This window comes from Cinclus cinclus, chromosome 12 (assembly GCF_963662255.1).
Source record: "Cinclus cinclus chromosome 12, bCinCin1.1, whole genome shotgun sequence".
Classification (NCBI taxonomy): Eukaryota; Metazoa; Chordata; class Aves; order Passeriformes; family Cinclidae; genus Cinclus; species Cinclus cinclus.
The window spans coordinates 5971081-6547796 of record NC_085057.1 but is presented as its reverse complement, the minus strand read 5'-3'; the positions used below and the strand labels follow the sequence as shown (position 1 = coordinate 6547796).

The window sequence follows — 576716 nt, the reverse complement described above, 5'->3', positions numbered from 1 at the left end:
GGCGAGGCTCTGGAGGTAACACCCCTGCCTTTGAACCCAAGGGTGAAAACCTAGAATCCTGGCCAGTAGACAAAAATGCGTGCCTTGGTGTGAAAAGCATCTCAAGGTAAGAATGACTAGCAGCTCCGTGTCCATTCAGCTGAAGCCTTTGAAGATGAAGTGAAAGCATTAACTAAGCTCTGACCTGGAGCTCTATGACTTTTCCACTGTTTATTTCTGTCTGTACATGAAGAATAGATGAACAGTAGCCAGGAGACTGAAGAAGAGAAGGCGGCAGAATCAATTAAAACTTACTTGGGAAAATGTCAAAGAGAACAAAACAAGGTCATGAAGTAAAGCTGGGGCAGAGCTGAAGGTCAGGGTGGTACAAAACTCGGGCAGAGGAAGCACAGGTGACTCTTCATCACTTTTGCAGAACACGGGTTCCCAGGGCAGCAGGGGCAGGGGATCTGCTCACTGCCAGCTGATCCTGCCACACACATGGCATCCCCCTAAAAGTTTCTTTCCCTTGAGAGGGAGGAGGGGACTGGAGCAGAGCCAGCTGCAGGGAGGCCAGCCCAGCACCTTCGGGTCATTGTGCCCCAGGCAGCAGCTCCACCTCTCCGGAGGGCAGCTCATCCTAGGGGTGGTGACTGCCTCCTCAGTGAAATTCTGTTCACCAATTTATTCGAAGTATTCCAGGGGAGAGCACTTTGTTGTATAATTCCCAAGACAAGCAATGAAATACCAACAGTTTTCAAGTATTGGATTCAATGGTTGAAAGCATGTTGCAGGATATTCCTTGTTTATATGACCCATTTTTATTGGATTTGTGTTGTTCACTGACACTTAAAAAAGTAGCAAGGATAGCAATTATACCTAGGATCTCAAATATTTGCTACTACTACTTTCCCACATCCCTGTCTGACTTGGACAAGACAAGCATTGCTCTCTGAAGCCACCCACACTGAATTTTACAATAGTATAACAGGAGCTTTTCAGGCAAAAAAAAAACCAAAACAAACCCAAAAACAAACAAACAAACAAAAAAAAACAATGTGGGAGCTAGAACTAATGAACAAAAACTGAGGAAAGAAAAGGCTCAGCTCCAAGTAATTTCACATCCTCATCCTGAGGGCTCACTAGACTTCTGCATGTTTAAAGTCAGACCCACCTTCAATAAACAGAGATAAGACAGGATATCTTTCCTGCCTGAGGGACCAGCTTTCCTCTTCTGCCATGCCACTTCCCAGATTAGCCACTTAACAGTTCAAATCCTACATGATGCAGGAGTCCACTGCATCACGAAATCCACAAAGATGTCCCCAGAATTCATGTATTCTCAATCCATGAAAGAGGGACTGACATAAGGATCCTAGCATAGAATTAGGACATAGTATCTCAATCATATTCCAAACAATGCATGGTAAAAAATGTTTAATTTTTTTCTCCAAAAGGCTTTTGGAAATTATTTTCTTTCAAACAAGAAAATTATCTTTTTGATATAAAACAAGTCTTGCGAACTAAAATTTTGGCCTTGACAGAGATAATTCAAGGTCTTTCCAGCCATGAATTCACAGTGGGAGAATGAAAAGTGTTGGGCATAAAATAGCAAACTTAGTTTAGCTGGGACCTCAGACTTCTTAGATAACTAAGAAGTGAGTCACAGAGGCAGCACAACTAAGCTGGTCATTCATCAAAACCAATCTAGCCACAGACACCACAAGTCCTGTTATCTTGCTGCCAGACACTACATTTTCCCATATCAGTCTGCCTTGCAGCCTGGTCTCCTCATGGTCTCACAGGCTTCATCATTTTGGTCTTCTTAATTTCTTTCCTTCTTGCAAGCATTGTCACTTGATCCACCAGGTAACAGGGAGGGGAGAATGTTCAGATAGACCATGACCACATTTTTTTAAATTAACTTGCTGGGTGTTGGAAAAAATAGCTTTTCCCCAGTTCTCTTCGGGGGGGAGGGGATAAAGAAAGAAATAATCTGTGTAAAAACATTGACACATGTATTTTATAGATTTTTCTACTTATTCATTGAAAAGAAGATATCTTAGGGAAAATTAAGGGGTTTTTAACCGGGTCTCTTTTCTGCAAAGGACAGAGGAACAAATTTCAGAGGAAAAAAACCCCTCTCCGAAATCAAAACAGCAGAGATTTGCCCTTGGATAAGCACACAGGGTCTGTATCAGTCATGTCACTCAGTGCATGATTAGTGAGCTGTTAAGTATTACAGTATGAGACAACTGCAACAGCATATGCAGAGCAAACAAGAAGCAAGGTTTTTCCTAATACAGACCTAAATTATATGAATGGCTCCAGGAAAAGAACTCTCACGACCGTCACGGATGGCTCAACCTACACATCCCTGATGAGCCAGTTGATGACCAAGTTTTTCTTTGCAGGAGGGCTCTGCGCAAACAGCAGACAACGGGCTCTTCGCGTTCAAGTCTCTCATGTGGAATGGCTTCCACCCAGAACAGCTTCCAAACATTGCTTTTGCTGACTGAAAGGGAAGTAAAATAACTCCTAAAACATTTGCACCAGCGCTCCTGTTCGGTTTGTCCTGAGCACACGATCAACTGCAACACTAAAGCGCCCTTGTCAGCTGGGGAAAATGGATATGGCTCCAGTGACCTGCCCTGTGCTTAAACCCTCTTACACCCACTGAGCCTGGTCCTACGTATTTTCCATTATGCTACAGCAACTGATAGAACTTCCATTCTGCTTTATAGAGCCTGTGCATATCTGATTAATTCTTCTTTCCTGCAGGAAGTCCAGCAGCCATAGACTACGTTTTATTAGGTAGAGTATAGCCAGATGATTTCAATAAATCACTTAAAAAAAAAAAAAAAGAAAGAAAAGAGGGTAGTTTCCTGGTATTACAATAAAAATACTACTTGAAGAGAATAATTTCAGATGATAAATCTGCTGCCATTCACCAATACTTGCATAGCTGATTAGAAACAGCGCATTGTCCCAAGCACGTCCCTTAGAACTCCCCACTTGGAACACTCCCAGCAGTACAGATACAAAACATATTCTCTCACACAGGGATACTAATATTGGTGATAAACTAGTAACATTTAACAGCTATTGTGCTACATTTCATGACAGATTGCACAGATCTTTTTATAAACATTGTTGCAATATTTAGGTCCAAATACATTCTCCTCCAAGGAGATTCTCCTACCACCTTGAACTTTAAATAAGAAGTCCAGAGAAATCAGAACAATCCATTGTCAACACAAAACCCATCAAAGCTAAAGGAGCAGAATCAGGACAATGACAGGAGCGTTATGGATGCTCTCAATAGAGCCCTACTGCACACATCAGAGAACAACTTCTTGCATTGCTCCAGCACTGGATTTTCTTTATGCATCTCACCACAGTAATACCCAGGGAAGCAAAGAGGCAATGGAGAGAACAGGAGAAAGACAAAAATCACCTGTGAGCATTATTATTTCATTTGAAATGAAGTTGCTCCAGCCAGGCTTTTCCACTGATGTTTGCTGCATCAATGAGTGCAATAAAGAATTTTAAGCTGCTAATCTCAAGCATTGCCCCCAGAAGCCACTCAGAGGATGGATCACTGCTAGTAACATGGTACAAACTGCTGCTCCCAAAGCCACTGAGGATTCAAAAGGGGAATTAAATGAACAACATAAAGGTGAAACATATTTTCAAGTTGTGCCTGTGCAAACACAGGCAGTGTTTTGCAGCAAGAGAAAAATCCAAGGTCTACTAGCCCATAAGGGAATGGCATTGGGTATTGTTGGTTTGTTAGCTCTTTTTTGGTGAATTTTACTCAATACAGACATTCACAGTTGCTTTTATTTCTCATGCAACACTGCCCTATGAATTTCTATTCAGTTTCGTAGTTTGACCCCTTTACACTGCAGTTGATTCTATAACACTTCACATTCAAATCCCAGACTTCAAATATGAATGCAACTGATGAGCTCTAACTAAACTGATTTAAATTCCATGTTGGGACTGAGCGAGAAAATATGAAGAGTCAGAAATCTGTGACCAAGTTTAAATATTCTTTAAAATAATTTTTGCAAGAGTTTATTTGTGTGACAAGAGGAAGACAACTTCCCTGCTCACTGATACTCCAAGAACGGAAGCACAATAAGTTATGAAATAGGAGTAGCTGTCTAACTGATAAAATACGGTTTAATCCATGGACAAACAGCTGTCATATGTTAACTCTTTGATTATCCAAAAAAATTAGTAACTCTTTAACAAGCATCCAGATATCACAACTTACTACATGCAGACAGACTGCAATAAATGCACGTCTCTTTTGGCAGATGCCTACACATTGACTTCACTCCCAAATCCTTCTTTAGTGTCAATGACCACAGCTGAAAATTAGAATCCCAAGTACAGCACAAACTTTCTGTTGTACCTTGGGAAGCACTGCTTTAATTAACAATGAAGTTAGACTGTTGTGTTTGTGTAGATTCCTGCTCCAGGCCATCCCTGTAGTGTTGGATGTTTGTGGTCTCCTCAGCTTCCTGCCTTTCCCTCACTTCTTGCTTGGTGCCTGCCATGAGAGATGTCAGCTACAACATCTGTGCATGTAACATCAAAGATTCACTTTAGTTTACATTCTGGTGAGATGATGTAAAAGCAAGTTGTTTGGGTCTTTTTTAAATTTATTTTTCCTCCCCTTCTTTCTTTAGAAAAGGATATGCCAGTGGTGAGTCTCAGTTCAGTGTGATGGTTGTCTATAAAGGTTGTTGCACATTCTCTCTGGGGGGGGGAAGGAAAAAATATTCTAAAATTTTTCCATCCTCAAGTGTAGAGGGCCTTCACAGGAGGAGTTTAGTCTATTCAAACTCAGAAATTAAAATCAGCCCAGCAACTCCACTTCTTTCTTCCTTTCTCTTTCATGACTTCAGATGATGCAAGTTTACCAGGGGAAAACAAATTTATTTAGAAAAGTTTCTTCATTGAGGAAGAAGAACTTCACTGCAACACTCATATGGTGAAACAATCACTTACGAACTGGTTTAGAGAAAGAAATCTGGTCTGGCAGTTAGGATGCTAGCCTCATAACTAAACTACTGCATTCACTGTTACACAGGTTGCCCTGTAGACAATGACAGCCTGTTGTACAGGTTGCCCCAGAAGCTGTGAATCCCATCCCTGGAAGTGCCCAAAGTCAAGCTGCACAGGATTTTGAAAGACCTGGAGCAGTGGAAGATGTCCCTGTCCACTGCAAGGGAGTTGAAACCAGATAATCTTTAAAACCCCTTCCAGCCCAAAACATAATATTTTTCTGCCCTTAACCAGGCATTGAAATATTTGGATGAATGTGACTCCCTCACTTGAATGCCGCATTGTTAGAATGAGGGCAGGGGCACTTTGCTACCTTCTGTACTGCAAGAATAACTCTACTGAACCCACAGATGCTCAGATCTCATGGGGACAGGAGACACAACAGCTTCATGTGGTAGAGAACCTGCGTTTGCCACCCTTAAGAGAAGCTCACATTAAAGTTACCTGTTTTCAGTCTCTCCCCAGAAGTTATTACCAGTACAAGGCTCTTTGGGACACTCATTATCAGCAAGAAGAAAGATGAACAGAACTGTGCCACTTGAGGCTTTAACACACAACTTCCACACAGTGGTTCTGGGGAGCAGGAGAGCTCCTGCTGCACACAGAGCTGCTGTGGGCAGTCCCAGGCACCCTGCAGAACAAGCAGTGGGAATTCTGCCAGCAGCACTTCACAGGTACAGATGCTCCCAAATGCTCTATTAACATCTATTCTCTGGAAAACCAGCCTGGATTCAGAGTTCCACATTTCTCCCTTCATCCATAGCCTCAAGGACATAGCAAAAATGTTGATGTCACGTCAGGGGGCACGAGGGCAATTTCTGGCTATTTTCATCTTACCAGGTACTGTAAATAAGAATTGGAATTGCTCAGCTGTGCAAGGCCCATATCCATCTGGGCAAAGCCCTTTTTGATGTGCTTTGGGTGTTTTTCTGTTTGTTTTTGCTTTTTTTAAATGAAACAATGATCTTAGCACACTTAGTTTTCCTCTTCAAGGAAAATTTTTCAGTGTAAATTGTGTATTTTTCCTTGTTGTTATACATATACATACACACACACCCCCATGAATTTATTTCTATGGCCAGTTGTAACCAATTTTTCTCTGAAATGCTCTTTTGAAACATAGCAGGAAAAAGCCACTGATTCAACAGAGAATATTGACTTTTTCCCTACTGCCCTGGATATCTGCCTGAACAAAGAGCTGGTTAGACAAAATACAAAGAACCCTTTTGTGCAGGGCTAAGTTCACCTGGGAGAAGTATTAATGAAGTCCCAAAGGGGAGGGGACTCAAACTCCCCTGCTTTCAATGATAAAAGAAGACAGGCTCAGAACACCAAATACCCTGCCTTCCTCACCCCTTTCTCCTTAAACCACGAGGAGTGCCAATGTAATTGAGAATTGGGGACCTTTCTGCTATTAGTCTATAGGGTCTGTGAAGAAAGCAGGTAGAATTTCAGATGGCACAGCAGCTGCTGCACGGCAGCCGAGAATCTAAACCAAGTATTTTAAGTAGGTCAGTACTGGAGGACTGTTAACTCTCACTAAAAGACCTTCAAAAAAGTCAATACCATGAGCAATAATCACATGTGATAGCTGTACAAATGTCTGAACTTGAAATATGGTTGTTCAGTGTGTATTAAGCCATTTGTTCAATTTCATTTCTACTGCAGAAGAAACAAAACCATTGTTCTGCCAGGAGATTTATGTCCACTATGGTGAAATACTGAACACTGTCCTTGGCATTACTGTGGAAATTATAACACTCCCAACTGATAATTATTCACCAACTATGCTGAGGAACAAGCTTCTCTCCCCTCATATACTTGTATTTGTAAACTATATGTAGTTTACGGCCTAGAGTTGGAGTAGCCAAATATCTTTTCTTTATTTGGTTCTGTCTGTTCATTTTAACTTTCCTTTAACTGCTGCCAAGCCCATTGCCTTAACTGTTGCACCATGACAAACTCCTGACTTGAGTTATGCATTACAGAACCTGTATACCTGATTTCAGCACTTCTCACATGTTGCAAAATAAACTAGTAGATTGCACTCTCTCAAAAGAGCTTGAAAGGATTGAAGTGCATGAACAAAGGGAGGCTGACATGATCCAAGTGATTCTTTCTGGCCTTCTGCCTGGGCAGAACTGACAGCTGCAGGAGCAGAAGAACAGCATCACCCAAGGGATGGGACCTGTCTGTCCACAGGTGAGTGAGGTGTTCAGCTGCTTCCTACCCACAGCATGAAACAATCACTTCAAAAGAGAAGGAAAGGGCTGCCTCTCCACACACACCCTTGGCACCCCAGTCATTGCAGGAGAGGAGAGCCCAAGCAGGCAGGGTAATAACTTTTTCCTTACAACCAAGAAATTGGGCGATTCCTGAAATACCTTCACACATTTTTGGGACAACTGTAATGCCTGTTGTGGCACAAACATAGCCCTGCTCTCCTGATCCTGAGGGCCTTTTGTAGCACAAGTTCTGCTGCTTCTCTAGTGGAATCATCAAAACATCTCCCTGCGGTGCTTTCCCTGCACAAAGCACAGAAACATCTACACAGGTTACTGGGATACAACTGCTTTTGCAACAGTCACATTTTTAATGACAAGGGCATACTTCCAGATCATCTAATTTGTTTTGAAGACCACCTCTGGAAGCTGTCCTATAAACTTCTTTCTCCAGTGCACACTCAACTTCCAGTAGCACAGTACATGGGCACAGCTTGCTGGGGTGGGCTGTCAAACAGCCCTGGGTTTGTGTACTGTGGCTACCACCAAAGTAAGACCTGTAGCCATCACTGCTGGGCACAGGCTGCTGACACAAGTGCACACCTCTCTTTTGAATGCTAAAAATCACAACTGAATGTTATTAAGAGCACATATTTTGAATGAGCAGCTCAGAGCTAAGAACAATTAAGACAGGCTGCCAAAGCAGAAAGATTGAGGACCTTCAGGAAACCACTGTTTTGAAGGAGTCATTTTCAGACTTGTAATGCAAAATGGTTTTGATGAACCAATTTCCTTTTCCCCTTTCATACAACCCCAACATACACATATTGCCTATGATTTCTATTACTTTATTTCCCCCCAAAATTAGAAATGCTGAGAGCATACCAGCACTTGACACACACGTACTGTCATTTCAAATAATACTCATCATTGAAGAGAAATGCTACAACAATCACCCTGAAATATGCCTTTAAGCAGGGGGTGCAGAGAACAAATGTTTTAAACACATTTTTGGCTGGACTTTAAAAAGTAAAAATCTCATAGGTGGTCAAATGCTTTTGCTCTGGGTAGATAAGTTCTTTCTGATAGTACAACTAAATCAAAATATATCTGGTTAGTGTTCTCATGTAAATTATTCTGTCATCTGAAAAACAAGCCTCTGTAGACATAATTGAAGGTTACTACCTTAATAGAGGGTGTAATGACTCTATTCTAGCTGCACTTAACAGGCAGTCTGGTACAGTAAGTCAATATAACATTAAACAGGATATATTATACCTCCTTTGTTATAAAAAGCCAATAGCAAAAAGACAGAAACACAGTTCTTCAAAAAGCACAGCCCGAGACTTTCGGCAGAGACTCCTTAGAAAATCAAAATAAGGTTGAGTATTCCAATTCCACCAACACTTTAAGTTAAAATATACATACAAATTCATTACCTAAGGTGAACAGGCACATGCAGAATCTTCTGTCTTCATGCAAAACAGAGAATGAGGTAGCTTAGACTGAACTTTCTCCTGGTAATATAGGAGTACCTCTACCACCCCCACCTAGTGTGCCACAGGGCACCTTCCAACCAAAAAGAGCCACCATACTCATCAACTAGCTTCCCAAATCTCTCCTCTCAGAGGAAAGAACTGGACCTTTATCTGCCTTTCAGCCTTGCTTGTTAGAGCTGGTTAGCAAAGGGCACTGAGGGGCTGCAGGTGGGTGGCATTATCTGCTGGCCCTGATGCCCCTCCCCAACACTTCTTCTCTATGAGCAGGAGTGGTCCCACTTTGAATTGTAGTTTTACTGAGTCAGAATATAAATATAAATATACTAAATGTTGGAATCTGTAAGCAAGAGCTTCAGCCTGTACAAGGTACAAAAGCACAGCAGTGAACTCAGGCACTACATGGTGACACTTTGGTTGAAATGTTTCAGTGAATAATCATCACTTGACCTGCCAGACATAATGCTACTTTATAATCCTTAGGAGTCACACCTGTGTGTGTGTGTGTGTGTGTGTCTGTGTGTGTGCATACAGAGATAAAACAGGTCAAACAATCTCCTTTTTGGCCAGATTGGGGACATGCTCTGTACATCCCAAGTTAAATAGGAATCTTGCTTATATCATCTAACATGACTTGTCTCTTAACCACTTCATTAAAATTTCAGTACCTAACTGTTAAAATGATGAGGTATCAGCACAAGCCTAGCTTTTTTGGTTTAACCTGAAGACTGATGAATATTCTCCCAACACTTGCTGAAAGATTTTATTTTATTAGGTCACATTACAGAACTGTCTTCCTGAAGACTGAAGTCATCTCCTTGGTGATAGCATGCTTGACTGACATGATTGCACTCACCAACATCTTGTAGACAGCTGTGAACATTTGCAGTGGTGCCAATTAATCTACGATAGCATCAATGGAGACAGAGAAACAAAGAAGCCGACACAAAAAGCTCTATTGAATAACATAATAAATGAGTGATGCAGGTGTTCTGTGACTGGGTTTAATTTTGTCAGCCTTGCAGAAAGTTAACACTTGAGTCACCTTGGCCAAGGTGTCTCCCAGTCATTGTCTCTTGGCTGCCTCCTCTCCAATGGCAACACAGAGACCATGCTGAGTTCCACTCTTGAGTATAAAGCTTCTACATACAAACACTATAAATAAATTTTCATGGTACAGCTGGAGATACTTTGGTTTCTAAAGTAGGCTTTAACACTCAGATGATATTTAAAGGATTATTTTGTTGCATCAGAAAAGGTATAATTTCAGATAACCACTAAGAACAGTTACAGTGTCCAATGAACAGAATGGCAAAAGCCAAAATGAAGAGCCTAAACTCACTGAATTTAATAGCATGTGAGCACATGGTAGTTGTTTTGTTGAATGGGGGCCTTGCAATCTTAGCTTAATTAGTTGCTTTGTAAGCTCTGAGCTAAATGGAGCTTGGAATCTTTAATGACCAATCTGTGTAAACAGCAGCTACTAAGTAACACTTTAATGCCTTGATGATCTTTTAATTTAATATACAAATGATGAAGCAATTTTAACCAGCATCATAGCATTAATGCAGCAGGGAATGCATGCTGGAAAGAACAAACAGAATAAGTAAGCAAGGATACAAAGGATGAACAGTATCTGGTACAACTCAGATGCTCAGATGTGCTTTCCAGAAGTGAAATCTCCACCATTTGTCCCAGTTTAGAATGAAAGTATTTTAGAAGAATAGTGGTAAGGTGGTCCTTTAATCCTGAGGTATATTGGGCCAGGTTTTTAAAACCATGGTTCCACTCATGCTAAAGGACATAACCTGATTGAAGCACAGAATTGAAAAACCATCTTGGCATGCTCAGAGTGAAAACTGAGATTGTGAAGTCCCAGCCTGGTAATATCACAGCTGTGACAGGAAGGGCTGTGCAAATGAGGGGTAATGGAGCAAGGTCATTATGGTCAGTACAGTCATTTACAACCTGCACCCCTTCTGTCACAAGGATTGTGTTAGATGTCAGTCCAGTAATGAAATAAACTCTTTATGAAAAAGATGTGGTTGAAGGCATGATGAAAGCAAGGCTGTGTACTTACAACACATTGCAATGTCTTTAAAGAAGTGCTGAGCATTTCCCTGGAAGTGCACGAGCCAAGAATACACCTAAGGCCTGCATTTAATCTGCTGCTGTGCTTGCAGTGTGTAACATAGCAGGCTGCAGGTGCAGGCACTCTGTGAACCCACGCCTCTGAAACTTGGCCACTGCTCTTTTCTTTTCTGATAACATTACCATTGGATCCTACCAAAGATGCCAGCTGCCTTATAGGGTCACTCAGTCTGTGACAATGCTTCCAATATGTGTTGAGCTCTCCCCAAAGCTCTCCTGTTACCCATTACACACTGAAGCCTCTCAGTTCAATCTGCTCCTTTCCTTCCTACCAGACCTGTATATTTATTACTTGACTACTTTTCCCCTTTGCCAAATCCTTTCTTCCCTGTCAGACTCCCCGGTGCCTGGCAGTGCTGTTCCATGGGGTTATGCCACACTTGGCTGTCTCCAAAGGTCTGGTCCTTTTCCTGCTGTGTTGTTTCCAAGGCTCACAATCTCTAGAGCTTCTCTGAATAAACAGTGTCTCAAATATATCACCCTTTCCCTGAGCTGAGAGAAACTGAAGAGTTTGGGAGATTCAAAGACAACATGCACGTTCTGATGAAAACGGAGCTCAGGAAAAAGGTGAACTCTCTGCTGGATTGCATAGGTAATTTTGGGTATAGTACTGTGTGAACCCTGGGACTCACTTCCCATTTCCTTTCTTAGCAGGTTCTCCCTTTTCCAGGGAACATTAAAAAACACAAGTCATACCTCTAACATTTCTTCCTATGAAAATGAGCTGCAACCTGTGCATGTTTTTGTAGGTCTCCACCATAAAGACATCAGCTTTTGGACTGGCTAATATCTGAGATGTATTGTGTCATCACACTGTGGATAAAAATTGTTCCTTCTGTGCTGGAGGGCAGAAGAAGCATTTTTTTCTTCGGTTACATTTGGAGGCAGCATGAGAGAAAAAGGGGCTTGTCCAAAGTGTAAATGTCATGTGTCATTCTTGAGGAGGCTGGAACAGAGAGGCCTGAAGAGATACATTTCATATTCTTCAGAGGGGCTTCTTGAGTGGCTGTTGGAGCCACTTGCTTGAGGAGAATATGCCAGGGCCTTCTGTGGACTTGCAGGAGAGACCTGGATGTCAGAGGGAATGCAGGAGACACAGGGGTGGCCAGGGACAGGGCAAGTGCAGGACTGAATCAGAGCAGAATCAATCTTTGAATTGCCACTGCAGTAGTCTGTGTTACACCTAGAAGCTCCCTGCTTTAATCCATTTTGATTTGTTAGAGTCTTAATACTCTGAGATATTTTATGTGTCTTTCAACCACTCTTGAAACTGAAGCTGGTTCAGATATCCATCCCAAAAACTAAAGCAGGAAACTAAGGAGGGTTCTGAACCTGTGGAAAATTTGTCTTCAGGCTTTTGGGCACAGCTCTTCCCTGCTCATCTTTCACAAAGCCAGCTCCCCTGAAATGATTGGTGATGTTGCTCCTGCCTGGCTGAGAGTGCCAGCAGCTGCTCTTGGTCTCTCAGCTGCAGAATGCTTTGCTCAGGGCAGATGAGCTGGCCTGTCCTGAAGCACTGATAGTGGTGAAAAGCTTTGGCTAAGTGGTTCCTCCACTTAGATAAGCTGATCTTTACTTTTCCTCGAGCATTTTCTGTCCTTTTTGTGGCTGCTGATCCCGACTATGTTGGCTTTTATGGGTGCATTAATGAGTCTGCTGTGAAAGTTTGCTGGTTCATTATTTAATGGCTCCATTGAGACTAAACAGAATTCTCTCTGAATCCATCCATCTCTGCAGAATAAGCCCTGACAAAGCCTTGTGGCCCAAATAAGCTGCACAGGGATATTGTGCTGTGCTTAAGATGGGAGTATCGCAGTGTTGTGCTGCAGCCACATCCACACCTCCTCCTGCACTGCTGGAGGTGACACTGCTCTGTGCCAGCAGCTCTTGTGCACCTGGAAGGTAGCATCCCTGCTCTGGAGGTTTCTTATCACTAGTCTGCATTTCCCCACTGTGCTTAGAGTGGTTTTATAATATTTCTCCAGCCTAATTTTTTCTGCTTATCAGGTGACAATCCAGTTGGCAGGGAAGAGGTCGGTGATTCAATAACATACACACAAACCGAGCCAAGTGGTTGGCAGTCCTCTCCTGTCTCATGGATTTATTGAGCCTGGATCTGAAAACTTCACACTGCAAGTCTCTTCCTTTTCATGTCTTTTCTTTTTCTTCTCTTCGTTCTTGCAGTCACTGAAACTTTGGAATGAGGCAAAGCTCCTCTCTCAACCTTTGCCTCATAGCTCAGAGATGGACCAGCACATCCTGAGACCCAGGATGCTCATGACACCAGACAGCTTCTGTTTGCCTTTTGGTTCCTCTGTTTAACTCAGGGTCTTCCTTTCTTGGGATCTCTCTCTGCTTATCTCCCAGCCTGCTGGCTCTCAGGAGGCATTTCTCTAGGATTAGAGCTGTGTGTCTCACCACTGGCTCCTGCAAGACGCAGTCCCATACTTCATAAATAATCTAAATAATCCGATCTGTAATTAGCAAGATCTGCTGTCTCCAGACCAGACTTGCAGTTCTAGTCCTGCACACTCCAGTGAATCTTTCCTCATTTTGTCTGTATTGAAGCTGAAAATATCATTCACCTCCTCTTTGAGATTGATGCTCTTGTGTGACCCCCAGGAAGCAGACCCAGAGAATGGGGCTCTCCTTCTGAAAATAACAGCTTGCTCACCTTGTTCTTATCTCCTCACTATGAGATAGAAAGAAATGATGTTTCATCTTTATGTCTCCCAACCCTGTTGTCAGTTCTGAACCCAGACTTGCCTCCTACTACAAAGTTTGTGTAAGGCTTTTTAACCAGTTGTCTTGGGAGGCTGAATCTCTGCAGGCTGCTTCTCTTTCCCTCCTGATTTTTCCTCTTTCCAGCACTCCAGATGCTTCTCTGTGTTTTCCACCATAGCCCATGTACTGGGGGGTTGTGGGAGGGTGGGGAGGTGGTGTCAGGTCTGTTAACCTAAAGCAGCCCTTCACCCAGGAAACCATCCACAGATTTTCTTCAGTCACCCTCCAGCACTCAGCTGGGCCACCCATGGGCTGGATCCTGCAGCCACAGGCTCCTCACAGCCTTCCCACAACTTTGTTCACCCCTCACATTTTGGGAGCATGGTCTAAATGGTGCCATAGTTGTGCAAACACCTTGGAGAGCTGTGCTGCCCAAAGCAGAGGGCAGAGTTGCATGGAAGGAGCATCAGTTCACCCAAAGTCTCCAGTTCTGATGACCAACATCAACAACTTCCTCTCAAGTTTGTTTTTTTAATCTCTCCCATATTATTCCACATGTGTATGAATTTGTTATTACTTATATGCATGCCTATGGAAAGATTTGTTTCTTAAAGTTATTCAGTCTGCCAAAACTCCTTCTCAAATTTAAGTGCTGAAGCTTAAATTGTTTTGTTATTCTTCAAAGGCTATTTATGAAATTGTATGATAGAAGAAAATTGTGCTCTATGTTCAAAATTCTTTTATAAAACCCTCAGTAAAACATCCTTTGGATGCTTTTTAAATTGCTGACAGATTTCAAAGGAACAGCTGTTTATAGACAAATTCCCCACCAGAAAAGCAATGACTGGGGTGTACCACATCACATTTCCTTTGAGAGCCCTGGTACTGTCAGGAAAGGTGACTTCAAACCTGAAATTTCAGATGAAAACAGGATAAGAAGATTAGAAACGTTCAAAATCTGAACAAAACTTGGATGAGAATTTTTCAGGTGATTCTTCCAGCCTCCACAGATGCATGAGACATCTGTGGATTTAGACAAATATTTCCACATGACCTCTCCATTCTATCTGAGAAGTGAATGACACTGGAATACCACCACCTCTGGTGGCACCTCTGGGTCCATGACTTGTGTCTGTACAGAATCCAGCACAGCAGAAGGAGAACTTTACCAGCCCATGGCAGAGTTATAAATACATACAAAATATATATATATATATATAAAGCCATGCAAAGAGGACTTAAATTACTTTTACCTGGCCACAGGTACATACAACCAATATGCACAGGCAGAACCAACTCATGGCAGTGGTGATAGGCCAATGCCACAGTTTAATTTTGTCAGAGGCTGTCTAGCCTGTTATTGCAAGACAGAGAACTGGGTGCTTTCCAGGATTTTTCATGTAGCAGAATTCTCAAAAAGCAGACAAGCACTGCAAGTGAAATACTTGAGGAGACTGGCCAAACCAAAGGCAAAATTAGCAGTCATCTCTTTTGCTGCCATGAGTAGCTGAACTGAAGATTTAATTAGGGGGTGTTTAAAATATTTTCAAACAAATTAGCAATACTTCATATATCTTCATTTCACAAATGTATACAAGATTTGTAAAGTAAAGCAATATTTTTATGGCTTGGTAAATCATCTTTAGTCAGAAACCTTAGGATATAAGCAGAAATGAGTATCTGAGGTCAAAGTGCACTGATAAGGATGGCAGAGAAGGTCAGCTTCTTATAAAGAACTTAGATTTTCCATGCAAACCCCGGAGATCTTTCAATTCCTACAGAAACCTGTGGCAGGTAGGGATGCAGGACCTGGCCCCACATGAATACCACCGTGATACTGAGCAGCAAGTGTCTGCTGCTCCACTGCAGTGTCTCCTGAGCTCCAAATGTCTCCTGAGATCAGGAGCAGCAGTTTCTCCCACTCCTCACTCTACCCAGGTGGGTTCATCCCTGGTGCTACAGTAGCTAGAGTGAAAGCACACTTTTATTTTTTTATGCTAGTACATGGCCAGGGATTTTTTAGTTTGGAACTTGGTTCTCATTTTCCAGAAGGCCATATGGGATTTTTTTTGCACTCTAAGCAGCTTTATTTAATATGGAAAGTAGAATATCTTTTAAAACAGAAAACAGCTGCGTAGTTTATGGGTATCATCATATGGCTCTGCTTTTTGTTTCCTTACTTAACTGGAGTTTGGGGTTTCCAAGTTGCCAAGCTGCTAACACTAGTAAATGGAGTTTATTAGAGACAGTGTTTGTTGAACAATAACATTTTATATAGTCTGTCACTGTCTAGTACCTTAGATGAGTTACACATTTCTGTTCTCTATTTTTGCCCTTTTTTTTTCTTGGCACTTAAAATCCCATTTTCAGCTGTGGACACCAGAGACCAAAATTGAAGATGTGATCTTGTGCTTGCTTATGCTTAAAATCTGCAAAGCCATCCCTGACCAAAGTCACAGAGTCAGACCTCCAAGGGTTAATCCCATGGTGTCTCCTGACTGTTTAGCCAGCAGGAAGGGACGGATGGCAGATGAAACATCTCCCAGGAGATCCCTTCCAGGAGAGAGGCCCCTGTGCTCAGTTGTGGAAGATAATGTGTCCATTCAAAGGCTGTCCCACAGCAGGAACACAGACTGGGGTGTGTGTGAGGACTGGGAGAGGCTCAGACCCTCATGCATCCCCTCCCAAAGGCTCAGCCTCTTCCTGGAGCTCTGGAGCTCTCAGGCATTAGGAACAAGCACCACTTGCAGCCTAACATGTCTCTGGAAGTTGCTGTCAGAGGGTTGCTTTCATTTGGCTCCTGTGTGCATCAAATTCAATCCCAGCTGGAGGCACAGAGGTGAGCACAGCTTTGGCTTGGCCCTTTGGTGGCTAAATTGTACGTGTAAAGCAGGGGCATCACCCAGTAGAAATGTTAGGGGGCAGATGAAATTAGGGTTTTCACAGCAGCACCCTTCCCCATTTTTCCCTCTGTGCTCTGCAAATATTCTGAGCCAGCTCTGTTAGATATCTCTATCTTGTTATCTGCAGCTCTTCCTTTAATCAGAATAGATTCAGGTACCGCCAGCTTTAAACTGCAGGCTTGCTTTTAATAGTAGTTAGAAACTTCAGATATCTTTAGAGCTCCCTTTCCCTAGGATTCCCTGGGTTTTGGAGGAACTGGGCTTTTAAGCATGTGCTCTGTGGGTGCAGCACACAGAAAACTGGGGTTACACCAAGTTCCTTCCCTGCTCGAGAATTATGGCTTCTTTGACTACTGCTAACTCAGCTCTGAAAAAGGTGATTTATCTTCATGGTTCATAAAAGTACTTCTGGAGAAATTTCCCTTTTCCTGTCCCCCTTTGGAATAACTACACTGCAACATGTCTTGGATTTAAAAACAAATATGGCCTGGAAAATAATATCTTTGGATTTCCCCACTCATACCTTCAGCTGTACACAATGGCTTCACTCCCAGTTTTAAATTGGATGAGTGCTATGCTAGCAATATACTTCCCATACAGACTGAGAGCAAGGCATGAAAACTTCCAGCAAATGGGCTCAGTATACATTAGCTTGCCAAGTATTAGCTGTTGCTAGAAGGTAATTTTGATTCCCAGAGTTAAGAGGCCATTGCCAATAGAAGAAGTTTTGGTGCTTGATTTTCTTTGAATTACTTTGAAAAATTAGAAAAATTGCTTGCACCTTGAAGAACCTGTGAAATTTATTAATGGTTATCAGATTTTCCAGGGTATTCATTTAGGTGAAAGTGATGCACAATTTCTGTGCAGTGAGCAATGTCACCTCTCTGAAAGAGCTCTTAGTCTATATCTGTGTGCAGAGGTATAGAGGGTGTCCCTGGCTGCTCCGTTGCCCTGGCATATAGCTCTTATGTAGCTGTTCCTTAAATATTTACAGTACACAGGTACAGGATTTGTGGCTGAGGGATCCACAGCTAGGCGCCATAGGGACATAAAACAACAGAATTGTATCTGTCTCAAAGTCAACAGCTTACTTGTTTTTTTAAAAAGAGTCGGAATAAGATTCTGATCCTTCCAAAAAACATGTATGTAATGCAATGTAGTGATTAGTTCAATGAAGTCAATAAAGACAGTAACCAAGCAAAAATTGGAACATATGAATGTACTTTTGCAAGTCGGAGGAATGAGGAAAAGCAAATGTATTCTGCTGGGTTTTAGCAATCAGAGAGCACATGTATTAATAACGTGCAATACCCAGTGCAGTGCATGGAAAGCCATAAAAACGTGAGTCATTGGAGACAGGTTCCTATATACAGAATTCCATTGCTCTTAGAGGTATATCCATTGATATCTACACACAAATCAAATGTAACAATAGGAATTAGTTTGGCACAAGCTCCCAGACACTAATGGATAACCCAGACCAAAAATGCTTCCCTTGCCTTTTGTTAGCAATTGAATGCTGTTCCTCACTGGAGACATCCACAGCAGAAACCTACCCTGGGGCTAAACTGGGAGTGTAGCTAGAGCTAACCCATCTTTGTCTACAGAAACCTTCTAGACACATAAATGTGTTTTACAGATGTCCAGTGGTAATTTACTCAGCCCAGAAGAATACACTTAATAGCACAAAGAGGGGTGCTGGGTTTAAAGCAGAGCCAGGGAGCTACTTCTCACCACCACCTGCAGCTAGAGCAGACACTGGAGAGCATTTTACAGCTGAGCAGCCTAATCCCCTCCTGCTGGCATGAAGTGGTGCAAAGCCCATCTCTCCTCTGGAGTCAGGCATTGGCCAGCACAAAGGGCTGATGCTGCCTAGGTCCTGGAGTGCAGGCACTGCTGCCAGAGCTTCAGCCCTCGTGTTCCACTTTTGGGGCAAATAGAGCCTGGACTAGCATGCTCTAGGCAGAGAAAAGGGTAAAATTTTAGATAGAACTCCACCAGGAACCAGGTACACAGAAATGTCCTGTCCCATATCTCTCACAGTGCAGCTCTAGATGACAGACAAGTTTTAGCCTTGCTTCCTTCCAGCACAAGCATTTGTGTCCTGTCAGAATCTGGCACTAGGGTTGAAAAGGGAAATTACTACTCCTTTCCTGAAAGTCAATTACTGCTGTTTCAATCCCAGATAAACTGAAGAAAGGCTGCCAAGAAGTTCCAAATACATTCAAGGCCAAGTTTCTACAGGTGTCCACACAGTTACAGTCAATTCTGAGCTGCCACACCACGTACAGAGTGGAGGAACACATGCACCAGTGTGAGGGAGTAAAACAAAGTAGTATTAAGGAAGCTATTAAATCCATGTCCATTTCCTAAAAGCATGGAATGCAATTAGTGAAAAAATCCTTGATATTGGTTATGCAAAATAAGTATTTCAGATACATGCTGAGCAGTTGGATGAGTGTCTTTACTTCCTTCCCCTCCACTTCTGGAATGATTTAAAACATCCTTCTAGTAAAGGATCCAGTGTTTGGAGCGGGAAGAAGTACTTATTGGAAGATTAAAGGAATTTAAGATTGCCAAAGCTAACAAATGGACTCAAAGCTCAGCTACTCCTTGTGGAAGGAGAAATCAGACTTTGGTTAGCAGAATTGGTAGCAGTTTGTGCAGGACTTATGACAGCAACAGCAAAGAGGCCCCGGGTTCTGCTTAGTAAAGGAGTTGATGTACAAACCCACTCTTTGCCAGCTGAGCCAAAATCCAGGCCTCTGTAGGAAGGAGATTAACAACCAATAATTCAGAAAGGGAAAAGGAGCAGTTCAATTTCCAAAACTTGTTCTGCCAGAGTGTGACCCTGCTCTTGCCCACAGAGGCACCTTCCATTGTCCCCAGTGGGGCACGGCCCTTGCTCACAGTCCCAGGGTGATACACCAATGATGTGTCCCCTTAATGGCTCCTAAGAATATCCCAGCATTGGATTTCTATTTCCTCTGCCCACGTCTATTCAAAGCATCAGTGGGTGAGATTTTGTTCTCTTACATTGTCTCAGAAGAATATGCTAGAAACTATTAACTGCTTTCTAGCCTGAAGGTTTTTTAATCCAGTCTAATGCTCTGAACTTTCTTTTATCTCTGTATCAATAATTTTATTATCAGTCTATGCAGCAATATGGTGGGACACTCCAAATGTTAGGGATTTCTCCTGGTGTACTGTATTTGCAATAATGCAATAATGTATTTGCAAAAATGGTAACACTATTTTCATTTTAAACACTATGGTTTTTTATATAGTGCATGCTTCATTTTGATAAAAGCAATGCAACTTTGGTCACTATTAGTCTTTCATAACAGTCTGGCATTTAGGATCAACTGATTTTCTACAAGAAAAAAATGAATCAAGAGAATGAACAGAATGTATCAAGGATTTTTCTATTTAACGTTTTGGATTTAGACCCTTGAAGGTCATATTTAAACTCTGGATTAAGCCAACCATGAAGATTAAAAATTGTATATTGAAAAAGAGATGCAGAGGTTTCTAAGCAAGTATGAACACTTTAAGAAGCTTGAAGTTATGAGCAGAACAGTAATAAAGTGGCATATTAAGAACACTGCTCCAATAACACTGCAAGAATCATTAATTTACAATGGAGTTTATTTCATACTTACTTGAAAAGGTTCAGTGACAGAGCAGCTATAGTTATGCATATCTGAAAGGGCTGAAGAAGTTTGTCTATGAAACTTCTCTACAGGACTTTCTCCTGTATAGATATTACCAGGCTAAATAAATCTGATTTATTCCATTGTGTGCAGAACAGGGACGTGAGGTTGAGGTGAATGAAGGTATTTGAGCAATTAGGGGGTTTCTGTCTGAATGCACCTCTCAATTAGCTACAAAACTCAGTGCTCCAGGCAGTAGTGGTGGATGGAAAGCTTGAGCAGTCTAGCAGGAAACTGCTGTATTGCCTTACCAGAGGATGCCATGAAAATACCATTAAAGTGTCAGACAGAATATTAGAATATTTGAAAATAAAAATTTGGCTGAAAAAAAAAATGCTGCTAAGCCTGGTAGACTTCTGTATTTAGGAGAGGCTGGGACTCTGCCAGGGGTTCCTCTACACTGCAGGATGTCAGATCATCAAAAGACTGTCAGAATGTATTGATGCTGATGAGACTTTCATCAGGAAAGGTTTCCTCAGCAAAGGCCAGGACACAGGCACTCTGGTGGAAGGAATTGCCTGCTTACTGGGCACCTCCTCAGGAATGTGAGACAATCAAATTCAAGAGTCTGGGTGGTGACTCAGAGCAAGAGGCACCTCTCAAAGCCTACACAATTGGCTGTGCCCTCAGGATCTCTGGTACTCCTGAATAGACTCTTTACATATTCTTTCCTACAGAAACTTTTGGAAGACTTAGTGTTGATGCAGAACAGAAAAATCTCCGAAATCTAAAAAAATCTTCAGGCATGAGAAACTCGTTTCTCCCCCAACTCTTTTTCTTGAAGCCATTGATTCAACAAGAGTTGGAGATTTCTGAGGGAAAGACTGCAAAGAGCATCAATCCTCTTCTTTATAATTTGTTTGACATCATCGATCAATGACAGTATCCCAAGTAGATCAAAGCACAGATTATTTTGTCTTCCAGTTTAGTCTGCCTAAAGGATTGACCCAAAATTTCTCAGAAAATGCTGCTTGTTGCCACCAACCATCTCATTAAAAGGGGGGGCCATCAGTCTGCACATTTGCAGCCCCTCACTGGGTTCTCTCAGTAGCTCATAGCTTGGCACAGGGACCAGGGAGCCTCTCCCTGTATCTTGGCAAGGACAGCTGTGAACACTCCTGACATGCCTGGCTCCTTCTCCATGGATCCAGCCATAGAAAGAGACAGGCATGGGGAAGGCACGAGAGCTGTTGTTCCATAGCAGAGGGGGATAAAACAACTTTGTAATTCACTAAAATCTCTTTGGAAGGCTGTGCTCAGATTCAGATGGTTTTCCTTGGCACAAACCAAGCATCGGACCCTGTCATTTCTCACCCGTGGAAGAAAGCTGGGAAGGATAAGGTATACCCCAGAAATGGATTCAGGTGCTTGCAGCTTTGCCATTTTTCACTTGACGCTCAATCATAAAATAGCGTTCACAAAAAATGTGCCTTTCCAGCTGCAGTGACTGCAGGTATGTGATGTCTGGACCTGTAAAGACATTTTGGGCCTGCAGGTTGCCATGGGAGCTGAAGGTACAAAATATCCACAGCCTTCCCTTGGTTTTAATGAAGGCCATGGTTGTTTTGGAAAGCTCAGCCCTGGGACAAAATATATATTCACTATGTTGATTGATTCTCCCCAGACAGCATGCTCTCAAGTGGATTCTGAGCTCTAGAATAGTTTATCCATTTTCAGGGGGTGTTTCAGCTCAAGTCCTTGGCTGCATTGGTGTTCCATCAGCATGTGCAATCGCAGCACTCTCGTGACTGATTGAGCTTTCCACTGGCTGACTCCCACACAGAGAGCATGTTTCAGTCTCTGAGCAGGTAGTAGCTCAGGTACTCAAATCTTGTGCTTACTATCCAAATCTGGTGTTTTGAGTGCTATTTCTGAATGATATTTAGCTTTATGTGGCTGTACTTGCTCCAGCTCAACTCTTACCTCCTACTCTTAGATCTACTGAGATTTTCTCCAGCCTGGCTCTCCAGCCAGAGGGTCAGCAGCATCAAACCAGCCCTGGAGGGACACAGCCTCCTTCCACCTCTCTCACCCTGTGCCTGCTTCCACATGATGGGGAGGGAATCACAGGCTTTGTCTCTTCTGCCTTGTGGCCACTGTGCTGTTGGATATGACCCTGCTTTGCCCAGCTCACCTTACACACAGTCATGAAAGCTCCCTTAATAAGCAAATTTTTATTTCTGGAAATGCTACAAGAATGTTTTGTTGGATTTTTTCCCCCATAATCAAAACAGGCATCTCCTCTAGAAACCACAAAAACTTCCTCGGTGACTCCCTGAGTCCTCCATCAATTTTATTGCATTCTTCCTGGCATGGGGTAGGAATGAAAATGGGTGATGGCAAGATATCTGCATGTTTTCTCCTCACTGCTTTTGATGACTCAGAAATTTGAGAACAACAAGAAGCAGCAGACAGCATAACCTAACCAATCATGATGGAATCCAATTCTATGGCTTGCACAGAACATTTCCAAGGCAGGCTATCATTCTTACTGTTTATGTTGCATCACAGAACAGCTGGAAAAACTGTAAACTCTTCAGTTTTGCTAAGTGTATAGAAAGTTAGTTGCTCCACTAAGGAATATTACAGAGTCACAGACTTTCTATTTTTTAAGGTTCCAAAAAAAAAGAAAAAAAAAAAGAGAAAGCAGGGGAGGAAACCCTCTTTTTTAATGAAGCTGTTACAAAGGTACAGACTTGTTTAAAGAAAAAAAAAAAGAAAAAGAAATGCTGATGACTGCTAAATCTAATTGCCAAAAATGTGTTTTCTGTTAATAAAGCCTTAATGAGGAAAGTAGGGAAAAGGACAGTGTCTTATTTCTTGCCCACCAAAAAAAGAGAGAGGAAGAAAAGCAATAAACAGTGAAACAGTGTAGCTGATTCTGTGGGGTGCAGATAATGGAATGACCTACTGGTCAAAGCTTTCGAGCCATCAGTACTGCACTTTGAGCCTTCCCATTTTTGCTAAGGAAATAAATTTATTTGCAAATAGTAGTAGTGAGGTACTACCCAGACTCCAGTGAGAGCACAACACATACACAAATGCTTTCCCAAAACTGCTGAGTGCCTCCTGATATGTTAGGAGAGACTGGAGTTTGAAGGGAGGAAAGCAATGAAAATGCAGGTGAGGGACAGCCACATTTTCTCATTTCCTGGCCACAGTCTATTCCCAGCAGCTCCAGTGAAATATGTTACCTCCTCTCCTGTGAGACTAATGCAGCCACAACAGAAATCAAAAGGCACCTGGACTAGACAGCAAATCCTAAATCTTTATAGAGCCATGTGCAGGAATTCCCATGGGGAAATAGGTTGGAGCCTTCCACTTGGCGTTTGCAATACTTGTGTCACATCCCAGGACCAGGGGGGAGAAGTTCTGCTGAAGGTGTTTGTGGGTAAATTCCTACAAGGATCTGAAGGCCCTGTTAATTTTTAAGAACCCACAAAGGACAAGGTGTTTTGGAGAGGTGGGAGCAGAGGTTGCTTAAGGCAAGTGGAGGTAAGAGAGCAGAAAGTAGTAGGTCTACTTTGGTGGCTGTTAGAAACTGTGCTAGATGGAAAATGCAGCAATAAATATCACATTGTGCCTTAACTCAAACAGCCCAGAGACTGCCCTGGGCTCAGTAGCCATTGCAGGTTTGTACACTGCAAGGATGATCTTCTTGCAAGTACTTTTGCCCCTGAGTGCCCCAAAACACACCTGCAGAGCCAGGAGGCAAGGAGAGTCCTCATGGCAGACCCACCCTGCTTTCATCACCACTTGGGCACTTCCAACACCTTTTAAGTGCCATATTGTTGTCTCTGGATATGGCTGGAGAGAGAAAAGCCAAGTTTTAGACCTCCCCAAGCAACACACTCTAACCATCCACATCCCTTCTTCACTTTGTCCATGCCTAGTAAACTGGAGCTTAGTATTTTGTTTCAAGGCCATTCCTAGAATCAGGAACTGAAAATAGCCCAGGTCTTTAAACATTTTCTTACAATTGCTCAAATAAATGCTTTTAAAGCAGTTTACTAGGGTGACTTCAGATTTTGTTACTTATTCCTACTTTTGTTTTGGCATTCACCAGCATTTGTGGGATGTGTGTGTCTGAGCTCCTGCTTGGGGATTTGACCCCATAAAGCAGGGCAAAAGAACAGATTTGCCACATGTTTTTGTAACAGGCAAGAAGAAGAATTGCTAACAACAGAGCAGACAAGCTCTGGCGTCTGAGCCTGGCAGACCCTGGAGGCAGAGGGAGGGAGGAAGAGGAGATGGGAGGAAGGTTTCCCCCAGGCCAGCCACTCTCCCTCTTGTACTGCTGACTGTAAGGAATACAGGGGACAGGAAGAGAAAATGCTGACAAGAGAATAAGCAGCTAGATATAAATTAATCCTGGAACCATCTCAAGTCCTGTACTGTTCATAATTACCTATCGTTTTCCTGGGCCAAGCATTGGCTCCTCTAGCAGTCCCTAATGCATTACCTGCCATGTAATGCCCTGCTGTAATTTCCTCATCTGTGCTGCAACGTTCTGCCATGCTTTGATGTTCTGGCAAGATCAGGAAGGTACAGAAGTTTGGGATTAGCAAACATCCTCAGGCATGATGTGGGATCTCCAGCACCAGCACATGTTCCAGCATCTGAGTCTAATAACGGTGTTTCAAAATTTGGGAAAGGCAGTGAGGTGATTCCTTGCTCTTTCAGGTGTCAATACCTGGGCTGGGAGAGCTGTTTGAATCCAGGGCAGGCTGGAAACATTTGTTGTGTCAGCTACAGCTGCTCTGCTAAAGGGGCATCACACATTCTGCTGTCCAGGCATTCCTATCCTAAGGACAGGCACGTTCCCTAATACAGAAGTCCATTCTGGGGAGAAAGCCATTGACCCTGAGAAGTGCTGCCCCAAAGTGCTGCTCATTCTGGGTCTGTGTCTGCATGCCTTTTGTGTGTTGGGGGTCTTTATTTTAAACACTGCACATGAAATAATGAAGTAGATGTAATTTCCAAGCAGTGGTTTACATGCCCCAGTTAGGGGCTGAGGAGAAGTACTTGCAGCATGATGAGCTTTAGGGTTCTGCTGCTCCCCACTGACATGTTTGCAATCCTGTCTGTCAATGCCCAGGCATACCTGCAATAATTACAGAAGGAGTAGAGTCCTGTTTGCCTAAATATAATTTGAACAACTGTACCTAAAATGTGAAAAAAGACAATTGCACAAATCCTTTAACCAGACAGTTCAGCATCCCTTGCATTATAGGAAGATCCTCAAGATCCACCATATTAATCATAAATGTGAGTATGTGTGTGTGTCTGAGCAGAGAAGGAGCTTTTGCTGAGCTCTGGCTGAAATTGAGTATGTGCTGCCTCAGACCAGGGTAATGTCTGTTTATAAGGCTCAGATGGAGGAGAGGTAAGCAGCTCTCCAATTTTTGGATAAACAGCTGCAACGAAAACACAAGAAAAACCAGTTTTGTTTTGCTTTTGACTGATTTGTATTTGCTGAGAGCATGGGGTTTGTTCCTGTTGTTGCAGCTGGAAATTTCAAGGCGGCTGCAAGGTAAAAACTGAAATTGTACAGGCAATTAGCCCATGGTAATGTCTAATCACTGCTGGCATCTAAAAAAAATGTGAAACAGCAGGCATGTTTAACTTTGAAAACCAACTACTGCACAGATGCAAGAACTATGTTTATTGAGGAAGTTTTCCTTGGCATCTCAATGTGAATTTTTAAAAATTGGCTCTAAATATGCCAACATAAAGACCAGAGAACTATGGAAAGTAGTGTTATTTTTCATCACATGAACATTTGAGCGTAACTCCTAGGAACCTCATCCACACAAATCAAATAGTTTCTAACGGCTAGTCTCCATCAGATCAGTTAAAAATTATTTATTTTTTTGCTGTCCTCAGTATGCCTCGAGTTCATGCTCTTCTTTAAGAACAGTGAGTCCCAGTGGGATCCTGCATCCTTAGCACAGGCTCTGTGTGTGAGCAGGGGCCACCCCAGCAGGAGAGGTCACAATCCAGCAATCTGTGCAGGAACCTTAGGGAGGTGTGTGAGCCAGCACCTACAGTGAGAAGCTGAAATGCATTAAAAATAACCCTAAGAGTCATGTCTGCAGTTGGGGTTCAGCTTGCTGGGAGGCCCCCAGCCAGAGAGCTGGGGGCTGTCTTGTCCAGCCCTGATGAGCTGCGTAGAAAAAAGCACCCATTTCCTTTCACACATTTGGTCCTTCATCACTGATTGAGCACTGGGATTGGTGCCAACCTCAGCACATGAAAGAGCTCTCCCTGATGCATGGGTAGGGTCCTGCTGTTATTGCTTGCAAAGTTATGGTATGTTGCTCTCTCCAGAAGTGCACCCCAGAGATACGTTCTGGGATCCAGAGGGACAGCAGTTGACTCCACATTTCTCAAAATTTGCTGCTAGCTTGACTGATGGAAAGCACCAAAAGAAATTGTGATTTTGTAATTGCACACCCAGAAAACCATGCGTTAGTATTCACAGGGCACATAACACACAAGCAGAACACAAGGGACATGCAGATCCCCATGGTGGTGGCACATGAACCAGCTTTAAGAAGAGGGGCTTGACAGTCCTTTCTTCTCCTGATCCAACACGGTATCAGCACTGATGTGTGTCACATCATGTAACTTTCCATAGCCTGCTAAGTCTAGTCTGACCTTTTTTCTTTTTTAAACCCTTCTTGTATTGATTTAAATCAGTGCAGGTTAGTGAAATTTGGTGAGGTATAACAACATGTGTCTGCACTGCCAGACCTGTATTTTCAGACGAAGCAAGAAAGAATGGTAAAGACAGCCAACTAAAGCTATATTAGGAAATAGAGGAACAGCTAAATACATTGCAACAATAGTGTAATAATTAATATAGTGTAATAATAATCAGTAATAGGCAACCCTCCTGCCTGCTTAATGTTTGCCCTGAGCAGTGTCAGTAGGAGAGCACAGTACTGCAGTCTGGGAGCAGTTAAAAGAACCAGCTTTGGTCTGAGAGGGTAACAAACCATCCAAGCCAAGGAGAGCCAGGACAAACCCACACTGACAGCAGGGAAACAACCAGTACAGCTCAGCCCAAGTTTACTCCCTTCCTCTCCTTCCCCATGAGTGACCATGCTGGTGGTCAGAGGATGCTGGAGTCCCTGTGGAACACCACAGGCAGGGTGAGAGGAGGGCACCTCTCCAGCCCATGCTGCCTCCCAGAAGTCTGCTCAGCCAACAAACAGTAGAGGCTGAACTGTGGCTATTTTTAAGGAATTTCATGCAGCCAGATCTGCTCCTAATGCTCCACCCCACACGGGTGAGCTGTGGGTTTCTCCTCTGCAGTAATTTATATTCTTTGGGCAGGTGAGACATCTCAGTAATTGGGTTCAGCTTGGATGGGTGTCTGTAGGAGCAGCCTAGACCCAGCTGGGCTCTCCTAGAGAATGAACAAGGCCCTGTGTCAGTGTCACTGATCTTGGGGAGGAGGTGTTTCCAAATGCACCTCTGGAGCCCTTCCAGCTCCCCAGGGTGCACGAGATGCACAGGGACAAGGATTTGTCCCTCCCTTCTGTGCCCCAGGGGGAAGTGTTGATCACACTCACACTTCCCAGACTCTGCAGCAGATGCAAGTAGATATTGGTTTGTACATATACTCGTGCAGCCAATGCACATCCCAGGGGAGAAGTATGATTTGTGCAAAATATTCCCAGGTGGGAACTTACTAGGGACTGGCATATCATCTGCTCCCAGAGCAAGCGAGTGGGTGGGTGAGATCCATCCAGTCACTAGCAGGCTGGGTTAAAAAAATAAGAAGTGCCTGGGTTGTCATACATTGCTTCCTCATAGTCAAAATGGGTAATTTCTTGAGCTTATTACAAAATTTAATTAAAATAGGTTTAAACTGTTTGGGTTTCTTGTTTTTTTTTTTTTTTTTTTTTTTTTTTACAGCTCCCATTTCTGCCTTCTGGGATTTTATTGGCTCAGCTCTCTCTTTTTTTATTATTTTCATTACATATTTCTGTCCTTCTCCATCAACTATCACATTTTTTTACGACTCAATAAAGCTGAAAGTGGACTTTGACCCATGTATGTCATGCCTTTGTTAGCAAAATAAAACTGGGAAAGCATCTTTCAAAGAGATTGTATAAAGGGCCACTATGTATATAGTATTAACTTCCTTTAAATGCAGCAGAGCACTTTTTCAAAGCCAAGTAAAGGAGATGCAGACTTCAGTACTTTTAGCATAATTCCCCAGCATCACAAAAATCACAGAAGAAAATGCCAGCCCCTGCAAACACCAGCCTGAAAACTTACGAAGGTGAATCTGATGGTTCGACAGATCTGATGAGGTTTTGCTGAGCAAGTCAAACGTGCGGGTTCAAGGTTGGCTGAGCATCAGTATTATGTTCCAGTCTACCTCTGCTGTCATGTATTTAATCTCCAGTAATTAAACTTCTAAATGAATTCATTTCACAAGAGCCATGGTGCATGGAGTGAATCGGCGAGTAAATTTTCGTAACCTCGGAACCACCTCTGGATCAGGGTGGAGCTCTCCCTGTGCAGCAGCCTGTGGAGCAGATAGAGATGTAACTGTCAGAATAAGGGCAAAACTGAAAGAAAGAATACAAAGAATTCCCTTGGCTCAAGGTTTTCCAGTTCTTTCCTGTTACTAAAAAAATATTTTTAGAACACACACAAGAGCATATTGTTTTGCTGCAGCCCCTGGTTTAAAAAAGGTAAAAAATGTAAGGAAGCTGATTAGAAACTTCTGATTAGAGGTAAAACAAATCACTGATAACATCTGAGTACAAAGTGAGAATTCACAGCATGGTAGGCATGGAACTCTTGACACATGGATTGTTTGCTTTGGTGAGATGAAATGAGTTATTTCATGGTCAAACCCAATGCAGACAGGTAGGGGCAGGGACTGTGTGTCATGCACTTCCAGAAAAGAGGTTTGGTCTTTTGAAGTCAGAGCTGTAGAAAAGGCTCTGGAGCAGAAAGGGTAATGCTTCCACCAGTGGTGCAGAATGGCAAACCCAACAATTTCCCCTCAAATGTCCAGGAAATCAGCATCATGTGACAAGCAAAGCCACGTAGTGCTAATGCCTTATGCTTCAATTTTTATCCATTCCATATGTTCCTTTCTTGAAACTTAGAAACTCAGTTATTTATCAGTGTTTTCATATTTCATTTTTGGACACTGCTACCCATGAATTATCCATCCTTTTCATCTTGCTGAAGAGTTGAACTCTTTGAACTGTGTTCTGCAGCTCTGGTTCAGTTTTACCATTCATTCATCAGCGTGAAGTTAAACAATTACTGAACAACTTGGGTAGCTGGCAAGCACTGAGGAAGCAGGATCCATTTCTGCCTGGGGGGGAAGAAAGACTCCATAAAATAGCATGGCCTTTGTCTTGTATCTCATAGGTGATGGTATTGATGTGAAGGTTCTATCACATTGCGTGCCAAACCACTTGAGCTAGTTTCAGGTTGCAGCTCCCCGCGGGGTGTTTCCACTCAGTATATAAGATAACCAGATCTGCTCCCTGCCCACTCCCAGCCTGGACAGTGCTGACTCAGCTCCCCAGTCTTGGCAAGCTGAAGCAAGAAAGTGGAATTGCACTCCCTGCCTAGTTATTACCATTTTATCAATGATCACTCCTCTTAATGCTGTGGAGCACATGGCAAAACAATGAGCAAATTCCATCTTTTCCTGAGGTGAGCAGAGAGCAGTGAAGTGACTGTAAAACACAGGGCATGCACGTGTCAATACACTGTTCTCAAATCTGCAGCAGAGCTTTAATTCATGACCACAGAACTGCTGATTACCTTGCTGCAAGGAAAAGGACTCTGAGATGCAGCTCTGTTTCCCACACATCAGGAACATCAGGATTCTGGGATCTGCTCTGGGTCATGTGCTACTATTTTGTTTTTAGAATTATCTCAACATTTCCCACTAGGAAACAGCATACAAATAACAGTGATCTTAGCTTTGCTTTGTAGACCTTTAAGTTCCCCCTGCCCCCGTTTATTTTACATTGTTATTTTGCATTATAATTCATATTTCTGGGGTTTTTTTGTACTGTGCTGACATGAAATATCAAGGCAGGTTTCTTTTGAACAGTTTGATATCTAGTGGAAAGACTATAGCAAACTACAGCATTAAGAACTATGGCTAACTTCAGCAATCTTAGACGTCTGTTCCAACCTTAATAATTCTATGATTCTATTCTATGACTACTGCTGGATGACTTGGACCAGGCCAGAACACCAGAAATTGAGTGTGAAAAGGGGCCAGTCTGCCAACAGCCCCTCCACAGGCACGGCTGAGGAGGCAGGGCTCAGAAAGCAGGATTTCAGATCTGGCCTGAGGATGCTGTCCAGACCTTGTGCTTTTGAGGAGATGGCAATGGGGTCTGCTGGGAAGAATTTAGGATTTTGTTGATTTAACCCTCTCAAGCTGTTTAAAAATAACTTTTCCTGTGCTTAAAACATATCTCTGCTATTCCTGTGTCCCATGTTTTTTTATCACTCTTTTTTCTTTTCCTTTTTTTTTTTCTTCCCCTGGTTAATGAGCTCTCACAAAATGCCTGGGGTAATGTAACTACTCTAGCATGAAGTTGTGGTTTAAGGACCTTGAGGCCCTTCTGCCCAGGAAAAATGCCAAATAAAGGATTTTACCTTAAAGGGTACCCAGGGGATCCAGAGATAGTAGCAGCATCACTTACCAGACTGGGTTTCTCCAGCAAAAACTTCTGGAGAAGCTGGGCAGTGCTGGAGAAACTCAGCTTGTCAGATAGGAAACTGCTCTTGGGATAATCATGTCAAACACATGTCACACAGAGTAGGGCAACAGATTCTGCAAAGATTTTATTATAGCACGCTGTGTCTGGAAATTTAAAAGGTCATAAGGAAAATGCCTTAATTTTTCAAGGCCATTACTGAAGGACTTAATCAAAATTCTCTGTATAGAGCCTGAAAGCACCAAGAAATCCGTCACCTGAACTCTTTGAGCTGGGTTTATTAATCATCAAAATCAAAACAGTCTTTTTAACTTAAAAAATAATACATGCAAGAACTCATCTCAGTGCAAGAGTCTCAGGGTTTTCTGCTCATTACAGTGTTTTGGGTTTTGTTTTTTTTTTTTTTTTTTTTCCCCTTCCCTCCTGCTGGAATTACTAAATTTGTATAGCAAGTGAAGCATTCATCAGGTCAGAGCTCCTGGCAGGATGATCTGGTTGTTGGGGTGGCAGCTGAGAGGTGGGAACGCCCCTGCAGGTCTCCAACCCAGGCTCATTTCATTCCAGGGGAGTGGCAGGGCTCCCACTCTGCCCTGTCACCCCCGCTGCTCTCTGCCTCTCTGAGCCAAAAATCTGTCCCCAGGAGCCCCTTCCCATCCCAACCCTGCCCAGCCCCGCACGTTCCTCTTGCTCTGCGTTGAGCAATGAAGAGCTGAGGCTTCTCAGCAGCCCCAGGCAAAATCAGCACAAAAGGGATGGTGGTTTCATCCCACCTTACCTGCGAGCTCCAAGGAATCATGAACTCGGAGTATCTGCTAAAAGTAGGTGTGTCCATTATTTGTTAGCAGTTAGACAGTATCACGAATCAGAAAATGCAACGGAATAGGCTTATTGTGTTTTCTCGCCCCAATCAGTATATTTTTATTGTTTGATTTTAGGAAAGAAGCACTAGGGGAAAATTCACCATATTAAATGTTTGCCAATGTTTTCACAGAAATATTTGCCACTGGAGGTCAGCTCCACATTTCCAAGAGTAATTTAATAACCCAAATCTATTATATCAAAAAATCTCTCTGGACTCCTTACAGACTAGTTCATAGGTAATTTTAAGAACATAAACATATACTTTGAAGATAACTCCAGAATCCCCTCTGTGCTATAGATTATTGTTGGACAAATTGTCCCTGAATCTATTTATTTGTATATATATCTTTTTTTGCAGTGTTATGAGAATGCATTGGCTTCTCTAGCTAAGAGTGTCTTGCTGTAGTTACACAACTGCACTGATGTTTGGCAGAGCATAGCAATACTGACTGAGAAAACAATGGAACAGATTAAAAGTTACCTAGGAAAGATTTATTTACTCAAAATTGTTTTGTGAAAGTCTACAGTTTAAAACCACTCTAATATCAAAACAGATGCTATCAACTACTTCACTCAATTCCACTGCCCAGAATGCCTGAAATGATGATCTGTGCATTTCTTGAATGCCTTTTGCATCTTTCAATGTGCACATTTTTCTTTTCTTTCAAATGGAAAAAGGAAATTTCACCCATGTAGTCTCAAAAAATTGACGAACTTTAAACAAAAAACCGTTCAGGTCAATGTAGGTTGGATTCATCAACCTTCAGGTTACCCTGGCCAGCAGGCAGTCAGGAGCTCAGTGGGTGCACAGAATCCTCCCTGGAAACGCCCAAGGCCAGGTTGTTTTTTGGCCAGTCCAGGTTCTCCTGGCTCGGTGAGGCTGATGTCGCCTTTGCTGCACCTGCACTGCAGCCCTGGAGCACCACTGGGCTGGGAGACTCACTCAGGGACACTTGTTCCCCCACCTCCAAAATCTGCTTCAGCAGAACCACACTCACAACCCACCCAGCAGTGAGGACCAGGGGGCTCAGGCCAGGCTGGATGTGCAGCATCAGTTCAGTGCCAACAGAAGTGAGCGTGCTGCACGTTGAGAAAAGCTGGGTTTTGGGCAGTCAGAGGCACATCCTTCCTTCCAGGCATCTCCTCGTGCCCTGCAGGCACAGTCTGACACAGTACAGAGAGCAAATTTAAGCAAACAAGTTAATAATGTCTTCTAAGCTTTTTGCTTCATGGTGAGGTTTTCAGCAGGCAGTGCTATGCCACACAAGGTTTCATGTCCTGCTGGCCAGGCAGAACTTCCCCAGCTTGCTGAGCCTCACAGAGCAGCAAAACCTCCAGGTCTATCGTGCAGGGCAGCAGGCCAGCTCTGACCAAATGACCCAGCAGGATTGTGAGTGAGGAAAACCCTGACCTAACTCATTTTGTTGTTCAGTCAGAGTATCCAGGCAAGGGCCAGCTGCTGTCCATCCTTCCTCATACCTAAAACATGAGTTAAGAGTCACAGTTCATTTTCTTGTCTGATCCTAGAGCAACACACATGCTTAAGCACATCTAATAAATATTTCTCCTAGCTCAGAGAAGACTAACATTTTTTCTTGCTTTAAGAAAAGATTATACCTTCTAAGCATACCCTTGCATCGCTCTGGCTCTATGCAGCTGGTTTGGGATGAGATGCCTGCAGAATCTGGCTGGAATAACACTAATAAAACAAGAACCCAGAAATCTTTCAGTTGCATCAGGAAGCATATTCTGCAGCCAGAGGAAAAGCCAGCACCTCAGATGCTCCCTGAGAGATGCACGGGGATCTGTTCTCCCACACCAGCACTGCTGGGTGATCTGGGCAGAGCTGTCTTTGCTGCTGAGCCTGAGCTTCTCAGCGAGGCGAGGACAAGGCGAGCTTTTCTGGTGGAAGATTGGAAAGTGTTTGTGTCCCTGGATAGTCTGTGGAAGTGTGTGGGTGTTTATGCTGGCTTTGAGGGCCCGCTTCCACAGAATATTTCGGCACATGTGTAACCAGAAGGGACGTCCAGAAGGAGTCCTGCAGAGACAGACACTTCCAGCCTCCCAGCTGCAGCAGGATCCAAACAGTTTTCCACGAAATCTCAATTGCTTTTCTTTTGTTCAAGCCACAAAAATAGCTTTCATTCTGGCAAGTCACTGCCCATGTAGCAGCTGAATTAAACTCACTTTGAAGTACAGCATGTCCTCCCTCTCACAACAAAAAATACCCCAAATACAGGTAAGGGATCTTACACTAATGAATATTACCTGGCTACTAATGTGAAAAACAGAATTAATTCAATGCCAAAAAGTTGTGAGAAAGTTTGTGCAAAAGCAGCATCAGTTATAGGGAGACTGTCTCAAACCACAGCTAATTTACGGCAATTTCACTTTACATTCCTTGGCCAGCATTGCTTATTGAATAATTAAATGGCCAGATGACACACAATCCAATTCAGAAGCCTTGAAATGTGAATGAATATCAGTTTCCCAATTCTGGAAGGAATTTAATCATGAAAACTTCCACCTACTCTCCAGTTTAACATATTCTGGAGAAAGCTGAAAAGTACTTTTTCCAGAACAGAAGGGAACCTGAGCTATTACCTCATAAGGATTTGGGATGAAAACCCCCCTCTTCTCATCTTCACATATTGAGGCTTTCTGACTGGGATTCCTATGTCATTAAAACAGACACATCATTAAATGAGACACTTCATTAAATTTAGAACAGAGTGTGGGACAACTTCCTAGAACTATAACTAACATTATTCAGTATGCATTGAATATCTAGTGTTTAATATGCATTGTACACGGTGCCTTGTGCTGTATAAAGACGCTGTGTTTCTCAGCATATACACATTTAATTGCAATGATGTCTCACATTTCAGCTGCAAAGCTAGACACATATGTTTTCTGAATGTGTCAAATAAGCAAGACACCAACTAGCCTTGGTGTATTGGGAAGAAAGTGTTTAAACCACATGCCAAAGTAAACAGGAAAATGAAACTATTGGTTGGGGTGTGTTTTTGTTTGTTGTGGGGTTTTGTTGGTAATTTTTAAGCATCCCAATATTTTATTTGAGCCCTAATACATATTAAAATGAATATATATGAAAAGGCATTGATTCATCTACAGAATGGATTCACACACCCACCTGAAAAGACGCTTGAAATTTTGAAGAGTCAAAGTGCCACTTTGCTCACATGTATTTTCCTTCTCCTGTTTATAAATCCAGACTGTTCCTAAATAAGTGACAGATTTAGTTAGACTAAATTTTAAAGTGAAACTGCAGCAGAGACCTTGTTTTGTACAGAAAACCATCCTACAGAGAAGCAGGGCTGTGGCAGCTGCAGGAATTCAAACCTTGTATCGAGGGACTCCATGACAGATGAACGATCAGGACAAGATATGGAGGAATTCCTTACCCAAGGCAATAATCCCCATCTGCAAAACTGTTGAACAGGGTAAACTGAAAGTTTCCTTGATATATCTGTATTTCATGATTAGAGGACCATTCACCTTATTCACTCAGCTTTAACATGTCTGATCATACCTTCTGGGACTTCTTTAAAGTTACCTACTGAATTAAAGCCCAAACCCATGGATTATAGAGCCATTGTGAGGGAGATGATGAGAAGAGCATCACCCCCCAAACAGCAGCCCAGGCTTGTGCCAGATTAGTGTCTGCATCACCATGGATTGATGTAAACAGAAAAAAAATTTCCTGTCTCAGATCAGGAGATGAGGGATTTGACGTGTAAATGAGGGGAGGATGAAACAGTAAAGCCCCTGAGTACACACAACAACAGGTCCATGAGTAATGAACCCAAGTTAGAAATGCCACTGGAGACTCACACTTGCAGTGAATTACTTCCAAAAGCCTGATTTGCACATTTGTCCTAAGTACACCCTGGCACTGCCCTATGAAGGAGAAATACCTTGTCTTCTAGCCATTCCAAGGAATAAACAGACCGGGATTTAATTCAGGCAGGTGTTGGCTGGTGATGAATCTGTGCTCACCAAGCAGCTGTGTCTCTTTACAGGGCATCTGCTCTGCTCAAACATGGCAGGGTGATGCTGCAGTTTGTGCTGGGGCCAGCAAAACTGATGGGAGGCTTTCCTGCCTGCCCATCATCCATCCCTGGAAGATCAGTCTGCTTTAGAAGATGAATTAGCCCAGTTGGTGCCTATTAAGCTACTGCTCAGACACAGAGGCAGGGTAATCCTGGCAAGGGATCTTAACACATTTTGGGTAAGGCTGTTATGATGAGCACCATCCAGAACACCTGGCAGGAGATGACATCCAGATTTTTGGCTGAAATATGGGCTCACAGAGAGGGCCCAAGGAAGTGAAGTAAGGTCAGGACCTCTCCACCAGCATTCCAGAACAAGGAAGCAGAAGTGCAAGACAACCTGTTTGAATTAGGATGTTAGCTGGACTGGGATAGATGGGAATTGTTGCTGCAGAGAAAACCAACCTCCACTGGTCTGAACTGTGCAATCCCGTGAGGATCACCATTACTGGGATTGTCTTAAGCCTGCTCTTAGGCTTCTTGCTGTCAGATTCCACGTGAAAACTGTGTTTCTTTCTCACTTTGGGGAAGCAGCATCTGTCTGTTGGGAGGGATATGCATAATTAAGAGCAAATAGTGTTCTCATGATGCAATGCAGACTCATCTAATACTTCCCAGGTACCCCTGTCTCAAACAACTTGGCAGGAATTTACCAATTGTGAGGCTGGGATTTAAGAACAGCAGTAAACTTGTGTGGTCCTGCAGAAGTGCTCCTGACACACAGCTCCAATCCTGCCCTTGGGAGCAGCTGTGCAAGTCCACACTTATGGCTTGGCTAGTATTTTGAAGGGAAACTTGGTTTAGTTTATGTGCTTTTCCTCTTTTTCCTTTGAGACAGCCTTCACTTTAAACCCAAGACCTCTACATCGAGCACAGGGGAACAGTGCTGTCAAGCCACTGCAAGTGGCTGCTTTGGGTAATGTTCTAGGGATTCAGCATAGGAGACTAAAAAAGCCCCCTAAGTAATCCCTATGGAAAGTGTGGAGGAGTGCAATAAATCATTTGCTGGTTCTAGTTGTGCTGGAGTAAAGAGAGAATGAACTGTTACCAGGGCTGTGAGACGAGGGATGTGGCTCCTGGGCATGCAAAGAGATCAAGAACAGGCAATTGTGTGATTTCCATCTCTCCCAGCCCTGACATTTCCCCTCTGCCACAAGCACATTGGGTAGGATAAGCTCACTTTTTATTAGCAAATGCTCAGTTGATGAATGTCAGCGGTTTATCACAATTTTTTTCCTTTTAGCTGGACCCCAAAGCAGTTTTGACTTTCGGCAAAGGGAATTGAGATATGAATTTATTTATTTATATAAGTAAAAGTACAAGCTAGAACTTTCCCCTATGATTGCTCATCCCAGAATAAGTTCTTGCTATTGCTGCTCCTAACTCAGCCTTGGCAGGTGGCTCAATAAATTTATAATAAGCTGCACAATCCAACAAGGAGCTTTATCAGTCAAAACAAGCCCTCAACAGGAATGTTCAATCACTCTTCTCTATTGGAATCAGCCTAAACGTAATGCTTTCATCCCAGGATAAGGTTAGTCTGCAGATTTGGATCTGTTCTCACTGCTCCAGGGCTATTTATATCTTTATTTATTTATACCTTGAGGGTTTACTAATTAGCAGCCTTCTTCCACACCCTTTGATATCACTAAAGTAATCTCAGTGTGAGGGACTGCTTTCTCATGGTATCTCTGAGGGAGTGGAGAACAGCTGGAATCATTCAAAGTGTGAGTTTGAGCAGTTCCCCAAGAGCAGTGATTGAAGGATGGCAATAGCGTTGCTTACGCAAGTGAAGTACCCTGACTGTTTCAGGATGGCTGTGGAGACAGGATGTGAAAGATATTCACTCTCAGCTCAGTCCAGAATCAGAGTCATAGTCTGCTGTACCTCTCAATCATTTTTTGTTCCCACCTTCCCATTTGCCTTGTCTTGTTCAGCATGTGGGGTCTTGCATAGGCAGAAGATTCTCAGCACACTAGGGGCAAAGTAACAACAGAACTGGGACCTGAATTTGAGAGTTTCATGAGGAGTCTGGGAAAGCAGCTGAGAGCTTGGTACTGCCTGCATGGAATTACTCAGTGATTCCCACACTTCATAAACCCTCTGATGCACAGCTTTTCATACAGCTGGGATAAAGTACTTGAAAGATGGATTTTACAATGCTGAAGTATCTTTTCAGGTAGTTTCTAATAACACGGTAGGTGTTTATTTAAAACATAATTGCTTGCATCTTTTTTCCACATTACTAGCTTCACAGCTCCACAGCACCAGCTACTTTAAAGGCCTGTCATTAACTTTGCAAGCTCATTCTGCAAAGTTCAAAGTTGGAGGTAGGAAAGAACTTTTTTCCCTGTTAAAAATTCACTTCAGACCAGAGTGACCCTGATGCAATCCAATGGCCGCTCCTACTCAAAAGATGAGCCCTCATAGGAAAACCAGCTGTTTCCAGCAGCCTCTTTGATGCCTGCCATTACCATTACCTGCTCTCATGGCAGCCTCCTGCCCTCTGCTCCTTTGTGTTCCTGTTCCAGCTCTTCCTTTTATTGATGGTCTTGCTCCCCTTCAGCACCATTTTAGAGAGGTAATGAAACCTGTCTTTTGCTGACAGAAAGAACCAGATACAAATGGCTGTGAGAACCTTTTTGTGTCTATTACATGAAGCCAGGGAAAAGGCTGTCCTGGGTTCTGGTTTCCAACTGCAGCACAGATCCATCAGTGAACACATTACAAGTGCAGGGAAGAAAGCAGAAAGGTGCCAGCAGACACTGCAGGACATCCACTAGCACACTATCTCTTAATTCTCCAGAAGTGTGGAAGATGGATGCTTTCACCCCAAAGTAGATGAGCTGTCATTTTGTTTGTTGGTGGGCACTCCCTGCAGAAAGGAAGCAGGGAGAGGGTGTCATATCAGGAGCATGAAACTCCTGGTTCCATGTTTGAGCTCCTCCTCGGCTGAGGAGGCACTGGGGCACCTTGGAGCACTGTCCTGGGTCACACGGTGTTCCTCCTGCCCCTCACCTGGCTGCACAGCCAGCATCACTGGGACATCACCCTGCTGGGTCTCCCTTCCTTCAAGCAGCTATTAATGGAATAATATCATCCATTATAATAGCAGCAGGCCAGGCTAGATGGGGCTTGGGCCTGCTTGGTTTAGTAGAAGGTGTCCCTACCCATGGTAGAGGGAGTAGAACAAGATGATCTTTATGTTCCTTCCAACACAAGTCATTCTATGATCCCTTTTCAGCCACTCAGGGAGAGGCATTTATTAATGAATATAGAACAAACTTTCCTTTTCCAAGCTTGATGCACGTAGCATTAACCAAATTCAGCCCTATCTCAGGATGATAGCAATTTCCTTCACCAGACACTGTTTTCAAAGGGAAAACTGGCACAGGTGGCTTCTCAGAACAAAAGGGAAAGACATAACAAGAATATTTTTTTCTTTTTTCCTTTGAATGTTTTGCATGCAAGGCTGTGTTAAGTACAAAGCAGATGACAAACTAAGAAGACTGTTTTGGCTGACGCAGGAGTCCATCTCTGTTCTGGTGGAAAGAGATGACAGCAACATGTGCAAGACAGCCTGGCTGAACTGCTGCCTTAATGTGAGATGTTCACATCTCAGTAGACTTTGAGATAAATGGCCTTTATCTTGTCTTCCATATGGTTTTGCTTTCCATGTAGTAAGTGAATCATAACACTGGCTGAAAGAGAGCAGCTACTAGACTACACCAAGCTGGGTAAGGAGGGAAGAGGTGAGCAAAATTTGGAGGGCAGAGAGAAACCCTCCATGGAGAATCTTGATAGAGTATGACAAGATGAAAATGGTGCAGCAGCAATGAGCAGCTCAGGAGGCTGAAGAGAGCCTGCCCAGCACATGGGATGAAAAGCAGTTCATCTGGATGAGAAAGGACCATCTCCCTGGCATTGCTCACTCCCTCAGCTGGGTTTGGACCTTTGCTTCAGGCCAAGCACATGCTTAAGCACGTAGGTGGTTCAGAGTCTTGGAGGGAAGATTACCTGTCACAACTGACATCAGCAGGAGTTTTGCTGAGGATGTCCCTGGGACTGTGCACTCTGTGATGCCCTAGAGAAGAGGCAGGAGTAACATGGGAACAGGCTGTACTTCAGCATTATGATTACATTACTAATTCTCACAGAGTCAGTTAGGAGCTGCAAACACAATCCTCCATCCCAGCAATATTTTATACCTTAACATATTAGTTGTCAAGATTAAAGAGATATGAAATACAAACTAAAAGCCAAAGCAAATGCGCTCAATGAGATGGCAGATCCACGCTTCAATAAGTCTTTGGTTTTATAAGCCAATTTAGCCCAGGTCTATTAAGAGCTCTTCCTGGTTGAAGAGTGAAGGTATTTTCTCTGCTACAATCATATCAGCCTTTACTCTGGGTTAATGGAGATAAGTACTACTGCCAGATTTTGTTCTTTCCCTGCATGTAATCTAATGCCAGATGGTCCTGAATGGGTATTAAATTCCTCATGTGCATGACCTCCCCAAGGTTTTTTATCATTAGAACCTTAAAATAATTCAAGGAAAGCTTTCCCTAAGTGTGATCATAAACCTCCTAATGAGGAGCTGAAGTCACAAAGAAAATCCTTTTTTTAATTCCCATTTGGTGGTTTTTATCCCCTCCTCATTATGACAAACAAGCAAGAATTCAGGGATGCCTTTAAACTGTTTTAGTAGAAAACACATAAAAAATGAATGTTCAGGTGAACAGTTCAGGTTCCAAACAGGGTTCAGAGATGTAGAAACTGATCTTCAGCCTCTAAAGCATGGGCCAGCAACATCACCATCCCTCAAGGCACATAGAAGCTACTCTGTCAGTAACTGTTTTGTTCACAGTGCAACATAACACCTTGTGTCAGAATAAATAGTTCCAATGTCAAATGGGAAGTTCAAATGGGGCCTTACCTCACAGAAGTACACGAACACCGTCTTCACTCTAACTGCAGTTATGCAAGTGCAGCTGAATTCACTGAGATTTTCCTAGGAGTTTTCTGGCCTTCATTTGCACAGCATGGAGGATAAATTTTAATGATTTTACTTTAGGTTTTCAACTTGCTGTTTACTGCATTGCACCAAGCCTTACTTGCTGACTGTTGTTTGAGCATGTAAGAGAAAATCGTTCATATCCTCATGGGTTTTCTGTACTTCTAAGGAGCAGATCATCCAAAACCAGCAAAAGTATTCCTGCAGCTAAATCATATGTTGAGAGAACAGGGAGGGGTGAGAAATAATAAAAATAAAATTTAAAAGTTTCAGAAATTTTGGGGTATCCAAACTGTCCAAAAAACTTTGCAAAGGCCTTTACACTGTACATGTAAGTCTCAGCTCTCATTAATATCTATTTCAACTGGGAATATGCAACATCTGGAAAAACCCCAATCCCTGGCCAAAACCACAGAAGTAATCATCCTGAAAGAGTTCAGTTTGGGTAACTGAGGAAAATGAACCCAGTTCATGGGGAGGGCATTCAAAGGCATGAGACCTTAATCTTGGGACCATATTGCCTTGCCCTGAAGCCCCACGCTCACCTCCCTTCACCTAGGAAGATGAATCTGAAAGATAACATGCTACTGCCGAGATCTGACAATAGAGCAGAGCCACCCAGCATGGCAGGAGACCATTTACTTAGAAATAAATAAAAATATATAAATAAAACCTGCCTCAACACCCAGAAATCACCAAGGATAGCATCACTGTGAAGCACGTGATTTCCCCAAACCAGAGTCCTTCTCACCCACTTCTCATGAAGCCACACTGCCAGTGCATGTGCAGGCACCTGCTCTACATTCTGTCAGAGATGCAGGTGGCCTCTGGAATGGGAGAGGCAGGGACCCTTTGCCAGAGCTCAGAGCTGAACCAGGAGCACTGAGCTCCGAACAGATACCAGAGAAAACATCCTGATAGTGAACAGCAGTTCATTAAACGTTTGAATGTGAGTCTGCCCCTTCTGACCTGCAGCCCCAGATGTCCTGCCCTCATTACAACCTCACCTCTTAGGTAGTTTGTCCTCTTCACCCTAATTCCATTGCCTTTATATTCACTGTTCATGTCCCTGTGGATCCCCATACCCAGTCTCCAACCATCTCTCCTGCTTAATTCTCATTTTATTTATCTTCGCACTTTCTTCATCAGCCTTGTAAGCAGCTCATTAGCCCCCGGCATCTCCCTGACTATTCTAACCAAAGCCCCTTTTACCTTGTTTTGGTCTCTGTCCCCCCACCCCTCCTCACTACCCTTGTGCACAGTGTCTTCCTTGGGCAGCTCCACTGAGGCCAGCTTGATGCCAGTCACCCCCATCCCAAACTATCATCTGGAAGAGGTGTTTGTCTGGACAAGGAAATAGTTCATGTGGTGAAACACTGGCAAAGTCTTAGGGCCAAAGCCCTGTCTGAAATCAGAAGGCATCAGAACTGGGAATGGAGCACAATCAAACTCAGAGACAGCTTGTTGCCCCCATCACACCTTGGTATAATTTTCCTCCCTGGCACCCTGGCCATGCCCCAGCAGCACCATTGTGGGCTGTGCAGGAGCAGCAAGGAAAAGGCAAAACCAAGTGTGGAAGGAATTAATGAAGCTGTGCTGAGCTCTTCAATTCATCCTGCAGCCAGTGAAACCCTGCCCAAGTGCAGTGTTTTACAGCTGCACGCAAGCTATTTGTTATCCCAGGCCAAAAAGGAAAAGAAAGAGCTTTTGGTTTCTGTCCATTCCTGAGATGCCATGTTTTAAAAGAACAAAGGAGCAATGCTGCCACCAGGGCCTCACCAGAGAGGGATGTGCTGAGGCTGGAGGACAGGTCACTCCTCCTGGGGAAACCTAACACCAAATTGGGGTATGGGACACAGCTGCAGGAGCCCGGGGTGTTCCATCTCTGGGGATGAGGAGTACTTCTGGCACATCATCCTGGCACCTCCGGCAGGCCAAGAGTAAGGAGGGAGGCACAGGGTGAGCGGGCTTTGCTCTGCAGCACTTTGGAGACAAAGCAATTTACTAAAAAAGGAACTTGGAGCACTTCAGTCCATCAAGCATCGAGGCTGTGCCAGCTCTGTCTCCATCCCGCTGCAGTCCCCGGTGACCAGGAGGAGGAGGAGGAGGAGGCAGTGGGAGGAAAATGGCTACAGACACTCTGCTCTGCACTGGGGGCTCAGGGCCAGCCACCAGTGAGCCCAAGGGTCTCAGCCAGCCCACGGAAGGGTGGGGAGAAGCAGTTTGGTGGCTGGTCTCACCAAGGAGCAGCAGGACACCGGTGGGGAATCTTTCCCTCTGTTTTTCCCTTCCCCATTGCTGCTGCCCAGTGGCACTTGCACGTTCCTCAGGGCATGAACCCACTCCTGCTGGGTATCTGTCTCACCCATGCCCTGGGACACCACACCCAGCAGGGCTGCCCTGCCCCAGGGGTACTGCTGTGGGTACCAGCACTCTCAAAAACACAGTTCTGGCTACATGGATAATATCAACTTATTATAGCATTTCCCTTTATAGCTGTGCTGCAGACGGCGTTCTCAAATCGCTGTAAAGCATTCTTGTTTTTTCTTTCCATTCCTCAATGCAACTTGACAAGTTTTGTGGTTCTTTTCTTAATATGTGGGTTTATTTTATGTCACCGAGCACTGGCAAGGACAGAGAGGCTTTTAAGTCACAGTAATCTGAATTTTAGAAATAACAAGCTACAAAGATCCATGATTAAATGTGAAGCACGCAAGAGCAGCAAAAACAAGTACTCTGTGTTCTTTAAAAGATCATTTGGGTAACAGTGACATAACCTAAGAGCCCGGTTGCAGTCCAATTTAATCAGCAAATTTGCCTCTGGAGCACAACCATCTAACTTACGAAAAAAACCAGGAGTACAGTCATCACCAGTAGGAGAAATTAATGCATTCTGCTTAGACAAAGATTAATTATCATGAATCACTCAAAAAATACATTTGCCCCAAGTGTGAGTACATAGTCTTCTATTCATCAAGTTTCTTTTAAATAATCATTGAACATCTAAAGACAAAAGACAATTTTGCTCACCCAAAACAAGCACTACAAAATGAGGACCACCTTTTTTTGGCATTTTGATCAAAAGTAGTTGCCCAAAAGTAGGACAGGCAGAATATCTGCAAGAAGAAATGTGTATAGGTGCAGAAGACTGCTAATTCCAGTATAATTTTTCATGTAAGTTTTTCCTGTCAATGCTGATTTTTCTATATAATTTTTATCATAAGTTCATCAAATTAAATTTATCTATGCTGCTAATTTTTTTCCAGTTTAAGGCCCTCAACTATAAACTCAATGGCATATCAAAGGGTCATAAATCAGATTAAAAGCCAAAAGTTACCACAGTTGAATATTTTGAAGAAAAATGAACATAGTGGTTTCAGGAAGAGCAGGCGTAAGCATCTTATTAAGGTCGCCCTTTTCACAGGGATTCTACTAAAAATACTTCAGAGGATGATGGTGGGACAAGTATGTCTGAAGCAGACTGGGTTATTAATGGCAGGCTTGCCTCCCCTGCATCACTTACATTTCATTTTCCATTTGTCTCTGGGCAGTCCCTGGAATGTCTGTGTGACAGTGCTCTAAGAGACCATTGCTCTGGGTAAGACAATGTGCAAGAACAAGAACACAGTAAAAATAAAATTACTTTGTCATTTACAAGAGAAAAGAAAAAGTCCAAAATTAAAGGACAGCAGGAAGCAACTATGTTACCAACTGGAATTTTTTTTTTTTTATTAAATTTATGTGTATGGAAATCTTCTGTGAAACATTCCCCAAACCATCACTCCACACTCATGCTTTAGCATTCCTGGTGGGACTGGAATGAGAAAATTATTTCCTTTTATTTTGCAGGGCCAGGGTGAGGCGCAAAGCAAATATCAGATGATCCTGGTGGATCTCTTCCAGCTCCGTATATTTCAGAATTTCTATGATAATTTAATCAGCAGAACCCCAGATGCTGATGTTGACTTCACAGCCAACTTTATCTGCGAGACTGAGAGATGGCCTTCCAGGTAAAGCATGCTCTATTTTTCCAGTAGTCCTTTTCTCCAGTGTTAGAGACAGAGTTTAAGGCTCAGGCTTCACCCAGCCCAAGCAGTGCTGATGGGCAGTGCCTCCACTGACACTTTTTCCATTACAAAGTAATGTTCTACCCTAACATACTTTGTTTGACACCAATAAATCAGGGCAACTCTTTTAATCATACCAGAGACTGAACTAGGCCAATTTTTTAAAGGTTAAAAAATTTGGTGACTTTTCAAAAAAGCCTTTTTTTGCTTTTCCTTTTTTAGTGGCACAGTCCAGCACTTCCTGTTCCTGGCAGCAGCTCAGATGTGCTCTGAGACATGCATCTTTTTGTGTCAGTTCTGACCCATATGAAACGAAGAAACCTTGGAAATCTCACAGGAGATGGATTTTTTGTGAGTTTTCCAATTTAAAGAGGAGGAGATAAACTGAGATAAGTGTCTGAGAAAAGATCTACAGCATATGGAAGGTTCATCTATAACTAGATATGTGTGCCTTTATTTTTATGGCCTTACACTTTTCTAGATATATGCCTACAGGCACCAGATTAACACTGGAGGAGTTATGTAAATGAATGAATGGGACAATAGATGTAGTAGAAGAAAGCCTTCATTCTTAATTCTGATGAATTCTTGCTTTCCAAAGGAGAGACTGTTTTAATTGGCCAGATAGTTCCCTAGAATGGGTTACAAAGGACAGGGAGAGGACCTTCAAAAGCCAAGCAATTCTGAGGCTTTTCCTAAGCAGCAGCAATGATAAAAGAAAAATGTCATGCTTGTTTCTGTTACTAATAATCAAAAAATGCTAATAATTTGAAAATGCTGCACTCTGTCATCAATCTCAATTTGCCATAATGAGCCTTGCAGGAAGTTCAAAAGTTGCAGTGGGACAAAAATGGGCTTGAAGGATGTTGGGCAATTCAGAAACACGATTCCAATTGCACCAGATAACGTCTGTGTTACCCTAAATAATATTTTACTATTATGCCTCTTCTAAAGTGGAGGCTGTATGCATGTATAGGCATGTATACATTTATAGATACACACAGTAATATAGAGAGTCCATGTGTCTACATGAATGTTCATATTAACAAATATCAAGGGGAAGACTCCTTCAATGGCTATAAAGGTTTAATTTCTTATCTAGAGCATCCCATGTTTTACTTGGTTGAAGGCCTAGTATTTACATGTTTAATTAGCTAAGATTTCCTCTGTCCTAAGGAACACACTGGTTTGCCATGGTCAGTAAAGTAATGAAACACAGAATAACTCTTTCTAGTGGAATAACTACATGATACTAAAACCATGTTTTATCTTATCCTCACCATGTACTTCAGTTTCTTTAAGTGTCTCTTTGTAGCAACCAAACTTACCATAAATTAGTCATGATGATATTACAGCTGAATTTAATTTCAAAGTCTCTCAGCAAGTTGTTAAGCATTTGTTGTCTAGGTCGCTGCTGAGGAAATTTGAAAACTCTGGTATGATTTATGAATATTACTATATTAGTACTGTATAAAGGGCTATGGGGAACACAAGCACATAAACCTTTGTTTAATTTCGTTCCAGTAAAAATTTCATTTCTTATAGCAAAATAAACAAGTAAATCACTGTTGAATGATTCTGTTTTATTACGTAACTTATAATTTGCCTTTAGACATCCAAGCCAAGTAAAATCTGAGACCCTGCTTGTTTTTGTTGAAACATAATTAGTTAACACTTAGACTTATTCTGCAGAGATTTCTTCCTTGAATAGCATCCATAATGTGCTGTAAGAGAAGAAAGTCCAGGAACAAAAGACTTTTTTCCCCCCATGTATAATTGTCTTATCCCTATTATTAGCCAATTTCTCAGTGTAAACCTTTTTCTTCTGAAGTTTACTCAACTTGTTCAAGGGAAAATTAGTCTCCTACAATTCCTACAACATCAGTGTTCAATTTAAGCGATGCTGTTACCTTGAGATTTGATTTGAATTTGTTGTACAAGTTGCATAGACATAAAACTTCTGCTCCTCATCACGCAGCCCATGCCCATCACTGGGGAGCAGTCCCGTCTGTACGAGTCCCTCTCAGCTCACGGAATGGGAAATGCTGAACAGTGAGAAGACAAGGTTAAAAGAGTCAAACCTTTGGCCATTTTTGCCAAATCACAAGCTAATCACAGCTTCAAGTGTCCTTGAAACTAGATAAGAAACTTTCAGCCAGTGGAGAATGTCCATCAACACCTGACTAGGGCTACAGGTTTTTTTCCAGCCAGTTTTGTTGGATTTTGTTTCTTCATGTACTCAAATCCACCATTCTGGCTGGTAAAGGAGGAAGGGACAGCTTTGAGAGAAGGATTGTGGTAGGTCATGGTTCAGTAGGGTTTGAAAAGACACCTCAGGGTTTTGATTCACGATGTCTGCCAAAGCCACAGAGCTGATGATGGCAGAGCATGAGGTGACACAGTCCTGCCATCTCCACATGTCTCTCACTCCATGCCCAACAAGAGGATCCAACAATCCACGTTGCTTCCCACTCACCAATGAATTGAAGTACATAACTACTCCCTTTGGCTGGAAATTCCCAGAGAAAGGGTGACTGGTCCATCTTTTCTCCATCCTCAGAGAAAATATTAGTTTTATTTTCAGAGGTGAGCATTACATACCTCGTGTCAAAGCTTTGTACAAATCCTCATGCAGCAGGAGGAACAAGGAGCTTTTCAGCATGCCTAGGAGAGCTCAAAAATATTTTTTTCTTTAAAACTGTGAAGTCATCAGAAAAGGTTGAAAGGCAGAATGAATGAGATTCCACTTATACTAAACAACTGCTGAGTTGAATCATCTCCTTCTTTCTTCTGTGTCTCTAACTTTCTTCCACCTGGAAAACACCCTGAACATTTTGGGAACTATCAGGAGCAAGAAACAACCATTCAACCACAGCTGGCCTAAGGCACTCTGAGAAATAAGTCACTCTATTCTCACTGTAGGGCAGTGGATTTTCCAGCAAAATGGAACAGTGTGTAGGGCAGGCTTTCTCCATGGACCTCCCCCTCCCCCAAAAACTCCACATTTCTTCAGGGAATTCTTACAGATTTCTCAACATCCACCCAAGCAATGTCATGGTGCAGCTGTACTGAGTTATACCAGCCCAACATGTGTGCCCATTGCCCTGCAGATTTGTGCACTTTTGAGGGGAGGACAGCATTACACAGCTGCTTTATCCAAAGCGTGGGTTGGTTTGTTTGCATGCTGTTTCATTATGAAAAAAGATGGGCTGCTAGCTTCCTATAAAATGAAGGAAAAACCCCGAAGAAAACAACAGCCTGGAGATAAAAAGTCCCAAAGTTCTAGAAATTGTCAACTCCAAGAAATGCGGTGGGTGTAAAAACCACAAATTAAGCTTTACATCCATATACAGCGTCTGTGTTTGTTCTGAACAATGCTCAGTGGTGAGAGTGGGGAACCCTGCGAGCGCTGCCTCCCACTGCAGACATGCCTCCCATTCCTGGGGAGAGCAAACCCCCCCTTCCCACAGACACCCTCAAAAAGCCTCTGTCTGTCCTTCACAGCACTGGGCAGGATTTTGCTTCCTCTTTGCAAAGCCCTTTCCAGCAGGATGGAAGTGGGCTTGGCTCCAGAAGCTGAGGGTACATCCCCAGCAGTTTGTGAGCAGGTACCAGAACAGGTCACTGGACACAGCTCTACCTTCTGCTCTGCTGTCATTGGTGAGGAGCTCAGGAGCCACTGCCTCACTCCAGGTCCAGTTGGGTTTGTCTCAGTCTTAGCCCAGATCACACACTGTTCACCTAGCACAAGGGGTGAGACAGTAATTCATCCTTGTTAATCTACAATAAGTCAGGAGAGGACAGAAAATGTTATCTATGTGGCTAATATTTGCATACTGCCATTCATTAAAACCCACTGAAACTCGCTGTGACTCAAAAGGAGCTAAATTAGAGATATTTCAATCAACCCTTCTCCAAAATTTGAATAACATGGATTTTTTTTAATCTTTTAGCAAATGTACAAAATTAAATGAACATGAAAAAAAATACCAAATCTATTTATCACGGACATTGTCATCTCTGTGAGATCTCTGTAGCAGCTGAAGGTATTACAGAGACTATAATGCATAGAGTGCTTTAGGGTGAGAAAATGCTTTTGAATAGCTTATAAGTCATTTAAAACACACAAAATGAGTTTTAATGCATGCAGTCAAAGCATTAGAAACTCTTTTAAAGGAAAGGTTTTTTAAATATTGGGTTATTCAATAGATGTAAGACCTCACTGATTCAACGAGTGGAAATGAAAATTACTATATAAAACTACTTTTACTGTGTCCTTTGCTGCTTCGGAAGTTAATCTAGATGCTATTACATCTTTACATTGGTATTACAACTGCTATTACAGAGATGACAACTCTGTATTAGGACTTAAAATTTTCAGTCCTCCCGGAAGATATTACACAACTCACTTGCACCATGATATTTGGGAAAATAAAATCTTTGCCCACCTTCATGACTTTCTCAGAGTCTTTCTCAGGCTGCAAGGCAAGTGCACATAAATCTTTCAACTGAGACTCAAGCACTGAGAAGGAGCTACTGAATTGCTGGCAACGTGAGCTAATGTGAACTAATATGAACTTCATGAAAATTTTGCTTTGGCTGAAATTGCTGGTTGAAGTGAACTTGTAGTAACAGGCTCGTCTGAGACCTGCCAGGGGAGCCTCTCTGGCAGGCTGGGAGCTGCAGCTGGAGCTACCTTTCCTTCAGTTTACTCTGAATTTAAGACATGCTTGTGCAGCTCTGCTACAAACTTTTAGCTGGAGAGGAGACAGAGAGGAACGCAACAGACCTGAAGCAGAGGAATCTCAGGATAATCCCAGTGCAAAGTCAAAGTTTTGGGTGAAACTGCAAAGTGAAAAGTTTATGGAATCTCAGGCTGAGTCTAAAGACATCTTGTCTGGGCTGAGGAAGCTGTGGACCCAGGAGAGATGAAAGCATGCAGTTTACTTGTTTTAATAACTGTCTGGGATGCCTGTAGCCAGAAAGGCATCCCCACCCCTGGATGAGAAGACCCACCATCCCCATGGAGCCACAAACAGGGAGCTCAGTTCCCACCAGAGAGCTCAGTCCATCCTTCCCTCACTGCCTGCTTGACTACTGGCACAGCAGTGAGGCAAGTTTCACAGGGAAAATAGCACCTTAAACCTTTCAAGAAACCAGAGGAAATCCCAACAGGACAAGCTTCATCAGCTGCACTACTGAGTCCAACAAAGCACATCACTGTCCTCACAAACTTTGTCTCAGCAAAGACAATATTTGGGCTTAGATTGTTTTCTGCTCTCCCAAGTGAAGAAACCGTTCTTGTTCCCTTAAGAAAGCTCTTCCCCATTCACAGTCAGGAAGGTTTCCCTGATATTTTGCCAAGAGTTGTATAACAAATGGCTGATGAAACAAATAACAAGAACAGGCCAGAGAGAAGAGAGGAAATATCTAAAAAGATGAAAAGGACAAATGGGTCTTCAGAGAATATGAGCTATAGAGGATGCGCTGAGTTTATGTCTGGTAGATTTTGCTTAATTTCCAGTAATTCATGCTCTGTATGTTTCTAGAAACAGATAGATGAAATATTTACAAAACCCACACCAGTGGATCCAAGACAAGTTGCTAGAGAAAGAAAAGTTTTCTAAGTTTTGACAGTCAAAATAGATTTGTAACTAGGCCAACACACAGAATTTTCCCCTTCCAACTCGGGCTGAAAAAGCAAATAGGATCATTTCTTCTGTGCCTTGTTTCTCTCTCCAGTGGATTCACTCCACCACTGCTACCCCTGCACTGGATGGTCCGTGGACCTCAGCCAGCACCTTCCTGTCACAGTCCTTATTTTCTTTCAGGAGTTGAATAGTGGTTAGTGCATGGACAGGATTATCCAAACCTCTAAAGACAAAGGCACCCAGCAGATACTCTGAATTTTGGTCAGGGGTGTCCTAACAAGGTGCCATCACTTTTGTCAGGCATTGGGACAGGGACAGCTAGTGTACTGCTGGCACACACTGCACAGTCCAGCCTTGACACTGGGGAAGACTTCAGAGGAGTTCAGAAGCAAAAAATCTAGGAGTTAAGGGGGGGAAAAAAGAAACACAAAGAGGAGACAAAAAGAAAATCAGAATTTAAAAAACCCTTATGCTGTGTAAAATTCGCACATGAGTAATTTAAAATAATGCTCATGTATAGGCATATTATGAACAAGCAGTGCTTGATATTAACAGCATGGTCCTAGGACCACTTTGCACATCTGTGTTTTCCATCAACACCGAGTAGCAGCCTCTGGAGCACATGTTGTTCTGTGTGCATCTACCCTGTGACTGTGAACACCAAAACTGTCTGGTACACAGATACTGGGGAATAATTCTCTAGATATTCTGTGCATGTATTCACAAGTTAAATATGCAGCCACACCAGTGTGCACACAGAGAACACTCAATTTGTATGAGCAAAACAGGAGCTCAAGGCAGGGCAGTCCTACAGAGACCAAGCTCTGAATTGGCAACATCAGCCCATCAGGACCTGTCACTGCCAAAAGACAGTGTAACAACCTTTCAACATGTACCATATCTTAATTTTTGTTTGGGCTGGTTTCACCAGCCTTCCTCAAGACCTCATCTGTGAATCCAGAATATAACTTGGACAAGAACATGCTTATTCTGACCACTTAATGCATTTTTTAGGGAAATTCAGGTGTAACTAAACCCCAGAAACTATCTCTACCTCCTTCTGATAGGAGTCACCTAGCAAGAAAACATTGTACAAGTAGCAGTTATTTTCCTTAATGAAGTTTTCATGTGGTTTGTTTTTGCAATATTGGTACAAAGGAAGCTCTCACACATACAAATGGAAATTTCAGGTGACAAATGCCAGCTGATAACCAGGAGTTAGCTTCCAAAGCACAACCTGATTGCAAAAACCAGAAATTTTACTATTCTTATTAAACAAATTCACCATTGTCTCAGCAATTCACTGTTTCTGTACACTGTTTTTTTTTTCCCTGGCATAACAGTATCCATAGCAATTTTGTGGGTGGGGTTCAGATCAAGGACATGTGCTGCTAGCTGGAAAACTGCATTTGATCTCTGCTTTTCCTTATCTCTTTTCAGGTTTTATTTTCTCTTAAGTTTAAAGACACTTTCATTAAAGAAATTATTTCCTTTCTTTGGGAGGCTGAATCAGAAGGCACAAAAAATCAGTGAGAGCCTTTCCATTAACTTAGGGGAGCTTTACATTAGACTTTCAATTGGAAACAGTTAAGTGTAGAAGTATAAAGGAATCAAAGATAAAGGAGAGGGGAGCATGAGGTGGAAATGTTTCATGAACATTTACAAACCTCTAAGGTTTCATTTGGCTTCATGTTAAATTTAGGTCAAAGGTTTGGGTCAGCTTTTGTTCTCCTCAGCCCCCGTTTGCTCTGATCTTCTGTTCCAGAGTGGGATCTTGACAGGTGCCCTGTGAAAAGGGAAAAATCAGTTTGAAAAGCTGGGCTCAAGACCTGCTAGAGGCAGAATGATGAGGCTTTGCAGTTTGTTTCATGTCACAACTGGCTCAGAAAAAGTAGTGCAGCATTGGACTGAACACTGCAGATATTTTAAGGAAATGTCATGAAAGGGACACATTAGAATTAATGCTCCTTCTTGGCATCTCTGCCATCACCTCAGTGGTGACAATCCCCGGAGTTTTGGGGCTGTGCCAGGCCCTGAGGCAGCAGCATTGACTGTGTTTGCCGCTTGTAAAACTATTCATTTGTGGACAGCATTTTTTGACCAGTGGCAAAATATCAGATCTCCCACAGGGAGATGGATCACTCATCCTCCAAAGGTCACAGGACGCCAGGGTGGCAAAACCATTGTCCCCAGCAGCCTTTGCCTGCCATTGACAAGAGATGAGCGAGGAACAACAAGATTCTGGTACTTGCGACACAGAGATACAAATAAGGCAATTCCATAAGGAGAGATAGATCTTCAGGTTAATTTATTGTAGTTTTTATAATTTCTAGATTCTATTGTGGAAGGACCAGAGCAGCTTCCTGACATGACTTCTTGACTATCTTCAAAGGGAAGTAAAAGTTGAAAACAATTACTAAATTCAACTGAATTATGTTAATCAACTGGATAAATTTAGAGGAGGGGAGAGGGGGCAAAGGGCAGCTCATGTGTGCAAAGAAAAGAAGGATGTTAGGAACAGAAGTGATAAAATCACTAGCCCTGGGGGACAGCGGGAAAAGCAGGCAGCTTTCAGCCCCGGAGCACTAAATGTTCTGTCACAACACGATTCCTTCTGCTTCATCCCCAGCTTCCTGCTCCTGCCTGAGTCCCCTCCATCCCCACCTCAGCACCAGGGGCCGCAAGGCCCCTGAAACCCAGACCACCAGGATCTGAATTAACACCAACACTGCTTGGGTGCAGCATCACCGGATGGGGCTGGCACTTCACATGTGTTTTGGCTCCGATTCATTCTCTTTAGTTCAGGCGTTGAACCACAGACTAAGTCTCTAATTCCCTTAAAATCCTTCTGCAGCAAGCGGAGAGAGGTGAGCACTCCCAGGGGCAATCCCTGCTGTTGGAGGCATCGTTGGTGTCCATTGGCAGGGAGCACAGAGGGAGCTGGTCCAGGACAGACCCTGCCAGTCTCACCTTCCCATCTGCTCACTGGTGCAGGGAGCACGACGTGGCCACGAAGAATAGGGACAAAAATAGGTCTCTGACCTACTTCTTGGCAGCAGGCAGCATTGAGAGTGGCTGCTGGAGCCGAGGGGGAACAGATCATAACCACACAAATCACAAGGATGAGTTGCTGAGCTGGGAATGACATTGCCTCTCCATGCTGGCTTTTCCAGCTTTCCTGTTGAAGCCTTTTCTCTCTGTTTTTCACCATTCTTGACACACAGACCTGGACAATTTTCCCCCTTTAATTTCTGCTGATATCACATTGTCTTCTGTGTTTATGTTTAACAAAATTATTTTCCATGGTTTTGAAATCAGCTCAGGACACAGTTGTTGTCTCGCAACATTTTGGAAACAGCATTTTGGAAACGTTTTCAGCCATGAATATTTGAAGATTATTATATTGAAATCACTTCCAAATATGAGATTCTTTTTCTTCTTGGGGGAATTGTGCTGTTATACTTAAATATTTTATATTCATTTTTCCCTTTCTGATTTAAATTCAGACATACTGCAGATTTATATTATTACTTTTCATCAACAGCAAGTATTTTCCATGCTAGCAGGCTCTCAGTGTTGTCTGCACTGAACAACAGAAAATACCTTTTCCTTGGAGGAGTTCTCTAGATAATTTTTTTCTAGTCTATGTTTTTAATTATCACTATTCTCTAGCGTTTAATCTTCCACAGAAACTTCCAATATTTTTAGGACTCCTTTTCAGACACCATAACTGTTTCCTTGTGGAGACAGAACTGGATCCATGGGATGATCAGCCTTAAATGCCTGACACCTTTTACTCTTGTTTTCTCCCATGGGATGGTTTGTATCAGGTTGACCAAAGACATCCTCTAACAGAGGGTTAGAGTCCAGAGAGACTGGATGCTGTATGCTATACACATCCAAGCAGTCCCATTGTAATCAATTAGTGAGATGAAATAATTTCAAAGAAAACATTTCCTTTGTCCCATGTAAATAACATTTTCATTACTCATTTCAACTGGCTAAACAGCAAAACCAAACTTTTTTTCTTAATTAAAAGAGAACAGTCTTAAAGCAAACAGCACAAACAGAAAAGTTGCTGGAAATTTCCTTTCTGGGAAGGGATGCAACAGAATTGGACTTTTATCCTTGACTCACCAATACTTGGGGTCAACCAGGGGACTACCTTTGAAAAAATTAAAACTCTCATGAGAAAAATAACACATTATTCCTGCTGACTGACTCCAAAGAAGAAAAAACTGCAGTTTTACCCAACACCTCTCATCTGGTCCCTGTTCATGCCTGGGAAGGTGCATTTCTTCCAGAGTGAGCCCGTTGCTGTCACATCCTCCCATCAGCTGAACCCTGCAAGGTTTCTCTCTGTTGTGCTGCCAGGATGCTCCTTGCCCCCTTCTGTAAACACACAGGACAGGTCTCAGCATACTCAGCAGGATACTTTCAGTTCCATTTGCACAGAGCACTCCTTTTCCATTACAGGAAAGCAGGGAATGAGGACTCAGCCCTCCCTTTGGTTGAGCATCATAATTCTTGGGCATCCCATAGACACGGCTGTTTAGGGTACTCAAAAGACCCCAGGGCATCCTCAAAACAGTGCCTGAGCTTGCTCAGCATTAAAAAAACCCATAATGTCACTGCTGTTGATGCCATTGGGGCTCAGATTTATGAGAAATGAAGTTATTTTTGATTAAATAAGCACACACCTGTACATATAGTCACACTTCAGAGGTTTGGGAGAATTAGATGTGAATGGCTGTTGATGAAACTCAAACACTGTGTGCTGGTACCGCAATTCAGAGCCAGCTTTCTGGGATTAGGTGTCCCTGACTAACCTCAGCTGTTAGAAATTATTTTGGAGCTTGGCCCTGGCAGGTGAGGGGTCACTGTGAGGAAGAGAACAAAAGCTTTTCTTCTCTCTTCTACCCCTGCCTCCTCCCTCTCCAGATTGGGCAAATGTGGTTTTAATTCAGAAATACAAATGTCATCTTCAAAGTCACTCTGAGAAGGAAGGGCAGGGGAAAGGGAGAGAAAAAAGAAAAAAAGAAGAAAAAGAAAACCAACCAAACAATTGGATTGCAATTTGTCAAGACTTTTTTAACTGTGAAATTGAACTGAAAAGTCTTAACAGCTGACTGATGAGTCAGTGAGGAAGGAAGAGGGACTGGGAATGCTGGAGTTAGTCTACAGTGCACTTGAAATGCAATCAACGTTCCTGCTGTCCCAAACAGCATCTAATATTTTGCTTTCTTCAAGGCCAGCCCTTTTCTGATGTAAATATTCCTGTGATCCCATGTCACCAGGAGTCTAAGGAAAACAGCTCCACCTTACGTGCTGTTCTTGGAGCAAGGCAGAACTGTCACCAAAAGCTGGTTGGGAGCATCACTAAGTGATAAGGAAATTTCTGCCCTCACCTTGTGCTTTTGGAAGTCTCCAGCCTGGGAGCTGTTTTTGTTTCAGGTTGTGGCAGCAATGGCTGCATACATGCTGCAGGTCTGACAGCAGCTGTGAATAATGGAAAGGGCTCTGAACACAAGAAGTCACTGAGTGCTCGCTGTACTTTCTTAATGTATGTGACATTGACATAATACACCCCAGGGCTTTCTGGATCGTTTGCCTGTTCCACGTGCTGGTTTTATGAACAGCAATCAAGCTGTAAACATGCAGGCAGCTGAAACACATGTAAGCAGCAGGTGTGGTGAGTGGCTGCCCATGCTGTCCATGGGTGGGAAGCGCAGAGCCTGGGTCAGGGCAGCAGAAACAACGTCTTGTCATCAGCAGAGAGGACTCCTGCTCCCTGGCAGGGCTCATGGTGGGCAGCCTGGATGGTGGTGGTGCTGCAACATCATGTTGTCTGATTGTATAACACACACAGCACCTGGAAACAACTTTGGTGATGCACAGAAACTTAACCAGATACATCTCTCAGGAGCTGAGCTGTGAGCTGGATACGCTCCTCACCAATGTAAGAAATTAAAGCCTTCATTTCCAAGCACAAAGGCTGGATAGCAGGGTCAGTCCAAGCCCCTCTTCCTTAGTCTGTGAGGCAGTGGTCCATCAATCAGATACACTAATACAGCTCTGTGAAATGTGTATCAGCTGCACTGAGAATCCTGTTTCCCCCTCCCACATCCCCACCCTTCAGAAGGAAAAGTCTGTTTCTACAGGGACTGAAAGCAGGATTAATCCCTCTCTGATTTCCTCCTCTAACTCTTTCTCCCTCACACCCCATTCCAGCTTTCATCCTATCTGGGCTATTTAGTCTAGAGCAGGGAAGACAGAGAGGAGACATGATAACAGTCTTCAATTATATAAATGGCTTATGCAAAGAGGAAGGCAATAAATTGTTACCCACATTCACAGGGAAAGCACAAAAAAGTAATGGGTTTAAATGTGGCAAGGAAGACCTGAGTTCAGAACCAGAATAACTTCCCTGCTGCAGGGTCATTGGGCACTGGAGGGGATTGCCTGGGCAGGCTGGGGGATTTCCACAGCTGACAGGGTTAAAAAAACACTTGAGACAAACAGGTCAGGAGTGGTTTGTGTGGAGGTGGATGAAGTGACCTCTTCAGGTCCTTTCTAGCCCTGTTTTCTTCTATACCCTGGTGTTAATTCTTCCAACCTCACTCCTTGGCAGACAACCATGAGAAAGTTCCACTCCTGTGTTTTTTGGTACAAGTTGGCTATCCTGTGCAAGATTACCAGATACCTTGGAGTGTGCTTGTGTTGGCAACTGCTACAGCCTCGTCCTTGCAAAACGGAGCATCCCTGGAGATGCTCTGCTCTGAAATGCACTTCTCACCAAATTGCACTGAAAATGGGATGGATCCTATGTTTACATAAGCATATCCTTAAGTGCATTGCTGGGCTGGGGGCCTTACCCAGCTATATTCCAGGCTCCTGGAGGTCAGTGGGGATTGATTGGCTTCTCTGCATGACCTGGGCACTGAAAGCCTATGCATGTCAGAATGAGGATATTTTACAGCATATAATTTTTCTCACTGAATTTTAGATATACTAGGCAAAAAAATGGCCAATAACAACCAAGTCAGAGTGTGGTTTCCTTCTAAAAGAGAGGTGTGAGTGAGCCCTAGCAGATGTAATTTGTGTCATTACTGCTGATGAAGTTAGCAACCTTTAGCAAAGAGACATGATCAATAGCTACTTGAAAAGATACAGCTGCAGGTACCCAAATGGACATGAACAAGGAAGAGAGGTGTAAAAGGCAATAGCTGAATATTTAAATCAGATAAAAGTTGTAAGGTAGATTATTAACCTTGAAAGAACCAGATAAGTAAAAAAAAGGAGAGAAAGGCAACAATGATTTATGTACTTGCCCTACACAAATATTAGAATGGCTTATTCAAGAGTGTAGTAAATTATGAACAAAGTAGAGCTTTATTAGATTAATGACAGAAGACTTTCTATAGAAAGGCTGGCATCTTTGGAAAGTGGGTAAGAGAAATTAATTTTATTTTAACTCATTTGTTTCCAGGCTTTAATACTCCTTTTGCTGCCATGCAGTTATCTTACACTTGATAATTACATATCTGTTTCCAGATCCTTTGTGACAACAGCAGAACTCAGTGTATGGAAAACAACAGGACACCAGGAAGTGGCAGCCATGGAGACAGAGATGGTAAGTGCTAAAAGCTCTATCAGAGATAATAAAAGCTAAAAGCAGTTCAACAAGGATCTGTTTCTAACACTGTGGAAAGAGGTGGGAGTTTTGGAATTGACCAAGAGGATCTCAGACCTTTACCATGGTTACGGTGGTGCTGTCCAGAATCCCTAGTCTTGGATCATACATGCTGATGTCCCTAAAAAAGACAAAAGATGACAACAACCTCCCACAAGCTGTAAATCAAACAAAGCAAGGTAAAGTTTGGTATGGCAACAAGGGGCCACAGCATGAAGTGGTTCACATGTGGTGGTGGCACAGAAAGTTGGGCCAGGACCTCCACATCCCATTTCCCATCCAAATGCCTAATCTAGACTAAAGGGAAGAACATTTCTGTCGGCAAGAACAAACTTCTATACTGGCTTAAAGGATTCTGTTTAGGAAAAAACCTTCAAACTGCCCTGCTCCCAAAAGAAAGAAAAAAAAAACCACCAAAAAAAAACACCAAACCAAAACAAAAAAACAAAAACAACCCAACCAAACAACCAAAAAAAAACCAAGCCAAACCCCCCCCAAAACAAAACAAGAAACCACAACAACAATAAAAAAACAAAAACAAAACAAGAAAAAAATCCACCCTAACCAGTTTTTAATGTACCAAAAACCAGTTTTTGGTTTGCAAAATACATGTATTAATCTGTTTATGCCAATGGAAGGGACAAATCAGTCATCACAGTACTTGTAACTCAGCATGGAAATTTATCTGAAATCATACCAAGTCCCAGCAGCGACACTAACAATTTCTTAGACCACTGGCATCAACAAAAGAAATAATTCCACAGAGAAAACCTTCAGGAGCACAGTTTGTACCAGTTAATCAGGGCACGTTCAACTGCATTACTGGGACACACCAGCCTGCAGATCTGGCACTAAGGTCTGTGACTGCCTTTTTCTGCAGGAGGAGTGGGTGGCTGTGCTCTCCTCCATCCCTGAGACTGCACTTGATGAGGTCAGTGGCCAAATTCTTACCTCCATCCTCAGGGTCAGGCCTAAGGGGCTGGCACTGTGCTGCTCATTATTCACCACTTGCCATGTACAGGTGACCTGAAAACCTGACCCTCAGCACACTGAGTCCCCTTTGGATTTCTCTGTGCTCCGAATCAAGCCTCAAGAGAACAATTAGAGTGAATAAGCTCAAATAAAAATGAATTTTTGGGAGTGCATTTATGATCAGTTTTGCGTGCTGCCCTTTGCTCCCTGCAAAACCCCTGGCTCAGGTGTAATGCAGCTGAAGAAAGTTCTAGGTAGGAGAGGATTGCATCTTAATAGACATGCACAAAAGAGCTGCTTACAGGGGAAAATATAAAGATGTTGGAGAAATAAAGACTATTCAATGGCATCAGCACCCACAGAGAATAAATTTCACAAGTATAGTGCAGATACAGCTATTATGGAAACATGAATCTTCAACTCCTTTACATTGTTATATTTTCCCTTCCTTGTAAGGCTTGTTGAAAAAGCAGAATATGCTAATAAACCTCTCTGATTTGTCTCCCTTGAAGTTTTATGTGAGCAAAGTAACACATTCTATTTGAACTTGATAATTCATATGTAATTACTTTTAGTTATGTTCTCTTCAACCCTCAATGGGCAGCCAATGAATGTAAGAAAATGTATAGTCTCTTTGAATTATCTACTGTAGTCTCTCACCAGAATTAGCTTAAGCTTAGTTGGCAGCTACACTCTAAAAACCATCATTAAAATTTATCTCAATGCAGGTGCAATCTGGACAAAGAGGTTTCCCCCCATGATCTCCTTCCCCTGTGTTGCTCAACATCTCATCCTGGGCAAGTCAAGGCTGTAGTATCTGAAGGCTGGAGTATTTGAGTTCCTCCACCTGCAAGAATCAAGAGATAAATATGTATTTATTGGCCCACAACAGCTGCCATCCTGTGATGAGATAATTATGCATATGCAGGGAGGGTATTCCCATGGGACTTGGGGTGGGCAATTTGAATTAGGCTGGAAAGGCAAAAGCTGGGATGGTGTCTGCAGCTCCTGCACAGCCGTGGCACTGTGCACAAACACTCCTTTGCCCCAAGAAAGTGCCAGAAGGAGGCAGGAGGAAAAGGAGAACAGCTCCCTTCACTCCATCCTGCCTCTGCTGCACCTTCACAAGCCCTAGGAAGCAGTGGCTGCCCAGCTTCACCCTCACACCTGCAAACCCTTCCGTGGCCTCATTTCCTCCCTCCTCCACATCCTCCCACAGAAATGGGTTTATTTGTTAAACAGAAAGACTGACTTCTTTTGGTGAAGTGTTTTAAGATGGTCTGTGTCTGTATATCAAAACGGGGGACTTATTTTCCTGAAGAATCTGCATTTTCTAAAGGCTACAGGAAACTGTTTTTAAAGGGAATTCATAACTATTATTGAAATTTTTTGTACTTGCAGTCTCTTCCTTGCAGGGGAGTCTCATCCACATTTCTTCATGAGACATTCAATATGTGCATTCATTTCCCGTTTAAAATAAGAAAAAAGATCCAAACCCCATAGATGTTAACAGAAAAAGTTTTTTGTCCTGATGCTGCAAAAAGCTTTCACACCAGTGAAATGCAGAGTTAAAAAACGCTAATATGGAAAAAAGTAATTTGATTCCATCACAGAAATACACCAGTCAATACCACCTTAACACAACATATTAAAAATACCAAAGTAACACCTGCCTGTGAAATGCTTGATTCTTATGAAATTGTTCCTTGAGAAAATGGTCCCATAAAACTTTTTAACTCTACTTAATCAGCACAAAACAAATCAAAGAAGATGACTCTCATTTCCTTTTCTAAATGAAAAATGTCCATTTCATGAAGGAAAGGTCAGCTCTTAGGCAAAGTGTTAGTGCACTTTAGAGAACCTGAAATCTGCACCTGGACTTCCTCACATCCTAAATATTTCCCTCCTTGAGTTTGGCTGAGAATTGCTGTTTAAAACTACCTTCTTCTTTCCAGTCCCTTCATTACTCTGATGGTTGTGTCTTTCTTAGAATTTACTCTTCACATAACATTTTCTGGATAAAATACAATAAATTCTGTTTTGTGTCCTAATTCCAGCTAGACAGCTATAGAATAGCTGTTAAATAGCTACTGTGACATGTCTAACAAATAGCCATCTAACCACATTATAAATAATCTCAAATTCAGCCCAATAAATATTGCAATAAATTTGTGTTTGCCAGTACATCTGTATAAATATCAGTAATAAAATAGACCAGGTAGGCTAACCATACTAAAGTGCTTTGATTTTGGAAAAAGGCCATATGCAATATTTCATTCTTCTTAGAGGAGGGAAAAAAAAACAAACCTCACAAAAAATAATTTAACAAATAATATAGTGTTGGGAAAGGAAGAGATTGTTCAACAACTTGCAATTTATTTAGATGACAAAAAATGAGACATACAAAGTAGGGCATGTTTAGCTGATTGTCTATGGCAGTTGCACAACACTTGCATGCATTAAAAAGCAATAACTTTCCAATAATTAATTAACTCCTATTGCCAATACCTTTACCAGCAGCTGGAAACATCCCCTGAACATGACACACGGGTCTTTTTCTTCCAGACTGCAATCCTGTTCTGACTGCCAAAAGTTTTGAAAAATATTCCAAATATTTGGCTGACTATTCAGTAGCCTCATAAATATCCCCCTCACCACTATTTCTTCACCTACCACCCAATTTTGGCAGCCTCTCGATGACAGAAGCCAGGAATATCTCAGCTGGAAGAGGCTGCTGTGGCCCTGGTAGGAAGGAGAGGTCTGTGCCCACCTCCCACACCTGATGCTGTGCACATGTGTGCACCACCAAGCCCTGCCTAGAGCCACTGACACCCTGTGCCACCAGCCAGGGGGTAGGCTCCTCATCTGTGCTGCACCTCCTAGAAGAATATTCTGCATTTCCACTGCAGGCTTGGATGTTTTTAAGGCTCCTTCCTGGCTTTGCTTTGTCCAAGAGATCATTCACTCGTGTGAGCAGTGATGACAATACCTGCCACAGTTCTGTGTTTATTCCGGTCTATTTAGTTTGGGTGGTTTAGGTTTTATTTCTATTTATAAGCTTGCCAAAAAAACAAAAAAAAAAAAAACCAAAAAAAAAAATCCCTTCAGAGCAAGCTTTTAATACCTCTGTTCATTCTTCATTCCCTATTTATATCCTCCTGGAGCTCTGTGATCAGAAGATAGTTCTACCAGCTTCCCCTGGTGCAAGTTTGCTCATAGAAAAAAAAAAAAAAGGCAACTTACACAACAGCTCTATCATTACACAAAGGATGTGCATAAACATCTGCATAATCTAACATTTTCCACAGGGTTAGACTCTGCATTAATTTCTAATGGCTCAATTTTGATAAGAATGAGAGAAAGGGAATATTTCTTCTGCATTCAACTTCAGTTATCAGTGGTGGCACCCCAGGGAAGTGGTCACAGCCCCAAGCCTGGCAGAGTTTGGACAACTCTGTCAGGCACTCTGAGAACACTCTGGTGTGTCTCTTGGGGTGTCCTGTGCAGGGCTGAGTTGGATTTGATCATCCTTGTGTATTCCTTCCAAATCAGCATATTCTGTGATGTGCATTGAAGATACGAATGGCTTCCCATGGAAACATAAATTTTGGGCAAAGCCCAATATGAAATTGTGAAAGCATGTGAAACAGCATGTGAAAAGATGTGAAAGCAGCAATTTTCTGGGAGTCAATGAGCCGTGTCAGAAACACATCATACATGCCTACATTTGAAGTGTGGTTAGCTTACCTTCTGCTGCTTGGGACACCACCAAACAGATGTCTTGGAGTTCCTGCATCAGCTGCAAGGATTGACAAGAATTTCCCAGGAGCTGAGGTACCTGCAGCAGGAGAGACCAAAGCTGTTTGCTCTCACAGGTGACCACTCTTTCCATTCCATCCATGGTTATCCTTAGGCTGCCCAGCTCTTTCCCCACACAACACCCCACAGGGGTCTGCATCTCCCACCTCTGCAGATGTCTCAGCATGGAAAGAACAGCCTTGGACCTCCTCAGATTCTGCATGGTGCCATCAAAATCCACTCCATCTTCTCCAGTCACGACTGCTTTTCTGCCTGAGGAGAACCATTGCAAATGCAGAATTGCTGATCACACAGGATGGTTTTCTGCAGATGGGATCTAAACTCTTAATTTAATAAATAAATAAATACAGCACAGATATTGACACAGTGTCCTGTTCATGAGATATCTCAAAGAGGGACAGAATGGCTTCCAGCAGAGCACAGGACAGGCACATTGAAGCAGAAAAGTGTGCGGGTACAGAAGGCCCAATTTCCCTCAAGTGCTTTAAATCAGTCTCACTACAGGTGGAGGGTAGATGGAGAGAAGTATGAGACTCAATTAATAGGTCAAGGGCTGGAACATATCTAATTATAAACCCATTTACCCCTAGCCTAAACATCCTAATCTTAGCCCCAAAATATACAAGTCTGCCTGGAGCGACGCAAAGCAGCGATAGCCCATGCAGGGACTTGCCAGCCTCAAAGAGTCCATGTTTTTCTTTCAGTTATCACAGTTTATTTTTTGGACATTGAGACTCCAGAGGCTGCAGAGCAGCAAGCCACAATGAAGAACACAGTGATTTAAGGATAAGGGAAACCTTTTCTATGACAGAACTGTCTATCTGTCTCCACATGACGTAATGCAAAGGTTAATTTGTTTTGAAATCCCCATTTTTAATTTGCATTACTGATCAACCTAACAATTATAAATGTTAATCAATTCTTCAGTGGCTTTAAATTCAGAGATCAAGACTGTTGAACTAAAAAATTCCATCCCTTGCTCTGATTTATTAAAACTTGAGTGATATGGAGAACCCACAGAGCATTGATCTATCAGAGCACTGATAGAAGCATGCTTTGAAAGCACATCCTTAGTTAATTTTAAAGCAGGATGGACCAATTTGTATCACTTTGATTTATATCAGTTTTGTTAATTGTGATTTAAATCACAATTCAAATAATTTAATTTATATTGCAGTTGTGCTTTCTAGCAGATATTCATGACAAAGGGTTATTCTCAGAAACTGACAACTAATAAAAATGCTTAATTTCAAAGAAAGGTAGCTCTGAGCTGGTATTCAGTATTTGTTTTTGTTAACTAAAGGAATACACTAACATCACACGTCACTATATATCTAAGCATTTATTCTGGGGGTTGATTTTTATGTTTGATTTATGAGAAAACAGGACATGGACTTTTTAGTCACCTGATTCACTTTTTAATGTGTGCTTTGTGTCATGCTGCTTCTGAACAAAAATATCCAGAAGAACATAATTGTTTAAGTGGAGCTACATTGTGTCCTGCATATTTTAGGAAATATTATGAAAATATTCCTGAATTTCAAGGCAGCTGATGTAGTGAACAGTGCAAATATCAACAGCAATAAATCAGCTAAGCTATTTTTTCCTTGTTTCCCAGTTCTTCAAGATTAGAACTGGTTGATCTCAGATCTTCCCTCCCCCCCATCACTTTTTACTCATAAAACAGGAAAGGAAAAGCAAATTTTCATTTTCTTTCAACTAGCAGTTGCTTTCCAAACTTGGAATATTCTAGTCATGAAGTGATGTAAAGCAGATAAAACAGAAGAAAATGTTCTTTTTTTTGCACCTGAAAAAAAAAAAGGTGCAGGTGTCAAATACTAGTTTGTTACTCAAGAAACTCCAATTCCAGGTGTCTAGTTAGTAATTTCTCCCCTTTAGTGATTTAACATTCTTCAGAATTTTGGCAATAAATATATACTCAGTTGTTATTTTTATGAAAGAGGTTTTTAATAACAAAATAAAATTTGGCATTCATAGCAAATTTAGGCTGTCATCATTCCAGGACACATGACACATGACATGATTTTCAGAAGACAAAAACATTAATTTAAAAATTCAAAGATGAATGAATGAGTGTTGTAAAAACACACATGGATTTCTTGGCACTAAGGAACCACAGACAAAAGGACCAGAATGTCAGTGGACTAATTGCCATCTACTTTAAAAGGAAATGCAACAAAAACACTGTGGATTTATATTTTCTAGAGGATTTTTCTTCCGCCTTCGACTGACAAAATATGATTTTTACCACCTTGAGAGAGATTTTTCCCTTCCCCACAAAATAAACACTGGGCAATGAACTCTCCCCATACCATAATTCTCACTCAGCAGGACAGAAAAGGCACAACTCTAAAATCAAAGTGTTGTTTCTTAATCCAAACACTTATTCTCAATTCTGTCTAAGCCTCTACCTGATTAGAAATCAGTTAATTAAATTCCTATGGCTGCTGAGTAAGAGAGCTTTCCCACTCAGTTACTTGATGCAAGTTTACAGCACAGTTTCTTAAGGGCAATGACTTGTTTCAGTGGACTTAATCTAAAGGCTGGACACTATTGTTTTAGAAGTCTTTTCAAACCTGAACGATTCTATGAATCCAATCCCCATCAGCTGGGAGCTAGGTAATAATCTTCCTCCAGGCTATTCTTGGCACCAGGAAATCTTGTTCTGTGGGCCAAAAATCTGTGGTGTAACAGAGATCACATAAGAAATGTCCAGAATGCAGTCTGCAATGGGGGTTTACATCAAGTCCTTCACTCCTTAGTCAGCGCCCAGAATATGCAGCCTTACATTAATTTTCGGTTTCCTGGAATAGGATTTAGTTTTAATTTCTGGAATGGAATTTGTTTTAATTTCTGCATGAGGTGCTGGAGATGCCACCTGGTACTTAGTTACTGGTAAGAATTTTGTGTTGGTGCTTAGGTCTTAGGAAAGAATGAATTCCCCAGTATGGTAAGAATTTGAAACTCAATTAAGCAAGCAAGTTAACTTTTTTACCAGTTCTGAGCATGCAGCACAGGAATATGCTCACTCAAAAGATGTGGGAGCACTGGGAACAGGCAGGAACTCACCTGGAAAGGAGCAGGAGGAAACACCCAACTACTTTTCCATAGAGCCTTGTACAAGTATTTTCCAACCAGATGACAACCTGAGTGAAAAAAAAAATTCAAATGAAAATTTGATGTGAAAACAAGAATTTTATAAAAGGGTAAAAGTGTTTCTGTGGAATGAGATTTTTTTTTGCTTACTCTAAACTTCAGAGCAGGCACAGACTAAAAAGAGGTGCCAAAAGCAGTAACTGAGGAGCTGTCACTGTGCTGCAGTTAAGGACATACACCCACGAGTTCCCCTTAGCAACATCTCCTTTTCTGCTGAAAACCACCATAGTTCACAGTTCCTCTGTGCAAGCGTCAGCCTACCTAGAACTGACAACTCAAACGTGTAGAACAGAAAAAAGGGATCAGCAAATACTCCAGTCCTCCATTTGGAAGTTGCATTATACCTTCAAGCCCAATTAAATGCTTTAAAACTTCAGTGAGTACCTGCAAGAGTTACGTCAGCTAAGCCCATCAAATCTGCAAAACTCGCACAGGAGAATTGCAGAGGAATTTTGCAAGGAAAGACTCCACACACAGATGTGATTCCTGTGCCTTGGAGCACATAGGAAATTCCAGCAATCATTGAACACAAACCACTAAGTAAATACATGGGAAAAGTAGTGCCTTGGAAAAAATAAACAAATGATATATGGCATCAGACTAAACAAGCTAGTGCCAGGCCAAGATAGAACAACTATCTCTGAAATCACTAAGAAGTAATCATAAAGAAATGCTTGAAATAATAAATAAAAGAGAAGTAGTAGTTCTTTTCCCCTACCACTCATGTCTGAAGCAGTGCAGAATGTCCTAGAGCAGGACATATCATTTTCCTTTCATCCCTTCATGCTGACAGTGAAAGATGCTGTCCTGTGACCACTGTACCTGGTCATCAAGAAATTGCCTCTGTACAAGGATTTGCACAAAGCTGAGGAAGTTGGGCTGCTCCTCCCAGACAGCACTGGATAAAACAGACAGGGGTGACTGGGGAACCACCACGCTCCTGCTCCTGATAGTGAGGTGATCCCTGATTTTGGAACAAGCCTGACATGCACTAAAGCAGCCAATGCTCAAATGACAAAATGATGAATACGGTAGATTCCATCCTAACCTGATCCGAATTTCAAGGTTGGCTTTCCTGACACCAGCAGCTCATCAAGATGTCTGTGCTAGCTAAATATTTCACCTCCTATTTGAGGAAGGAAAACTAAACAAGTAAAACTAGCTGACATGAGGAAAATTGAGAAGCTGTAACTCATACAGAATTGGCCCAGAAATAATCAGATTCCTCACTCCTTTATTTGTTCCTGGACCAGATCCATACTGTCCAGATAAACTCCTCCTGAGTGCACTACACAGCTCTGGTGTAATGAAGTGATGGGTCATGCTGGTGCTATCACATCCAGGATTTATGAGGAGACATTATCACCTCAAATAGGGAATTGGAGAGGGCAGAGAGATTGTGGCTCTGCAAACAAGTCTTTGAGGCATGTTTAGATGGGTGGGATGCAATCGGTCAAATTAAGGTGCTGTGCATGGATGTATCTCCAATGACCTCAGAGTGAATTCCAGCATACATTGGTACAGGATGGGTTGGTTAGGAATTAATTAACCATGCACATGTATTAGCAAAAGCAGGCACACCTCCTGCAGGTAATTCAGCACATTTCCTCTCCTTTCCTGAGAGTAAAATGGTCAGTGCTGATACCAAAGCTGCCTTCCCTGCTCATCCCCTTTTGTCCCTGTTTGGCATGTTACTTGCATTCTCCAGTCAGCAGCTGTGCATAACTGGTCAAACACTCCAAGGTGTTTGTCAAAGTCTTCCTAAGGCTTTTCATCTTCTGTTTTTCCATGAGGTGCCCAAACACAAGTCATCTCTGCTGGCTTTTGGAGCACATTAATTCTGAGCACAGCATCAGAACTGGCAGGTAATCAGTCAGCTGGAGGTTAAAGTGAAGCATTTTTCCCTAACAAGGGCAATAAAAAGGTGGGAAAGATATTTCTGAATTAGAAAATTTGTATTCAGGTAATATATTTCCTAGAGGCACACCTTTAATACCAGCTCATGGACATTTCTTTCACTAGATGCAATCTGAAAACCCACTGGAGGTGGAGGAAAGCTAATCAAAGCAGAATGTCTGATTTATCACTTCTGAAATGCAAGGTGGGGGGGATAACAAACTTCAGCCTCAAGGCTTTGGGGCCTGAAGCACTGCACCACCCTGGATCCATGATGACAGAAAGAGGAATCCTCCAGCTAACATCACTCACGCTTATCCTCAGACTGTGGGAGATGTTCTGCGAGGGCACAAGGAGGAAACAGAGACCCTGAAGAGCAAGGGCAGGAATGCAGGGGCTCTGGAGCACTCAGCTGGCAGCACGACACAGGAAAAGGGGTTTGGGGGTCTGACCACACACAGCTTTTGTCACACAGTGAAGAGGGAAATAGATCATATCTGCCACATCCTGTAGACCCGATCTATAGACAGATAAATTGGTAACAGGAGTTTTATATAAAGATGAACTCCATGGAATCTTTTAACATGAATATCTCTCAAATAATTTATTTCATTTTGAGCTATCTCCTTGGAAACAGTCTATTTGTGTCAGCAGTAAGGAGTAGGATGCCATGCATAGTTAGGAATGCTTGTTAACTTCCACCCTTGAAATGCTCATCCCTACAAGACAGGAGGAGAGAGGGCAGAATGGGACCTGATCTCAAGGGACCATCAGTGGGAGCCTGGCTCCTATTTGTGCTTCAAATTTATGCCCAAATTTTGTCATGTGCTGTCAGGCCAAGTGGATGCACAGGTAGCTGAGTGAGGTCAGGAATTAATTTGACGCATTATCGCTCCAAATTCCACAATGATTTGTGGATGTGAAAAACTGCCCTACCCGAATTGACAGCAATATTCATGTGCATGAAATTGGATGGGTAAGATCAGGATTAGTCTCCAGAGAAACGAAATGATGTAAAGACTTATTTATCCTGGCTACGCTATTTTTCTGGGAGGGGAAAAAACAATAAAAAAAAGAAAGATTTGAATTACAGCTGTTTGATGGGTAACATTGCAGTAGAAAGGTTAGTCCTTGTAATCTGCTGGCACCATCAGCAGAGCAGTAAATCAAATATGCTTTTACTCCTCTATTAATGCAATCCATTGCAATGGTTATTCAATATTTATGTTTGTGTGAATTACTGCATATTTCATTCTGTTTTGAAAACTAGGATAGTTGAAATAGTACAGAATTTTATCTGACAGAGCTTTAATCTTTTGCTTATCATGGTTTCACCTGAACTGTTGCTCTGAAAACTAAACAAATGAGGTATTAGTGAGAGAAGTTCCAATATTAGACCCTGATACCATTGATCATGGTGCCATGATGCACCCAACATTCCTTATAAATAACTGAGTGAAGATCTGTTTTTTGACTGCCTATATTACTCTGAAGAAATAGCACTCACCATGCTGGGTAACATTTAACACTGTTCATACTGTAGTCAAAGTAGTCAAATTCCACTCTTTAGGAAGTAAAGATAACCACTTGGAGAAATCAGGAAAGACTTCATTCTCTACTTACAGGAACAGACATGATCTGTAGCTCTTCTCAGCTAGCCATATCCAGCATGGCACTCTCAATTTGGTACAAAGTATTCCAGAGAAAAATAGATCAGACTTCTCTAAATCAGAATATGCCTGCTGCTGCACCCAAGCACTGAGATTGCAACTCATCAACTTGTTCCACTCTGCAGTGAAGAACCATCTGAAAGTTAGGTTGGAGGACAAAATCTGCAAACAGACTTCAAGGGAAAATCACCTGTCAACCTTCTAGGTGCCCACCATTTCTAGGGTGCAGGTGAAAGAAGGTTTGCAACTTGTTCTTCAACCTTGCTTCCAAAGAAATCTTGTTGTATATATGTTAACTCTGGTCCCAGGTCCAGGAAGACAAGAGAGACATCAAGAAAGTCCAGAAAGACATCTCAGCATGATTCACAATTCAGTTTTCAGAATCAGTGGATATTTTTCTTTGTTTATTCTGTATGGGAGCAGGCAAATGGAGAACTTAAAATGACCTTAAAAAACTGAAAACAGAAACAGGAGACAACTTTTAATGCTGCTGTGCCATAATCCATGCTACCCCAAACCATTCTCCAAGGCAAGAAACAGAAAAACCCCATCAAGGAAATAGTTCCATAAAACAGAAAAACAAAGTATAAACAGAAAAATAAAACCAGACGCCAGTGTGTACCCAAAGGAACTATTAAAAGCAAAATGCTTGTCAGTATAGGATGCTCCACTGCACACATCTGGCGCTCTCAGCAATACAGAACATTTCTTTAATTGCTACACCTGAGACCAAGAACAAAAAATAAATCTTGACACTGATCTCAACATATTTGGAGACAGGTAGAGGTGAGTAGCAGCATGAGGATTTCATTGACGGTAATCAAGCAGTTATGCATTACTGCACTGAACAGACATGCTCGGGATAGACCTATGCCTCTATCATTTGATGTCTGCTTTCTTAAAATCCTTCTGGTGCCAGACACTGCAGAGATAACTGTGATAAACCTCCCATGTGGTATATATTATCCAATACTTTTTGCACCATCCAAGATGTCAGTTCAGCAGTATCCAGTGGAAAAGGCAATGGACGAGATGTCAGAGCAGCTGGACTGACTCCAGTTTGTTGCTTCTTCTCATGGGTTGCTGCAAGTCACTGAACTTCCCTGTTCCTGTTTTATTTACTCAAAGTACTGGCTACATGTTTGGACAGCACCTTGCATGATGGATCCTCATTTTCTCTCAGGCCCTCAGAAATGTGTATATCAGTATTATTCACATTTTGTGACTTCGACTTTTCCTGACAACAAACAGTGAAGCCTATGTGTTTATTGAGAGGAAAGGATTCAAAGACAGGCACAACACAAGCAAGAACATAACTAACACTTGCTCTGAGAAGCTGTTTGGTGTTTCTAAGCCAAAATGAACTTGCTCATAAAGTCCTCTTGCTCAGGACCTCTGTCCTTCACCTCTCAACAGGATAGTGAGAGGTTCCTCACCATTTCTGTAAGTGGTGTGAGTCCATGCAAAGAGTGGGTTAAATACTGATATTAAAATGTTCACAGCATTATTAGAAGTAATATGCTTTGCTCTGAATCCAAGCTGAATATTCAAAAATTAATTTTTATAATTTCTTTCAGAGTAACATGAAGGATTTCCTATTCTTGACTCATTTGCTATAGCTTGTCCTTTGCGAACTGTGGCACGTCATTGCCAGCTGTCATTATTACCTATACACTTCTCAGCTGTATTTCATGTAGACCTGGTACTCCATTTACCCCAAATATTCAGTTCTCAGCCCTGCCATTTCCCAAACCAGGAATGACATAAACTAAGTTTACTACCTCAGAGCATTCTCATCCTTCACAAAATGAAATTTTAGCCTTTTGTTGCCTTACAGCACATTTGAGGTCAGGAAAAAATATTAAGTTCTCATTCTTCAGGTGGGTACTCAGGTGCAAACTCAAGTCTAATCACATTCTTAGGACTAACCAATACTAAATACAGGATGCTCTTTTATAAAACACAAGCAGAATAGGATACCAGCAACTCCTTTCCTGAAGACCACTGGCTCATTTTATCTTCATCGGCTATGGACAATGTCAAAAGATGTTACCTCAAAATTGTCAAATTATGATCAAGCCTGAGACTTGCTGACCCCTCCTCTTTTTGATGCTCAGGGGAGCTGGACATATTTTGAATGTCTGATTAGGTTTGTAGGGAATGTAATGCTTTTTTAACCAAGTTGGAATTTTGACCCAGAAAAGAAAGCCAAAACACATGAATTATCTTGAAATGTGCTCTAATGCTTGATCAGAAGAGAAGAAATTAAACTCGAGTCAATAATCAAATTGTGAAAAAAACCCAAACCAAAACAAGAATACACACAGCACTCAAAATCCCAACTACATTGGTGTTGAAAGCTTTTCTTATGATAGTTTTTACACAATATATCTTCATAGGTACACAAATATTGATCATACATTTACTATGCCATTAGGAATTAATAAGGAATGCATATACAGTGACATATTTCCTTTTCCCCCCATCTTTAAGAAACTCCCAAGTTACTAGGCTTGGAGATTACATTTACCTTTCTCTTTCATGCAAGATTCCCCTATACAAAGATTTGTGACTAGTTAAATGACAGGAATTTTTTTTCCTGTTTAGAAATATCCTGAACATCACAAAGTTGAATTTCAGACTGCAAATACCTCTTCATTGTGCAACTCTCTTTTCCTCAAAATCACATTAAACTTATTTAAGGGTTTTATTTTAATTTAATTTAAAATAGATTTTCTGAATAGATGAAAAGCCTTCAAATCTTCTTTTGGCCTTCCCTTTGTTCCTACTTCCATGCAATGATGCCGTAATGATTCAGTATTTGATGTTCTCTGGCTTCAGACTTATACTATAATTGCCTAATTCCTTATGAGAAAGTCAGATAAGGAAATATTTCAAGAGGCTTGTAAATAGCTGACAAGGACCACAAGACTGCAGTTACATTTAATTTATAGCTGAAGTGTTTTGCTGTGCTAGCTGAAATAATGTGTTTGTATAGTTTTTCTGTGCAGCCTGTATCATTTATCACTCAGTAACCATCATGAACTGCACATCCTGCTTTAAAACCCCCAAGTATTTTCCTAGTTACCATTACAGCAAGGTATTATATTCTTCTGGAGAACCTACAGTAGAGTAATAAATTGCATGACTTTGAGTAAAAGACTCTCCTCTTTGATTTAACTCTAACCAGTCTTACCAACTAGATGTTTACAGTCCTGCATGGTTGCTTGGCTTTCCTTGGCTTTCCTGTGCCAAATGAGCCAGAGTTTGATCTCATCCAGATTTCAGCCTCTTAAAAGCAGTTTTCTTAACTATTTTTATTGCACTCCTGCAAAATAATTGAAGAAAAAAAAAAACACTTTTAAGCCCTGTCCTGAAAGCTGAACTTGCAATATCTTTCTATCCTGGCATTTAAATCTGAGAGGGAATATGGGTTAGGCAATATATCCAGCTCCCAGCATCATGCTGCTGCTCACATGATGAATGTTACAGGTGGTGGTGCTTATGCTAATAAAGAAGCTAATGAGAAAAGCCAGGCTGTTTCATGTTCTGTAAGAAAGAGAATTAAAGCCTACATTCATCAACTGGAAAAAAACAAACATTAGAAAGGAAAGAATGGGTACAGTTCAAACAAAATGAAATTCAAGAAAGGAGAAGGAAGCTATCATAGCTAGAAGCATCAATGAATAGTGTCAGACATTGATGTTGTGTAATGCTGCCTTGTTTACATTATTTATATTAATATTGTTAGTTACTTCCTGAACAATGGCTGGAATAAAGATTTATAAGGATATTTAAATATAGAGTGAAAAGGTTGAGAGAGGAAAGATCAGAAATCCAGAGCAGCTTGAGTTTAGATGGGTGTCTATAGATCTCTGCCTTGTTCACTGGTGAAAACTTCAGGCCTTGTGAAAAGATTTAAAAGTAAAATATTTTAGTCACATCAGACAGGTAATTCTTTACTGGAAAGGGGGTGAGGCCCTGGCACAGATTGCCCAGAAAACCCAAAACCTGTGGATGCCCCATCCCTGGAAGAGTTCAAGGCCAGCTTGGATGGGACTTTGAGCAACCTGATCTAGTGGAAGACATCCCTGCCCTTGGAATGAGATGATCTTCAGGTACCTTCTAATCCAAACCCTTCTATGCTTCTGAGATCACAGAAGTGAGAAACATCTGCTATTTTAGGTTCAGTCCAGTCTGTCTTTACTTCTGTATCTGCAGAGCTTTGCAAACAGTGTTAGCCAGGTAAAAGTGAAAGACATGCAGGTAAGACTAATTTCTCCAGTTACTTCCACTCACACCTGTGTAGAGGAGAAATGAAATTTTGTGCATCAATTTCCAGCTTTAGCAGAATTCCCTGTTCCCTCCTCTTCCCCCCAGAAAGCTGTATAATCCTTTAAGTGGAGTTATGGCTAAAACCTACCCAAATATCACACAGACAGGTTTTGTTCTGACACACGTGGTGGTGTGCTATTTATTCTCTTTCTGACTAAAATTATTTGTAGTTAAGCACTCGACATTCCTCTCTGAGAACACTTCTGGTTTGGCAAAAGTTCAGCGAGAGTTAAAGAACCACCCAGCTCCCAGAGCTATTATAAGCTGGAGGAAAAAAAAAAGGATGGGGCAGGCAGAGCAGGTTGAAACACATGGATTAATTGGTGCTAAAGCAAATTAGTATATCTAGAGAGGAGAGTAGAATAAAAGGAGGGGCTGTAAGCATGGATAGATCTTGAACTGCTGTAAGAAAGGATCTTAGATGCATTCCATTGTTTCCTACTTAATCATTAATTACTGCTGGTGTTTTGCAAACACAGGCATGCCTACACCATGTAATGCAGAGGTGTGCTGGAGATCCCCAAGACACATAGAAGAGGAAACCAGCACATCTTCACAGAGCAGTGCTGGGCCACAGACAAACCACTCCATGTCCCCAAAAGAGCATCAGCTCATAGAGACATCTCACATAGAGACAGCACTTAGATCATGTCTTCCCACAGAGAAACAAAGTGTGGGATGGAGACAGAAGTCACTGAATAGAAGAGCACAAACACAGCACATTTCTTCAGTTTCAGTCTCCTCACAAAAAATGTCCAGTAGAAAAAGTGTCAGAGCGAGTGGTCACAAATGGGCAGTGAGGCAGGCTTACCATCTAAAATTCTGTGGATCTCAGCAAAAGCCCAGACCAAGCTAACTGCAATGGTGCTGTCTCCCAGCCTGAGAGCCTCACTGCTCACCAGGACCACAGAGACAGTCAACAGATGTGGACAACACAGACTCAGCACAGCCAGAACCTGGGTTTTTTTGTTCAGCAACAGTGTCCACTGCTGTCTTCGGGAGCATGGTGGAAAGAAGCTCAGAGAGCATCAGGAGATTGTGCCATGCTCTTGGTGGTTTGGTTCATGTATATCATCCCATGAACAGCCTCAGCTTTGCTGCCTGGTGTGATGCCTAGAGAGGCTACCTGGAGCAGAGGTTAGAGAGTGTTAAAGGAATAAAGTAGGTATTTTACTGAAAGCCCTTCAAAGGATTCACCTTGGGCAGTACAAGAGCTCAGCTGTGGCAGGACCCAAGATGGTCACAAGTCTTCATACTTTTTAAAGTTCTGGTCCATTTACCTACTGGGGTTAATTGTCCAATTCCAGCTCCAGGTTCTGCAGTCCCATCCTCCCAGATTGCTCTCCTCAATTCACTGCTGTTTGCACTTTTTGGGCCTGAAGTGCAATGGTGTCCTTGGTTCTGGGGCTAGACAAGGATTGTTTTGTCTAACTAGGCTGTGAAGAGAACTTGCTAACACTTCATATGAAGTTCAGTCACACACCAGTGCAGTACAGAATCTGAGAAATATAAAAGCTAAAACTTAAGGCATCAGGTGCTGAGTGAAGATACCAGGACGTGGCTCCCAAAGGAAAGTCCCTGAGACTGTTCATACCTCTCCCCATCCTTCAGGGATCTCCAGAGGACATAAAGTCCCTGAGAAAAAGGAACAAATCTCATAGCCTTTCCCACTTAAAAACAAACCCATTAAATGAGAGGAAGCTGGGCAGGTGGCTCACTTCCCGAACTCCACGACGCTGATTGCAGGGCGAGTCCGGGCTCTGATTCACTGGCCAGGTCGGGGCCATTGTCCCATACACCCCTGCACAGGAAGGAGACCCCAGCAGGTCCCAGCACCTGGGGCCAGCCACACCCTGGCACAGCCCCACACCCTGGTACCCCAAACTTCTGCAGGACCCCATGCACAGCAAAGCAGCTTCCCCTTCTTTGCTTTCCTCTCCTGATGTTTGAGCACCTGCTGCACTAGCAGAGCCCTGAGCTGCTGCTTCCTATGGACTCCAGATACTCACAGGAAAAGAAAAATATATAAATAACCACAACCCACGTGTTCAGTACACATATGAGAAATCATGGACGTTTTCCTCTTCCGTGGTTCTGGTTAAAAGAGCAAGCATCAAACTGGGGAGACTAATCATTTCCTATCCCAGATACTGTATTTAGGGATGTGCTTATCTGGAAAGCCATGCCAGGAACACTGTGAGCAGGAAAGCACTGGTTGACAACTAAGCCCTTCCTCCCAATTTAAGACATTTTATGACCTCATGGGTCTTACTTTAAAGAAGCCCTTCCCTTCTATCAATCTGACTCCCTGTTCTCTGTGGCAGTGGCTGATTAATTAAGATGACAATATGGATTGATGAGGCTGAATCTTCCCCAGCCTGGCTCATCTCTCTCCTTGATGCTGCGATGAAACCACTGTCCCACATCTGGCACCCCAGCTTGTGTCCAAGGAACAGTCTAAGCTGTCAGAAATCCAGGCTTTCCCAGAAAGATCAAGAAGGAGGAGGGCTCTCAGAGGCCTCTGCTGAGACAGGGGAAGCTGTAACAAGTGTGTGAAAATTAACTGGATTCATGTTTACATTTGATATATCTACACACATGGGCAGAGGCAGCCATGCACTCGCTTGGGTCCCACCAGATGTGAAAAGTTTGCAGCTGGGAAGTCCCTTTTTTTTTGTGTCACCTAGCCTGAGTTCCACTCCTCAGAACACCAAGCACAGCTCCCAGCCTGGGCTGCCTGGCTTCCAGAAGGGGATGACAAACCAAATGCTTGCACCTGTGTTGTGCAGACATGTATATCCAGAAATTTTGCTGACCTCTGTGAAAATAAAGCCTCTAACACATGGATTCAATGCAAATAGGATGGGCAAAGCTCTGCCCCCACACGCTTGCAGAGCTCAGTAGGAATGAGATGTGTTCATCTTGCTCCTTTAGGATGTCACACATCGTTTTCTAGTAGCTGCTCCAAACATGGGATGAGCATTTCTTGCTCCTAGCTAAGAGCATTTCCCTGTCTGCCTCCTGGGAGCAGCTTATCCCCTCTGTGCTGAGCACCAGGAACAAGGCTGGCTGCAGATGCATCACTGCTCTGTCTTCAGAGGGAAAGCAGCAGCAGCAGCAGTTTAACTCCTTTCTCTCCACTGTCAAAAACCACAATTGCACAAGAATGAGCCCTTCACTGAAAAAGTTGCATTTGTCAAATTGGCATTACATTTGTCAAACTGCTAAGTAGCTCTCAAACTGAGGCCAAGGATTGTGATTCCTCTGAGCTTTCTGGTACTCACTCTGACTGTCAATTTAATACCTCAGCAGAACAGGGTTCCTCTCCACTGTTTTTGGCTAAGGATTGAGACTAGATTAATTAAAGTGACTACTTTAATCTTTGAGTTTATGAGTGAAAACTGAGAATAAAATGGAAAATACTTTTCTTTTTTTTCCTTAGTATTTTTCATAATATGTTCCAGGAAAATGTCTAAATTGATGACAGTGCACTATCTCTTTTTTTAGTTCTGGCCTTACCTTCACTGTTTTCTGTAAATGAAAAAGTGAAGGGAAAGGTTCAGATTTGATAGACTTCAAAATTAAATGTGTTACCATATAGCCATATGCAGGAATAGTCACAAGCTTTCATCAGTTTCCCTCTTCTGGAGGATTAATAGTCTGTCATATAAATTACTGTCTTTTTGCCATCTTGTTAGGGAAAAACCACAAGCATTAAACTTTTGTACTAGGTACTAATTCTTTGACAGTTTGGGCTTTTTGTCTATGTTTAAGTAGAGAGTATTTGCCGTTCATTCAGGGGAAAAACAAAAATCTTTTCCTGGAAATCACCTTCTGTGCAATTACCTGTTAAGACTTCAAATGAAACAAGGCTTCAGTACTTCAGAGAAGATTTTCATGTGAAAATGGCTCTCCTCACAGGAGGCTGCCAACTTAGTTATTAATGGCTATCCCCACACATTCTTTTCTTTGGACTCTTGCACTATTGCTTCTGCTGTGGAGCAGGTCTTGCCCAAGGGAGAAGAGCTGGTGGATTCCAGGGGGTGGCTGGGTAGGGGCAGTGAGGACTCAGGTCATTCATTACCCACCAGATCTACCCAAAAACAATAATTCACAACCTGCAGAATGCAGTCAAGTGCATTCCTCTCCAAGGTGATTAAAGAAATATTCCATTTGGTGCAACTGAGGTACAAAAGCTCTCTGTATCCTTCCTCTGCCAAGCATAGAAGAATGCCTTGCTTTAAATGATTTACAAAAACTCCCATATGCCAAAGATGTATCATTTACATGGAATCCAGGCAGCTTCATGCAATCACTGATTACACATAATTGTCCCAAAAGTGAAGGGCAGGGGGAGTAAATCAGCTTATCAGTGTTCAAGGTTTATTTTACTTCTCCCAAAGGAGGAGAGCATAGGTTTGCTAGGAATTCTTTTTTTCTCTACTAAGGGTAAAAATCTGAAATTAAGAATAAAATATAAAAATTCTTAGTTCTGAATTTTTAACTGCATCTAGTTCAAAATCCACAAATAACAAAGTTGATTTTAAGTAAATTCTCATTAAACAAGAAAAAGTGGAAGTGGCAATGAATGAAAAATTGAAGCAAACCGTTTGTTTTCCTTTTCTTGTTTCTCCCAGGTTTCTGCTCCCCCAAATCTCTAGCAATAAATCACATGCAGGTTTCTTCAAAACACTGCAAAACATCCAACAGGTGAAAATGACATTGTACATAACCTAACAGCAGTTGTGCCTTACCATATTAAAAATCAATTACACTTCACATCATGTAGTCTCAACTTACAGAAGATATTTCTGCTGTTAATTTGAGTTGTCCTGGATAATTAGAGGATATGTATCTCCACCACTATAAAAAAATTACTTTTGCTACGATTTGCACAGAGGTACTAATAGCATTAGAGTCACAATGATTTTAATAAAAGCCAGATTGCATCTAGCATTAATACTCCAAATCTGTAATGAATTTATCCCACAATATCAACAGAAGAAAATTGAGCACCTTTATGCCCATTTTCAATCAGTAGGGAACTGAAGCTCAGCAGTAATAGGGTTTAGACACTCAGAAGAACCCTGCTTACCTCCACTTTTAACACACACATTGCAAAAGAAATCCAAGACAACCACATGGATGGTGACAGGGAAAAGATATCAGACCTTTCCTGGGGAGGACCTAAGCTTCCAACACCAGGATACCCATGAGCTGAAGTCTGTCTTAATGCATTGCAATATTTCTACTGTCAGCCTGGCTTTATCAGGGAGAGTGCAGAGACACAAGCCTTAAATAAACTATAGAATGTGGTAACGGGGAAAAATAAGAAAAGTACTTGAGATTTGCCTTCAGCAAGGAGAGGGTTATTTGCCTTAGAAGGGTTATTGTTTCAGAATTGTTTGATGAAATAACAAACAAAATACTGCACTGTTAATAGTTTCTGTAGACCCATGCTGCCTTGCAATGCAGAGGAGGATGTGTACACTCCCTGCCCAGAGAGGGCTTCCTGCATAGTTTCAATGTGAAGGAACACACACTCATTTGTCAATGACAAAGAACTAGAAGGCAATTTCTCAGCCTTAGCGCTTTCTTTTAAGAAGAAAGAGTCCCATCAACATTTGAGGTGTGTAAGGAGATTCAAATGGTTTTAATGCTCAGGCTTCTTTTCTAAATTGAATTAAGGCTGCACCGAACCAATATTGCAGAGGACAAAGGTCAAGCTTTATTTATATAATACAAGGATGTAATGCAATAACCGGCTGTTGGAGGCACGTAAGTAAAAGATCAGGGACAAAGCTGCAGACAGGATGTCAGCAGTGCACAGGGAATTAGCCATGCAACTCCCTCTCATTAATTACAGACACGCACGTCCCAACCACCATACATCATTATGAAGGCAAATCCAGCAGTAACTGTGATTCATACTTGGCCATTAACAGTGCAAGAAAAGGTGAAAGAGGATTGTGCTCTTCTGGCACCATTAGGTAATCATGTGGATTCTTCCTTTGTCCAATCTGAAATGAAACAGCAGCCATGGAAAAACTGGGTAAGGAGGAGCTTTCATAATTTCCTGAAGTGCCATTTTTAATCATGTTACTATATAAGGAATAAGTATTTCCATACCCATTGTCAAGCAACAATATAATATTTTTCTACAAAACCTTAACAAATATTATACCTTGCAAGACCTCAATAAGAGTGTTCTGTGTCAACACACCTGTCAGAGACAAAAAGATACAGGAGGTCAGAAGCACCTTGAAGGTTCCATTTTTAAATACTGCTTTTGTCCAAAGTATGTTGCTTGCTTAACATGGGACACACCCTGCTACTTTACTCCCAGTCAAATACATCTACAACTTATTGGAGTTCATCATTGGGGTACACGACTACTTAGTTTTGTGCCAAATATTCTCTTACTATGTTTTTGCAGAAAACAAACAAAAAACATCCAACAAAACACCCCAATTTCAGCAACAAAAATGCAGAAATTTCACTTGTTATATCTGCTGGAGATGCTGGTTCCCTCTTATTTTTTTCAATATGAGCATCACATCCTATTCAAAATCTGATCTTCCAGTCTGGACAAGAATGCCACAAAGACAAAAATCCATCTTAAGGTAGTAGAATGTACTTAAGGCTTTACTGCCTTACTCTAAGAACCTGCTGACATTTGGTTTTGTCCTCATGACATCTGTCACTAATGCAAGATTGGAACCCTTACCAAAGGCTTTAAAATGAAGTTTACCAGCATTAAATGCCAAGTAGCCTTTTTGAAATGTTTTTCATACACTTTCTGCACCAGATTAGAAAAATGCAGGTCTTCATATAGTCTTTAACTGATGGAAAAAATCTATCAAATATTTCTGATAACCAGGTGCACCCCATTTTCCAGGCACTCTGCTGGCAGAGAACAATGACTGATGTTCTTTACCTCAAGTGAACTGTACCCTGTAGGCTGGGAAAACATCACGCCAAGAGTCTGCTCCTCAGCTGAGCTATTTTACAGGTAAAAACACCAATTATGGCTCATGTTCTCCCACAGAGTCTTGAACAAGGAATGGGAACTCTGAGTATCCCTCGTCATCACTCCAGAAAGATAAAGCCTACTATGGGTAGGATTTGCCCAATCCTCAGAGCAAGAGGGTCCTTCCCTCACAGAGGGCAGCACATGATCCCAATATCGGCACGTATTACAGTGCCTTCAGTCCCCTACTTTAATCACAAGACTTTTTTTTTTTTTTAATGCAAAACTGGTCACTTCACAAAAGAAAAATAATGTTTTAGCTTTTTTGCTTTATCACAAATGTGACAACACAACATCAAGTTGCCAAATGAACTATCAAGTGTCCTTACGCTTCAACTGTTTCACTGTGGTCACCCCAATACAGCTGAGAGAGGTAAAGGCCTCACAATATAATAAAGAAAACAATCAACACAAGAGTTGTTAATTTCTCTGTTAAGGATAGTGATTGTTTTGCATTACAATTCAGTTTTTCAGGATGGGAATACTCTCAGCTTCCTGAGCTTTTGGCAGCTGAAGATTCAGAATGTACAGGGGAAGCCAACTAACACCCCATTAGAGCCATCCTTTCATGTCCGTGATCTCCTGTATTTGCCTGCTTAGAACAGTCTCTCCAAGACTGAAGCAACCCTTAATATTTCACTGTCTGCTCCTGTGGTCTGAGTTCTGCAGTATAAAATACTTATTTCTTGAGTCTGGTGAAAATTAAGCAGCTTTTTGTAGGGGTAAAATTGATGAGTGTGTGGTTGACTTTTCCAGACCCCCAGAGCTTTGGGCTGTCCCAAGTCCTGCAGTGCATTAACCAACCCTCATGAAAAGTGCACCTCAGCTTAGATCAACATAAAAGGCAAAACTTTTCCAAAGGAAGAGAACACACTCTTAAGTCTGGCTTCCCTAAACAAAACACAAGGTAAAGCACAGGTCTCCAATGATGCTTTGATAGGTGTTTCAGCCAGCTTTACATCTGGTTATGTAAATTTGAGGAATCACACAGATTTTTAAGCAGTCTTTAGTGAGCTTGGTGACCTTGCTAAACACATAAATACATCCCTCAAGAGGAAAAAAGATATAATGGCTGGTTTGGGAGTGATGGATTTGCTGTGAGTCTGTGCTTAAACAAAAGAGAGGGAGGTGAGGAGAAAGTGAAGATTTAGAAACAGTCTCAGAGAAAAGGGGAGAGAAAAAGTAAAAGGAAATGTTGTTTATTGTTGCCCAGCACCAGAATGGACAAACTTGTAACATACATCAAAGATGTAAACATAACATGGGCAGAGGGAATTATTATTCCAGCTCTACAGAGAGAATCCCAGACTCAACATGCAACTGCTTAAGAAGTGGGGAACTCCCAGTGACTGGACATTCCCCAACTCAATGCCTACTTTGTGCATTTTGATGTTTCTGTTTTGCATGATGGGAAGCACAAAGGCCCTTGTGTTTGCTTTGGGCCTCTGGCTGCTGTTGTAATACACAATACCATAAATATTGCTCACATTCTTTCAGCACTACACAGCAATTCTAGAAAATGAATATCAACAGTCCAGGCTGAGGGTCCAGTGTACTGTAAGCACCAATGACCCTTCCTCAAACAGCCATTGCACAGGAAGAAGAAGCAGAAGAGGAGGCAGAAGGCAATGACAGAAGGGAGAAGGGAACAGACAGAATGTCTCAATGACCTGTCTCCAGAGCAAACCTTCTGCTGTCCCCAGGACCCAAACTGCTGCAATAGAAGGAAGGTCATAAAAACCAACCAGCAAACAACCCAAATCCAATTGCATCAAGAAGCACATTTTTGGAGACTAAGGATGGATGCAGCACCACAGAGTAGAAAAGAGTGACACTGACAACTTGCTTAAACAAGCACATCAGCTGAACTTTGTTTTTGTTACAATAAAATAATTAAATGCAATGTTCAAATAATTCAAGAGTTTATTGTCAGGGTGGAGAAAGAGCTTCTACATTCCAGGAGTCTTTTATTGCTGCCTGCTTTTGAATTGCCAAGCAGTGAGCTCAAGGATATTTAGAGCAAGACCATCGTAAAAGGAATTTTTGTTATCCAATGCCTCTGAAGAACAGGAGAGACTCATGAAACATCTCTAACTACAAAAATTTTTTGGAAGCTGCTGAAAGGAGGCACACAGTTGCTTGGAGGCCATCAGAAATAGAATTAACATCCTCCTGTGTGTTCAAGACACACAGAGCTCATAGCTGGGTACTAAAAAAAGCTGTGTTTGCATTCAGCAACTTTTAATTGGCAAAGACACGCAACTAAAACTTCTACAAGTACGAGGTGTGCAGCCATACTTTCCCTGAGTAACCATTTCTGAAATGAATGTTCCTGAAAATCAGATATATAAACTCCATTCACTTTTGCACGTCTCAATCTTCAGCAAGTGACTCAAAATCCTACAGCACAAAAATCATCCCTGCATAGTTATGCTACACAAAAGGAAGAGAGTTGTTCTCAGTGCTGCCATTTTCTGTAGGACATGGTATTCTTTCTAGAACTGCAGATTTTTGAAGCTATGATGATTTACACTTCTCTGACTCCCTCTCCTAGCTCCTGAGGCTATTTAGCTATGATTTTAGGTGCAGTAATTGTAGGGACTAGAGAACTGTTCTTTCTGCTGGGAGTGGGAGTTCAGCCCAGCTCTCCTCCACATAATTTTACTTCTTCTCTTCCAGCTTCCCACCTTTCCACAACCCTTGTTATCTTGTGTATGTGTCCATCCCTCAAACAACCCACACAAATCCCCAGATTTCTTCTAACATGAAGAAAATCTCTCCTATATCCTTCACAAGTCTTTTTTTTGCAGGTACAATATAAAAATGAAAAGGGGAGCGCTTCTTCACCACGTCAGAGGTTACAACTTAATTTAGCTTGGACTGGATCTGTCCTTGGATCACTCAATTTTGTACCGAGCTGCTCCCTGTAAAACAAAGAAACCTCCGGATTGAGGAGCACGTGGGTGCAACGGGGCCACCCAAAGGTCTCTGACCAACTCATCTGTGGTGGGGTGAAGGTCCGTGCAGCACAGAGCCCTGGTAGCTGTGACAGAGCAGCCACCACTGACAGGCAGCGGTGCCCGAGTGAGGCGGCTGATCGCTCGCGGCCACAGGCACGGTGACCGACCTGGCACTAAACCATCACTGTAACTGGAAGAAATTGGAGGCCCTTTTGCCAGGCTCAGCAGGGAGAGCAGGAGCCAAAGAGCACGGGGGGACCAGCGGAGCAGTCCCCTTGGTGCTGGGTGTGCTGGTGGCAGGGTGTGGAGGTGCCACTGCCCGCTCCAGGCTGCTCCTCCAGGACAGGGTGTGAGCCCCGCCACTGCCAATCAGTCCTAACCACTGAGAGCCATTAAAATGAACCTCAGCAAAAGTATTGCTGACACCCCAGGTTATGGAAAGGGCCAGTTTCAGACAGCAGCCTCGGCTCTGTGGTGTTACAGACTCCCTTCCACCCTTCTTACTCCATTTCTCACCAGTGGCACTGGCTCAGGTCTCATAATAGAAAGTCCCAAGCTTGTCCTGGTCTAACCACACACCGAGAAGGAATTCGGAGCAGTGCTATTGTTTGTGGTAATTCAGGACAACATTCTCCTGAAGTGGCTTTTGTTTCTTTTAAAAGCAATGGTTTTTAACAGTTTGATTGAAAATAATACTGCCGTGTGAGAAGGGGAGCTCGTGACACACCAACCTGACTTACCAATTGAAATTCCCAAAAGCTCTATCACAGACCCTCTGAAAGGGAGGGCACTTAAAAACTGAATTTCTTAACGTGCAGGGGCATTCTTGGATCAAATCCTTTCTGGTTTTGATACAGCAGAGACTCTCCAGAACATCCTCTCATGCCTAAGGTGCAAACCTCACCAGCTCCCAAAAGCTACAGATTAAGATGGCTGTGAGTTACTGCAGGCACTAGACTGGCAATTCCAGGACAAGACATGTCACCCAGGGCACAGATGAGATTCTTAAGCATGTTACCACTTCCCCTGGTAGCAAGGAATGGCAGAGAGACCTGAGCCAGGACACTCACACCAGCAAAGGGACAAAATCAGATTTTGGACAGGGGTATTTTCTGCACATGAATGATGGAACTACTCTCCCAGGTGCTATTCCCAGGGTCAAGACACTCAGCAACCTCCAAGATCCATGCACTTGTTCTGAGCACACATTTTCATCCTGCAGGCATCTAGCACTCCACAACATTAAAACAAACCAAAAAAGTCCTTCCTGACTGTCTTGTAACTGAAGATTTCTCAGTAACCAATACACTGCAAGACATTGGTGCACAGCCACTCTCTTAAATGTTTATGTATTTCAACTTCTCATTTTTGGGGTCAGTATGACTTCATCATTGAGATTTTGGCCCAGAAATTATCACAATGAGAGGGGAAGCCACAATCTCCCATACTGATCCTTCCTCCTTCAATAATTATTTACACAACTGATGCTCTTCCCTAACTGAATTTTCTGTGTCACTTTGCTCCCTAACCTGGAATTTTCTCTTAACCATAAGATCTGACTGTATTTTGGGGTTGTTCTAGGCCAGAGGGATCAGTTGGACAAGGACAGAAAAACAGAGACAGTGGTCTGGACAACAGACATGCAAGAGAAAATCTGATTAATCTGGAGGTTAGAATGACTGAAATTTAGTCCATGGGAAGTTTGGAATAAAATTACCATCATTCTGTTTTGGAGAGAAGACCAGAAATTAGAGCATTCTTTAGAGACAGGCAATGAGAAAGAAAACCCATCAAAACAATATTAAGATTTTCCAAATTAGACAACAGCTGAGATTCCCATTTTTTGGTCCCTTGAGCTGCCAGGCACTCATCTTTTCTTTCCAGTAACTCGAGAGGGAGCCAGGTGTCCCCAAGCCCGTTCCCAGGCTGTCAGAAGCGTGCAGCAGAGATTGCCAAACTGCTGGCTCCTCCAAATGGAAACCATGGAGCTGGGTACCCTCAACCCAGGCAGCTCTGGGACACATCTATCCTAAACCTGCAGATACCAGAGCCAGGAGCAGCCTGAATGGCTGGGAGGCACTGAGCCAGCAAGCCCTGGAAACCCAGACTCCCCAAGAGCTTGCCAAGCAGCTTGCCAGCAGCCAGGCAAAGGGCCAGTGCTTCAGCACCAGCCACTAGGATCCTCCTCTCTGCTTTGGTATCAGCTAGTCAGACTTCTCCTGAAGGGAATGCTTGTCATTCCTGCTGGGAAGCTGCATGTGTGGCCCTACATCCCACTTCCTACCAGCCCTTGCACGTAGACACAACAGTCAGTCGTGGGGATGTGACCCCAGCACATCTTGTGTCACACTTGACACTTATTTCCTCTCCCCTTCCAAAGCCAGATTTAACACAACCCATTCTTCCTTCCCTATGTTCTTTGCTTGAGGTTTCTTTGCCTCCATCCTGACAAAACATATAATTTAATGAATTTTATAACAGATTACATCCCATCTTCTCTACAACCATTTACTGCTGAGGGATGCAGTTGCTTTGCGCCCATGTAACATCCTCAGGCAAAACAGTCTGGTAAAAGCTAAACATTCTAGAAGGTTACCATAAGGTCTTAGATCCCAAGTGAATCTTTAAATATATTTTATTGATTGATTTTGCCTATGTATGAAAAAGGAATTGAGGATCTACCCTGTAGCTTTAATTTAGTCTGTTCACATATTACAGAAGGAGTGACTTTTATCCCAGTCAGAATTAGGCCTTCAGTCCTAAAGCCAACAACAACAAACTCCATTGTGATCTTTGCATGACAGTTGTATGAAGAATGAGCTAGGCTGAACCCTTTAACTGAACCTTGCATCTCCCTCTTACAAGACATGTGCACATTCCCACTCGCTTTTGGAGCTCTGCTCCTACCTGCTTCCTGGAAACCCAGAACAGACAACATGACAGTTTTTGTTGTTCTTTTTTTTTTTTTTTTCCCATGAGATACCCTGCTTGTCTTTTTTTTCCTTTCCCTACATTTAAAATCACAAAGAGATTTCTTTCTTCCAGATTTCTCTAATCTTTTCCCTGTGGCGTGTCCATTTTAACCAGCCTCCCCTCTTCCCTCTAGTACCCCAGACTGCTCTCTTTGTCAGGGAAGTCGCAGGGAGTTCAGGTTTTCCCCTCTCCATTTCTCTTTGGACCTGACACTGCTCCTGACCCCTGCTCAGCCTTTGCTTTGAAGTGCTTTTTCTGCTCTCTGCTTTCCCACTGGATTGTGTTAACCCTCCTCCTTTCCCCGCTCCATCAGTTGGCTTCAATAAGTGAGGGGAGCTCACTGGAACCTCCTCTTTTGTGTTATCAGCATGCTTTCACTTCTCATAAAACCCTACCCACCTTGCACATAAAACAGTTTGGTAAAAGATGACGGCTCCCAAGGCCTGGGAACACTGCTAAATTCCACGTGGCTGCCCTGACAAGGATGTCAAATAGCTCTTGTGTTTGACCTAGGCAACTTCACAGCAATGTCTAAAAACAAGCAGCTACCTTCTTCCTCCTCCCCAGGACAACATTCAAATGTCTTTTTTTGCCATGTGCTGCAAACAGCGTTACCCTGGTGGGGCTCTGCAACTTCATTCCTGCAATTTTAACAGAAAACACGCCCACAAATTTGGCTTAAGTACAGATGAGTGATTTGATTCAGTCTCCTTGGTGCTACAGCTCCTAACTGATGGATGTTCAGGTCAAAGCAAGAAAGGATGGCTCAGCTCTTACTTATTACAGACTCCTGTAAGCTTTCCAGATCTATAAATATTCACATTATTCCCACAAGAGGAAGAAAGAGGATGATTTGTATCCTTCTAGCTTGTTCTGTTAACACATTCCCATTTCTCACTGTTTTCCAGTTGGATGAAAAAACATGATGAACAGGAAACCCCTGTGAGAGAAAATACATTTCAGAGTAAATTTCTCTGGTGTTTAGTTTATAAATATTTGTAATTGAATGTGCAAAATATCTCTATTGATCACATTAATGTATGCTGGATACAGAGGACCAGTCTTCTTTTCAAGACATAAATAGAATCTCCACTATAGGGAAAAAAATGCAGAAATTGTATGTGCTATATAAACACATAGACAAAAAAGCTTTCAAGTAAAAAAATGCTAGTTTAATTACAATGTTGAAGCTTGATTTATTCTCTATACCTCTTTTGCCAGAAAGTTAAGCATCTCACAAAAATCTGAATCATACTGCCTGTGGATCAAAACCAGAGAAAACTCAAAGCTTGCTAAAATGTTACAACCTGTTAACCACTCCATTAATGGGAGCTGATGATAATGTTTAAATAAGAATGTAAACCCATTGTTTTGCTCAAAAACGACATCACAAAGATAGACAATAAGAGCTTGGAAATACCCTGATTAATACAGCAGGCTGAAGGACTCGTACAGATGTCTCCTCCACTCTCCTAAATAGTTTTCATTATTGCTTTCTAGATTATTAATTATTTTTGAAAGGATTATTGTAGTTACAAATTCCCACTCAGGCTTCTTCACTCACCACTTGAGAATACTGCAAGGGAGCACCTTTCCACACATGAACGTGATCCACCTGTGCACGTGGCTTTGCATGGGGACACTGAGCCACAGCACTCCAACACAGCTCCAGGGGTCTGGCTGATCCCTCCCTGACATCTCAGCACAGGGTAATTCCTCTGTGCCACACTGATGCAGCTGTACCTGCAATAAGAACCTTTCCCTCCTCCCCCTTCTTTACCTTGGGCATTTTAAGGCAAGCACTACCTGTGAGCTTTCAAACCCCTTTCAACCAACACAATGGTGCTTCTTACAGCTGCTCATTTTCCACCTTCCATCAGCATCGTGCAATTAAAGGATCACTGACATGAGTCACTAAAACCCCTCCCCAGGAAGCTGTTCAAAACATAAACCAGCCAAGAAAATACTCTGGGAATGATGCATGTGGAATTCACAGCCCCTCACTTCACAGCTACCAGCCTGCTTAGGTACAGTAACTTCTCATCTTTAAAACAGTGATAATATGTAATAATAATAATAATAGTAGTAGTAGTAATTATGCCAACTGAGTGCACCCATTCAGCTGTTTTGTTGACAGGTAGCTTAACCAAATGGAAACCAGGGTGAGAACAACCTACTTTGATGTCCTCATAGTCCCTGTGAAAAACAAGGTGACCAAAATCATTGGTGTGTCTTTCCACACATGGCCAGTGCTGATCATCTGCTCGAGGGCAGCAGGAGCCCCGGGTAGCCCTCAGCAGAGCCACCTCCTCCTTCCAGGTATCTCAAGGATTTAGGAAGGTGAGTGCTCACGATTATGGAGCTGGCTAACATCCATTGCTCATTTTACACTGGCCATTAAGCAGCCTGGAGGCAACCAGCATGGATCTAAAGCTGCTGCACATGTTTGCCTTGCCTGGGGGAAAACAAGGTAGGGGAAGTGCTGGCAGAACCCACGTCTTGACTCTGTACACAGATCTCCTCCTCCCCACACCTCCCATCCCAGATTCTTACATCCATTGCATTACATCCTTGGAGTCTCAGCTGTGCTGTGCTGGAAAACATCAGCATCTTCATCCCCAGCCCAGGGGCAGGGGCAGCCGTGTCCTCACTGGTGAGTTCAGGGCAGAAATGAGATGAAGGCAGGAAACCTGCAGCCCTGCCAAGCCCAAAGGGATCTGTGACAGGCCTGTACTCTGAGCCCTTCCACCACAGCATGACAGAAATGGCTTTCAAGAATAACAATGATTATGTACATTCTGTACCATGTTAAAGAGGGAAAATAGCAACGGGGACAAGAAAAGCTTGGGCTGTGAAGGATGTTCCAGCAGAGGTGATTAATGGTGTTGAAAGAAACACCCATTGTTTCAAATTTCTTTCCAATTAGCCACAAAGCTGCTCCCTTCTTTTCCCTCTTGCTCTCTTTTCCCCACTTTTTTCTTTTACCTGTATTTGATTTAGAATCAAGGTTCATGATTTGTGTTATGACAGCAGAAATAAAGGATTTATGTACTGTATGCATGGGGATTTAAAGCATTGCCTTTGATGGCTCATTAGCTGCATGTGGCTACATGCAACACTGCTCGACTGAGATATATTGCCCAGGATTTAATTCCAGAATTATTTCAAAGGCATTATATTGAATGCTTGCCCTTTTCACCATAGTATTTAAATGGTGCTTCGTATGCCAAGCTTAAAAAAAGAGCACAGAAAACACAGATGCACTGCTGCTAGAGCATGTGTTGACTTTGTTAATGTGTTAAACATTTATTAAAATTTTTTTAAAAAACAAGATAGTGTAAACCCAGTTGTTATTACCGTTAACTTTCTCTGCTACAAGAGAAAAAGGAGATTTTTTTTTTCCATCACTAACATACAGCCTTCAGAACTAGTGAACAATATCTCATTTGTTCAGCAAGACTTAAAGATGAGAACAGTCTCAGGCTAAAAGGGAAAAGTCTATTCTGACTGAGTAAAACAAGCCACACAAAGCTTCTTGCACAGTAGAAAGGACATCAGATTCCAGAACTGAGCTGAAGGTCAGGAGTCTCATAGGTCTCCAGGAACAGCCCCAACCAGCTACTCCTGGTGGAAGGCTGCTCAAGGACCCTCTGGAGAAGCAGCTCTGAGCTCTCAGCTTACAGCCTGGCAGGGACATCCAGGGTGCACAAAAAAGCAGACCCTCCAAAACAGTCTGCACTTATCTACTGCTGATCTACAACCCCTGCTAAGAAAGAGTCCTCTATTCTCATTTTCCTCCCATTTGCCTTGCCCCTGCAGATTCAGGGCTGCTACTGGTAAAACACAAAGTGGACTTTACCCAGTTTGCAGCCAAACTTTCATTCTGAAATAAAGCAAATCCAAATCACAGTTTCCTTGCACTCACAGTGGGGACATCCCTCTGCTCAACTCCCCTTGCCTACAATGGGTCACACTCGAGGGCAGTCATTTGTGCCGGGGCAGCTGCCCAACACTCTGCCTACCCACCTCATCCCTTGTCCTTCCTGGCAGCATCCCTGCCTCACAAACACATCCAAATGTCAAACACACCCAAATGTCAACATTTCATACGAGAGGAGCTATATAACACAGCTATTTGCACGATTTTATGTGTGGCCACCGTTGGCTGGAGCTGGTGGTTCTGTTGGAGCCTGAAGGACACTGGGCATTACCAGAATTTGTATCTGGATTTGAAACTTAACATCATTTGGGAAACACAGGCAATTACCTAAAACTGTTTCCATAGAGTAACACCCAGGAGTCTGCAGCAGTATTACACCACAGTACAGCTTCAGCTGGGAGCCACGTTCTACTGCCTTAATCACAGGACTTCTGAGCAGCCACTGCCACAAAAAGACGCAAGAGGCAGAAGAATTTGCATTTTTAAGCCCATTTCAGAGCTTGTCACTGTGTTTAAAACAGCCTTAACAAAGACACGGAATTCCTTCACGTGCACGCAGAGATCCTCGCCACTTCTTCCCTGCCTACCAAAGGAAGTGCAAAGGAGCAAATCTGCCCAAACACATGGGCTGCACCTGGCCTGAGGTCTATGGGGGGCTGCACAGTGGGGACAGCACAGGAAGGCAGAGGAAAGATTGCCCAAAGTGCTCTTTGTGGCCCAATTCCAGCACATATTTAATTTAATTGGGAATGCTGCATTACTCTCAGTCACTGTATAGCAATAGCTATCTTGGTTATTTAGTAACTAAAGAGAGTTTCGTACAATATCTTTCACCTATGAGGGTCTGGAAAGAGATCTTACATTGCACAGAAAGGTCCCAGCTTGCCACAAATGTACACAATTGAGGCTGATCCCACGTGGATGAAGTTTGGTTTGATTTTCTGTAGCGATTCAAGATAACATGCACAAATTTCCATGTACCCAAATACCACAAGCATAGGTATTTCCCACTTCCACCTTAACCATGGGATGTTTTGACTCCAACAAAACGTTGAGGTACACCTTGTGGTATGAAATGGCCATGCAGAGTTTTCCCAAGATCCACTATTTTCTGCACTGAAGTAAAGCTTCAGCTTCAAACACACAGGATGCAAAGCCCTGCTTTTACACGGTTCCATGGCATGTTGAGGAATTAAGTGCTGGTGTTTGAGGCAAGTGATTTACTGACATGGGGTTATCCAGAGGTTTAATTTGTCATGCATCTCGCTCACATGCTTTGTTTCCCCTCTTCACTCTCTTTCTCAGAGGCAGCATGTTGCACACCACTGGCAGTGGAAGGGCCTCCCTTCACACAGCAACAATTAATTTTTCTCAGCTTCTCTCCAGCCAGATATCAATGATTCCTCAGGATCTGCAAAGCCTCTTTAAGACTGTCAGGAACACGGAAGCCTTCTTTTTCCTACTGCTCAGTAGTTAAACACAGCCTCTGCATTCAGATTACCCAGACTGACCAATCTCATTCCTTCCCTCTTGATAAAATATTGGGTGCCAGAGTCTTTTAATCCAACAGTTAGCCAGCCACAGCCCCATTCATCTGCTGAGACAGAGTAGGTTTAAAGTGATGTCTGATCATCAGTGCCTTTACTTTTGGATGTTAGATTATTGCAGTGCTTACAGACCGAGTCTGGTCGTGCACCTCACAGCAGATACCACAGCTGGGAGTGGAAGAACAGACACCCAATAGATTTGCAGCTGAATCAAGACCTCCAAAGGGTTTTGTTTTCAAAGCAAATGAATCAACTTTAAAGCATTTTGCCCAACCCTAGATTCTTCTAGGGCTGTGCAAACACTTGGCTGCAGGGGGATGGATTTTATCATAGCAACATCCAAGAGAAGAGTCAGTTCTGGCATTTCCATGTTCACTCTCATGTGCATCATGGTGTCTCCATCCATAGAGAGCCATCACACATCTTCTGCCCTGGTCATCTTACACTGACTCTGTCACAAATACTAGCCATCAGAGAGGGGTGATTTTTAAGAGTAAAAATTCCCAAAAGCAAGTCTTTTGCTCAGGGATGTTATTGGATGACATCCTTCAAATAGCCAGAAGCTTCAGTTATTGCTCTTAAAAGTTATTTCTGATCATGCAGAAGTTCCTGTCTCCCACCACAGCTACTCTGTGTTTCAGGAGAGGCACTGGAAGGTTGGAAATCCACACAGAACAACTGCAATCAGAAAGGACTGCTTATTTATTTTACAAGGATATGCTAGCAGTTAGGACAAGCTATCACATTGGAAATATGCAGTTGCATGCATTAATGTGGACCATAAAAAGAGATTAATTAATGATGCAAACCTAAAGTAGATTAATTAAAGCACACTAAACCAGGCGTTATTTGCTCCACAACCTGCTTGATCTTAATCGGGCTTGCTCTATAAAAAAGTATTTCTTTGGGTTTATTGTTTGCCCTTTTATATCCTCCTCCAAAAGATATCTTCACACAACTGCCCAAGACACACTGTCCACACCTGCAAGGACAGGGCTCTTTGAGGTAATATTTATTTAAAAGGGGAAAATGACTGTGTACTTATTGATTTTGAGAGAAGCTTTCAGAGCACACTGAAGGGATTAGCACTCAGCTCATCCTAACTCATGTTCACTGCCTGAACTCATGTAGCTCCTTCAATTAACCTGCTCAAGTAATTTAATGTGTTTGATGAATCCCAAAAATCAACTCCAGGCACTTGTGATGTGCTCAGGCAAGATTATGGCAACAAAACATGCACAGGGGATGCCAGTGGCCAAACCCAAGAGGAAACCTCTACTGAGCCAAGAATCCTTTGCCCATTTACCTATGAAGATTATGATATCAGTTACACTTCAAATTTCCAGTTGAGATGCAGAACTGATGTGTTAAATGCCACAAAAATATGGATAACCCAAGTCTGCCTGGCTTCCAGAGTGCCTGCTGCATTCTAGAAAAGAGGATTCTAGTGGGAAAAAGCCACCCCTTCCTTTCAACCCCAGAGACCAAAGGCTGGGGAGGTGAAGGATGAAACCTGCCCTCTGGCCTTCAGCCAGGACTTTGCTCCCAACTTCAGCACAAGCTGAAACAGGACTCAAGGTGTACAAGGGAATCTGAACACGAGGGGGAAAATGAGAATTGGTCTCTGGAGCTGCAGCCTGCAAATCGGGGTATGTACCACATCTCTCAGGTGTGGGGCATGTCTTCCATGCCACTGTCACTCCTGGTGCTCTTTTCACCTGTATCAATTATCTCTGGGTGCCTTTTGTCTTGTATGCCTGCTGGCCATTCCAGGGACAAAGGGGTGGTGAAATTTACTGAGACTTTCTCAGCATTCATCTGCACTTCATAACCCCTGGCTCTCTGCCACAGATTTTTGACAAGCACAGAAGCAGCTCTTCCTTACAGTTTAGATTCTTTAATGTGAAATAGGGATACAACAGTCCACTTCAGGTTCAAATCCAGCGAGAACATTTCTCCTTCAAAAGCAGTAAAGCAATGTTAAGCTATTTCCTTGGGCCAGTGGAAATATGAAACACACCAGAGTCTCCTGGTTTAAAGTAGACTTTGTTTCTCCTTTTTTTTTTTTTTTTTTTTACTATGAGTTGTGTGACATATACCAGCCACCATTATCCACCAATAAAAGTGAAACCCAATTTTCTGTCACAATGAAGATGAGCAATAAAATGTTAAATGTGGACAACACCCATACAATTCTTAAAACATGAGCAGAATCATAAAGCTCCCTTTAACAGCACACACACTCATGGAGGGGGGTCTATGGGTGCATAAATTATCCAGTTTACCGTAGAAGGAATATGCTGCACATCATGACAAACTCCAACATTGCCTGAACTACCCCTCTTAACAGGTATGGGGCTGCTCTTCAGTACCACCAGGTATTTTGGCAATAGCAGCACAAATTCCAGCACAGACCGCATCACATCAAGAGAATGTTAACAGTTAACTAAATTAGACCAAATATTACTCTGCATTGTGCAGAAGCCTGCAGGGCTCAGCCAAAACCACAATCATTGAAAAGAGAGAAGGGATCTCTGCCCTACAGCCTCAGTAAAGAAGACAGAGATGAAGATGGGGGAAATTTGCTTAGTGCAGAGACAATACAAGAACTGTTTGCAAGTGCCAGGAGTCCTGTGCATCCAAGTCTTAGGAGCAAATTAGCTGGAGAAGGGGACCAGGAAAGAGATGATGTAGAAGGGCAGGGGCGTGGGAGGGTCATACACATGGGCAGAACAGGCTAAAAGTGCTTGACACTTGCCTGCAGTGAAAAGTAACTGTACCACACAAAGTCCATCAGAACCCAGTCTGGCACCAAACAAATGGAGGACAGAACAGGAAAGGGGCTACCACTTGCTGGTACAGTCACAGGAGGATGGTGGGAACAAACTTTGGGTGTTAAAACAGCAAATCAACTTCCTGCAGTAGGTTTGAAGTGGTGTGAAAAAAACCCCTAAAGAGCACATAGTCAGATCCCAAGTCCTTTGCCTTGGAAGAGGAAGAAAGGGAGGTGGCTGCATATGCAAGGTGTTGCCAGTTCATAGGCAGTAGGATGTGGAGAGCCTGGGGAGCCCCCAGCAGTGAGGTGGGCAGGGGGACAGAGCTGGAGCACACCCAGCAGTGTGAGCAGCAGCTCCTGAGCCCTGTGGAAAGGTCCTGACTACATATCACACCCATTTTACTGCCACTACTTAGAGAAAGAGAGCCCAAATGCTTTCAAACACTGATAAGAGGTTTCTTTGAGTCATGCCAAGGAGGCAAAAATTTTACCATGTTTTGCTTCCATCTGGAAATGTGGAAACACAGTCCAAACCAGAAAAGGAAGGCCTCTGGGAGTATTTGAATTAGAACCCAAGGATTTGATTAAGGAAAACTATTTAACATGCTTGAAAAGCTTTGCTGCATGAAGACTGAAATCAAGAAAGTACAGATGTAAGGTGATGTGATAAAGAGGATTAAAGGGTCGGATTCTTTTGTCATTTAGAAGAAAGGATGAAGAGAGTTGACCGTTGTGCAAGGCATGCAGAAGACAGAGGCCACTAGCATGGGCAACCCAAGGATTTCTCCTCCCAGATCTATGAGGTTATTTTGGCTCTCCTCACTGGGTACTTGAAGATTCACTCCAGATTCTGAGACACATTTGCCTCACAGCAACAGCACCATTTACTCCAGGGCAAAATTTAGAGCATTCTGCAATGGTACTGTAATTACCAGAAAACAATGGTGCCTTTTTTTTTTAACCCACTTTTAATTCCAATGCAGATGGAAATAAAACTACAAAAAAAAAAACCCTAGAAAATTATTTCATGTAGCAAAGGCAAGAGCACAACTAAGGGTAGTCCATTCTTTAACTTGTAATCTTTCCATAATTCTTTAACTTGTAATCTTTTCTAGAGATGACTAAATTTTGATAGGAGTCAGTACTTCAGTCAATTTTAGACGTTGGCAGCACGTGAAGAACCCATGAAAAGGGTCAGTCTGGTTTTCAGGAGAGCCAGAGGCTGGAACCAGCAGCACTGAGCAGGTCTTCAGCCAAGCCTTGGACTGGCACAAGCAGCACTTGATGTTTCTGTCTGCTGACATTACTGAAACGTTGCTTATCTGCCTAAACTCATATTGACTCATGCTGTTCCTGCAATAATGGAACAAAACTGCATTACTGACAGGATGCTGACCCATCTGAAATGACAAAGGATAGACTGGAGAATAATGAAATCTGGGAAGTTCTGAAATTCTTATCTTCCACACATCATGTAAACCAGAACCGTAACTCCTTAATTCTACTCCTACCTAATGTCATCTTTTCTTGCCAGGGAAGATTAAAAAATAAAGGTCAAGTCAAGGATTTGTGCTTTAAGTTATTATTGAAACATTCACTTATTTTAAATCTCTAAGCATTGAGTTTTCAGCAATAGGCCTGGTATTGGATAAAACTGAAAATTAATCATGGAAAAATATTCAAGAACACACACAAGAGGGTAACACTCGCATCATAAATAGATTTTCCAGAGGAAGACTTAATCAGGGAAGCAGAGTAGGACACAAGAACACCCAGAAACCACTTCTCCAAATGCACAAGGATGAATTAAGTTCAGCAAGCCACATGCTTTAACTCCCCTTGGCACAGCTGCAAGCCACAAGTGTGAGGTGACAGGAAGATGCAAAAATTTCCCAGTTTAAGGACTCTCCTGAAACTGATACGTGTCATTACTGAGATTGGTTGCAAGTCCAGCTCTGTCAGTGCCAGAGGGATGTCAACATCCAGGTCATTCAAACCAATACCCTTGCAGAAAACTGTCTTACATGCAAAGATGAAGCAAGTAGTCAAAAACATAATCTTTCACCAGTGGTTGCTGCTAAGTGAAAAATCAGGAAAAGCCCCTTTTGTAGATATGTACATCATTAGGGAGAAGAGGAAAATAAGGTGCTAAAGATTGCTGATAACTTAGAAACTGAAGATTCAATGTTTATTTTATCTGTGGCTGTGACTCTAGAGTACCATAAAGAAAAATCCTGCTGAGAATTCAAAATATGCCTTCTCAACAGAATAATAATAATAATAAAACCAAATAAAACATGAAAAAACCAAAACAAAACAAAAAATGCAAGACTGATTTAAAGTATTTGCAAGCAAATAGCCAAAATGCAAACCTCCCAAACTGGAAAGAACATTGGCCCCCTGGTACCTCCTCCTGAGAAGCACTATTATAGCCCTCATGAAGTCCTTACAATTTCCCAGTGTATGTAGGAATGCAAATAGGTCCAGAGGGTGCAGAAATAATCATCTCAGCCCCAGTGATGCCATTGCCTGCCAGGGTGAAGATGACATTGCCACGGCCTGCCTTAGGAAGGCTGGTATTGTGTGGGAACAAGAATTCCCAGCATGGGCTTCACAGGGCTGCATCGAGGAGCTGCATCTTCCCTTTACTGCCCAGGACAAAGTGCTCTTGGTAAAGCACAACTGAAATGGGGGGAAGTTTCAATCAAAGCATGGGAAAGAAGAACTGTGCTGTGCTGGGAGGTTGGGATGCATTGAATGGAAAAGGCAAGGGGAATAATGAACAGCTAAACCAGCAGAAACAAGAGGATGAATTCAGACCCTGCAGACGGAGTTTCACCAGTGAGATAAGGCAAAATGACTGGGCTTTGTTTTAACTTGTTTGGTCTCCAGCCAGAGAACTGTAACTCTAAAGCCTTTACCAACATGGAATAAGTTTGAGCCTTTCACTAAAAAAAAAAAAAAAAAAAAAAAAAAAAAAAAAAAAAAAATTAAAAAAAAATCCAAAACAAAAGCAAAATCTACACCAGGAGAGACCCAGGCATTCAAACAGAACTTCTGATGATAGCAAATAGTGTTCAGTACAAAGGGTAAGCTGCCAAAGGAGGTTATCAAAACCAATGGATATAGACAACTTTAAATACACATCTAGACATTTATGACAACAGCAGTTTGCAGCACACAGGGATAACGTTTTAATGAAATATTCTTAACAAGAGAAACTTGCTACGCCTGGTCAGTAAAGGTCACAATTCCTTATTTTTGCAAGAATACATCACTGAAGCCAAAAATTCCCCTCTAGGAAACCCTGGGTAAGGAGGTGCTGGCAGAGAATCAGGCAGGGACTGCCTGCTGCTGTTGCAAGCAAAGCCCTTTGGCATCAGGGAGAATGAAGTATTTTTTCCCTTTATTAAAAAGGTATTTATTCAGCCCAAGAGGTCTATTTCTATCAGACAAGGCGTTAGCACTAACTGAGTTTACAGGAAGGAAGCAGAGTAAAGGGCAGCTATACATTTCTATTCTGATACTAGGTCACACACCAAGGGAAGGGGATTAAGTGAGAAGAGAAAGATTTATCAGAAATGCAAGATAAAGACATCAGTGTGCAACAGCTCTTCCCACACCCAAGCAGTGTCCAGAGGCCCCAGACCATTTGTTCTGACAGTCAGATGCAAAACTATCCCAAGAGCAGTCATGGACCTAAGAAGACACCTGGTTTTGCCCAAATGCAGGAGGAGAAGCCCTCTGAAGTCACAGTACATAATGCTTTCAGAGTGCTCAAGTGTTAGGGGCCAGCTCCTCCACACGTTTTGTCTGACCTGAGCGAGAGCTGCAGCTTCCACAAGCAAAGGCCAGCTCAAGCCCACTGCTAGAGCACAGATGCTGTGATTCAGGGCTGAATTTCACAGGCACTCCCCACTTTGGGAGGGCAAGGTAGGGGGAAGCCCAAGAGCCTGTCCAGCTGTTTCAGCAGGGTGCATAAAGGGTTGCAGCTTTTCCCAAGAATTCTTGCACTGCTTATAGGGTGCCTCTGCCAAATTTTGCAGTAAAAAGCCACGTCTCCTCCAGATCTTCCCTCCAGTACCCACAGAGTATTTTGGGCATGATGGAGACTGTCTTGAACCTATCAGGCAGCATAAGCATTCCCCCACACATCCAGGGCTTTCTTCTGTTTTTTCTTAAGTGAGCACTTGGGGAATAATGGTTGTGTTCTGAATACCATTATAAATCACACATTGCCATTTCTCACAGAGAGCCACTATGAATCACAACCCCCTCTTCCAGAGGGCAAAGAGCAGAGCAGCACTCCAAACCACACAAAATGACCACAGACCCCAATATACCAAGAACTTGAGAAGAAACTGTACATTCACAGGAGTATTTTTCACTCAAGGCAGTGAAAAATCTATATACCCCATCTGTGGGTCTCCTAGAGAGCAGGATGCATCAACAGCCAGACTACTCTTTGAGGGAAATTCTAGAGAGCATTTCTCATTACAGACACATTCCTGTAAATAAAACAGACTACTGTACAGCATCTCCATCCAAGGCCTGAGAGCCAGGACTGCTGAGGCTCAGAATGTGATTTAAGCCCTGGGAAGGGATCTGGAAAATGCCACAGCTGACAGCAGAGAGCAGGGAGGGGAGGTGGAAGAGGCTGATTTTAAATCCCAGAAAGAGCAGACAACAGAAGTGTAGGCTTCATGCTGTGACAGAAGAAAGTGAGAGGCACTGGCATTCGATCTTCATCCCTGTTAAATCCTGGTTTACCTCTCAAATGAGAGCCTGCCCTGAGCAAACCTTGGCTCAGCTTCTTCTGTCTGCTGCACACATGAAAGTCTGGAGTCACTTGTGGGGCACTCCTAGTCCTACTTATAGATCAAGGTAACGATTTTTCCCTCCACCTCAGAGCAACCTTTCCCTTCCACAGACATCTTCTGGCTGGAAGGTGACCTCCTTAGGCTAAGCTGAAGTTAGCTAGCCTTAATAGGAGAACCTCACCTTAGTAAAATCACCAGAATTTTATCTCTGTGACTTTGAATAATCAACCCAGAACATACTCTAGGTCCTAATGCTACCCTTCTTCATCCTGTTGAGCATCATTCTTGCTTTGCAATAGAAATCCTTCTTTCACCTAGGAACAGCAGAGAGGAATCCTCAAACCCTCAGCCATCTACATGCAAGTAGTTCAGTGTGAAATGGCAATCTGTGCCCCTGCTCCAGTCAGGCACTGCAGACACATTTTCAGCACATTGGTTTATAAAAGACAGTGGATCCCACTATGGAAAACCTCTTTCTTTCCTTTCTTACAGAAGCTGTGAGTAGCTTCCCACTGCAGTATTGTAACACAGTAAAACATTCAAAAAAACTATTTCCACATCTACTAAAGTTCAGCACTCCCTCTAATCTGAAGCCCTGCAAACAAAAATGTAAATAATTTCCCCAGCATAAACCCCCAAAGGCCAAGTGACTCCAGTTTATTCCAGAAGAACAGTTTGTAATTATCCAATTAGATCTGTACAAGTTTTACAGCAAAGCCCTGAGTCATCTATAAAGAAAATTCAGACCAGTGTCATCAAGAAACTTGCAAAAGTTTTTGAACAACAACGTAATCACTGTACCAGGAAACAAATTCTTTGTTTGACTTACAACAGACTCTTTTTCATGAATTCCCATAAAATGACCAGTAGAATAGGTCTGACCTCAAAAATAGAGCTTTGGCACACAGATGTAAGTTAATTAAAAAAAAAAAAAAAGTCAAAAGAAGCACTGAGAACAGACATTCACAAAGCATTTGCAGCAGTATAAAAACCACATGGTGCCAAGCAAAACTATTATATAGGAGTGACACAAAAGAAGTGCACACAAAAAGAGAAAGCCTGGAAAATTTTGACACTACATTTCAAGCTGATACTACTCCACACATGTCAGAAGGTCTATGCAGTGAAATGACCATTTTAAAGCAAGTGAGGCTCTCCAGCTTCCCAGTCCTCTAGGAACAGGGTTACTCAACCCTTTGCATTATTTCCCTCACTCACAGGAGCTTAGAAAATGAGCTTTCAGTAAGGGTTGGCTTTTTGTCTGCAGCTGGGACCGATCAGAAGAAACTTCAATCTTAGATGCTCCTGTTGCGCAAAGATTTAACAACTTCCATTTGCAACACTATGATTGCCTAAATGAAAAAGAAAGGAAAAAGAAAGAGTGGTGTTGGAGGTTTCAGACTGGCAATTTCAATACACGGTTGCTGTGGGTGTTTGCTTTCCTGAGAGGAGATTTACATAGCTAAGTTTGGCATGTCTGCAAAATGTTTGCTCCTCTCAGAAAGCAGGATTACCAGAACAGCCTGCAGGATGCCCTGCAGCAGCTCAGCATTCCTCTAGAGCAGGGAATTAGGCTCAGCCTAGCTTCTGCCTGGACAACCTAGGTCCAAAAAAAATGGTTTAAAGTCATGCCCTACAAACCCTGTTTTGGTAAGCTGTTGGGCTCTGCCTCCCTGCTCAGCCCCAGTGTCTCACCTACTCTGCCTTCAGCATCTGAACCAGTAAATTTTTTTCCTCTGCTGCTTTCTAGTTATTTTGCCATATTTATGGAATTCCTCTAAAATTAAACATGCACTATTTATTTTCTGCAGTACCTACAGCATTACTTAGGAGTTATTACATGCAACAAAGGAAAAAAAAATACATCTAAGATAACCTAAGTAGAAATCTTGGATACGGCTTTCTATTTATTTATTCTCACTAGGAACTAACTAAAAATAAAACTGCAGTGAAGCTGCAATAAAGCAAATTTAAAATGCTCAACACAAGAGTAAATTTAGATAATACACTGCCATCAAGTATTTTTGGGAGGTTGGTGTTTTTAAATTTAAAACAACTTCAAGCATGGTTTAGCATTACAGTATTTCAAAAATAACAGTGTGAGATAAAGTCTAACTGAAATGTGTTAGGAATAAACACTGAGTTTTTATTTAATTACTCGGCATAACAGCTTATTACATAAATGCCTGCAGGTACTCCCTACCAGCCCAAGTCCATATCCCCAAGTGTTGGGGTATCAATACTCATTCAGACTCAGTTCTTTCCCCAGTTTGGATCCCATTTCCAGGTTGCAGATAACTGCACTGCTCCTTTCCAAGGCATGAGTCCCCCCCACACCATCAGCCTCACTGACCTGGATACCCCTTTCCCTCACATGAGCATCCACATTTCCACATTTTTCTGCAGGACAAATTCTGAAATTTGTTTCTGCTTAATGCCCTGCTTTTGTCAATATTCCTTTTCTATGCCTAGTGACTGCCAGTTGGATTTGTTCCCTTTACAGTCAGGAATCAGTTTTTAGATACAGCCTCATTTATTAGGATTCCTGTGCATGAATTTGCAGAAAACGTGTAGACTTGCGGATGCTCAGCTGTATTGGAGTAGACCCAACCTGTTCATGATTCAACCACTCTTCCACAACTAGAAATAAGATTTTAATGAATGAAAAGTAAGAAAATACTATGTCCCTTCTCTTTAAAATTATTAAGAATACATAGGCTTTAAAATACCTATATAATGCAACAATTTCTAGCAGAAATAGTTCTCTTTCAGAAGTAGCAGGTGAATATTTGAGAGCAAGCAAATCAGATTCTCAAAACGGCTAAATAATTCCATCCCCTTCTCCTGTAAGTGTTCTATTTCCAACTTTTGCACATCTTACAGCCCTCACCCAGTTACACTGAAATGTAGACACACATCACTGCAACAGGACAAAAACCAGTGCTGGCTGGGTACAATTACAGGGCGTTTCCTGGGAGCACAGTTCACCTCAGGATAAAGTTTTCAACCCAGCCTGCTTTGTGCTTAAGCCTTTTGAGGCAGCCAAGGGAAAATCTCATCTCAGAAGAGTGGGGACTCTGCAGTCTTAATAAAAGGTGACACAGAGATAATCACATACTGCAGATATCCCACAGTGATTTGGTGCAGGATCACAGCAAGGACCCCCACTCCACCCCAGCAATATTTTTAGAATTATGTACTCTCAAACAGACCGCAAACACCTGAAGACTTCTTTCAGATCGGTGGAAAAGGCTAGGCTTGTTTTCAGCTGCTTTCCCTACCCTGCCACTGTACTCTGCCTCCTTGTTTCTTGTCCTTGGGGTATTTGGCAGTAACAAAGTCATTGAGACACCCTTCTGTTCAGCAGATAAAACAAGCTTTCTACCTGATTTCAGTGATTACTACCTTGCCTCCTAAAGAGGCCATCTGCATTCCCCAAGGAACAGAACATGTATGAGGTCCCTAATCCACATCTGCAGAAAGGGGTGCTGCAAATACCTTTCAGTCAGTGCAAAAACTTAGGATGTCACAGCTGATTTAACACACAGCATTGTAACTGCTTAGGAACAGCTCTCCAGACCTACTTCTGTGGCTAGGAGCACTCCAAATAAATGGAGACCCTGCTCCTGGCAGAGCTGGAACAGGAATCAAGGATCAATAAACCTCAGTCATGGATTTCATGGAAGATAATAGGCATAGAAAAGCACAGCTTTGGCTGATAAGATCTTGCTACAAAGCCATAAAACAGAAAAAAAATGTGAGAGATTCTAGTTACAGTGGAAGAGACAGATTTCTTTGTGAGACCTTTTGAATTGGGGTCACGAACAAAGCATATCAGCCTGACCATGCTGTTAGAATGAACATCCCTAACAAAATAATCAAGATTTTACTTCAAAACCACCGCTTTGACACAAATATAGCAAAAGGTTTCAACTTTTGAGTGAGAAATAAATGAATGAACAGTAAAAAATTTGTGTTGAAAGCTTTAGGTACAATATTGCAACAGAAATAAAAATATTTGAATTTTAGATTGCAAACATCCTGATTCTGGGGACAAAAAGAGAGAAACTAATTTTCAAAGAACACCACAACTGAAGACTGAAGTCTCCATTGCAAGAAATCATAAAACTTCAAAATGCATTTGGCCACAAGTGCCCAGCCATGCTCATTTCTATTTGTCAGATATAGTCTGGATTTCACTGTGGTTCTCAAGTTTCTGCCAAGGTTTATACAAAACCTGAACCTCAAATGTAATGAAAGAAGGCTGAAAGAAGAGATCTGGCAACAACCTTTCAGGTTTTATTCAAGTAGGGCTTTCATTGTGGAGCAAAGTGGGCCTGGACATCTGTCAGCACTTTAATACAGTATCTTCAAGTGTGACCACATTGTTTAACTCCTTCAAATGAAATTGAAATGTTTATTTTCTAGTATCAGGCAAAGGATTTAAACAGAATTGTTTTGGGGTTTTTTTGTTTTGTTTTTTTTTTTTTTTCCTTTCTTTTCTGGACATAGATATCAAGGAATGATACCTAAGCCAAAACAATTCAAGACCAATTCCCTCTTGAAGTTTTGGCTTCTTCTAAACAGAGAAATTGAGATCTTACTTTAACAGCTCTTTCCTTGAATACTGTTCTCCCTTCTTCTTGTAGTCCTTTCTTAGGTCAAACTATTTATAATTTTTCCCTTTTTAAGCACTTTGAAGTTAGCCTCTTACAATGTTTGGAACCAATGCAGTGGGACATTTCTTCTTGAACTGGAGCCATTGGCTTAATGTTGCAAAGGCTCTTGTGGCTTGCACAAGACAAGCTCCTAAATTATAGAGAAACCCAGAGACTCTATGGATATAAGGAGAAAGCCTTCCAAAGCCTTCACTTACTGAATGCAGGAGGAAATGTGTGCATGGAAGATTGGCAGGGGAGAAAACAGAGCCCGTAACCAACACTATTCTTTATCCCATACTCAAAAACAAAAATTTACCTGGAAACCAAACAAGTATAACTCAATTTCACTAAATTTCAGTAAATGTATTGCTTAGAAAAGAGCTGGGGTGTGCAGCAGAATCCTTCCTCTTGGCAGACATTTCATTTTCACTGGTGGCATCTTAAGCTACCTCACCAGTACCTGCTCCTGGTGTCTTGCCTGAAACCTGAGTGGTTCCTTAATGTGTCCCATCTAGGCTCTTCTCCTGAATTATATGTATTCCTGAAGACATCTCCATGCACCTTTGGTGTCCACCCTCTAAAGTATCCTATTCTTCAGCTCTCCTGATGGCTTCATGGCTGGCACACCTTCAGTCCTGTGTGTGCTCTTCCTGTTGAATTGGTCAGCTGCCCTGTATCTGAGAAGAGCTGTACCTCTGTTATTTAATTTGCAATTGTTTCTTTTCTACAAAGTCATTACCCTATTCTTCTCTGATCCATTCTCCTTCAGGGCAAAGAAGAAAATTTGAAGGTCAACCCCCAGTGAAATTAATTTTCAACATCCATGGCACTTCTCTAATTGACTGCAGCTTTAATGAGAGCTCGTTTGCCAGTGAATGGGTTAGGAGATCCTCAGGTTTCCTGATAATACACTTTATTAATAGGACCAGGCAAATGAGGAATGGAGTCCTTTATACTCATGTAATAATGTCCAGGACATTAAAATTGGTTTCTTTCCCCCCTAGCACTTGCTCCCATACAAAGGTTTTGGATAAGCCATCCTTGCAAGCCTAGAGACGAAAGAACATCCCTGAGTGATGTAATCACCCCCCCTCTCTCTGCTGCTGCTGGAAAAATGACCTTGCTCCTCTGGGCATGGCCCATTCCACAGTGTGGGTGCAGAAGGAGCAGCAATGCCATGAAGCACTTCCTTTGCATCACAGAACTGAGCTGCTTCACACTCCACAGGTGTGCTGGGGTCTGGTCCCCTGCTTCCCTCCCTCCACACAGGGCTGTGAGAATGCAGGATGGGGGGAGCCTGTTAGCACCACAAGGCAGGCTCAAATCATGCTGTTCCCATGGTTATTTGTCACCGTAACTTTTTGTATGAAATATGTTTTCTCTCATTGACACCTCAGGGGGGACACTCTAGCCAATAATTTCCACCCCAACATTCAATTATCTAAGTCAGTTACACAAAACCTCACCTGCATTTTCTTTGTTTAAAAAAAAAAAAAAAATCTCCTGGATCAGATGGACAGATCCAAGGGGTGACACAGCTCCTCAGCTGTCATTCAGCTAAGATTCAGCACATTATTATGAACCAATTAGCAAAGTTGGGGGTGCATTCATGACACGGCACTGTTGGTGTCATCAGGCCCTGAACTAAACCTTCAGGTGAGACAAACTTCTCAGATGTTCAAAACAACTAGACCCACCACTTATTTTGAAATCCTGTGCTAAATTTTCCGAAATGCCAGCATTTTGTCCATTAGGATTGCTCCAATACAGGCAACCAATGCATGAAGAACTTGTTCAGCTGTTGAAGAACAAGCTGAGGGCATGGACTTCATGATTTCTGATTTCAGAGGTCAGAAGTGACCTCTGAGTCACTCAGGAGTGTGGTACTTTGTATTTAATGGGAAGATGCAATGGCCCTAAGGGTTTCCCCATCCCAAACTCCAGAAAATAAAGGCTACTCACATCCTCCAGCTAGAGCACATCAACACAGGGAGCTGCTGCTTTGAAGAAGGGCAGGAGAGCACACTTGCAGAGAATCTACAGCTGATTCCTCTCAAAGATGAAATCAGAGCCACTGAGTACTAACTTTCCTTTTTATGCTGTCATTTCTAGCCACGGCCATGTTTCTTGACACATGGTTCACTTTGAGCAGATTGTATCTGGAACTCAGTCAGGTCAGTGCTTCTCCAGAGCACCGCAGGCTGACCTCCAAGTGCCATTCTGGGGGGTGTGCCAAGCTGTGTGGCTGATGACACTTCAGCACTTTTTATTGTCTGAAGAGCCCTATTTTGGTGCTTGTGCTTCAAATATACAACATATAAACACTTGTTTGTACCTGACTCCTGTCTTCTGTAGTAGCTTTTTTCCTTAATTAACTCTACAGATTGACACTGAGTGGTCTTTACAACAGTAGCATCAGGGAAGAAAGTCACCACTCGAGCCAATAACACAATGGAAAATCAAAAATATTTGGTCCAAGCAAAAAGATTACTTGCCCAGCCTGATGATAAAACTCCTGAAGCTCTTGCCCTCTATTGGATGTCATGCATCTGTATATGGCTTATTGGAAATATTTAATAAATTATTATAGAACGTCATGTTACTCTCTGATGCACACATTTCATTATTCTTCATTCAGTCTGACAAACAGCTTTAGCTTCCACTGCACAAAGTCTATAAATATAGGAGATATAGGAGTTGTAGAAAACAGTATATTTTTCTGGTTATAACATGCTGGCCTCTGTACAGAAAAAAGTAGTTCTGGTCTCCAGCACTATCCCCAGCCTGATCTACACTGTAACTATCAAACCTGCAAACTGTGGCACTACATTGCATTGACCAGTTCTTTCTTTTTAATGTACCAATATATCACACTTGAAACATCTTTTTTGAGCAGTTCAAGAGAGTACTTTTAATAGCAATGTTAATCACAGGCAGCATTTTACACTGATTAATGAAATAGCAAGAAAATTCTGCATTCTTCACTTAATTATCTGAAAGTCTCAAAAAGCAATTCTTGCATCATGAAACACTTGGAATCACTGTCATCCGTACAAATCACCGGGAAAAATGTTACTGCATTCACTCTCCAAGGAAGAAAAAAAAACATTCAAGTGTTCTCTCTGCTCTAAATAATGAAGTGGAACCAGAAGAATTGAGAGACTGGCAGGGCAGATGTTTCTCAGCATTGTTAGTGCAGCCAATAAGCTGCAGATTTCCCAGCTATCCTGGTCCTTCAGCTGCTTTCAGCAGCTTCACACTCACATTCCATTAAAGGGGGACAGTTAATTCTGTGAACTGTATTGCTCTGAACATCACGAAAAACATAAAACTAACAGAAACACAACCAGCTTCTAACTGAAGCCTTCCCCTTCAAGAATATAACAACTTTTACCAATGAAAGAAATTCTGCAATGAGTAATGGCAGATTCTTGCTCTGCTGAAACCTCCTGCAAAACTACACAGCAAAGCCAAAGCTGATGTTAGTCATATCTTTGCAGGAATCACTAGAGCAGAACAGCAGTATAAAACAAGGTGGAATTTGATTAGATACAAACACATTTTCTTTTTACACTGACAAATCCTGCTTAAATTTGTACCAGCACATCCCAGCAAATATAACCACAGAAGCATGTGGCTCTGGTGGCACACACAGTGAGATTTATTCAGAAAGCTGCCCATAACTGAACAGGCTTGTCACGAGAGGCACAAACTCCACATACTCAAGACTACAGTATGTGTAACACTACACCCCAATTTGTTTTCTGAGCAGAGACATTCTCCATGGGATAATCCAGTCCTGCAATTTAATTCTCTTAAAAACATATGCAAGGCACATTTAGGAGGATTTCAACTCCCTGTGCAATAATAAGCATCATATCCCTTTTTCAACCAGAGTATAGCATGCACACACACTACTAAAATTTTACCATTAAATTACTTGCACCACATCTAATGACTCCATCTAAAAAGCCATTCGTAGAAGCTCCAAAAAAAATCTCTGTAGTACTCACAGGCCAGGAAGCACCCCAGATGAAATGTTATTCTGCTGCAGCAGTGTTAGAGCTGTTGACTACTTTGCATCACACTCTCCTGGGATGACTCCTGTCCAGGAAAAGCAAGCCCTTATCACCAATCCAATTGTCTTTACTTCATTACTCAGAAAAACAGGTTCTCTGGTAGCAAACAGTCCTTATCTGTGCAGACTGTTAAGGATGAAGAGCCATTCACTTCTTGCAACATAGCTGGATATGTCTCTTTAGAAGTATAAACCAACTTCAGGCACCCAGTAAGAGCTCGTAGGAGGACCCAGAGTCTCTCAGTTTGCTGGAGTGACAGTAGATTTCCCTCTCCCCCAGTGGTTGGCTGTTCTGCCTCTACTTCTAATGCAACACCCTGGAAAGGAGAGAACTAGAGCAGACCCCAGCTTCAGACCCCTCAGAGCAGCCAGGAATACTACAACTTCATTTAAACTGAAGAACTCCTCTAACCCTTTTATCTCAGTAACACAAAGAGCCACCGATATTTATTTTAATAATTAAATCTTCTAAAGGTCTTGCTTAAATAAAAAGGGATAAGAACAAAGAAGCCAACATACTATGGTGTCAAAACATTGAATGCCTAGATTGCACCTCATCAAGCATAGCCCTGGGTAGAGTTACACACATTTTGTTGACCAAATCAACATGGTACAATTTAAAGTAGGCATTGCAATTTCACTGCCATTTATCATCCCAAAGGCAGAGTGGTAAACAGAACTGCTGCAACAGCAAATCTGGGGCAGCAAGAACCTTAGCCTGGTTAGAAAGACCATAATTTTTTTGGCTCTGGCTGAAAAACCTTTATTCGGGACATCTGCCTTCAAGAACAATTCTTTATCAATCTAAAACCAATGGCAGAAAGATAGAGGGGACAGTAACAAGGAGTTGCATCTTCTCTCACATCCAGGGCTCTTTTAGGCAGCAAGACCACCAGAATGAGTGTCTGAAATGATTCTTCCCTCAAGTCCCCCGAGCCCTCTTCCCCAACAGGTCTAGGTGAATAGAAAAGCAGTAGCATTTAGAGTCAGGGTTACGTATTTCTACAAGATGCTTTCTGCTTCCATGAAACTTTATCTGATACCTTGTGGAGAGAGGACACAGGACCCTGGCAAGAGAATGACTCTCAGAGCCACGTCCTTACAACAACTGCCCTTTGTTAGTCTTTCAGTCAACGTAATTATGACCCCCAGTGCAAGACTCAGGATGAAAAGCCACAAACCAGAGGGGGAATGAACTATCAGCATTTATAGTCAAGGTCACACCTAAAAAATGCCCACAAAAAAGAAAAGCGGTTACAAAAAACAGTGTTGGGGTCAATGTGCTCTTGTCGCAAATAATCTGTGCTCCAGCATGTCCTGTAATTTTGTTTGGATTCCTGGACATGACCGCAACCAGAAACAGCCATGAACCATCCTCACTGCAGTCATGACATATCTCCTGATGTTCCAGAGATATTGGGTAGAACCAAAGACAGGAAAATGGAATTAATACCAAAATACCCCTCCTAGGATAATTTATTTTTTCACAAGTACGTTAAGAACATAAATAGGAAACTCTTCAACAAAATTAATCTTTGTCTTTCTATGCTGAACGAGAAAAAAAAAAAAACACAAAATGAGTTTTCACTGAAAAAAGAGACATCCTGTCACTTGTCCATAACTTCATGTGATTTAAACTATAAGCACAAAAGTAGCACGGCTATTTAGTTCCAGGAATCATGTTTCAATCTTGGGATATTTTCTTCTATGGACTTACCTTCCTTCTTACATCTCAAGAAATATACCATCAGTGTGATGTTGGGAAATGCATTTAGAAAATAATTCTCAGAAGGTCTCAGCAACAATACAGGAGCTGAAATGTCAACGATTTACAACAACTCAGAAAATAACCTTTGGCATTTGGTCAGTAGAGACCACAACAGAGAAATGGCACTGGGAGAAGCATTGTTAATAACTAAAAATAACAGAGTCCAACATTGATACAGACTGACTACTCCTCTAAGGGAAATGGTTGAAGATAACCAACTTCTAGGCAAAAGAAGCATCCACCATAACTGAAAGAGACCTGACAACTCCCTGCTTTATTCAACACTGCTCCTTTGAAATTAAGGCATTGCCCTGACAGAAGGCAGTCATTTCTGGCATCAGCTATGAATGAACTAACTTGTTATCAGGAATTTTACAGCTTCCTGTGCTTAGGAACAAACTGTCTCCAAAAAAGAATTGCTATGCCTGTTCTCCCTCCTCAAAATTGCCACCTGGGCTTAGCCAGCACAACAAAAGCTGATGCTGGCAGCTTAATTTGGAAAAGAAACAGCACAAGTGGCAGTAGGGGTGAGAAGAACAGCAGAGGTGAAAACAGACCCCAGAATGAGAAAGGGGATGAAGGACCCTTGCCACCTCCTGAGTGGATGGTCAGCTGAGCAATAGGGGCCTGATGACAATGGAGTCCCACAGCAAAGGCTTGGGCTTCTTAGAATTTTTAAAGTTGGAAAAGACCTTTAAAATCATCAAGTCCAACCATCAAGCACAAGTCCTACTTCAACACAAGTAGAAAATCAACTCAGTAGCAGGTCTCACATTATTTCTCAGTTTAGGCAGCATCATTATTACTTGGGAGTCACTACATTAATTGTGTGTAAACCAAAACATCCAAGGAGAACCTCAATCTGGTTTTGCAAGCAGGACATGGGAATAGGAAACAACAGGAGCTAGTGCTGGTGCTGCAGCACGTTCCTTAGCATGACTCGACCTGCACTGCCCAGCCCAGGTTTTATTATAAGCAGCAGAAACATCCAGCCATTCAGTGCCCTCTCAATATTACCAAGAGAAAATCCTTAAACACTGAACACCTGCTTTGCTGGAGCTGCAAAAATGGGCTTCCCACTCAAGACAGGTATATCACCCTTGAAAGCAGCAAACCTACCTCACCCATATTCTAAAACAGTTTTGTCTTTTTCTTGGTAGGTCTCCCATGAAGTTCACACAAGGAAGATCCCCTGAGCTGGAATCAATGAAAAGACACAACTAATAAGCTGCTTTTTACAGTCCTCACTATTGGTTCAAAGCATAAGGAACCTTTGTAAGACATCCATCCTAATACCAGGAGGAGAGCACAAAAAACAGGAGGAGGAGAGAGTTCTGCAAGGGTATGGTGCTGCATTGAAGTGCACTATCCAAAGTCAGTTCTGGCTGGTAGAACACAACCTGTGGCTCACAGCTCACTGATTTTACCAAGGCTCTCTCACACGCAGCCAGAGGCCTGAGGAACAAATGGCTCAAGTGCAGTTCTGCAGAGCTGCAGCTGAGCAACACACAGCAGCTTTCAGTCCTGGTGTGATCCCTGCACATGGGAAAAATCACCCCTTGTTCCAGCCTGTTTGTTTCAGCTCACTTTCACAGGGAGATGAAGCTGATCTCAAAGAAAATCAGCCATTTGTGTCTAAAGCCAGGAATCTTTAAAGAACCCAGATCCATGTTTTCTTCATAAAACAGATCTCTCTCAGATTCAGCAACAGCACATGCAAAGAACACTCAGAAGTCAGCCTAAAAACAGAGGGAAGGGAGCAGAAATTACATTTATAAAGCCGGAAGCAGACATTTCTGCAATGGTTCTGCTCAGCCACTGGAGTGCCTCAGGGAAGATTACACAAGAAATAAACTCTGCTCAAAGTATGTAAACTGATAAAACAGCCTTGCTTTGATGCTTGCTCTGCAAGAAGCATTTCAGCTGAATCAGTAACACTGCTTGTTCTTCACTGCAGTGACACTGTAGCAGCTGCAGAAATACATCCACATTTTAACTATTTAACACTTAACACTTCCCAGTGTTTATTCTAGGAAGTGTAAAGTTTGTGGTGCTTGATCTGTGAGGGAACACTACTGCAACCACTCAGGCTTTGTCATGGGACTGATGATAAAAGATTCAGCCTTCTGTAAAAAACGGTATGCTGGATTTATGTGCATATTGCATTTCTCCTGTAAGAATGCCTGACTTTTTATGGAAGCCACAGAGAAATCCAGGTGGAGAAGTATTCAGGATATGACAACCACCTTTTGCAGATTAGATCAGAAAGGGATGCAGCAGCTGAGATTAATATATGGAGACAGAGTCAAGTTTAGTTTATGGTTTTTTCAGAGCAGCCAAAAAATAACAATTCATTTAAGAGTCCTAGTGCATCATTGGTAGTTTTTCAATGCCAAAGCTTTTAAATTTGGCAAAATGAAATCAGAAGGGAATATAGAGCTGTGGATGAATACCAAAACAGGGAGGATAGCCAAGGAGAGAGATGCTGCATTTTTGAGTGCTCTGGGTTTTGAGCAAACCTGGGTTCTGAGTTCTCCCATCTAGCACTTTTTAAACGAAATGCAAGTCCTTTGCTGTGTCCCAGGTTTAGTATATCAGCAATTATCCCAGAGGCACAGCAAGCAAGTCTGTTTTTATAATAGAGGGTTTTCATAAAAAAAACCCAACAGTTTTATTTTAAGACAAGAGAGATCTCAAAACCTCTATCACGTTCAGTATTTGGATTTATTCAATCTCAAAAGGGCTGTTGCCAATTACCACAGTGTATATCCAGACAAAAAATACCTCACTTGCTTTTCCTGTGGGCCTTCTGTGCTTTCCCTTTTCTGCCTCACTACTCCATCACTCTCTTCTCCCCACACTCCTTTTGCTGCAGGCTGCAAGACACCTTTTGGGGACTCCAAATCTGGGACTTCTACACTGAAGTGACAGCACCCTATGATGAAGCAGCCCCCTGCACCCACAGCTTCACTGGAGCAGCCAGCAGATCCCACTGCCACACCCTCAGTGATCCCAGTCCCGAGGACTCCTCCTTCTGTCACAGTTCCCATGGCACCATAGAAAAGACATTTATTTTTTAAATCCCTAAGAGGTACAAATATTTGGGTGGCTCCTAAAACAAAGCCAGCCTCCCCAGCTGCTCAGAGCCTACATTATCCATTTCCCTCTCCATATCTGAAATACTTTTGTAAAAGTTTCTCTGCCAATGGACCTGATGTGATTTATCAAGCAGCAGCATGAGATGTCAGCTGAAAGGAAACCTGCTTCAAGGACTGAGGGCAGCATCAAAGCTCTCAGTGTAAGCTTCTATTTCCTTGTGTGTAAACAAAACCATGACAGGGCACACAGCATTCACATTTTGACTTCTGTAGGGGTGTTTCACCTGTTTTACATAGGCTCAAAAAAACACTGGAAAGAAGATAGAGGCATGGCCCTGTGACGTTGTGTAGTGCTTTGTTTGAGGAGCACTACATGAAAGAGCTTTTAGTTACACCATATTTCAGTTGTTTTCATTTAAAGTTCTCCATAACTTTCTTCGGGGAAAAAAATATGGAGAACATTTTTAGAAGTTCTGATTGCTGTGCTAATACGCAGATTCAAATTTCAGATTTTTTTCCCCTTCTCCTTACTCCATTATCATCAGTGCTCCCAACACATTGAGATAGCAACAACAATCTTTCCCACTCTCTCCCCATAGTTTTGACCTTTACATTTTGTAAGGCAACAGCTATAAACCCCACTTTCACCAACCAATCCCTTACTAGTGATGACACAGGCTTCAATAAGACATGTTCTCTTCCTTCATGCTGGTAGGACAGAACTGCTCTCAGTGATGACTCCAATTATTCCACACTTACTGTGACCTTTTTAATCCCAGACAAATTGTTTGGGACGACTTTTTCACTATTCCATTTGGGCCTCTCTGCCTTAGATCCCTCTTTGCTCCAGCACATGGAAAGAGCATCATGTGAGCTGTCAAAAGAGGAGGCACTGCTCAGCAGTCTGATGCTGCTCAGTAAGTGCAGAGTCATGGGCTCTCTCAAGAAGTTTGCCAATTTTCATTACGCAGGAATTGGGAAAGTAAACACGTAAGACATTAGAAAGTGCACGGTCAAACTGGAACTGCACTGGTGAGTTCTGGGAGGGACGTTTTTCCCCGCTCAGTGAAGCAAGGGTCACCTCCCTTGGGGTAGGATGTAACAAGTACTGCCAAGACATGCATGGGAATTGCATCAGTTCGACGAGTACACAGCACAGGGAGCAGACTCTGAACATCAGCTCTGCATTTCCCTTTTGTGTTTAGGTAATATGGTAGCTGCTTACGTTAGTCAGGGCTTTTTCCCAAAGGATTGGCAGGGCATTTGTCACTACTGTTAAATAATATTATTTAAAGGTCAGTTAGATAACACATTTTCTGATGTCACTCATATCCAATTTGTCTCTCTAATTCAAGTAGGGATAAGGGTCCACTCCACTGGCCACTGCATTCAAACCAATCAAAAGCCCATTCCAGCTGTAAAGGGTTTGCAACCTGCACAGAGGCTTGGGGTGGTTATGTCCCATTCATACACAAAATACTCTTTCCTCTTGATGCACTGACTCCATACAGGACACACCAGCTGCTCTCCTCCAAGGATCCACAGCAGTTAGATTCCCAAAAAGCAGGTCACTATAGCACATATACAGGGTCCCACATCAGCTGCACGAATTCTGTGCAGCTCATCTTCATATTGTGTGGCAGGTCAGTTCCTGAACTCACATTTCAGATAAAAAAAAATAGGGAACCTAAACCATCACCATACTTCCCAAATACCCACACCCCCTTCTACACCAGGAAAGAAACAGGCAGCTGCTGGCAATGAACTGTTTCCAAAGAAATGGGTTCTGAGCTGCACTGCTGCTACACAAGATGTGCAGCTAATTAAAAACAGGGCTGGAACACTCTGTACATTAAAATCACTCCCTCTACAACTCTGACAAGATTTCCATGTCATCACTGCTGCATGCACAATTGAAATGCAGCAGCCTTGCAGGAGAAAGGAAGTCCATACACTTGGAATCTCCCCTCATCTCCACACAGCCAGCTTGGGGTGGAGGAGGAAATGGCATCCTGCCTTATACAGCTGCCTCCCGATTTTCACAGGAGTTGCCTCTGCTATTAGTATGTTCATGCAAGGAGCAGAAGAAATACATTACCATTTGCTGAAAGGGTTCTCCAGCAAACTGCTTCTATTTTGAATGGCACAGACCTCAGAAGGATTCTGGGAATTTGGAAGCTCGAGAGAATTTGCTTTCTACATATTGCTGGTACAGCCAATCCAGCCTTCCAAGTCCCATAACAACCCGTCTTCCCCAGATAATCTGTTTTCCCAAACATTTAGCCATCTCAAGGCCCTGCTTGGATCTCCGCAAATGTTTATGACACTGCTATGTCACTCCACCGTGATGCTGCCCAAGTGCTTGCCTAATATCTGACTCCTGAAAAAACATGGCTGTTTATAAAAGCTTTAAATGATGCACATAGTGACGGGACACAGTAGATTCAGCACACTGTGTCCAAAGCTCTGCTCTTAAAAATAGCCTGGACTACATCACTGCATTTGTTCCAATCTGGAGAATTCATGTGCTCTCTCTAGTGCCACTAGTAAATAATTAACTGTTTAATGAGTGTCAGAATAATTTAATGTTTAATCTATCTAGAGTTTTTAACTCTTTGCTGCCTCATACCAGCCACTTCTTTATAGCAGACTACTAACAGAAGAGTTAAAGGAAAACACTGACTTCTAGTCACCTTTCTGGGTCTCTACATATTTAGCAGTGACTTGTTCCCACTACCATTTAGAGCCTTGTAACAGATTTAGTGAACTTTCAAACCAAGCATATCCATATATTCTCTAACTCCAAGGATCTTTAGGGAGCCCCAGTTGGGGATAATCCACCAATTCTTGCTCCTCACCAGGCACTGCAGGATAAAAAGCAAACACACTCTTTCCACACTCTTTCCACCATGTGGCAACTGTTGGTTTTTCTGGACCATATGGAATTCCTTTCCTTATTTATGTATTTCAGAATGACCTCTTAACAATAGCTGTTCAATGGCTACACTCTTAAGAGAGCAGCCACATAATTTAACTTCTAGGTTTATAGGAAACCAACACTCATTTAGAAAGAGCACAGTTTGGTATTTATGAAGTGCTGCCTTTCCATAAAGGGCGAGAACCTGGGTATCATCATAACTGTTCATCAAATCCAAAACACAACTACAGGTGAACAATAATTAATCCAGAACAGTATGGTATTTAAAAACTGACATCCGTGGGGTCAGACCAGTGTCCTGGCACATTAATCTTAAGCACACCAGAGTCACTGAAAGTGCTGGAGGATTCAAGAGATTTTGAATCACACCTGAACAGTGCAGTGAGTGCAAGTCCAAGAGAGCTGCCAGAAATAGAGATCATTAATAACACGCAGTGCATCAGCACAATGAACCATCAATCTGCAATTTGCCACAGCATGTGTCACAAAAACACTTATTCCTGTATCCCTCAAAGTAGTTCAGAAAACTGGTGCAAAACAGAGTGGTCACACCTCCTTTGTTATTAGCCCTAATAATCCTCCAGGGAGAACATATATCCCCTTGGTATCCCCTCTGTATGAAAATATACATTCAAACAATCTCCAATCCATTGTCAATATTTTGGACAGCTAAGAGAAAGATTTACGTTGTGGACTAGCAACTGGCAAACACACATCATGGGTTGTTTATTTCCTAACTCTGAGGCACCTTCCATCTTTCTCTAATAGAGTTATCTTTACTTCTGGTATTGATATCCCACATTTAAATGAGCTGGATCTTGGACTGACCTGGTAGAGTCACTGCTTATCCTTATTCTCCTTATTACCTTTCTAAACCTAGAAGCTCTCCTATAACCTTTCCACAAAAATGTCTTCAGAAAAAGCAAACTGAAATTGTTTGACCTTCATCTCCTGCCAGGGCTGCCTTTGGTGTGGAAGTGGGGTGGTCTGTGAAAGACACCCTTAAAAACATTAGGCTCCCTGGGACTGACAGAATTACTCTTATAATGTTCAAGCCTACAACAGCAAGGGAACAGGAGATTCCTGCAAAGCATCAATCCTTCTTTCTGACTCAGGAACCTGAGGTGGAGGAGATGAAGAGTTCAGTGAAAAGCTGTGATTTAGAGGATTATTAACCTTGAGCTCTGCACATCAAAGTATAACCAGCAATGAGCATTAGAGATTATAAGGTATCCCTTACATCTCATGGCAAGGAAAGAAAACTCAGTGAATGAGATAGGTCTGCTACTCCAGGACAGCAACCAGATATTCTATTCCTAATCTAATCTGTAGAGTCCCCTTGAACAATTTTGTGATGTGCTATCCCAATCCCCACATGCCACATATTTTGTTCCTTAACTGAACAAGGAACCACCAGGGCAAACAAAACTCCAATGTTTGCACCTTCTGTTCCTCCACCCACTTCCTCTATAGATTGGCCAGAAGGATAGTTTTATGTGTCCTCCAAAAACCCCCATAAACCTGCCCTGCCTAAATGGCCAAAGAGCACTCACACACCTTTGTGCATTCTGGTAGAGGTGTAGGAATGAAAAGGGATGCAGATGGGTTCTGCAGCAAGAGCTGCAAGGCTACACCCAGCACTCTCAGACAGGACTTCTAGCTCAGGCTTTGCTGATATTTTTGGGAATCTGACGCAACTTCACAAGACAAAAGGAACATAAAACCTTAAAGCAGCCTCTCTCAGCGGGAAGAAGGAAGGTGTGGAAGCAGCACAGCACCAGAGGCGCACTGGGATGAGCCCAGTCCCTGATGTGAGACACGTACTCTAGGCCAGCTGATGGACTCTGCAGTTTGTCTCCATGTGTGCAGACACAGAGGCAAGAGCCGTATTTACAGGCATTTTAATTTTCTTGAAAGGTTGCTTTGCAGGCAGCTGCTTCAGTAAAGTAATTAGCTGGATTTTCAGAAAAGGCCAGCTCCCATGAGTGTTTAGCACCTACTGCATGCTTGTGAAAACTTCATATCTCTCCTCAGCGTCTGCAAAACACCATTCTATATTAGGATCCTAAACAGGAGCAATTACCCCTGCTTTGGCAGTAAGACAGGTCTTACAGAAAGCTTTGTCTCCTCACTCCAGTTTCCTCCCATGGAGCTATTTCTTTAACACCAGTCTCTACACAATGCTTCCAGAACTTGTGCTGCTATAAAAACCTTACTTCAAACCAGCTGACTCTTATTTTCCTTTCCCTTAAAAAAATTACTTTCTGATATCTGGGGCTTATAATAGATGGGATACATGCCAGGGTGAACAATAGGAGGAAATGAAAGATGAAATTATTAGCCAGGAGTTAAACAGGAGATGAAATAACTCTGAAGTGTTAGGGACAGAAGAGAGCCTGTATTTTTGAAGGGGAAAAAAAAAAAAAAAAAAAAAAAAAAGCAGGATTCTGATTCTGGATGCGGAAATATCCAGCAGACAGAGACAATTGCTATCCTCCTCCCATCCTCATTTCACCCCAACATATTTTAATGATAATTTTTATTTTTGCACACCCACTACATTGCTTTTATATTACCTATGATCCAGCAGTATCAATTATTATAATTCTAGTTAGCAGCAGGATAGACAAACCATACTTGATAAAGGAAGGCATGTTTTTGGAACACAACCCAAAGCCAACAGCCACAAACTTCCCTGGTTTAATCCCAGACCAAGTTCCCCACAATTCAAGCTGATCAGGTACTGGGTACAAAGGAAAGGCAGCACAAGGAGCAGCCTTCACTCACCATCCTGCTGAGAAGATGATGCTGGCAGTGCCACAAGGCTCCTCACCTCGTCCCCAGCTCCCTCAGAGTGAGGGAATTACATCCACCTTCTTTCCTTCTTGTTCTGTTTAACACTTCTTGATCAGGCTAGGGAGAATCAGGTGGTCACTGGGAACTCACTGGAGAATCTCCTGTGGCCCCTTTCCTTATCAGCACCTGGTGGCTTTGGCAGAGGAATTAACTCAAGCAGCTTGTCTTCAGCTGAGGAGCCAGGTTGACTCAGGCTGCAAAACCACATTTTCAATACAAGCTAAGACAAAAAAACATAGTATTTGCCCATAAGGTGGCATGCCCAGAAAAGTGATGGAGATACTATGCCTGGAGGGATTGAAAAGATATGTAAATGTGGCACCTGGGGACATGGTTTAATGGTGGCTTGGCAGTGCTGGGATAATGGTTGGACTTGGTGACCTTCAGGGTCTTTCCCCACCTAAATCATTTTATGCACAGGGGGGAAGGAAAACTACACTGAAAGCTAACAGATGTTTAGTGTGAGCAACTGTCTCAAAATGAGGCCCAAAACCAAGCCATTTTTGGTCAGGTTGGAGTTCATTTCAAATATGGACACAAGTTTAGGTGCAAAACTTGTAATTTTTTTCGCTGAAACTTCAGGTCAGAATGAAGCATTTCTCAAACAGCCAGCAGATCAGCTATTTTACTTCCTCTGCTATTTTTCATACTGTGCTATCGATTTTGTTTGGGCACTGCAGATACTTTTTTTGTGCACTGAATTTTTAGGGCTGTTTTTTCCCCTTCTTCAATAATGATGTTTTCTAAACTTGGACTATAGAGACAGTTGCACAAAAGTTGCCCTAGAACAAGAGGTGGTCAGAGTGACCTTTACTTCACAGAAACCAAAAAGCATTTTCTCTACAACCTGATATAAAAAAAATAAAATATGGCCATTACTATAAATCTTCTTGGCAGGACTGCTGAATGATGAAGGCTATTAAAAAATTGAAGTTATTGTTCTTTTGCTGAAAGATAGAGTTCCAAGAAAATGTGTATTATTTAATATTTAAAAGTTTAAATTTACCCCATACAGAAACTTTTATCTATGCTGAGAGATGGAAATTGTGGATAACAGGGCGTGCCCTGAGTAGTAACAGCCACTACATTAAAAGGGGCTCAGCCATGTTGGGAATATTTTGGGACATTTAGCACCAGCCCTGCCCTTTCTATGAGCTTATAAATCATAATCACTTTTCAGTAACCACCTTATCATTCTTCTGGGGAGATCTTATATTGCCCTGGCACTGTGTGCTTTATATACCATAGTGATGGGTCTATTAACTATTCAGTGCCTTCACATTTCCTGCCAGGCACTGTTGGTATCAAGCAGAACCTGTGAGTATTGCCTGGTTTTTGGTGCCTTTGTGAAGCTGCTCTCAGCCTGGTTCCCCTTCACAGGGGATGAATCTTTTACAAAATTTCCACATAACATATCCTCAATCAGCTTTTAAACTAATGTTACGCAAATCTTTGGTCCCCTGGAGAAAAATTGGAAAAATAAGAAAGAAAATATTCCAGTCAGGAATGTTATGTGTTAAAAATATATTAGACTGGTTTAAGAGAGCCTATTAAAGATGAATTTGAAAGAGGGAATTATTTTGCTTTAGGTACTTAGACTGTCACTGATGCCTGTTTAATTTTCCTGTTGGTATACTTGTATTTCTAAGTATTAATCCTGGTTTTATCAGAGATGCAGTTTTAGCTCAGTGACTCTGAGGAATAAGCCCTGATTCATTAATGGTCAATAAATACAAGAGAAAACCTGGATAAGGCCTGAATGATTGGGCCAGTTGTCAGCGCTGTAGCTATCAGAACACTGTCACTTCCAATCTCATTGAGAATATACACAAGACCAAGCTCAGACACCACGAGTGACAGCATCAGATAACGATGTAAAATTATCCCAGCAAGGCTTATTTTTCTAGATTTTGCATGTCCTTCATGTACTCAGTAAAACCAGCACTAGTACCTGATCTCACCAGGGTTCTTTCTGTTTTTTTTGTGGCCCTCCTGTATTTCTGCTGCTACCAGTCAGACGCTGCTGCAGGCCAGGAGCAGGGCTCAAGGATCCTGATGGGTCTCTTCCAACTCCATATATTCTATGGCTCTGTGATTGTATGATTCTAGGAGGGGTATGAGAATGGTTCTTCAGCCCACCATGATCACCTGTTGCCTTTGGTAAAGGTACAAGGTACACATGGCCCGAAATCTGATGCTGTTGCAGCAGTAGAAAAGCTTAATCATATACAATAAAAATGAAGCATAAAACCTAAAAATCCATACCAGTCACATTTCCTCACATTCAGCTCAGCCACGCTTCAGATTTATAGGCCATTTCTGAGTGATTTTGTTCCTATGAATGCATCCTGGCTGAGACTGCCTTTGCATGCATCATGCTGCTTTTGATTTAATCTTGATTAATTATTTTTGTCCAACCATTCAGAGCCCACTCATTTGGGGCACTGATTTATGATGCAAGCCATGAAAAAACCAGATTCTATTAGAAAGATTTGCAGTTACAAGACTGAAACATTATTTACTGGGGCTTCACTGGTAATTGGTAATTTTTCCACCAGCACCTGTGAGTGGGCAAGAGGATTCTGTTAGATATTTTCTGGGATGATTACTAGTTTTATTTACTTGTCTGTTTTCAACAGCCACGTCAGAATAACAATTGTTGTGGGTATTGAACTACATACATTTAAATAAGACTGAAGCACTCTCAGCAGTAAATGGAGGGGAGGTAAGACAGGTGTTTCCAGCACTGAGCACATCTTATACCTGGATCTCTAGGCAAAAAAATACAGACCTTATTGACTTTTAATATAATCAAGTTAAATGTCCAGAAATAGAAGGGTTGAATACTGACTTTTGTACCTCACATATCAGCTGAAAGCTTTCTAGATACACTCCAGCTTTCATGCCAATATAAAAAAATGCTGCTCCCGGAGTTTCATGACTGGTATTTTTGTGGGAGTTAAAAATACATATATACATATTTGAACAAATATTTTCCCTCCTCCTCCCATGCAGACCTGATGCTGCCTGTTTGCCTCTGGTGAGAAGGGAAGCAGGGACAGCCCTGGGGCTCTGGAGCAGCCACATCTCTGCCCCTCAACCCTTTCCTGGGCTGGGCTTTACTGCTCTGCTCCTCCCTGTTCCTCTATTCTTTATAAACCAGCTTGTGGCAGCTGGGGTGTAAATGCTCCAAGAGAAAGATATCTGGTTATTTTCCAAGGGATTGTGTATTTAGAGTGGAGAGGTGGCAGAAGGTCTGAAGGGAGCTGGGCTCAGTAGGTCAGGCAACGCTCCAAAATAAAAACAGTTCAGGAAAGCTCCTAACAGGCACCACACAGATGAGGTTTAAGTCTTTCTTCTGTGCTGTGGTGCTGCCCTGTGCTCCTCACCAGGATGTTAGAGATACTGCCCTTGTTTTATTGCCCCCATGGAAATATGGGATTTCCAATCCCAATTAAGAAGTACTTAGATACTTAAATGAATTCAGCCCAACTTATGTTAACTTGGTCAGAAATGGTCCATTTTCATCTAAAGGTACTGATGACCAAACTTAGGCTGCAAAGCCACCCTGCTCTTTCAGCAGCCCAGGGCTCACACCACAGACCAAAGGCTGCCCTGGTTGGGTGGCTCTGGACAGAGTCACACACCCAAGAGCTCTTCATTTCTCTCTCGAATACAAAGCTCTTTGCATTATGTGCAAAGAGAAAGCTCTGGTCAGTAAGAAATACTAGTTTTTCCTCTGCACCTTGCCCTGAGGTCCCATCATTTTTCTCAATCCCAACAGGACTGGCCTCTCTCCGTGTGTACTTAGAAGCCCAGTGAGTAACACATAGGAAATGAGGGGAAGGATGCTGAAAGTTCTGTGGCATCTTTTGTAATAGATAGGGTCTTAACCCCAGTGTCCTGGATAAACTCCAGTTCTGCTAATTGCATTCTGCATAGTTAAAATCCCCCTGCAGTTTCAAATGAATCCATTATTGTTCACTTCCTTCCCCAAATTGCTGTGCAGCTTTGCTTTGTGCTGCTGAAGAGTTGCTTTGTTTCACCTGAGGGATGATGGCTTTTCATGACTGTATGAAATGGGTCTGAGTGCACAGTTTGTACAACACTCAGTGAAACACTTTGGGATTATTCATAATTAAATATCCGCTCCCTGCAAATGAATGGGTTTATAATGTTGGGTGAAGTAGGGCAGCACAAAGCATGACTTCTCTCTGTACTTGAAAGTTGGTAATATAAAACTTAAAAGAGCGGCAAAAGACAGAAGTTTTCAAAAATTCCCCTTATGCAGCTAAGCATGCAAGCTCTAAGTGACTGTCTCAGTCTTTACTTTCCCATATTTTTATTGATTAATTGCTCTACTTCAATTTCCTTGTCCTAAGTGGAAACATTACAATCGTAACTTCAATCTCTGGCCATGATACAAACTGATTCTAAATCTTTAAATTGTGTCAGTGGGAGGAGGTGACGGGGGGTGGAAGGAAAGCTTTTTCTTTTTATTACTAATTTTCATGTGTTCCAGGACTTACTAATTTCACACAGATGTAGAGAAACCACAAGGTATTTCTGCTGCAGTCAAACCCAGGAGATGCCTCAGCATCATGAACTTGCTCTGGCATGATCTTGTCCCAGCAGTGTGTCCTGGTAAGAAATCCGAGGATATTCCACAAACATCAAAACATACAAGTCTTTCTAGAGCTGAGCCAGTGACCTTTTTCAACTCCAGCTGGTTGAGTTATAACTTTGCTCCCATTTGAGATTCAGGCTTGTCCTTTTTGTGCTCATTGCTTGTGGTCTTGCAAGAATGTCACAGGCATTTTGTGAATTTCCAGCCTGTCCTGGAAAAAAAAGGTACCACCTAGAAGCTCTGTGTCCCATAGGTGAGAAACACGTCCTAGGAGCCTTAGCAGGGGAGAAAATAGCCAGGACTCCCACCCTTGGGAACAGCATTCTTCAGTAATACTATTCCTCTGACCCAGGGCTATTACTCACAAAGCAGAAGGTCGCTATAATGGTGTAAGTAGATTCCTCATGCCCTTTTCTTCTCTGCAAGATAGGTAAAAGTCTGCTCCTCGATTGCTCCAGCACTGTTTTGATGAAGGCTAAGAATGAAATCAATAGGAAAGATTATAGAAAATTATGTATGATGTGGCATTCTTGAGAAAAAAAAAATGCTTAATTTGAAACAGAAAAATGCCGGCTTGGGAGCCACATGTGTATCTCATTTGGAAAAAAAATCTGTACTGTTATTAGAGTAGTCACAATGAGAGTATTTGCTACAAATTAGGTATGTGTACTGGGAAGGCAGCTTTGTGTGGATGGTAGAGGGGCAGCAGTGTGTCTTACACTGGGAGACACATCAAATGAGAAGCTGAAGGATCTGTGGGCTGGGCAGAGGTCAGCTCAGGACCTAACTGAGCCTCTGTGCTATTTTATGCATAAACAATATTTTGAACATAAACCACAATATCTTAAGAACTGTCCTCTGGTAAATAAATTGTCAGAGAGTAAATGCCAAGCCTTTCCTTGAAGATTTGGAGGGGCAGGGAACCCAGCATGAGTAACAAACCACAGCTGACAGTGTGCCATGCTTCAAATGCCAAAGGAGCACGTTCACGGCGCTGCTCCCCCGAAGACTTTGGTCTCTCCACAAGGCAGCCCTGTGCCATCAGAGAGGACCCCTTAATTTTTCTGCAGCATCTAGGGCAAGGATCCCTTCTCCTTCCTCCATTCCCAAACCCACATTGCAGGGAGGGTCCTCTGGAACAGAAAATAAGCAATGATTTACTTCCCACATGCTCCTTTGCCATGCCACCCAAACTTGTTCCCCTCCATCTTTCAGGAAGGAGGTGCTATTCCACGCTCTGCTTGAAAATTAACAGTCCTTTAAAATTATTGGAGAACTGGATGGATTTGGCTTCCCTCCCAGGCCCCAATAATGCCCTGATTTTGAAATAGGAAATTTTCATAAGTAGTGCTTCCAAGATTTTGAAACTTTTAAAATACAAAACCGGGAAATGAGTAGTGCATTTTTCCCATGTTCCTGCCTGGCCTTCTTCCTTTTTCTCCAGTGAGAAAAGTTAGTTCATTTTTTGGTTTGGTGTTTGGTTGGGGTTTTTTTGGTTTTGTTTTATTTTTTGGGGTTTTTTTTTTGTTTTTTTTTTTTTATAGAAAGAGGGAAAAAAATAAAGAAGGAGAGAGAGAAGGAAACGGGAAGCATAGATGAGACATTATTCCAAAATGGATTATTTTTATTAAAAGTGCTGTCATAGCTTTGACAAAAGAAGGTCTTTTCCCCTTTTTCCCGACATTGTGGCGGGGAAAGGATCGTGGAGGACATTAGAGGAGCGTTGCTTGTGCCTCCCAGCCGAGTTAATTCTGTTAGAGAGCTGTCGTGAGAACGGTATTTACATAACCACCCTCGGTGGGAATCGCACACACGGCGCTGCTCCAGCTTCCCGGCCAAGAACCCGGGCAGAGGCAGCTGCCAAGGCCCCGGCATTTGCGCAGTGATGGAATTCACAGCCGTACGAGCCCTCAGAGCCTGCCCAGGGAGGCTGGGCTCGCCGGAGCGCTCCTCCCGGGACGCGCACCGGAACGTGCCCGGGAGCGGGACCCGCACGGTGCGACCACAGCACCCTCTGCTGTAGCTCTGCCGGACGGGACGGACACCTGGACACGGGCACGGACACCTGGACACGGGCACAGACACCTGGACATGGGCACAGACACCTGGATATGGGCATGGACACCTGGATATGGGCATAGATACCTGGACATGGGCACGGACACCTGGACATGGGCACGGACACCTGGATATGGGCATAGATACATGGACACGGACACCTGGATATGGGCACGGACACCTGGACACGGGCACGGACACTGACATGGACACCTGGATGGACACCTGGATATGGGCACGGACACCTGGATATGGGCATAGATACCTGCACATGGGCACGGACACCTGGACATGGGCACAGACACCTGGATATGGGCACGGACACCTGGATATGGGCACGGACACCTGGACACGGGCACGGACACTGACATGGACACCTGGATGGACACCTAGATACTGGCATGGACACGTGGACGTGGGCACAGACACCTGGACACTGACATGGACACCTGGATGGACACCTGGACATGGGCACAGACACACATGGCTCAGCTGAGTGTTCAGAGCTGCATTATGCAGGGACTCCCACATCTGGCTGCTCCACTGGTTGCAAAAATCCCTTTTAATACTTTCTAGACAGAGAAACCATTACCATGGTTTTTGGCATCAAAACAAATTGCTACTACCTCTTTTGACTTTCCTCCTCTTTTCTTGGTGGCTAACCATGCCACCAGTGAAACTGAGTGGGCTATTTAAAACATAAATAGTTCTTAATTTAACTCTCAGACAATGGATCTTGCTACACCTATAGGCATAGACGGATGATTTCCGAATATTTGTTCCTCCTGAACATATGTAAGCCCTGTAATCAAATGAAGGCCACAATCTTTCTGATTAGCCAAACAGATTGAGCTCTGTAAATCTCACACCGTAAGACACGCTTTCCTGCCCTAAGATCTTTACTATGGCTCTTTGCAGTCCTTTCCAAGTTCTCTAACCTCCTTTTGAGATGTGGGAGGCAGAATTGCATTTGCTATTCCAGTCTCACCATAACAATGGAGTAGAAGGTTAAATCATTCATTCCCTGTTCTCCCATGTCCTTGGTCTCATCAGATGTACAGGTCAGCAGCATTTGTGTTGCTTTATTTCATTTGATTTCTTCTAAGAAGAGAATACTATTTCTATTCATAATACCAGTAAAAAAAGAAAATAATCTTTTTGCTTTTAAGTCCTGAACCTTTTATTTTGTGTCCATTAAATATAATCCCTGATCCAGTAAATGAAGTTGTTTTGAACCCAGAAGAATTAACATGACCTTGGTCAGCAAGTATGTTTAAGAAGGCATCTGGCACATGGTGTTCTCTCCTTTTTATTAGAGAAAATCCCATGTAGGCATATGCCTCAGGAAAGAGTGCAGTAGTATTTCATACTACATGAGACACTTCTTGTACATTCAAAATTTTCTCTGGTGACAAGTATGAATTCTTCCCCCTTAAAGAAGGAAACTTGCCTTGCAGTCACAGCAGCTAAACAGAGGTCACCTTTGCATTCAAAAAGAGACTCTTCAGGAATATGTGTTCTGCCATCATCTCATTCTTGGAAAAAAATGAAGACATAGCCACGTAAAGAGATGTATTTATAACCACCATTGGTTTAATTTCAAACTGTTAGTTCCTCAACACCCCAGCCATAAAATAGCTGTAAAAGCAACTGCTTGCAAGAAGCTCTTACACTGTCCCATGAGCACTCATAGCTACTTATTTATGATGGAGATCATGGAAGAAGAGCAGAGAAAATTGCACTTAGATTCCTTGAAGCAATTTTTTTTGCAGTAAGAACTGAGTATGAATTTATTGTGTATACAATTTAGGGTCACTTTTTAAAGTAGAGGTGATTACTCAAGGATGGAAGTATAAGCTGTTATATGCATTGACAAAACGATGTGTTCATAGAACCAAGTACAGTCCATGCTTTAACACCCAAGTCAGGCACAGGGATCTCAGCAAGTACAATTTAAAAGGTAATTGAAATATCAATATATATATTCACATTATTTTACTTGCAGTCAGACCATTATTGTAGTCCATGTCAACAGAGCTGGCTAAGAGATGATACAAAAGTGCATTGAACAACCCATGTTGGAAAACAAGTCAGGCTCAGGCTGCACATGCACAGCTCACACCATGGCCAGAATGACTCTCAAGGGGTGCCCCCAGTAGTGCCCGGAATTGCTACAGAAGATGCATCCCCAAACCCATACAAGGAACCCTAAGTGGAGTTGCAGAAACAATATAATGAAGTGGCTAGAGGGTGAATTATTTAGGATGGTTGCAGTTTCCCAAATTCTCCCCAAAACCACGATGCTGTCATGGGGGCACCCTGTGGGCATCAGGCTGGGGAAGTGGTGCCTGGAGCCCAGAACCTACCAGGGTCTTCTGGGCACCACTGCAGTACAAATACTAAACAGTAGTAAATAAGCTGCGTTTCTAATGTGAACTCTTTTTTTTTTTTTTTTTTTTTTTTTTTTTTTTTTTAATGTAGCTTGTTGATGAAAACTTCATGACAGGAGAAAGATAAGAGTCACTTATAAATATTTATCATCAGTTATTTTTTCTATTCTCAAGAAAGAGAATATTCTCTTTACTGAGAAAATAGAGTCTCATTAGGCTCTGCAGAAACCAATTATATGATGCTCATCATCTTTCAACTTCCACAGGTTCTTAATTGCTGTGGGAGAAACAGTTGTTGTTAAACAGCTATTTTTATATGATCCAGATATTATGACTGTTGAAGTAGTAAAATGCACAGTATGTTTATGCCATTGCTCTTAAACTTTTTATCTTCCTGGATTATTGATGTGGTCCTTGCAAACTGTCCACTTAGCAAGAGAGATACAATTAAAGTAAAATTGATGGGATAATAAGTTTATATGCACTGTACAAAACCCCACAGGCATACACAGATCCCTTGTGCGTCCTCATCCCTTTCAGCTCAACCAGGAAAGATTCCAAAGGTGTGCTGCAGCTTTAAAATATAATTCCTCCCAGCTGAATTTCTCCAGGCTCTAAAAATTCAGGAGTTCATTAAAAACATCATGGACATCTAAAAATAATTACTAAATGAGAGTTTTGAAGGTGGCAGACTCTTAAACTGCCTTCTAAATTTTGGCCCTGCAGCTTTGCATGTTCAGCTTTTTTTTTGGAGTCTGTTAGTGCACTAAATATTTACTCCTTTCCTGTCCCTTAATGAAAGCTGAGATTCTCATGAAACATCATAACTAAATAACCTCATATCACCTCACCAATACCAAGAGCAAAAAGTCCTTTAGATCTTAAACTAGTGACTAACAAATATGGAGGAGGCACTGGCAACTTCAGAATAGGATACACCAGGAGGGAGGTTGTTCATCCAAACCCTTTGAGAAGTCTGTTACTGTTTCTTAGGAAAGAGCTGAGGAAGTCAGGCTGTTCAGAGCCACAAATGCCCTTGGAATGTTCTGCTGATGGAGCTGCAGCCCCACTGGAATAATGCACAACTTTCTTCCTAAAGAGTTGAAGGTAAAAGAGGATCTTAAGTTTCCCCAAACAGATCCACAATTGATTCAATTGGGCTAATCAGAAAAAAATGAATTTGTGGAATGGGTGTGCAAAAATGGGAGGAAAAGGAGCAGAAGGAAACCAAAAAAAAAGCCAAAGACTTCACTCAGCTGAGAGCCTTTTCCAGGTGTTTAAGGAAATATCACTGCTCCCAGCAGGCAAACTTTACCTTGTCCTCCCTGAAAAAGTGACATTCACCATCATGGTATATTAGAGAGGACGAGCTGGGAGGGAGCGTGATAAATTGCTGTAATTAAAGAAAGAAAAAGGCACCAAATTAGCTGTCAAAGAGGAGGACTACAAAAATGTACTTGGGATGAGATGATGCACAGAGTTAGACAGAGCCTGGGATACTCCAGGCAGTAAAAGCACAGGAGATCCCCAAACATCTTCTAGGTGCTTCTGTCACACCTGGAGTATTAATCAAACCTGCAGCACTCCCCATCCTCCTTTCACAGCCTCTGCAGGGCAGAACTTCCCTTTGCCTTCCAGACTGTTGTATAACCCTGTGTGTAAATGATGCTTACAGCAAGGGGAGTGAGTTGACACTACTGAGGGCTTTGTGAGGCTCTGCAGGGTGCCCTGAGATTCCAGTTGTGGCACTCAACTGAGAGCTTAATATTGCTGTGCCCCAGCCTGCAAATGATGGTTGCTAGGAGGCAAATATCATATTTAGAAACCTGAAAGGAAGTAACAATTTCAGGTCCAGTTTGGGGCTCATTGAAATCTTTCTGTTGATTTTAAATAGGATGTGATGCAGCCTTTAGCAAAGATAGTGGATTTTTTTTTTTTTTTAAGAAGCAAAAATAGATGTCATCCAAATTACTCCAGGCAATAAGGATGGACAACAACAGGCCATAGGAAAGGATGAATTACCGGGGGAAATGAAAGGCAGCATCAAAGAACTTCAGTGAACAAAACCCCACCAAATAAAGAGTCTTTCTGGGAAAAGCTGACAATGGAAACTTGAATAAAACACGTGCTATTCCTAGGCCGGTCTCATGCCAGGGTTAAATATGGCAGAGCCACTGGGGGTTTTCCACATGGCCATTCTCACCTAATGAATTATCTCTACCTGCAAAGCTGTACCAAACTGTTTCTGCACTTTGTCCTTCCTGCTCTCTTACTGTGGAATCTTGCAGTGATTTTAGAAGTTGATCCGGGCTATAGGAGGTTTAAAGTTCACTGGATGGGGCCAGGGGAAGTTTTCTGGCCTGTGGTGTGAACCCATTGAAGAACTGCTCTGGACCCCTCTCGACTGTGTGCACAAACACACCCCAGGAACCCTGAAACGCTGCTGCTGTTCTGTGGAAACACAAAAGAGAATCAAGGAATTTTCAAAGTGGAAAAAACCCCATCAGACCTGGATGAAACACAGTCAAACAAACAAAAGCTCTCCTTGCCTACTGTACTGTTGCAGGACAAGTCCTTTTGTTCAGCAGTCCCTAACAGCTCCCTATTAGCAGAACCCCAGGCGGGCTCTCTCTCCTCATCCCAGCTGAGATTTGGCAGCTTTTCAGCTCCTTCCCGGTAACTCCAGCACTGTTCAGGCTACAGACTTCCTGGGAGCTGGGAGTGCTGCCCAGCAAGGCAACTCCCTTATTTTGGGGAAGGACAGAGGTTTGTCTATCTGGTGGGGTGTCTCTGAACAAGAGTCGCTGGTCAGGACACCACACCTCTGCAGCCAAACACCTGCAATTATGAAAAGTGTCCCCAAGGTCTCCCACCATCCCAACTAACCCAGATCTCAGCTGGGAATTGTAACTTTTTATTGTGTCCCCTGCCCAGTTGTTGTTGCCGGGCAAGGGAAAGTTATAAGGTTTGTGAGTGCTGTTTTTTCAGGCGTTTAGCTTTTTATAGAAACTTGTATTTTTCAGCTGGTATAAAAAGACCGGGAGAGCAGCTTAGACTTTTTCACAGGCTTTATTATCATCCGTGAAGGGGTCAGGCTACAAATCCAAAGATGGGGGATCACACGTGTACTTTTATAGGGTTTGGGGGGACTACAAGTAAACTAATGGAAAACAAGGTTAACACATTTTGGCTAACTACATTATCTTTCTTTCTTTGGGACAGCCAATTATAAAGAACCAAACCTAACCAATAATATTCTAAAAAGATAAGAAGAGCTTGCATTTTTCTAACATGAGTCTTTCTAAACAAGTAGTTTTTCTTATCTCAAAGGAGATTTCAGGGGGCTGTCACAGGACTAATTGCAGAGGGACTCATCTCCTCTACAGGGGATGACCTACCAGCCATATCCATGTGGACGCCCCCATTCCTCTTTCCCTTACCTGACCTGTCTTGCTGTGAGTGCTCAGGGCTGGGAACAGTGTGACACGCACCCAGCACGATGTGCAGCACACACTGACCACTCCAGGCACCGCAGGCTTTAAGGATCTCCATTGGCATCATAGGTTGGTTTTTTTGTTTTTTTTTTTTTTCTTCTGTAATTATTTTGTTTATCTATTCTCACTAAGAAGACAACACAGAGAAATAAGATCAGTCTGCTGTAACACGCGGGGGTTTTGTGTGATTGTTTCCATAGGAGCAGCATGGGGATAAAAGCATACTGCAAAACAGTGGAAAACAGTATTTTCATCACCTTCAGGAAATCCCTGGTGGGGTGTAAGAGTCTGCTCACTGCTCAGGTATTCACACCTACTTTGGTCCTCTAGGGGAGGGATAATTTTCTCAGGGTTTGTCTGTGTTCAGTGAAAAACAAATCTTCAGTTTTCACTAGTGAAAGAAAACAGCTCCCCAAAAGAAAAAAAATGCACCACTGTGATCCTCACTCCCTGAGTGCTAATGTGGCTTAAGCAAAGTCACAGGGAGTGTCTGCTAGCTGAGGAATGGCCCTGTCATCTCAAAAACTTTACAGTGTTAAATACCCTCACCAATGAGCAAGGAGAGATTAATGTTGACTGTCCAAAAAGGCATAAAAATGCAATTCCATCTCCCAGTAAAATCTGATCAGTGATTTTTAGCAGGCGTGATATGTAGTTCCTTGGTTGGCCATATTCAAAGATTTGCACCAAACAGGTAAATTAGATGGTTCAGGGTCCAGGAAATTAAAAACTTCACATCATGGGTGGAAGACTGAATCACAAAACTCACCTGTACGGGACTGGCAGGATCCAAACTTTGCAGTGCAGGCTCATCTTGAAGTTCCCAGCTATCTGCCATCATCTCATCTGCACATCATTGTTACCTGGAATTTGCTCGGGAGTAACAATAAACGAGGAGAGTCTTTACCTTATCAAATCTATAAAGTGACCAACAAACTTGAATCAAGCTGTTTTAAATGAACGATTAAAAAAGTTAAAAATTTATGAATGGAAAAATGGAAGCTAATTTTTAATGATCCCAGATCCAAGGAAACCTACTGCTTGTGCTGTTTTCAGCTGGGGTAGAGTTATTTTTTTTCACCATGGCTGGTGCAGGCCTCTGCTTTGGACAACACAGGGCTAATAATGCAGAGTTATTTTTGTTGTTGCTGAACAGGACTTACACAGAGCCAGGGCCCTTTCTGTTTTTTTGTACTGCCACATTGGTGAGGAAGTTGGGGATGCTTGGGAGGAGACACAGCCAGGACAGGTGACCCAAAGTGACCAAGGGGATATTCCATGCCATATGACATCATGCTTATATACAAGCTGGGAGAAGAAGGAGGAAGGGAGGGGACATGTTTGGAGTGGTGGCATTTATGTTCCCAAGTCACTGTTACATGTGATGGGGCCCTGCTCTCCTGGAGATGGTGGAACAGCTGCTTGCCCAAGGGAGTGAATTATCAAGGAATTAATTATCTTTTTTACTTTGCCTGTGTGCTTGGGTTTTGCACTCCCTATTAAACTGTCTTTATCTCAATCCAAAAGTGTCCTGGCTTTTAGCCTTCCAATTCTCTCCTTTATCCTGCTGGTGGGGGAGTGAGTGGGCAGCTGCCTGGGGCTTGGCTGCTGGCTGGGGTGACACCATGACATTGCTGGACACATTCAATAATTCACACAAGTGATGGAAGATCCAAACCCCTGTCCCATCAGTGCTACCATGTTCCACTATCATGGTCTGAATTTGCCTGTACCTGATGGACTGGGAATTTGCAAGGAAGCAGACCATTGCCTGTTCTCCAGCTCAGCCCTCCTGGAGCTCCAAATCCCACCAAACCCAGCTGCTGCTACCTTAAGAAAAAAATATAAGTGGCAAAGCAAAGGCTATTAAATAGGAATTACATTTCGATTGATTAAGATAGCCATTGTGTGTCAATTTATTTAAATATAAATGGATTATTTGGAATGTGTTCATTGAAGACTAACAGCTCCTGAATGCAATACAGATCCATTGCTAATTATAAAGTCAAGCAGCCATTATTAATGTTTCTAATGATCAATTTGTATTCCAACAACACACAATCAACTTTAAAGCTCCAACAGTCACAGTAATTGGGAGAAGAGACTACCCTATGCAGAAAGCAATCAGCTGACTAGTGCCTGCCTAGAATAAGAGGCAAAAACTGGGTTTTCAGGGGGCTACACTAAAGCCTGAGAGCTGATAGCTGAGTGGAAACTGAAGGGTTTTTTCTTGGTAGGCACAGCCTGGAGAAGGCTGTCTGAAAAGACAACAGAAACGTGGCTGGAAGGGAGATGCACACAAGGGTCTATAAGGCTATACAGAGTCTGGGCACAATGGGAGTCCATAATACAATTCCAGAGTGATAGAGAGGCCATAGGACAAGCAGTCCCTGTGTACAAACAAGATTTACTCAATTAGATACACTTAAATGCAATAAATTTTTCATGGAAAAACAGATCAGTTGTAACTTCCATTCTGCATGTCAGTTGAAGGAGCAGGGATAATTTAATACACTGCACTTGCAATTCTGTGCAACCAGAGCATCACGTGGCTGGGTCACTGCCAGGAGGAAAATAAACATGCTTTTCTGAAGAGACTGTCTCTGGAAGTAAATTTGAGCCAAATTATCAAGCTCTGGCACACTTAGAGGTCTGTGGAGAGAACAGCTTTTCCCACCAGGCCAAGGGGCTCGTCCCAAAGGCATCTTGCTGAGGTTTCAAGGCCAAGGCTCACATGCGGGTGTTGGGACTTTGGTGAAAATCAAGCACCTGAGCCCTTCACAGGGCACCTCATCATGGCCCTAGAGCTGGCTTCTCACTGGAGCCTTGTGAAGTGTGGTGGAAGGAAGAGCAGGAGGCAGGAGCTTGTGAGTGGGCTCAGCCTCTGTCCATCTCATTGCCAAAGAACCCTGACGGACCATTCACAGCAAACCCCCCTGCACAGCCTTGGAGGAATCTACACCTGAGTGCTCAGAGCCAGGCTGGCAGTGGGGCTGGGGCACCACTAATGACTTCCATTTGCCATTCCTCTCTTGCAGAGGGATGCACAGCTTTCCCTGCATCATAGAGGGGATGGGATTGTTTGCAGGAACTTTCTGGTGCAGGCTGGAAAGGTCTCAGGGCAGATGCATATTTGGGATTTAGGCTTAGAGCTAGCTCCACGTGCTATTCTCCCCTTGAGGTATAAAACAAGGCCTTATCACCCAGACTCTATCATTCACTGCAAAAGCAAAGGTGACATGCAGTGCAGGACGGTGCCGGGCAATCAGTGGAAGGAAAGGGAACATGGAAAGGAGGTGCCCTGTCCCTGTCCCTCCTGGCCCATTCTTCCCACCACTCCAAAGGTCCAGGTCTCATGAGCAAGGCTACCACATCAGCAAGGGCAGCACAGCCCAGCATCCCCCAGCCCTCCTGCCTGGGGCCCCCAAACCACCCCCAGACCCAGCTCACAGGGCGGGATGTCACGTTTGCCTTTGCTTTGTTTTGCCAGAGGGTGGAAGGAAACTGCAGCCAGATGAAGAGTCTCCCCCTATCCTTTGATGTTCAGCCAACACAGAGTGTGTCAGATAGTCACCCAAATCTAGAAGGACAAGAGTATTACTCAGAGAAAAGCTTTATGGAAATTGCTTGGTGCTTCACCAATTCAGCAACTAAATCTCCACAAAAATATATATCTGCCTTCTATTCTGAGACAGCCGCCCATCCTTCTGCATCCTTCACTGCAGTGACAGCAGAGCACTCCAAGTGTATTTTAGCCTTTAAGAAACACACTCAGAGCTCAGAAAAACACTTCAAAAATCCGTGACTGGTTAAAACAGTGTTAATACCCGACCAGCTGGTGTCTGATCTCTGCATCTCAAAGAGGTGCAATTGCCATTGTCCACCCCTGCCTAAACCTCTCCTGCTTTGTTGTTTGGAATTGCAGGCAGTCCCCAGCAGCCGCTTCACTGTCCCCTGCCTGTGGACAGTCTAGCACTGCATGTGTTAGTAATGAGCTGCCACGGCCCATTCTCAGAATATGAGCTCACTGTAGAAAACGAATCTCCCTCCCTTTTTTATTCCTTGGCACGGCAGGAGGTTGTTCCTGCAGCTGTGCTGGAGCACCAGCCACTAGCTCAGGTGCTGGCTTCCAACTCTGGGACCTCTGCACAGAGGTGGAAAGGGCAGAGGTTCTCAAGAGCCAGTGCCGAGGAGCCACTGTAGTGATTCCCCCATTTAGGAAACATCAGAACAAATTGCCAAAAAACGCAGCCCTGGCGGGGACGGCCTGGCTCTGCCTTGGACAGCAGGCACAGCATCTGACATCTGCAGTGTGCGACAGCTGCCCTGAGCCCCTGCACAGCACAGCTCCGCATGCACAGCTCCCGGTGCAAGCACCATGTGAAATCTGTTTCAAACAGATGTGTTGTGAATTGATAAGGTGTCAAATAGCTCTGACGCTGTCTCCAGAGATAATATCAAGACTTACATTTATGCTTCAACCCACTTTACAACTGCAAATCTCAGCCTGCTGACACCCCATGCAGCGGCTGGGGGTCTGAGGAAGGTGCTGCACACTTGGTTCCACACACACCCATCTTAGAATAGCCACAGCAAATACCAAAACCTCTGGATGGCTGTGGTCATTTGCCTTAATGCACCTTGATCCTGCCACGGCCACCTCTCCAGTTTTCAGGGCTTTGGTTACATGAGAAATGTTCAGGCTGATTCCTTTTTGCTCTCCATATGATTGCTTCATCTGTGACCCCAGTTTACCTGCATCTGCACTAGGGCAAATATTTTCCAGGCTCAGCAGTACAATTGTGAAGTGTAAATTCGTATCAGTTTTCCTTTTCTTTAAATTTCTTTCAGCATTCCAAAGAAAGGAACAGATGATTTCACTATCATATTTATTTAAAGAAAATTAATTAACCTCATGGCAGGACTGTGAATCTCAGATGAGCCAGCATCTCATTTAAATGGTAGGCACAGCTTTTCTTACCTGGTTATTCAGCAGAGTGATGGCAGTCACTGCATGGTGATGCTTATGCAGTGTGTGCCGAGGCTCTGGGAGAAGGCAGCAGTCACCTGGAGCTGCACCAGGGCTGGATTCTCACCACCAACGCCTTTCAGCACTGGTTATGAATGCTGACGATGACAGCAAAGTGGGAGCTGAGGCTCAGCTCTCATAATCATGCAGCTCAGAGCAGTTTGAATGCCTACAGAAAAAAACCACACTTTACAAAATCAGACACATTCATGCTGGTGTCACTTTGTAAAGGATAAGCAGATACAGAGCACTTTTGGAGCTGAAGAACAGAGGCTCATTAGGTGTCAGAACAGCTTCCCAGCATCTGCATGATTTGCACAAGCTCTGGAACAGCATTTCTTTGAATCCCTGTGTTAAACTGCACCAAAGTCTGCTCTGCCTGGCAGCACCAAAAGCACACCAAGCTCCTGTGTCTGAGGCAGGCTGAGCCTCAGCCAGTGCTCTCCATCCTTATCTTCCCCAGAGGCTGCCCAGGCAGCCAGACAAGCGCTTTCTGAAATTCAGGTGGTCAGGAAGCTGATCACCTAGATCCAGAGTGGTTTGGGTTGGGAGGCACCACTGGAAGTCACTGACCCAACCCCTGCTCCAAGCTGGACTCTGCAAAGGAGTATTGGGTTGCTCAGGGCCTCCTGCACAGTATCTGAATATCTCCAACATCCCAGTGTCTATTCCTAGTGTTTGCTCGTGTCCATTGCAAAAATGTTTTCCCATTTGTCTACTTGCAATTTCTTTTGCTGCTGTTCATCCCTATTGTCTTTCTGGATATACTCGTAACCTCCACAATGTATTCTGCTATTGAAAGATGAAATGGTCTACCAAGAAAGCTTTTTAAATGATAGGAACTGCTCACATTTTTCAAAAAGGGTGAAATGTAGAACAGTGACAGAGGACTCATAGGTTGTTTTATGTGATTGTAGTCTCCTGCTACGTGTGGCAAAGCAGCCTCCAGCAAAGCATTCCACACAGCAGCAAGTGTGGCACAGAATAGTCACACACCCCAGAGCACACAGAGAGCCAGCCCACGAGGCAAGCACTGATTCCTGCTGATGGGGTAACTCAGCATTACTTAACTATTTACCGACTTCTACTGAGTGACCATCCAGAGTCTTTGGTGAGTGCCACTAGAGAAGGAAATCAGTGGGATCTTTGTCCCACTTAGTCACCCCACTTGTGGGTGTCTCCCAGACTGCCAGGACTGCCACTGTGGCAAAGCCATGCCAGGGTTCAGCCAGGATTCATCTCACCTCAGACTCTGGCCCAGCTATCTGATCGTCCCATGGGAAGAGGAGTCACCCCTGTGCAAAATGCTTCTGAAATTTAAACAACTCCTAAAGAAACTGAGGTGTTTTGGTACCATTCTGGAGGAATCTCTCACCCTTGGAATGCAGACTGCTTCCCTCAGAAAACAACCTGGGTTGACGGGACTCTTGGCAGCACACTTACAGCTGCCTGTTTATTCAAGATACAAACTTCCTAAAATAGTTTAATTACTTTCCTTTAATTACACATTATCTTATTAAATGCCAATAATAAAAGGGAATGTCTGCCCTAGAGATAAGATTATGCCACCTTCATAATTTGTTTTTTTGGGACAGCAGATAAATGTCTCAGTCATTTTAAAATATAAATTTGTCATTCATGAGAGTGATAAATAATGCAAACAGGATGTGTGGTTACAGTGACATTATCACATCATCACTGCACCCTGGGCATGAATATGTGACACTATAACCTCAGGCTCTTTGATAAATTATTGCCCATCACTATCCTGTCTAACACAGGGGAACAGATGAGCACTGGAAGGAATTTATGGTTGCAGTTGCAGTACTTTGGGGCTGTAGTACAATTACTGGAGTTATTGCTGAAGCAGAGAGTGATGCAGGAAACGAAGGGAAAGTCTGCATCCTCCTGGGAGGTAATGTGTAAAGAAACCTTAACAAGTATACCCTGTGGGGGATTTCCTACCCTGCAAGTACTTAAACTGCTAATTAATTCCTATTAAAACAAGGTCTTTTGTGTACATCAAAAAATGGTGCCTGAGGCTTTGAGCCTGCAGAGGGATCTCCCAGGACTTTGCACCAGCTGAGCCTGACAGCCTTGGCTAAGAGGATGAAGCACTGAAGAATCCTTCAGTGGCCTCCATTTCAGGGTTGGAGCACTGTGCTTATGTGTGCTCATGGATCAAGATCATTCCCAAGCATGATACAACCACCAGAAAACCAGAGAGCACAAAAGCAACCAGCCTTCAGGCACAAATAAATTATGTATGCCTATGCTCAACCCTTATTTTGCGAGTGCAGCAATATGTTTTGAGATGAGCCACCACAGCTGCACATAAAACCTTCGCTTTTAACATTGTGCTCTCTTGAAAACAGGGAAAAAGTTAAGAGATAACCCACACTCTCAGATCATTAATAAAAAACCAGAGGCTGACAAAGGAGCCTCAGAAGCCAGTGTGTTCTGGATGAAACAGGACCATGCTGTGAAAGATCAGGTACCAGTATCCTGCTGGGGATGGGATGCTTGTTTTGTGAAGAGGTTCCTCTTCCCATCCTTCCTCTTCTTGGGAGAACATCATTAGTTTCATGCCCTCACAGCTGTTTCCATGCATAATATTTCCTTTTGAACTTTTTTCTCATATACTGCCCCCTAAAAGGCACTGACTGACAATGAGCTTGTTTTTTACTGTCAAGGCTGGCTAGACCCTGATTAGAACATTTGGGTTTGTTCCTCCAGGTGCTGGGTGATGTTACGTGGCACAAAGATTCCAGCAGCTCCATCAGAGATGTGGGAGCTGGGACATCTCCCCCCAGCCATGCCAGGGAAGGGATTGGTAAAGGACTGGCATTCCTGTCCAGCAGCTTTGCTAAGCACTGCAGCAAGTGGGACACTGTGGCCGAGGTAGGATGGAAAATCCTGGTGGGCAGAGACAGACACACAGATGCTGCACAGATGCTGCCAGTCCCAGCAAAGCCCCGTGCAGGTCAGGGTGAGTGTTGGGATCCTGGGGTTGGACTGGTGCCCCCAAACTCCTCACTCAGCAGTGTTGCATGGCAGCTGATGCTGATCCAGACAAAAAAAAAAAAAAAAAAAAAGCGTTTCAGGAGCTTGGCCACCTCTTCCATTGCCCAGCCCCGGGTGGGAGCTGCTCTCACCACGCACATGTCTTCACGGATAGGCAAAATTAATGAGTCGTTAATTGTTCCCGTGTTAATCGCAGCCGTGTGCGACTCAGTCCAACCTCACAGTGCCCTCTTGTGCTGCTCTACATAAGGGGCCTTTGCTGGGAGGTGACTGGTTCATATTTTAATTAGAGGGAGGGGCAATCTGTGTGACCAGTTTTACCCAGATGTTTGTAAAGCCAACTTTATCCCAAGAGGCCAGGTCATCTCCATCTCTTGTCATTCTAAAACCATGGGTGTTCTGCACATCTTAGGCTACCCATCCCCTCACTCCAGGAAGACTGGGTGATGGGTAAAAGTAATAAAACAAAAGGGAAAATAACAATATAACCACAACTCAAGGCATCTTAACAATGGGAAAGAGAAAACATAGGAAACTGCATAGTTATGAAAGCACTTACCTCACACAGGCTGTATAAAAATTCTTAAAGTACTGGTTAATGGCAGAAATCAGCATTTAATTAATACTCTGTTAAAATTTAGTTCTGTAGAGTCACATAAAGAAAAATTCACCATGATTAATGTTTTACCTAGAAAGAGTTACAAGCAGCTCAATAGTCATGGGCAATAGCATGTCTGGAGCTCTCCCTCCACAGAGTCTCCAGCAGACTTCAGGGAGGGAGTTCTCAAGACACATTTAGTCATTTATTATGACAGGAAGCCTGATGGATAGCACAGTAATTTGGTTATATTCTGCTGGGGATAAAGAGCTCAGTAGTACTGCCACAGCTTTGAGATGAAGTGCCATCCCTGTAGTCATCCACTGCTTCACCCTCCTGGAGGATGGTGGTACCCCACACCACCCCCTGTCCTTCCTCCTGGTCTCTGGGAGCACAGCTGGAATTGATGGGACAACCCATGGAGAGAGGCTGCAGAAATAAAAAAGCACAGAATTGTTCACCATCTCCCTATCAGCACTGCAGGATTGCTCCCTGTGCTTTTACAGCTCCTTTCAGGTGGCTGCAAATATAACCTGTGTCTTCTGCAGAAGGGACATAGGTCAGGCATTAATTTATTTCAGTATTTATCAGACCTGGCTTGGACAGAACTTGTACCTGACAGAAATGGTCACTTAAAAAACTTATTTTCAGAAATCCATGTATGCTGTGCAGTAGCCAGCACTGGAGCAGAAAGATATTAGAAACTCACTGGAGGAAGAAGGAATGATGCTCCCAGAGGAGAAAGAAAACCTGATAATGTTACAAGGAAGAAGGACCTTTTCTGAGACAACACTGATTCATTCCTGGGTATTGCTATTTAATGGATTACTTACATAAGCAGAAGGGAAAAAAACAGAGAGAAAATAAAATAGGTGCCAAGATGCAGACATGGACATCCTGCATCATTTCCTAATTGATTTTAGAGCAGCCTGTCCCTCTCCAGCTGCACACTCAGGCGTGGGCTTGGCTGGGCTGTCACGACATAAGCTCTAACGTGCTCACCTGCCATGCAGGGCAAGGCTGCCCACGTGGACCTGCACAAACATTTTCTGAAGTTGAGGCTTTTGTCCCTGGGTCCTTTGTAGAAGAAGGATAAACATTCATTCACAAGAGGAAAGGACTGTAAGAGCACTTCAATCAATGGCCTATGAAATATGTAATTGCTGAAGCTTATGCTGGCTGAAACAGGATGAAGATCATTTGCTGCAGTACAGAGCTGTAAGGGGAAAAAAGAACATTCAAAATTTGATTTAAAATCCAGCTCTTTGCTCCCCTCTTGCTGTGATAGCAGAGCTGACAGTGGATGATCACACCATTGAGGCAGGTCATTTTTGCTGTTTGCCCCCAGTTTGTGAGATGTACTCACAGTATTTTTTGGCTGGAAGGAAGTGGAGAGCAGTCTGCCCTGGCATCTCCCAAATTAAATATTGAAATTGTTTCTGTTAGGGAGTCATGTGGCTGATGATTTGGGAAGCTCTTCAGGCATTATTAAAATACACTAAGTGGTTTGCTGGCAATTATCTACTATTGTCACAGACTCAGGCAGGATCTGGTATGTCAGAAACTCCTGCATGCGTTTTTCTAAATAAAACCTAGAGAAGAAAAGATGACACAACGTTTTTTGGCCAGGAAACTTGACATTTTAGAGTTGGTACCTCCTTCTAAGTATTAATAATAAAACTTCCCAGGAAAAGACTGGCAAACTATTTTGTGAAGCTTTTACTGGGCAGAGTTTAAGGTGTCCTAGTGTGAACTGATACAAAACTTCTGCATTCTTGTTTTTCTGACAGACAGGAGCAGGAAATTCTTCCAGAGTTAGCAGAACCTTTATTATACCAGCCAGATTGATTCTTCTGATAAACCAGTTAAAGCAAAACACAGCATTGGATGAGAACAGAGCAGAGTGACCTGCATGCCTGAGATTTAGTCCCAATAAAGCTGATGACATATTGAAGGGCTGTTGAAGCCCTGACTAATATTGTATTTTCTTTTCCACTGGAGGATTATTTGATGTCACAAGCTGCACTGTGGGGGTTTGTGGATCTCCAGCTGATAAAAAGGGTTTTTCAACAGCAATGCCTTGCAATGCTTCCCATTACTTGCTGCTGACTTCAACTTGTGAGAACTGTAAAGAATTTGTTCACAAGAGTAGCATTCATCTGGTCAGAATTGGAGTCTGTACTGTATTTTTCCTGAGGCTACACCTTAAGGCACTCTAGAAATGGTAGGGAGTGAGGATACCTACTTATTAAGTATGATAGTTATTTTTATTCTAGGACGTTTAAAAAAAAGTCTGTCCCAAAACTAATGCGTGCTTCACTGCCTACACCAAGTGCTTGCATTTTTCTCAAATGCATTCTTGGCCAACAGTGAGGACTGTGAGAAAACACTGACAAGGCAGGACAAAGGGCAAAAACTGTTATTATTTCCCAGAGTAGATTTAGTCAAGAAATGATAAATAGGTTTATAAGCATCCTGGGCTGGAACTCTTTCTGATTTGCAAGGAAGTTGCTTTATATTAAAGACTGTTTCATTTAAAAAGGTGTTTTTAATGTGCTTGCCATTGGAGCAGGGGATGGGACTTGCTGAACCCTGAGGCTGCCTGTGGTTCCGCGTCCTAAAACTGTGAATGTTAGAGGATTCCTCCCAGAAAAAAGCTGTCAGGAACAAGGGTTGTGGCTGGCCTTGGACTCCTGGATGCTGCCTGTCCACTGTTCCCAAGACACTGGGGTGGAAAGTCCTGTGCAAAAGAGCCATCGTTGGCAGACAGGGTTGGGCTGGAAATGGGGTAGGGTTTGGGTAAGGGCTAAGGTTAGGGTTAAGGTTGAGAGAGTTAAAGAACCTAGAGGTCCAGGGACACTGGGGCTGTAAAAGTAATGCCCAGGTAATCCCTGCAGGGCTCCAACATTGCTGCTCCTACATCTGCCTGAGTCTGGAGCACCCAAAGTGTTTGGGGTAGGGTTATTGCCAGCTGCACGTGTAGTGGCAGGGGTAGTGTTTAGGGTCCTGTTTATGGTCGTGGTTCCCAGGTGGGAAGGATAATGGACAGCTCTCCTTCCTGTGGAAAAGAGCTATAGTTTGCAGCCAGTGCCCAGGGCCTAAAATGGACCCTTGGTGCAGTAGTCTAACTTTCCATACTATTATAATTTTTATGTTCACTTGTTGGGGATGAAAGCCACGTGAATCACCTCTCACCAGTCCTTGTGCATATCCAGCTTTACCTCCTGAGGTCTCAGACCTGCTGTCAGAACTGGTTTTTTTTTGTGCTCGGGTGCCTGGAAAGGTTTTCCTTATCAGATATGCTGACAGAGAGCGTGGGTTTGGACCCCATTTGGTTTTGCAGGAACTGGGGAAGCTGAGATGAGGCTGCAGCTCCTGGGGGGCTCAGCCCCTCACTGCACTGCAGCGCGGTGTCCATCCACCACCTCACTTTGGGGAACTCAGCATCCAACGTGGACCATGGATCAGCCCAGAGAGAGCACATCACTTCTTTCCTTCGGCACATAAAAACAAACCGCAACTAAGCCAGACAAGTATTACAGTACAAAGATTTTTTTCTGAATTAAACTGTTCTCTGAAAAAGAGGAAAATAAAAAGAGAGTTCTCTCCCTATGTTCAGCCTTCACCAGGCATCATGAGGGATAACTAGCAAGAGAAATACATCTGTAAAGCCTTGATGGCCAAGAAGAAGGATTTTCACAGGTGCCAACTTCATCATGGACACATTTAAAGGAATTTAAAGTGTTACTATGTGACAACAAAAATAGCTATATGTTGACAGACCTTTTTTAATGTGTTAAAGGGTCATTAATAATTTCCTAGTTATTTCCAGCAGTCAGATGAACTTACTTCATATCTTCATTTACTTGTAACATTCATACCAGCACCTCAGCTATCTTCATTTTCTTGGGAACAGTTGTTTTGCCTGTTAAGGAAAAAAAAAAAAGTAATATTAAAAAAACAAAAGAGAAAGTGGAAGTATGATAAAATGAACACAAAGACTTCAAGGTTCTCAGTAAATACAGACCTCTATTACATATGTGCAGTCAATAAGGTCACTTGTATAGTAACTTGTAACAAAGAATGGTTGACAATGTGTTACTTTTCTGCTGGAAAATATAATGTGAGGCTGAGCATGCTAATGACTTTTGGAAATGGGCAATGACAAAGATTGATTAATATCAGTTGACAGCCTGTTCCACAGCTCTGAAGCAGGAATAGCAATGATTGATTTGCCAAAATGTGGGGTGCACGCTTTAGATAATAGAGAGACTACCTCTGAACTCAATATGGTTTCAGAAACACAATTTAAGGGCCAATTGTATATCAGTAATTAAAGGCTTACAAGAAAAGACATAAGTATCATTGTATTTTCAAAGGGCACAAATTTCAACCAATTTTTTTCAATGTCTAATTACCTTTACAAACGTGAATCTGTAGACTGTTGAGTTCAGGACCAGAAACCTACATAAAATGCAGAAACAAAAAATAGCAGGGTGGAGGAGATAAACCAACATACTACCGAAATTGTTTTCTAAAAATCAGAGAGAGGCATCATTGACATCTTCAAGCAGGAGGTTCTGACAACAAATCCCTCACCTAATGTGAATTACTAAAGAGTCACTTTCTATCATGAAGTTGAACAAACAGCCATGACAGTTTGTAGGGCTGCATGCTCGCTACCCAGACTGCTAGGGCAACACCAGAGGAATATTGCACCCCAGGCCAACAGGGATGCCCTCATTTTTAGTCAGTGCTGTATTTGACAGAACATGCTCCAGAACTGGAAATAACCCGGGAAGTAATCCCATCCTCACTGGATGTAGAGTCCTATTCAAAGCTTGACCCATCCTTCCCATTTCTCCTCATGCTACCAAGTTCAGCTCAAGAGCCCTGAGCCTTGGTAAAGCCAGACCAATAAGCAAATATCTATTGTCATGCTTTTGTCCATCACAGCCTGTAGAGAAAGCAGAAGAGAAGGATGGAACATTCCATGACAGATGCTACCAAAGTGTTGACCTTTATTAGGGAAGTGGTGATGCAATGAAGAGCTGGGTTAGCTGACACCATGCTGGCTGCTCTGCTTAAAATGGGTCAAATTGCAGCAGGTACTATTCAGCTAATTGCAATTAGAACCTCACTGCTAATTAAGGCAGAGCTTCTAAAGCAATTCCATCACCTGTCTCAGCCTGCTGCAGCCACTGTCGTGAAGTGCAAGGCACCATCTCTGTTGTATCTCAAAACATGACAGACTGAAAGCTGCACAGTGCAGCCCCAATTAGGAAAAGAAGGTGCTAAGATAAACAACAACAAAATTTCAGGTGTTTTCACAGAGCATGGGATCTGTGAAAAAGTGGACAAGTGTTTGACTAGGAAAGCATGGGGATTGCCTGGGCTTCATTCCAAAATGTGTTTTTTAAATAGAAATGGTGTTAGGTTATTATGTTATTTTCATAAGGAAGCTCACAAAGAATTCGGCAGGCTCCTGAGAAACTGAGGATGTGAGCATCCCTTTCCAATCAGGCCTTTCAGGCAGGGTCTGAATTTGGGGATTTGCAACCTTTTAAATTACACTACATTTATCAAGATACTTCCAAAAAGAAACAGAAACCCCTCCTTCTCTGAGGTCAGTGTATCTATAAATCATTAATATATACAACTGAGAGGTCTTTCTTAATAAATGATAAACCAACCTCTTAAAACAACCAGCCAACCTTAACTAGTTAAGCCTGCAAAGTGACCTCCATCCTGGGAAAGTTGTCCCTTGGATAGAACTGTGTTGATCATGCAGTAAAGAATTGATGTTCCTGTTCCTGGGGACAGATTACTCAGCTGAAGAACTCCTTTGCAGCAGCAGTTCTTCCAGAGATGAGGAAGGGGATTAAAGCTTCCTTCAGGCACCTCAAAGTCAGGCATGGAAGGTCTTAGTAGGTTATCAAAAGGCTTCTTCTGACACCTGCAGCTGCCCTCAAAGAGGCTGTTTTTTTCTTCCACCCTGGGAACCTCTTTCAGTCGTGCTAGTGGACATGACCTTGATGAGAGGAAGAATTTGAGAAAAGCTGTACAGTGAGTTATAGCTGTAAGACTCACAGTAACAATAAATCTTTTTATAAGGCATAATGTGTAACACCAAATGTGGTTACCTGCTCCAAACACTCCAAACAGTTAACGAGGGGTAAAATTCACAAAGGATTCTGTGGGGGATGGGTCTTTTCTCCCAGGGCCCATCCTGAGCTCTTCTTGACTGCAGTGCATGCTCTTTGCAGGTGCACATGGATACAGAGCCATCCCTTGTGTGCTCAGCAGCCAGCACTGCTGTTCCCCACCTGCATGGGAAAACAAGTGATGACATTTTCTGTCTTCCTTGGCTTTTAATATCTTTCCACAGTGTCAGAGGCCCTGGTGACTGAACAGGCATGTGATGAACAGATACCAACACAGAAGGCACTGATAATGCTTGTACTGCTGACCTGAGTAATTAGTCACAACTCAGACCCTGGGAAGTCCCACCATTTAAGGGGAAGTTGATGGGTTTGGTGGTTCCACTGCATGAAATCCATATTTTGTAGATAAAAACAAGGAGACCAAACCACTGAAAATGGCCCCTTCCTCGTGACTCCAAAGCTTTTTCTAAGCTCCCCATTCACATACATCATTTCCAGGTTCAGTGCCTCTTTTTCTCTTCTGCAAATTCATTCATACAGTACTTTGAAAAAGAGCATCCATCCAAGTCAGGCACTTTTAAAAGTCCAAATAAAACTAATTTGGGGGTGTTCCTGGCTTTGTTTTTTGTGTGTGGGGCTGAGAAGGGATAGGGAGGAGTACGGGGCAGGAGCAGATGTTCACTGTCCCTTAGAGCTGCCATATGAAAGGTGGTGGTTAAACCCATTAGTCTTGAAAGGACTCAGCTCAAATGAGAGTAACAACACACAGTGCATTGATGGAAAAAGAGCCCTGACTGTAGAAATGTTTAGCACTGAAATAATGCTTTTTAGGGCTTTGTGAGATGTCCCTCAAGTGAACTTACCCTTAGAAATCAATAGAATTGATTTTGTTTTTGCTGGACATTTTTCGTGTGGCTGCATCGTGGTGGCTAATTGACAGGTCAAAATTTGTACATGGAGTTTGGTAGAGAATACTTTCAAAGTTTACATTTAGGGGACAAATTTAAGTGGTTATAGATAGTCACTCTAACATTTAATACCAGTTTTTAATAGTGGAGGTCACAATGAATAGCTACAGCACAAAGAATATCTGCACCCCACTGCCATAAAGCTCTTCAAGGCTCTGTTTCCCTGCTCTGAAATGAAGAGCTGAGAAAGGTCAGGGACAACATCAATTATGGCTTTTTTTCCAGATTAGCTACAAGTTTTAAGACTTCAGGACAACTTTGCTTTTATTCCCACTTCCCATTGAAAGAAGTTTTAGAAAGTCTTTGCTTCATGTGGGGACTAAATACAAACATTTATATTTGCCAGTAGTATCTAATCAAAGTCTACAAATAGAAACAAAAAAAAATGTGTTTTTTTATGTCTAATCAAAAATGTGCTAGTTTCTACAAAATACGTGAGAATATTTTGTAGGATAGAAGCCAATTAAGATCTCATATGACAGTTACACTATGATTTACTTTCATACAAAAAAGGGGCATAAAGTTCCTGTTAATAGAGCAATAAGGAATATTGCATTTGGAGGGAGTCAAGTTTGAAGTACATCTGAAATATACAAAAAAAGGAGATATTTTAGCATCTTGTCTTCTTGTAAGACATTAGTGAACTCAGACTCTGGCTTTCAAGATAGTAGGAAAGAGCTGACCTCTGACAGCCTCTGGTGATAGAGTCCTGTATGAGTGATTTAACAGCAAGATGAAGCAGTGTAGTGAAGTGGTTTAACTATCATATAAGGAATACTTACTGTGAGATATGGTTTGCTTTGCAAATGCTTATGTGGATAATATCAGTCTACTCCTCATGGAACTGCAGCTGTAGTCCTGCCCTATTGACCTAGAGCAAAAACCCAGGGAGCTCTTAGGACAAGAAAACAGTGGTTTTACCCCTGAGAGGATGAGGAAGATCTAGGAGCCAATATACACAAATGAAAGCAGGAGACCCACAGGGAACTCCAGTGGTTTCAGAAGGAGCAAACTTGGTTGTTAATTTATTTTGTGGTCAGATACTCCACTTGATTCTTCAAACCAACACATCAGGTTTCACACTGAAGAAATGTTACAAACAGTGCAAAAAAAAAGAAAGAGAAAAAAAGGGTATAATGCTGCAGGAGGAGTCAACCATGAGAGTCATCAGCAGCGCATGCATGGTGCTGTACAGATGGGGTGACATTATCCACAGGTCAGACTTTTATCAAGTCAGAATTCTTCTGACACCTCCTGGGCCAGCACTCAGAGGAGGGGTGAAGCATCACTACACAACAACTTGGGGTATGCATGAAATGGCATGCACTGAGGTTTGGGAGGTACTCCAGTGCTCCTGTTGAAGGGCTCTTGGAGGCAGTCCTCCAGGAGAGAGCTTGGGGGTGCAGAGCTTGGATGGGGAGAAAAGCTTGGCACACAGACTCACATATTAATGCGTGTAAATAGCCACTGCCTAAGCTTGTTTTGGGCTCTGCTATCTCACATGAATTTTTGTGAAGCAATTCCCAAGCTGGGAAGATATGAAAGGTGAGGAGAAAGGGAGGGCATTTCCTGGGAACTGCTGGAAGCACAGTCAAGGGTGTACCTGAAGAAAGTCCAGGAGGTGAAGTGGGGGTGACCAGTGTAGTGCCAGGGCTGGAAACATCTGGTCAAGAGGAGGAGAAAGGATAGGACAGACTGAGCAGAAACCATGGCTCCTGGAGCTTCTCAGCCCTGATGCCTGCTGCTCAGGACTCTGCTGAGCAGTGGCTTGTCCTCTCTTACTGCTTTCTTCCACAATCACCTTGTTACACCACTCTTCCTTTCTGGCTCTTTGCCTAGTCCCCCAGACTCCTCCAGGGCTCATGGGCTTCCCAGGAACATCCCACTGAGATGCACAGAGCAGGCACATGCAGGTGAGGGGTGGGGGGGGAAGCTCAAGGCAAAGACCTCACAAGGTGCATTAACATGAAGCCCTTCAAAGCAGGGACTGCAGCAGTGAGACACAGCACCCAAAGCAGCGAGAGTGGCACTGAACAGACGTGGGACACTGTGTGGTGACAGGTTCTCACAAAGATTTCATTACGAACCATGAGTTACTTGGGGTTCTTGCGCTTTTCAGTTCAGGTGATCACGAGAAAAACCCTTAACTTCAAGAAAGATTAAAATTCCTGCTTCTTAGGGTGTCAGAACGAGCTTTAAATTCAGATTTAGGAGTGCAAAATCTTCATAAAATGCATTCAAAAGAAAACCAAAGCTACATGAATTTTATTTCACGAAGTCTGAGCTTTTCAAGATTTCCTGCAATTGTGCCATCATTTTTGCAGCTGAGGACTGGAGGTTTATTTTTCTCTCATTTCCTAGCCTCTGGGAATTGCTTAAGGAAACTCTGTGATAGCATTTCTATAACAGGGAACAACTGGGAGCTGGTCAGGCTAAGCAGCTGTGCCTCCCTAGTTCCCTGCTATCTGAGTAATTACTATCCTGCATTGCCTCTCGCTCAAAGGATGACGTTATTCCCTCACAGGATAACAAGGTAAAATCAACTTTCCTCACAAATCCCATTATCTTCTGCAAGATCCTCTCAGAATGCAAATCAACAAGTTCAGCACTGACAGGAGCCCAGCAGCAGCCCACAGCTCAATTCAAATTAGCTCCATGCTGCAGGATGAGACAATCTGGATTACTGAGAGTTACCTGGGCAGAGCAGTGACTCTGCATTTTATGAGCTCTTGTTCCTCAGATCAAAGAGGTTTGATGGGCATTTAATTAAAAGATAAAATAGCCAGCCATAAACTGCCAGACTAACCTTTTGAGAATACAGCTCGAATTACAATTAAAGAATGACTATAATTGTCAGATTTTTTGCCTTCACCAACAACACCCTCCATCAGTACGAGATAAATTGACTTCTGGGAGCTGTGCCCACCTTGCTTGACAAGCTGGTTCAGGGGGTAAGAGCACTCATGCAACGTTGGGTGTCTCTTGTTCACCCAAATCCAGGGAGATTCACAGACAAAATTATAGCTGCTCTTTTGTTCCAGAGCTGCAGCAGAGGTGTGCTAGTCCCAAAAGAAACCATCCTCACTCTTGCCATATGGATAATTTCTTGATAGGGTGTTGCACTCCTCCTGTGCCCTGGGCAGAAGCAGCCAAGGAGCAAAGCCCCTAGAGAAGGTGAATATATGAACCCTGGGGAGAATGTGCTGCGAAATAAAACTGAAATATCTGCACTGGATTTTCTCCTTTCTGGCACAGTGATGTAACTATTCTCTCACTGGCTGAGACAAGGTGTTAGTATTTTCTAAAAACAGCATGATCAGTCTCTATGTCTCCTCCATCACACACATGGACTGCTGATATTCACTGGTTTATCTCAGGGGAAAACTGCATTGCCTTGTCACAGCTACACTACAGGACAGCAAACTCTTGCAAGTTAACACCCAAAAGAAATGTGCTTAAAAAAAAAAAAAAAGATATACAAGTTGCACAGGGAGAGGAAGCAGCTCCTACCAGAAGAGCTTAACCAGCAGGAAAATTCAAATTGACTCTCAAGTGCAGAAATCCCTGAGATCTGTTTCAGCAATGAGATCTTATCTGAAACAGCACAGTTTGAGAAGTGTTTCAACCCAATAAAGAAGCCAAAGCCAGAGTGTCCCAGATATGCTCACCCACCACCTTGGAGTCCAAGAATCTGAGGTACCAAACTCATCTAACACAGCACAAAGCTGAAAAATTCCTTAGGCGGTGCCAGAGGAGGACACCAGTGGTCCCTGTGCCCCCAGCCCTATGTCTTCACTCCAGTATTTTGCATATTACCTCAAGTGCATTTTCAAATACTTGGTGTTTAATTGTATTTTTCTCCAGTGCATCCTCTTATGTCATTCCTGTGTATATTTACATCTGTTCAGAGGATGACTTACATTTAAACCCCAGCATTAGCACACTGAAACCTTTTGCATTGAAAAGTCCAGAGATATAAAGTGTAACAACAACTGCTTCCCTAAATCTCTGTCTTACTTCAAGGTGCAGAAGGGGCTATTATTTTCACTTTGCCTCTGGATCTGGTCTTTGCTCCTTTTGTCTGGCTGAGTAACATTGATATCTTAGAGGAATTAGTTGTTATCCAGCCTTGGTAAGAAGGTCAGAATTGCACCCTGGGCTCGTAGAATTGAAGCCCCTTTTGATAGAGAAGTTTTGATACTCTTTGCATATTTGTTTCACTAATGAAATGTTTCAAAAATATTAAAGGACCTGAAGATGTCAAAATGCCTGGATACTGGCCAGTTCTTTGATAAGCTAATTTTTCATTCAAAACCAATAAAGCGTTGGTCAAAGTGACAGGGTTTGGCTTTACCCTGGATAATTCCTTTGCTTTAGGACATTTCAAGTGAATCAGTTAAACTCTGACTGTGCTTAGTCATTGAGATATCAGTGCTAACACACCTTGATAATTGAAGCAACACTGAGGAGTATTTCAATTTAACTTAGCAAAAGGTACATCAGCTTAGTTGTAACCAACAGGCAATGCATCCACACAGCAAAAATTAATTTAAAGGTCATTCTGAAGAATGATGCTAACTACCAAGAGGCCACAAGACAAAACAGCCATGGGGGAGAAAACCAGGAATTTGTGGGGAGGGGAGAGAAAGGGTTTTAGGGAGAGGGTGCCTTTAGGGCTCTGGTAATTCACAGAGGTATCTTGCTGGTCTCAAAGCTGAAGTGCTCCAGCCCCACTGGGGTTTTCCAATATGAGCCTTCTGGAGGTGGGATTTCCCAGGGTGAGTAACCATCCTGCAGGACAGTACCTGAGTTACAGAGGGGAATATTTTACATTTAGAGGACTGATATCGGATGCACTCTCCAGACTACTGTGCAATGAAGATATATCTGCTTTGAGCAGGCACTCGATTGAGAATGAGACTTAATAGAAGTGGAGACATCTACTTCATGTTTGTCTCCAATCCAGTTGTGTCATTTTGTACTGGAAACTATTTAAAAAGCAAGTAATCTTACTGTTCAGGAAGGCACATGCCACCCTGTAAAGCTGCTTTGTCTCCATATTGCTATTGCTACACAGAGCAGGCAGAACTGTTTGAAAAACTGCCAACAAATTGACAAATAGAACAAAATTAATGTATTTTGTCATCTTGAAAGCTTCATTCTTCTCACTGAGAGGAACTGAGCATATTCCCTTCTCTTGCAGTTCAGTATGTCACCATTCCACAGGATGGCCATGGAAGAAGGAAATTGGGAAGATTGCATTTTCAGACCTTCAACAAAAACTTCCTGAGGTTCTTTCCCCTGATCTTTTCCCTTGAACTTTCCAAAGTGCTTCCAGCATCACCATGCTATGCATAAACCTGGCACAAACTACCCAAGAGCACAGACTGTGGTTTCATAGTGTCATCAGCATCTCCTTCCCCAGTCAAACCTGGTGCCAATTACATGGGCATAAATCTGCTCTCTCCTCTCTTTGTAGCACTTACTCCTGGCCAGATTTGGCACAAATGCAGAAGGCAGCAGCAGAGCAGTTGCAGAGGAACATGAAAACAGCATCAGAAGCTCTTCTTCCTACTCAGCAAGTTATTCACCAGAGAGAGCTTGTGGATTGCACTAAAGCAGGTTGATTTTATAAGCGTCCTGGTACCAAAAAGCTAATTTATTTTTAACTTTCTGAGTCAGATGAAAGGTGACTGGATCCAAATAGCAGCTACGAATTTTTAGTCCATTGAAGGCCCTGGGGCCCTGTGGCGTAGCAATAGTTGGCAGAGCTGCCAGCAATCAATGGCTGGCTCTGTGTTTGCACAAGGGAGCTGATTGATTACTGACTGCCAACATGATTGCCCATGCTGCAAACATTTTTCTCTGGACAGCTCTCCAAGGCAGCTGGGTTGTGAGGCTAACAAGCACCAAGAGGAAGGTATATCAGCAGATCAGCCGTTTTTAGGATGTTCAGGTTAACATCCTAACTGCAATGTTCAAGTGGTCTGAGGCTCTGGAAGCCCCCAGGGCTTTTGTATGCTGTGAGGTTCAACCAAGGTCTCATGGCTGAGGCACCACACCTTCAGTGGAGAAAAACAAAGCATCCCTTCCTTCCACACGACATTTTCAGGGACATCCTGCCCATATTTGTGAGGAGGGAGAGAGGGTTTGCTGTCTTATTCTCACCTTAACTGAGGGCACAGGAGGCAATTTGCCCTTCTTTCTAGGTTTAAACCTTCCCATCAAAAGCACTCCACAGAACCTTGCTTGTAGTGCAAATTTTACTGGTTCTACAGAAACCCAGGACCTCTGTATTCTCCCTCATCTATTACTGAGTAATAGAATGGTTTGAGTTGGAAGACACCCTAAAGATCATCTCATTTCATCCCCCTCTGCCATGTGCAGGGACTCCTTCTACTAGACCACATTGCTTAGGGTCCTGTCTGTCCTTGAACACTTCCAGGGATGGGGGCAGCCACAGCTTCTCTGTTCCAGTGCCTCACCATCCTCACAGTAAAGAATTTCTTCCTAAATTATTTTCAGTATTTTATTTGCAAATAGAAGAAAACATCTCTTTTCTTAACCTTCTTGTAAAATCTGCACTTATTTACAAACAGAGAGAGACAAGATCCCCTCCAGGACCTATGATGGTTGGTATGAACTGACATCCTTCGTGACTATTTCAAGCCTTAAACTGAATGATGCACAGGGATAGACCACATCTCCCTCCCCAGTCAGAGCTGAAGCCAGGGGCTAAAGTATGCTTGGTTTTAAATCAATAAACAGAGCGTTTTCTCCCAAAATACTGCTTTTGTGAATAAAAGGATCACTTTCCCCTAATCAAAGACACCAAATTAATAACAAAACTATTTAATGCCATTTTTTGCATTTCACGCCTCCAATCCAAAACCCCGGCAAACAAATGAAAGAACCCAGTAAATTTCTTACCATAGACAAGACAGTCAAACTACTCTCCAGTATCCCAAGCTTTCCACAAGGGCCTTTTGCAGGACACTGTTAACTAAGAATGCAGAAAAAAAAAAGCGTTGGCAGCTACCAATGATCAGAAAACACAACCAGCTTGATTTATATGGATTCTTCCACTACTTCAAAACAAAGTCCAGTTTTAAAATTAAATCTTTATTTGCCTCTGCTGCCCTTTCCAGCACCTGACACAGCAATAACAATGCCAAGAAGCAAAACAGTGAGGTATTGAACAAGGGTGTTGATTAAATGTGCAGGAACAGACAGTGCACAACTAACAACACCAACTTTTACTCCAGCCAGTGTGTTGTGCCAGCTATGGGCACAGAAGCTTTAGTAGCTGCTGTTCAAATACGTTCAGAAAGGAAACTGCATTACTGCAATCAAACTGTGCTTTTCAAGGAATGAACTCAAACACCTTCCAAGAGCCAAATGGATCCAAAAGGCTGTGGATGAGCTCCCATCACTTCCACTGGCTTTCCTTCACACTTGGGATGTGTGATGTTGTTATACCCACACTGTGTAACAGTGAAAAGATAAGCCCTTTTTGCTACCTTTTGGGTTTTTTCCTTTCATATTGAGAAGATGGTTTTGCAAACAATAGCCATCTCTTATTATAAGCATGCAAAAAACCAATTGTACCTTCTATACACCGCAATGGACGTATGAACAGTAAGGTAAAAAATTGCTACTGGCTTTGAGCTGCAACAGATGGCAATGCATCGGGAAGAGTGTGGATGTTCCCAACAACTACTCCCAGACACTTCCAGCTGTTCCCAAGCAGTTGGTCATCACCAGCTCTTTGTTTCTTTCCATCTTTCTTCTTTTCAAGTTTGACCTGTCTGGCTCCAACTCTCCCAAAAAGTGGCCACATTGATTCCAAGTAACATTTCAATCACAGAGATAGGTCTCAAGCACAATATATTATTAAAAACCCCACTAAATCAGAGAATGCCATAAAACTTCAAATGCTGCAGTTCTGATACCATTGATTAATAAAATAAAGTCCCTGCTACAGACAGATGCATTGGCTGGAGATACGTTGCTGAAGGATGCATAGGGAAGTAAGAGGGAAAGGGTTTTTCAAAGGTGAAAATAATAAAATCGAAAACTCAGCAAGTTGAGGGTTCAGCTGAAATACATTTCATTCCATCAAAAAGAAAAAAAAAATGTTTTCTTTCTGAGCTGACACCTCCATGGGCCATTTCAAGCCCTCCTATTTTCACACATAATTCTACAGTCAATGGAAAGGTGTACATGTCACACCAAGGCATCACAAGTGTGACCTTGTTTACTCCTTGGTGGCACACTGAGGGGACAGATCTCTTGCAGCTCTTCCTCTTCTGCTGATACAGCTGAAAACTCCCATGTGAGTGGGAATGAACTGCAGTTCATGTCAAGGACAATGGCAATTTTCACCACTGCTTTTGCTATTCTGGATATTCATGCAAAAGTTTTTCTTCATCATCAGCTTGGCTGTTTAGCAGCAATATTTTCAAGATCAAGTTAATGATCAAAAATTTTTTAATGAATAATTTCATTACACTTGGTTGCTGGAGGCCCCACCAACATTCTGTTGGTCTGAGTTTTCAAAAAGCACATGGAAGAGTCATGGATACAAGAGAAGCCTTAGCAACTAAGTGGAATTACTAAAATCACTGATCTGGGGTAGTCAGAGAGGCACTGATGTCCCTACATCAGACTGCAGGAAAACCCTTAGCACAGCAGAGAAAGGCCCTGCTCTGCAAACCTTGACATCAGGTAAAATGTAAACCTCTGAAAGAAAACGGTAGCACTGGTGTCTTTATTCTTCTGTATGACATCAGCTGCTGGAATGGTGCCTCCTGTGTAACCACCATGTGTCACCTCACAAATATGCTCAACTCCATATGTGCCCTCCTTGAATTTGAGCAGTGTGGCCATGGGGTTTCCCAGCAAGGGGGGATGCTGGGGGAGATCCTGGCACTTGGGTCTGCAGGTGGATTAGCCCCAGAGCATCTCCCTGGCAGGCGAGAGGAAAGAGGCCCTTTCCTCCACCCTGTCCAGCTCTCTTGAGGCTGAGACAGAAGTGGGTAAATCAAATCAAGCCAAACATGCAGCTGGGACAGAACTACCCCAGGGAAACAACTCTGCAACAACATCTCTTCTATGGCAGAGCAGCCTTAACTAAAGGCAGCTGTGCAGCCAAACCCCCTGAGGATGCTGAGGCAGCACACCCAGCCCTCACCTCCAGCCTGAAGCCTGGCATCACTGACATGGACCAGGCACAATTTCAAACCCCCACGAATTCAGGGACACCAGTCTGAATGCCCTCCACAGGACTGGCTTCCATCCTCAGGATGGATTCCAATTCCATCTACATTTCAGTAAAATACTACTGATTTCAACAGAGACCATCCCAATAAATGCCAGCTCATACAGACACAGAAGGAAATCTTTCCTGCAATCACCCAGGGCATCTGCAACCAAGAGGCATCTTGGCAGGATGCACGAATGGCCTGATTGTGTCCATTTTCAAGAGGGAATACATATGTATAGCTCTGCATCCAGCTCAGCCTGTTCGAGGCTCTGTCCCTTGATGAGCAATCAGTCTGCTGCAGGAACAAACCCCTAATGACTGCTTTCAGCTGCTAATGCCACTGCTTTTTCTGGGACAACATCGAGCCCCGAATGGCAAATTCACATCTGGCCTTGTTGGAAATTAACTGTGAATCAAAAGGGGTTAGCCTTTGGAAAAACTCTTCACTAATTCACAAACAGGGAACAGGACACCAGAGCCCTCAGTGACATTTTAGAGGGATTTAGTGGTGTGTAACACCACCAAATTTTTGTGGATTTATTTTAGGGAAAGGCCCTCCTGTTTTTGGCTTTGGTCTATGAAAGAATTCAGAAAGAGTGATTTTTCAAATGTTTGGTGATATTCATTTCCACAGCAAAATGCAACTTGACTACAGTTTCCCACTGTGCATTCCGTTTCCATGAATGTTACTTCATGACTCTTTTATTTTGCCATCTTCAATGAAAACTGGCATTGGTATTTGCACACTTGCTGTTTTCTTGAAGTCTGACAATATTCAGTTCTGCTAAAATCCCTAAACCTCACTAAGGTTTACAAAATTCAGGCCAAAAGATGCTACTTAAAGGGTGTCTTTATTTTCAGCTGTTAAAATTACTAATAAAATGAATTCTTTTTCATCCAGTTTAACTGAACTTTAGTCCACTCCTCACACACCTAAGAGGAATAGCCAAATCAGCTCTGGTCAAGCAAGAATAAAATATGGCATCTCTCTACTTTTCCATCCAGCAAATAAGTCAATTAGAGGAAAGGAAAAAAATAGCCAAACTTTCTAGGATTGTTGGGGATAGAACTATAATTTGTTGTTTGTAAATATAAGCTGAAAAATCACTATTTTGCAATTAAAAAAAATAAAATAAAATCTGGGTCAGCATGCACCATCCACTGCTCCTGCACTCTGTGTCACAGCACAGCTCCTAAGAGCCACTGGGAATTATCTCCCCAGTCCACCCAGTGCTCTAAAACCTCTGTGGCTGCTCCTGACTCTGTCACTGGAGGGGCTCAGGGGAAGAGGAATGCATAGAAAACCCATCTCATTCATATTTCTCCTAAGAATTTAGGGTGGTTTGCTGATTCACTTCGCAGTTTAGCTTGCAGCAAACTCAAAATTAAGTTACTAGAGAATAATGACCATTAAGTGACTGAGATTGCTTTATTTCTCTGAGCCTTAGCAACAGTCATTTCACTTGCCTGTTGCCATAACAACTCCAGTGTGCACATCAAGGTCAGTAAGCCCACTTTGCTTCTTGCCTGTAGCTATGTCTCTGATGGCTTATACGCCTCATTTTTATTGTAGATTCATACACGGTGACTAGGAAGAAAAGGTACTTTTTCATCTTGGGAGTAAACAAGCACACAAAGATGAGCATTTCTCAAGGTAAGAGGAAATGGACAAAAGATAAAGCATTTGTGGGAAATGTTCATTCTTAATGGGAAAGCAATTTTTACCAAAAAAAAAAAAGAAAAGTGTGTAGTAACACATACATGAGGTCCAAAATAACCAACATGCAAGGAATCAAATTGTCTGTAAATTTTAGACTATGAAGATTAAGAAAAATTTCCTGAAGCGTGGATAAGAGTTCCTCAATTTCCAAGAGGACCTACCAGCCTGCCTGAGGATGTGAGCACAGGCACACCAAAGTCCCTCAAGTGGCATCTCAGATACTGAAGAATTCTGACCTTGGTCTTTAATTAAGTTTAGCTCCATTGGAAACTCCTCATTTGTGTTAGTCTGAGAATCCATAGTGCACAGCTGTGCACTGAGGCATGCTGGCCTGAAATAAACTGGAGCTGGAAAGCAGGAGAGGACCACTAAGCTGATGAACTGCAAGGTCAGTCGAGAAATCGCTAGCAGCATCATTTTCCTTTGTTATTCCTTTCACAAATGTTAATGGATGCAAGTTTTACTCCATATTATTTACATGTCACACATCATTTTCATTGTGTAGAAAGGCTATAAAGCATTTTTTTTTAATAAAAGTGAACCACATTCATTTGTCTTGTAAGCCAACTAGAGGCACTTTCAAAGGAAAATCTAAGCTTCTACATTACCAAAGCATTTTTTCTGCCACGTGGAAGGAGAGAAAATAATTACTCCCTCTGAACAAAATATAAATAACTTTGCCACCTCGTCTTACAGCTGGTTGATTACAGCAGCCAGTAAATGAAAGACTTTTCTGTTTATTTGTCAGATTTATGCCAAAAATATCAGGAAAAAAAGATGAAATATCCAGAATTGCAGAGGGATTTATGAGGCACTAAACAGTTCTGTGAATCAGGACTGAAATATAATTTTATATATGTGTGTAGTAGTTGGCTACAGGACAAGATATATAAAAAGACAAATACATATGTGCACATCAATGGATAGACAGGTAGACATCCATACTGGAGCTGGATCACAAAATGCCAAATTTCAGTTTTGCTTGATCATTTCTAGTAGGCTCAGCTGACTCCAGCAGAGATTCTGGCCCAGCTCACCCTGAATCTTTCTAGAAAAGGCAGAGCAGTAATTTAATTCTCTAGACAGGACAGAAGAAAAGGAATAGCTACAGACCATACAATCCTACTGGGACCAGACAAAGAACGTCCCATGTTTGGGGACTCCCAAACATGAAGCTGTGACACAGAACCTCCCCTGTGTTTCTGAGCTCCTGGCTGAACAGCAAGAGGTTGTTTAGGAGTTGACATCAGAGAATGGCTGAAAAAGAACTGGTTGGCGTTCTCTTTGCTATTGTGCCCTGGTGGTGCATACAGACAATAAAGGCAGAGGTGTTCTTGGCAATGACTGGTGCCACCAGCAAGCTCAACAAACACGGGGAAATACAGATTGCTGCTGAGTTAAATAGTAATTGCCACATTTAGGACATCCAGGAGTAATCTCAGTACTTATGGTGGGATCCATGCCCTCTTAAAAAGGCTTGTGACAGCTGTCATACCCCAGGTGATGGGTGGGGAGAAAGCGTGTGCTGCCAGCCAGGCACTAGCCTGGGTGGAGGGGCTGGATGTGGCAGGCAGGATTGGAGCAGCTCTGGAAGCAGTGGGGAGCTGATGCCAGCCCCTTCCATGGGTAATGGGAAGGATGGGGCATCAGGGACCCAGAAGGATCTGTCTGGAGCCCACAGGAAGGTGGTAGTCACAGTCTAACGTGAGGGCACAGTCTGTCCTGCTGAGGGTATATAAGGTTGAGCTGAAATTGGTTTCTGAACCCTTTTATTTATTCATCAGATCTAAATTTATCCTTTTCAAAAGTTGTCTTATTTAGTGCATGTTCTAGACACCCAATGTTAGGTCACTTTAATTATTCCAAGTTCCTTTGATGTCCTTAGTGTAGACAGTTTACAGGAAAGTCCCAGCACGTCCACCCCGGAGCCCTGGCTGACTCTAGGTCCCACCAGAGACAAAACACTAAACAGCTAAAACAGCCAAAATCTCAGTACTGGTCTGCCTTGAAATGGAGGGAGCTCACCCTGTTCACCTTTGGTGAGCTGCAGCCCATAAAGCTCTGCCTGCCTGCAGGTATTAAAAGTGTGGTGCTTAATGCCTTTTGCCAGCGAATAAGTGGAGATGTATCTCAGGGAAACAGCACATTCAACTGCCTCAGATTCTGCTGCTTCCCACAGAGCATCTCTTGTTATTACTTTAATAACTGAAGAGGAAATCCTGTTAATCATAAGTCTCAAGGTTGTAGGAGCTGACAGCTGTGATATCACAGCTGTTGATAGCTCAACACAGGCACAACGAGATGGCAGATAAGGCACGTCCTGACTGTCAATAGGGAATTGAAGGAGTTGCCTGATTTTTCACCATGCACGCACCTTCCCTCCCAAAAATGTCACACATCTTTCTTCTCCTGGTTCTTACAATGAAGGCGCTGCTCCTACAATCAGATGCCAGCCTACAATTAAAGACACGCAGGCGTCAAATGCTGATTATCACTGCTTGAGTCAGCAAAAGGTTAAATGGGGAGAAGATGAAATCAGCCCAGAAAGAAAGTTAAAAAAAAAAAAAACTAAATTAAATCTGTCTCTGCTGGTGTAGCCTGGGTTTTGCCACTAATAAACCCCAAAACATCCAGCAGCCCAAGTTCGCTTGAAACATCAATAAACTTTTCTTTAAGTCATTGTTTAAAGCTCACGGATCACATGCCAGCAAAAGCGACAGTGTGGCAAAATGAGTCTGGTTTTGAGACTCCTTTGTGGAATGAGCTTCCTCAAATGGTGGCTATTAGGAAGTTTTGCATCCAAACACATGCCCATTACCACACATAAAAGTAAAGAGTCACCCTGTGCAAACTGACTGAAGCCTGGCAGATACTTTAAACCTTTTGTGATTTTAAATGACACACAGTGATCTTCTGTTTGCACATCACTTATTGCCTCTGACACACACAATTTGTTAGCATGCCTGGGGTCACAAGCCAACAGAGCAATGCTGAATTACAGCAGCAAGGAGGGTTTTCCTCCTCTTTGCTACACATCCTCTGCAGCCTTTACACAGTGCATGGCCTGTAGGTCCTATAGGTGCTGTGGAAATAGAGGTGACTGCTAACACAGGAGAATGTTGGATAATGCACATGGATGTGGCTCATCTTTCTTTTTCTGAGCCCTGAAGGAGGCTGCCAAAGGCTCTCACAGAGAATTCAAGGTCTTTGTGAAGCCCAAGGAAATTCCTGTGAGAAACCAAATCTTGGTTACCAATGTGACCAACAGGGGAACTTCCTTGGGAAGAAAGGGGAAAAAATAACCCACAAAAATATGGCCGAAAAGGGCAAAAAATATCTGTTTCTGTGTGGGTCTGTGGGGTCAGCAGTCTACCGTGGATATGAGAAAAACTTCCACTGCTGAGAAGCAAAAAATGTGGCCAGTCCTGCAGCTGCTGGACAAAACTTTGATGCTCTGGGGGCACCCTGGGCACTCACCCCGAGCAGCAACTTTAAATTTCACTGTAAGAGGGCTGGTGTCAGTACAAAAGGTGTCAGTGCAAAATCATGTGGTTTGTTTAAAGCAGTGCTTTTTACCTTCTATTTCAGCAGAGCCTGCTGGGGCTTTGTGGAGATTTCAGAGGGAGATCATTGCATCCTCCCCCAAAGAGAGGCCCAAAGCCCTGCACACACAGCAGCAGGTGTGTGAGATGTCTCCTTGGGAAGATCCCAGGGGCTGGCCCCGTGCTGCCCAGATCGACACAGCGCCTTCAGAGAGAAAAGGTTTCCTTTTAATTAACTCAGGTCTGACTTTGCAGAAGTTTTTCAGAGCCCCAAACTTTATGTAATACTTCAAGACTAACAGTTAAATAAGAAGAGACTTGACCTGGAAAAAGTTCCGGCTTAGGCAAAATTAATCGTTTTTTCCCTCCTCATTTTTAGCAAATATAAAGATGTTTGGCTATTGTAGGTACAGCTGTGCCCAGAAGCATTAGCTATTAGTCAGCTCACCATAATTAGTCATCTAAGATACCATTTTTTAAAGACCTCAAATAGCTCCATCTGCATGTTACACTGAGGTCCTGGAGCTCGGGGCAAGAGAACAGGAGCCCAGGCTGGGAGCCCAGGAGGAAAGAACAGGACAGAGCTGGCAGGTGCGTGTTTTTTTTGCCTCCCCACCTCAGTCCTTCCATAACGAAGGAGAAGAGACACTGACACTTTTTGCTGGTGCTGCAAGCCCCAGGCACAGTGCTGGCAATATTGTTTTCAGCAGTCCCGTTGAAAGGAGTGCTGAAAACAATATTGTACTGCTGCAGACTCGCTCCTCTGTGCTGAGTGGGGACCGTGGAGCTCTGGCAGCATCACTTCAGGCTGTGGTGGTCCCTCACCTCAGGTCTGCTTTAGGAGGGAGGTTTTCTGCACAGGGCATGGGCTGAGGAGCCCCACAGGGCTGGCGGTGGCAGGATTGATCCCCTGTCCACGAGGCATGTGGATCCAGACCTTCCCTGATACACTCTCCTCTACAGGGAGGAAAGAAAGAAAGCAGGGTTAGAGATTTTTGTCCCACTCCTCCTCAAATCAACTTTTATGATTAATTCAATGGGGAAAATTAGTCTCTTGGGAAGAAGGAAAGACATTAATCTTATCAATTATTTGAATAGGTTGGAATGCAGTGACATCAGCAGCTAATGAAGTAAATCTAAATTAAGACACTTTTTTTTTTTTAAACAAAAGCCAGGACATCTGGTGTTTGACAGTGAGACCAACCGAGTCACCAATTAATCTCACAAAGTGCCATTGCTCCTCATTTTTCTGTGTGAAACTGTTTCTTCAGTCCTTACCACCGGTATAGAAAATAAAAAATAGCTTGTTGAATGAGCCACTGCAGAAATCTTCTTGTCATGAAGAACTCATTAGGTCAGCATTGAAGTGATTTATCAGGGACTTGGATTTCAGATCAGCTTTGCTTGTACAACCGACTTGGTGGCTGTGCTTCAAGCAAAGGCTTACAAATTACCATCAAAGCAAGCATGGCTCATCTACAGCATCCAGTTCCTGACCAGTGGAGTGGAGACAGAGAAATACAATCCCTCCTGTCCTCTGTTATATCCTGTCAGCCATCCAGACATGATGCCAGGAGAGGAGCAGGTATTAATGCTACTGAACGGTGCTTGGAGGGAGCTCATACACTGGGAGAGATGCTGAAAGCAATATGAGATTAATTTATGTCATCTTAACTTCTCCTAAGCCCCCTCTGCTGATCCCACTAGCCCTTTGTGGGAGTGGATGGTCCCTCAGCACGTGGCAGTGATCAGTGCAGTCTTACACAGCACCTGACCTTATATAATACAGCGTGTGTCTGATGATATTTTTCAGTTCCCCTGAGGTGAAAACTGCCTTTTCCATGTCGGTCAGAATTGTGTGTCTGTGCTAATCCTGTTCTTCCATCTGCCTGAGCTGAGAGACCAGACTGGAAAAGGTGGGGAGGGAGGACATGTTTTCTTTAAAAAGTTAAATCCCTAAGTTTCCATGGTCTGAAACATAAGATCAAGCTCATCATCTTTTCAGCCCATCACACGTACAACAGATATGTTTCTTTGCAAGACAAATTTCACTTTCTTAAGTAAGTTATTTTTCAGACAAGAAGAAAATCCACTGCTAAGCACAGCTTCAGGAATAAGCTGAATATGTGCCTCCCTCCCATCCCCATCTATACTACATTTTCTATTTCAGCTCTGCCTTTTATTCTTTCCCACCAGCTGGATCTTGATGTCTCTCCTCACCTCCTTTCTCTCCCTTCCAACTGTTTTTCCCGTTAGAATTCCTTCCCCTTCTGCCAGCATCCTCCTCTCCCTCAGCACGTGAACTCAGTCACATCAGCACTGAACTCTCAAACTCCAATGTTCAAGTGGATTCAAAGCCAGTCAAAACAAGCTCATCCATCAATAGCTTTTAATGTCGAGAGCTCTGAGGGCAGGGGTGGGGGTGGAAGGCAGGGCCACAGTGCATATTCAGGCAACAATGGAACTCTTGTTAAGGAGCAATTAAGTGTTCTCCAGTGACAGGTTGGCACTGCACTTCTGCTAAGGTGAGAGAAGTCACAAAACGTTTACAGTTTACCCAGAACAAGCAGCACCAAGTGCCTTTCATGTCCAGCCTGCATCTCCCCGGCATGCATAGGAGATCCAAACCTGCCTTGGGCCAAATGGTAATTCAGTTTTTAAATAACATTAATCACCTTTTTATCATGACTTTTGGGTTTGCCGAGTCAAAATGTGATACTCCCTATTGTTGGGCAGCCCTATGTGCTGCCCTATGAGCATTAGTTAAATGGATAGGTAGAATTGGTTATCTTATACTTGAGTCACAAAGCATAAACATAAATAAAGGGACTTCTTTCTTTATATATATTAGTCTAAAATAATTTGTTTATCCAAAAAGTCATTACCAAAGTATACTAACACTCTCTTTAGAAGCTTAATCAGAGTCAAAACTCCATGCCATGCAGGAGAATCTGTACTTCCTTCATATTCAGGGCTATTCAATTATTTCCATGTACATGAGATACAGAATTTTAACATGTGAATCTGGCAGGGTTTGGCTGCTGCAATCCTAGCTGGTTATGAAAGTGAGGATCTGAATTCTAAGAAGAGATGAATTGAAAGAAAGCAGCTGGAGAGGCTGCCTGACAAACAGCATGTGTCTCCACTAAGACCTGAACACACCAGGTAGGATTTCCATAAGGTGAAAAATATGACTGTAAGCCAGATATCAAAGTGGAAAGGAAAAACAGCATAAAGAACTGAGTACCTGAAGATTAACAAGAGAGCTGATGCTCCCTGCATGGCTGAAGGACTGAGTGTGCTATTGACTGAGATGACAGAGATTTTGGACAATATGGGAAATCAAAGAATGCCAGAGAGCTGGAGATCCAACACTGTTCTGAATCCCCTCCTTTCCAAATGAGGGGAGCGAAACAGAAATTGAATAAGAGAAAAAAAAATCTTGTGCCTTTAGTGCTGGGAAAAATCCTTATGCGGAAAGAAAGGACAATGGACAAAATACACCCAGTGTAGGACTCAGAGCCATTTCTTACTGCAGTGCCTTATCTGCATGGACACAGCTCCTCTTATAGCCCTGATTAGTTACTCCACAGAGGGGAGACCAGATACTGCTCCTCACCAGCTCTCATGCCTGGAGGCACAGGGCAGGAACACAGCAGCTCAGATTTTATGACCATAAACTCTGCAGACCAAGCAACAGGTATTTTTCTCCATTAGTGGAAGCAGAAGTCAAAGTCCAAGCTTTGGTGAGCACTTGATTTGATCCTTCGTTAGCCCAGGAGATACCAAGAGGGAGTTTGTCAGCAACCAACACAGGTGCTCAAAGAACATTTCTTACCAATGCCTTTCCAGAGCAGGAGCAAAGGGAATAATTTTGGCCTCACTTTGGTGACACAAGAGTCACTTGGCTTCAGAAACAGCCATCAGTTGAGGGCTGGACACCACAACTCCTGGGTGTGCATCAGCAACACAGCACAAGTGTTGGCCCCAGGCTGAGCCCAAACCCTGAGCTTTTGTCAAAGCACCAAAGTGAGGGACAGGCCATGTCATTTTAGCTCCTCTCCAGCAATTCTGCAAATATTGATTAAGATTGTGCTGTTTGCTCGTGGTTGATATGTCCTTCCAATAGTTCACTGCAGGAGATTTCAGATTGCTTTATTAGACCATCTCCTATATATTTACCTATCAGCAACCCAATAATAGTATGAAATTAAAAACACATTACCTTTAACTGCAATTATCCCATTATAGAAGTATGTGAGTGCTGCAGAGGCAGTCATCACATTTTTACAGCATAATTACTTTGGATAAAAATTACAGGGAGGCAGGATTATTACCTGTGAGGAGATAAAGTGGATCATTTCAGAGCGTTGGTCTGTTTGTGACAGGAGGTCAAATGAAGATATTCTAAGGTTAAAGTCAGGGTTTCCAGGCGACCTGCATTTTGCCTTCAGAAAGCTCCTCTTTCCCCTTATCAGGGGGAGCTTTTCTCACCTGTAGAATATTATTCAATATGTGTTCTGTGGTTTTGTCTCCCAGCCAAGATCCATCTTTCTCCAGAACCAGCAGACAAACACAGAAAATGAAATGGTACCTGCTGGTCTCACCTTTTTATGGAGGCTTTTATCCACCTTTACTCTCCCCTCCAAATGACAGAACTAAAAAGCAATTTTTATCCTGTAATACAGATGAGGAATGTATCCACAACCATATTTCTTGTGTCAAGCTGATAGATCAAACTGGGAATGGAGGAGACACATGTGGGGGATATGGACAGAATAGCTGCACAGACGAGTACAAGAAGAACTCAAGTGAGAGCTATCCAGTCCTCTCCCAAGAGTCCTGGGCAAACACGAAACCATCCAGTCCAAAAATCACTTCTGAATCTTTTTTGTGTGCCTACTACAAGCTGTCCATTTCTCACACAACAAAGGGTGCTTCTAGGCACAAAGCTATAGGGAAAAGAGACTGGAAAATTTGGCTCTTCTGAGGACTTTGGAGCTTCCTCACTGTTTTTCACAGCTGGGAGTGCCATTTTCAAATGCTTTGGTGTTTTTACTAATTTGCACCAAGGGAGACTGGATCCCATGTCCTTTGGAGCATCCAGAGCAAGAATATTGGCTTCTTGCTTGGCCTTTCAGGTTCATTTTTGTTTCAGATATTCAGAGCATTTGGGTTGTTTGCACTGAACATTGCAAAGTTTTTACCTCTTCCCACCCAAATAAACTGGAATTTTATTTTGCAAAAATAGGACAAAATGTTTATTCTGACCTGCCTCAAGGAACCAAGTCCCACTTCTGAACATCTCTTCCAAGTGAGCCACTATACAAAGGGAAGATGTCCTTAAATACCCTCTTTTCCTTGAGGAGTACAGAGCTTTCCCCATCTGCTCTCTGAGCATAGATGTGAGCCCAAGCCTTGTGTCAACATGTTCCCAGCCTCCTTTCGTAATGTGGAAATGACAGCGGTCGCTGCTTGTGAAGAGGAAATCAAATGAATAAATGAATGTCAGCAGACTGTGGGTAGAGGCCCAGAGGTTGCATAACAGAGACTACAAGTGCACAGATGCTGTGAAGCCCAACTGGGTGCTGAGTGGATTGTCAGGGCTTGTTTCGGAGGGATGCACCTACTCATGTCACCAGCACAGCTGTCAGCCCATGAATTATTCCCAGTGAATTAAGAAACAAAAAATAATGCTCTCTACCCATCCAGAACTCATGCAGGCCATTTAGAGGGAATATTCTGTGACATCTCTAGGTAAATCAGATGGTGAATTACTACAGCGTGGTTCCTCTTCCCTGCAGGAGCAAAGTCTGGAGATATCCTACAAAATCCTTGTTATGTCAATGTCAAACTCAATAATGCTCCCCCAAAAAATTATTACCAGCTGCACATGTGGTGATAATGTCACACAAGGGCATGGCTGCATGGATGAGGACTGACAGACTTATGCTCCACGCCCCAGCTCTGAGCTGGCCAGATGCAAAGCCAATCTCTTCTAGAAGCATAGAGCCACATCAGCAGGTGACAGCTTATGCAAGAAGAAAGGACACAATTTTTACTACCATGGTTTTCTGAATGCCACTGTTTGGACCTATTTGTCTCCTTTTCAGGTGCCTGTCTTTAACCTGAACTGGAATGCTTTCTTTTTATTCTCCTCTCTTGCAGCAGGAGAACTATACAAACCAAGGCTGATCTCACAAGCCTGGCAACAGCTTCTTAAATAAACTGCACACTTTTGGGTTTCGTTCCTCTCAAAAGAAAAATGCTGCTTCATCTTCTTTGTGCCAATTCCCCTCCAAAACTGCAGCAGCAGCAAAGCAATTAAGAAGCATGAGGTAATATCCCATACAGAAAACCTGCTTCATTCCACACAAACACACAAATAACCTCCAGCTTGAGAAGCAAGAATGCAAAAAGGCTTTGGAAGCTAATTCCCAAACCCAGCAAGACAAAGGCAGAGTTAAAAGACTCAAAACACCTGAGAAAGCAAAACAGTCTCTTATCCCTCCCTAAAGCAAACACAAAGAATAATCACATTCACTTTCCAAGCTGGCAAGCCAGCCATAATATATTGCCTGCCACAAAAATGATCATTGTTCTTGTGCTCTCCACCCCAGCCTTATACACACTCAGCAGATTCATAACTCTTTCAAGTTCCAAGCTAAACATACGGGTGCTTGATAAAGAATTTCAATTATAATGTTCCTTGGAGCACCCACCATGCTGCCCCCACCCCAACACAATGGGACATTTGTCTCCCACCACCCTTGGGCCATGGTCTGCAGGTCAGCTCCAGAAGGACCAGAAGTTTCTTGTATTTCTGGAAGTCTGTTTTCTGTGCAGATGGATTGCTCCCTTTTCATGTTTCCTGCCTCCTCCTCCTCCTTCTCCTTACATCCTACTATTGCCATGATATTCTAGAATTTCACCATTTTGCCCTTGGTGATAGGAATAAAACCAAACTGGAGTCTTTGCAGCATTTAATTTTGGGTCCTTGAGAGCACTACTTAACAAATGTGGGGAGGGAAATTCTCCGGACAGCCAACACAGAAATCTCATTTAGATGCTGCTTGTCCCACCTCATCAACCTTCTGACATGTCTGGGGTAAGATACTGTGGTTACCCTTCCTTCTGAATTTATCTGAATTTATTAATCATTAGGAAAAGGGCAAAATGAAACAGAATATCCCAAAAATCACACGGGGAAGAATATCTGTTCTGCTTTCCCTTCAGCAAGGGAAGAGGAGGTGCTTGGCAGACAGAGCTGCATTTAACCCAGCCCAAGCATCCCTGCCCACACATCTTATCCCCCACCCAGTCCGTGTCAATGACAAAACCTTTGGCTGCATGAAAGGCTCCCTCTCCATGAGCCATGAGCCCTGCTGCAATGGTTCCTCCAACATTGTCCCTCTGCTCCCTCCTGCCATGGCTGCACATCAGTGCTCTGCTGCTTCTTGAAGCATCTGCGAGGACTTGGCCCAGGCTTTCTCCATCCCTCCCCACGGCTTCCTGCTGCCTCTGCGGACTCACTGACTGATGCCATGGTGTGCAAGAGGAAGATGAGGCTCCTGACTCCACCAGCCCTGCAGACTGACAGCAGCCAGAGGCAGCCCTGGGCTAATGTCACAGCCTCAGCACATGACAGGGAGACTCTGACCCAGTTTTAACCCGGCTAAATGTGCAAAGAAAGAACACGAGAGTGTGTGGGGGAAAGCTGTCCAAGGTTTTCCCTATTTCCTCAGTATTTTCTACTCCTTTATCTTTAATACTCACACTACATTGGAGCATGTTCAATGCCAGATCTTCTTATGGGTCTACCAAGAGAAGAAAAACATGGTCACATTTGAAGGGTGGAATGCTTGGGCTGAGTTTTTTGTTTTTACATGCTTATAGGAAGATGTGATTTTTCAAAGATGGAAAATCTTTTTGAGTGGAAATCTTTTTTTAAGTTGCTTACCTTTCCTTTTGCTTGTTTTTTTTCCAGTCTTTTTGTTCTTAGTCATCAAGAGCTAAATGCTATCCTGACTATCATTCTGACAGGCCCTTTTTGTTGTGTTGCCTTTTTTTTTTTTTTTTTAAGAAAATGGACTTTTGTGCACTTGGCAGCATTGCTGGTTCACTTCGACCACACAAAATATTCAAACTTCAGCTTCTCTTGATTCTTTATTAACTCTAGACCATTATGGCGCATGTAACTACTTCTTTGGTATGGAAACATTATTTTATTTGAATCACCCACACGGTTCTGGGTACTTTTGTCCTTCAGCATGTTAATTTCAATGTAAAACTGTGTTCACTGATAGTGCAGAGGGCTTTACTGAGGGTAAGGGCAGCACAGCTTCCTGGCCTATATCCTTCAAATGGTACTGAAGCCCCTCAGCCAAGATCTGGTGATACCCAAGATGATAATGTGTCCCGAGTCTGAGAACACACCTGAGGCTGGGCTATGAAATTCCACCATGGCAGGAATGGGAGCATTGCCTGGCATAAGGACCATAAGAACCTGTGGCAAAAAAGAAATCCTCTAAATACTTGCTACCAGTGATCATGAGAGAGAAGAGATGCTCTTCTCATCCAACACAGCTAGATGGATGGATATCCTCAGTGTAGTGCCATTTTCTGCTCTGGAGAACATGAGCACCACACAGCAGAGCAAGCACAGAAATGTGAGGAAAGCTTCCTTGAGAGGAATTTCCTGAGTAGCAAGAGGACAGCAATGGGACACAAAGCCACAGCCATGTCTTGAATGTGCTCCTGCTGCACGAGGGATACTGCCACTTGATAGCACATGTGAAACAAGTCCCAGACACAGAGATCTTGTCAGAGTGCTCAAGAAAAAAAGGCAAGGACAGGAAGCCGTGCAAACCATTAATCAGTAGACCACAAGTGGTGTTGTTTCTGGCATAGGTTGAGAGAAGGCTGATCATTAACTCCTATGAACATTCCTGACCTTGCTCAGGAAGGCTCTTAATTAAATGATTATGTCCCTTGACTTCTGCAAGTCTCAGGCGTTTGCCTCTATGTTTTCCTCAGCAAGGCATTTTTCAGAATCAGGATCTCTATGATTACAGTCAAGTAATTATTTGAAAAGCATTTTCATCCGGACTCCAAGCAATCAAATTAAATACAGTTAATGTGGGTTTGGCAGGGCTACATACAAACAAAAGTTGCTCTGCTTTTGTGCAAAATTGGAAAATCAGTTTTTGCTAATAGCCTGGTGTATGAAATCTGCTGCTTCAGCTTTTCACTGTTTACCCATCTTCTCCATTTTGCTGCAAAACTGTTGATGCAATTCTGCTGTGATAAATGAAGCCCAGAACTTCACAACATCCTGCCTTTAGCAAAAGACCTTGTAGGAACCAGAGACTGAGAAAGAATGAATTGTTGTGCTTTGCAGTACAAGTTGATAAAGACAAAGAGCATGCTGGAAATAAAGGAGCATGCTGAAAGTAAAGGAATCTACTTTATGCCACTTTATCAAAAGAGATACAACAAGACAGTGATATAAATCATCTGGCTTCATCAGCCATAGGTGATTTCAGGTAGGAAGGCAAACTGAGTAACACAAAGTAGAAAAAGCATATGTATGAAAAAATACTTCAAGCCAAACCTCATTTTGGAGACAACTGCAAACAAGCAGATGGACACTTTGTAATAAGATCACAAGTCTATCTATCTAGTTACTTAACACTGAAATTAATTTGATTTTTCACTCTGAACAGCTATCCTTATAGATAATTTTCCACAATGAACAGGGAGTAAAGTACACTTAAACTTGAAGACAGCATGTGTCTATTTTTGGCTCAATGAATTAGAGTGCATCCTTTTTATAAAGAAATTCTGATGAGGAAAAAAAAAAAAGCGACTTCATTGCTGTAAAACATGTCAGTCATAGAAAGGATTAATAATCTGTAACTGTCATGAAGTTGTGTTAGAAGGGTCTCTCTTTATTAAGTCATAATTGGAATAAGAAAAGTCAGGCAGATGAATGAAATCCTTATTAAGTAGAGGGATATGGATTTTCACAACATGCTGAAGCAATGCAATAACAGAAGATACGATTATTAATATTAGTTACAAACCAAGATTAATCTCTAGGATAGGAAGAATTTCAGGGTAAAATAGTTGAGTTGCTGCAATGTCACAGGTGATGGCAGTGTTAATCACTGCTCTCAGCAAAAGGAAGCAATCCTTATTTCGAGGTCTTTGGGAGGAAAACTCCATTCAGGCTCTGGGATGCTCCCAGAGATGCACTCAGGAGTAAAGCAGAGCAGTGTGCCTACTAGCCCAAAATACTGAGTGCTGGAATAAACACAGCCCAGCAGCCCCCAAGCCCCAGATGCTTCAGCTTCATGGGCAGCTGGAAGGCAGCAGGCAGGGATGTGCCCAGCAGGTACAGGGTCCCTCATACAGCCTTGTGCCACGCTCCCAACATCAAAACTGTGTGTGTTGTCACTTCAGGCACTTTGGAGCTGTTTACAGTTTGCATTTTTTGCATATTTTTGCACTGTTACCACACAATTAAGCTGAAGACTTCTGACCAAGCTGTCCCAAGAGCACAAGGAAATCCAGTGGCAGTCAACTTTCAATCTGGGTAATTGGTCAGTGGTTTAAAAATCAAACTGGGCCCATGTAAGTCAGACACGTTAGGAAAATACAGTCAGTTGTTTCCTTTATAAAGAATTAAACCTTTTTTAGGTTAGCAAATGTATATTAAGCAACATGAAATACCACTACTATAAAGCAATAATTTTCAAGGACCAATGAAGAACTGGTTTAGACTTTTTCTTTGAAGTTCCAGCAAAATTATTTCATTTTGACATCCCTAGCATTTTGTCTAAAAACACCTGTCTCATCAGGTCATCATTTCTACTAGAGAAAGGACTGGAGAAAGAAAACAGATGTCTGATGTATCCTCAACAAGAAACAAGAAAACATATGCCATGAATATTTTTATGGTCTTTTCTCTTCCTCTTACTGCTGTTACCATGCAAATAATGTGCACAGGAATCTTTAAACATCTTCTCACCATTCAGTAAATAATTTCAGAGAATAATGAATTCAAGTACTGTGAATCAGCCCCCAAAATTTAATGACTTCTTTTAGTTTTTATGTCACATCTGGAAACCAGTAGGACATGGTACTTGGGTGCACCTTCAGAGGGTGATTCTTGGCTTTTCCTCAGCTCTCCATGCCTGTGGCTTCCACAGAAGAGTAGGAGCAGGACATGCTGACCATGTCTGTTGTAGTGTACAGCAGAGTTCTTGGAAGTCAGCCCTGCGTTACACAACTGCAGTTCAGAGGTTACAAAGGCAAAGGCTTTGCCAGCAGACTCCACACTTCAAAGCCATGGCAACAATTGTTGGATCAAACAAAGAGGAAAGAAGTTGCCTGTGGGTCCTGAAGAAAACTTGAGTCTCAGAAGAAAAAAATAGGATCCAGAAGAATCTTACTGAGAAACAATGAGAAAAAAACCCTGCTCATTTATATGGAACAAAAGCCTGAGTCCTCAAGAAGCTCTCCAAGTTGCTTCCACATCCAATCAATATTTTCTTTAGCACATATGGAATGAGCCTCAGCCAACTTCCTCCTCCAGACATTCCTATTTCTGACTATCCTTAGAAAGAAGCAAGGCAGTTAATTCAAAATCTCATTCATATGAACAGGAGCCACCAGGCTTGCAGGGACAGCCTCACCACCCTGTTTTCCTGACTCAACAAACTGCTGCAGACAAGCTCAGCCATACATCCAAATGCATGCACACATATGCCCTTAGCTCACAGCAGACCTGAGGGGATGTCACATGAGCTCCAACTGCCAGTGGCAAACAGAAAACCTGAAGACTGAAACTTCTTACAAGTGCAAATGAAAGAAAGGAAATTTAAGATTGGTCATAGATGACACTGGGGCAGAGATGAAGTCTGGTCTACAAAATCTACATGAGCAAGGTGAAATTCCCATTCCATATAAGCCTGACTCTTACAGTCAGACTAAAGTCACATCAGCTTAGGAAGGAACCAAAGGAACCTTGGCTGAGGCACAATGCCAGCAATTTGGATTTGCTTGAGTATGACCTCCCCCTCCTGCTGCAGAAAAACCTCCTCAGAAGTTCTCTTTTAAGAAACTCCTTGCTGCAAAAATTAAAGCTAATGAAACTTCTCAAGGAGATGAAACCACCCCCGTTTCAACTGCAGTATCTTGAGGCTCAGACTGCTCCCTGAAACAGAGGATTGCAATGCACATGCTGCCAAAGAAGATTTGCTGAGGACAAAGAGCCTCCTCATCTGTCCAGTCAGCAACACGGATAGTGGATGTTCACCTCTGCTCTTTCAGTCACGAGCACATCACTGCAGCTCACATTATCACCAAAATGGGTCTATGCAGAGATGTTTGACATTGATGTAGAAGGGCCAGGGCACACATTATTTTCTGCTGACTTGCCAGAGATCATCTCCTGGTGCCTCTAGACCTAGATAGGAAAGTCCAAACTCTGCCAAAAATATGGGGGTAAACACTGCCTGAACCTGAATCCATGCATAAACCTCACTGGATTTTAATGGCATTTGCAACCTATTTGTAGGATACGCTTAGGGTATTTATAGAGAATTCAGACACAGGAATTCAGGAACAGTATGCCTTAAATTCTGGGGGGGGGAAAAAAAAAATCTGAATTGAAGCTCATGTTTGTGTGTCCAGGCATGGTCAGTCCCAACCACTGAATTCCTACATTCATTAAGCAGCAGTCTTTATGGCAGCACGTATTTTATACTCTTCTCTGTCCTGAAACCCCAGCATTTCTATTTGGCTGACATTTTACTGCCTCTTCATTATATACCAGGAAGGAATGCTGATGGATTAGCATCACATCCAAAACAGAAACTGGCATCATCTCACTCACGCGATTTACAGCAACTACTAAGTAAATTGGGGTACTTTTTTTAGTTCCCACTCTCCCTTTTTTAGAAATAATTCTTAAGAAAATACAATCTCTAAGGCCTAACAGGCACACATTTACAGATGGCAGTAGTGAGTCATAAATGATATCTTTTCCTGGTACTATTTATGAGACCCAAAAACCCGAACATATTATGAGCCATTTATAATGTTCTTCAGCAGAACAGTCAGCCAAGAGACAGTGCTGAAAGCCTGTTTTAACAAAAGGTATCAAAGTGAGGAGGAGAACAGTATCTATAATTACTACTCCAGTGATAAAACAAGCATATTACAGCAGATGGTTTAACACAAGATCATTATTAAATAAAACACTGCCTCCAATGCCAAGGGATGAATATTCAAGGAGTGAACTGAGTAAAAGTATATAAAGACAGCAAACTCAGTTAACCCAGAAGTTTTGTGCAAGACTAACGAAGGAGATCAAACCCCACACAATTCTCCATGTTGGCTGAACAATCCCTCTGCAGTCAAAACTTTCACAATTAGGAATTAATCAATGCAAATGACAGGACTGAGCATACTGATGGCACAGGAACTTGATCATGTCTGACTGATAAAAAAAGGTGTGAAACTCAACCCCAAAACAAACCCAAACCCTTACAATATCAATTTGCAGAGCTTTTTCACATACCACATTAGAAACTTCCCAGTTCTTCATAAGAAACAGAGTCTAATTCATCTTCTTGGCAGTTTCACAGTTGTAGGATGTTGTCTGATGAAACAGGAGCCAAGTCACAATCTAAAAAGGGGTTCTTTTCATTTTTAGAAATTTTGAAAAATATTTTATGGTCAAAAGTAAGGCTGGAATTAATTACAGTGACTAAGGCTGCACCACAGAGTATGGAACTGCAATGCTCATGCTGCAGAGCAGGGCTCCAGCTCTCAGGGGGTTTGGAAGCAGTAGAAAGGATACCAACACTAACACGGCATTTTGAATTTTTTTTTTCCACTTGCAGTGATTTTTTAGATTAAATATTGCTGTAATTTTGGTACTATCTATGTAATATCTTTAGCTGAGACTCAACACTTCAAAGGCTTGAGGCTCACCTACTCAGCTCTGTAAGATCATTTAAATTATAACAGGAACAAGAAGAAAAACAGTAGCAACAGCAGAAGATACAAAAGCATAACCAATGTATACCAGTACAAGATGGTTTCAGAGTATAAAGGCATTGATCATGATATGAGATTAACATTTAAAATACCCAAACACTTTCTCAGTGACCCTTCCATACCCTTAAGGACTCAGGCTGCACCAAATCCCTTTGAGGACGCTGTGACTGGAAATACAAATCCTTCACCATCAACTCTCTCGAGCTGCCAGGACTCCCAGCAGGTTGCCTGAAGTTTCAGGTAAACAGATGAGAGGAGCCTGTAAAACTATGCAATATTTAGAAGTTATTTCAAAAATGTATGCAATATAAATATTTTTCAACCTTAAAAGTCTTTCTACATTTTAAGAACTAAGAGATGGGAGACATAGAGCCTTGGTGATGTATATATATATATGTTTGTGTGTATATGTATATACACACATACATCATATCTATATATATGGCACCAACAACCTCTAAGACAGTAAGTGAGCAGTTGCTGCCTTCATTTTCTATGATCATATGTGCTTATGTGTTATGAAGAATCAATGTCACAAAACTCAGACACAATTACAGACTCTGCTTCAGCTAAACCTTTCGTTTCTGACTACTTTAGGAAAGGAAATTTTATCCTGGAAGACTGGGAAACTTTGCTTTAAGGCTTGTCAAATGATAATGCATATTTAATGGATGATTAATACATATTTAATAGATGGCCCTTGGTGACCATAACCTATGGTTTTATTAATTTAGGTAGGGATGAACAAGTAACATTAAGGTGTGGTTTCTTCCTTTATCTTATCACTACACTCGCATGCATGCTTTGTATGGAAAACTTTATTTGATAATAAAAATAGCATTCACAGACTTTCTCCTTCTTTGTTGCTACATCATATACATAGTGTCTGTTCCAAGGAAAGAATCTCTTACTGGGTAAGTCCACATCTACTCATCCTAGTGTTATGTATAAACCCAATTAAGTCAAATAAAGCTATGAACAATGTAGTATTTATATATGCATAGTGTTTTATAAAAAAGATTGGCCCACATACTGCTTTTCATCAACACAGAAAAGAGCATTTTGCCTACAGCATGTTGCAAGAAATGATGATTGGAGAATATAGACTGCATACAAGTGCTTAATAATACATAAGCAGGCCCACCATGAAGAAAGAAATGATATTCAAACCAACAAAAGCTTTAGAATTACTGATACAGTCTCCCATTTTAAAACAGCTTTACATACCTGATTCAGTTTACATTAAAATATATCCCCTGAATCAAATTTTTTTCCATTTTTAGAAATATAAACACTTAATCACATTCCTCACACCTAAATTTCGTCATAAATCCTCTTTTATACAAGAAAAAGGCAACAGTTTTGTTTTTTTTCCAACAGGCTCTATTAATTACAATTTCAACTGTACACACAATGATTGGCCATCTTCTTTCTTGGTTTTGTTTTTACAGTACCATGGCAACAACAGTGATAGACTTGCAATGGTTTTGTGTTCATATGGAGGATGTGAGTCAGTATACATGTACACACCAATGCACTGGAAAAAGCAGCAGTTCACTTTAGTGGTCCAACAGTAACGGCAAACATTTTGGCTCAGCTAGGCAGTAATCCATTAAATCTTAGACCAATGCTACAGCAGACTTACCACACAGCTTGCAAATTTAAAAATACAACTTAGAAACTTGCATGTTTCTCTTTTGCTGCTCTTCTTAGACTCAAATTTACAGCATATAACCAGGTATGGATAGGCTTCTACAACCAGTTTGTCCCACTGATTGCCTCTTTTAGCCTTTTGATTTTCCTTTGATGCTTTTTTCTTTTGTCCTTTTTTTTCTGTTGTTTTGTTTTGTTTTCCCTCCCCAGCAAGTGCACTCCTTTTGTCTCAGTAAGGATGAACCAGTAAAACAACAAAAACCCAACCCTTAAAATACAGAGCAAGAGGGATCTAGAGCTTTTGGAATTTGGCAAAAATAAAAGCCCACTGGTTTTGCCTGAGCAGAAGGAATACACCTACTCCGAGCAGGGGGACTGTGCTCCCACTCCATTGTGCCTCGTCCCAGAATCCCAATCCCTCCCCTTGCTTCCAAGCAGATACTCAATGCCATGCATGCTGGGGTTGCTGTCCATATACAGCTGGGAGATGAGCAGGGCTGCTGCCTTAATGACATTTCATCGTTACGTGTTGCTGAGGCTAATGAGAGCTCAACAGTCCAAGCAAGCATGTGACACAGGCATGGTGGTGACCAGTCCTTCTGCCTCTGTGCATCCTGTCCAGGGGGCCTGAAAGTACAAACTGTTCATGGAACAAACTACAAATTACTTATTGGAAATCATCTTGTGCTGTGTGGGTTCGGTTGCTTTTTTTTTTTTTTTAATTATTTATTATTATTATTATAAATATCCTTCATTGAAACAGTAGTCTCTTCAAACAGTCCTTGCAATTTTAGGAACATTTGTCTCTTTCCTTTTTAATTCCTTCAGCAGGAGCGCTCCATTCCTACTGAGATGAACAATTTTTTTCCTTCCCCACCCCCAACCCTTAAAAAATTTTCTACATACAGTGTAGCAGTGAGTCACTAGAGAACAGTCTGGATCAAATTATTCAAACTTGGTCATAAAATCCTTTGCCTATATTATATTACTGGCTACCCCCACTTACTATATTGGGGAGGGGGGAAAGTAGCCCAATAAAGAAATTATTTTTAAGAAATCTACAAAGAATGTAGAAACAAAATTTTATAATCCTTTAGGACCAACATTTGGCAAGTAATTAAAAAAAAAAAAAAGAATACACCGAAAAATACTTTCTTTAATATTATACATCAGGCACAACGCTTTTTTTTTTTTTTTTTTTTTGTGATAAGAATTCATCTGCATAAACAGTCTGTAGGATCAGCAGGTGGCGGATGCCTCGTCGCCTGCGAAAGCCAGGTGGTTCCACTGTCTCCTCTGCTCCCTGGGTGTGGGGAAGGCGACAGGGGCCCCAGGGGAGCCGCTCAGATGCTGAGGTCGGTGCTGCACTCCTTGTAGGGCCGCCGGCGCTGCTCGGGCAGGTGCCTGCGGCTCACCTCGTGCTTCCAGCCGGGGTCTTCCCTCTCCCGGTGGCCAACTCGCTCCTCCCTGAGCCGCCTGTCGGGAGATCTCTCCCTCCGCCGGTCGGACGACTTGGCCCTTCGGTCAAGGGAGTTCTCTCTTCTCCGCTCAGGGGACCGCCTTGGCTCCGTCAACCTCTCCAGTGACCGTCGCCGGCGGCCGGGCGACCGCTCTCTGCGCCTCTCAGGAGAGAGGTCTCTCCTCCTCTCGAGTCGCTCCCGCCTCTCCAAAGTGTTGTCAGCACTCCTTGTCCCTTCCCTGCGCTTTTCGGGAGACCTCCTCTTCTGCCCGTTTGCCACCACCCTCTCTGGCTGCCTTTCGGGCCTCCTCTGTGGCGACCTCTCTGTCTTCCTGCCTGGCACGTGGTCGTTGGTTTTAGAAGTCCCATTCCAAGTGTGGTGTTCATTGGGATGTCTGCTAAACTCTCTGCTGCCTTTTAGGTCTCTAACGTAAGTCCGCTTGTCCCCGTGTTGTGATGATTTGTGAAGGTCTGGTGGATAACTGGACTCCGATGATGGGTGCTGCCGTCGGTCGGATGGCGCGGGTTTCATTTCCGATACATTTTGTGAACCTGTGGCGGGACTGTTCCTGTCACTGCTGGGGTCTGAAAGAAAATAACAGCAAAGGGTTTGGTATTGATGCCTTCCGTGCTGCTGTGACACCACTTAGCACTCTTCAGACTTCATTAGTGACAAAAACAAACAACTGTTAAAGCAGTCAGCGAAGGCTAACCGAAGCTTTTGTTAATTTAACCGTGAACAAGGAGAGTTACAGGTTAGTACTGGTGCTGCTCTGATCGTTAGCCAGGTTTTGGTCCAAGCTGATCTCATCTTTATGCTCTTCTGGGCATGGGGCACTTTACATTTTTCCCCAAGCCCAATTCATAATGTTTCAGTTATACTACATTCTTTCCAGTGGAAAAAAAAACATTGTAGGTTCAGGTTGTTGGCTGCTTTTTTTTTTTTTTTTTTTTTAATAGCTTCCAATAAAGAGGGCCTTTAGGAAACAATTTTTGTCTTTTAAGACATTATAAAGAGCTGCCTTCCAGGTGTGGGAGGCCTTGGTTCAAATAGCAGAAAATGTACAGAAAATAGAATTTATTATTAGGTTTTCACCTTGTAAAATAACATTTTGAAGGTGTGAGAATTAGACTGTAATCATGCCATTTCCATTTCATTTAAGGCATAGCTTAATCTCACTTAGCTCTATCATGTTATGTAAAGGGTAGATTTCTTCCTAGGGTAGATTTTGGTTTTGCCACAATGATTCAAACAACGATGACAGTAGTTATGATTTTTTCATATCAAAGCAATGGAAAGATACTGTAATATGCAGGATGGCTTTGATTCAAATCTAATCTCCAGTTCATTATTTTTCATGTACTATTTGAGGTAAAATACAGCTGAGCTGCCTCTGCAAGACAAACTGCAAAGCCGAAGTAGAAAAAGAATATCCAAACTAAACTCCAGCCCTGTGCTGCAGCTAAGCTACCATTACTCCCGTCATTTGTAACGGATTTTTTTGAATGATTCATTACAACCATTAAAAACATTAAAGTAGCTGTGCTGCCTTAATGCAAATGCTGCTTTTATTTGCTTATTTTTTTCTCTCTTGGAGTTCTTTTGTGGCAGCTTGGCTGGCATTAGACACTTCCTTACACCCCAACACCCACCTTGAGGTGGAATGCCCTCATGGCAATGACTAAAAACCCTCACAAACACTTTTGGGGATGGATTCCACCCCCCTCCCCTTTTCCTCCTTTTTGTCTTCCCTCCCACCAAGTCAGACACTCTACATTCCTCCTGCCATCATGCCAAGCGTCTCCCATTTGATGGCACTTCCACTCCTGAGCTTGGGAGGGTCACCGTGTGTATGGGCTGTGATTTTTGTGAATTCCAAGTGAAACCCATGTTGCAATTCACACGTGGGCAGTTTCGCTCTACCAGCACTCCCAGGCCACACTGCCTTTTCTTTGGCTGTAAGCATGTGGCTTGTGGCAACCTGCCTATCACACAGGGTACAAGCGAGGTTCAAACATGTCCTGTGGTGTGTGTACTTACAATTTGGGGAACGCAGGGTGTTCGGGATGAATTGCTGTACATATAGAATATAGCGAAGCAGAAAAGCAATGTGAGGGAATTAGGCCACAGCACAAAAACACCTAATATTGATTTTAGCTACAAACCGTAGTTTGATTATGGCCCATAAGGTAGAAGCAAGACTCCCCGAGCTTGTCATTTCTCATACATGCAGCGATATTAGGAGGTATCATCGCTGAGGAAGGAAGAGCCCAGCACCAAGAAAAGTAAGAGAAAGAGAAAGAGAAAAGTAGAAAATTTAGATTCCCTATAATATAGATGAAAGAAAGAAAAATCTTCATATTTTATCTTAGAATAAAGAAAGTTTATTTTTCCAGTCAGATTGTCTAGGCTTCACCCAAATATAAGGCTGCAAAGACAGCAGTTGTTATTATTGTGACATAAAGAGACATCTAAGAGGTGATTCAATAACCCAGACAACGAGAGCATCCATTCTAAAAGACAGCTGGAACAGCGACACGGAATGTCATAGAAAAACATTAACAATCAAACAACAACGAAAAATAAAGTCCACCAAAGACCACAACATTAAAAATAAGTACAAAACTCATTACAAAAATATACAGCCTCATAGAGAAGCACGTTCCAATCAAGTCAGAAAAATATTGGAACTTAACATTATTAGAGGAACCATTTGCGACTGCAGCGAACAGAACAAAGAGAGAAAGGAGTCCCAAATGTTACAAGGATATTCTTTACAGCAGTGCAACCCCTGTATATTAAATCCTTGCTTGGAGAACGAACGTTTAGTGGTTAGCATTAGCCAAAAAAAATTGGTGATGGATTTCCATCCTCAGTGCAACAGACATATGCTTTGAGAAGTGAAGCACTTAATTTACAGGGTATTTATGCAGTCTAGCATATGATACAGTACTGTACATCCAAAGGAGTATAGGAAAAGACAAAAGTTGAAAGAACATTACAGAATTTCAGTGCCATCATTGAACCTTCTGGTGTGCTATTTATATTACAGAAGTGTAAACCCACAACTTCCCTTCCATATCGTTAAACACTTCAATTGTTTGTTGGTTATACTCTCAATTGGTCATTTTAAGTTAAATAATGAGCAGACTGAGCAGAAACTCTCAACCATAGTACAGGAAATGAAAATAAGAGCTAGTTCATAAATTGTGCAGAAGGGTTTTGTTTCTGGTGTTAGGGCATGGAGAGAATGATAAACACAGAACTTACTGACACAGAAATAACCCAAATACAGGGAGGAAAGTATAAAGGACATCCCTTCAATCATCAGTTTCTATAGAAACCTCAAAGACCTTTGGTTGGGAGTAGCCCTCCATCGAGGGCACATTATTTGACAATTATCTCAAATAAATAAGACATAATTATAATATTAAATAGTGTGCTAATTCAAGCCACCCAGCAATCCAACCTCCAGGAGAAGAAAAGGAAATCTAATGCAATTCTTAGTAAGAAACGAGGACTGACTGTTTCCCCCAAGACAGACATGAGAGTGCCTTTTCATAACCTCCTCACCTTTTCAGACCTTACAAATTAACTAGTTGAAACCAGCAGACTGTTTAAGGGGGGAGAAAAGGGTTCAGGAGGCCAAATCAATATATTCTTGCAGTAAAGCTTTTTTTTTCCCCTTCTTTTTCTCAAATAACTTTATAAATATTTACATAAATATTAAGGAAAGGCAAAAATCTCATAAGCCATCTTGGTATTCATGTCTATGGATACAGACAGAAACTAGGAGAAAAGCCTAACAAAAAAAATAAATCACTGCTTCAGAATAGCAACTTGGGATCCCAGTTTTTGCATTGATTAGAAGAAGAGACCTATATGAAACAACAATTCAGCCGCTGAGAAACAGTTTGGCACAGTTCAGTGACATTCCTTTTTTGGCTGGACAGGACAATAAGGTTTGTTTTGTTTTGCTTTCCTCTCTGATCACCAAAAAATACTGCTATGATGATCTTGCCTTACACTGCGCCCCAAGTCCATGGAAGCAAGCAAAGGATGAAATGTGTAGAAAATTCAGTACAAGCGAGGCAATTATGTGTTGCAAAGGTTGGTAAGACACTGGTGAGAAAGGAAAATAAAAAAGAATTCCCGCTTCAGATCTTGAGACAAATATTCATGGAGTGATGCCAGGGAAGAAAGGAATGTTTTCATAGTTTGACCCACCATATTCTGGGACAGAGCCATCTCCACGTTTCAGAAACAGGCGGACCTTGCGGCCACCATTTTTAATCAGTTCGATGGCCCGAGCGTGCTTCATGTTCTTGGTCGTTTCTCCATTGATCTCTAAGATTTCATCACCGATCTGTCAATGCAATAAAGAGACTATAATCAGGAACAAGTCCCCACGAGGGTCCCTACCAGCACACCGCAAGACAGTGGCCACAGCAAAGCTGGAACAACTATGCATCAGGTGAAGCTAAACATGTCCAACTCCTTCCAGTGACCATCCACAATGCCCAGTGTGCATCAGTCTGGGAGACATGAAGATAATGGAGAAAGCTTAAGGTATCAGAATATTTCACTGCTGTTCTGCAAAATTACATTGCAATTACTGTATTGCTCAACAGTAAGTGCAGTGTTAGAACTGGTGCTATTTTATTTGATTTTAGTTATTTGTAAAATATCAGTCAAAGCAGTTGCTTGTTTCACAGACTGGTCCAACCAGGATGTTCACAGAAGTTCTTCAGGTCTGTTTCTAACTTGGATATAGATACCTACTCTGAATCAGCAAAGCTGATTCTGTAAATATAATCATTTATCAGGAGAAAAAAAACAGGGCTTGGAAGAGCTTGTCAAAGCACTGACTTTCACAAGGCAGCATTGATTTTGCATCATATTTTCATCAGCAAAAGTTTTGGACCCATATATCTAACCCTAGCACAAGAATTTTGAAAATGCCCTTCACATGACATATCTGGAGACAACGATGTATCTGAGAAAGTTATAATGCATTCTCTAAGAGGTCCAAGGAGTACATAAAACCTGTCAAATTATTCCTTCAGTAGGCATTGTATAACATATGGCCTTGTTATAAAAATTGTCATTTAGCTGATATGTGAAGTTAACAATTAATGTTAATCAGAATCTACAATATAATTTTGTAAGCCACGGGCCATAGACATGGTTCTGTTCCCTCTCTGCCCACTAGCAAGCAAAGACTGGCTGTTCCATTTTCACTGCTACAATGCCCCTTAGGCTTTAAACAACAGATCATGTACTAGAGTTTGGAAAGCAAAGTGTTGGAAGAAGGGGGTGAAGTCTTCCACTGAACACACACTGCTATAGACTGCGTACCGAGAATGACAGATGCCATCAGCAGAAGTAAACAGGCACCACTTTCAGTTCACATTTAATTTAGCTAGCACAGTAGAAGGGAGAAGCAGGGAAGTCAGAAAGGTGGTTTTAAAGTCAGTTTGTGCCTACCCTCATTTTCCCACATCTCTCAGCAGGCCCATCCTCAGCGAGCCGCAGCACATACAGGTCCATGTTGTACTCACGGCCACCTCGCAGGCTGAAGCCAAACCCTTTGGCTCCTCTTTCTAGCTCAACAGTGTAAAAGTCTTGGTCCTGCTGAAGAGAAGACAACAAACACCCAATTGAACAGAAAGTCAAATACTACTCTGCTCTAATGTTGGAATTATTCAGCCAATGTTTTGTTAGTAATAATTAAAAATGGAAAATCAGTTGAATTTTCACACACAGACCGGGATTTGCTGCTTGCTCAGATCCCACTCTGCAAATTGGACTTCTGGTGGCTGGTGAAGAGCTGTTGGAATGAGTGTGCTTGGCCATGTCCTGCAGTGCATTTTTGGGCACCCCTGTTACACAGCACCTCCTGTGCCCAGGGCAGGAGGGAACACTTTGGGAAGGTGGTTAAAGGTTCTACCAACTATGGAAGGCAAGGACAACATGCCTTCCAGTGTCAGCCTTAGTGCAGTGCCTGCTGGCACCTGGGGTGAGCCTGTGCCATGGTGCTGGCTTTTCATGCTGTGTCCCCGTTGTTTATTCCTTTGCAAGAAGCTCAGAAGCCTTTGCATTGTTTTTCTCAAATGCTATTATGGGGATGTTTTGAAGTCCCTAATGGAAGATGTTACTTCTGGGATGGCCAGTGGCAAGGAAAGTTAACAGTGAGATAGATAATCTCTCTAATAAGATGCTGTCTGTAGCTGGAGTACTCCAGTTATTGCCCCTTATTAGGTTTTCCTCTTTTTTGTTCTCTGAATTTATCATTTGCACACAACAATACTTTCTGGAAAGGTCCCTCAAAATAGACAATTCAATAAACAAACATATACATTATTACTGCCCTAAAAATGTCAGCTCTTTTTTCCTTTATTTTTACTCCCTCAAAGTCTCGATGAGAATGTGTTGGAAATGTTTCTCAGCTGAAACAACAGCAACACATACTAAGAAACTAATCAGCAAATTCCTCTTTCTTTTCAGCAGACTGAGGAAGAGCAGCTTCTCAGTAGAAATTTTCAAGGGAAATATTTAAACACAGCCCTCAAGCAGATTGGAAACAACAGTCTGTGGTAAGCAAAACAATTAGAGAGGTACTCCTTACCTGTGCTGCTTGGGGTGGTTTGAAATCAAACTGGGATTCCTGCTTTGGTTTGGTGTTGTTCCTGCTGTAATGAATGAGAGGGAGAGAGGAAAAATACAGCTCATGGGATGTGAAAGTGAGGAAGAAGTAACTGAAGAGAGAGCATATCAAGATGCCCTCCTCAAGGAAAACAATCTGACCTGGTCTCCTGTGGTATTTGCTGAGGAGTATGTGTGGTTGTGATTGTAGCAATTTTTTCTGCATTGGTCAATAAAGTAGCATTGGAGGATTCTGAAAAATAGATTTTGTTTTTATTATGAGGGATGACCATTGGCTATTCGCTGAAAGAAAAAAAATAGTTTGCAAAAGCATTTCACTCATAAGCATTATTGAACTGGTTTTAGAGAACTGGAGATGGGATCAAATTTCTCAATTCCCCAAATTAATATAGTAAGTATGTACATGAAACTGTACACTCAAATGGAAAAAAAAAAAATTAGGAATGGAAACCCCCTGACTATTATACACATTCATGAAGACTCACTTGTAGATGAAGGATTGAGCAATGTTTTGTCTGTTGTCTAAAGACATAATTTCCAATCTATTAAGTCTCTAAGTATTGTAGGTTGGGTGGATTAGTTTTATAGTAGCTACAACTATTCCAGGTATTATAAGTTTATCATTCCTTTCTCCATCAGAAATGGCAATCTCCAATAGAATTGAGATGTGGCTCTTATCCAATACTCACAAGATGATATTGAGTGTGGTTAAACCCCAAATTAACTGCAATCCTTCTTTGAAATACAACCCACTGCTGCCTCAGCACTGAAAGCAGGAACATGGAGCCACCTGTACCAAATGCACCAATAACTCTGGGTAGCACTTACAAAAGGGTGCACTGAGAGGATACAGGGAGCAGGAGTAACTTCTAAGCCTAATTTCTGCCATGGTAAAGGGCTCTCAGCCCAGCATCAGCCTGTGCAAATTGCAGATTTCTTTAGACATGGGAGGAGGGGCTCCAAGGAAATGTCTCCTGCTTCCCACAACTGAGACGGGAGCAACGGAAAAGTGACTACATAGATGTCCCTCACAGTATGGCAGGGCAAAGTATTCCCCTTGTCATTCTGGAGCTGCATCACAGACCAGAGTTTTCAGCAGGACCAGAGTTAGCCCCAAACTCAATTAAAATTCTGCCTAACATTAAGGTCATATCAATGCCCTTAGTCAAATATTAGCAACACAGACCTGGAACTCTTCTGTATTGAACTCAACATATTTCCAGAACTATATATTATACCAATCCTGAACTGATATTAGAACGGAAGAGTTTCAAATGCTGAACTGCACCAGAAGCCAGCAGTTTCTGAAAACACCCTTCCTCTCCCATGGGAGTTAGACTTAAGAGGAAGTCTTAGTGATGCTCCATGTACCTTGATGGTGCTTAACCACACAAAATGTTCAACAGTTATGTAGGTTGCACTTGGAGAATGATAGGCAGAATCAGCAGAAACACCCACCCATCAGACATGGCATTCCCAGATAAAGCCACTGCAGTGGCAGGCACCTGCTCCTTTGCAGAACAGCTCTGTACACAGGAGACCCTCTTTTTGTGTCCATACCCACTGTATCCAGGACAGAACCACAGACTGCAACTAACTACAAAATGATAGCCACAATCCACCTTTCAACACTAAAATCTAAACTGAATACACAGCCACTAAGATAACAGTGACAAAAACTGGATGGAAACATCTGGGTCTCCAACATAAAATTACAAGGCCTCCTACCCCTCCTACCCCTTGTTTGCCTCTCAAGCTACAGGCATCCATTAATTCATTTTACTGGCTATGGAAAAATCTGCCATTATTAAACAGAGTCCAGCTGTAATACAAAATTGCACCAATGGGAGGGTTTTTGCCTGAATTAAGATGGTGGTCATGGGCTTACTTGTTCCTGAGTTTAATTTACTTCATGGATTTATATTAATTCTGGAGAAGTCTAGATGTGGGGAAGATTTCCTTTCTGAATGTCAAGGGAAATTCAGGAAAAATAACAGAGGAAAAGAACCACTTAAACAGATGGGTGCAACAAGAACACAGCTCCTTTGCCTGCAGTGCTGTGCCCAAGTCAACATGCCCAAACCCTCAGCATATGGAACTGAAACATCTTCCAGACCAGAGCTGGCTTGTGTCCAGTGGCTCAGAGAGCAAGAGAGGCTCCTGGGTGTAGGCATGACCAAACCACACCCTTGTGATGATGTTCCACTGACAGCTGGCTTTGTGCAAGGAGATGTCCATATGTGTAGTTACACTGTTGGGGTTTAAGAAATAATTATGTTTATTTTGTAAAGACACCTTGATATTAAAATCTGTCTCCTACTTAACAAAGCCCCAAAACATGGTTAAATGTTCTGTATTCATCCAGAACAAAAGCTTCTGAAATCCTCCACAAATATTTGGAGATCAGATGAAGATGGGCTTCAAAGAGAATGCAAGATTCCTACCCTTTAGTAGGTCACACTAATAATACCAAGCAGAGCAACAACACATCTTTGGTACAGATGTATCTTCACACCACTGTACTGCATCTGTCTTTAGCCCACCCTTTCCCAAGAGTCAGGAGTTGTGCATATTTTGCCAGTGTTTTAGACACTGCTTCAGGACACATGTTAGCCACCATGCAAAACTGGAACAGAATATAGCACAGATTATATTTAGTACAATTATAATTGTGTGTTCTAAACCCTGCATATTTCATTGGTTCCTTGCCCTGTTCTGCCCTAAAACTCTCAGTCACCAATTACATGCCTAATCTAAGCTTGTCCTGTTCCAGCATTCTGTATCCTTGAATCTGCTGGAAGTATTGCAAAGCATCTTCATTTCATTGCAAATACAATCCTACAGTCATCTGTGGCAATTAACTTGTGCAAGACGTATTACAAAGCAAAAACTCTTGGTGTTTTAAATAATGTTAGAAGAGATTAGCAGTGTGAGTTTATTGTGAGTCTTGTGATGCACCTCAACTCCATATTTATCTGATGAGTGGCTTCTGATTTATGCTCCCCCCTCCTTGAAGCACACAGAGTATTTATATTTGCCAAAAAAGCACTCAAAAAGAAACAAAAGAAAACAACAAATCAAGAAAAGCATACAAATACATGAAAAAGAACAACACTGAGAGCAATTTCTTGTATCTCGTGGGGTTTTAGAGCAAAGCTCTCAGAGATTTTGAGAGGGTTGGGTCTTACTGTCTTTTTGAAAATAAATGCAGGTAATACTATGCAAAGTTGGCATCTGACTTGGAATTTCAAAGTGACAGTAAATAAAAAGACTTGAAGCCTGAAAGCAGAGTTGGTTCCTTCCCTAAAGAACGTATCTTCTCCAGGACTATGTGATGTCAATCACAGGTACATGTTTCCCCAACCTAAGCAATTTACACGATATTTTGGACACATAATTGCATGAGCAAGACTGGCTCAGCATTTATGCCAGGAGGTTATATTCTTAAAAAAATTCTTAAATCATTCAGAAGTTGCTTATTTCTCAGATGGTTTTGCTTTTTTAGAAAATAAGCCCTTTATTTATTTAAAGATTTACCTCCCTTTTTATCAGATACTAAAATACAGGTAATGAACAGTTCTTCTCTCAGTTTATCTTCCAAAACAGGCATGCACAGGTCAGCTCAGATGTTAGGTGGATTCACAGCCATTTTATTATTCATGAACACCCTGTTTGCTCCAAGCAGCAGAGGAATATATACCATTTGACCTGGTACTCACTAGACAGTAGGAAAATAAAGCTTTTGTGCAAAACAGGCCACCCTAAGCAGAAATAATTTATAACCAGATAATTTCTCATCCTGGTCTGTGGGGAACAATGTGGAAAGGTTTCTGCCCAACAAGCTCTCACTTTGAACCCACGCATGGCAGAGAAGCACAATAAACAAAGAAAATGCTTAGAATTTAGAACCACATCAATTTTAGTTCTGCTGCAGATACTTTACCAGATTTCTGATCAGTTCCTATCAGGGGACCAAGCTATGGATTAATTTAATGGAACTGATATATAACACAGATCCTTATTTTTATTAAGTACTTTGGTGACCTGAAATCAGCACCAAGTGTCAACTTATTACTAGGGAACCTGCATGTTCCCTCTCATCTGAAACAGTGAGATCCTGTCTAGGGTAACTCTTAAAATGCAGCTTCAGAACCATCACCATTTAAGCAGTCATCTAAAAATGTACTGAGCTCGCTCCCAAAGGAACTTACCCAGAATAAAATCAAATCTGCTTTTTTAAAACATGTTGAAGTGTTTATTTCTTTATGTGATCTCCTTACTCTATAGCCTGCTCGTGTCTATACAAAGCTTCAGGAATCCCACACACTAACAAGTGATCCCCAAATATTCTAAAGCTGCAGTATTATGCTAAGAATCAAACCAAAGTGTATTGAGAGATCCATCAAATTTATGGAAGATCATTTTAAGCAGATACATGGAATGCAGTACTATTTTCTTTTTTAACATTGAATCAGCACCTCCCTGTTAAAAAAAACCAACCATCTCTACAAAAAGAAACAACAAATAAAACTACGGGAGACTCACAACCTCCCTCACTGCTACCTCCCAAAGCGGGAGCACAAATTGAGTTCTCCATGGCTTTGCAGCTCCAAGTGACAGAAAAAGCCCGGGGAACAGAACCAACAAGAGGGTCAGGTAAGACAGCAGGGAACAAATACTTTACCATCTCCTGGAATGATGCGCAGGGTGACGGTGTTTCCCGCTTCCTTAATGAGGTTGACGATGTCTGAATGCGACTTGTTGGTGATGGAGCACCCATTGACGGCCAAGATCCGGTCCCCTACTTTCAGCTTTCCACAGCGGTCTGCGGGGCTCCCTTCAATTATCCGACCTATTTTGTGAGGCATGGCCACACATGCATTTCCCGCTTTTGTATTGGTTTTGGGGGTTGTTTTTGTTTGGTTTTGGTTTTTTTTTTTTTTTTATTGTTTACGTATGTGGGAATATGGTGAAGGGGAAAAGGAAAAAAAGGGTTGAAAAGGGAAAGAGAAGGTTAAGGGTTAATTAATTAATGCATCAAGCAAAAGTTATTATAGGATAGCTTTGCTGCCAGTGTTCAAAACATTGGCAATCAACTAGTTGAGTGCACAACAGTTTACTTCTTCCACAAAAAGGTGTTTTGTTAATCACTCAAAACTCTCCCCAAGTGGATTTCTGTTAATAAATGGTGCAATTTTTATTCACGACTGCACTTAGCAGCTCCATCATAACCCAAATCTGATTTTGTTTTTGAAGAAAAAAATTGAAACTGTTTGTAGAAAACTCAACTTTTCTCCTCCAAGATTACATCGGTGTCAGCCTCTCTAGTCCTTCTCTAAGACAACTGCTGTTCGAGCTTCTGCCAATGTTTTGTTCTTTCTCAATTTAGAAAGATAAAATCCTTCTAAGCCTAGGAGGGAGTGTGGCTCCCTTTCTACCACACAGACCCACTCTATCAGCACTGCATGGGGAAGCAACATGAAACGATTTTCTTCCACTGTGAATAAAGGTACTACCAGGGAAGGCACAGGATCACTACAGATGGGCCAAGACTGACAAAGGTAACCTGTTTGGTGCTGGCACCCACCTCAGCCTCTACTAACCCTTCCTCTTTTATGATCTTAGATGGGACCAGGTGGGAACAAAGAAGGAATAAGGTTCTCCTCATTCAAATACCTCTAAAACCACACACAAAACCATTGAGATGTCTGACACACAGAGTGAGAGCACTTTAGGATGAATGTGTTCTGGAGACAAAATTCTCCTCAGGTTCCATGCAGTTTTTTGTTTCAAAACCAAAGGGTTATCCATAACAAGCATAATTGGAACACAGGGGATACACAACATCACTCAGATAAATCTAGTGAGTTTTTTTACAGCTCCTCTTTGTGGGCAGGAGGCCTTGGGGCACACAGCACATCTTTAAAGCCATGGGGGGGACACAGAGTGGTCATCTCACACTTTTCATCCACAATACATTCACCCTCAAGATGCACTTTCCCATCTCTGTTGTAGTCTTTATTTGATTAGTAGTTTTAGAGATATACACACTTGACAATACTAGAAAGACCATAAAGAAGAAAAGGCTAAGACAAGAATATGTGAGGTTGGAAAGATTCAATGGAAACTGGCAGAAAGTGTTAATATTAATTACAAATATTAGGGAGAATTTTTTTTTTAAATTTTACCATGATGTTAGAAAGTTTCTCTTTGTGGTAATACAAAGCCCCATCCAGTTTGCAGGCGGTTTTGAGGATATGAGTTTCTACTCTTTCCAATCCACTAAACACAGATGACAGAGCCCACACCAAAGTGACCAAGGTGGGTTTTAGAACCAGTTTGGCCCATCTCTAAATACTACTCATGAAAGAAAAAAAACTACAAAGCAGGTCCAGAGCAAGCACCAGACAGCAGAGGGAACACATCTCATGCGAAGTGTTAGGAAAAAACTGAATATACTTGAAAAAATTAAAGGAAAAAACAGTCACAGATCAACAGATCTCCTTGGGAGGCCCTGCACAGAAAACTTCCAGTTAGCAAGAATTTTGGACTAAAGCAAACACATCTTTTTACAACCTTAGGTCAAGGTTTCTCTGCAGAGAAGAGTTACAGCATAGTCTTCATACAGTAAAAGTTATTTACATATGTTTGAAAATCTGTTCAGAAGATAAAAGCACACCCTCTCTTCCATACTGTGCTCATTTTAATGTTTTACATTGCACCATTGTGTTCTGGCACCAAAACACCTATCTTGGAAGAGCAGTTTCCAGTAGTAGGGACAGAGTGAGAGAGCCTAGAACTTCAGAACTGACAGAACTCAGTGCACTGGTTTTATACTATGTATTTCCCCCTTGAAATCTCTGCTGCCAGACTGCCCAGAACAGTTCTAGAAACGGCTGTCCTACATCAATACCAGCAAAGGAGGTGGTGCTCCCCCAGTGCATGACTAAGGGTGTCACTGATGGGCAATAGTAAGAAATGTCAGGAAATAAAGCCTGGGAGAACAAGGGAAAGGCCACTTCTTGCACCTGTGTTCCCCAGGAGCACTCAAGCTGCACAGGGAGCCTGCAGTGCATTTTCTCTGCAAACCACAGCACTGCTGTGGGAGGTGAGGTGGCCAAGGCAGTGTTCTGTCCTTCCTTTCCCTCCACCCCTATCATGTGCCACAGACTAAGGGAACACCTTCCTTTACAAAGTATAAGTGGATGCTGCCCCTGGCCTCCTTTTGGAGGAGATGGAAAGGGAAGAAAGTAGCATCTCTGATGGGCTTTCTCCTTGCAATGACACCTCTGCTTGAGAACGGGCTGTTCTGGGCATATTTGCAAAACCAGCTTATGTACATCTCCTCTGCAGCAACCCCTGGAAATGGGTGTCTGCCTAGCAGAAAGACTGTCTTCAGACAGAAACCATGATCACCTCTACTAGGTCAGAATATTATGTGTGACATGGCTTAAACTTCATTTCTTCCTACTCTGAAGGAATGCATTTGGGAAGAGGTGAAATGGGTAAAAGCAACAACCTGTTCTTTTAAAAGTATTCCCCATTTTGTCTCACCAGCAAGCAGTATTAATTAAAAATTTCCAGCTACCAGCATGCTCACAACATAATGATGATCAGAATAACCCTGACTGCCAAAGAGAAATTAATCAGTTTAAGCATTACTGCTTTTAAATCATCTGGCTTGATTCCACCATCACGAGACATATTTCATTCCACCTGATACATTTCTGCACTGGCAAACAGCATCACTGGCATGCTCCCCAGCTGCTCCTCTGAGAGCAAACCCCAGAAAGGCTCTCCCAGAAAGCGAGCATCAAGAACTGCCATTGGTGGCATTTCAGCTCTTCAGGTCAGCATTTCTTATTTCGCTTTTCTCGACTCAGTGCCGAACAAAACCCAGGAGGCAAAAACCACCCGAGCCTTCGCCTCTGATTACGCTATTAATTACACAAATCGGGGCACGCTCACGACTTTTAATTAAACAGATCCCCGCTCGCCTCCTCGGGCCGCAAACCTGGCGCGTCACTCGAGGCGCGGTTAAAAACACGCGGCACTCACCGAACGTCGTCCCCGCCTCGGGCCTGCTCACCGACGAGACGATGACGAAGCCGAAGCCCTCGTTCTCCCCGCGGCGGATCTCCACGTCGTAGGGCTGCACCACGGTGCTCACCACGCCGCTGCCGCCGCCGCCGCCGCTGCCGATGCCGCTGGTGCTGCCGCTGCCGGAGCTGACCGTGTTGAGAGAGTTCTGGCTGCCCTGCGGCGTCCGCTTCTCCTCCGTCAGAGACGCCGGCTGGTTGCTGCTGTGGTGGGAGGAGGCCGGGGATGGGACTTCATTCTCTGCCTTGGGAACTGGGGAGGGGAGAAGAAAGATTGCTCGAGCAGGCTGCACCAGTCAGGGCTTGGAAACAGCTGTCTGCTGATGTATTTGAGAGATGTATTTGAACAGCCTAGGCCATAGTTTAGACCAGGTGCACCAGCCGAGCCATTTTTAGCTGTTTTTCAGCTGGATTTTATCAAACGCTCTGGAATTTCTCAAGGTTACTGATACATAAATTGTGTTAAATTGGGAAGGAAGAAGCTGAAAAACAGAATACCAAGATAAAGGTGGCCAATGAAGTGCTGGATCGTAACCAATCGTATTTCCTGTGCGTGGACAAGACAGAGGCACCAATAAAGTAATGCGTGATCACGTGGACAGTAGTTTTAGAATGTATAAGTAGGGTATAACGTAAGCAATAAAGTGGCTTCTGCTTAGTCACATTGGTTATTTGTTCGGAAGTCCTTTGTCCCTACATACAGAGAAAAGGGTAAAGGAAAATGACCTGTGTTAGTCTATCTATCACAGCATGGCCATGCTTTCAGGGGTCACCACCAATAGTTCTGCCCAGTGGTGGCACTGCCCACATGTGCTCACCCTTTCCTGTGTGTGGGCATTCAGCCAAAGCCATCCACTGCCAAACTGCAGCCTGGTTAAACCGGGGCAGTGCTGTGTGCTTGGATGCTCTGTGGCATTTCACACCTGGATTACATCAGTTCAAAGGTGCCTCCTCTAGCTACTGCATCCCCCCTTCAGTCAAATATGGAAACCATATGTATGTTGTAGATATATATGCACAAGCCACAAGGAGAAGCAGTAATATCTTATAACAACACATTTTGTGTAGTTTTAAACTTAAAACTATCAATTAGTGCACTGATTGCCTTTCATTAATGGGATCTTTAGTAATAACAATCTCACAACATGAGCAAAACAACTTGTGAACCAAGTGTTTCTGGATAGAAGAACCAGTAACTATCATCTGTACAGCCTGGTACAGACATTAAACATTGTTAACATTAATATTAAATAAGTGTTTAACAGCAACTGAAGTTGCAAGGGGTATTAGTTTAAAATCTAATCAGCTACCACAAGGCTTGAAGAAATCTCAAAAAAATTGCTTATTTCAGACTCTGCTTGAGTGAGGGCCAACTACACCTAATATCAGTCCTGACAGATGTTTGTCTAATCAGCTGTTAAATATCTCCCCAGGCAATCTATTGGTTGCAATATCTGACTTAAATCTTCCCTGCTGCTACATAAGGCTATTATTTCTAGTGCTATCTAACAGGCATATGGAGAACATATTATTCCCTTCCTCTTTGCAGCAGCCTCTTATAGTCTTGGGGACTTTAATACCTCCTCCCCCTCCTCTGCTTTCAGCTAAAGAATCCAAATTTGTTCAATATTTCCTTTCAGACCATGTTTTCTAGATCTCTCCCTATTTTCCCTGATCTTCTGGACTCCCTCCAGTTGGGCTCTCTCCAACTCAAATATGTCTTTCTTGAAGTGCTGGACCATATTGCACTAAGCCATCATCTGCTGGGAATTCAGGAGAGTTCCCTCCTGCCTACATCCCTGCACAGTCTTTTTCTTCACCTGAGCCAACCTCAGCAGAAAGCTCATGGCCCACAATAGCTTCCACTTCTTGTTACTCAGCCTATTCTCTGCAGCACATTTGTGCAGCTGAGAGCAGCATATTGCACTTGTCCTTGCTGAATGGCTGCCTCTGCTAATCAGGTCACTTCTCCAATTTGGTGAATCAAAATTAAGCTGAAGATCTTAAAAGCGTCAGCAAGAAAATGGATGGCAAATAAAATCTAAACCTGTAAAATCATGATGCAAAAAAAAAAAAAAAAAGGACTTTAAAATATCCTTGGGTAGAAGTCCTGTCTGCATTTATACACTCAAAAATATGTACTAAATATATAGAATTCTTCATATTAAGAATACAGGAGCATAAAATGTCCCCTACATGGATCTCAGGACAGAGAGTACACATTTAGGTGAACAATCCTTTTCTACTGACATACAGACGACAGGAGGAACAAGGGACCAAAATTCAGGAACAGGCTTCTCTACAAAGTTATGCTAAATTTAAAAGCCTGCAAATATAAGGTGAAAGAAGGGATTCTGAATAATTTATCCTAGAGTAAGTGTCCACATTTGCAATGATTCAGAAATAGCTCTATCTGCAGTAACATGCCTCTGAATGAAATACCAAGAGAAATCTCATGCATCTAAATCTTTCATGGTAATTTCCAGCCTGGAGGCTGTAAAACTGCATAGAAAATCTACACACAAAGACAATACCAAGATTCAGCTGCCCTTCCCCTTCCTCCCAACACTCTTCTAGAGCTTCTCTCACACCAGACCTTGGTCAGGAATTAAAGAGATTCTCTCAGAGGAGAGATATAACCTGATGTTTAATCCACATTGGGAAGAAGGAAAGAAATGAGAAGTGAATATTTATTTATTATTGTGCAGAAGGAGCTCAGGCCTGGATAAGAACACAGAGATATTTTACAGGTACTCTTCCAGTCCTAACTTCCACTGAGAACCTGATTTCCAACCTGAATGTTATTTTGATTCTCTCTAAGATCAAAGTACATCGCTGCCTATTTATCTGATGATGGTTTCTAAACCTGAAAAGCTACATAATATCTTTTTTTTTTTTTTTTGAGTGAATTAAAGCAAATCCCACACCTGAGCTCCTAAAGGGACTCAATGGGACTGGCAGCACTCAAAAGTTACTCTCCAATAACAAACATAAGACCACATGTTATTTAGAAAGCTCATGCTTGTGTCTTCATTTTCTCTGCTATCATGACATTTTTCAATCACTTATCTGGGAGCCAAAATGGTACCAGGCAGTGTCACTTCTCGTTGCATCTTTGTCTTTCTGCCAGTTTCTTTTTTGTTCATTTACATCCTACATTTGTGCAGTGTGTGCACAATGCCCAGCATTTGGAAATGGATGATCTTTAAGGTCCCTTTCAGCCCAAACAATTCTATGATTCTGTGACAGGACACACGCGCACCCTGGCCCACCAGAACCAACAATGTTTATAGTTTCCCATCCTGAGGTCACTTCACTACATGCTGAAGCTTCCCCTGACCCTGGGACAGCAGCCACCACACACCAGAGCCCTCACTCCCAGTTTAAGGGTGACTACCAGGCCGCACATTTATTTTGGGAAGCATACAGAAAACACAAACGGCCACAGTGTCTGTTTGCTGCACAAGTCAAACTAAAATTTATATGTTGAAACCAAACAGTTCCCCATTTTACCAGAAACCTTATGAAGACTGGGAAAGCCAACTGAGAGAGTCTCGACTGGAAAAAGAAACTTTGAAACTCATTTGATCAGGAACAAAAAAGACTGAAAACAGGTAAAAGAGAAAAAATAACAGTACACTCCTAGAGTTTTCCTACCACTATAGGAAGCTTTTTTTTTTCTCTTAAACTATTTGCTAAACAGACAGGATCCTGGCGAGAAAATCTTACCCCCGCAGGGTGATCCTGCAGCCTACCTGTGTAAACCACTTTGCGCCTGACGGTCAGATTGACATGACCTTGTTTGGCTGCCTGTTGCATAAGCTGGACCACGAGCTGGTGTGATTTCCCCACCACAGGCGTCCCATCCACACAGATCAGCTCATCACCCGATCGCAGGCGGCCGTCGGCGTCAGCAGCACCCAGCGGTACAATGTGACCGATGTAAATCTGAGGAATTGGCACAGAGGGAGGGAGATAAATGAGAACCAGCTCAACTGCCAGCTGGAAGCAAGGGGCACTCGTGGTTAGACCTGATTTAGTAGGGACATGAAATTGTTGACAAATGTCTGTTGGTAAGGACAGTAGCTCCTGTGAAAGTGGTTCTGTGTGAATACAGCACGTTGTGAAATCGTAATAAATTGACATCTTGTTTCTGTAGGCAGTCTGTTCACTCTAAGGACAGACAGCCTTGGGAAATGTGTTCAACCAGACAGTGACCAGACAGGAAGATGGTTAAAAGTACTGAGGGTCTTGTCAGGGAAGCTGAGACTGAGTTACCCTTTCAGTTGCCTGCAGGGTTTACAAGCTCTGCACCACACACTTGCCCACCAACTTAGTCTTGGCTTATCTTCAGTGAGTTCTGTGGAGTTACTCTAACATGAGACTAATTCATGGTCACTAAATGAGCAAAATAATTTTGGCAGGGAAAAACATGGAATTCATGCTGCCACTATCTAGCTGTGACCTGTGCAGCACAGGAAAGGATGACACCTCCCACGTGTACTGGATTTATGGTAGAGAAATCAACTGAATTCAAGGAGAGAACTGAGCATTTTAAGATCTGAGAACCTGGCATTCTAAGGTCAAAATACTCGCAAATGTGACCAGGACATCCTGTCCTCAGTGTCCAAAGACCTATGTGTTTTCATTTGGTTTACCATTAAAGTAGAAGGAGAAGCCAAACTCACTTCGGTTATGGAGTTGAGGGGTTATTTTGGAGGGTGGGTAGGGAGATGCAGGATATGTATAATCCTAAACTAACTATTTTAGCAGCGATGCTACAGCATAGTTCTGCACATCTGTACATTCTACTGCTGTGTTTCTGAATAATATCACAAACTAAAACATGATACTCACAGGCTCTCCAGGCTCATTTCCACCTAGAATCCTAAATCCAAACCCAGTTTCCTTTCTCCATAGAAAGATATCCTGCTCTTGATAATCTGGAACTGAAGGGAAAGAAGAAAATCTATCATTTAAAATCAAAATACCATACCTTTTTACCCAAATCAGGACTACTCAGATGTACATAAAAGGATGTGCTATGCAATTTTAACCTTTAAATGAAGTGGGCTTGGAGACCACCTCATTTTTACACAAAAATAGAGCCATAACTATTAACATTTATAAATTTAAATACTGAAGGATTACTATTTAAATCACTATTAAAAGTTATGCAGTGGTTTCTACTTTCTAAGTATCCAATTATGACTTGCCCTTTATTTATCCCCATAGTATTTCCTTCTGCCAATATTAGCATCATTACCCAGTGCAAGAGCCTCTTCCAAACCATCAATAAATAAATGTGTACAGCAGAGAATTACTCTGCCAGAAACAATACAGCTGCCTCTTCTTTCATGGGAGACAGAAGAGCCACTTGTTATGACTTCTACTGTTTAATTAACTTTCCTAAGCATAGTTTGCTATCTGTCTACCACCTCTGCTTTAAATAACTATGGGACAGATCCCCATTTGGTGTAAATCAGAAGGGCTCTACTCAAAACAGTGCAGCTCTTCTGACTCTCACTTGCTCCTGTACAGGTTTTGCAAAAGCACTGAAGAGATAAAACCAGCTGGGAACATAAAAAAGCCCAACCTTACCTACTCATTAGTATGGAACACCAGCAAGGTTTTAACAATGAATATTACATACAGTGAAGTACTAACCTTGAAGTGCTGTTGAACAGCAATGTTTTATATTAACTTACTCATGCTTGCTTTCATCCCTTTTTAAAAAATGCATAACTAATCGCTAACATTATATCATATCAGAAGACAACTTCAGGTTCATTTAATATTTATTGGATAGTATCTGTAACATTGACTAATTTTGTAATGATCTCCTCCCAATATTTATAATTAATGATAATCAAAAGTTATTGCTATACCAGTCAGCTGCCTATAACTTCAGCAAAGAAACCAAAGTATAGAGTTCAGGAATCCAATTTAAAAGTGCCTACTCAGACGCAGGATTCAGCACATTTAATGAAATATCATCTATCTTTTTGTATCTATGAACAGGTTGTTTCCCATTGGCATCAATGAATGTTAGAATGGGCCCTAATTGGATTTTACACTGTCTGTGCTTATCGTGCAAAAATTTGTGTCTGCTCTGGTGCTTGTCAGTGTTAAGACTTTTGGATACCTCTGAGGGTCTCTCTTAAATGAGTTAAAACATAACATGAATTGAAGAACTGGGAATACTAAAAATTAAACAAATACGTGAATGGCAAGTTACAGATGTCTGCTTCGACATTTTCATTTAAGCTGGCTTTACAGATAATATTTTTACATTTTAATTACCTGCAATTATAAGCTAAGCTTAACACCCGTGCCCTCACTGAATTAGAGGCTGATTTTTGTCCAGACACAATTACAGAACGCCTGGGTGATGAACACGCTGTCTGCCTGTGTGGCTCATCTCCTCTGGCTGAAGGCAGCTCACCATGCACAGACGTGCAGCACAACAGAATCCAGACAATGAATTAATTGCTGTTTGTCACTGCCTTCAGCAAGGGGAGCGTGACAGGCAGGCACAGTCAGGAGCGCCTCTCAGCCCTTCGCAGGCTATTTTGGCAAAGGCAGGCCCAAACAATTAGCAGTGTGTGTGTTGGATCTGTCAGAGGTAAAGTGGCTTCTGCAGAGAGCTCCGGCGTGGCCCCGTGTCCCCGGCATCTCTCCATGCCTTCCCATTTGTCACCCCTCCAGTCCCATGAACGATGCCGGATGGCCCTGGTTTGGGTCCCAGCTACACAATTAACACCACTGGAGGGAACAGCAGGCCAGGCTGTACCAGCCACGTCAGAACAAAGCCAAAAAAAGACAAGTCTGCCCCCAAAGAAGCCAGTTCTTTCACATAGCGTTCCTCCCACTGGAAGGATTTCAGCGAGGTGGAACACAGATACAGCAGACACCCAGACAACACACCTCGACACACAATGAGTACAAAGCTCCTTTTACCACTTTTTGCAGCAGCTCGGCAGGGCAGTGATTCACTGGCACAGCCCAGAACACCCATCCACCCCCAAGCTTCAGAGGTGAGACCCTCTGAGGTTCCATACTGGAGAATTATTTTAGGTTCTCCCATTGTTCAATTGCACTTCATAGCAGCCATACTTGAAGGGAGCATGGCCCTGCTGAAACTTTGTTGAAAATGAATGAAAAATGACCTCTAGGAGTCATTCATTGCAACCCTGCACCTTGACTGATCTCAAGCATGTCTGACTCTGAGAAAACACGTATGTAGCGCAAATGGGTAAAATTTAACAGCACTCTGCTTGTCCCAGATTAAACCAGACCATTTGGAGAGCAGAGCAAAGTGGTAAGAAGAGTTCTGTGAATGAAAGGAAAGGTGGGTGATGCATCCCCATTGATGAGCCACGTGGGCAAACTCGTGAAAGAAACAGGAACACGACAGCCCTGGCCACCTACGCCATCCAGCCAGGACAGCAAAGCCAGACTTTGTTCCTTGGTGGTTAAACCTGGCAGGTGTTCCTGCCAGACTCCCTTGGTGATGAAGAGCCCCCCTCCACAGACACCAGCACAAAGACATCACAAGACACAGATACATTCTCGACACTGTCTTACATTCTCCAAAACTCGTGGAATTGATTTCTCTCTCTCTCTCACCCTTGCTCAGTCCAGTTGCAGGTGAAGGTGACATAGCTGCAATATTAATTTTACAATTTGCAAAGCTTAATGCATCTGCTTTCTTGTTAGTTCATTTAATTAATTGTGACTTTATGGGTCATGTTAGGCTTGCATGCACAATTTGTTAAGGTTATAGCTACTGTGGATTATGACATACTAAATTTCACATCTCTCTGCACATGCCTATGCACATGTGCATATAAAATACATATGAATTTACACATTTATGTACATGCATGCAGGTTTACTTGAAAAACCTTTTTTCTACTTAGAGGAAAAACTTCTATGAGAACACCCTAAATATACTTTTCTCCAAAAAACCTTTCAACTTCATGACATGAGTTAGTTTTCCAAATGGAAATATTATTGCCTAATGTTAAAAGAAATTCTAAATACGTGGTGATGAGCAATGAACACAGTGTTTAATTACAGATCATTTTAATCAAACTTTGCTATGCAAACTTTAACAAGTTATATAAAATAAAGATCTGCCTAGTGTGACATCAGTTTCAACATAAGACGAATCTAAGAATGATCAGTATGAGTTTGATTTAGTCACTGGCTCATTTGAGGCAGCAGCACTTTCAGTGACTCATGGCTTGGCAAAGCACAAAATGTGCAAGGCCCAAATTCAGCGAAGTATACGAGAACAAGTCTGAAATTAGGAGTGGACAGTCTCACTGAAGCTGATGGAGAGTTTCAGAGATGAAAAGTTCTGCAGTTCAACCATACATTTCATAAGGTTCCACATTTGCAAGAAATACGTTTTCTAAACTATCCCACTGCACGAGAATTCAGTTCTTTGGGGTCTTTTCCCTTTAACTAATCCTTTGTGGTGGCATGGAAAGCTTTTGAAAGATGGCTTCAGCAGGAGCTCCTGACAAGATGAACTAGCTCACACGATGTGCTGGGAGTACCATGGTCTCTTTTAGCAACACATTCTGCAAGGGCGTGGATGCATCAGTGTGCCCAAGAGTACCACTGCAACTGTTTGTCTACTATTAATGCAAAAAAGGACATAACCCTACCAAAGGGATTTTATTAAACATCCTCTTTCAAATCAGCCTGACCAGAAGGTGGCTGCAATTTCAGGAGAGGAGTATTCTTTTCTATTTTAAGGGAAAAGTGTCTAATGTTTGTGTTATTGTGTAAATATTTTTAGTTCTTTGTAACTGCCGATGAGCAAACATACTAGGGTCAAGACTTGTTTGTATTATTTAATTAGATTTGGGGAGAGAAAAATCCTCCCAAACAAATTGTACGCCTGAAAATAAAATTCAAATATTAATGATAACTTCGAATATTTTAAAAGCTTTAAAAATTCTCTATCGTGTTCTGCTTTACTTTTAATTAAATGCTTAAGCCCTTCAAAGGGATTCATTAACACATCTGCAATTCAGATTAATTCATTTTGTCACTGCTGTTTTGACAGATGGCCATATGTAGGATACGGTATTTTGCAAAGCAATCAGGCCACATGAGAAAAATTTGACAACAGATTGTGTTAATCTTTAAGGAAGTTTAATAATACATTGAAAAGTAAAAAGCATATTATAAAAATATATTTCAATAAAACACTCTGAGGTTTCTGAATTGTGGTTCTCTGCTAAGTCATTCAATTATTGTTTCTCTCTCTGAGTGCTCTTCAAATGTGTCATTCCTGGATCTTGGAACTGCTTCAGCTTTCAAACCTTAAGGGTTTGTCCTTCTCTCTGATTCACGTACACAACTCCCACGAGCAGCAATGAGTTACCCATAACGAGGAGCTCAGGCAGCTAAAGCTCAGCACCAGCAAAGAGTGCATTTCTTACCACCACCAAATGCTCTGTTTTCACAAAGGAGGCTATTCTCAAACGTCTTAATCCAGCAAAGACTGGTGACTCTGGGACAGCCTGCAGCACAGCATCTGAGCTCAGCCTTAGCCTTAAACATACCTTTGAGTTTACAGCATGAAAATAAGCTCCCTTGGACCTGAGCCCAAACACTCAGCACCTTGCAGGGCTGATCCGCTCACCCCGGGGAGCTCCACATGGAGGAACTTTAACCCACATTTGTGGAATAAAGTTGCACTTCTAATCTGCTTCCCCTCAGCCAGAGCCCAGAAACAGTGACGGAGCCTTTGCTTAGCTTTGCCTTATTAATTCTAGCTTAATTTTTATTCTTTTGTTTCTCCCCCTAAACAAGCAATGTCTGTGGCTCTCCCCTGCAGAACTGGAACACTTTCTGATATTAAGATGCAATGGGTAAGTCACAAAAATACACGCTTTTACACAATAATGGCTTAGCTGGTACTTTTCAACCTAATTGCGCTCTACCAATGACTTCAGTGAGACAGGTCACATAAGGCAAATACGGTCTTTTTTAATGAAATACTGATCCAAAGACAACTCAAGTAGAGGAAGAACGAATTTTATAAATTCTGAAAATTTAAAATGTTGCCTTTGCTTTCCATGACTACATTCTTATTATTAATGTAAGTAACAGTGGGATGCATTCCCAGAGAAAAAGACAGTAGGTATTCATTACAGATTCAGTTCTTCTTAGAAATATCTTGGAGAAGAGGAATTCATATAGTGAACAAAACCTCTTTACACTATTATTTTTAGATTAAAAAAAAATCTGTCTGGGCTGGAGCTAATGAATTCATCTTCTTGTGTCAACTGCACTTGAAAAATTGCACTATGCTCTTTTTATGCTCAACAATTTCAAAAATGGGACAAAATAAAACACTTAGGATGATTTAACACTCCAAAATTCTATCCTTTTAAAATTTATCATATATTTCAACACAAACGCTTGTTGCTGTTTTTAGTCCACTTGTTGAGGATTCAAAACCCTGTCTCTCAAAAGAACATTTTATAATCCTTTTCAGACTTTTTAAAATTTAAGGCCAGCAATTAACAGAGGGCAAGCCCTGGCCTGAGTGGCAGAAGAGCTGTGGCTGGGGCTCCTCAGCTGGTGGAGCTTTCTGGAATCCCATCAAATTCCCTGGTTACTGGATGTGTCACCCACCCTCAGCTCTGGCACTAGGTGACATCCTCCTGCTGTGCACAAGATATTCACTTAGTTCTGCTCACACCTCCATCAGAAGGTGGCAGAGAGAGTCACACCCAGCACCCAAAGCTATGGATGTCATTGGAGATGACAGTCCCAAAGCCTGAGGGAATGGGTGCCCAACTAAAGGAGAAAGAGAAGACATGAATGTTTCTCTACCAGCTAAAGGTAGCACTGGAGTTAAACACAACTGCAGCTGGGTAAAAACATGAAGAACAGCACAGGTGGAGCTGACAGACAGTGGAACTGGAGTCCCCAGGGAACAGCTCCTCCCATCACACTCTGATGCTCAGTGTCAGCAGAACTCCCTACAAATGATCTGAGAGCCACGCTTGGGCAACACTGGGAATGAGTCTGAAAGGGATGATTCAGGTTCATAACAAAGGGAAAGAAACACAGGACTTCACCCAAAGCCCCCAGGTCTCAGCTGCGGCCACAGACCCTGCTTATGAGACTGCTGATAAATAAGGGCTTGGTGAGGGAAAGAGGAACCGAAGTAAAACCACCAGTCATGCTTTGGGATCAGACCACAAAAGTAGATGGAGCACATCCAACTCAATTTTTCACTTATCTTTTCTGCTTTTCTTCACATTTCATTACCCTCAGCAAAGCCATGTTACTAGCTGAGAGTGCAGGTTAATCCCCAGGGAATACGTTCACTTCAGCTTAGGGCTGGAAAATCATAGGCTCTTGGATACTGCTAATGGTTTAGAAGGAGATATGGCCATATCACACAGCTACCATTCTCCAAAAAAAACCCTATCTGCGAAACCAAGAAATCTCAGAAAAACCTTCCTGGAAGGGAAGAGCAATGGGATGAAAAAGGTCATAGAAAAGCACCAGTGTTCAAACAGGTCTCATCTGGTAGAAGAGGCAGGAGTCAAGGACTGAAGCAGTAGAAGAGGATCAGTCCCACTACAGAGATGCTGGACTATGGAAAAGTGAGACAGGGCAGCTGAAGTGGTGTAGCAGATCCCAGCAACAGGCCCGAGCAGTGAGGATTGTGGCACAGGCAAAGATGGGGTGTGGGAAACCACAGGTCAAGAGACTGTGGAAAGGCCTCCAAGGGGGCTCTAGTCTCAGCCAAGGACAAAACTCTACAGGATAACTGCAGCCATGGGGGAAAGAGGGGGGATTTAGCACATGGTGTTGGAGATGACACAGAAGGGTGACTGCCTGCCTGTGCACTTCAGGGCTTCTCCAGCTCAGTCTTGGGCTTTATCAGGAAAGACAGGCAGGAGTTAAGGCTGCTAAGCTGATACTAAAGACTAATTAGTATGAGCTAAACAGTTAATTAGAAATTAGCTAAGCAGCTGCAGGGGGTCAGAGGCAATGGCAGTACAGTGCCATGGGACACTTGTCCACCCAGGCAGGAGAAGGAAGAGCTCTGCCCACAGCTCTGCAGGGCTCAGGAGCTGCTGTCCTTCAGCTCTCACCCCTTTTTCCTATTTCAATAAGCTGCATGTACAAGTTCTGTCACTGCACTCTGCAGATCAGTGTGACCTGGCCTGAGAGCCCGCAGGGTCAGTACAACTAATCCTTAGGAAAGGATGGGAAGGGAAGGGAAGCAGTGCACAAAAGCAGAGACACCTACAAACTGCATTGCTGAGACATTCAATCCAAAGAGATGCATCTTCAGCCAAGAAACTGTGACTCATGATTTAATTTTCCAGGATATAAGACTTCAAAGTGATTCATTTAGTCAGTAAAAAAAAAAAAAAAAAAAAAAAAAGTCTTACCATTTTTCATTCTTAGGTAAAGGTTACTTTCTTACTGGTTTTACTAATTTCCAGTTAGCACAATAAAATCAAACTGCAGGCGATACTCTCAGAGCACTAAGACTTTGAAACTCCGTTTTCTGTAACTCAAGTAACTACTGCCTTTCAAAATGAACCTAATACTCTAACTCTTTAAGAAGCTTTTACAGATTTGATCATCTTCAGTGGTGCAATTAAAGCAAAGCCAATGTGTTTATTTTGTTTATCGAGAAGAAACTGATTGAAATCACATTTATAGTCTTGGAACAGAGTCAAAACCCTGATGAATTATTAGCCAAGTGTGCAGATTATTAATTGCCATAAAAGCCACTTACAATATGCATCTAATATCTGTATTGTTAAAGTGTCCACTCTGGTCAAAATAAAATGGCTCAGCTGGATTTTCTCCTCCCCAGAGTGAGGATGAAAAGCATCTGATATGAATTTCAGCAAACTAAATACTTCCCCTCACTGAAATTCCTATGCATATCAGATAATGAGTCTTAACCTTGAAAAAGAGTTTAGGATCTGGATAACAAACTTGAAAATTCTTCTCCAGCCTAATTTAGAAGCACAATAAAAATATAGGGGAAAAGAAGGTCTTTAATTTTAAAGGGATTTTTCATATTAAACTTTGGTCTAAGTGCCTTTTCCTAGAGATGATCTAAATCCAAGCCTCACGAGAGAGCAAACTTCAGCTCTACCAAGTGGCTCTCACTGATACCAAACGAACCAGTGGAAGCCTAACATTTCCAGCAGAAACCTCAAAGATTCCGTTCTTTGCAAGAAGAAAATACACAGGGAGCAGCTGCCGGAGCCGTAGCCTTAGCAACAACTACACCTGCTTCATACTCACGTCGGCTTTCATACATGCTCCTGGACTGGGCCCAGATTTTGAATGGATCTGGCTTTTTCTGCCCAGAGGTGTCAGGCTGGTCGGGGGCCGGTGCCTCTGGGGTGGCGTAGTCCGGCAGCACCTGGGTGCTGTGCGCGGGGGACGCGGTGTGCCCGCTGCGGTGGCTCGACACGCTCTGCTGGGAACTGTTTTGGCTGTCTTTCCTTTCAAGTGGTTGCTGTAAGGAAGGGAGTGAGTGGAAAGGGAGAGAACAGACGGTTATTGGTCGCTGAGTGGGTGTTTTCTATCAATTTTTCTCCCTTCTTTGATCAGGCTTTTCTGCGTGCACATAAGTAAATATATAAGTCACAGTTTTGCTGCTTCCCAGTTAATGATGGGTACAGTTAAATTCCCCGGTGACAGATTCTGATAGGCAGACTGACAGAAAGAGATATACAAAACAAAGTAATTTATCATTCAAGAAAAAATGAAACATTTTTCCATCTCACACATAAGACAGATCTAAATCTCATTATAGGTTACTAGTCTCAGTACTCTTCCCCCCCCCCCCCCCCCTCCCCCCCCCAAATTAAGGCAGAAAACCTTAACAACCTTCTATTCAGATAACATTTGGGTCTAACTTGAGCCTGAAAAAAAATGAAAGAACTACCAGATTTCACTGTGAGAACTCAGACTGTCCCTCTTGAAACAGATTCAAGCACAGCTCTTACTATGCAAGATCACTTTTCTGTGCAGCTCTTGCAACTCCCCATGTTACAAGTGTGTGTATAACAGAGTACCCCTTTAATGGCTCTGCTCCCAAGAGTGTCCAAGGGACTTCTGCAGACCCTAACAGATGTGATAATATCTATTTGAAGTTTGATTTGTTTTCATTAAGTGTATTAAAACAGGAAAAAATGCATCCATCTAAACTCGGGGCTCATCCCAAAGCAGTGTGTCAAGAGTTTTGACTGCTTACTATTTAGTTAAGCGGGGTATATAGTTCTTAACTTCACAACTGTGTGCTCAAAGGAAGACCAAGTCACATTTGCATAACCAGGATTTGTACTACTCAATATGCTGCAAAATCCTCAACAAGAGCTCTCCACACTGTGCAGCAAATGCTTTTTAATGCTCTTCTGAGATGACCCTTGGATTGACACCAAGGTTGAGTGCAATCTCCCACCTGCTCTGGCACAGGGAACTGCGTTCCCAGGGCTGCTGTGACACAGGGTGGCTGGAAAAAACAGCATCCCACCGGTTGTTTTTCCAACATCCACTATTTCCCAGCTAGAAGTGGTCAGCTACTCACACCAATAAACCTCAGGTGGAAATTGAAGCCTCCTGCTGGCAGAGGGTAGCTGAAAACATTGCAACAGAAATCCGTGCTTTCAGGTACTTTTCTCTAGGAACCCAAGCTGGGGAAGGGAGAGAAACCAGTGGCAGACACAGACTGGGTCAGCATGCGGGGGCTCACTGGCCACAGGTCTGGGCACCTCCTGGTTCACTGTGAACACGAGACCCCAGGCAGCCAACGGTCCATTATAGAACAGTTGAATTAATTACAGAGGAGAAAATAACCATACAAAGTGCCCTATTCTAAAGTCTTAAACCTCCCAAAACCTCAGATAAAATTATTGTGAGGTTGCACATTCTTCAGATGTACGCTGAGAAAAAAATCCCAGCTTCAACAGCCCAAAGAATGTTGACCTCTCAGCCTTGCATTTGAGTTGTTGATCCACTACCAGCGTATTTTTAAAGGGTATCTCGATTGACTAGAATGTGAAATTGCCTTTGTCCTTTAAAGCAATTTTGAACAAAGCTTACCTGCTGTGATTACTCATCTGCAGACTTTCAAATACAAATATCAAACCCATTTCCAACATTTTTAGCTTTTTAAGTGGTAAATGAAGCTAATTCACATGCAGTCCTTCAATTTTTAATGAAGCCATTTTAAAACAGCTATGCTGGGGATAATCAACTTGAAAAAAAAAAATACATCTCTCAGTCCAGCCATCTGGATTGGTTTGTTTGGCCAAACTACTAAAATAACTACAAGCATCCTGTGAAACTTCAGGCCAATCTCACTGGAAATAGCTGGTTACAGAATGTGGACGACAGGGACTAAAATGTAAAACTTTATTCAAAACTTAGGAAAATAATGAGAACTCTGAAAGCTTTCAAATTTAAAAAGAAACGAAGTTTGAGCTTCAAAAAGTGCTCTCATTTTGTGACAGAAAAGGTCTAAATTTTGAACAAACTGTGAATTCTGTTTTGTGTTTGGATTGCAAATGGAAATGTCAGCACATCTCAAGCAAAACTACCTCTAATTAGATTAGAGCTGCATGTACAAGAATAGGCATTTTTCAAGAAACAGGTGATAATCACTTTAGTGGGAGCAGTGGTTTTCCAAAAAAATAACTCCTTCAAAAAGCCTGAAACATCTCTATTTAGGAGGCTGAGAGGGGACCAGACCAAGGGGAACGTAACCATGGTCATGAGGAATGTATGTAAATAAATCAATTCAAGGCAATATTTATCGACTTTCATATCACCAGAGAAGGCCAAAAAGGTTTGGGGCCATACTTCTTTCCATATGTTGCACCAGCTTCAGCACATCATACCCATGAGGAACTGCAGGGCTCTGCCCATCCTGGTCCCTGCCATGGGCACTGCTCAGATGAAGTTTGTGTCTGTTTTTGTGTCTTGGTACACGCAGAGCTCTCCCAAGAAGGATGAGCTGACCAAATGCCAACAAAAGGATGGCTCTTCCATATCCTGCCCTGTGCCCGGCTTTAGGACCAATCCTCCTGGGTTTGAATCTTACTGTCCAGCTTGCTCAGTTCACACACATGGGCAGGAAAGCAGCAGATGAGCACAGGGTCTGGCTGGTGACAGAGCAGGAGGTTCTGACGTCACCCTGAGGTGCTGATTGTGGTTTTCAGTGTCAAGCAAAGCAGATCAGCTGAACTGTATTGACTTCTGCCAGGAGTTACCAAGAGCATGGGGCACTGAACTACCCAGGTCAGTAAGAGCACCCCTGATTCTTGAGAGATCTCCAGAGCTGCTGATAAACATCAGGAAGACCTTTACCAAAAGTGGTTAGAAATCAAAGCTATGGTGACTACCTCGAGTCCCTTCAGGCAGACTCTACACTTAAATACAGGTGATGGGATAAAATAATCACCTTGATACTGTTTTACACCCATGACAAGATAAATACGTGGGAAGCTGGAGCTTCTCATGCCCTACCCAAGCCCCTGGGCTCTGAATGAAGAGGAATGTCTTGTACAGACTCGCTGTGGAACCAATTTCTCTTCCTGACAAAAACAGGACATTGGCAGAGCCCCTGGTGCTGCTTATCCACCCAAAAAAATGTGGCAAATCTTTTGTCTGGGACTAGCTGTGCATAAGAATTGCATTTTTGGTCACAAGTCAGCTATGCTGACAATGCACTTATTTAAATCCAAAAGAAAAATACCAGATTTTTAGAAAAGCTTTTATCCCCCCTGTAGTGATCCCATCTTCTGATTATCTAGCTGCAGATTTTGTGATGTAGAGCTTTTTGGAGAAGCTGGTCCTGGTAGCAACAGCAAAGTGAGCTGGAAGTGGAAACCTTTGCCCTCTTGTGGAGTATTTTGATGCAAGCAACAAGGGGGGGGGTGGGTGAGGGGAAGTTTGTTTTCATCCATGTCACACCAGGATAATTGCAGGGGGAAATGCTTTAACACCTCACCACAGCCAGGAGGTACCAATAGCTTGAAGTTGGCCTCTGGGGAATGCAGGACTGGGGGCTGAGAACAGAGAATAGGACTTGTTTGAGGAAGAGCAGTAAGTAGGGAATGTGTCTGGGCTTTGGGAAAGGACATGAGGAAATGAGAGGGTTCATCTCCTGAGCAAAGCAGCAGAGTGTGGACACCCGAGTCGTGACTTCCCTAAAGCAGCAGCAGAAACAAAAAAACAAGCACAAGCTAAGATCAAAGCCAAGTGTTCCCAGCCTTGGTGTGTGCTGTCCTCTAACTGCAGCTTTTTTATTATACAAGGAATGCTGGAAAACAGTCCTTGTGTTGAGCAAAGGGCAGGGAGGAAGACGGGCAGCACATCTTCCCAAGCCCTACAGCTGTGCTGTGCTGGGGACAGCCCTGGCCCAGGGCTCTGATGGCAGCTCCCACATTCACCCCATCGCTGCCAGCACAGCAGCAAGGCAGAGTTCCTGGGATTTGGGGTCCCTGGGATTCGGGGTCCCTGGGATTCGGGGTTCCTGGGAAACTCAGAGTTCAGAGATGGGATCCCAGACAGGGACCGTGCCAGCTCTTGCCTGTCATGAGTGGGAATCCTCATGGCCAAGAAGGTCAGGCTGGACTCCCCACACCCCGCAGTGGAGCAGCAGCCCTTCAACAAACCAAGGAGAGTGCTCGACACCACCACATCCCTGCTTCTCACTGTGGCCTTGGCTACACGAGCTCTGGGGTTGGTGTACATCCACCCTGGAGAGCCGGGGGAGTTTCCTCCTCTGCACACAGCTGCCCCGAGGCGCTTTGCTCCAGGTTTCCATGCTCAATGCCCCAGGTCAGCCATGCCCAGGGGATGAAGGAGCGGCTGCTGATGGCAGCTGCTGCACGATGCTGCAGTGAGTTCAACATCACTGCAAACCGCGCTGCCACCGACCCTGTGTGCAGCCAGGGGAGCAGCAGGCTCGGCTTTTTGGGAATCCTGCACTTTAGAGGCAACAGCACCACCTAGGAACTAGGAAAAATTACTGAAGGAAGCCTGAAACACCTTGGGAGACGAACGTGAAGGAATGCCAGATTTCTGCAAGCTGAGAGGCTCCTCAGAGCAAACAGTAGAGAGAAATCTGCTGTTGTACAGCTACACCTGTTTGTAGGCAGCCTCTTTGTTCACCAAGGCTGGATTATCCTGATGTGGATTTACATGCTGCTCAGATTTCACTAGGCATAGTTATCAACCAGAGAGGTGCCTGGATCCCACTTCACCCCATGCCAAACGTGTGTGGGGCAAAGTGGGAGCATCCACGCTTTGGAAAGAGCAAGGCTGATGGATTTAGTGATAGAAGTCATAGTCCAGATCCCGTGCAGCCAGCCCTGCTCTGACCGGGGGGGAAAGTGCAGGCAGAGAGCAGAAATGTGCCAAACACACTGTATTCTACACACTCCAAACACAGTGTATTCTACACACTCCAAACACAGGGTATTCTACGCACTCCAAACACCTGTATCTTACACAATCCAGACACACCTATGTTTTCCACATTCCAGACACACCTGTATTCTACGCACTCCAAACACCTGTATCTTACACACTCCAGACACACCTGTGTTTTACACATTCCAGACACACCTGTATTTTACACACTCCAGACACACCTGTATTCTACACACTCCAAACACACCTGTATTTTACACATTCCAGACACACCTGTGTTTTACACACTGCAGACACACCACTATTTTACACACTCCAGACACACTGTATTCTACACACTGCAGACACACCTGTATCTTACACGCTCACTCTGGGTTCCCTGAAGGCTGGAACATCCCTGTGTGTGACAGCAGTGAGCGGGCAGGGGCTGACAGGGCTGTGATTTGCGAGGAGCACACCCTGCACTTCTGCCTCCCTACATTAATGCGAGATGACAATGGTAGAGGCCTGGGCTCACATGACTTTAATCAGCGCTGCCCTAAGCCATCAGAATCACATTAATTATTTCAGGGCTTTCTCTTTGGATGAGCAGAGAGATTGTATTAAAGGCAAGAGCCTTCTGCTCAGCCGCTTCCTAAACCTCTTGCCTGGGTTTGGGCTGTGCCCAGCTGCAGTTTTTGGCACCACCAGGGACTGTTGGTGAAGTTTCACACCATCTTACAACATGGCAAATACCTCCCTTGCTTTGCTTCCCCAAAGCTCCTGGCAGAGAATTTTGTCTCTCCCCCATTCTCAACAGATAACCGCAAACTTTCAGGCTTTAGGTGTTTCATTCCCTTTACAAATAAAACATTGTTTTTTGTTGCATACAAATAGCACATTAATTTCTTCCATAATATCATTCATGGAGCTTTAATGATACTTTAGATCACAGCTTCCGTGCTGCTAGCTAAGATGCTGAGATGTTTCTAGGTAACGGCTTTACATGGAAATACATTCAGGGACAAGAAAATATTGTTCTGTTGTTGCTTTTTAAAGAAATGAGGAATCTTACACCTGCAGGACAATCCTGCTCAGTATGGAGATGCCTCCAGAGCAGCCACTTGGACAGCTGACTGCATTCCCTGGGAACTGTAACCATGCTCTGCTCGTGCTTTGTCTCTCCCGACAAGATGCATGCTTTCCTGTTCTGTTAATAATTCAGCCAAGGGTTCTCAAGAAAACTCAGTGAGTTAATGGAAAAGGTTGGTGCCTATAAGCACCCCACAGGAACTGGATTTTGGCAAGAAGGTGGAGCCTCCCATCTTTCCAAAAGGAAACAATAGCTTTTTTTGTTTTGGTAAGTTAAATGACAGAGAAGCTCATCTGTCAGGGAAGCAGATTTGTAAACCTGAGGCTTTATTTGCAAACAAGTCCCCGTTCCGTACTGCATCCTCCTCTCATCTCCCCATGCAGCAGGAGCCATGCAAGGTAATCATGGTTGCAACAGAAAGACAACTTAAAACAATCGAGACCCAGAAAGCACACAAGCCAAACTCATGCTTTTTTCCCTTCAAAGCAGACAAACAGACAGAAATAGTATCTGAAAAGTGCTTACCGACTTTGGGCTCTTCTTTGGGACTGGCAGTCCTGAAAAATGGCAACAAGGGAAAAATAAACATTAGCATTAAGCGTTACCTCCCCTTAAAGAAAAACCCCTGGGTGCATCATCCGAAGGTAGCCATCTGCAGAGTTATGTCAGCTTTCGCTGTGGCATCGGAGTTAGCAGCGTGTTCATATCGAATCACAGCCCGGAGAAAGCTCTCTCTGCATCAGCTCTGCTGCCTTGTGCTGCAGCAGCCAAGAGAGAAACCCACAGCCCTCAGAGCCTGCCGAAGCCCAGCGCCTGCCTGGGCAGAATCTCAAATGCTCCCCTGGATTACAGCAGACTTAGCTCACAATTAAGCCGAGGCTCTTTCCCTTTGACGCGATCGGCTCGGCGGTTTTGATCGGACCAATCGCAGCGGCGCAGGGGAAACAGGTTGATGTTTTAAAAAAAGTATTTCTCTAGAAATTGATTTTTTTTCTTTTTTTTCCCGAACGGAAAATGGGCATTGGGCTTGAGCCAAGAGGTGTGGGCTGGGCAAAGGAAAACAAAAGCATGAGGAAGAATAAGCTTTTCTCCCTAAAATTACTGAAAAAACACACGTTTTCCTTCCTGTCCATCCTAAGTGTATATCTTTTGAAGCCTGAGATTTTATCTGTTAGGTACAATTTCAGAGAGCTGTGGCTTGAGAACAGCACTACGAGGGCCCTGACCCCTGGGGGGATGCTAGGGAGCTTGGAGAAGGGGGGCTTACACAGGTTGCAGGTGATGTAAAGGAATAAACAACTGGGAGGGCACCAGGGAAGGTTTCTTCAAGGATAATTTTGCATTTTGAAGCAGCCTCTTACTCAATCTGTGATGAGCAAGAGAACTCAAGTGAGATTTCAATCAACTACTTGTGCACAGAGCCCAGCTGCCAGCAGCAAAGGAGAAACTTGTCTGGGGATTTACCTACAATGCAGGGAAAACTCTTTCATGGGGTCAAGACCTTCCTTTCCCTCCCCACTGTTGGAAGACAGAAGAACCACCCCCCCCCCCCGCCCTTATTTTTCTCTGTGACACTCCAGAAACAAACATAAACCAAAACACAGATTACACTCCACATTAAGTGCTCAGTAATTCAGATGTCTGAAATCTGCTTTTGTCTTTAGGATGTGATTTATGTGGCATTTATGCCGCATTACGTTTTCTACTTCATGCATTTTATTTATTCTAAACCTCATGCCGTCATCTAACTTTTACACAGAGAATAAAATAAGCACTACAAGTGAATTACAATCTGTCTAGGAAGATGCTTATTTTAAGGTAATTTGGGAGATGTTAGCACTGAATAGAGAAGATCCACAATTAAAAATGATAACCAGAGCTCACTTCGCTGCTGCTCTCAGAGTGGGATTCATACTGTAACGAGTATTTTAAATGAAATATTTTCAAGCTTTTGAGGAATATCTATGGTCTGCATGTCACTTTGATGCATTCCCAGCCAATAGCTGATACCCCTCCAGGCACTGATTGACTGAGGGACAATGAAACATCAAACTGTTTGAACTAAACAATCAAGCCTGCAGGTTCATTTCTGCTGACAGGGGCTGTGTTTGTATAATACCCTTAAAGAGGAAAACACTCATAACATTCATGGCAAGTCACATTTTTAACAGGCATCATTTATCAGAGAGATAAACACACAGATAAGAGATTCTCCTCTCTCCCTCCTTCCACGTGCATGCACACACGTTTACTCTCCCTTTCCAAGAGATGATCTTTCCTATTAAATCAATACATAGAACACATCCCCATGCACACACGTGCCCTGAACAGACCAGCATGAGACAGAAAAGATTTAACAAGATTTTAAATGTTCCCTCCAAAAAAAATAAAGTGGAAATGCAGGTGAGCTGCTGGGTCAAATTGTACCAGAATCCAGTCTATTGCATCACAAACATTCAAATTTAGTATGAACTACTGAACAAACCTTTCCTTCAAAGTTTGTCACTAATGTCGGCTGTTCCAACCCCAAAGAGATGGAAAACAGTTGAAAAATAACAGAAAACACATCAAGGCTATTGTTTGGTGGGTCCTTCAGAGGCCAATGAATCTTACAGTGTCACTGCTCTGTGCCAGACTTTGCTGCAGAACAAGCAATAATTTACTTCTTACCAAAATAAGTGACTGCAGAACATGTTAACAAATGTTGGCAGTTTTTTCATGGGACAAGCTTATAGTCAGGGGAATAACCTGCATGTACATTTTCCTGTGAAAATATTATTTATTCATCTAATTAGGGTCTCATTTCAGAACTTCAGTTCCTGGCACAGCAGGCCAAATGAGCAAATGAGAGGTATAATGGGGAGCTTTCATGCTCAGATGATGGAATGGATACAGTATTTAACAGCAATGAACACAGAGTGTTCGAGTAACCCCCAAATCCTGGGAGCTCCAATAGCAAGGAAATGCTGAGCTTTTCCAAAAAGCTTCCCGTGAAAACATCTCCCAAGCCCATGAATTTGGGATAGTGACAACTGTACACTGGCCTTAGGATTCCATTAAAATGTCCCATCACTACTCAAGTTCATCCTCCTGGCTGCCCCATTCTCTTCTGAAACCTCACTGCAGCTTTTTCAAAGGTAAATGGGCCAAGAATAGACTAAATACCCAGTCTGCATCTTTTTGGCACCATCCAGCTTTTTGGTGGTTGTTTTAATGGCTTCACATCCCTGACTAGGAGAAGCCAGAAGGCTTGTCCCTTCCATGCCTTCAAACCCAATAATAGAATAGTAATGGTTTATACTGGCACTGCAATGTAATTTCCCTGTGATTTGATACCTCACTAGTACCTGAAATGCATCTTCTAATTTTGGGGGGGGCTGGTTTGGAGATACAGACTAGAGAAGATGGAAGAGTCCAGCAATCACACAGGGCTGTTGTCACCACAGAGTTAACAATGTTTTAAAACAAATGAGCACATCTGGTAAGCAATGTCAATATGACCTAAAACCCCTTGAATGGGCTCATTGTAGCTACTTAGTAAATGTGCCTGGAATTAAATTAATTAGAAAACACAAATTACTTTCCTCTAAATAACAATGTAATAAAGCAACTGCTTAATGAAAAATATCAGTGATCAGTGAGCAATCCACAAGAACAAAAAAAGGGATTTTAATCAAACTAAATTCACAGACCCATGAGCAAAGCAAGAAAGACTTCATACAGGGTTAGTCAAAATGAGTCAGATGCAGGGATCTAAATTAAACTAATTATCACAGAGATTATTACATTTATCTTAACAAAACCCTCCCCCTTTTCTCCCCAGTACTCCCTAAAGCTCTGTGTACAGCTGGCTGCATCCATCTGCTCAACTACATTTTGTAACATAGGGGAAAAAATGCAAATCATTAAGCAAGTTTTGTAGCATGACTTCAGCACTCTTAATGCCACTACCCACGAGGAGCTGGACTTCTGTTGCATGACACTGTGTTATGACGTGAGCAATGCAACCCATGAATGAAATCTATAATTCAGCTTATTTCATATTATTTGTGTTAACTATGCAGTCTTGAGTAGTAAAACATTTGGGAAGCTGTAAGGTTGCTAACCCTATTTATAATGAGATCATAGAAGAACAAATGGGACAAAACTTGACCCCAAGTTTTGCTGTTTCTAACATGCAATTTTTAAAGGAACTTTTTTCCTCAACTCCTTTGTCTTTATGGAAACTAATAACATGGGAAGACCATGAAACATGGGAAACTGCTTCACTGAGCATACACAGAATGCAATGTGGGACCACAAACCCACACCACAGCCTGGGCTTGGTTCTGGTGAGAGCTCAGAAGTCCACAAGTGCCCAAAAATGACCTAAATAGACACCACACACCCTGTTCCACAGCCCGTATTTTAGAGATGGTGGGTCACAATTACCTGAAGTTGAACCCTAAGGAAGATTTATCTCCAGGCACTACAGGAGTCATGCAGTCAGCCCATCCCAACAGCTCGGACACGTGGAGGCCAGCTGCTGTGAATACTTCACTTTCCACCACACACACACACACACACACACACACACACACGAACACAAAATATATATTCAATGGGATTTCAACTGAAGTTGGAACAATTCAGTAGTTTCCACAGCCTACCCATAGGACAAAGGCTCCTGGAATTGCTAAGAGCCAGTCCAGAGGCCTATCATCTTATGTATGGCTTAGAATGTCTGCATACTGCTCAATATTTTTCAGTTTTGGGATAGTTTTGCACATGAAAGAGAAGAACAGCTGTTTCTAGATCTTCATTTCTCAGAGTTCCTTAACTCTTCCAACCTGGACAGCTTGTGGACCATCTATATACAAGAGCAAAATAAGCCATAGGTCAGTCTAAGAGGAAAGGTCACACATTAGGTTTTGCCCTTATGTCACCTGCAGCCCAGAATGCACCAATGCTGAAAATTATTTGGAGACAAAGAAAAACACAAGAAAATAAAAATTTTGGACTCTGTCCCAAGGTTAACATTTACAGAGAAAATGTTCCTGCCTGGAAAAAAAAACAACAAACCTTCAAGCTTTCTAAATAGCACTTTCACTGTGCTGAATAAAAACCAAAGGCTGTACCAAAGAAAACAGACACTTTGATAGATGAGGTTTAGGTAAAGTACTGGAGTCAGGGGGTGCACAACTATATACCTGGCACTGAACATTGATTGCTGCTTTCTGTGTGCAAAACAAGGAACTTTAAATAATTAAAGCTAATGGCTGTTAGTGCTGCTGGGGGGGGGCAGGGGACAGGAGATTGGTGGTGACAAAGCAATCCCCTTTTTTCTGTATGATCCACTGCCAAAGGATTTCTAATAAAGGACAAATACTATTTAAAAGAGAAGATGGAAATTCACCTTTTCCAGACCAGAACAATGGTCAAGACCAAAGAGGCAAGTCTATGCAGGCATAAGGAGAAGAAAGAAAAAATCAAGAAGAAATCCCCTACCTGCCCCTGCCAAACTTTTCTGCTCGTCATCATGATTTGCATAACAAGAGTGTCACTGCACTAGCAAAAAAAAAAAAATTAGCTATGCAATACAAGCTTTAAGCAAGAGAATAATTTACACTGCAGTAATATATCCCTGCCATAAATCAAGTTTGGTAACTACCAAATGCAGTGAAAAACGCTACATTCCTAACGCTAATGTTCAATGCTAATGCCAAGAAAGCAACGTTTTGAAGAGATCATCTTGGGCATTATTAACCCACTGCCACTGATGAAAAGCATAATGAGGCATAGAACATTATTGCCATTAGGAAGAATTTCAGTTCTAGATGCTTTAAAGATGCTAAATTTTATTAGTCTCAAATACTTTTTGGTTGGGATGCTGAACAATTCCTCACCATTAAAGTCTCAGTCATATTTTCAGCATCTCAAATGAGAATTGATTTTTGAAGCAATAAAAAAGATATAGGCTAATAAAATGCTATTTAATTACTATGAAAATATAAATTTAACTATGCAGTAACATATATATAAGATAATTCCAAGACAGTAAGATAATAAAGAGATGGAGAATTAATGTGACAATTACCCATCTAGCCTATGGTTGAAAGCATGTCAGCAGTTCTAGTATTTTTATTTTGAGCTCATTAAATGAAGTGCTTATCATAAAGCTCAAGCTGTCAGAGTCATATGCTTAGATGAAAACCTTTGTTGATATTTAAACAAATATGCACATAGACATTAAATTTCTGAAATCTCACAAATTTCAGAAGCTAAACACTAGAATTGGAAAGTAATTACAGACCACCATGCCCTTCTTACACAGATAAGGGGGTGTGTACAAAGAGTACTGAGTATCTATTTTTCATATACATAAGCATGCTTGTGTGGCTATCCATGAGGGTACCTATCCTTTTCCAGAAGCCCACAAACCCCATGACTGACAAGCTTTATTTCTCACAATTTTTGGGGCATGCTGCAGTTTTGAAGATGCCCAGTCCCATGGCTCCTCTCCCTAGCCTGTCCCAGGGCATGACCATGGAGGTGCTGAAGGGCAGCAGCACCTCCAGGCCAACCCCACTGCCACTCCAAGCTCAGGATAGAGGACACTGGAGAGGAGAAACCATATTTTGCTACAGTCACATCTGTATTTATCCTGCTCAGTGAGAGTGTTTGTCTTCAGACTTAGCACAGCACTGCTACAAGGTGTAAATCCATGTGCTCAGACTGGGTGGCTTATGGCAGATTCTCATGTTTCATATCTGGAGAGCAGCCTGCACAGAGGCTCTTGGCATTAGATGGATGCTGTTATTAATATATAACATCCCTCAATAATAAGCTAGCATTTACAGAATGCTCAGGTAGATTCAGACCTGAGGAGTGCACAGACACACAAGGCACACTAAAAAGCTCTACTAGAGGACAGTGGTTTTATGGATGTTTTCACAAAACATAACTTTATTAGTTTGAAAATAGTTTTCTATTAAAATAGATCAGTAACTTGATATACTTTCAAGAATGTAACCTGAACATCTCAGAAACTAATCCTGAGGGATAGAAAGAAAACTTTTGAGGACTGATATTTACCTACACATTCCCTACCTATCACATTCATGTGCTCCCAGCCTCAGGGTCCTGACCTGTCCCAGCACCCTCAGCCAGCTGTGCTCCCTCCCTGAAGCTCAGCCTCCTCCACCAAGCCTGTCTAGCCTAGAAGCCCTGCCAAATTCTTAACTCCAACTTATGGTGCACTGCAGGTCTGCTGGCACAAAAGACACAGGTTAACTGAGACTTAAAGCTGGTATAATCTAATTACTATCAACATCCCAACAATAACTATCTGACCGAGACAAAAATAAACACTTAAATGAATAAACATAAAATCCCAATGCAGAATGGGACAGTAAATTCAGAATGAAGAGACTTAGAGACATGCAGATAGATATTTAAAAGCAATTCATTTCAGAATAAAACCATTGACTAGTCCATTACAAAGTCATCCTTCTTCCTCAGTTTTGCCCACCTGCTATTGCTTTTAACGACTCTCCAAATGTATATAATTACAGTGATAAACAAAGACCCTTCTTGGATTTCTGACACCTCATTACTTCTGTTATGGGTGGTTATTATAATGCCAAATCAAGGCAGCAGCTACTGCACCTGCTGCAGTGTGGCTGATAAAACTCATTATTTACTTGCACACCAAAATGTCACCCAGGCAGTATGTAAGGGTAGGAGGAAAAGCTGAGTAGAAGGAAACCCTCCTTGCTGCACACCTCCAAGTCTGCTCCATTTCCTGCCTTGCAAATCCTGATGAAGATGTGGGAGGCACATCTCCAGCTCAATCTGCCTTATCTAATGCACAGTATTAAGTTCTGCTGTGCCACCTTGTGTTACATCACATCACATTTGGTATAAAACAACACTGTGTGGGTTTAAGTTGCTACACTTACACCACTTCAGCATTTAATACCAAAACCAAATCAACATAAGGTGAAAAAACCCCCACAAACTTTCAAAACCTCAAGCTAAGGAGGGGAAAAAAGCCCTTCAGGAAGAGTTTCACAGCTCTCATCTTTCATTTGATAAGCAATCTCCTGTTTTGTTCTTCTCTCAGAGCCTACTGCTTTCTGCAAGATAGGATGGTTCAGGCAATAAAACATCCTGATGAGGAGATTTCAGCCATGTTTTTTTTTTTTTCTTCCAGCATTCAGCAAATGTTTTGGTTTTCTTACTGATGCTAAGCAGATCCAGATTCCCTGCCACAGAAAGGCAGCCATGCGTGTAAGGTGCACACCACCACTATTGTGCTGTCAGCATGCAGGACTACACAAAACTGACATTATTTCCCTATTTCAAACATGTCAATTGTTCATCTCCTTAGTAATTAAAGTACAGGTTTCCTCCTGGCCTTAAAGCATCCTTCATGAAATAGCAAAAAACTTTAGAAGATTGTATCAACCCTTGAAATAAATATAAAATGTGTAACAAAATGCCAAATAATGAATCAGCAACTGTTCTATCCTATTTTACACTTCCAAGCAGCTCTGGAGCTCAGATGACACATATATCTGGGGGATACAAGCTATAGCACAGATAGGCCATGCTGCCACATAAATGCAGGGTAGCTCATGTAAAGCTGATGCTGACCCAAAAAGCAGATTTCAAAGGCATCTCTTCATTTGCTTGCTCATTTCGAGGAGAGAATCAGTGCAAATGGAGTTAATGAAGGGTAGCTGAGGGGAAAACACTTGGGCCTCGAATGCCTAACAGATTAGTGTCAGCAATTCACATGTATCACACCAGCAATGGCTGGAAATTCTGCAGGCAATTAAAATGTTCATACTCCAGCAATGCCGAGTCTCCTTCATTATCAGAACTGTAATATTACAAAGCTGCTTGTTTTGGAATCAAGGGTTTATAGGACAATGTGCTTTTTTTGGAGTTCCTTGGCCGCCCATGGTTTAGGAAAGGAAATTGGATAGGAATACTAGAAGCTTGAAACAAAAAAAGCAAAGGAAGGAACTCTAATGTGGTATTTTTATAGCTGGAATTTTGGGAGCTTAAGGTAGGATTTTTGCACATGTGGGCTTTTTGATATTTGGGTTTGTCAGTTACCATTTCAACTGGATGGCTTGCGTGGAAAAACTCCATCAGGACCTGGCAATGTTAATTAATTACTTCCTGCACATGCATTATTTATATGAGCACTAGTAACATACATTAAACTATTTGTTGTCTGAGCAAGCTACCAACAATTACCCTTAGTGGCTGCAGCATCTGCAGGCATGAAAACCCTGTGTGAAACCCTGCTGCCTCCTGGAGTCTAATGGGTGCTTAGCCATGGACTCAAGCATCACCAAAAGCCTCCCCCTCTGTGTTTTTGGTAAGCAAAGTCATCACAAACCTCACAAATTCCGATCATCAAAAACAAACGACTAATGTCACTAAGATTAACACCTGTAAAGTGCTTTGAAGGAGAAAAAACACCACATAATCCCAACATACTACATTATTTATAAGACGACCTGATTTTAAATGTTAAGTTCGGCTTATTTTTATCACAAAGAGAAAACAAGTTTCTGCTTGCTTGCTTGCTTTACAAAACCAATTACAGTGATCAGTGTATGGTGCTGCATAACAATACACAGCATTGTCCCAAAAAGGCGTATCTGTATCTAACACTCCAGAGCTGCTGCAGGAAAATTAACTCACACACTGGATTGAAACACGTGCACATAAGCAATTCTAATGAGGGGTATGAACTTCAAATTTCTTATTAAAAATACCTAAACTTATAACATTGCCTTTATATAATCTTTTCCTGATGATTTCAACTGATTTTCCTACCTGCGCTTTGATATGCTAGTGCCTAATTAGAATAAGGCTGTGAGAGAATAGTAAATGTTACATTAAGCTTGCTTTAAACTTTCTTTAAAATCTCAACAGCTTCCTTTGGCCTTAGAATAAAATTCCAGTCAACAGAGAAGTGAATAATAGTGACTTGGTGGTTTGGGAAAAAGAAAAGATTCAGCTACTCCCAACTAAAGGTTCCTCCAATCCTGTTCCTTCCCTGCACCTGAATTTTAACAATGCCTTTTTACTAGGACGGTCTGTTTCCAGAAAATGGCTAAAAGGCACAATGCAAAACTTTTAAAAACATCTCATTTCTAACATAGTTTGTAAACTGTTTGTAAATCAGCTTCACTAATCTGATTTCCTTCTCACCAGGCAAAGCTCTTTAAAGGAAACAGTAACAAAAATAAACAAGAGGAAACAATTGAAGACAGATTTTTAAATGTCAAATGACATTCCAAATTAAACCAGGATATCCATAACTCTGAAATTACAAAGTAATGACCCTGGAATACAAAGTAATGAACTTGGAAAAAAAAAATCTTGGTCTTACGAATGGACATATAGTTCTTCAAGCATACTAAATTCTGATTTCCTAAATACGATTTACTAACCCACGAGGGTTGCCTATGAGTCTAGATGGTATTATTTGAACTATAATATCAGGTAGTTTTCAGCACACAGCTGAAAACAACCTCTACTGAGTGACAAATTGACATTCAACAAGCAGGTTTGGTGGAAGATACCTGAGTAGAAAGTACCAGGAGCTTTGGTAGCTGGAGGTGATGGACAGAAAGCAAGACAAGGACAAAAAGAGGTGATTTGAAATGGGATTTTTAAAAGTTTAAAAGTCAACTGAACACACCAGAGGGCAGAAAGGAATTAGATCTGCCCCTGTTCTGGGGGTCAAGGGAAGGAGCTGCCACAAGAGCCCCTACATACAAACACAGCACAAAGACCTCAGTACAAAGCTCTGCTCCCTCTGCACTTGAGCTGAAAACACTGCTGGAAATGGTGAACTTTTCTTCCCATTCCACAAGCTTCGGCACTGGCAAACATGCTCTGTGGTAACCATCAGACGACTCCCAGGTTGTGATTTTTGTCCCAAATACAGTTTGGACTCACTTTCTCTCTAATTCAGCAGCTGCTAGGAGAGTTTGAAATTTTCTGGCAGCTCGATGCTTAAGTGGCATGACTTTCAACTCACTTTTCACTGCAAGCCTAAAGGGTAAACAGCAGTGAGTGGCTTTTTCAAAAGAGTTCAGGTCTGCACTGAATAGCTGATTGCAGCTCCAATTATACCGTGGTTTTACATCATTAGGGATAGCAAATGAAAAAGAGCATTAATTCCACCCCTTCTTCTCTCTCTCTCTGGTTATTTTTTGTTTTTTTTTTTTTTTTTTTTTTTTTTTTTTTTTTTTTTTTCCCTCTTAACACTCAGTGATCCAGTTCCAGTTAAAGAAAGGAAGAGAAAACTTCATTTCAAGGTGGGAATTCCAGCAAGGGAAAGTCCATGTAGCTAAGGAGTCTTGATACATTTATTGCTTTAGAGCTTTGTAATTTTCTTCCATTGTTGCAAATTTCTGTTGTAGTTACATGTGTCACAAGGAACTTCTTAAACCTACTGGCTTTAGGACCAAGTGAGCAGGACTATTGGAACAGACCTGTCCCCATTTCCATCACCCCCACTACTGCCCACAAACACCTTTCATTCTGTTGAACCACAAATAGGGAATTTACTCTGGGCTTTTACATTAAGGCAAGTCTCAGGCACCCACTGATGGGCATTTAGACAAGTAGATGTTACATTGATTCTTCTTCCCATAAAACTCATTTAGTTTTGACACTCTGGTGTATATCTATATGTCTATCTAGCATATATATATTTTTTTTTTTTTCAGAAGATGTGTTCCCATTCCCCATTTTAACATGAGTTTGGCACTGGAGAAAGCAATTAGAAATGACACTGATTTGCACAGGACATGTGAGTGACATTTCACCTTCATGCCTTTACTTTGATCTGGAACAAAGTGGGAACACATCTTCCAGGGGATTACGTAGATCAGGCTCAAGGTTTATGCTATTTTTGACCTTCCAGTGAATAAAAGTGCAACTAAGCACTAACTGAGAGCTTTGAAGGTAATTTGTCTGTTCAAACCTGCACGAACACTGTGCCATGTAATTCTTGGAACTGAACACAAACTAAACATACATATTTTGGTTAACCTGAAGACTGACCTAAAAAAAGGGGGAAAAATGGGGGAAAAGGTCCTCTTTAATCAGAAGCAATTCACAAAATATAAAATACATAGAAGTTTTCACTGAAACAAATATTAGATCTTAGTGATTCCAAAAAATACAGCACAGTAGTTTTGCAGAATAACTTGTTCTGACATAGCCCCCCACCTGTCCCAACACAGACACAGCTTCCAGAACAAAAGTCCCTTGGGAAGCAGAGAAATTATTCTGACAAAATGTTTCTTTTATTATGAATAGAGTCTGTGCAGAACGGAGAGGTATTTGAGAATTGCTTATTTCAGTTGATTACAGTGCATAGGCAAGGCTGCAATGACTAATGGATTTCAAGTGGCAAATAATATTACCTTGTTTCTTTGCTTTTTACTTTTTTTTTTTTTAAGTACTTTATGTACTTGGTAGATACAAGGTTAAAAGAACCTTTTCAGCTGCAAACATTCAAAATAAAGTTGTACCTTTTGTAGCTGCATTAACAGTAATTATTTAAAATAACCAAAGTATGTAATCACAATTTCCAGTGCAGGGACAAAAACATATGCTTAATTCTGCATTTTGTAGCAGCAGCACTGGTTTCCTTTCAGGTGCAGAGCTCTCAAATGGTCCTGCTGGGTTATCAAGCACTGCACTGCTATTGCAGGCACCGCGTCCTGTCCCCTTCAAACGTGCTGAGCTTCACCTTCAGGCAGTAAAGCCTTCATGCCTCCTCCAGTTTGACTTACAGGCTCTAATGGCTTGGCACTGTCTTCTCATTTCCAGTTTAAATTACTCACAGCCAAACAACACAGTTTTTCAGCCAATTCCTTCATTTAAGTACCTTCTATCTCTCTTGCCTAATAGAGACAATAATTATTTTGTCCCCTCTGTCCCTTCATTTTGCTAAGCAAAAGCAGCTTTGCCAATCACCCCAATCAACCCTCTGCACCCTGAGGGGGCTGAACTCTTTCTGAACCCCTCAAGATCAGTGAGTTTTATCCAGTTTTATCCACATATAAGTGAAACAGGAAAACAGCAGCAATATGATTGATCCTACAGAGAGCAGGAGGGAGAAGAAAACGAAAAATTGAACCAGAACATAGAGGTAAGCTTTTTATAAGGCCTCTGCAAAGCAAATTCTCTGTGATCAGACTTTGTATTGAAGTACTTATCCCTCTGCCCCAATCCTGCAAATGATTTTAGATGACACAAGAGCACACAGAGGGGGCATTTGAGTTTCATCCCTCTGAAATCATCCTTGTGTTCCTCACCCAAAGGCAGCAACAGGATTCACCCTCACCCATAAGCCAGCACTTGAGGTGAACTTGATGCTTCACAGTAAATATTTTACAGGGTGTTCTCTGCAGCTCTGGGTTTGCATTTTAACAATTAGACCTCCTTGTTAGGAGTGCACCAGCAGCTTGGAGCAGGCAAAGCTTTTCCTGTACATTACATATCTCTTTCTGATATTTTTCTGCTTCATTAGTAATCACTTCCGAAAATCTTTTTGACAGCTCTTGAATACAAGCCTTAGTGTAGCAAGGGCGCTTCCTGCACAGCTGGACTCAATTCAAGTGCTGGGCTGAAGGAAGAATGCTGACAGCATCTGAGCACTTTCCTCACTGGACACCAGAGGGAGGAGGAGGAAAGGACAAGTGACAGGGAAGCTGAAGAAAGCCCTGAAGGAGCTTATCAGACACCCGAGCCAAATACATTTCTGCAATCGGACCAAAATAAATAGCGGCGCCTTGTCTGGGGATGGTGCTGCTGAGGAGAGACTTGGCAGGGGTGACACGAGGTAAAGTTACAGGGGAAAGGACCCAAGTGCAGCAGCACAGAGTGCCAGGGGGGTTTTAGCCAGTTCCACCTTTTGATTTTTACAAACAGTTTAGGTTGTAAAGGACCTTAAAGATCATCTAGTTCCAACTGCCCTGCTGAGCACAGGACACCTTCCACAGCCCCAGGGTGCTCCAAACCCCATCCAGCTTGGACACTTCCAGGGCTGGGGCAGCCACCCTGTGCCAGGACCTCACCACCCTCACAGGGAACAACTTCTTCCCAGTATCCAATCTATACATACCTCCTAAAGCCACTGCCCTGTCCTGTCTCTACATGCTCTTGTGAAAAGTCATTCTCCAGCAATCTTGTAGGTCCTTTTACGTACTGGAAGGTGCTATAAGGTTTCTCTGAAGCTTTCTCTTTTCATGTCGAGCAACCCCAACTCTCAGCCTGTACTCACAGCAGAGCTACTCATATCCTCATCCCTCTGATCTTGGTGGCCTCCTCTGGACTCGCTCCCACAGGTCCGTGTGGTTGCAGTGCTGGGCTCCCCAGGCTGGATGCAGTGCTGCAGGTGGGGTCTCACAAGGGTGGAGCAGAGTCCCCCCCTCATCTGCTGCTCATGGTGCTTTGGCTGCAGCCCAGGACACAGCTGGATTTAGGGGCTGTGAGTGCACATGGCTGGGGCACGTCCAGCCTCTCCTCTCCCAGCATCACTTTAGAAACCTTAAACAAACCTGACTGGTTTTGGTTCTGAGGCTACTACTGTGCATGCTCTGCTTGGCATCTCTGCCACAGCCTGAGTGCCTTTTGGTTCAGCTTTTCTCTGGATGTGAGGAGAACCTTGTTTTAATGATTAACTGTGGACCAGGGCTGCCAGGATCTCCAAGTTCTGTACCACAAGAACGTGGAATCTGAAACTGCAAGTGCTCTGTGCTGAGATGGAAATGTGAGAACCCTGAAGGAGGGAGGGAGGCAGTTCAAGGAGACTGATATGGTACCTTATCTACGAAGGTGATAGCAAATGTGGTTAATACCTTGATTAAATTAAAAAAAAAATTCAGCAAGATTACCAGGGAACTATTTACTATTTTATTAAAACTAGGCTTTTATTTCCTCATCAAAACTTTTCATTATGCCTTCAAGGCTTTAGAAGGATTATTAAATGTCAGGCACAATTCAAATAATTAATATATGGTGTTACCAGATATATATGCACTCTCCAGGAGGATTAATAATAGCTGCTATTTTTCTTCCAACCATATTTTCTCCATAACACATATATTAATCATAAGAATGAAGTGCATTTTTTAAATCTCTCTAGTACTGAAAGTCTTTAAGGAACTCACACTTCGAAAATTGGAGAATTCTTAATATATTCTGTTCTCTACTCTCTAATTTACTATCACAATACAAAAACACAGTAAGCATTTGGAAAGAAAGGAATATAGGAAAGGCAGTGCTTTCTCCAGAGCTGCTATTAATTGCAGAATCAATGTATTCAATGCCTTGAAATAGGTCTTGGAAAACAACAAACCAGACTTGTGAATTCAGGAAACAACTTGTCCCTTGTTAAAATGGACTGGCTTTTGGTGTTTACTACAATGAAAACACTTTAGAAAAGCCAGCAGGAAAGTACTTTTATAGCACACACTCCCCAGCAGGGCTGGCTGGGGGCTGTGTTCAGCACCTACTTGTCCATTTAACTCGGCCTCTGCAGCGAGGTCATTGCTGTCATCCACATCCATCCATGTGTGTGTTGTCCATAAAAACCTGCATGGGACAGGGAGCACCGTGGGGACAGGCCTTGGTCCCTCTGAGAGCCCCACTGCCAAAGCCTGGCTTTGAGAGAGAGAGGGAGAGCTGACCCCTGCTCTTGATTTTGTCCTCAACAGCTGATCTGGACTTTGCCTGTGAGCTTGATTCTATCCCAGTAATCTCAATCCACAGGCTAAAGGGGTGCTGCCTCAGCTTACTTTACACTTCCAATGTGCAGGTAAAGAGTTCCTGTGCATGGACTGACCATTAACAGGCTACTTGCCAACCAAGCTCCATATGGGCTGCCTGTGGGATGGGTTTTGTACATGCTGGTGGCCTCAGCAATGCTACCAAAAAATGAACTCAGCTCCCAGTGGCACAGCAAACAAATGTGCAGAAGTCACATGGCAATTGCTTACAACTTGCAGAAATTTAAATTTTCTTCTATGCTCCCAAATGTATCCCAGGTATAATCCTTCCCCAATGAAGAGTCATTAAGCATCTGATTTTGAACACTGGAAATTACAGAACATACTACCAGCCTTTTCCATACCTCACAATAGCTCAAGGAATGTCCATGTTCTATTTAAAACACTTGTATTTTCTGAGCATGAGACCAGGGTTTGTTACGTAAGCAAAGGTGTAAGCACACCACCCTCCTGCCCCTTACCAGCTTTGTGTGCACATGGGAACCTGAGCATCCTCCACAATGCAGCAACACACAATAAATAATATTAACCATCTATGTGACCTGACAACTGCCAACTTGGGGCAGTTCCTACACCTCAGGCAAAAAAAAAAAACCAAACATTTCTAGAGAGAAGCTTAGCAGAGCAGATCTTTCGTGACATGCATTTTTAACTTCTTTTAATTTCAAGAAGAGGTGTTTGAAAGCAGTTTTGAAGACTTACCTCCTCTCTGCACCAGCAACGTGACCTCGCTTCCCTTAGGACATTCAATCAGCATATCCACCACCTGGTTGTGAGTGAGGCTCTGCACATTCTTCTTGTTGACCTCGACTATGAGGTCTCCCTCCTTCAGCCCGCGGCACCGTGGGCTGTCCACGATTTGTTTCACTCTTTGGCCGCCCCCACCGGGACTGTCTGCTATAGTAAACCCAAAGCCCATGGGCCCTTTCACGATGTGCACAGTTATGAGTTCAGGCTGTGTTGCTATGGAGGATGCCAAAGACACCGTGTCGTTGGGGTAGCCATGGGGTCCATTGGAGGAGACCTCAGCCGGGCTGCTGGGCCTCGCCTCCTTTGTGCCATTTACTTTCCCTGTTTTACTGCTGTGGCTGGCCGGGGAGTCGTAGTTCTCCTGACCGTTCACAATGATGGGCTCTTTGTCCAAAATTGCCACGGACGTGACCAGGCTGGTGTTGGGGTCGTCGGGGTCAAAGGGCAGGGGGTAGCCCCGGCACAGTTCGAGGTCCACGCTGGCACCGATGGGGATGGACTGGAAGATTTTCACCACTTGGGCGTGAGTGTGCCCCAGCACACAGGTGTCGTTCACGCTGACTATGACGTCCCCTGCAGCGGACACGGACAGACAGACCAAGAAAATACATTTTGTGCGCTGCAGGAAGGCGAGGACTAGAGCCTGAGAGCAGATCTGCAGCATCCACAGGTACCACTCACAGGCAACAGAAGCATTTCAGCACAAGAGAAAGGAGTGGTGACACTTGGGCGAGCAAAAACTCTGTGGATTCACGGCATAAAGCTTTTATGTACATAAATGTTTTTGAAACTGAAAATGGAATTGGCTCACGCAAAAAAATTAATGAATTTAGATGACGGTATATGGCCCGTTTCACAGCTATTTTGAAGTCCATCTCTCACTGTTACACGTTGACATATGATAGAAACAAAACTGAGAGCACATGGGAGCTGTAACAGAAGGCTCTCAAATACCAACTGCTCAAACACAGTGAGTGCCACATGTCATGTCTCATACCTCAGCCTGAAATCCAGATATCAATTAAGCTATGAGTCATTTTATTAACACTGGGGCTGCAAAACAGGGAAGTGCTGTGATGCTCCAACTGAAATTGAGGAGTTTGTGACCTCAGACAAAGCCTAAGAAAATTTCACAGAATCAAGGTGGAAAAATACTTCTAAGATCATTGAGTCCAACCATTAACCCAGCACCACTGTATTCACTACTAAACCATATTTCATATTTTGCCACTAAAATGTGGTAGACCTGATCTCTGGCAAAATGAATTTTCCCTTGGTGCCTCCAGACAAGGAAGTGCAGATTAGCCCACTGCTCTGCCCATTCCTGAGAAGTAGCTCTGGAAAAGGACAAGCAGCATGGCAGAGACACAAACACATGGTGCAGGCCTACAAAAATCCATCATCCATTGCCACAGCGGGGAGCAGGAACCCATAGCCTGATGTGGAACCTCACAACTGCTGGGTCCTCTCCTCAGATCAGTGTGAGGAGAGGAGCTGGCAGTGTCCTAGCTGGATATTTTGACACTGAGATGGAATTCCAACCCATGAAGTTTCCTTTTCCAAGATTCTGAATATATTCCTCAATGTATCTCACTTCCTTACTTGCTGAAAGGAAAAGCTGAATGCCTTTCCCCAGGAAGGAGATGAAGACTGCAGTCCTTTATGAATGGCACTTCAAACCAGCTGCAAAAACACAAACCATGGTGGTAGCGATGATTTTGATATAAAGCATCAGTACCTGTTTCCATTTTGCCATCCAACGCTGCAGGACCATCAAGCACCAAACTTTTGATTTGGAGGAATTCATCTGGTTCATCTCCTCCAACAACAGTGAAGCCAAAACCCCTGCTGCTTTTCCTTAGCTTGGTGTGGATGAACTTCCCTTTCAACTCAGAAGGGTTTCGTGTAAAAAAAGGTTTTCCTGTGTAGGAAGTTTGGAAAAAAATCTATAAGCAGGCAGGCAACAGTGTTTGATCTCTTTTCCCTCTGCCCCTCCTCATCCTAACGAGTCCATGGACAAACAAAGTGCAGGGACAGGACTGCACTTCACTCCTGCACCCTCTCATCTCATCACACTCCACCTGTCTCCCTGGATCCAGGCATGCAGTACAAAACCCCAGTGCCTGGCACTTTGTTAGCTGTAGCAAGGCTACAAATGGGAAAACATGCTGCTTTAAAGAATGGAATACATTAAAGCTGGGAATGCTGGCTTAGATGTGTGCCTTATCTCTGTCCCGAGGTGGTTACATCCATGCTGGGAAGGATGGGGCAGGGTTAGGGGGCCTCCTACAGAAGGAATCTGTAGTGAGAGTTTCTGCAGAAAGAAGCATCATTATGTTTTTCACCACTTAACTTTCTCCCAGCCCACTAAGCAAAAAGCAAAAAGTTCTGAGCTCTGACAAGACAGTGATACCCCTTAGCATAGCCCCCACTATTGCTACTACCCTGTGACCTGCTCTGGTGAAAAAGGGGAGGACGTTGATGTTGTTCTGCAGACACTGTTTGAAGTCTTTTCTCTTCCCTTTCTGCTCCTTGCCTGTTGTGGATGAAAGGCTTCCAGTGTGAAGTACAAATCAAAGAGCAGCCCAGGACCAGAGCAGTTGTGCTGGAGGGCTGGGAATGCTCTCTGGAAGCACAGCTAAGAGGGAAAGAGGTGCTCCACGGACAAAAGCACATCCTTGTAAACCATCCTTGCACAGGCTCAGGAAAGGGATCATGCTTGCTGCACTTCACAGTGCCAACACTAAACACCTTTGCACTTTTAATTGTTTTTAACGCTTAGCCTGTGCCACTAAGCCCTCTGGTGACAGCTCCAGGATCAGCAGTGGGTATCACAGCCAGCAGAGCTGGCACACTTTCAAACACCTCAGCAGCATTGCTGTGGGCCTCTGCTCAGAAAGGAGACCTCGGGGGAGAGCTAGGGGATTTGAGACTCCTAAGACTTTGACTAGGGGAAAAAATGTATATTTGAAGATTATTCATGAGGAGGCACTGCGAGAAATTGTAGTTTTCTGCCTTTGAAGGGTGGCAGAGGAACATGACAATCTTGCACATCACGGGCAGATGGTCTGCTCAGACCCCAGTCTGCAAAAAAAGCCCTGACTATCAGAATGCAACCCAGTGCCTCAGTTAGCAAACACAGCTGAGAGGCAGAGTGCAGCGGGGCTCATTTCTGGTTCAAAGGACAAGCAGAACAAGCAGAGCTTGCTGCTGTCTGCCCACAGGCACAAGCTGAGCTTGCCCAGCAGCAGCAGGACTGCAGCACCACAGGCTACATCCCACCTACAGCATTCAAGAGGGTATCACATTTGAAATTAATGTATCTACAAAACCCAGGCTTGTGAGAGTGTTGCCAGGGGCACAGGAAGGGCTCCTTGTGCCCACGTCCCTGCCATCAGGGGGAGAGATGGAAACCTCTGTGCCTGGAAGCTGGAAAAAAGCTTCAGCAAATGGGGAGGGAGAGAAGAGTGAGCAGCACTGAGGAAGGAAGAGGAAGGAAGAGGAAGGAATGAAAGAGGGGAGGAGCCATCAGCAGGTATCAGGACATGTCGCTCAGAGGGGTGCTGAGACAGGTTAATGCTCTGCTCTAACACTGCTGCACAATTTTGAGCAGGCTCCCAACATCACCCCTGTGTGACAGCTCCTTTGCACTGCCACGTGTGGATGCTTGGGCAGCCCTTGCTTCAGCCTGACTGTGGAAAAAGCAAAGGTGGCTCTCACAGAAGCCTCCAGGGGGGAGATCAGCATTTTTGGGGCACTCTGATGTCATCTCTAAATTCAGGTGCCTGGTGGTCAGGGTGCCATCCTCAGACCTCCCATGTTTTCTCCTTGCCAACAGGTTGGATTACTCTAATGTACTGTGTCTGTTTTGGAAGGGCTGATATGCTTCCACCTGCTGCAGAGAGCACTTCCTGGCTCTTCCAGGCAGGAAAGGCTGCCTGGGACAGCAGCACTCCAGTCAGGCTGGCCTTCAGAGACCATGCGAGTATTTCCCAGCTGCTCCCAACTCTGTCAGGAAGATGCATTCCAGACAAATTCCCCCTGTCATCTTCCCCAGGCTCTGGTTCCTGCAGACCAGGGCAATGCCATTCACTTGCTATGCAATTCAGATGTAGTAAAAAAAAAAATCTACTTGCAGCCACCTGTAACCAGAGAGCACTTTACTGCCACAGGTACAAGTGGAACTCACCGCCCTTGCTGGAGACCTGACCTGGCAATGTTTCAGCTCATGCTGCAAATTCAGGAATGATTCATGTCCTGTCTGGTGAGTTATTTAAGGCAAACAGCTGGTCTATGAGTGACTGGATACACAAACCACTGACACAATAAATCAGGCTGTAATAGCCTAAAGTACCTGTATGGAAGTTCAACTTCTGAGTAAGTCCACTATGTTTGAAAACTTGGAATGCTACACAGAGAATAGCCACAATCCTCTTTTTGATGCACATAATCTCATTCACCTTTTGTATTCAGCAACAAATGTAGTCTTGAAACAACTAGTCCCAAAATCTGGGAATTCAGATAAGCAGGCATAGGCCCTGGTGTGTCACCAGTAGTGGAAATACTGCCCTTGTGGTGGCTGAGGGAATTTCATTCTCGGGAAAAAAAACCTTGTTGCTGTTTTACAACTGGTTTAACAAGGCTGTTACCTTGTACTGGTGCTTCCCGAACTGCCTCTTGGTTGTTTGAAACATGGTTTGCAGCAGCAGTTGGAGGGAGAGATGGACACTCCTCTGTCCATTCTAGAGAGGACAGAGAGGGAAATGTTACTGGTTTCACAACAGCACCACAAGCTGCTGCGTGTGCACATGCTGGGAGTGTGAGGGTCAAGCAGAGGAGAAGTGAGAGGCATGGCAAGAGAGGAAACAGAGTCACAGACAGAGGGAATAAAATGAATGGGATGTCCAAAAACCAGTGCTGAAGGATTCTACATCCAGGTCAACTGCTCCATCTGGTGGGACATCCTATCTCACACTGAAACCTGCGACATGATTTGCATCTAAGTGGAGCTGACATTTAAATGAAATCTATTCCCTGTGCTACTCATGGCATCTAAGCAGAAGAACAAACCCAAATGCCACATGGCCCTCACTGCAGTTGAAGTTGAAGCTGTATTTGAAGAAAAAAATGTAAAAAGTAAGAAAGGGAACAAAAGGGGTTGGGAGGGAGGAAAAGAATTTTAAATAAGTGCTTTTTAAAAAAAAAACAAACCTCAGTCTCTCATGCAGGGTTTATTTAGTGCATGTAAGTGCCCACTCCTCATCCCCTCTGACAGCCTGAGTCCCTCTCTGTGCAGACTGGAACAACACCAGCTACAGTGACAAACTTGATGGAGCAGACTGAAGAGGAAAATGTGTTTTAGCTGTCTCTGGGAAGTCTAGAAACTTCCCAGAAACAAAGGACACACAAAGAAAAATCTCTCCTGTTTAACACGATTGAAAACTTCTACATTTAAGTGATACAGTTGTGATTTCCTCCTTTTCTGCATCCTCATGAAGGACAAACAGCCTTTCCTGTGTAAATCACTTTGCCTTTACACACTGAGGAGGGAAGGACAAACACACAGGCACGGTGCTGCCATGGCCAGAGGGGACGTTCCCCCATGGATATTCCACCCACCACACCCTCGAGGGTGCCAACCTTCTGGAGGCTGTTGCTGCTGTTCCAGCTGCTTCTTCCTCTTGGCTTCAAGAACTGGGTTCTCATACTGTGTCTTCCGGTTGATGTGGCTGGAGATGGAAGAGAGCAATGAATTAGGGAAACCCTTTGTGCAACAAGCAGGGATGAGGGCCAGGCATTGAAACTCCTCTTTCTGAGGAAAGGAGTAAAATACCAAACAAACCAAACAGCAGTGGGTGTGGAGCAAGGCTCATCCAGTTGTCCCAAAAAGAGTATTTAGAAAAAAAAAGCACATTCTGGTATTGACATGGTGTCTCGAGTAGGGATGGTTAATTCCTTCAAATACATTAAAGTAGTGATCTATCTGTGAAAAATGAGATTAAAGCAGGAAAGGCATACTGTCTGATTGCATTTTAAAAGACAGGCCTGTATCATCCCTGCTTTAATCAGATTCCCAGAGGTGCAGTCATTTCCTGGCTCACCCAAGATAAAAACATAGCAAAACAAAATAAAACTAAACAAACCAAACCCCAACATCTGTCAGCAATCTGATCAATGCACACAGGTTGTCTTAAAAATATCTGCAGGGATGCAAGCTATGAGCTGGGCTCCAAATGGATCAAAATCTATCCAGAATCTGCCACCAGCAAATACTCCCAGTGGAAAAGAGCATTTAGTGAAACTTCAGCTGCTTTCCTTAGGCAGCTTTTGAGCACTATGAGATGTTGAGAGCCAGTATTTTGTACCAGTTCCAGGAAAAGAAAAAAATCAGCCCAGTCCCATCATGGCAGACAAGGCATACACTCAGCAGAGGATTAACCACCTTATTAAACCAAGTGATGAAAACAGCAGCCACAGATGCTGGGGTGGCAGGACTTGGACTCCCTGAATGGCTCATCAACTGCTCAAGAGCCATTTTCAGTAGTGGTTTTGCTACAGCAGAGGAAAAGGTAGACCTCAGAAAAATATATTACCTTAAAGCCTAACTTTATATGCAAAGCAAAGCTTACCATTCAGAACTTGCTATTATACTGTCTCCTATCCAGTATGCCTTCATAAAAAAACCCACATGAAAACCAACCACCTTTTCAAGTAATTGTGACAGAAGCACTCCAGGGATTTATGTTCAGAATTTCTTCTGCTAAAGATCAATATTAAATCACTAGAAAAATATTTAACTTACTAAATAAAAAATGAGTTACTGAGTTCTAACTCACTAAAAGTGAGTTCTAAATCACTCACTGAAAAAGATTTCCCATTTCAAGATATCTTTGGAGAGCCAAGGAAAAATGATAACTACTTTAAAAATGACATAAACTTTTTCATGATACAATTGTCTCTCAATAAAAACTATTACATAATAACAGAGTGCCTGATTTAAAGGGACAGAGACAAATGCTAAAATTATAACCATCCTGGTAGCTCAGATAGAGCAAATAAAATAAAATTATGTCTTACTGCAGTTAGGTTTTTATTTAATTTGATCAGTAAGGAGTGCCACAAAACTAATGGGCATATGTACGTAAGTGACAGGACAATATCCTGTTAAGATCTCTTGGCATGGCATTTAATAGCTGAAAAATATTCTTGATGTCTTTGGTAAATAAATGTCAAGCCTTAATTACACAGTTTGCTAACCTTGTTTCCCTAGGCACAGATGGTAGGGTCAGAAATGAGCCAAAGCAGACAGAAACTGTATTCCCTGTCTATTCTGAGGGCTATCATAAGCCATCCTACTAGACAGGAGTATACACATAATTAAAAATTCATTTTATGGGGTCAGTGATGAAACAAAACTCCGATCTCTGGTTTCCCAAAGGAGCAATCTGACATGTCCATAAAGGAGAATCTGCTCTAATTCCACAGAGTCCCATTTAACCTGTAATTCTATTCACAGCCACACAGCCTGATGGAAGAGCCTCTGCCATGGATGTTTGGTCACACCATCCTCTCCATTCCTCCTTTTGGGTGTCTTCTGACTCAACTGGCAGGTGGATTGCTTTGGCACACTCATTTCATGACCACAGCAGCGCACAAAGGAAATCAAACTCAGTTAATTGCACACTCGTTAATGTTCTCTGCATAGAAGTATTTTGTGAGGTGCTGGAGCACCTGCACACCCCAACCCTGGATTGCTCCTGTCTTCCTTGAGCTCAACTCCCTCCCAGGGCACTCCTGTGTGCCCTGAGCCCACTCCCACTGTGGGCTGGGTGGGGAATGGCCAGATAGGGCTGCCCTCTCCTGTAACATCCCCCAGCCTGTAATGGGCCAAGGTCTTCTCCTCCTTCTTGGTCTGAGATGATACCAGCACAGCACAGAGTGGAGTGCAAGGGAAAGCCTCCTCCCCCTGACAGCCACACCAGGACAGGGAGCAGCACTTACTCTACATAGTAGACACCATATACAGGATCCTCAATTTTCTCCCAACCAGCAGGCAACTCTGGAAATAGAAAAAACATTACTGAAGCCTCCAAGACAGTTTTTTTCTGACAGGAAGCTGCTCCTCCCCAACGTGCAAAACTCATCAGTAGATCGGACCTTGCTTTGGACACTTTTCAGAAGGATCACAGCCCCTTTTGAAGGGCTGGCACAGCACCAACATCCCAGCCAGTGCCCTATGCTGGGTCAGCACATCGCTGGGAAGACGCCCACACCGGTCAATTTTTGATTTGTTTTTTGCATTAAATGAGCAAATGCTCAATAAATTTCTTGTCTGGGACTGCCTCAAGTACCCCCCTGGTTTCTCCACCGTGGCCAGTGGCCCCGGTTGGAGCACTGCAGGGGAAATCAATGCAGGAAAGGCCAGGGCATTCTAACACTGACCCATGAAGGTGGGTGAGACTATGGCAAGAAATTGCAGCCCACTGACAGAGACCACTTCCATCTCCTGTACCAGGGCTGAGCCATTAATGCTCACCAGTGCAGAAAAGAGGATTTTTTTACTCCTTTCTTTAGGATTTGCATTGCTCAGCCATGAGCCCAATACAAAACCAGGACAAGGTGGATTTGCCATGTATGCCAACATATGGAACCCACCCAAGAGGGGCTGGCACAAGGGTATATTTCACTGCACATAGCTTCATGCAAGAACACACACTGCCATAGTCACATGGAACAGAGATTTCCTTCCTTTCATTACCATAATTGACAAGAAACAGTTCTGAAGATGAAATTAACCTTTTGAAATGGATCCGCTTTTGTTCCTGTTGATCTTTTAGACTGCAGACAGTACTTTAACTATAATTAGTGAATGTAATGCAGTCACTTCAGCATCCAACTGAGGGTTATTAAAGATGTATGTGTTACTTAAGGGCCTGATCCTTGTGCCACCCATTTAAACACAATGTTCCCATTGGCTGGGGGTAACAAAATAATCATCCTATTACCAATGCAGAGTGGTGCGTTTGTGTAATACTGTGAAATAACTCAGAAAAAGGCTCCACCACACTATGGACTGTGCACATGTGGTCCCACCAACTCTGCACATTCATTTAAATATAGGATAAAACCCCAATATTGTTGGATAACACAAGTTCAAATACCCCATGCAAAATAATTTGTCAAAATTTAACATGAAATTTGTCAACACTAACAGCAATCTATGTTTGCTCATTACCAAATGCAGAGATTTATTTCCATTAATGGCATCAATTGTTGAGCCAATGCAATCAACAATGGCCCATTAATTAGAATAATGTTGCCATAAGGATAGAAATATCTCAAGACTGGAGAGGAACAGAATCTATACAAACACACATGGACTAATTACTCAAAGTTTATGTTTGTGTTCAGAATTGGCTGGAGATCAGATGAAATCAATTTTCATGGGTTTTGCTCCACATGTCGCCTATTTTCAGATAAAGGGTAGGTTTTCCATTCTTATCATTATTTTATCCTCATTGTATTTAACATCTTTGGATTCCTTGAGACATAAGCCATTAAATGCAAGCCAATGCTAACTTCTGGGCACGAAAAAAACTCCATGTTTTTATCAGCAGAACAAACACTTCAGAATTAGATATTCCTTTACACCCTGCAAGTTTATCTGAGTCAAAGTCAGAAAGCTAGAGGCCAATCTTGAAAGCCTTTTTCACAAAGGGAACTCTCAGGTTTGCAGAGGAGTCCCAGAAGGTGAGAACACCATGGGACTGGCTCCAAGAGTTTCAGTGTGATTCAATTAAGACCTGGCATGCAGTTGGGAAAATCACAAGCTGTTGCAGCCATTTAGTTTGTTGCACTGTGGTGAAAGTAGAATGGTAAAGAGATCAAGCTGGGGTGAAAGAAAAATAAAAAGTCAATGAGGGAAAGGAGAAGTGATGCACAGATGCCTTCAAATGAGTTCTAACACTTTTCATACTAAATATATTTTGTCTGTTTTGGACTATTAAGTTCTTCTTTATTTTTAAAATTTAAGGAAAATAGTTTTTGTTTTCTTCTGTTCACAAAAGATTATTATATTAAATTTCTTTTTTTTCCCCTTTTGAAGTATTTTCACAAAAGATCAGAACACCAACACTTTCCTAACCCCAAAAATGGCACTATGCCAAAATCTTTCCAGTTTACTATCTCTGCATCTTTTTTAGGAACAAATCACCATGTTTTCAGATATAACAATATACAAAACTGCAGCTTTTCACACATTTCTTGTTGATTATGTAGATGCACTTTTCGACTCCTACAAGCTTCCAGAAGTTCCCTAAAGTAAAAGGCAATATTCTCCATAGCCATGTTGCAGTCTATCTTCTTAGCTGCTTTAAATTATTAATCTCCTTCCTCTATCTCTCCTGCCAAACTGAAGATGACCCAGAGCATTAGATTTTACCACAAAGATGAGATTTCAAAAAACATTTTGCATCATTAGGAGCCTGAGTGAGCCACATGGTTTTTATTTTAGTACATCCACGCAACACCAATGCAGCCCCAGAGCATTTATCAGCAGGTGGGTAAATTCAATGGACAAATACCTAATGTCACAATTTTAAGCCTGGGATAAGTACATGGAATCCTACTGAGATGCTCTAGTATCCTGCCCTGCATACACAGGGGCTGGATGGATTCCTAAAAAATTAATTCTCTAGCCACCAGGTATTTCAGCTGCAGCCATGCACTGCTGTGAAGGAGCTGGAGAGGAACTCAGCACACTCAGCTCTTACTGCTCCCTGTGAAGCCAGGACTCGTCCAAGCCATGTCAAATTCTGCTTTACAGGTTAAATTTTTGTGTCTGAAGAACAACCTCCTGTTAAAATACAGTGACCTATTACTCCACAGCTCTTTGGAAAACAAGAAGTTGTGAAAATGCCTCAAGTCTGTCAACCAGTTTTTACTATCCTGAGTTACTATAACTATACTAAGTTTTCATACCCCCTCCCTAATGTTGCAGTAACCAAGTGAGCAATTTGAAAATGTCTTTCTTTACAATGCAACATTTGCATATCTCAATGGTGTAGCTCAATAAAAGTTATCTGCATTGAAACAAAGGGAAAATCTCGTGATGTTCAAGCAGAACGCTTGTGTACATAAGTGCCTGTAGATCTGGGGTCAGGCTTATCAATTAATGAGTTTTCCTGCATCTACCTTTTCGGTTCTGCTCTTGCACTAGTTCCTGACAGCAGACTGAAAGAAGGGTAATTTCTGTTTAATATTGCCTCTAACTTTGCTTTTTTAAAACCTCCCTCTCATTTTAAGCCACTGGTTGTTAAGACCTTTGTGAGAACCCTTTGCAGATTGTTGATGTGCATCCACCTACTTCTGATGCTACTTGGTCTGCCGATGATCATTTGTATGAGCTGCACATAACACTCATGAACCACTAAAGAGATTGCATTCCTCTTTAAATTGTCATTTCATTCAAATTCTTGCTCTATAAGAACTTGGGCATATAATTCCGGGCGTATTATTTAGAAGAACCATTTGTGGAGCTGTGTTCCAAGTCCACTGCTGGCTGCTGATGCCATATCCATCACAAAGAAGCAGTGAGCAGAATACACTTACTTGCAAGTCATTACAGAAACCAGAACTTAATTCCCTGGTAATACAATTCCTCCAGTATGCAGAACTATGAACTCTAACTACAGTCCTTTTTAAAAGCAATAATAGTCCTAGTGGAAATAAAATTCTATGCAACCTCTTATCCTTTCAGCTCTGTGAGTGCACTAGAGCATAGCTGAACAGAAATAACAACTACCTCTGCCATCAGTATAAACACAATGAGCACTGCTGAGATTAGATATCAAGACAGCATCCTTCACAAAGAGATGCAGAAAATAAAAGTGTACCACATCACTGAAAATCATCTGTTTATAAAATCACTGACTGAGGGAAAATTTTAAGTTGTTTCATTCACAAGCTCAGCTGAAGCATCTGATGTAATATTTTAACTTTCTGAATCCCACGTAGCTTCTATTGTCTGGGAAATGTCTTGGGCCCCAGTGAAAAATCATCATGAGCTACTTCATTTAATCTTTGGCTTCTATAAGCTTTTTCCTGGAGCCAGAGATGTAAAAGGAAAAGACCCCAGTTTCCGCAGAGTCCAGACGGAAGTGGCTTTGAAACAACTTTTCAAGACTGGATCTCTCTAGCTTTCTTCAAACTCTGAATCAGTAAGAAAAACACTGCAGATCTGAAGCTAGGGGAAGAGAAATGCTCTGTGTACTAGGTATGTTTTGCTGATAAATTGCTCTTCTTGAAATTAAAAAAAAAAAACAAAACAACCTGAAAGATGCAAAATGATACAAATGTTCAAATGAGAAAGTAAGTAATTAAAGGCTCAAAACAGTGCAGTTGAAGTCAAATATTAAAGTGAGAGATGGATGATTTACCTAGTTCACTGTCCAGTTCCTCCGTGTGCACCCCTTCTTCTCCAAGGGAAGAGCAGTAAATGAGACAGAAAAAATTAAAAGAAAATTTCAGATACCAGCCCCAAGCAAGAAATTCCCTACAGCAAATAGCAGAACCAGCACTAATTTCTACACACCAAGCCCAAGCTTTCCATTTATCACACTCCAGTGATCAGAATATTGATGGATTTGATGCAGATAATGAAAGAACTGGTTCTTGCACTCTCAAAACATATGCATCAATGGACTACTTCCATGTCATGGTTTGATATGGCAAAGTCATGAAATTGTGATTTTCTCACTGTAGTGAGGCTTTTCCCTCAGATCTGTTTGGTCTGACCTTCGCAATCTGTTCCACAGACACATAGATTTATCAGAAGGCCAGACCTGGATACTAATGAAGAAATCTGAGAGGAAAACCTTGCACCTAAATAAGGACTAATGTAGCAAGGTTTTCAAGAAAGCACCTAAATTTATGTGCACGCAAGGTCCAACAGACTTCACTGTCCTGCTCAGATGATTTAAGATAGGCATGAAGTGAAGTGCCTTGTTTAACTGAGGGCACAGACCCACAGTCCAGATGCACTGGTGAGGCACAGACAGGAATGCACCAGTTTTAGCAGGGCACCTGGGACAAAGATCACATAATTTTTCAAAGACACAAAGCCATCAATATTCGCTGTTGCTCCATTTATCATTATCTGCTCCATATTCATAAGTTAACAGTGACACAGATGATTAAAGTATTGCTTGGCCTATAAATAATAATAATGTAGTCTGAAAATGAAAGATGGTGACAAAACCAGAACAAAGATGGTAAAAACAATCTTGGACCCAATAGCAAAGGGACCCAGCGAAGTTTAAGCCACATAAATGAATGACAGAAGCAACTAGAACATGTAGGGTTGCAGCACCTAGACACCTAAAAAAGCTTCCGTGACCTCTTTGCAAAATATTCTATCAAAGTAGCTGTTTGGGACCATTAGTGTGAAATACAAATTGCAATTTCCTATGACAGTCTAAACAACAGGAGACAAGCAAAAACTTTCTTAGGGACACATATCCTGATCAAGCAAAAGCACAAGGCAACTGCACCCAAACAAATCTGAAACAATATCTAATATCTATAAAATCCATAAAGAGGGTGGGATGAGCCTGGCAACTCACACACACACACACACACACACCAAACAAAACAGAGGAGTCATCCCACTGACTTTTATGGAATGACACACAACAGCGACCCATACCAAAAGACATCCAGCTTCCATGATGAAGCAAAACTAACCTTCTCTCCAATTTGTTTTTTGAAACATAATCATTCTTATGTCCTAATCAAGATTAGAGCAGCCAAGCAAAGCAGTGCAGAGCACTACTGTAACTATGAAGCAACTGGTTTAACTAATGAATGTTAAAAATATCCATTAATGAGCAACTTGGTGAATGAAGTGAAGGGGTGTGTGGGAAGATGAAATTAGCTGATTTTAAGCAGTTGATAAACAAAGATGCCACTGCTCTCCAAAATTATGAACTCAATGAAATACAATAATACCAGCTGTATGTTTCTATTCCAAATTAAACAATTTATTCCAATGTTTGCTTTATAATTGCTAAGAGGACAAGAGAAAGACTTTCCCTACTGCAAGGAGACTTAGAATTGTAACAGAGGAGCTCAGTCACCCTCTGTAGCCTTCTGGTACTGGCTGCTCCTTGCCTGGCAAATCCCTGTGGTTTGAGGGTATCCTGCACTGTGCACTTGGAAGTTGGTGACCTGTTTCATCACAGCAGCCTAGACTGCAGAGGTAAATTCTCACACCCTGCAAAATCTCACAAGTGAAATATAGGAGAGGTTGAAAAATGTGTAAAAACAGTTAACAGCAGTTCTGGGGGTCAGAGTTGAATCTAACGGTGAAAAGGGATTGAGTTGATTCATTTATGAAATAAAATTGTGATTTTTACTAAGATGACTGACACCAGTAGGACATTCATCATATTTTGAAAACTGATTTTACAAGGACAGCGTCAACACTGATGAAGGAAACCCTCTTATTTTTAAGAAGTGTCTACCATGACAGGACTGTATTAACCAAGATTATCTATTTCAATACCATCACTTTTCCTGGTCAGTAGACCAAAATTCCTCACAGGTTTTCCCAAACATTTAAGTTATTTTCATAATTCGCTTTTTCTTCCAGCATCTCCTAAAGGAGGCTGGGAAGGGACCTCCTTTAACAGTCCTGCATTTGGCTGCTCTAAATTGGACAGTGGCTTGCATTTCCAACATCTCAAGGAATACCAAATCTTAGTGCAAATTTTCAGTGTCAGAAATCCAGACTTTCAAATGGAATTCGTTTCAGCAATCACAACACTGTGCAGACTGTCAGCATTCAACAGGAGAAGTGAAGCAATTGAGTTGTTTCTGCTCAAACAAGGAAACAACAGCATAACTCTCTCGATCCATGTGAAGCAGGCGGTTGAAGCGGAACACAGTGGAGCATGCAGAGACTCAGTCACTCCTTCCCACACAGTGATCCAAGGAGCAAACATGTCAGACAGCTTTGTTCAGCATCAGTGACTTTTCAAATGCCTTTGCAAAAAACAGAGGCCTCTCACTTGTAGCACCTCCTTGATTTTTATTAAATGATCTGGCACCTCAATGGCTGTTTTACATTCACAGCGATTTTACAACATAATGGATATTGTCTCCTTGTACTTACTCATAAATGGTTTTTAAATTTTTGAAAGTTTTTCTGAATATTAGTTATTAGAAAGTGAGAAGGAAAAGGAAAAAAAGTCACTTAGGAATGAACCAAACACAGTATTATGTCACTATTTTTAGTCCCTTACCATCATCTTCACATTCTTCTAGAGGCTTCTGATGTTTGTTCAGGCACCGTGGATCTAGCCAAGATGTTGTTTTTGTGTTATGGCTGGAAACCAAAAATAGAAATATGACCCTTTAATAAAGCAGAGTTGAAGCATCTGTGACATAAAAGTATATATCCTCTTTATTATTCAACAGACCTGAAGGCATAGTTTTGATTCAGAGAAACAGATCTACAATTTGATGTTGTGCAAACTAGTCAACCAAATCACAAGAACTTTGGCACTGAAAACACCAAGGCAACAAGAGAAAATATACAAATCAGCACTCCTGACTGGAAAGAGGCATGTGAATGCTGCAATATTATAATATTAATTTCCAAATTTTTGCCTTTGGTGGCTTGTCTTCAATTCCAAGAACTGTCTCTGAGCTAAAGGCAGAAATTTCCCTTCCTCACTAAATTATGCAGGGAACTTTGTTCCTATGAAGGACCTTTGACATGTCTAGAGTTGACCCAAGCATTAGTCAAATATAATCTTGATTTAAAACTTTATAATTACACAAATAAAAATGTTCTGTCTAAGCCTTTGATGGAAGTTGAACAGCTTTACTTTCAACTCTTCCTTTCCACAAGTCCCCTGGCAGCCTCATGATGCCAGTCCCAGCAGTGAAGGCTGCATAGTAAACAGGCTTAAAATACATTTTTCTAGAAGTTATTTTCTCCCATAATTTCATTTGCATAAGCAGACAATCTGGTAATAGAATGCCTCTTCTACAACCTGGTGCCATCTTAGACACAACCTGCTAAGATATCCCTCCAGTCCCTGGGGTATCGCTTATCTAGCTTAGCCTTTAACACTGCTTAACAGTTTTAAGTTTCAATAGCGTAGTAATGCTATTTACTTCTCCATCAAGGTCTCAAAGAGGTTTACAGACTGAACTTTAGCCTCACAACAGTCTCATGAGTGCTCTGTAACGAGGGCCATGATCCCTGAGGAACTAACAACCAACCAGCAAATTTGTATTGTACTGGAAGGAGAGGGGCCAGGATCTGAGTGAGTAAATAAAAGGTCCTTGTTTTACACATCCTACTACCCAGCCCTCCCAAGGCACGATGAGCAAATGTGTTTAATCCTTGTGTGTGCTTCAGAGCAATTAATCAGCACCTAGAAAACTGAATGGCAGAAATTCAGGAAGCCAGGCACATTAACAAAAATAAAGCAGAGGGGGTCTGCCACCTTATTTACAAGCAAGTCTGCAGTCTAGCTAAGAAGGAGGGTGGTGGGAGGGGAGCAATAGAATATTCGCATATTTCTTGCAATTTTGCACTTGCTAACCAAAGGCTCACAACAGTGCAGTTTGCTGAGGCACAGAAAATTTAGCTAAACACCTTTCAGATCACACTCTCAGGTGGAAAGGATTGTGTTAGACCTGTAACATGCACAGATAACAGGGGACTGGGATATGCTGTGCAATGAAAATTCCAATTAAAGCACCAGAGAAACATATCTCAAGAACCAAATTGCTCCAGCTGCATCAGGATTGGTTATCTGACACACAGCCCTGGCCCCACTAGACCTGCACTGCTTCTGTGCTAGAAGCTCATGCTGCTCCCTTCAGCACCCTGATTTGATACCCCAAGCACCACAGATGTAACAGATATCTGAGCCATCATGGGTCCACACTGCTCATTAATTCACTTTCTTAATCTGATACAAATGGTTTCTAGGCTCAGGGTGTCCCTAGAATTAACAGAACTGCAGTCATTCAGTGCTGCATTCACACCAACACACACAAAAACTAGCCCCACATGAACATATCCTCAAACCACACTGCAGGGAGGGAGCAGGTGCTGCTACCAGAGCTTCACGTCACACTGGCCTGTATGTACAGGCTGTGCTTTCCCAACACATACATGATTGTCCTGACAAATTATTTAGAGGTGCTTCAGCCCCACATTGCAAAGAGAACACAGACAGAGCAGCCGTGGGGGTGGGTCTGGGGAAATCGGAGGCGGCAGTGGAACCCCCGATGGAAGCACCTGTAAGGAAGGACAGCAGGGGCCCCTGTGGGTCAAAAAGGGGAGCAACCAACTGCTTGGGCAGCATTTACTACTCATCATCTGTCCTCCTCCAAGGAGGAAAATGGCAGGCTGAACAGGCTATTAGGCTGTCCTAGACACAAAGGGTAGAGAGCACATCAAATAACGAGGCGCCCTGAGGACACAGTGAGGGGCAGAAAGCCAGTGCTCAGGGTAATGGACACATCTTGGTTTCATCTGATGAAAATTTGCATTCTGCCTTCTCGACCTTGTCTTACGCTCAGGGACTGTTGGAGCTTCTTCAGGTAATTGAGAGTGCCCTGGAAAATGGCCTTTTTTAGAGCAGCCCTCTTGCAGCTGAAGAAGGGCTGTTGTGGTGCCCTCAGTCATCCCAGCTCCTCAGCTCTTCCGGCAATCTTCCCTCATGTGTTCCCAAGGGAAAACCTGCTCCTGAACCTTTCCATGGCCCTGTCCAAAAGTCTCTTCTCCTTGCGATGGAGCAGGACTGCTCCCTCACAACCCTAATCCATCTTAACTCTCTGCAGGAGAGAGGGCTAATTAGCAGAGGAAGTTCTTCTGCAGTAACTGAGCATTGGCTCCTGGTAGAGTTTCCACAACTGCATTAAACAGACCATCAAATCCAAAATCGATTCCTCAACCCCTCTTCTACTTGGCAGCTAAGGGCTTGAGTTTCAAAGGCTAATTGAGTGTTAATGTCTAGCTGAACTCTGTGCAAGACATCTCTTACACTAACAGGTCCTATTTTATAAGTTACTCCTACCTCAATAAATTTAGACAAGTATAATTTGAGACTATTATTTATGGCATGAAAAAAAATCAATATCGTCATAAAACTGCTGACAGCAATCAGCTCTCAGGCAAAGACTGCAGAGCTTGAGGTCCTGGTGTTCCAAACTTGCTGTGCCTACCCTGCACTGAGCTGCACCTTTTGCAAACTGCTGGAGAACATGAACACATTTGGCCCCTTTGCTGTGATGAGGGGACAACACACAAAGTCAATCCCTGGCTGTGCTGCCTGTGCACAGGACTGGAGGAATCCCTTCTGCTGCATTATGCACAGACACAGGCACCAGAAATGAAGTATCAGCCCTTCCAATTAGGAGCTTTCATTCCACCCGTGAAAACAACTGGCCTGCATTTTATAAGTGTCTGTTGCTTTTGTAACTACCCTCATAAAACAAGCAATTCCCGCTGCCTTGGAACTCAGGAGTAATTTGGATGTTTATCCAATCAGGAAATGCAAACCCCCTTCAGAAGCAGTAAAGAGCTCACAGCTTTGCAACCTAACTGTATACACTAAATATTTAACACACACATGCAGACACACACAAAACGCATCCACGGAGGTTTACTTATGCCCAAAGAGTGGGAGAGAGGTGGAATTAGAACAACAAGAAAGTGCTTTACTCTATAAAATAGACTTCTCCGTTCTCCGTGTAGGCCATCTCCCAGTTTTCTGGCAGAGGACCTAGGTTATCCTCGGCAGAAGGAGGTAGGTATTGAGGGAGGTTCTGAGATGGTTCCGTGGTGGGGACGTGGGTGTGCCTCTCAATCGTGGACGCTGGGGCTGCCTCTCTCACGGTATGTGTATTGTGCTCCTCTTGCTCACCAGACTCTGCTGCAGAACAAACACACACAGGTAAGAGTGACAATCAGTCTTTTCCTTGCCCGGTTTGCTCCTCCAGGTTTATCCTGCCAGTTTTCCTCTCCCTGCCTTTTAATTCATGACACACAGCGACAGATGTGCCCGTGTCAGGAATGGTGCGGCCAGCAGGAGCAGGGAGGTCATTCTTCCCATGGACTCAGCACTGGTGAGGCCACACCCTGAGTGCTGTGTCCAGTCCTGTCCCCTCAATTTAGGAAGGACTTTGAGACACTTGAGCGCATCCAGAGGAGGCAACAAAGCTGGTGAGGGACTTGGAACTCAAACCCTGTGAACGGCTGAGGGAGCTGAGGATGTTCAGCCTGGATAAAAGAGACTCAGAGGTGACCTTATCACTCTCCTCAACTCCCTGAAAGGTGGTTGGAGACAGGTGGGGATTGGGCTCTTTCTCCAGGCAGCAACCAACAGAACAAGAGGACACAGTCTCAAGTTGCATCAAGAGAAAACTAGACTGGATATTAGAAAAAAGTTTTTCATGAAAAGAGTGATAAAGTACTGGAATGGTCTGCCTGGGGAGGTGGTGGAGTCACCATCCCTGGATGTGTTTAAAGAAAGACTGGATGTGGCACTCAGTGCCATGGTTTAGGTGAGGTGTTAGGGTGTGGGTTGGACCCGATGGTCTTGAAGGTCTCTTCCAACCCAGTCATTCTGTGATTCTGTGATTCAGATGAAGTGAGGGCAGAGCTCCAGCAGTCTCTGTGGCAGCAGGGGGAAGCTCACCTTGCCACACTCTGCCAGCCAGACCCTCTCCAAACAAACCAGAAGCTGTGATCAGCTCCTGTGCTCACTCCAAGAGGCCCTGCTGAGGTACCAAATTCCTCCAAGCTGTCTGAGGCCAGGGCTCACTGGTGTAGAGGAGTTCAGTGTGCTTTCAAGCAGGCTTACAGGTTCACTCCTGCAGTGCCAACTGTGGGACAGGATCAGGAAGATAAAATTTCTTGTTTGAAGAATGATTAAAAGAGATTTTACAAGTGAAAAATGTTGCCAGAAGCTCAAAGCCAACAAGATAATGGTGAATGTCTTCAGTGCAGTGCCTTATTTTAAATTAAAAATTAAAATGAATGTCAGCACTGTACCATATGTCCACAGGTTGCTGCTCACTACTGCCCATTCTTACTGTCTGAGGAGGTTTATTCCAAGGCTCATCATAGTATCCTTCCAGTCAAACTCAACTAGGAGTATTTTATGCTGTATCTAGCCCTTCTCCCTCTAAGAAAATATTTCTGGTGCTTGTATCCATGCAGTTTTGAGCTGTATGCCTGAAACACTGCTGCTCATCCCCTCCCATCATTAATCACAGTAAATGCTCCCCAATAAACAGGTCTGAGCCCTCACTCCTTCACATAGAGGTTTTGGCAACAACAGACAAATTCTAAAGTTAACCCTGTGTCTGCTAAAGGGACTTTCTCTGTTTGTTTCTTGAAGGTGTTGAAGATTTATGGTAGTACTTCTACACCCCCTGAGAACCTCAGTACAAGCACAGACAACAACACACTAAGCAAAAGACAGAGAGATCAGCATCACCCTCTGCCAAGTCCCCAAGGAGTGGGGCTGAAAGGTCTTCACAGACAGGACCTTCCCTGCTCTCCACACCAGAGACATCCTGAATTCACAGCCCACAGCCCTGGAAATAGCTCTTTCATTATTCTAGTCTGTGTGCTGCCATTACCATAAGAGAAGGACATCATAAACTGGGAAGAACAGGAAGAAAAACAACTAGACTATTATCAGTACCCTCAGTGCTTGCTTCTCAGACCTCCTGGAGTTCAGTATTTTTAGGTAGAAGATTACAAGATAAAGAAGCGTGAAAGAATCATCGCCAGCTAAAAACTGAGAGCACAAACATGCCAAAATCTGGAAAACACAAGTTACCGAGAGGTCTCCTAGGGAAGCAGGAGCATTTTAATATGGCTAGCACACTTTCATGTGAAATAAGCATAAGGAATTGCTTTGGTGTATGAGAAATAACTCCGTTCTTGATTCTGTGCTCATTTAATGAAGGCAAGGGGCCAGGGTGTGATAACATTGTGACAAATGGGCTGCATCTTCCTGCATTTCATCTTGCAAAGAAAAACAGGGAAAAGAAATGATGCTTAAGTTACTTCAGGGGCACCAAACTGAGATGGGCAGCAAGGAAATCAAATAACAGATCTCCCACCAGCTTCTTCCCAAAATCAGATCCCAAGACAAAGGCTGAGGCTGCTGTCATGTTACAACATGCGAGAAACCACTCTCAGTGAAAAATTTTAATTAAGCAGAGACAGAAATTCCAACTGAGGAGAAATTAGGTTGGCTAGAAACAATTTGAGTTGGAAATGTGTAGCAGATAGCAGCCAGAGTCCAACCCTCAAAAGCCATTTGACAGTTTGGCTCAGAGAGGACCAAAACTAAATCTCAGCCTAAATCCTTTTAAAACTCTTAACAGATGTTAGAACCAGGACACTGGCAGGTAGGAATTGGCAGGACAGATCCTCTGTCTCATCAGAGGCTGGGAAGGAGAATTTTCATGGTGATAGAAAGTGATCAGAGGACAAAGGAGCTGGTGCTAGTAATGGTGAGCTCCCACAGCCAGCAACTGGGAAAGGCTTAAAGCTGTGAATAATACTTGCTCAGCATCTGCCTCAAAAGGAGCCCAGAAGATGAATTCAGCCTGAAACTGAGCTGAGGTAACAATGCTCTAAGCACTAACAAATACTAGGCCTGGGGACATGGGAAAGAGCTCTTGGCCCTCAGAGCTTCACAAACTTCAGTTGATTTCTGTGGAAACTCAATGGATATCCAATAGTGTTTTACTCTCACTGTGCCTGCACAGCACTTGACTTTAGGTTGAAAAGGTTTCCAGTGACCTTTCAGCCAAGGTTTGATGGCAGCCATGGTGGCAACAAGGTCTGTGTTCAGCAGGACACAAGACCTTCATGAAATACAGAGCTTGCACCCATGCTTCAGATCTCACTCCTGCAGCAAGCAGCAGTCCATGTGCTGGGAGGTACCTTGGAGAAGAGGACCTAGGACAGTAACTGTGTGTGATGGGCAGCTCTGGATGCAAGGAAGGATACAGGAGAGCAACGTATTTAAGAAGGAGCAATAATTAATTTCAAATGTAAACCTAGTTGAGTCATTTCATACTGCTTGTAACTGTCAACCATAGCTCAATTCTTCCCCAACATTTCTGCAATTAATGAATTTGAACTTCACCACATTTTTTGTCTCAACCAGTTCAATTCCACAAGGCCTTTTTGGAAAGACACAGCTGTGCATGTGGTTGTGCACACCTGGACATCTGCCATTCAGGTGTCGGCCAGTTCTGTTTGGCATTGTCAGCTTTGCAGAAAACACATTAGAAACAACACCCCCTCTTAGAAAATACCCCCCAAAAACTTTCCCCATGTATTCTAACTGAAAGACAGGAGTATTTTTGCTTTACCTGTGAAGCTACTGCTCATTTCAGGTACATCATCCTCTTCCTCATTCTCTGTATGCACTATGCCAGCATTTTGCATATCATTGTAAGACTTGGTTCGCTTTGGAGTCGACTGCTTGGAGCCAGACTGCAGGTTTTGCAAAGCATTGGTGGAAGTCACTTTCCCACTGAGGGGCTGGCTTGGAGGCTTCGGCGTTCCATAATAGTTACCTAGGCAATAGAGACACATTTGCATCTTCGAAAGAGAACAGTTTATAGCAGTAACTTTTCTATTTCATTTTCTTTACGGTTCCATTAAAATTTCTGTCCCTCCCCACAGATAAGTAAATAAAGAAGTTAGCACGTGCACCCCCATTTTTGGGGGTGCATATTTCATCTCTACAGCAGACACAGAAATCTTTCTTGCCTTTTTAGTTATTTTTGTTGAATCTAAAAGGAGAAGCAATGGTTGTATTGTTTAGGTGCAGTGAGCGTACATGGGCTAAAACAAAAGGCAGTCATGGTGAATAGCAAAACTTCATCTTGTTACATCTGAATTTCAATTAGTAGCCTCTTTACATGTGTGCACCCACACAATGCTGTGGCAGATCTGGAGTGAGCCCTGCATAAAATAAAAAATTCATGACTGCTATCACCAAGAGAAGTGATGAAAGGCTCGATGGCCCGCTTTAGTACACAGGTACTTTTAGGGGGGATGTTGCATTTGGAAAGCAAACACTATTCTCTCTCTAAAAGAAAACTTAGTTAAAGGAGAGGAGAGGAAAGGAAAGATACCACATGGCACTGCTTTCTTTGAAGAGGAAATTCAGCAGTTGGGTCAACTTGGGTAGAAGTGAAGAACCAGGCCTTAAAGCTGAACTTGAAACAACACAGGTGCACCTCCAGTTATGCCAATACACGCTCAGAATCCATCGCAGATGTGATGGAAACTGCAAAGTGCTTGGGCTGCCTCCCTGGCATTTTAAATGACCATGGAAAAGACACAGAATTAGTGCACATTGATTCATGCCAGAACAGCACAGAGGTATTTCACTGGCCCTGCTTCACTTGGCCTCCACACCACAGCATGGCGTGCCCTAAAATCCTCCACAGCAACCTCAGGTCTGGAATCTGTTCCCACAGCACTGGGCATTATAGGAATTCAGACCTATTGCAAGGTGAATCTTCTAATTTTTACACAATGACCTGCTTATATATGACAAGTTCATATAAATGACAAGTATTGACATTATATATATATATGACATTATATATATATACATAAAATGACATTATATATATATATGACAAGTTTATATAAAACTTCTCAAAATTTTTCTTTCAGTAATTACTGCTAATTTTTATTTGCCATCTTCAGATTCTAAGGGTAAAGTTAAAAATTTTCCCTATGCTCTTTGACATCACAACACACAAAGGATGTCCTCCCACATAGTTAAATTATGGCAACAGTGCAAAATTCTCCTCTAAAATATACATTTATTTATGTTCTTCATTGATCTGCATATGCTATATATAACCTGAAAGCATTATTTTTTTATTTTTTCAGTACATATTTTCTCAGCCACTGTTGAAGTAGATCAGGTTTGAGATTATCTAAGGAACCTGAGGGTGCACAGATCCATGGGAAGCGATGAGGGGAATCTGCAGGTCCTGAGGGAACATGGATGGAGTTGCTACATCACTATCCACCATATTTGAGGAGTTGTGGCAGCCTGGTGAAGTTCCCACTGACTGCAAAAGGAAAACCACAACTCCTTTCTTACCAATGGAGGGCCCAGGAAGAGTCTCACCTCTGAACCTGGCAGGATCATGGAGCAGATCCTCCTGGAAGGAGGACCACCAGGACCCACGAGGACCTGGAATCACCCTGACTTGCACTGGCAGAGTCCATCTGGGAACACCACTTAGGAAACACTCACCATCATTCCCCCTCACTGCCTCCTGTGAGGTGAAAAAGTATTTCTCACAAATGTGAGGCCCAGGGAGCCAGAGCAGGTCCCACCTCCATGTTTTTCCAGCTGCAGCAGTAGGACAGCAGCACGTGCAGGTTTGTCTTAACAAGGTGTGCTCCAGCCTGTACACAGAGACGTGGATCCAGCTCCGTGGGAGCAGCAAAGCTTTCATCTCCTGCTCATCAGTTCAGAATCTTAAATGTACATTGATGCATAATTTATGGGGAGAAGGAAATTACTTCTTCTGGAAAGAGCCTCTAATGGGCACGGAGGCTCCGCAAGCAGGTTGCAGTTTCTGCTGGAGAAATAATTCTCATGCTCTACATACTGCAGAACTGTTTTATACAAAAAGAGGAAGAATGGGAGAGAGAGAGTACAAAGGGAAAATACAAATGTAGCGGGCAAAAAAAAAAAAAAAGGATAATTAACTCTCCTCCCATCTATCCTATTGGTATTTCTCAAGAAGAACAACACTACTCTGGGATTTTGTGGGGTTTTTTTGTTTGTTTGTTGGTTTTTTTTGGGGGGGGGGTTTGTTGCTTGCTTTGGTTTTCCAGGGAAAACAAAGAGTGTTTTATAAGGATATTAAATGCTAAACAGAGAGAACCATGTGTATGGCAACAACTTTTATTTCTATCACCGAGCATCACTATTTTATGCAAAAGTTATTTGGGGTCTCTTTTAACTGGTTAAATTCTTTAGGACGGCTGCAACAAAGAGGATGAAGGGGATATATAGATGTTGGTGGCATGAGTTTTATTTCCCCTGGACAAGAACAAAGCACAGATGGTACCATCCCTCCTCCAATTACAGAGAAATGTATGATTATATCTTCAAATTTTGTTCCTCTTCAGTTTCTCTAGCAACAGCAAAGCTGGAGTTCCTACCAGTCCATGGAGAGCTCAACAGAAAATCAGGGATACTTCTCTAAAAGTATTTCAGGTTTTCTTACACCAAAATCATTAGTTATTGTTCAAACCAGCCATGGTTGTTGGCCCTAACATCAGTGAATAATTACTCTCTACCAAGACATTGTGCTGTCTTAGAGGATCCCTGTAAATAACTGAGCCTATAAAAAGAGCAAATATGAATTTGAAATTGAGCATGGCTGTGCATGTGTGAGGTTTATGGGAAATGTAGCCGCTGGGGCTGAACTTTTCTTTTTTTCACCACAAGAGGCAAATTAAGCCTGAGTCAATATTCAAAAAAATCAGAGTTCTTCCTTCAGATTCACACAAGGACAAACAGGTTGCAGAAATAAACCAGCTTATGATGAAAATCTTTAAAAGAATGCTCTAACCCAGCTTCCAGGTAACATGGAAAATGAGAGAAAATGGAAATGCTGTCTTTCCCTCATGTGTGCTGGATGCAGTCAGCCCTATTTGTCTTCTCCAAGCAGTTATTTTTGAAGACGTGGCATGTGGGCCTAGGAGCAGACACACTATTAGGGGGGACTGGTAAAAATAATCATCAAACCTCATGTTTCATCCTCAAAATTGGAAACAGAAAATATTTACACTGTGACTCAGAAATCCAAACATGCTCCATTAACAACTGACAGCTAACAGCCCAGCAAGAGTTTTACAACATCAGACTTGACATTATTCGTTCAAATTAAATCTATCAGTGTTTATGAAAAAGCATAAATTTAAAAATAGACTTTAACAGTGTTTTGTGAGCCACTTGTAAGCCTAAGGAAGGGGCTAACTTCATAGCCAGTGTAATTTGTACTGAATATCCAATCAGCTCTAATTATTAACAGCATGTTACATGTGCATACACAAGCATCTGTCATCCCAGAGGATCCCAAAACATTTTCTGAAGTCAGCAGAGAAGTTAGGGCAGGACTCCCCAGGGTGCTGAGCATAGGTGAAGCTCAGCAAAACTTTTGGGGATTCTGACCCTTCTGAGGATGTCTCTGTCCCTCTGTCCCCCAGACCATGGAGAGCCCTGGGACAAGACTTCAGGAAACTCTTTCCTTTTTGGTGGAAATGCCAGTTCTGAAGCAGCCAGTGTGGCAGGAATGGCACTTTCCCAGGTCCAATTCCTATGGGAACTGGGCCTCTACCCCCCACCCTCTTTCAATCACATTTGGATCCTGCCTAGCACCTGAATTAATAGCTGATAACAGCCTATTCACTCCACAGATGCACATACCATTAACTGAATCCCTTGTCATCGCTTTTCACTAACCGTTATTTTATTCAGTCCCTTGGTGCTTCAAACTTACTTAACCACAGCTGAAGTTTGATGGCAGCATCTGCAGCCAAATCCATGACTTAATCCATGCACTCTAAAGCACCACTCAGGAGAGTGCACAAAAATAACAATAATAATGAAAAAAAACCCAAGCAGAAGAGCTATTTGGAACGAGTTGGTTTCTTTTCATCTCCTTATCTTTAAGTGTCGGCAGCTTACACATTTTAGCATCGCACCCAGTAATTAGACTTTGGTAACAGCTTATCACAACAATAAGACAAGTTCTCATCATCATAACACTTCCTGCTCTGCCAATTCAAGCAGTGATCACAATCTATGAAAGCAATCTACAGCAGCTTCCACCCTGTCCTGAATGAAAGCAACACTGTCAGTGAAGAGAACTTTCTTTTTAAGTTTTAGAAACCAAGTGGCAGTGGAAAATTTGTCTTATATTTCAAATAACAAAGCATTCTTATTAAGTATTTCCCTGGTGGGCAGTAATTTCACATTAAGTGGCTTATTGACCTGGAATTTAAAATAGAATTCACAAAAATACACCAACTAGCTACCCTTAAGTAAAATATCTATGAATCTATTCCATGAGCCCCTTGAATTTGCACTACTGAATTCAATTCCATTTGGGTTGAAAAGACTCCATCTAGGCAAGATGCTGCTTCTGGAATGGGTAGAAATGCGCGGGAAGAGAGGCACAATCTAAAAGGTTCACATGTGGAATGGACACTAAAGCAGAGAGGGAAGAGGAAACCAGGGAGGCTGCTGGGGTGGGAGAGGGAGCTGACATGGAGAGGCACAAGAAGGCAGAGTAGCTGACTGCAAGGTCAAACATGAGTCTGAGCATTAATTCTAATGGTGCAATTACTGCAACGTTTGAGTTACTTCAATCTGCAGGTGTTTGCTCTGCAGCAGCTATTCTTTCTGGTGGAAAGGTGTCTGCATCTGGGACTGGGAGTGCATTTGTGTCTCAGTAAAGGACCAAGAAGAGTTCATGCAATTCTGAATTTATTGATGCCAATGCGTGAAGTCTAATTTTGAAATTATAAAAATCCCAAGAAACTCAAAAGCCTCTGTGCAGCACAGAAGGCCCTGTGTCCATGAGAAGTGCATCTCATCTTCAAAGCCACCACTCTGTGCTAACAAGGACTCCATTAATAGCTCATGTTTTAAAAAGCACTTCATAGCTTTCTGTCTTGGTGTAAATGGGTATTTTGGGAAAGACATTTGGAGATAAGCAGCAAAATTAAGCAAGGTCTTGACACAAAGACCTGAAATGCAATTATTAATGTAATTGTTTTATTTTCTGAGACTCAGCTCCTCTTCTCTGCACTGTACAAGAACCAAAACAATTAACCCTTAATTTTAGCAGGAGAGCTTCTGTTCATCTAATCCAGCAAGAGTGCTCGTGTCTGATTAGCACAGGATGAACTGGTTCCTGGGAGCAGAGCTCCTGCCATGGTGTTTTGTCTGTTCTCTCCCCAGATCACATTCTGCTACAGATTTCCACATTTAGATGACAGATCTGGCTGCTGTCTGTGGGATTCACCTAGCTGCAACTTCACATTGATTAGCAATTGCCTTGAGGAAATTCAGAGTATCCAGGCAACCAGGAGGAGGCTGCGGATACAGCATCTGGATGGGAAGGAAAACAGGCAATGAAGGAGAGCTCAGAGAAATTAACCTGCAATATATCCATTTGCTTTAAATAGGAAAGTGGCTGTCAACTTCTGTGGTAATTTACAGTGAGGTTAACTGAAAGATCAGTTTGGGCTTCTTGTTAAATAAGTCAAACTGTTACAAACTGTACATTTCAATTAGGTCTGAAATTTAACATATACTTCAATTAGTGTCCTAAAGGCAGTGGCAGCATGGGAGAAAGTCACCCACAGAACAAATAACTCTTACTTATTCTGATTTTTTTGCTGTGTTATCACTAAGTATCCAAGCACATTTAAGGCATGGAAAAACCCTAAAATAAAGCAATGATACTAAAAGTAATAAATAGACAGTGCAACCTCCATGTAGCAGGAGGGGGGCTGGGGAGGCTCAGGGTGTTCCATGAGACAATCTGTGTTATATCAACTGCTACATCCACATAAGAATATATTAAAAAAATAAATCATAGGGAACATAAAATAAACATGTACTTGCGTACGGTATATACAGAAAACAGGAGAAGCAGCTGAAAACACCCTAGCTAGCATAGGGCTGTAGGAATAAAGAAAATGCCCTGTCCAGCCACAGCAGTATGAAACTCTTCTTGCAAACAGTTAAATATTTATATATATAGTCCCACCATGAGGATGTGTCCTATTAGCACCTTCCCTCTCTGGAAGGCAGTGGCAGTGAGCTCTGCAGGCAGGGAAATGCTGCAGTCTGTGGAGGCCAGGCTTCCTCTGCAGAGGAGCTGGGTAGCACCAGCAAGAAGCAGTCACTTCTGGAGAGCCCCAAGAACACTCTGTACCACAAAAACCATGCCAAAATGTGCCTGGACTGCTAGGAACAGCCTTCAACACATCAAACTATGGTTGCAAAGTAAAATCATGCCTAAAAGAATCTCAACTCTAACTTAAGAAGAAAGCAACTAATTCACCTTTTTTTTCTTTTCTTTTTTTTTTTTTTTTTTTTTTGCCAGAGGTGTTTGGGAACCTTTTCCCTGAGATTTGTGTTTTAAAATGCATGACTGCTAATGAACCATTTCTGACAGAGCTCACATTGAGAAACTTGTCATTGAAAGTGCAGAGAGAGGGAGAAGCCAGTCAGGAATGCCACAGGAAATTCAAAGCCACCCTAAACCCTTATCAGATATCTGAATATTTGCTTTTAGAGAACAAGAGTTACTCAGATACCACTTCAGCTATTTGCAGAATGAAGCATTGTGATCAGATGACACTTCAGTACAGCAGCACTCATGCTTAGTTAGCACTGATAATTGTGCATAAACACAACAAGGTGTTGCCTTTTTTTCCTCTACTAGTGATTTAAAAATAACAAGAAAAGAAACAAGCATAGTATTAAGAGCCAAAAACAGAAGAGGAATCATTCTGCAGTGCACAGGTATTAATTAGTATGTGGATATTCAGTGTGACACATTATAATGGTGCTAAAGAAACCATTATGATTTATTGAGTCAATCTCTAGTCTGGAGACAAAAATCAGCATGTCTGATCTTATTAAGCAGAACATGTTCACCTGCTGGGCATCCCCAGCATCTGCCACCCCTCCTCTCCCAATCTTCCCCTCGTGTTCTGCCTGCCACAGGCTCAGCTCTCATTTCCAGGTGGGACTGAGTTGATGACACCAGCAGTAAAAAAAAACAAAAAAACAACTCTACCCATTTTGCTAAAACAGCTGGGGTAGTGTGGCTGCTGCAGAGAAACCCAAGGAGAGCCAGCACATCAGATAAATTAGTCTAAAGGCATCTTGATTTGAAACATGTTGCTGAATACACCTCTCTACTTCGGCTGAAATCCAAACTGCACTATTAATGTAATTTATTATAATCATTAAGTACCACAATCGGAGACCCTGTCTACAGTAGCTAGTTTTATATACTTTGAAAATGTTAGCAAGTCACCCCATTACATCTTAGACATGAGCCTAATGCAGATTACTTATTACTTCTCTTGGCAATCACATAACACTTGTCCTGAGAAAGAAAGATGATGCCTTGACAATAATACTCTATAATGTAATAACCCTTCACTTGTTATAAAGTGCAGCACTTTTTCTTTTGAGGATCACTAAGTGCTGGGCAGGCATTCATTCACAGCCCCACTAAACCCTGGTGATACAGCCATCCCTATTCAAAATTCAGCCACCAGGTCCCTGTCCCTGTGTGCCTCTGCACAGCTCCCATCTGCAGGGCTGCCTGAATTCAGCACAGCCCTCCAGAACTCCCTGGCTTCCACTCTCCCCCTCCTGTTTCAAACAGCAGATAGCTGCAGGCACAGGGCATCTGCTGAAATATTAATGAAGAGAGAAGTAAGTGTTGTTTTAATATTCTCCAGGCCAGTAAACTGAAGTATAGAGCAGTTACCTGATCTGCTCAGGGCCACTCAGCATCTGGGGAAAAAAAACAGGAATAAAATCAGGAAGTGGTGGCTGTGCTTAAAACAGGCCTCCCTTGGGTGCCTGAGAGAGCCCGCAATTCAGATGCAGAAGTAATTGCTAAATAATTAGTAACCTACACAATTACTTCCATGCATCCATCAGTATTTTCTGCCCTGAAGGAGCAGTCAATAAATGCTTGAGACTACAATTACAGTGATTTCCTATCCACCACAAGGCCTGGGCGATGTGCAGCCTAAAAAGAATTTTCCTTCCTAATGAGTGTTATCAATGGGAATTTCTATCTGGCGTGAATGCGTTGTGTGCAGCACACACGTGGGGCAAAATCACCAATGCTGGGGCAGCATGGCAGCTTTGGACAGGTCTTCCAGCTCCAGTTGCTGGATTCATGTGATTAACATGTAGCTTTCATCAGGGGAGCAAAGAAGATGTTTCTGGGCTTTATGGTTAAAAACCACAATGTTAAAACACAAACTGAAGAGCCCAGGAATTAAGGTTTGCCGATGCCCCCTCCCACCTGATTTCATTTTTTGAAGCCTTTTGGGTGCAGAACACACCAGGGAGATGAGAGGTGACCAGAACAGCAGCTGCCTTGCCCACTCTGCCTTCACTGGGATGTGAATCAAAAGCTGCCCAGAGGAACCTATTTGCAGTGCACCAGGAGAAATAATGATGGCATTACGAAGCCCTGTAGGTCAGCAATGCCTCTTTTCTCCCGTTCAACTTGCACTTTCTCTTTTTGCAATTAGAGCACTTTCAAAACCCAGGTTGTTTCTTTGAAAACCTGATACACTCTCCTACTTTTTAATGGCTTCCAGCTGTTCTCTTCTGCTTGTTCTTTATTCTTTCCAAATCAATAATATCTGTATCAGCATCAAAGTCCTGTGTGTTACCTCTCTTCTGATGGCTCTCTGTTTTCTAATCTTTCTCCCAAGAACTTCTCTTCAGTAATTGTTAATAAATGCTTCTGTTACCTCTTCTTCTCCAAGACTTTTCCCAGTGACAGTAACCAGGTGACTTTATGTCCATCTTCTCCACCACCATATGCTGATGCTTACAAATTAAGGCCAGAAGAGTTCTTGGGACCATGGTGACCCCAAACCACCAGCCTGCTCGAGCCACATGAGCTTGGCTGGCACACAAAAACTTCCCCATTCCATAGCATCCCTCTTTCTTCATCTCTAAATCACTCGAGAGCATTAAATCACAAGCAACCCTATCTCTTCCGATTCTGATTCCTACTCAGCACAGCAGGTAGAAATAGATTATTTCCTTTTGTGGGGTTTTATTTCTCTTGTTTAGAATAAGCCATCACTGATCAAAAATACAGTCAAATTTATCATGGTGGAACACATATTAAAAAAGAAATGTGGCAGCAAAATGCAGCGAAAAACAAGTGATAATTAAAATATTTCAGGCTGTAAAGCTGGACAATAACAGAGACTTGGCCATTAAAAGTCTATCTTGCTTTGTGGTTTGGGATTTTGGCAGATTTTTTTTACAGACAAAATTGCTTGTGATTGCAGCATCGAGTCTGAATCACCCCATCTTCCAAGATCTAATCAAGATCAACACTGTCTTGATCAATACAGACATAAAAATAAGATTTCCAAAAAAAAAAGTACAACAAAGCCATTAAAGAAATCTCAGAAGGCAGCAAAATAATTTCTTTAAGCCATAAGTGAAAAATGAACTCTATTTATTTCATATTACAATCAAATAGTAATGTGTCTTGATGCATATGTGCACACATGCATCATCATTATTTGCTTTATTCTTATTGATTTTTCCTTCCATGGGCCAGCACTCCAGAACCACAATGCACCAGCATCACTGATGTCAATGGGGAAAGAAGCTTCTCAGCACTTCTGACAAATTATTCCTCTAAAGTTCAGGCACTTCTATCACCCACAGAAGTGAAATACACATTAGATTTACGAGAAATCAGCCTCATCTTCAGCAACTGAAAAGAGCAAGCCATGAAACCGAAACAGTTTAGCTGCTGCTGCATGTAATCACATAAGCAATGAAATGACTGTGTTGTAACTGTCCCAGATGGATACAGCATTTCCTGAGAACTAATTCCCAGCATGTCCCAGGAGCCAACTTACACACAGTTGCCCATTTTGTCTTTCCAAGTGGAAAGGTCACTAGAACAAACAGATCAGGAAGCAATGGCGAGGCCTCTCAGCTGATCTATTTCAAGCACCAAAGAAAACTAATTTGGTGTTATAATTAGTAACGCGGAGAGGAAAAAGCTCATTTTGGAGAAGAGCTGCTGCTGGAATGTTATCATTGGTGCTGAAGGAGCTAATCAGCTCAGAGAAGTGGAAGAGTGAAACCAAATTATACATTTAGCATCTTCATGCAAGCCAGGTTTGACGCTGCAATTGTCTGCAGTTGGGAATGAGCACAAGGTTTAAAGGTGCCCTTAAAAAGGAGTTTTTAAAGAAGTAGACAAACAGTATTTCAGGACTCTTTCTTCAGACCCTGATCACCAAAACCACATGTGACAATTTTTTCTGTTCATGTTCAATGACTACCTGTCAAAGACTTTGGCCTAGTTGTGTGTAGTTTGTATTTTTAAATGTATCCCATATTTCTTATTATAAAGAAAAATTAGAATAAGGCTAAAAGACTAAGGCTTTTTCAATCTCTCATATTTACAGAAAGAACCATTAAACTTCTTTCAAATGGAAATATGAAATGACTGAGCTGAAGTACACTGGAGGACTTTCAAACCTGTAACGTATTTCTTTTCATTGTCTTGTCAAGAGGTACATTTGAATGTTCTCCTGAGGAAAAAATACACAACCCACTCCAAAAGGAGTTTTCAATTTAAAGGAGCTTTAGACTGCAGATTTAGTTGCACAAATCCTATTGTGTACCTAAAAATGGCCAATTTGCCATGCATTTCTCTGGAGCTTTTTCCTGCTCTCACCCTGGTGACATTTCAGTGCCCCTTGACTGTCTCAGTGCTGCTGTTTGCAAAGTTGTGCTGTAAAAAGGATCAACACAATGGCCCAGGTTAGAAGCAATTATTCAAGAATAAGGAAAAAAAAAAAGCAGTGCATCACCTAGCTGCATCGTGACACACAAGTTGTTGATGAAGGATTTATTTAGGGAAGATGAAGGGAAAGAGAAAGAGCAGGAGGAAAGAAAAACTGAACAAGGAGATGAGCCCTAGTGGATACAAAAAATAAATGCAGAGTGCCCCAGCATTCTGTTATGGGATTACATGTTGGATTTTCCTGGCCTACTGATGTTGAGCTTTTCAGGCAGTCAACTTGAAGGTAAAAGATAAAAGCACAGCAAAATTGGAATTCCCTCTCTTGGCTTACAGAGAAAAGCGAAGCAGAGCACTGGGATGGAAAGCAAGGTCCTAAACTGAGCGAGGGTGATGCAAATGTGGTGTCCCACCACGGGTATCTGAAGTGCTTTTTCACTGCCCCTGGCTCCATACCTTCGTAAGTTCCTACTTCCAGAAGGGTCCCACTTCGCTCCAACTCCAGAAATTCCTCCACAGTCAGAAAGTTATAGTCCACACCAGGCACTTCTCCTTCTCTTGGAGGGCGGGTTGTGCCTGAAAGGAAAAATTAGAATATTATTAGAGTTGTTTTCTTATCAAGAGTTAAAAGGGACAGTAACAAATTTTCACAAAGGTACAACAGTATCTGTAAAGCACAGCTCTGTGAGCTACAAGGGTCAAAAGAAGCTTCAAGTTAGGAGCCCATATAAAAACAAGACAGATTTCAGGTTGAACGGGTGGCACCAATTAGAACAAAACAACTGAGGAATGTTTCTTGTATTCTCAGAAAGACTCTGGCAAAGAAATCTCTCATCTCTGTGTCCAGAAACACAGCTGGAAAAAGTTTGGTACTTGGGAATATGCCAGCAATTACTTTCCTGCTGTTAGTCTTGTCGCTCATACTTCACTAAAACTGCAATCTGTATTACCAGATAAGGCAACTATTTTCCAGGTTCCACTATTCCTGTATCACTATCTCACCAAGTATTCTCTCACATCATAAACATCATTTCTCCCTTGTTTCTTGTTACTGTTTCATCTCTATTTATGCTGTTATTTTTTATTCAGCATTGAAAAGTACCATGAGACAGTTTTGATACACCATTCACACACACATGCTCACTGAAGAGACAACTTGACAATTCTTCTCACAAGACTTCACCTACAAGCTCATTGTTCATTGCTGTTCAGGAATACTTTTGAGTAATAAGTCACACTCAATGTCTCTCTCCAGCACTTGACAATTTCTGTAGTGCCCATGGAGAACTGGCTCTGGTCACTGCCACTCTGCCAGCTCTGAAACTCTTGTCCCTTCTGGCCAATTTACAGCACTCCGAAGCACACTGCAAGTTGAGTCATTTCAGGACTTTTTTCCTAAGATGACTTGGGACACTGAATTTTAGGTCACTGAGCACAGCTTCACTGATAAGGATCCATTTCTTTTCAATAGCTTTTATTTTCCATTACTCTGGAGGCTGGGAGGTGACTGGATTATGTACTTCTGAGATTTAATATAAATGACAGATTTACAGATGGTACAGAAAACAGAATTTTGGAAGAAAGACTGTAGTTAGAGAGTTGGAGGTATCCAAATGCTGTGGCTGAAACCAGTCTGCTGGCTTGGGAATAACTTCAGAGATGTGGAAACCATACCTAACATTTAAAAAAGCATAATTTCTCACTTCTGAGGCACACTCCTGGCCCCTGAGCAGTGTCTTCTCAGTGCATACAATTTCTTAAACCCTCAATAAAAGGACAGAAGAAAGAATAAAGAAGCTGAGCTTCTGGAAACTAATTGGGAAGATTCCAGTTCTCAGAAGTTGAAAGAGCATAAATTTACCATGCCTGCATCTGGCAAATGTTTTCCTCAAGTGCCAGGAAAGCGGAAAGTCTGCTTATTTCCTATTCATCTGAGAGACTGTTCAAGAGGTCAGTCTTGACAGAGTGACACCCTTGAAAGTTTATCACTAGATTAATTTCCTTGATTGACATCCACTTTCTCTAACATCCTCTATTTCTTGTTTCAAAATAGAAACCCTCTTTTTTTATTATTTACCATCAGCCTTCAGAGAGTCTAAAAATTCCTGTGCTTTTTTCCATCATTCCTCCTCTTGGAGCTGTATGAATGGGTGAAGGAGGGAGAAAAAGTAAGGAAGAGGATAGAAATAGTGATGGATATCTCCACCCTGCTAGCAGAATTACTCTTTCCTATTTGGTGAGGACTCAGTCTTGCATTCTTTGTATTTCTGAATCCTTATAGTAAGGCTACAACAGTTTTTACTGGGTAGATTGTAACAGAAGGCAATTTTCTTTCACAGATCTAGTCCAGAGAAATGCTGGGGCTGCACCACGTGCCCCTCTCTGCCCCAGTGCTGGTGCTTCCATCCCAAGGCAGGCAGAGAAGCACACTCAGGTCCCTCCCTGGCACACCAGGAGCATGGAGCAGCAGCCATGTGAACACCTGGGTGGGTGATCCCAGCCCAGATGCCACATCTCCTCCTGAGCACTGACATTGCTATGGAGGCTTTGAGGATCCTCTCCCAGAGCATCCTGTCCTAAACGACTGCCCAAAACCTGGCTGGCAAGTGGGAAGCAAGAGGGATGAAAAGCCACACCAATAACTATGAGCCGTGGTGTGCTGTAGCTGTCCCATGCCTGGAGCACAATGGAAGTGAGAATTGGACTCTGCAGAACTGCTCATCAATCAGTCAAACTTCACCCCCAGCCCTGTGGCACATGGCAAAGATCAGGACGTGTGCTTTCCCAATAACTACTAACACATTGATGAGACACAAAGATCAGGGAACTTCAGGATTGCTTTCACCTTATCTTTTAAAGCCTCTTCATTTCTTTATCTCTATCTTCCCAAAGAGCATATTTATTAATCATTTTTTTCCTTCCTTCTGAATTTTTATAGCGGTGAAATTGCAGTCAGCAGTTTACTAGTGCTGGCTGCCTATTTGACATGACAATTATATCTCTGCCATAATTCCTCTGAGCCACTTTAATGGATCTATTTGTTTCATCTCAGTGTTCTTAATTTCCTGAATATGTTCAAGTAAGAAAAAGAAAAAACCAAAAAACCGCAGCTGTGCCTGCTATCAGAGCGACTGCCTGCAACACACAGAGAAAGCATTAGGAAAGTCACCGCAGAAAAGGAAAACATTGCATCACAGAGATAACATTTGTCACCTCAGCTGGTCTTCAGCAGCAAACTCAGGGAAAATAAAAACTACACTGGCTGGGATATCTTATCTGGGCGAAGGCGAAAAACCCAACAACTTTCCGTGCTGCAGTCTGGAGCAGAGATTGCTTGCAGATGCTCCGGCTGTTATCCTGCTCCACATCTGAGCAAGTGTTAGTGAATGCAATTCAGGAAGGCAGGGGGAAGGGAGAACCCGCCTCCGTTTTTCTTGTAGCAGAATGACAGGCTGCCGGCTGGACACACGCCTGGCAGATGGCATTTCAAAGAGTTTTCATGAACCATCTGGGATGTGTACAATGATTACAAACCACACTTACAACAAAGCCAGAAGGGCTGCTTCACAAGGAGGGTGGGGGGAGAGGGCGGGCGGCAAGAACAGGAGGAAGAAAAGAAAGCCAAGAGGCACAAATTCTCTTTTTTCCCAGGCACAGGACACTGAGAATAATCAGCACCTTCCACCCAGAGCCCTTTCACAGCCTGGAACAACTGCTCCAAGGCTGTGCAGCTTGTGTGTGCACAGGCCAGCACCATCACAGCCTGCCAGCCACCACTGCAGCTCTCTGCTGATAAACTCCAGTTGTAATTAAGTCTCCCACCACTAGCATGGCTTAATTATGTACAAAAGCAAAGCGTGTGTATCCTCCTTCCCCCTTTAAATTGCATTTCAACATCCTTACCACAGGATGGTCTTCAGTGAAGGGGATGACTGTACGTTTTATCAGAGCTAATAGCAGGTCAGACCACTGCTAATGGCAGAATTAATTGAGCACAATGAGAGCTGTATTTAGCCCAAACAGAAGATAAGATACTCCACTCCAGAAGATGAGCCAATCATATTTAAATACGTTTAGTTGCCTGTCTTGTTTGCATTGAAATACTAAGTGGCATGAAATCTTACTGCCTTTAGCTACCAATTTAGCTAATTAATTTGAGCTATGTCCATTGTGTGACTACCTCAGAATTGCTAATGCTGCAACAAGAAGGAACTGGAGGGGAAACTGAGTGGCTACCAACTCCTTCTGCACATTTAATGGCTCATAAGCTTTCAGTCTCATTTGGCCAGCATATTCCACAGCACACAGAACTAGTTTGATGTATTACATTCACAGGGGAATTCCTCAAATTTCCTGTAACCACAGGAGACTTAATAAAACAAAAAACAAGGCTACTGTTTAGCATTGCAATTTTACCTTCTCTTGTGGACTGGGGAAGTAAAACTACATCTAACAGAGAGGCTCCGATGAAATGTTTGCCCAGCTGTTGCTTATCACCCCCAAGCTATCTGCATCCCAGTTTATTCTTGCATCCCAGTTTATTCTTGCATCCCTAATGCTTGGGCCACAGTAGAGGGATCTCATCAAGGGCTGGAGACCCCACCTGAGGAACTGCTTCTAGACAGAGGTAAGTTTGCCCAAGAGAGCTCAGTGCTGCACCTGAACTAATTAGAACTTGTGCACACATGCCTAGAATAACTGGGCTGTGGCTCAGATGTACTGATGACTATCACCTACTATGCTGAATAATTTAAGTGTCCATTTAAAAGACAAATAGCTTCTGCTGTTGTGCTGCCTTATCAAGCATGCTGACACAGACCCCAACACGAGCCTCAATTATACTATGGCCAGACTGTTAATATATGACTCAGGGGCTGTTTAGCTCTTTATCAATCTACCAGGGCTTCAAGTTAAGCTGTTAATATTCACTGATACCCTGCTGCTAAATTAATCAGAGTCTTGCTTATTGTAATCTAAAAATAAGACTTAATGGGGCTGCTGTCACTACAATTGGTTTCATGTTAAAAGAAAAAAAAAGTTCTTGAGCAGTAATACTGTTACTGTGCACCAAAACAGCCCCTAGCAAGTCATTTGGAAGTCACCATTTCAGGTTCAGAATACCTACAACTCCCATTTGTAAGGCAGTGATTTCTGCAAACTCCTCCAGTTCCACTGGCTGGCAGTGACAACCTGGTGAGCCACCAAAATACATCTCATCAAACCACAAGCCATTTGCTCCTCATCTCCACTGACCAGCATCTCTTAAAATGACAGACAATGTGGGAGCTGTACACTCACAGTAATGATAATAGCTGCTGCAACCATATTTTACACAGACGCAAGCCCCTGGTGGTTACCAACAGTGTGTGGAGCTGCAGTAAATAAGGTTTTAATGTGAAGTGTGTAGGGATGCTCCCGACTCAGGAGGCTGCAAAGCCAAGTGCTGCTGTGGGAGGTTTGGAAAGCCTGGGGTGGGAGGAAGGCAGGGTGCTGCTCTTCCCATTGTTCCAAAAAAAAGTCATATTTTTGTTCATTCAGCAGGAAGAGATTGCTCTCATCACCCACAGGGAAAAAGCCTTCAGCTGCCAAAGAAGAAACATATAAGGAAAAACAGCCCCTTTTCCCCTCCCACTGAGTTTGGAGGTCACCTTCTTCCCTCACATCACAGGCTAATTTGGAGAGCCTGCTTTGGCTCTCCTGCATCTGTCACCTATGGTGCCAGAATACTGGAAGGCAGAACAAACTTCACAGATCTGCTAATAGCAAATGGAGAAGGGAAAAGACAGAGACAACCTGGTCTGACTCCAGAAGAGGGAACCTGATCAGCAGCCAAGTTTAAGGCAGAACTTATCAGCAGCACAGTACTAAAAACAGCCTTATCCACATTCATAAAAATAAAGTGTAACCTGTCTGCAAGAAGACACTGTACACAGAACTACCTTATCTTATTGACTTCTGGGGTTACTCAGACAATACCTTATTTTTCCTTCAACAGAAGTAAAAGAAACTGTATTTGGACATCGTTGTGCAAGCCATTATCCACTGTAACCCCACGTACCTGTGGTAAGGGGTCATTCATAGTTGTAACTACATAAAATATGGACATTTCAGACAGGCCCAATCTGTTACAAACCAAACATGCTCAGCTTATAAATACAATTTTCTCCTGAAACTTGAAACTCAGGAAGCCCATTTTGGGATTTTAAATTCCGTCCATCCCTTCTCCAGCCAGAGACTCGACACCTATAAACCCCCAGAACGTGACAAGCATTCAAAGTGCCTTGGTGGTGGAGTAGAAATTCAATCCAAAGAAGAATGTGTCTGCCACTAGAAATTAACTCACAGCCCTGTTAATGATGCATGTGCAGGAAGAGATGCTGATTGACTCTTCCTGGCCACACACACAACTGCAGGACTAAAAGCAAATTTCTCTCACTGTGGTCAGCAGGAACGACTGATTAAACCCAGAAAAGAGCTGACCAAGACAGAATTGTCTTTCTACAGACACGTTTCAGAGAGAAATGTGTTTCATGGCCACAATCTGAAGCAATTTTCCTTCCCTGGGGGAGATGGAAGAGACTTGTATCAAAGAGCTTAGTATCTCCTTCTCCCACCTGCTATTCCAGCAAGTGGCCATAGAAGGATCCCAGAGCAACATCTGCTGAGGAGCCCCTCTTGCCCAGAGGGCTGTGCCAGCCGTGCACACAGCTGCTGGCAGGTTGTCCCCCAGCACACACAGGAGCTGTTGTCCCTCTCTCCGAGCTGCTGTGTCCAGCTGCATCTCCCTGGCCCTTCCCCTCCAAGAAGCACAGAGTGCCCCAAGCCTCACTGCTCAAGTGATTCAGCCAAGCCAAGCCACACAGCACAGCTCGGATTGTGTAAAACCCTCCAGGCAGCAAGTTATTTTTGTCCTTTATAAATCTATTTTTGGTATTTCAGTGGCCTTCCCTGCCACCAAATAAGAACACTGGCAATCTTCAACACATTTATCCCTAGAGCTCTCTGAGGTAGAGAAAGTGGGTTTGTTTCTGGTTAATAGCAGAAGACCAGCCAAACACAGGCTCTCAAAGGACTCCAGGAACCTAATTCTGGAGAAATCAATGGGATTTAGGAAACCCTACAGATGATGATCAGGGCCTAACAGATTAAAAGGGACAAAAATAACTTGCCACCATATCGGGGCTTTGCAAGCTCATCTGTGCGTGCTGTGAAACACCACACCAAGGCTATGCAAAGCCAATTCAGCACCAGGAATTCACTCCCCACTGTAATATCAATTTAAAATAAACTGATAATTACCTGATGATGAGAAGTAAGGGTATAAAACCTGACACACTCCTCAAGAAAGCCACTTTAAAAAGACGTGTTTAAGGATCTATGCCAAATATTCAAACAGAGCATCACCCCCCAGTCTGAGAAAAGTACCACCAGTGGTTCTACTGCCATGGGGTACTTGCTAATTGCAGTTACAGCCTCTTCGTGTGTCCGTCAGAGCATCCATTTGCTTTCTCCTAAGCAAAGAAAAGAGTATTCTGGCACCAAATAAAGCATAAATAATAAATATTCTCAGGTTCACAATAGCAGCAGCTCTAGATCCTTTTCTTTGAGTGATTGCTGTTACCTCACCAGACACCTGCAGCCAAATCCCTCTTATTTCCCACGAGGTGGGACACCCACCAAGAAGATTAAACTCCATGAACTAATGAGTTTGCCATTAATCCCGTGTTCCCAGAGTCCAACAGCATGACATCCACTAATTTAAATGGTGAACTACTGATGAAAAAGCAAACTATGTACCTCCTTGGCAAGAATACCTTAGTTGTAACTATGCACAGTTTTATTCATTTTAATATATGGATTAGTGTAATAAAGTGCAATTTTATAAATCAATAAAGTTGTAGTAATGAGATTGCACTGTAATGTTCTGCTTTTAAATACTGGCACAGAAATGAATGAAAATTGCCATTTGTCTAAGTGTGGATGCAACTTACAGAAAGTGAAATTAGCTGAAAGTAAATTAACAAGGTGATTATATACTTGCACTTATATTCTGTTTCTGTCATATATATATATTTTAAGAAGTTTAGATAATTCTGCAGCCATGGCACACATGTTTATTTTAAAAGATCCACCTTTAATCTATGTAAATATTATCATAGTTACTTTCAGCAGAAATGTCTGTCTTGGGAAAGGCTACGGCTGAGGGTGGTAAATTAAATACATACACTGGATAATTACAGAGCATCCTGATTAGCTGGTTATTTTCAATCCTGTAGATCATTCACTCTGGGCTATTTCAACCCAAGCCCAGCCTGATCCCTGCAGTGTTTCCACATCATCACCTGCAGCCCCACCATGCTGAGGCAGAGCAGTGGAAAAGCACAACATGGATTCAGATGACTATTCCATACAAATGTGCACATCTGTATTAAATACAACAGGCCAAAGGTGTGTGTGGGGAAGTGCTTAAAATACCCTTAACTCACAGGAGACCTGGGATGGAGGGTTGCTCCCATGCATTCAGCACTTTTAAACAAAAAGCTTCATTGTCTTATTTATACTTTCAAATTTAAGGAAGTAGTTTATCAGGAAGTATAACCTATCATGCTCTATATCTCCTTTTTTTTCATGGCTGCTTGCAGAGCTATCTGATTTCTCCAAACTGTCAAAGAGAAAGTGTAGCCCAGTCTGAGAGCTTCATAACTCAAGGATAGCATTAAACCAAGATGTGAACTGGTCCAGTAGCAGCATCCAGCTGCAGAGAAAGAAAACTCCCTGTGATGTTTGGCTGAGTGGCTGGATGAAGGCAGTGTAGTACTAAAAACTGCACTTCATTAGCTATCAGATGTTCACATGGCTTGGTTCAAGTTTTGGGTAGGTTATACAGGAGCAGAACCATAGAATAGGTAAGAAATAAATGGCCCTCAAACCTTTTGCCTGATGCTCCAGACCAAAGGCTGGGAAAAAAAAGGGCTTTGGAAAAGAGGATGGGACAAGACAGCATTTGGGACTGGGTACACTGTTAATTCATACAAGATGAATTGCCAAGTTACAGAGCAAAGACAGACACAAAACCAGGGAATTCTGATCAGCCAAGCTCACTGTTTTCCTGAGGAAAACTTAAGGGTTTTATAAACATTATATAATCCTTTTTGCCTGCCATGAAGTAATGGAGGAATTTTCGTATTTGGAGAAAGACATGCAGTGGAGTTTTGAAGCAGAAATACAGTGAACAAGAACACAATGACCAGTTTTATAAAAAAAATAATGAAAACTTGTTTGGGCAATATGTGTGACTTTTTCAACCAAAAGAATACCCTGACAGTCACACTCCAAGGCCAGAGACTTTAACTTCAGGGACTGGAAGGCTCCTGCAGTGTCTCTCTGTCAATTCACCTGGCTGGTATCCCCCATCTTCATGTCCTTTTTTATCCCAAAGGTTGGCAGTTCACAGCCTCTTGTCTCGGGGTCCCACACAGAGCCTAAAATGCATTTCAATCTCCATCTCAATCTGTAGTTTTTGAGCTCAGCTACCTGGACCAGGTGTATTCCTCAACAGCTCTACTACACAAGCTGACACAACTACTGGAAGAAAAAAATGAAAACTTTTTCTTTAAAACTTGGATACCAAAACATTTTAAATTCCACAAAACAAGATATCCTATTTTCTATTCTACTTCAAGGGTTCAGATGTGACGTATGATCAGGTACCATAATTAAGCTCACAATAAATGGCATTTCCAACATAGACTGAACACCTGCAGTATTTCAATTCAGCTTTTATTCAAAAACAATGTTTGCCTTTCCCACCTGCATACATATGTGCACATATATCCATGAATAGATACTCTGCACTTCAAAGCCACAGTACTAAAATTCAGATTATTTGATGTCCAACAGCTCAGCTGAGATTCTCAATAGAGATTCTTTACCTCCTTTTGCTGTTTGTATGGCTGAGATAAAGCACAGTGTGGATCACCCCTGTTTGGGTGTGATATAAAACTCTTTCTTTCGACTTTAATTGCCCTTGCAGCAGACCTCTAATTTGTCGTTAAAAGTCTAAATGAAACACCTCACCTAAAAACAGGAAAATCAGTTCATTAGTCTAATCTCTGTAAAATTCCACCACAGAAAGAAAGAGTCATCAAAAACATACAGATTTACGTCTGAGGCATTCCCTCAAGTTTGTTTCAGTGACCACATCCAGTCTACTGAAAAGTAAGTCAGAGAGGTTTTTCCCATAAATAAAAACAAAACAACAAAACAAACACCACTACCACCACACCCATTCCTCCACACCTCCACAGGACATCAATATAGTTATTAAAAGCAGTGTTTTTCCCTGAGCTAAGTACATGGAAAACACTGTCTCCATGGAATACTTTCTCCCATAGCCCAGAGCCATGAACTGCTATAAAACCAATGGACTTGGAACTGTGATAACCTCATCACACTCTTGGAAAGTCAGAGTCTCCTGTGGCTCCTCAAGTTTTGGCTCTGCCCACTCACCAACCCTTGGTTCAGATGGCTCTTTTCCCCTCACAAATCCTCCTTGACCTTTGCTTAGCAATTTTCCAGCTTCATAGTCAATACTGACCAAAAAAATGCAAATGCCTGTGCTATAGCAAGGAGGATGCAGACTATAGAAATGTGCACTCATGCAACCATATGGATGCACTTGCTGTAAAACTCAAGGGAAGGACTAGAACAGACAGCAAATCCACCCAGCAATATGCACATTTAGGCACTATTCCCTACAGATCCTGTCCCTTAATTTTACCTGTCCTTAACTGCCACCAATTCCTGAATTTTTTTTCAGTAGCTCTGTATTCGAGGCATGTTTTAGTCCTTCATGATTGCTATCACTTCAGCTGGTTGAAAACATTCTCCTGGTTCACTTTCTGTGATGCTGATTAGATAACAGCTCAAGATGCTGAAAAAATGCCAAACCTTGAGAAGCTGATTGGTGTTTGAGTTTCAGATTCATCCCCATTGATGACTGGTAAGTGCAAAATATAAAAGAAATCAAATGCATACATTCAAAATCTTTTCTTGCCTCATGGAAATAAAGGCTATTACAATATTTTGTTATTTACAGTTCCTTTGCTGAAAATTCCACATCCACCAGCTCTGACACAAAAAGAACTTGCAGTTTTCTAAGTGCAATAGCGTATCAGAGAAAATTCAAGTTACAGTACATTCTCCTCACTTTTAATTAAAACATTTCCTGGTACAGTAAAAGCCTGCTGGTTAGGTAGTGCATAACTCTGCATCTTTGCAGTCCAAAATGAACTGTCATGTTACTGATAATGTGTACAAGCTTCTCCATTGATTTTATTGCTTTTCCAGTTGTACACAAACAATAAAAACCTTGCCTACAAATCCTGTCATCACCTAGGAGTTTCGTAGGATACACTCTCACAGAGTGCTTTACACTGTCTTTCTGAAGCCAAGCAACACCTCTATAAAATACCCCAGTGCTTGGCTGAAATGATCTTTGCTTCATTTAATCTGATTACTTCTAGTTCTACCTCTCTCTGTTAAATGTCCCTGCATAGTCATTTACAGCTCTGCGTTCACACAAAACAATCATTCTATCACATTACCCACTCCATCATTTTATTAGCTTCTTGCAAAAAAACTTCTGCAAGTGCCCCAATTTGAGGTGCCATTTTAAATTCATTTGCTGGTTTATCAATGGCCTGCTGGTGTTGACTGGGCACCAGACAACACAAGATGCCCCACGGAGCTGTAACACCAGCAGCTCCAACTTTCACTGCCGTGAGTAATTCCAGAGCATCTCCAGGTCCCCACCACCACTGGTTTGAGTCCAACATAAATAAACAGCACATAATAATTATCCTCATGCAACTGTCTGGCAGCCCAAACAAATGAGCTGTTCCTTGTCTTGTCTCCAATTCCCTGCAAAGAAAAACACCACCAGGTTTTAGCTGGCAGTTGTGTTGGCATCACACAGAGGATAAGGAAGAAATAAATCATCAATACCCAATTACCTCCTGGGCTTAGCCACAGTTGGTGGAGGGTGTTGTGATCTGGGCTGTTGATGAGACAGTTTCCTCAAAAATCTGATTTCTCATGCTGCTAGATCACTACATGCCTGGAAAGTGAATGCCTGGAAGCACACACTCAGATCCAGGCTTTAGAAAAAAACCCTGAGATGATATTCTCTCAGAAGTATCTGTATGTTATTAGAGGACAGTTGAGTGATTACCAGAGATAGACTGCTTTTCTTCAGGACAAGAATATCACATGACAGATAAGACCTTACTAGAAAAAAAAAATAAAGTTTAGATTTAAACTCCAGCACTTATTTTCAAAGTGTGAAGCATTTATCCTTTGACAGCTGTATTGAGTCCTTCAGAGGAGTGATGCAGGTGAAACCACTCTGCCAGACAGATGCTGGTACAGAACTGATAATGGGACTTGCTGCAAATCACCTGCTCAGTTCAAAGCACACAAGTATCCCAATTGCTTCAAGACCAATTTCTGTGATTGGTGTTAAACACATGCTCCAGCTTCAGCAGGATAACAGCCTTGGGGCAATACATGTTTTGCAAATAAAAAAAAAGAAAAATTAAAAAAACCCTTGTCTTTTGGTTCTGACTCAGGACACTGCTGATTTAAGGTGGTCCCTGCTGCCCATAGCACTGATGGAAGTGACAAGGCTGGAAAGAGCCAGCCCATCTCCCAGCACCATTTTTTAAAGAAAGATTCTCTCATCCTGTCAAGGACCTGTTGCAGAAAGGCAAAAGAAAACAAGAGAGAAATCCCTGCTACCTCTGCCACTGCAAGATGAGGGTTACCAAAGACCAATGAATGAGACATCATTTCATTGGAGGCATTTTAAATACTTAAAATAAAAATAGAATGAACACCCCAATCTTCCACCGCAGGTCTCGTTTGTCAGTACATTTGCCTTCAAAATGCCTCCAGCAAGGTGGGAAGATGAAACTGTGCCCACTTTTCAGATGGGTTATGGAGGCACAGAACAGCCAAGCTGGCAGACCAAGCCCAGAGACAATTAGGAAGGAAAAAGCAGAAGCTCACTCGTGTCCCACAGTCGTGTGGTTAGCAGACAATGTTTGGGAGTTAATAGCATTACGTGCTCTGGGATTCTCATCTGTGCAGATCAACGTGACAGGCCTTGGTGATGGCTTCATCAGAGGGAACTGCTGACTCAATATTCAGACATAATGGCAAGAGCTGTTTATGTGCATACATTGAAAAACAGCAGATGACTTCTGGAGCAAAACACATGGGGAAATTCTTTCTCGAGGCAATACAAAAGAGCCAAAGTAGCTAAAGCACTTTCCCACAGTGACTGTGCAGTAAAGTAAATTAGAGTTCTGAACAGCAACCATCCATTATCCCATGTATTTTTAGCAATTCTGAGATTAATAACTGTAAAGGGCCAATAAAACACTACTAGAAGAGAACACACATCTTTTTGATGAACTGCCACTCACTCCGTTCAGATCACTTCATACCTCAACAGTAAATCTGAAGTTTGAAACATTCACTATAGCATTTTTTCTACCACTACTGCCATTTAAATTATGCTTTACACTTTCTAGATGAATGAATCACATTAATTATTTCTTCTTTTCCTTCTGACTGTTCAGCCAAATTAGGCTACTTCTAGAGTTGAAGGGGAAAACGCAATCATTAACACTTCTAAACATCCATTTTGCAGAAAAACACGTGGAAGGGAAGACATTCCTGTGAGCTGTGAGAAATCATTGTCTATTACACAAATGCCATCTTCTCCATTATTGTTGTAGCTGTCTTTCATCCATAAAAATTTTACTTGAGATAGGATAACATGGTAAACAACTGTTTGAAAAAACTATTTGAAAATCACAACTGTGTGTTGTTGTGAGACAACCATCAAAATAAATACAAAATTATTAGCACTTGTGTTGGGAGCCAGTTCTACTAGGTTAGAATTGTAAAACCTGCAGCTTGGAGAGATTAATTCATCTCTCTTCTAACTCTTATCAGTTCTTCCCAGCCCTCCATCAGAGACCACAAAACTGCTATTCCGAGAGCTGAAGCTGATTTCCTGGATCATTTTACTCAATGGGAATCTCATTTATTATTGAAAATAACAGAAACTTGACCTTCCCTGGAGACTTTTACAGAAGTTCAGACTGGAGGTGAATTTGTCCAACCTGCATAATGCAAGTCAATTCCTCCCAGGGTAAAGCAGCATTCAAAGGGAACAAGGCTGGTAGAATTGACCCTTTTATGCATAATTAATACAACCATTGATCAGCCACAGATTGGATTAGGAATTTTTCTGAAAGCTAAATGCACAGCAATGAACTTACACACTTTTGAAAAGTTAAACTTTGAGAAACCTGCTTTGATCAATAAAAGGTTCTTGCTACCACAGACCTAAGCAGGTATTTTCTGTGGCACACAGATCAGGGTCGTTCACAAGGAATGCCTCACCACAGACAGACTGCTTTTCTTCAGGACAAGAATATCACATGACAGGTAAGACATTACTAAAAAAAAAAAAAAAATTAAATCTAAACTCCAGCATTTATTTTCAAAGCGTGAAACATTTATCCAGTGGCAGCAGACAGTGGCAGCTGTGACTCTTGCTCCTCACAGATTTACATAGAGCCTCTCTAATGGACAAGAGTGCGATTTCCTGGTTTATTCCCCACTTGATGTGTGCAAATGATTCCTATTAGGATCAGTGGGAGCATGGAGAGTGTGGCCATGAGAAGAAACAATGAAAGCTCAGGTGCTGAAGATATCCACAGGCTTTCTGTGGTACTATTTCATGACCTTTAGCTTACACTCCTCATCTGTTTGGAAACCATGACTACAAGTTACCACAGTGTGTGAATTTACAAATAGCAATGAATTAATCTAGAGTGGTGTACCTGCTAGTCAGGTAGCAATGGTCACAGTATTTATAGAACTGGATTTATAAAGCTACTTATTCTCAGACATCCAGTGCCTGCCTTTCTTCCTCCCAGCCCTAACAGTAGTAGCAGAGGAAAATGAGTAGTTTGTTTTGTATACTCTGTTACACAGCCCAGAAAGGATTTCAGATTCCCATGATGATATTTAAATGTCTAGGTAAAAACTACACCATTTACAGGTAGCTTTTGGGAGAGTTCAACATCAAAAATTCAACTTTGCAGGAGGACTGGCTCTACACTAGCAGCTACAAGCGGTGCCAGTGGTCAGTGGCTTTGAAACTGTGAAGAGCAGAAAAATAACTCTCCCTATCACGCCTTTCAGGATGATGCTTAGGTAAAGCTGCTCTTGCCTTCAGGTAGAGGAATGGATTAAATTACTTCCTTCAAGGTCTCCTCTGAAGTTTGCAAATCACAAGAGCAGGCAATACTGTAATCATGTAGCAGAATTTCCAAGAGGACGATGTTGTTGTAAATTATGTCAGAGTTGTAATGTGTGCTGGTAGAAGAGGTTTTTTCTTTTCAAAGGTATCCAAGCCAACTCATTCATCTGTTTAGAGCAGGCCTCTTTCAAATGAGTTTTTACGAAGTGCACATCTACACTGCAGTCACTTGAGGACAGAGCTCAGCAGCCAAGTATTTATGGATTTGTTAGGGCAGGTGCTGCATCTTACCAAGGGCAAGAGATCATGTGTCTGGATTATGAACAACACTCAACTTCAAATCCAGCCAAGGACCTTTACACTTCTGTGATCAAAACCCTCCAGCACAGATGGAGCCACACAGTGAACCACAGAATATCCTGAGTTGGGAGGGACCCACAAGGATCATCAAGTCCAACTCCTGGCCCTGCACGGGACACCCCAACAATCCTACTGTGTGCCTGGAAGCATTTTCCAGACCCAAACTCTTCCCCCAAGATGCTGGAAGCCCGCGAGGGCTGGGAGAGGAAGGAATGACAAGGGAGCAGGGATGGAGCAGGGATGGAGCAGGGATGGAGCAGGGTGGGACTAACAGCTGGGGCTCTGCCCAGCTCTGCACACACCAGGATTGTATTTAGTGATTTCTATGTGTACATTTATATATAGATATATATCCTTATACAATTGTTCTATACAGAACTGTTACATATTATCATATACAACCCTGTAGTATGTTTGTTACAGATCATTACAGCTGCTGGGACCAAAGCCCCTTCACTACAGAGGCTCCAGGGAGGGACCCCTCTTACCCTCCCCATTGCCACAGCCAGACCAGCTTTCCTCCCCATGGAATTCCAGCCCGGCATCCCCACAGCACAGTCTGGCTCATTCCATAGAGCCAGTTATTCACAGTAACACAGAAAATGTCCAAAACGTAAACTCCCTGCCTGGTAATTCAGTTTTTACACTGCAGCTGCTGGCTGCTGCTGCCTTCCCTCCTCTGTGTGCCGGGACCCCGATACTGCCGGGACCCCGATAATGCGGGGACCCCGATAATGCGGGGACCCCGATACTGCCGGGACCCCGATACTGCCGGGACCCCGATAATGCCGGGACCCCGATACTGCCGGGATCCCGATACTGCCGGGACCCCGATACTGCCGGGACCCCGATAATGCGGGGACCCCGATACTGCCGGGACCCCGATACTGCCGGGACCCCGATAATGCGGGGACCCCGATACTGCCGGGACCCCGATATTGCCGGGACCCCGATATTGCCGGGACCCCGATATTGCCGGGACCCCGATAATGCGGCGACCCCGATAATGCCGGGACCCCGATACTGCCGGGATCCCGATACTGCCGGGACCCCAATAATGCGGGGACCCCGATACTGCCGGGACCCCGATACTGCCGGGACCCCGATAATGCCGGGACCCCGATAATGCCGGGACCCCGATACTGCGGGGACCCCGATAATGCAGGGACACCGATCCCCCCGTTCCCCCCGTTCCCCACTCACCTCCGGCAGCCGCAGCCTGCTGACCCTCACACCTCCGCACGCAGCCTTATATAAACTCCCGATGCAGATTAAAGGGTCAGAAGCTGGCGAGGTGCTGCGTTCCCACGCAGATAAGCGCGGTGCCGCCTGCTCCCGCCCCCTCCTCACCTCCGAGCGCCCCTCGCCCTCCCCGACCCACCCCCGATCCATCCCCGACCCATCCCCACACCCCTGGCTGCTGGCTCAGACTCACACAGCCCCTCGGGCAGCACAGCCTGGCAGCTCTCAGCAGGCTGCACTGGGATTTCAACAATACCAACTAATTTTAAATTATATCCTGTCTGACCCTGGAGATAGTTGTGGATGATGATCGTGGTCCAGGCAAATCAAAGCTGGTAACACCCAACTGAGAGAACATATTTAGAAAAATGAGAGATGGATGAACCAAAAGGCCCATGTTCTTCAACTCTCAGCTTTGTACAGGGCTACAGTTTCTGGCTTAGCACATCAGGAGACCATGGTGATTTATTTATTTATTTATTTTCCTTCCTTCCTTCCTTCCCTCCTTCCTTCCCTCCTTCCTTTCACCAGTTCAAGCAGTTTCCCCCTCTCTCACAAACAGGGTTTCAGTCCCTCTCTTGGACAAAAATAGGTGAGAACAGAGGGAATAAATGCCTGATTTTTGTATAATTTCAGTTATGTCAGATTTTCCCCAACATATATCAAAATTTTTTGGAGCATGTCAGTTGTTAAGCCTGTTAAATTAGATTACTCTCTTCCTCAGCTGCTTCTACCCTGCAGCAAAGGCAGGGGACAACCTCTGTTCCTCCTGGAGACTGAAATTGCATCATTGCAGGTGTTCTGGTTACCTTGGCCCACAGGCAGCACATCCACAAGATGTGCTTTCAAATGAGTAGCTTGGACCTTGGGATAAGGTCCTGACCTTCTCACCAAAGATGGATGAGAAGTTCAGATGGGGACACCCCTCCCACACTGGAACATAAGGCCACTTCTATCTCCTTTTTCCACTAAGTAGTAATGGCTACAGAAGACACCAGTTGCTGCACCCTCGTGATCTGCTTCAAGATACACTTCTTGTCACCAGCAGAGCAAAGGGAAGAGCAAATCTGTCACAAAACTGCACTGATTCATCTGCAGCAACAAGCAGGACTCATTTGTCAGATCATCCAGATATGAAGGTGTTCCTAGTGGTTGAAGCCTGCAAGGTTATTTTTTTTTCTGCTTGGAGAACCTGAAGAAAGGGCAAAGTTAGTTACATCCCTCTCTGAGAGCTAGCTTGGTTCACATGCTAAGATTAAAGAGCATTCTGATATGTAAAGGTCTGCATGATGGGCTCACACCTCAGTTAGGAAAGTGTAAGAGAGCAGCAGAGTTATGCTCATTGCTTCTGGAATAAAAGAAGAAAAAAGGTCTTCATCACTCACTAAGAGCTTCCTAGACCTATTTCTAACTCATTTCAGTGCAATTCCTCCCTTATTCTGTGCACATCCTGATTTTGTGAATGCTGAATTTGTGCTATAGAGGTAAGCCTGGTTTAGAGGGGTCAGTAATTTCCTACATCCCGTGCTCAGAAGTGGAAAGGGTTTGCCATCAGACAGAAAAGCACTAAAGACCTGTCAACACTTTCTAGGCAACAAGTTTAAACAAAGTCTCGTATGAAAAGCTTCCTGCCCTTGCCCCTCTCCTTGTGCATCTCTCAAAGGACGTGCAAATAGTTAATACTCAATTACCTCGATAAAATTGCACATCTCCACTGCTCTGCATGTTTCACCTCTTGGCTCAGTGAAAACAAATAAGACATCATTGCTGGAGTCTAGGTGCCTGCAAACATACAAATAAGGACCAGTAGTGCAGAACAGGAATGCATTACCCTTTCAAAGCTCTGCTGACACATGGGTCCGGGCTTCATTATCACCTCTGGAGTTTACAGCAGTGTATGCTATAATTAGAAGTGTGTCAGAACTCAGAGAGAGCACTCCAATCATCACTGGTCTCTGCTGGCATGAATGTGATAAGCAGCAGAACATGAGGCAGAATTTCTATCCGAGTTCTTAAACAGGGATGAGCTACCACCCTCTCCTCCTGTTTGAAAAAGACCATACTGAATGTTTCAAAGAAATCAGGCTGGTTCATTCTGTGGAAGCCCTTGGTTAATGCCAACCTCCTGCCTTTAATTCGGGATGTTGGAAACAGGGCAGGGGGTAATAGGAGGGAGAGCAGACTGCCGTGAAAAAAAAGGGTTCAAAACACCACTCAGAACTTAAAGAAAAACAACAGCAAAAAGCTGACCTCTCACATGTCAAGCACCATTTTCATAAAGGATTAAATACATATAAAATATTTTTATACAACTGTACTAATAGGTTGTTAAATATGTATACTCAAATGTTTCCTGGAGTAGAACAGCTCTGCAGGAATCATTCCTCACCCTTAAATATTCACAACATTTTGGCAGACTTGCTAAAACCGAAGCCCACATATTTTTTTTTTCTTTTGCTGCAACCTGCAAATCATTCTGTGCTTGTGCATTATTGATATTTTCATGGCCCTTTGCTAGCTTCAGGGGCTTAATTGTTTTGAGAAAGTGCATTAAACCCCAGTTTGTAACAAGCTTTTACACAACAGACATCCCAAACAGGAATTTTTTTATGGGTTTCTTTAACTGCTTAAAGGCTGATTGCACACACTTATCTCTCACCACTGGAAGGACTATAAAGCTAAAGTGAGATTTTATATCCCCATTTCAGGACACTAAAAAGTATGGTGCTGTAATAGAAATGCTGACATTATCCAGTTATGGTGGTGCAACCTCTCTACCATAATTATGTACAGTTGGAGATAATAAGCACTGCTGATTCAGGAGAAATTTCTGATTGGCCTGGAAGATGGAGAAGTGCTGGATAATCTGTTTCCTGAGTGGCAACAGCAGCCCTAGAGAGCATAAACGGAGGAGCAGAGTCGGCAAGGAAACAACAACAAAGTCCAATCACAACTCCTCAGAGATGCTCTTACTCTTTTCCTTGTTCATGTGATTGCAAGAGACCTATAGGACTCATTCAGGACTTGTCCTAAAAGGACATTGTGACATTAATCTGGAGGATTGAGCAACACCAATGGCCAGGAAAGGTTTGATGACGTGACTGAGTCCCAGTCAAGAGAGAACAGAGCCCTGATTTTAAAAGAACTGTGTTCCTTTCTGGCTGCTGAAAAACCAAAACTCTTTGAAATTACACAAATTCACCACCAAAAATGAAGGAAAAATAAGAAAAATATCTAAACATGCATGTGCAGGTTAAAGCTGTCTGAATAACCTGCAAAAAAATTGCCTTGAAATCTCTGATATATGGAAAAAAGCCCAATTAGAACTGCTTCAGTGAGTTTTTCTTCTCTTTTTTTTCTTTTTGAAGAGGGATAAGGTCTTTCCCTTCTTCCACTTTGCTTTGGGAGATGGTTGGGAGGGGAGAATCTGACAAGACAAGAATTTTGGTGAAAACTATTAATTCAGTTCAGTGTTTCCCTGTACTGCTTCTCCTGCCATATTTAATTTTTGTTACATATTTACACACTAAATTTCCTATTAAATGACCATCCTCTGAAAAAAAAAAAAATACTTGTTTGATTGATGCAGAAAGTTCCAAATGCATCACTATGGCTGGCTCTAATTACTATTAATAAATACATAATGAACATTGATAAGATTAACAAACCATTCCAAAAATTTGTTACTATATTCACTCCACAGCTGAAACTCCAAATTAGCAGTAATGCCAGCAGGCTATTAATACTCTGAGACTAACAAAACACAGGCAGATCATACAAGGATGAGCTTGAATTTTGCAAAATAAAATATCCGGGCAAATATTTAGCACAAAAGAAAAAAAGGTGTAAGTTAATATTTGTTTAGCATGGGGTATTATGGAGACAGATGAGTGGCAGTTGCAACATTTATTTGGAGGGAGGGAATGTATTGAGGCAGTGGAGCACAACGTCCTCACGCACGGCATGGGACAGAGTTGCTGAGTGTCCCAGTGGTCCCTTGGTGCTGGTGATTTTTAGGAGCATGGCTCCACAGCCAGCTCCATTCCGGGGCTGGCAGCAGGTAAGGATAAGGGAGAAGGGCCCTCCTGGCACCAGTGCCAGGCTCTGATGGGTTCAGGGGTAAAAGCTGCTGGGAGCTGATGGAGGCAGGATGTCACAGCACCTGTCTGAGCATCACCTGCACCCTCACTACCCCAGCAGGGTGGGGAGGAGGGCACTTCCCTGTGCTGATCCCAGCCAGGTCCCAGTGAGAACCCACAGTGCCCCACAAACACCAGCAGCCTCTCCCCTCCCTAAGGGCACAGAGCCTGGTCCTGGCCATAAACCAGCCACTGTCCCCTTCCCATCCTCCCCAAAACCATCCCACTTCTCCAGCACAACCTGCAGCTCTGTCTGCTCAGCTACCTGGCATCACCTACTGCTCTGCAGGAGAGGTCAGGGAAGAATACACACTTCCTGCTTGGCTTCCCATTTGTCTGATGCCCTAAGGCACTCACAATTTAATATGTTTTTCTTTTTAAAGTAAGTGGAATTGAAATAAATCCATACTGTTCGCCAGTTTCCAGCTTACATAATCAAAGTCAACTGTGCATTCACAAATTCCTCCCTTCTCTGCAAGCTAATCTGACAGTAGCAGGGGGGGGGAAATAATCTCCTGTGGCACTGTCTTGATTTCCCCGGGAAAATAAAATGCCTTCAGTTCATAATGACTTAGTAATGAATTAAACATTATGAAATCCGTAAAGGAACCTCAATAATAAGATCTTGAAAAACTGCAGACACAGTCAAAGCAAAGACCAAAAAAAAGGAAGCAGAAATATGTTTGAAATTAAGTGGAGACAAATCACAAAGACACGGATGTGATGAAGCAAGGCAAGAGGTGCATCCGGGAGAGGGGGGAGAATCCATTCACCAGCCTGAGTTCACCATTCAGCATCCACTCCCATCAGATACTGAACAAAACAAAGTTCCTGCAGCCATAATTTTATTCACTTATCCAAAGAACCTAACTGGAATGTTAATATACAGAAATATCAGAGTTTTCAGACCTTTTGCTTGAAAGTTGATACAGGCACCCTGGTTAAATCCAACTCGATGACTCCACCACACTGGGAAGTGCTGGGATCCAGACTTTTGCATGGCTTAAAATGGATGCAGCAGTGCAAGGCTTCTGTAACTTTCTGTGCACAGCACCATGGAGCACAGGAGTAGGGTCTCATTCCTGGCTATACACTATTTTAAATTTAACAAAGCCAATGTAATTAGTCTCATGAGCACCCCTCCAGTAACAGCTTCAGCTCCCAGCACTAGTGAGCTGTATGCTATGCAGTAATTATGCTACCAAGCTGTCAGAGCCTCCTTATCTGCATGCAAATTAGTTCATATGCTATACATCTGCTGTAATGACAGTATTAAACCAAGAATTTTATAATGAAGCCATCCTCTTTATAGCAACATAGCACAATTACTTTATTAACATATTGCACATCTATGTCTGTAACTGCTCCCAGTCAAACAGATGAATTTTCCATTCCTCCATACAGCAAGACCTTAGCTTCTCTCCCTATATCTGTAAATAAACACAAAGAACAGGAACAGGAATTTCTGAACTCCCTCTGTACAAACAACACTCCTCCATTGTTCCTGGGGAAGCGCCACACCAAGTGCCATTACAGCGTGACAAGGTGAATAAGTATTGCACAGTGCTCCAAAAGGTTAGGAGATGGAACAGTAATAATCAAATCAGAAGCTGTTTGCTCCCAGCCTTGACATCAATCACCAGCTTCTGTCAAGCAGGGGCTGCCAGCATCATATGGGGCAGGAGGGGACCGGAGCCCCCCAAGCCCCACGCCCAGAGCAGGAAGAGATGTCGAGCAGAGAAGGAAAGGCAAGGCAAGAGAAACCTTCACAAGGCAGGAATGGGCAATGCAGACCTGGTGCCTGGGAGGACTTCTGCCTGCAAAAGGTGTGCTGGTGGCAGCTCCACCACGGGCAGGGCTCAGGGGATGCATGGGGGATGCGCAGGTGGGACCGCAATGCGCGGCTGCCGCTGTTGGGAAAAATTTGGTGACTTCCCCATCCCAGAGCTTTTTCCCAGTTTGTTCTGTAGAGGTTTGGAGTACTTTATAAAACGTTATTTACGGTAAGTAACCTCAAATAAATGAAATTGTTGGAGGGCTTGATTAAATTTCCTTTTGGGCAATTGATGAGTTTTTCTCTTCATTATTTCGTGAGCAACTGCTCAATTCTTCTACAATTAAAAAAAAAACAAAACATAAACCAACCAACCCAAAAAACGCACGTAGAAAGCAATATGGTCAGCTCTAAACCTCCAGTAGACCTTTGCACCTATTTCTCAGTTTAGGTCTGTTTTTAACCTTCCAGCTTTATAAGCCATGGATCTGCACTCCAACCTTCTTGCAAGGACATACCCTTGAGCCAGCTAGCCGCCCCTCCAGGGTGATAAGGAAAGGTCATTTATAATAATGGGGAATATCAATTCTGGGACCTTATTCCACTTACCTAATCTGATACAGGTTATTTATCCTTTTGACCAACTGATTACTTCTGTAAAATCATCTTGGGAATAAGAGCAGTTGTACTTCATGGGCATCTTCCATGGGCAGGAACAAAGACAAGTGGAGGGGAAAAAAACCCAACAAAAACCCTTTTCCCCTTTTCATGTTATATTTCCCCATGCACCAAAAGGTGTGGATAGGTCTCCGCCAAAGTTTCAGCACTACTTTGTTCTCCATGCAAATCACCCCTTTCATCAATTATCTTAAAGCCATTTATAAACACAACTGCCATTTCAAAGCCAGAAGGAGATAGGTGAGAATTACCACAGACAGCACAAAGGTGTTCAAATACTAAACAAATCCAAATATTCTCTTAAAAATCTATATTTACAGCCTTAGTAAAGCCCTGAGTACTGACACCACAGTGCATACAACAACAAACAAAAGAGCTAGGGAAAGGCACAGAGCAAAGCTTCTTTCTCCCCTACAAAAGCTTGTTTTATGTTTGTCAGCATAACCTGTAGTTTGCTGGGTTTCTGTGAGATCAAATATTTGATCAGTTTATGAAAGGGGTGATATTATGTGTTTGCCTGGGGGAACAGGGTCACTCAATTTCATGACCCCAGAGTTTATTCCAGTATTTGGCTCCCATGAGAAAGGTACTAAATTACTGTTTTCCTCTGGGAGAAGGGAACACAAAATCAGAATACATCACAGTCTCTCCTGCAGCTACTAACAAGATCTTCTGTAGCCTTTGACACCACCTCATGAAATAATGCAACACAAGCCACCTTATTAGCACTCAGTGGGCACCCAACCAAAGGACTGTGCTTTCAGAGCAGCCACTGGTGCAAGGAGCAGCTCAGCTGTGTCTGCTGGAAACCTCTTCTATTGCTGTGCTGCCATTTAAATCTCTGCTGCTGCTGAGAGAGGTGAAGTCCCCAGATGTCCCCCCATCATTAGCTGCAGTGGAGCTTGGGTCATGGCCTGGGGGTGGCATTGATCTCACCCAGCATTTCTGCTGGCAGGGCAGACACCTCAGACTGAGCCAGTGCTTCAGACTCCAGACACAACCACAGTCAAACCAGGGCACTGCTCACCCAACAGCCACCTCATGGTGAGCTCCAGGAGCATCAATTTATCTGCTCTGGCCTTAAAGGCCTTCTAGAGCATTAGCTCAGATCTGGATGTTTGCAGTCAGGCGAGATGAATGCTGCCTCAGAGCACAGCCCACCCAGCATCATCACCCCAGTGGCTCCAGCCTGGCTGTCTCGGTGGCCCTGAATTTTGGTGCCAATCCCTCCTTATCACTGTAAATCCCTCTGCATTTCACCTGACAGGCTCAGCTTCTTCATCCTGAGATTGTGCATCCACCCTCCTCTCCCTCCTCCATCTCTGCTCCTGTGTCTCTGGACACTCTTTCAAAATTGGATAGTGCTTTTAGTGGTGTGGGTTTTTTTGGTTGGGTTGTTTTTGTTTTGGTTTTTTTTGGATTCACTGGTACATTCTCCATCACCTCCCTCTCCCATGTCACATATCCATGATCTGCCATCTCTTCCAATCTCCAGGTTTCTTCCAACAACTGAATCAACCACGAGTCTCTGGTTCTGCCTTGGTAGCTGAGTTACCATTGCTCCTTACACTTCTGTTCCATTATTAAAGAAGAAATTCTGCCATCGGCACACTAATCTGCTAGGAAGTAAAACCACATGGAAATCACCTGCAAGGTGTGCTATTTTAGGTGGGACTGCTAATGTAGGTCAAGTTTTATTTTAAAAATTCCTACTGATACAATTTGGAAGGATTTTTTTTTTCCTCTGGGTTGCATTTGTGTTTATTAAGAAGTCTCTTATGAATTCTGAATTTTGAATCTTTCCACCATTGTTTTTTAATGAAAAAAATCACATAAGCATATGTAATTCTCACTGTGTAGGAAGCCAACTCTGTGCTCTCAGCTCATGCATTTTGAGTGATATTCAAGAAAATGAAAATCACAGTTTCACATTGAAAAAAAGAGTAAATTTTGACAGTGAAGAAACACCCAAAGCACTTGAGAATCAGCTCAGGATCACTTCTTGATCCTGTTACAATTCTGTCTGCCCAATTCACTGAGATAAGTATCATGCAGGCTTCTCTTATAAGCAAATCACCCCAAAGCCCATTCTACTCTGCGTAGCCAGTCCTTGAAGAATTTAACAGTTTTCCATGAAACTCTGGCATTTTCTCTCCCTCGTGGTAGCAACATTGGTGCACCCAGGAACTTGCAGTCTCACAACAGGCCACAGAAATCCTGCAGATACACCCTGAAATATTGAAATACTGAAGTGACCTTGTTTTTGAACATATTACAATCCACTTCATGTGTACATGACCCCTATTGAAACTTAGTGCATGAGCTTTTTTTCTTTCTTCTCTTTATAAAAAACATTTGATATTGTTATTGCTCCTGAGCAGAGTATAATCATTAGAATATTTTAATTTTGTAATTAAAAAATATGGAAGCCAATCCCAAACTGGGAGTAAAATGACTGCACTTCATAAAGAAGAGCTCTGACAAGGGATAAAGCAATTTATTCACTCCTTCTTCCTTCACCTAGAAATTAAATACTTCACAGAAAGATCATCAGCAAGACACTCAATCTGTAGACACTAATAACCTTGGCAGTGTCCTTGCAGAGCAGAACAGCTGTTGAGTTGATGGGCACCATGTCCCAGGAGGGAAAAGCTCCAGCCTTCTCCACTGTAAATGCTGTGGTTTTCTGCTTTTCAGTCACTCCTGCTTTGAGCCTTGCTTGCAAGACAGGACTGAACAGAAATATTGCCACCAACATTTCTAACTGTTAAGCTGAAAAATTGCTCTATTCTGGCATTTGTTTTAAGTGTATTTAAATCCCAGCAAGCAACCCTTGTTTCTTTCAAAAATTAAACTGTAAGATGTGAGTTTTTCTGAGATCTTCAAGTGGTTAAAATCAGCTACCACCATTTAGCACTGACAGAGCCCAGCTGTGCTGCAGCATCTCTCTGCAAAGTCCCCTTTAGACCAACTGTGCAATTAAATATGGTGAAATAAAGGAGGAAAACTAATTTCTCCTTGTCTATGCATTGGGCTGAATGCATTCACATGCTCACTTTCTGCAGCTCACCTGACTGCTTGCTTCTAATTGTAACATCTTCTTGACAAACACTTTACATGGGTCTCCCATCCCTCAGAAGAGAAAGAAAAAAAGAATGCAACATCATGCTTGGGCACACTGGGGAGCCCAGCAGCCTGCAACCTTTACACGGTGTCTCTGAAATCCTTTTTCCTGCTGTGCTTTCCCAGACTGGTGTTTACAAGTGTGGGTAGGGACAGTAAAACAGTGTCAACCTCAAAAGATCAAAACTCATGACTTTGAAAAACTGGTCTGGGCCTGTGATTTCCAAATTCCCTTTATCTGCTATGGTGTGTGCTCAATGCTTTGTACTGATAGCAAAATAAGCAATGTTGAGAGGAGGAATTTTGAAGGGCTTCTCACATCCTGTCTATAACCATTCCCAAAGGGCAATCCTAGCTCGTTTTTCCTTCTAATCTTGCCAGAGAAGAAAGGCAGCTTGCACCTAGCAACATCTCACAGAAAGCCATATGGCTCAGGATGCCAGGGACTGCTCTTTTCCCCACACCTAAACGAGACTTTACCAGGTACATGACATGTTTGTCTACAATCCTGATTCCAAATAAAAACACATTTTAGTAATTACACTGCCAATTAGATTTTTGGCATCTCACACAGTGCAAGGTCAGGCAGATGACACTCGGAAAGACATAGATTAAATTAATGTTTATAATCCCACTTCTAAGGCCTTCAGGAAGTTGGATTATGTTAGTAGAAACCTGAGAGGTAAAAGCAACAGTTCTGCTATTGTTTATTACCTTGTGTGAAGTGATTAATACAGCAGTTTATTGTCTCATTTGCACAAAAAGACTATGTGCCAACTCTTACAGCTGAGGAAAAAGCACCATGTTGCTTTGAAATTAAAAACAACATGGAAGATTGCCAAGGGTGAAAGGTGGAGAAAATCCAAACTTCCCTCAAACAGAAGGAATGAAAAAGTAGAGACATGGCAAAGAATCTCTTTCTACCTTTGCTTCTGCTGCTTCTGAATTTACAAGAGAGCTGTGGTAAGCTCGTTGAGAGCCCAAGTGACAATCATTAGAATAATAAAGTCTTAAGGGGTTGGAATAGACATTAAAGATCACCTAGTCCCAAGGTCCCACTAGACACTTCCCACTAGACCAGGCTGCTGAAGGCATTATCAGTCTGGCTTTGGATACTGCCAGGGTTGGGGAGCCCACAGTCCCCCTGGGTGACCAGTTCCCAGCACCTCATCACCCTCACAGGTGAAAAAACATCCAGGTGTGGATCACGGCAACTGCGGAAATCAAAGAGAATCCATTGAGAAAATCAAAGTGGAATCTCTTTCCTAAAAAGACAGATCTTTAAACACTAGTTAATATGAGACCTTACTAAGCTAACACACGCCCTTGTCTCTTACATATTGCTATTTTATGTTGTAGAATATCCACTGACATCTCATTCCATCCCCCAGCAGTGTTTGCTCCATCCATCCTACTCCTCTCCTCTGCTCACAGGAACACAGGTGGGCAGAGGGGCTGAGTAGCCCCATCCTGCACTGTGCTTTCCCAGCCTTCTTTGTCCATTATGGTCTAAAAGCCAAGGCCTCTCCTGGCAGCTACTGGCTTGTCAAGGTGCCAGGACCACCAGCTACTGTCCAACATTGTTTCACAGAGTCCCCTCCTGTCCACATCACTTTGCATCATATCTTGTTGGCAATCTTGCACATTGATTTTGTGCTGAGTGTCTACACACCCAGCACAGCTCTGGCTAGTCACAGGACTAATGTGCCCTTCTCAGGCTACCCCACACCATACTAAGAATAAAAAAACAGTGTGAGAGATTTAAATCCACTGGCCAACATGCAGAGGCTGTCTTTAAGTTTAAGCCATGCTAGAACCAAGATCAGTGGGACAGACACACATAACCTTTACTCATCACAGTCCATCTGGAGATACAGAGGCCATTCCCAGCAGAAGTCTACTGCAGCCCTCTGCAGCTTTTCCTTCTTCTGCACTGGTGCACAGAAAAATTGGAAAGACTCTGGTTTCATAAAAACACATGCACTGTATCAGAACATGATTTAACATCGATATGGGAACTCAGTAGGAAATAATCAAACACTTTAAAAAAAAGGAGCTTTTAAGTGTGACAGCTCTCAAGTCTGATTGCACAGCTCTCTCTCAAGTCTAGAGGTGGACCTCTCATAGAGTAGGTAAAAATCTCCATGCTTCAGTACCATAAAGCTCTTGTTTCTTGAGCTCTCTAGGAAACCCTTTTAAAACACCCATCATGGCATCTTGGCATCTAGAAGAACTGTGCTCAGTGCAGCATAAATCCACGCCTATCCCGTCCTCAGCTCTGACACACTGAATTTTGTAAGAAAAAAAGGAGGATTTCCCAGCTACCTAGGTGATATTAGAAATATGTCATATGGAAGATTAATTTCTGGGTAGCAGAAAAGAACTTTCTTTTGCTGGAAATGGATTTTTTTTTTTCTTTTTAAGCAGAAGATGTCACAAACTCAAAGTTTAGCTGAGATGATGAATTCAAGTATATATGATAAGTGTATCTCAGTCATCATGACCATATACTTTCTATACAAATCACATATTTTACAGTTCAAAGTCATATTTAACACAGAAAGGTCCACCTTATCTGAAATCTAGGACTGACTTACATAATGCACCTTTAAAGTCCCTTTTTTATGAGTTAATTCCTGTTAACAAAGAAAGATGTTGCAGGCCCAGGTTTAAGCTCAGTACATTCTGCTGTGCTCCCCCTAAAAAACTGCAGCAGAACTCTCATAAAAGAGCTATTTAGGAGCTGCATGGTGCTTCTTTGTGATCAGCAGTGAGTGTGGATAGATAACCTATGGATCATGCATAATTCACTGCTCATTTGCCCCGGTAAAGGCCAGGAGGAAAATAAAAGGGGCTGGTGACAATCCTGCAGCAAAGGCAGGGCTTTGGATGCACCTCAAAGGATGCCCAAAGGTGTTCACCTCCCACTGCACCCAGCTGCTCCTGGAATTCACTGGCACTCGGGCATTGCAGCAGAAACCTTGGCACCTTGTCCCCTGCTCTTACTCCTTCCACATATGTTGTCTTCAAAAGGCATTTTAAGACCAAAGGATGAGCCAAAAACCTGGGGGAGGCTTTTGATCATTCCCAGCATGGAAGGTCTTATGTTGCATTCCCAGTTTCTGCTATAGCAGGAAATACAGCAGTACTGTTGCCATTGTATGTCTTTATATCTAAAGAAACATTTGCTCAGAATTCAAATGAGAGAATTCACACTTTACATAGACTGGGTTTTCTTTAATGTTTCACTTCCTCCTGTCCTCTCTTCTTCAGGTTTAAAGGAATCCCTCCTTGAAGCAATCTTCTATAGGACACAATTCTATTCTGAACTCTATTATGTATTATGACTTGGCATAATAAATTGGCTAAAATTCTGGAGAAGTTCTAAAAGAAACTGGTGCTGACGCTGATCAAGACTATAACCTACTCTCACTAGGCAATAATTTCTGGACTACAAAAGCTACTCAATCCTCCATTTTTCTCAATTATTCCCAACACACAGTCCACACAACAAGATTAACATAAAATCCAGGCAACATCAGAAAGCTATAACTGTTTACAGCAAATCAGCCACTTCTCCTTCATTAGGCTTTGCACAGTTCATAGCATTTCCTTTCTGGAAAAATCACGACTAGTTACTGTCTGTCTTCAGAAACAAAACTATCAGTAACATTTCCACAGGGATCATCTGAACTGGATTTCTAATAATGTGCAGGTTAAAAGGTTTTCTTGTTGTCCCCTTTCTGCATCCAGCATTCAAACTTTATGGCCCCGATGATGCTACGAAAGGCACATGTGTTTAATAACAAAACTTGTAAAGAACTATGTCTTAAAACACATAACTGCATGTTTAAATATAGAACAGAGATGAACTCAGGCACTCATGTAATACAGAGGAACGGGTTCTATTTATTTCCTCAGCAGCCAGCCTTAGAACAGGAATAACTGAGGCAGCAGATAAAGGCTCTTATCCTGGGCTGGTTGCATGTGGCACTTCATCAGGTTGCTTAAAGGCACTTTGCTAAAGCATAGATGTATTGCTACCCCTATTTTACAGAAAAGGAAAAGCTTCCCAAGGTTACAGAAGAAGGTCACCATCACTTATCTGTAACCACCACCTACATACCTCAATTACTGTGCTTTGCCCATTAAGCCACACTCCAAGAGCTTCACAGACTGAGTGTTTATGTAAACATTTAACTTGGTTTCTTAACAAACCTAAGAGAACTCACAGTCTTTTATCTCCTAAGTTGAATTGAATTAGGCCAAACTCTAATGTGCCCTAGTGCACAACACTGATGGTCCTGATTTTTCTCTCTAGAAATGGAAAGACTCGTAGCATTACATCTGCATAAATTTGGAGGAAATACAGATGGCCCTGATGCATCTCACCTAAACAGGAAGACCAAGAAATATTTAAAGTCCTGACAATCCAAATTTAGGTAATGCTTGCTAAATCTCAGGGTGGAAGACACAAGAGAGATTCCTGAGTTAATACATTCACATCAGCTCAGTGCCTTCTCTTGGAGGAGCAGCACGAAACACCATGACACAAGTTAGGGTGACACATACAGCAAGCCTGTCCCCACAGAAGAAATGTCCCATATTTCTCTGTGAGGCAGGTGACACCCAGAAGATAGCATCCTGTCTGGACCACATCTCCCCGCATAGGTTCATCACAACAAAACCTGGTTTTCAGTAACATTGCCCTCCGTCACATGAATTTTGGCCAAAGCAGCTGCAGATGGGGAGCCCCTTCTGACCTCCAAAGGCCTCAAAGCATGTCTGATTGGAAGAGTCCAGATTAAATGCTCTTTCTAGTGACTGTTTTCTTTTGTTACCTTTACTGTCCCCTCTGCTTCTCTAGCAGGGCACCAGCCTGGCAGAGCAAGCTCAGTCTGAACACTGGAAGGCTTCAGAGTTTTCCAGCTGCCTGTTCATTTGGCTTTCCCTCCCATGCCTCAGTTTAGTGTCTTATTTTAAATGGGAAAGCCCAAAGACTTCATTTTTATAAAGTGCTTAAACCGTCTACTTGATAGAAACCTCATTTTTCAGAGGAGTCAAACACCTTGGCTCCCACTGAACTCAAGTACATCACGGCTCTGAGCTCCAGGGCAGTGGTGCTGGCACAGCCAGGGAGCCAGGCTGCTTGTCCCATGAAACCCACCTGCAGTCCTGGCAGGCACATAAAAACTACCAATATAGTTTTTTTAGATGAGGCAACTCAGACTGATACAATGAGTGTGTGGCTGGAAGTGACATGGTGAAAATGCTGAAATGCTCATTCCAGACCACTGTCCAAGGGTAAGTGCAGCCCTTATTTACAACCCTCTCTTTCACAGCTCAGCCACTGAGGTTAGCCTCAAAACTGCACACAGTTATCACCTGGAGGTCAGTATTTTCTAGGGGGTTTTATTCTGAAATACAGCAGAGAAACAAATGAATGAATAAGCAACAGCTTTCACGGAGGAAGGAACTGAGAACCACTTGCGCCAGACGCTCCTGCCCAGACTGCCCTGCCTGGTTCGGCTGTGACAGCGTGGAAACATAAAATGGAACTGCATTCCCCACAAACTCACATCTCCCACGGCAAAAACTCACACTGACAGCACCAGGGCACTCAGAGGAAGTGGCTGCAATGTTAGCATTCACCAGGAATCATTCCACAAATAATGGAGCTAGTGTTCCCATTTCCAGGCGGGAGAAGCACGTGGCACAGGAGCACCTACGCCGAAAGGGGCTGCACTAACAAAGGCAGATCCAGCACACTCAGATTATTGAGAATGCTGTACTGGGAAGCAGTGGGGAAATAGGACACTCTGGACTCTCCAGAGACTGGATTCTATTTTCATGGCTAATTTTATGACTACAGTAAGGTATTTAAGATACCACGCCCAGCGGTAACTAAGGTTTACATGCTTTACCGAGGTCAGAGAGGATTTGTGTCATGAATTATTACATCCTGCAAGCAATCCCACTATTCTGAAAATGCCTGCATAATTGACATGGCAGTCAACCAAACAACAACATTTTTTCTCCCATACAAAACAATTTCTGACATACTCAATTTTATCCAAGAAAAAATCACCACATCTTGATGAAATAGAAGAATGAGAGGAAACACCTTGTGCAGTCACCCTCAGCAGACAGGGACTGGGAGAAGTGGAACAACCCCTTCCCATCACACACAAGGTATTTCCAGTTGAAACCCATTCTTTGAAGAAGGCTGAGTGACAGCAGACGGTCAGAACCAACTTGCAGTACAAAAACAGTTTGTAATCTCGATTGCAAAGTTGCTGTTATGATACCATAATACACTTTTTAAGCAGCTCATTACCAATTTATTAAACATTAGGGCTTCTTTGAGACTGCTGGAGATTATTGTTTAAACTGCTATTTAAAAGTGTTCAAACTCACAGCATGGATAATTTGTTCTTATGCCAATACAGATACACATATGGGGGGGTGTAAAGCTGTACTACAGTTCTTTTTGAAAAAGTGGTTTTGCATGCAAAAGTAAGTGTGTTTTTTCACATCTGGACTGTGAACTAGATGAAATAACTTCCAAATAACAAACCATAACTTACTGGAGCACTAAGCTGTACTTCTAAATAAACATAAATATTATTTTGACCTTTTACAACAATAAATAAAGCCATTAATAGAGACAAGTAGACATGTCTCCGTGTTCCAGGAGATGCCAGGCCATCACCTTTCACAAGGGTCGTTTGGCTTTAGAGAGAGGTAACAACTTCATTAAAGCCCTTAGTCTGTCTGGGGCTGTTGTCATTTGTTTGGGCTGAGATGACTTTTTTTTTTTGTAAAGGATTAACAAACAAGAGGAGCAGTGCTTCCTTGTCCAAGTTCTTATTTTTAATAAGAAAAATAAATATTAATTAGAATACAAACCAAGAGCAGTCCTGCTGAAGTGAGTGGACATTTTTTTTCAGAGACTGGGTAACCATGGAGTAGAAGGTTGCAATTAATTGACTTATACACCAGGAGCCTTCGATAGAGAGTGGTCAGTTTGAACTTTGGGCTCAGTAATGAGCTCTCCAGTTCCCTCTTTGACAGAATGAAGCACAGCAGTGCTGCATGACTCCAGTTAGCTTCGTTTTATAATTACAAGTCTGTTCTTTACTATTTTCCCCCGTCTTAAATACCACTTTTTCAAAAAGATGCTGAGGGAAAAAAGAAATGGAACCAATTTTAATGAACTCATGCAAATATAAGCCTGGTGAAATGAAATCACAGACCTAAGCAGAATACTGCATTGAACACATTTGTATGTTTTATGCTAAGCTCATCTAAATTTGAGAAATTGGACCTAATTTGGCAATCTACACAATCCGTTTGCAAACTTCCACCACTGAATTTTAAGTATGAGCCTGGAAAATCGTTAACATTTTTATTTATCATGGTGGCCCCAATCCAGCACAGTACTAAAATCTATGTTTGAATGTTTTGAATGAGGTCTTAGCACATGCACAGCATCCAAGAGTTATAGGGAGCTCTAATTTCAGAGAAAAGTCACTGATATGCTCAGATCACATAATTTTAATCTCAAATCAACCTCAAACCTCTAAAGCTTGAGACTGGGAGCCTTCCAAAAAATCCACTATCTTGATTCCTCCTCCATGCCACACTATCTGAAAAACATTCCTCTGATCAGAAAAGTTGCTCTATGGCTTATCATCTGCACCCTTTCCACTTCTCCAAGAAATCCTCTTACCTGCTGTTTTCCCCCTCATGCAGATGTTCACCCAGTCCTTCTCCTTTCAGTATGCACCTGGTCTCCACTGAGCAGTGCATGAACTGGATTTGCTTTCCATGCTCCAGGAGCAGGGTGGTTGCTCCAACCCAGTTTATTAAAGATCAGTTCTCCCATACTCTCCCCCACATGTGTTTTGGCTGCAATGAGGGTTATTTTTAATTTGTGTCTCAACAAAAAATGCATTATAAAAATGCTCTTGCTCCTTAAAATATTCAGTGGGAAAGAAAATTGTTTCCCATTCAACTGTATTCATTACCTTTTTTTTTTTTTTTTCTGAAGGCATCTCCATAAAGAGAAGCCAAAACACATTTTTCCAGTCTGAATTTGTATCAAAGTCTGTATCCATTACAATGGGAAGATTCACAGCATCCCAGCAAATTGCTCAAATCAGTGGTGTAGGCAGCCTGCACTGGCACCATGAGCTCTCTCCACACAACCAGAACACCTCCCCTTGACTTATGTCAGTAAAGCCATTTTAAATCACAGGTATAGCCAAGATCTATTAAGGCAGAACTGTGCTAGATCACATGCAAGTTTAGTTTCTCTCCATGTGTCCTCGGGAAATGTGCTAATTGCTCACAGCTCTAACACAGATTTTCAGTACATCTGCAAGATGCAACAACGCACACTGAGGGGAAGATCTGATTCTTTTCTGAGCATAATTGAGGGCTATTCGGTATATTTCAGCATCATGGCTTACCCCTTCTCAAGCCTTCTGCTATGCAGCGTTTTTCTCCCAGTGGCTGGACTGGATCCTGGGTACCCACCCATCCCTGGCATGGCAGGATGCAGCTCACTCCCACACTTGGCCAGAAAGCTCAGCTGTCCTCAGGACTCCACACAGGGAATTCTGTATCAGGACAGGCTGGTGGAGGATGGGTGTTAACCTCGTGTCATAATGAGCAAAATTGGCAGCCCAGCATTTTGAATCCCAACACATCCTCCCTCCTCCATCTCTATCTCAAATCAGTTCCTTATACACTGGATTACAAATTGCTGCCACAAATTAGATTCCATATTTTTGTAGGCCATCTTAAGAACTGTGACTTGAAGCAATGTGATTCAGGCAAGCATTCAGAGGAGCTATTCCTGGGGATTTCCCCAAATCAGAACTTCTTTTCACAGGACTCATTTTGCTCTCAGGACTTTCACAGTGCAGTCTGTTACCTGCCTGCTCTTTTACCATTGTCAAGATATTGCTGTAGTCAAACTCTATCCAATTAATCTGAGTAGTAAAAATCAGACCTTTTATTTTGCAACAGGAGAAAAATTTAAAACTTATTCAGCTCTGGCACATTTAGTGCAAATTGCTGCTTGGGTGGAGAGAAGGCTCCGGTGGAGAAAAGCTCATGCCAGCTCCATCTGTAAGAACACAGGTCGTGCACAACAGCATCCCACAGACCTAAGTCTCTTTAAAAGGCATAAACTCACCAACCAAAGCATGCTTTATGTTGAAGACATGCTGCTCTTTTGACCAGGAACTAGGAGGCCCTCACTAGATGGGTGAAGAAGAAATTACCAGCTGCTCAGACAACACTAAATCCAAGAGTATATATTCTTTTAGAAGCTTTTGCCTGTGACTGCATAGCAAGCAAAGTTCCTACACCCTGACAACTCATTCACCTCAGCGTGTCAGCTTGTAGAGAAAGATCTGTGGTGGTATTAAATTGGTTTGGAATGGAAGATGTCACCAGAACTAAAGTTTCAAAATGCACCTGAGCAACAGTGCTCTTTTCACCTCTGAAAAAGAGAACTGACAAGAACTAATGGGGTTTAAATTAAATAGAAATCACTAAAAGATAACTGGGCAAAACAATTTTTTAAGTCGCGACAAACACTGTCACATCCAAGGGAACTGAATTTCACCAGTTGGCATAAGCTTAAACCAAGTATGTTGCACTCCCTTCATCTTAGGCTTGTGCTTATCAAGCTCTGAAGTCTGATCCTTAAACCTGATCCAAAATGCTGAGAGACTCTTCCCTGACAACAAGGGCTCAGTTGTCTTTATTAATCACAGCTAACGAATAGTTTAATTCTGGGACCTTTGGGAGGAAGGGGCAGAGTGGGGCTCTGTGCCTTGCTCCATACCTGGAGATGACAACTGAGATCTGCAGTGCCTGATTAATATTTTATGCTGAGATCCACTGGGTATGCAGTGTAATTCTGGTGGCTTGTTTTGCTCTGTGTTCACTGCATCTCCAATGTTATTTGCAACAGCTTAGTGGAACAAAAACAAAAAGAGGTTTCATTCCCGCAGGACAGCATTGGCTGACCTCTCTCACTGCTTCATGTAATTCAGAGGGAGCAGCCACTAAACAGGAACTGAAAATGCTTTACAACTTTTAAAGGGGAATAAATGGCACCACAGATTTACATATAGATAGCATTTCAGAGAACAATGATGTTGATTTCTTCTGCCTAGCACTTATCTACCAGGTTATCCTGGTAGCCAGAGGATGAGCCTGCAACAGGACAGTGCTGAAAACACATCTCTGTGTCATCAGGTCACTGCACTGGCATTAAAATAACATTATAACACAGTGTGGTCAATGAAAAGAGACAATGCAAGCAAAATGCATAACTTCGAGAACAGTTCTACATCTGAGGACCTTACTTAGACTATGCAGAGGTCTCTGATCTGAATTTTTAGCAAAGAGAGGACTACTGTAAGATAAAATCTCACCTTCTGAGGATGGGCACCATGGGATTTGACCCATGCTCAGGAAATCCCTGTATCCCAGAGTCCCCAAAGCAGTCCAGATACCACCAACACTGGCAGACTGCAGCCCTACTGCCTTCAGGGGATACAACAGCAAAGACAGCTGTTCTGAATCAACATCATCTTAACACATCTCAGAAACCTTTCTGGTTTCATTGCAATATATGGATGGGGTGATTTTTTTCTTTTATTTCCCTGCTATTCAAAGACCTTTAATAGAATATAACTCAAACCCTCCCATTCTCTTAGGAATAGGAGTGATGTTTGCAATGAACTCTGTCATCGGAAGGTATGTGTCAGGGAAAGACTGGGATATTTCTAGAGCTCCAGTCTCTTTATGCAGCTTAATGCTAATGAAAGGAAACCATTTTTTGCACACAGTGAAAGGGAACAGATGGTGTCACAGTTCTGCTGTGGAATTTAAGCAGAGTGACAACCTATACAGCAGATCATCATCATGGGTGAAACTCTTTTAGGTAGTCGCATGGAGGGTTTGTTTGTTTTTTTATCTACTTATTACTATCCAAAATCTTGAAAAGCTTTTTCTTTCCTTTTTTAAAAATTTGAAACCTAAGAAAAAGGTATGATAACCTCACCGTCCTACAAAATTCCAGAAGACACATGAAGACCAGTATTTCAAATACACTGTGAAGAGACAGCTGAAACACAGCACCCCATATTGCAAACTGGCTTTCCCATCATGTATCCATCCAGACACCAGTCACTGGTGAGGAAACCAACAAGGGCTTAAAAATGACACGGTCAATCTGAAAATCACTGCTCTGTCTGGAAACTGGTTCTAGCTTTAACTATGCCTGCAAGGCAGATGACAGCAGAAAAGAGTTGGGGTTTTTCTAAATTTTTAATAATTTTGGCTTTTACACTTTTGGTTTGCAATATTCTATGTGCAATTTGTTTCACTGTTACATTTCTATGTTCACCTGCTTTCATCTGGGAGAAAAACAAAGGCAAACAAAAAGCAGATAAAAATCACAGTTAGAAATTCACCCAGAAATTGGAAAATGAAAAATGCCTTTCTACCCAATGATTTGTTGCTGCTGTTTTTAAACTGATAGTTTAATTTTTTTGACCCTAGTGATAACTGAGTCAGACTTACATTTTCATGTGCCGATCCTAGCAGAAGCCTCTGAATCCCCACAAAGCATCCCCCTCTGATGAGACAAGTCCATAGACAACCTGAAGTTTCACAATTTTTACTGTTTTCATTCCCTCAGATTCCTTTCAGCTTATTTTAACTGCCTGCATAAGTATTTTAGAGTGCATACCACTAAAAGCAACAGATGACATGCTCATCCACTCCATAATTCACATTGACAATAGCCAATCTCTGCTCAGCCCATATCCCACAAGAAAAGGGATTAATCAGGCAGCGACATCCTGAACAACAAAGCTCAGGCTGCTGGGTTAGGGTTTAGATCCCTCCAGGAATGGCCTGGACCTGCTCCACTCTCTCTGAAACTCTGGAAAATGTTTGCACGATGACACCCCCATATTCCCACAGGGATGAATTATGTGTATCCAAAGCTACCCCACTGCAAGCCTAATTTTAGTTTTTACAATGAGACAGAGAAAATCAGGTTTTAGATACAGCCCATATTGGCACATTGCAATTTGCAGCATGCTCTGTTCTGGCTGTCAGGGCCAACAGCAATCAGGCTGTGAAGCTGAATTTATGTATCCAGGTATGAGTTTGCATGGATTGAGACTCAGGGAAAGCAGAGCAATACAAGCACCCTGAACTAAGTGCTCTGGTGTCCAGCGGGTGAGAGTGCTCCAGGTACTGTGCTCCCCACATCTGTAAAACAGCAGAACCTGAAACTAAGGTCTGATATAAAAGAGATGCTCCAGCCTCCAGTGCAGGCAAACAACAGCTTAAAAATCACCCCCATTTAGCCAGGATCTCGACCTATATGTATCTATGGGGATAAAATAGCACTTCCTCAAGCAAAAGGGAATGCCAGGGCTCTCTCAGAGACCTAGCAGCTCCCACAGCACAGGAGCCATTAATCCCACCACAGCAAACCAGCTGTGACCCCAAAAGTGGCAATACTTACAAGAAGGACTGCACATAGATACATCTGGGGTGGAAGCACTTGAATTGGGGGAAAGTGGGGAAATATTCACAGTGAGTGAATTCTGAACGCATTCACAGAAGTTCCTAAGGTATAACCTGCTGATTAGCATGTCTTGCAGGGAGGGGCAACACCTTCCTTCGAGGAGGAATGGAACACTCGGGTTTTAAGGCATCTACAGAACATTTCTGGAATGTGTCAGGTAAAATAACTCCTGTGCTCCAAAGCACCCAGGCTCTTGCTGCAGAAACGCAACAGCTATTACACAGCAAGTGCGAAGTGAAGAAGCAGAAAAAGAAGAGACTGTCAGTAAATAGGGTTAATCCCTGCAGGTAATACCCTTCCCGTTTAATTGTGCAGCGTTTTCCAGTCTGCAGCTTCTCAATCCCATTTAACATCTCTCTCACGCTGCAAGCAGGCACATCGGAGCTCCCCCTACCCCCCGCGCCCCTTCCCCAAATTGTGCCAAGCTGTTTGTGCAGGCAGCAGCCAGCTAAACCAAAGGCTGCTGGTACTACCCCGGGAAGCTGGAGGGGGGCGGGTGAGCCGCACAAAAGATCTCCACACAAAAGGCCATCCTTTTCATCCCTTTTCCTTCTTCATTTTCTCCAGCTGAGCCATAGCTTTATTTAATCAAGACTTAAAAATAGATGCAAATATGGGAGGGGGTAGGGACTGGAAGGGGGGGGGGTGTGATATGGGACAACATCTATTTTAATACAAAGAATTAAATTTGGTGGGTGAGGGGATGTGGGGAGCCTTCAGCTCTCATCTTCCTCCCTGCTTCCAAACGAGCCCTCTAACCCGCGTCCCAAGCGCTCACAGAAATACATGCAGCATGCTACAGATATTTTCCTTTTTTTTTTTTTTTTTCCTTTTTTTCCTCCCAGGAGGAGACGTAAAGGGCTTGACTCCAAAAGGACAGCGAGCATCCCTGCATTCCCAGCAAGACCCGCACAGAACATAATCATATGAAAAACATGGCTGGCTGGTGCATCGACAGATGCAAACGAGAAAAAAAAAAAAAAAAAAACAAAAAACAAAAACAAAACCACAAAACCCCCACATACTTAGCCTCATTCACAGCAAAATTAAACGGAGAGGAGAAGGGGAGAAAGGGAAAGAATTGTGGCCGTGTAACATGGCTGCAGGATTTTCAGAGGCTGACGAGTGGCAGCTTGCAGGGAGCAGTGGAAATGTGTGTCTGCTCCGGAGGGAGCTGCTCCGCCAGCCCTGCCCGCTCATCCCGCTCCGCATCCCGGGCTGGCATCACCAGCCAGCACCAAAGCCACCACAACTAAAATAGTTTACCTGATCAATGCAACTTCACGGCAGCCGGAGGTAGGGATCCTAGCAGAAATGCAGCAAGGAAGGGGGGGCGGAAAAAAAAAAATAAATCTGCTCGGATCCTTCTGGCAGTCCACAGCCTCATCTACATGCATCTGAGCGAGCCCTTTCCAGCAGCTGCTTCTTTTATCAAGCCCACAGGCACAGCAAATTAGTCCGGTTAGACAGTTCAGTCAATGTGGGCTATTCACAGCGTGGCTGCTGCAGGAGCCCGGCTTCTCCTGTCCCCTGTCCCCGGGTAGGCACCCGCCCACCTCCACATGGCCCTGGATAAACACGGCTCTCCCAGCACCACCACATGATCCTGACAATCATCCCCTGGACCTCTGCTTCCCCCCAATCTGGGTAAAAAGGCTAAGCCTAAGAAAGGCTTTACTTTAAAGGGAAAAGCTTACTTTTTCCTTCCCTCTCCCCCTTCCTTTTTTTATTTTTTCTTTCCTTTTTATTTGTCCCCCTCCCAACCAAGGAGGAAAAAAATAAATAAATAAACTGAGTGCTGAACGTGAAGATTTGAAGATGGGTAATATCTTCCTAATCAACTCCGTTCAGAAAATGAAGTGTCACTCCGAAATGAAATGCTATTCAGACTTCTAATAAGCACAAAGCATCAGACAGAGACCCTGGATAAAGCCTGATGCATTCTTAGAGAGTGAGGCTGACCACAGTTAGTGCATCCTTGATCTGTGTAAAGCCTGATTTCCATTTTGTTGTTTTAAAGAAGAAAATGTGACAAACCCTTTGTTTCTCCTCTTTTCCCCACCGTTTTAAAATAATCGTATAGGGATAACCACACACAGACACACACTGAAATAAAGCAGGCACTGTGCCATCCTTGGGAGTGGGGAGCAAAGCTGGTGGACACGGCACGCTGGAGGCATGTTCCCCTTAAATACACTCGTGAGTGGCACGCATAGGGTCAAGCATGAAGAAGAAACATTTATGAAAGTCATTCCATTTTTCTGTCATTGCACAAAGGAGAGAAGAACTAAGCCCTTTTCTCTCCCCCTGCACTCCTATATATCTTTAAGACTAACAGTGTCCTTCTGTGTCCCCTCCAACACAGGAAGCAATATGCATATGGGGCTATAAATAAACACACACATACATATATATATCTCCTACAAAATGCAGCTTCTCTTGGTTATCTAAACTCTCTCTTTGCACAGTAACACAGTTAATTGCAAGAGTTCTCCAAACAATCTGACTGATCCCTGATGGCTGCCTACTTCTTGTAAGCATTTGCACTTAACTAGAAGTTAGTGTAAGCCATCCACATAAAACAAAGGTAAACACTGATAAGGTATTTGATGCTTGAATAAAAGCAGATTTATCCAAAAAAGGGTTAATAGAAACACACTGTGGCATCACATCACCCAGCTGTGTAGCTGGGTTAAAATCCTGGCTCCTGGAGCCATCGCACACAAACCACAAACACAAAACTCCATAAAACCTTCTTCCTTTTCTGAAACGGGAAAGGAACTTTATGGCTCTGAAAGAGAAGTTTGAACTTACTCCCGAAATTCCTCAGAGGCTTAAGAAAAGAGAAAAGATAATAAAAGGCAGAGGAAGGAAAAAGAATAATAAAGAAACAAATCTCACGCTTCCTATGCCGTTCCCACCTTCCTAATGTTGTAAGGCTGGCAATACCCAAAGCAAATGATACTTTAATCAGGACCACCATCCACATTTGACTGTAGGAAGTAAGAAACACCTCAACAAAGCTACAACTGAAGCATGGAAAGCTCTTGGAACAGGTTATAAATTAATTTCAAAGTCAGGGGGAAAACTGAATCAAAAAATCCATGACCTGGATGAGCAGGGAGTGAGCAGCGCCTTTGACAGTCGGGAAAGGTAACGCTGTTCTTCCGCCTGCCTGCAATTTCCAGCCTCAGCAATGCATTGTTATCTTTAATTTGCACCTGTCTGAACACAAAGGTTTGGTACTGCCCCTCTGCTCATCTCTGCTCACTCATTACCTCTCTTGCCTGAAAGGTGAGAGGAAGCAGGAGGCGGGATTGAAGTCACTCCAGGATTGCATTACAGACTTTAATAAGCTCGGCACACCACTGTCCCTCATCCCACAGGGAAGTATGATCCATGATCCAGGGGAAGGGCAGTCCATCCTGCCGTCAAAGCTCCAGCTGCTGCTCACACGTGTATGCAAGCAGCCGGGGCAGCACATGGTCTGGGAAGGGTGAGGAACACCCAGGAAGGGTGGGGAGGGATAGCTTTAGACCCAAGGAGTGGAAAGGAAGGAATTCCCACATATAAGCAAAATCAATGTGTGAGAGAGGTGGAGGATGCTGCAGACCCCTGGTGATCAACTGGCACCTCTCCAGAGTGTGAACATCCTCACCTTTCCACCTTGCCATTTTCAGCAAGATCCACTGCTCAGCATCTCAGAGCAACTCCAGGTGAAAAGCCGGTGAAATTCCAGCAGCAACAGGAGACTGAATATGCACAATGCAAAGATATGCCGGCCAGATGTGATACTGGCATGGCAAAGTACAGTTGGCTGAAGACCTGGTTTTTCAGGCTTAATTAGAATTTAGCCCTGATAAAAAGCCAAACAGTTCCCCATTATAGTCAACAGGGGTTTGTCATTGTCCTTAATGGCAGCAGGATGTAGAACATTAGGGGGAAAAAAAGTCCAATTCATCACCTTGAATAGGTGAAAATGAAAGTCCATTCTTTGCTGTCACATTTGGTTCCTGAAAGACATCTTGGTGTATTGATAGGATTTAACTTAGTATTTCTTTAAAAATAATTTGAAGCATAATAAAGTGATTTATGAGACATTATTCTTCCTGCATATTTGATCACTTGTTAAGGGAATGCAATTTAGATCTTAAAAAAAATCCCCAGTTCTTTCTCTCCAGGAATCTCAGCCCACTGATGCTCAGCATCCCTGAAGCATCCCTGCAGAGCAGGGATGGCTGCAGTGTCACCGTGGAACAGGTGACATATGTGCCTCTCCATTCACTGTCTCCTGCTGAAATGCTAATGATCACCGGGTAGTCCTGGAGTTGGCCAAGACTCCGTAGAAAGAAACAAAGGGAGGAGAAAAACATAGAGGCAATCTTAAAGCAGCCTAAAAACTTAACTTCAGAGAAACAGTTGGAGCCCAATATCCACAAGATTCTGCGTTGCAGAAGAAAGAAAAAAAACAACCTCACTCTTTGAAGTTGGCTGGAAGCACAACTGGTTGGTTTCCAACTTCTCTCAGACTCTGATTTGACACTTACTTCGCTATATTTATTTATTTCAGGCAGACAGGAGAGGAAAGAATAATGTAAAAGGCTGATCAGTGTAGTACAAAGGTCATAAGATCTCAGGTCATTGCTTCACCTGTAAGCTGGTCCTTGACATCTGCTCCTGCTAAGCAAGGAGTACATGTGTGTGTGTCCTTGGAGAGCAAACCTGGCCTTTTTTGGAGTACTACACAAAGGTATGTGAAGAGGGCACAATTCTGAACAGCAATATTCACTGTCATCTGCAAACTGTAATCAACTATGTGCATGGTTATGCATGATTTTTCTTCATGGTCATTGATTTTAGGAACAGATATTTAATCTGCACTGTATAAAACCAGGCCTAAAATTTCAATTAGTTCCTCTGGTACTGAGTGCAGGCAGATAAAATTGCAGAACTACTATCAGCTTAAAAAAAAACCAACAAAACAAACAACAAACAAAACAAAACCCAACACTCACTGTTCTGGTATTCCTTCTTGCTCTTACACAGAATGTCTGTATTATTGTAGTTTATCTGAACAATATTTTAAAACAGATAAATGGAAGTATACTGAATATATATATATTGAAAGTGTCTAGTTTTGAAAAAAACCAATATGAAATTTTGACTTGGAGTCTGGCACACTTGTACATTCCAATACAAATTTTTATTTGTTCTGAATGAAAATTCTTATAGTGTTACAATAATAAACTTCTCATTTTTAAATTTTCTGTGGATTTATATGATAAAAACAGTGTTTAAAAGGCATCCCCCCCCATACCATAAAAGTATCACAGTTAAGAGATTTCAGTTGATCTATAGGAAATGACACTTCTAATATTCACAGAACAGAAAGAAAACAACCCTCCTAATGAATCCATCTTTCTATTAAAGGAAACAGTGCTTTTAGTATTGAATCAAGGAAGTGTTTCACCCAAGTAAGTGGTCAATGACTTATATTTTACCAATATACAACCCACAAGATGAGATGAGATGAGATGCTGTATTTATCTATACCTGACAATCCCTTTCCTGCCCTCTAGGAGACAGAGCCCCCTGAAGAGGTTGAGGGCTCCCCCAGAGAATCCACAGACACATTTAGCTTTGATGCTTATAGATGTAAGTAGAATCAATGACATTAAAAGGATCTTTTACAGATTCATCACGGTGTTTATCGCTGTATCCCAGCCTCACTCAGACCCAGAGATGCTCTGCAAAGTATCACTTCAGGTTGTTTCCCTGCCATGGAGTGTCTCCTTTTCTCATATTAGGAATGAGCAAAAAGAATGGACTGATCATTTTCCCTCTGCTTAATAGATTCTGGCACAACCTGGCCTCCACTATAAACAAATAGCCTCAGCACATGAAACCCCTGAAGACTGATTAAAAGTAAGCCTGATTTCATCTGCAATGTTTTCGTGCAGCCATTAATATTGTTAACACACAACCTTTTGTTCTGCCTAGCTGGAGGGCGGCTCACATTGCACTCACTGAGGCACCTCTGAAGGTATGCTCGCTGCCAGTGACATGTACGAGTGTGTTAATGGTGCTTAACATCTCTTTAACATGAGGCAAACTGACACCAGTAATGCAGAAATTGATACTTGTGTGTAAAGTGATGCCACTAAGGTTCAGGGAAGGGAGAGGTCTCGCTGCCAGTGCAGCCATATAGATTTGTACAAGTGTGAGGGTCAAAAAACAAAACACATCTCATCTGGGCTGAGATGGACCATAAGGTGATGGACCATAATAAGTAACTGAGTTGAAACTTTGAAAAAGCTGAGTGCTAAGCACAGCAATGCTGATTTTGGACAGAAGAAGGTGGGAACACTGGAAATGTTCAGGAGAGCATGAGAGCAAAGAGGCACAAGAGCCAAGAGACCATTCCCTGGAGCCTGTGAGACACCAGGGAAACTTCTACAAATGTCTGCAGTAGAGGGAGGTTTGTACTTTGCTGTGCCTTACATCACTTCCCAGCATTGATTCAGTGTTCTAGGACTGGAAAATAAAGTCTGGCTTCATGGATATGGATGCATGTGCACCATCCACAGTAGCAGCCCAGAACCTGGCTACTCCCCACTGAGGGAGCTGTACAGACTTATTACCACAGCTGCAATTCTGGTCCTTGATATTTCTTTACTGGCCTAAGTAAAGGATGATTTGAAACAAAACTAGGTGACGCAAACTCCAGGGGAAATCAGGGAGACAAAATGATCAGGGATTTTTTTTTTCCTGCAATACTGAAACAGTAAAATTTAAGTCTGACATTTTTAGAAAGACAAGAGCTGACAAATATAGGAGGAATACAAAGCTGTCCTCAATCCTCCTCCATCTTCATGTCTTCTTTAAAAATAAATAAACAGGAGAATAAAACAAGAATTCAAGAAGTGGCAGCCACAACTCACTTTGTCACACACTAGAAGCTCCTCCATCAACAGACCCATGGGAATGTCACCTTCCTCACATCTACCCCTCCTAATGTGAGCCACTTACACATGCAGCTGATTGACATCAAAGGACCCCCATGATGCAATTTATTCAATTTTGAACTGTTTAATTTTAACTGCAAAGCTGTGCTGTAGCAGACTAGACTTAAACCTAAACCAGCACAATTCAGATCACAGCCTCCAGAGTCTGCCCAGGTGAGCTGTCCAGTCAGACCAGCTCACTATCCCATTCATTTTAGACTGGTATGGTACTTTTTGTAAGTTCAGGACACCTGGCAGCTCATCTGCACAGGCCTCAATAAACAACAACAACAACAACAACTATTATTACTATTATTATTATTATTATAGCAGATTGCAATCCTTATGATCCAGTTGCAGCATATTCTGCCCTTTCAGACCTACATGATCACAATCAGTGGGAGTTTGGCTCACTCATACAAAGTGAGAGCCAGCTCTCATTCCACAAACACTGCAGCCTCCAAGTTGCACTGTTGAAAGCCCATGAATTTCCTCAGCCTTGGAGAACCTCTCCTCCTCAGCAGGATTTTGAGACCCCTTGGCACATGAGTGAGGATCCTCCCGTGAGCACAGACCCATCAGGGAGCCCTTTCACTGCCCCCCTCCTCAATTCCTTGTTTCCAGCTGACGGCTACAACTTTACCCCTTGCTCATGAAGTCCACTCAAAGGCCATGGTTCCCAGTGCAGGTTCAGGGTACAATGCCACCGGGCTTTCTGTCTGCCTCTGCCAAGGACAGGGCTTTGAAGACCTGTGCTGAACGTACCAAATGACACGTGCCACACGACGTGTCCTGCCAGCAGCTCAGGGGTTCTGCTGCTCCTTTGAGCCACGTGGCCCACCCAAACCTGCCCACCTCAGCAGCCAGCCCTCTGCCATCTCCCCTCTCCTTGGATCTGAATGACTCCCATGCCCCCCAGCCCAACTGGCCATTGTCCACTGCAGTTCAGCACAGGAATTGCTCAGGAGGCACGGGCTTACCACCCACCCCATGTCACTGCAGGCAGACACACGACCTGCCTGAAACTGGTTCTTTAAATTCGGTCTTGAATTAATATTCTGTGGTAGAAGCTATTCTTATCAATTGGAATGCAAGAGAGACCAGGCTGAGGATTAGAAACCACATCTCTAATTTTTATTAGTTAGAAATTTCTAACACAATATATGTTTATTCTTTCTTTTATTGTTTCAACCTAAAGGTAATTTCCCCCAGCTCTCCCACCAACCATCAAGGACTAAACAAAGCTCGTTCTTTTTGTTTGCACTTTGGTGAAATAACAAGTAATAGTCAGCCCTTAAATAGAGCACAGGGTCGGGAATTCAATATACCAGAACCGAACAACAGCATTCCCAATTGTTTAAAAAAGACAGGCACAAAGGGACACAGAGGAAGGGAGGTTATTTTCCCAAAAATCAAGCAGCCAAATAAGGCTGGGGTTTGGACCTGAGGCTCCCACATGCTGTCAGCTGGGACTGTGTCTGTGCTGGGGAGCCCTGGCCATGCTCTCCAGCCCAGGAGAATGCAGAGTGGGATGGGGATGGAGGCATGCACACATGGCCTGCTGCTTATAATGTGTCTGGAATCAGCCTCAGATCTCCTCCTGCACCTAGAAATCCTCTGCCTGAATACAAATGCATCCCAGCCTCACTGCAGAAGTCTGCAACGATTAATGCACACACCAGCATCCCATTAGGCTCTGCACCCAATGACAGAAATGGATTGATTTTGAGTTTTACTTAGAAGTTCACCGAATAGCTGTGCACTTTGCAAGAAAATCATCTCCCTATCGAGCCACTAGATACTCTACACACCCCCTCTCCAAAAAAAGCCCCAAGGAACAACAGTGCTTTGTATAGCAGCTACACCCAGGACAGTTGTCAGAAGCAAGAGCAAGGGAAGGCTGGTAGCTGCTATGCATGTCCAGCCAGATTAGATCACCAGCAAGTGTCCCAAGAAAGGCAGGGGACAATACTGTCACCCATTTGTGAGCTGGGACATGTGATGGGTTCAAACAAATGTGAAGTTTCAAGAGATGCAAGTGAGGACAATTTCTGGCACCAAAGCCAGAATTTGCATTGTCTGGATTGCAAAAGGTCAGTCTGGCTGTGCCTCTGTCCCTGCTCTGGTGCAGTGCAGCACTGTAGCCCCTTGCATTTCCCAGTCTAAAAGAGTCAAGAGCAGTGGGAGCCTGTAGCAGGATTTGTTTTACAGCCAAGCTACAGACCAGGGCCACTTTCAGGAAGATGCTGTAGTAACAAAGAATAATGAGACTGATTCCTGCTCCAAGGCACCTACAGCTAAGCAGCAACAATCCTTCACCCATGACCCATTCTGATATGCTGTTGTCAGTCACTGGGGCTGGGGAAACATGTGTTTGATGTGTGCCATTACTCACCCAGCCCTTGGGAATTGCAAGGCAAGGTTTCTCTCACTGAGAATGGACCAGCAAAGTGCCAAGGGCTTCTCAGCAGGGGGAAGAGAGCTGACACTTCCGCAGAGGGGGCAAAATAAACCTCCTGCCACTTCTCCAGTGTGATTAAATTAGGGTAGATCTATGCCCATTGTACAGGCGTTTGTCAGATTTATAAACAGTTACATACCATTTGCATTTAAAAATGAAACTCTTAACAGGCCAGTGCTGGAGATCCAGCAGTGAACCCAGAGAAATTCACACAATGTTTTAAAGGCAAATGCTGTGATGTTTCAGTGCACAATAAGTGGGAAGTAAAATATATATCAAAGCACAAAACTAAGAAGCCTTGCATCTGAACTGAGAAAAAGCAGCACAGCAACATAAATTACAGTCATGAATCCCCCTCAAAACACAAGGAAAAACAATATTTAGAATTTTAAGTGTTATCAGTGCCAATAAAGGTAAATTATTTATCTCAGCACAATTTTTAAGCTGACTCAACATCCTTTTTTAACTATGTGCCTGCTTAAAATTGAAACGTCTTCATGCTTGAGAGGAAAGGCACATGAAACACAGCATGAGCACCTCCTGTTTGTGATGGCTCTGGTGTGGTAGCTCTGTCCATGGCCTGCAGAGGGTCTGGGAGACTGGATATCACCTTTCTGTGTCCCAGTTTCCTTTCCTGACAACCACCCTAAGGACTTTATTTGGTATTGAGCTCATTTGCAAAACCACAATCAACCAGTACCTTGTACCAATCCATTTTACTACTCATCTTTTCCTTCCTCCTGCAAGTACTCGATTGCTCATTTCAAGGCAAAAAGATGTTTCACACCTGTAAAAGCAGCTACCTCACAGCACTTGTCTTATCAGAGCAAAGAAGAAACCACACACAAACACCCTGCAATGAGGATGGGTAGAAAAACAGTTGCCCCATTTCCATCCAAGAGGCCACCCAAGGGACAGGCAACCCAATCTGACCTCTCTCTCCACAGCTAATTCTGACATTTTCAAAGGCCTCAGGGATGTTGGTACCCAGCTATTAGTACATGAACCCTCATTCCCGTGGGCTTTACTGACAGTCTCAGACTTAGTTAACTGCATCTTCTTGAAATATGAAAATGTGTGGGAAGGAACAGTGAGAACTTTTAAAAATTGCAGTACTTTGATCCTAATTAACAGAGTTGACTGAAAGCAAAATATGTAGAGCTAATTTTCACAATATTTTTCCACAATCCCTAGACAGTGCCTTTTTCCTGGCACTGTTTAAAATTAATGAAGTAAATATGTTTGCATATTTATCTTTTCATTACATGGAAAACAACAACAAGGAAAACAGATTGAACTGATAGCAGAATTCTTCCACTCCAAAGCAGTCTGGATGTGTTTTTTGTTTCAGTTCATACAATGCAACCCAAGTCAAACAAGCAATGCAAGTTCACTGGCCATGTAAGTAATAGGTTTTATCCAACAGAGCTACTACAAAATAACTGCTGTAGGAATTGACCCCTTCATTTTATTTTCGTCTCTGTGAAGAGATCCTGAAATGGCTTTGAAGGAAAACAATATCCTTGTTGAAGTCTGAAAAGCAAATTGTCGTGGGTTGCCCCACATGAGTAACAACAAATACACCGTGCTACCATATGGTTAATTGACTCAGGCAGTGAAAAAATGGGGAAGGACACACAGATATGGATTCATTAGAACTCTTGTATTAATTCCCAAAGAGATATTTTCATTTTTTGGAATCTGAAGCCCAGAATCTGCTAACAGAAGCTCGAGAAGTCAGTGGTCCCTACACCACATTGAAAACCATGGTCTGGTCTGGATTTTACACAAGTGGGATTGGGAGGAACAGAAGAGCCAACCTGCAGGACTGAGCTGCAGCTTCAGCAGACTCTGACTGGAGAGAAGACAGCCATCTAGCTTCCACAAGTCCTGCTCAAAGGTACAGGCAGATCCCAGAGCTGGTGGGAGTGGGATGTAGATGATTAATATGTGTGCAGATAAAGCAAGAGCAGAAGCTCAGCCTTGCAAGGATGATAAGCTCAGGCAGAAGGCAAGAGATCTTCTTTGAGTTTGAAAATTGTCAGCTTGCCCCCAAATCCGAGCAGGCTCAGCAGCCCCTATTTATTCCCATGGCACACAGAGGGTGGAAACTTCTATCAAGTCCCTTCAGTTCACACATAACCCATAAAATGCCATCACCTGGCTGACTGTCCTGGCAGAGAGGGTGACACAAGACTGCATCTCGTGTCACAAGTCATGCTCTCTTATCCAGCTTTACCTTAACTCTCATGGATACAATAATTCATTAAAAAACTGATTTCTTTTTTTTTTTCCCAAGGGTCAACAAAGGCTAAATAAACGTGATGGATTTCATGCTACTCAATGATTTCTCGTTATGCCTTGATGACTGTATCAATTGCCATTACAAATGCTGAGCACCCATGATTGAAGTGATAATTAAAAAGGCAAATCATACCAGGCTGTTGTTTCTCTGTTACCACAGAGCCTGGCCTGGGCTGTTTGGCAGCATCGATTACCTGTACTCATACACAACACCCTGTGGAAACCCAGATTTCAGAAACTACAGGAGAAAAAAAAAACATAAGGAGAAAAGAACTCTTATTATCCCCTCTCCATCAGTGCATATCATAGAAGTAATGAGCATGCAGACTTAATAGCTTTTAGTCTACCTGGAGAAAAAGTACACATGACACTTTCAACCCTGATGATGGCATTTCAACCATGAAATTTGCCTCTGTTTTCAAATCTGTGATGCAAGAGAGAGAGATCTTGCTTTTGTGAAGTTCTTGCTTCCTCTGCTGTACAGCTTTCACTTTGCTTTTTTTTTTCATTCTTTGGTACTTTGGAGATGAAACTACTGATAAACCATTTCTTTCTTCCTGCTATGCATATGTCAGCTATACCATCATGAACAGAAGACAAAAAAACCCCCAAACCTTTCTATGCTTCTCAGCTTGTTTCTGGTCTATCAATTTGCAACATTTTGGGGTTTTTTGACAATGTCCTTTTTCAGGATGTGAATGAGCAAGATCATTTAAGTGACACTGTGGTAAATGGCATGGTAACTACAAAATCCCTTGTTAATTTTTTTTGCCACAGAAGTCCAGGAAGTAGCAATGGATCTTGAAAGTAAAAGATGTCTATGTGCATAAAAGGGTTTGCTCTTTGAACTGCACTGAGATGACACAGTCATTACTATACGAAAGCCTGAACATTTTCTTCTATTTTGCAACAATTGTCAAGCAAGTGAAAGCTTTATTTGATTTCCATTCACACTGAAGACAAGATTTAGTACTCCAGTGGAACAGGCAGTGTCAGAAGGATTTTAAATTGTAATGCTACCACTTTAACATCTTAAAGGCACTTTTTAGAAGATAAACTCATCTGCCTATGATGACTAAATGACACAGTAATGGAGAAGAGGTAAAGATTTTCTTATGGTAATAAAAGGAAATACTTCACCCAGAGAAAGAAAAGCAGAGAGCTATACACTTCCTATAAACACTTTCAAGAATCTTTCAAAATAATGTAAAAATAAATATATACATTATATTTATCCACATAGACTCAACCAGGACTGGTATAGGACTAGATTTCTGACAATAACTATCACTTCAGAGAGGCAATATTAAAAAAAAATAAATAAAACCACTCAGCAGAGTACCTGATGGAGAAACACAACTCCAGAAAGGAGTCAGCAGGTGATGGCCCTGGAATTGTTGAGAGCTGTTAGCCAATGCTAGCACTCCATCAATTTCCAAAAATGCTTAAGTAATATAGCACAAGTATGACATATGATGCAGAGAAAAAGCTGTCTCAGGTGAAAGCCCTCCAAAAGTAACAGGAAAAAATCCTCAATACAGAACAGATTCACTTTTATTTTATATTACATGAAGGGCAATTCCTTTGGTATTGTCATGTCAGCTCATGTTTAACAACAGTTCCAACCACCTTAAACCAAAGAAGATTTCAGGGGGGAAAAACCCCATCCATGTATCTTGCAAAACATCAGCAGCTTTGGAGCCCTGGAAGATGTGCTCTTAAATCCCTGTGCCTTACAAAGCCAGTCACTGCTATTGTTCTCATGCATGGGATATCAACCACGTAGCAATGACAATTTTTCTGGCTTTTGCATCCTTCACTGGGGAAATTTCAGAAGGTCCTGCCAAGGCAAAGCTGGGGCACAGCTTCTTGGTGTTACTCACAGTGAGCTGCATTTAGTCACTAGTTGTCATACCAGTATCTTTATTTACACATGTAGCTAAAAAAAGATGGTAAGATGACAAAATCTGTGTATTTTTCATTCCTGGCTCTGAAGCAGTATCTTGGTTTGGAAGTCAGAAAACCCTGTAGATGTCTGAGTTTTCTGGGGGAGAGTCAAGGAGAGAATAGCGTTGCTTTCTTTTATCTGTATTTATACTGTCAAATCTTGCTGGTACATCAATACCAGTGAGTGGCTGCATTTTATAAAATAAAGCTGATGTTTTGAATTAATGATGGGAATGGACAAGATTAATTTATCCTGCTAGACAGCTGATAAAACCTGCAGACATTAGGTTTGGGGGGGGGGGGGTGGAAAGGCTTTGCTGACATAAGACTTCAAGGACAGGCACTAAGATTCTCCCTGGATCCACCACAAATTGGGATTTTCAGAGCGAGTGGAAGCTGGTCTCTGCTCATCCTGAAACTAAAGGTAAAAGTTCTCTTTACACTGGTTTGGGGAGAAGCAGCCCAAGGATTATAGCTCAAAACTCCTATGTTTATGTTAAATAACAATCCAATGTTTTCAGTAAAAACTAAACTCACACTGCAAGAGTGTTAAATTGCAGCAAGTGCAGCTGCAACAAAGTTCTAAATCCTGTCCTTTTCTGGAGGTCACAGACATTGCAAAAACGCCACTTGCACATTTTTTCTCCCAAGAAACACGAGGTCAAAATTAAGTTAAGGTGCAGTGAAGAGCATGTCTCAATGTACACGACACCTCTCCTGTGCCTACACACTCCCCAAACCCAATCCTGAAAAGACATTGTTCCATCCAAATCCATTATATCACTGCAATTAAACTTAACAGTGTCATAAAGCCAGGGAGCATGTGGAGGTATTGATAAGGTTTCCATTAAATGGGCATATTGGTGGGGAAATTGTTGTTTTCTTTTACGTAATGATTCAGCTATTATGGATTAAGGGAAGTTTGGCCTGGGGGCTTTTTTCCTCTGCTTTCAGTTTAATGGTTTTCTATACCTTTAGTCAAGCATGGATGTGAGATCACTGGTGCTGAATTTCTCCCAGTTTTAATCTTGAAATATGGTATATAAGGAAGGTTTCTCATCAGTTCAACAGCTTGTCTTATCCTGGTGCATTGGAATAAAGAGAAAGCTCACTTGGGCCATATGTTTCAGTTGTTCCTCTCACTCCCCCGCTGTCTTTCCACACATTCCATGACCGTGGACAACCTCTCCTTAAGTGGGCAAACAAATGGTTTAACTCAGATTTGCACAGTGTTTGCTGACTTGTGTGGGCTCCAGGATCCAGCTCAGCTTTATCATTTCAGGCAAGCATATTTCTGACTGGCTTGGTGGTAATTAGAGCAGCTTGATTTTATTAGATTGATGACAGATTAAAGGCCAGGACCTCAACCAGCAGAAATTGGTGTTGCTACCCTTAAATCCACGGTGCTACACTGATCTATGCCAGCTGTGAGTGTGGCCCCAAGTCTTTTACATTGTTTTGTGCCCCCTTACATAACTAGATTTTAAAATTTAGATGCTTTCAAGCCTGCATGTGTGGTCCCTAATCTACTTGCCCAGAGTAGGACTCAATAACATTCTTGAATTCAGTTTCCACTTCAAATTGTCTGCCCCACCAAATCATTCATATCATTAAAACAACGTAACTGAACTTCAGAAGAACCTTTTCATCCATTTGCAATAAATAGAAAAACAAAAAGTAACATCTTAATTTTCTGGAACCTCTATAGGCCACTGGACCAGGACTGTCTGTCCCTTATTCTCAACTGAAACTGTTCAGAAAGTGTTTCGTTGCATATCTTGCACCCCAATCATGTGAATTAATTATAGGCCGAACTGGTGCTGATTTCTGTTAAGGTAAAATACAGACCCTAAAAGCTCAGATCCAAGACCCATTCCCAAAAGCTTTATTTAAGCAGCATCCCAATGAGCACCACAATCTCAATGACTGAAAGCCCACCAATGGAGATCTCCAAAATTATCTCAGGAGAGAACTGGCATTCTTTAATCTGGAGAAGATCCTGAATTAAAGGGAAGCCTCACCTAAAAAGCTGTTCCATACTGGATCTTGTGGCCCATCACTTCGTTTTTGCTGGAAGCTTTATAACAGGCATCAGTTACCCACATACCAAACCTCAATCTTTCTAGAGTGATATGTGTTATCAATTATCACCAGTGATGTGTCAGAGCCCAGAGGCTCCCCCAGCCTGTCCCCACGCAGGCAGGTGACCTGGATGTGCAGGGATAAGTGCCAAGGGGGCCTTTTATGTCAGGTGGGCTGTTATTATAACCAGGGACATTAGCAAATCTCATCAAGCACACATCTGACCTCATGCCAGAGGTGAGCTGCATTTGGTTTCATCAGGGAAAGAAAAAGAGGATAAAAATCCATTAAAATGAACCAGATGTAAGAGGCCATCGAGACTATCCCATTTATTTGAAGTAGACTTCATATCACAAAACATTTCAAGAGCTTTCCCGATGTTTGGTCTATTTTTAAAGACTTTCGGTTAGTCATAGATGAACCTCAAAATATTCAGTGGTTTGATATGAATAAATATGCTTATCCAAGCCTGTGACCTGACATTAAAAAAAGCTGCAGTGATTTATGCCAGCTGAGAAGGTTAAATTAGGAGATGGCTTCTCTTGTGAAGCAGGAGGATTTTTTCCTGTTAGGACTCAAGTTAGAACAATCCAAAAGACAGAATCTTTGCCACATGAAAACACCACTCTTATAATGCAGTCTGATCTCTCCAGATAAGCAAAGAATGTTTCACCCAGTAATACTTCCACCATGGCTGAAACTTGCACTTTAACAAAACAGTACCTTTTAGGATGATATTTAAAGCATTTGGATGTCTCAAAGACTGGAAGAATCCAGCCCCATTTTTAAAAAGTTTGTCAGGACCTAGTTTGTATGTAGCAATGCTATAAAACAAAGCCAAGGTACTTAATCATTGCAAGAGAGGCAAGAGGAGTCTGCTCCTTTAAATCCCTAGCTCGTGTACTGCAGAATCCTATTTACAAGGCTGAAGTATTTCCAGAGAGAGGAGTGCTGTCCTGAGGGGTCAGTGCAGCAGCTCTTTACCCAAATAACTACATGTATACCTCAAAGAAGCATTTCCCATCAAATTGGTAACAAAACAAATAAGGAAATTAAAGCCCAAGTGATGAGCACACTTTAAAAACCAAGTGACTGATTAACCCCCAAATCAGAGGATGCTCATCTCCTGGAAGAGCTCAGGAAATCTGGTAGCAAGTGGCTTAAACTGACCTGTAAGGCTGGTGAGTGTCCATATAGAGCAACACCAGAGCTGGAGCTGCTCCTCCTCCCAAAGCTCCATCCACAGCCACAGCAAAGCAGCAAAGCCCTGACCCAGTGCTCACCCCTGGTCAATGGGCCAGGTCACAGGCAGGTGACCACAGCCACAGAACACAACTGCTCCCTCTCAAACTACAGCCCCAGAAGTGAATTCAGACAATTTACAGTTGGAAAACTCATACCTGGAATGCATCAGGACTGTAAAGCCGACACTTTCCCCCTTGGTTCTCCACACAAAGCCATTTGTAAGGCCACTGGAAAAATACTAAAGGGCTAAAATTGCAGCTCTGTTCATTCCAAAACAAGTTTCCACAAGCTCTCCATAGCTATTCCATTTTCACTATCTCCTGCCCAATAAAAGACTGGTTTGAAACACCTAAAGCCACCTGTCTGCATTAAAAATTAACTACTTGTAGACTTACATACAAATTAACTATTTTTTTTTTGGCAAAAGCAAGAGTTTTCACCACAGCTCTGTAACTTGCAAATGTTTTAACTGACTGGGGTCATATTTAGTTGAACATTTTTATTTGGGCTTACAAATAAATAACACCAATTTTACAGGAACTTCTAAAGATTTCCACAGCAAAAGAATTCTGAAAAGTTTGGCAACTGCTAAGCCTACCCAATAATTTCTTTGATTTTTTTTTTAAATTCTGTATTATAAAAGTAACAGCTTTATGATAATTTAAATCATTATCATGTGGCTGACCATATGAATACTGAGCTGTGTGTTGCAGTGCATCAGTTTCTTCCAGCTGGGTGATGGACAGAGCTGTTTGCTGTTGCCACATCTGATATTGCAAAGCAAAAAAATAAATGGTGAGCATGACAAACCTGGCCTAATGCATTGGAAAGCAGACTTTCCCCCTGAAGTGCTCTGCTTTTAGTGATTTTGAGAATGAAAGTATTGACTTCCACAGCTTTTTTTTCCCCCCATGATTTTGATGATCCCATCATGGTGACAATGTCGTGAGTTTATCCTTCTCATTTTGTGCAAACAGGTGGGCTTTTACTGGAATTAAGGTCTGAGTATTGAGAACAATTTCACCCTGCACTTTGGATGTTGCTAGTTTTCGTTACATTTTTTTTTTTTTTTAAGATTTTCAAATTATTAGTCAAATTCTGAAAACATTCCAGCATTCTGATGATCAGGAAATACATCAGCAAGGCATGGGCAGACAAATGGGGCATTATTTTCTGTCTTCTTCTTACCTTCAATATTACAGTTTTGACTCACTGTGATAACATTTTTGCTTCCCAGTTTCCAAGTAAGCCATTAGGCTATCTAGTATGGCTTATTATTTAGAAAAGACAATTTAGTGATGATTAGCTACTGAATCTATTGTAAAAAACCATAAAAAGCACATAGGCATGATTTAAATGTGAAGTCCCATTTTGTTATTAAACCACTCAGCTTGCATTTGACAGCACAAAACTCAGCTACAAAGATTAGCCTTTATCTATAATTATACACATGTATTTACCAAAAAATAAATATTTTGAAAGATATTTTCTGGGAAAACAATCTTGAGACAAAACAATGAGGCATTCATATCAGCCTCTGCTTTGTTCAAAGTAGGTAAAAATGGTATTCTGAGGTAAAATTCCTAGGCAAATTGCATACAGCACAGCTGCTTTAGAATTTGCAGGCTTCTGTTTTTGAGAGAGCTCTCACTCCTTCCATCTGAGGGAACAGACAAACATTTGAACTTAATGGTCATGGCAATGATGTGGCCAGAAGCATCCACACTGCTGAGAACTTGATGCTACATTGCCTAAGCAACCCTGAGTCCCAAAGACACAAGTGGCACTCACAGCCATCACTGGCTTTACTTAATTCTGTTTTTGACCGGCTCTTCTTCTGTTTCAATTTCCTCTTCTTTCTTTTTATGCATTCCCAGTGGCACACAAAGCTTCTATGCAGGCTCAACTCAGGCCTGGTTTTGGTATGACGCTCTACAGTGGAACAGTGCTTTTTAATTTTAGCTTTAACAATGCAAGTCATATTTCGAAAGCTGCATCTACAACACAATATTTTTCCAAGTGAATATATTTTTCCCCTTCCTTCTAAAGGCAGCACCATAAAAGCTGCATTTTAATAATTACATAGTGCTTTTCATCCAAGGATCCCAAAGAGCTTTAAAAAAGGAGCATATCATTAGCCTCAACTTACAATGGGAGAAAATAAGGCAGAGAGGGATAAATCCATGCCATTATTTGCATTTTGGGGGAGTATGAGGAGCTGTAATTAGATATTAGGAACAGGTTCTTCACTGAAAGGGTAGTCAGGCATTGGAACAGGCTGCCCAGGGGAGTGATGGAATCACCACACCTGGGAAGTGTGCTGGAGGTTCTGTGCACTGACCACTGCACAGGGGCCCTGGGGGCCCAGCACAGCTTAATGCACTGAAAAAATCAAAAATCTCCCAGAGAATGGACTGATGGCAGCTGGGCAAAAAAACCCCTGCTGTAAGTGTAGGGCTGCCTTTCTTCTCCTGCACTCCCACCTTTCAGAGGAAGATTAGAGATCAGCAATTAAAGCAGCCAAGCAGCGAGGGTGCAGCAGGAACCATCTACAAATAACTTGCCATGGTCATTGTTACTGGGGGTCAGCTGCAGAATGCGGAAAAGTTAGACTGATAAATTTAATATCAGGTGGCATTTAAGCTGCTGACAGCCTTTTAAACCCACTGTGCTGGAGGATGCTGGCACTTAATTACTGAGATGGTATCAGACCTCACAGCCAGCACGGTGTAGGATGTATGGGCTTGCAAGCAGAGCCCAACAGACCATTTCTAATAAAACTTTAAGCTAGAGAAGCTTTGAATACAGGAACTGTTTTAGTCCTACTGCTGCACATAGTTTGGGCAGTCTGTAGCTGTGTCAAACAACAGCAGAGACCAAAGGAGTATCCACACCAGCTCCTGCAGCATTTTTCCAGAAACCAGGATTATTTCTTGCTATTGCTTCATGTGATATTTTGAAATTAATCTTCCCCCCCTCCCCTTTTTTTTCTTGAAATGAAGCCAACACCTAGCAAAATACCTCCTCAGAGGGCCAGAACAATTGTCAGGATTGACATAAACTGCGGAAGGGTGTGCAGAAGGTCAATCATTGCACCCACTCATAACATGCTCCTGTTAACAGAGCTTGTGGTAACTTAGGACAGGTCATTTTCTCCCTCCCCACTCTTTTTTTTTTTTTTTTTATTACCATTTTTTAGATAGATGAGCCCATAGAGTGCAGAGATGAAAGTGGCCAATGTCAAAGACAGAAGGCTCCCAGAGAATACACAGAGATCCCCCAGCTTAGACCAACACCTGTGGGCCCATTGCTCAGCTGTGGACAAGACCATCAGCTCCCAGCACTCACTGCCAACCCTCGCTGCACAAAGATGGCAAACCTGACTGCTGCAAATCACAGAAATCACAAAACTGGACTCTCTGAGCACCTCTGCTTCTTATTGCCCAGACGCATCCAAATAAAATCAGACCAAACTGGGACAAGGAGTATGAGTCAAGGGAGAAAAAGCAAAAGGTTTTAACCCAACCACACTTTCTATTTTCATTGAGGAGAGACCACAAGTTCTTGAAGTACAGTGAATACTGTCTGTAGGAAGAAGTTGAAGGTTATGGTCAGCAATATAAAATAATTAGGCTACAAAAATTAATAGTGCCAGGCTTATTTGAATGTGTATTTGTAAAATGCATTTAAAATAAGGAACTCCTGAGGGAAAAGTATCAAAAAATATGTAATTGGATATGAGGCCAGGAAAGACATCAAAGGAGTTTAAGATTTCTTCCACTCCACCCAAGAATATCCAAGGAATATAGTTCCAAAGCACAAGGCACAAGTGCAATTGTTTGTTCAGGTGCTGGTCACAGCCCTGACAGTTCTGTTGCTGTAAAAGTACTACAAACCTCAAGTAGCACCAGCAAGGGCAAGCTGCTGACCACCATATGGCAAATAGAAATATTTAAAAATGTGTTGTAGACAGATGACCAGAAGAAATCAAATTGCTACCTGCCATGCAACAGCAACACAGCACCCCAGTACTCAAGCAGAAGCCAAGCTGTGAAATAGCAAAAGCTTTAAGATTTTAAACCAATTTCTTTCATTTTGCCTTTGCTCAGGGCAAAGAGTACAGACATAGCTCCAGTGGCTAATTAAGCCATTCCAGCCCAAGCACTTTTCTTTGCAAAGATACCTTTATTTTCTGCCACTGTTTGCTTTGATAAACCAATTCTGTATCAGAAGTGCTGATGTTTGGAACGTTGGAAGAGTTTGAAAAGCAAATTTGTGAAGCTCTACAAATATGGAGAGGAATTGAGTAAATCTGATACACTGGAAAAAGGAGAAAAGGGATCAGAGAACAGCCACCATAAAACCTCATTATGAAAGCACCCACGAGAGCCATTGGTTTGCACTATTACTAAATAAAGATTTTTTTTGTTATATAGTGGGAATATCTGAAATAGTGCTTAGTGCAGTGGGACACGCTTTCACTTTACAAAGAATGTTACAACAGGCAACTGTTTAATAAGGCTGCTAGAGGATGAGGCCAGCAGGTAATTCACCAGGAGTGAGCCACTTTTAAATATTTTACTAAAAGAACACACTGAGATAATAATATCTCATTTATCAGCTTGCCCTTCAAGATGCTACAGCCCTAGTATCTCTTCTACAGTGAAGCAGACCCTTTATTAGAGAAAGATCCCTCAATTTAAAGACCTCCCCATGGTGCCAGTGGGCCATTTGCAGCTAGAGATGCAAAGAGTTCTACGTATGAAAGCAACTTTTGGGCAGCATTCAAATGCCCCCTAGCTTGAAAGTGCAAGCTTTGTATGTATCAGATACAGCCAGCAGCAGCACCTGAAAAGCCATTTCACACACTCCATTGTCAGCTTCTCCTTTCAGAGACTCCCATTTCCATTTCCCAAACTTTAAATACTGTGGGTAAAATCTCCCACAGTTCTTCTCTGACCCTCCTTAAAAGCTTTAAGGTAGAATTTGGAAATTTTGGGGTGTTCTTTTGCTCCTCCCTGCCTTTTAAAAAAATACTACAACAGTAAACAAACAAACAAACAAACAAACAAAGCCTGCTAAAATATAGCTTCCCAAATACAGCACTTCTGAGTTACCAAAGCCTGCAGTTCAGGTTGCTCAGACAGTTTTTGTTTTTCTTTGTTCCTGTAGGCATTTCTCAAGAACTCTTTCATCCTCAAGTAGGACTTTGTTATTTCCCGTATAAAACCCACTTCTCACTTCACTTAGGGAGCAGCAGAGAATAACAAATGAGGCAGAGGGTTATGAGAAGGAGAAAGCAAGACTGAGCAAGAGGAAAGCTCCTATGTTACACATCTATTTGACAAGATAATGGCAAACATGACGTGTAAAATGTTCAAATTATGGCAGCATCCATTCCTAACCTTGGAACCTCAAATTCTCCACAGGGACATGTCTATTCATCCCTCAGGCACAGTCTGAGCTAGGGAAATGCCTTATAAATGGTGCTCTAGAAGGAATGCCTCAAAACACAAGCGCAACAACACAAAGCTGAATTTTCCAAAAAGGCTTCTGTTGATATAACAAGCTCCCTAGTGCAGCTAATGGCAACTTTTCCATTTCCTCTTATATAATTTGGAAATTCAAGTCAATCATGCTCAGCTTGTTAGACTTTCCTAGAATTGCTGTGAATCCACCGATATTCCTTCAATTGTGTAATGGTACATTATTTTAGGCTGGTGAAGCTCCACAGGTTAGTCTCTCTCCACCTCTTTTCCAGGGGTCCTGTTATCCAAACACTGAAACTCTGCAGCTCAATATACTGAATGGACATCTTCATCTGTGGAGAAGAAATGGGATTTTATTCCCCATGCGATGAACTTGCTGATACTGTAACACAGAGCAGCTCGAAATCAAACTGCTCTGCCTTGGAGAAGCAAAAGGAAGATGAATAGAGGTCACTAATATTTAGTCACCAAGACCTTTATAAAAGTCAGGATACTTAGACTGCAATGACCCAGAAAGGTCAGTGAACTAATAAAACAATAGAATCCATGAAGTATGAGAAAGAGGAAAATGAAAAAAAATTGAAAAGGTTTCCTCCAATCAAATGATAACTTAAAGGAGCTGATAAGGGGAATTAAATCCTCTGTGTTGTACCCTAATAACACAAAGAAAATCTGAAACTTCAAATAATGAGAACAGCAGGGCTCAACCTTCATGTCCCCCAAATCACATGTAACTAAAGACGAGTTCTTTCTAATGGGCAAGCAGCTGCTTAACAGAGCGATGACAAAACTAGCTCAAGTTCTTGTATTCCAGCCTCACTGTGGCTTTCCAAACCCTTTCAGCTTCCCAATGGTTTGTCACTGTGAGAATACTTTCTGGGACATTCATCTCCTCCACGAAACATCATCTCATCAGTGGGTAATGTGTGACATCCTCCCTGACAGTCCCAGGAGTGAAGGGAAGGATTTAATGAGAACAGACTCTGAATCACTTCCTGATTAGGACTCAAAATGGGTTGATTTCATCTTCACCAGGAAAAAAATAAATGAATTAAAGTCTTGAAGAAGAAAAGTCATAGGACAGTTTTAATTCATGCATCTAAATGTAGTAAACCCTTAATTTCCCCTAAGAGTTTAGGATGGCAGATTATCACACGTTAAATTATTGCCTTATCAACACCAGGACACTGTCCACTAAACTACATTCAATAAACATCTTTAACCTAGCACTACATACTCTGCTACAGACCATTCCCAGCTTCTGCTGCTGAAAGGAATTTGGATCCTTCAGCCTAAGCCTCAAGGGATGTCTTAAGCCTCAGGCTCTTGCTGTGGTCTATGCAAGAAACAGAGGAAGACTTTTTTTCTCCCCCCTGTCTGTCCCCACTCTTACCAAGGGTTTGCATTGTGGTGCTGAATTGTCAGCCTGCCATCACAGCAATGACACTCTGCTCATCACCAGGCAGTGCTGACAGAACTGCATTTCCAACTGCACCTTCTACATGACTATTATCAGCTGCTCCCCATTCATTTAAATCAGTGTAAAAATAAGTCCACACCAGAGAGTTCTCAGTGTGAGCAATAAGCCTACCAAAGACTTCTAGAAAGCCTGTGCCCAAAGAAGATGCAAACATGGGGGAAAAAAGGAGCAAGTCTATTTTTTTTCCCCGTAATATCAGAATCTCAGTTACAGAGTTATGTCAGATACTTTTTGTGTGCCTCACTCACATATTCACATGCATTAACAGGCAGTGTTGTACCCTAATGAAAACCAAACACGTAAAAAATCCCCCACAAGCAAACTAAAAGTTCCAATCTGCAATGGATCAAGTGTTTCCTCAGGCAAACAAAGAATGTGGTAATACTGCAAATTCCAGGTGGGACACTACCTCTGTTCAGGTAGGCAAAGCAACAAGCTATTTTCCATATGGTGAGTGATATCCACAGCCATATTCCAATTGCTGACAGAATGTCATTATTCATCTAGCAGGGCTTTTTTTCCCTATTTCAATATGGAACATTTTCAGAAAATATATATAATGAAGTCATTTAGGCACAGCTCACTTAGGGCTGACTTGACACAAATTTACTGGGTAATTGCCTCATTGGCCTCGAACTGCTGGGTCAACTATTTTTCTTCTTGGGTTTCATTTTCTTAATGAATCCTTTGAAAATCTATTTAAAAGGGAAAAAAAAATCAGTCTCTTCCAAGGAAAAGAGTGAATATTCATGAGATTTTACACCAACCAAATACTACAGAGTTTCAAAGAAAAAGTTTTACTTTTGTTATCATGGACTCTCCCGTTCATGACATTTTGATGTTTGTGGTTAAAAGCAAGAGTAAGCCTTTGTATTACACACACACACCAGGTATATACATCCCATGCAACCATGTCAATATATGCCATATAGATATTAACATATTTATGCAAATATGCTAATCTGACAATAAGGAGATACAATGTCTGCCTGTGGGTAAAATCAGTGGGGGTGGAGAGAATCAACTCAAGGTTAAACGACCACCCTTCCTTCCATAAGCTTTTCTACTAAACCTGCAACCTGTTCAAGTAACAATTTTGAGGTGACACTAACTGTCCCAAAGGACAAGGGGTTTTTTTTGCACCAGAAAGGGATAGATTTTGCCAACCCATCTTCCACAGGTAGGTCTAGCAATAAAAAATAAAAAAATAAAAAAAATCACAAGGATTAAAAATAGGAAAATCCAGTAACTTTATTTCAGGGGAACAATACCTACTTATAGCCATCACTGCCAGCTTCATCTCTAATTAATGTGAAATTGCAAAAGAAATTCTGTCCATTCTCTGTGAATTTGGAAACTTGCTTTAAGCATCTTTTCTTCCACATTTGTCTACAGCTGAGATTCCTGAAGGCATCCTGCACAGTCTGAGCCAGTACATGCCTCCAAATAGAGCTCAACAGACCAAGAATATTTTCCCTACTTCACCAGGTTTTGTTTTTCAAGTAGAAGAAACTCAACTTTCCTACTAAAGCATGAGAAAAAGGAAGAGTAGGATATTTGATCTAGCAGTTATTATCTAGCAGTCAGCTGGAATCCCACTGTATATGGTCAAGAGGAGGGGGGACAGAATCTTACTCATGTGTGCAGAACAGCAACAACAGCTCAGGATTAGCTGCAGACAGAAAGACCATACAGGATTAACACAGTGAACCAGTCATCATGCTTACCAGAATATTCAAGAGCAAAACATTTAGAGGATTTCAGGACAGGATTTAGCAGAATTTGACTGAAAATAGCACCACATTTTGAATAAGCTTTACTGAATATCACAGTACCCAGCACCTTTTGGCTGAAATTACTTGATGTGCATTGATTTTCGAAGCATTTCTTATGCAACCATGTAAAGACTTGGTGCACTGGAAAGGAGGGAAAGCTGGCAGAAAGTGTCTGTACACAGCTCCAAAGTGCAGGCAAGAGCCTTCCCTGCAGCATAGGAACTTTTAAACAACTGAAACTCAATGTAAGTGTTTTTACTGTCAGATCCAGAGTCAGGAACCCAACACCATTTAATCAGCTTCTGCTGCTGAATTAATGGCTTCATTGTTGTTTTTTTTCTTTAAGCAATTCTGACTGCTACAACAGCCCTACTGTGCTAGGGGTTTTCAATAATGACAAAAGGGATACTCTAAGTTTCATATTTCAGGTTGGATTACCTGCATTAGAAGAGTGCATTAGAAAAAAAAGGTGGGGGGGGGGGGAAGACGTTAAACTGGAAAAGGGTTATTGCTGTTATGGCAAAACCTGGCTCTGCAACACTTCAACAGCAGGGAGCTGAAGTGCTCCTGGAACACCTGCCTCACAAACATTACAGCAGTTTCCCTGAAGGAAGTGAAGCATCATTCTTGGATCTACATGGATCCATCATTGCTTCCATCTGACAGGATTTAGCAATAGACAGGGATGATTGGAAACAAACTGGCAAAGGAGAAAACATCCCTTGTGCTTCTGCACCAGCGAGCGCTTCCTCGCTCTCTCAGACCAAAGTTCCTCCTTGATGTGATTTCCCACATTGCAGAAGGAGCCACACAACAGCAAGCAACAGGTTCACAGCCCAGCCCTTTGCTGAGCCAGCCCCTCTGACAGAGTAGCCTATGCACACACTGCAGCCTCCCAGGCTGAGCCAGCCTTTGCATTTTTTTTGCTCATTTTTCCTTGGGCACTGCAGAGTAGAAAATAAGCATAATTAACAACATAAAGCTCAAGCTGCTGAACCTGGTAGTTCAATTTAAAAACAAGCTCCATACATTCATGTAATGTGGGTGTGCTAGAAGTCATATGAATTGTCTGTGCAAGCACTGCCTTAAATTTTTTTTGGCTGCCAGTTGCAGCTGCTGCCCTATAAAGCATTCCCATTAACAGGCACACAGACTGATACTCAAGTAGCCAGAGCACTGCAAGGACAGCAAATAGATCACAAGTGATAATGGTGTTGATGTTACAGGATACACAATCTAGCCCAGCACACCCCAGCAGTGCCTGGACAGTGCTCTCCAAGTGCCACTGGCACCCCCAAATAATCACTCCCACACCTGGCCAGTCACTAACAGCCTTTATTCATCTGCAGCCCTGGCCAACCTTTGAGCACACACATGAGCATGTCCATTTTACACACTCCATTTATTACTCGACACCTTTTTTGGCAATTTACACAGCAGCAAATGATTGAAGGTGCACAACCATCCTAGTTCATGGTCAACTTGGCCATTCATCCACTGAAAAGGGATACATAGAAAGGCAGCTGCAAAATGTGAAGCTATTGCAGCCACTGGTCGTGCTTTACCTGAACTGTGGGCAAAATAGGCTGATCACTCTTCATCACTATTAACCCATTGATACGTAAAAATTAATAGGTAAAATAATTCAAGCCTTGCTTGCAAATTCCTCTGAAACTCCCAGCAAAAAAAAAAAGCAAACCCTTCTCAGTGTAACAGTGGGCACAGATCACCAGCTAAGTTAGCTCTAAAGGCAAATATTCTATTTTCACTGGGAGATGCAGTGGGCCGTAATAGGAATAAGGAACAAAGACCCCTTTCATTCTGCTGACAAATACAGTATAGCATGTCACAAATCACAAGGGGAGCAGACAGCACAATGACAGCAATTAAATGGGTGTATTTTTATTAAGAAATACATATAATAATGACTGACTGTGTACACTCTCCCCCTCCCCAACCCTTCAAGAATCACACTGGCAAGCATGGCTGTAAGCGTTTAGGGATGTCACTTCTGTTGCACAGAAAACTATCTTAAAGGAGGGTAGCCAGTGCAGCAGGATACACACAAAAGCAGACATAGATGTTTTGTTTGTTTGTTTGTTTTTTTTTTTGCATGTTGAACACCTTAGTTATTGCCATTCACACAGCTCCCCCAGCTCAGTCCCAATTAAAAAAAAAAAGGGGGGGGGGCAGGGCACTTTTTAACTCTTTCGTTGCTGAGTTCCAACTGAGACACCGTTCCTTGCCCTCTGCCCTGGTGACCCAGACCACTCTGGACAGATTCGCTTCCCAGTCCTCACGCCTGCTTCGTTTGGGGGAATATTCGCAGGAAAAAGGATCCTTCTGGCCTTGCTATGCCTTTAGGCTGTGACCAGGCTGTCACCCCGCTGCTTGCCAGGGCCAGCACGGGGCAGGGCTGCCCGCACCCCGGCCGGGTCCGGCTCTCGCTCCCTCCTTCCCCGGAGCCGCAGCGGGATCCCAGGATCCCGGGATGAGCGCATCCCTGCCGGGGCTCCTTCCTGCCCCCTCCCCGCCGGAGCCTCGGCAGAACAATGCGGGGACAGACATTTAGCAACACCTGCTCTACCGCATTAATATGCACAGGGATGTACGGATGGTCTCTTTTTTTTTTTTTTCTCTTTTTTTTTCCCCCATCCATCCAGCACTAAGCCCGCATTGTTCGGGGCGATCCGTCAGCGGATCGCTGCCCCCCCAGCTCCGGCCCCACAAGCCCCTTTCTGACATGTCCCCTTGTCTCCCAGCCCCGGGCTGACGACCACGTTTAGGAATGCACTTCATTAAATCGGAGCTGCCCCATTCCAACCTGCAATGCGGAGGCAGTACAAAGCCAGCGCCACGCTTCCTCCCGCATTTCTTTCAAAAGCCCCATTGTTCGGCAGGCATCTGCTCCCGATCTCAGCCTATTCGTGCCCATTGACCCCGCTCCTCGCAGCACACCCGCTCGCCAACGGGCCTCCCGTAAAGCCTGCTGGATGAATTAAAAAGCGGCACCAGCCATCTGTGCTGCCCGGCTGGGCTCGGGATGCCGGGCTCCTTCCCAGCCCCAGCCCCTCGCACCCCGACCTGCGGGGAGCTCAGCCCAGCCCGGCGCGTTCCTGCTTTCCATCCCTTGCCCTAGCATCCAGGAGAGAGGGTGATGGTGGGGGGAGAAAAAGGGAGAGAGAATACAATAGAACATTCTCACTTGCCTGAGTCCTTCGCAATTCAAGCACAAATACAAGATTAATCCTTCCTTTGTAAGGTCTTGTCTTTAAGTCGTGGTATGTAATGATCCTCAGCACTGCAGCAGAGGGGAATAAAAAATGCAGGGATCATAAGCAGGGGGAGGACAGGGCTTACTTACATCAGGGTTTCTGCCACATGACAATAGGTTTGAGAGGGAATAAGCTGGCAGCAGCAGCTGACAGTGCAAAAGGGAGAATGCAGAAGCCTGCCTTTTATATTATTGGTGACATTTCTAACACATGACAACAATTTCCATCTGTATTTAAGCTGCGAGTGTGAGGAAAAGAGCATTACATCACGACTCCTCTATTCCTAGGGGCTGTGGAATATGTAGGCCAGAGGGATTAAAAAGCACCTGTGTATGCTGGAGATTTGAAATACCACAAGGCAGATTTCCCCCCCTCACTACTTTCTCCCTCACCTTTTTTTTTTTTTTTCCTTTATCACCTGCACTGAGCTGCTGTTTGAGAATATGCCCAGGGAAGTGCAAAATGGTATTGTCCTAGTTAGCAAGGCTCAGGCATGGGGGAACGATGCAAATATGTGTTTCTGGCTCTGTCTCTCTCTCTCCGTAGGAGATACAGCACTCATTTTTGCAAGCAATTGGACAGAGTACAGAGCATCTCCCTGTTTTCTGTTGTGCTTGTCCCAAGGGCTTCGAGTTTCTCTTAAAGTACCAACTTTCATCTTCCTTTTAAGTCTGCAGGGAATTTCAGTGACAGTAGCAACAACGATTTCCTCCCCTGCCCCCCTCCCCTTTCTTTTACAGCCAACACACGCCTGTATCTTTTTAAAAGTAAACATCCAGAACAGGGGCCAAAGATATTTTGGAAAAAGCACTTGACTTCTTCAGAGCCAGCAGGTGTCCGTCTTGGACGCTTTCCACATATCCCACAGGACACGATTGCTTAGATGCAGCTCCAAAATCCTGAGGGACCCCAACCTTTAAGGAAACCTGCCGCCCTGCATCTCCGGAGATGCTTTGCTGCAGCTCCCCTGAGACAGGCAGGGACATGGGGACCCCGAGGATGGCATGGGAAGCACTGCTGGGGTGGGCACAGGGCAGCGTAGGGCCACTCCTGCCCATGGCCCAGGGGGTTCAGCACCAGTTCTGATCTTGGAACAAGCAGAATTTTGACCCACAGCAGCTGAGAGCCACGGCTGGCACAGCAGCTCTGTCCAGCTGCGGGCACAGGGCACGGCTCACAGGTTCACAGCACCTGTGTGGAAGGGCCAGGTGAGGGAAAACATCGTCCCCTGCCACCACCAAACCCAGCAGCAAACACAGACACGGCTCTTGCTGATGCACCCAGTCCTCAAAGTGCTTGAACTAGGTAGGGGCAAAACATCACTGAGAGCCAGCAATCCTTGCATGACCTTTATAGGAGACGTGGCCACACCCTAGCAGGACATTGGGATGCTTATAAACAGTCTTCAATTTATCTGACATCAGTGTTTTCATGAAAACATCAACCGGGCCAAGGTGCTGGCCCATTATATGTCTCATTTAAGAAAAAAAAGACAAAAATTCTCTGCTCGAGATCATCTCCCTGATCTTTCAACCATTGGCCTCTTGGATCTCAGACTGTTTTTGGGTATATGTCTGGTCTACTCAAAGCTGTTGTGGGAGCTCCAAAGTCTTTGATAATGTTGGGTTTAGAATACTGCACACAGTAAATTTGAAGACTGCAATACGAAAATAAATTACTCCGCTCCCCCTAGATTTTCATGTCCAGAAAATAAAAAACATCTGCAAGAGCCACACTGAAACTCTTTCTAGCTGATGAAACTTCAATGAGGCAGTACCTACATAGAACATTCCAGAAAAAAAACCTCTTTATTAAAAAAAGAAATGGAGCATTTTACTTAAGATTTATTCAGAGATGCAGCTCCTTAGTCATTTATGGAAACTCTTTCATAAGATTTAAAAGAGGGGAAAATGGAAACAATGAAATTACTTATTTTTAATCTGGGGTTTAAAGGCTTTTTTTCTTTCAAAAAAAAAAGTCCCCCACACAAAGAACAAAATTCAATGCAAACCTCTGTTTCTGTATCATGAAAGCCCATTCCAGTAACAGAGTAATCAATTTCTCAGAGCTTGTGTGGTCTATAGCAAAAGCCAAAGAAGGTATTTAACTTTATACAACCTTCAGCATTTTGATGGTTTGCTTTTGAAATATGACATGTTTAAATTTTATATCTTTTTTTTTTTTACAGTCAGTTATGTCTTAAGAAAATGGTTGCTCTTGGTAGAAAAAATAGAAGGGAGAATAAATGAAATTCAAGCTGGTTTTGAGCTCTTTGCCCATTCTAAAATCAGAGTAGTTCAAAGTTGCATCATGAAAAAACTGTTACACTTGTAGTTGCAGCTCTCAACATTACCTTATACCCGGTCTTAATTTAGCTTCAATCACTTTGGCTCCCATGAACAGAAAAGAAATACTAAGTAGGAGTGGTGCTCCAACACCAAGAGCTTATTACCAGATAAGCATGAGCAGAAATTTACAGGAACAGCAAAGCAAATACTTTGTCAGATGTAAGAACTCCCCACCTTTTCTAGAGCTGAAAGTCACAAGCAAATCATAAATCACTTCAGAATGGGGAAAGGAGTCTTTGTCCTTACAGTAACCCCAGCTTCCCACCATGAAAGAAGACCATCTTGAGACAAGATTTTACAGCTGGGATTTAACTCACAGGGTGGAAAAAGTGTGAGATAGAGCACTCTTGTAGGTAGGAACAAACTTCCACAACAGACTTCTCATTCTTTCATCAGTACATTTTGGATCCAATTCACTTACCATGTGGGAACAGCAAATGGGGAGCAAACTGTGAATTCAAATAACTGTAAACTCAGCAAGATGTGGAAATAAAACACAGATGGTGCACTTCAGATTAAGGGTCAGCATTTCAGCGTCACTTTCCACTTTTACATTGTGATAGGTGATGTATAACAACCACCTTCTCCCCGAGACAGCACTCTAATCAAACCATGACTCACTTAGGAAAACAAGAGGCAAGTGATCCCTCCTTGGAAGCCTCCTGCCAGCCGAGAGGAGTTAAGGTTACCTGGTTAAGCTGCGGGTTTGCTGCCTGAGGATTAATGCTTAGGAGTGGAAATTGTCTCCACTAGACAGACACGGCTGACAAAAGTTTCTTCAGCATTTTCCATCTCCCTGCACACTTGCAGCAGGGCTGCTCTGCCTGGCAGGGTCCCCTCTTCACCACCTACATTTCCAGCAGGAGTTTGCAGAGGTTTCTCTGATACCTGTTTGCAAAAGCTGAGAACACCACCCACTGCTGCCAACACTCCCGAGCACCAACCCTTAGAAAGTGCTCAGTACTAAAACATCTCTGCAGACCTGCATCCTGCTTGCCTGAACACTGGGTTAATTTTCTTCTCTCAGACCCATTTTGTCAAAAATCTGAGGAATGGAATGTAGGATGACTTTGTTCTGGCTATGAAGAGTTAGCTGTGTGCCCAGGGCCCTCTAGAAAAGAGTTCTCTGCCTGTAAGCACAAGTTCAAAGAAGAAATAAAGGAGTAAGTACAGATTAGATAACAGAAGAGCTGTAAATCTATAGAAGCTTGAAATGCCAGATAGAGAGGAGCAGGAGTGATTGTAAGGTGATTATTACCTTCAAAATATGCCGGAGGTTGTTTATCAGATCAGAGTTAATGAGGGAGAAATCTAATAGAACTATAATATTAAATTTGCCGCTTTAATGGTATCATCAATGTTCTATAATGTGGGCAATTTACAGAATGTCTGTCAGTGCGATTCTCCAGTGTGGTTAGTTACACAGGAGCAGCACTATTACATCTCATCAACTTTTCCCTTCCAGAAAACACTGGGCATTTTGCAGAGGATTCCTAAGTGAGACAGTAATCTATATCTTTAAAATGATGGAATTGCAAAAATGGGAAAGATATTTATGAACCTGATGGGATGTTCACATTCCTGGAAGAACTGGGTCCAGCTCTGTCCCACTGTTGAGTCCAGCCTTCCCAGTTCTGCACTGCCATGTACTGTCCTGCTGGGTTTTCCGTGACTCTCTTTCACATCATGCAACACTTGCTGCTCTCCCCAAAACCTTCCATATCTGGATTTAGGAAAACTGCTAATAACCTCACTACTCAGGAATGTTTTCAGCTCTCCTGTGTTATCCCCCTTCAAAAAAAAATGAAAACACTAAAAAAACCTTACACCCTAGAAAAACATGAACAAAGATGGTAGTAAGGGCTCATAAATCAACGCTTATATAAAAAAAAGTCAAAACACCCAGTGTCATGGTATTAATTGCTAACTCAAAGGACCTGTGAACAGTAGGAGATGGTAATGCTGTGTTTATTAATAATCCTCCTCATGTATTCAAGGAAGAGCTCACTGAAAGCAGCAGCAGCTTACTAATGTGGAGCTCCTCCTTTCCCTAAGCATCTGCTCCAGCCCCTGTATTCTGAGGTTTGCCACTTCAAATCCCTAATACAGCAACGATCACTTGCACATTTTTACCTTATGAAAAATGTCCAATTAAGTAGCTTTAAATTTTGGTACTCGAGTTGCCATGATGGCCTAAGATAAAAAACAAAGTATCATCAATGTGTCTAATAAGCTTTTTTATAGACCTTTCACCAACATCAACTTTTGTTTACTGCTTTTTCCCCTGATAAATGAAGTGTTAAACTTGAGGTTCAATGAAAAAGTGCAGGTAGAGAATGATGAAGTATGAGGTATGAAGTATAATTCAGTAGCAGATGATACTTCCAAAGGTCTTTGATGAGGTTTTCCTCCACATTCAGCTCGAAAAAGACCGTGCAAGAAGAACTGCCAGATCACTATCCACCTGATTACTCTGTGATACACATCTCATTTTGAAGATACATTAGCCTTTCAAAGAGCCATTTATTAAACATTTCCATTTAAATAAAAATTTTCACAGTCCTCAGTGAAACAGATGTATTCCCTCTTAAATCACTAATTAAGAGCAGCTTGGGACATTAGCAAAGCCCTTTAAAAGGAATTCAGAGAACTAGTGCCCCCTTAAATAAATCTGTTCTGAGAATGACCCAGGAATCTTGACTCCATAACTCAAAGCACTAATTATTCAAGAGAACATCATAAAAAAAAGGGATACATCTAGACTGTTAAGACTAATAAGAAAGATTTATTTTTCCTTCAATAGGGACAGAACTGCCAATATTTCTTCTACTTTTTCTACCCTCTTATTCACTTGGGGTGGGGGGAAGGAGATCCGTGAGGATGAATTTACAGTTATTCCCAGCAAAGGTACTGGATATGACTCTCCCCAGAGAAAACCAGCTAGCAGAATCCAAACAGCTTTGTAAATGATTACACGGCTAATCGCCTCTCTGCTGAAATAAAGACAAAAAGGATTTAGAGGACAAATACAGCACGCTTTATGTGAGGAAGCACGTAATGTTAAAAAAAGGATAACTGTTTGAAGATGAGATGTGACAACTCTGCATCCCCATCAAACCATCAGCTGGCATCTGCCACTGCCCCCCGGGCTCCGAGCTTGTCACGGTAGCAGGACGTGGGACTGGGAATCACACAGGAATCTCCTCCTCTACAATCCCACTGGTTTTGCCCATGCTGTATTGCAGGTATCACACTAGACCAGAAGAATCTCATATAAATGTGATTTACAGATGTGCCTTTTTAAATACTGACATCTTTGACAGAAAGCACGGGACTTCTGGAATGGTGAAACCACCAACACACCCAAGCATAAACATACCTGTACAGTGATGGGTGCTTAGTGATGAAATACCAAATGTGAAACTCAAATACAAATATGAGTGGCAAAGCAGGTTAAAGAACAGCTACACATTTAATTTCACCTCATTTTAAAACAATCCTTTTGCTTGAAACACTCATTCTCTTGCTTTGTAGCATAATCAATACACTGAAACCCTTGAACAGATGCATGGTGATAGCTGAAAAGAAATCAAACTGCCTAGAAATCTAAAGCTGTGGCACTGCAGCCATCATAAAAGATCTAATCAGGACCCTGGGACATCATATGAAAAATCTATAGCAGGACAGAGCCAGTTTTGAAATAAATAACGTGGGGTAGTTCATCTCCACCCCTTCAACCTCCCAACAGCAACACCTGCTCTCAGGTCTGATTTACTCTCTGCTCTCCCAGCGACCCTCACCTTGGAATCTTTTATGTTTTAAAAGAAATGCACAGGCATGGTTTCCACTGCACCTAAATATCCACTCGCAGCTGCCTTGCTCTAGTACAAAGCAAGTGCAATGAAAAACCTGCAAAATTAAGTACACCGGGGACTAACAAAGAAAACAAAGAAAACTGGCTGTGTAATCTCTTCCCACACTCCTTACCCAAATCTCCTTTGGCAAGTGGCATGGGAGAGCATACAAGGCTGAGCTCCTCTGCTTTGTGCTGTTCTCTGGTGCCTCGTGCAATTCCAACTGGGTGTACAGTGAAACACAAAAAAGCTATTCCTCACAAATGGGGAAGCAGATGGAGCAATATTTGCCATCATAAGTGCTTTTATCTCCAAAATTAAAAAAAAAAAAAACCAACAAAAAAACCAAACCACAAAACAAACAAAACCACCCCCAAACAATAGTTTCACTGGCACAAAACGTGCTATTGATCTGAAAGGACAGACCAGATGGGAAAAAGGTCCTGAAGTCTTCTAGATTAAACAAAAATCATTGTCTATAGAAAGGAACTAAGCTACAGAAATATTTGCCCTGTTGCTCAAAACAGGGCATTTTTCTCTCTTTTAAAAGTGCAAACACATCTGGCTCACTAATAAGTGAAAGAATTATATCCTTGAAAACTTGCAGGGGACACTACTGAAATTTGGAACTCCCTGGAACACAGGTATAAGGATTTTCTAAACCTAGTGGTTGCACTCAGGATACAGTCCCTGCTGAAAACACAGGAAAAATCAAATGTGTGTACACCAGCTGGCATGGAAAATATACATCATATTATACAGAGTCAGATTTACTCACAAGCAAATATTCTTAAAAAATTATTTTTACATACTACTGGTATCCATATGCTGCAACCCAGTGGTAATGGCATTATTTTAAAAGTATTTAAAACTTTTTTTCCTAACATAAAACTTGTAAAACAACTAATTATTTTTATGTGTTAGAAAAGAGTCTGCTGCTCCTCACCTTATCAGTGTGGGTCTTCAAATGAATATTTCATGGACCCTGCAACTATTTCTCATTACAAAAGCAGAATTACACCTCTAGGAAGAGAACTGCAACAAAAGGGACTTGGCTAATAAATACATCGGCAGGTCTGGAAAGCTTTTGAGAATTCAAGAACATTAGTGTATATAAATGATGATTTATTACCTGGGAAGAAAACTAATGTGCACTTTCAGTGATTCTCTGTTTATCCTTAATAAAAATTAGTAACTAAAAATAACTCTGAAATTGTAACTTGAATATACACACATGTAAAACCACATTCATTTGTAACATAAAGGCCTTTATGTTTCACTTCAGCATTTTTCCCCGGTATACTGATACACTTTTATGCTCTCCATTCTAAAGCAAAGAACCTTCTGTAACCTGGTTTGCATATCCCTTTTATCAATTCATTCTGAAGTTCAGAAATACTTATGGGGGAGCCCAGAGGTACAGGACTTTAAAAACTGTCCTGGGAAATCTCCTAAGTCTGCACGTTTGACAGGAGTTTCATCACACCCCAGCCCATTTAGTCTCTCTAGTTCTCCACTGCCTGCAGATGATGGTAGTTATGCACAGAACTAAACTGCCCTTTGGAAGTTCAATTATCCATGAAAATCTTGAATTCAGAGAATAAGCTTCCACGTGCAGTCTGCAATCAGTTACTAAAGTTTGTTGTGAAGTTCTGTTGTTCAATATTACTGGTTTTGCTTAGAAAGGAGACTTTTCCTTTGCACCAGGAGATCACTTGGAATAAAGAAACTTACTCTGAAATTTCACACTGAAATGTGAGAGAGCTCAGGCATGCCTGAGTACCATTGGCTTTTCCTGAGCCTCCTCACACATCACTCAACACTTAAAACTATTGTTTTTTTATCCATTTCTTTCCATTTTGCTCCATGTTCCTCTTTAAGACCAACCACAACAGCTGGAGCTACTGTTCTGTAATTGAGGACAGAGGAACAGATCAAACTCTGGGAAGGTGAGAGAACAGACAGCAGAAATGAAAGTGGTAAATCACTAACATTCAGATCTCCAGTCAATTAATCCCAGGACTTGTACTTGTTTTGGGGAAGTCAATCAGCTGTTTAATGATGACCTCCTGGCATTTTAAAAGCCAATTTTGTGAAAGAAAAGGGGAAAAATAAAAAGAAGAATGCCATATAGTGTCTAGTCTGACTTAACTCTAGGCTAGCCACTATACAGTCACCTTTTCATCTACCATCAAAAAGTCCTTGTACCTTCCAGAGCTCTGCTTCTGAAGACTGCAGCTTGCCAGGGAGAGGAATTGCACAGTACTGAAATAGGATTAGCTGTTATTTCAGTTGTGTCTTTACCAGGTACACTGCTTTGGCAAGTAAAGGTACAGACACCAGACACCCACCCAAGCTGCCTCTGCAGGTCACACAGGACTGAAACAAGTGGAGAATCAAGTAAATGGAAAAAAAAAATTAAAATCAAGCAATGTGCTGAGATAAGCTTTTATGGAAGTATAATCTTTCTGATTCCTCTCGATGCACTTTGAAAACTGCTGCCAGGTTGTTGAGTAGAAGCAGCTAGGACAAACAGCCAGCACTGCATGTTTATGTTAAACAGATGCCTTCTGCCATCATTTCCAAAAGAGGAAGACAATCCTGTGTGTTCAGCCTCCTGTCAACAGTGGTTTGGATAGGCTGCTGCATTAGTACCATAAAATAAATTGCTATCACCTATCTTTCTCAATAAACACTATTGCACAGATATGCCCAGGTAGGGCTGTTTGGAAACACCTATTTAATGGATATACTCTTACATGAACTTCCAGCTAATCACAAATTCCACTAGGTGAATCTTCACATACAACAATCCTGTTTGGGAAAGTCCTGCTCCTAGAAACACTCCCTGAACCCTAAATCCAGAATGCCAACACACTGCACCAATCACCCTCAGCCTCCCCCAAATAACACCAGCTCCTCTAACATGGACTCAAATGTGGCACAGGGTACCCCAGCAAGATGCCTCACATAGTTTATAAACCTTCCTTCTTGCTCTCAGGTGTTTGGGCTGGCAAAATGGAGCTGGAGTAAGTGAAATCCACCCTAGAAATAAGGTGTGGACCAGGCCTTTGCAATCAGTCAAAGCCCTTCTGGTAGAGGCATGCCCAAGGGGTAAATGTGGAATGAACTGTTGCCATCTCACAATACAGCCCAAGCTCAATGGAGCCATCAACTATCCCAAAACAGAACATTATTTCTGGTCATCTTTAGCTACGCACATCAAAACACAGGAAAAATGTGGTGCTTCAAAACAAAAGAAGGAAAAGGGACAGCTAGAGATTGGACCAACATAATACTAACCTGGAGGATGTATTGATGGATTTTTGTCCAGTTTTGACAATGGAAACTACATACTAGGAATGAAAACAGTAATTCATCTGTAAATCTATGAGAATAACTTTGCTCAAGTTTTAAAATCCTGGTTTTTTCTTAAGCAAAATACAGAAATATTCCAAAGCAAAGGTGAAGTTTACCATGAAATGAAAGCCTCAGGAATAAAGTCAAGGAAATAACAACCCAGTGGTGGTTCATGTGAAGTAGAAGCTAATCCAGTGGCTGAACTACGCCAACGCCTCCAAAGATTTCTCCATTGTATCATGGCTTTATAATCACTTATGCACCATCCAAATATAAACAGCTGCCTTGCCTCTCTCTTCCTTGGTCTTGGTCCTATCTTATGCCACTGCTGGAGTTGTAAACTCAGAGGAGAATGCCTTGGGTCTGTAAATAAACCCGTGGGTTTGGTGTGATAGGAACAGCAGAGCACTCACGACAACCAAACGTGGAGGCCACCTGGAATCTTGTCACAGCTGTTGTTTACTACAGAACATTGCAAGAAAAAATCAGCTCAGAGGGGATCTGGGAGCTGAGGGTATGAGGACTCAGAGGAAGCGTGCTGGAGGGGCAGATGGCACTGAGGAGCAGGGGAAGAAGTTTGCAGAAATATGTGTGTGGTTCGCCAACTTATTTCAGCAATACTCCACCTTTGGGTCCATTTCAAGGTCCCATTTCTTTATGATAGTTTCCACATTTAGGGATCGAATCCTCTGATCTCTCAGAAAACCATCCTGTGTCACCCATGTAGGCAAATGCTCATATGGCCCCTGGGAGCTGACATCATCCCACTCATCCTCAAGGGTTCACCAGAAAATAAATCAAACCCTAAATCAGCTCTCCTAAAGAAAAAATCTAAATGATGCTTAAGCAGTGTGTCATTAACAAAATAATGAGGTTGAGCCAAACATCCTGCATCTTTCCTCCACTTCTGGTTGACATCCATCTTCTACAAAAGCTGTCCTGACTTCCCTCAGTTCCAGAGTCAAGCACACGATGGGCACAGGGCTGCGCGGGAAACAGAAACCTTCTGGGTTTTCTCATCACCTGCACCAAATCAGTCAGGGCTGAATCATGTGCTATTCCCACCAGAATTTCTGGGCAAGAAGTGGTTAACAGCACCTTTTCCCATTTTGCCCTTCCTTTAGCCCTTATATTAGTGCAATAAAAAGCAGCTGTCAGGCCAAGGCATGCTCAGTCCAAGTGACCTTGTGTTCCTGTTGGTGTTTACCACATAAACATCAGGGAATTCCATTTTCAAAATACAAGGCTTCGTAATCCATTAGCACTAGAGATTGGTCCAAGGCTCTGGATTTACTGGTCACATGTACCAAGGAATAAAAATATGAGAGTACAGCCAGATTAATCTCCAGACCTGTAAACCATTCCAACCCATCACACAGCAGTCTCATTCCAAGCCACGTATGAATATTAGCATCATTTCTAAAAACTACCATTAATACCATCCCCACAGTAAACGAAGCAAAAAATTAAATGCTACCTGCCCAAAAATTTACAAAATGTGGAGACACACAATAACTAGCACCACTTCATGGGTTTTACACTTGTTTCATAAGTGAAACAAAAGTACTGATGTTCTTACTAATACACCAACAATCCACGTCTCCCCCAGCTATTTTGAAAAGTCAGGAATCACTTTCACTGCCCTTAATTTTAAATCAAAAGCAAGTCCAAGCAGCTTAGCTCACCATCAAGTTCAATAAATCAGATAAAAGAATCAATGCATTTCAAAATCAAAACATTTCAAACTGTAACCTTGGTAACGTGTAAAATGCTTCCCCAGAGCTTACACTCATTTGCCTTATTTGCTGTTTTAGGAAATGAAATATCACTCATAGGCAGAAGGACATTAGTATCACAGCACTGCATCTCCCAAGCCTAACATTGCATGTGCTCTCTTGGAAGGCACTTTTTGCAGTATGCCCTAAAAATCTGCAGCCTAACAAGTTAGGTGATTGAAATATAATCATATTTCACATTGACAAAATGGCAAAAGGAAATGTTCAATAGGAAACAATAATCTCTATTTATTCTTTATATCTTTTTATGTTCCTTAAACATAATTTGTTTCATGCTTTTCACTGATAAAATGAGCATAAACTCAATGGTGTTATAACAGCATCTGCCATTTGAAGAATCAACATTTGTCAGTGTTACCACTCTATTTTAACTGGTCTTACACAGCCCTCCTGCATGCATCACTTAGACTGCAAATGACTACTACTGTGTGTACCACTATGTGGTATTTGTTGGCAAATACTGATTTTTGAGTTGCCACCTAATTATTCAATATTTATATAAATCTACCAGGATAAACAATCTCTGATTCACAATGAGATAGAAAACTTCAAATTATTTTGCTGCTAATCTCAGCATCCTATAACTAGGATGTTTACTAGTTCTTATTCCAGCCTGATCTAAAGGGCATATCATGATTTCCACAGCTCAGCCAAGTTAAGTGAAAAAGCCTTTTCCATAGAAGAGTGTCCCCTGCCACCTGGAGAATGTCAAACAGAGGTGCAACAAAGTAGGATCACTCTCCACTCTCTGTATGTCTTCCCAAAATGCCAAGGACAGACTCATTTTGAGTAATGATTCTGACCTTCTAAAGATTACCATGTTCCAGAGTTCTTAGTTTCTCCTTTGTTTTTTTTCTTGTTTTTTTTTCTTTTTTTTTCTTTTTAATTATGATTATTATTTTTGTTTTTGTTGTTGTTTTCTCAAGTGTCTTTTTGTTTGTGGTTTTGTTGTTGTTGTTGGTTTTTTTTGGCTGGTTTGGGTTTTTTTCCATTTTTTTTTGTTTGTTTGCTTAGTTGTTTCTGTTTTGTTTTTGTTTTGGGGTTTTGTTTGTTTTGGTGTGTATTTTTTTGAGAGAAAAGGAGCATTTCTTTCTTGGCTTTGCTAACTCTTGTTGCTTATCTCCTACATGAATGGAGGATGACCTTCCAACAGTGGCAGATGCCTTCAACAATGGCACCCAGCCACAAAATGCTGTTCAATTCTACAAGTTAAACAACCATCACAAATAAAGTTCTGCTCAGAAAATAAAAACAGAAGCCACTTTTTTATCCATAGGTTTTAAACCAATAAGCAACATTCACCATTGTGACATTAACACAGACTATTTCTAAACCAAGCAATCACTTCATGGCAGGTTTTTTTAGGGTTTTTCTCCAAAGCAGGCATCACAAGGCTTGCATCACACCATCAACTGCTCCAAAAAGGTAATCAAAAAGGCCTCATTCAGAGATGAATCATTTTCCTTTTCAACCCTATCTGCTGTCACACATGGCAGTCTGCCCAAAATGAAAACAGTCTCCCCCACAGCCATGCACACCACCACAGGAAGGCTGCCCCAGAAATAAAGATGGAATTTTCTCCCCCTTCTGTTTGAATGATGAATATTGTGTTGATAGTTTTGTTAACTTTTTGGTGGATATACTGAAGTAGATAAGGTATGAATATTATAATTATTATGATGATAATTAGTATATATATGTGTGTTTATTTTGATTTTTTTATAATGGCGTGAGATTTAGTTAATTAGATAAATTGTTTAATTATGATTTTTTTATTTTGAGTTTGGAGATATTGTTTGGTAATTTTTTTATAATTTGTATAATGCATAATGTGAGCAAAATAGAAAAAAATTCAGTTGTTACAAGGTTATTTAAATTAAACAGTCTAATAAAAAATTAACACTTATTTATTCTTTTAACCCAATAATTAAATTCCCATGCCCTTCAGAGTGTTGCTAATTAACCAATCAAAAACTACTACCTGAAACCCACAAAAAAAAAAATTGAACACTAAAAAAAAGCCACCACTCAAAATCTTTCATCTTGCTCCATACTTATTACCACATTATAAAAGAACCTCAATTTTAAAACTTTTTACCTTGTGAAAGCACACACTTTTATCTAACTACACACCCGTGATTTTAACTTCATCATTTAAATTTAAAAGCCTTCTCTAAGACCTCAAGTCAAAAACACTGCTCTCCAAAAATTCAATACCAAAAACCTTCCAAAGTGCCCGATTTGTAATATCCAACAGGAGTCCACCCCAGGTGGGGCAGGAGGGAGGCTCTGTCACTTACAAGGCACAGCGTGACGATAGAGGTTGTCTCGGATGGTCTGCTGCAGATCATGGTCTGGAGACCCCTTCTGAAACCTCTGGTTCAGATAATGCCTCAGATCTTTGTTCAGCCTGCTGCCTGCAAAGAGAGAAACAGCCATTTATTTATTTCTAAATGCACACAATTACCATTTCCAACTGAGGCAAATGTTAGATTTCCATTCACAGTCTCCTAAATTATGGCACGCTGACTTTACGAGCAGAGGCTCATCTTCCTCTACAAATGGCTAATTACCAAAAATAACTTGCTGTAAACAAGAGGTCTCTCTTGCCTCATAATGCATCGTTCTTCCTGTGGTGTTAAACAGATCATTGTTCCTGTTTATCACTTATTTGTCTGAGAAAATGGAGACAGACAGATGATGGGGAAAAGAAAAAAAAAATATTAAAAGTATTGCTTTTGCAAGTCTCTGGAGGGTGAGCTGGGCACAGACAGAGAAGGCAAAAGCTGCTCCCATTGGAGCTACTAATAAAGCTGAACATGGCCAAAAAAAATCAAACAAGTGCTGTACTTTCCACTGGTATCTATCCCAACACACAGCAGGAGTTACAAAAGTATTGACTTAATGAGTTAATAGCATGCAGAGTCCTTAAAAATAAATAAATAAATAAACAATATCAAATGCTTTTCATTCAAATCTGTTTATTTGCCTGTTCAGGTTTGAATGCCTTCAGAAGTGTGAAAGAAGATAAATGAGTTGAAAACAAAACAAAAACAAATAAACATACAAAAAAAAAAAAAAAGAAAAAAATGTAGCTGTTAATGAACATTGCCAGTTGCTGAATACCAAATCCAGTTTTGGATGAACTGGAGAAACTTAATGAAGTATTTTCCCAAAAATATTCCCAAGTTTGGAATAACACGGGCATTAATTTCACTGAAGAGCAAAAACAGGGATCGAAACTCTTCTGTTCTAAAATGCAAAGGAAAAATCCAGTGGAAAATCTTCTAAGAAATGCAGCCAGGAAGATCAAAGCCTGGAGCAGCCTCCACGCAAGGACCAAGAGGGGGATGCTGCAGCTTGTTGTGGACATCAGTCCCCAACATGTCCTGGGGTCACCTGGGCACTGCTTGTCTCTCCCAGCACAAGGGCTGGGAGACACCAAGGGAAGTTCAACAGGAGCCTGGCTCAATCACCACGGACCAGAGCCCACAGGCTGTGCAGCTCTCCCTGGAGAGCACTGGGGGGACTGAGCACTGATTCAGGAGATTCAAGGGGAGATGGAAAAGCACTTGTAAGACAGACCCATCGGGGGCTGCCGAATCACAGAATTTTTGGGGTGGAAGGGACCTTAAAGAGCACCTTGTTTCGTGGGCAGGGAACAGTGAACCAGGTTGTTCAATGCCCCATCCAACCTGGCCTTGAAAAGGAGAGGGAAAAGGAAATCCCTTGGACTTAACATGAATTGCTGGTGGCTGGGAGACCTGGGAAAGAAGTGGGGGAATATCAAATATCTTGTTCTTTTCCTTCCCTTTGCCAGGCATCTTATTTATGGGCCTGGCTGGAGCCAAAATGCTGGACTACGTGGACCTCAGGCTGAACCACTGCAGCTGTTTTCAGTCTTTTATCATTTGCATTATGATTTTTTTGACTGAGAATACGTAATGCAGAGATCATCTCAATACACCTGGACACTGAATGCAGCCTCACAGTTGCAGATTCCTGGCTGGAGCCTCTAGGAATCACTGCAGAGCAAATCAAAAATAGCAATACTGCAAAGGAGTGCAGTTGGACAGTGGGTCTGGGAGACAGAAGCAGCACCAGGCAAATGGTGAAATAAGAAGGAGTGCAGACTGATACATGACTGTGGGCAGGATAAAACTACTGCAGCCCCGCAGCATTTTACCAGAAATGTTGGTTTAAAAACAAAACTTAACACAAAAAACCCCCCGCAGTCTGAGGTACTACATGAAATTTTAAAAATAACTTTTTGATTTGTATTTAGACCCTCCTGGCAGCTTTTTCTTTTAATTAAATCTCTTACTGAAGAAAGGAAGGCTCAGACAGCAGGCCCAGCTCTTAACAGAATAAAATTTTTAAGGACCAAGATGCTCATTACAGAAATGAGACAACAAAACTGAAATTAAGGGAGATATAATTGGCTCAAAACACTTTCCTGAGCAACACCAGCAACACCCCTCACTCCTAGAGTGAATTAGCAACCCATTTTCTAACAAATAGTCTCCAGTTATTACACCATAAAATTTGTCTCCCACATAGGAGGCACTTGTGGGATACAGTTTTTCAATATCAGAGGTGACTTTCTAAACTCCAGATGTTTGATTTCATACCACAATATTTTATTCCAGAGGGAGACTGGGCACAAAAACAAGAGCATCTCTTGAAATAATAAAGTTCTTCATCTTTTAACTAAACAGTCTATATATTTCTTTGCACAAGAGAGAGAAAGGCAAGGAATATTTTCATGGCAAAAAAGGACAAATACTACAAACTGTTTGGGCATAATGCAAGGGCTTATTCCAGGGAAGAAATTCATGCACAGAACTGCATGCATCACATACGTAAACTTTCTTCCAAAATACTGTGAGATCCCTGATTCAATGACTTATGTCACAATAATGTCTGGAGGTGAAAAAGCTCTGCTGTTTCTCAGGGCTTGTTTGGCCACGGAATATATGCAATTTAATGATGATATCTGCTTTTGGCTTCCCTCTGCGCCCATTCCATCTAGCATCTCAGTCTATTATGGCCCCGCTGGAAAGTTTGGTTATTTGGTTTATGCAGGAGCTGGGATTTCCCAGCTGAGTCAGTGAAGCACTAGTTAAAAAGGCACTTGCAAAAGCAGGGGCTGTAGCAATACTTTCACTCACATTAAGCGTGCCCTCTGGGGGCTCAGAGCAATGCTTATTTCTATTACATTTATTTTAGCAGAGAAGGAAGAAGAAGAAAGAAGAGGGGAAAAAAAAGGCAAAAAAGTAACCTAATCCCCAAAAAGCTTGCTGAGCTACATTCCTGTTCCTAAATTCCAGGAAAATCTTGACAGAAATGAAAGCTTCTTGCAGCCCTGATGATCTCAGCTCAGCAGTTGCTGAGGCCACAAGCTGTGGGCACAGGCAGGTTCAGGAACTCCTTCCACTTCAGAAGAAAATGAGTTAACACAGAAACTAACTCTGTGTAGCTGCCAAAGGGATCCAGCCTGGAACGTGGTGGATTTTTTGCCATTTGAAATGCTTCTCTCCGCTCTGATCTCTTCCAAAAATCTCCCCTGAGTTGGGACAGCAGTAGGTTCTCATGTTTAAAGTCTGCTATACCCTTAGTCCAAAATGTATGAACCCATATTCTCTGAGAACCTGAAAACTATGCCAGTGACATTTATGCAACCTCCTCTATGCAAATCTCAGCAGCAAAATTCATTCTGATCCTCAGGGGCATCACTGGCTTGTGCAAACTCCCTCTGAGACCAAGCCTCATCTCTGATGGCTTCTGTCCATGCACCAGCCACCACCAGACCAAAAGATGGGCAGGTGCCCAGAACCACCGCATTTTATGCAAAAATCCTCCTCTTTCTAAAATTTAAATCCATGTCATTGTGCTCAAGAAAATACTTCCTTTAGAGAGGAGCTGTCTCAACCAGAAGTATATACTGGATTTCAAAATACTCCCCTGTTCTCATGGAGACTGGATTTTACATTTACTCTTTTGAGATCCTTTCTTTTCTTCTCTGCTAAAAAGATGTAAAAAGATACAGCAGTGATAATAATGGAGGGACAGGAGATGCAACTTGGGAACAGCAGTTTCCAAAGCAGAGGATACAGGTCTGAAGACCTTTGTCTGGTCAGGATGTGTTGGAAATTGTTTATTTGCACACAGAAAAATCACCTTGTTATTAATGCAATGAAAATTAGACTGATACATGTAACTTACCTCATCAGGCACACACAAAAAATGAAAAGCTCCCCCAAAATTTATAATTCACAACTAAGATGTTCAAAGAATTTTTTTGGTGCTGTTGCAACAGTTTTCTTTCCCTTTTTTTCTCTGCTGATCAAAATCAGTGCCCTTTTCTAATGTGAAGGTACAGTCAGAGAACCAACTTTTCACTGCTTTACTCCTGAGAGTCCTACTCCAAATGTGAAATGCTTCCATTTTATTATCTGAATCCTTTGAATGAAACTCAGAGCAAAATGGCTGGTTTAATCTATTCTTTTTAATTATTGTACTGCATTTTAGAGTTCATCTATCACCCTTCCCAACCATTACATAGTAACTACATTTTAGTAGTAAAAATAAACCCAGGGGGGAAACGCCTTGCATAGCTTAAAAAAAAAAAAAATATATATATATATATATATTTACTGACATATGGTTTGCTGGGAAACAATAAACTCTCAGGTTTTTGTAGCTCAATGTGTAATTTAGATGTGTTTGTGATTAATGAAAAATATTGACTGTTTCTAAACACATTGTTTTCAAACCCACAATTCTGTCACACATTTGTCTTCCAACACTTACCTGATACTAGGGAAGCTTTGCTTTGAACTATGCCCTGACACTGGGTGCTAAAATTCCCAGTTTCTGCAGGAAGAAAGCTGCATGTGGGATTGTCACAGCACATCTTTGCTGTGGGAGAACATCACCTCTTGGAGAGCACTGCCACCAGCCAGACCTGGGGCTGAGAGCCTTTTTGCCATGCTGGCTTCCAGCAGGGAAAGCAGGCTACATAAATGACCAAGCAAAAATCTGATTTTTTTTTTTCCCCAAGAAATAGCTGAGTGTGAACATCGCAGGGCTGCCAGCACCTTCCTGCCAGCTGGTGGATAGTCTATGCCAGGACTGTGCAATATGTGTACTCTGAAAATGTATTTTAAACTCGCGCTTTACGCGTTTGGAAACTATCATTGTGTAGTTTATATTTATATTAATTACTGCAGCTGTTTGATCCCATTTCTGTTTGAGATGGTCCCAGATAATCCTGATAAACAGCCACACTCTGACAGAGCCTATAGATGCTTGTATAAAGATGGGTCAGGGTCAGGCCTGGGACACTCTGGTCCCTGACCTATATTACACTCCTCTAAGCAGATTACACCAGTATATATTTTTTTTTTTGCTTTACCCTTCTTTAGGAAGGCGACCAATTGCTGCATTCACAGTGACTGATAGCATCTGAGCTAGAAAAATCTATTTTTCCACTCCTGAATTGCAGCAGAATGCCCCTTCTCCTGTCAGGATCTCTGTTTAGAGGTGTCTTTAGCAGAGGGATTCTCTGTAGTCAGACAAAGACCATTTCAAAACAACAGGGCCATGAAGCAATGAAAGGTTAAAGGCCTCACTAAAGGGATAAAAGTGCAATAGAGTCATCTGGATTAAGACTCTCTCACCACTGTGATGTCTACAATGAGAGGGAAGGATTCAATTTTTTAAAGACACAAAGATTGCACATGTTGGATTTGCAGTATAAACCCCTGATTGTAACGTACTGTCTTTCATCTGAAGATCTCTATCTGAAGGTATTTAACTAATAAGTTATCATGGTTGTCAGGGTTTTATTTCTGTGCTACAAAACTAAGAACTGCAGATAAAGGGGGTGGGGGGCTTACAAAAAAACAAGCCAGACAAAAAAATCCAAACCCTGCCCATTTAGAGGCATGAGCAGAGAACTTGCAGCTCATGTTTTCCAGAGCAAGTGGATTTGCAATGTCAGCTGATTGGCCTTACAGGCTGGGGGATTTCACTTGTGCTCCTCTCTCCAGGGCTCCTGCTCTGCCCAGCAGAAGGTACTCAACACAAACTCATCTCTAATTAGAGCCAAAACAGCTCCCCTTAACTATTAACTGTTAACTAAGCTGGTTATAAGTCTACAACTCCCTTAAAAACAACAGCCTATTTTTAAAGGAAATGTTAAAATATTAATAACCTAACTCTAGACAACTTCTCAATCTGTTGTTAAATTCTTACTATGAATTAGGGTGTAGACAGGGCTCCTGGGAAACAGAAGACAGTTCTTAAAACTTTTCCAACAGCAATGCCAGGGCATCATCACTGTCTTTTGCCATCAATTTTCCTCAAGTCCTGTTGCAAAGGTAGCCCTGATATTCACACATATATTCTGTTAGTGCCTGGAGACATTAATATTCTATTTCTGGGAAAATTAGCAGAATAATTTTCATGGTAAGGTCCAGGAGGCAGCATTCCATCTTAGAAGGTCAAGTAGATTTTTATCATTTAACAAGACTGCACTGGTAGCCACATCATCATCAAATATTCCTAATCCCAGCAGTTGTTATGGAAATGATAATAGTTTGTGCTGTATCGTTTCATCCTGTCCCATCCTTGTCTTCCAGCTGCTGTCCAAAAGTGATTATAAATAATGGGGCTATAAAAGCCATTCAGTAATTAGAAGATTCATTGGCCATATGCCAGCAGTGACAAAAGAGAGTGATTTATGTAAGATGAGTCTGTCACATCTGCCAGATCACAGTTTCATTACGCCTGTGGCTTTAAGGTCACAGTTTAGCACTGTTTCAAAAGCCATTTGTCAAGGGGGTGCTGGGCAGAAGAGGTGAAATACATCATGGTTTTGTTTGCTTTCTTGTTTTAACTACTAAGTAAATAAGTAAATAAAGTCCAGAACCTACATTTGTTATTTCGTGTCTCTTGTGAGGTCAAAGACACAAGAAAACATTCATCATGGTTGGCCAGAGATCAAATAAGATGAGGAAGAGAAAACATCCCATTTAAAAGACTTAAGAATCCATTTGGCTTCTTAAATTCAATACAACCTAAGCATGTTCTGTCTTCCAGCCACCCATGAAATGAAGGTACCTTGTAAAGACATAGCATGTTGGCAAATTAATTGCTGCTGCATTTTCCTAACACAAGTAAACTTAAAAACCTTTTATGGTTCAGTGTTTTAAAATGATATTTAAACAGTGCCATGGGAGTTCAGATTAACAATTAACATGGCTCAGTAAACGCCTAATTTGATCCCAATTCCATTTTCTCATCTCCTTTTCCTCTAAAAAAAGCAAACAAACAACACCAATGAACCTTTATTGCTGGGTGCCAATACTAGCACCATAAAGTCCAGATGTTTAAATGTTCCCTATAGATGCTTCAATAAACTCATCTGTTATTGTCAGTGATTGCTTCCATTCCAACGTGGACAGTCTCTGGTGACAAAACCTGCTGGTCTGAGGGTGCAGACTGGTTCTTTGCTGGAAATGCTACACCCAGTACCAACTCATATTTCTTTAATTTGTACCAGCCTCCTAAAACCATACTGCAGTCAGATGAACTGCTCAGATCAGAGCCCAGATGCTGCCATTATTCTAACAAATCCACACCAAAACAAAAGCAAAATGACTGCTCACCCTTTGCCTACCTCCTGAAGTAAAACAGAAAATACTTCTCAATTTTTTATGCTTTTGAATCTTCTCTGGACAACAAAGCCTCACCCATTGCAGAAGACTTCCAGTGGAAGGAAATTATGATAAGCTGGAGGGTTATGCCATAAAGAACTGCACAAAGTTACAGGATGAAGCACCTGCACAGCAATAAAACCCCACTTGGATGGAACATGGTCAAGACTTGAGCAGCAGCAGCCTGGCTGCTGAATCAGCAGTGAGCTCTTCAGTGCAGCCAGTCATTCCTGTCTGTAGAATGAATAACTTTTGTTATTTTACTACTGAAAGAACTCCTAAAAATTGTTATTTTAGGTGTAAACCGTGCATCTGAAGGAGATGTATCCACACTGAAAACTTTCAGGTCATGCTCAGAAGCAGGAGCAGGCAAGAGCCTTCTTGGCACAGTACCTTTGGTATTGCTCTCAATCTGCATGGGTGAGTGAACCAGCACTGAGGTGGTAATTCAGCATTTGCTGCTGTAGAAGTGCACTTAACACATCATAAATCCCTGCTAAAACTCTTCTAAGAGCATGTCACCTCATCTACTGTATTCACAGGATGCTCCACCTTATTTTTTCCGTGTGTTAATAGTTGATTCATATTTCTACACTAAATTTAAACAAATAGCCTTTCAGCTGAGAAGGGTCAGAAAAACCCACAGAGTTCAGACATTGAGGCTGAACAGAAAAAAATATCATTATTTATAAACCAGGCCTGAAAATTTTGAGCATTTGTGACAAATACACTTCTGTTGCTCTTAGCTGAATTCAGACCAGCAACAACTGCAAACACAGCAGCAAGCCCAGCCTCTCTCCCTTTTTGGCCCTTTCAAGCTTCTGGTGCCCTCAAAGTTTCAGTCCTGAATTTCTTAAGGCTCCTGGAGAATAAAAGTTCTTTCACCCTCTGACATCTTTGCAGCCCAGGACAACCCTGACCTGGGAGACAGGGAGGTCACACAGCCACGACTGCATCCCAGGAAGGGAAGCCTGCTCTGCCATGGACAGACAAATCAGACTTTTCTACCTCAAGAAGGATCTATTTTATTATTTCCTTCCTCAAAATACTGAGGTTTAAGTTCTGTTCCTCTTCTTAAATCATGTGGTATCATTTGTGTCCATATAGAGCCTATATCATCATGATAAATGACAACATTTCTCCAGAGAAAGCGGCAACCATACCTGCCCCAGGTAAGCCTAAGGAACAGGAAATCTGGTACACATGAGGCAAAAATGCACAGAACATGCTGCTCAAGGAAGAGGAGCATATGATGAACAGAAGAGGGAAAAGCAAGGTCAGCAGTATTAATGACTGCTGGCCTTAGACACCTCTAAAGCACATTTGAACTGGCCAGGCACAAAGCTTCAGAAACATGATTTGCTTCACATCCAGATGGGTGCTGGCAGATGTGGAGCCTGCCCCAGTGCTTTGTGGCCACAGTTAATCATGAACCCAACTAACTAAAAGCTGGAGATTAACCACTGCTACTCTGTTATTGACTCGTAGGAGACCTCTGCTCTTCCCCTATGCCATTTCCAAGAAATGCTACAAGCTCCCTGCTCTTGCCTCAGCTGTTTTCCTTGTTCACTTTTAAGGATCCACAGAGACATGACAAGGAAATTGAGACTTCCAGGTGGTCTCTGGGAATGGCAGTAGAGAAGCAAGATGAGCCAAGGTGAGAGAAGGGACCTGGGAGGACAAATGCAGAATATTTTCCTACAAAAATGAAAAATCTCCAGGATAAAACTATAAAACTGATTAACAGTCACACACAAACTTTGCTGTGTTTTCACAACAAAGCTCAGGAGGTACATGGACAAAGAACTAAGTCATGCAACATCCTCTGGTCCTTTTTTCAATGAAGTTTGGATTAGTATCATGCTTAATACTTTATCCAGCTCTGTGGCCATATCAGCGTTGACCCAGAGTTAACTGGCTGACAATTAAAGCCAAGTCCATAAGAGCCTCTGCTTGGCAGTGACCTTAAACCAAGTGCCCAGAGCAAAGGCTCAGCTCTGCAAAGCTTAAGAGCAAGAGGTGAATGCAGGCAGGCAGAGGTACTGCTCTGAGCAAGGCATTCTCCTTGCACACAAAGGCACTGCTGTGCTGGGGCACTTTGCACTGCATGTTCCAGCAGGGAACAGCAATGAGGAGCATGAAGCCATCAGTAGTGGCAAGAAACGTCGATGTTGCCATGTAGGCTTGAAAAAAAAAAATAAATAAAAAAAAAAGAAGAAGAATAGAAAACTTCCCACTCAACTGAAGTCAAAGCAGAATGGAATCACTGTAAAATGATTATGCAGCCTCTGAAGGATTCAGTGGAGCAGCTCCCACCCTGTCTGCTCTGAGTTCCCATCAATGAGCACACACTGAGCTATGTGAGCAGCCCAGGAAAGGCTGCCCAGGAAAGCACAGCCTGCCTGGGAGCCACACAACAGCGTTTGTCACCCACACTCCTCCCTGTGAAGCCACCTGGGCAAGGCAGCATTGCTCCTGTCCCTTCCTCTGAAGATGCCAGCAAGCTCTGCCTTTTCTGGGATGCAGGGAAGGCTGAAGGGAGCAGCAGAAGCAGGGCAGGAGGTGAAGAAGAAAGGCTAGCTAAAATAATAAGAATGGGAAAATCAAGAATAAAAGCACTTGAATTCTTTCACTCCAAGGAAAAGACCCATTTCTGGAAATGAGATGCACATCTATGTCTCCTAAAAGGAGTTGCCATATGTTCTAAAAGTAGGATATAATATTTGAGCTCTAAAAGCCAAATCAGCTTGAGAAACAGACGGCATTACAATGCTTTAGCAGAACAAGCCCCCCATAACAATATGCCAACAAACTCATTTTCTAGAATGGCACTAGGAAAATATTTGCAAAATCTGAAATCCATTCCCTAAATACAGCATTTGGTTCTTCCAGAATGTGAAAAAAGTGCCACACATATGCCAGAATTGGGGAATTCTAAATAGCTCTTCTTTTTTTTTTTTTTTTTTGCTTGCTTTTCTCTGCAATTTTTGGATAGACTTCTGGAGCTTTTTTTTTTTTTTTTTTAACATGACCTCAAATTTCTTGAGCAGTCACTTTTTTGATTTCTTGGTTGCTGGAGGGCCAAATCCCCACAGCCCAGCCATGTCACCTCTGAATTTTGATCACAAGGTTATAGTTTTTTCTCTCCGACCTGCCAGACTCCAGGACACACCTCAATATTAACAGCCTAATTTCCAGAGATACTGAATACATAAAATCTAATGCTGACAACATGTGACTGTCAGGCTATCAACATAAACTAAATTAAGATATTGTCAGAACACTAGAATTGATGCTTTTTTAAAATTACTTTTTTTCCCCTCATAAGTATCTCTATCACATATAAAATGTTGGCCTTCTTGGAATAAACATTGTTTTCAATGAGCACAACTCAGCTTAACCTCAGATGTACCCCTTTCTTAACATTTTCTTGTTTAAATAAAATTACACATTTATGTACATAGAGAATAGATGCCAAACCACTAACATACAGTGCAGAAAGAAAGCACACAGGCAACAACGCTGTGTGATTTAGAAAATCAGGCTTTCAAAGCTGAATATAATTATGAGCTAAATCTGTTGGGAAAAAAACATTTAAATGGAAAAACGTGTATAACAGTTGGGAGCTGTTGAAGCACATTTTACAAGAGGCCCAAAAAGCCACAAAAATTGAGTTAAGAGGTCAAACTGATTTAAAACCAAACCTGACGTATAGGGAATGTAGCTGCAGCTTTTTTCAGTTTCACGTTGGAGATAAAGGAAAAACAAGATCTAAGCAGCTGGACTAGCTCTGCTTAATTATTCTAGCTGCAAACATTTGTGTTTTATTTTTATTGTACCATTGTAAGTGTTTTCTAAGGCTTGGAGGATATTCTCCATCCCTGGGAAGTGTTACATCAAGATTGAATGTTTTATCTTGAAAAATCAAGATTAAGGAAAAATTGATTCAACCTAGCTCCCTAATGTACTTGGAAATGTGATTTAGGGAGGCAGTGTTGAAGAGGAAGGTAAAGGATCTGGAAGAATAGGAGCCAACTGCAATTTAAAAGAGTTCAGAGCAAAATGATGCAATGAGCTGAATTCTTTGAATTGCTCAGGTGACCAAGAGCCTGGGCAAGTTGAGAAAACCTTCCTGGTAAAAGGGAAGTGTTAACATGGTTGTTCTGCTGTAAAAGCAATTCAACACACAGCATTGTGGGCCTCCCTTTTGTGCAGGAAATGGAACTAAAATTCTAAGATCAGATTTTACAGCACTGACAGAATGAATGAGTTGGCTGGAGCAAGCAAGAGCTATGGCAGTCAGTTAAGGGTTTTAATAAAGTACCACTACATCTTTTTGGCAAAACTCAAATGTAAGAGTGAGAAGTGAATAAGGGCAGTGCTGCTGTTAACTGTTGCACATGAAGTCATGTGAAGCAAAAGTGCTCTGATTTTTGGGACTGTCTCTATCACACAGAGCAACTTTTCTCTTCTTTAACCTTCATGTTAAAGTCTAGTCAAAGGCAACAGCTAAACATTGAAAAACTCATATTTAAAACAAAAAACCAAAAACCAACCAACCAAACAAAAACAACAACAACAACAAAAACCCAAAACAAATAACCTGTATAGTGTTGGTTTCTAATATAAATATAATCCTTCATATAAAGCAAGTTTGGCAATAAAAAAAAAAAAAGGCACATGAAAAATCTTACTAGGGTCTGTAACAAACAACTCTGCCTTGGTCACAAGGTCTTGTTTTCTTGATGAGTTTAAGAGTGCCTGTATCATGTTTCTGTCACCCCAACTTTTCCCTCTGAGAAACAAATATGAATATTACAGATGGTAAACCCCACATTTGCTCAAGCAGGAAATAAATGTTTATGTGCAGCACATAGCAAAACATATATTTCCAGAGACAAAAGTTACAAGATTTAGACTTATTAGTGCAGGAATTTTTAATGAAAAACATGTTTTTGGGGATAAGAATTTTAATTACAAAGAAACAGCATCCAACTTGCTTCTTTAGATATAAAGCAGAGCATTTCTGCAGCGGAATAAAAAGGTCTCTTTTGATGAAAGTAGAATATTGGAATAAAGAGAGAAACACTCAGCTCGTTTGTACGGTGGGTTAGACATTTTCCTGGTAATGCTTTTGATCCCAAAATGGCATTTATCAGAATGGAGACATTCCTGAAGAACGTGCCATTTCTGCAGAAACCAGACAGAGCTCTGGTGCTGCCTGCTCGGATCACTCCTTCCCCTGCCCTGATCCCAGGCACAGCTCCTAAGGGTCCAGGCTCTGTCAGCCAAGCCCTTCTGCCCGCACGCTTCTTTTCTTCCCCTCCCTACAATCTTTAAACAATGCACACTGCAGGAACAAGAATTAGCACACCCATCTAAAAGAGGGGGCTTAACAAAGGCTACCAACACCCGGGCTTGATTTTTGCCGCTGCAAACAAAGAAAGTTAACCAAAGTACCAGTTCAGTTCTGAAGACACAAAGAATTGGCACCTCCAGAATGAGGTCTCTCAGGTTCTGGTTTGGGAGAAATGGAAATACAGGCATAAGGCCTCCCTTATGTGAGCACATCTACTTAGCCGCAGGCATCTTGCACTAAAAACAATTAACTGGAAAATACAAGACCAGAAGTGGGAAAAATAACAGTTTCTCTGAACTCCATGTGGAAAGAAACATTGGTTTCATTCCCATTACATTACCCTTTCCAGCAGCAGTTTTGGTGGCTTTCCTGTATACCCACAACAAATGCCTTTTGTGAACGACTAACAGGAAAAGCAAAAATGACATATTTAATCAGGCTTTGCTGCTGGCTTTGGCATCATGGGATTTTCCCCATTTTACAGGACACAAGTAGACCTGACCATGCTTTAATGCCTATTTTACCAGTAAGTTCTGGGTCTGCAGACTCACATGGTTCTAATCAATTTGCACTTCTGCCAGGTAATCTGCAGGCTCAAGCAGCAGCTTTCTTGTCGTTGACATTAAAACCAACAGCCACTTTATTTTTTTTTTATTTTGAGAAGCATTCTGACGATCCAGCTACAGACTACAAGAGAGGCAACAGAAAACAATAAAAATCACCACTTATTGTCTAAATACCAATTCTTCTTCCTTAAGTTTTTATTCTTTAATTTTGAAGAGTTCTTGTACCTTCTCAGTTGGTTTGCTAACAAATATTTTTCAGTCTCATTTAATCAAATGCATTTGGATGGAGAACCCTAACACTGACTCTGAAATGGAAAGCTCTAATGAGCTTAACCTCAAATTCATTTCATGCTTCTCTCACTTTTAGGAGTGCACAGTCGAAGTTCTGCAAAGCTGGAAGAGTTTTTAAACAACAAGGGTACACCAAAGCTTCTTTACTCCCTCTGCTACAAGAGGGGACAAACAAGTTGTAGGGGTCTAAACTGATCCAGCAAAAGATGAAAGAGAGAACAGAATGGGCCTTGCTTTTCTGCTGAGTGAATGTCACTATGGTTTCTGCTTTTATGCTCCTCTGGGATTTCAGAAAACTCTACCTCCACTCACTCAGGCATCAGGATTTTTGTCTGCTGGCTTAAAAGGATTTTGGGTCAGAACCTCTGAGCTAGGCAAGAAAAGGTGTCATACAAATAGCATGCAAAAGAAACAGTTATTTATCAAAGGAGCAATCCAGAATAATGCAGTGTTCTTGCTTGAACACAGTCCCACTGCCCCACTTTTAGAGCTGAACCAGGGCAGGTGAGCAAAGGAGCAGCTTTAGAAAGCAGGTTGTTTTTTAAACAGAACAGAGCATCATGCACAAAGGCATTCAGGAGCCACAGATTAAAAGTTCACTGAGGGAACTCAAAATCCAAGGTCTCCTCCAGACAGGAGCTGCACTACTGTCCCCAGCTCTGGGCTACTCACGTTCCTCTGCTAATAAGCCCCGTGGTGAAACCTCCAGATTCCTAGAAATAAATTCTGCTGCTGTTTTTGAGTGAGTCCAGCTATACAGCTGGCCTGGTAAACCCACCACCTTTGACAGGTGTTTTTTCACAGTTATGACTTTTTTTTTTTTAATTGCTTGCCTAAATATTAATTAATCGGTCTAATTTTACATTTCTTTGAGTTTGGTCTTCCTTTTAAGTCACAGTCTGTTTGATAGTTAAGCTTTTATAATAAATTTAAGGAGTGTGACCCTTTCTTGATACAATGCTCCCCTGGTCCTGCCTTTGCACCTCTGCTCAGACCCAGAAATTCCATTCAAACAAGGTGCATCCACAGCTGCTGTAGAACACCATGTACCCATTACCCAGCACAGAAATGGCAGATGCATCTACACAGGCTGACAATTGATTTACTCCTATTTTGCAACCCTTTGCAAAGGAACTAGACTTCCTAGGAATCAATGGGAAAATAACCTTGTTAGCAAAAAAGCCAATGTTCTTTTAAATTAATCAGTTCTTTTTCATCCAAACAGTACAGATAATGAGAGAGATGATGACATTTTACACGACCTATAAAAAGTAGTGTTTCTATTTTAGGCTCTCCTTGGTAAGGGTGCCAGGATGATTATGTTTTGTTTACTGGACAAAATAATCTCTTATTTGTTAAGGCTTGAATGCAATTTTATACAGTGCAAAATTTTATCTTCTATTGTCTTAATTATCATCTGGAGGGTTGAAGCATGAAATGATGGCACAGAAGAAAATTAATATTAATGCGTTCTAGCTCAATTTAAAGAGAAATAACTTGAAGCTTTTTTTTTTTTTTTTCTTGCTCATGTGCTTAACATGCTGCATCAGACTAGTGAATTCTATCCCATTTAGCTGCTTTTGTTTCTCCAAGTAGCATGAAGGCAACAGACACCAACCTTTTGCAGATTCCCTACATTCCCAGTGTTCAAACACACAACCTTTTCCTCTAATTTCCTTTTACATCACTTGCTAAAAATGTGAAAATGTTTCCTGCTTAGGATGGTGTGCAAGACTACACTATTGTTTTTAAAGTTCTTTGTATGACAGCTTTGTCACTTATAGCATGTTCTCCTGCCAGTGTGAAAGCGCAGGCATCAGGAGCCTTTTCTCTCATTTATCTCATTTGCATCCTAATAGCCTGAGAATTCAGGGTCTGGGGGAAAAGATGCATTAATCTTGGGAGGAGCTGGCAAAAAAAGAGGAAGTCTTGGATGATGAGTAGTACACAGTGACACCAGTGGGGTTTCTACCTTCCTAGCTAGAAATGAAAGGGGAGCTTAGTGCACTGATTTTAAACTAAAACAAACCAAGTGCATAGTCTGACCCTTCCAGATTCCAAAAGTATTAGTAAGGATTGAAAAAGACAGCACTTAGATGCAATGAAACATGGTTTAATTATTTTGCCGTTTCATCCCGCTGTTTCAGCCTTGATCTTTCCAGGTCTGAAAAAGAAAGGGAGGAACTCAAAGTTTCCCTGTTTTCTGCACAAGAAGAGCAACTGGATTGGATTTTGTTTCAGGGGCTTCATACACACTGTTATAAATTAAAAAACAAACAAACAAAAAAACAAACAAACAAAAAAAAACAAAAAACAAAAGCCAAGCAAGAAAACTATCAATTAAAAGAAGACTGGTTTCCAAATTTGAACTGACAGTCAAGATTCTGTATTTTAGGCAGATTAATTTAAGTTACCTGAAAACATAGAAACAAAGAGTTTGCACGGCTTATCAATACAATTAGTTTTAAATTAAGTTTTAATGCAAAATGAAATGCACTGATGCACGTGTGTCACTGTGACATCCTGCAACACTGAGAAAGTGAAGCAAATGTCTCAGGTGTGACTCTGATCGTGGACTCCAGGGCTAGCTGCAAACACTGCTATGATGATACAAAAGATCCTTTTCCCCTTATGCTGTTTTATACCATGACTATTTTAAGGCCAAGGTTAGGTACATCTAAACACCCGTCTCAGTTTTTTCCCTGTGGAATTCTTTTTGTTTGCTTGTTTGTTTGAACTACTTTGCAAAATCCCGAAATGCATAATTCTGCTTTAGCAGCTCCAAATTCAATCAAGTGGATTATCTTCACGCCCACCTAAATTGCGTTCAGAATATGGAAACATTCATGATCCACTGTGTAGAATTACACAGATTAAAAAGGTAAGAAGTGGGGTTTAAAGGAATTAAAAGTTAGAGGAAACTGCTCCAATAAACCAGAGAAGAATGTGAATTAGGAGCTAATCACCACCACCACCACTCAAACCCAGCAGGAGGCAAGTGGATGGGATGTGAGGCTCCAGTTTATGGCTGTGGGAAGACATGGGTTGCTGGGGTTTGCACCAGTCTGTCCCAGATGTGCTGCCCCCATGGCACCAGCACTTCACTCAGGGCACCAGAGCCCTGAGCCTCTCCTGCCATGGCCAGCAGGAAACTCCACACTGTCCTTCTGTCCATCTTACCCAAGTTTAAATCACTCCAGGTCACCATCACCTGTGCAAGAGCTCATACATAAAAGTCATCCTGCTATATTTCCAAACTATATAAAAACCCAACAGCATATGCAGAAACACAAATATCTCCTGCTTATTGGATGATATAGAGCACTCAAACTTGAGCATCTATGATCAATGCCTGTATATACACAATTATTTCCTATACATGCACGACTTGCTATAACCAAAGAATAATATCAAAAATATCCATCTAAAAATAGATTAAGAAAGAAAAAAAAAAAAGGAGAATAGAATTATCAGCCAAACAAAATTTAACTTGAGAATGCAGCTAAGCTATGCAGTAAACCAAGAGCAAAACATATCTGATAATTGATCAAATCATACTGTCTAGCAGATTAGTGCCTACTGAACAGGAGGGCTGAAGAACACCGACACTCAAGAGTAACAGCTATAAAGCAGAGTTTAATTAAATGATAAGCTATTCATGCTAAGCATTCATGGCTACAACAATTCATTTGTACAGAGTGAAAATAGTAGAAATTTGTCAAAATGCAAATACTACAATGACCTTTTGATACAGGGTCAAAATGTGAAGGGGACAAGCAAGTTCAGAACACCAGGGCTACAATTACTGCAGTGTTCTTATAACAATATTTCTCTCTTTACATTAAGATTTTCCATCAAAAGCTAGATCTAAGGAACTCTTTAGCATGAAGAAAAATGAATAAGACATTACTGAAAAGGAAGATAGAAATATGCATCTTATAATTTGAATTAAGATTTTTCTGCTGGAGAATGTCTTTATCTTTCCAGGCAAAATAGCAATGCAATTATGTAGAATTTAATTGAGAAATAAGGCATACAAAAGGGCTGCTTATATGCATACCTCAGTGAAAGATAGAGAGGAGAAATAAGTCCTCTGAACAAAACTGAGCACTGCACATCAAACCAACTGTCAGTGCTTGCCAATGAAATATATTTAAAACCACATTTAAGGAAAGTCACATTGCTTCCCCAACAACAAAAAAAAAAAAACTAGTTGAAGTTACTATTGTTATGATACACTAGACAGAAATATATTCAAGCCAAAGCAAAAGGAAGTACTTGTATTTTTATTTGAAATTCAGTGATCTGGTTAAGACACTGGTGCTTTGACCACTAGGTTCAAGTTTGAAAGGATTTGGGCAGCTTTACTGTCCAGCAGCCATGAATAATTCTGTGCTTTAATACTTTTACAGAAGTACATGAAGCAGAGCACCACTGCAACCTGCAAAGCACCCATCCTCATCAGCTTTATTACATGGGCAAGTTAATGCAAGCTAAACAAACTGCACACTTCTCAGCCCATCTAACTTCTTCCCCTCTCTCTATCAGCACACACATATAATCTTTTTCTGAAACATTTCAGTTTTCATAAGCAACACAAAAAATTGTTGCTGTCCTGTTATGAAAACAATTGGATTAGGGATTCTTCCTGGGCCCAGCAGTATCCATGCAGTAGAAGCTTTTGAACACTTATGCATCCCTTCAACAGCCTGTTTCAATAAGAATTCACCTTTTGCTTCAGCCAGATTGCTTTAAGAAAAGTATTTTCAATATTACAAGCATTACAGCTCATACAATAGGAAGAATTGCAAGTATCAAGAGAAGGCTGACTTGGCTGATAAAAAGAACTGACCTGGGAGTATTAAATACACACATGCAAACACACACAAAATTTTTAACTCGTTTATTTGGGATTGTGTTTTGGTCCCTTGGTAAAGAGCATAAAATGTGAGAGAGGACTGCAGGTGCTCAAGAAGAAGCCAGAAGATACCTGACAGGTTTCAGTTCAGTTCTTCTATCAGCTATTCCAGGAATTTATTAATGTCACAGGAGTTGTCTGCATAAGCCAGAGAAGAGCCAGAGCACCAGTGTAAGCTGCCTGCATTAAAGACAGCAGCCTGCTGTGGTTGTCAGCACTAGGAAATCATGTGTCTCTGGATGGTGTCTTCTACAACTTTTTCCTTGTAATTCCTCACAATGGATTTTCTCCTCTTTTGCATTTTACAGCTTAAAACTCTATAAATCTTGCCAGCTCCACCTTGCTTTTCACTTGCTGGCAAATCATTAGAAATGACTGAAATAGTTCAGTGCAAATAAACTCTCCTTTCAGCTCACATCAAAAGCCATTTGGAGGATTGTGTGTCCTGAAAATAGAAATTGTACCAAATGCATTCTTCTTCCAAGTCCTTCACCTAACCAAAGCTGCAGGTTTGATATTAAGCAAATTCCTGATATTACAATGGAGTCTCAATTAAATATGACAGGAAATTTTTTTTTTTTTTTTTGCTATATGGTATGTGTCACGGTGTTACAGGAGAATTGAAAATAAAAAAGCTGACAAAAGCATGGCTTGTCATCACTTCTATAAGTTCATTGACAAAATATTTCAGAAATAGAAAACTGAATGGATGGGTTTTAGGAAGACAAGGTGCTTTTAATTCAAGTTAAATAGCAAGAAACACTGATGGATAAACTCCTTAACTACACTGAGTTTTGTCAAGGGTTCACAGCCTGTTGGAACTTTTTAGAAAGCTCAAGACTGCCAAGTGAGTGATTGCTGTTCTTATATGTCTCCTTTCCCTGGTATGTTCCAAATGCCAATTTCTCCTTGTTAATACATTATATAAAGATCTACAATTCAGAAAAAAGTAATTTGTGCTGTTTAAGTACCCAGTAACAAGAGAAGTAAATGACAGAAGGTGTGAGATACAAGCATGTGATGATGAGCACAGACAATCTTTAAATGGAAATGATACTTTTCCCTCCTTTTCTCCTTTTTTTTTTTTTTTTTTTTTGGTCTAAAAGAGGCAAGATATTTTAAAATGTCTCTAATTATGCTACCCTACTTCTAAGTTACTGTGCCATTCTTTTCTTTACCCAATCCTCCTGTCTGCTCAAATGAGAAGTTCAGTGAACTACCAGCCATCTTCCAACTTCATTCCTGCAGTACCAAGCTTCATAAGATGCCAGCAGAAATATCCACAATATAAATATACAGATTATTCATGCTATACATACAGTTATACAGTTTTCTTCTTCAGGACAGAAAATTATTTTGGCCATAGATTTGTATCTGTTATAATTTCTCTAAAATATAATCAGACATCTTGGGAAACCCAAATAACCCCAGCTGTGCACCCTCATGTGACTGTGCACAAGCAGTTTAATAGTTCCACTGGAGGCTAGTACCAGGCCCCCAAAAGCCTGTTTGCTTTGCTGTACAGACCCTAAAATAATCACAAAGAGCAAATGTCAAGAGTTACTGTTATTACCATATGTAAAGTGCAGAACAAAATCATTTCCCATCACTTTTGCTATGAAGAGAGCACGATTCGAGGATTACAGCTTTTGTGCTGAATAGCATCTCTGAAATTAAAAGCAATTTAAAGCAGAACCAACTAATAAAACAATGAAGAGAAAGAAAAAAGTCTGCTTTAGAAAATAAACTTAAAACAACAGACCATGTAAACTGTCTGAGGCAAAAAGGCAGAATGCATTCTAGTGTTAATGCTGGAGTAGGTGATTAAAATGGCTGAAAAGTTTGTATCTTCTTTACTGTAATTTACTGAAGATCTAAGAGCATCTTGAGTTCCTTATTAGCTGCAGTAAAAATACCCCTAATGAAAGGGATACAGAAAATTACTAACACAAGTTTGAAAGTTTATTCCAGATTGCAGGATTTGAGTCACATCTGTTACTTTGACTATCAAAAAACCTCATAACACTGCTATGTAAACACCCATTTTTTAAAATATACATGGTGTGCACAACTGAGCACATAGTGTGGTTATAACCTGTTAGGCAGTCACATCTGTAATATACACTGTGACCACTAATGCAATGTATTCTTACATGCAGGGCAGGGAAACGCTCCTTGTTTTACAGATGAAAAAAATTTAATTCAGAAGGACATGTGGAATGCATGCAGACAGTGGAGGAGGAGAAATCAGCTCACTGGACTGCCTGACCCAAGTGCTCATACACTCTGGGCTGGGGAAAAGCCATTGCAGAGAGCACCAGGGCCAGCAGTGGTCACAAAGAACCCTCAGTAATGGCACAGAGCAGTTCTGAACCAGTTTGTGAACACATCCTTCCATTTAGATTCTTACCTCTCAGTGTGGTTTTATCACACAGCACTATAATGATCCATTATACTATAAATTATTTCAAGACCCAAGATGAGAACTGTGCATTGAAATGTGCAGAGCAACCAAGAAAAATCTCAACATCTGTCAACAAATGAAGCCCATTTGGAAGAAATTGAATACAAAGGGCAGCTATGAAACAGTGTAGAGCAGGGAATTGGTGTTATGGCACGAACTTGAAAGTTCTGATTTAGGATTTCCTGTGTGTGCACTGTGTCCTGGGGGACATCAGGCACAGGATAACCACCTGGGCCAGGGAGGGGATTGTCCTGCCCTGCTGTGCACTGTTGTGGCCTCACTTCAAGTCCTGGGGGCAGTTTTGGGTACCACAATATAAAAAAAAAATGCATTCAGCTGTCAGAAAGCATCCAGAAGAGGGCATGAGGATGGTGAAGGCTCTGGAGGGGCTGTATGAGGAAGAGCTGAGGGCGCTGGGTTTGCTGAGCTTGGAGAACAGGAGACTGAGGGGGGACCTCACTGTGGTCTACAACATCCTCACAAGGGGCAGCAGAGGAACTCTTTACTCTCGTGACCACTGACAGAACTCAAGGAAATGGCATGAAGCTGAGTCAGAGAAGTTTAGGTTGGTTATCAGGAAAAGGTTTTTTTTACTCAGAAGATGTTTGGACACTGGAAGATGCTCCCCAGGGAAGTGGTCACTGCACCAAGCCTGTCTGAGTTCAGGAAGAGTTTGGATAGCACAGGGTTTGACCCTTGGGATGTCCTGTACCTGGCCACAAATTGGATTCGATCCTGATGGGTGCCTTCCAACTCAGGATATTCTAGGGTTATGACAAATGAAAACCATTGCAAAGTCAGTATTTCTGCCCATTTATTTTACTTAGCGTACAGATGAGAAGTTCATCTTGCTTTGCTCACCCAAAATCTTTTAATAGTTATCAAGAAGGCATATTTAATACCCTGGCATTGCTCTACTGCTGCTAACCCAACTGACTGGGTAATGCCACTTTATCTGAACACAAGCTAGCAGAAATGCATGGCATTTTTAAAGAAAAGCCATTCATCCCCCCTCCTTTGCTGGAACAAATTCAGGCAGTTCTCAGAGTAACAACATGCCAAGACAGATCCAAACTCTTTGAAGATATTGATTCACAGTTCAACCACCTCAAGGACTTTTTCACTTGTAACAACCTTCAATAAAACACGCACCAATTTTTCCCTGTAACTGTCAGTTTCTGCAGGGCAAATGCTCAGTTTTCCACATTTCATTCTCTTTATTGTAGGCAAGGGGATTTGTCCTACTGAAGCGTGGCTGGGAATGATTTGGTTGCCATTCCAATTCATTAGCAGTTGCAAGAGAAGAACCACGCTTTTTCCAAAACCTTTTTTACCTTTTCCAAAAGGTAAAATATATATTTTTATTTTCTGGATAAGCAAGCTAAAGTTAGAGTATAAAGGGTTTTGGCAGTGGCATCCATTTACAGCAGCAAAAGAGCCACAGTTTGAATCTAGGCTGCCATTGCACATGCACTGCTATTCTATTTAATATTCTTTTCATGGCACTCCTAAGTATATTTGATCTCTTTGATAGCTTCTTAGCAATACTTTTTTCATTAGAATCATTATTATCTAAAAATCTTTTAATTTTCCTTTTAATACACAAACTTGCTGTGAAGCCAACTTAAATACTGCTAAAGCCACTTGGAATAAGGATCTTAAATGTAATAATGCTATGAATTCTACCTGCTGAATGCAACGTTTTGAACTGTAGGTTGGGTGAAATAAAGATGCTGAGGAGCACATTGCTATTCTTTGTCTGTAATGGAAAGTTACTTTTCCCCTTCCCTAGTAAAGATTTTACCTTAAAAAAGTGATCAGGGATCTTCAGTCTGCATTTCATAATCAGTTTTGTTTAGATGTTCATTTCACAAATGAATCACAAACTGTGAATAAATAGAATAATCAATCTTTCAAGCTGAATGTATTTGGCAGTATTTTGTTCAGCAGTGACCTTTCTGGATCTCAAATTCAAAATTTTTATCACAATAATCACATTGAGTGATGAAAATTTGTAAAAGAAGCAAATCATAGTATTCCCTAGAAAATGCAAACACCTTGATGTGTCAGATGCATTATCCAGAAGATCTGCTTCTGAAAGATTTGCTCTGCTGCACCCTGAAATAAGGCAAAAAAATGAGCTCCTGGGAAACCAAGATTAGAATGACATGCAAGTAGTTGGACTAACTATGATATGACTTGTTTTAAATTGTTTCCACTTAGCTTCACCTCTAGGTTTTGCTATGAGACACACACTTTCTGATATTTGGTACCGATTGTCAATTCAAATTAAATTAAACCCTAGCAGCAAAGTCTTTAAGACCCTGGCTAGGAAGGCTAAGAAAAGACTATTACTTGATATACTTGCAAAATAAATAATATTCTGCTGCTTGTGGAGAAGCCTGGAACAAGAAGAGCAGAGCTGTCATCTGCAGGAACAGAGATAAATTAGCACAGCTCTGTCAGAGAGCCCAATATAGGACATTGTATTATGTGCGGTCTCAGGATGTCTTAATAGCTTCTTGCTGTCCTAGAAGCTTAAAGCTCAGCCCAAATTCCACACACATAATTCTTCATCCTACATAATGAAGTGATTCTTGAATCATTGACAAATGCAAAATAAAAAATTCAGGCTTCAGATATGAAATATTCTAACCAAGAATCAAAAATTACGAAACCCAAGCAACATGAGAGAACTGATTCACTTTGCATTCATGAAATGTTAAGTCATTTACAGAGCAAGTGCAGAGACAACTCTAACAAATACACTAACGACTTGCCCTGAAAAATTTCCAAACCTGTCTGTGGTCCCCCTACCCAGAGGGTCTCATGTGAAAGGAATCAAGGCTGGAGTCTAAGTCCTGGTTGAGTGAAAGAGGTGAAGTGCATGAAGGAGAAAATAAGACCAGACATCACACAACACTTAGCTGCAGTTTAACTGACAGAGAACATTGTTGTTGCCCAGTGATCTATGGGTAATATCTGTTTACTAAACAAACTCAAGACTCACAGAAATATCCCTTTGTCAATGTAATGATTTTCACTGTTGTGAAGTACTCAAGCCTAATGTTAGAGGATACTCGTATCTGATTCTGCTGCTGGTAGATTTTAAAGTTACAGGGAAAAAAACCATTAATATTCTTCAAAGTGTGACATGAAATCTTCCTTTCAGCAAAAGCAGCTTTATCATTCAGGGACACCCTCTGCAACAAAGCAACCTTATTTACACACTGCCTGAAAAGCACAAAAAAAGTTGATTTAGCAGCTGTACCTGCAAATGCAGCTGTGCCCAAACTCAGAGTACAGCGGTGCCCAGGGATGCTCCTGTGCCCTGGCCCATGACTGCACATCTATTAAGCTGTCAGAAGCATCCCTGGCACAATTTTGGCCTGTGCCAACTATAATTTTCTCACGCACTCCCAGGCACAGTTTGAGAGCTGGCACAGTTTCCAGTCCTACGGGAATGTTTTGCAGGTGGAGAGACTTTTAATGGTATGGATGTGGGTCATTCTGTACCAGCTTGTCTCAGTGCCCAAAACCTTCACAGACACAGCGACAAGCTCAGAGATGACCTCCAATATAATAGTATTTGCAAGCTAAACATTGTTGTGGGGGTTGCCCTTTTCCTGCCCACAACAGTTCTTGAGACACTTCACAACACTTTGAGTTAGTAAGCTTTTTAAAATCAATTCAGACTGTGTTCAGTGACAGTCATTTCTAGTATTTATCTCTTGGAATGTCCTAGAAATTCAAGCTAAATGAACAAAAGCTTGTATCATTCCAAGTGCTCTGATAAATAGCTGCTGAAAACTCCAATGCTTCTGATTTGGAGAGCTTACAGAAGCAAAGGCATTTATATTCTGAAGCTACATTTGTAAATTGTTCAAGCATCATACCATGACAACAATCTTATAGGATAAAATAATCTTTAATAACGGGGAGAGTAAGTCTATATTCATGTTCCTTTGCTTCTAACAAGCATCAAAGCTGACTGTCCATGTGACTCAACAGCAGTCTCTAAGTACTGGATTTAGAACCATAATGCTACAAACCCTCACATATGTGAGCAACTTGGCACAGACAAGCTGCCTCACACAACTGCTTATTCTCCTCCTGTACCCCAGTCCTTCATGATATGTCCATAAAGTGTATCCTACATCTTAATAAACTTTATTACAGTCAGTAGCACACGCTGCAGAAACCTGCCCAGGAGCAATTTTTGTGTGCAGGACCACAGTGTATTTGGCCCCATTAACCTGAGTAAAACTACTCTAAGATGGAAAGAATCTCCAAATCCTGCATTCTCCATCTGGACTGCACTACAGCTCAGGGGAATAATGAAGGAATACCTCTGAGCTTGCAGACAAACTCCTCCAGGATGGTAAAAGCCATTAGGTTTTGCTTCAGAGTGGTAAGAGATGGTAGAGGAGTGATGGGGCATGCACTAACTGCCTTGGTGACTTTGGAAGAACTCAAATCCCTACAAGTATCCTGTCTCTTGGCCATGCTGCTCCCCCTCAGCACTTCCTTCAGGACATATCCTCTCCTCCAGATCATAGCCCAAATACAAAACTGGGCTCAACCTTATCTCAAACAGGACCTAAATTTCTGCTCAGCTAAATTTCCGGACCTGGAAACTAAGCTGCTGCGGAGCTTTCAGTAGCACTGTTGTTGCTGCAGAGCAGAAACATCTCCTTACAATACAGGCAGCTACAGAAAAATCAAATGGCTTTTTTGCAGCCTACCCATGAAAAGAATTGAACCACAGCAACAAAGAAAAGAACTTATTACCATGGTTATTGCTGCTATTTCTAGACAACGTGAATGGGCTTTTTAGGCTTTCATGAGAGAATTTACAGACTCTGGGGCAAGCACACTGTTAGTAATTGCAGTTGCATTCTGCCACTTGAGTATTTTTGGCAATTGAACTGTCAGAAACCATTTGATAGAAAAATGTCTCCACATCCTTAGTGCCAGCAAGGAGGATATTATGTGCCAAAGCATTAAGTGAAAAGTACTTCTACTTTTACAAGTGAATCTTCTGCAGCTCACTGATTTCAAACTTCCACCCCGTTCCTGGCCCTATTCAGGTCTAAATTTTGATGTTGTCCCATGTGCTACCAGTGCCTTCATAGGGCTTTTTGGTTTTACACAGCAAAATGTGAGTGTTCTTAACCCAAATCAAATTGCCTGCCCTTTCAAAAAAAAAAAAAAAAAAAAAAAGGTACAATACTTTTCATACACCACAGCCTTTCTCTCCCGGTCACTGTAGTCTGTTCTCTCCTGTTTAGATCTCATCTTTCTCTAACAAAATATTATAGCTTTTTCAGAGCTGTGGCTCTCAGAGAAGCCAATAGGAGCTGCAGGATGTTCAACACATTTGAAAATTGGCTTACTGGAAAAAACAGGCTCTGGAAACAGACTGGAAAATTCTGAGCTGCAAAATTAGAAACTAAGTAAAGTCAGATTAATTTTATAGACTTCCAGGCTTCAGATCTCAGTGTCTGTCCTTTTTCTTACGGTCCTTTATTGAAACCAATTACTATTTCTTTTTTAACCTAAAAACACAGTAACTCCAACTGTCTGAAGTTTCCTCAGCTTGAACATTCAAGATGTTGCTCAGCATTTAGGTACCAGCTCTTTTCAATTTAGAAGCTTCTAATTACATTGGAACCATGAGCACATTTGTCAAGATTTATGAATCCACAGATCCCCACTCTGAGTAATGAGTTCCAGTCACAAAGAAACTGCCCATCTTCATTTGAAGAACTGTTTGTTCAGTCCTTCCACCTCAGCCTTGCTTAGCTTCTCATCTGCTGTATAGTTTCTAGAGTAACAATTTTCTTTTAATGAGCGTGTGCATTCAGCAGTGAACTGTAGGAGTTGTAATCAACCAGAAACCCACTTCAGTGTTTACTCCTGTAAACAGGGTGCAGATGGGGAAAGAAGGTGTTTCAGTGTGCTGCTTCTGCTACCCACAATTCCTACATTGGCTAGTGAAAATCAATACACAGCCTGCAGAGGAATCCCAGCTCTGGCCCCTGGTTCACCTCCTGCCCCTCCTTCTCCATTGACCATGGTGTCTCCATGTTGTTTCCCTCACGTGTTCTCACCTCCTCCTCTTCTCTGGCTAGGAAAAAAACTGTGTGCTCTATGTTGTGATTTTCTTCTTAAATCTGTTATCACAGAGGCATTACCAGCCTCTGTAATTGGCCCAGTTTTGGCCAGCAGCATCTCCATCTTCAGAGCCATCAGGGATTGATTCTACTGGACATGGTGGAATCTTCCAGCAGCTTCTCACAGAAGCCAGCTCTAGGCCCCTCTCATTAACAAAAACCAGGCTGTACAAAACCAGCACACCTTACCAGAGGATAATTTTTGCTAGAGGGACTGAGTAAATGAACCAGAACATCTAGATTTGATAGTCAGCTCTGCCTCAGACTTCTCATGTACAGTTAATCTCCTTCAGCTTTAGTAAAATGGAGATAATACTATTTTCTCCAGATCCTGCCTGTCTGAGCTAAGGCAGATTTACTCACTACTGGTGCACTTCCACCTAAAGTGAAGTTCTGTTTGTTTGAGCCCTCTGCCCCACCAGCTCCTGCAGATGCTTTCAACATACAAAACTTCACTTGCAAACTCCAAGGTCAGGAATGCTGCTGATTCTGCCTGGCTGACATTGAGGTGTTGGTTGTGTGGTTGGAGGGTAGTGTGGCACTGCACTGAAAATCTAAAACAGCCTGAGAAATTTCAGTGATTATTTAATATATAAATAAGCTACAAAGATGGTTAAACATTTAAGGGTCTATTCCAAAACATGTGATACTGAAACATAGACTTTACATGTATATGGATGCAATTATGTTTGGATTCTGGAAAACCAAAAAGGCAAAACTCAAATGCACAGTGTTAACTGCAAACTGTACCAAAATTATATTTTAAGCAGCACTGGATTGAATCAAAATACATAATTCACAGTTTCTTCCTAATCCATTTCAAAGTGAAACATTAATCAACAGTATTTCATTCCACCATTTATTTCTGTTTCTCAGAAAAAAAGAAAAGAAAAAAAAAAGCTTTATACATCTCTCCCTTACTGCTTTACAGAGCTGTAGGGCTCAGCAATGCTCATTCCCAGCTTACAGACTTTGCTTAGGCCTGTGCTAAGCACCTTCAAAACCAGACTGCAAATCACTCCGAGTCTAAATCTGGAAGGGAAAAGAATTTGCCTATAAAAGCAGGGTATCTGCTATGCATTTCAAACCTTAAACCTTAAAGTTAGGATGTTGCACTGGAACTTTTCAAACTCAGATTAGTTATGTCTTTGTTAGTGAAACTTAATCTTTTCCCAACTTGAATTTGTTAACTAAAAGGCCAACATATGCAAAGTTGCTCAAGCTAAATTTTAGGCTTCTTCCTCATCCTTTAGAAACTCTTTTAATTCATTTGCAAACAGCAGAGTCCAACACCATCCCTAGGATTTTGAGTTAATTACCTTGGAAAATGTACAGAGATTGCTGGACATTCAGAGGACAATATTTGACCTATATTTGGGTTTGTCATGCTAGGAAGCTGCCACTGAAATTCTCATCTCTGAAGATTGTTGCTTGTACCTGAATCATTTCTAAATGTTTACAAGCCAGTCCCAACTCTTTAAGACCTTTGTAGAAATTCTCACTAAACCAAATTAAAGTCCCCCCAGCTCTCTTTCATTGTATGCTTATCAGAAATGCAGAGCAATCATCAGGTTGTTTCACAAAGTCCTGAGAGAAGACAAGATTGCCATGTATTTTCAATTACTTGATTATAAGTTTTATTATTATACTATTAAGAGTTCTGATACACAAATTCCCTCCTTGGTCAAAATAAGATAGGTTATCTGCAGATACTGAACATGATGGGTGAGACAGAATTGCTACTGTTCTCTGCTTGTGGATTGCACAAAGGGCTAATATGCAACGCTAGGCATGCTTAAAAGATAAACAGCAATTTTTAATGTACTGCCTTCAGGTTTTCACTGAGGGTTTTCCTAAGACTCCAGAAACAAATGATGCTTTGTGAGCCTCCTGATCAATGGGAATGGCTGTTGTGTGGCTATTTCAGCACACGGGCTGTGTGCTTTGCTCAGTGCGTGGCTTGGAAGGAAAGACATCTGTAACTACAGAGAAGTAGCTGACAAAGTGCCTTATGCCATTATTTATCTTGATAAACAGCCTCTCCACGGAAAGAAAAACAAGCCAGTTTTTCCAGAGCCCAGCTCCTGCCAGGGCTCAGCACACTGCTGACACCTCTGGACCCTGTTCCTGGCTGCCCTTTCTCCTCCTGATCCTCACACACAAGGAAGCCAAGGCTCAACACGGCCCCTCGTGTCCTGCCACCAAAGCACGGTGTGAGGAGGGAGGATACAAACTGCACCAGTTCATTCACAGGTTAAACACAAGAAAGAGTCCAGCACCTGACGAAGAATGCATACAGCTTATGTGAAAACGTAATTCCTGCATCTCAGCGTTGTCTTTCTGGCCAGACACCTGGAAACTCTTCTCTAAGGTATATGCAGCTGCCACCAGTGGGGCTGGCCAACATTTCTGGCAGAGCTGGTGGGACAGAAAAACCATGGGCAGTGGGCCAAAAACTCTCTGCCAGCATTGCCTGCCCTCTCTCCCTTCCCCCAGGCTCATGCTGGTGCTTTTCCAGCCCTGAGCAAGGTCTCAAGCCCATCAAGCTCAAGGTAAGAGGAGCAGACCAGCAGTGCTACCTCAGGCTCACAGCACCTCTGCTGCTGCACTCTCAGAAATGCTGCTAAAGCAGAAGAGACCCCACTTAAATGGCTCAAGAGACATTGATCTGCCTTGCCTTTTCCAGGTCTCTATTTCTGCCCCTTTCTGGCTCAGATTCCTTAGGAGGAATCATTTGTGCCTTCACCCTACAGGCATTACAGAGGGTCAGGTCCATGCAGGTGGATGACCTCGCTTGCAGGTGTGAGTCCTGGGGTGACTTTATGATGCTTGTGTCCCCGTTTGTTCTGTTTATGCTGGATATTAAGTTCTGCACCTTTGGGACTGGTTCTGAGGTGGAAGAGGGAGAGAAGCAGCACAGTTTGTTTTCAGAAGCTGCATTTGCTCCCCTACGTTTTTCTCTCCTGTCTGTAGCACGGACAGCAGGAGAGAACTCTCCTTTGCTTTTAGTTAGTTTTTAGCTAGCTGAGGCAGAGAAGTTCCCCAGACTGTGGCTGTTCTTTTTCTTGGAACTGTTCAAAGCTGCTCTGGACTGAAAACCCAGAAAACACCAGGAGCTCACACCTGTGGCCCGCTGGGGCCCAGGCCATGGCATTTTCCAGCACAGGAAGAACTGATAAGAGACTGAGCCAAACTACAGCCCACAACAGGGACTTTCTGAATTTGCCATCTCTTCAGAGCAGCAAGAGGTTTTATTGTTTAATATTATTAATTTTTTTTATGCTTGTGAATAGCTTGCTTGTCAAATATTTTTTTTCCACTTTTCCCTAACGAAATCTTTACCTGAACCAGAAGGGGGAAGGGCCCCTCGAATTTGCTTTCTAGAGGGACCTCTTTGGAAGTTTCCTCCAAGATTTGCCCTAAGCCGGGACAGCGCGGCACGAGGGACAGCAGCCACCAAGGTGTCCCCCTTTGCACCCATACCAGCCAGGCTGGTAGGAGGAGCAGACCCCTGGCTGTCCATCCCCTGTGTGCACAGCATCTTATGCCATTTCCAGCCATCACTGAGGTTGTGCTACGCCCTGTGTTCTGCTCAGGGATGGAGACTCTGAATGATGCTTATTTAATAACATCTTCCTCCTCCTCCAAGTAATTCATCTTGTCAGACTTGGGGCCAATTACTAACAAAATCTTTGACATGATAAATGTGCCATAGACCCTGTCACTGCTTCAAAGTAGAGCTAGAAGTGGGAAGCCAGCACACAAGGACAGGGCATTGGGCAGGAAAAGCATCCCTTGCTCTCAGCTCTGTGCTGTCAGGAACACCAACCACTCACTTTGCAAAAAGCACATTACAGCAGTGTGTTTCCAGACAAGACACTAAAGCTAACAAGACCTAATAAAGGAACTAACTCTTTTAATGACTAATTAACTTCTCAGCTGAACAGTTCAGCAAAGAGATCTGATTTGGTACATGTGAAACTACTAGGGGAAAAAAAAAAAAACAGCAGCCCCCCCCCCCCCCCCCATATTTCAGTACCTCAAGTATAAATGGTGATGTTATGACTTTAAGTCACAGAATAAGGCATGGAAAAACAATTGTTAACAGAAGTAACTGGATTTAATTTCCCACCCTGTGCACCTCAAGTGACAGTAAATGAAATTACCAAAAGCTGCCTGCCCAGACAGCTACCACAGCTCAGCTGCTGAGTCACAGTCACAAATGTAAGACCAGTATCTGGTCAGCAAGGTGACACTCACCATTAAACGCTGAGCTTCTGGTGGAGGAGAAAGCAACTATAAGGCTGTTTTTCCAAAATGAGATAGCCTGGCAGTGGGAGGTTCAGGCCTTTCTTTCCATCCCTCCTTGTTGTGTTAAAAAGAAGCATTAAGTTTTAGTCCATACTTCAGGTAGTCCCACAGTATGGCACAAAACCAGCTCACTGCTACTGAGCTCCTCTGCTGAGAGGGAATTTATATTTCCACTTAAAAACTTTCAGATATCCATAAATCAAGAGAGACTAGTAGAAAAAAATAAAATCCCTGAATTAGACCAATACTCGAGTGTTTGTTAATTTAACTTCCAATTTCTCAGCCAGCAGCCTAATTCAGAGACTGCCATCAAAAACACTATTACATTTATCTGTGTCTTGCTTCAGATACTCTTAATGTACTTAACTACAATCTCTAACACACAGAGTGTGGTTTGGATAAATCCTGTAAGCTAATCAATCAGCTAATTCCAGTCCAAGCCAAAATGGGGGTAAGGGATAGCAAATCCTAAAATTTTTCATTACATATTTCTCTCAAAAATAAATCACCACCTAATGGATTGCTAAACTCATGCACAAGTAAATTACCAGCAGATAATTAAGAACTAATATCCTTCTGTGAGCAGAGGTTGCTATTCACAATGAGCTGACAGAGATTATGAAAGAAGGCTTTTTCTATAAAATAAATTGAAACACAAATGTTTCTACACCACACTGTGTATGAAAAACTAATAAAGAATATGAGAAATGAAATCACATTTACTCATTCTCTCTGTGGCATATGAGAATTTTAAGTAAACTAAAGCCTTATTTCCATATTTGTTTGGACTTCCACATTACAACCTTGTTGTTGTTGTTACCCTCAGCCATGAGCCCTGAGTGAATTTCTAATGCCAAGGAATGGCTCCAGTGGCTCCTCATCATAAACCTGTTATCTCAGATATCCAAGATGAGCATGTACATGGAAAAAAGTACAAGGCTTGCCCCAACACACCATGCAAAATCCTGTCTAATAGGTTTAAAGTTATACACATAGATGCACACAGAACACACAGCATAGCTGGTACCACATGAGAGAGATGATGAAGGAGCTCACAGCTGCACTGTTAAAATCAGTGGTACTGTCAGGGAAACTCTCCAGGCCAGGCTCACACCAGACAGCAACACTGGGTGAGGATTCTGCTACCCAGACAGCTGTTCTGCATCAGCAAATCCTGGCAGCACTGCCAACACCTCTAGGAAATGCTTTTGCTCATACAGGGTGAAGTCTGTTCAGTAAGGGATTGCAAGTGAAGAAGTCACAGCTTCTTGAAAAATCAAAATAAATCAGGTCATCTTAAGTAACACTCCTTTGCTGCAGTCTGGCACTGCCCCACACAGCCAGTTACAGGGGCACACCTGGAGGTCAGCAGCTCCTTAAGAAGCACCAGCTTCACCCTCTGTGGACACGTTAACACAGCTCAAGGGTGGAAACTTCAACTAGGCTAAAGTGACCTGGACATCACAGCTGCCAAAAGCCTCAGCCTCTTTCCCTGCACCTTTCAGCTTCTTGTGGTCCTTCACTGCCTTGGCACTTTCAGCTGTGTGGGAATGCCAAAGCAGTGCAAGAAACAGCAGCACTAAAGCAAAGAGATTAATTCTCAGTCAGCTCAGGAGTCCAAACCCATCTTCTCTGTGGCCAAATGAGAGGCAGGACTGCTGCTTTTAAAACCACATTCAAACACAACAGCACAGTCATGTTCTTTGGGTGCCAATGTTCTGATCTGCAAATCTGATCTAGAACAGCCTTGAATATACCTTCAGACACTGTAGAATTATACTGATCTACAATACAGAGCAATGCTCTCAGAAACAGGCTCATTCTGCTCTCCCTAAAGCTGCAAGTTTGAGAAAACATTAAGGAGCATCTACAGAAGACAAGGCACAGTTCTTTAATTTTGGTTTACCCTGCTACAGCTTCACCCTTGTGACCTTTCAGACCAAGATCTGGCAACAAGAAGTTAAAAATAAGAGCTTTAAGAAATAGGATTTTTTTGCCCTCCTGATTTTACTGGAAGACCATCAATATTGGATGAACTCCTTTAGATGTACTGTGCCCAGAGCCACAGAATACCAAATGCTAGAGTAGCTACGCTTCAAAGAGAATATTCTGTCATAAACTGAGCTTCTGGAAGGTCAGTTCCCTCTCAGACTGCTGCCAAGAATCTTGGGGAAAAAAAACAAAAAAAACCTCATCCATGAAAGCTCTGCTTCGTTATTTTGTGACAAATACTGCTACTCCCCAAGCCAGTATTAATAAGGCAAAAATACAAGATAGCCTTCAACACCACAGGACAGTAACCATCAGATTAAAAATTAGTAATTTGGTGTCACCCACAATAAGGGACACTTTTCTCCACAATCTGTCATTCCTCCCTCTTAAGAGTTTGCATGCATGTGGCTGTGGACAATCCAGCAGCATAGCTTAGAAAGAAAAAAATAAAATTATTACTCGCTTCAGTTCTATGTGGGCATCCATTGGACTATAAGCTTGTGGAGAAGTAGGAGACTGCACGCAGCATAGACAATGCTGCCTCAATTCAGCAATTAGATCCAGAACCAGAGTTAGAAAGGCAATTCTTAGTAGGAGACCATTACAAAGCTTTGTAGGACTGAGGGAAGGGGGAGAAGCAGAAGGAATTTCAAAATTTTCCCCTTTTCTGTGTAATCTGAGATTTCCACTTTCTCGTCTCATAGAACAAGCTTATGTGTGCATCAATGCAGTGTTGCTCTGGTAAAACAGCCTTAAAGGAAACTGCCTCCAAACAAAGAGCATCAAAGAGAAAATACAGCCCAGTCTCAGCAAGCACAAAGCATGTTCAATCTGCCCAGGCCCACAAAGATGTTAAGGGCACTGAGAGATGTACTTCCCTGGATGGTTTTGTTCACCTCTACCTGAAACAGATTACTTTATTGATCCACTTCAAGAATGTGGTCTTTAAACTGCTATTTAAACCACATAAATGAAGATTTCCTTTGTCTCTGCAATTTATCTCCAGTCCAGAGAAGAGGTGAGTTACTGCAGCCCAGGACTGACCGCCCAGGCAGGCACACTGTGCTACTGTCAGCCCTCTTCTGTAGCAATACATGATCTCTACAAGAGAATTCTGAGGGTATTTTCTAAAAACTTTAGTTGGCCCAGACAGCTTCACTACTCTTCCTGTAAACTCATGTCCTGCTCTTACCTAGTTAGATGCACAATCAATTGTTTGCACCCTCCTTCCCATCCATCTCCCACTACAATACAACAGAACTGTCAAATAAGATTTATTGCCATCAAATTCTAAGAGCAATTCTAATCAATGCTTACTATGAAAATTTTAAAAGTGAAATTCTACTTTTCCCTTTTCTTTTGCAGGGCAGTCCAGTGAACAGCATGCAAGAGCAGAGCTCTGCAGAGCAGACCTTTGGTGCCAGCTCTGCCCAGGCCACCTGGGGGATCCCCAAAAAGTGACTGTTTCTACATCCTTAAATACCTGAAATAATGACACTGTCCTGAACATGCTCAGATTTACCAATTATTTTCCTTTTTCTTTCTATAATTTCACTGATGCCCATGATGAACCAAACACAAGGCACGCAGAATGAATCAGATAAATCCTTCTTCCTCACCTCCCTTCATGCCTCCAAATCTCTAAACAGATGCCAGCAAAGATTTCTCTGTTACAGGTTGTTGTTGGGAAGTTTTTGTGCAAATTGAAGCTTAACATCTGCATGAAAAGTTTATGATAACTCATGAACTAGATTTTTAGAGGTGTTACAAGCTTTACTCAATTGCTTCAGCTGGCCTTGCTGATATGGAACTGAACGACCTAGAAGACAGCTGTGAATTAATTGCATATGAGACATCCTGTATGAGACATCATCTAATTTGGAAAAAGCTTCCTAATGTGCCAGAAATCTAAACTCCAATTTTCTAGCAGCATTTCTACATATCTACCAGTAGATAAACATACCCTTAAGTAGCCTTTTGAATAAGGATGAAAAACTAGCAATAACTACACCAACAGAAATTTAATATAACACTTCCACAAAGCTTCCCTAAGAACCTGTCTCATGCTGGGATTGCCCAGAGCTTTAAACACACAAACCCTTCAGTGGGACTACACACATCACACTGGTGAGATGGAACACCAAGGTCCACGAGGATGCAGCCAAATGCAAGCTGTGGAAGTGTGAAGATTTAAGGGATGGAACCATAGCATCAGTGAAGACCAAACCCAAGACCTTTAGAAAAACCTACTGTGTGAATTTAACTCCTTGAATTTTCCAGAGTCTAAAGTAAAGGATCAGTTGTATTTCCCAGCTATGCCAGAATGTTTCCCAAGAGGTCCACATATGAGATAACCAGTAAGGGTAAAACACTTCCATGTTCTGGAGTCCCTTGTAAGCTGTTTCTATGAATTCATCTCCAGAACAAAAAGTCAATATGTAGTTGGTTTTCTGCCCACTGCACCCCTCATCACTCGTTTGATATTTACTTTATTTTTAATTAAAAAGATGTATAGTCCCTTTGAGGGCACTAAAACAGAGCAACTCTTTAGAAAAATCAATATAGGCAGGGTTGTGGCTCCCCATAGGAAGTTTAATTCTTGACAACAGATCTGAAGCAAAACAGACAAGAGTATAAAGTAATCCCCAGAGCTTGAGCACAACCCATTCCAAGCACCCCAGAAAAACTGGGCTGAGCTGCACCATTTCCAGCAGCCTCTGCTCCAGCCCCACAAGCTCTGCCATTGAAAAGCACAGAATGGGCAAGAAAAGAAAAATTGGTGGTCATTATATACTAAAAAAACAAACTAAAACACCACTGTAAGAAGCTGGAAATGCAGAGGGCAGTGTTGATTACAAACCTGCCTGGCCAGAACCTCCAGCTGGTGATGAAGAAAGTAAGGTAGAGGAAAGAGATAAGCAAACACCAATGACAGCTGACCCTTTTCCAGCCCTTTTATGTGGGAATGAAAATTTGGCTGTTTCAAGGGTACAGGAACACAGCATTGCTCCAAAACCAAGACATGTTTTGCACTTGTAGCAAAAAACTATAGATTTTAAAAATAACCTGATCACTAGTGGTTAGATGTTCCAATATTCATCTTCTAGAGCTCATATCTTTAGCTATCCAGCATAATTTTGATGAGTTCCTGGTGAGTTTTAACTCGGGTAAAAACCTATCCAGAAAGTATAACACACTAGTAAAAATAAGATGAGTTAAAATCTGACTCCATCAGCAATTTGTTCTCATGAGTGTAAGATATTAGAAAGACCCTGATTTTTGTCTACCTGTACACATTGAAAGGAGCAACACTGCATTTATTTTGGTGTTTTCCTCTTCACCTAAACATTGATAAAAGCGAGTCTGACAACTTCTAGGATGACACCGAATTTTAAATTCAGACACTTGGCATTGGTTCAAGAAATAAGTGAGGCCTGGAGAAAAACATTTCATTTGAAACCAAATGTCTCCCTTCTGGAATCAAATTGATTCTAGCTGTATTTCCCTGTGTTATTAATGACACGGTGGCCTATACAAGATCTCTCCCACATATCTCTTGTGTCTGAGCATGTCTTCAGACACCTGGATACAAATTAAAACTGTCTTTATTTTAATGACTTGAAAGGTTGGAAGGGGTGTTCTGATTTCATGTGCCTGCCCTGGATGGAGATAAGCTATTAATGACTTGAAAAATGACTGGTTAACAATAAAAAAAGAAAAAGATGGTCTGTGCCATCAAATACATCTACATATACAGTAGATGCAGCCTTCCAGGTACTGTCTACAGCCAAGCACCAGCTTCTAAGCATTAAAGATGAGCCTCTGAGATCATGCTTCTACCCAAAAGCACAAAAATATGCACAACACACTGCATCATAATAGGTATTCTCACTCTACTGAACTATTTTAAATGACATAGCAAAATTAAATTTCATTGCAACTCACTTGATCAATCAAGTGGAAACAGCAATACTTCTAATGTTTGCAAAAGCCATCAGCAGACTGCAAGCAAAACGTCTTAGCATTTGTCTTGCCTACACAAAGAGATTTTTGTTAAAACTGCAAATACAGGAAGCCTTTATATGAAATATCCAAAATGTTTGGGAATGAGACAGTACAAAACTTGTTTATAGCAGCTGCTGACCCCAGAAGGAAAGGCTTTCTAAAAACACTAACTCCTCTGACAGACTACAGGAATACTAAAGAAACTGATGCATTTTTTTTTCTAGATACATAAAATGAAATAAACTGCCTCACTGAGAAACGTTCCCAGGGAACACAGTAATGAGATGTAGCAGAAGATGCTGCTGCAGCCTTAATTACATGGGTCACAAGTGAAAAAGGATGACTGCCAGCACACAGCAAGTGCAGTAGCCTTGGAATCATAAAATCCTAAAACCCTTTCGGTTGGAATAGGCCTCTTAAGATCACCGAGTCCCACCATTAACCCCATACTGCCACATCTACCACTAAACCATGTCCCTTAAATGCCACACCCACACTTTTTTTTTTTCCCAAAGCTTCCAGAGTTGGCAATTATATCACTTCCCCCGGCAGCCTGTTCCAAAGCCTGACCACCATTTGCAGTGAAGAGATTTTCTCCTACAATCCTATCTACATCTTTTCCTGTGAAACTTGAGGAAGTTTCCTCTGCTTTATTGCCTGCTGTTTGGGAGAAGAGATGGAGTCCCACCTTCCACTCCCAGCTCCTCCTCTTCACAAGATACGAGTCATTAGTGAGAGGTGAGAGCACTGGCTGGATAACTGCATTGGATTTAAGTATTCAGGAGAGTAAAGCTGTGTTAATTCTGCACCCTGCATGGTGAGTGTGGGTACTCTGTGCTGGGTACCACCATCAGCCTGGCAGGGCAAGGTCAGGAAAACCACCAGGACATCATTCCTCTGATACCACTGGCTGCATGAGAGCAATTCAGGTTCAAGGAATTAAGTCACACTTGCACAGTGCTACATTCATATGGTTTATATATTAATGCATGATTAAAGTAATAAAAATAGGGCATAATTAAACCGGGGAGAGTCCAGTAAAAGTTTAAGAAAAAATGAACTTGCACTGTTTCTTGCCAAACCAAACTCTTGAGGTTCATGTACTTTTTTCCCCCTTCAAGCTGCCCTTCCTTTCACCTTGCCTTTTACGAGGCCCCATTTAGAAAGGTGATCCCTGAACTCACAGACTTGGTCTTTCACAAAGCCCAGAGACAGAGCAGTTCACTCGAGTACAGGTCATCAATTCTGGAAAGAGACCTCTGCGTCTGGATTCAAAAGGGAAGTTGCTGAACATTTTTCCAAAAACAACACACTTTAAAATGTGTGCTTAATGTGTGGATTAAAGGGAGCTGGCCTGAGCTGCCAGCTCAAGGGGAAAATAAGAGCTCTGACTTAGCACTTTAGAGCACATTAATGTTAAAGCCATGAGGAAATCTTGTGTTTGCATTCATAGCCAGGACATAAGCAAAGGCAGGGTTTCTGCTTTTCCACTTGTGGTTAGCAGGCTTGGGGGACTAAAATAGCCTGCTAAGATGTTACTTTACACAGCTGGTCTCCAGTACCGCTGCTGGTCCATTGTTTGGGTGGCTTCAGGCTGATGCCACACCAAAAAAGTAAGAGCAATGCTCAATAAATAATTTAAACATGCAGCCATCAAAGTGGTCATATGCCTTCCCAGAGGAAAACTCGGACTACAAGTGGAGAAAATCCTTACTAACCAAGAGCTCTTTGAAATTTCTCAAAGACTTTTATCTGGTCAGCAAACTGGGAAACAAAGCCTGATGCGCATTTCGTTTACATCTGTGCCTGCTTTTATTGCAGAAAATCAAGTAGATTCAATGTTGACATTTAGAGATAACACAGAAGATTTGCCCTTTTGAATTTTCTAAAAGTCATGGATAGGTCATTTTGGCTTAGCAGTCTGTGCCTAGGAGTTCTGCTTAAATTACAAGTGACTGGGATGTGTTATACCCAAAAGATGGAAGAACCTTGAAGTGACATTCAGAGATCTGAACCTGAGACTATGCAAATTATCTGAACCCCTTAAACTGGCATATCCTGAAATACTGGATTGCATACCCCTACCATTTATATTCCTCCTGAACACCTGACTTGAGTGGCACTACAGGTAATTTACTCACATTTGAGTGAGGCAAACGGAGTAGTTTTACAACGAATTTGTGGCTTTCAAGTTTCAGCCATTCACTCCTAGGATACAGCATGGTCCCGATTTCCTTAAAGCCATTCTATGACAATCACTACACTGGCACAACTCACAAAAGAGCCTGAGCTACAAGTCATGAAGAGAAAAGCTCCCCCAAATATGTTTTTTTTTTTTTTTTAAATATGTGATTTCAGACTGCAGACACAGAATATACCCAGGTAAGCAAAGAACTCTATGAAAGTAACACTCGTGATCCCAAGCCCATTAGACTGCAAGTCAAGACAGTCACATCTCCACCCAACTGCTTGAAGGCCACCATCAATGTCAAATCCACTCTCCTGAAACTGCAGGTAACCATGAATGAAGGCATTTAATCTGCAAAAGTCCACAAAATATATTCTCCCTCCACTATTACTCACCACAGCAAAACATCTAACAAATGTCATGCATTTAGTAGCACAGGGCTGGCCACAAACTGTTTAATGTGCCAGATGAAAAACATGGAAGGTCAAAGGCAGTGCCAGAGTTCCTATAATTTTGGGCAAGCTGAGTTGGTTAAACAACAAAATTTATTTTAAAGCTCCTAGAAAAACAGGCTTCCACCACCTGCTACAGCAACATGCACAGCCTCAACTCAGAAAAAAAAAAAAAATCAAGAACTAAGACAAGTTCTCCTTGAACCTTAAAATATACAAACTTAAATTTGTTTGTAATTCATCACGGCCTTTTGAAAAATCAAGTATTTTCTATCATTTAATGCACGCTCCTTTTCATAGATCTGACTTGCCAAAACGTCTTACAGAGATCTTTCCCCAGCCCTCTTGCACAGCATGTACAAAGCCCTGGTTTAGCTACAGGCAGGTGAACTCTACCTTAGAGTGCCAAAAGCTGCACCAAACACCAATTGCTGGGGTATCTTCTGTTACATAAATATATAACAAAGGCCAAACAACCAAAATATAACTAGAACTTCTGGCTTCTAGTCCCCAGTTTGGATACCTGATCATAACCCTAGACATATGAGCTCTCTTTTCTTTACCACCAAATGCCTGAACTTGTTGGACTCCTTTGGTATTTTTAATTTTAAATTTTTATTGACTTCAGTGTTCCTTGCCAAGAGTGAAAAAGAAGACCTTTTGCTGAAGATTAGGATTTGAGATTGACATGAATTTCTTGGGTTTATTTGACAGGCTAGAGCCAGACAGATATCAGTCTTCTGGGAAACATCCTCTGGGGAGGATGAACACTAAATCTGAAAGACTTTGTCCAACTATAAATACTATATTTTGAGAGTCAAGACCATCATTAACTTGGCAAAACTATAGTTGAACATTGTAGCACCTGAAAATAGTATCATATCACTAATAAAATAGCTAGAATTATTTTTGATCTGCAAACACACACAAGGTAAAAATTCTGAAAGGAAAGCTACGTTAAAGTTCCTAAGTGATCATCCCTTTAAAGTAAAAGGCAGTCATTTAAAATTAAGGCTCAAATATAGTTCAGTAACCAGAGTGTCAGGATTTTGATTCTGCAGGGACAACACTGATGATGTTTTAATTAAGCCCTCTACTAATCCTCACGTCTCGAGTCTCAGACTGCCTAATTCTTTTGCAGAAGGCTGATGAATTTCAACAAGGGAAGTCATACACCAATTTTAGATACTGGTAGGGTTACATAGATCCAATTTTTGTTGAAAGCAGGTTATGTTTTTGCTGACTTATATCCAGTTATTTTAGTGAGGTTTGTTACCACACCCCAAGAAACAGAAAAGGGATTTTGCCAAGTTAACAGTATTTTTCTCTTTTTTTGTTGTTACTGAAAAAGCAATGAAGCTACAAAGTTGCTATTAGAAATTTGGCAGCTAGGATCCTTGTCAGCTTTTCTTGGCTGCAATATATTTAGTATTGCTTAAACAGCTTGCAAGAACGTGTAAGTCCAGAAAACAACTCCTCTGAGTAAGCTGATTTTCCACAATGACAGCGAAGGTTTCATGCCCATTAAGTCAATTTAAACAAGTTGTCTCCTGGAAATGTAACTTAACTCTACAGAGGAAAAATAGCCTTAGATATTCTGTATTAAACACAGTGGGAAATTCTATTTAATCTTCTCTGGTCATCCTCTGATATAAAGATCACTTGTTGAAGACACATAGTAGGCAATGCCCAGATATCCCCCCATACAGAAGAGCTGCTTTTAAGGACCAGGAATCATCTGACTAATGCAGCTGGTCATCTTTCATTAAAAAAAAAAAAAGTTCACACTGAGAATGAGAAAAAGAAGGTACATCCACAGCAAAGCAACTACAGAAAAGAAAAAAAGAAAGCCTAGCAATCTCTTTGGCAACTTTCTTCTCATCTCTTGTTCAACCCTGTGACTCCAGCGTACCTCCTGTGCACACTCAGGCACCCAGAGCTGACAAAAGGCTGATTTCCTCCTGTTTGATCCTTCAGAAAACCGAGCACTGAGAAGCATTAACACACACTGCAATTTCTGTGAACAAGGTTTATCATCCCCATTTCCCTTCCAGCAAAGAGGCAACAATCTGTCTTTCCAACAACACTTCTCCAGATCCTATGACATGTATCTTTACCTCAGAACCAAAGAATCAATGTCAGACATGAAGCTTCAAATTCAGCTCCTCCAGAGGTGATACAGGCTCAAGCCTTCCCATTGTACCACCTGTGACTGCACACGAAGCACATTTTGGGAGGAAAAACACAAGATCTGCTGTAAAAGGCAGGAGTCCGAAAGTGAGCACAGCAATATGAGGGAAGAATCACTTCAGGGGCTGGTGAGATCCTCAGTGAGGCAGTCTCTCAAATAGGGAGACTCATGCTGGTGTCTGGTTGCTGATCAAGGAGTGATGAGAAATGTAGGAAGGAGAGAGGAAAAACTGGGAAAAGCTAGAACATCACCAATGATGAATTGGGGATGCAGTTTCACTAGAGACTTAGGGAAGTTTGGAGAGAGACCAGCATCATCCACATCTCTCTCCCACAAGCTGTGCCAGTAAAACATCCCCCTGAACATCCCCTTCTCTTCTTCTTCAAAACAAAACCCAAAAGAGCTCAAACAAACCAACAAAATCTTTGATACACAGCTACATTTCAAGTGTGGTTTTGGAGTTCCAGATGGTGAAGTGCACGTTTTTGGACTTTTCCCCTCACAAGGGCTGGAAGATCCCCCTCCATCTGACAGACTGCTCAAGATAAGGGAGACAAGTTGATTGAATTGAAGCAGGTCTGAGAAACAAACCTGTAGCACTCCTTGATCAGCAGCCTTTACTCAAAACAGGCCTGGATCAATCTATGCTGATAAGCTGTAGATTGTGGGCATTAAATTCAGCCACGTCTCACAGCAGTCACAAAAGATTATGGTGCAAAGTCAACAGTATTGACAATTACTGCAGTGCCTGAATTCCAAGGCTGTGTAATTTGGAGGTTACACTGCTGCAGAGGAGGCTCAAAGGGTTCAAAAAAGAGAATTTTAGATATACTTCTAACAAAACCAAATTTCAAGCCTGACAACTATTTCTTGTACCAGAAAATAAAATTGAATCAGTGAAAATAAAAAAAAAAGTGCTTCTCTGACCTGGCATTTAAATCCACAATGTTAATTAGATGCATCACTTAAAACTACTGTCAGGAGAATCCATGTTCAATTTTACTATTCATTATAATTTTGATCACAGCTTTATCCACACAATGCAAAAAAATCCCCTAAAAACTCCAGAAGAGAATTTAATTCACTTAATGTAAATACATCACATTTGCCTTGGTTTGTCCACTCTCAATCTTTCAGGTTTATTGCTACCTTTAGACCACCCCATCAGAAAAGTTTGTTGGCAGCTGCTCTTCAGGAATTCACAATTTTTGTGCCCACTACTGCCTTACTGGCAGGACTTGCACTTGGCTGTGACCACTGCGACTTCCACGGGTTACTCAAGTCCTAGTTTAATGCAATATCGCCCTCTTATTTCTCTTTCCCTCTCCACTTTCGCACAGGCATCAAAGCTGCAGTCATCACCATGGAAACTAGCTGGAGAATTAAAAAAATAATAAACCTACAGAGTGATGCAAAGCTTGTGCACTGCCACCCACTGGGTACTGGAGTTAGGGAGCCTCCAAGTACAAAGCAACGCTGCTCAGTGCAAGCAAAGATGCCCTCGCTGCAGTGCCTGCATTCAGACCCAAATATGTGCATTTTTGGCACCAATTAGTCTCTCCTCACAGGGCAGGATTTGTTCATAGTGCCCAGACTGCCCTGGTGAAACTCAAGGTTGATAAATTTGGACTCCCTGTCCTATGTCAACATGGGAATCTCTTGTCTTCATGCAAGTTTATTCAGCAATGTGCTCATGCATGAAACATGGCTCCATCCTCTGCAGTGGCTTATTCCACAGTGCAGGCATGGGAAAACACACCCCTGTAATTCCAGAGGGAGCTGCAGGACTGGGGTTAATCAGGGAACAGGCCATGATCCTGCAGCTTCTTTCTATGAGGAATGAAGTGCCCAAGAAGATTTAGGATTTTGGGGAGCTTGCTTTTGTTGATCCATAATGCTTTTTCTTACTGGCCAATAGTAACTAATAGCAGGTTTTACTTTAGAAAGATCTCCATGGTGATCTGAGCCTGCTGACATCAGCTGAGGGTTTTTTTTTTTTTTTGGTGTGGATTTAAGAACAATAAACATAGCCTAATTAAAGGGAAAAATACCTCAAAAAATTGGACAAAGGTACAAGAACTCCTCTATATGCTGCAGTTCAGTCTTCCGGAAAGCAGCAAAATACTCTAAAGAAATCTCTCTAATATAATTTATGTCATTAAAGTAATTTAGAAAAACCTTGACTACTTTTGCAGTAAATAACAGAGCACACCATGAAGAAAATTAATTGATGGGGAAAAACAAAAACAAAATGAGAAAAAAAGAGAAAAAGTCCTAAAGGATCACAGTAATTTTTACAGAAGTTTAAGACAGATTTTTCAGACCTGCTGCAGTATTATATATGAGCTCTCTAGCACAAGTGTTTAAAATGAGAAAGGGGAAACAAGGGAAATGTATTTTTTCTTTTTCTATATGTTCTTACAACCTACATTTCAAAATGCTTTTTTTTAAGTCAAGTGATTTTCACAAATTTGGAAGGGTATTTTTTGATTTCATCTCACACTGCTAGCAATTGGATTTTTTTCTCATGCATCTCTTTCCCCCCTCTTTCCTCTAAATAGGTTTTACAAATACAACCACAAATTTATTTCAGACTGACACTCCAGAAATGAGTTAAGGTTTTGTGTTTTAATCAGGCACAAGCCTGAAGAAAATGATTTAAAGTAGCAGGTAATCATACCAACGAAATATGTATGGCAACTGATTAGACCAAACCACTTATTCTTATCTTGGGGTATTTAGATTTTATACAACTACTCCAAAAAGAAAGCAAGATTAAGAGTTATAAAAAATTACAGATCACTCCTTTTACAAATCAGAGCACAGAACTGATTTTCAGAAGGCTGAGCAAGTGCAAGGCAGTGTTTGCAGTTCAGAGCCCAGCATGCTTTGGCTCCCCTGGCCAGACTGAGCTACCTTACTAAAGAGGTGACAGGAAAAAAGGACTGGCACAGATCTCCCAGGAACAGCAGCAGAAAGCCATCCCCCAACACAAGGTTTGCTCTCAACTCTACTGAATGAAATGAAGCCATGATGTTGAGAGCATCAAGCTCAGAGTGCTCAAGACAGACAAATGGTTCCCTATTGACCATTCTGTAATGGTCCCTTCTCATTACTGCTAGTTATGAGTTACCTAGATTGCCAGGTCACTGACCTCACCAAGTACTCAAAAGTGTATTGGCAGAGTAGAGAACTGGCCTGTGTGAGAATGACTGCACTTTGTGCCAGAAGGTGGATCTTCCAGACGCCAAATGTTGGATTTCATTTGGTAGTTGTAAACACCACCACCACCCCCCCTTCCATCTCTATAAGTATCAGCATTGCAGGAAGAAGTTTCAGGTCTTTATAGAGCTACATATTTATATATAGTGTGGCTTTTTCTATAGATTCTAAAAATGGAAAGCAATTCCCATAAGGATGAACAAATGGTTATCTAGAAACACAATATACAGAGGCTGGAGTGAGTCCTATTTAATCCATTCTAGACCTAAGGCACCATTTATGTGACAAGCTACAGTGTAGAAAAGCAGTTTTCATGCCAAATACAGTCCCTGTGTTGGTGCCAAGACCAAAAGAGCAAGAGCAAACGTAGAAGTTGCAACTCTTCCCTTGGGGGCCTTCCACAACAACCTGCAGACAGCAGATGGGGAAACATCACTGCGTCCAGGCACAGTTCAGTGCCCTCCAGCAACCCCAGCCACAACTCTGGTGTTGCTGGTTGCACTACGAGGCTAATCCCATTCTCCCTGTACACATCCTCTGGGACGATGCCTGTCTGCCTTTGTCCTCTGCTGTCCTTCTGCCCTGCCCCCCCCAACAGGGGTTGCCTCGGACTACAGAGGAATTTGCCCACACAACACCTCAGGATTCCTGAACTATCTAAAAGACCACCTTCTTGATAGTATCTAAAAGGTTTCTTCTGAAAACAAGACACGTAACAACTCACTGGAGTGGACAGGCACAAAATACATACTTGGAGGGTAGGACAGATTATTAACAAGAAGGGGAAGAACTCAAAAATACCAAATGGTGTTCCAAGGAATCACATTCTCTTTGCTTTGCTGATTTCTGCCACCTCGATCTAGAGAAAAGAAATCGCCTTCTAAAGATCCCTAGGAAGAAAACCTCAGGCAGAAGGAAAGATGATTAGTTTGCATGTTTTCCAGCTTTCCACTCAACAACAGTTGATGACAGCATTAGGAATGGGAAGGAGCAAGGAATTAAGGGATAAAAATCACAGCAAAAGTCACAGGATAAACTCTGCACAGAAGACGACAGAAAACTTGAAGTCAAAATCTGCAAAGCAGTTCATCTTAGAGACAACAACACCAGCTTTTCCATCTCACATTGTAATGGCTAGCTCTCCAAGGAAACATTGCATGTGTGTGTGAGTTTTTCTGAGTATTTCCCGAGCTGACAGGGGAACAAAGGTAAGTGCCCTTCTGAGCATCCTCTTCACTGCTGAGAGTCATTACAGCTTCCCTCTTTAAGAATTGTGCAAATGTATTAGGATGAAAATAATTGTAAAAGGTATAATAATTCTAGAAAAGTACATGCAGTTAAAATTACTGTCTTGGTTTGAAAGAGAGGCATCTGCTAAGGAAGGCATGAGACTCCCTTGGAATGGAAAATATGGCCCCCTTCCCTCTGAATTACTATAATTTTGAAATTAAGGGGCTTTCAGGCAAAGATACGGGAAAAGGAATGACAGCTCTTTACTAGTACGTAGATGTGTGACGAGGCAAACAAACAGCAGCAGCAGCTCCGAACAGCAGCACAGACCCAGCCGCAGGCGCTGTCCCCTTGGTGCAGTTCCTGGCACAGCCACCAGGGGCGCTGCTGGCTCCCGGCCGGGCAGGGTGCGATGATTCCTCCGTTCCTGCAGGGGGCGCTGTGGCGCGGGCTCGGCCGCCTTTCCCCACACGGTGATGGCGGGCGGGCAGAGAGGGATGGAGCAGGAGCTGCCTTTACAACCGCAGGGCAGCCCAGCCTGGTGCCCCTCTGGATAACCAAAGGGGGTCCAGCAGGAACCTCAGAGTAGCAAGCTGGGAAAGGTGTCTTGGGGTGACTTTATGATGCTTCTGTCCCCAGTCGCCTGTTCTGTTGGTGATGAATATTGAGTTCTGCAGCTCTGAGGCTGGTTCCAGGAATGAAGGGGGAGAGAAGAGGTGCAGAGAGTTTGTTATCAGAGACTGCACTTGCTGCCCTGCATCCTTCACACAAACTTCTACAGTAGACAGCAGGAGAGAGCTCTCCTTTGGTTTTGGTTGGTTTTTCTGGCCAGTTAAGGCAAAGTCCCCTGGACTGTGCATTTTCTTTCCTTGTCCTTGGAATTGTTCAAACCTGCTCTGGACTGAAAACCCAGAAGAGCACCGGGAGCTCACAGCTGTGTCCCACCAGGCCTGGCCTGTGACATTTCCCAGCTCTGGAGGGACTGAGAACAGCTTGAGTGAGCCGGGCTGCAACCCGTGGAAGGAACTCTGATGAATTTGTCATCTCTCTGGAGCAGCGAGAGGTTTTACTCTTCAGTATTGCTCATTTTTTGTGCTGGGGAGTGTTTTGCCTGTTAAATACACAGGGGTTTTTTCCACTTCTCTCTGAGGAAATAATTGGGGGAGGGACTTCTTGAATCTGTTTTCTAGAGGGACCCCATTCAGAGGTTTCCTCCCAAATTTGCCCTAAACCAGGACAGAAGACAGGGAAGAGCAAAGTCCCAGAGTGGTAGATGAGATGCATCAGAAACTTGGCAGCTGCAGCTGGGACCACGAGGCATCCCAGCAGTTACAGGGCAGCATGGAAACCTCGGAGCAGCGCAGAGAAATGGCAGGGCTGGCTCCCAAACATGGCCAGGAAAGGTTGCCTTGTGGGGAGAGGGATGCCGGGGTTTTTCCCCTGAGGCACCCCAGCAGATGGTGGAGGGTCCCCTGTTTGGTGAGTGTTAGTAAGGTCCCAGTGCAAAGGCAGCTCTTACAAGCAGAGATCCATTCATGGCAGAAAGCAGCAGAAGACAGAACCCTGCAGTGCTGGTAAATTCTTCCCACAGCAACTGCAGCCTCCTTCCCCTCTGAATGTGAGAGCAAGAAAGAGCTAGTATCTGCTCCAGCCCCTTCTTTTCCCAGCCCACTTCTTAAGCTACCTCTGCTCTTCCCAGAGAATCCCCCAGATAAGAGGAGTGAAGCCAAGTGCCCCCCTCCCCGGAGCTTGGCAACTTCTTTTGTCTCTCAAGTACCTGGTCATTATTTTCTCCGAGCAGCACATATGGGAGGAAATTCCCTGAGAGAAAAAGAGTAAGAAGAAGAATCCTAAACCCCAACAGTTACTCCCAGGAATTAGAGTACCCCCTCAATTCTATAGCCTGGAGTGGTTCCGGTAGTTTTTCCCAGAAATATTGCTAAAACTAATAACATGTTTAAAAGATGAAATTAACTTTACATGCTACTGCCACACAAAAGCTATATTTCTAATTCAAATCAAATGAAAAATGCATTCCAAAATAGGGTAAAATGAATAATGAAGACATGGAAATCAAAGGATCTGGAACAGGATTTATCTGTCACAAGTTTCTAGGAAGGACAGACACCAGTACACACGTTAAACATGATAACACTTCCCTAGAGACTTAGAATAATACTTCACCCTTAAATAACACACTCAAAACACTTCACAGACATTAACTAATTAATCCTCAATCCTCATGTGGCTGTAAAAATTACACAGTAGGGAAATAAGGTCATATCTTCAGAGGAGATCAAACTGAGATTAAACAGTCTGCCCCAAGGCAATATACTGATTTGAAGCAGATAGGGTTACAGTTCCCAGGTCCAAGAGCCACTCCACCACCAGAACATCTTTGGAAGGACACTGACAGCCCCAGACATCTCCAGCAGCTGCTCAAACAAAGCAAAAGGCTTTGGCAGGGTCAGATGCCTCCCCGTGTTCAAAGAAAAACCCCTAAACACATCTTAAGACAGTAAGCTGTGTAGCCACAGGCCTCCCTCTCCTGCTGTGGCTCAGCAAACTGGTTGGGGGTCAGTGGGAGTGAAAGTTTCCTCAGCAGTCCAAACCCCTGTGTGGCACCTCCCCAGGACATCTTCCTCCCAGATCCATATTTGTGGCATGCTAGGTAGCCATCATCACTTCAGCTTATGAGAGACTTAATTCAAATACCTGGGGCACATTTTACAAACTCTCTACAGAACATGGTACAAATTGCACCTGCTCAAGTCCCACCTATGAGAGCCTTCAGAGCCCAGGAGTGTGAGGATGAGTGGAGGCAAGGGGACTCTCAGGAGTGTTGAAAGCACTCAGGCAGGCCACAGCAGAAGATGCGCGGGCACACTCAGTCTCCTGGGAATCAAACAATTCCCAGAACACAAAAAAATGTGCAGGAGGAAATCAACCCACACATCCTACAGTTAAATATTCCCTAGGCACAGGGGAAAACAAGTGGCAACAACTATGCACTGTTCCCCCTGTGAAACTAAACAGAATGGCTACAGCCAAGGAGGGGGTGCCAGCCCAAGGACCCTTTGTCCAAAAACACCCCAAGTTCTGTGATTTGTTGTGGCATTTGAACAGCTGTTAGTTTTGCTTGCAGCCACAATACCAATCCCTATCGACACTCAGCTTTTTCAGAAAGTACTTCAGAGTACTTTGAAAATAGTAAGGCACCATTTAAAAGGTTCAGTTCTTATTGCAGCCTCTGTCAGAAGATAAATAAATCAAAAGCTTGGCCACCACAAGCAGCAGTATGCATACCAGTCCTGGGCTTCCTTTTTGTGAGGATCTGCATTTGGGTTTGTGAAGTAAACCACCTATGTCTAAACTCTTAACTATATTAAGAAAAGGTTAAGTGCTAAAAAACAGCTGGACCTCATAGCAGAAAGTAATTTTAAAAGCCAAGAGTTTAAATAACAGCTTATTTTTTTAAACTGTACCTGATGGGAAAGAAAAAGGGTGCCTGGGGTCTAAGGTCTGTGTTGGCAAGAAAGGTTGTGCAAATTGGGAAATGGAAAAGACAGAGGAAAGGGTCCCACTAACATCAGTAGTGAAAAATCTGGTATTAACTGAGAAAGGTGACTTGGAGGAAGATAAATACAGTCTACAAGTGAAGACAAGTGACATGCTAGACAAAGACAGCAGTGAGCTGTGAGGAAGGGCATAGAGGCAGTGCATTCTGTGAAAAAGGAAAAAGCACGCACACAGAGACGTAAACAAGATTTCAGCTTGAAGGAACTGGCAGTTCCTCTCTGTCACTACCATTTACATTGCATTTCCTCCAGCCTTTATAGAACCTGGCTCCTCTAATTCATTCTAATTCACTCTAATGCCTCCACATGGCTCTTTCACTGCATGTGTGGGCAGTCTAGAAAGCAGTAGTTGGACAGCTTTTGACTGAAAAGAAATGTTTTAGGCACAGCTCAAAGCCTGTGGGAGTCAAGAGAAAGCATTGAATTTGGCCTTTAAAAGAAACAGGATGCCAGAAGAGTCACATGAATGCTTACAACAGAAGATGCATAGGCCTAAATTTGGTTTTAGCCACTAGCTGTAAGTAGGCTGGTTTTAATTAATAGCAGGTGCCTCACTCTTTTGGCAAGAGGGCAGATGCAAGTTAAAGTTTTAAGACATCAGTGCAGTGTTTACCTTGCCTAGTAAAAAACAGTGTTCTGCAAACTTTTGTCTAGGACCAAATCTGTACAAACACTGCCTGGGGACCTGGGATCCCGCTGGACACCTGGCAGCATGTGAGCCCTAACAGCAGTGAAGAGTGTCAGGATCTCAAGGCTATAACAAGTGCATAAGCCACTTGATCAAGGAAAGCCATTATTCCCCTTATTCAGCTCTTTCAACCACAGCTGGAATTGTGCCTCCAATTTTGAGGTCCCTCTAATATAAGAAAAATGTTGCTCAGTTTGGGGGAGTCCACCCGAGGCCACCAGGATGGTCAGCACTGAAGCATGCAAGCTGTGACGAGAGGCTGAAATCTTTATCTTACCTGGAAAGGAGAGGGCTTTGGGGGCCTACAGAAGCCATCAAGTACCATGGCAAGGCTTACAGAGAACACAACCATGCTCTTATTTGAGGAAGGAGAATGAGACTGTCTAGACTGGATATACTGGACACACTCCCTTGGGTATAAATAAGGATTAGTACAGGAGCCCAGAGTAAATGAAGAATCTCTGTCCTTAAATGTGGAGACAAAGCCCTGAGCAAGCTGGGATAAAGTCAGTGCTGTCCCAGCTTTGAGCAGGAGGCTGAACTACACAATCTCCCAGGAATCTTTCCAATCCAAATGGTTTGATGGCATTTGTCACAAGCACAAGTAGTACACAGGACATAAGTTTATAAAGACAACATGTTCTGAAAACACTGAATTAAAGTGCAATTGTTAAAACAAACAACCCCAAAAAAACACAGTAATCCAAAACATACACTGCATTGCTCCTACAAAAGTGCACAACTTTTCTCACAAGCCTTTGCAGAACAGTAATCACCTCGGCAAAGACAACAGGCAAGAACTGTGTAAACCAGTGCCATCTATTGAGTTTAAGAGATTCATGGCCAGCTGAGTGTGTATTGAGTAAATTTACAGTTGTACAAAAGTGCAATAAATGAACAAAATCAGGTGCCTTGTGCAAGCCACCTCAGATGTCATGACTTGCTCTGCAGAGGAACAGAAAGCAATGAAAGAAAAGCCATTTTAAATTAAGACTGGTCTGAATGAGATTAAATTATTGACTGCAAAGTGTCTCATTTTAAACAGAGATTACTGGCTTTGCACTAGTCTTCCACTTGATTTAGATTTCCACTTCCATCTGATTTAGGTTTTATCACTGCAAGAATAATAGCATTTTGCCTTTCACATTAAGTTCTTTTTCACATATAATGTTTCTAAATGAGATATCCTACAGTTTAATTAAATTAAAATTAAAACTGCATTGTAAGAATACAGACCATTTAGTACCTGAGACACTTAAGCATTCATTCTGTTTCATGAAGAAATTAATTATGAGAGAGTCATTAACAACAACTGCAATTCCTTATGGATTTAAGTTATGTTTTGAATTGGAAGACTGAAGTTCCCAGCTAATTTAAATTCTACATGATAGCAAAAAATTAATCAATGATGTTAATATTCCATATGAAAAATAGCATAGGAATGAAATGTGTTAAATGTAAAGGCAGCAGCATGGACAGTCAAAGAAGAGGAACCTATTTCTATTGTACTGATTTTGTCCTACAGAAGTCTGGAGTATTTCTGGATGAGCTACACTCTAAAGATTCAGCCTGGATACTGGTAAAATAAATAACACCCTTGGAACTGACTTAAATACCAAGATTAGGCTCTGCCTTCCCTGGATCACCCTCTTTCTTTTCTGCAAGAAAACCTCAGTGAATATTTTTTCCTCAACCATGGTCTAAGAGAAATCTTTCTCAGGCTGATGAAAAGTGAGAATGATAAAAAAAGACCTATAAAGAATGATAAATACAGTATTTCAAAATTGGCCACTCTGCTGTTAATTATCATCATTTCCTCCACAGTTTATGCATATTCAGATTATGCTGGCACTTCTTCTGGGGAAACAGTTTGAAAGGGGCAAGAGGAATCTCTACAGCAGAGCCTGCAGTTTGAAAATTCACATACTGCATCATTTGGATAGCAGAGCCAATTTTCCAGATATATAAATCTGGGTTTAACTTCTGCAAGAAAAACATTCATATCCGTCCCTTTTACGATGCTATAGGGACATCTCTGTTGGCTGAAAGCATCATGCAGGGAATCAAAATGAAGAGGCAGGGCAAATTCTAAACCAGCATAACCCTCATGTAACCTTCTTTGCCCAGGTCCAGGACTCTGTTTTGAAACTAGAGAGTGAATTGTGGGCTCTGCTGAGCTCTCCACTGTCAAAGCCAACCAAGTGCACAGGATTCAATTTGTTTCCAGGAACAAAACAAAAAAAAAAAAACAACCCACACTAATTAAAATGCAAAGGCATCTTCCTGCCAAATATTTTCCAGCCTTATGTTCAGCTAAGAATAATAAGGCTCACCCATATCATCCAAGAGACTGGTAGCCATTCTCCACATGCTGTCATCTATCACCAAACACAAGTCCCTGTTTGCTGAGGAACAGATTGCAACCAAGTAGATGGGCAGCTGAGGGTTTCACTTGTGTCTAACCCACAGCTCCTTTGCTCTAAAAGCCAATATAGCTGCTCCCTTTACTACAGGCATGCCTGGCTGGCCTAGAAACACCACCCCTGACAGCTTGGAAGAGCTGTTTCGGGACAGGGAATGCAACGCAGCAGTGGGATGGAGCCCCAAGTGCTGACCAAGGCTCTTCAGGCTCCCCGGTCCTGCCAAGCCATGGGAGCTTGTACCACACCAGCTGAAATCCCCTTTGACTTCCATGAGATGAGCTATGCTCTGTGTAAGGCCTGATGACAATAACCATCATTAAAAAGCAATATTTAAAGAGATCCTTATTGGAACCCATGCAGAACCAGGAGCCCACACTGCAATTTTAAAGCAAGTTTCTCCATGTACTTCCAGAGATAAAATAGTGACCTCCTTCAAACAACCCTTTTGGTTGTTTGAAAGGCCAGGAAATGTAGTCATATTAGGATTAATGACTCGAATTAACTCTTGCACCTGTGCTACACTGTATCTATGGCAAAGACGGACAGTAGCTTTGCCTTCTTAAAGTAACACTTGAGGATTTTTTTTGTCTACATAAAATCTTTTCTCTCCCTGTCTTACCAAAGAAACTACTTCAGAAGGAAAAATGCCTCCCCCTGTAAAAGTTTCTTGATATGAAAAATGCAAATCTCAAGCAGCTATAATGAAGAAAATCAATTTTAGACTCCTGGTGGCTATCTTCCTGCAAAGCTGTATTATTTTTCATCAAGTATCTACAAGAACCAGATCACGTTTCTGGCTTTCTGTTCCTCTCCTGTGTAATGAGGGAGAATCATGTATATTGCTTTCATTTAATTTACCCTAGAAATTCAGAGTTATTGATTGTAGTTGGTAGACTTCCTGGCTGTAAGAGACTGGAAGCAACACTTTTATGTCTTTTATATTGCTCACTGCAGAGAGGGACCCAAAAAGAAGAAAAAATAAAAATGGGGAGGCAAAATTAAGCTTTGAACCTGGGGGAGAATATATCAATGTGGAGATAAAATACTGTCTGGGAATACCTAAATATATAACACAACTAGAAATGCAGACTGCTTCTTATGATATTTAGTTAAAGAAATACCCATGCAACTGATTATCTGAGAGATATCAGAAAGATCTAGAGTAATCAGGCAAAATTTGCATATTATTCACTGAAAAACATGCAAGTCTGTGGAAGGACCAGAAACTATTACCTAACTTGGATACTATTTAGAAAACAGTTTTGCAAAGGGAAGGAAAAGAACAACAAAATTTTGAGGAAATAATTTGTTTGGATATTTTAAAAGCAATAATTTAATTCAGAAAGCTGCCAAAATATCAAACAGGATTAATGCTAGAATACTTTGCATGATTTGGTAGCTTACAAATGAATGCACAGAGCCAACATCTGTCAACTCCCTCAGGCAGCCTTGCTTAACGGAATGCAATTTCTTACCTGAAAAACATAAATAAGAAACATACATTTACATTTTGCTCTGCATAACTTAATATGTTATTTAGTAACCTAAATCACACACAAAACCAGCTCCTCCTATTAAGGATGCAAAGATGCTACATCGCTTGTGTAGAATGTTTTTAAAATCAACAGTAGTTTCCAATTAAAACAGTTCAGATGTAAATATTTATACCAAATACAGCAACGTGATTAACATTCTTACCAGATACAAACTCACTGGAGTACAACACTTTCCATAATTACCCCCTGCTCACGGACTGCAGTAGTTTGATCCCCCAGGCATCAGGAGAAAGGAGCTAACACCCAAAACACAACCAAACCACACACCACCTGAGGGTCCTCCTTCACCCAGGGGAAGCTCTCTGGGACACGAGCATGGCAGATGTTCCTGGGGCACCCTCCCCTGCTCTGGGGTCTCACACACAGCTCACAGATCTAAGACAGCCCTGGCAGGAGGGCACAGGTAAGAGACGTGCACAGGCAAGCCTCAAGCAGCGTGTGTCGCTTGGCTCTGGTCTGAATCCCAGACCAGCATTCAGGGGAAACTTCAGAGAGTATTTTCATTTCCCCCCGTGTTGCACTCATATCAGATCCACAGTTCCTTTCCATCTGGATCAATCTGTATTATATGTGAACAGACCCCTGAGGCTCCGCTCAGGTATTAATAGTTTTTGGTGCAAGTCTCTCCAGTAAATAGCAACAAACCTATAAGCCTGGAATCATCTGAAATCCACAGGGATCTAGGCAGAAACCATACAGCTGCCATGAAGTCCTCAGCTGCAGTCATAGATGGATTATACTAATTTAACAAAGGTATTAATGTATAAAGCTTCCATAAGGGACAAAACCCACAGCACTAAAAAGAAAGCATCAGTAAAACACTACAGCTCTTACTGACATCTTCAAGCAACAGTGGGAATCCATCCAAATCACACAAAGTGCAAATGGCCCAGGAAACTATGAGAACTAAGAATGGCCACATTTCATTCCACAAAAACTATGCCCCCTTTTTCCTCCCCTCTTCCTCCTGAAAATACCTTCCAATTCTGCTACTAGAGGCAAAAGAAGAAAAGTTTAGTAAGCCTAGGGTTGAACTCTTAATGCACATAATAAAAAAATCATCAAGAGATGAGGAAAAATATCTAATAACTCCAAACAAACTATCCTGGCTCCCTGGGTTTCTCAGGTGAAGCTCTATGAGATTTCTTCTCCTGGAAGTTTTTAATTGCATTTTAATTATGAAAACATGCCATGGGCTTTTGAGGTAGAGCACTGGCTTAAGCCAAAAGGAATAGGTATCCATGAATCTAATCAAAGTATCTGCAAAACAATCCGTTCTGCAGTATTTATGCTTCTCTTTCTGTGAGGAAACCATCTTGTATTTAAGAATTAAACGGAAGAAAGTTCAACTCCACTACACGGGAAATTTGGGAAAGCTCCCCGCACCCCACATCTTTTAATGTGATTTTCTTAAAGTACCTCTATCTGCAAGCAGGACACTTCAAAGACAAATGTCTGTTGTGTTTAAGAATAACCTGACCACGATATTTCAACAGGCTTTCTGACAAAACTGCATTTGCAAGGCTTTCCAGAGTTTCTCCAAGCTCAAGGGACATTCTTGAACTTTCTCAAACAGAGCTGATTTTATTTTCCCCACAGGTTTGCAGCATAAGATAATATCAGAGCACAAGTTTTCTATACCCAAATGACTGGCCACTGTCTCCCGAAGAGCAGGACATCAGGTAACCCTACAATAACGAGCAAAGAGTTTATCAGATATGGATCCAGCAGTGCCCCAAAGCATGAGGAGAACAAAGTGTCTCCTTTATCCATTTCAGTTTAATGACAGATCATGCTGCTTGCCTGGCTCAGTTCAGCTCAAACACCAGTTCCTGTTACAGATAGATGATGCAGGAGGGCTCAAAACTGACAGGTTTTATCCATTTTTGATAGAAATTAAACACAGATGTTGTTGGCTCAGCTCAACATTACACAGAAAGAAAAGCAAAATTTATTCTAATGCTACAGGCTCTGGTGTTAGGAAACATCCCAAGCCTAGTTGTTAATTCTCAGCAGCAGCTCTTTGTTCCCCTGCAGAGGGGAGATTTTGCCTCATCTCCCCTTTAAGTACAGGGGATCGTTCCTTCCTGCAGGGCTCAGCTAACCCACACACTGAGCTGCTGTATCTGAAGTCATCATCCACACTGAGAGGTGTCATTAACACATGATGGTGACACACGGCTCAGTTTGCACAGCAACACTTCCATGTCATGGGAAACCTGATACAGTTTGGGGACCTGGGTCTGAAGTGTGACATTCCCATTTAAAATGCATACATCTGGGACAAGGAACAGATTCATCTGCTTGGTGTTGGGCTGGCAGAATTGCTCATAACCATATAGGAAGCATCAAAATGTTTTCCACAGAAAGCTTCAAATAAACCTTGCAGTGGTATTTCCTTCATATTTGCCACCACTTACGAAATTTTTTTCAGAGAGTTTGTTAGAGGTCGTATTCTTTCTCAGCTTGCCACTGGCACAGGACCATGAGGAGACCTCCAGGACCCATCCCTGAGAGGTCCCCATGAATTTGGGGCAGAATGCCAGTCCTGGTGACATCAGCCCCACAAGCTGGGCTCCCTGGGCACTGCACTGCACCTGACATGCAATACTCACCCTCAGCACATCAGCTGAGACAGAGTGATGACAACCCTGAGCTGCTGCCAATGTGCCAAGGTAGTCCTGGACAACTCACTCCACGCCTCTGCCCTCCCTCTGTACCCTGTCTGTCCCAGAGACACCTGATTCTGGGAGGTCAGGAATCCAGGGTACAGCAGCAACATCCTAATCCCACCTGAGGCACTTCCAGCATACAGAGAAGGAATAACAAAGCCATCTTTGAATGTTAAATGGTGGATCTTTAAAAAAGACATCCCTCTTCTCATTTCGGAGTGAAACAAACGTTTAGACATTGAATACATTCTACTCTGGCCCTGGGTATACTGGGAAATATAAATGGCAAATTAAGTGAAAGGGACAGGTCAGAACATTTAAGTGATCTTTCCCAGATGCTTTTAATTTCTTGACTTGGCATATGAGAATATCCTGGTGATGAATGTACCATTTATACCAGAAATACAGTAATAAAAACATTGTTCTTAAAAGAAAGCTGAAAATATTCTGATATGGCTTTATAAATATGACACACAGACTTGCAGAAACAAACACCAGCAATTGAAATGGGACAGAAAACTGAAATATCAAACAGGCTTGCTTGCAGAACTGCTGCAGGTTCTACATTGCAGCTATGTTTTCTTAGCAATTAGCTTGAAGATAATGGCACAGCTAAACAAGCTTATGCATCTCTATGGTTTCATGGTATGCAAGCAATAAAAGCTGAAAAAGAACCTTTACATTATTTCATAATTTTAAAAGAACACCATATTGTGTATAACAGGATGAAGCACTTGTTTAAAAATTCAGTGTTATTTTTGCATCAATAGCTTTCACTAGCAGCTTTCTAAACACAGCTGCATGGGGAGAAAATTAGTTTCCTAACATTTGCTTCTTCCAAAGGCTAAAAAATGTCATGGCTGCAACCTTAGGTATAGACTAACACTCATTTAAGTACTAAGCCCTGGCTAAGGGTGGGAAGTTAGGGCTAGCAAATAAAGAAATGCCAAAGGGAAACAGCAAAACTGAACATTATCTGCAGTCAAATTAATATTCCAGCATCTTAGAGAGCAAGGAGTTTCTCAGCTGTTTGAGTAAATATTGAAAGCAGATGAAGTCACTTTACCTGAATTTCTGATGAAATTTGTAAACATTTGGTATTGAAACACTCCTGTATTAAATGCTGCCACACATTTTCTGAAACCATATATTTGTGGGGTTTTTTTCCCCAGTTACTGGTTGCCAAGTTCCTGCCCTGGGGGATGAATCTCCAGCCCTGCATACTGCAGAGGACCAGGTAGATGAACAGGGCAAAAAGCACAACAGGCAGCACTAACACATTCCTCAGCATTCAAAATAGTAAGATGATTCAGATTCAGACCAAAGGTTCAGCTCTGTGTTGCTGCATTGAAGCCTGAGAGAGGACACAGAGAAAGGTAGTTTGGGAACTAATTATTACCCAACTCAGAACAGGGCAAACCTCATTGCTGGTAGGTGGATAACAGAGCAACTGCTCTGCTGCCATGGGCCCTCTGCCCCGACCTTACTGCAGCCAAATGGGGCCTCAGACAAAGGTCAGCTAACACAAATAACTTAAAATCAACACACCCTTCCTTGGCAGGGAAAGCAATGAACTTGACAGATACCTTTCTGTGCAGGAGAGGAAGGAACAGAAATACTGCCCTGGAGCATGACTGGTTAAGTTACGCAGAGCTGCAAGGGAAGAGCAGCTACACTGTGGTGGCAGAACCACTAAAAACTGTTGGGAAAACATGACCAACGAGTCAAACATTTCACCAGTAAAAATTCACATCCCTAAAGCTTCAGGCTGCCTCATTATCTCCATCACAGCTCCAAGAGTTCCAGCTACTGAATTGCCAACTGGTGCCACTCAATGCAACAAATTCCCAGGTGTGGGTAACAAACACCAAATCATTTTGTGCATGAAAAGCTTCAGTCCCTTCTAAATTGATCTGAATTTTCACTGCCAACATCCTAAACCCCCAGGACTGCCTCCCCTACATCTCAATACTGTCAAATAAATTACCTAAATTCCAGGGCAACAGAATGAAACCCAGACACACCGATGCCCAGAGATCCATTGCTAAAGAAACACTTTTTTTCTCTGCATAAAAATTCCAGGAATGTACTGTTAAAGTGATCAAGAGCTTAGCACTGGTGCTACTAAATCTCTGAGGGTTGCCATTTTGGGTGCCTATTAAGGGTTTATATTTGTGCTATAAATAATCTTATTGCATTCCACGGAGAGCAATTTTAACACTAGGATCATACCCCTTAACTAGCTTTTTATAGGAAATTTAAAGGCTGAAGAACAGTAATGGCACTATAAAATACACCTATTTTTTGCTTCCTGAAAATAATAGCATGCTACAGAGCCATGAAAAGAGAAAATGATAGCACTGCTAACCTGCAATAATTATACTAATAAAAAGAAAACGCTATTGAAGAAATTATGGGAGAAAGACACTAAAATTTCTGTGTCTAGCAAAAGCTCTAGCATAACCTTTCAGAGAATATATTTGCAAAGTACATAAAAAGTTTCAGTTATTTCAAAGGTTATGATTATGTCCTTCCTTTATTTAAATTGACACTAGTTATTACTATACTTTCTTGGTCCAGTGTCTAAAAAATATAAGAAGCATAAATTGTTGATATAAAATTATAGTGTTATTTGTTATTACAGTGTTATTAAAGTGATATTTACAGAGTTCAGGCAGCTTTTTTTGCCTCCCTAGTGTAAGATTCAGCAAGGAACAGGAAAAGCCTGGCTTTATGGCAGAATCATCTAATGGATTTTTAACTTCCCATATTTTCAGTGAGATAGAGCCAACAGAAATAGAAGAACAAGAGCATCAAGGCATCAAGATGTGGTGCGGAGACTCTGGATGTGGCTGCTCCTGCCACCCTGGGAAAGCTCCTCAGCCTCTCAGCTTCCCTCTCCACCCACCTCCCTTGCAGAGCCTGGGCCCTCTCTGCAAAGAGGATCTGCATGGGGGTCCCCACCTTCAGGTGCAGACAGATTTTATTAAATTTGCTCTGAGCCAGCAGTTCCCCCCAGGGTTATGTGAAGGTTAAAGAGGCATCTCCTACACTGCGAGAGCAGAGAACTACAGCCAGGAAAGAACAAAATGTGACTATGGGCAGGAAAAGGTCTGAGTCTCCTTGCCAAATATCCCTCTGATGCACACATGACCTGCAGGAAATTCCATGGCAGCAACACAGGGGGAAACCAGCCAAATTATCTTCTTTCCCAATCTTAGACAGCTGTGGGTACACAAAAGGGACCCTAGGGTAGATCCCACTACCACACATTCAGCATGCCCACATTTCAACACCAGGGATATTTTTGTGTTTATAATCACGGGTAACACTCATGAAATTATGGCAAGGCTATTAGTCCTAATCACTGCACCTTGTAATGCAATTCCAGGAAATATTTTTCTTTCACATTGTCAAAAATAACTAAAATTGTTGATGGGTTATGGTTTTAATCCACTATTCCATGTAGGTAACAGCCCAAGACAGTTTATACAAAGTCTCTCCCATTTGAATGATTCGTTGAAGTCTCAAAATAAAAGAAGAATAACGTTATTTTTTCATAAACAACACTGCCTTTCATTCTATGTAATTCTAAAGATATGCAGTGTTTGCACCTTCACTTCCTACTGACATCATCTTTACAAAGAGCTGTCAGCAAAATGCAAAAAAATAGAGGGGGAATAACACACAGTTTCATGAGTGCAACCAAATATAAGGAGTTTATGCTGTTGCCTTCAGTTATACACCACTCATCATTCATCCTGAAAGGCAGGAGTGGACACATCAGCAGAACCCAGTTCCTCAAGACACAGCTGCTTATGTAGCTGATGAAAAGGCAAAGTTTTCTGCACTTGCTTCAACTTCAGCTTATTTTAAAAGAAATTTATAGAAAAAGAATCTGAGCCTAACCATCCATATGACTTACCCCCACCCCCTCAAGCACCATTCAGAAGAAATCCAGCACAAAACCATGCCATTAAATGCAGAAGAAAGGACCTATATGTAAAAGGGAACAGTAATTCAAACCAAAAATCTGAACAGTCCATAAACAGGCACAATAAAAAGAATACACAATCTGCATCTGGATCTACATGGGAGAGCCAGATCTGGTGTTAGTACAACTAAGGAAAAGGTTTGGAGAGGTCAGTGCACAGGTATCTGAAACACCTTCGCTGTCTGGCAAGCACTACCTGTTCCCTCTTATAATACAATGGGAGATGTCCTGCCCATTGAAAGTGCCAGTAAAATTAATTTGAATCACCAGAGGAAAAGCTGCAATGCTGAGGTGCCAGCCAGGGCAGTGCCCAGCACCTGTCTCTTCAGCAAAATCTCCGTTGTCAGGAGCAACTGGAAGACAAAAAACAAGCAGCAAATGTTTCTTTACAGCAGTGGAAGAATCCCCAAGATCCACCACAGAGAAGATGCTATTTCAAGAGGACTGCTATGGCTCTGATGTCTCCAAAACTTCTCACCTAACCACCACAAGCTCATGACTTACGTGAGAGACTCTGCAGAGACACCAAGTTCTCCTCACCTCTCAGGTGCAAACTGAAATTGCACCATATTAAACAGAGGAAGTGTTCCTTCAACGAGAGGGGGGGAAAAAAAAAAATCATCACCTCATCAGTCAGGGGCCCTCCTTGGTAGGTCATTCTCCAGCAACTGAAATTACTACAGAGCTATACTTTCTTCTGACTGAAATATTCACAAACTGGTTTACAACCTTATTCTGCAAGTTAAATTCAGCTACAAGGCAGTACTGTAGGCTGAGTGAGGTTATTAAGCGTTTCCAGACCTCAAAGGTCTTATGCCACACATAATCTTCTGGAGAAAAAAGAAGGTACCTCCATACTAGTTAGCTGGAAATAAAAAAAAAAAATTACCTAAGTCACTGGGAGCAGATAAATATGCAATTTATTTTTTACTCTTCTGAGGGTATAATCTATATTTTTATAAAGGGATATTAGTCCAGAACAGGGCAGGCATGAACAGCAACCCCCTGGCTGAGTCAGGGTAATAGTACACGGGCAGCTCAGGGATCAGGCAGCAGTTCTGTTCCTGTAGCGTACTTTTTTTTTCTTTTTTTTTTTTTTTAATTTTAATTCTTCCTCTTCTTTGAATTTGTAATTCAAAATAGTTGCTAAAGAAATCTGAAGTCAAAGCTATTCAGCCAAATGACCCCTGTAACACTGACTTCATTCCCTGCTAACCACTTTTAAAACTCATTTGGGCTTTGATGAGTGGAAGGGCTGCACAAAAGACAGGGGAAAAGGACAATAAAGGAGATAAAAGAAAAGTCCTGAAACCCTGGGAAGAAACTGTTATTAAAAAAATTCCAAAGCATTTTAATGTCTGCATGTAGGTTAAAATTTAAACTATTTCAAGCACAAGACTTGAAATATTCCAGCTTATTTTGTTTGCTCTTAATGCCACAGGGATGTAGATAATGAGGATTGCAGTGGCCCAACAGCAATGCCAAGCTCAACAGCAAATCTAACAGATGGCTTCAGCCTCCAAAATGAGAAGCCACTTGACCTAGAGGGAGACATTCATTAGGTGCAGGATGCACAGTAAGTCTGAGTCCAAAACAAACTCATTGCAATGAACCTGGCAAGAGCAGCTCGAGGGACTGCAGCCGTGAGGAGCCTCAAGAGCTGGGGAGGAAGGAACAGCAGGGCAGAGCTGAGATGGACTGAGCATCCCCTGGGGAGAGCAGGGCTTAGAGGAGTCAGGAATGATGGAGTGAAGCTGAGCCTGCAGAAAATCTGTTTGAATTCAGCTTAGTTTCTCACTATCCAAACCTGGGCTAACTGGCTCTATATGAACTTTTCACCAAGCTAGAACTGTTTTACCTCTGTCAGTAACTAGTAAGCAATCTCCCTGCATTCACCTTGTCCCACAAGCTTTTTGGACTCATTTTTTCCCCTTGTCCTGTCCAGGAGGCAGACAGAGAGGGTGGGCAGGGGGCAGAGGGACAAGGTCACCCCACGGCAAGGCTGAGGGGAAATGCCAGCTCCAGCTGTAATTCTGCCACCTTGAGGTTCTTCTCTGCTGTAAAAGCAGTGGAGCTTACTCATCTATTCTCAACGTTTGTGGCCTAAAAGGCAACAGCAGACTAAGTCTATTAACAGAGTCAGAAACATGGATGGCCAGTGAAGGGTTAAATCACAGCTAACAAAAAAAAAAAAAAAAAAAAAAAAAAAAAAAAAAAAAAAGATCCAGAACATTAATTCAGATTTCCCACGGCTGCTTTCAGGCTCTGCCCCACTCCCCTGTTTAAGAATTCATTTCACTATTTTTTAACCATAACAAAAGATCAGGCCAAACACTCTTTTTAGTTTTAAGATTTACCTTGATTTAAAGGCCTCCATAAAGTGGTGCATAATTATACCAAAGGGAGGGATGATTTGAAGGTGGTGTTTTTTTTAAATCAATACAACTGCACTGTTTATAACTACTAATGCAAACACAGGGATAGTGGTAGGAAGATGCCTTATATTGCTAATAGTCCATTCCTTATCTTCCCTGGGACCAGCTGTTGTGACCACAGTGTCACCCTGCAGCTCCTTCTGTCCTGGGGCACAGCAAGGGTCTATAATAACTGTACCATTATTTTGGATGGAATCAAAATGCTCCAGTTAGGTTTTTGCTCCTCACCAAAGCAGCAAACTGACTGCCATCCCCATGTTAGGAAAACCCTGGGTGTCACAGCACAGCCCCAGGCTGGGCTCCAGGGTAAGACCAGCTGAAGCCTTTGCTGAGCTGGCTCCACTCCTGTTGCAGGATTGTGTTTCACCAAGGGATAAAGGGCCAGGAAAAAAACCCCAAACCAAACCACAGGCCCCCAACCCCTCAAACAGCTGTTTTGGTAGAACTGGGAGTGCTCCAAGAGCAGAGAGCATGAGGATGTTGGCAAGGGGCTGCTTTTACACCTGGCTTCTCACATCACACTTGCCTGCCCAAAATGGAAAACAAAGATGGGCCTTGCCTCCACTCAGCAACCCTTCCCTGTTCATCAGAGCATTTCCACATGTTTAACTTTAGGCTTGCACTTCAATTCAACTGATTTAGATAGGACTTAATTACACGCTTGAATGCCTTTCTCAGCCGGGAGAAGTGTAAGCACCTACTTAATACAGTTTGATGAACTGGCACCCTAGGCAAACAAGACCTATTATGCTGAGCTAATGCTGGGACTTGATCATGTAAAGAAACACACCTGAGAGAAGTTTCCTACCATCACATGCAGAGGTCCTTTCAATTCAGCAAATATCTGTCCCTTTCTCGCTGGACTTACAATTGTGTTCATCTTGTACTTTGTGTCACGAGTAGAAAATCACAGAAAAGTGAAAAAGCCTTCCCCAGTGTCCCCCAAGATATAAGGGAAGACAGGAAGACACACACTGCACAGGACACTGACCTGCTTGCAACACAGAGATTATCACTGGGCTACACCCCCAGACACAAGAAACCACCAAAGACTTTAACATCTAATCTGATTTAGTATGCCGTAGAATTATCTTGTCCATTAAAATCAGGTGCTCCCTTCATTTGGTTGCAAACAGTATGGCCAAATAATGGAATCAGAGAAAAATCCAGGACAAGCTATTACAGATGAAGTTAGATGACTAGGACCAGAAAAGGAAATCAAAATATTATTTAAGTTCGTCATTTTAATCACGGGAGATCAAGATGAAAAGACAAGAGGTCCCAATACCATATGACAAAAATATGCATTATTGCATTGTTCATATGATAGCAATAAAAGTAATGAAGACCATAAAGATGAGAGATATTCAGGATAGCTTTAAATATCACTGAGATAACCAATTTTATTGGCCAATATCTTCATTCAGAACAAATAAATATACCACACAAGAAACTGCAAACAAAGCAGCTCCATAGAACTAAAACATACCTTTTTTAAAAAGCTATAAAAAGAAGCCATTTTAAAAAAATAACAAATATATAAATCCCCGCGCATGATGCAATTATATCAAATTGAAAGGAGATTTAATTCTGTTGGCAGGGACATAAGAACTTCGGGCATGCATACCACTAAAATAAAGGAACCCAGTTTCACCCATCAGAACAGGAAAGGAAAAAAGAAAAGCACCAAAAAAAAAAAAAAAAAAAAAAATGATAACAATGAAAGCTGGTGCCCCTCAGTGGAACCACAGATTTAATAGAAAGCATGTTTCTATTGCATGTTGCCCACAGCCAGGAGCAGATGAAACACTTGTGCGATTAGTTAACACGTGGTCATTTAATCCCCCTGACAAGCCCTCCTTTCAATTGCAGGTTCTCCTGTTACCACTCCACGCCTGAATGCCTTGTTCAGCTGTGGGCTCTGCACAAATCACAGTTCTGCATTCCTAGAAAAAACACAGATCCCCTCTCTTTTGACAGTAAAACTAACAAGTACTTTACTGACTCTTGTTTTCTTCTGTTTTGTTTCTTCCGTTCCGCATGAATTTAATACAAACGTGATCTTAGATTTATGCTTCAGGAAAAAGTCCTTAATACATGAGACTTCCAGTATATGGGAAGTACATGATTCACCTCACCCAAATCCCTGACCTGAGTGGCTCCAGGATACAGATGCTGGGAAATGTTGCTCCAAAACAGAAATTCACTACAAATCTCCATCTAACTTTTTCCATGTCCTTACACAGTAAACACCAGACAGCTCGTCTTTTTTCAAACATCAAGAAGTCACTTTGATTTACCTCCTTTTCCCCTGAAGTAAGAGTTTAAACAGGGGCAGCTCTTCAAGAGAGCACAGCACACAGGATGTAAGTGCATATTTAAAATACACATGGGTTGAGAGAGGCACAACCATGTTCATCAAGTTACGTGCTATGCAACACTCTTCAATGTTTACGGGTGGTATTAACCCTGAATTTACAATACAGGTTTTGCCTTGCTAAGCACCCTTTATAGCCTTGTCAGAATTAAAGTAGGCAGCATGTGATTGCTAATTTGAGCCTCCAGATGGGTTTGGCTCCTGACTTTCACACTACTGAACTTCTGAGAGAACCCTTCATTATAACAATGGATAATTTGTAATACTTGCATTTAAATACTTCCTCTTAAAAAGGAACTTCTGCTTGTATTACAACTTGCAACTGCAATTCATGAGATAAAGCAGAAAAATAATCTCTTGCTCACCCCCTTCCCTTACCTAATCGCTTCATGAAAAATTACTCAAAGGTGCCTTTAAGGCCAAGCAGTAATTTGGTTTCCAGTCATTGACTTTTAAATAGATAGCTGGAAGCAGTGCAAATTTCTTAAATTCCACAACAGCAGCAAGTTACTGAGCCTCCCTTTCATCTCAACTACTCAATTTATGCTCCAGCACACATTACTGCAGATGTGACCTCTTCCATCACCAACCAGTCACACTGCCACTATTAATGCAAACAGCCTTGCTCTACAGCTACGTGTGTGCAAATTAATTCAACTCATCTCAAATTGACTTTGCAGGGTCCCAGCCAAGCTCTAGAAAAGTTTAGAGAAAGCTCTAATTTTTAGCTGTCCTAGACTGAAATAATCAATGTTTATCCCATCTAGCATTTGTGCTTCAAGTTGGATAGCTCAGATATTGGTGACTCACTGCTCATCCTGTGCAAACAGTCTCATCCCAGATTAGCATCTTCTCTGATGAGTCAATCAAGTTACAGGTTTTGGGCACAAATTAACAAGACACTGGAGGAGAAGTTTGAGAAGTTCAAGTTATGCTCTTTAGCATAATTCTGAAGAATTATGGGTTCTGCACTGTATGGGTTACATGTTTTACTTTAAAAGAGCTTTTAAGAACAATAATTACTCTATGATAGTTCTGGGTTTGTTTTTTTTTTTTAACTTGAGTATTACTCAAAAATCACAAATTTTAGTCACACTGATGCTCCTTTGCCCCTAAAATCTGATTTGCATTCATACCTTCAACCGAATCTTGTAGGCATAGCAATAAATACTTAGGAAGATGCAACTTGTCTTTCACAAAGAAAGATGCCCCCATTTCCTAAAAGCTGGGGCCCAAGGCATATGGAACAGTACCAGTCACAAGTTCAGAGGTGATAGAGTCACATAAAAAATTTACACCCCAGGTTTCTCTTTTGTCTTTTCAAAGTAAATTAATGCTTCTTTGCAATCCTGGTAATAGACTAAATAGACAGCACCTGATGTGAACCATCAAAACAAGTCAGTGATACAGTCTTTGCAGTACTACATTGTAGTATCATATAAAGGTGGTATTAAAATCACCACAAAATCCAGGTGAATGACCACAGCGGCAACTTTCAAAGCTGCTGAAACTTGACACCCCAAATTCCCAAGGATTTCACACCATCCCTTGGGCACTAAAGGCACACCTTCCAGCCTCAGCAAAACAACCACTGTAATGACACAAGAGATAAGGAGGATTATTTATCTGTATGAATTTACAACATTTACCCACAGGACTGAGAGACAACCATGACATCTGTGTTCTGCGACAGGATTTTCACAAATCAATTAATAAACTCAGAGTGCACAAACTGCTGCTCACCACGAGAGGGCACGTTTTAAAAACCTAAAGCAGAAAAGTCTACTTAGGAGCAGATGTTATTCCAGTGAGGGAGTAAAAGTTTGGGGCATGAGGTGGGAAAGTGCTCGGTGAAAAGGCAGCATAAAGATTGAAAATGTGAAATGTCAATAAGTGCACTCAGGCTTGAGACAGGACAAACATTCCTGTGACAGACTGAGCATTTCTTTGCTGACACTGGTGCTGTGTGGACACCAAAGGTACTTTGCACATCTGCTGTCACCTCAAAATGTCAGCTGTGATTTCAGAATGCTCACAAAGTCAACGCTGCACTTCTCTTCTAGTAAGGAAATTATTTATGCGGCCAAACTGCACTCAGAAGTACTGATATTAAAATATTCTATGAAAGGAAGCACTCATGTCTCCTTCAAGCTGCAGAGTAATATCCACTGCCCTGCCAGCTTTATTTCTGGGCTGCATTTGTCAGAGCAGGCTGGGAACCTGGAACTGTTCTGTTCCAAATGGTGCCCGTGAGCCAGGAATGCACATCAGCAGGAAGGTCATTATTCCATAGCAAAGGTTTCTAGAGGCATCTTGTACAGGTTCAGACTTCTGTTGCTACCATTCTTTTAAACAAAGAAGACAGCCCTTTACCTGCTTTAGTCAATGGTGGATTAGAATGCAGAAACTATAAGGATACATGTTTTCCTTTATTCACCATAGTATTTATCAAAAGTACAAATATATTAGCATTTCCCAAACTCTACGGAAAGCATTACAAATAAAACGTCCCTTTACAGTACAAAATAAAATTACACATTAGTTCAACAAATTGCTGGGAAATAAAAGTATATTCAACCTAAAGGGGAAAAAAATTAATTTAACTATTTGAAAAACACACAAATCATTCATACATCCAGAAGCAAAACAGTGATACTTTTCTTTGGCAAACACTTGTTAGAAAGGGGAGCAGCCACTACTGGCTCCAATACTTTACTCTGTGCCATCCCATTCAGGGCTTTCCACATCAATTTCCCTGCTAATAAACCTTTTCAAAACATTTCAAAGGAAACTTGCTCTCCTCATTTGCTCTCAGCCTTCTACAAGCCTGAGATCAGGGCTAAGTGTAATGAAATAATTGACAATGACTCTCTTCTACTCCTCACCACCACAAAGCCTGTCGATAATAAAACCTCAGCAGTTGTGTCAAAACTTTCTTTATATTGAAATATAGCCATGCACAATGCTAAGGAAAACATTATTATTCAGTTTGCAAGAGAATCTGATGGATTCAGTGGGACTTTCCACACCAGAGCAGTCATTCAAACACATATTGGCAGAACAATCAACAAAAGCCAAAATCGTTCGCAGTCCTCTTTATGCTAAAATTTTCTGGCAGCAAAGGGGCATGAGAAGCAACATCTGTCTGGTAAAGGCAGAGGATTGATGCTCAGTTGTTTCTTAAATTAAGGCTGCTAAAGGGCATTTGTTTTCACACTAGCCCCAGAGGCACAATGAAAACTGTCACAAGTGAGCCCAGGGAGTTCAACTACTGTGCCACAACCTGCACACCTCTGTGGCTCATTCTTATAACAAGAGACACCTCTAGAAAGCAGTTGGAAGCTAAAGAAGGCTCTTCAGGAGCTGGTGTGCATCAAAATTACTGGATCCTGTGTCTCAAAAGGAAGGATGAATGTTTTCCTTAGCTTTGTAAGGTCAGAAACTACACAAATAGCAATAAAAAATAGCTTTGATTCTAAGAGAATATAAACAGAACAATTAAGTAAAATCCCCCCATCATGGCTAGAGAGCTTATCCACCCTCTCCAGAAGATGGTACCCCAGTTTAGGGGTTGCCATCTTCATAGCACAGGTGACATGTGAGATGGCACTTCAGAGACTGGCACACGGGACGGAAAACGATGGCTGGATGGATACAGGAGTGTCCATAGCAGAGCCAGTGCACTGCTGCCCCATCTGCTCCAGGAACCTCTGGCAGGCAAACACTCACCAAGATAGCCACACCTCCTCCCCAGCACAGGTCACAAGCTTGAGACCTCACTAGCATCCAGCAAGTCTAAAGGTGGTGTTAAGTTACACGCTCCAAACATGGCTCAGATGTGTTTCCCTTCCCCAGCCTTCTCCCTAACACCTTTCAGCATCCTTTGAGACTTAACTGACCACAAATTATTTCAGCACCAATCTTACAGACTCTAGGTCTGCAGCAGACCAGGCAGAAGCACCGCTTCACTCCACCTACAAAAATCAGAGCCTTCATCCCAGCCTTTGGCCAGCCCTAAACTGGAAGTGATGATGGCAGGACAGGGCTGACAGGGGAGCCTGACATCCCTCAGCCACCTCCAGCCTGACAGGTTTGGCACCACTTGCTGCACGAGCAGCCATGCAGGAAGCCCAGATCCAAGAAACTTCCACTGGGCTCATCCCAGTCAGCCAAAATGCCAGTCACCTCCTTTGGTGGGCATCCTCTAAGCCAGCTTTTGCTCACAGGCTGAGCTCATGTGGCCACAAATGTGTACATTGTCCAAGGCAGGATTGTCACCTACTCTCGTGTCTGTAAAACAACCTTGATGTTAGAACCCCAGCTAAGGAGCCTATACAGTGCAGTAACACCCAGCTATGCTGAATTTAAGGTGTACAACCCTGAACAATTGCCCACTCTCCTAAAAGAAATCCAAGTAATACTTTGCAAACAATTGCTATTTTATCTAAAGAACGAATTAAAAAACCCAACAGTGTAAATGGTATTCACTATTTAGGACTATCACTTCACCCAGTAGCATGCACAATAACCACAGCACTGCTCTCACTGCATGCTGGCTGCCCTATGGTCTATCTTGACAAGGGATAATTCCACTTACAGCCAGGCAAATTCAGTGAAATTTATCACAGTATTTTTCATGATTTTTTTTTTCATGAAATATTGCCACAGATATTGTTTCAAAATTCTGACACGTGAATCTGTACAGAAACTTCTGTGATGGAAGGTGATAGTTCAATGGAGGTATAAAACAATAATTATAGAGCATCAAGTCCATGTGCCTCTCTGTACAGCTTTTGTTTGAATTTTTGAGCTAATTACTGTTTTCTTAGAATACCATCGGGCAGGAAACAGGCGTCCTCAACCATAAAACTAAAGACTGCTTGGATTGAAATAGTTAGCTGAAAATCAGGACAGCTTCCACAAGAGACAGTCCCTGGAGCCACAATGGCGCTGGCTCCAGAGGGAGCCCCTGTCTCGCTTTTGCAGTGCCAGCAAGAGGCCAACACAGAAAAACAGCAGCAGCTGAACCACCACAAAAGATTTCCAGTGCAAAAAACAGAGGGTACGAGGGGAGTCTCCTGCATTACTACATAAGGATGCTGCTTTCCCAACGATAAGTGACAGCAATTGTGTGCATTGTGCTATTGGACTGAAACAAAACAGATTGTTTTATAAAGAACACAAACAGTCGAGTGCTGCCAGACAAGAGCGAGCGTGGGTGCACCCATACATGTGTGTAGCAGAGGAAAAGAGCAGTTTACACTCAAAAAAACATCCTCTGGGCTTGAAACACCCTTGAGGAAAGAGCCCATGGAAGAACAAACAAAAAGGTAATTGAGAAGAAAAGCAAAAAGCAGTCTGTTGAAAAGATGTAAGAGCATCTTCTATGCAACTCCTCCCAAACACCTGTAGTGTTTTGCCTAGTTAAACAACAGAACAAAGCTTCCTTTTGTAATTGCTTGAACTGTGCTAACCTTGGACTGTGCTCAGCTGAACAGCTTCTGATCATTGTGGTCATACAAAGCAGATGAGAGATGAGCAGATTGGGAGGGTCAGAAAGGCAAGTCAGCACACCTTGACATGGACAGAACTCACAGCCAAGAGCAAAGACAGAGGTTCATTCCTTCCCAGGGGAGCAAGTCCTGGAGAGGGCAAGAGCAGCCTCACTGCAGTGAAGAATTGCACTGATTCTTTTAAGATACATCCAAGGTAGCTTGCTGAAGGGACCACCCAAGATCTCCAGAAGGTGCTACTGCCAATGCTAAGCTCTAAAAGCAGGCATTGTTCAGCATCCAAAATAGTTGCACTTTCAAGTCCATCAATTTTATCTCCATAACTTGCAGTAACTTGGCTGCAGCATTAGAGACACATTCAGGGTCCCATACCTTTCCAAAGCCTCCCCAGATTCATTATCCTTTCTCTGTGGTGGGAATGGTCTATCTCAAAGCTGTATATCAACTCTAATCCAGAGCAGAGCATTTGCCTTGATCTCTTCTTAGAAGCCAAAGTGTGGAGGGGTGGGCGAGTTATGGGCAGACATAGCCCAAATACATTTTCTCTTTTACAGTGGTCCAAGTATGACTGCCAACTAAAATCAAAGTTTTGTGGTTTTCTGTCTGCATAGCAGCAGTCAGCCTTTGTGAGTGGAAACTAAATCCCAGAGACACATAAGAGCCAGGCTGGCAAATGCTCTGGCTTCCAGCAAAGCAGGAGAACACATTTTGCAGATAATAAAGCAATGAGACTTAAGTTAGAGAGGCTGGTTTAGCTCTACCTGCTGTATGCCACTAAAAAATGTAAGACATGCATCTGTGCTACAGCTCATTCACTGGAAAACTAATGGACTTAAGTTTAACATCTCACTAAAGGGGACTCAGCCAAAGGAGCACTCCCATCCTGTGCTGCACAATGGACCAAGGCTGCCCAGAGCAGCAGGAGAGAGGCTCTCAGGTGTTCACTTCAGCAAATATGATGCATGTCACAATTCAGCCTCCTCTGCCCATGTTTACATCAGCCCCTCCCAGTAGGAGGACATCCATCAGGAGCTGCTTCTAGTCTGACTATCCAGGTGAGACCAGCCAAACACAACAGGAGTCTAATAAACCATACAGACATCCTAAGTTGGGAGGTGCTAGCTCACAGCTCTGCTCTGCCCTTTGAGCAATTTTGGAGCTTTACTCTCCACCAGCTGCTTTATAACTCAAAAGCAGAACAGGACAGGAGCACATGCCAGCCTGCCAGCCTAGGGGATGCTCACCCCTTCCCCTGGACACCCCTCAGGGCAAGCACAGCTCACAGGCAGCTCCACAACTTCTCTGATGTGTCTCATCACCAGCTTAAGCAGGTAAATTGGAAGTGGAGCAAAACTGGGCTACTGTGTGTCCTGAGGAGGCAGAAACAGCTTACCAGGAGATGTGCTCCGTAAAGGGAGCCTGGCTGACCACTGGCACCTCTCAAGTGCAGCAGCTCAGCTTTGTGCCATGCACTGAAAAAACTTCCAGTTTCAGTCTTGCGTACAGTTCGCTCACAGGTAAAGATTTACTCTCAAAGGAGAGAGCAAACAAAAGCACCTCGTGAGCTATGGCTCCTTTCACTGCACAATTCCTGGGTCCCCTCTCTGCAAGATAATGAGGTGGGGCACCACAGTCCCAAACATTCTTTTGCTCTGGAACAGATCAATTGCTTTATCATTCCTCATATCAGAATGCTCTTGTACTATAACACCATTTTCACTGAGATTCTACTCACACTCATTACACCACAATGAGCATTTTGGGCAGAAATTCCTTAGAAGATTTATAACACTGTCTGGATGCATTTACTATATCAAGCAGAATAAAATCAAAGAAATGCAAGTACATGCATTTAAATGAAAAGCTTTGCATTGCTCAAGCAGAGAAGATAAAGACAGTAAAACATATAAGCAGAAAAAAGTAATTATGAAAATCAAAATCCTTTTGAATAGTCTGGATGGTCATTTGGAAATAAATCTCTATTCTTAATGCCTCAGAACTCCTGCTATGTGAAGCTTATTGCCAGAAGAAAGGCTGCTTACAAAGATAATTTTCTTTCATTAACATACAACAAAGTATTTATATGAAGAAATTCCAGATGGAGAGCAAGACTTTTTTCCTCCCTCTGCCACCAACATGCTGTAGAGTCAACCTTCCTTTTAATACATGATCTGCTGAATTAAGGGAAAATTGAGTAGCTCACAGAAAAAGAAAAAATAAAGGAGGACAAGTGAAAAGCTTAGCTTGACATGTTAATCTCTGTTGCTTTAATTATTGTGTTTAATGTCAATTGGAGAGAAAAAGTAGTAAGAGACTACAACAAAGCTGTGCGTCCTGCATGCAGCGTGCTCAGCAGGACTTCTGCCAAAAGCACAACGTTTTTATCAAAACAGCTTCTGATTAATATTTTTTCCCTGTCCTGTGTTTTCATTTCTTGATTTGGAGCCAAATTAGCTCCCTGTTCCAAGGGTTAATGCTCTTGAAAGCCTCATTATGGCAGCTATCTGCCCAGAGCTACTCTGTGTAAAGTAAAATACACAACAACCCCCAGTATATGATGCCAATACTGCATAAAAGAGATAAGATAGCATTTCTTTGACTGTGCAAAATCACTGCAGTTGACTGTCATGTGGCAGATTGAAGACTTGCTTGTACCCTGATGAGCCCAGCTTGGAGCTAAGCAGGATAAGTCCTCACTGCCAGGACGGAGGCTCAAGTCTGGCTGCTGGCACCTGCAAAATGACAGGCTGCTACAGGGAACCTTCAGTTCGAACCTTTCATTGACAATGTCAGAGGGAGAAATGCCAGCTACAACTGAACACTATTTTTGGTTGATTTAAAGTCATAGGCTGAAAAAAAAAAATAAAGGGAAGGATAGGGGAAAACAACCCCACTTAAAACACCTCACACTTTTGTATTTCTTGTCAATGACTCCACTACAGCAGCAGGTTTCTGACCAGTTCTCCATGCCAGAGGGATTTACATTGCTCACTGCCTCACCTGTGCCCATCTCAGAAGCACAAAAAATCACAGCAGCCCTGGCCATTAACACTTTAACAAATAAAAATCATGGCACCAACACTTATGCTTAAACAAAGCAGAAACCAGTAAGCATAAAAGGGAGAGTCAAGAGAATGGGACTGCTCTCACCAAAATGACTGCATGCTTTGGCACTGGGTCCACCAAGGATGGCTCCAAGGTTTCCACCCTCTCCTTTTGCAAATAACTCCCCATGCTGGGGGAACTGGAGCCTGCTGCTGCATTTCTAAGGAAGAGCTCTGAATTGTAATTCAGGCTGGCCAGGGCATCCTAAACAGCATCTTCTTTGCTCACAAGGTTTCCACACACATCCATCCTTGGAGAACAAAGGAGCATGACAGGACTGTGTGCTTGCAGCAGACAGGAGGCAACTTTACGAAGGAAGCCACAGAAGGACCACTCATTCCTTACCTCTCCCCCCAGGTACATTTCCAGGGAAAGATCCTGCAACTCTTCAATCCCACCTCTTGGTGGAAGGCAGCAAACCACTTCATGAAAGAGAATACAAAGCACTCTTGGCAGCATCTTCCTTATTTGCTAACAGGGCTGTCCTGATCTGGTTCTACAACCAAAGAAATGAGGCAGAGGGGTCACGTTTCACTTGGGTGAGATCAGGCTCTTCATGGACTGTTAGTCCCCAGCGTGCTCCCTGCCCATCAGCTCATGCCACCTCTCAGTCAAGCTGCACACATTCATTAGTTCTGTAACAGCTTTCTTTATCTGGCTGGTTTCTTCAGCACATCTCTGAGGCATAAACCAAGGCCGGGAAAAAACCTAATTAATGTAGGCAGCCCTGCAATGCAATTCTCAGTCTTAACAGCCACTAAGTTTTCAGGAGAGAGAGCAGAAAGCAATAAATGCTGGTACACTGAGAACTAATGAAACCCCTGAAAATCATTGTAGTAGAGAGACCCTATTGTATAAGGATTTAGATTCGAAAGACCATAAGGAAATGCCTTTTAATTACAATTATATATGTAAAGACAACAGTTACTTTGCTACAGTGCTTGTTTAAGGCTTTATTGTTAATTAGTTTACACAGTGAAGCAGAAGAAAGTTGAGGGGGGGAAGAAAGAAAGGTTATTTGCTTTAAATATTAACATTTGTCTGTTAATTTTGCTAGAAGCTCATTCATAAGCGATACCACAGTTCAAAACTAAGGATGAGAAAACCTTCTCTTTGCTTTGCTACACTGTGGAATTTGCAAAATGCAGTTTATGCCATGTAGAGCAGACACAAATATTGCAACTATTTCCTTAATATTTCCTTAAATGTTTTTCATTAAAGCTTTGGCATAGGATGGAAAAGCAGCAACACATCACTGAGTTTCTGCCAGAGCTCAGCCCAAGGTCAACCAGCCCCACAGAACAACAATACAATTCCCACTCTGATCCACCAGCTCAGCTTCCCAGGAGCTGGGAGGTACCCAGGCCCCTGACATCCTCACAACTTCCCACCCAGCCTCACTAACAGAGATGCTTGGCTACATCCTTTGGGAACAGGGACTGTAGCTTCCAAGAGGGTTAATGGAGTAAGCTGGATTTGTACTTGGGCACCAACTGTGTGTGAAACATTTTGATCTCTGTTCTTAACAGAGCAGACATTCTCTGCTTTTAAAGTATGGCAAGCAGGCTTTGAAGGCAGAGCTTCCATCATTTCAGTGCCTGATTTGCAGGGGGTAAGAAATTCACCCAAATGAGAAAGCTTCACAAGAGGAAATGGAAGGCTAAAGTAATTCCCATTCTGAATGGCTTCACTGCCTGCTTATTCCAGCTTTCTCAAAAGAGCTACGACTGCCAGCACAGTCTGGGCAAGACAAGAAAACATGTCAAGACCTGAAGTTCAAATAAGCAGATATAGCTTACAGAAACTCTTACACCTATCAGCACCTGTTTCCTATTGACTGCTTCTTTCCACTAAAAGGCAAGATGCTGCAGAGAATAAAGGAAACCACATCCATTTGCTAATGCCATATAATAAACCAGCCCAGTCTTTCCTTTTCTACAGCCTGGTCTTGCAGACAGTAGGAAAGAAGACAAGAAAAGAAAAAAGAAAAAAAAAAACAAAAACAATCTCATACGCTTGATATCTTGCACATGTACCACTTCCTCACAAAAATCAAAACCCTTCTGGACTAACTCAGCTATACAAAACAAGGTCAAATGTGAGCCAGTTACTCACATCTATCTTCTCCTTGTATTGTCATTAGCATAAAAGGTGGCAGCAGGTAGTGTCACTACCCACCCCCAGCTCAATGTCAAGGTGGACATCACCCTGAAGCAATCACTGATCTTGCAGCAGCTTGAGTGCAAAATCATGGATCTCTAGCTCAAAGAAAAAGGGTGTCATAAGAGCTGGGACAAGTTCAGTGATCAGCTGTGCAGCTATGGGCATCTCACTCTCCACCACCATGTCTTTGCCTTCTCGCCTCCTAAATTCGCCAGAACTTAGAATCCAGAAAAGTCCCTGATGAGAGACTGGCTGACAAAGAGCATCATCTCTAGGAAACTGCTCACCACCAGTCAAATTAGGAACATCCACAGGAGGAAATTTACATTTGTGTCTCACTGCAGAGCCTGTGAAAACCTGAGTCCTGTGAAAACCTATGTCTGTGACTCAGACACAGAAGGTTGCTGGCTCTGACTGATTGCAAAATGTAGATGTTTCCAATTCAAAGAAATAGGGTTTGCATCTGCTCGAAGGCAATATCAAGTCCAAAGAGCTGCCCTGACAACTCTCCAATGGCATTTTAGTTCTTTAACCTGCATAACTGACGTGCAAATCAAACATAACAGCATTTTATTAACTTCAACTAGCCTTCATTAGCTATTACTTTAGTTTTAAATTGTGTCAAAGGACCAGTATCATCAATTCCTCAACAGTAACTTGCCTGAATAAAATATAAGCATAAAATTACTTAATATCAGAGATACTTTTGACTTATTAACACAGGTCAATCTAAATACCTATGTCTCTATTAATACATTTTTTCAAGCTTTGTAACTATATCAAGTAATTTACTGCTGCTAAAGAAACCAGTAGCCTCCCTACACGTTGCTCTTCCATCAAAAGCGTTTTGGGGAAAAATGCCAAAGTTCTTTATTATAGTTATTTTTTCTGTTAAAAGTCTGTTTAAACAGTCTCTGAATTTAGCATGCATCATCTCCTAGACAGACATCTTTGTTAACTGTGTCCTTTGTTTTCCCTTCCTTTGCACAGCCCAAAGACAAAAATCAAACCCAAAACTAAATTTGTACCTTTTGCACTGCATGACTGTGAGATGTCTGAAACCCAGGGTTTGGGTTTAACAAAGTAGAATGAAGAACCAGTGTCAGATACCAAAACTTTGATGCAATATGATTTTAATGAATAAACACTACGTAGAGGGAAAACAGCAGGAACCTACCTTCTCTCCCTCTGCCCATCCAGTTTGTGCTTGTGAGATGCCCTGCTGTGAGAGGCCAGTGGCCAGAACTTGGCTCCTGAATGACTCTGAGATGCCCCTGAAGCTGGTGAGGGCAGGCACTGGTTCATAAACATCTCCAGGGATAGAGGAAGTGTTGGAAAAAGACATGAGTTCTGCTCCCTTTAGGAAAGCCCTTTGCATGAAGCTCCATAAGAAAAGAGATGGGGAAGAAGCCAAAATCCCCACACCAAAAAAATTACCCATCTGCAAGCCAGGGAGCAAGGGAGAAACCCAGAGAAGCTCATTTCCACTGTTAAAAAAACAACATAAGAGGATAAAAAATTACAAACCACCAGCCTAGCTTATCCCAGGATGAGCTTCAGTTCACTAAATATTTGTTCTGTCACAGAGGCAAAGCAAGGAAACTAAAAAATACTTCCAGAACTCTTCATCCCTATGCTTGAATTTACTAACCCAACACTGCTAGTACAAGCATGAACAAAGCTAACACCTCTGGTGCTTCATCCTGTCCAAAGAGGTAACAGGTCTTAGCACTGTAAATCACACCTTTTTCCTGGCTTTTATGATGTCAAATGCTGGTCAAATCCTGTCTCTGCAGCAGAGAAGTTTCTTCATTAATTAGTGCTTTTCTCAGATGATGAAAACCAGACTGAAGGTCATGCTGAGCACCTGCAACACCACACAACATCCTGACTTTGCCTTCCACCCTCCTGCTGCCATGAATGACACCCCTTCACTTTTCTCACCACAGCTGCTGTTGAACCTTCTGCAGAACTGACAGATAGGGACCTGACCTGAATTTCTTTGGAAGCAAGACAGAAATGAGACTCGGCTGAGCACCTCCTGCACAGGTGGAGATAAGCACCTTCACATGAAAGAAGAGATGTGTTTTCACCCCTCTTCCTCCCAATCTCTTTTCTCCTCAAGAGAAAAATACTGTGCAAGAAACAGATGGCGGAGACAGGGAGGTAAAATAAAAACAAACAGGTTATTATTTGGTATAAATCTACTCTGGTTCCTAAAAGAATGAATAAAGTAAAAAGAGAAGACATTCAATACACGTAGCTTTCTCCTTTCACAATATTGGGCTGGTGCCCAGAACTGAAGGAGTGATGAGAGTTTGCTCATATGAGCCAAAAGAAATGGCTCTCACTTGTTGATAGTATTCTTTACAAGATAACAATTACAGTGTTTGCCACAGATCACATCTAATTCTTCCAACATCGCAGACTAGAAAGAGTTTCTGCTTTTATTAATTTTGAATAAGCTCAACTTCCCTTTCACTCATTTTCCTTGAATGCTCCTTTTCTACCTGACATGAAATCTCTCTTTGGACATTTACTCAATTAATTTGCTTTAATTAAATTGAGATTACTCCACTTAGGAAGTGGAGTGAACTGAAATCAAATTAAAGAAACTTTAATTCTGAAAAGTGTGCAAACACAGAGGTTTAATGAGGTTTAAATAATCCTTTTAAAATTCACACCTCTACTTAATTTAATTCAGCTTTCCTGAAGATCCCTGTATGGTCATGTTCTATGTCAAGATGTATTTGAGAAAAGACAGTGAAGGGAAGAACAACAGCCACATACAGGGAAAGAGAGAAAGATGATAATGGCAATTCTGTCTACAGAATGAGATCACTTATTTCTCTACTTTTAAAAACCCTGCTAACAAAAGAAGTACAAGGGATGAGTGTGGCTGACATCCTCAGCAAATCTTTTTCATCACTTACACAAGAGAGCAAAGCAATGAAAGCACAGACGTGAGAGCCACTTTTCAAGTGAAGGGGTCAAAAAATTAGAGAGTGAAGCACACCAACAGCAACTAAAGAAAGAGACATACATTAAATCCTATCCTAACATGAGACAAGACTGTCCACAGGCATTTAAGGGACTGTTAAAAGATACCCATGATCCACAGAAAGGAATAGCACTGTGTGGCAGGGCAGTGATGGCCACATCATTGTGCATGGTCTTGTCAGGGTCACTGGGAACCCCTCTGTCCTCCTCCAAGGGACAGCATGGATTGCCACAGCCCTCAGGGTGGAACCAAGGAGCAGGCTGAATGTTTCATTTGGCACCCCCCCAGACTACCAAACTAAACAAGACAAATGTGCCTCAACTTCACCAGCCTTTTGGTTCTGACCTCCAGTTCCAGGATCAAACCATCTGTTACTAATAGTTGGTTGTGGTTGCAAATCTTTGGTTCACTGACTCCAGCATTGCTCCAAACCCCCACCCACAGTCTGTCTTCACTTGTCACCAGCAGCCTCTTGGCAGTGGAAGCTGCTCTCTGCGCTTGAGGGCATCTTCTCAGAAATCCTTCCTGGCCGGTTTCTGACATCATTTCTTATTCTCCTGTGCGCTCTCAGACAGAAGATGTTGTCCCCTCTCCAGTGATATCTGCTCGTTCTGGGTGTCGCTGAAGACACATCCAGAACAGACACAGACCAGGGACGCTCTCACCACATGCTCACAGCCTGGGGTGTGCCTGTGCACTGTGTCCCCACCAGCGAGGTCCGTCTGATTCACCCTGCACAGGAAACAATGACTGACAGCCTCCAGCATCCATTCCACACCTGCACAAACCACAGACACAGGGCTGGCCACTTCACACAGCGCTTGCCAGCAGTATCTAACGTCACTATTCTCCCACACCACTTTTTTAAAAAAGTGCCAAAACTTGAGACACCCAGCAGCATGTGCACAGACAGCTGTAGATCCACGCTGGCACACTTGCACACAGACCCGCTGCTCTCTGTTGGGATTTTACTGTGGTTTCCACTACCAGAGCCATGCACTGCAGGAATTGGTGAGACTGCTTACACACATGCTTATTTGCTGCTCAGATCAAGGTTTTTAAAAGAAATGTGTGCCAGTCTATTTATGGCCCTGGAAGCTGTCCAAACTACATGCATTTGCTCCCTCTTCACTAACTCAAGATGCCATTATGTACTGATTAGGTACTGACAGCAAAATAAAACTCTTAGTTTTCATATAAAGACTGCCACAGACTAATTCAAACACAATTTCAAATTAGGCAAGCAAATCCCTGTCTAAACTTTCCTTCAAATATAATGAATTGCTGGTTTAGTTCAGGCATCCATATTTTCAGCTCAAAATGACAGAGGATGTTTTTTCCATTCCCTCTGCAAATTTAACAAGCCACTGGAACACAGGGTTTATCACTGAGTCACTCACACCTGCATAATCCTGTTCACTGCTAATACGAGCTGCAATTTAAATTCTAGGAAAAAAATAAAGACTGGAGGGGTGGTGGAAGGGAATGAAACAGCATTCAGGACAATACAAAGATGCTCAGCCCTTAAATAATCCCCGAACACCATTTAGGTTCAGAGACCCTGGCAGGAAAAGATTTCCAGTGAGCCACAGGCACTGGGAATTAATTCCCCCCCTCCTCCCAATACAAAAAGGCAGAGGCAAAATCAATTTGTACCAACAGCAGAACTTACACTGGGAAGCCACAGGGAGTAGGTTAATTGTGAGATTGTGAAGAAAAATAACACTTGCTACAAAGCAATTAGAAGCTGCCCTCATGAGTGTTCAGAGTCCTTGTCAATTTACTTAAAACAAACACGTTTCCCTAAAAAGAAAGAAAAAAAAAAATCAAAAAATCAAAACCCGTCAACCTTCAACACAAGCTCATTACTCCCTCCAGATTCTTCCAAAATAAGAGCTCATACTGTGCTTTTACAGTGACTAGGGAAATATAACCAAAATATTCTGGTATTATTTCCATACAGGATCTCAAATGCTTCACCAATGTTCAGTACAGCAGGGCAGGGTCAGCTTTGTGCTTACACAGAGTTAGGCACATGGAGATGTCATCACTGCTGCCTCCCGGGGAACAAACACTGGGGTGGAACAGCATCACACGTGGTGTCACTGAGGGTGAAAGTCAGATTTGCTCAAACCTTTCCAGAGACAGAACAGGGGCACAGAGCTCTCTGCACACACCAACACTGGCTTTTCTCAGAACTCATCCAAGATGCTTTCCTGAACTAAAAGCACTGTGTTGGCAGCCAAGTCATCCTTCACACTAGCACCAGTGTTAGGCTGGGCTTCACCTGCTGCTCTGGGACCTGCAGAGTCTCCTGATCCCACCCAGCCACCTCCCTCCAGGGCTTGCTGCCCACACCAGCCATGCCACCCTGCAGGAAGGCAAATCCCAGCCCTTTGGGGTAGGAAAGGGCTCCCAGGCAGGGCTGGTTTGGTCACAAAACAAAGCAGTGCTCAGTGCCTTTTCCTGGCCAGCAGCCCCATCTCTCCATTTCCCTGCAGAAGTGAAGGAATGGGGCTGTACCACACTACAGACACTGCAGCAAGGGCTGCATCACCATAAAACAACTCTTTCCACAAGAAAACGAAAGTGAGCAAGTCAAAGCAGAGATAATAAAATAAATTTTAAACAATTAATAACAGTAAATAAAAGTCAGCAGCTTCTGCAAACTGCAGAGAGGAAGCTGGCAGCAGCTCCTGGGCAGTGACCAGCCCTTCCAGCAAACACCTCTTTGCCTTTCAGACAGCCCTGAACAGCTCCCAGCCACCCAGCAGTGACTCACAGGGGAGAAAACCACACCAGGGCCTTGGGAATTAGGAGGAGGCTTTTGTAAAGGATATTAAAGCTCATGCTTTGGGGATTAAGTGAGTCTTTATCTGTTAGAGATCAGGATATGGCTAACAGTAGGGGACAGATTATCTGCATCTGCCAACTGGGGAGGATTTACACCTTCTGAAGCATCTGTGCCTGCTATTGTCAAAACCATCCTTCAGCCTGAGCCAGCAGCTTCTACAGGCAAGGAATGCACATCTTTCTAGGTCCTCCAGTGAGTGGCAGCATACAAATTTTTCAAAAGACTTTTCAGTAGTTTAGAAACAGAAATGAAATCCTGATTGTCCCAGGCCATGTAGAAGGTAATTTTTAGTTGTAAAAACGTGGACTGGCCCTGACGTGGGAAATTTACCGAAGGAAACATCCATCCTCAAGCCTGGTGTTTAATAAAAGACAAAATCTACATGGTGGGCAAAGAATCCCCTGAAAATATCCTGGATTTCTACAGCTTTCCTTTAGAGCAAAAAGGTGCATAAAAGGACTTGATCCACAAATAGGAAAGAATCCAGATCTTCACTCAATCCATCCCTCCATAAAAAGCACTGCTGTAAAGATGGAAAACAGCTGCTGCTCAAGACAGGGCTATGGTGTGACATCTCTGGGGCACCCACATGTGCAGCAGGCAAGAGTGCACACTCTCAAAGTATTTTCCAGTCTTTCTCGCTCTGATTTCCACTATCTCCCAGTTCTTTAACACCAACAGAATGACTGATACCCATTAAGCATTACAACACCGAAAACAAACAGCTCATTAAACCTCCAGAAAGCTATTTCAGAGAAATATATCAGTTGAAATATTCCCAAAATTTATCTTCCAGAAAAGCTGATAATCACATGCTCATAAGAAACAAATGTTCAACCAGAGTCAGTTTTGTAATATATTAATTAACATAATTTTCATCGGCAGTGACAACAGGCCATCTGCTACTCTGGCATCACAAGAGACTGAGTTTCAAGCCACTTTAGGCTGCTTCTTGTTGTGCATGGCTGATTTTCATCTAAAAACTAAGCATGAGTTTCTCATCTCTTTTTGGATAAGCACTTCCCAACAGGCAGCAAACAAACTTTTTAGCCTGGTAACCCAATTCCCTGCATCAGCTGCTCTTGGCTCCCTGCAGAGTGGCATCCAGCAGCTGGTACAAGGGCTGTTACTCCAGTATCCATGCCAGCATCCTGGCTCAAAGAGCATATCCCAACAGGAAAAACCATCTACAGGAACAGTCAGCACGACGTTCGCTGAAATAAATTAAGTGCAAACTTCAGTGGCAGAAGCAATAATCTGGTTCACCAATAACATTGGCCAAGGGGCTTAACTGCCTCCAATATAAACTCAATGACTTACAGCCAACTGGTGACCTCAGCAATCTCATTTTTATTTCAGAAGTAGTGAAAATGCCAACAGAAAACCATGTCTGTCTGTCCTGTCTCTACCTTCCAGTTTCATTGTTTATACAGAAGAACACAAAAATGGGAGAGGTTTTCCTAACTCCTCTTGTCACTCACAGGCTCCCATAACCTAAAGTCATTGTTTAATTACTCCCAAATAGCACCTGACTCTGTAGAGCCCCAGGATGAATAACCCTCATTTTGGCAAAGACAAGGGTTTAGGAAAATCACACACACACTGGGCAATAAGTGTTCTGAACTTCAAGAAGAAATAACAACCTCACTTTAAAGTTGAAAAGCACTTTCATTTACTCTGCTATTTATAGCTTAATTACATAGATGAGCAAGCTATTTCCAAGTCAGACCTAATAAACTGCAATAATTTTTAATACAAAAAATCCCTTGGTAGCTGACGTTCAGTCAGTCCCCAACTTTGAATCCAAACTGGGAAATGAGGACCAGCATCTAGCTCTACAGGCCAGAATGGTTTCTTGAACATCTGTGCCACACTCAAATCCACACCGGGGCTTCAAAAAAAAAAAAATTACAAAGAGTTGGTGTTCCTGGAAGTGATCATCCTGTAGCTCTGATATCTGCTGATTCTTCTTGATCTTGGTGATTGCCACTGCATCCCAACTGCCCCCCAAATCATCAAAGCCACTGAAGTTTTGAGAGGAAGGATGCTCCATCCTTCACAGGCCTGTAAGACACTGGGCAAACTGATACTGATGGCTGTTAACAAATGTAAACAGGTCACCAGTGAATGTTCCCAAGCTTTGACACAAAACATTTCCCAAATAAAATCTTGTGACACTGATAAAGGTCATTTACCAGAAATCAATATTTGGAAACAGACTCCTGAGTGCAGCAGATTAACACTGGTGACAATGATATTTGCTTTCACTACAAGTAATATTTGCAATAGTAGAGCACTGTTTTAGCCTATGTGTGACACACACAAGGAAACCTAAACTATTTAAATGTAAATGAGAATGTTCATATTTGACGCCAAGATTTTGCCATTTGCTATTTGCCAGAAGCATTAAAGGATTTCTATTTACCAATTTCAGCAGGCTCAGTGAACCATGTGTGCTTTCCACCAAGCATTTGGGTGGGCTCTCTGTAGCTCTCGCCTGACCCTTTCCAGTCTCCTGTCCCCATCCCATAGATTACATTAATCTTCTTGTTTGTTCTTTAATTAAATGATTCAATCTTCCAGGCAGTCTGTGCAGAGATATCAGCAGATAAAACTTAAAAAAAAACCCGACTGTACTCACAGGAACAATCTTTACCATGTTAATTAGCAACCAGAATCACAAGGAAACACACCCAAGATAATTAAGGGAGAAACACACAGAGGGACATTTTAAGCATAGAAACCCCAAATTTCCCCAAGTTCCAGATTCTGGCTGTTGCTTCTCATCTTCAATAAGCATGGAAATAAGTGACCTGACAAAGCTGGGAGGATGTCTCTTTCAGAAGAGAACATATTAAATAAATATCTGCTCAGGCAGGTTGAAGTAAAGTTGATCCTCTCTGGTAACAAAACACTTCAATTCCCAAGATGCCTTCAGAAGATGTTTTATAATACTTCATGGTGACATTTAACATAGGGACCAATGCCCTGTCTCAGGCACCAAGCTACATGAGAGCAACTCATCTGGAAACAGCTGAGACTGCTGGGGAGACACAGACTCATAACCTAGAAAAGAGTCTGTAAGCTCTGAAAAGGCTTTGATGGATTGTGATGGATGAGGCAAAGAAGTTGGTTATTATTTAACTTCTATTTCAGTTTTCTCTCCTTCAATAAGATGATTAATTACACAGTAATCCTAGAGACTGGTCACTGCAACAACACAACCACCAGCTTTTAGCTGTTATCCCAAGGAAATGATAAAGGCTTCTTTGATTCACTAATGATATTTCAAGTGAGAAAAAAATTTTGTATTTAAGGGGAAAAAAAAATTACAGAAACTCTTTGAAGTGCTGCCTCTATAGCAATTAAAAAGTGACAGCCTGTAGAGAACAGGAGGATATGTTCTATTTCTGTATAGTGCTAAATAGGTAATGCCATGCCAAGACAAAGTAGGGCTGAGGCCAGACTAGCAGATATTCCCAATAAATGCATGAGCACACAGCTGCCCCAAGACCACTGCCAGCAAAGCCTCCCTGCATCCCACACCCAGTGCAGGGCAGGGAAGGTTTGGGCTGGGTAGAGATAAAAACACATGCACTGGAAAACCATCTTTATAAAAGAGAAGATGTAAAGCATGAGAGTCTCTGGCATTTTGCTGAGCACTCACTCTAATGGCACTCTCTGTGAACCATTGGGTGCTTTGGACACTGCTGTGCCCACAGTGGCACAGGATAAGGTTCCTTATGAAGGCTTTTAACACCAAGCCAGTGAGGTTTGGAACACCTGAGGCAAGATAAGAAAAATTACGTCATTAAACTCTCCAAAAGTATTATATAAGACATGATCCTTCCTGGCATGCAGGGTCTGAAGAAATGACCCACAGTTTTTTCTCTTGCAGTTTCGTATCTCAAATGGGCAGAAGAGGAATCTTCCACAGCTAATGAAGCGCCAAGATCTATCTTTATCCTCGACCAAGGGCAAAATTAGTATTAACATTAGTATTAACCTTAGTAACTCAAACAGATAACTTTTTTTTTGCAGCCCAGAGAGCTTTTAGACAAATAGCAGATTTGAAAATATAATGGTTATGATTGACCAAGTTATGAACTTCAAGTGCTTTGTATAAAAGAACAACAGTTTGTCTTTAGTTACCTAATGCTGAGGGTGTGAAGCTTTTCACCTTGTTCATAATTCAAGATGGCATATATTTTTTCTGTTAAGGACATTGTTAATTTGAAATCTAATCATTTGGAGAGAAGTCAGAAGTGCTTTCAAGTGCTTTCACAGCCACATTTCCATAGTCTTACAAAATATTCAGAAGCCTCTCCTGCAGAAGACTCGCACAAACAATGGGAGAATGCTATGAATAGATGAGACCAGAAGGTACCACACCACGGTGGCACTTCTATACACAAATGAAGCTGGTATGAGAGGACAAAAAGACATTTCATCTAACAGACACAATAATTTACCACCTGTAAGAATGCCACATGCCACTCCTAAGAAGAACTGAATACTTGAGTGCACTACACGACCCAACTGCAGCCACACAGCACCAGGGTCTCTGACCATGACATGCAAAGGATTAAAGCTTCCCTGTGCCCAGCTCCTCCTCTCCTTACAGGCAAACATGGTTAATAGTCAATTACTGATTACTCACCCAGGGGAGCCCAGCAGCACATGCTCCCCACCCCAAACACTCCAGCTCACAGCCAAAGTGGTGGAGGCACACTCCTGGTCACTCTCTTGCTATGCCACACAGCTAAATGGCTGCAAAAGAAGAAACCCCTTCATGCTGTGTGATAGTTCTGCTGATAACAAGCTTTTTAAAATCTAAAGCATATGAATGAAAGCTTTTGTGGTCAGACAAATGGCTCATATGCTGGCAATTAAATAATACATTGGCAATATGGTAGACTGCCAGCTACCAGGACATGAAATCTTTGTGACTTTCAGAAACTTGGCTGGGACTCCAAATTCTTCTCAAAATCTCAGGATCCCCAGCATGCAAATAGGTCTCCAGGATTCCTTGATGGGCCAGTGGGCAGGAGCAGGGCTGGAAATGCACATTTCCCCAAAGGGAAATGTGTTTTTGCAGCACAATCCCAAGCTGCGTCTCAGGGCTTTCCCATCCTGCACACCCTCTGAGTAAAACCCTCACATCCTTTGGTCTAGAGTTTCAAAGCACACAGTCCCAGCCCAGAGCTTGGCTTTAGCTCCTGTCCAGCTGGCTCCATGCTCCACTCCCTAGTGTAGGGAGTCAAGACACGAGCCAACTGCAAACACAAACCAAATCCCTTCCAAGCTCCTACTGGCTTTAATCTCTTGCTTATTGCAGTAACCCTGGACTTACAGATGTTACGTGTACAGAAAAAGGAGATGGGATTTTTTTGTTTGTTTACATATATTTCACATAGCCAATGCCCCCATGTTTTCTATATAACTAAATGCCAGTTCTGTCCCCCTTTCAGACCACGCTGCTTCAGGAAAGCACACGATTAACAAAAGCATCAGTTGACTAAATTGGCATGCTCCAAATGCCACTTAGTCCTCAGAAAAAAAAAACCAAAAACTGGTAATGAAACTCCACCTACTAACAGATCACTAAAGCCTAGGTTAAATTAATGGGCAAGCCTTACCCTGCATACACACACAGTCATTTCACACACTAGTGTCACCCAGATGTTCCTAAGTTTGTGGCACTTGGTAAAGCAATAGTGATATCTCAAATACATGTACTGAATCTGACCATTCATAAACACAGACAGAAAATCCCAGGCACTGGCTCATGTTTTGATTCCCAGCAAAGAGCTTGTGCTTGTTTTAACTTAACTTTGTGTTTCGTGTTGCAATTACTGAATAAGATAGGGCAAAGCATGACTAAAAGATTAATTCCTCCCCCCAGAGCACAAACCATCTCCTTACAAGTAAGACAGGTTCCATACCACAAAGAACTTCAGATTCATGGCCAAGAGGGGTCTAACAGGCAAAGGCACCATTTTCCACACCAGAGCCTTGAGCCAGAAACACTAAATCCCACCTGAAATCTTTCCCATTACATCAGAAAATTGACATTTGGATTCCTGTATACAAAAGTGAAATAATTTCCTTTTCATTTCCTGCAGGGAGAAAAATAGTCCCTCCAAAGGAAGGAGGTATTCTTCTTATAATTAAAGTTTGGATTCAGAGTTTTGCAGCAATATACTGCCCTGGGTTTGCAGATATGTCATTAGGCGTGATTACTTGGAAGATCCTATGAAAATGAAAAATTAGATGGTCAAACTCTCGGGTACAGAAATAATTGCTTTTATGTTGGATTGCTTGCTTAATTCCAGGGAAAGGTAGTCTCTGATAAACTGCAGTCCTTATCACATTTCCAAATGTGTGATGTTACAGCTCATTTAAGTTCCCCTTCCTTATCTCTGCCTTTCCTCAATACCATTCCAACTTCAAAACCCATTTCACTTCCCTTCTTATAGCAAATAGTCATTGCTATTGTTGTTTCTCTAAAGAAATTAGTCTGCATATACAGAAGGAAAACATGCAAAAATGTAGGAAGCCTTGGCCTTGAACTCCCCCAGTGCCACCACACTTTGCATCTGAAGTTAAATCATCCCTCCCTGGCTGAGCAAAGAGCAGCTGTACCACTACAGCTGTAAACAGAAGACATTTTGCTATCTACAGGCAAAATAGTCTGGCAAAAGTTTCATTATTTTAAAGAACAGAATAATCACTGTAAATTTCCCATGGTGGCAGGGAGACAGCAATTAGACACAGCCCAGAGGGCTGACCAACACACTCCAGAGTTCCCAGTGATTTGTAAAAGCTTTCTGACCAATCTTTGGTGGTTTTCATCTCTCCCTAGAAATCAGAGCAATCTGTCTCCTGAAAACACAAAGCAAACATAACACCAGAAAAAAAAAATAATAAAGACATAAGAGAGAGATGAAATTGCTGATGGATGTTGCTGGCAGAACTTCTGTACAAGCCTACCTTCTGCTCCCTTCAAATGGGCTTTGCCACGCTGGGACCATTTGTTAGACCACAGCCACTGCCAAGCTGCAAGATGATACCCCTGACAGTAACACAACTCATTACTCCCTGATTTATGGAACAAGAGCTCGGGAGGGGCCAGCACACAATCAGGGGAAAAAACCACCAAACACCAAATCCATCCACAGAGGTGACATTTATTAGGTTTATGCATTTTATAGTAGCATTAAGCGTGCTCCTAGAAGAGGCAGGGAAAATGTGCTTATTCAGAAGGAAAATTCCCTACTTGTACCTCCCAGTCTGCTTTATTACACAGCAGCCCATGGCAAGTGCTCTGTTTAAAGACTGGCAGCACTCCCCAAGCACTTGGGCACAGATGCCTCCAGGGAGAGACACTAACACGTTTGGAGAACACCTTGCAGACAGAGCCAAAACACTCAGCTTCGAGGTGTGAAGATTTTACACTTGACAAATATTCAGGTCATAGTAGGAAACACTCCTTTTATCTTCTCCCCTTCTTCCCCAAAGGCTCCCAGACCAGACCAGCAGCTCTTCCTTCTTTACATCAGGAGCTGTTCCCCACACAAGCTCACCTTGCCTTTGAGTTCAAACGTTTTGGGACACACAGGGGGCCAACAAGAAGCAAAGAATTAGTGGTGCCTCCTGACCTTTGTTCCTTTCCTGCTGCCTCCTCATCTCAGGCCAAGTTCTGCAAGGTGTTTTTCCCTAGAAGCCTGCAAAAGTACAAACACAGTCCCAGTCTGGCTTGATGTGTACTGCAGCAGAGCTCTGCAGCATCTCTGGGTGTCTTGTCACCAGTGGCCCTTGGACCTCTGCACCCATAGGAGGAGATCTATCTTGGCTAGTGCTCCAAAGTTTCCCAAGCTACTGTCACAAGTGATTTCCAACACCCTCAGCATTGCCCACAGAAAAAAAAAATCTTGTTTAATCCTCCAGAAATGCCACAGGGAGCCAAGATAAAAAGGGCCAAAATACATCCAGAGGTGAATAGTGGGCACCCAAGCTCCCTTCTCAACTGGACAGTTCCTTCCCTGTACAGTCTCCAAAAGTCCATAAAGGGTTTGGTGTCCCTGAGCCCACTCCCCAAATACCCTTCTGGGGCTCACAGGCGCTGCACAGTGAGGGGGATTTCACAGAACTTTGTTGAAACAAGCTGGTATAGATCAGACAAGAATGCTAAAGGAGGTAACACCAACATGCCAATCCATCCTGCAGGAACACCCACGTGTGTGTTCCAGGTAATAGCTACTGATGGGAAGCATTGGTTTTATCTAACACATTGACCAGGAATTTAAATTGAACTGCAATCCCTGGAAATCGCCAAGCTGGAGGTGCTGGTGAGGTAACAAACAAAGTGAGATTACAACTTGATGTTTTAAAAAGCATGCTGTCAGTTTGGGAGGAGAAAATTCATGCTTTGTTTTGTGTCCAAACCAATGAAGTAAGTAGCAGAAAACACAATTTATTTTCATATGTCACACACCTAGTGCATACAACTCTGCCTAAGATCCTTCCCCATCCCCTCCTCCAATTGCCTGAGAACAAGTCAAAACGAAAATTAAATCTTCAAACAGCTTGTGTTTGCAGGAATGAATGGTGTCAATGCAAACAAGTGCAATTAGTTGATCATAACAAATTGATAATAAAAAACAACATATGAAAGCTCTAATGTTATTTAAAGTGACAATATTTAAACATTTTGTTATAGAACTAATAAAATCTTGTCACATTATTATCACATATTACTACAACCAGTGACAATCAATAAATTAATACATACTAATTACAACACTCGACTACAGCAGTTTGATTAGGAAGAGAAAAAAAACAATGATCAAATCCCTGGAGAAGAAGCGGGAAGGATTTACAGCTCTCTAACAGCAGCGTTACGAACAGCACATTAAATCTCAGACAGATGTTTCCCTATGCAAACAAAGAGCTCAGTGACAAGACCTCTAAGACTTGGTTTTTTTTTTTTACACCATGAAGCAGCACTGCTGTAGTTTGCAACACCAGGCAGGCAGCCAGGCACGTACAAAACCACACGCACACACTTGAAAAACATGAAACACTTTCTCCTAAGCGATGCCACAGTCATCAACACTTGGTTCAAAGCCATGCTTTAAAAAAAAAAAATCCAAAACCTTCAGACTTTTGCGCCACAAAAAGTTAACTTATTTTTATATGCATGTAGTAAAACAATAGTGAACAAGCAGTCTCCTGCAGGCAGATCTTTTATACCTTTCTGTGTGGTCATCATGGTTAAAAGCTATCGAAGTCTTGAGATTTTGAAACTGACCTTTACAGTAGCTCCAAACAGAATCTGAAATGGGATGAAGGTAGACAAGGAGCAGGACATGGTGAAAACAAGAAGTGCAAAGCCTCTAGAATAGTTGGAACGTACTGTCACTGCACCACAGGGGTGGTATTAAAATGTTTCAGCTAAACTACAGGTTGCAAAGCTCATTTAGCACCAAAAGGTATTTGGTGCTCTCTCCAGGCACCCACTACAGTGCTGCTTATGATAACAGAAAACTTGAGAAAGGCTGACAGGCACTTTTTAATTAAAGGGGACTGCAAATGTACTTAAGGCAGCACAGTTGGCCACAGGGGAAAAAAAATTAAATATCAATGCTTTCCTTCATAAATTTGAAGCATCTCTATATAAAGGATATTGATGATCCATTGTCCTGCTCTAATTGAACTGAAGCTCATTCACTTGGGTTTGCCAGGAGCTGCTCAGAACTCAGTCCTTATCCTGCTGCAACCTTTCCCAGACCAGCTCCCCAGCCAGATTAAAAAAAAAAAAAAAAAACAAAAAAACCCAAGAACTTAAAAATATAAACTTTCTTCTCTTTAGACATTGCCAACGGTCATCTCTTTTGACACACTGTGTTTTTTGGCACAACACTTAGAAGTTGCATCACCCTTTCAACTCCACAGTTAAAAGGCATCACCACACACAGCACTGATCTTTGGAAACCTGACCTCATCGCTGCCGAGAAGCAAACACTGCTTTGGACTGCCTTTCCCTCCCTTCCCCAAGGTGATGATGATGATGAAGTCTTGTGCCTGCCACTTCATGAGATTCACTGCAAGGCTGAAGTTCAAATTTATGACAGAGGTATCCCAATCACCATTTTCCATAAGGGGTGAATCAGTGCGCCGAGCTGATGCACTGGGGTGTGTAACCTCACATCAGGTGGAAATTCTCCTGCCTGACACTGCTTTTCTAACAGGGAAAACTGTTCTTACACTCCCTGTGTGCAAGTCCTACGAGGTCACCCAGAGAGGCTGATCAATGCAAGGTGGCAGCCCAGGCTGCACCCACCCTCCTTCTCATGCTGCTGTTTTACACAAGAGCAGCGACGCTTTGCCTAACAAAGTACTCCTGTGATCTTCTAGAGCAGACTCAGAAAACACCAACTTTGCAGCCAGATCTCAAAATGAAATAAAAACAAAATAAAAACAAAAATTAAAATCCCTTTAGTATAAAAAACAAGCTGTGGAGATCAGCTCAGTGGGAAGGACAGCCACATTCCCAGTGCTGTGCTGCTGCAGCTGGATGCCAGGAACTGCTGAGTGGGATGCAATGGCCTGAGCTACACAGGTCAAACTTGATGATCCAACAGTCCCCCTGACTTAGAGCTGAAAAACCACCTTAACTAAGGAAGATTTTATAAATTAAACATATGCATACAGCAGCAACAGAGGATCTTCTGAACCTTGACTGGGAAGTCCTTTCCTAGAGGGAATAATAAACATTTTTAGAATTAAATTTGTGAAAGACATATGATCCAGAATTGTTACTAAGCCTTAAGACCTTAAGTATCTCACTGTAGGAGGGATGAGGTACAGAAGAGAAGGAAAAGAACCATTTCTGACACAGATGGTCTAACTGTACCTCTGGACACCTTTGCCTTAAGGTCTCAAAGTTATTCCTGTTGAGTTTTGACTTCTGGCTAATAGACATGAATTAACAAAGTAACCATGATGTCAGATACCTGCACAGGCATAATCTACTTGGTGTTTTCTAGAGCTACTTTATTTTAAATGTAAATATATATATCTAGTGTTTATAGATACATATACTAGATAGACACACTATAGATATATAGACACTATATAGATACACAGACACTATAGACAATAGTGTACATAAAATATATTACTATTGTTTGCATTTACTTCTACACAGTGGCAACAAAAAATATATTTCAGCAATGTTTCGGGTACAAGTGGAATATTCACTATAGGGAAAACACAATGAAAAATAGATGCTCTTGAACTATTTGAAAAATCATCCTTTAATCTTGCTGACACAGTGATAGGTGACACTGTCATTCATAAAAGTCAAACTGTCTGATTTGTAGAAGGTGCCAAGCTTCACAAATAGCATAAGCTATTTGTAAGGGAGATAATGCATCAGCTTTTCTTCAGGAAACAAACAGTACATTAAGTTAATTTTAAATCCAACAGCTTTGTTACTTCAGTTGAATCTTTAATCACACAGTCATTCAAACAAATGGCCTCAGGGCTTCATTTCTCCTCTCTCCTCGTATTTTGATAATGCAACGTCCTCTAAATAGTTTCAGCACCAATGTGCTATAGCATCCCTGGATGTCCCACTCCAGTGCTCTTCAATATGGACATGGAGCCAGAAAAGATTCACCACATCTTGTCCTTCCTTCCCCACACAGTAGATGAAAATACCTTCTGGATCTCAACTAATGGCAGTGCTTTACCTTTACCTGCCACATACTACCAGGGAAAAAGAGAAAGGCAAATGTGTTCCTCTGTGGAAAAGAAGGATATTTGCACAAGGGAAGACAAACCCTCTCACACACAGAGCACAACAGTCCTGGAACTAAATGACAGTCACTTGTCACATGACAGTTCATGCATAGGGCTAATAAGAGAAAAAAGTTGATATAAATGCCATATATCAAAGTCTCACCAGATGTAGTAGGATGGAGATGTGTTGTTAATGAATACCACAATCCCAATTTCCATAGTCCAGACTACACCTTCTGGTTCTCCAGCAGCTGATAGCAATTTCAGAAGTCAGGTTTCCCCAGGTCCCAGGCAGGGACATGCTTCTCCCTTCTCCCTCCTGCTTTCAGGCCTTTTTTTGCACACTACCATCTGGCAAGCTGAGCACACATCAAAACTGCCCTTTTGAAATAAAGGGAGCAGAAACCAAAAGTCAAGCTGTGCAGTTCCAGCCAGAGGGTGAGAGGGAGGGAAGAACAGCCTTTGCAGCTCCCTCCTTTCTAAAGCCATTACTGAACACCCATCCCCTCGCTGGGGCTGGGAGCCCACCCCATTATCCCTGCCCAGTGCAGGTGGGAGATGAAATTCCTGGCTCAGCATCTCTCCCAGTGATGAGGCTTCCTCCAGGTGCTGCCAACACAAACCAGGCTGGCTCCTGACTCCCAGCCCTGCAAGCAGTGCCAGCAACAAGTTGTTTGATATCCTTTTCTTAATTTCATCGCATCCTTTTCTTAATTTTAACGCATCCTCCAAAGAGTGAAGGTGCCCAGCCCAGCTCACTCCAGGGCACCCTTGGGGACATCAGAGCCCTTGCCACCTTGCTTTGTGCCATTTACAACCTTTTTGTAAAAATCACTTATCTTGCTCCTTTTACAGCTTGTGCTGTTCATTCTTCATTAAATACATCTTTCCTTGGAAAAGCCATTTGCTCTAGCAGGAGCACCACGCATTTATTACTGCCAGACTTCAGCCCATAATGTTGACAAATGCTGTAATGATTGGTAATACACTTATTGGTACAGCAGGCTCTGGGCTTAATTTCTAACACGATGACAGCACACAGTGATAAATATTGTATTTATTTGCACTTGAGCAGTAACAGCACACACAGGTGGCCTCTCCATGCCCAGGTAATGTCAGCTGTAGCTCAAGGATACTGCAGATCACACAGCACCTACCAATTTCTTACACCTTTTGGCTGGGGCAAATTTCAGAGGTGATGGTGGAAACTCAGAGCATGGCTTTCCCACAGCCTTCATGCCCCATGAGCACAGACAGTGGGGAATGCAAGCGAGTTGCAACACATTTCTCCTATGAACACAATGATTCATCCAAGCCAGGACTACTCAGGGGAGAATGCTGCTTTTGAGGGGGAAAGCTCCTCATTTTCAGAGAAAAAAAAAATCTGACAAAACCACCAGGATTGAGAGAGGCATGCTTGCTCCTCTGGCATGCAAGGGGAAGGATCCAGCTGCACAGCACCCAGCTGAAATCAGGAACTCAAGCCCAGGTGTCTGGCAGGGCTGGTGAACCCTCAGCAGGGATCACCCACAGCTCCGCAAGGAGCAGCCCTTGTGCCCTTTCCCCTCTTGGTCCAAACATTTCATGCTTGGCATAACCCTGACGTGGAACAGGGGCTTTCCTGAGATCTGAAAAAGAGACTTCTCTCAATTAAACAACAACAACAAAAATGTCTTATTTAGCTGTTGTACATAATCTAGTCACCACAGCAGTACATTCAAACTCATCCTCCTGGCTTTATCAAGGGCACAACCTACAGTGCCCAGTGAAATTACCACTTCTCAGAGGCATATAATACTCTCTCCCTCAGCAAGGCAGGGGAGGGGAGGATTACTGTGCTCTGAGAGGTCCAGCCCTGCAAACAGCTCAGCTCCTCATTCTTCTGATGGGACAGGAGACTTACTGCTCAGCCCAGGGAAAACTCACCTGGATGCATACTTTATGAGTGTCCACATAGGTAGCTACACAAAAAGCTATTTCAGATGAAAGTCCACAACAGGGTAAACCCATAATGCTGCTGTACAGTAAAGAAAAGCAGATTTCTCTGAGCAATGCTGGTTCACAAAAGAGAGTTCTCTTTGCATGGGTAATTCATATCAGGCCTGCATTTCAACAGCAAGCAAATGATTCTGCCATTTCCCCCACAACATTTTAGTAGTATGATAAATAAGTTCCAAGTATTTTCTAGGCTCTCTCAAGATGCTTTCCACTATCTCCAAGTGTGCACCCCAGGAAGCTACCACACATTTATAGCTAGCACTTGTGAATGTCTGTCTTCATATTTACAGCTCACTCAGATGGAACAGCATCTATTGCAAGCCACAGCAAGACTGAGAACTCTGGCCCTGGGAGCCCAGGAATTTGGCTGCAATCTGGAGCATCTCTGCCAAAAAGGATTGGGATACTGTTAAGGATGATAAGAACAGGGTGCACAGGGAAGGGGGAGGCAGGCAGACTCTTCTTCATCTCCTCACTGTTTTTTCCTGGGTCAGTCTTGGAGTTCGGAGAAGCAGAAAATAACTGCACTAACCAAACACCATGAAAAGCCAGAGCCCAAGAGAAACAGAGCTATGTATCCCTGAAATGAGTGAATATTAGTTTTCTGACAGTTTAAATATTGTGTTCTGCTTACTAACTGTCAGTAAATTTACAAATAGTTGGCAGCTTGGCTTATGACCAGGACCCAAAGGAATGTTGACTGTAGCAATTTAATGGCCTGTTTCTATCAGCAACAGCAGCAACGTTTAAAATACTTCTCATTGCAAGTGAATTTATCTTAAAAAAAAAAAAAAACAAAACAAAAAACCCAACAGCAGAAGAGATGCTAGTTTTACATTTTTCACCCTGCTGAGGCCTCATATTGGATCATTACTCATTCCACACACCCCCAGCCACTTCTCCAAAGCTTTGAATTTTGCTTCATTCCAACTGCTAGGATTGCAAACTCAGTGATGAAAAGAGACAGCTCCTGGCTCTTTAACAAAAAGAAAAAATTCCTCACTCCCTAACAAAGGCTTAAGTGATGAGTCAGCGATACTGCTACATCAAAGACTAAGACTGGACATTCTTCCTGAAGTTTCCAAATTTCTTGGTGCCAGAACAGGAGATACAGACAGATAAAAGCCTTGAGAGATGGGGGAACTGAGCACTTGCAGGGCTTGCAGTGCTTCAGCCTCTTGCTCGCCTTGTATTGCACAGCCTGTTTTTCCTGAAAAAACAAGACTGCAGCTCTCATCCCAGAGGTGGCTGCTTTGTGCCAAGTGTGCTCACACCATCCCCTTTACCTCCCTCACAAGTGGAGCAGCTCAAGGATGAGTCCAAGCTCTCAGAGCTGTGCTGAGCCCTCTCCCCTGCCCGCAGCCAGAGATGTGCTGGCACAGTCAGGATGCTCAGGGCCACTCTTTGGATGGAAGATAAGCCCCTCTCCCTGGATGAGCTCCATCCTGGTAATTTTCACTAATAACACTGATGAAGTGGATAATTTTTAAATGACACTTCCTCACTGTCCAAGCACAGGCAGTTCAGCCAACAGCAAAGAGCTTTAGCCAGCACTTGCTCTGCTCCAGCACTGTGAAACACCTTCACTGGCAAAGCCCTCCAAGCACCAGCTGCACCTGGGCAAGGAGAGCATCCCAATGACTCCACAGACTCCAGCTACATGAAGCATAACCTGGTGAAATATTTCCTTTATTATAAGTTTCCTCCACCTCAACCTGCTTACTGTGAACTTCCAAAAGCCCTACAGACCACACTAGACAGGCAAAAATATGCAGTTGACTGCAAAGAAATAAATCTATAGAAAGGGGAACAGCTAGTTGAACTAATCAAGAGAACTCTACAGGGTGAATTGAGCGTGGGAAAGGCATTAGAATGATATCAAAATAAATTCAGGATGTCTGTCTAGGAATGTGAACTGTTGCTTTCCATGCAATTATATAGGAGACATATCATAGCTCTGGCTAAAAATGTAAACATCTCTATAAGCAAGAGGGGAGGAAAAGCAGGGTATCCAAACTAAAAGGCTCTCACACCATTAAATGTAATCACTAAGTAACTATTAACCAGTCTGAAAAGAAGATGAAAGGATAATGGAGGGAGATATGGGCTGGCAATTACAGGGGAAGCAAAGTGAAATAGTCCATATTTATTTTGGTTTTTATTAAACTTCCACAAATACTAATAGCCTGATGGCACTGTGGGGAAAGAAGGGAGGGGGAAAAAAAAATAACAAAAGGGCTGAAATTAGTGTCAGGTTCCCCAGAGTCCTTCCCTACAGCCCCAGAGACAAAGACCATCTCACAACCACCCCAGCTCCTGACCCTGGGATGGCACCTCTGGACATACAAATCACACAACCAAGCTGGAAACTTTTCCTTCTGGGTGAGCCCATAAATGGAGCAACAGCATCAAAACAACCTTCACAGCAATGGCAACAGTGAGAACAAAACTTGCATTTTGTAGGTTTTATGGCAATAGCCATTTCCCAAGCAAAGCTCAAAGAAATCAGCTGCTACCATTACTATCCTTTCACATGGACAACCTGCTAAGACCACCTTGGAGGCCAATGCTGGAGAATCCCTCCCACCAGACCACCCTGTTTTCCCAACAGCTCCTCAGGACAACTGAAGGTTTCCTGAAGATTTTATAACATTTCTTCCCAGCCGCAAACACTTCCAAATGCCATGCCAACAGTCCACTGACTTCAAGAAAAATATGTAAGAGCCCTTATCTGCTCCAGTGCCTGCCAGAAAAACTGAAATAATGCCAATTTCAAAAGAACCCCCTCACTGTGTTCAAGAACTAGCATTACACATCTGCATCTGTGCTAAGAGGTGCAGTTACAAGCAACAAATCATTACTACACAACTACTCACAACAGAAGATGGAGCATCAATTGATACCACAGTGCTCCTTTTCCATCTGCCTACTAGAAAACCCAGCAGTACATCTGAATCAACACCAGCACTCCTTCCAACAATAAGAACGTGTCCAAAACTCACAGATAAGGTTCCAGATGACATCATTCTAGCAGCAAAGCACAGCAGGGCTCATTTTCAAGAGAACCTTCTCAGGGAGCAAGATGACTACGTGAGAAATATTCAGAACAACTACCTTTCCTTACAAAGATGATATAAATTATTTTTCAAAATGTCCCATCCAAAGCATTTGGAGAGAGAGATCCAGAAGAGAGATTTCCAGGAATGCTGCCTCAAGGCCACACTGGAGAACTGCTTGGACTGGTGCCTCAGAATGTGAGAGCAGGCTGTGCCTGAGCCTCCAAAGCAGCTGGAGCTGGGCTCAACAGAGGCCCCCTCCATCCCTGCCATGCTGGAAATCCTTGTACAAAAAAAGTATCAATACTAGGGTAAAAACACACATTGAGAGACAAAAATGGAGTTCTGCAGGACAAGACCTGTCATCTTTGCTACCTGCTAGGGATGCCCAGAATGAAAAAAAAAAACCAACAAAAAACAGAAATCCTTGACTGCCCTCACAAAAATCATTCCACTGTTCCGTATTTTCCCTTTCAAATAGTTACATGGAGAAGCCATCAAACAAACACACCACAAAAAATGCTGGTGCTCTTTCTAAGTCTTTTCTGACATTTGCTATTCTGAGCTGAATTGCAAGTGACAGCTATAAAAATAACAAAGTAATATTTGGGTAAGCAAATATATACTAGATGAAATGGGAAGACAGATTACACTGCCAGTGTGGCACACACTCCACAGTGCTGTCAGCCCAGGACTAGAGAGTTGTATCCATCTTTTCTGCAGAAGCAAAAAAAAAAAAAAAAAAAAAAAAAAAAAAAAAAAAAAAAAAAAAAACCAAGCTAAAAGAGTCATTCAGCTATATTACCTTGTACAGGATATTGCTTTCCCACACAAATCTCACTTGCCTGTCCAAGGCACAACAAGCAGATACAGATAATGACAACACCTCCAGATGACATTTGAAAGATAGGGCTAAAATCTGGGGGGGGATAAAAGTGGCTATTTATCAGTGAGCTGAACTCTGTTACAGACCTTTTATTAGTGGCACAGAAATGTGCTTTATTTGGATGCATCATATCCTTAGAACATACTAAAGCTTTAAGCACAAATAAAGGACCAGGATTGGTCATGCCATGACTGCATTGCTTCATCCCACAGTGACACCAGCACCCACCACATACCCCCACACAAACACCAGACCAGTACCTAGAAAATGTGTCTCTTTTCCCCTGATGGATTACACATCATATCAGCAAAACATTCTTTTTTAGGAAACAAAAAAGAAAAGAAATACCAGAAAGTAAAAAATTATTATCTACAGAAAAGCACTTAAAAACTAAACCTAGTTATTTCAGTTACATTTGGCAGCTGTTCAAATAACACAGCATTAATAAACTTCTTATTTACTTTGAAAACAGACAGAAATGGGTTTAAACAGTAAGCCCTGACTCAGAATTTCTAAGTCATTTGCAAGCAAAAGGCCCAGACCTCAAGTCTTGCACACTGCAACCTTTGGATTCCACTAAAAGTCAAAATTTTAGAATTAATCTTGAAAAGGAATGTGCTACTGTTCTGGCAAGCCAGGAAACAGAGTAGGAGTTTAATAAATGATTGTTTACAACAATTTGAAATGAAATCAAGCCTTTCAGGGATCCCACTGCAGCCCTGGCAGCACACCCCAAGTTCCATTGCCAGCTGAACTGCAGACAGCAAGCCAGATTTACCAGAATAAAACCTGATCAGACACTGAATCACGAGTATACTCCAAATAACCAAGAGCTTTCTCCCACCTTCATATGAACAGTGGAGTCATATGTATTTCATAGCCATCAGTTTTGGCACAACTAATTCCATTTTCTTTTAATGACTTATTGGGGGGGGGGGTGGCTTTTCCTTGGAGCAGCAGTCAGTGGAAATAATGAATGACCTCCTTTCACAAGATCAGAGATGCATTTGCACATAAACAGCTGAAGAAAACTGGACTCAACAGTCTGCAGATGCCCATGATATAATAAGAACAAATAAAAAGCTTATGACTCTGTAACTCTGCACCAGCAGAAACATAAATCCTGCTGGAAGCTCTGGAGTCAGACAGCTTTTGAAATCACTCGCAGGTTCTAAATTTCCTGGCAATGGGCAGCAGGGCTGGTATTAAACACAAAAACCTTCTGCCAAACAAACACTGAGGCAAAAAATAGCAATAATAAAGCAGAGACAGACAGACCTTTGAATCTATTGGTCAAGAAAATTGCTGTCTCAAAGACAGGGTGCAGGTGTGTTTGTGGGACCTGATGGAGAGACTGGAGCATTGTGGAGGCTCCGTGCAGCACCCTGCTCCCCCATCCCTGCCAGACAGCATCACTGCCTGGAGATGGGCAGAGGGAAGCAGCTGAAAGGGCTCAGGGACATGAGCATAAAAAGCCCTAAAAAAATGGAGGGGAAGGGTTTTCATCACTGCCCTTAACAGTCCAGGGAATAGCAGTTCTGCTGGCCTGGCTTTATGGAAGCAGAGCTGGGATCCCAAGGCTCCAGCAGCATTTCCCCTGCACAGAGCACACGGGAGAGGGACAGAACACAAATCCCAGCACCCACATTCAGTAGGGAGGACTGAGACAGAGTCCCATCAACACCAAGCTGCAGGAAGAGGGAAGAAGCAAATATTAAGTCACTGCTGGAAAACAAACTACTCACAATAAACCCCCGTGTAAACAACCAACTCCAGGCGCTTTTTTTTTAAAAAATATGTCTTTACATCTAAGAACCTTGATTCTAAAATCCATGACTAAAGTTCTCACTCCCTCATTCAACTGTACCTGCCCTCTCAACACTTAATAACAAAGTGATTGGATCAAAGACAGCCCTTCCATTAAGCCATAACACACAAAGTACCACTCCATGAGCCTTTAGTATTCACAGGCAGGCACCAACCACAGCCACACCATCACTCAGCCAGCAACTGCTTTCAAAACAGGCTGCAGCTCAAATAAATCTGTGATTATATAAATGCTAATACAAAGTAAAAATAACCATTAGTATGAATCCAATGACTAGCAGAGAAGCACAAATAGAGAAATATTTTTTCAAGCACACTCCCAGTAATCCTACAAAACATGTGGAGCATCCCAAGTGGAAGGGCGAATCGGATCGCAGGTTTCTAACACTTCCCAAAGTTACTCAGCTGTAAAATGGGGGATTCATTTTACAACTAGGATGGAATTCAAGCCAGGGGTTATTAAAACCTAAAAGCCTTCAAGGTTCTCTCCTATTAAAGCAAGTGAGCAAGCAAATGCATTCAACAACAAAAAAAAGCGCAGACAAAAAATTATATATATATAAAATTCCTCAACACTGACTTTTCTTTAGGAAAAAAAATACAACAAAACAGGTCTTCATTATTTCAGTTTGGGTTTTGTTTTTTTGCCAGTAGCAGAAGAGGACAGTTCTCATCGTGAAATCTTTTCTGCAGTGACAACCTGGTCTCTGAGCAGCTGATCTCAGGCTAAGAGACAGCTAAGCCAGGCTCACTTTGGTGAGCACACACTGAGGCATCAATCCAGGAGTGCTCATTAAATCACCCCAGTAATTCACAAGGTGACACGGAGCTGGGACCAGGACAATGCCTCAATATGGCACTGCCGTCACTCAGAGAAATTAAAGACATTTTACACAACCAGATCTAATCACCTATCAGTATTTATAGGTAACAGATTCATATTGATTTATAGCCTCGAGGGATCCCGACATGATCTATTCCCATCTCCCCACGTAACACAGGCCACATCATATCAGTCAATTCCTCCCTGGCTTCTGCTTTAACTAGAGCATTTCCCTGTACATCAATCCTTGACTTAACGCCTTCCATGGCAGGGAACCCACTGGGTAACATTTGATAAATTGCTTCAGTGGTTAATTATCCACTCTGGTTAAAAAAGAGTATTCGATTTCCTGACAATGTATTACTTGCAAAATTACAACAGAGCTTTAATAAAAAAAGTCTTTTTTAATCTGTAGCTATTTGAGAGTGGACTAATAAGAACATGATCCCCCAATTGCTTGAACAAAACACAAAAGAAGGTACTACTATATAAAAAAGATAAGTAAGAGATGTTTAAAGAGACCTCCCATAATAAAAGAGTGACATGCCCCAGATCACTCACTGAGCTACACCAGTTGGCAGCTAAAGCCTGTCTTAATATACAGCATGAACATCACCTTTGTTCAGCAAACAGTTAACAAAGATGCTAAATCCCTGGACATTCAGCTCTGGGCATAAGAACTAAGACCTCTGTGATGCTGTTGGCCTTTTAAACAAACGGCCTCCTAGTCAGGATCACAAGATCATATTTCACAAGAAAATCCTCCTCCTTTGCACAAGGTCTTCTCCAAAGACCATGTGAACAGCTCCACTTTGCCATTAATTGTCCAGGTCCATCCTGCCTGGGTGAAGTGGGGATGCACTTTGCCCACTGAGCTGTCTAAGGATGAATATCAAGTTGAATTAATGAGGTAATATTTAGCATGGTGAAAGCAACTGAAGAATCTCTCTTTTCTTAGCTCCTTTTAGAAGCATCTCAGTAAGTGAAGAGTTACAACTTTTTTTTTCACTTGTCAAATATTTGATGACCTAACACAAGCTATGCATGTATAAGCTTCTTCTGACACATTCAAAACCTACATCATACTTAACCTTGACATATGAAAGTGATTGGACCAGAACCAGCATTTTTAAGACTTTCAGAATCAAACTCTTTAGTGCACTGGCCAGGTCATTAAAAAGAAAAAATAAAAAAGACATCTAGATAAAAGGAAAGGGAGGGTGAAGAGTCTTTACTACGTTAACCAGGTCTCTGCTGATGCCTCTGCACTCTGGATGTGCCACAGCCCCACCAAATAAGAGGAGTTAAGGGGAAGAGTGTGTTCCAGGGACAATAAGAATGAAGAGCAGCAGTAGCTGAAATTAAGGGAGGACTCCCATTTACTTCACCATCTTTTCCCATTTACACTCCAAAATATTAACAATTAATGAATTTATATGGATTTACTAACCCTGGCTTTGTGAGACAGTCTTGCAAAGCCTGCTCCACCTGACTTCAGAGCACCCTGGCTCTCAGCATCATTTCCCACTGATGCCACACTTGCATTTACGTAACATTTGGGCAAAGGTAGGGTCCCCAAAATGGACAGACCAACTCCCCCCCTCCCCCATCACTCCAGAGAGCCAGCAGAATCACAGGTAAGAGCAGAGAGTTCTGCTCAGAGCTACTCTTCCTACCCACTTTCACAGCATTTGACAAAATGGACAATTATCTCTCTTTGGGAGGAGAGAAAATAAAAAGTAGTGGTTTCTTTTTCAAGGTATGACTTCTACATAGCAAAAACCATAATGAAGAACAAGGATTTACAGTCAAGAGTGGCTCAGAGTATCCCTACATATTAAAAAAGATATGAGTATCCTGCTAGCTATTAAAAGTTATTAAAAGTCCCTCAAAATCATGCTGCCTTTCTAAAAAAGCTTTTGTCTTCAAAATTTGGTATTAATTTTTAAACCCTAAGAAAGAATCCAGACATGATAAATTCATCTCTCAACCCAGAATCCCTCTGATTATTATCAAAAGAATTGCTTAACACAAAGCCATTGCAATTGTAAAGCGCCAAGTGTGCAGTTAATATGCTGAGAGCAAAGCTTGAGTAATATGGTTCGTGAACATCCCAGACCTTCTGCCAGCTTACTCATGGTGAGAATATGGAAATTAAAAAAAATTAATAATAAAAAAGTGCTACACAGCTTTAAGCTGTCAACAGATTTTATCCTGAGTAGTTTTTAAACCAAACCAAACACACAGGCAGCTGTGCCTGACTCGGGTTTACTGGCAGCCAGTTAACATTTTGCTAATTCCAGAAAGAATGATCACCTTCCTGATTGCTGTTGGGTTTACCAGGCTGGAAACCATTCCCCAGAGTTTTAAAGCAGCCCTTCCTCCCTAGCTCTGGGCAGGGATGCTGCAAGAGGTGAGCAGGAGGATGCTGAGGAGCTCAGCCAGCACTTCCAAGAATCCACTGGAAAGCTGGAGTGTATTGATTGTGTGCACAGCAGGCTGGAGGAAGCCAGAAACCTTGAGCGAGCTCCTGTGTTTGCCAGAAATTAGTTTGCAGTGAGCAAGCAAGGTAAAAGGTTAATGAAATACAGTCTGAGGAAATAAAACAAGGACACTGATGACTTCTCCCAAAGCCCCAGAGCTGGCTATGCTGGCTGGAGCCCTTTCCCCACAGAAAGGGGATGTTTCTGGAATTAGGAAAGCATAAGAGTGGTGTAAGACTGTTTCTGTTGTCCTGGTGGGGGTGAACATGTACTTGCAGGCAGCATCACCTCATTCCCAGCTGGGAACAGTCCCCATTGTGCTCCATCCAGCAAGGAGCTGGATGGCTTGCAAGGAAGGGAACAGATATAGAAATTGGGCAATAAAATCTCACATAACATAAGGTCACACACCGGGTACTGATCTCGGTTTTACTTACGGGGAGCAGCAAAGTCACCAGTGCAGTGATAGCAGGGACCTTGATGAGGGGGGATCAGGAGCACTGCAGTACCCCCAGTGGGGCTGCATCCACCCACAAACTTCAAACACAGCCCTTGAAACCTTAACCCAATGTCTCTACTCCACAACAGACTTCTCACAACATGGAAACAAATCTAAACCAATGGGATAATCCAAAGAAGCACCTGTGTGTCTCAGGCACAGGAATCTTCACAGTCAGGTCTACCACTGTGCTTTACTTTATGGCAGGCAATACATTGCTTAGGCTTGAAGTCAAAATTTGCTGTGTAAGGACAGGGACTGTGTGCTTGGTCTGGGGTTTTATTTTTTCCTTTAAAGGGCAACTGAGATTTTTCTCATGCATAAACTTCCCATGCCTCATTTATGCCATCACTATGGATTTTTGTAAGGGAACAGTATTTACAAAAAAAGGGATCACCATCCTCTGGGCTTCAGATACAACAATTACAACTGTGAAATTATTTTTTCTGATCCAGGGATTCGAGTCACACTCCTAGTGTGACTTCACTGAACGCAGATTTCAGATCCACACACAATTTTTTTTCCACTAGTACCTAATCGGGGTATCCTAAAATATATAAAAGTACCAGAAATTAAAAAGTTGAAAGAGGGAAAAAAAAAAAAACCAAACCACCAACCAACAACACACACACAAAAAAAAAAAACAAAACAAAAAACACTGAAGCATTTCACTGCTTTACGAATTTACTCTCAAAACGTGAGAGACACATAAATAATCAAGGAATTTCCCACTGCAGTGTGAGAGCCATTTAAGGACATAAACTCAAGAATATCTATACACAAGCTGCTGTCAGACCAGTCACACGTAGTGGGTAGAAAAACGATCTGATATTTTGGAATCACAGCACATTAAGGCAACGGCCTTAAGAAAATATGAATGCAATGCAAGACTAAACTAAACAAAACTCCTCACATAATTCACAGCTAAGACTGCAGAGCACTTCATCAGGTGAATGAAATTAGTAACCTAACAATTAGCAAGAGGAATAAATCCCCCAAAAAAAGCAAGCAGAAATGAATTTTCAAGTGCTAGAGTACAAATTTTTGGCTTCATACACTTGCTGTTGTTACCAATGCAATATGTTTACTCATTTCTCTACGGGATATAAAACTCAACTTGGTATGAAAACAAATCACTGAAAGTCTTGGCAGATTAGTAAACGTCAGATCAAATTAAACCTTCTCCTAGACTATGCAGAGGCTGTACAAATTTATCAGAGTCTCACAGATTGTTTGCTCTCTTGACGTGAATAGGTCAGAACAGCCCAGAGACAAAAGGCAGCAAGATCAGAAGACTGAAAATGCACAGTTTTGGAAGGCCACTTATTGCCAGGCTTTGTTTCACCTTTCAACTCATTCACAGAAAAACAGTTTTGGAGATGGAAAACGCCTCAGCAGATAGGAAGCAGCAAGAGACAGCAGCTTTCTCTCTCAAAGGCCCTTTCTGGAAGATGGGAGCTGGGCAGCTCACCTTCCAGGCCTGAAGGTTTCAAGCTGTGGCATGCAAAACATAGCAGGGAGGTTTGCAATCGCTCTTTTCTGCGAGTGATTTGAGAGTGTTTGTTATACAGCAGGGACTCGTCCCTCAAGCTTTGCTGTTGGAAGATTCTGCAGAGGGAACATAAAGCCTCTGGGCTCCAGCAGCGTTACTTCAAGATAGAAAAGGAGAAAGTAAGAAAAAAAAAAAAATCTGCCTCAAAAAGCACCTAATTAGGATGGATAGTGACACAACACAAAGCTTGCCCTAAATTGTGCTGGCTCTCCCACCATCAGACAAGCACAGGAGCTCAGGAGAGCTGCCAGCAGTGCTGCAGCAGGGAACAGCAGAGTACCCAGGGATGCCCACAGGGAAACCAGCCCCCACCCTCCCAGGTGGCTTTTGTCACCAACAGACTGTGACAAAGCTGTTGCTGGAAAGAACACCCAGCACACTAGCAAGTGACAGCAGTCAGTATTTCTAGGCTGGGATAACGCTCACCAAACTGAGCAGCACACCCAGCAGTAAGGTTTGGACATGAAAATTCATCAACCCCTTCTGCCTGATGAAGGAAAAAAAACTTTCCTGCCACATTGGTGCCCAGGGAAGGGGCAGGTAGGGTGGCAGTAGCACCAGCACAGCTCAGCACCCAGCCCTCTGCCCAGACCCTTGCATCCTGCCTGCCCTGCTGCACCTCAAGTGCCTACAGCCCTTTCCAGCATCTGCTAGTGTTCCAGAAGGATCTACAGCCCTTACTCGGCTCATGGCACCTGCTGGCCATGTCCCTTCCTGTCCCCAGAGATGGCTCCTTCCTTTGCTGCCCCTGGTCCCTCCAAGGGATGCTGTCCCAACAAGCTCATCCCAGCTACACTTCCTGCATCTTCAGGAGCACTTCCCTGCAGGCAGGGCTACAAATGCTGACCTTGCTCTTCCCCACCAGTCACCTGGGAATCAAGTGCATTGCCCAACAAGATGGTTGGGGACTGACATTTATCACCAGCCCTTCACAGCAAAGAACAAAATGTCCCCAGCTGCCCCCAGCACAGCCCCAGACTATCTCCAGGACATGCAGGTACAAGGCAGTAACAGAACAAGTTACAGCTGAGTCCTGTCAGGTATTTGAGCCCATGCTTAGCTTGTGGAAACACCAATTTTCCCAATTTCGTGAGCCTTACCCATGGACAGGCTGGTCCCTACCTCTGCTCCTGCACCAAGCAGCAGGAAGGTTTGAATTTGAATTTGCACACCCAGAGCAATCCTTGCTGGGATGATCCGTGCCATGAGAGCCCTTCAGATACGGACTTGCTCCATCTACATCACATTGTATCAGGAGTTAATGACTCCCAATTATATTAAGTGCTTTTTAAAATCATGGAACAATTAGTTCAAAAAACAAGGAAGTGTCAGTGACTTGATTTCTCATTAAGAAGATAAAATACTAAACAAGAAACTAGTTACTTGCCACAGACACCAGAGCACACACTGTTTACAGAAACAATTGTTGTTTTTCTGTACAGCAGGATCATCTTGTGCTTTTTATTTAAGGAACACAATGGTAAAGAGCACAGGACCATTACAGCACGGAAAGCAGCCATGCTTGGAAGGTTGCTTTGCCTTTTCAAAGGGAAATCAGGAGCACAATAATGTTTTATTGTTATTATTTCAGCATACACAAGTGAACAATATACTGCATAAAAACAATTCCTTGTAAACAACTTGAACCGTAAACGCAAACAATACCTCAAGTAATAAAAGGAGTTTATATCCTGAAAGATCAATTATTATTTTGGCTTGTTGATATGAAACAGAATAAACTATTTATAAGAGCTCAAATCATTTAGGAACTATAACCACAATGATCTATAAGTAAAGATCACGGCAAGGAACTGGAACTGTAACATAAATATTTAGGCTTTCAATGCAGCAAAGAACACAAAGTTCTTAGCTACACTAGGACAGGATCAGAGCACCACCCTTTCTGGCAGCCACCTAACAACAGCCAGGGCAAGAATTTTACTATTTTCAGAGAAGCAAGAAATTGAGGAGTATTTTCTTTTTCTTCAAAGACAAAAAAAAAAAATCCAACAGACTTTTTTTTTGCTAAAACTTGCAGCTTGTAAACCTAATTTCCAAAAATATAAGCTGGAGCCAAAGCTGCCAATAGCACTGCATGTGCAGACACGAGCCAAGCTCTACCCTGACAGTCCACGGAGCAGGAATTTCACCAGACACAAACCCAATGGCCCCAGGTCTCAATAGGGCTACAGAGGATGGGGAGAAGGAGCAAAGAACTGGAACAGCCACCTAGGGGATGCACCTTCAAAAACTCTTTCCAGACTCACTCACTCTTACTCATGCCTCTTCCTTGCATCTCAAGGAGAAGATAAAACCTGCCCAGGGCTCAGTTAAGCCAGTGCTCAGCATTCCTTACCTTCTGCCTTCTCACCCTCCCCGTGTTTTGGGATCCCCAGGCAGACAAGGATGAGCTGCTGGCAGAGGAGCGGCTGCAGGAGCTCCTCTGCTCATACCTGGGACACTGAGCATGCTCCCACTTCCTCCCCAGCCAGGTTTCAGGGGAAAATAAAACTTCCCTGAAGTAGATTAGGGATGTCCCAGCAGTGGATGAGCTTTACACAGGATCCATTTCAACTCAAAAGGGGATAAAGCAATGAGCAAAGCACACCCAGCCTTAGCTTGCTTTAGCACCTGACTCTGAATCAACCTATATAAACAAAAAGTCTTTTGGGGAAAAACTCAGGAGAGCTGGGTCCCATTTCAGGTGCTGACAAAACACACCTGCATGTTTGGTCCTGTCTCAGCTTCACATTAATAAGGAGCAGCTGTAAGGGCCTGCTTTATTCCTTCTTTTGCTTGCCTTCCCTGTAGCCCATTTGGATCGTGTACAACCCTTTACAAGGCATTTTTACAATACCTAAGACAACAGGACCTTGACCTCTATTAGAGCTGCTAAATAGTATCACGTTGCTTACATCACTGTAAACCCAGAACTTAGGCAAGTAAGGAACAGCTCCCAGGTGACTGCCAAAAAAAATCTCCTCTAGTATCCAAACAGTGCCAACAACAGAACCAAAGCTGCCGGAGTCAAGATGTGAAATGGGCAGAAGGATGAAAAAGGCAGGCTGCTTCCCCACAGCTGGAAGTGCACATTTGATTCAGGGACTACTGCTTCTCTGAAGTCGAAGGTTGCCAGAAATCTTGCATGAGAATGTGATTCAATTTCCACACAGCCTCCTTATGTCCCCCTCACTCCAGCACACAACCGTGCAGTTGGCTGAGCAGCTGCTGCTCTCCCAGTTGGAGGGATCACTGTGCCCACTGCACAGCAAGATCCCCACAACACGTCCGTGTTGCACCTCAGGTGAAAATCCTAAACAAGCCAAGTTTCTATAATTGTACTATCTATGCAAAACACTGGTGCCAAACTGGCCAGACGTCTGGGACAGGGACCAAGGCTCCCCTGAGTGCCTGTGCAGTGCCTGACATCCCCCCAGCCAGCTGGGGCTGAGCTGGCATGCTGATGTGCATGCCCAGCCACAGAAATGTCCAGTTTTTAGCATATCTGCCTTGTAAATTTTGCCATTTCCCCAGGTCTTCCCATCCTGTAAATATGTCCTTTTAATTGAGCTGTGTCTCAGGTGGAGTAGAGGCAGCTCAGTCACACTGGAAGTGGAGAACTCAAGCCCAGTATTTACCAATACCGAGACCCAGACAGAAGCTGTCAGCATGAGCACAGCTAACACAGGTGTGACCCTGCCCTCTTCTTTCTTCAGGTCTCTCCTGGTGCTCACAGGAGCTGTGGTGTGAGACTGTTTTACTTTGCTCTGAAATTTGGCACAGGTTAAGCTACCTCAAAAGGCAACAGGAGGGTGGCCTGGAGGATGGAGTGGTGCAGGTGTGGGTTAGCCCTGAGCAGGAGCTGCACACCCTCCCCAGGGGACACTGCCACCACACAGCACAGCTGGGAAGTGATAGTGAGCATGGGGGATCCGGCAATGCCAGGAAAGGACCTGACAGCCTCATGCTTTACCAAAAGCAGGGAGAGGTCAACGTCCAGCTCGCAAAATCATAAATTCAAAGATGCTCAGCTGAAACTGGGTCTTCCCGTACAAACACCCAGCAAAGCAGCCTGAGAGGCCACACCACTCACCAGCAGAATGGCATTGCCTTCCTCCTGCACAAGGATTTGCTTTTGGGACCACAGTACAGCTCAAGACACCTAACTGGACAGCCATGTGTCACTGGGGACAGGAAAAGGAGCAACCTCCAGGCACCCCGAACAGCAAACGTGCACAGCACACCTCCACTCGCAGCTTTGACATCAACAGCTTGCCAGGAGGAAAATCTATGTCTCCCTGAAGAAGCTACATGTATTTCTCCAGGATTTTGCCTTTTAAAATCAAACAGTGCATTGAGCAAAGTTTTATCAAGTGCAGCAGAAAATAAACTTCAAAATAATCGTAGGCATTTGCAGCAGGAGCTTTCAAACAGCCAGGCTGTTCAGCAAGCCACACTGCTGCAACCTCCCTGGTCCCAATACTCTCAGTACTGAGCAAATACAGCACTGAACTTGTCCTCAGCAACTTCAATGCTGCCAGCACTGATGATTTTCACACTTATCTGATGGTTTTCCTGAAAAAAAAAAAAAATCAGCTCCTGGAGTCATGCGATAAAGAAGAAATATATACTTTTATTAAGGAAAAGGCTTTTAGATCATCTTTTTGCCCAGAAAACAAGAAAAACGAACCTTTACATGACAAAACTAGAAAAATCACAGAGCAAAGAACCCTTCAATAGTTACTGTTGCTTTACATCTCAGGGGGAGTGGGCACTAAGTAAGTTAAATGCCCTTTTTTTTTTTGGCTTATCTCACAAATTACATCTAAGTTGATTGCTTGGATTTTTTCCTCCAGAAATTTATGCTGTAAGTAATTCTAAGCAGTGAATAAACTCAAGGAAATTATGTGCTTTCTACCATTCCTTCAACAATATGAAGCAAGGTGACACAAACAGAACAAACTCCCAATTATACCTTTAGTTCCTCCTGCCACTACAGAGTACTCCATCTTTCAAATAACAAAATTAACAATTAAATACAACCTGGAGAGCTCTAAAGGCACAGACAAAAGGCTCCATGTTCCACTGCAAGATCTTCTCCCCCAGACCCTACAGATCCCCCAGTTTTGGAGATGAAACTGCCACAGAAAGCCAATGCAGCACAGCCTGGTGGCACCTGCCAACTCTGAGCCACTCCAGGAAGAGAAGATCTACTAAAATTAGGGAATACTGATAAAAAAATAAACCCTTGCACCCCTCCACCAGATTGCTCTACCACACCTCTAGCAGGTCACTCAAGACAGAATCCTGAGATGTGCTCTGATGGACAAGGGTCATTCCATGGCACCTGAGAGGGTCACAGAGGGTCTATTGTCCCCATCCACGATGGCTTTGGTGTGGGGAAAGGAGATGTGGCATGCCAGCACTGCCAGGCAAGGGTCCCAGCACAGGGGAGCCCCACGTCAGCCCACACCATGGCTGGTGCTGAGCCTGTGTGTAAGAGGTTTTTTGGAAGCCAGAGGGGCCAGTTCTGCCCATGCTGCAAGCAGGTGCAGCACAAGAGAAGCCAACACCACTCCCAAGGGGTTGTGCTGGACTCAGACCATGGCTGACATCCCTTTGCTGTTCTCCACCCACCTCCTGGGCTATTACAGGGGAGCAGAATCCTTTCCACAGCCCAGGCTGAACTCGCCACCCCTCCTACCCTGCTCGACCCGAGACCCCTGAGCCCCAGGGGAATGAGGTCAGCAGCAGCTCTTCCTCCTCTGTGCCCGACTCACTTGGTGGCTGTGGGGCAGAGAAGGACCAAAGCTCCTCCATCATCTCCTGATGTACATTTGAACTGCCTCCAAGGCAGCAGGACACTCTGGGAGAGACAGTTTGGAGATCTCCTCCTCCCACGGGCGACAGCAGCGCCCTGCTCCCCGAGCCTGCTGCTCCTGCAGCCACAGCAGAAGGTGGCTCCAAGCGCTGCATGTCCCCATGTCCTCCCAGCACTCCGTGTCCTCACATCAACTCCTCACCCTGGCTCATTAAGATGTTCCTTCCCTCTGCCCCCTCCTCTCTCCCTACCTCCACAAGCACTAATGGGCTCCTTTGCAAACCCTGCGTGCAGAGGGCTTGAAACGCTCTCATTTTCATACATGCAGAGAAAAGCAAGTTTTATTCTAAGCAGAAGTGGCAGCTTCTAATTTAAGACTGCACCATTTGGCCGCTAGGCACAACGAGAGCTACCTATTGCCCATGTAGATGGTCAGCCAGCTCTAATGCCAGCTCAGTGGGCAATAGCAAACACAGGTGACCTATTCTGAACTCGCTGGCCCTTGGCTCCTAACCCCTGCTGTGGGGCTCACTCCCCAGCAACCCAGATGTATTTTTTTTTTAAGGGTGAAATTGCACTCACTCCATTAATGCCATCAACCAGTTGGCTGGGAGCAAGAACTGCATTGAATTATTTTATCTGCAGCCAGACTGCCCGAAGGGGCAGGGGCAAGGGAGCAGGCAGAGGGGAGGCAGCCAGGGGCCAGAATCCCACACGATCCCAAACAAGGCTTCTCAGCTGCCTTAAAAAAGTACCTGCAGTCTTCCTTGTACATGTTCACATGTATTTATATATGCACATACGTGCGCAGGTTGAAATCGTGCGCACTGCCACTGAAGTGAACAGCAAAGGTTTTGTATGCATGTCACCAGCCCCACACAGAATGGTCACAACTGGTGGGGTCCCACAAGCACTGAGGGCACTGCTGCTCTGCTCCCCAGGCAGGATCAGGACCTGCTGCAGCCCACATTGCCCTACTTCCTTGCTGAAATGCATGAGGTCCAAGCCTCACACTTCCAGGCACTGGAACCCAGGCTGAACCAGGCACAATTTTACTCCATCAGGAAACGTCCCCACCGCACAGAGCCAGAGCATGATGAACACAGCTTGATCTGCTTTATTTTTCAACCTGCTGAATTGCTGGAATATGTTTAGCTGTTACACAGACCTCAGATCCATAATCCCACGCTCAGCAGCTGTTACTTTTGCTGTGGTACTTACAACAGATGTTACAGCTCTGTAAAAAGGTAAAACAGTGGAGACTTCCAAAACTGGGGCTGGGAGGGGGTGAAGCAGAGCCCAACCAACCCCTGCATCCAGGCTCAGAGAACCAGCCATGGATGCACCAATGCACATGGTACAGAGCCACATCACAGCCTAGAGCAGTTTAAGGAACTTCCAAGTATTGCCATAGTGGCATTAAAAAGCTGTCAGCTTCATGGGAGACAAGCAGCAGAGGCTGGAATTCAGTGTTTATAGGATGATTAAATGTAAGTGACTTAAATTATACATTCCCATTGCTGGAACTGACACCATTTAAAACACACCATCTATTCCCCATTTCCTCTGACACTGATTACTACCCACTAAAAGAGGAGCATTTTCTTGCAAGCAGTGAAGTACCAAACTAGGGATTTATGAATTGGAGATAATTAAAAGGTTTTGCATTACAAATAGAGTAAAACATTTACATTCCATGGGCCACCTGAGAACACTTAAAGAGTCAAAATGGACATTTTTTTTCCTGAAAACATGCCTGCTCTCTGTCAAGGCTGCTAATTGAAGCACAATCAAAAATCACAAAATCAAACATTTTCTGAGCTTCTGGACAACCTGAGAGGGACCCAGCATTAATTCTCCTACATGGAACTCTGTGAGTTGCAGCTCCATTAAGCTGACACAAAGAAATTGTCTCTTTCTCCTTGATAAATCCACAGAGTGACTTGCAAGCTCTTACCATTCAGATTTCACAGGCACAGAGCTGTAGGATTTTCTTGGCTAGCAAGGATGGCACTTGACCAGGAGCAAGAAGGGATCACCCAAGGCCATGAGGGCATGGAGAGTCTCTACCCCATCCACCCAGAGCACTCACAGCCCCTCTTCAAGGCCAGTGTGGTCAGCCCCTACTGGCTCAAACTTATGATCTTGTGCAAGATGCCAAAAGTCTCCACCCCAGTGACAATGCACTTGAAGGGACTAACACCTGCACTGTGATGGAATTGCAAATGGGCATCTCAGTAACTTCAAAAAAGGTCCTTTTAACACTATTTCCCCCCTGAAATCTGCAAGCCAGAAAATGCAGTATTGATCTCACTGCCTGGTAGAAATATGACAAGAGACTAATTGAGCACAGAGATCTCAGGGAAGGAATCTCCAAGGAATCTTTTGATTTGAACAAGGACTCTTACAAAATGCCAGAAAAAAAGCTAAAAAAGAGGGGGGGGAAAGGCTAATCCTGGATCTTCCCTGACAGCTTGTATTTCCCGGCACTCACAGGAGTGCTGAGCATTGTAGACTCAGAATAGAAGAGGCTCCAGGGTTCTGGGAGGGAAACTGTGGCTGCAAGCATAAGACAGGGGGAGAGGATCAGCAACACAAACGGCAGCAAACACAAACAGTGACTCACAACACAGCACATAAACAACACTGCAAGAGTTTTTACAATTATAATTCAAACCAAAATAAACAAGAATGACAGTCCAGGATGAGGAAAGGGAGGATGACAGTGATGGGAGGGGGGGTGTGGGGACTCCATCACATTCACATCTGTTGTTCTCATGGCATCCCAAATGAGCAGCTCCAGAAAGTAACAGAGAAGGGAAGATATATGGGACAGCAGCAGCTTCTTGTGATCTACATCCATGCTTGAAGTTTTCATGACTGCCCTGAGAGCAGAATTTATATCCCAAAGCCATGCAATAGCCTACTACACTGCTACTGGTTTTGACCCCTGGCCCCTGAAACCAACTCTAGCAACAGAAGTAAAAAGTCCAGCTTGGAGGATTAATGAGTGAAATAGACTCTGTGTAGTGGGTGGATGGACAGAAGGCAACAGAGGGGGAGAAATCACACCATCAGAAAGAGGCACTGCTTTAATTGCTCTGCAAATCCTCCAGTCAAGTAGATTCACCATTTCTTTTACTCTTGCTTCATTACCTCCTAGTGAGAAACTCTTCTCCAGTTTGCATCTTGAATATTTTTTTTTTCAGGCAAATCAAGGTATTTTTCTCCAGTGGGAACCAAGAGCTAATGATCATCCTTTTTACAGAAATCTTTTACGCATCAGAAAATGCGTTGCCCGCACTCAGGCGTAGATTTCCAAATACAGCTCCTTCCCTATTCCCTCTCCAGTCTCATTTGCTGAGCCTCCCACCTCTTCATCTCCAGACTTGCAGCTGTGCCCATTCTCCTCCTGCCCTGCACTGCCCAGCTCCCCTTGGTGCAGCAGGAAGGGATTACCAGCCCTGCCTTACACACAGAGCTTCGGTAAGGATGACTCAGAGAGAGATTTGAGTCTTTTCCTCAAGCCTCAGTAAGATGTTGGTTTGTTTGGGCCCCACCATGCAGTAGCACCCTGGCTGCTGCACTCAGTCATCCAGCTCCTGCTCCTCAGAGTCACCTCTGCACCCTCCTCTTCCCTATCCCGCATCACACTGGTGCCCTGCTGGCTTTGCTGTTCACCCAGATGATCCAAATCCTGCTCCCAAGCCTCAGTCACATCAGCAGCCCTTCTCACACATGAATGAGTTACCCCATTAAAAAGGGAAGTTGGACAGATTCACCTATTTGGTTTTAAGTAAGGGGTTTTTTTTTTAGATCCCATCCTCCTCTCTGCTGTGAACAAAGTGCTCTGAAACTTTTTGGAGGAACCAGTGTCATATCCTTGATCTTTCATTTTCTGTGCCTTTGCTCCTCCTCCCTTTACAGGTCCATAGTGGGCTTTGCTCTTCCCTCTCCACCACATTCCTGGGGAACATCAATGGCAATCATTAACAATTGACCAGCATTCAGAGCTTGCTGAAACTGGGTTTACCTCATAATTACATCCAAAATAACTGCACCAAGTCCAGCTGATGTGAATATTGGATAATATATTCTCTATTTGACAAAGCCTATGCACATCAACACTGTTACAGTTTTGGGAGGACTGAAGCAGAGGAAGCACAGAGCACATCCACCTCCTGTGACCCTTCATCTCTCCAGCCTTGCTCTGCTCCTCAATGTCTTCTCACACATTCCACCTTGCTTTGTAAAAACTTCACCCAATTTCGAAGCTTTCAAGAAAATAGTTTTTCCACTAGAGGGCACAAAGACAATTTCTCCTAAATGGAAACTGATGTTAGAAGGATTAATAAAATAATTACTAACACCTCAAACTTCAATAAATGAACACTCAATAAATTGAGATGTAGCTCCAGCTCCCCAAGTACTACATCACCATAAAATGTCTCACAGAGACTGAAAATGTAAAAATCTCAGTAATGTTACTCTAACAAGATTTCCTATATCACACTAAGCACTTTATCCTGTGATTTCCGTGCTTCCCTACTATTTTTCACTAGGCACAGACCACAATTTTAACACAGCAATGGAAAGAGAAGACCAATTTAGAAAATACTAGGATGGAAGTTACCCAAACTTAGCTTCAAATCAATGAACTTTTTAATGTTTCCTAGCTCAAAAGAAGTTTTATACCACCACTTCAGTTTGCAGATACTTTTGGGTCACTATTAAGTCACTTCCTGACCCACCTTAGGCAAATTAGAGAGATTTTAGCCTTCAGCACTCTTCTATTCAAACCAGCCTTTTCACTCTTAAACCTTGCAAACTTGCTACAGGCTGTATCTACTTCCATAACACACTTCACCAGTTCCTCAATAGGGAACGGTGTAAAAACACAAACTCCATGGGTAAGCAATCGAGTCAAGCACTCGGTTACACAAACCCAACGAGCACTGATAATTCCAGAGCATTAATTATGCCAAGAGCACTGTGGCTCTCAAAGTTCATTAGCCTCCCCAGCCCCTCAAGAGTCCCAGGCAGAGCATGCCTTACCCAGACTCACCTTGCTGGCTCCTGGGATCCCTGCATCCCACGCCGGCGAGGCGATGGGAGAGCGCCCGGTACCCCAGGCGCGCGCGGGCGTCCACCCGCAGCCCCACGCTCCCCTCCATGGCCAGCTGTCCCCAGAGGTGCCCCCGCTGCTCCAGCCCAGGGCAGGGAGCTTTGCTCTCTGCCTGTGGATTCCCACTGCCTGGAGGGTTTGGCTGCAGCAGAGTCAGCCCCAAGACTTTAGCTAATGGGAGAAGAGAGACAATAGCGATGCGCAGGTGCTTCCTCCCATTTAAAGTGTTTACTCGTGCAGCCCAGCGCAGTGACGCTGTTGTGGATTAGATCTGCATGTTGCTTTACAGAGTTCAAAAGGTAGCATGTAACAAAAGGAACCCTGAAATACCGCTTATTAAATTAAAGTGGGTTTTTTTTCTTTTTAAGTTCTGCTTCCTTTGCCAATGCCAAGCAAGAGGGTTTTTCCAAGCATACAATAACAGCGGTTTCAAATGGGAAATGATACATACTGTATCAAAACAAAACACCAATTTTTACACTAATAAACCCTTTGCTTTTGTATATCTCCACTGCTTAGGCAGCAGGCTCCTATGGCAGGGCAAAGACAATTTCATCAGCCAGCAAGAGGAGGCCAAAGTCAAGATCTGTGCGTGATGTGGGAAAAAGTAAAAAGATCAAGAGGGAAGGAAGGGTATAGCTAAGCCACAACTGCAAGCTTAGGAAAACATCAGTCCAAAAGAGCAACAAAGGCGTATTTGTTTTATGAGATAAAACAAGCAATTCAACTATACTCCTCACTAAATCATTTGGCTTAGGACTGCAACAGGGGAGGAAAAAAAAAAAAAAAGGAGCATCTGAATCTAATTTTGTTGTTCTAAGTTGACATTACACAAATTCAAATCCTTACTAGAGAAGCCAGGCACTCAAATCCATGCTTGGATCTTGTACATGGGAAGTATCAGATGTACTCAATGCCTTACAGTTCCCTCTAGTTAGTGAAGTCCCAAAGACACTCAGCACTTCACAATAAAATAATAATAAAAGCAAGAACAACAATAAAAAATATCAAGGCACTTTTCCTAGTATAGAAATTAAAGCCAGCTTCATAGACAATCATTTGTGAACATCTCAGTCCTCCCAAAAGCACCACCTCTACTGTTTGAGAAGTTTCAAATAAAGTATCATCATATTTAAGAATCTGCAACCAGAGACTGCACCTCATTTTCACACAAAAGTACACCTCAAAATACCCGACATGCTGAAAGCAATACCACACATTCTCATTCAGCCCCATTCTCTTAATGTCAAAATAAACACAACTGACTCCTATTGTCTGAGGGCCTTATTATTTAATCCTCTCCTCATGGCTGCAGCTATTTCAGACGTGTTTCCATTGACTTTCCTTCTTAGTTCAAAGAGACTGAGTGGGATTTGCACTTCTACCTTCTGCGATCTGGTGGGATGATTGCTCAGAGAATGTCAGATCATCAGTGAAGCTAGAAATGACAATTTAAATCCCTCTCTCTGCTGCTCAATCATAGACACATGCCAAGAGATAAGTGGCAAGTGCTGCTTTCATTGATGCCAGTGACAGAGTAATGTAATGGCTTAAAATTAGCAGGTTAACAATTTTAGAGCTGCTTTTGTGCCACTCACCAATCCTGTGTCCAGCTTGCCAGATTTTTCTCCTTGAAGTAACATGAGGACATGGGCAGAGGTGTGCTAAGAACAGCTGCAGCAACACATGAACTCAGCTGTTGACTAACAAATTTAGATCAAACCTGTTTTACCTGTGCCAAAGCAGTCTGTCAGCACGCTCAGCCCCCACACACCCTCCCTCATCTCATCTCAAGCAGCCCTGCCAAACAGCAGGTGGGCTTCATAACCTCAAACCACCTTGTCTGTTCTGCACACAAACCTCTGCCAAGCCAAGGCCAAACCAGCACCTACACTCAGCTCCAACTCATTAACAAAAACAAAGGCAAGGCACTGTGTGCAGTGTGTTTTCAGGGGTGAAGTCAAATCTAGGGTCACTGCTAGGAAATCCCTGCCCCAAATCGCTCAGCATCACCATGAGCAACCCAGCCTGCTCCACCATACCTCCCATCAGGCCTGCAAAGTCCACAGAGCTTGTGAGGTGGCAGGTAGGGAGACAGCACTCCTGGCTCTCTTTTGTTGTCAGTTTTAGTCTTTAGTCTTGCTGGACACCAGCAATGCATATATTTTATTTTTATGGCTTTCATTCTACTGCTCCTTGCAGCTCCTGAAGGGACACAAGATGTCATTTATTTAGAGAAGAGCTACCTGGAAAACAATTTAATGCACATTCCCTGAAAGAATATCAGAACATAAACAAGTGAAAGTAACTTCATTTACCAGTGGAGGCTTATGGATGCTCAGAGACACTGAGATTTATTACACACTGCCTTGGGCAAGTGGAAGGACAGCAAGAGGAGAGATGAATTTCTGGCTGTAAAGCATCGTGAATGCCAAATCCCAAATGAGTCTTTACAAGATCTATTACTTATACTTGTGTTGAAGCTGCAAGAAGGGGGTGGCCAGGGTCTCAAGCCACTGCTGAGGACCCCCAACATCCTCCAGGACAACAATGCAAGTGAAGGGCTTGGTCCCACCAGGGCAGAAGGCTGCAGGAAAGCTGCCCTTTCCCAGAGCTGCTGCTGGGCACCATGTGCTGGTGCATCAAACCCTGGATGGCTCAGTGGGAGAATGGGATTAGGTTGGATATACTAAGAACTTCCTAATGTTCTCCCCAGTTTGACAGAGGAGGACAAATAATACAAATTACAAATAATAACTAAAAGAAAACACATCTGTGGGGACACACTTCCGCAAAATCCTGGGCTTTTTGTTTGTTTGCTTTAAATGGCTGAGAATAGAAGAAACAATTTACCCCCAGAGGACTGCAGCCTGAAAGAGCTGAATCCTGCAAGCAGCAACTCACAGAAGATGGAAACCAACACAGGTGGAATTAGCAAAAAGAACAAATGAAAGGTTTGCATTGTGGCAAACGGGGCTTTTGAGCAGACCAACAATAATACAACGTTCAAAACTTTGCATGACTTTTATGATTCCTCCCAGCACCATGCAACAAAACATACCTGAGCTGTAATCAATTTCTTACAGCCTTACATAAACATTACAGGAATTTTGTCCTCTGCAATATTTCTTGCTCTCAAGGCTGCAATAAATAAACCAGTTACAATGTTGCTGCCACTGTCTCCCATCTCCCTGTCTCAAGTCACAGCCTCTATTTATTTTAAGCTACCACTCTAACCACTTCCAGCTTCAACAAACACTCTAAATGTAACCTGTAGCTAAACTCCAGGCAGAATGAAGCATTCTACATTCAGAGGGAAGGAGTGGAAAAGCTGTTTTCCACTGTTATCACTAGCTTCCTTTCATCTCCGATCCCTCTCCAGTGTCAGGGAAGGGAATTCCAGTAACAAATCTCTCAAACAATGACTCAGATTTGGGTGTGGAAAGCTGTGGACACATTGACTGCAGAGGATGTGAGCACTGGCCCTTGCATGTAGTTGGCAAGTCCCTTCTCCAGCATCACCCCACTGCTCGAGGACAGTTCTGGTTACTACTTATGGAGGCAAGAGAGGACCAGAAAGGGCAGGAGGAGCACATGCCAAGAATCATCCACCTTTTGAAGGTTCAGACCTCCTAGGAGGCGAGTTGCTCCCTTGAGCCTGTCCTCAGGCCCTGCCCAAAGCACCTAATGCAGCAGATCCAGGTATAACCAACACACTGGGACCTGAGTTTTAGGGATATCTGAGATGTGAATTGCCTGGGCTCACCTCAGGGTCAGTCAAAACCTGAGCTGGCCCACAGCTATTCAGAAAGCTCTGTATCACTCAGGCACTGAGCTGCCTTGCTTCAAGGCTTCATTTTGTCCATGAAGAAAGGCATTAGATTGTCAGAATACGTGTCCTCCCATTCCACAGTTCTGCCTCAAGGCAGTAATTGCTTCAGGAAGAATCCCAAAAGAGGCCAAGTACATGGCAGTACTTCCCCCAAAGAGTACTTCACCTGGCAGAGGCTGTGCCTCAAGCACCACCACAGCCAGAAATGTTATCTTGGTATAGCCCTGGTTGGGTTTCTCCAGATCATTCTCTCCACTCTGTTTCATCCAGTGAATGGCAAATTCATCCAATCACTGCGATAAAACACCAGGGAGGGTGGAGAACAGGGGGGAGAAGAGACACCTGAGCCTACTTCAAAGGTTTTGTATTCTTTGAGCACTCCACTCATACATAATTGAATGGGCTATGTTTGGACTACGAGAAAGTAGATTTTTTTTTTTCCTGCTACCAGACCCATCATGCAAGGGATGCTGTCATACGATAGCCTTGGGGGAGGTTTGCAAACTTGGACAATTTACTGAGAAGCATAGTAAACTACTACTGACAGCAAGTGGACCAGAGCCCAGATCCCTGAGAGGTTCTGACAATGGGAGGACTCAGAAAAAATAAGCCAGCCTTGACCTCACATCGGGGGAGGCCGAGAGAAGCACATGCACGTATTTTATTTCACACTAACCTCTGTTTGACCAGTTATGCAAATAAATCTCTGCTTGTCCTAAGTACACTGCTAGACACTGAGAATTTGGAAGAATTCATAATAAAGCCAGACCTGCTGATCACTGCATTGCAACTGAACTTCTCAAGAAATGAAGCATTAAGGGGGCAGGAATGGCACATACGGCCCATAAAACAAGGGAAGCTAGGGCCAAAAAAATAAATCCAATCTCAGAAGAGAAAAAAGTCCTTGAGAATTTGATACACAATCACTGATCACTTCAGCTCCTTGCAGGCAGAGCAGCAGTATCTGGTCCCTGGAGAACAGATCCCAAGGCAGTGAGAGCCACGGGAGGAACACGTCCCTGCAGCCCCAGCAGGGACCCACAGGACCCAGCCATGCCTGCTGCTGTGGGGAGCAGGGCAGGGACCCCGAGCCTGGGGAGGGAAAGCTCCATGTGCATGCCCCGCACAAACACAAGGCCTTTGCTAATGAAAAGAACAAGCCAAGATGTGCCTAACGTGGTTATGACATCCAGGCTGCCCTCAGTGCAGGAGGGACCTGGCACCCCTTCTTCCAGCAGTACACGTGCTGCAGTGCTGGCAGCAGCTCACGTTCCTGTGCTGAGCAGAGGGTGCCCAGGGCAGGGACTGCAGCATCACCAAGAGATTTACACCACTGATCACAATCCATTCTCCCAGGGCTCTGTTACAGAGGCTGTTCAGAGACTGCTGTCACAAAGATGGCACAGTTAAACCTGACTTCAATCAGTGCTGCTCAGCCACTCACTCACCACTGAACTTCTCAGCACCAGCTCAGTTTAGGCATGGCAGCATGCAAGTGAGTGTGGTGTGAACCCTCCCATTTTCTAATGATTCTGGTAATTGCACAGCAGCTTTCTTCTAACATGGCAACACTTCAGAACAGGGGCATGAAGCTTCCTGAGATTTCTACAGTGACTGCTAATGGGCTCTTGAAGGAGTGCCACTCAGTTGAGGGCAGCAGTGGAAGTTGAACCCCAAAACCTTGCAAACATCTTCAGCAGACCACCCTGTGCAGCTGGGAGCAGCAACTGTCCTACATCCTCTCCAGACCAAGGCACAGGGAGTGTGCACAGCTGGCCCCAAGCACAGGAGGTGACCCAGCCCAAGGCACAGCTCCTCGGGGTGGGTCAGGGCAAACACAACGCAAGTCAAGGGAAAAGTAAAGAAAACTTTCAGATTGCCTGAGACATTCCTACTTGGAGGCTCACCCACCCCTACCACCTCTCCTGCACATCCTGCCCACGGCAGAAGATGCTGCCCACTGAGATGGCCAAGGTTTGACCTGAGCTCCCCATGGGGAAGGTTCAGCTCAGGCCTCTGTGGCACGAGAAGCTGCAAACCAGCAATGCAGAGGAGAGGGAGTCACTGCTTCAGTGCACTGATCCATACAGACAGCAAGAGGCTGGGGAAGGGGAAAAAAAAAAAAACAAACCCGACGCACTAAAAATTCTTCTGACAGGGTGAAAAATGAAAGCAAAGTGAAACACAGCTCAATCTGTCAAAACAAAATCACAGCAAACCCACTGAAAAGAAAAAAAAACCCACACAGCTCAGCTCGCACTTTCTAGTAGGCAATAACTGGTACATTTGTTTTCCTGAAGATAAGCGGGTGAGTTAAGTTTGCTAGACAACACTGAACAGATTTGAAAGGTAATCATGGCAGAAGCACAAACAATCAGATTTACCAGGGACACTTAGGACTTGCTGTCTTCCACCCTGCCACTCAGCAGACTCCCACAGAAGCATTTACACTTGTGCTGCTGAGCCAATGGATGGACTCCAAAGAACCTGACCAAAACAAGCTTTGCCCTGTCCCTCTGAGATCACCATTCCAGGAAGAGGAAAGATGATGCTTTTAGCAAAAACAAGTCAAAACCTGGCATGGCAAAAGGTCCCATACAGTGTAATTTTGATCAGGGTAGGTAGTAAAGGCCAACGTAATATTCAGGCTACAGAGAAGGCATTAACCTGTAAGAGTCCTAACAATGCTACCCAGAGAGTATTTTGAACAATGAGACAGTCTGTAATGAGCTTAGGCAGGCCAACCTAATTATTCATGGCCTAAGGAAGAATCTCCCATTACAAGAGAAGTACAAGATACATATTTATAGTTTCTTCCCGATAAGCTCATTAAAGGTCTCAGAGATGAATGACCACAGCATTTGACTGTTTTGTTATAACCTGAAGATGCAAACAGTAATGAGCAAGCAAGGCAGGAGAACAAAGACAGGGGATGCACAGGGCTTTAAGTAGAAAGGGGGGAAAATCCCAATAAACCCCCCAAAAGCCTTCAAACATAGATTTCTGTTGCACTCCAATGTGAAACTGCCACTTGATGCTTCATTTTGAAATGGATAATTATACACAAGCCCTTTTTCTATAAATGTGTGAGCAAGCATTGCAAAAAACCCCATTTTAACAAGGCCTTGAGCATTACCAACAGGAAATAATGTAGTGGAAACAGTTAATACAGACATGTGACACCTCATATATATTCAGAACTGCATTTTCACATTAAAAAAACTTAAAACAAATCTTCCAAATAATTCTGTATAATATAAAAATATAAATATAATATAAAAACTGGAGAAGAAAGCTCCTTGATAGATATACAGAAATCTCCTCATCCTTTGGTAAAAAGTAACTGGAAATTATGTACAGTTTAACAAGGTAAAAATCTGGGAACTGCCAGTGGCAAATGCTGTGACAAGCCCTGCTTCCTGCCTTAGCTCTGGCCAGGAGAAGACTAAATGCTCTAGAAATTAGTCACCTCTAATTTTCACTATCAGCAAGAACCTTAACAAGTACTGACCACCCTGAAAAAAAGAAAAAAAACATGTACAGAAACATAGGCCTTTTTCATTAAAAACAGAACAATATTGCTCAAAGCTCTCTCATTACCAGCCCCAAGAAGAGCATTTCAAAGCCCAGGCAGGTCTCTGGGGATTGCAGACCCCACTCACACCTGGTCAGACCCCAGCCCAAGGTGCCCCAAATGCTTCTCCTTGGGCTCCTCCAGACCATCAGTCCCACACCTCACTCCCAAGGGTGGACTAGGAACTCAGCATCTTCTTCCTCCCAAGTGCACAGCCATGCCCTGGCAGCCAGCTCTCCTCCATTTCATGCCATGCCATCAAAATATTTTTTTTTCCCCCCCCTACTGATCACCCTCCTCCTGCCAGTCTGCTCGTGGCTGGTTGCAGCCCCACTTCTCCCTGTGTTTCATTCACACAGGTATCCCACGCATCCTGCTCACCACCACCCCATGCCCAGGAGGGCAGGCAGCCCCTCTCCTACTCCTCCAGTTCCAAGAGAGCTGCGTGCTCCATAGAGCTGGGGAGCAAAAATACAATTACAGAAAGGCTATTTTGGAAGAGCAGATGACCAAACCAGGAACAGCAGGAGAGATGAAAGCAGGTTTGTCCTGCCAACAGCGTGCAGCAATGGCCCAGGGTCCAGAGGCAAAGCAGGGAGGGCACCCTGGCCTGACCGAGAGATGTCTGGTTTTCCTTGGATGGTTGAAACCACCCACCACAAACTGCATTTGGGATGCAGAACTCTCCCCTGCACGTGGCCAGCCAGTGGCACACCCAGCCCTTCCACCACCTCAAAGCAGCTGAGGCAGTTTCCAGCTGTAATCCAGCTAAACCCTCAATGCCCAACTCAAAACATGGCATTTTCCTGTCCCTTTACTGGTCTGAGCAAGTGGCCATCTCTGCTTCTGAGAGGCTTGGCTGGGCAGAACTCTGTCCAAAGGGATCCAACCTGACCCAACCACAGGGCTGTATGGCAGCAGATACAAAACTGGCACCTCAGCAGCAATTCCTGAGATAGCAGGAACGGAATTGTCCCAAATGCTGAGCAGAAAGTTTCAGCCCACCCAAGCCCAGCAGCCTGGATGAAATCTGAGCATAAGGCACATGAGCAGAGACTAAATATGGAGCATTTCAAATTCCAAGGCTGCAGCTCCTCACACAGAATTAAAGCACTTAGTAGCATGTGTACATTAACAGACAGCAAATTGCAACAAGAGTCATGAGACAGCAAATTAACAAAATAAAGCTGATTCTGAAGGCATGAAATTCTTCTAACTCCTGGATTAGCCTGTACTCCATTTGTCATCCACTCTGGGCTTTGGTTTTGTTTCCCTTAATTCTAGGGAGGTCTTCTGAGAAACGTGGCATTTCTTCCCTCTCTAGAAAAGAAAAACCTCATCTGCGCTGCATATTTTTAAGATTAACAATACAAGGTCAAGCTCTTGAAAGGAACTGTAGTGGTGAAATATTTCTCAAAACCACATTTCACTGAAGGAGGAATTTCATCCTGACTTAGGATATTTGTTTTTAACCTAGGTAGGTTCTGGGGCATTTTTTGGCTTCTTAAACAATATCAACCAATTAGAACTCCAAGGCTTGATAAAATCAAGACCATTCAGGTTAATGCTGATTTCCAAAATGACAGAGATCAAGTGCTACAAAAACAAACAAAAAAAACAAAAAAAACAACGACAAAAACCAACCAAAGCCCCCAAAACCTTAGAATGGACCCAAATTGTGCATAAATATTGTTCTGTTTTTGTTCTATCAAAAAGAAAAAAAAAGGAATTTGAAGCCAGCAGTGCCTAAAAACAGTACACAGTACCTGAGTAAAGCAATCAAGAGAAGACTTAATTAGTGAGACCTTGCTTGGCCAAAATATCCTTTCTTTTGGGCAGAAATCAGTAGAGACCTCACAGACCTCCTCATCATGGGAAGCAATTAAGGCTGGCTGGAATAATCTCTTCTGGCTCCACAGCATGTGCAGATGATTTTTTACCAATTTACACCAATGATTTTGCCAACCAGAGGATTAAAGGAGCACTCAGCCTGAGTGTGCTCCAGTCCAGGTGACTGGAATGGAGATGATGGTCCAGTCACAAGAGCCTGTTGGCTTTGAGGAAGGCAGAGTCTAGCAAAGGTAGAAAGGAAGGAGGCAGGGAAAAAAAAACAAAAAAAAAAAACAAAAAACCCCCCCAAAAAACCACCCTAGCATCTTTCAACTGACAAAGTTTTCCTAGGAAATGCAGAGAAACCCATTTTTCCTAATGCCAGCAAATGGGTCAGAAGCAGACCCTCAAGACTCAAAAATCCACAAATCCACCTCAACCCCACAGCCTTGCATTTGCACTTCACAAAAGAAACCTGGCTGAACAAATTCCTCCAGAAACTGCTGATCCCTGCAAGCTCCAAGGACATGTAAAGAAACTTTAAAGTGGAAGAGCCAGAGAAGAGGGGTGTTTGTTTTTAAAACCTGTTCCCAGGCTGAAACCCTCAATTCAATGTACACAGAGGTGTTTACAAGCCTCCCCAAAGAGAATTTTATAAACGGAAGAGCTGAACTGTAGCCTTGAGAGTTCTGAGCATGTTACCACACTCTTCCTGTCTCCAGAGGTGACCCATCTCTTGCATGTCATTTCAGCCTCGCACACAAACGTTAATTTAGGACTAATGACTCATGATTCCTGTTTTCCAGAACATTCAAACCAATATTGCAAGGAAACCTGTTGTGTTTTTTTTCTCCCCCATAGGCTGAGTGGCTGGGTAAGAACAGGAAAGGCAGGAAGAAGTAAAAAATTGAGCAAAAAATGGATAAACAGTTCTGTTAACCTTTCCTGAGCCTTTGCAAGCGATGAGCTGCAAAAAGTGCCCCCTGCACAGGTCACAGGGTGTGCAAAGGCTTTGCATCAGAAGGCCAAGGGTTCATTGAAAATACAAATGACACCTGATGGATCTGGAACCAATTGAGGACTAACAGACCCAAACATCCAAATCCCAACATCCCAGACACACCATCACACACTCAGCCCCTTCCAGGAGCTGCACCACGCTGCCTTGGGCTCAGGAGAACACTGGAAGCTTTTACTGGTTCCAAAAAAACAACTACATAAAACCACCTTGCTCCACTAGCGCTGAAACTTTCCATATGGGGGAAGAAAAGGAGCAAATAACAACAAAAGGCAGCTGATCACTTCAGTAGGCTGGGAACATAGCAGTATGGTTCTCTCCAGCAGAACAAAAGCTCTCCCCAGTGAGCCCCAGCCTGCAGAACAGTCCCAAGGAGCACATTGCTGCAGCAGAAGCAAGGACCTGCTGCAGATACCAAAAACTCCTGACAGCTCCCAAAGCTGCCATTTGCAGGAGGCCAGTCTTGGCTTCAGTGCTGTCTGCACATCACTGCCAAGGCTGAAAGGGTTTTGAAACATCTCATGACTTAAAACAGTGCAGAAACAACAGGGCCCTGCAGATGGAAACCCATCCAGCAGGTCCATGCAGGTTCCTGGGCGTGCAGCCCGAGTCCCTCTCAGCCAGGACCACGATCCTCTCAAAGAACAATACAAAAATGCAGATAGATTATGCCAGGTAAGGTGAAGTGGAACCACATCACACACCCCAGTTTGTAGGGACACTAAGGGCTACCTTTCCCATACCCTGGGGATTTCACAGCTGTGTCTTGCTCCTGCAATTAATACCAAGGGATATATTTGCCATCCATCAGAAAAATAGATAAACTGATAAAACTGCCAACTACCAACTCACAAAGATACAGCCAGCCTGCACTGCTGCCAAATAAAAAAAAGCATGCAAACATTCAAGGCACCTTCAAGAACCTCTCATCAGTTTTTCCTTTCTGAGGAGTGTCATCTTTTCTGAAGACATTGCAGAGGCTGTAATTTCCAACCAAAAGTGACATTACTTCATTTCCTTTGGAAAACAACAGCTCTGCCAGCCCCTCCTTCCCTTGTCTTGCACTCTCATGAGCAAAGCGCTCGGATCTCCAGGAAGGGGGTAAGGTCAGAAGCAAATGCCTGAATTGCTCCCAGATTAGCAGCCCAGAGGGAATAATTCCAAGAGAAAGCATTTACAATATTCTTGGTATTAAACACTTTTGGCCAAGATGAAATTTGTTAAAGTTGCACTTTTGTTTCTTCGAAGCTCTGAAGTAATTTCTTCCCCCAAAGCTGCCTCCACAAGCTGAATCTGTGGGAAAATGGAGATTTCACAAACAGAAACCAGCACAGCTAAATAATAAACTCAGTCAATTGCTCAGATTTTGAAGCCTGATCTATTATCCTCCACAGAAGCAAAGCACGCACATAGAAAGGCAAATTGTTGCCCCAAAACTGATGTGTCACCCTAAATTACTAAGATCAGTCCCATATCCGTCAAATCCTTTTCTAAAAACACATATAAAAACTGAATGTACAATCAAGCAAACATCCAAAAGACCCTTGACTATAATTTGGCTGCACAAGAGCTTCATGAGAAGCAGCTGGTTTTTACCCAACATTTCTGGATTATTTTATTAGAATACAAGAGTTCTTAGAGAAGGTTGACAAGACCCCATTAGAGCTCTGAGTATTTAACTATCCCATTTATTATATTTTACCCTTCCCCTTCTTCCCACCACCAATCAATATTTTCTTGTTTCTCATTTGTGCTTTTTATTTCCCAACTTCCCTGATGCCCCACACAATGAATTTCTATCACAATATTGGATGGGGAGCACCTCATCTATTAAAATGTCATTGGTACCAACTCCGTAGGTGATGACTTCAGAGAGGAAACAACATTGCTGCTCTTTTTTTCCTTCTCCTCCCTCTACAGCTTCCCATTTTCTCACAAGGAAAAGGGCACTGTGCTCTCAGACTGGAACTGATAAACACTATGGAGCAAAGAAAGGCCTAAAGGCTGAATCAACTAATTTTAACCCCCGCAGAAAAATTCAGCTTTCTAAAACCCAGAACAGTACAGTACCTGGGGAAGGGAAGATCCTGGATGAAAGAGGGGGGGGGGAAAAAAAAAAAAACAAAAAAAACAAAAAAAACCCCCACAGTTCTTGCTTTGCCTTTCTTTTTTTCCTCTTTTTTTTTTTTTGTGCCAGCTGGAATTCAATCCACTTTCATCCACCAAGTTTATATAATCTAATGCAAAAAAAAACTCCAAATAAAACACAGTCAAAAAGCATATTTAAATCTCAGGAAAGCCTGTCTTGACAATGCTTCCAATCTTTATGAACTAAAGAAGAGCCATCAAGTCTTGGACAACTGCTGATAGGGAAGTGTGGGAGAATTCAGGACATTCACAGGCTGCCTGATAGTCCTTGGCTGAAAACACTGAGAAATATTCCCAGAGCAGTGATTTCATGCAGAAGCACAGCAGCATGATGACTGATGGCTACACAAAACTCATAAAGACAGACACTTTAAATATTTTAGATTATTCTTTTTTAAACGGTTCAGCAGAGTTTCCCACCCAGGAACAGATATCCCCCAGCACTCCTGCAGTCCCTAATTATGTCTTTTTGGCTAGGTGGAAACCACGGCCTGGGACAAGTGAACGCAGATGGATAACAATCATAGAACCACAGAAAGGACTGGGCTGGAATAGACCTGAAAGATTATTTGGTTCCAACAACTGATCAAACAGGTCTTGGTGTTACAGCAGCACCCAGGATGGAGCTGCAAACACCTCCAAAATCAATGGGGAAATTAAGGAGAAATCTTTTTTATATATCCCTTCCCTTTCACAAGCCTTTGATGCCCTGATGTTCCATGTTAAGCACCTCTGCTGGCAGGGAGAGCAACCTGGCCGGAGCAGAGGAGGCACAAAACATAGGGTGGAGCAGTGACAGCAATTCCTCCTGATGTGCTTCAAAAAAACCTTCTTCCCAAATCCAAACTTAATATTGACTTATATCCTGAAGCACGAAGACACATCTCATCCAATATTCTTACTTTCAGAGGGCTGGGTTTTGTTTTGGGTGGATTTTTGCCTTAATCTCAGTTTCTCCAACAGTTCATGTATATTTAATTACTGGCATCGTCTCAGACATTGAATTTTGGCCTTCAGTAAAACCCTGTGGCAAGCAGCTCTGTGAATTAACAAGGGGGAAACCATTCCCTGTTTCCTTTGGAGTGCAATGTTAAAGCTGCATAGCTAAATTCCCAGAGGCCAGGAAATGAAAACATTTAATATTCTAATAACATCACTAAAGAAGTCATGTTTTACATATATGTCATTCCAATGAAATATTTTTCCTGTTTAATCATTTAGTGTTAATGCAACTCATGCTGGTGTTAAAAGTTCACACACACCAAAAAAGAGAAAGAATCTCACATGGGAGTCCCATCCAGGATACAACATAACCAGGCAACCACTACTGCAGACACTCAAATTTCACATTTTCTAGTTTTGTTGATTCTAACTAGACACACTTAATGGCACAGTAATTATATAAATTACCTGGAATAAGTAACACTGCATTTATACATAATAAATGAACTGTTGCAGAGGAAATGCCTAGGAAATATAATTAAATTTTATTCCACTTCATTCCTTAATAGAAAAAAAAAAAAAAATCAAAGGCCATGTAACTGCAGCAAAATGGTAAAATCACTTTCTGTAAGAAGCTTCTTCCCACAGATCTTTCCTTAAATCTCAAATCCTTAATTTAAGACATTTCCAAGATGTTGGAGACTGCAAACCAACAGGTCCATGTCTCCTAAAACTGACTCTCAAAAAATTCAACTTCCCCACTCTGAGATGCAGCAAAGTCCTGAGCAGCCTTAGCTGAAGTTGCCAGATGAGCAGGACCATAACTATGCAGTGTTAAAAAACTGAAGGAGAAAAGGAAATTTCATATTTAAGAGCTGTCACACAAAATGCAACAACCCCCTTCAGTATAATTAAATTCAAAAGGAGCTCTCCCGACACAAGGCAAGGACAGGTGCAGAATGGCTGAGATTGTCTGGCAGGAGCAGACAGCTGGTCCAAGGCTGTGAGAGTTTATACAGACATGTTCAACCCAGAATAAGATTTCTCAAGTGTGACACAGATACCCAGGCAATAACCGAGCAGATGCTGGTGTGATGGTCTTGTATTTCTGTGTCTTTTTAGGAGAGGGATGGGGTAAAGGGCAGGGAACAAGGAAGATAATTGAAGTCCCTCAAGAAAAGGTGAGAATAAGACTCTCCTCCCAGCATTTCTGCCCAGACCACCAGACACGTCTCATCCCCTGCACCCTCTTGCTGCAGACACCTCACATGCCCATTTTTTACATTTTTTTGCATTAGTCTATAGGAAAACTGCTCCAATTTTCCAGCAAGCACTTTGCAGCTGCTCCCAAAGCACCCACAGCAGAGCCTGTCTGGACAGAAGGCAGGCTCAATCTGTTTGGTAAGCTCTTCTTGTCTGGACCAAGCCTTCTCTCAAAAAGCAAGATTTGGAGTGACTGGCATTACTGGGGCCCCCTTGCACAAAAACTGTTTGCATTTTACATTTACTTGACAGTAAAATACCCAGTATTGTTGAATTTCTGCCAGACCACTGGAACAGAGCACTTTGCTGGAACAAAAGTTCCCTTGAATATAACAACTGAGATGAGGTTCCCACATTACATAGCACCACAGCTCTTCTTCAACCCATTCCTCCCAGTGAGATTTCAAAAGCAACTGGAGTCTAAAAGATGCTTCCAAGTATTTTTTTTGTAAGAAATAAAACCCCTAAAAGGCCAACAAACCACATATGAGACAGCACAGACTTGAAATACATGCACCTATTTAAGTAGAACTAAACCATAGGCTTCCACTTCATCCAGAAGAACAAAGTATCTAACCTCCATGTTCAAAGCCAGGGGAATTCTGAAATAACCCTGTTTCCCCTATTACTCATGCCTACTGTGCTGGGTTGCTACAATCCATGCAGGCCACCCAAAATTAAAGAGACCTCCAGAAAAAAAAAAAAATTATATATATATATCACCTCAAAAGGGATATTTTAAAAACCAGCCCAAGGCAGGTTATGCGGTTGAAATGAAATGCACAGCATCCATCAAGAGGGTTGTATGTGCCATTCCTGAATTGCAACAGCCACACTCATGTGGTTACAATTTACAAATTAGCACTAGGTAAAGTAAGAATTTCCTCACACCTTGAAATTTGAAATAGCAGCTATTTTTGCCACAGTTAGCTTCATCAGTCAGTACATTCCCACATGGTGATAGTGTATCTTTTTTGGCCAATATTTAAGCTCTCAGCTCTGTTCCCCCTTCCCTTTGGTGGCAGTTTGATGTGCGTTGAAACCAAAATCATCACTGAGGGGTGGAAGCAGCAATCCTGGCTCTGTCTGACCCATTGCTATTGCTGTTTGTGAGATGTCAAACGTCTGTGCAGCCACACACAAAATCCAGGTGGAGAGCAGGCATGGAAAGCAGCTCGGCAAACAGGGCTGTGCAACACACCAGGTGTGACCAGGGCAGCAAACTGATGCTGGGAGAACACAAGGGACAGCATGTGAGAGGATGACATCTGAAGGGAAGCACCTGAACCCCTCTTTCTCACCCCCTTGGCATGGCAAGCCCCAAACTCATTGCCTGGGGGCAATGCCCTCTCAGTTCCTGTCCTCTTCCCTGCTTGGAGCAGGATGGAACAGGGAATGACTCGGGGCCATTAATTACAGCTCTCACAGTCATGTCTGCACCAGCCTTTCCCAAAGCATCCCTCAGTTACATCTGTGAGAGACAGAGCAGGAAGGTGTTTTCAGCCACATCATCTGGGAAATGCAAAAACAAACAAACTCCTTTGACTGAAGTCTCCCTCCATCACAGCCTAGGTCAGGAACCATTGTCTCTTGCTGTCTGTGCAGAATGCTCAAATACCCCTTCAAATTTATACAGGGCTGGTTGGGCACAAAACCTGACCCATACAGCTTCCCACAGGACTCAAGATGATATAAACCCTATCAGCTCATCTGATAAAACACCCCCTAAATTTAACCTGCACCAATCCCCACCCCACTGACCCATTCATGTGGGCAAATTGCCATGCCAGGACATACTCCCTTCATCTTCCTATGGACCTGGTGGCCTGGAAAGGGACATCTCCAGCCACCACAGACCTGTGACCTAGTACATATAGGACCAGTCCCTAAAAGATGGTTTTTCACATTGTAAAATGCCATCTGTGCCAGAAGACCCTACAGCTTTATCATCCTCAGTTACTTCCCACCACACAATATCACTGACAAGGTAGTATTCTCTTATTTAAGCACTTTGGCAGCTTGAGTCCAGTGGTTTGTGCACATCACTCAGGCTGTCTGCTGACATTTGCAAGCAAAATGTTCAAGTGCTGCTGGAACTTGCACTGATTTGTAATGAAATGTCTTTGAACCAACATTTTCATCAAAGGTGATCCTGCCTCATCCTTTTGCTAAACACGAAGTGGTTTCCCTGTTGGGAAAGATATTGAATACTAGAAATAAGAGTTTTGAACAGAAGCTCCCAACAAAGCAGAAAACCTGGAAATCACCTGAGGAAATCAACTATTTATTGCTATCAGATTTGAACTGCTGGAGAAGCACTCTTTATCCAACAAATCAGTGCTAATGTCTCATGCCCATCTCAAGGATGACCACACTCTGCTCAGCTATTCTATGCCCAGAGCTGAACTAAACATTGCTCTGAGGTGACCCCTCAGCAGCATCTCTGCTTGGCAGAGATGGAGACATAAAATACAAATATATACATACTACATCAACAGTTCTTCCTGCACATAACAGTGTCCCACAGCAGAAAAAACCCTGCTTCACAACCACCACAAGAACATGACTTCCCCCTGGGAGAGAGGCAAAGAAACAACTGCAAAGATTAAAAGAAGTATTTCACACAAAATTTATACCGAGCTTGCCAGCTACTACAACTGATTTTTTCAGAGAAGTAGTGTTTACAAGGCTAGTCAACAACTTCTGAGTAAATCCTGTAAGTCAATTAAATACTAATCTAACACAGAGTCACGGATCATCCAGTGCTCAAAGAGTAGAACTGTTGATTTTAGTCAAGGGCAGCAGTCTGGCAGTAAATACATCAGTGTCCTGGCAGACAACCGACTGGTATCATTAGAAAGTATGTGTTCCACCAACTACAAAAATTAATTATAAAGCCATGTCAGGTCAGTGGGTTGGAAAACAATTATTTCACTTCACAACATTAAGTGAGAGACAGTACCCCACCTTCATCAGTATGCAAATTGCAATAGATTGCTTGGGACTAACACAGCTATCTCCAGTGCTGGCAGGTGCCCAACCTAACCCAATATAGCCCTCAGGATGAGAAGGATGAATACCACCTTGTGAGAATCCAGTTTGGCAACAAAGAAAATGCAGCAGGGGAAGAATGGTGGCAAAGAAAAGAAAAAAATGCAGACTTAGTGAGAGGCTCCGTAGCAAAATTTCTAATTCACGAGGAATCAAAATTTCAAATATAACAAACAGTTTCTGACCTAGGGAGGAACTGATAATATCAACACCTGCTCTGAGCCAGGACCATGTGTGCTAATGGATACCAAAAAAAAAAAAAAAAAAAAAACAAAAAAAAAAACAAAAAAAAAAAAAAAAAAAAAAAAAAACAAACAACAAAACCCCCACAACTTTCAAGACTGCTGCACATGAAAGCTCTGCTGGAAGACCACCACTGATGTATTTGGGAATAGGCTGGTTGACTGCTTTTCTTCATTAATGAGTTTTGTTAAAGGCACTAGAAAAACTTTACCAAAATTTTGTCATGAATTTATAATTACAGAAAATCAGCACTATGTATTTCTGGGGTATGGTTCCCAAATATCTCTGTCCAGGAAGGATTTTGCTCCTCTGATCAACCAGGAGCTGAGATAGCAGACTGCCTCCAGGTCAACAAGCATTTTGCTTAAGGTTCAGCTGTGTTTACACACCTGAAAAATTAGGAAGACTGCAGAGATTTCAGTAGATAAAATTACAGATATATATACACACATATATATCCTATCTTCCAAATCATAATTAGCCTTCTCCAAACCAACACCTGCTACCATTTGCTGTAGTAATTATGTCAATATGGACTGGACTGAGACTACCACCAGTCCTTTATTAAAAACTTCCTTCTCTCAGGCAGCTCTGACTCCTTTCCTCATTAGCTGCTTCACACAGAACTGACTCCTTCTCTCCTCTCTGCAAGTTTCCTTCTTCACAACTGGCTAAACCCAAGTTGTCCCTTACCCTAACCCCGTCTGTCCCTCACACAGCATCTTCTTACCTTGTCTGTCCCTTGCACAACCACAGGTCCCTTCCTCCTCACAGCACAGCCAGCAGGCTCCATCCCAAGCTGCAGCAGGCTCCATCCCAAGCTGCAGCAGGCTCCATCCCAAGCTGCAAGTTCAATTTACTCTGGACTAGCTGTCCCACTCTTTTATAACACCCATCCTCATTGGGCAGAGAAGGCTGTCTCCACTGCTCTGCAATGAGTGCAGCTGTAATTCATTGAGGAAAATTGCCTTCTGCACTATCCTTACAACCTGTCTTCCCATAATTTACAAGTAGGCACCCTCTCTTCTCCCCCAGATTTACCAGGAATGCAGTTGATGAGGTGCCTAACTCCCATGTGATAACCTCATTTTCCCCAGGTGATGCGTGCTGTCCTCGGGGCAGCCCTCCAGACTTTTTAAATTGCCTCTGCAACATGAAAGGACAAACCTAGGTTCTGTAAGACACCTTCAACTTCCCTCTAGAGCATGTACTTACAAAAAGCATTGCACACTGACAAGGACACACATTCGCTTTAAAGAGCTAGTGAAGAAACCGGATAAAATAAAAAATACCAAAACCAAACCCCAGATACTGCTACACACCTGCAGCCCTGAGACACAATTTATTACATTCAGAGCAGCTGTGCACGTTGAACATTCTTTTATTGCCTTGGGGACTTGCATCACAGTTACCTTCAGTTTGAGGAACATTTCCTCATAAAGCTGGCTCCAGAGGAACAGGATAGAGATTTCATATATATCTCTGTCTCTGTGTGTATAAAAACAATAATACATTTCCATATGATACAAGCTGACATTTCCTTATCAATGCAAATAGCCCTACCCTGCCACTCCCTGAGGCTACATGATGATGGGAGTGCTGTGAGCTGTGGATGTGAGGAGTCTCACACCCAGACCACCCTGACACACAGGTAAATGTACTTCACTACTGCACACCCCAGGCATTTTCTCTGTTAATTCTTGAGCCTCTGCTTTGACCTGGCTCTGGTATGCCAGGGCCATTGATAATTGCCCACTCTACCATCTGCTGATGACCTGATGTGCCCAACAGGCCCCTTTCATAAAAGGGTGATCTTGCTGCAGATACGGGGGATCAGTTTGTACCTTAAAGCACAGCAGGTTAAAAATCTTCTGCCTCAAAAACCATAGAAATAAAATGATGTTATGCACATCCCCTGTATTAAAAGCTACAAGAGTTGATAAAACATTCCCCCTTTAGGACAAAGTTAGATATTAGAAACAATTTGTTCACTGAAAGAATGGTCAATGATTGGAACAGGTTCCCCAGGGAAGCTGTACAGTCACCATCCCTGAAAGTGTTAAAAAAGGAGGAGACACGGCACTCCACGACAGTCCTGGTGGGCATGGTGGTATTTGTTTGAAGGTTGGCCTTGATGAACTTGGAGGATTTTTCCAACTTTAATGATTCTAGGATTCTAAAACAACTTGACTTGCTTTGCAATGGTTAATACACCCCACGCAAGCACTCTCACATAATTATGCAAGTTAAATCAAATAAATCAGAGGTGTTTCCAATCCTTGACACAGTCCTGAAGCCTCCGGGCCCCAAGCAGCCCTAGAGGCAGCATTCTCAGTTTTGTACAGTTGCAGGGAGCTCTGCACAAATCCCCTCACTGTTCTGCTGCAGGTGCATGGATGGGAGCTATCTCTGCTGCCTGGCTTTCTCCTTGAGACAAACTTGCCCAACCTCATGTCATGACACAACTTTCCCACTCCAGGCAAGACCAGGAGGGCTGAGCTTCTCCAGAGGCCCTTGGAAGCAGTGTCTTACAGCCTTGCTCAGATTTTCCCTCAGTGCCTGGCTCTGAGTTGCTGACACTGCAGGGAAAAGGCAGAAATCAAGCTGTCCCTCCGAGCAGCACAGCTGGACTGTGGCTGCTCCTCACTCCGGGCATCTCTGCACCCACTGACTCCACACCAAAGGGCCAGGCAGGGCCTGAACTGACTGTATGGGTACTTTTCCATCAAACTGAACATTTGGGTTTTTTACAGTCCTGAATTTTCACCCCGACCCCCCTGTAGCAAATCGTGTAATGCAGGAGTCAGAGGCTTAGGGATGACAGCTGCTCTCAAATCACCTGGGGTCATGCACATCCCCATGCTCCAGATGACAGCGGTGACCAGAAGCAGCAGCAGACATAATTTCCAAAATCTCACGCGACCACAGGCCACTGCACCAACAGTCACAAGCCATCTCATATGGTCTTAAAGCAATTTCCCTTTTTTTCATTGATTTTAACAGGTTTGAGGGGTTTGTTAGTTTTTAAATGAGTAACTTGCTATCTATTTTCCATTCTGATTTGTCTTTTACAGGTTTGTCTTTGCTTATGGAAACGATGTTTCATTTGTCCTTTTTACAAAGTTTAAAATTCAAAGTTCCGTCATACTTTTAATCAACTGCCTGTATTAATATCCTCTGCAATTCAGACAAAGTTTACTTGTATCAGTTTCTCGAGCTGTATTCCCACTCACTGAATAAACTTCAAACACACTAGTTTCCTCATGATGGATTATTTTCATTAGAAAAATTCCTTTTGAAGTCTTCTCTAGATATTTTCCACCTCTTTTGGAGTTTCACCTTCTGCGCTGGCTTGCCAGGGCTCCGTGCTTGCTCCTCTCCAACCCAGCTCCCTGCAAGAGCACTCAGGAGTGCTTGGAGTATCTTCCTATCAACAAATGTTCAGGGGAGCAAAACATACTGGTTTATCTGGTTTTGCTGCTGAATCTCTAGCTGCCATCTAAACTGGTTTAGATGGTTAACAAAGCATTAAAGACCAAATAAATGAGAGTATTTAAATACAGAGTTATGCAAAGACATTCCTTACTTTCAAGAGTGCCTACTGCACGCCACCAGCTTTCCAAAGCTCGGATGAGAGCTGGCCTAAAAAGAGGCCTTAAACATAGGCAGGCTCACAGTACAGTTTTCAAGCCCAACAGTTTTCAGTCATTGTAACAGCCACCCAGAATGGCCATGGAAACACTCATGAGGTGCTCAGCAGCTTTTTAAGAAGATCAACAAATTAATTTTACTCCCTTATTTGTTATTAATTCCCAAGGGAATTCTGAACAAACAAGCACGCAGCACAGCTTTCTCTGGAAAACTTTCTAGCAAAGATCAGACGCTAGAAAGGCCTTAATGAATAAGTCCAAGAGTTTGCTTGCAAAATTCCTAGAGAAAAAAAAACAAGCAAACCACAGCCACCACTCCAAGGGACTGCCTTTGGGAGGAGAGATGGAAATAAAGTGGGGCAAGGGGAAGATGTTACTTTCATTGTCTTATGGTGGTCATGGTGTAACCAGCCAGACAATTCCCATGAGAAAAGTCTACAAAGAAAAAGAGGCTGGCCAACCCTATATTTAAAAATTTCCTAAACTATGATTGCTACATTTAGCCTAGACAGTACATGAACCCAACAGCGATTTGTAAATTTAAAGCTGATGGGGATATCCCAATGTGATGCTGCTTAAATTATCAAGCTTCTAGTGGGTAGATAGCCAAACACTTTTTGGAAACTTGTCTTCTCTTCATACTAACAACCACAAATCCAAGATCCCCCATTCTTTGATATTTTTTTTTAAATGCCTAACTGTCTGCACCTCCTAAACCCTCAAGTAAATGCTGCCTTTTGATGAGCCCATCTGGATGAAACAGCAACATATTTTGTTGATGAATGATGTACTTTGTCAACACAAGGACAGGAAAAGAATGGACCAAAGCAATTTCTGGTCCTTCAGCTAAGACATAGAAGTAATTTCAGATGACAATGGTATGGTAATACCATTTACCAGATATGGTAAACTTCACCATCTTTTGTTTAATAAGTTTATCAACTCTGTGTGTTTCTGGTATGAAAGGTCAAGGTACCAGAAATCAAAGATTGCTTGTATTTAATTACATCCCTGGGTCCAAACTCTACTTCCACGGTTTTTCTATACTTTATTTCCCCCACTTACAACTCAGCTTGATTTTTAGCCATTGTCATATTGCTACAATGAAGGTATTAGCTTTCCCATTAACCACAAGTAAATATGTTTTACCAGTTCAAAACATTGAATCCGAGACACAAATCACTTCAGCCCTGCCAGCCTGGTAGAGTCACTCAGTCTCAGCTGCAAAAGGTTTCAATCAGATAGCCAAAACTTTTGTCCATCAGATTTAGATTTGTCCTGAAATGCAAGACAGACTTTCCTCCTTCCCCCCTTTGCAGAGCCAAAATGCACAGAAACCAAGAAAATTAAAACCTGCTGCATTAATCTGCAACATGCTACAAAATGTAATAAAAAGCCAAATGTCTCTCTGCCCTCCCCCCTCATCTAGTTAAATTATTTTTTCAAACGGTCATAGCTGCAACTCTGCCTACATCTCCAAAAACTAAACAATTATGCCACAATAGAGGTATTTTGTTCACTCAGAAAAAAAATCATCTAATGAAAAGCTATGTTGGTGGTTGAATCCGTTTCCTTTAGGAGGAGCTGGCTGTAATCTCAGTGGGACTTGTGGTTTAGGCTATTCATACTGTTCAGAGCAGTTTCTGTTTTTTCTCAAAGCAACGTAACCCAGCAACACAGAGAAAAGCTGTGATTAACTTCTGAGATACAAGATGTCATGGCATTGCAAGTCACCTCTTCACTAGGAGAATCATAAATCTCTGTGCTCTGTTTTGTACAGACATTGCACATCTTAGGCTGAGTGGAAACCAAAGTTAGAAATCACTGAAATTTTCTTTTACCCAAGAACAATTTGACTGTGGACTCTCAGAGCAGAGATCATCCTTCAGAGCTGCAAGAAACTGCATCTCTCAGGGCCTGATCAATACCTTCAGTTCCTTGCCAACCACAGGAGAGCTTTAAAATTAACAAGCATTATATTAGCTGACCTTAGTTAATGAATACCTATCAATTATCCACACACACAGAAGACACTTCCTTTTATTTGTATGCAAATGTCCATATGTGGCGGAATGACAATGGAAGGGAACATCTGGGCATCAAAAATCTTACATAAATTACTTAACTTTTTTTTAAAAAAATGCACTAAATGCTTGTGTCAATCTCAATAAATAAGTTTCTAGAAATCAAAAACACCACATCCAACCAATTAAAAAAGCTAAGGGGAATAGTAAGAATGATGTTCAGGAAAAAAAAAAAAAACAAAAAAACAAAACTCTTTCTTTTATCTCTTGTATGAGGCACCTAGGCTTGCCCTGATATCAGAAGTACAACAGCTACACAGTAAGACATCCAGGCTCCATTATCCAAGATCAGAATAATTCATAATTAATTAGCTTTTTAAAAAGTAAGACCCATCTGGCTGTTCCACCAACAGAGAGATCTTGGGAGAAACTCAGCTCTCACTGGTCAGCACACCTCTGCTGTCCAAACCTTTGAGACAAGCACCAGCCCTGCCCTGCCCAAGCACTTTCCTGATGAACACAGTGATGCAGTCCCTTCTGTGTGCTCTGGGAGATGTTATTTCTCTTTTTTAATGACAGGTTCTGTTATCTCCTGTGTATATTAAAACTGGCCTTTCAGCTCTTCCATTAATAGCAGATCCTGAAGTCAGAGGTGAACTCTAAGTGACTCTGACACTTTCACATTAGGGCATCTCTCTGACACAGCCTCTTTTCATGTCTCAGGACTGCAGCAAGAGGGGAAAAAACTGCCCAGAACTCAGGGTTTCCAAATTGTTCTCCAGCAGCAGTTATTTATTACTGCTCTGCCCCACAGTGTCACCCAGGTGCTGCACAGGAAAGGAGGAGGCCATTCCCTGCTATCAAGAGTTACAAAATATCTTGAGAAAAAACTGGCGAAGGATAAGCAGATGGGCACAAGATGAAAGCAAAACAATCCTAGGGGCTGAAAGCATGACTTCTATGTTTTTTAAAGCTTTTTTGTTTTGCAAAGTTGACCAGGTGGTTAAAAGAGAAAATTCAGATCAGAAGACAAGAATAAACTGAATAAATTTATCATAGCCAAAGTAGCATTGAAGAAAATTCACTACTGCCAAGAACTAAGTTCACTGCTTGTCTGTTGCACATGAACAAAAAAACCCAAGATCCAAAGAAGCATGTTCAAAGCCACAAAGGAACAGGGTCCCTTTATTCCCCTGTGTTCCTCTCTGGGAAGAAATCCCTCAGGAGCCAGATATCAGCTCTTAATGACTAGTTTTGTTACTCACAGGCCCCACAATGAAACAGGGGGTGGCTGAGGTTACCACGCTGTGGTAATAATCAAATTTAAGGGGATTATAATCATTATAAGCTAATCAGGGTAGAATTATATATTTTTAATTAGCAGCTGCTGTGTGGTTAAGGCACTAGAATCCCCAGCCCTTTGCTGCTAAGTGCAACCAACAGAATCTTACTTGAAGTGCAAAATGCATACTTCTACATGGAAAATATATTAAAGAAATTATAAACTGCTCTTAAAAATTCCATATACTGTAAAGCCTCATTATGGATGCTTTTGCTTTCAACAGTGGAAAGATTTTTTTTTTTAAAAAAAGCCTGTGCATTTAATCTTATATTGAACATAGACCAAATGCAAAAATATACAATACATTGTGTATATTGTTACTTCAAACCACATAGTAGTTACTTGTAAATCCTCCAGCATTTGGTATAAACACATAGTGTTTGTCTACTCATTCTAAGTCTAGAAAAGGACATATTTATGGGGAGCCCTAGGAGGTATTCACTGCATGAATAATGGAGACTGAATAAAACTTGTCATTTGGATTTTCATGTAACAACAGACTTTAATCCAGGATTCCCAAGTAAAGAAACAGATCTCCTCAGTTTCTGTAACCACCCCAGCACACACTGTTGTATTTTTAAATTATTCTTTAGCTGCATTTTAACTGAGAACCTTTCTATGCTAGCACAGAGACACTTCAACAGGCGCCAGTCCCCTGAGATCCTGCTTTGTTTAAAAATAAAGCAAACCCAACAGCCAGTTCAACTGAAAACAAAATGGTTTTGTTAAAGCTGCTCAGGTATAGAGAGGCTGATCAGAACCTGCAGATGCTTGGCAGAAGTCTACAACAAACACCCCAAACAGCAAAGCAGTTGCTCTTGTCTTCAAACACGTTCTTCAGGTTGCCTGTGGCAGACCAGCCTCCTTCTCCACAATCCTGCACATTTGTGAAATTTTGGCCAAACATAAGGCAGCAGCAGAGCTGAGCACAGCCAGACCCCTCATTCCAGAATCAGTCTCCTCAGTAACTATTTGAGGACATGCCTTAAGGTACATCCAAAGGTGCTGGAAAGGGCTGAGCAGTCACCTTCAAACACTCCCAGCCCTCCCAGAGGGCCCCAGCTTTGGACGCTCACATTCTGGGTCCTGCACTGTCAGAGTTGTTCTATCTGCCCCAGGTTCCCCAGCTTCGTTCTGCCAAAATAAGTGACTGTTCCCCACCTCCACAGTGAGCATTTGTGTGTGTTCCATCACCTCTCTCACCACAGACCAGGTAGGGATTCTACTCCTGGAGAAGGTAAATGGCCTTAGATCCATACTTTGGATAAAACTGTCTCCTATGAAATGGATGCAATACAACCATGACTGCACACGAGCTCTTCACAGAAACTGCTGATTCCAAGAGTTTTCAAGCTCTAGGCAGTGCTGAATAACATCCTCTGCCACGTCTGAGGGTTTTGACTAACGGGTCAGCAAAGAAGACTCAGAAAACCCAACAACTATTACTTGATTTAAATACCCTTCTGTTGACTCAGACTAGCACAGCCAGCCATGGCAGAAAACAGGCCTCCCTGCAATGCCAAGAGCTCTTGGGTAGATCATCTGGTCTTGCAGGTGGATGCTGCTGCCAAAACTGTCTCCTCCAAGACACCCAAAATCCTGTGGGAGTTACTGACAGCTTCAGACCAAGGTTATTGGTGATGGGAGCTGTGCAGGACTTAAACTCTTGTCTTTCCACTCTAAAACACAACAGACCTTCGGAGCAAAATATATTTGAGGGAGAAAGAGACCTAAAAAGAGAGCTGTTACACCCAAAATATTAGCATCACAAACACGGCACTTTGAGGTCACAAGGACGGAGTCACTGAAGACATGGCCTCTGACAAGAGGTGCTCAAGGAAATCAAAGACTTTCACAGAATGGCACTGAGCTGTGCCCAGGCAGGCAAATAATGGACTAAATTAATTGCCTGTAGCATGACACTGCTGGAAAATCCTGGAGGTTCTGACTGCTTTGCAGCATCGTTCTTTCAACTCCAGCCCACGCTGGGGCTTTAATCTGCAGGGCTGCAATGGCACTACCAGCAATGTTAGAGGCAAGACTAAAAATAAACGAGGGACAAGAAAAATGCAAAGCCCCTCCTCCCCGCAAGGTCTGGAGGGAATTTCCTGACTCAGTCAGACTGTTGGATCGCTTGTTTACTTGTTAGTAATTATGAATTTTCACAGCAGTGTGTGTGGTTTTCACTGAAGTTTCCAAGTTAAAATCAACATGGCATTACGTTGTAAGGAAACTAAACATCACTGACCCTCTGGAGGGACAGGCTCCCTGCTGCTTCCCTGCCCATGCTGCACGTGGTAATTCCAAGGAAAATACTGCATTTCTAGGTCAAATATGAAAGTACCGGGGGCAAAGACAGTCCCTTGGATGTATGGGTGAAGGACACAGCTCCCACAGTAACCTGCATCCTACTCAATCCATTAGATCTGCTTACCCCAGGATGAAGACGCTGTCATGCAACATCCAGAAGAGCTGAAGGGTTTATCCCTCTCCAAAGGTCCTCTCCAGTGCCAAGAGGCATTTGGGGAAGGAGAGGCCAGCTCTTCTCCCTGTGGCACCCACAGAGGACACAGCCATGGAGCAGCAGACACAAATCATTTCAGAGCTACACAACTGATTTCAGAGCAACACAAGAGACTGGGACAAAGATTTGTTTATGGAGAGCTAAAAATTAAGTTTGACTTTAAAATAGCACAGTCACCAGTCCCAGCTCAGAGGGTCACATTCTTCTTCCATCTCTGCCTGCTCCCAGTCTTTGCCCAGCATCTTTCCCAGACTGGCCTGTAAGCGTGGCAGGATTTCCCCATGAGGGTGGCAGGCAAAAATCTGTGGCTAGGAGCTGAAAGAACATGCTTAGGAAGGGATGCTCAGCACTTCCTACAGCACTGGACTTTTGTATTTTTTCCAAGACCAGCACCGCAGCTGAGACCATTCCTATCTGTAGCAGCCTGGCACACAGATACTGTGATATTTCATGAAAATTTTAGGAGGTCCCTGCGGGTTCACAGTGCTCTAAGAGAAGCTCACCTCCCCCCCTTCACTCCACTCTCTGTGGAGCTCTCCTTCTTCACCTCCCCAACCCCTGGAGCACACAGCAGAGGAAAATATAAGATTTCAAGCTTTGCAAACCTCCAGCCTAAACCAACATCCTGTAAAACTACGAGTTAAAGGCAGGAACACTTCACTTCCAAACCACAAAGGCTGTAATGAGTGTGGTTTAATTGGCTGGTACAAGAGCTGCACAGCCAGAATCAGCAGCTGGCAATGAAATCAGCTCTTCTGCACGGCAGATTGCTAAATTTTCACCCTTGTCTGCAATGTGGTGTGTCACACAAGTAATTCAGTACCCATAAAAGAATTACAAAAGTATTTAAGAAAAATAAAGTGTTAGCCCAAAACTGGCAACAGACTAAGTTTTTTCCCCAAAAATTTCTAGTTGTTGACTCTATAGTGATGAACTTCCACAATGTGCATATATATATATAACATCCTCCATAAAAAAACTGTATATTTCAGGCATCACTTGAAATCTGGCCCTTTAGAGATACTGATTTTAAGAGGCTCGGTACATATTTAAAAATTTCATTATTAGAATTTGAAATGAGATCCTTTGAAAAATCAGTCCCAAGTGACAAAAGTCTCTCTCAAGTGATGACAGCACATTTCCTTGCTTCATTTATTTAATACATCACTCAGCTATTCACACATGTCCAACCTCCCCCTTAGAGGTTTACAAAGCACACAGCAAGTTAGTTTGCATCTAACTTCAGGACAGCCAGATTAGTAAGGAACAGGATTTTACAGCAAAGTCTTCCTTTCATCTGGGGCAAAAAGCTTTCAATCTTATAAAGCTAATGTACTAAACTTTCAAGCCAAGGTATTTCACAGAAGTAGCTGGGGCTCACTGCTATCCCCTTGATGGAGTTAATGGAAGTTTTATAGTTTACACTTTACTTAAAACTGCCTTGTTCTCAGAGAAATGCACACTAGGCAGGGTAAAAATATATATAAAAATAATAAACAACCAAAAACCCACATCAACAAGGACTTGAAGTGATTTCTGCATACATATTTTAATTCAAATAGTGAGGCTAACCTAAATAAAAGGAGAAGAGCAACACAGATTCATCCTGCAAGCAGCTGAGGAATTGCTGTTATCAGCCTTTTCTGCTGTGAGATCCTGGGTGCTCACACACAACAGCTTCTGTCTTGGCCAAGGCAAGGCTGAGGCCAGGGGCTGGCACTGCCTTTAGGAGTGCAGCACTCAAGATGAAATGCAGAACAGGATTTAAAATCCTCAGCTAGTTCAGCTGCAGACCACAAGCGTACAGTCTGTGTCTTTCTGCTTTTACCTGCACAACTTTATTTTAAATTGCGTCTTGTCCCCAGGGCTCCATATTAAAGGAGTTGCTCATGCAACGAATCAAGAGTCAGAAGCTTTGGACGTGTCAGGACAAATCCCACCAAATGTAAATTGGTGTAAAGTACAGATTTATCCTGGCTTACATGGCACTGAAAAGGGAAAGGCAGTAATTCAAACTGCTGCACAGGCTCCCGACAACAGTGATGATAAGCCTTGCTTTTCTAAGGCTGAAAGAAGGTTCTGGGAAAGGAAGATAAATCAAAACATGTCATCTTCGAAAGGGGAGCAATGCAGGAGCTAAGCCCCAGTGGCTTCACAAACACCCATCTCTTCCCAGTAAACCAGGCTTTGGTGTCATTCAGTACGTAAGTTTTGCAACAGTTTTCATTCTAGTTAAAATTGCATGAGTGCTCATTAATTTTAATGCTGTGTGATTTGCCATGCCCATACCTAGGAATGCACCAAACCCTGGAAGTGTTTGCCTGTTGGCAGAGGGATGAGTCCTGCTCACTCAGCCCTGCTGCAGAAGAGGGCTGCAGCAGCACACTGCCTGTGCTGCCTTTAGACCTGACCTTGCCAATCTCCTGCATCTGCCCAGGACCACTCCCCAGCCAGGCACCCTGGTGTCACTCACCCTCTAAAAGCCACCACCCTGTCAGGGACAGGGAACACCAAAGCTGAGGCAGAGCCTGTTCCCCCTCTCAGCTTGTGCAAGCTCACATAAAATGTGGGTCTGTATTCTCCAAAAATCAAACACACACCTCAAAGAGAAAAACTTGCTGGTATGTCAATTATGACAAACACTGCTGATCAGGAAACTGAACCTGTGAACTCAGCTCGCATTTTAAAGGCACCTACTCCTGTATTTTCGTGCATTCTCTTGTCCTGAGATATTAAATCAAGCACATCGAGCTATTTTTTTTTTTCCAGATGATGAAGGAGTTTATCAGCACACCTCTGGTGGAATATTAACTCCAGTGTTTTGCTGGGAAGAGGCTGAATTTAATCTGGATTGCAATTGGAGAACAGGAAAGAAAAAAGGTCAAACGTGGCACCATTATTAAAAAAATGGGTTAATTATCAACCATGGGTATGAAACTGTGGAAACATGGCAGCAGCCCAGTTCTGCTGCTGGACAAGCAAAACGCCATCCAGACCTCCTGCAAGAGGAAAGGGATTAAAGCTCTCACATTGTTACATAACTAAAGAAGCTGGTTCTGAAACAGTTATCTGCATCTGCAGGGTTATTTGGGGTGCAATGGTTTTATTAGCCAGAGACATCACAACCAGCAAGGCAGGCTTAATGCCCATTAAAAAAATATTTTATGCCTCATGTCAGAGAGCTCTGCAGGGTTCAGAAACGGATCAGACATTTCTTCACGTAACAAGAAGAGCAGAAGGCAGCAATCTGATATTCCACAAAAGGCAACAAACACTATAAACAAGGTACACAAAGCCTCCAGCTCCCAGGCATAAACTGCCCTCTGCCTACAAGGGACCAGGGCACTCTACCAGGAATGGCTCATTCTTCCCAGCAGGCACCTGTTTCTAAAACTGTCCTTTAAAGCAGACTACACCAACCAGTTTTGCATCAGGAAAGCAGCTAAGAGAACAGCTCATCTGAGTCTGCTGTGACACATCCTCCACCAAAATGAACAGCATCCGGCAACAGGGTCATTTCCAAAACCACTCACAAAAAGGAAAGCAAAAACAGAACCCAGAAGATTTGCAATTATTACTTTTTTTTTTTAAACTCCTACTACCAAAAAAACAACACTGTAGCAAAATGTTAAATGGGAAATAAAGGCATAGCTACAAAAAAGAAAGTTAAAATATCACATCAGCCCAAACCTGCCAAAACTGTAGGAATCATAACAGATAAAAGAAAGTATTAGAGGAAAAGTGGGTAAAAATAGAAATGCCAGGGTATGACATGCCCGGGAGTTATAGAAAAAGCATCTGGATTGTCCCCAGATCCCCTCCTGACTGCTGTCTAACTCAGTAATCATCCCTCTTGAGCAACAGGGTTGTCTCAAGCAGAGCAGTGGGGCAATGCCGACTTCTCATCTGGTGCCATTTGGGGCAAAGCACCTTCCCAGTCAGACAGGGAACTGTTTGTGCCCTCGGCTGCACAGACCTGGGCACAGCCCAGAGCCTGCCCTTCAGCCAGGAGGACACCAGGGGACACACACACGACCTTCTGCTTGTGGCCCTGGGGAAGGACCAATCTCTGTCCACAGGAACTGCATCAGAGCCACCAAAAAACAGCTCCGCAAATTAATACACTGGTGAAACTCACTCCAGGCAAAAGGGAGAGCATAGAAAGCCCCACCTCAGCCTGTCAAGGTTCCAGAAATATAATTTCCATTTTATTTCTGGAGCCTGCCATTTATTGAGCATTGCTAAGGAGACCCACTTCTCTTCAGCGCTCTCTCACCTTTCACAAGCCCAAATGCAAGGCCTGGCAATGCATCCTCATGGGATGCACACTACACACAGAGTGCTGCTCTGTGCAGGGCCACCTGAGCACAATGACAACTTGAAATATTTCTTAAAAAGGAGGAAAAAAAAAAGACAGAGAAAAAACCCTTTCAACAGAGCAATTTTTATTTTTACAGTAGTTACAGCCAACTGCCTGGCTCAGTATCTGGCACCTGCCACGTATGTCCTTTGCTACAGTGATAGCTACAGAGAAGCAATTGAAAATGTTTAAGCAAAAGATGCTTTGTCATTTTTTTAAGCATTAACACCGCTCAATGCTTTTAAAGGACATTACAACTACTTGGCTGTGGATCCAGACTCTCCAGCTTAAATTATGGATTTTACAATGCTCTGAACATCACCTCTAAAAAGCACAGACTTTGGAGTATCTCTCCTCTGCTCACTCCAGGATCCCCCAAGTCTGAACCAGGCAGATATTTAAGTTTTCACATCTAGGCTAAGGCAGGAGAAAATCCCATTCCATAGAAAGCTGAGGAAAACAAACCTGAGCAGCTGCATGTGGAAGTTACATGCAGTCCAAAGCCACTGAGTGAGAGCCTTAGGACAGAGAAACAGTCAGGCAAGTGCACAAATGCCTTCCACGTGTTCTGGGTGGAAAGAAACTGAATTTTTTAAAGTCTAACATGGAAACTGCTTTAAGCAATTTGTCATTTTCAATAGAGGTTCTGCAGTAAAAGAGAGATTTCGACAAGTTAAACAACTTCCTACCGGAATGGCTGCATGCAATGTTTAAACTACCTCTCACAGACTCCTTAGAAAAGGAGCATTTCTAATTTTGCCATTCAGGAAGACTTTGAAATGTCACTGCTGTTTGATTTGATCAGTGCAGAGGAAATGCAGAGTTGAGAGAAGGGGAAATAAATGTGTTTACCATTCTGTCATTTTTAAAAATTTGATTCCAAGGCAGCTGTGTGAGCCAGGGCTAAGAAATGCAAATACTGCACCTTTACCTCCAAGAGGGGAAAGCTTCAGCCACGTTTCCTGCAAATGTTATAACTTAAAGTTCACCTAGGTATAAGAAGGCATCAATGTGCGATAACACCTGAAGGAGAACTGAGGTTGTAGCTAAGCTGGAGCTAGAAACAATGATTTTTATGGCAAAAAGCCCTCTGCACATGATCCATTACAATGGATCATAATGCTGAAGTCTCTTCTACACCAGGGACTCTGAGGAGAAATAAGTACACAATAAATATTCACCACTGTTTCTGCCACCAGGCTCAGACAGCTATCAGCATTCAGCAGGGCTGCTGCTGCCATGTCCCAGTACTTGAGAGGTCAGTCCTTTGGAGGCCTCGATGAAGTTTTGTTTATCAGTGGTGATGCTAATGGGAAGCCTTTCCTCAGCCAGAGCTCAGGGAGGAGCAGGCTCTGCTTGGCAAAGCCCACAGGCTGCTGAAAGATGCTTGAGGTTTACAAAACTGGACCAGTCAGAGCAGAACAGCATAAAAAGCCACCTATTATTTGTAAAATCTACCTCCATCTGCAACTAATACAGGCAAAGAGGAACACCAGTTTTAATTAAGTCTGTAAGACTGCTAAAAGAGTCCCTAACTTTTTTCAGAAAAGTTTTGAATCTTCCTGTTGAGCACACACCCAGGGCCTGGAGGGCAGGAGGTGCTGCAGGCAGCAGAAACACTCTTTTGTCAGAAATCCACCAGCAAATTTATTATATCCAGCACATCCTGAGACAGGCTCCAGCCAGGCAGCTGATGGAACCTTCCCTGCCAACTCAACTGCAGCGTGGAAAAATGCTTGTACTCCCTGCCAGGGGTGAGATCCCATCCGGGCAGCGACCGCTCCGGCCGCCGCTGCACCAAGTGAGAGAAGAATACAGCAAACGAAACCTAACTGTGAGGAGCCAGCCTGCGAGCCAGGGCTCCCCTGCTTCCTCAGCATCCTCAGCATCCTCAGGGGGAGAGCAGGCAGAACCATCACAGCAAGATGCAGTGCCAACTCACCCACTTGGTCTCAGGACTCAGAGCAGCTCAAAACATCACAGCCCCCAGCAGGACACAGATGACCAGGCTGAGTTACTCAGCAGCTACACTAAATCCATTGGAAATAGGTTTTGGTTAATCTGTTGCAGCCTTTTAATATCGGGATTGTGACAACTTGCCCGGCTTTTTAGGCAAGCAGCAATTTCCACACTGGTTTAGGCAAGCCTCAGTGCTGATTATAGCATCTTTTACAGACAAGATACTAAAAGCCCTCTGCAATGTGTTATGTTAGCACATGCTTAAATTTAAGCACTCTCATTTTTACTTGGGCCTTTCTCATGTGTTACAACTTCATCACATCCAAATTTGCCAGTCTGCAATATGACCAAGATATCCTATTCCAGTTCAGAACTATGTAAAAAAAAAACCTCTTTGTATTTAGCTCCTGGAAAAACTGACACGTGGGTGCTTCCAGCATCAACTAATAAAACTGGAAAACTGGCAACAGGAAACAAAAATAAATAGAGAAGTTGCCTCAGTTAGTCCCTTAAGCCATCTCTTTTGCAGATAAAAATTTCAGCCTTTGACATGTTTTATAAGCACAAATTTTTTTAAAAAAAAATCTATAGGGCATTTTATGGAAAGACTGCTGTGGCAAAGCTCCACCTGAGCAGGACAACCTGGCAATGCAACAAGGGAGCTGCTCCAGATGAGGCAATTCACCCTCTTCCCCTCCTTTAATGAGGATCTGGGAAGCAGCAGAGCCCCACGGCACAGCAAGAGGGAGCCAAGATTTGTGGGTCCATGCCCTTGTCACAAACATCCCAGCTGAGCCACACAGCCTTGGTACTTGGCTTTCTCCCCTCCACCCATCACCTGAGCTCTTCACAGCCCTCACTCCTCCTGAAAACACTGGGGCAGGGACAACTCTCTTGGGTCCATGGCACAAGAGGGCCCCAAACTCACCACACTTGACAGACTGACATCACACATCCAGGTATTCACCACATTTCCCATCCTCATCAAGGAATGACCTTGTGTTAAAGTGTAACCTGCCTCTGGAATGAGGTAGCTAAATGCCATTTTACAGCCTTTAACATGCCAGAGACCTCTGTGCAGGATGAAACTGGGCACCTTTCCGAGATAAAGTTTATAGGTGTACTCTGGATTTCCTTCCTGCACGCTCGGAATGACTCACAGGGGCCAGACAAAGGTCTAGGTAGCAGCTGCCCCCAGCATTTGTCAGGAAAAGGGAACCTGGACCTTCTTCAGCAGCTGCATCACATAACCTGAAAGCCACTGAGGTCTCGTGAGCAAACCATCTTTCAAAACCAACAGGTTCCTGAAGATGATTTACAGGACAAGTATCACCGAAACAGTTTCACCACAGGAACACCACCATAGTGATTTTTAATGTTTTTACAGCATCAGAGGCTGCCTGTGCATCTCGTGATGAGGTAATGGGCATGGGAACTGTTCTCAGCCATAGGGGTGGTGGTTTCAGACTCTTCCTTTACGGGTTCCCAATAGCTGTGCCAACAACAAATTTTAGCCACTCGTGGCTAAATCCATGAAACTGGCTGTTCAGCAACCTGAGCTGCTGAAATCATGGGATTAGCTTCCATTAAAAAGGAAAAATTAAGAGTGAAGAAAAGGACATTCTGAGACTCTTCAATGAAACAGCATTTGACAATATGAATGTTAAAGTGAAAAAGTTGAGTATGTATATTCATATGTACACATCAGTCACATTCTCATAGTCTCACCCAAGAATTCAAACTATTTTTATGGGTGACACAATATTTTCACAAGCCCCTCCTCTTGGACTTAGTGCAGGCTGTGTGTACATATGAAGTTTTCCCTTATATGTAACCTCACCGAGCAGCCAACCCTTGGATCAGCACAGCCCTGATACCCTCAGTGCCCATCTGGATTTTGCCCAGAGTAGTTCCACGCCTCCCACAGAAAGCCAGAGACAGACAGGGGGGGTTTAATTGCCTTGCTCCACCTGTAGCAAACAAAGCATCCTGCAGCATGAGGGATTTATAGACTGTAGCTTAGTCCAGACAAAAATAGCTCCATGTGAAATTGGGGGAACAACCTCAGCATGTTCATATCTCTTCATTAAAAAACATATAATGAAAGCTACAGTACATGTATAAAAGCATTTGGCAGCCCAGATCTCCACTTGGGAACAGTTTGATTAATAAAAGCAGATAGTAGGTGACAGGGAGGGCTCCACAGTGCACACAGACTATACAAAAGTCAACAAAACACTATATACCATTGCTAAGCAAGTTTGGTATTTGCACATCAAACAAACACACAGTGTTTGCTAGGGTACCAGCAGATGACAATCTAACAACAACAAAGCAAGCCATCCCCTCCCAGTAAGTAAACAACTTACAGATTTTATCCAGAAACAACAGATTCTGTGATCCTCAGAGTCCCTGCTGAGCAGCAGTAGAACCTCTGGACTTGCTCATGCAGTCAAGCTGCTGCTGCTCCTCTAAACCACCACCAGAGTACATTGAGAAGATATTCTATATTAGTCACTTCATTGTTTAAGGAAAAATGCATACCAGGGAAAAGAGAAGGACATGATTCTTTGTTTTGCATCAGACTAATCCCTCTTTCACCCACAGGACAGGGAGAGAACAAAGCCTGGGCTGGACCAGTGCCTGCCAAAGTCCCATCAGGTGTCCTGTCTTCAGCGCTTTCCCCCAGGCAGCAGAACTGCCAAGAGGAGACTCAGCCTGGAGACAGCAGATTCCCCAAATTCAGCCAAACTGCAGACTTCTCATCCTGCCAGCTCCCCCAGGGCTGTGCTCTGCCACACATCCCTCACTGTTCCCCACTGTCCCCGTGCCATGCAGGGGAGCACGAGTTACTCCAGGCACCACATCCTAACAGAATACTCAACAGCAAAGCCGCATCACAGAGACACAGAATGGCTTTGATTGGAAGGGACCTTAAAGATCATTCAGTTCTGACACCCCCTGCCATGGGCAGGGACACCTTCCACTGTCCCAGGCTGCTCCAAGCCCTGTCCAGCCTGGCCTTGGACACTTCCAGGGATACAGGGCATCTTCTCTGGGCACCCTGTGCCAGGGCTCAGCACCCTCACCCATTCAGGGAAGAATTTCTTCTTTCTATCTAACCCAACCTTGCCCTTTTTCAGCTTGAAGTGATTCTCCCTTATCACTACACACCTTTGTAGAAGTCCTTCTCCAGCCCTCTTGTAAGGGCCAGAACAAGATGGGCTGGACTGCTGTGGGACTGGGGACAGTCAGCAGCTGGAAAGAGCCATGCTCCTGGCAGGTCCTGCAGAAAACACTCAGCCTGGTTTTACAGACAGCCTCACTATGAACAACTCCACTAGTGAACAAGGAAACTCTTCCTCAACCAACAGCTTTTGGTACCATTTCTGTATCTCCTGTTGCTCTCTCCACCTCTCCTCCAGCTATCCCTGCTTCCCACAAGGCTCCAGTGAATTGCTCCAAGCCCCAGGAACCTCCACCTGTACCCCTGGCATTTAAATTGCCAATTGGGAGCTCTAGCAGTGCCTTTGGGAAAGAAGGAGGATGGGCGTGTTCCTTGCTATTTCTAAGAAAAGTAGTTTTGCAGTTATTCTGTAACCCAGGTCCTCACCTGTCCAGTTCAGCCTGTTTGGGAAGCAACTTTCCTCTCTTATTCATCCAAAAAACTGAGACATCTCTGTCTGTCATCAGTTTGGTCTAACACCCACTTAGTGCAGGATCTGTACCACTGGAATAAGACAGGTTGAAGATCAAAGTTGATTTTTTTTAAAGTACACAGTATCTGCCCAGCTTTGTTTGTGTTGAGGGAGTGGCTGGATTTTAGGCAGCTTCTTTTTCAAAGGCATTTTGCTAATAACTAAATGAAAAACCCAGAGTTGAGGTTTTCCTCTAAAAAACAAGCCAGAGATTAAGGATATGAAGAAAGAAGTCAGTCTCTTCCCACTCTAATTGTACTGAGACACTGACTTGAGGGCTCCAAAATTACAGATGTGTAATCCAAGACAATGAACTCTTTACTGAAGGATTAGCAAACCATGCAAAACTGATTCCTTATTCAAATGCCTTGCAATTGTAAGGGCATCTGTTCCACTTTGCAAGTCATCCCAAAGGCTTTGTTTGTTTTGATTTCCTGTTCTATTATGAAGACAGGGCACTTCGCATTATTTTCACACCGTGTAGTAAGCATTATTGTTTAGTCTAATAAGGGACAGTTAATGAAATTCAATAAATATTTTTTGAAACCTTATTTTTCTTTTAAGTTACAATACAAGCACTCACAACCACAAAAAACTGAAACTGTTTTTAGCTAAAAGCCAAGTGTGTAGAAATGTAGCCCAAAACATCAGAACCTGAAGAAAAAAACTGTTTTGTTTCTCCGAGGTCTATTAGGGGCAGTTAAAAAAAGAATCTGTAGGTTTAAATAATATTACTAACACAAAACAGTTTAGCACAAATAATGCCAGAGTCTGGGCTGGGGACTAGCAGAGAGCATGATGCCATCATTCCAGCTTGCAGCAGTGGAATAGTTCTGGAAACCATTTAAAATGTCACAAGAGGAAGGGTGGATGGAGTGTGTGACCTTCGGAAACTGAAGGGTGGATCTCAACAAAAATATCCCATTTACCCTGAGCCATACTGCTCCTGCAGGGCCAAGAGAGATGCTGGCCCATCTATTTGGTTCAGAAGAAAAAGCAAAAAATCACAATTAAGAGGGGGGAAATAAATATCCCAGTCTTACAACATACCAGCACAATGCAAAAGCTGTCAAACTGCTCTGGAAGCAGGCAGCCTCTTCCACAGCTCTCCCAGATCAGGAGATAACAAAGTCTGGATGACAGCCTAGGCTTGCAGTTTGCTTCCCAACACCAGATCCTTGCAGGAAGCCCCAGACTGAAGCCATCAAAGGCACTGATTAAAGGCACTGATTCTGTGGATCTCTCTGGGCTGCCAGCTCTGAGCCCCTACCTGTCAAACCACTGCAAGAGGCTGCACCAGCCCAAAACATCAACTGAGGAAACAGAACACCGAGTGTCGAGAGACACAGAGAAAATGATGATAGTGGTGAAAATGATGTTTCTGCAGGAGCTGGTCTTGCAGGCTCAGCAGTGCTGTCACTCAGCACTGAGAAGCTGCTGCTGCTTCCCCTGTCCTGCAGGAGATGCCTCCAGTGACAGGGACATGGAGCGAGGAGATCTTCACAGATCACAGGGGGGACGACCCAGCCCTGTGCCCTTGGTGCAAAAAGGTCACTTGACACTCAGTTTCTAAAAGACAAAAATGAATATTTTCCACAGCCAAGCTAAAGAAAAGTTCTGAAGAAATATGGACCAGGAGGATCTGCTGCTCTAGGAATTGATATGTGGAGCTGGAAGGAGCTCAGACAGGATGCAGAAGTCTGAGTACCAGCCCTCCAAGTCCCACTGAGTGCTCACAGAAAGGATCCCTACCTTCAGCTAACATTTTGCCTCAAATTCTTCATAGTCCTTCTATAAATTCATGGCACTTGCTCTTACAGAACCATTACTCTGTGCTTTTCACCAAGAAATTTAAGTCACTTGCAGCACACAAAGATCAAAACCAAATGCCTTGATTTACAAGTTCCAGTCAAAGTCAGAGGAAGTGTGAAAGAAGAAAAAAACAAAACCCAAACACCTGAAATAACTAGCAGGCATAGCTCGTGTCTGGAGTTAAGTAAAGGAATGCAAATAAAAAACTTAGCCAATTATTTTTAAAAACCTCAAGAGAAGTCCCAAAGATTCTGCCCTTGCCCAGCCCAGACCCTGCTAATGCAATAGAAAAAGCCCTTGAGGCAGCAGCATCTTCTCAGCTTCCACACTACTTCAAACTGAGCCATGCTGAAATCTAATGAGAGAGGGCTCAAATCATCAGTTCTGCACAGCCACAAAAGTGCTGCTCTGAATATCTTTACACCTTAATGCAGCTGCCCCGGGGCAAATGTTTCCCTGTGCACGAATACACTGCCAAAGGAGCAAGTGTGTTTCTCAGGCATCAGATCAAGAGATACAGGAACAGCCAGAAGAGATGCATGAATGATCACAGCCTGAGCTGAACCAGAAGAAAATTACAGTCCCAAACCCAGGAATGCAAGGAGCTACTGCTGGTTTGGCTTTCAAACCTGTTAAAAAAAATTCTTACATTTCTTACATGGCAGAGGAATCTTAAATCTCCTAATAGCAGGTCAATAATTCACTCATGCAGGAGTTGTAGCTCGGTCTTAAAAACATGGAACAACATGCAGGATGGTGTTAACGTCTTATTTTGCAATGGCATTGAATGACTTCTCATAATTAGACCATAATTGTGATTTAATTGCTCTGTGATCTGACTGGCCATAAAGAGGGAGCCAGGAGTCCCATCTCAATGGGTGGAAAGATTAACTTTACTGTGGAATGCATAACCCCCTTTCAAGCCACTAAATGTATCACATTAATTCCTGGAAATTTTTACAACAGGCACAATGTGGCTCTTGGGCTCTCTTGTCCATCTCTGGGGTGCTACTCTGTGGCTCAGGAGAGGATAAATGACTGTTTTGCCACAAGCAGGATCAACTTCAAAATCCTGGCAAGTTCTACGCTGTAAATTCAGCCACAGTAAAGATAAGGTCTTCCTCAAGGCAGTATTTTAATACAAGACATACACATTTCATGACTACTAAGTGCAGTACTTCTTTAAACACTCCTTTAAAGAAAGAAGGCTACTGATCTGTAGCAAAATATGCTCCAAGTGAGAGAAGAGATTCTGCCTTTTTTAATTTTACATTTCATTCATGACTACTCCAACTTCCAGAGTTGAAAACAGGCCTTATAAATCTAGAATACAAGAACATCTCCCAGGTTTTCAGATGGCAAGATTTCTTTGTCTCCACTTGAAACCTACCTGGGCCCAAAAAGACTTTGGGTCAGAGGGAAAAATGACTGAGAGAATTCACCGTGAGACTGGCACTGAGCTAGCAGAGACTGAAGGAAAACACTTTTTGGAGCTCATGCTGCAGAGGTAAACTGGGAACAGCAAGAGCTCACTCTCTAAACAGCCTCTCCCTTTGCTGGCCCAGCACATCAATCCCAAGCTCTGCTCCACACAGGCACCAGCACTCACTGCTGGGCTTCTGCAGTGCCAGGCACGGGCACTGAGTGTGGGATGTTCAGCATCACCACTCACAAAGTGACACTCTGCTTCCCTGCGCTTGCTAAACCACCAAACACAGGAATTTACAGATGCATCAGTCTTCCTTTTTTTTTATTTTCTTTTTAACATTTTACAAAAAAATCCCAAAACAACAAACAGAAATTATCTCACAAGCTCTCCTGGGAAAATAAAATATTCGAATACCGTCTCACACAAACTTTCTGAAAGCAGTTGGTTTTGTTCAAATTAATAAATGTAACTGAGCTTAACATCTCATGTATAGCAGATGCCAGCCTGACATTGAAGCATTGAGTCACTGCACTGTATTTCAGAATTTATCTTAGAGTCAAGTTAATGTTTGAAAAGAAACAAATGCAGCTGATAGCACTGGGTAAACAGTGACTGGTTCTGCTTGGGATCACGCCTGCTCCTGCCCTGTACAGGGCTAAAAAAAACCCATCAGCACCCTCAATTCCTCCCTACCGTGGGATCATCCCAGCTGCAAAGTCCTATCAAAATTATTCATTGCATAAACTGCTCTCAGTACCTCCTGGTTTCAAAGCCAGGTAATTCATTAGGAGCTCAGGATTCTGAGACTTTTTTAAGGAAGCAAAGTGCTAAAATGAGAATTTAAAAAACCAATTTAAAAATAAACTTACAAGCACATTAACTTCCACGGTTTCCCACACCAAGCATCTGGCTTGGTGTGATTTGGCACAGGTCATTGAACCAAGGAGCAAAAAGCCCTGGAAATCTCTCTGAATGTGCCCATCTCTCTCTGAGGGAGAATGAAATCCCAGATACCCTGCCTCAAACAAAACATGGTCCGTTTTTTATAGATGCAGTCTTAATTCTTCTCTTTTAGATGGCACAACAAACTTCTATTGTGCTGGACTCAGTTAACCAAAACCCCTGAGAAAAACTGGTGTGCCTGATTTGATAATTGATCTATCCAATGCAATCAATTGCCAATTTATCTAAGAGAGCTATTTTGACAAATGTGAAAAGGAAAATGTATTCAAGGAAGCTACAATATTCACAGTACAGCTGGGAAATCACTATATTAAGGCAATGTCAGCTTTACACTAGAATATGTGACCACTGCTCCTGTAATTCAATCTATTAATTCCATACTCTCTGACCAAGTAATAATAAAAATGCATTTATTAACTCCAGAGAAGTTAATCGCCAATTTCATCAGAACTTAGGCACAGATGTAAGATGGAAACAGTCAGTCATAAAAGTACTGCATGTTAACTGAGGTTTTTTCACACATTTGACAGATCTGAAAGTTACTAAGATGCATGGCAGGAAGATTCTTCCTCTCTCTCCTCCAAAACAAGCAACTACAATGGTACAGTTTTATTCTCAAACTAATAGCAACAAAGAGTGCATAAGGGGAAAAGGAAGGGAAAGCTCCATTAAAGTTATTTAGCCTTCTTCACTCTTCCTCCCAGGGTAAGCAAAGGACCAAAAATCCCATATGACCAGTATTAAATACCAGTATTCCCATTAACAGATTTCATAGAGGTTTCTCCTTTTGGTACTTGCTTTTGTGAGCGGTAAGCTTGAAAAGTAAGAAAAAAATATTGCACGTGAACCTCTAAGTCTACAAACAGGGATTTAATGATAAAGCCCATGCACAGCCTATGCCACCTACATCTCACATCCCAGTCTCTTCTCTTTCACCACGTGCAAGGTCAGAACAGTTATTTTCTCTGCTCATGCTTGCAGATGACTGACTTACAGTAAATTTCCTGTTTTTCCAACCTTGTAAATGTCATACAAAACAGACAGGTAATAAAATGTATACATATCCAGCCTAATATTGCCACAGCACTTCAGCACCAATCAGTTAACAACTACAAACTGTGAGGAGGAAGAAAACAGTAGTTAAAAACATGTTTACCATCTTATCTGCACAATCCTTTGCTGTCTGTTCTAGTGCCACACACTTCCTGGTGAATGACAGTTGCCATTCCCTTAATCAGATTTTTAATCAACACAGAAGTAATGCATTCTAATTAAAATACTCTCCTTTTCTATGCTTATGATTCTGACACATGAGGGAGATCCCTGCTTTGCACAGAGCAGTGTGCAGATGCCAGGCTATCATTGACAAGCACAGGGAACTGCTTTCCAGACCACAAAAATATTTAGTGATTTAAAAACCAAATATTTCAAATATTTATTTCTATTCCACATTCTTGGCTAATAAAGCATTTTTAAAAAATATCAAGAAAGAAAAAAAGGAAACTACAATCCCACAGTTACCAAGGGCTTGGTTCTCAGCTCTAGATGGGAACAGTCCAAGGTTTAAGTGATTTACAGATGGATTTTGAATCCTTTTCTCCCACTTTCCAGGTAAACCCAACCAACACACTGAAACTCAGCTCTCAGCCCAATCTTTTGATCATATCCTGGACCTGAGACACATTTACCACCAAGTTCTGTCATTTTCAGTTTATTCCCAGGACATGTTTTATTTATACCAAGTTGTGTTTCCAAAACAACAAAAAGTTTGATCACAAATTGTTTGGTTGGCAAGGGTTTTATACACACCTTCCTTCATCCACCAACACCGATCACATTGCAACACCACAAGCTGTATTTCAATACTTCTGCTAAAATAATCAGTATGAAAAAAAAAACAAAAACATATGCCGAATTTCCTCATACTTTTCTTCATGCTTTTCTCCCCCTCCCACTTGGGCAGGGAAACCAGCAGGCTGAGTTTCCCTCACCACTTCCCAGTGAAGTGAACAGGGAAAACAGGCATTTGTTTAAGGAAAACTGGGTTTTTTTGGAGTTCAACAGTGTTTGCTGCAGTATTACTACTGAGTCCTGGAAGGGACTAACAAGTCGCTGTGCTCTGGTGGATCAGCTCCGGGGAAGGTGGCGGAGGGGGAGTGCACAGGGCTCAGTTCCTCTCTGATATCCCACTGCCGTGATCCGCTCTGGCTCTGGAGGTTTGAAGGATGCCTGTGAAACAAATGCCTGCAGCCCTTCATATCAGCTCACCAGTGAGCCCAGGGACAACACTTCAGGTGACAGTCCTGCCAGCTGGCCAGAAATCCTGTCTGCAGCTACCAGCTGGGTGGAATGAAGTACAGGGAAAAAAACCCTCGCATCACAAGGCAGAGCGAAACCCCCACCTTTGGGATGCACGCGTCTGGATGGCAAATAAACTTTCCCCTAAGGAATCTCCTGGGCAACACGAAGAAAACTTCCCTTCCTTCCTGCACTTGGAGCTGACCTCGGGGTGCTCCTCCACCTCTCACACCTCCGGCTGTCCAGCTGCAGTCCTGCTCCTCCTGCCCATCCAACCAGCCTCGGTGGCTGCGGCAGCACCAACAGTTTTTTGGCACTGAATTGAAGTCCTGCCCTGGAAGTCACAAGGCCATTAGCCAGGACTGCTAGCTAACCTGTTGAGCGACTGTTGAGTGTACACGGATGTGAAGTGGCATCTTTTTAATCCAGCATGGGAGGACTCTTCCTCTCTCTCCTCTTCCTCAGTCAAACAGGAGAGCTACCTGTCTGTTCCTTCACCTGTGAGCTGCAGGGCTGGCAGCACGGATGTGCCCTCACCTAGGGCAAACCAGGGGAAAAAAGGTAAATCTGAGCAGCCTTTCAGCCAGAGAGGGAAGATGCAGGAGAGTCCAAGCTTTTTCTTCCCACGCTGGCAGTCGGCAAACACACGCTGCACTTTGAGAACAAGACTCCACTAATCACTCGGGCAGCCACAGAGGATGCTCAGCTGCTGGAGGAGGGGATCCCTGCCACATTCCCCCAGCAGTGAAGCTCCCTGAGCCTCTCCAAGGGTCAGCCGGACACCGAGCTCCCCGGGACAAGCGCGGGCTCCCCGCAGGGAGCGCTGGCGCCTCCGCGGTGCCTTTGGGAAAGTCTCACGCAATTGCTCGCTGCGCTTAGCGCAGGGCAGGGACTGCGGGGCGGCAGAAGCCGGGTCCGGACGAGGAGCTGCCTGCGCATCAGTGCCCTCGCAGAAGGTGCGCACACGCGTGGATGCATAGGCATCCGCGTCCGCGCCTCTGTCGGGGCCCTGCGCTGCCCCGAAGGGCTGATGCTCGCCACCTCCGGCACCGCACTCGCCCGCGGCCACCTAGCTCCGCACACCCTGCGGGAAGCGCGGAGCGGTCCCCCGCCCCGTCCCCTTCGCACCTTGTCGGACGGCTTTCACCACGATGGGGTCCTTGCAGCTCCGGATCACTTCCAGCACGTCGTAGCGCGGCAGCCCCGACACGCGGACCCCCTGCACCTCCAGCAGCAGCTCGCCCTCGCTCAGCGCCGCCTCGCCGTCCCCCGCCGCCGCGCCCGCGTACGGGAACTCGCCGTGCTCCGCGCCGCCGAGCAGGGCGAAGCCCAGCTGCCCGCCGGGCCCGCGGGTCAGCGAGCACTGCCGCACCCGGCTGGACCAGTGGTTCTTCTTCTGCACGACCCGCGACATGGCGCTGCGCGTCCCTCCGCGCCCGCGGAGCGCGCTCGGCAGGTGCGAGGGGGCGCGGACCCGCCGCCCGCTCAGGCCATCACCGCCCGCACGGCTCCGCGCCCGCGGAGGGCGCGCACCGCCTCCCGCCCGCTCCTCCGCGCCGTCCCTTCTCCCCTCTTAGTAAGAAAAAAAAAAAATAATAAAAATTATTTTAAAGCGCTGAAAAAGCAAATCCGGCAGCCGCCCGGTGTTGCCGCCCCTCTCCGCGGGCGCTGAGCGGGTCGCGGAGCCTTTCAGACGATACAAAGCGCCGCTTGTTTTGTTTCAGTTCGGTCCGTCCCGCTCCGCCGCGCTCCGCGCCGCCAGCGCAGGCGCCCTGGCACGGCCCGCCCCGGCCCGGCCCGGCCCCCGCCCGCTCCCCGCCCCCGGCACGGCACGGCACGGCCCGGCCCGGCCCGGCCCGGCCCGGCACGGCCCGGCACGGCACGGCCCGGCACGGCACGGCACGGCCCGGCACGGCACGGCTCGGCACGGCACGGCACGGCACGGCACAGCACGGCACGGCCCGGCCCCCGCCCGCTCCCCGCCCCCGGCACGGCTCGGCTCGGCTCGGCCGGCGCGGCCCCCCCGCCCCACGTGCGGCCCCGGCTCCTCCCCGCTCACACCGACAACTTTCCCGAAGGGAGCAGCCAGCCCCAGGGTGAACCCCCTGCAGGAATCGTCCTTCTCCGAGCGGGGCCGGAGCGCGGGTGCTGTGCCCCTCTCCCCTGGAGATGCTCACGTTCCAGGGGACAAGGGATGGTAGATCTTTGCTTTCCCGGGAGGAACTGTAGTATTTTGCTCAGTCACAAACGTCTGCCATCGCTTCTTGCCTGAACTTTCCAGGTGGTTGTTACAGGAGAGTACACAAACTACAAGTCCCCAGGAAAAACTTGCACAAGCCCGTCATTAAAATGGTATCAAGGCGCTTGCACAAGTCTGAGTGAAAGTCAGTTCTACACTCCACATTTTGGTCGAGTACTGGAATTTGAGACATTAACAATGTTCTTACATTGTCCTGTCCTCATGTAACTGTTTAGAAGCTGGACAGACTAATAGCGAGGTCCGGCTTCTGGGAAAAGGGAGAGACATCCATTTGTTTGTCCTTGGTCACAACTCTTCAAAGTTACCCAGAACTGGTGCAAAACTCAAAAGAGGAAAGTAAGAGTGCACGTACCAGCTGTCCCTTCCAGGTCATGCTCCATGCTTCCAAACCTGAAAGCCAGGCCTCATTTTGAGCAGTCTTATGCATGACCGAACCCCTTCCAGCAAGGAATTCAGTTGTCAGATATGTGCGTGCCCTATTTTGCTGCTAATCGGGACTGAGAAGTGACACAGGGAAACAAAGAGTCTGCTCTGGCTCCCTGTGCTGCCCTAATGTGTGCTCAGACACCACAGCCCGCAGACTTTCATTTCTGCTCACATCCTCCCAGCCAAGCGTGTCCCGCCGTGATCTGCGATGCGGGAGAGGCGGGGGGCTCGGGAAGAAGCATCTGTACCTGGGCAAGAAGCTCAGCCTAACACCGTCTGATGCTGGCCCGGCTGATCAGCCAGGCTTAGCCCACAGACCTCAGAGGGGTGACCGGGGTACTGTCCCTGCCCTTGCACCTGTCCCGGATGGAGCAGGGTATCCTGTCCTTCCCTCCCCCCGGCATTCCATCGCTCCCTTCCCCAGCTGCGATCTCTCTTCTGGCCATTCTGCAGAGCTCCCATGGCTGCAGACACCGCGGTCCCCCGGCCCGAGCGGCACAGCCACATCCAGGCAAGGGAATGGAATGGAAGGCTTGGCCAATGTCACATAGCACAGCAGTGAGTCAGCTCCATCCCCTGTGCCTCAGGCACCTCTGCCCATGTCTCCACGGGAAGCAGATGGGATTGTCAGGGCTCAGGATAGCCCTTCCAAGGGAGGGGGTAAAGTAGACTCATGAGGTTCAATGTACCTGCTGTGCCTAGCCCTCACTCACTTCCAAGAGGTTTCTTTCCATTTGGAACTTTCATACTTTGTTTTCATCCTTAAAGCCATGCTGATCCCTTATGTTTGAGCAGCAAAACTGCCTCACATCTGCTTTTGCTGGCTCAGTCACCAGCTGCCCAATTTGTCACTTTTAGGATGACAGCACACTTTTTATTGCGCCTTCACCAGTAAAGAGTGGATTGGTCGTCAGGCTGGATCCCCTGGGCTCCAGAGGTCTGTAGACCCTACAGAGCAGCAGCATGGCTTGTGGGGAAGGGTTTCTCTCCCATCTATGCCCTGGCTGATAGTTGTGTCACACACGTGAACTCACAGTGCAGCGAGCCCCTTGTTCACAGCCAAGAGTTGGGTGTGACGTATTTTCATCACCATCATTTTGCAGGATGTCTTATGTGACAGCCCTGCTAAGCTAAAAATCATCTGGGATCCATGTGAGTGTCACATGAGCTGTGGTTGCCCTGAATAGATCTTACAGAACTACTCATTCCTCATGGAAAAATGTTTGAAAAAGACTATTTAGAAAAACAAGTTTTGATAGTAAAAGTTATGAGATGACAGACTTCCAAGGGCCCTTTTTTCAGCTTAAAAACACTGCAACTGTAATGAAAGTGTAAGCTGTCCCCACCATAATCCTAATGCTGTACTCATGTCTGGGCCCCTGTGTTCCCAAAATTCCTCTTGCTGATAATTAACAAAACCAGCAAACCTCAACCAGAACTCTATCTTGTTTTAAAGATTTTCACTTCAGTTTTTTTCCTGGGCTAATTTCCTACCATTTTATCTCCACGTTGCATCCAGGTGGTCAGTCTGGATAACCTTAGATCCTGGAAGCTGGCACCACTTGTAACAGCTCAAATATAGCCAAGGTTTTTTGTTGTCCTGATTGCTGACGCTGTGACTGCCCAGCACCAGATTATTTCAGGGCACAGCTGCTCCAACCACCTCTATTAAAGGAAGCCCTTGGTCAGCCTTTAACAGTACTGAGCCCTTGACCCATGGCCAGGCTGTTCCTGCCCAGGCTGCTCCTGACACCAGCTGATGGATAATTGGGTTATTACTCCATACAAACCTGGCATTGCATTTCAGTGCAGAGCCTGGCCTCTCTCCCAGGGGACAGTGGTCCTGCCTTTGCAGGAGATGGATTTAATGATTAACAGACTGTCTCAATCTCTTAACTGCAGCTCTAATAATAATATCTCCTTTTTGTGAGGGTTTCTAAACACTTCACAAACAATAATTAAGGAATCTTCACAGGGCACGAGCCTGGGGAACAGCTGAGCATTAATACAGGGCAGAGAGAAGCTCAGGGCACATTTCTCATCTGAGGATGCTCACTGCAGCCATTCTACTTCACTGCAGCAGCTGGTCCAGCCTCATCCCATGCAGGTCTGCATGCTCTTTACCAGCTCACAAACCATGACAGCTCTGTAAAAACTAATTTGGGTGGGCTCAGGACTTTAAGCAGAGCCTAATTCCCTTACTCTTTTGTCTGCAGTCATGCTGGTCCATGCATTGGCAGCTGCTAATTTGTCAGAAGGAGAAGGCTGGTGCTTTCTTCCTCCTTCAGAAGGTGCTCTGCATGCTTTGGGCCCTGCTACAAACACAAAACAACTCAAATGGTTCTTTCAAATAGGATATTGACCCATGGTCTTGGTCTCAAATATCTCTGTAATTTCGTGCTGTGTCCTGGATTCTAAAATGGGTCAAAGCTCCCCCAGTCATCAGCTCATTCTCTCAGCTTTCCTACTGAAACTTGAGGAAACCACAGTTTTACTTTTTTTGGAATGGAAAACCATGTCTAGTCACTGGGAATGTTGTGGGTTTATGGCAGCTCACAGCCATGTGCTCCCACCAGAGAGCATAAGATGACAATGATTAAGACTACAAATGAAAGTACAGTTTATTTAATACAGCAGAATTTATTCTTAATTTCCAGATAAACCCCAAACCCCCAAACCTTTGATATCACAGGCCTCAAGGCTTTGGAAGCCTGAGCACATGGATCCGGGAAGAAAAGAGAGAAGAGAGACTTTAAACAAGATCCAGATTCTCAGACATTGAAGTTCCCTGTTGGCACACTCACACTACCAGAATCTGTCAGTAAGAAAGCCATGTATAGTGGTTATTTCCCAAACAAGAATTGTTTTTATAGTAATCCCACTTAAGTCTTATTCTGTGCAGCATCCAGGATTCCTCAACTGGCTGGTACTGCTATCTGCTAGCAACGAGGAGATGGGCTGGTGCTGCTTTGAGTCCTGAGCCTAGCAAACATTTCAACAGACGACCCAACTCCAGGTGCTGAACCAACCCTGTATTTATAGAAAACCTTCCAAGTGTCAGGACATGAGAAGCTCTGGTTAAAGCTGCTGACCAGCCAGCACAGACAGTGCTAAGATCAGTGGCAGAGCTGGGCCAGCAAGGTCCAGCCCAAAAGGCAGTCCCTCATGTAGGACATTTCCAGCCTTCTGCAGCAGGGTGGCTGGAGTCACATCCAGAGCTGGCTCAGAGTGTGTCTGTGACCATGGGATGCTGGGAAGAAAAAGGAAACTCACCCCTTAGTGGGACTTCATGTCACCTTCCTCTACAATTTATTTCAATAATATCACACATAGTGAAATAAAAAGCTGAAGATCAATCTCATAACCATATTAAGACACTCTCGGGTGTATTTTATAGGACCATTAATATACTTCTTGGGTGGTTAAAGTCACCCACAGCATAAATTAATGGCTCCATAAAACATGCTCTGTCATATCCTATGGCTTAAATAACACACAATAGGCTAGGTATGTTGGGATGTGGTTAAGTTTATTGGGTGGAAGCAAAGGGTCAGAGTGACCACCTGGAAGTGAGGATGCCAGCCTCAGGGGGCCCAGTCATTTTAAATAGCAAGATTCTAAAGAATCCAACACAATTACAAATGGTAGATTTCATTAACTTTCATTAGCACTTGTGTTCCTGGGTTTATTAGTTTCATTCAGGCATATCTTCCCTGCAGAAGTCCTTCTGTTCCAGGGTAGGATTTTTGTGGAGCTTTTTGTCATGGAGGGAACCAGGCTTGAAAAGCTCTGAAGAAGTCAGGCACAGAGCAGGCAAAGCCTCTTGGTTAGAGTTGGGATCAGATTGGCTTTGCAAGAGAAGCTAAGCCTGCCATATGTTTCAACTTTCTGAAAGAAACTTGAAGGAAATGTCAATGCAGTGTCCATTTGGGCAGATTTTACTGGAGTGGAGGTCTCTAGTACCCACAGGAATATTTCCAAAAGGAAGAAAAGAAAAGAAAAGAAAAGAAAAGAAAAGAAAAGAAAAGAAAAGAAAAGAAAAGAAAAGAAAAGAAAAGAAAAGAAAAGAAAAGAAAAGAAAAGAAAAGAAAAGAAAAGAAAAGAAAAGAAAAGAAAAGAAAAGAAAAGAAAAAACAAAAAACAAAACAAAGACCCCAACAACCACAGCTTGGTTTTTCTTAGTTTTTCTTGACCATGATCAAACTATAGAAGAAGCAAATTCCTCCTCCTAGTCTGGTAGATATTAAGTTAGAATTAGACATTCTTCCTCAGGAATTTTTCTTTGCTAATTTTAATGCCTCCACATGAGTTACCAAAGAATCTTCAGTAGACACTAGCTAAGTGTCCTGCTAAGATAAGCTATCCCAATTCACCTGCCTCAGCTGATAAACCTCCACTTTTCCACTTCTGCTGCTTGAAAAAGAAAAGGCCTCACCTTTGATTTGTGCTGCAAGAGCTCAAGGCAGCTGCCTAAGGAACCAACACTAACCTAAACTCAATTCAGGTCGAGAGCCTCATTCTCTCCTCCTTTCTTGCCCTCCTTGTCACCTCTGCAGATACAGAGAGAGCCTCACTGCATCCTTAAACTCCACCTCTGCTTTGCTGAGTCTCATGGAGATGCTGTTCCCTGTCCTTCCCCTCTCGCCTCACCTCTCCAGTCATCTCCTTTCTATTTTCACTTTGTGTTTCAACACAAAACTTGCTATTCATTCCCCATAAAAATCCTGAAAACTAAAGCTGTCTCAGGAAAGATTTCTGCTTTAAGTCTTTGTGGTGCCATAAAGAAGAGGCTGAGTCTGAGTTTTTCAAACATGCTGCATGCTGAGTAATTTGGTAGTCCCTAGTGGTGGATGTGTATTAAAGTCTAATGGCTTAAATATGGAAAAAGATCAGGAAGAAAAAGCTGGGAATAACCCATCTCTTCCCATAGCAAAGTCTGCTTCAAACAAGTTGAATAGAGTTGTTGATCTCATGATTTGGTTTGAAAATAAAGCTAACCACAAAGGCTCAGCTTCCCAAAACTTAACTGGCATATGGGGTTGTATCAATGCAGTATCTTGTCCACCAGCTCCACTTTGAAGGGGTTTGTTTTTCTCAAAAGTAAAGAATCAATGCACAGAATATCAATAGCAATTCTGTATACAGAATAAATAGCAAAAATCCCTTTACCCCCTCATAAAAAGACTGACTTTAGGAAAGATTTCTGTAATAGAGAATTGATTTCATCCTCACAAAAGGTTTGTCGAAGTACCCTCAGCAAGATTAGAAGAAATAAATAAAATGGTAGCAGTAAGGCACGGTGAAGGGACAAGCTGAAGGTTTGGGAAAGGAGTTCCCTTGGAGCAGTAGTGATGCACTCTTCCTTCATGGGGAGGAGTAGCTGGGAGATCTCTCTTTGGGTCAGAATTACAATCCTGGCAAAAGGCAGAAGAGACAAGGCAGCAACAGACAGCACCGCCTGATCCTGCAGCCATCTGGGGCCTGGCTGTACTTTGCTCGTGAGAGTAATTTACAGGCATCAGACAAGCCACATGTGTAAGGCTGAGCATACACAAATATTCTCAGGAGCAGAGCCAATTAACACACCACGAGATATCACTCAGTGATTTGGAAGATATACAAACCCCATCTTGCTTTTTGAAGCGCTGAAGCAGAAGAATTCATGGCGGCGTCTGATGCTGTATCTTCACAGAAACATCCCCGACCAACTTACTGCTCACTGGTCCCACAAGAGCATCTTTATGTTAAAGCAGCATCTACTGCACATCTGAGCTTGGTCCAACAAAAGCAGCGGCTTTGATACGAGGCGCTACCCTGCCATGCCATACCCCCTATGGAAAGATTATGATCATCATTACTATTTATATAGAATAACAGCCAGCAGCCTTGGCTGGGACAAACGGCTCCCAGGGCTAACCCGGCTGAACATAAAGGGAGATGCTCCTTTTCCCCAGACAGCTCCAAAGAGGGATTTGGGGCCTGGGAGCAGGTCAGCGGCAGCCGGGATTGGGATTCCTGACTCCCTGCCTGGTGTCCTAATATTAGCTCTCATTGTCTCCCAGCCCGTCTGGCCGTTCTTTCACATGAACTGCAGGCCCGAATTAGCGCGTCTCGCTGCATAATCTGCCAGCCCATCCTGTGTGCTAAATTAGTCAGGGGCTGAGCAAACATCATGGGAACAGCTCTCCTAGAGTGTATGTGGGCTAAGTTATTCCTACGGCATTGTTTGCTCTGTGTTTTCCAAGCATCATCCCAAAAGTATGATGGGCTGTATCCTGGAGCTGGCATCGCTCCCCAGTGCGGGCAGGGATGAAAGCTGGCTCAGCGGTGGCTCTGCTGGGAGCCCGTTTGGGGAAGAAGTGTTAACAAATGAACTCTGGCGGCAGATGAGCAGGCCCAGGAGAAAGCAGCAGCAGCAGCACATGCCGGCCTCCTTGGTGTGGTATTTACAAGTTTCCTAAATTTCCTTCCTCTGCTGCATTCAGTGGCGGATGGGCTGATGGGTTTTTGTCTGCCATGTGAGCTTCTTATCTTGTGCCTTCCAGCTACAAGATCAGGGTTGTCCACAAAAATACCCAGCCCTCAGCACAAGGGGACTAATGGGGTTTCAAACCAGTGCCCCCAGCAAGTTTTGGTTGTCTTAGGGTGCATCTCTTCCTGCTACCAGGGGCTGATGGCATTAACTTCCACTAGGCTCATTAGCCTATGTGGAGCAAGGTTTTAATCAGAAACAGAAAGATCCAGGGGAATCACATCAAATCCTGTTTTTGGGTCACATAACCACCACCTCCTCCCAGGTGAGGGACTGCTTGCAGGGCACAGAGAAGCAAGGAAAAGAGAAAGAGGGGGTCGTGGGAGAGTCTGTGCCCCTGAGCAACCAGTCAGCCAAGTCACAGGACTAGTTTTATAAGGTGCATGCAGCGTTTTGGACAGCAGCTATTGAAAGACAAGCGACTCATTGAATATTATCCCTTTCTGGCAGCAAGATCAGTGCAGTCAATTAGCTGTAAAATCTGAATCATGTCCCTGGCAGGCAGGCTCGGAGAGGAAGCAGCTCCACCTTCCTGCTCTGCCCACAGAGGTCACGGCATCCACGGCACGGCTCTGCTGACAGCAGCTTGCCAGACCTGTCACAGGCAGTGGGGATAAATCAGGATATTGCTCCCATCACACAGCAGGAACAGCTCAACTCCCAGTTCTCAGCACGACATCATGGAGGCTTTCCACAATCCCAAGATCACTGCACAAAACCCTGGGCAATAAATCCATCCTACAGCACCACGTATGGATGGACACCATATCTCCATACACCCCTCAACACCCTTTTACTGCTAGGCTGATTTCTCTCTTTTTTTTTTTTTTTTAATTGCTGTAAAGTCTTAAAACTCCTGACTTGAATCAAATGAGCTTTTAGGTGAAGATCCAGATCCATGGAAAGAGAATTGTGTTGTACAATGACAGACATAGTCCACTGCCCAGCAGAGATCCAGAACTGGGAAAAACAAGCCCATCAGAGCTCCTGCAGTGAATCACTTGCTCTTGGGAGCTGTTGCTCCCCAGTGACTCTTTGGAGGCAGCATCTGAACCAACAGAGTTGTGTTTGCAGTTCTGTGTTGGCTACAGATCCAGTCCTGGCATATCTGTTCCCAGTTTCCACCTCCCATATGTGTCACTAGGTCCTAGATCCAGCCTTTCCGGCTGGAGATGAGTCATCTTCATCCTCCTCAATGTGATGGGGATTAGACCCAAGGCACATTAGCAAAGTAGAAGGCTTGCCTTGGACCAGGGCCAATTTCAGCATGTCGATAATTTATAAAAACACATTGCTCTCCAGCCAAGCAAGTTTCAGTTCCCAGATGATTCAGCAGCAGTGCTACAAGGAAATATGGATGTGAAAAGTCCCTGAAGGAATTTCTGTATAATTCTGCATTGAAATAAAAAGCCCTGAGACCAGCAACAGAATGGAGATTGGGAATTAAGGATCATTCCTTCTGTGCCTGCAGGGACTGCTAAAAGCTGGGAAATTTTAGTGGAGTTTCAGGGCAGGAGGGAAGAAAGAACAAAGGCAGAAATCAGGGAGGTGGAAGACCCTGAGGTGGAGAGGGAAGGGAAATACAATCCTTGGTTTTGTTTTGGCCACTTTGCACCAGCTGCAACTCTGTTGTCACTAAAAACATTAAAATCCTGTGGGCAGGTAATGGGCAGATTGGAGTGAGAAACCTCTAAAAACACATTTTCAGAAGGCAGCCTGGAAAATGGGAAGTATAAAGAGCCAGGGACAGCTCCAAAGCCCATCTGAGCACTTTCGGTTTTGGATGTGATCCATGTCTATTTTAAAAAAGAATGAGAAAAGAAAATATTAAAGGAAAAGTACCACATAACTGCCCAATGTAAATTAATTTCTGAAAGGGCATGGCAAGCCAAAGATGAATATTTCATCTCTTCTGACCTCTTTCAGTTCATTATCCTAATTGTGAGCTTCAAGACCACAGTAGCATTTCTCTGCATGCAAAATCACCAGGGATGGGATGGCAAAAGGTGTAACAACCCTCCTGAACAGATTCCAGTGGGAGACGGTGTGAAGGGGACTAAGAGCTATAAAATCACTGCAATAGCATGGAGTAACTTCAAATGGAGTTACAGGACAAATTCCTGTTTGCTCAGAAACATTTTCCACAAGAGAGCACGCTCCCCACTCCCTCCTTTTATCCACTTGCCCTGAGATGCCCAGAAGTGCTTTGCAAGGTCAAATGGCCATTTCTGAGCAGCCTGAGACAGAGCTGGACTCACACCATGCCATGCAGAGCAGTCTCTTCCCCTCAAGTGATGCTTTCTAGCCTGCTCCTAGCATAAATCTCACTCTCACCTCTGTGCAGCTTCTCTCTCACAGTTTGGAGAGAAACTCAGCATCCTGCAGGATGCAACCCCGGCATGAACCCACCCCTGTGTCCCTCCATGACCTGCTGCATGCCTGCCTGCCTCCAGCACTGCTGGTTCTCCACACAAGCACCAATTTAATTCTTCTTTTCATCAAAAAAAATCCATTCATGTTTTATTGTGCAGCACAGACCATCCATCCATCCATCCTTACATCCATGGGAATACCACCACTGGTTCCCTGACAGTCAGGGCTGCTGTACTCCATTGGAATTCCCTGTATTTTAACTTTTGCTGGTTTTAATTGCTGCTCAGCACTGACATTTCCAAAGGATGCTTCTTTGCTCCTTTTGTTTAGAGCCTGTTTGTATTCTTTCTGTGCTGCTGTTTCTTCCCTGGAGCCCTGGCTAATGAATGCAGCATGCTGATGACCCCTCCATTATAAATAGTTTAATATTTTTAAATAAATATGGGATGGTGCCATGATTGTGTGAGTATTTCATCCGGCCTGCAGCACAAGGAGCTGGCACTGACAATGGCAACCATGGCTTTATTTGTCATTCTGTTGCTTGTTTGCCATGGAAAGCAAGGGAAGGGGTTGGGATGTAACATAGAATAGAATAACACAGCAGCAGATGTGTTATTCCAAGTGTATCACAAGGAGCTGCTCCATATCCCAGCACAACAGATGAATGCAATAAAGAGAAAACTTTTAAGTTGTTTGGTTTCTTGAAGCTACAGGGCTGCAAGATTATTAGCTGAGCCTCAGAATAAGCCAGAAGAAGGTACATGGTGGGGGGGGATTCTGTAATACCGTGTTTCCACTGTGTTGCAACAGAATTAACACATTAGCTTGACATGTTACTGATATAATTTATTCCTAATTTCAGAGCAAAATTTATCCTAAGCAGTAATATTAAAAACCAAACCAATGGCAACAAAGGAAAAGAGAAAGGGGAAAAGCTTGAGATCAGGTCACATTTTTCAACATGTTAATTAAGTTTTCAGCCCATCAACTTCTGTTGTCCTAATTTCCTCTCTTTCCTTCTGGGTGTATCTGAATTTTTGCTATATGTAGATCATGTGGGTTAGATCTAAATTTGCTTGTCCCTCACAACCACTTCTCAGGCATTAAAAACCTCCTAGAAAGTTCACCCAATGGTACCCGAGGATTGCCTTCACTCCCAGGTGGCATAAAGCCAGGACTGATGCTCCACAACTTCCACTCCCAGCCTACGATTTTACCAAGGCATGGGGTGTGAACAGGGACTGCTGCCAAGGCAGTGATTTACAGCAGTGCAATCCATCCCCATGGACAACGAGGAGCAGTGATAGCTCATACCAGCTGTTCCCCAAATGTTTCCACTGAGGAGCCAGCTTCTGCACTTAAAAACCCAGCACCCAGATTGGAGAAATCTTCTTCTCTGGTTGCAAGCTTCCTCCTGCAGCCAGGCATCCTTCAGGCTCATTGTGCTGCTGCCTTCTTGCTAGACACCTCTCCCTTACATCTGCTTCCCTCAAGGGGGAAAAGCGTGCACAGACAGACCCAAAAATGTGCCCTCCTGCAATCCACCCAATCAGATGAGTACCTTTTCCCTGCCAAATAGTCATCTAAGTTCCAAAGTGCCAAGTCCAGACCCTGTCAGCTTTTCTCCTTATGAGCCCAGCTCGCTGCATAACCAGGAAGCCCACTGTCCTTTGCCACGAGCAGGAACAGTTAGACAGCCTCTTGCAAATGGATGGGGAATGGAAGGTCAGGATTATTTTAAGTCACTTCGCTCTGAGATTAATGAGGAAGCAGTCTGAAGCTACACACAGCCTCTCAGTTGCTATTTCTGACTCTTTCCTCCCTGTGCAGCTTCTTTCGGTAGCGGTGTCTGCAACAGCACTGTAAGGGAGGTGTCTCTACACACCCCAAGCCTCACCACCATCTGTGCATTTAGCCCTGAAAGAGGGAGTGCTGTGTGTTAAAATACTACCTGGCATGACATGGGCTGTGGCTGTAGATATTAGGAAGGGCAGAGTAATTGGGTGCCCTAGGGAGGAGCAGAAAACAGCCAGCAGCTCTCCTGCCACGGTTTCTGGACTTAAAGAGAGATAAAAAACAATGTAATGAAAAGACCCTTTCAAAAAATCACCTTTACAGAGATCAAGGTAATACCTGCCTAAGGCTGAGAGCTTGGAGTGCGTGCTGTACTCGGGAGCAAAGCAGAGAGGTACAATTACCTAATTGCCTCTAAATTGTGTTATTTATTAAATGTTTTGCATGGTGCCATGGCCTCTGGAAGAGACAGTGCTCGTCCTGAGAATCTCCCCCAGCACCACCCTGCCTGTCAGACTGGCTCCCATGAGCCAGGAAGGTGACAGTCCTTGGGGGCCTGTGGTCTCCATACTGCCTACCTTCCTTCACTCTCTCCTCTGCTCTCAAACACCCAAACACTTGTATTAGTTATGGTTCACTGACTGCCTGAATTTACACATATGCATATAAAATAATCAGAAGTGCCATGTAGATTTAAAATTCCTCTGTGAGACAGGGTGGGCATAAGTGCTATGTTATCAACCACTGGAAAACAAACCTGAGAGGATTCATTAAGCAAGAGGGCAGCTGGGAAATAAACCATTTCCCCCATAGTTTCTGAACAACTGCAGTTCACAAAACATTAAATTTTTAATTATAAGCCCAGGAAGTTTTGATGTAAAAAAAGTGACTTGTGAAACAAAGTATGGGTTTTTCTGCTCATTAAAATATCCCCTGAGTATAATTTCCTTGCCCTTAATCCTGAACCCTAATGTTTTCACAGGTAAGTAGGTAATTAACACAAATCTGGTTCAACTACACAGCTCTTGCAGTGCAGTAGGTCTGGCAGTAATGGAGCTGGGTGCTGGCTCCCCTTTGGGTAACAGCAGCAGGGTTATCCTGTGGTGTTCTACAGCACACACACTGGGAAGCTGCATCCATGGGCAAGGATTTCCAAAGCACATGTGAAACAGAGGGCAAAAATCTCTGAGGGCATCGCTTTCCCAGTGCTTTCCCATCATTAACACTCCTGCAGATCTGCCCATAACACATTATTCTTCTCTCCAAGCAGCACTGGCTGCTCTGCATCAGCACAGACGCCGGTGCACGGTGAAAAACCTTCCTGGCAAGAGGCTGGTGGTAACACCAGAGAGGGGTTTTGTGAAGTCAGCTCTGTGGTGGGGAGGAATGAGGCTGTCAGGCAGGTTTGGATCCATGGGGAGAACAAATCCCATTGTCACCAGGCCCCCTGAGTGAAGTGACTCCTGCAGTGCAGGGGTTAGACTGATCCCTCTTAAACCTGTTGGGGAATCTCAATCATGGGAACAGGTCAGGCAACCTCAAATAGCCTCAGAAGAGGAGACACAGTTCCATTACACCAAACAAGTCCCCTTTATGGTACCTTGCACTCAGAGGTGAAGCCCAAGGCATGTTTCATTTTAAAGGCGAGGGCTTTCTGCAATTTGCCCAGCTTTATGCACCTCACCAAGGCCAAGCAGGACTTGACACCAAGATCATTTGCCTTCCAGCCCTTCTGGGCTGACTGACAGCCACCCTTCCCTTTAAAGCCCAGGTTTCCCTGCATTTATCACAACTAACACAGTCATATGTGCAACCACAAGTAGCACAAGGCAGGCGAAGCTGGGAGCAACTTCCTTTTCATGTGGGAAGCAAATCTCCCACTAATGCACTACAGCCTTCTGACCCTGCAGCCTGGAAACCAGGCCAGCAGAAGCAGGAAGCACAGCAGGCAGGACCTCCCTCAGCCCTTAAATCCAAGGCCACCTCTGGTCCATGGCCAGCCCCAGCAGCAGGACCTTCCATGCTGAGGGCTCACAGCCCCACACCACCCCTGTCTGCCCCAGCTGCAGGGGACTCCGGCTCACCTCTCCTGGCCCAGAGGCTTCTCATCTGCAGGGTCCCAGCCAGAGCTGGGCACTTGTCTCAGGGGATTTTGTGATGTTTGTTCCAGACCACCTTGAGGGAAGGTGTCAGGTCCCCCAGGGCAGCTCCACCAATCACCCCAAGCTCTGTGGGAACAATCCCTGAGTGCTTAACAGCAGCTTTCCTACACACCACTTCCAGGAGCCAAGTCATTTCTCCCTGAAGTTTTGGATGAAAAATAAGATGTAAAACCAAATTATCTACTGTTTATGTACATAATTCCCAGTGCATCTGAATAAGAGTATGCCCGTGGCCTCTTTGTGCTGCATCTGATTCTCATTAGGCGCTTGTGATTCCTTCTTGATAAGGTTTTATTGCTCTCCTCCACACTATGAGCTATGGCTGGGCTCTTTATTCTCTGCAACTGCCCTGGTGTGGCCAAGGACTGCCCAGCCAAACCCAACCCAGCCCAGCCTGAGCTGATCCACACCAAGCTCTGTCAAACGACAGCCCTGGTGCTTAAGAAATAGAAATAAAGCCAGATCTCTCCAAAGTTCATTTTGCAAATCGGCTGCTGGGGCTTTGCTTACAGTAACTGAGACCAGAGCAAGGCACAAACCAGAGGCAGAGCCTGTGCATGGCCTGGGGCAGCACAATAGCACAGCAACCTTTCTTTGCATCAGGCCAGGCTCTGAAGAGATTCTTTAGCAGTTAAATTTTGCATGACTCTGTGGGCAACATTCCAAGAAAAGATATTTTGCAAATATACTTTTCTTTCTGTGAATTACTCCACTCCTCACTCTTCTTATCCATGTACAAAAGCAGATTACAAACCATTTCTGGGTGAGCAGGTAAGAGACACAAAGGGAATTTGGCTGATTGAGTGTTAAGCCTCATCTTAAGCAATTTTAGTATTTTGTTCTTCAGAATCTTGGTTTACCAGAGAAATTAGTGTTCCAGGATATGCACAGAAGTCGACCAATTTCTTTCCTATAATTATTGTCACTTAAAATTGAGGAGAACATTATCAGATATAGCCTTTGAAGCAGATCAGAAACATCCACCTGGATAGCATTCCTGTTTGTAAAATGCAGATTTACCTTGCAGTAAAAATCCCTGCAGTAATCAGCAACAGAAAGATTTATCGTACTTAAAGATTTCTTGCACTGGAGGAGGAACAGGAGAACTACAGATTTACCCTAAATTGGAATTTATGACAACCCTACAGAAACAAGTAAACAAGAAACATACAACACCCCCCACCAAAAAAAAAAAAAAACCAAAAAACCAAAACAAAACAAAAAACCTCACAAAACAACCAAGCTTGACAGTTTTTCATGAACCACTGAAATATCTTGGCAGCACTGATTTTCTTGTAGTTTCCAGTAACTAGCTCTTGTGAAGACGGGAATGGACCAAAACAACAACAGAAACCCAGCTCCTTACCCCCTTTATGGCTTAAGGGAGTTAAAATTCAAAAATTTCCAGGAATATCACCTTGGCCTCCAGCTTATTGCAGAGGAGTCTAAAGTCTCACTTGCATGAGGTCTCTTCCCTGTTCCTCATTTTCCTCCTCAGCACTTTCCCTGTGCCAACAGATGAGGTTTTGTGACTCTGTGCTGCCTTTGTACCCCTTATCCAGCACCCAGTGCCCAGAATTAACTCCATTAAATTTATAAAGCAATTAGAACTGGGTAAGCAATTCCAAAAAACCTCAGTGAACGTCCTCTCAGCTTTTTAAACAAATCCATTCCAGCTGGGTTCATGCTCCTAGTGCATCAGCTTCCCACACAGATCCCAGCATGGGAGGTCAGAGGCAGAAAAGGTTTTGGAAGGGTGAATGTTAAAGGAAAATTAGAAGCCATATGCAAATCCTGATCTTAAGTGAGGGCTTGTGCAAACAGGAAACCCTCCCAGGCCATGTGAGCTAAATGGCTAATTAAATCAGCACAAGCATGGGGTCCATGAATGAGCTATGGGTCAGGAATTGGGGGGAAAAAGCATTCACGGAACTGATTAATTGAAGAGAGTTGTGATCTGTCTGCAAATAATTCAATTGAGCAATTAGAGCTGGGCAAGGAAATGTTTTTGCATGTGGCAGATCCTGAAATATTTCTCTGTTTTAGCTTAGGACAAAAGAAATAAAAGCTTTAAGGCGAAGGAAAATTCAGACAAGCTCCATCCTGAATCTGCTTACATTAGTTTGAAATGTTTCTTGTTTCCTCTCTGGCCTTATTATAATTCTATTTTATAATTATTTTACCTTTCAATACCAAGAATGTGGTTCAGATTGCATATCTAGAAAGCTATTTAATTTTAAGCATCAAGAATACTTCACAGTGTTAAAAAAGCTTTATCAAAACATCTCTTTTCAAGGTGAAAAAAGCATTTTCAATAAGTCATCATTCTTTTGGGGGAAAAAAATCTCCCACTTAAAAATCCATGACCCTCTCAGTCCTTTATCTGTTGCATATTACTGTTCTCTAAAGGTAAGAGGCATGGAGGGTGTCAAGTTTTCTCAGTTACCTTAAATGATACAACCCATCAAAAAGCATTTATTATTTGCCCAGGTACTGGGAACAGAGCACAACCAAGTGAAGTAGGACAGGAGCATCACAATTCTGTAGCTCTTACCTCTCAATCCACAGCTGTTCTCACTACCTTGGTGATGAGGTATCAGCATTTCTCCAAAGACAAGACTGGGGAGATAATGTTTCAGTGGACCCTCAAAATGACAATGGGGTGGTGATGGGCTCAGTTCCCATCACAGAAAGCTGTAACACAAGCAGGGCACAAAGGCAATGAGGCTCCCTGCTCTCTAGGATTAAAAGTGAACAAATGTGCAGTTGGTCCTGGAGGAAACACCATGTAAGGACCTGGTCTGACCCCAATCACCCTTTAAAGTTTCCCAAGGGAGGCCCTTGAAGGGTTGTTTTATGTGTGAGTATAAAGTAGGCATTGATTAGGGTTTATTAAGATTTAAGATAACTTTGACATAGAAAAGCAAGTGGAGTGAGTTGGTCAATTTTCATCATTTTGAAAGTTTCTCTGCCACATCTTAATGACATTTAATCAAATCTTCCACGGGAAATATTTGATTTGGTTGATTGAGTCTCAAGAAATGAAGTTATAAAGTTTATCTGACTGACGATGGTGTGCAGCTCAGCCTGTCCAAAGTGGCTGGCTCAGGAGTGGGATATGAGAAACATTCTCAAATGCCACTTAATTATTATCTGAGTGTTGGGATTAAAAACTACCACAGGAAGAGGGACAAAACAGCTGCTGTGTCTCACACATCTCCTTACTCCATCAACTTTATTCTTTTTGATCCTTGCTATGCACTATTCCCATGCATTTCACCCTGAATACCTTTGTCAAGGTGATTAGCAAATTTTTATTGTTTCTCTGATAAAGGTGAATGAGAAAAGCTTCAGCTAACATTGCCAAAGCCTGAGAAAGGATTACTCATCCTTCATGCTGGATGTTAAAATTAGTCTTACACAAAAAGGTTGTTGGAGCAAAAAAAATCTTAAAGTTTTTAATATATGATTTCTCTTGAAAGGCCTTCCACCCCAAGTTCTCAAATCAATTTAATTAGAAACTGTAAACTTAATTAGATGTCACAGCAACACTGCCACTGAGGCAAATCTCTGATTAATGGAGAAGCGTCCATCAGGGGCCAAATTCAGTCCTGGCCAGACTGGCAAAGGCATCAGAAAGACAGACAAAACAGCTGAAAAAGGGCTGAAACAGAAACTGTCCTTATAAAACACTGGATAGACACAACCACCACAGACCAAAGTGTTTTGGAAAGAATTCCTTGGAGGAAGAAGCCCAAAATGGCACCCTGAACACTTTGTGCTGCTGCCAGGTATCCTGGGAGCTTGTAGCAGGGTGAGGTGGAGCCTGAAGAGAAGAGGAAGAAGCAAACCAAGGTGTCCTCAAACCCAAGGGCTTCTCCATGTCCCCTGCAGGGCAGTGTCACATGCAGGCTGCACAGTTTGTCCCCAGGGTCTGGCCCAGCAGCTTGGTGACACGTCACCTGGGCAAAGCAAGCAGCACTGCAGATAACACTGAAATAGCTGCATGTCTCACCAGTTGGCAGACTGTTGGAAAGGTGACTTTATTTTGCACTATGCCCAGGGACAAAGGACTGGCAATTTAATGACAGGGAACTGTTTAGTTCCTGACTGGCAATAGAGAAACTGGCAGAAGCACCACCTGGCTTTGTGCAGCAAAGAAACAAGGTCAAGGACTTTGGTCATCCCATCTGTGATGCTTTTACATGGCAATTTGTATTACAGGGGGAAGAAAGGATCTTGTCAGAAATTAAGACCCCCATTGTCCAAGAAAAACCCCAGATGAGAGGCAGTGTGTGCCTCAGAGCCATGTGCTCCAGGTCCAGGTCCCCAGAGCCCTCTTCAGGAAAGTACACTCGGTGGGATGTTGGGGGACAGTGGATCTCAGGTGGACCTGGTGCTGCAAAGACCTTACAGCTCTGCTGAAGAACTGCTGGCATGGCTGGAGCTCACCAGACAAGGCTGGGGCATAAGGGGGATGCAGATGCAGTGGGGTCCAGCCCACAGGGTAGGAAATGAGATCCAGCTCTGTCACAGCTCCCTGTGGGGGTGTTTTACAGGAATGTATTCCCTTTCCCTCCCTGTCAGTATTGTAACACTAGCTTAAAGCCTTTTGGATGCTATAAGCATCCTCCTGCATGAATTATGCCCTCAGTAAAAAAAACAATTTCTACTCCCAGTTACATCAATTTAAGTCATCAAACGATGATTTTGGCTTTGAATCAGTGCCTTTCACAGACACAGGCCCCCTGGGCTTGGTTTGGCTGCACTTACACATTTTCAGTGGAGCTGCACTGGGAACATGGATTTTCTCCCATCCTTCAGTTTCCTAAAACCTCAGGTGGTTTGGGGAAAGTTAGTGCTAAAGATTCAAAGCAAGAGGTTGGCAGCAGAAGTGAGGAGCAATTCCCTGTGGTAAGGCTCTGCTGGCTGTGCTTGGGGAGGGATGCTGGGAGGGGAGACATGGGGCTGGGATCTCCTCCAGCAAGGCATGGACTCAAAGGGGGAACAGCATTTTCTGCTGGAACTTCATCCCACTCCTCTATAACTGTCAGTCCCTTCACTTCCTTCACTGTCTTCTGCTTCTCTTCCAGCCTAAACCATCCTATGATTCTAAGGAAGCTTTTCCCCATGGAGGAGATCCAGGTATTTTACCTGGATATAGAAATCAGGCTCCTTAATTGAAATTCAGTTGCATCCTGTGCAGAAAAAAAGTTGTTTGGTAAAGGCAAAGATGTAAACTACAAGGAGAATGAAGGAAGATTTTGCCTTATGGTTTTATGAGGCTAGTTAATGAGATGTGTTTTAGTAATGAGATATCTGATGCAGTCAATTTACTAATGCCAAACTCCCTTAGAAAGGAGAAGGAGTTTTGCCTGGGCAACAAGAGTATTAAAATGGCCCCCAAAAACTTGGAATATTTGGGATGGATAGTTAAAAATAAAAAAAAAAAAAAGAAAAGGAAAGAGGAAAAAAAAAATAAAAAGAAAAAGGAAAACCCCCTCTAGATTTAGTGTATAGTCATTAACAAGGTATCCCACAGGTAGAACATGATTTATTGAAAACTGGAGAAACTGTCCTGGATTTGCTAGAATGGAGGTTTTTGTTCTGCTCAGGGCACTTTATATGAAACAGATGCACAGTCGATAAATCAGGCTGTCCAGCAGGAAGCACAGGCTGCATTTGCTGTATAAATTATCATGTTCTTTGTAGGTAAATGCTATGGTTGAAAACAGGAGTATTCTTGCTTCTTAAAACACATTGATTATTATTGCTGGAGAAAAGAATTGCTTTGGCCTGTAGGATGTAGCAGCAGAGAGAACAGTCAAGGCAAAACTCCCCACAGAAATCACTTTCAGAGTAAGAATTGGATTAAAAGAGGAAACAATGGGAAAATTTGGAATTTTAGACCTGCAGGATGTTCTACTTTCTCAAGTTTCCCTCGGATTTTTTTCAAATGGCTGCCCCAAAAAAGCAGACGCATTCAAGCCCTTTGAGCTGATAGGAGCAGCAAATCCATTTGCAAACCCCTTCTTTCTTTTCTTGGCAAGGACATTAATCAGCACTAGGGCAGTCTGCAACACGCCATGAGATTTCCAGTGATGCTGTGAGGATCCGCAGCAGGGAAAGCAGCAGGACGTGGCAGTCGAAGGAGGAATTGTCTTTGTTTGAGAACTGCCAAAAATATGTGTACAAAAAGCTGTAACGTGGGTGGCTTTTAGTCAGAATTTAGAATACAAAAGGGTATTATGGTTTTTCAATAAAAACTGGTGAGGAGTGATGCCATGGGAGGGGATTTCCTGGAGTTAGGTTCTTGTGAATGATGGATACGTGAGACACAGAGCAGAAGTTCACCAACTGCCATTTCTATGTGGCTGTATTTTCGCATGCAAAGTTTCTGTGCCACACTCTCCACAGCATTAAAAGTCTGCTGAAGATGGGTTTTGTTTTATTGAAAATGTCAACTACCTAAGCTGAGGCTTAGGTGAAGGCAGCATTTTCCTGCAGGGAGGCACTGAGGAATTCTCTGAACAGAGCAGAGTCAAGGGCGCATCCCCTCTTGCTCCATCCTGTCTCTTTCCTTTTTTTTTTTTTTTCCCCCATTTAAACTGCATAAGCTGCAGATGAAAAAATATATAAATAGCAATTCTATATATAGTCCCGGGATAAAACTGCGGTTCATTTATGACAGCTGACAAATCTAAAATGGGCAATGTAAGTGCATTACAAAATGATTAAACCTTAAGTTCTCTCGCCCCCAGCTACAGGGCTGCATTAACATTACATTACCCACTGAATAATGCAATCTGCTGCAGTTTAATGCCAACACAAAAACATAGCCAAAATAGCCCTTTCCCTTCTATTTACAGCTTGTGTCTCAAAAGCCATCTTCCTTGTGGCAGATACAGCTTCTGCTCGCCCGCGTTTGCTCGGAGTCAATGAAACAGGAATCCTACGGAGCTGAAGTTGGTTGGAAGCATTTTCTTGGGTTTAAGCCACACAAATGGCATGTGCAAGGGGTTTAGGTCTCTGCTTGCAGGGTTACAGAGGTATCAGACTACATATCCCTAGGGCTGGGGCTGAAATCAATACTGGGTACTTGGGAAAAATGTAATGGATTCAATCTGACCAAAACTTTAATTACAATTTTCATTATGATGCCAACTTTTCTATCTCTGGATCTCATTGAGCTTAGGCAGAATATGTCAGAGCGTTGTGTGACAGAGTGTCGAATATTCCAATTATCTACCCCTCACCAGGGAAGCAGTTCCCTGCAGCAGGCAGGTCACAGCCAGAAGACGTGGGTGGAAATCAAGTGTCCACTAATCCACCAACCCTTTCCAAGCTGCAGAGGTGACACATCTGTGCTGCCTCTGTGATATACCATCATACTGTGATTTCAGGACTCATTGATAGCTGCTCATCCCTTGCTGCTTCTTGTCGTGGCATGACAAGAATGACAAGATGTGAAATAAAATAATATGATGAAGGAAAAAGGAACTTGGCAGAGAAATTTACAGTTGTCAGTTTGTTTCTTCCCAGCATAAACAGGTTTCTCTGTCTGAGGAACAGCAGGCTGGGATTTAGGATGCAGGTTTTGAGAACCCAGGAAGTGGGAATGGTCCTTTTGGTCTTGCCTTGCACATGTGAAGGGTTCTTTCATCTCCCTCGAGGTCACATTCTGCTTTATGGTACTGACACCACTTAATACACCATGGTCCCCTTCAGCTCAAGAGAATAATTTATGAGAGCCCCATTAAAATGAAATTATTTTCATCCTTCCTCGCCTGGGACCCTTGGGATTTAGCCAGGAGTTGCCCAGGGCACATGTTCCATTGGGGTTCCCAGAAAGGCACCTGAACAGTAACTCCAAGGGGAGCCTCCCTAAAATAGCATGGGCTCAGATCCTATAGCTAATACCTATTTTCCCAGAAAACTCAAAGCCATGACTATAATGAAAGCCAGCTATCAGACTTTCATTTTAAGCAGCCTTAGTTCAGAAGGAAAAGAAACAGCATCATGCCATTACACATGGAGTGTGTTTTCTCTGGGAAAAAGAAGAAATCACTTGCCTTTCAAAAAGTACCATTCTGTCAATATTGCTTCTGTTCACAAAGAGGAGCTGTCAGACAATTCAAGCTAAAATTGGCATCGTACTAAAACCTCAGTATCAGGACTTGAATGAAAGCGAGCTGGAAGCACTCACAGTATTACACTTTCACCCAAAGTTTCCCAACTGCTGGTTTGATCTGTGTGGCATTAGTCCCTGCTCCCTCTGAAAGGCTTGATGGCTTTTCCCTCTGCAGCAGCATGCACAGAAAGGAAAAGCAAATGAAGAGCAGGGAGGTTTCTGGGCTCCCCAAATTTCTCTCCCCAGGCAGTCACAGGGGAGCTGGCACAGGTGGGACTCAGCATGAGCTGGGACTCAGCCCCTCTGCAAAGCATCTGCATCCATTGGCATCCTACAGAGCAGGAATGGAGGTGTCTGAATTACCTAAATGAAGCATCTGCTCTAGGAGAGAGGGAAAGGAATTTTCTTGTTTGGAGTTTTCTGACTTCATGGAGGAATTGAGGGATTTTTTCCTGTATTCAGTCTTAATTATGAAGCTCCATTGAAAACTGCATATTTGTGCTGCCTTTATGGGGTGCTGCCAGCAGCAAACTACACTCAGGTATATACCCCACATTTCTGCCAAACCAGTGTCTCCCTCTATAGTCCTTGCTGCCTGTGGCCAGGGGTTGGTATCGTGGGAGCTGCACACAGCATGCAGCCTTTGCCCAAAGTAAATCTTCCTGTGGGATCAAACCAGGAGTGAAATGTAACCCACTCCTACTCCTGCCACATTCAGACTTCTCCAGGATGCTCCTCTTCCCTCTGCTGCTTCCAAGATCTCTCTGAGGATCACAGTTTTCCCTCCACTCCTGCTTGCTCCGTGGGCCCCTTCCCTTCCCCTTCCCCCCATCCTGTTGTGTTCCCTGGTGGGTGATGGTGCCCAGGATGTGAAGCCACACAAATGATACCATCACTGTTATCATGCTGTGGCCCCCTCGGGAGCGTGCACTTCTTCCTCTGCTCTGTCTTGGACTGACAAAACTCAGCTGCTGCATAGTGGCAGAGTAAATTAAGCTCCTCCTCAATTCCCTCATTACCCACCGTTTGAAATGAACCATTTGTTTGCCAGCGCCTTGGGGTGTTATTGCTATCATTCACATCATTCACACCATTCACTGGTATATAAAAGCAACTGTTTAGTTATCAAATACAAATAACAGCTTTTAGGATTAAAAGAAAATCCTTGGGTTTTCACTAATCCTGGCCAGGCTGTGTGCTGAGGGGAGACGTTGCTTTGCATGGAGCAGGGCTGGGTTGTGAACACTTTGTCTCATGCCAATGCTATTTCTTTTCCATTTGGTTTGAGAGTTTCTTGTTTCTGCTCTTTCTTACTTGCAAATGGAAGGGAAGTAATGCAGACACAGAGCTTTGAAAGACAGAGGGAGCAGGATTTGATAGCCCCGTTCACACAATTCCCCATCAAAATTCTGTTTTCTGACTCGGAGATAGTTGGTGTTCAGTCCATCAGATGCAGGTGAATAGCCCGTGGGGTCAAGGACAGTTCTGTAACAGACTGTTCTGGAAAGGAGAGAAGATTCCTCCCAGAACTGTGCCAACACTGGTTATAACCAGAGCACCACATTTAAGTATCTTGTGTTTCCGTATCAGCTGCAGCTCTAAACATGTGCAAAGACACCCCACCAGGCTCCTTCTAAATGTGACTTTTAGAGAAAGAATCACAGTAAATCTATCAGGCCAGAATAAGCAGTGATAGTTATGTCAGTTCTTTAATCCAGCTACAGTAACTGGCTCAAGAAAAACCTCCTTTAAATCCCACTGCCTTGCTGCAGGCAGCCAGCAGGATGCTGTGCTCGGGAGAGTGGGGCACAGCCAGACCAGGAGCTGCACACTGCTGTAGTGCTGGTGCTAATGCAATTTAAAGTGGATAAATGTGAAAAATAGGTGCATGGATGGCCGAGAAAGAGTAAATCACCAGGAGCCGAATCATGTTTAAAGAACAGGATCTGTAGACATCTCCTGTCTGAAGGATTATGTTTAAGTGTGTGAGAAGCTATCTAATAAAGCTCACGATAGCACAGAGTGCTTACTTCACCACCACAGGAAAGGAGACTGGGAGAAATGAGTTGTCTGAATTTCTCTTTACCTTCCCTCAAAGAATAACATTTCTTAAAAAGCCAATTTGCTCAGTTATTCCCAATAACCCCGTGCTCTGTACTTTCCATATCCTATAACTGTACGAATGTGCACTCCAGGCTGGCAGATTCACCCTGCTGAGTCAGCTGTTGCTGTGATTATCCAGACCAGTTCTGCACTACTGAGCCTTGGCCCCTGTGGGGCTGCACCACTCATGGGGGAGGCACCTGAGAGCATCTTCTGACCTGTGGAGAACCTTACATATCTGAGCCAGCTCAGTGGCTTAGTGCAGTTGTACTACAGTGTCTGGAAAATTAATATGCCAGCACGTGTGCCCAGCCAGGAGTCTCTTAATAGAGACTTCTTGCCTTCACCATGATAATGGTGTTAAGTATAATCTGACATACAGCTGCAGAAAAGGTCTCTGAGGAAGCCCAGATGCACAAGTGTTGGGAAAAAAATAAAGTACTTTCAATGTGGTACTGACTGCCTGGTGATTTTTATATCTGAGGGCAGTTGTGTATTTGCTGCTTATTCTAAGAAATCACATCTCTCCTGAGCTTTCATTCGGTGTAAGGAGCCTGCCCGCTCTCCTGCTGGCTTTTATTATATTTGTATTGACTAGAATAACGCTGCCTTGTGGGCAACTTCACTGTGCTGAACTTTGAGAGAGGTTCTCTGAGGGTAAGAATGGCTGGTAATAGATACAGGGCTCGCTCAAACGCAGACTGGCAGCGAGGCAGCGCTGCAGCGCTAATCAATTCCGGGGAAAGCTGAAATCCATCCATGCCAGTGCTGCCCAGACAGCCCTGTGTGGATTAAGGGCTCAGCTCCCCATCCTCTCACACCGAGGGGGTTGGCAGTGTTTTGTAGCTCGCTGCCTTTGAACTTCACTCTCACACAAATAACTACAAGAGGGGTCTGGTGGTGAAGCATTCATCCTTGTATTGACTGTGGATTTTGGCTTTCAGGCTGCAGTCTGTTCTTTTCCCCCTGCAAAAGCAGGCACGCAGCCTTGGTGTCTGAGGGGTGGGAGTGGAGAGGCAAAGAAAAAGAAGCTGAAAAAGTAATAGAGTTTGTGTTTAACAGCAATGGATGCTGTGTGTGCCCTGAACACACCAGTGCCAGCGGCCAGGGCAGCGCTGCCTCTTTATCTGCAGGGCTGTGCAGTCCAGCAAAATATATTACCTGTAATAACGTGTCTCATATATACAACTGCCTTTCTGGATATGCTTTGAAATGTTTAATGATGTGTGGCTGAAATGGAACGATATCCTCCTGATGAAATGCAAAGGAAGGAATGCTCGTGCACATTAAGACATCTTATCTGTATTGGCAATTAATAACCTGGGAATTAAAACAAGGTATAAAACCTGAGAGTTTTAGCTAAAGCCATGGAATATGAGCAAATGAAACCCAGTCAGGCTTCCACAATGGTTTGCTGTAGTGAAATCCAGATGTCAGGGAACTCCACCTATCAGCTACCCATTTCTTTTAGACTGTGGGCTTCTCAGCTGTCTTGAAGTTCATACATTCATCTAATTATATCGCTATAGATTTTTCTCTCAAGTCTGTGGACATGTTTTAAATTAAAATAGTCAAGGGCCAATTGCTTGAGTTACCAGAAGTTAGAGTGAAGACTAGACTGGACATATCACAAATATTTATTCCAGGACCCAACCTCAGTGGTTCACAAACCACTGGATTTGGATTGTGACTCAAATCTTCATGGAGCATCTAAATCAAGTTCACTAATTTTTACCATCACTTTGATAGCCAATAAATTAGTTAAACTCTATGCTTTTTCATAAAGAAATGCATTCCATTAGGTGACAAGACACAGAAGACTGTACATTTTCTGAGGAGTATGCAAGTTGGATTAAAAAGTCTAACCCTAATGCTTGGTTATGATAAATATTCTTTGAGAAAAAAAAAAAAAAATCAGTTGAAAATCTGGATTGAATTGGATTAGATTATCCAAAGTATTAGACATGAAGAATATTGAAATTCTGCTCTTTGATTTTGCAAGATTACTTTAGTGGATTCTCCTTATTGTAGAGAAAAATAAAACAGAGGCCAAAAGTTATTTAATCTCATAGTCTCCATTTTAAACATAGAGATTTGCTGATAACCCTTGGCATATTGCTCTTGCACAACTGCAATGAGTGAAAGACTTCAAGCTTGCAGCAAAGTTCCATTGCACTTCAATATAATGATAAATTGTTTTTCAGTAAGAAGTTCATGGCATGCCTTGACTAGGCAGAAATATTATTTGCATTCTTCCATAAAGAACTTGAAGTTAGAATCATTAGCCACCTTATATAATTTAAGATGCAAAGAAACCAATATATGATTAAAAGTAGATCACAGGGAAGTGACTGTAAAATTGAATTTTAAATGAATTATTTCAGAAGGCTATCTTCATCTCACCATGCCTTGTGGTATGTATTTCACTCTCCCTAAAGATTTAATAAAAGCATTACTCTGTCAGCACTTGGTAAATATTAAAATAATAATGCATGCCATAATTACTTTCCAGACATCGCTAACATGTTCTGATCTGCATAAAGCTTGACTCTCAAGTTACACCAAAACTTTAAAGAGGAGGGAAATGGTTTCCTGTTCCTCCACCATTTACAGGAGAGGCCAGGTTAGCAAAAAAGCTTTGTACCTAGCTGGGTCCCTGTCCTCATCCCAGGAGGCAGATCAAGGCATGAACCAAGGGGTTGGTGCACACTGGACATCATCTGGTTTCTGCCTCCCAGGGCTGGAGGGGACCCCACCCCAGCTGGAAACAAGCAGCTGCAGGGATAGATCTAGCAGAGATTGTTTGTTTAGGGACAAAAAATGCACATTATAGTAAGAGAATGGTCCATTATCTTAGCAGAGGGACCTCTGGAGAGAGACTCCAGGCTGTGTCCTTGAGCTGGCTGCTGCTGGAGTGTGGTGCCGTGCTGGGAAGGAGAGGCTGAGCTCATGGGGAGGGGATCTGGGCAGACACAAGCAGTCAGAAGTGGAAGGGTTAGTGGCACTGCTGTTTATCAGGGCCTGTCACCACAGGAACAGGGACCAGTGATTAATTGGTCAGCCAGGCTGTATCAGGCAGTTTCCTGATTTCACATTTGTGCCCTGTTATCATGCAGAAGCTTTAGGAGGCAGGAAATAAAGGTGGGAGAAGAGATGATGAGGCCCTTGGTGAGCAGGTTTCAGTGTTGTGGCTGCTGCAGACTCTGGGGTCAGCAACCCCTGGACATGCACAGGCTGTGCTGCTGCTGTCACCTGGAAGGGTGGCACAGGCCCATGGCCACTCCTCCCCTGATACATCCCAAGCACGTGGGGCACACTTCAGGAATGATACCAAAAAGCTCAGCCTGCACAATTTCTGCAGGAAGGTGTCAGTGGACTAATGTTCTGCAATACGCAAGGGGTTAAGAAAAGTATTTCTTCTGATTTCTTTTTTAAGCTACATATTATTTCCACGCCATTGCCTTGGACATTTGCAATAGAAGTTGAAGCACATTTAGATTTAGTATTTTGGTTTAAAACCAGGGGTAAGTGAAAATGGTTTCTTATGCTGCTCTGTTGCACTGCAGATCTGCAAATGGGACTGCCACATGCACTGATGCCACGTGGGCAAGGGAAGGCAAGCAAGGGGTTGAGTGGTGAGAGGCAAGAACTGGGCTGGAACACAAATGCAAAACGACCGAGAGACAAGAAGGCACCAAAAAGGCCTTTTTGCCTGTGGGGCCACATAATACCTTGAACATTGTCATCCCTTTTCATCCAGCAAGCTTAACTGGAGACAGAGAGCTCTCACCGTGATGAGCTTGTGGGACTGACCTGCGGAGTCTCACATCAGACAGCTCTGTGCTCATGGATTTGCACCCTGGTGACAAGGGCAGGGGATGAGGACAGGGGTCAGTGCAAGGGACTGTTTGAGCTGTCTCTCCAAAGAAGAATTACCTCTCTGCTGTCCCAGAGGAATGGAGGTGCTGTTCTTCAGTGCCCCACTCTTGCTTTTGTCTGGGACATGCACTTACACAGCCAAAGAAAGGAATTGCTCACCCTGCCAACCTGTGTGAGCAATCTGGTCTTTAATTTTGATAACATTATCTTATATTCAGTACCTAATGCAGGGTGATTTCATATTTTAAAAGATTTTATAAAAAAAGCATGTGTGCACTTATGACAATTGTAATAAAACAATAGCTCTAGTGGGAAGAAGAGCCAACACATTTGCAATTTCCTTTCCCGTAACACGCAGTAATTCAGCAATCCTGTCATGAGATAAGAATTACTTTGACAAGAATTTTCTTTTAATAGCTCTGTCTGCAACAGAGTAAATTTTTTTCTTCGTCCTTACAGCTTCTGGCCTGCAGTAAATGCCTGAAGACTGAGTAAAACTCTAAAGGCAGCAACCTGCCATCACCCACATAAACAATGCACACACCACTATTGCTTCAGAGGGCTTGAAAAGCATTTAAACAGTCAAGCATCCTTGACTGTTTAAATAAAGGCATTGAAAGACTTGGAAGCATTAGAGCTCTCAAAGAATCCTTAATTCATTTTGCTGATTTATGCCTTACACTAAGCATGGGAGCATAGGGCTGAAGAAAAGGGTACACACTGAGAGCGAGATCAAAACCATTTACTGTAGGAGGCACATGGACAAAAATTAATATGTACAAGCAATAAAGCTGAGGAACTATAGCTGTTGGGCCTGAAGGGCTAGGCTGGGAACCTGGTCTGGTATCTGATGCATTTCTTACTATGAATTAATGCAAGAAAAGCAGCACAGACAGTTCCACCCAAAGACAATCCCATGTCAATATCTGGGACAAACCTCTGCTGATGGCAGGAACTGGCTGAAGCACCCAACAGGGCTCTCAGTAACAGGCAGAGGTGTGAAATGTGGCTCCTGAACAAGATGTAGGATTTCACTGGCTTTCTTTGACCTTGGAGCTTCTTCAGCTTGTTGCTGTACCTGACACAGGTAGTGTAAACTTCCATTCCCCGAGTGCCTACAGCTCCTCAGCCCTTTGCAGTCCAAGAGATTGCTTTGGGAATGTCTACCAAGCAGCTGGAAGTTTGACTCAGCAGGTTTTTCAAAATCCAGGAGTTGTTAGTTCACATCTCATTCTGTGGCTCCATGGCCTCTCTGTGGCCACCCACCCTTCCTTCATGAGTTTCTCATGGCATCCTTGGCACCCAACACCACACAGCTCCCTATCCCTCAGCCCCTCTCTCAGGAATGTAACTCGCATGCAAAGTATGACAACAATTGTAAATCTCTGAAGGTCACTGGCAGCGAAAACACATTCAATTGAAAGTGTCTAGAAGTGTTTAACTCCATCAAATATGATGCATGACCAGAAATATCTGCAATAAGGCACAGAGTATGTCCACTGTCAGCTCGGATTTTGTAGCCCTTGTTCTGATAAGACAAGACTGCAAAATTGAGCAGAAAGCAAGAATTCCCTGTGATACCCCCAAGTTTGAGTCTGTGATCATGTACAGGCCCTGGTGCACACCTGGGTGTGGGGCTGGTTAAAATGGCATTTTTCACCAGCAACTAATTGTGCTTAATGTTTAGCAGAAACAGCACAGCAGTCTCAGCAGATGTCTTATCCAATTGATTCTTAGCAAATTCCTCTCTTTTTTCTGCTCCCGAGTGAAAATTGGTTTCATTGCAGCATCTAAATGCGATGGATATTTTTAGATCTATAATTTATCATATGGAGCTAATGAGGCTGCTTTTATTCTATCAGTACAACACACGAATGAGAGCACCAAACTTTCCCAGACCCTGCTGGGACAGCAAGCAAGACCACAGGACTCCTTTCCTATGGAACTGCCTAATTTTAAGTCCGTTCTTTTCACTTACTACAAAGATTTACAGCTTTTACTTTGGCATTCAACAGACATACACAATCCAGTTTTCAGCCCTGAAATCCAAATAAAGCAGATTAAAGCCTGAAACTGCAGCTCCCATTTGAAGACAGGAGAACCATCTTCCTGCTGTAAACACTCTAGATCATTATCTTTGAAACATTGAGCAAAAATTACAACTTTATATTCTAGTCAACACACAGTTATACATTTGTAACTGAAAAAAAAAAAAATGCAATCAACAGTTTTATCTAAGTCCACTCAAATTCCTTAGTGTTTATGATTTTAAAAAAATAAATTGAGAGCACATGAAATTCCCTGAAATTTAGAAGTCTGGGTTAGCTAAAGCTCTGCAGGACATTGGTCTGCAGAAGGCACTGGCGTAACCAGCCCTTTTTTATGGCACTGCTGAGTAACTACAGTCCTAGTTAGAGATAACAGATGTTGTGGGTGTTCTGCCCTTAAAAATTGGCCAGGTGCTGAAGCAGAATATCATGTCTTCTGTTGTCTTATGAGGAAGAATAATAATGGGCATTTTTGAAGTAAAGATGATGTCCATGCTGGCTTAAACCAGTTCATTGCCCTTTAAGAGCAAAAATTCATTTGCCTTTAGAAGCAAAAATCCTTACAGGGGACAAAACACCTGCAATGTTTTAAGGTTGGCTGAGACCCAGGAAATGAAGGGAGCTCTCAAGGAAGGTTTTTTTGGATGAAGCATAATGCTTTTGCAGTGCCTAAGACTTCACTCCAGACCAGTCCAAAATATAACTGAGACCACGGTGCGTCAAACTGATGAGCTGCATCTCATCCAAAACAGCACAAGCTCTGCAGCATTCCTGAACCAGACCAAAGGTCTACAAAGGGAGTAAAGTGTCTCTGACCTGGATGTGAGGCTAGGAACAGCACCTGCAGGGAGAAATGGTCCCCTTGGGCTCCAGTAGCTGCCTGGAATGCCCAAAGCTGGTCCAGCCTCCCCTGGGGAGCTGTGCCCATCACCCCACGCTCTTGCTGAGGCTGCTGGCTGCTCCTGTAGCCTCTAAGACCCCCTTAACTCTGCCAAAGCTCAGACTAAGGCTGAGCCAGGAGAAGTGCTGAGAGTGACCTAAAACCAGTCTAACAACTCTGCTCTCAGAGCTGGGCTGAGAGCAGCTGGGTTAGACCAGGGAACTTGACCCATCATGTTTTACTGTGCAATCCAACATGGGATGAGAAAGCAGCTGCCTCTGCTGCGTCCGGACAGAGAGAGAAAAGACATGTCCTAACCTTTGCAAAACATAACTCTTTATCTGTGAAAAGCCAGCCTGGCAAACCCAGAGCTGCTTGAAATGGCAAAGGAAGGCAAGCACGTGGCAAAGACACACTACAGGTGAGAGAAATAAGAAAATCCCCAAGTTCAGGAGGAGCCAAGCTCAGCCATGCCCACCACGATGACAGAATGGCAAAAGCTGAGCTGCAAGGTGGCTGTACTTGTGGCCAAGGACATTTGTTTGTCTCCCCCATATCCCCAAAACTGTTCCATTCCCACTGGAAAGTGTTCCTTGTTTACAGCCAAAGCAAAGATATTCATTAACAAACAAAAGCAGCCCAAACATTGCACTGAATTTAACAGTCATAGAAGCTCCCAAACACTCCTGGGCATGTATTTCATTGATCCAAAAGCTTAAGGTAAAAGGAATTAATTCGCTAATGAGTCAATAAAATGAATCCACACAATATTTCCAGAACTAGAAGAATCTCTTCATTTAAATTAGGCCCATTCATTTTCCTGAGGACCATGGGAAGGATATTTTTAAGGGCAGAACACCCACAACATCTGTTATCTCTAACTAGGACTGCAGTTACTCAGCAGTCCTACAAACCAGAACATATATTTTTCTGTCTTTAATTGCTGTTTAGTTTTCTACATTATTAATAATCAGAATAAAATGTCCAAATATGCCTCCAAAAATACTGCCTTTAGCTGAAGGACTGAGAAGTTTGTGTTCATGCAGGCAATGATTTATGCCCACCAAGCAATGTGTTAGATTAACAACTTCAGTGGCACAGCGTTCAATCTGCTCAATCAGAAGAGTGTTTGTAGCATTTAAAGGCTACCATTGATTATAATCTTAGCTGAAATACACATTTTTATGGCTAAACTTGAGCTGACATCCTGGTCTAATAAAATTTCCTGACAATCGATAGCAATTAGCAGAACCTGCAGCTGTCACGACTGATGTAACACAATTGTCTCTTGATCTGTTCCCTCTCCTGCATGTCCAAACACCTTTCTCTTTCTCTGCCTGGTGACAGAGTCTGACATGAGCTGTTCAATTTTGCTAACACCAAATCTCTTCACCAAATGAGTGCCCCAGCTCTGGATTCCTGTGGTACCAACAAAGGGCACGGGGGTTTCACTGTCACCACATTCTGAAGGGCAGTGCCACTCTGGGGTTTTGCCAGCCCTGCATCCCTGAACTCCTCCTGCTGCTGTATTTCTGTCCTGTCCAGCCTCAGAACTATAGAATCAGAGAAAAGCCTGTTGGAAGGCATCTTAAAAATCTCTGCCAATGGCAGAGAGGCCATTCACTAGGTCAGGTTGCTCAGGGCCTCATGCCATCTGACCTTGAACAGTTCCAGGGGTGTGGAATTGCTCAGCCTCCAGAGAGGCTGCTGCATCTCTCCAAACTGCTGTGCAGTAAATCAGTTCCTGAGGCATAATTCATGAATATAAGTGGGGCCATTACTTTTCAGACCCCAATTTCTTTTGAAAATCTTCATCCCAATTTCAGGGCAATGCAGTAAAGAACCTCAAGTGCACTAAATTAAAGATCCAACCTGTTTTCTGCTTTGCATCTTTCAGGGCAGTCGATAAGCACACGGCTTACTGGGATCAGTGGCCAAGAGCTGGAGGAGGACACGTGGGCAGGCACCGCACAGTCACTCAGCTCTTTGCTGAAGGGTTTTTCTTTCTCAAGGAGAGCAGAGCCCCTGCAGAGGAAAGCTGCAAGCTTTCCCCTAGGCTCCAGAGGATATTTCATGTGATAACTGAAGGATATCTAATAAAATGACCAAACTCTGAAACAATGAAAACAAACATCAGCTGCAAATTGATCCGAAACCTCTGCTCGTTCTCTGATCTGTTACTGACACAAACCTTCTTCCTCAGGCAGGGAATAAGAAATGGAGGTCACTAATTTGCTCCTGATAGAAAGCAGAACCCAGCTTCTTAAAGATTATGGGAAAAAATAAATACGGCAAAATATTTCCCAGATGAAATATTTGAATTATTTTATGTTTGTTAATTGCTTTTCATATCTAGCACACACTGTTATTTCCAGAGGAGTGCAGTCAGAGACATATAAAGGGGAGAAAACTTTGCAAGCTCTTTTTGGCTTCAGCAGATCCCTGTTGTTTTCCCAAAAGTTAGAATTCAGACAGTGAATTACTATTTTTATTCCATTCATGTTCTCAGTACATGCTTTATAAAGATAAATACAAAGTCGTGTGCACTGGTACATCCATACACATGCACGTAGAAGAAACTAAGAGTTGTTACTCAGTTTTACATTATGCTCTGCTGTACAGTATAAGTGGCTGATCCTACATTGCAAGTTTTTTTGTCATTCGCACTGTGCTACCACTGAGGCTTGCAGAAAGTTTCCTTGAAACTGGTGGCATGGCAAACTGCCCTATTTCAGGATAGATACAAGTGCATTTAGCTCCTTATGGAGCTGGGACAGGAGCCAGTGCCCAAAGGTTACACGTGAGGTAGGAAGGTAACTGTGAGCAGAGATCTGCCAGGTATCTCTCATCTGCACACAGGTGGGAAAAAATGGGAAGATGGAAGGCTTGGGCAGTGTCTGTGCTAGCAAGAGGCTTACAACTACTTGCAGATAGTGTTTTCTGGTGTTTGAAACATGTGGCACTTAAGGGAGGCGTAAGTCTGCATTAAATTTTTTTTAATACATATATATATTTTTATATATTTATGTATATATCAGCAGGATATTTGGCACGCTTCTTTGCCCAGACAGCCTGATGTCCACAGCCTCTGTGCTACCCATGGTCATGAGCAGCTCTGGATGAGAACTTTGTCCCATTGCTTCCCCCTGGAAATGAGGGGAGGAGGGAGAGAGGAAAGACAGCATTTGGACAGGGTTTAGTACATGAAATTATTACTCAGCCCTTGGTCCCAAGGGAGAGAAGTGCCTTACTTGGCATGTAAAGGTAGTGGAAACAAGGACTAAAGTCTCTCTAATGAGAAGAAAACACCACACAGTTGATTAATTTAAGCTTATGGAAATTAGCTTGCTGAACTTAAGGACTAAATACAGGTGTTAAGCCCAGCCATCCTCACACTAAATTACATGCTCTCCCTTACATACATAATCACTGTCTTTTTAGGCTTTTCCCATATTGCCTTCTATGATGGTATCTAGGCAATGATTCTCATACTAGTAACTTGATACCTATTTTTACAGTCCTGCTAAAGTACTAGCTGGTGCTGCTGTAGTCTGTCCTGAAATCAATTCCTAATGTCACTGCAGGAGCAAACATAAAACTTGATGTATTTTTCTCCAAAGGTTAATATCATATGTTTCTGATTGAGCAAGGAAAAAAATAATTCCTTACAGCATGGATTTTGTTATGTCTCTTATCTCTTGTACAGGCATGGAGGAGGGGAAAACCTTTAGAGGATTATGATCAGTACCAAGACCCCATGTGTAAACCCAGCTTGTGGAGTTGTTTCAGAAAGCTGCTCTTAAAACTGAGACAATGTGATGCTTCTGTCCATATTCCTGTCCATATTGCAGGTGACAGAAGCAGTGAAGAAATCAGAGCTGGAGATGGTGACAGGTACCAGATCACTCAGAGGGACAGCCTTTCCCAAAATGTACAACTAAAGCTTTCCTTACTTTTTTTGTCCCCTTCTCTTGGACAGAAGATATATTTTCAGTCTGCCTGGAGGTAGGTAGATATATCCATCAGGAACACTCTTCCAGCTTTGCAACTGAATTGCATCTGACTCTGGCCAACCTCACAGACATTTCACAGGGAAATGTGCTGTGCTCTGATACTGCTACATGAACCAGCCAGTGCTTCTTTTTGGTATGCTCTAAACTGCATGACCAAGCATGGCTCTTAATAGCTAAGTGATGATTCATTTATGATGGCACCAAGACAATCCAAGCGAGTTTTTACATTTTATCCTCAATGTAATTCGCTCTGTGCATTCCAGTTTCAGCAAGGTCTAAGCAAATTCAATAATCAGACCAGAATTCAGCACTTTTTATGCACAGACCTAAACCAAATTGCTACTAAAATTTTAACGAGACCAGCCTTTTGCATTAACTGCATAACAAGAAACACAAGGTGGCCTCAAGTTTGGGGTGTTTGCTGTACACTGGATGTAAAGGGCTTTACTCCCAGGTTATGGAATACCACATAATTCCATGAGCATTAACAGCTGCAGGAGGAGATGGAGGGTCTCCAGTTGGGGCTGGAGATGGTCAAGCTGCAGTGCCCTTCTTGTCCCCAGCTGCTCCATTAAAGCAAAACTCAGATGCATTAAATACATTCCCAATATTGCTTTTCTGTGTAAGCAAATGCAAGAGATAGAGAGGTTCTGTGATAGGAAGTGGGACATGAGACAATCTTTTAGCAAAGATGTTGCCTGTGATACAAAAGAAGTTAGGGAATGCTTGAGTTATACAAACACTTCTGAAATAGCAGGAAAACTTTAGCAGATGTTTCCTCCATCTAATTTTCTCCCTTTCTCCTCTTTTTGTGTGTGGCTTTGCAGATCTCTCTGCTTTCTAAAAACTCCTTTTGTATGAAGGGCCCACATTAAAATGTCAGGCTTCATTTTTCCAAAAGACAACTGCCAGAAATGAAACCCTAAATGCACGTTTCAGAGCCAAGCAAGAATCTCTTGGGAACTGCTGGGAATCCCACCTCTATTTCTGATTAGGTTTTCATCAGCAGAGTAGGAGCCAAATTCTCAGTTGCCTTAAGGCTTTCATCTCAATGAAAATCAGACTCAGAGGAGCTCTAAGGTATCAAATCATATTTACTGTCTCTGTTAGTTATTGGCAAGGCGTCTGGAAATACCTTGGGATTAGTGTCTTGATTAGAATATGATCACAACTTCATAAAACATAGATAAAAATGATCTCATTTTCTGAGCCAAGGACTCAACAGACTTGAGGAGGGAATAACTTTTAGCAACACTTTCTGCAACAGGCTTTAGAAAGGATCAAAATCCACTGCTGAGCAGAGTGAGGTTATCCCTGACAATTTAGGATTGGAACAAGGACTTTTGTCAGCTAATTACTCAGCACCCTCTAATGCTCTTGGTCACAGCTGGAGATCTGGCATAGAATCCATAGAATCTCCTGAGCTGGAAGGGACCCACAGGGATTTCAAAGTCAAGCTCCTGGCCCTGCACAGAGCAACCTCAAGAATCACACCATGTGCCTGTCCAAATGCTAATAATCCATATGGATGGTAGACAAATCTACACTTTTATGGTGAGCAGGACACCCTTTGCTCCCGTGGTTCTCAGTGGCAGCAGTGGGTCAGCCTGACCCTAGAAAGTTCCAGACAGCATTGACAGCCAGGCTCAGCCTCCCTGCTGATGTGTTTGCTCTGCAGGATGCTGTAGAATTTGCAATTTCCCCTCTTTTGATTTCTGTAGTTGCCAGGAGGTATCAATACCCTGAAGTTCGCATCCCCTCTATGGCATGTCCAGACACTCCAGTGACTTTAGGGGCATTCAGCCAGCAGCAGAAAGCTCCTGAATCTGATTTATTTGCCTGATTTATCTGATTTCTGTCTGGGTTTAAGAGGCTGGATACTTTAAGCAGGATTTTAAGTTGTATGATTTGCCAGTGGAAGTTGGTAAGTAGGGACATCTGGGTGGGCAGCAGGTACAAAGTGAAGAACAGAGATCAGGACATTGTGTCGGGTCTTTGAAAAAGTTTCTTTCTGAAATGAGCTGAGACTTTTCAAAGAGGTTTCATACAATAAAGCAAAGGGTATTTTAGGGTGGCAGGTTATGGCAGAAGGGCTGAAACACACAGCTTCTCCTTGGGTGTGCCCTTGGCTCTTCCCTGTGCTCCCCCCTTTACCTGCTCTACTCGCAGCTCCTTCCAGAAAATGATGTCTCAGTTTCCTGCTATCGCAGCAGAAAGGGTCCTGAATCTCACCCTTTAGGAAAAGCGGCACACAGAGAAAAGGCTGACAAAAGACAGATGATGGAAACACCCCTGTCACCGAGGGTACTTCCCACCCCACGTGCAGGGACACTCCTGCCGAAGGGACCCTTTTCCCAAAGCGCGTTTTTCATGAGCCATCCTTGGGCTCTGGGGATGTTTCATTACGGCTGGGACTCCATGATTTACAGGTCTTTTCTAAGCGGAGTGATCCCGCGGCTTTGTTTTGGGGTGAGAAGCGGTGGGAAAGGAAGGGAAAGGAAGGGAAGGGAAGGGAAGGGAAGGGAAAGGAAGGGAAGGGAAGGGAAGGGAAGGGAAGGGAAGGGAAGGGAAGGGAAGGGAAGGGAAGGGAAGGGAAGGGAAGGGAAGGGAAGGGAAGGGAAGGGAAGGGAAGGGAAGGGAAGGGAAGGGAAGGGAAGGGAAGGGAAGGGAAGGGAAGGGAAGGGAAGGGAAGGGAAGGGAAGGGAAGGGAAGGGAAGGGAAGGGAAGGGAAGGGAAGGGAAGGGAAGGGAAGGGAAGGGAAGGGAAGGGAAGGGGAAGGGAAGGGGAAGGGTCCCTGGCAGCCCGGGCACTGCGGGTGCCCTTGCCCTCTGCTGGATAACGCCAGACCTGCTGGTTGTCTCCTGACAGCAGATCCCTTCTTGCCAAGGGGAACATCGCGTTTGGAAAGCAGCTCAGCCCCATGAGTATTTCCAAACCTACTGCCTTACTGTGCTGAGGCAGCTGCAAGTTTGCATTCGAGGTCCAAATAGGCTGGGAAGGAGCAGGTCTGTGAGCACCGATGGGGTGGGAGACACAGACGCTGAACTGCACGGCACCTAAAAAATAAATAAAAATAAAAAATAAAAAAGGAAGGGGAAAGTGTCTGCTGTCCTTTATTGCGGCTGTCCTTGTTTCTTTGCAGCCTAATATGCTCACCAATTTCAAGTGAGCTTATCAAGGTGGCAAATCCAAAGTATATTTATTTGAGTTATCGATTCAAATAAAGTAACTCAAATACATCTTACTTTAAAACTTATTTTCAGTTACAGGGTGAGCCATCTGCTTCTTGAAATGGTACAGACCAGAGACTTCAGCTCCAGGGACATACGGAAAACGTATGTGAAGGGCTTTATTCATTTTTGGATGTGGAGCTTCAGGAGCAGAAGCCATCACCTTCAAAATCCCAAGGGGGATGAGGAGCTGGGAGCTCCTGGGACAGCCCTCACTGGTCCTGCTGAGGGTGGACATGGGGGACAGGATGCCAGGGGTGCCTGAAACCACATGTGGCTCGGAGATCACAGACCAGCACAGTGGCCATTGCACATCGTGCCAGTGTTTTGGGGAATTATTGATGACCCAGTGCCTGGGAGCAGCATTGGGAGTTTAAAAAGAAGTTTTGCATGGGAAATAACTCCCAGAGGGAGAAGCATTCTCCTTCTCCATGAACACATTGGTCAAGCCTGCCAGGTGCTTTTGGCTGGATTTGCAGGGCAGGACTGGCCCTGGTGGTAGCAAACACCTCTGTGTCCATCCCTCACATGGGAGCTGGCTGGCTGCCACCCTTCTCTACCCGCAAAGGAAAGAAAAAGGCACTGACTCAGCACCTGGCAGTTTGCAGCCCATCATGAGACCAGGTTTCTGATTCAAATAGCATCAAGGACTATTCACAGTACACCTACCAACAATTTCACATGTTTCATTTACGGTTTAAAAGCCCTCCCTTAATTTTGGTTCCAATCCAACAAGTTCCTGAAGGGTAAACAAGGTCTGAGGAGGGTAAATGGCTTATCAGAGGTCACCCATAGTGGCACTCACACAGTGACAAATGAAACAAAGTGCTTCAGACCACTTGTGTACCCCCACCAAAAGAAAACTGCAGGGATTTTGTTTTCTTATCATTCATCAGTTCAAAAAGATATAAGGACAAACACATCCACAGTATCATCTCCTTTAACTAATTCCAGCCCAGTGCCATTTCATATGGCTGTGGTGTGAAATCCAGTTATTTCATATTGGCTGTGCTGCACTTGAAAGAAAATAACATTAATTTTTATTGTAACAAACAGCCTTAATTAAACTTGCAAAATAAATACTAGTCATGCAGCCTTTATCCATATTGGAGCTTGGCATTATTCTTTATTATTGTTATTAAGTGTTAAGAGATGAGAAAATTTTGATGACTAATAACAGTGCATATCCAATCAATGCATATTTAAAATATATGTTTACAAAAGGCAGTGGCACGAACATTTGATTTGTGAGCTCTGAGGCTGTTATGGCCAGATAGATAAATGCCAGTAATTCATGCTGTGCTGTGGGGATTAGAGAATTCAGCAAGAATGGTTTTCATAGTTCTGTGGCAAGCAGGCAGCCTGGTCCATATCCCAATTTCTGCTCCCATGCTTCATCCTCAGAGACTTGAGGTGAAGCTCAAAATAAAGCAAGCCTGAAACTTTGCTGTCTGTTCTTGGGCACTCACAGTAATTGTTTCACAGTAAGTAAAACAGGAAACAAATTCTACATTCTTTTGCCTGGTTCTCAAGAGAGATGAAATCTTGGAGAGTTTCAGCTCTCTTTATTATTTCAGCGATTTATAATTGGGAAAAAAAATGGGAATTTATAGCCATTTAAGTTTGATTTACTGTTAGCAATCAGCCCTAAACTGGAATAAAAAGTCTCAAAAATGGAAGTTCAGCCCATGCTCAGGGTCTTTCTCAGAACTCAGAAGATTCTCCAATTCATACACCTGGAGGCCCCGAGGTACCATCACTGTCACCCAGCTCAGGCTCTCATGTACCAAGACCTCTGAAAAGTACCCAGCACTTCACACATTTCACCCAAGAATTTGTGATTGATGGACAAAATGTCTATGAGAAAGAAACCCACCTTAACTCAGAGACTAAAGTGAGCACAGAATTTTCCACATCCCTTCATAAGCTGTCCCAGGCTTAGTTAACTGTTAATTTACCATATCCATTGAAAAGGGTTTGAGTGATTGACTAAAAAGTCAGACTTATCTTAGGCCAAGCTTAGGCTCAGTTGCTTTGCTCAACACCCTTGCTGTCCTTAAAGTCTGGTTTCAATCCCCAGCTCTGCCCCAGCCATCCTCTGTCACCTTGGGGATATCAGTCCCTCTCTCTGTTGCCATCTGCCCCAACAGCAGATCCTTTGTCTGCCTTCTATGGTACCATCACATCTTTCTTCCAGCTCAGGATTTTCTTGCAGATACATGGCACTCACATGTTAGCAATTTGCTATCAACCATGACTTCTAGTTGCTGTACAAATATTTAATAACTATTTAAATGCTGGACTTGATGCTGGACTTAATCTCACCAACAGGCCAGATCAAATCCACCCAGCTGTGAGATAATTCAAATTTAATATGTTAGTTCAGAACTGCTTCTTCACCTTCTACAAATAGAAATAATACATCAATTACAATATGTTTGCACTCAAAATTATTCTTATTTCGGTTAACTAATTCAAGAGCCAGCCCTCTGAGTATTATTGCACATCCTCTGAAAGGGCTGGGAGGTGGCTGCAAGCCCTATTAGCTCTACAGAAATACTCATTGGCACTTTCCCAGTGAGTAGTGGTCAGAGCAGGAGTCATATGGGCACTTTACATATGCACACCAGCATGTCTAAACTCCCAGGCTGCCCATCGTTTACACCAAAACTACACAACCACGGCATGGGAAAGTAAACAACTCCTCTGCAGCCTCTCAGTGCATTTGCTGTGTGTTCCTGCCTGCCCCCAGGACCCTGACCAGGGCTTCACCTCGTGTTGCAGCTGGGCTCTCACACAGCTCCAGGCTCAGAGCACTGTGCCCTGTGGTGAGTGGTGGCACGGAGAGCAGGTGCCCTTCAGACCTTTCCAAACCAGACACCAGACACCCATTGCTCAGCTACTGCTGTGTGTGCAGAGAATTTCCCTTAATTACAAAGGGCTCACTCTGAGTTCAGTGCCTACAGGACACAGCTGGAGATGAGGAGCAAGACCCCAGACCCAGAGGGTCCAGGCTGCACAGATGTCCTCACTCTGCCCTCATGCACAACTAGAACACGCTGGCTGGTGAGAACATCTCTTTTTTCAACTTTCTGCTCTTCCTGTTCAACAGTGAACTTTCTCCATGCATGGAGCTGTAATTAAGGTGCAGATAGGATGTTATCCCTTCCCCCTCTTCCTTCTGTCACAGCCTATTTGGCTTTGCAGTATTGTCACTCCAACACTTGTGCAGTAGAGTCAGGCTATGAGTGTGCTCTCATCAACCCAAGAGAACCCCTCAGCTGCAGCATTAGGGCAGCTGTACCATTGCCTGTCCCTTCCAGGAGGGATTAAATCCCCTCACACATGGGATAGTCTGACCTGGCCAACGAGAGCCCTAACAAAATGTCCTCCTTATGCAGAATGTGCCTCTTGGTGAGAAGCTCCACTGCCTGAAAACAGTGATTCACAATGAAGCTAAAGTCACTGTGCATTTTATCCTCCCTTGTACCAGTTAATACGAAGCAGTTACACCAATGAATCTTGCCAAGAATCTCCTAGCTGTGATGTAAATCAGTGTAGCTCTGCTGAAGTGATGGAACTCTCTGTATTTATATCAGCTGTGGAGCTAGCCCTAATATATTTTCTAGAGAAATAGCAGGACTTCAGAAAAGGAAACGTGTTCTAAATGACCAAACTAGAACAAAACCCCAAAAATGTAGAGGATACAGAAAGCATGAACCAAAAAAAACATCTCCCCTTATGGTTCTCATACCTTTTGACACTGTCAGCTCATTTCCATTAATTTATAACAATGACATTTTACACTCAGAAGAATTTTGCCACAGACATCACAACAGTCAACTCAGCATGATCAAGTCTAAGCAGGAAATAACAAATCCAACTAAATCACACCTACAATTTTCTTATGGGATCTATGTCTGTATTTTACCCACCACAGGCATCCTCCCTCAGAAATACACAGTTTACATGCCTTTGGTATTTTTCATGGTTCATTATTCAAGGTAATTTATTACAAGTTTATGCTGCTACAGTACATCATTTTGTAATTTTCTGCAATAAAACCATTGCACTGACTAGTCTTGGTTCTTTATTACATTTGAGGTCACTTGAAAGGGTAATTTCATCTACTGAACATTAAATCCTGCAATAATTCAATGCTTTGAAGATATTTGAAAGCAGTACTCTCCTCCTCTTCTGCAAGAGCACGTGGCCAGGACTGAGGATAGCACAGAGCCATGGCCAGGTATGGCTCAACTTTAGTTGGAATAAACTACTACCAGGGTTGCAAAACACTTTGGTGGTCACCTCTGAAATTCCTAACGTTGTTGGAGTACCCTGGGTGGATATGTATGATATGGATATGCTGAATGCCTGATTTTTTATTAATAGATGTTTGTACGTAAGACAAACACAGTGGACAGACTCATATTTTAGAAAGAGCTTCAGGATGGATGGAGAAGCCTGTGGATGTGTCTCTATAGGGTGTGCTTCAGTGGGACCCAACCAGGCTCTTGAGCATTTTCTCCACCACTGCTTACACAGCCAAACCATTGGGACCCCTCAAGATTCTCTAAACTTGATGAATTTGCTGCTAAAATGCTCAAGGAAATGTAGCTGCACAGGAACTGGCTAAGTAATAAGAACAGAATAGCTTTAATATTGCTCCATATCCTACAGCTTTACCTCAGACCCCAGAGGATTCCAGGTTTTGCCCACACCAGTGAAGAGCAATGCTTTGCATTCAGGGTGGTCGTTGTGGAATAACAACTGCTGTGGTGAAAGAAGTTGTTCAGGGGATTAGCACACCAATATTTTTTTCTCTGCAGAAGCTATAAGCAAGTTTCCCATCCCTGCCAAGAGATCAGAGCCTTCAACGACATTCTTAAATTGTCTCACCATAAACTTTTAAAAACAATGTTTAAATTATCTGCCTTGGGAGAGATTAAGAAAGAAGAGAATGGGCAAAAAATCAATAACCTCTGAGAGGCCTGAGCTGCAGACAAGTTAAGCAGGAAAAAGGGATGTCCTGAACAGCCCAGCACCAAGGGCAGTGATTCTGACTGCCAGAACTGCTGCTGAGCTTTTGTGCACTATTGCCAGACAGAGATTCCCCATCCTTGACTGTGCAAATCCTAAATGAGAGCCAGGGAGATATTCTTGCCCACCTCTACCTGTTGGCACTCACCACTCTGTGATGAGAAGCCAGGCTCCCTCATTTCAGAGTCCAGCCCCATCCAGTTCAGGAAGGAAAATGAAAATGAGCAGAATGCCTCCAGTGACTTGAAGAAGACTCTGTAATGCACAGAAATGTGCTGATAGCAAGTGTTGATGCCTGGGACACACTGGGGCTGGGAACTGTTCACATCCTCCTCCACTTTTTCTACCCTCTAGCATTTTCCACTATGTGCATTTCTCCATCACTTCTTTCTCTACAATCAATGCTTTTGTTTTCCTACTAACAACTGTGTTTCACTACTGCCTCTCTCCTGTCTTTCTTCAGCACAGAAGGGGAGGAGAGAGGATAGGGTTGTTTGCAAGGAATATTTGGTAGCTCACCTTTGCCATCACACTCCCTGGCTACTTAACCATAGATCTGTTCAGGAGGAGCAGGGGTAATTGCAGGAGTGCTTGGACTAGCAAAGATGTTGGGATAAACAGGTGACTCAGATGCTCTGGAGAAACAGCAAACATGACCTCTGCTCTTCAGTTGTACCAGCCCAGTGCTTTGCTATTTCATCCCTGCACCTGCCCTAACTAAGCCTGTGGCTGAAGAAGCTGAGAGTCCCCGCACAGGAGAACGTACATACAAGATTTCCTGGGGGGATCTTCAGTTCTTGCCTCCCTCCTCACTTAACGGGGAAAAAGTAGCTTTGGATACAGACTTTTAATTTATGAAAGAAGGAATCCAAACACACTTTGCTTGTTTCAGCTGTGTTGTTAGTGATCGAACTAACCTGTGCTCAGTCTCCAGTGATTCCCAGCTCTTGCTGAAACAGCCTGCATTGCTGTTTCCCTCTGAATTTCAATCAGGTGTCATTACTGTGCAATGCTCACATTCTGCTCAGGATAGATGTCTCTCATAAGATACTGAAATTGCTCAATGCAGTGAACTTATTCTCTTTAAGAACCTGAATTACACTAAGTGCTTCACTTACCATCTGCTTTTTTGATTTGCTTACTCTTCTGCTTGCAGTGTCTGCAAGAGCCATTTGTTTCCCTGCCTATAAATTGGTGGTCCAGAAGAAACTGCAGCACCGTCAGCAGAGTGCTGAATTATGGTTTGAGAATGGACCTACAGAAGAGGCTGGAAGCAAAACTTAGCACACAGTCAAACTATCTGTAATTGGATTTTGAGGCCAAAACATTATAATGAACAGAGTGAAAGGAATAAACAGGATAGTTTATTTTATTCGATCATTAGCAAAACTCCTTGGTTACGTGTGATAATTGCTGGCAAAGATTTACATACAGAAATTGTGCCTGAAAATGTTTCAGCCCTTTTCTTTATAAGAGATCCACTACCAGCATACCAATTGCATAACATAAAGTGTACAGAGCTTGGAGAAATCCCACAAGGCTTTCAGCAGCATAACCTGCCAGCCGTTCCCTGCTCTGTGCTTGGGATTGCTTCCTGGATGGACTGATTTAAGCAAGGAATACACATTCTCAGCAATCTGTCATGTATGTTTACAAAATTATCTCTAGAGAAACCTATAGGTCAGCCTGGGAATGAGAAGTGACAGAAGATCAAGATCTTCAGTCCTCACTCTGCTAACATACTAATGGATCATAATGGGTGATTTTGTGTAAGCAAGGCACATGGCTACATCTCCATTAAGAACATTTCTTATCAGCCTGTGTGTTTTAAAAGAGTAAAGTTTAGAAATTTGCTAGGGTTTACATCCATTAAAATAAAGAATGAATCTCCAGCTTGTTCCCCTGAGAATGTACCACCCTGGGGGCTGATTTGAAGGTCTCTGATAGGAAGAAATTTATTGACTTCAGAACTGGAGTCCAGTGGGTAAAGAGCCAAAATGCAAAAAGGCAGAGGCTTGGAGGGAAGGACACAGCAATACCTATGAGTATATAGAGATGTCCCTTTGGAGGAAGGATCTGGAAATGAGAAAGGTGTCTGCTGGCTGATTTGGTGAGCTGGCTTTTGATATTAAGGCAGCTAGAAATAGAAAAATACACATACTTTCCACTGCCTTTACTGTTTCTGGGCTGACCTGCCTGTCTTTTGAAGAAAAAAAAAATCAAAACTTTGGCTCTGCAGCATTTGCCAAAAAGTTCCTTCCTTTTTGTGTACCTCTGGTCCTCCTGCAGTGCAGGGAAATGGAGCAGCAAGGGGAAGATGGACATGACAGATGTCCAAACTTGAGCCAGTCGTCTCAGATTTTGCACAAAGTATCTGGGTTAGAGAGGACATTGCCCATTTGCAGCTCTGGATGTCGCTCCAGCTCCCGAGGCAGTTTCCAGTGATCCAGAAAAGGAAATGTGTTAAGGACACTGGTGCATCTCCTTCCCTCCAGACAGGCGTGGTGGGAATGGCCCCCACCCAGCAGCACTTCAAATGCCAGTGGGGCAAGGCTGGGGCTGGTGTGGGCAGAGACAGGGTGGGCAGTGGTGCAGTTTAAAGTGGGTCCTCTTCCTGGAGCTGCAGATGGCAATACAGACCATAAGCTGCCATTATTTACAATTCAACAGATAGCAAGGGAGATGACCAGATGAACAAATCAAAAGAAAGTCTTGTTCAGTTTTCCTAGTGTTTTGTCACTAAATTCGGTGGACTTGGTGAAGGGAGGCAGCAAAAACCAGAAAATAGGAGGGAAGCAAGATCAACAGCCACTGTCCCCAAAGCTGGAGGTGTTTTCATCTCCAGGTCTAAAGGTCCTGAAAAACATGTAGGCTGAATTTGGATCTGATGCTGTAGCTTATTTCTCAGCCAGGCTTATCTCGAGCTCAGACACTGTATATTACAATGGCATTACTCATTGTTACAGAGGCTTTTTTCCCCTCCAAATGCAGAATAATGATTATTTGATTATTAGACAGCAGCGTTATTCCCTCATTGCTGTTTATAAAAGCAGCATGAATAAAAGAGAGAAACATGGATACTGCAGTGTGGCTGACAGAAAGGGCTGTAAGACCTTCAGATGAAAGTGAGTCTTTCACTGTTTTGGAGTCCATACCTTAACTCTTTGTGGACCTCAGCAGGGAGACCTAAGATCTGGATCACATGTCTTTTGATATGAGCCTTAAGACTCAAAAAACTCTTCTTTGAAAGATTGAATCCCCCGTTATGTATTAGAATCAATATTCAATACATTTAGAGGAATGCCTGCAGAGAAGTGACCTGTGAGAGAAGAGCAGGGTACCAGCAGGGAAGGAAAAGTGACAGGCTGGTAACAGCAGAATGACATTTTATGATTCAGAGACACTTTGCTGCAGATTTCACAGGGATAGGGAGTGCTGACAACAGCTGATGTGTCCTGCTCTGCCTGAGCCCCATCCCAGCACCTGACCTTTCTGGGGGAGCGTGAAGGCAGAGCAATGGCACATTTGCTGAGGACACTGTAATGTAGTTTTTGTCTCCTTTATGCACTCTTTTTAACACACCAGTTGGTGTAGCACCCCACTAGAGCTGCTGGCTGAAATGCTTCTTGTGCTGTGCTTCCCTTTCAGGCTGTACTTTCTTGTCTAATGATGCCCTGGAAGTAAGGAAACCCAGATAACCTTGCTAAAATCAGCAGAGAAGGTCCCTGGTGGAATGAGGGAGGGAAGGACACAATCTGAACTCATACATTCTTCAAATCCTGCCACAAGGCATTTTACAGCCATGCTAGGTCCTCCAGACCCATGGAGACACAGGCATATCTGCTCAGTTGTATTACCAAGGATCTATTTTCAGCATATTTTCATATTTGGGCACAGCCTGGGGTGGTGCCCCACTGTGCTGGACATGGAACAAGGAGCAGAGAGCCAAGACTTGAAGAGATGGACCCAAATGGCAGAGCTACAGGTAACACAGCATGGTAGGATGGCTTGGATTTTACCTTCCAGACAAACCTTGTTTCTTTTCCAGTCATTTGATTCTTTCATGCTGCTATCTTTGCTCATTGGAAAGGCACATCTTGTGCCATTTCCCCCCTTCCATTTTAGTCCCAATACTGACAGTGGAATTAATTAATGGCACACTCTTTTCTAGTCTAGCAGGTTTTGTCACAAAAGTGAGGGAAAGCATGCAGTGAAAATGAAGATCTATCAGCACTGCCATCTGACTGATGGCTCACTCTGAGAGCTGATGCTGAGATGAGAACAGAAAATGAAAAAAAAAAATCTCTTTCTTATTTTAATACCAAGAACAGTACACAGAACCTGTATCCATCTTCTTGACAAAGGTTGTAATGAAAATGGCAGCATGCTGGAATGTCACCATACCCCCATGATGGGCTGTAATTCCAGACCTTTCCATGGGCACTGTAACCAGTCAGCAGTCTGTCTGCAGGTACTTGGGGTAAAAATGCCTGTCACTCACTCCCTGTACTGCATATTGCCATCACCTAGATGGCATTTCAAGCTCCTAACACCACACACATTTTATCACATATCCTCTTTTATTCTAAGAGTGAATTGGGCAGAGATACCAAGTGCTGTGTGATTTTTTTCCTCAGAGTCAGTAACCAGCCACATTATATGAATGTATTTTTTTCTATGCAAGAAACATAAAACAGTGTAAAAAACAATGTACTGAAATGAAATTCATTGAAGACATCTTCAGCTGTCACGCTGCAGGCATGTTCTTCACTGACCTTTTCCTCTGTTCCAGCTTTTAGGACACCTCAGTCCTCCTTGAACTTTCACAGAAGCAAAAATAAGACTGTTCTTGCTTTCTGTATCCCCTGGCAAATCTTACTATTTCTTTTTTCCGAGGCAAAGGCACAGCTGGATACTGCATAGTTAAGATGCTGTTGTCCTAGGAGCAACCTAGGAAAAGTTGGTTTAGACTTTAGCTCTTCTGGTGCAACTTTTTGTGAATTTTGAAGACATTGCTTGTGCCCAAATCCATCCTGGGAGGAGGAACAGCCTTCAGCTGAAAGGAGAGCTGTGTGATTAATGCAGTACAGGAACAAACATGGCTGTGTGATGCTGGGGTGAAGGATAAAATATTCATCTACTCCCTTCCCTCCAGCAAACCAACTTTGCTCATCAGTGGGAGCCCTTCCCTTGTTGGATTTCAGGACAGTCCTCTGGAGATGAGAACTTTTCCTTTCCATTAATATGTGGAGGCAAACCATATTGCCTTTCTTTCCAGGGGAATATCAAGGTTGCTTCTTGGACATGGGCCTTGAAAAGGAATTGGATAGAGGCTCTCCTGACTTCTGAATTCAATAATTTCAGCAAGAGATGAAGCAGGCCCTGGTCACCATCTCTTCCAGCTTTGGCAAAGGCAGAATGACCCATGAGAGCCTGGTGCAGATGGACCAAAACAGGTATGCAGGACACACTCTTTCCAGTAGGATGGGGCATTTGGCAGCAATTCAGCTCCCTTTGTGATGGATCTGTCCTGTTCCAAAGCCCTGGGTTTACTAATCCTCACTTGTTTCCTGCTTCGAGCAATTTGCATAGTTATTAGGCTCAGCTCTCATTCTCTTCTCTAAAACATGAGGAGGACAGGACTACTAAATGAGAGGGGAAATTTGATTGCTTAGTATTTTGTCTACCTGTCACTATCGGTAGGGAGCAGCTACACAGCCTGGCAACATCTTGCAGAGAGTCTGAAATGCTCTAAAATTAAAAAGACCCAGATTCACACCTCCTGACTCCTCATTCCCATAGACCAAAAGGAAAAAAAGAAAGGGAAAAACAGAGACAGAAAGGAAAGAGAAGATCATTTGTTTGCAGAATGTTTCTGTATGTGTGTATTTTGCAGAAGGTTAATTGGAAAGGGTGTTTCTATGCCAACAGGGGCTGAGAGCAGACGGCAGAACCTGGAGAAGCATCCTCCCCCAGGGATGTTGCATGCATGGATTTTGGGGCCAGTGGCTGCACATGGAGCAGGCCAGCAGGAGATGGTTCTGGACCATAAGTCTCCCTTCCAATGAGGCTGGAGGAATTACTTGACCTGTGCCATACCCTAACTCTGGTGGACTCCAGATCTTTAGATCTCTAGATTCTCTTCTCAGGCAGAAGTTGACTGCACTGGGCTGAACTGGGCACCTGCAGAGGGAAAGGCAGATCCTTCCCATTCTACACAGACCTGGTATCTGCTTGGGAAGGGTGAGCAGGATGAGAAGTACCTGTCACAGCACAGTTCAACACTCCAGAGCTGCTGGAACGGCTGCTCCCCCTCCCCAGCAAGGGGAAGGCACAGGGGGATGGTGGTGGTCATTCAGCACCGTGGCTCTGCAGGACTGGTGTGATGTTTGCCTTGGACAGTGGAACCCTGGTTTGGCTGCAGGGTTTGGAAGCAAATGCCATCAAGATACCAAGTACTTGGCACTGTGAGGTCTTCAGATCATACTTATGTGTTCCAACCCTCTCCCCTTAAACATATTTAAAGTCTGGAGATGAGCACAAACAGTGTTTTAAAGGGAAACTTTTAATAAGCGCATATCAAACCTCCAGATAAAATAAAAAGAGAATACTATGAAAAATTGTCTTGAAACTACTCAAAGAAGGCAGATTATGTTTTGGTTCCTAATGACTCATTTTTTCACACAAGAACCATAATTTAAGATGGCTTTCAGGACTGTCCTGGGAGGAAGATCCTGCTCCACACACTTTTCCATTCCAAGACATTTGAAGTGCAGATGGGGAAGGAGGCGGCTGAGGCAGCCTCTGGATGGGAAGCTACAAATAGTCTCTAAATGGAAGTGTAAATCATTTATCCTGGGTTCCTGAGGTTACATAATCAGAGTGGTAGATGGGTCTCCAGGACATTCAGATCCTTCTCTCTCAGCTGAGTTCAGCACCTTTACAACGTTTTCCTCCAGAGGAAAAAACAAAGGGTCCTACAGGACCAGCTGAGGTCTCGTAGCTGGGCTAAAATCAACACCCGTTGGGTCAATCACAGTTTTGGCCCTTGGTTAAAGTGATTTCTGTCTCAGCTTGTGGCTGCAATAATTGCATCAAACTTTACTTTCCCCATGTTAATCTCCAGAGAACCAAAGCCACTTCAATAAGCTATTTCTTCAAATCAGCATTGGAAATAATCAGCAAGAGACAACACAACTACAAATCTTTACCCCGCTTAATGACTGAGCCACTTTCCATAGGGGACAAGGCAGCACTTTGCTGCCTGCCAGGGTCAGTAATGAAACCAGTGAACAGCTCTGCTCCTGCCTTTGATCTGCAGCATCTGCTGAGGTACCTGCCTGCCCCAGGGTCGGTGCACTTCACAGCTTTGACACTTGCCAGAGGAGTTAGTCAGCGTCCCTAGCATCCATCACAAAAATACCTTTCTAGTGAGTGTTGTGTGCCCCTGTATCTGTTCTTAATCAACACATAGATCCTGTCTGCACTGGAAAACTTTGCCAAGGTAACACTGAAATGATGGCTTAGTTTATTCAAAGAAATGACATAAGCTACAGCAAGAAATTCACTGATTCAGTCACAAATTATCTCCCGGACTGAGTTATAGATAAAAGTTCCACCAGCACAGCACAGTTCCTTAGGGATACCATTTTTTCATGACATCAAGCCAGCACAAGTCATGTGAAGGCAGCTATGCCAGCATAAAACTTCTTTTGCCAGCAAATAAGTGTTGGCCAAAAAATTTAAATTCTTAACTCTTAATGCTCTCCCAGGAGAAGTTTCTAGCACAGACTCAGCTGTAATTTGAGCACTGGGGACAGAGTAATCTACTACATTTGAAATCACTTTTCTCAGCAAGGTAGGCAAGGTACCTCCCAGAGCTTTCATTCTGTGCTAGACTCTGCTATTTGCAGTGCCCTAACATCATGTAATTTTCTTCTTGGTTTATATAGCCCGAGCATCTCTGCATCAAAGAAAATGTTCTAGGCAAATAATTTAGGAGCCACTTCATTCGTGCCTGAGGAGAAATCTTGTTGGAGACCTGTGAGGCAGGAAATGGCCTCAGCCTCCCCAGGCATGTTCCTCACAGAGGACAGTGCCCAGTCCAGGCACATCCACAGCACCCCAAGCCCAAACTCTGCAGCAGCTGCAGCTGAGAGGAAGCAGAGACAACCTCCCCTACTGCCATAACCTGCACCTTCAGCAAGTGCCATAGGAAATTCCAAAAAACCCACTTAAACTCGGGGAAAACAGCATCTAATTTTGGTGGTTCTTCATAACTGCTTGATGTGTGCTTTGAGCTCTGCCAGGCAGGCCCTGCTCACAAATTCCATCAGATCTAGAGCAGCCAACCAGAGAGGGAGGGAGGAGGCAGAGCTCATGTCCTGCTTGAAATTCCTCGGGAACATACTCAGATGTGGTGTCTGTGCTTTTGGCTATGCTATCTGGATGGTAATGCTTGTGTTTCTGCTATTCTCTAGGTGCAGGGTTATAAAATTAGCATTTACATTCAGATTTATAACCCAGTAAAGGCAAGTTCCCCCTAATAAAAACAAGCTCATTTATGAGACCAGATTTCAGGCATGACTTGCAAGAGGGAAAACAACATCCTGTGTGATTCTAATGGCTCACACCTCAGTGGGCAGACACAGAAGACATTTTTCTGCAGCTCTGCTTCTGCTCTTATCCTTTCCTCATCTGTGGAGTGTCTGGGGGTCGTTTGTGAAGTCCTCTGTTGCTGCTGTGAGCTGCAGACGTGGCATTGACCCTCTGCAGCTATCCCAGGTGTCTGTGTATACACCCTGGGGAATGGGAACAACTTCAAACCCTGCCTCAGCTTTCCATCCCACTCTGATCAACGCCCAGGGCCAGGTTTCCTGCCTGAGGTGCCAAATGGGGGCCACAGAGGCTGGGCAGGGAGAAAAGCCCATAGGCTGCTGCACTGCTGTCAGTGCCCTCACGGCCATTTAACACAGGCAGGCACCACTCCTGGCACTCTTGCTGTGGTAATTGCCTGGGTCCATCCCCACACAGCCAGGTATCCTTCTGCCAGCCATCCCAAAGCAGGAGGCTCTGGGATCAAGAGAGTGGGAGGCACCTAAGGGTGGTTTTGGGATGGCCAAGTTGGGTGAACAAGGGGGACACCTCAGAGCATACACTTAGATAGATTTTAGCCTCTGACGCAAAGGGTTGTGAATTGCAGGGCAGGAAAGCACAAGCAACCAAAGACTAAAAGCCACAATTTCTCTCTCTGTATTTATTATACCAATAAAATATCTTCATAGCAGCTGGCTGTAATGTAAATCTTCTTTAAGAACTAATGGCTGGGCAGAGGACCATTAAAGAAGCAGTTCCATCATTAAGGCTGTTGGTTGGGACACTCTTTGTGGTGTTATTCTGCGGGGAGGGCTGCTCTGCAAGGATGCATGGAGCTGCTCTGGGCTCCACTGCTTGGCAGCAAACTGGATGGATTCCAGCAATAGTGGCTGGATTTCAGGGGGGATTTTTTCTGCCTTTCTGCAGGCACCTACCATGGCCTCTGGTCAGAAGCTGCTTGCTGGCCACACAGCTGGTGGGCTGCCACTGAGTGTGACCCCATCACAGCCATGAAAAGGCCAGGGCACCCAGAGGGGTCTGAGCACTGCTCCAAGCTCAAAGCCCTTCCCATGATCCAGCACAGGACAGTGCATTGCCCTGCTGCATTTCTGTGCAATGGTTGTGATGCACCATCCGCCAGCAAACCCCACCTAGTGAAGCCTTTCCTTCTGCCAGCTTGCATATATTTTCAGGGCGTTTTGAATGCAACACTTTCAAAAGTACATGAAAAAAATTAAAAATCAGCCTTCACCTGAAAAAAATTTAATTAGTTGCAGAATCAGCTCCTTTTGAAGTAGCAATACAATCTCTCGGCTCTCTCTTTGTTCTTGGAGCATCTGCCTTTAATCTAACATCCTGCAGGCTTTCCAAACAGTGCCTGGCTCTGTGGAGCTGAGCTTCCAGGATGGATGCTGCACTCAGAGAATGCTCTGCCACACCAACAAAAACTACCCTGTCCATCTCATCACAGAATTGACTTCTTGGTGCCAATTGTCTGGAATGGTGTGAAAGACCTAGGGCAGGCTGAGGAGCATGACAGAAGTGATCAGAGCAGAAAGCCAAACTGTGATGCTACCCTGCTTGATGGCCTTAATCCAGTTTTGCCTGTGTAGGAGGGTATTGGGAGAAACAAGAATGAAATCAAAGCACTCTGCAAGGATGAGAGTCTGGCGCATCACACTGATCAAACAGCAACTGCCTTTCTCTTTCTTCCAGCACAGCATCCTTCCTCAGCTGCTCCTCCGTGCAGAGTTTTGGGATCGCCTTGTTGTATGCTGGGGATATTGACACAAGCCTCACCCCAGCCCCAGAGTACATCAGCCCATGAGCAATGGGACCACCACAGCCTCTGCCCAGCAGCCTGAAAACCTTCAGTTCCCTCATCTTCCAAATCTTCTGACCTCCTGGCTGGAGCAGCCACAGCAGCTGTGACTCCCTGCCTGGCCAGCAGCCCTCACTTTGCTCACTTGTGCCCAAGCCAAATGAAGCAGATAATTGCTGACCTCCTGCTGTGGTGGCTCCTGCAGGAGTAATCTGGGTCTCTCTGCTCAGCCTGAGATCCACATTCTGTATCACCGCTGAGGGCTCCTCACTGCTCTTCAGCTTGGCTGATGCTGTCCAGAGGGCCCAGCAGGGACTGGGGAGGGACAGACAGCAAGTGTCCCCTCAGTCTTGATTTCTGCCTTCACCAGCTGCAGATGAGGCTCTCACATTAAGTTATGGATGCTGTGGAGCCTTTGCAATACCACAGGCTCCACTAGTAACAGTCTCTTATTTCTCAGGTGATGGAGCAGATGCTGAGCTCAGCACGCCAAGGCCAGCACCCCACGACTGCAGCCTCTTCCAGCAGCTGCAGCCAAACCCCATGGAATGGGCTGACTCTATCACAGATTCGGATTTATGCTTTGCAATGTGCTTTCAAGCAGAGAAGTTGGCACGAAGAGCATGCTCTTGCAGGGTTCTGGCTGGCAGCTGCCTGGCAGCATTTAATCAGTTATGTTCATGAAATCTGACCCAACCTGCACCTGCTGACCTTGGCCCCAAGACTTGCAACAGGTCAAATGAACTCAGGCTCACAGATCCATATATTTTTCTAAGAGCTGGTAATCCATCCATCCATTGCATCCTCATGTTCTTCATGGAATCAGCATACAAAATCCCACTTGTATGCATCAGTTATTCACAGAAAAGATGCCCTGCGTGAAATAAAGAGAAAACATCATCCATGTATGAGGCAAATGAAAAATCTCTGCATCTTCCCCCAAAAGATCTCCTCCTGGCCATGTATTTGGGTAATTACTGTAGAGTTTGTGTCTCCCTGCTCCCACATCTGAATTGTTCATTATGAACCAACAAGCCCTGGCTCCTTTCTCTGAAGTCTGAGGGGCCTCACTCCTCCATGGCCAAATTAACTCCATGATCACTGCAAAAGAAGAAACCATAATGATCAGCTCAACCCCACTGAGATGACATAGTAAGAGCAACCATTTCTGGAAAAAAAAAGAAAGACACTTTCTTCAAGTTTGGCACAGAGGTGACAAGGAAAATACCCTATAGGAAGAAAAGTAAAGAAAGCATTGCCTTTGGAGATTTTTTAAATGGGTGCATGAAGGTAGCCACCTAAAAGGTTTCATTGAATTTTAATTGGATGAGGATTTTGATGGGTTCATATTATTTTGTTATTGTGATATTTGAGATAAACAAGATGAGCCAGCAAAGGGTGAGTGCTCACATAAAGGACAGTCTCCAAATGAAAGTCCATTTACTGATTACATAAAGATTAGCAGAGAGCACATGGCACAATCCAGGGCTCTGTGGGGTCACTGGAAGAAGGATGATTTTCACTGACCTCCCTTCCTTTCCAGAGCTCATCAGACCTTCACAACAGGGCCCTACTTTGTGTATCCACAACTAATAGTGTGTCCTGGCTGAATGTCCCACCTAGGCCATCAGGTGCTCAGGTTTGTGCATGGTAGGACTGAAGTTGGTGATAATTCCAGAGCACATTATATCCTGTTGACTATGCTGGACACATTAACTGCAGGGAGACTGGATGTTGTAACTCTCTATTTTTACAGCCTGCTGAAGTTTTCACCTTAATCATTAGAAACCACAGTGCACAACAGATGGCTGGTTGACACCATGTAATTTGGCTTTATCACAGCCTTTCTCCTGACTTCCCTTCTTTTTGGGGTCTGTGTGTGAGTCTTTTAGCATTTCAAATATAAACTTCATTATAAATCATGTTGTAATTTTGTGACTGAAAAGCTACAACCGTGTCATCAGAAACTGACCTTGGAATTAAATGTTTTCCTCTGAAGTTCTGACTTGATAAAATGTTCCTGCATTTCCATGCTTGGTGAAACTTATCATGTGAGTAGGCAGCCATGAGATTTTCCGGGTCTGCTTTCCAAGCTTGGCTAACCACACAATTTTAATAGCAACAAACCACTATTTCAACAAAGGGCTGTCTCTTAAGCAGAGATGTGCATTTTTTACTCACAAAGGTATGAATTTATCATGTTTATTAATAGACATGCTCCACTACTTTGTTTTGCTTTGTGTACTGCAAGCAGTGACTCAGCCCTGTGCCACGGGCATGCAAACATTATTAATAAAACCTTATTCTGCCACATTTAGACAGATTATGGACAAATGATAAAGAAGGATTTGCATATAAGCAGCCCCATCAGAAGTGTATGAGAGAGGATCATAGTTTCTGTTAAATTAGATATGCCATTTCCTCTGGGGAAAAAAAACATCTAAAACTCAGGTGGTCTATCAGAAAGTGTGTTACAGCCTCAAATGTGGTAAATACTCTGCCGTGATACATCATCTTGTCCATAAGTGAGACATGTCAAGATAGTTCCAGAGGAGGATTTGCAGAGCTGAGGGAGCTCTGCCCGTGCTGGGGATGGGGTGGATCACAGCTGGGCCATCTGTCTGTCCCTGGCAGGAGCTCCATCTCCTCCCAGCACATGCTGTGGAATCAAGAAAGCAAGGATGTGCTCACCAGCCTTCTGCTGCAAACACATGCAACTGCAGCTATTAATTACAGACAGCAGATCACTCACTGGGATTAAGCTACAATCATTCACGAGTATCCAATGACCTCCTAAGGTCTTTCTTGGGGTCCCAATTCTGCCCCACTCTTCCCAGGGTGCTGCTGTACAGGTGGCAGTGGGGATGATTCAGTGCACAGTGAAGTGTTTCACTTTGAGGTCTCAGCTGCACTACGTGGCACCAGGATGTCCCAGATCAACACCCAAATCTTTACTTTGAGGCTTTCAGCTGCACTACGTGGCACCAGGACATCCCAAATCAACACCCAAATCTTTACTTTGAGGCTTTCAGCTGTTCTTCATGGCATGAGGATGTCCCTGATCACCCCCCAAATCTCACTGCCAGCATGGGAACCCTGTGTGAAGCCATCTGGCTCCACTGATATGTCACTGCTGCAAAAGGGAAACCAGCCAGCACTGCTGATGGCTGTCAGGGCCCTGAAAAATCTTCACACTGAGGTGCTCTCAGTACCCACTTCTTATTACACCTGATAAGCACCACCAGCATAAGAAAACCTACAAAATACTAGTAAACAAGGCTTCCCAGGAGGGAGATAGACTCTCCTCCTTTCCCTCCCACTCCCTCTCTCTGTGTGCAGGCAAATTTAGCAGTGAGCCAAGATTTACAGCTTTAATTATGAACTTTAGTCCAAGCAGTCATTCTGGAAATATCCTCACGGGGGAAATGGGGAATGGGACCTGGTGTGCACAGTGAGGTGTACAGCTGTGCCTCTGCTTAATTGTACTGGTTCTGGTCCTTCACTAAAATGATTTCATGTGGAGGGATTTTATCTCCCCCCTCGCTTACCAGTGGTCACAAGGAAAAGAAAATGGGGGAAAAAAGGATCCTCAGTCTGTCTTTTACTCTATTATCTAATAAACCAGCAAAATTTAGCCTCAGCAGCAAAGACTACCCTCTTGCAAGCTCACACACCTTAATTAAACATGCTGAGCTCTGGCTTCCAGCAAGCACAAAATGTTTTACACTGCTAAAAGCTGTTTATTTGTTTTACTATCCAGACATCCTATTTTTTCACAACCAAAGCCAATCAGGACTCCTAGAAAGAGCCTGACCAGGATGGTGAGCCATAGTGTAGAAACCTCCTTGCTTGTTTGAGAGAGAAGGTTGCAGGTAAGAAGGCAGGGAGATTTCTGCAAGGATGTCACTTGTGAACCACTTTGCTGAGAGGGACCACGGACCCTGCCACCATGACTGGGGCTCTTTGTGTTGAAATAGAATCTGGTTTGAGTACAGATCTCCAATAAACAACCCAGCTAATGGAGCTCAGTAATAATCTGGATCTGACCTCATATTGAAGGTGTGGCTACATCATGATGTGATCCTGTGTTGCTGAGTCTGTAACCCAGCCCTAATCAGGCTGTGCTGAGACTGTGGTTCTGCTGAGGAACCAAAGCCACGTAGAAGGTCTTTATGTCTCTGCTTATGTAGCGTTTATAGTGAAGTAAGCTTTCTGTGTAAGACTAGTGTGATTCTTCCCCGTGAGAGTGGTGGAGCACTGACACAGGTTGGCCAGAGAAGCTGTGGCTGCCCTTGGATCCCAGGAAGAGTTCAAGGACAGGTTAGACAGGGCTCTGAGCAATCTGGTCTAGTGGAAGGCATCCCTCCATGGCAGAGGGGCTGGAATTAGGTGATTGTTAACACCCATTGCAACCCAAACATTCTACCGTTCCATCATTCCAAAAAGGCTTCATGGTATCAGAAGCTTTGTATGAATTTACACAAGCTAATGGCAAGAATCTATAGTTTCCTTTTGCAAAACATTCAAGACATTTCAAAAAGCCCAAGTACAGGGGACAAAGAAGCAGCTTAGAGGCACAAAATCCAGTGGCAGCATTCCACCTGTCTGAGACAGGGAGTGTCAGGGGACACGGTGCTGGCAGTGAGACCAGCAGGTGAAAGAGCTGAACCTGACCCTGGGCCGGTCACCCTGAGTGCAGAGCATGGTGGTGATCACATTTTGAAACAGTTTTTCACAACATTATTCATTAGACACATAAGGGGTGGGAGCTTGCAGTTCCCTGGGGAGTGGAGATTGGCTCACACCATCTCTGAGCACAATCCCTGACCCCCATCCCCTCTGGGCACAGCACTCCCTGGCACAGGCAGGGAGCAGCATTATGGCTGCTAAAAGAAGACATGCTGGGAGGTTTCATTGTGCCACATCTGACCTTCACAGCTTTCCTAATAGACTGTTCTTGTCATCAGGGCCTAACAAAATGCATTACCTTGCTGGCATTTGCTGCTCAGCAGCAAGTACAAATCTTAGCTCCACAAACTTCATTTGGGGGTCCAGCACACTGATTTAGAAAGTAGCTTGAGAGGCTAAAAAGCTTAATATTTTCTTCCTCTGAAAAGATTAAATTTTAAATCTCTTTGTAAGAAGACATTTGCAGCTGAGCAGTCCTTTTAAACTACATTTCTTCCTTGGTAAGAAAGAAATTGAAGTACATTAGAAAATGTTCCACCAAATCAGTATTCTTAAATATTGGTGTAAAGAATACAGAAAAAGTGCCTTTTCTAAGAGGTCCAAGAAAAGCCCTCCAAGCACTTCTGAAGACCTTGCTCTGCACCTATTGAGTGCTTCTGTATCCCAAATGCCCTCTTCATGATTATTTGAAGGCTCTCAGTTTTATGGTTTAATTTTCAATTCCATACCATAGCTATCTCATAGCTGGTGTTTGTGGCCTGTCTTGCCAAAATTCAGTAGCCACCAAGAAAGGTCATTTTTTCAACGATATAATTTAGGTATTATATCACTTCCTGATGTCCCTTTGATCACAGTTTAATTACACAGAAGACAGATGTGAATAAGGTTCTTAATCTTGAATTAATTCTGTTTTCTGAAGGTCACACAATCCTGTCCTTCTCTCATCCTGTCCTAAACTCTGCTAGAAATAAGATCCTCCTCCTGGTTTCACTCTGTGCTGGTTAAATTTCAGAAAAGAACCCAAGAGCACCACTATCCCTGACATTGATGGAGAATTATCTTCAGTCCAGTTTTTCAGCCATGGTTCTTAGTCCACTTTTCCTTGACCATGTGCAAACAGAGGTTGTAGAATTCCTCTAAAGGTTCTGAAAATATTAATCTTCACTTCCACTGTAGAGAAATATGTTCCTATACTTTCAGCCCCTCTTTCAAGACCTGCCTGAAACTGCATAAAATGCTGTACTCCCTCTACTAGAAAAATTATCTGGAAGAAATATTGCATCAGCTGGAGTTCACTAATGCACAGCCAAAAGCTGTCATTAAGTGATTGATCATGCATTAAAGATAAAGTTATAATCTTTAAAACAGATCTGGTAAAGGAAAATTTGACTTACTTTTAATTACCTATAGGAATAACTCACCTAAACACTGGCTTAATTCATTATGATCAGTGCCATTATAATAAATATCAAATATATTCATAACTTCAAGGCATTTATCTTCATCTAATGACCCGCAGGAAGATTATTAAATAGGTTTCATCCTTTGGTTACTGTAAATGGGACAATTCACTGAGTTGGTTTGCAGTCTCACCCCTCCTCCTGAAGAACAGTTACTGCTGAGCCCTCCTGCAGCACAACAAAGGTGCTGGCCAGCCACACAGGCTCTGTGAACATTAGGTTTGACATAAAGCCACTTAATCTGGTGCTCCTTACTGCTGTTGCTTGTACTGGAAGCAGCTGCACTGCCAAATCCTAGAAGGGAAAGGTGAATTTATCTCACGGCTCTGGTTTGGGAATCATGGTCCAAGAAGGTGCTTGGCCAAATGCTGTGTGAAAGAGCTCATTTCCATGGCTGTGTCTGTTCCCTTAATTGTCAGTGTCCTTCCCTAAGCCTCATCAAAGCAGTGGGTGGCCAAGCAGGCTGAAAGACCTTTTGTAACTATTAATTCACCTCCAGGTCTTTAGGTTCTCCTGAGATCTCAGTCCAAGGATGGTTCCTATCATCTCTGGTACCCTGAATCCAACCCTTCCTGCCTCTAACCGCAGTCAATGCCTGCACTGCAGAGAGAGGAGCTGCCTGTCCTGGCAATTAATGGCTTTTCCTTGGCTAGTGTTTTATCTATCAGTCTTTCCTCTCTGGACTAATTTTAGAAGCTGGATTCAGTGCCAGCTTCACAGATGATCTTTTCATTTTGTAAAGGTGTTTGGCTTTGTTCACTAATAACTTAATTAGAGGTACTCTCCAGATTCCCTCTCTGCTTATGCAGCCCTCACCCTTTCTCTTTTCCCTGTGTTCTTTTTCTGTCAGACCGGTACATCAGAGCTCAGAGGACCTGAGGTGATGAAACGTGGGAACACTGATGAGTCCGTAGGAGGATCAAGGGCTGCAGCACCTCAGAAATGGTTTGTCAAAAGCTTCTTTCAATTGCAACCACATTAAAATGTCCCCCCTTGATGAAAAATGGGCGTGTTGAGGAAGCTGGGAGCTTAAGGAATTAGAAGGGACAGGCATTCCACATAAAACTGGGAGGACTGGTGGTGTGCCAGATGGTTGTGCTGTCCTTCAGAGGGACCTTGGCAGGCTGGAGAAATAGGCTAACAAATGCAAAGTCCTGTGCCTGGGGAGGAATAACCCCTGAAGCAGGACAGGCTGGTGCTGCCAGGCTGGAAAGCAGCTCTGCTGGAAGATCCTGGGCTGTCCATGAGGCAGCAGTGTGACCAAAGACAACAGAGCCATGGGTCTCCTGGACTGTCACCAGGTCAAAGGAGGTGCTCCTGCCTCCCAGTTCACATCTGGAAGGCTGGGTCCAGCACTGGGTTCCCCAGTACAGGAGAGACATGGCCATGCTGGAGTGAGTCCTGTGGAGGGCCACGGAGACAATGAAGGGGCTGCAGCATCTCATTGATGGGGAGAGGCTGAGAGAGCTGGGACTACTCAGCCTGGAGAAGAGGAGGCTTGGAATCCTCTCAGTGTATGCAAATACCTGATGGAGGAAATAAAAAAGACACAGCCAGACTCTTCTTGGTGGTGCCCAGTATAAGAATAATGAAATACACTGAAATACAGGAAATTCTACTTAAACATAACAAAGTACTTTCTTACTGTAAGCAAGGTTGAACACTCAAATTGGTTGTCCAGAGAGGCTGTGGCTTCTCCTTCTTTGCAGGTGTTCACAGCCCAGTGGGACACATTCCTGGGCAGCCTGATGTAGGTGAGCCTGCTTTGAGCAGGGACCAGGCAATCTCCAGAGCTGCCTCCAGCCTCAACCACTTGCTGATTCTGTGATTTTTGTTATCTCTAAGGCAAATCTCTTCCATTCCTTTCAGCAGGGTAAATTTTGTCTGCAAATGTTTCCGACATTTTCTGAATTTCTACCAGAAACTTGTGTTCACTCTTTCCTTTCAGGAGCAATAACCATCTGTCCCAACTCCCTGAATCAAAGCTTTTACCTCTTACCAGTAGGTGTGGTGGGAAAGAAATAGCAAAGACTGAAAACAGCTCATTGTTTATTAATGTTTGACTGAGTTTATATCCTTTCTGAAAGTCTGCAGCCTTGTGTATGCTGACTATTCTCCTGGATATCCTTCCTATGGGTATAAATATCTCTTTTTTTAAACTCTTTAATAAATTCTTGGCCTCAGTCAGAATTCCTGGGGGCAAGAAATCCCTAAAAATGTGTTATACTAATACAAAATATATTACTTACAACAAAGTCTGAGTCCAGGTGTGATTGATTGTGCAAAGCCTTGCTTGGATTTTTCCAAAAATGTGACCTGAGGCCTAGGGCTGGAGGAGGGTTGTGATTTGATGGTTACCTGACCCCTGGCAGAAGAGTGTGAGACTGACAGCAGCAGCCTCTTGTTCCAGCATTGCTGTTTTTCTGGTTTTATTTAAATTGGAAAGGGGAAAGGACTTTGGGAAGCTGCCAGTGTTAAAGCTTTAGTCACTGACAAGGTAAAATGTGTTCAAAAATACAGACAGCTCTCCTTTCACAGACACAATCACTTTAAAGCTGAAGCTAAACCTCTCCCCAGCAGGTACAGGGAGTGTGGATTGCACTGAGTCCTGGCCCTAGGAGCTTGGGAAGGGATCTGGTGTCTAACACCAAGCCCAGCCCTGCTGCAGGAGGGGATGGTGAAGGGATTGACTGCTTTGCATGGTTTAATTGCCCTCAGCACTGCAATCTGCAGCATTTCGCTAAATTATGGCTGATGTTCAGCTTTATTTCTTTGTGAGAAACAGCAGCCAGTAATGAAGTGGAGCATCTAGTCAATAGCGATAAATAATTTCTTTCTTAACTAGAAAAGCAGTGGGGGGAAAAAAAGCCATAGCTGAGCAATCAGGCTCTTCTTTTCTCTCAGATAATATCACCAACAAGAAAATAGGAGCTTTAGGAAGTCGATGTCCGCCCTGGAGTTTATTGGTGCACCAGAGCAGGTTTTTCTAGACTTGACTCTGCCATCTCATGTTTAAACCTCAAGCCTATTCTCTCTCAGGCATGCATTACAAGAGAGATTTCAGCTCTCTGCCCACATAACACTTTCTTCCCTCTTGCTTGAGCCTCCTGCTCTTGGCAAGAGCAGAGTCTCCTACAGAAACAGATGTTTCCCTCTTGCCTATCAAGGACACACTGCTCTTGGGCTGAGGCTTTCTGCTTGCTGGTACTTCCAAGCCCGATGGGTGAGCCATGCTTCCCTCTGGAGCTCCCTTCTTTCCCCCAGGAAACTCCTGCACCACTGTGAGAAGAGACTGAAGTGAACAGAATTTTCCCAGAGCTTTTGCTGCATGTCTGCTCTCAAGTACAACAAGGGTGTCCTGGGATGTGTTAATCTGACTTGGCTCCCTGTAAATGCTTTGGCTGTTTGCACTGTCATTAGAATTTCCACAAACAAAGGAACCTGCTGGCACCCCTGGCAGGGCCGAGGAAAGGATATCAAGAAAATTATACAGACTGCAATGCTCCACCAGCAGCTTTCTTTGTGACTGGGGACCTTCAAGATCCAGCCTTTGTTCAGAAAACTTTAAACTGCATGTTCAAATTAAAACAGGTGACTGAGATACTCTGTAAGCTCTTGCTGGCTGTATAGCAGCAATTTTTAGGTTCTGTTAAGAATAGACCAAATGTCTAGGGATGCTGCTGGCTGTGCCTGGATCCTGGGTGTTTACTCATTAGTTCTTTGTGTGCTCTTCCCTGCAAGGTACTGCTATCAGTGTTTGGAAAGAGGGTGCGCACCACTTACTGCACTCGCTGCCTCTGTTCTGTGCCTCATTAGTTGTAGCTCTTGGCATGTTGATAAAATGTTATCTCCCAGATAAACTGAACACACTGCCTGCTTGTCCTGACTTGTGCAGTAACGCTCGGTCTCTGCCTCTGTGGGAAACAGTGGAGAGGGTACATGATTAAATTACCTCCTTGGAGGTATTGCCCCTGTACCACCTCCACAAGCAGTGGTGTCCCAGAAGGGATTTGAAGATGAGCACCTGAGAGGTGTCCAGGTGTCCAAACCCCAGCTGGGGAAGGTCATGCTGCAGAGGGCACATAACAAAGGATCCCTCTATACCTGATATTCTTGTGACTTGAGGGAATTTGGTGCTCTCTGAGACACCCAATCACTTTGCCTTTCTTCAACACCTTGCCACTGCGTTTGAGCTTGTCCAATATCCAAGGAGTGGGAGCACCTGGGGTTTTGGTGTGGTCCAGAGCACGTCAGGAGGGAAGCTGAGGCTCACCAAGGTTTGAAACTATGTTCTTGGTATATGTGTGCCAGTGAAGCAGCACAGATCATTGCCTATGAGCCCTCCATGTGCTTTCTCTGTTGTTCCTGCACTGGTTTCCCAGTGCAAACACAAAACATGTGGGACCTTTTCTGCAAGCCTCTCAGTGATGCATTGGCTGTCAGCATTAATACAGCAGAAGAACCTGCACAACCATCTGCAGCACTGACAGGAGCCAGGCTTGATCCATGAGAGCACTGGATGTTTTCAGCAAGAATCAGAAAACCATCTTACCAAGGAGTAAAACAAAAGAGCTTATCATTTAGTACCCTCATCTTTCCACTCCTTCCCAGGATACGTATCTGGACCCTGTAAGGTTCTAGCTTTCATTTTATTCAGTTGTCTAGAGGATGAGATGTCCGAGATCCGCACTGCAATGAGATAAATGTGGCTAATTCACAGGTAGTGCCACTGCAAAGGGCCCAACCCACTCTCAGGCCTCCAAGCAATCTGTGTTTGGTGATCTCTGCAGATGGCTGAAGTGGCTCATCTCCTCCCTGGCAGAAGTGTTTTATGTTCTCCATAGGGGAAAAAAGAGGAGGATAACTGCATAAATTACCACTGCAAGCAATCTCTTCCCTGACAGTCTTCCCTGTCTGCTCAGCTCCTAAAGGACTAGTATATACTGACTGTAATCAGGCTTGTCTGCTCGTGTCGGGAATTTCAACAAGAAGGAGAGGAGATACTCTGCCTTCCAACCAGCAGAAAGCCTCCTGCAGCAGAGATTGCTCCCAGAAGGCTCAGGCCCTTTCCCTTCATTGATCAGAGGAAAAAGTTACTCCCAGGCATTACCCCCTCACTTTGGCCTTTGCTTTCAGCAGTACCAAGACCCCACCTCCCTCCCAGTGAGTCCAGCCTGTATTTTAAAAAGGCTGATTTTCAGCTGGGAGATGACTGGTGCTGCCTGGATATTGTCCTGCTTGTCCCATCGCCCAGGCTGGGCTGAGTGTGACCATCCTTATGTAATACCAGCCAGTGTAACCACAGCCAAGTGGCAGAGCTCCACTCTGTTCTCAGTGGAGGATGGTGAAAGTGCTCTTTACAGGTTTCCTGTCCTAATCCAGCAAGAAATTGCTCTCATTGTTTGCCAACGTTATGGAATTGCAGGGGTTTGTACTTTCCTTTAAAGAGCTTGCAAGGCCTGCAGAGGCAGTGCCTGTGTTCTGTGTTTTAGCACCTGCAAAAACCACTCAGATCAGCAACTTGCCAGAGCTACAGAATACATAAACCTGGTATTTTTGCATCTGTTTAGTATGGGCTGTTAGTGGGAACCAGCTGAGTAGGTTCATGTCATTTTTGCAGGAGAAAGCAGATGACACAAAATCCCTCTCCTTGTATTTTTAAATGGAGGCCAAGAGAAGCCACTTCTCTCCCCTGCATAAAACATTCAACAGTGCCCAACTCATTATTTGGCACATTTTTTTGTATGAATCTCTTGAAGCAATGATTGCATCCGAGAAAAACTGCAGCCTACAAGCCACGAGACACTCGTTTGGATTGACCTGTCCCCTCCCACAGCCTCAACTGCAGTGGGACCAAGCAACCCCTTCAGAACCCTTAGAACTGCTTTTCTTGCTATCAGCTGGTACTTCCCAGCCCTCTCACAAGCCTTGAATTTGTGGGAACTGTCTGGGGAGATGGGACAAAGCAGAAAAGAAGAAAACACCAATACTGAGTTGTTAAAGGATGTCTAAATGGATGGATCATGGCT

General features: G+C 42.9%; 1 protein-coding gene across 1 annotated transcript; it reads right to left on the bottom strand.

The window, feature by feature from the left end:
• Nucleotides 1-178740: 178740 nt before the first annotated feature.
• On the bottom strand, nucleotides 178741-510772 carry MAGI1 (membrane associated guanylate kinase, WW and PDZ domain containing 1). Its single transcript, XM_062500989.1, has 23 exons — nucleotides 510379-510772; nucleotides 346267-346383; nucleotides 264716-264835; nucleotides 253019-253225; nucleotides 249339-249549; nucleotides 245893-245975; nucleotides 243028-243063; nucleotides 238592-238649; nucleotides 236210-236319; nucleotides 235240-235332; nucleotides 232329-232511; nucleotides 230543-231163; nucleotides 214548-214579; nucleotides 207809-208025; nucleotides 199349-199440; nucleotides 198247-198439; nucleotides 194451-194744; nucleotides 191077-191280; nucleotides 186534-186624; nucleotides 186355-186415; nucleotides 185214-185357; nucleotides 183954-184092; nucleotides 178741-180310 (listed from the first exon to the last, which is right to left on the bottom strand). Exons 1-23 carry the CDS (start codon nucleotides 510662-510664, stop codon nucleotides 179610-179612), a joined length of 4293 nt encoding a protein of 1430 aa, XP_062356973.1. The 5' UTR covers nucleotides 510665-510772; the 3' UTR covers nucleotides 178741-179609.
• Between the last annotated feature and the right edge of the window lie 65944 nt (nucleotides 510773-576716).

Bases quoted from the DNA above. Each gene is read 5' to 3' on its own strand.
- MAGI1 (XM_062500989.1), bottom strand. From the start codon at position 510,664: ATGTCGCGGGTCGTGCAGAAGAAGAACCACTGGTCCAGCCGGGTGCGG. The intron at 238,650-243,027 runs GTAAATCATCCA...TTCTATTTCCAG, and splicing joins GGAACTGGACAGTGAACTAG to AGTTGCCTGCTGGTTGGGAG. The intron at 235,333-236,209 runs GTGGGTGGAATA...TGTCCTCTCTAG, and splicing joins TTGGCACCCTCGAGGGTGTG to AATGGACAGAGGAGTGTCCA.